Source organism: Cyanistes caeruleus, chromosome 3 (genome assembly GCF_971803275.1).
Source record: "Cyanistes caeruleus chromosome 3, bCyaCae1.hap1.1, whole genome shotgun sequence".
Taxonomy (NCBI): Eukaryota; Metazoa; Chordata; class Aves; order Passeriformes; family Paridae; genus Cyanistes; species Cyanistes caeruleus.
The window spans coordinates 22616475-23193190 of record NC_141703.1 but is presented as its reverse complement, the minus strand read 5'-3'; the positions used below and the strand labels follow the sequence as shown (position 1 = coordinate 23193190).

Below are 576716 nucleotides of genomic sequence, written 5' to 3'. Positions count from 1 at the left end.
TTAGGCAAAAAAGTGTTGCCATCCTGATGAATTAAGAAGGGGATAATATCACTCTAATGGATATTTTTGTGTTAGTGTATGTCATAAGGCTTTGTAATTAAATAGTCCCTGATCAAATTGCATATGCCGGTTTTGACAGCATGTTGTTTTAAAAATAAATTCCCTTTCATCATGGTCTTCAGACACCTACACACTGATAATGTGTAGATAAATTTCCACTCTGCCCCTTCAAAAAGACCATGCAAACCTCATGTTTTCTGGATCAAGACCATATTTAAGCCCCAAATTACATTTTATATAACTGTTCTGGGTTTGGTTTCAATTATTTTCCTTTATTTCTGGGTTGGTTTTTTTGGTTTTTTTTCTGTGCATACAAATAGGCTGATGGGAAATTTGAACAAAAATAACCTCCATTTAAGCCATGAATGTGAATCCAGGTTAGACTGTCCCAGACTTTTTTATGTGTGTGTATATCTGGACTATTGATACAGATTGCAGCAGTATAATGCAGAGCCTTCTTTAGCTCAGAAGAACATGGATTTCAAGGTGCCCTTGAGATACTGGAGACCAGTTTTGCAATGAGTGTGATATTATAAAGTGCTAGATAAAAAGAGCTGATTACAAGGCTTTCATTCTTGTCAGTACCTGGGAAAATATCAGGACAATCTTCTGTGGTCAAATCCTTCTACTCTTAACTACAGAAAGAAAGACTTTCCAATACAGTGTCTGTTAGTTTCCTCAGTTTGTATCACAGAGAGTTAAGTACTCTTTATATAAATAAACAATGCATTATAAAGCAAATACCCATGACAACAGTGACGGTTTTTCTTTGCCATAAGGGTGTTATACTTCAATAACAGATGAATAATAAATACATATCTGTAGATTCAGAGTGGTTAAGAACATAAGGCCAGATCTGCTGCCTAGAGAGATTTGGACTCTCCACCCATTAAGCCGCTCTAACTTGGGCTGGATGAAGCCAGAGCAACCATACCCACTTCAGAACTTCACAGATTTGGGACCTCCAAAGTTCCCTTCCATTCTACATATATTCATGCTTACATTTATATGCTTTTATCTATATATATATATATATATGTGTGTGTGTGTGTGTGTGTATATTTCTTAAAAGTTCACCTTGGCAAAATAAGAAACCTGGTGATCAGACTTTTCACATTTCCACATTTTCAATGATGTATGTATCTGAACATTTAAATACAGGTTTAATACAGTTATTTTGTTTGTTTGTTTGTGGTTTTTTTTGTGTTCTTTTCTTGTTGTTTTGTTTTGTGTTTTAGGGTTCTTTGGGGGGGGATCTGTTTTTTATTTGTTTGTTTGTTTGTTGGTTGATTGGTTGGTTTTTTTGGCTACTTCTGTATTTGCTCTTCATTGTTATCCACCTAGCATTCTAGTCTTCTACAAATAGTCTTCTGCTACTTTTGCTGACCATTCTTTCCAGCTATTTCTACAACTTTAAGAATGGTGCTGTCTGTATTCAGTCATGCAAGACCACAGACAGGGACACTTTGGCAATGTAGTTCAAAAGACTATTTCAAAGAAGTTTGTACTTCCCCAAGTACCTGGGGACTTACCTGTGTAGCACAGGAATTCCTCCTACAAAATTTAGTATTTGGACAATACTATAGTACCACTCCTGAGCTCTGTATCAAGAATGCCAAAAGACCATTCTTACAACCTGTGTATGTAACAGGAATCATCCCAAGATGTTCAATGGTTTTTGTACATGCCCTTTTGCCAAGCTGGTAATTTGCCTCTTTGTTCTAATTCTGTTTTGGTGAAAGATGACTGATTTATGGTATAGGGAAATCTGTCTTTTTGGATTATAAGAGTTTAGCCTGCTGATTTGACAATCACAGAAAAAATATATTTAAAGGGAAAAAACCCCTATGTTTGTGTGGCATAAAGTCCTTGGGTAGAAGAGGACTGCTTCATTGTCATGTCACCTCTTATAAGATTACATTTCATTTATATTGTTTCTCCGAATTGCTTTCAGCACAGAATAAACTGGATGTAACAGCACTCCATGTTGGTGAAAAAAAAAAAATGGAATAAAAACTCATTGTAAGAGAATAAGAAGTGAAAATAAATCCCCAAAGTAGAAAAGAAAGTGATGAAGGTAGGCTGCTGTAACTTCAATTTTCTACCTGCTTCTGCAATATAATACAGTCTCTAATTAAATAAGCAAGGAGCTATATTTCTGAACAAGGTAAATCCTAATTCTGTTCTATAGCAAAGTTTAATGTGAAAGTATTCCCCCTCCTTTCTCCATTCTTCCCCCTGCTCTCTTAAATAAACAGTGCTAGAGAAGTGTTACATCTCCACAAGTTACCAGTTGTAGTGACCTTGATATGCACAAACTTGGTGGGAAAAAATATATATAAAACTTTTTAGCTATTGAATAAAAGCTCTGCTTAAATTTTTATGTTGAAGAAATTCAAAACAGTACTGTAGCTTAAAAGTAAACTTCTTTAATAAAAGTAAAAGATGAAATTTAAGATTGGGACAGTGGATTCTACCAGACAGGTGAGACAAAGCAGTTGTTGGACTTGCTGTCATTCTTCAGCAGCTTCAACCTGCATGGATTGGCTGAGGTTACAGGAGTGATGTTGCATTATTTTGGACATTGCATGAAAAAAGCAAGGCCTCAGTCTAATATTTAAGGATTAATGTCTTAATTGAATCTTACTTAATTACTGGAAATTTCAGCTAAAATTATGCTCACTCTTGCAGTCATTAGAGGAGAATTACATCCCAATGGGATATTTCAGATACAGTGATAGTGTGGTATTGTTTATTTGGTGCATTTATTTGGATTTTCTGCATTCTTGCTTTATCTTTCTCTGAAAGTACTTAAGATAAATATTTCATACTTTTTGAAATACAGCAAAATCTTATACTAGACAACTTTCTACAATACTTCTGACTGAACTAACATATTCAGACCTCTAATGGTAAAAAAATACCAGACAAAAGAGGCAATAATCTGTGATTTTCATATTAAATGACATTTACAGAAGCAAAGCAGAATTATGAATTTCCATCTATGTCCAATAAAATTTTTCAGAGGTAAAGGCATAATAAAAGTTAAGCACCTTTCCAGCTGCTTTGAATGATCATATCTACATTTCAGTAATTTTGTAGGAAATGAATATTGAATATTCTTAGTCATGAATCTACATGCACTTGATTACTATTCCTTTTTTCACTGCTTCAGAAATCTTGATTCAGTGACATTTGTATGAAGAGCAAGTATCCATTTGACCAATCCAAGTATAAAATGTGATGTGTAGTGCATGCCAGAGCCTGCTGTATTTTCCAGTGCTTCCAGCATTTCTCTGCTTTGAAATAGATTTTGTTTTTCATTTGATAAACTGGCAGCAAAACTCCTCACAGCTGTTACAATATTTTCATGGCAATGCATATTATTATAGACTCATAGTCTGTGCCTTATATGCATGACAGATGTTTTTTTAAAGCCCTCAATCAGTAGGATTTTTATCCTCTTTACACAACAGAACACCTCTAATCCATGTGCAGTAGGTATAAACATAGCACTTTAATGAAAAGTGACCTCTGCATAGTAGTCCTATTGTTTTTTTTAAACACCAAAAAATTCTACACTTGGATTTTAATGTATGCAAAATTTTACATTTGGGTCTGCTGACTCTCTTACATTTTATTTTCATGTTCATTTTCCACATAATTTAATGGAATTGCATCATTTAGCATAGGATTATTAAACAATCCCACAAATTTTTCTGTCTGAAACAGTTGTCTACTAAATCTTAATTGATTTAGTAGCTGCTATAAAATATGCTTAGCATTAATAGAAACACATATACTTAATTTATAAAACATTTTTATCAGGTTTTTCTCTAAGGCACAGTACACTAAGAAATAAACAAACAAATAGATTGGCTTATTTATAAACAATAAAGTCCAAATCACACACCTAAATGAAACACTAATTAATTCTTCCATTCTACATATTCTAAGAAGCTTCCATAGGAATACACACAGCTGGGAGGCATTTCTGAACAGGGACATGCAAATGATTGTTTGGGTTTTCTGTTTGTTTATTTGTTTGTTTTGTAATCAAAAAGCTCATTTTAGCCTCTCTGCTGCTCCAGTAGAACCTTCTGTGTTTCTTTGTTTTTCATAGAAGAAAAATGGTGACTTTCACATTTCAAAATCCTTTTCAAGTAACCTCCTCCCTAAAACAACCCTTTCTAAATCTGTTCAGCTGTTGTTGTGACAATATTAATTAATATCAATTAATTTTCTTAGGAGATTCATTGAAATAATAGATATTTTCAGACTTTAATAATTGACTTTTTCTGACTAGAGCTATATTTCAGGAACAATAATATCCCATGAACGGGGGAAAAAATGTCACAATTATTTTGGTTTACTAGATATTAATTCAAGTACTTCGTCATGTGCATGATCTAGTAATCTTACACATTAAAAAAATAAGGATTTCAGAAGCAGAAATATGTATCCATAATGCTGTCTGACAGAAATGCATGCAGCAGTGATTATTCTTGTTTGCTCATCCATGAAGCTTCACAAATTTGAAATATGGGAATATTTTGCTTTTCTGGAGACACAATGCATTTTACACCTCCCCAACACACCGGTGTGTAGGGAACATGAATCTACAGTGTTACAGGACTAGTGAAGACATAATTCATTTTCCTTATGTAAAAAAGCCCCAAACATTGGGTAGGTCTGTACACTATGCAGCTATATATTTAGCTGACCCAATAAATATTAGTACCACTAATTTAAACAGAGAGAGATAAAATTTATTCTGCCTGAATAAGCAACTAGTTACAACACTTTCATAGATGAAGAAATACTCTATGATAAAATCAGTTTTCTGTTTTGTTTGCTGTTTTCTTCTTATCCAAATAATTTCTCACTGTAAGAACAGTCAGAAAATACTGAAACAAAATAATGGTCCTCCCAAACAGTAAAATAGAAGGAACTCTTATATATTAATTACATATTTTCCCATCAGCAATCTTTGAGGACACTAAGAAATCAGTTTTTTACACATTTGGAATGCTACATATAGACTTCATCTATGGAGTTTTTTTTTCATTGTATGACTCTATGTTCACGAAAATAAAATTTCTTTTTCCTTTGGCCAAGGCAACTGGTTTAAAACTACTTTCATACAGAGGGCATACAAGCACTCCATTTTGTATGGCTGAAACCTGGGAGAGAACCATACCCATCTTTTGCTAGTCACAGCAGTCGGCCCTGCTACTGATCAGCAGAAAGCTTGTGGGAACATGTCCATAATCCACGGATTTTTACATTGTCACTTTCCCTTCCGTATTTTTGACTCTGCAGAACTAAAATATGAAGCACATCCACAAAACACAGGGAAGCTGTAAAACACCAGCCTGAAAACTAGAACAGCCCAAACTGCATTTTTAAGGGTAGTCTGGGTATACCAGGACATTTTCATACCAAATGAAACTATATTGAGAAAGAAAAAGTGCCTGTAAAATTTTTTGTAATTTATAGCTTCTGTAGGACTTAGTCTGCTATAACAAAAAACCCACAAGCGCTAGATATATTTTCTTCCACAAGTTTTTCAGAGAAACCAGAGAAACTTGAATGATATTTTCAAATCATGAGTTCATTCAATAGACACAAGTGTTATTGTACTGGAGAATGGTTTGCTGTGTTTTTGACAGAAAACTTCTCATCTTCGTGCATCGATTGTGGTTAACATAAATTAGCATTGTGAATATGCTGTTCAAGGTATCTTTTTTTTATGGCTGAAGGTAAAAGAATTCAATCAAACAAGGACTGTGAACTCTTCTATTCACAATGCAGAAACCAGATTGTGTGACCAAATGACATAAAAGATTGAACACTGAATTGCTCCTCAGAAGTTTTCACTGTCTGCTCTAGGAGTCAGCAAGCTCTAACCCCCACCTTTGTCCCCCCTCATCTGGGGTGACAGAAGGTAATAAAGCATTTGAGAAAAAATGCATTTTGAGAATGTGGCATGTATTTCATTAGCAGCATAGCTCTTTCAAGAAATAGTTTATTAAGACTTGGTCTCCCAGTTGTGTTGCTAATATATTTCATATAGAGACCGTGTGTGAATTTTCAGAGTACAGGTCTTGACTAATTACTGGGACATTATTTTTAATCAATCAAGTCCAGTTAAAATGCAAAATTCTCTGTGTATCTAAGCCTGTAAGTCTTATAAATATAAATGACTTATGTTCCCATTATGCTTTATTTTTGGTAGTGGTCAGAAAAGTACAGATTATTTTTCTTTCTGCAGATTGGTATTGTATTCTTTCCTCTGATTGATGATAACTGATGCTGTTATTCCCAAGGCTGCATACAAAAATGACAGGACTTACTTGCATTTTCCCTGCAAAGCACATTCATTTCAGTATTTATGTGTGTGTGATGTGATACTTTTCATAATCCTTGTCTTCTGTATGACTAATTTATTTGACTTATAGGAAGCAATTTTTCTCAGACTACATAGAGACATTTCAGAAGGCATTTGTTGAAGAAAGAACAAAGAATAGAGATAGATTGACAAGTGGATTTATTTAATTATATGTGATTAGTATAATTCAAACAGTATTTTTAAAATTATGAATAATAGTAGAGTGATCTAGAAGAAATATCTGTGAAGAAAAATAACTACTCTTATCTCTTGGCTATATAGTCATCCAGCTATAAGACAGAAGCAAAGTATGTTCTCTCTTGGTCAATTCAATATTTGGGTTGCTGGACACTTCCCTAGAAGAAGACATCACTGATAAAATAAAAGAATCTCATCTGAGTGTTCTAACCATTTTTGTAATGATAGAAAAGCTGAATGGTTACATGCATGCCAAAATTACATCCTCCTACTTTTTTCAAAGCATGACCCCATCCTAGTTTTAGGGCAAAGACCAAGAGATGACTCTGGTTTGGATTCCCCAAATGGGATGGGCTTAACATATCCTACCAGGTGGCTTCAGGTGGTTTCCTTGTCAGTGTTTCCTTGTCAGTGTGCAAACTTCTGAAGTGCCTCCTCAGAGACATTTAACTGATTGTATGTATTGTGTCCTGTCTTTGAAGTCTTGACAATACGGGTGAGTACAGACACATTTAAGCTACTTTGTTCCTTCTCTGGGGTGTATGGACACACCCAGGGAGAGACCCACTGGTACTGAGCTTTTCTACTGACTAACCAAGAAGATAAGTAGAGGGCCTACCAAGATGATTTGCAATGTTAAAAAAAAATAAATCAAAGAGTCCTGCCTGTTTAACAGCATCAGGACTCACCTTCCTAAGGACAGACATCCATGGTTTAGGTATTACAATATACAGTAATTACAATATTACAATGTCTGCAGCCTACTTCAGCCTTTAAATGTCGATGGAGTGATGGAACAGGTTTGAGCTAAACTTTGTGATACATGAAGTTGAATTGTCACTTTGAGGGCTCTTTTTCATGTGTGTAACTATCTGAAAGGAGGTTATAAAGAAGACAGGCTGTTGTTCAAAGGTGCCCAGTGACAGAGAAAGAGACAATGGACACAACACGAAACACAGGAGGTTCCTCCTGAATATCAGGAAGCACTTTTCACTGTGATGGTGACAGTGTTGGCACTGCCTAACAGGTTGTGGAGTCTCCATTCCTGTAGATATATAAAATTTGTTTGGACATGGTCCTGGATATGGCCCAGCTCTAGGGATTAGAAGTTGACCACAGGTGACCACAAGATGTCCCTTTCAAACTCAGCTGTTCTGTGACCCTGTGGCCACATGATGTGTGTTTTCTCAGTGGGATTTTAGTTATGGCTTCTTTCATTGACTCATTGTTACAGAGATTGAGATCTAGGTCTTAATACCGTGGGGTACAGAGAAAAAAATATGCATGTGGCACTATTTTTATCTTATAATTTAAATAAAGATTTAATCTCAACACTTGGCTGGGTTTGTTAGGCAGGAATGCATCTGCTGAGGAGTGCAATCATTGGAACTAAATATTCTGTGCAAGTTGGAACAAGAATTAGGACAGGAAATGGAACGCAGTTTTCCCATTCTAAAGGTATTGTTTTCAACCAGTAAATTTCAAATTCATGAATTTTTCCACTCTACATTTATTTTCATTTAATATTAAAAAAAAATTAAATTGAATCATACAACATATTTATGTCATACGACCAATTTGAGCTTTAATTGTACTTCATTGACAGAAGTCCTTAAATGCTAATCCACAGCAATGTTATTAGAAGAAGCATGCTGTGAAACTAATATTTGATGATTGTTGAGTTGCAAACATGCAGCATCATCTCTACTTTGCAAATGTCTGTGGATTTTGTGTATAAATATATGGCAGTTAACTTTTCTTACATATTTACACCATTCAACAGGGTTTTCAATTTTTTAAAGGATTTTTCAGTGCTGAAAGCTCTGATATCAAATACTCTGTAATTTCCTTGACATGTCTTTGCTCTTAAATTGCTTGTATATTTTCTTAGTCCTAGCTCTCTTTTTGCCATTAAAGTAAATGAATTGTGACTGTTCTATTCAACAAGGATCAGTTGCACAGTCCTTTCTTAAAAATATCAGTAAGCGGCACAGAATTTAGCTGGTATACCAGTGATGTACCAATGAAGGCACAAACACACACTTTTGCTAAGCAAAAGATATGGATCAGGTAAAAAAAATGTCATTCCACATAAACTTTGCTCTTTGTGGGTTTTTTTGTAGATATATTAATTTTAGTAATTTTGGTCACAGTTTCTTCCCCACCATAATTTTCCATTATTGTGTTTTGTAATTTTATGTTTTGTGAAGACTGCAATACTCTAAGAGTATATGACTGTCTAAGAAGTCCTTGGTAGCTCTGGTAAAATTATTTACAACTCTCTGCAATATGACCACAAAATGATAGTGATACATGATAGTTTTACATGGGTAGCATTTTGCATCCTATCCTACTTGCTTCGAAGAGACATAAGTGATCATGTAGAAACAGAATTACAGATCCTAGGGGATAAGAAAATCAAAGAAAATTCAGTATTTTCGTTTAAATAAGACATACCAAATATGTGGAGGAGAAAAATAAAGCTACTGTGACATTTTTTAAAAGTTCCATTTTGTATGTATTTTATCATTTATAATCCAAATAAGTGATTTAAATAGTATTGCAGCAGATTATCACTCTATGCACTTCCTGCAGACATACACTCACAAATGTACATGTGCACATCTGAGGAAAATACACTCTATGACAGGATATTTATCATATGGCAGAGGCTCAGAGGAACACAGTTCTTCCACTGTATAGAAATCCAGTTCCTCACTGCAGTTCAAACTGACCAAGCATCAGACTCCCCTGAAGTTCAGAAGGTTTTTGGGGTTTGCTGAATTACCTCTCAGTTAAGTTATTCATGAGTAGCTGGGCTCATGGGTGAGTGTGATAGGTGTTTGTATGTGCATGTGATTTACACAAAATGTGATGCAACATAGAAAAGTAAAAGAACCCCTCATGAGGAGCAACCAGCCCAACAGAAGGGGTTGGTATGACTTTATAAGAAATACACCTAATGCAAAATTATATGTTTCAACAGTGAGAACATTTCAAAACCTTTGGCTGTGGTTTGGCATACTTGCTAATGAGATCCAAAAAGTAAACTCTGTGTTTCTGTTTTTTGTTTTTTTTGTGGTTTTTTTTTCCAACCCCTTACACTGATCTTAACAGTTGCAAAACTGATATTGGATATGCAAGATTTTTATGTGAAAAGGTTTAATGTTTTTAAAAAGAAAATGAATAGCTCTCGTTACCCAAGAATAACATCATTTTAAGCAGGTGTCTTTTGCCTGGATTCCCTGCAAGGGAAGGAGGTGTAATGATGTAGTGACAAAATTATTTCTGCGTAGGGTGTGCTGTGGAAACATAATGGGCAATGAGCAGTGAGGTGAGAACAGAGCTGCTGCAGGTGTGCAGCTTTGCAAGGTGCTAATTAAAAAGCAGGTGAACACAAGTAAGGAACAGAGCTGGTACTTATAGAGGTGGCGGGGAATGAAGTTACAGTGCAAACTCCATGTCTCATCATGCACAATGATAAAAGGGTCCTGATTCTTCTGTTTTGCCTGATGTAGCCACAGCTGAACAAATTTAGTCCAGAGTAAATATTCAATTATATATCTTAGAAAAAATAATCCTACTCTGTTATAAAATGCTGACAAGAAACAGAGAAAGACTTCTCTTGTTAACTCACACATGATAAATTTTAAAATCTGTTGTGAGAAAGGGAACATTGACAAAGGGAGACATGTTTTCACAAAATTTGTGCAATAGGCTGCTGAATTTAAATTGCCATTTTAATGCCAGCTGCCAAATAAATCAAACCTGATATTTCCTGGTGAAAAAAACTATATCAGTTTTAACTGTTATTAGGAAGGCAAAGTAGGAAGAAAAACTCTCCTGTACTTCAAGTTTAAAATAAATGTTTCCACCAAGACAATAAATCAAATTTCTAAGCATTTGCATGATCCAGTAACCAAACAGAAAATTGTAATTGACCAATAAAATATTTCATTTGATTGTTTGAAAGTCCTGAATTCCAATTCTTCTAGATATTTACATTTTTCCATAAAAATTAAAACTGAAATTTAAAAATCATAGTCTGAATCAGAAAAAAAGGTGTTTTTACTGAAGATATGAACTGTGAATAATAAAGTTCAAAATATGTGGAAAGCTGGGGTTTCTTTTAAACTTCTTTAAACTGTCTTCTTTTAAACTTCATGTTTTTTAGCGTCTGTAACACCTTTTCCAGAGTCCAATTTTGAAAGAATGTCATTGCTGTGCATTAATAGACAGAATATATTTGTTTTGTGGGTATCCTTTGAATAGAGTATTCTCACATTCAATTTCTGTAACAGGAATTTGTGAAGACAATAAAATAAAGCTGAATCAAATAAATTATTTAGTCCTTTTTTTTTTCCTTATAAAAATTCTATGGAGTAATATATTCTATGTTTTTTTGAAAAAATTGTATTTGTTGCTACAACAGAATTTGATTTATTAAAAAAACTCCATTTCCCTTGATTTTAATGTTTCAGATAATTACTTTGTGTGAACCATTTTTAAATTTCCTGAATTTTAGTGCTTAGTATTGATTAGTAATTCACATAAGCTCTTCAAATGTGAAGTACATTGATTTCAGATGGAAATTCTTCAAATTTTGTTCTTCCAACAATTCAGTTAAATTCATCCCATTTTCTAAGTGAATAAATAAAGCATGGAAGATTTTAATTCTGATAAGCAGAAATGAGGATTTAAGAATAGAATAATGTTTTGTAAGAAATGAGCTCTGTATTAAAGCAGACCAAGCTGGTGGCAATACCAAGGACACATTTATAAGCAATGCTATAGATATAAATGGTCTTTTTAAGTGGGATAGGGAATATTCTGAGATATCAAACTAACCTTTGTTATTTTCATAGGCTTATTTTTAGTTCTTTGATTTAGGCAACGGACTGAGATTAAAGAAGATTTTAGCAGACAATAAAATATCTGTCAGAATCTGTGTGTATGTGATCCATACACAGTCACAGAGGACATTCCTCTGGAAAAGCTGGGAGCTGAGCTGCAGTCCCCGAGGCCCCACTGAGCAGCCTTTCCTCCTTCAGGTAAATTAACAGAACTGGTCTTGCTCCTAATTAGCGGCACATTAAATCTTTGCCTTGTGATTGTGTAACTGTACATTTCACCTTCAAGGTCTTGTATATAAAAATGAAATAAAACCCTGCAAACTGTTTTCTATTAAATCTATCTATAGTTAGAGTCTCATTCGGAGATACATTGCGACGGATCTCAAAAGATCGCAGTTGAGTTAAACTTGTATTTAAGGGACAATTATTTTGCAATTCATCATGCTGGATAACAGTACACTATGCTAGTTAGTGTACAGGACCTTGCAGATTTAATAACAGAGTTTAATAGCTTGCAGGGTTTAATAACTCTGAGAAAATCAAGGCAGAGTTTGGTACAGAGTTTTTAAAATCAGTAAAACCACATAGAAAGGGGGAACATGAATGCGGCCCAGAGAGCAGGAAGCTCTACTTGCATCTCTCTATTGCATCTAATGCAAAGACTACTGAAAAATCCCAAGTCTTTCTGTGTACTCCCAGGGAAATTAGTCTGGGGTCATGAAAAACTGATATTGCCTTCCAGCGTTGGCTGAATGTTTGGGGGTGTTTTAGATGTTATTTTTCCTCAGAACAGTTAGTATAATCACATATGTAAGCAAGGCAGAGCTTCCCTGAACTGAGACAACGTTCCTGAAGTCAGTCTCAGTTGTATGTGTTTCATCAGTGAGGATTCAAAACCCTCCCAAGCCAATAAAAAGAACACTAAAAGATGAGATTTTGAATCAAGACCTATTTTCTAAAACTGGAATATTTATCTCTTTTGAACACAGATATATTTTTCTTACTTTAGGGATTTAAAACAGAATGATTTTGGCATAAATGTATCAATATATGTGTATTCATAAAGGCTATGAAAATTGGTCATTAAAATATGACATTTCATTCATTTAAAGGGAATTAAAATGCAAGAAATAAAAAAAACCCAAAAAAACAAAAGCAAAGGTAGGACACACAAGCCAACAGAACTGCTCTTCTTTTGCTTTTGAAATTTCAGTACTTTTGAGATAATAGTTTTGCTCAGAAAAATCAAGTCAACCCCACTAATATGTAAGTTGTTTCTATAAAATACATGGTAAATGAATCAAACATACAAATGTGGTTTTCCTGCTGAGGTAAATTTCTCATGCTGGCACTCATTGGATACTTTCATTCTATGGAGCCTCAGTTCTGCTTTGTCTGATGACACAGTAGAACTGAATAAACAGTAAAGTTTATTCCACAGTTAAATAGTTAAACATATATTAGCTACCATTTACTTGTAAAACTTGTGAACCTTCAAAGAAGTCACAAATTTTTAATTCCTATCCATGTAGCCAGTCTAATGTGTCATTTTTTAATCATTGAAGGCTAAGAATTCTCTTGAATTTTACTCTGATTTCATATATGTGTGTTTGCATGTGTCTTTAACAAGGTCAGAAGACATGACTGTAGGGTGTTTCATTTTAATAGATTAACAGTTGCAGAGAAATAAAGGACCACAGTGCAGAGATTCATCTAGGTGGTCCACCAGGTGAATGTAAATTTTATATATTGTGAAGTAAGGATGAATTTACATGCTGCTCCTAGAGGAGGGTCAGAATTGTGTAGCATTCCTCCTGGCAGTAATGGGAATACATACCTCTATTCTAAATTAATATTTAATTCTCAAAAGTAATGTACCATGTGGTAGTGGAGCCTTTGGTTAGTGTGGTAATAAAAAGAAGCTTAAATGGAAATTCTTTTGAGAACTTGCATGTACTGTACATTATTAGCCTGGGGTAGGTCATTCTCAACTCCATTAGTTTTCTGACTGATAGAACACATACACATTCTCCAATCTCTGTAAACAGAAAATACGGGTTCCCCCCCGCTATTTTCCTCAATAGCCTTCCAATATTTTCTTGCTCCAGTAAAACAGGATGTAACAATTTGGTATGTACTGCTTAAAGCTACTTCCATTGTCTTTGGACAGGTTGGCTGCCAGTTCAAATGGATTTGTTGAAACAACGTGCTTTTACCAGGCTACACTAGCTCATTCTCTTAGCAACAAGAGGTTCTGACGTTAGCAAGCTTATTTTGGAAAGCTCTGCTCTGCTCAGTGTGGGATCAGAGCACCCCAAGGGCTTGAAGTCAAACTTTGTAACTTGTACTTTAATCAACAAGCTGAAGGAACATCCTAGAGACAAAGCGAAAAAAAAATATTTGCTTTAAAAAATAAATAAATCTGACAATATGGGAAATAATTGCTTAGGGTAACAATGAAGATGCCATAACAGCTCAAATATCCAGTTTGCTATTGATTTACATTGACACATTAAAATCAAAATAGTATTAAATCAGCTAATGACATTGAGAAGCCCACAGCTGAAATGAATTAGTTTATATTGAAAAATCAATCAGGTATTCAGGTAAAAATAGAATATAGCAGTTGTAGAAAATTAATTGATTAAAAAAAATAAGGAAAACCTAAAGAAAAAGGTGGAAAACCTTATCTTGCCACTTTACTGACCCCCTTTTTCCTCTTGAAAATAAAGTAAACAATGTTTTATTTGTAAAAATGTTAGCAGGACAGATAAGATTAGAAATGCGGATGAATAATCCTGAGAATTCTCAGCCTGGGAAAACTCCCAAGGGCTTTCCAAGCTTTTTCTGTGGGTCTCAGGCAAGTGGAGGAGAATTTAGCTATGAAAAGATAGAGGAGAGAATAAATCTTAATAGTACAGTAATACTACCCATTTCAGTGTTATTTGAGTGTGAATATTCACACACCTTACTTTAGGTACTTGTCTCAAGGGTTTTGCTGAGCTAGAGACTGAGGACAGCTTTGAGGAAGTGAGAGCTGGCAGATTGTAAGTGAAGGAAAACACTCCTATTCTGTGTCTGAAAGTGTGTGTTGTCTGCACCTCCACATTTCATAGAGATTCCTCCTGTCTCAGTGTTAGCAATGACTCTGATCATCAGGATAGGTGTCCCTCAGGCACTTTGATCACTCTCAGAAGAAAAGTGCACTTCAGTTTCCACTGACTTCAGCAGGGTTGGAGAGCACAGAATCTTTTAAAGGTATCAACCCAGGTAGTACTTGTGTAAGAGGTGCTTCCCAAGAATTGGAAAGAAGTCATTTTTCTTTGGGAAAAGAAGTTCAACACAATGAAATGCTGCCTCTGGTGTACCATCAGATGTGTTTCCCTTTCACCTCCTGAGTGTGGATGCGTTTGCATCAGCACTAGAGGGAGAGCAGTCTTGATAAACCCTTGAGGGCTCTGTACTCAGAGGACTATATTGCTATGGAGCAGGGCAGTCACTGACTGTAAACAAAGCAACCCCTCTGAGCTAACCTTTTTAAAGTAATCCTTTTAAGATTTAGTGTTACTTCTGTATTACTCAACTTCTTTTATTAAACATGCAAAGCCATAGTTCCAAGAGAGTTGTTTTATAATAAAATACACAGGTATCTCCAGGGCTTTTAATGTATAAGCTACTGCACAAACCTATAGCTCCAGCTGCTGGCAGATTTTCCTGGTTTTCTTCAGCTATAAGAGGTAAAAGAGCCTAAGAAAAGCCTCTTTTTCCACATAGAAAAAATAATATATAAGTAATATTACTAATATTCATAATTTTTCTTAAACCCACACATATTTAGAGACCTCCCAATCTCTTTTTCAAGGCCATTCTTGCATCGTGGAACAAATAGATATTCAGGATACACTACTAACATGGCACAAATCACACTGTGGTATGTGTGATATAATGCTGATCTGTATGTGTGTATATGTATATGTATATGTATATGTATATGTATATGTATATGTATATGTATGTAGAGATGTTATTGTAGGTTTCAAACTAAAAGATAAAATAAAGCTTCTAATTTAGATAGAACTCATTGCTTTTATTGTCTCTTGACAAAATAAAAATACAAAGAAATCCTTGTGTATGGGAAGACAGCACTCAAGCCATGTGTATAAATGATAAACCAAACCCACAATTAAATTATGGAAGTTGTTAAAGATAACAAGGGAAGCAACAAGGAGTAAAATGCCTTTTTGAGGAATAAATTAGCATATAGTGGAGCAGGAACTTGCAATTGTCTTGTTTTTAGGTCAGGGTCTGGAGTATACTACTGGGTACACAGTGATTACCTAGTGGATCTGATAATATGAAAGATAAGGATTTTTCTCTCTTTTCTAAGTAGAACTGTTTTTATGAAACTTTACTATACACATGTAGCAAAGTCATAGGAGAAATGTTGGAAGCAACTCAAAACTTATCAGCAGAGGTGCAAGTTCAACATCGAGGATCATATTTGGGAGACTGAGTAAATCAATGCCTTTCTCTTCAAACTGAACTTATCTGAGCCTCTAATGCTACAAAATCCCCATGAAACCTGCTGATGAAACACTGTCTCTAGAAACTCACCTACCAAAAAAACCTCAACGCACCCACCCCCCCAAAAAACCAAACAACCAAAACACCCATCCTGCCCCCCCCAGATAATGCTACTGCTTCAGGTTGTGGTTTCGTATTACCTATCTGCTGTGGGTGCTCACTGATCCAGAAAAGAAACTGCAGCTGTTTTCCTCTCTGATTTCTTTTTAGCTAGCAGCAAATGGGTCTAAACCTCTGCAGAAGCGCAGCCTGAGGCAGCCAGGTATTGTATGACTCTTCTGTGAGGTCAAAGAACTCACACCCTTGTCATGACTCACATTAAAGTCAGGATAATGAGATCTAATGAAATTTCCTTTTTTCTGATTTTTTGGAGTATTAATCTTGCAATTTTCAAACATTAGCTGCATTAAAATAGGTAATTAAGGACCATAAACTTAGCTTGAAAGATTAGGAAATATCAGTATTACCTCTGCTTGAGTAAGGCTCTTTTAACCCTATCAGGTACCTGTGGTATGACATAGTTTTTAATTACATGATCATATGCTATTTTTCAACAGTAACTCTACCTCATTTAGTTAATAGGTCATCTCTGTTCCAAGAATGGTCCCAGCTTGTGTAGTTAAAGATGCTCATAGCTTACATGTGGAACCACAGTTCCTCATACCTTAGTCCTCCACATGTAAATTAGGTATAATAATAGTATGCTGTCTCACTGGAATGTTGTGAAAATAATTTAATTGGTGTTTGTGCATCTCTTGGTGACTACAGCAGGCTACAGGAAGGCCCAGGAGGAAAATAATAATTTTGTATCTAGAGAAAACCTTGAGTCACATGCATTATACAGGGTGTGGGACACATTTTGTACAATGACTAACAAACAAGATGTGGAAGCGGAACAGATCAGCAGTGGAATTGGATATCACATGTTGGCTGCACTTGATTTTAGCAGGTTAAGTGCATCCTGGATCATCTGCTTGGAAGATAAAGGAGGGGAAGGAGCAGGAGTACAAGAGCAAACACAGTTCAGTCTGCACACTGAAGAAGATATTTACTGGTGAGAAAAGAAAAGAGTATGTGGCCAGGGAAATAGAAGTATAGCAGTATAACCCAAGGGTTGCACAGGGGGCATTACCTCGCCATTCTCCAGCTTTTGAGTGCTAGAGTTTATGGTCTAACCACACTCCTCTGGACACATATAGCTATTTTTTTATGTATCTACTTAGATTCCATCTACTCAAAGAAATATTCTAACTGCTCTAGATTCTTCTCTGGCTGTCCTCAAACAAACATTCATGAAATACAAACCTCATTCCAGAGAAACCACTGATAACCAAAAGCATTCAAGATCTGTATCATGATCCATCCTTGCTAACGGAAACCTATCTGGTCTTGCAGCAGTCCTGGCAGTTCCTCAGCTAAGTCTTTAGTCAATCACGCTGATGAGATGGCTGATGAAAGAAAGCCGCTGCAAAAATGAAAAGCCCTACAAAAGTTTAGGCTGTCAAACTGAGACATCTTCGTGATCATAACTGGCAGGATGGTTTCAGATGGATTTTCATTTTTAAGGACTTCAGGACTGTAGAAGACAAAACAAATCCCTAAATATATATATATATATATATATATTTTTTTCCAGAAAGTCAGAGGCAAAGCCAAGTTCTGTATCAAAAATAATACCTTAAAATTCTCAAAATATGACGAGGAAAGCAGTTAAATTTTTCACCACTTTTAGGTATCAGTTTACATATCAGTTGGAGAGAAAACCTAGCCCAACAGTCCAAACGCAGTTCCACAGAAAAAAAAATAAAAAAAAATCACAGTTCTCAATCTAGAAATGTAAAGTATATATAAAATTATAGTGGTAAATTCTGTATTTTAAGGAAACTAGCCAAACCTTATTGGTATTTTGGTTAAGTGAACATACTTCTACATCTGCTACATAATTTGATAGTAGTTGTAACCAGAACAAAGAAAAATCACTGCAAATACCAATAACTTCATAGAAAAAGATATGGTCATTGGCTCAGAACAAGCTGAAAGAGAGGATATAGCCTTATCAATTTCACCTTGGTTCTCTGTTTTTTTTATGTAACCTTTATTTAACTACATTTAATTCTATCAAAATGCCTAAGATGACTATCTAAAAGGTAGAAACCTTACTTCATCCCTTCACTGTATTCTTATCCAAATTTATAGTGAGTTCTATACTCTGCATATTTCTTACACAGAATCACAGCTAAAAAAATATTTAGAAATGAAAGTTTTAGATGACCTTTGCTGCCTGCTATTAAAGGTGCTTTGATAATTATTTGTAGCAATTCTCTCATGTCATGAACATTAGATGTGATGCTGCAAGAGGCTGGAGTAGATTTGGTGTACAGTATTTTCTTGCAATCAGTACAACTCCATCAAGCTTCATTGTTGTCAAAGGAGCAAATTCCATATTTCACAATTCTGTGTCTGCAAGAATGATCAATTCCCCCTTCACCCTGAACTTGTGCAGGATTTGCTGCTCCAGCTGTATCTCTACAAATCTATGTGGTCTGATGGGATTCATCCACAAATCCTCAAAGAGCTGGCTGATGTCATCACAAAACATCTCCTGAAGGTTTTTGAACTGTCTTGGGAATCTGGAGAGGTCTCAGCTACTGGAATGTGGTTGTTCTGACTCGCAGGAAGGATGACCCTGGAAACTACAGTGTCATTTTAGTGCCTGGTAAAAGCATGGAAAAGATTACTCTGAGAAATATTGAAAAACACAACCATCAGTCACAGCCAGCATGGATTCATGAGGGGAAACCTGCTTGTCGAACCTCATTTCCTTCTACGATAGGGTAACCCACCTGGCTGATCAAGGGAAGCCAGTAGATGTAATCCTTTTGAACTTCATCAAAGCTTTGAAAACTCTCTCACAGCCTCCTTCTGGACTCAATGATCCTGGTGGGTCCCTTCCAAGTCAGCATTTTCTATGATTCTATGAACCTGTATGAAAGGAACAACTTAGCAGTAACTGAAAAGCTCACCCAAAGCAGGGAGGTTGGATTGGCTTTCCACGTGGCTGGTTTGGCTCGTTATATCTTCTGGGTATATCAAATGTGTTTCTATATCTTTCCTGACAATTTGGGAGTGTTTCTTGTTCTCAACAGTAAAAAGCTTAATAGAAGGGAGCATTTTTAATATGATACAGTGATCTTTACCTCTGATAATGTTTTGCTCCCTGTTGCCAAGAAAGTTTTTCTGAAAGTGAACTTTTGCAGTGAATAGAAGTGACATTCTCCAAAAGCACCAGATGCAAAAAACGCTTTTTAAAAATATAATAGGAAAAAAAATTAAGAAAACAAAACCCCCACATTTAGAAATATAGGAAAAACTTCATAATTTTTTTTAATATGTTTATAGTCTCATAAAATATTTTAAGAAAGTATTCTAGTGAAGATTGCACAGAAGCAAAACATTTAATTGAAAACTATGGAAATGTTTTGCAGATGTACTCGTAAAGTTTCTAATTCCACCTGAGTGAAAAAATCACAGGGCTTGTTTGTTTAAAAATAAATTTTCTCATGCAAAAATTAACTAATATCATTCATCCATTTCTAACAAAAATTTAATGAAAGTACTGGGATAGAGTGTTGACATGGAGCTAAGAAACACTGTTTAAAACCCTACCATCTACTATAAGTCAAACAACCAACACGAAGCTGATGGAACACTGTTGAAAGAGCAAACCAAAATAAAAAAAAAAGTTTTCAATCAGCCCAGATTTTATTTTTTCCTGAATTATTTTAAAAGAAATTAGAACTAATGAAATAACAAAAATAAAATGCTGAAACTGCAAATGAAATGTTTCAGTTTCTCACAGCTCTCCACTACTTCTGCTGTAGTCCCAAGTCTGTGAATAATCATTTCAATCCATCCAAATCCATCCTTCTGGGGTTTTTTTTTGGTTTTTTTTTTCTTTTTTTCCCCCTTAATAAATTAAGTGAAATATTTGTAACAAAGCACAGAGTTTCAAACAGGGCTCTCATGTACAGATGAGTGGTAAATTCTTCCCCAGTTGTGTGGTCAGCGAGGAATCAGGCTGTGCATGTTGGCCCCCTGCACTGATGGCTCCAAAGTAAGTGAAGCAACAAGTCCCTGCTCCAAAATTGTGTTGACAGCACATGCTGAAAGAGGATCTATTTTGATGTGTGAGATCTGAGTGGTTCAAAAGGCCAAACAGCCATCAGACATGCAGGAAGAGGAAGAAGAGGACCCAGTAAAAAACCTGGTATCAGATGAAAATCACCATCATGTATTTTTCAGGGGAATTTTAATCTGCTGACTATGGGAGGGATTTTTGCTACAGTGGTTTCTCATTTTGAGGAACTTGTCACACAGGAATGGGGAAATGGCATTGCACTGGCTCTTCAGTACAATAGCAAGGACCCTGCTCCCGTGTAGCTGTGGTAGGATCTGCTGAGCTGGAGAACACTGGGTAACAGTCTGTAAGGATAATGGAGAGCACAGATGAACCCTATGACCCCATTGCAGCTTTCCATTCCTTGCACCAGGGCACTTACCAGCCAGCACAGCCTTTTTGCAGAGAGCCAAGTCTGAACTTACTATGCTCTTTCAGCTGGCATGGACACACTCCCTTGGAATAATTTAAGCCAATGAATACCAAGTGTATCATCTGGCTGAATATTTCATTATAGCCCCACCCAAATTACACAACTCTGAACATAACCTTTTGTTTTGTAAGGAGAACTACCACCAACTGAATTGCCTGGAGTTTCACAACAAGGACTTTACATTTGCATAGTTTTCTCCATAATCCATCCTGCATAATCAGAACTCTAGTATTGTCACAGTAAATATAGCAATGCTTTTGTCCCATCAAACCCTGTTACAGGATAAACAAATCAATACATGTTTTTTAATAATTTTGGACAGCATGGAAATTTTGACTCGCCTTTATGGTCTTGAAATCAATATAACACATATATTAAAATCATGTTTATTCCTTTTGCAGTCTAATTTCAAGTTTGTCTTGCATCAACAGGAATTTGTGAATGAAAAACTGACTTTTTTCTTCCTTTTGGAGAACCATTGCTACTGTCTCCAGATGAAAATGAGTTTCTCCAGAGAACTAATCATCAAAATAATCTTCAATATCCTTCCTTGATTCACTTGTACCTCACAGCTGTTACAGAGAAGTACCTGCTGATGTGAGTGTATGGTTCTATTGTTTATTCAGCCAAGAGTTTGAGGCAATTCTGAAGTATAGATGATGTCTTTATTTTGGTAACAAAGTTCAATAGTGCTTTGTCTGCAAATACAGAAGTAGGAAAAGTGAGGGAGGAGTTTTGGGTGGTGGCTAGTGTGGTGGGGGTGATAGGCACTGAAAGGAATAACACCATAAAGGGTTGAGACTGGGAAAGTCCTCTGAACTACATGGCATAATGTAAGAATTGTGTAATGGTAGAAAAATACTAAAATATTAATCGAGAGTGTCTGAAAGCAGCCAACTTTTTAATGTTAACTACATTTTGGACATAGTTACTGCTTTTGTTTTGATACCACAATGTAAGTCAAAGAGGCTGCAGAGAGTGACTAATTGAGGCTACAGCATCCTTCTTGCTGTCAGTTAAATATTTTGTCCACAAGAAGTCAAGATTTTAACATATGGAGTTTAAGTAAAAAAATAATAATATCAGAGTATGGCAAAGGAAAAGGAGAAACAAAACAAAAAAAACATCTACTTTGTTATAATCTAGTTCTTTCTCTCAGCAGTTAAGGCTGGATATTTTAGGACAAGACAAAAAAAAAGAGAAAAGCAACTTCTCCCAACACATGAATAGACTAATAACTTCTTCATTTTTATACTATAGCGGTTTTCTCTCACAATCCAATGATTTTACATCTACTTGATGTAGACAATGGTATGAATAAAATGAAAACAGGTTTGAATCTGCTGTTAGCTATTCCAAGTGAACAAATGTGATACTCACTACTTGTGAGTCAGAAGTTGTGTAAGCAAGCAAAATAGTTGAGACATCTTTTTCCCAATTGATTATAGGAGAGGTATTTGCTGTTCTGGTAACTAGAGTACAACATTAACATATTGGGCAGCAGATTTAACACAAACAAAGGAAGTAGTTTTTCTTTTGACAGATAATTAACTGATTGAACTTAATGCCACAGGATGTTGTGGTGTCCAGAAACAGCTTAAAAAGAGTTGGACAATTTTGCTGAGAATAGATCATCATTGGCTGTTTAATAACATAGTCCACTCACACATGCAGAAATTCCTTGAACATCAGCTGGCTGCTGAAAAACAGTGTTAAAAGTGGCAAAGTGTCAGGCTGCACTTTCTGTGGTTTAAGATCTTTAATGTTGTGGCATCCGCTCCTGTTCAACTGTGTAAAAATGATTTTGGGCTAGATGGTCTGACACAGCCTGGTGAATAATTTTGTGCTCCTGTTAAGAAATGCAAGAATATAGAGCTGAAAAATCCCATCTGACTGGCAATATTTTTTTGTCCAAGCTTGTTGAACTAAAAAGTCTCCGAGTTATGAGAAGAAGTATTTTATCAGCCTTCTTGGATTTGGGATTTGATGTCTTCCTACCTCTAACAGCAGCTTGATGAGTAATTGGTAGACTTTTTCATCTTTGTATCTCAGCTTCTCTGTATCTTCTGAGGAAAGAATGCTGACCTGCAATTAGAGATCTTCTTGCTAAAAGCATCTGCAACCCCCACCCCCAAATTTTTGTTATTAAATTGGTGTTAACTCTTTGCAGTAAAGCATTTAACTTTTGGTAAAATTCATACTTGTCTAGAAAACTCTAATTAGTTTTGAACTTTAAACTCGCCATACATTCACAAATAATTTATTTTAGTGCCCACACTGCATTACTGGGATCGCATCTGTAGAAATGTGTGCCAGGCAGACAGGCATCTCTATTTTCTGTAATCTGTTTGAGCTTTGCCTTTTACCTAATATGTGAGCTTTCTTGTCGCTTTTATGGGAGGTGTCTCCACCAGGACACGAGGTCTCTGTCCGGCTGAGAGCTCGGTTCTCGCCGGGAAGGTCGGAGCAGCAGCACCCTCTGCTGGGACCCGGCTCTGGGTCCTGGTACACAGCAAGGAAAAACCTTAGGGGGGATTCCTCACTAGAGGTGGGCGCTTTCACTTCCCTGCATTCCTCTCCTCTGTCTGCTATAGAAATAGGAGATCCCGTGTCCTTTTCTGCCACCTAAAACAGAGCTGGAGTACTGCGCCTAGCTGGGCTTCACGGGCTTCTTCTGTACTGCATCCCTGCTGCACGCTCAAGGGATGTTCTGCTTTTCTCTAGGAAGACTCAGAGGCAACAAACATCAAAGAAATAAACAGTGCAAAATTGAATTAGAGTACTGCTATCTTTTTCTAAGCATCTCTTGGAAATTATATGAAAATATTTTCCCACATTAAAAGAAAATCAAGCTGCATAGAAATGTGTCTGAAAACTTATTTTTCTCTATAATACCAAACACTTTGGATTTGCATGGAGGTTTATAAAAATTAATATGGGCCCAGCAGAAGCAGAGATGAAGCTCTTAAGAATCCTAAAGAAATTATTTAATTTAAAATGTGAATTGAAAATACACAGTAAACCTTGCAAGTGCCATGTTATTTAGCAATTATTTAAGGAGTGTTTTGTGAGTTGCAGAGGTTAAAACAGTGAGGTGTGGTACAACTTAGGATACCAGAAACCTAGTTCTGTTGCAAGCATGCTTTGTTTCTCTTAGTGTCAGAGAAAATTCTCCCTGCCATCTCCATAGTAAGAGCCCCAAGAAGGGCTCAAAGATTGTGTCATCTCAGAATGGTTTTTTTTTACTAACATGGTAGAGCAGTTTGTTTTGTGAGGAGAGTGTCAACCACAACAGCCAGGAGAAGGGAGAGGAAGAGGGAATCAAGATTAAAGGCTTAATAATGAGTTCTCTCAGTCTTGGCAGAGATGCTTCTCCTGTGGTGTCCAGAGGCCAGACCTACAGCTGGAATGAGGAATGAGGATAAATGGTGTGGCTGAAGAGGAAAGTATTAAACGGAAAAGGAGCAGAAAACTGCGAAACTGAGACCTGAAAAGTGATGGATCAATGGTTTTAAATGGCTTTTAAGCAGCCTTGCACCAGATCTTGTAAGTGATGAACTGAGATGTTGCCCAAAAACTTTTTCTCAGGGACTGACAAAGATGCTGAATCCCCACAGCTTCTAGTGGCTTTGGTAGGACCTTTGAGTCTTCAGTATCCAAAAACCAGTTAAAAACCACGTTCTTAGTCCCAAAATACCTTAAGAAGAGGAAATAAGTTCTGTAAAACTGAAGATTCACAAAAAAAGGGATAAGTATAGCTTTTTAAAATCTGACTCCAAGAAATTATATTTAGACTAGGCATGAATATAATTTATTAGCACTATGGAAAAGACAAATAACCCAAAGACATCACATGTGCAGAACAGTGAGTCTGACATAGACAGAAGGAGTTAGACAACTATTAAAGGGAGAAAGCCTGAGCGTTGCAAAAATTATTCAGGGGCCAGACATGGTTTGGTACTAGAACAATGCATACTATTGTGTAAAGGCAAGAAAAAAACTGCATTAAGAAAAGCCAGGTAAGTAGAAACACGGGTACTAAATAAACTTCACAAAATATCACAAAGAATGTTATGAAAGAATTCACACTTGGGATTATTGCAGCCTACTCAGAAAAAAAGAATCAAAACCAAACACAGCAACTTATCAACAAAATAAACCCTAAAACAAAACAAAAGACACCAATCAAGCAACCAACCAAGCAACCAACAAAAAATCCTAATACAATATAAAAAACTGCAAATGTTTGCAGAACTTAAGTTAGTGGGGAAGGAAAAAAGTTAACAGGAATATCTAAATAATGATTTTAGCATTTGCATTTTCTGAAATCTCTTTTGGAGTACCTTTTTTCTTTCAAAGTACTCTTTCAAACAATACATTGTTTCTTTCAGTTTCTTCTGGAAAGTAACTTCAGATTTATTAGTCTAATTACTTACCAATTTCACTTAGAAGTCTGATTTCTAAAAAGACCTTTTGGACTTCTAGTAAGATGGCTGTTGGATTGGAATATTCTATCTAAATGCAGTTTTTGAAAAAAATGCATTGAAAGGAAGGAAAATGTATTCCAATTCTGATAGCTATTTTATTCTAAACCCCTTAAAGAACTTCCTGCAAATTTTGATACGACACCTCAGGGACCTGTATCTGGAATGCTTCATTTGTCTTTGGAAGGACGTTCCAAAGCTGGGAAAGAGAGAACATAAACCAGGGACACCTTTTCCATCTTGATTATCTGTTTAATATAAAAGCCCAAAAATGTCATAGTGTTTCATAGAATAGGTGGCTGGTTATTTATCTCCACAAAGCTACAAATCATTTATCATGAGGCATAAACTTTCTTTGTCTCTCTCCTTTTAATAAATATGAGCTTGAAAGATTCAGAATTATGCATCATTTTCAGACTCACTGCACCCAGTGACTTGACAATAAAAATTTTGCCATTTCTTTCTACAGAGTTTTATTTTTTCAGCAGATGATAGCAGAATAGAACATCCTGACACAGCACACAGCTGCACAGCTCTGTAAACTGCCCCTACTGCTGGGAGAGCTGTGACTTGTCAGAGATTCTGTATGGCTGGGTCACCCAAGAGAGAAATGCTCTGGGTGTATCAGGCATGAGCTCCAAAACCTCTTACCATTCTTGAAGCAATTCTCCAGCCTAGATATCACAGCGCTGTTGTCAATGGGGCTGATGTAAGGGAAAGGTCAATACATTCTGGGTAAAGCAACTTTATTGGGCTACTAGCACAATTCCATGCTGGAAGCAAACAGAGATGTTAATTTAAACAGATTTGTTTATGCTGAGTGCTCTGGGGGTCCCTGGCCATAATATAAAATGTCTAAGTGCCATCCACAGCCTTTCAGCAGTTGCAATAGTATGGCCAAATGGATTCATCTAAAGCAGCTGTCGTATGTCCAATCCTGCCCTCAACTTTATTGCCATTTCAAAGGTTTTGCCACTTGAACTTATTATATCTATTTTTGCCACCATAGATTATTATCTAATATGAAAGCCTAATATTACTGACCCACAAGGCCTTCTGCTGGAAGAAGTATCAGGGACATAGAATTTTTCTCCCAGGATAGTCACATAAAAGATGGTAAGTGACAAAATAATTTAATCATTCTTATGCTGAAGGGACATTTTGTATTTGAAGGCATCAGGATTGCTCGTTTACAGAACGTAGGAAAGGGCGCAAGGAAGCTTTAAAGGAAACTTTCAGATGTTCTGTACAAAAGATACAGAGGACCAAAGAGTTTGAATCTCTTTAATGTTCCTGTGTCAGGCAATTTTCCCTGGTAGTGAAGAAACTTGTGATTCCTGTATCATTGTCAGGACTCTTCCCAGCCCATACCATGGAGATAAGAGAAGCAGCATATATGGTCATTGCTCAGACAACAAGCACTTCCCTTTATGCAAACTTAAATTCCATCAGCAGGAAACAGAAACTAGTTATGGTGAGTAACAAGTATGTGGAGTTCATGTAGTACCCAGATGATGCATGGCCAGATTCTACTAAGACTGAAATAAAAGATCATGGACATCAGTGAGCTCTGTGGCCCAGGTCGTAAGAGATTTAGAGCTTGAACCTCTGTCTGTGCTGTCTGTCCATCTTGTGCCATCATGAATTTTGGTCAGTTGTGAAGAAAGGAGAGTTCACATGCCTTTACTAATCCAAAATGTTTTATTTGATCTGGTGAAGGGGGTGAGAAACTCTGCTTTATGTAGAGAAAAGCTCTTATCTGAGGTTATTGCCATTCTGAGCCTATGCCAAGCCTGTAGGAGTTGCACAGACACTTGTCCCCTTTCTTCCCTGATATGTCTTTTGCTGTTTCTTGGCTACACTCCAAAAAGAAAAAGACAATTAGAGCAAAATGTTTTTCCAAGAGCTGTGACTTGAAGGGAGAAGATAATATTAATTATCTTAAACAGTATTGTGAGCTCTCTAAGGGATGCTGCAGAAACATTAGCAAGGAGTTGATGCTCCTAGAAGAGACTTGTACAGTATTGCTTGTTTAATGTGAGACAATGAAAACAGGCTCCAATTACTGGCTACAGGTTAAAACCACATGTTGCCCTGGAACAAATGCACCCCTGCCAGAAATAAAATATAATCAGTAATTCCTTTACTGTTTTAAAAACTTTTAGACTGAGTGGTGGCCTGTTTTCACTCCTCTATTGTGAACAATGTGAACTGATGAAAATTATGGTGATGATGCCAAGGTCTCTTTAAACAAAAAGTATTGCTTAACACGTCATCCAGGAGATCTGAGTTCAAGTTCCTCGCTTTTTCAGGCTATTGTTTACACACTGAAAATATCCATGGCTATTTGGTCTGCAGGATTCATTATTACACTGTGCCTCAAAGAGCTGTGCTGTTGGTAAAAGCAAAAGGCAAATCAATGCTGAAAAAAACCCCAAACCAATTCTTCAGGAAAATTGCTGGTGTCAAGGAATATTCTGATGCATACAGAATCACATAGTTGATCTCTCTTTCAGATTCTTTCTTTATACTGACCAGAATTCGCAGAATTCTCTCTGACCACTATGAAGATGTCTCCAGTTCATAGTTTTAGTAAGGTTTATTTGCAACAATTTAGTTACTTTTGGGAGGGCTGAGTTTGCTAGGCATGTAGGCATTAGTCTCCTGCACAGTCCCTTATCTGTGCTGTTTTATCTAACCAATCTACCCTCTCCTTCTTGTGCTGTTCTTATGTTAGACACAGACTTTGTTCCCTCTGTTACTGCTTACACCATGTCGAGCAATATCTTCCCAAATCAATTCTTGCTGTGGTTCATAAGTATCAATTCTGTTTTCTTACAATCTTACCCATGTTCTAATAGTTCTGACTTTAGCTTTGCTTATCTATGGACACAAGGAATTTGCTTTTATTTATGAAGGCTTTGGATTTATTTCCATTATTGCCTGTAACCCATCAGCTACCTCATAAAAGAGATCACAAAAAAGCTTTGCATTTGTGCTCTTTTGTATTTCTAGACCTGCTTGCTAGTTAGACACACACTTGCTCATCTGTGTATAGCCTCTGATACTTCCTTTTTTTCTCTCAGTTAGAGGAAGCTGCTTACTCTGGGTTATTTTAAGTGCTTCTCAGTCCTGCCTTTTGCTGCTCTGCTGCTCTGATTTGCCTGGGTGGCAGACACTAAACCTTCAGTCAGCTCAGTGCTATGCTGCTGCTGGCCCTGGGACGATACAACAGAGCAGCTGAACACCACCAGTGATGCAATGTCTCATTTTACCAACCATCTTTTGTCTATTTATAAAGCTAACACCGTGCTCCTGCATGAGAAGCAAAGGAAGGTTGTCACTAAAAGAAAGATATCTTATTTACAATACAGTAACATTAGCATGTTGCTTAATTATTTTGGTTCTATTGCAGCACTGGTAGATATCCTGTTACCTGAGCAGAGTGTATTATAATAGTATATTTTTGAAAATTTGTCTTTTGTTTCCATCTGTCACCTAACTGTCCTTCAGAAAACCTGCCTAATGCCCAAGCAGTGTACTGAAAAGTTCTAATTTACTGTCATCATACAGTTCCTCTCCTGAAACATTTTCCAGTGTTTAGCTCTTACATCAGAGTTTCAGAAACCACAACAATGAATCTGTTAGATTCTGTTGGCTTGTTTGGGCGTTTTGTTTGGTTTTGGGGTTTGTTTGTTTGTTTTAGTTTGGTTTGGTTTTTCATTTTGTTTGTTTGTTTTTTAAATTGTGCATGGCTTGGCTGTCTTGGCTTGGTGTAGAAAAGCCTTTTTCTCAAAATACAGTCTCATGGGGTGGAACTTACTTAGTCAGATGCAGATGTCTTGCATGTAGACTTGTGTGTTTGAGCAACTTACCCAAGATTCCTTTAATATGTCTTTAAGAAAAATGCACTTTCAGGATATTTTTTGTCTCATCTCATCTCAGCATGCATTTAAAACAGCTTAGAAAAATTGTACACTTAAAGTGATATCTCTCCCGTGCTGACATCTGAGATTAGGTAGAATAAAATTTGCTCATGATGTCACACCTTGAATCTATTATAGTTACTCCTGCCTTTCCTTTAAGCAAAATCTCGTCTTTCACAGACTGCTATGGTAGTGAATAGCTTCTTGTACCATGTGCTTCTTGTGATTAGGTTAACCAGGGAACATTTATTATTTTAAACCTGCACTGTCCAATACTTCATAAGATTTTGTGAGGTCTTCCACAGGCAGTGCAAAGTGGGGTTTAATCTTGTCAGACAGTATCAGCAGTTCCAAAGATCTGTATGGTGTACTTAAGTGGCTGCTCTTAAGTGTATTTAAGAGCAATGGCTCCTACCAGCTGTGTATGATCAGACATCACAGCCAAAGTGGCCTGGTTGCACTGTGCAACTCTGAAAGCAGTCCCTAGTAATTCCTTTTGAATGCATAAACACAATCCATGTCTCATGCTTGTCTTCAGAAGTGCTGTCCCTTTTTGGGTTTGTATTATTTCTACTCTCAAGCTGCTTTCACTCATTTCCAGTTCAGCACCTCTGTAAAGTTGCAGTACTTCAAAATTGATGTTTTGCTTATGGTTTTCCTGTCCCTTTTCAAAACCCTGTCCTTGGATGTCTCTACCATTATTCTACAGGTATTACGTATAATAATAATATATATCATATAAGTAAATATTCTTGTAATAAAACTTTATTTTTACTTTTGTGTGTGTATGTGTATTAGAGGTATGTCTATGGGTTTTTTGGTTAGTTGGGGTTTTTTTAAAGACCCCCTTCAACATTCTAATTATTCATATTTTCTTCTTAGTTTAAATTTTATACAAGGGGCATGTGGCAAAAAATAAAACTTCTGGACCTTCTGCCTGGATGGAGTCACATCATTTTGTGTGACAGGATATCTTTATCCTTTGGCAAAGAAAATTAATTAACTCTTTGATGTACTAGTGCAGCCTTTCACTGAGGCTACTGCATGCACATCTTATAGAAAGCCTGCCTGCTCTGTAATAGGTGGAAGGTCATAGAGTAACTGCTATCAATTTATACTTTAATCACATATAAAACCTAGCTTTTTCTACCCCTTTTCTATAGAAAAGATACAGATGCATTTCTGAAAAGGTAGATATTATGTGTTTTTTAGGAACAGAGAAAGTGAGAGAAAAGTGATGGACATTGTTTTAGACTAGTAAGGGAGGAAAGGTGGGTAGAGCTGAATTCTAAGTCTTGGTCCAGTGGTTTATCTGTTGCACCTCAATGCCTCCACAGTATTTAATTAAAATTTATAAGGTGTTAGTGCTCAGTCATGACACAGGAAAATATCAGAGCTAAAAGTCCATTGTGTTCAATATAACCACCAAAGTAATTCTGAACCGTTCATAGAAGGGTAGATGGGGTGGTTTAAACTTGTTTCCCTTATCATAAAAAGAATGTATGAATTTATTTATTTATTACTAGAATAAAATTATTGTGTCAAAAGAAATGGTCTCTCACTTTCATTCTTACTTCCTACTTTTTTTAGAGGATGTGTTTGTTTCAGTAGCTGTTTCACTTCAGCAGTGATAGACAGATTATTGCCTGTCAGTTTTTGTGTGGTTACACAGACTGCACTGTTTTGATCAGCTATCCTAACCTCACAGCTGGTAACAGGCCACACATTAGATGCATTATTGCAAACACTCAGTTTCCCTAAGTCTTCCCAAGAGCAGGTAATGACCTTGTCTTTGTTAACAAACCAGCCCAGCAAGATGAGTTATGCCCCTATTGTTCTCTCATGTCAGACAGGGAATAAAATTATCTGGTATGCATCCAGTGATTTTCTCTGTGGCTGGCCATGTGTGGCAGGATGTCTCCCCCTGTCTCCTCTCTACCAGAGATGCTTGGTGCATGAAGAGATAACCTGGGCTGAAAGGCTCAGCATGGGGGCATCTCTGGCACCAGAGGGGCTCAGGCCTCAGCTAAGAATCAACATCTTAGTCCAGAGAGCAGGTGTGAGAAGAGATAAAGGAAATATTCTTGACTGAGACACATTGTTTTACAAATTATGAAGGACACATGAGCTATCACAGAGGTAGAAGCCTTCTAGACACACACCCTGGAAGTGTGGGAGACCTCTCCCAAGAGCCTGGACGTGGGTTCCATAATTACTTCTCTGGAGATTGAGGGAAAGGGTCTGGATATGTGCTGCACATATCAACTGGATGGTAAGACATGTTGTATGGTTAGATGGTAAGAATCCTGTTGTATTATTTCTTCACTAGCTGTAACATTAACAGGTACCCTTAACCTTGATGTATATAACTACTAGTAGTTTCTCTTTTCTTTTTGTCTTTATTCCAGTGTACTATGAGTTTGTTTTGAGTCTTATGTCTGTTAGTTTTCTGTCTATTAAATAAATAATTCATTCTATAATAGACCAAATCAGCTATCATTAAAGAACTTGTGAATGAGAGTTTTGGGGTGCTGGCTGCCTCAATAAAGACATTGCCTGCTGCCATAGGCCTGGGCAAAAGGCAAGGGCTTATCTAACACCCACATCCATTTGTAACACCAGGGCACATATTTTCTTAGGCACTTTTTTACCATATTGAATTGATCAGATTTTGGTAGTGATTCATGTTATCTTTCTATTCCCACAATACAGGACAAGCAGGTTGACTAGGAAGCCTGACTCAGCAGGTGCAAAACCATTATTCATTGTTGCAAAGAGAAAGGAGAGAAATACCAAAGAATATGGTATACAGAAATACAAAATAATGATGAAATCAACAAGAATAACTACTATGGTCTGAAAAGCAACCACTGAATGAGCTACCTGCACCAGATGGTAGAACGAGCTCCTCACACAGAAGGGTAAGTCCTAGGCAGTGATGAAAGCAATATATATATATATATATATATATATATATATATATATGTAGAATGACTACTAAATTCTTGCCTTAGGTTTGTAAAAGTATGAGATATAAAAGATGAGGAAGACATCAGTTCTATGCATCAAGTCTATTTCTGTAACTATGGAGATAATAAATGGAAGGACGGAATATTAGTTTGACTTTAATATGTTCACACTACTGCTAATGAAGTAAATTTGAATATTATGCTGCTGTGCTTCATCTCCACTTGAGATTGTCACTAGAGTAAATTAAATTCACTGTATGATACTAGTTCTAGGGACTTTTAGACATGAAATATTCTCTTAAGACTGTTGGATAAATTGGGTGCATATGAAGACATTTTCTTCAATGGCAGGACAGAGTGAGTTAATGTTGGTGGAAAAAAAAAAGTGGAGACAGTTACAGGGTTCAGTGTCACAGGAGATTTCTGTGTTGGCAAGGGAATTGCTTGCATTAGTGTTACATCCAAAGTGAAAAACCTCTCAACTTTGAAACAGCTTAGCAGAAGCCAAGGTGAGGGCAGTACAAAGCACTGAGTGCGTGGGAGAGACACAAGCATTTGTTTCACATAAAGCACCTGCTTATGTACCCAGAGGGCAGATGGAGGTTGTAACAACTCTTCTTTCCAGCTTCCAGAAGCAGCAAGAGCAGCTATGTGACTCAGTGCATTTTAAGGTTCACCTTTTAAGTTTGTACTCCTTTTGTGCGATGTGCTGATGTCTTAATGAAGGAATTAAAGACAATGAGACATCCCTGCATGTCTCACTGGAAATCTGGATCAAAACATCTTTCTCATTCTTCTTAAAGTAGCTTGGATTCTTGCCTGTCAGGGGTGCTTATGTTCTGAATGCTCCTTCAGAACATGATGGAAAATGCTGCAGTGAAACAGTGGATCAGAGATTATTACTTTTATTATTTTATTATTTTTAGCAGAAAAAGCCAGAAGGCTGGAGACATCTGAGACGGAGATAACCACGGCTGAATGAGATGGAAGAGCCCAGGAGTGTGCTGATTTAATTAATTGCATGATGAGTAGGCCAGTAAGGGTCAGACTTCACCAACTATGAAGTCCTTACCATTTATTGCTTGCTGTACACTGACCATTGCCTCCACAATGATGATATCTCTTCTGTGAGGAATGTGCAGCCATTTCTGATCTGCTCTTCTGTCCTGTCCCATTTTTCTTTCTTAAGGGAATACAGAGATAATTTGAGGGAATTAAACCTACTGATTATTTTACTACCACCAATGATTTTACTGTCAAAAGAGAAGGGTATTCTCCTTTTTCACAGTTAAAACTCCAAGTTAAATTTAAAGCAAATAATTACCATTGCTCTTTGCCAGCTACCACAGGCTGTTATAATAAAGACACAAATTAAACTCCCAGTCAGAAAAGTGACCTTCTTATATAAGCCATGGGAACTTAATAATTCTTTTCACCCTGAATGATCAAACAATAAAATAATTATTATGGTAAAATAATGAAGTAAGAGAAGATAATTTTCTGATACTCAACCCAAGGTCCTCAGGGTGCATCAGCACTGAGGCACAGGTGAAGGAAAAATACTTTCTGCCTCTGGAAAGTGATAGAGAAAGAGACTCTCCAGGAGGAGTAGAGTAGGAAGGAAAAGGAGTCGAAGAAGTACAGAAGAGGAGAAGAAGTCATCACAGACAGAATATGTAAGGAAAGATCTGTAATTTCTAATCAAAGAATTTTAAGGAGACTGTATAATTTATACCCCTGTTATGTGGACATGAATATTTGCAGTGCAGCTAGTGTTAAAATGGGAGAAAAATGCACATGCTACTATGACAGTGTACTTGATGGCTATGTTTCTTAAGGTGAACTTCCTTCACCTTAAAATAGTGAAGAATATTCTATTTTCTAATAAATAGAAAATAGTGTAGTTTACCTTGGTAAAGAAAAAAACATTTCAAAGACTTGAACTTGAATGGTGTTTTGCAACTTTAAAATTTTGAAAAATCGAGGACCAGCAGATTTTTTTCATTCTTTTAATGTGTTTAAACTGGTTTTTTTATTACATATGCTAATAATTCTGCCCTAGGAATTTTTCTTGTTACCTTGCAAGGTTTTCATATAGAATAATTTGTGCTCACTTTTCAATTTAAGCAGGTTCACAATTAGAAGATGGCACAGGAATTTTCGAGTTTAGGATTAGTTTGTGAGGTAATGAGGCAAAGGGTTGTAATTTGGTAACGTTGCACTGCAGTTTTTCCTGAAAATAGGTGCAGAATACCAATTTTCATTCGGAAGACCTGCAAATATAACCCTGTCCACCAGAGGTCATCAAATACTAAGAAATTTCTTTGAAAAGAGCATCTGCTTCAAACTGAAATAACCCCCAGAATTTTTTCAGTATCTTTTGTCCCTCAGTTTCTGCAGGTTTATTGTTACAAACACCGAATAGTGCCTGATCATATCTCAAGGCTAGAATTAAGGTGGGAAAAGCTGCTCCTTTTCTGGACTGTATCCTGTGATCAAATGACTCAGCTCCACAGGCTGAAAGCTGCGGCTCGGTCTCTTAGATCTTCCTTGAGTGTGTGATAGTATAAGGAGATTTGATTCTCATAGGAGTTCCTTGCTCTGTCTGCTCAGATTATTTTCAGGAAATATTGTTCCCTGCAGGAGGCACACAGTGTGTGTGATGTAAGCCCCAGCCTGTGAGCTGCACACAGGTGTGCACTCCCCTGGCTTCAGCTCTCACACAGAGCACAGGCAGGGAACCCTGCCAGCCCCTTCCACCCGCACAAACTCTGATCACACCCATAAGAGCTGCAAGCCACAAGGGCTTTATTGAACTTTATTTTCACAACAGCTACCTCCTGTTTCCAAATCAATAAAACAGGGGATGTGAAGAGACCTGTCAAACTGTTCTCTCTCTGTCTTTTATGGTTGCCTTTCCTCTAAAGGAGAGGAAATTGCAATAAGCAGCAACAAGAAACAAGAATTTAGGTGACTAGTTTTTGTGGTTTCTATGGTGTTCAAACAAAAACGGGTATGACTGTCATTTTCATAACCTCTTCATGAACAGAGGTTACAATAGCATTATCAGGGCAATTTTTGATACATTTTACTTAGATATCTCACTTTCTAAAGTGTTCTAACACATTTTTCTCATAACAAACATGTTTGTATTTTTGAAAGATCTTACATAGGACAAAAATATTGATTATTCAGGCTAATCTAAAATAGCCTGAATAATCTGAATGAAAACTAAAAGCAAACTTGAAAGATTTATTTATCATACGTATACATTTTAAAATTTGAGTATTTAGGCTCTGGAGTATCTACCTAGGCCATATTTAAGAGTATATGACAAAGAAGCAATGTATATATTTCAGTAAGAACTTCAGGGCCTCAGAAATAAGAAAATACAAATATTTCTTATTTTCATTTTTTTGTTGTAAAATTGATTAGAATAATGAAAAGAAAATATGAACCAATTACTATAGCACTTGGAAATCAATAGGAGGTGGGTCATAAAAGTACCCCTCTATCCAAGTGAGGTGCCAAGAAAATCAAAAGGCATAAATTTTTTTCATGGATCCAGTAGAGAAAAGGAAGGGAATACCTCCTGAGAAGCAAGAGAATAAGTACCTTAATGAACCGAATCCTGCCTTTGGATCTCACTTTAACTGAAACATATGGCAAAAGTTTGGATGTGGAAATGGCCCAGTTCATTCATTTGCCCTATTAGATGACTTTAAAAAGAGAGTAGAATTCTATGTTTTATACAACTAAATACATACAGAGAGAAATCTTAAATTTAAAATTAAAATATTAAATAGGAGTGATTTAATTAATATATAGCGCAAAAGGCTACAACAATCACTTCCTAATTTCTGCACTATCAAGATGGCAACAGTAAGGAGTTTTGTCAAATATTATTCCTTTTTGCAGTGACAGATGGTGACAGCTAGAACTGTAAGGAATGTCTAAATGGCATAGCACAAACCTATATGAGTAATAGAGTCAAATTTCAAAGCTTCATTGGTCTCCTCTGATCTGATAAAGCTTGGCATACATAGAGGAGAGCTGACCTTTTTATGTCTGATCAGCTGTCTCCCAGGGATACCAAACATTAGTTGTCTTCTAGATGTTTACCTAAGTCTCAAAAATCTGGTATAAAGCATAATTGCTGAAGACTTTGGAAGATATGAAAGAAACTGCAGAAGTCCCTTGGTTTGGGGTGAGGGATGAAGGGATGAGGAAAAAAAAAAACCCCAAAAAATTAGGAAATTTTAAATTCAAGTTTGTCATCTTCACTTTCAAAGAAACAGAATCAAAGTCCTGAAGGAGATGAAATGAAATTGAATGTTTGAAAACTGACCTGTGGGTACCATCTGAGGGGCATGAGAACAATTATATCTCAGGATATACTGCAGACCTGCTTGATTAATGAAACTGTAAAAACATCATGGATGTTTTTTGGATGGAGAGAGAAGTCTACCAGCCACTCCAAAAGACAAAGCCATTTTGTAGCTGGAAAGGATATGCAAGTACAAGTACTTTAATGTTTAATTTATAAGTCAATAGCTTTGTTTTCTTTCTGAAACAGACTTTTTACTCTCATCTGCAGTGATAAATCATCCAAACCCCCTGGATGATTTAGTTGTTCCACTTTATTTGTTGCTATATTGAGTCAGATATAATTTTCCAGCAGCCGCCAAATCAACTCTTACCTCTTGTCCTTCCACTACACACCTCAAGGAATAAATTAATATTAAGGCCACTTGAATATTTAGGTTGCGAAGCTGTGATTCAAAGTAAGAATCAAAGTTGACAGCAGGCCTGGTACAGTGATACTTAGTCTTGAATGTCTTTGGGTCAATTAAATTTTACATGGGAGTCTTAAAAACTCATTATTCTCTTTTTTTTTTTTTTCCTTTTTTAGTTTTGGTAATTTCTTGTATCTTTTTTTGTTTGTTTTATGTTTGTTTGTTTTGTTTTAGCTGCAAGTGTTTAAAAAGCATTTATAGATAATCCTAAAAAATTGCAAAAGCACAGCAGTATACATTTTTTATTATTATTCAATTATTTTATCTACTAATTTTCTGCTGTTACCGGTATATTTGTTATTTATTTTTAAAGTATATGATTGAATTTCATTTAAAATATGTCTCTTTTTAAACAGGGATAATTCTCTCTTTTGAAGTATGCAAGCAATTTTTATTATTTTTGGTGAATTATCCTGCACATTAAATAAAAACTGATTTCATTTCCATGCTCAGAGCAGGGTCTGCTGGAGTGGGTTACTCAGAGCTGTGTCCAGATGGGGTTTGACTTCAGTCACAAAATTGGAGACTCCACAAACTCCCAGCTCAACCTGTGTTTGACCACTCTTTACAGTCTTTCTTCTCTAATAGAGTCTTTCTGCTGTTTAAAAGGCATTTCTCTTAACTTCTGTTTGTGCCCACTGTCTCTAACAAATACCTTTATTATTTATAATAATATTTATAAAATATTTATATTTTATAAATATAAAAAATAAAAAATTAAAAATATTTTATAAATAATATTTATAAAATACCTTTATTATTTACTGTTATATATATAACCTGAAATAATAACAAGTTCTCTGAATATATAGATTTAGATTATTTTTCTTTCTTTCAATAAAGCTGTTAAGAAGCTGATACTTATTGGAAAGCCACATAACATGGCTGGATTTCTGTAAATCAGCCCCCAAGTTACTTTCATTGTTAATTATGCAATTTTAATTCCATGAAGAGCTTTAAAAATTTCCCTGAGTAGTATTCTGCACTAGACTGGCTACAGTTACAAATGAAAAGAAGTTGCAGCAACATTTTGAGCAAGACTGAAAGGCTGCAGTTCCGTCCAGAGTCCTGAGCCACAAGGGATTAACTCTGGCTATTTTAGACAGCTGCATATAAATGATAAAAAAATTAAAAATAAAATCTATTTTATTTATATAGATTATATATTTATAATTAATAAAATTAAATCTACATGACCACTTTTTTAGGAAGTTCAACTGTACGGAAACATATATGTCCAATGTGATTATTTTTCCTAGGGAGAAGTCAGGTTTTTCGCTAAAATCTCCTTCAATTTAAGACAACAAAAGATGCATTTTTCTGATTATCAAAGCTGGAGTCCTTTGATGTATCAGCTTTTACTGCACTGCCAAAAGGAAACTTAGCTAGCATATTGGAGGACCTCAGACATGCAGTTTTTTCTCACTTTTTATAGGTATTTTCCTACACCAAAAAAAAAAGAAAAGACTTCCAAAAAAAGTACGGAGAAAGAAAAAACTTCATTATGCAAATTCAGTATACTTCTTTTCAGAAGACTTTTGCATCTGTACAAACGAAACTGATTTTTTGATGTTCAGTATTCAGCTAAATTTGAAGGAAAAGCTATAAACCAGTGCAGATTATGAAAATCCTTAAGCATTCTGAATCTAAAAAACATTAGTTTTTTATTATATAAGATATATTTCAAATGTATAATTTCTTATTTTAGACAAGATCCACTGATTACTCAGCTTCCTCTCTTGCAAGCTAACTGTCATATTGCAAAAATCATTGGTGTCAGTGAAATTAGCTTTTTGAGCAAAACCTAACTTCTGCAGTTTTTTGGAAAGGTTGAGCTGATAGAAATGGTTTTGCTGGGACTACCCAGCAATGCTCAGAGTCATCCCAGTTGTAGTCCCTTCTTTCATGTTAACATATGGCCTTGTTCCACATCATGAGCCAAAATATGTGTTTGCCAGGTCTGTACAAAGTTTATGTGTAATTTATTCCAAAGGCAGACAAAGCCCATAGTCCAAGTTTTGTTTAGACTGAATGTTTCCTCTTTTATCCATAACTTAAAAATCATGTTTAAATTTAATTTCACAATTTCCTTTATTCTGGATGTATTCCTAACTTGTATGTTTAGAGGAGGAAGTGGTGTAAAGAGAGGCAGAGGTAAAGCCCCATGGCTCCCCGTTATTGTTTTGAGAAACACTGAACACAGACCTTGGGGCAAGCAATAAAAATTGAAGCTAACTTTGTTTATACACTGCATTATATTTAGAAAGTAATTCTCTCATGTGGTGCCAGAACAGACTTGGGAAAATGTCTTTAATGCACAGCAAGGGTTAGCTGTCTAATGAGGTATGAGACAATTATATTAATCAACTATGTCTTTTCTTACTGTTTTTCTGACTCTCTCAGGGTAAAGAGCTGCACATTGGCTTTACCTCATTTTTATTTGCTCTGCCAAACTTAACTGCAAGTTAGAGTTCAGGAAGCACTTAGAGACATCTGTCTGATATTTGTCTTGCTACAACTGCTGATTAATTTATCTATGTGGAGAAAAACATTTATCTCTTGTACTAGCCTGCTTCCTTTCCTTTTTCTTAATTCCTAGGTTAAGACAGTTACAGTTATTTTTCTTCTTCAGACGTTTACGATTTGAAACCATCTGGACATTGTGTTTTTCCTGTATATATATATCTATATATTCTTAGACTGTTAATAGGCATCCAGAAACAGCCTATAACACACCCCAAAACAATTGGCTTGTAATGGGTTTGTGTGGCCAGGTTTTGGTAGCAGGGAGGACAGCGTCTGAGAGAGGCTGCTCCCCATTCTTTCCCCATTTCCAGCAGAGTCAAAGCCAGCTGGATCTGGGATGGACCCACTGCTGGCCAAGGCAGAGCCCATCTGTGGCAGGGAAGACCGTGGTGAGGCAGGCTGTCCACCTGAAGCCCATGAAGGTCCACCTGGAGCCCCAGAGAGCCCCCATGCCAGAGCAAGTGGATGCCCAAAAGAAGCTGTGGCCCAGTGGAGCAGGATCCTGCTGGAGCAGGATCCTGGCAGGACCTGTGGTCAGGTGAAACGAGGAATCCATGCTGGAGCAGGTTTGCTGACAGGACCTGGGACCTCACTGGAACAGTGTGCTCCTGAAGGACCACACCCTAGGGAAAAGGCCTGCATTTGAGCAGTTCATGAAGGACCTGTGAGCCCATGGGAATGGGAACATCTCACTTTGGAGATGTTCTTGGCTAACTGACTGCCATGGGAAGGACCCCACTCTGGTTGGGAAAAATGTGAGGAGTTGTCCCCCTGAGGAGGGAGGACCAGCAGACACAACTGTGATTAGCTGACCACAGACCCCATTCTTTATCTTCCCATGGTGGTGCAGACAAGGATGTAGAGAAAATCAGGAGAAAACTTGAGCCCAGGGAGAATGGAGGAGTGAGGGAAAGGTGCTTTAAGATTTGAGTTTATTTTTCATTCCCCTACTCTTGACTTGATGGGTAACAATTTAAACTAATTTGCCCAAGTCTGTTTTGCCCACGATAGTAACTGGTGCATGACCTCTCCCTGTCCTTATCTCAACCCACAAGCTTTTTGCTATATTTTCTCTCCCCTTGTCCAGCTGAGGAGAGGAGTGACAGAGTGGCTTGGGTGAGAATCTGACATGCTGTCAGGGTGAGCCTGCTACATGGTTATACAAAGTTTAATGCTAATGCTGTATATTCTGATCTTATTTCCACTGGACTGTTTTTAGATACTTGTTCATATCCTGATGTCTGCCTTTTGCTGATAATTTTTGTAGCTACCATTTCTGCTTATTTGTTGGGAGTCCAGTAGTTGCACAGCATGCTCACCTACTGTGAGATGGAGAGAGAAACCTGAACCTGTGTGAAACGTGCAGGAGTGCCTCAATATCCCTTACTCTATATTTCAGTGTGCCCTGCTTTATCTTGCTCCTTTTCTTGTAGCAATCCATTTCTCATGGGTGGTACTCAGAGTCCCACCTTCAGAAAATATTCAAGGTAGCTTATCAGCAGAAAGCTTCTTATTTAAATGCATCAGTAATTGCTACTTTTCTTATAATGTATACAATGCAATGAGGAAACTTGGAATTGCACAATACAGACTTTTTCTTGCTGCCTTTCATCCTACTCAGCTGCCTGAAGAAATGATGTATTGTAAAACCAGAAATGAGAGCTTTGTGCTCCTTTGACCTCCACATGAACATGCACAATAAAACTCAAACTCAAACTTTACTCAAAGTAAAGGAACTGCACTGCAGAAAGCCCTATCAGACAATAATAGCACCTTTATTTCAGCAGTAGCATTAGCATCAGTAGGAGCCAGCTGTCTAAAGCTTCAGTCTGTAAGCTCATCCTGGATATTGTCTGAAGTGGGATTTGGAGAATACTACATTCAGAGAAAAGCAAGTTTAGAGGGATTTTTCTGATATCAGATTTGAAGAAAATCTAACATGATGTGCTTTTCTGAAGAGGAAAAAGCTTCCAGCTGACAGCTAATGCAGGTGTCCATAGTCAGATAACAGAGTGTTAATGTATCTACAGTGTAAAGAGAGAGAAAATCTTGCTTGTTTTAGGCTCATTTATATCTGTGACAAGTATTATCCAGAAGTTGCAGGTTATGATGGTAACAAGTAAATCAGTAAGACAGGAAAAAAGGATACAGGAGTAAATATGAAGTCTTTTTATCCTGATTGAAAAGAAGGTCTTTCAGAGAGCTCAGGAAAGATACTTACAGCATTAATTTTAGACATCTGGCTAAAGTTCATAAATTAGGACAGTCTGCCTACAGTTTACTCCAATGGGAGAAAGAGGCAGAATAATTTATTTTTTTTAAATCTTTCCTGTTCATATCTCTAATCAGGTCATTTAATCTGGTTTGCATTAGCACTGTAGTTTGAATCAGCACAATTATTTTGAAATAAATTTGCTTATCATTCCTGCTTGCCATGATTTTGCAGAAAGGAAAGGACTTGGGGTTAAAATTTAGACCATCTCAAAAGGTGGGATTCAGGAGTCTTCAGGTTTTCGGCCTACAGCAGCACACTAGAAAGGATCTGAAGTTAAACCTTTGCACTGCAGGTGGTTTGGAAACTTCTGCTCTCCAGATCAGTTCTTGCTATGTTGCCCTGTTTGCTGATGCAGACACAGTCTATCTGCAAAATTCCTGCTAATGGCCTCACCAGTATTTACTGATGGGGACACAGAAACCTGCACTATTGCCAGAACTGAACCCGTGTTACTAAAACTCAGTTTAGAGAGGTCAAAACTACCTTGAAATCAGATTTTAGTGAAAGCTATTTTATGATTACTGTTTCCCTGAGAGTCTGTTTGAGGGGAAATTAATCAATTTATGCTTAAATTTCTCTCAATCATTTGCACTCTAAGAACACCAGGCTCTCTTGAATTTTGGAATTGTCCACAACCTGCCTTACAAATCCTTCTTCTAATACTTTGCTCAGTGATATGTCATTTAGAACAATGTTCTAAATTTGGAGTTGCAGTCAATGCTGGGGTGTTGGATTGTCTTTGGTGGTCTGAGACTCACTTCCATCAGGTGTCAGCATTAGCATTTGTGGTGGCTGCAGGTGGCTGTAAATTCAGCAAACATTTTTCCCATTGCAGGAAATTCTGATTGATAAAAAGATCATGCCAAAGTTCACTTCAAGTCAAGAAAAAAGTGTGATTCTTTTATAAAAAGGAGAACCTATTCCTTGTTGAACTGCAACAAAGGCAACTACTTTACTGCAAGATTGTTACCATCTAGTGGATTAAGCACTGAATGAAGAAGTGAATAGTCTTATCTATTGTTAATTTGCTCAGACATCTTGGAATGTTGGGTCTTATTCTGCCTGTGTCTCATTTTCACATCCTGATGGAAAAGTGTTTTATTTTTTTCTATCAAAATATGTGACACAAGAAAAGAAGATATATATCTCTACAAAGGAAGTGCAAAGTTAGAAATTTTTCATTTCATATTTCAAGTGCATATTGGAAAGGTGAGGCAACTCCATGAAAGGAACACAAAATCTGCTTGGGAAAGGAGAGCTGGTGGATCTTCAAAGGCTCATGCCATAAAATAGAAGTTCCCCCCACTAAATAGGAATGTGATTCCTCTGGTGAAGCTTTGAGGATGCAAACTGTGAAATGCTGACCTGGAGCAGCTGAAGCCAGTAGCATGGCAGAGGAGGTGTGGCAGCCCTGTGCCCCCAGGTTCAGCTTGCATCAAGACCAAGCATGTATTCCCAAGAGGAAAATGCACACACACACACACACACACACACACACACGATTCATATACACAAACACACACACATGTATATATAGGCATACACATCAAATATAAACAGGTATATACATCTGGCCACACAGAGTGCACATGGGGGCCCTGCCTGCCCCAGACTCTCCCAGCCTGGTCATGCCGTGCAAGACTCTTACAACAAAGCCTACTGGGTGCAATGTGAGGCTCTGAGAGAACTGGCTTCCTGTGCAATTGAAATGTGTGAGCTGATGTACAGTGTGCAGCTTAGCAGGTGAGAAAACCAAAGATGAAAACAGGAACTGAGAAGTGTGCTTGTCCCCAGGTGAAAGCTGAGACCTGGCTGACAGAGATGTGACCCAGAAAACCCTCTGTAGCTCAGAGGGCACATGTACAGAGTTCTGGGTTTTTTTTCTGTTCACTGTTATAATATAACTAACAATATTTATCTTTTTTCCCCATAGGTTTGTAACCACTTCACTAATATGGTTACAAAGATCTGTATCTTTTTTATTGCTTTGAGCTCTAAGTTTAAACTTGGAGTACATTCCTCACTTGGAGCTTGGAGATGTACAGGAGACAATCCAACCTGTTGTTAAGGCATTTGCCCTCCTGCCTTCCCAACAGTGCACAGTGCTGTTTCTATCCCACACTGCTCATGGGCCAGCAGATCTGGTAATGCTGTAGCTCTGAGGGAGCCTGCAAAACTTCAGTTATGTGCCATTTATTGCAGGCACATACTTTCTCACAGAAATGTGAATTTCCCTTCCCCTCGTTAGAGCTGATGTGCCTTTGAATATGGTTGCCTTTCCTTTTTCTGTTCTTTCAAAGCACAGAAAGACCATCAAGTTGCTCACCAAAGACTTTGTGTTCCAGCAGGATGCTACCAAATGCTGAAAACCTAGTTGTGCCCACCATCAAGAATATTTCTCTTGAAATTCATGTCCTCTAAGCACAAAATTTCCTCTGCATTTCAAGGCTTTTGTTGTTCTTGTTTTTATTTTTTTAATTAATTATTGTTCTTACCCTATAATGACTGAGATTTGTGTGTGTGTGTGTATGTATGTATTTAAATGCAAATTTTTTGAGACTGCATTTTCAGACGCATGTTGGTCAGAAATTTAGCTTCAGAGACTCTCGTGTACCTGTCTGAACACTCACACGGATTTTTTGTTCAGTTTTATGTTAAAATGTCATACTGACATCACAAGATCTGACAACATTGACATAATGAAAATGTCAGCATATATGATGGCAGTAGTTTGTAAAAAAATGTAGTTGGTTTGACTGGCAATTGAGGAACTTATAGAGCTCTTGATCTAATATAGGTTTTATTTTCCACAATGGAACAAAGTTATTTTAATAAAAATGCTGTAGTCATTAGTCTTCTGTTTACCTAGTAGTTAAAATGTTTCCAAATTGAAGTTACTTAAAGTAGCTACAAAAATATCCAGGAATAAATTTTGGCCATAATTCATAAACCCCGACATCCAGTGAAGATAATATGTTTTTCACATATCTTGCAAAGATTGCCTTAAATTTGAAACACTTCTCCTAAGACCTTTTTTTTTTACTGATAACACACTTGAAAAGTAAATGCAAAAAAGATTAAATCTTAATTGAAACAAATTAATGCAAAATGAGGTCCTTTAGGTCCAACAAGCTTTAGAGATCTGTACTAAGGTTTATTTTAACAAGAATGCTAATTAATTGCTAAGTGCTGTGGTTGTTTTAAACTTTGACCATTAACATGCTATAAGTATTTGCTCTTGTTCAGTGGTCCTTGAAACAGACTTCACACTGAATGGCGGAATGTTAGCTGGATTTTGTGACATTCCAGGAGTGAAAAGCCTTCTTACCCTGAAACAGGAGATTGGATGTCATTACACTGAGCTTTCACAAATACAGATTTTCAAAGACCAGTGCTTGTTTGAAGACAGCTACAACCACAGTATTTTGGGAGTTCTGTATCTGCGGAGAAGAAATCCATCTCCTTCTCATCTAGGGAGTGCACTGGGCAGGAGGCTGACCTGGGAAGTGGCAGTGATCTACTTGTTTTTAAAGTCTATTGATCCAAATGATCATTTATTCCCTTCTCATACTCACTGTTTAGTCTCTCTTCCTCTTTGAAAAGTTTTCCTTAATCCATATTCCATACCTGCATGGCCTGTCTTGTTTTTGTTACTCTGCAATGCAATCACCAATACTCAAAAGACCTCAGGAACTGATATGTTTTTTCCTGAGGTTTGGATTGGTATTGTTGGGGTTTTTGATTCTGCACTTTTCTACTCAAGGGCTTCTAGAAGAGATGTCAGAACAGCACAGCTGCTCACATCTCCTTACCTACTCAGAGCTGGAACAAAACAATAAATAAATACCTGCAGGTCAGTCTCTGCCATCAAGACATATATAGATCTTTGAAACCCTGAAAATCATCAGAGATGTCTGGTCACAGGAAGCCACCATTGTTATATTTCTATTATATAGTTATATTTATAGCCTTTTTAATCATATTGTAATCGTTTGATGTTCTTGAAAAAACCTGTTAATCAGATAGACACAAAGTGTCTAGGAGAAATTCTTGTCAGTTTGAGCCTTTGTATTTGTGTATTCACAGCACAGAACGGCCAAAGAAACACTCCTCATCGAATTTTAAGTATAACTTAAACTTTTTTCCTCTCCATCAGGAAAGGAAGGACAGAAGAGCAAACAATAGAGGGAGCTGTTGTACAAAGGAAAAAAACCCAGCAGTATTTCAGAAACCTTTCATTTCTTGTACGCAAAATAGTAATAATAAATACAAGGCAGAAGAAAAAGAGAGGGGAGTGAGCATGTAGGAAAGAGGCCATGGCAGTTAAAAAAGGAAATATGATCATGTTTAGTGATTTAATGAGCACGTCCCATAACGCTGATCTTTGGGATGGTGCAACTGCGAGGGTTTCTGTGAAACAGACAGGCTGCTTAAAAATGTCAGTATGACAGTCACCCTGCAGCCACCCGAGCCCTTGACCTAATTAATTTTGCATGGCTTGACAGAGCATCCTTCAGGTTCATTCATTACTTCAAAGCATAAAGCTTGCACTCTGTGCAGGGGAGAAAGCAGGAGAGGGAAAGAGCGTGGAAGTCAGTGTGGTCTGGGGAGCTCCTGCAGAGGAATCGTCCTTTTTAAACCAGAATGGTGTCAACTGGAAGATGTTTAGTTACATCATCTCTGCTGAGGCTTGTGTTGTCTGTCTCCTGTACTACCCTGGGTACTTGGTCTGATTTAAAAGGATGCACCGGTGGGGTCAAGGTTATGCCTATGGTTAGGGTACAGAAAACCACAAAGCCCAGAGCTCCAGGGTCTGTGCAGATAGATTAGACCTGCCAAACTGAAAGGAAAACCACCACAAAATAGCACTCTCCATATTTTTTGCTTGGCACCTGACACATCCCAAAGCATCTTCAGTGCTCCACCAAATGTTAGGGTTACTCCCAGGGTTAGGGTTCAGAAAACCACAAAGCCCAAAGCTCCAGGGCCTATGCAGCTAGAATAGCCCTGCCAAACTGAAATGGATACCGCCACAAAATTGCTCTCACTCTAAATTTTCCTTTGGCACCTGACTCAGCCAAGGCTCTTTTCACAGCTTCACCTAGGGTTAGGGTTATGCCTAGGGTTAGTGTTCACAAAACCACAAAGGCCAGAGCTCCAAGCACACTGCAGCTACAAATCGTGTGCCAAGGGGAACAAAAATCTGTCAGAACATGGCTCCTTCCTTTCTACTTGGCACCACACTCAGCCCAAGGTGCCTTTCAGTGCTCCACCTAGAGTTAGGGTTACACCTAGGGTTAGGGTTTTGCCTAAGTTTAGGGTTCAAAAATACCACAAAGCCCAGGGCTCCAGGGACTGTGCATCTATAATAGCCTTATGAAACTGAATAGCTCTCTCTCTAACTTCTTTCTTGGCATGCCATTTTTAGCTGCACAGTCCTTGGAGCTCTGGGCTTTGTAGTTTTTTGAACCCTACGCCTAGGCATGACCTTAACCCTTGACATAACCCTTACCCTAGGTGGAGCAGTGGAAAGAACCTTGGCCTGAGTCAGGTGCAGAGCATAAAGTTAAAGACAGAGTTATTTTGTGGCAGGTTCCTTTCAGTTTGGTAGGTCATTTGTCCCTGCATAGTCCCTGGAGGTCTGGGCTGTGTGGTTTTCTGAACCCTAGCCCTAGGCATGATTGTGAGGAAGGTGTGGGTCCCACTTTTTTGGAGGAATTGGGCTTTATTATAATTTGCTAAAACACCATTACTAAAACTCCATGAGACTGCTTGTTACTTTTCCTGTCATGCACGTAAAATCAAGATTTTGTTAACTTCGGTTCCTGAAATAACCTCTTTTTTATATTCTCTTTCCCACATGAAGACTTCACAGTATAAAAATGGGACAATTTGGGGGCAGGTATTGATAATTTATGACTGTTTTCCTCATCTTGTAGGTTGTTGTTACAAACAGGACTGAGTGAACAATTAAGAACCAAGATCCTTAGCAGACTCCATAATTAGGATTGAAATTAGCAAATGTGCCATTTTTATTTAACACGAGATTCTGTAAAATTAGATCTCAGCAGAAACAGTAACTGAAGTCAATTCTGTGTTCTGAGTACTTGTGGTTTTAGTTTTTCCTTCCTTTTAATGTAATGATTTATAAAACACAGTTGGGACTTGCAGTCATTTTTCGTGTTCTCTTTTAGGATATTATTTCCTGGATAAAACCAAGAGAACACATTTGCTAGATTGACATGCATTCAATCTCACTTTTTTTTGGTGAATGGTCCAGTATCCAATTTTTTTCTACATTTTCCTTAAATTGTTCAGACAACCAGGCAGTGGCTAACTGTTGAAATTTTTTTTTGTTTTTGTGATTTTTAAATATTTTCACATATACAAAAGACAGCATAGCATTTTGGAATTTACTTAAATTGTGAAATGTGCTTTTTGTCATCAAGAACCTCTTGGTGTTAATTTATTTTCAGTTATTTTGGAGACATTTCTTCAGTGCCACACAGTCATTTTGTAATAGGAGAATCTCTGGATCTGGATTTCCTTAGTAGTAGCACTACAATCCTGACAAACCTCAGTCCTAGGGAGTGTAATAGATAAGGAAGTACAGAAAATTCTGTTCACTTAAGATTGCAGCTTGAAGAGCTGCACACAGACTTTTTAAGGACACAAGAGAAGATGGAGAACAGTTTTCATTGTGGCATTACATTGACTAACTATCCCACTCTGTGCATTCTGGGCATGCTTATTTGATATATAGGCTTTCAAAATGAATTTCAGTTAAGGATTGGCCTCACTTTATTTTTTTTTCAAGAAAATAAAAGCAGAAGGAAAAACATGAAAATAAAACCATTTGGAGGAGGAACAAAAAGTCTTCTTCCATCTGTAATTCCCTCTATTTTGAATTCTCTCACAGCTTTATTCTTCCTGCACGTGGTGAGCAGATGACTTAATTTTACATTCTCTCTGTAAAAGTGTATCAGTAGCTACATTTGCCATACTGATGAATACATTAAAGAAACTTATTCAAACAAAGTTTAAAATTATTTCAAAACTAGAATGTTAATGTATGCCATTTTGGAACTCAAAGAAGTGACCCATATCTGTACCTCTGATAAAGATGTGACATTGATATTTTTGATTTATTAATGATGCTGAATTTTGATGGAATCACAATTGATATTGAATGCAGTGAATTTAAGATTTATTTTTTTTTTGTATTTGAATACAGGCAAATTTATTAGAACTTGGGTCTTAATATTAAGGATATTAGCTTACTTGAAACACAATGGCATTCTATACTATTCAATTCCAGAATCTGAATTCTGCATCTTGAGAAACAAAAGAAATAATACAAAATCATAAGGACAGGTGAGTTTCTTTTGTATATGTGTGTGTGTTTTCAGTGGTGTTAAAATATTTGGAGCTTTGTATTCAAATTATGAACTCTCTGGCAAGATAACTAAGCCTATTTGGAATTTGATTTGAAAATATTCATGATGAACTGGAATCTCTTTGTGCTTTTATGTAAGGGCCTCATCTAAACGTTGCCACCTTTATATTCTAATATTTAATAAAATGCCAGAGATACATGTAAGAGTACCATTATGTGTCTGGAAGAAATGACCTTTATTTAACTGCCTGTATTTCTTGCATCTTGGTCGGAAACTCAATTGGCAGACATGGGTTGTTAAAATGGCAATTAGGAGACTTGAGATTAATACAATCTTGCTGACTTAATTAGCCTTACCATGCCACTTCAGTCAGAAATATTCAATAGATAGATACAGAAGAATGGGAACACATCATCCTCACTGACACTGGCAGGAGGAAGCATCTCTGTCCTCAAGCCTGGGCAAAGGCTCACTGAAATTTCCTTCACTGAATTCAGAACTCCTGGAAACAAATTGTGCTAATGTCCGGAGCTGCAGTGATCAGCTTCTGGTTCTGTGAAGTAGGAACCCTGTCTTGGTCATTTTGTTTTATCCCTTTTGAATTACCTTTTAACAAATGATAGCAGACAAAACCCTTGCAACCAAATGTGAGCTTTAGATGCAGTTTTGGAAGCATGGGATTAATTAGTTTTGGAATAGGATTACTTGAGGTAACTGAAGCAAAATTTTTCCTCCTTATTTATTTATTTATTTATTTATTTATTTTCATACTGTTCTATTAGGTGAAGAAGACAGATTCAGTGGAAAAGTTTTCTGAAGATTCTGAATTTCAAAATATAAGAAAAAATCTTTCCCTCTCGTCTTGTCCCACATTCCTTTCAGGGCTGTGGACATGACCCCTTTCAGACAGCTCTGCCTGGTACAAGCAAACCACTATTACCTAATATCTTAGAGCATATGTCAGAAAACTGCTTATGACACAAGCCTAAATGCAGGACAAACACAGACCCATTTTATAATCACCTTGTTACTGAAATGCTTTTAGAAAAATTTTATTGGACAGCTGTAATCAAATAAGATACACCATTTGCAGGGTTTCATAAATAACTTTGACTAGGCAGGTGGAGATAATTACACTTTGTGTTTAGTAGGACTAGGGTTATAAAATATATATTGCTGAACGCAAAACAGCTGAAATACCTTACAATTATGAAATAGTAATCAGAAATATGGATATCTCTAAATCCCACAGCTGTCAGTCCGGCTTCTTTCTTTAGAAGAAGGAAAGGTAAGTAGCATCTGAAGATTCCTTTAACCTCTTTATTCTATCTACAGGAGTTCTTCTATACCAACAGGCTCCCTGAAACAGGTTACCTCATCTTTTCATAAGCAGTTGTACCTGATTTTATTTTTAAAATAACATTCTATTACCCCATTATGTATCACTGTTGAACTCTCCTGTTTGTAAATACTGCTCTTGTAGAGGCTTCTCCTTTCTCCCTTTATCACAGCTTCTTTTAAATGACTTGAACATTCTTCCTCTATGGACTGGAGAGTCCACTGAGATCCACCTGTGAGGCTGCAGGGAGAAAAAGGTAGGCAGTACAGAAACAGTCCTTACAGAAAAAGCCTTCCTTGTGGAACCCAGTTAGGAGTAGGTATGACATGAGGCTTCATTTTGACTGCAGTAAAGATGAAAACTTGACTGCAGTAAAGATGAAAACTTGACTCCAGTGTGTAGAAAACAAGTAGAATAATAATTATTGGATTTGTGAGGGTCCTGAACTGCCCTGCAGAACAAGGTCAAAAGGGGGATACTAAACTCAGAGCATGTGCAGTTCTTTCTGTCATTCCTCTGAGGGAAATAAGCTCTTTTCAAGGTAAATGAGGAGTACATCAACTAAACTAAGGTATATATGCTTAAAAAAAAAAAAAAATTCTTCAGGAAAAGAATCTTCAAAAAAAGATCATCCAACGAAAGCAGGAAGAAATAAAGCTGACAACAGACTTCTTACTGTGTTGCTGGAAAGACAGTCACCATGCCAACAGTACCAAAATCAGGGACTCACCACTAGCTCTGTGGACTGTGCTTCACTGAATAATTCTGGGTATTCAAGCTGCTCTTGCTGAAATAAAAGTTACCTGGCAGTAGGATGCTTCCTCCTGTGTTTTGCCAGCCAATTATTTTTTGTGTAAGAGCATGACCAACACCTTATTTTGCTTTATGGTCTCCTCTGTTTCTCACTTGGAAGGATTGTAATCTTTATTTTCATTGCTTTGTCTTTTCAATTCTTCATAACTTGTTCACTCTAGGTAGATCTGGATGATCAAGGTGGACAGCAGGTGAAATCCTTAACACATTAGAATATTTTGAAATTATATTATAGATAAATGAGTTATTTGAACTAGAACTATGTAAGAATGTGTATGAAACACTGAAAAAAGGTAATTTTAAATGTTTCTGCAGTAAGAATTACTCTAGTACTCTATGGGCTACGTTTGTAGTATTTTTCACTCAGTATTCACTGTCACTACTAGTATAATCAGTAATAGGATTGGTATTTCTCAATACTCAAAATCAGTTAAGTATTGATTACTCTTGTTGCTGACTACCATGGAATTTTAGATGGTAGTTATTTAGAAATAAATACAAATTTTTTAGAAATAAATAGTAAAAATGAATGTCACATACTAAAGTAACAGAACAACAGAAAGAAATGAGGGTATAATTCAAGAATTTAGAGAAGCAAATTAAATGTGGCACACTGACTGGCAGGTAAAAACTTCTACAATAGTATTATTACACACACACACATCTGCAAGCATGTCAAATAATGCTACATCTCAAAATAAACTCAGCAGTAAATCTCATGATCCCAAACTTCTGTTCCTGTGATTCACCAGAAAAGAGATATTTGAGGCAGTGAAGCCAGACCTTTTCCTTGTGCCTTCACCATAGGAGCTTCCAGTGTGAAATTCTGTGTCCCAGTAAGTACCTGATTTGCACCTTGGATTATTTTTTTACTTTTCAGTGAAGAGGACTTACGTGTCTGACTCACCCTCTGGAAACTAGTTCAATGAGATTCATTTGCCCAAATCAAAACACATACATTTGAAACCCTGAATCTGAACTAATCACTTCTGTATGCTCTGTAGTTGTGAGGAGAAATCTTTGCAGAGAAATCCTTGCAGATGGCATTCCTCTGATGGATGATACATATGGAGCAGCCAGGCATCTTTTGCAAGCGCTGCTAACATTTGAGTCATCTGATCTGCTAAAAACATCTGTATCGGTATAAAAGTGCTCATTTCAGAAATTTGCTTTTCTCTGTTGTCTAAAATGTAACTGTGACTATTATCCAAGGCAATAAATAATACCTGCATTGATTCCAGCTAAAAACTGATTTTTTTAAGGTTTTATTCTCTAAGCCCAGTGTAATGCTTGAAAAAAATCACCCAATATTTGACTGTGGATATCATGGGGATTCACAAAGGCCAAAATGGGTTGGGGAGGAGTGATTGAGCTGGGGTTAATGAGCTGCCATGCACTCAGCCTGTGAAATGTATTTGTGAGTCATGTTAGACTTTGAGGGAAAAGTAATAAAGGAAATTCACAGACCAGCTGAGGTTGGACTAAAGAACAAGTGCAGACCTTTGGTCCCTAGTGAGGTCTTGCCTGAAAACAGAAGCTTATTGGATTGTTTCTAGCAGTTGATTCACCCCTTGGTGTGAGGATCTGTCTCTGAAGTGGAATTTTGAGATTCCTGATGCCAACACTTGCTATACTCCTATCCCTGCAGAAAGGTAATTACATCCTAGCTGTCAATTTATGTTTGTGGACTTCTAAACCTCCATAAGCTTCCTCAGTTTCACAAATGTAACTGTCCTTGTGGCACTGTAGAAGGGAGATATGTCTCACTGATAGGATGCCTTGGGAGAAGAAATGGCTCTTTATTACACATTCCCACAGTGTTTTAATTATGCTAATGTATTTCTTTTCATGGAAAAGAAGGGTTATTCCCTTCATTCAGAAGCTCATGGCTTTATCTTTTAGGATTCCTTATGTAACAGAACTTTATTGATAGAATTTTTATTATCAGCACCAGTTTCAGCTCTCCAGAGCTCCAGCTGTCACCCCAAAATGGAACTTCAAGCAGCAAATTTGTGGCCAAACACCATGGCAGGTGCAGTGCTTCAGTGTTATTTTTTTGCTGTGAGAAAGAAAGAAAAGAAAAGAAAAGAAAAGAAAAGAAAAGAAAAGAAAAGAAAAGAAAAGAAAAGAAAAGAAAAGAAAAGAAAAGAAAAGAAAAGAAAAGAAAAGAAAAGAAAAGAAAAGAAAAGAAAAGAAAAGAAAAGAAAAGAAAAGAAAAGAAAAGAAAAGAAAAGAGAAGAGAAGAGAAGAGAAAAGAAAAGAAAAGAAAAGAAAAGAAAAGAAAAGAAAAGAAAAGAAAAGAAAAGAAAAGAAAAGAAAAGAAAAGAAAAGAAAAGAAAAGAAAAGAAAAGAAAAGAAAAGAAAGAAAAGAGAGGAAAGGGAAAAAAGAAAAAAGAATAAAGGACACTTTCAATATTTTTCTTTTTTTCATAGTACCTCTCATAGCATACAATGCTGTTCTGGTAATATCTCTTTTTAAATGCCTCAGTTCAATTTCACAGAAAAGTTCAAAGCCTATTTTTGCAGTTTTCCTTTCTCAGTCAATTATCCACTGCAAATAATTATTTTGTTTCCTTAAATTGAAGCTGTAATGTGTAACCTTTTCCTCAAAATATTCTCTAGTTATTCATTGCAAGAAAGCAATGATATTGTATCCAAGCCAAATATTTACTCCTAAATTAGTTTATTACAAAACACGTTCATTAAATAAATGATAAAAAGAAGACCAGCTTAAAAACTAACTTAGTAGGAAGAAGCAACTTTCAAAAAGAAAATGAACAGGGATAAGTATGTTTCATGGGAAAAAAAAATCCCAAAGCAAAAGACTCATCATTATTCAAAATAAAGTCTAACAAATTACTTACATCTAAGATGCTACTCCAGCACTGGACATTACAGCTTTTTAATGACCATGGTGATACAGCCAACTGTGAAAATTCCATATCTTTACTATTATTTAATTCCTGGCTTATACACATAATTATTAAATATCTCAAGTGTTAAGAAACATTGAGAAAACATGGTAAAGTGGCTATTTACTGAGCCCTATGACTTCTCTAAAGTCCAAAATATTTACCTCATGGTGTCAATTGGAGATTAAAGAACATAGCTAAGGAAATATCAGGAAATCATTCATATTGATATGATTGGTCACAGCGATCCAGTCCTGATTATACTTCACACAGGAGGCCCTGGAATAAGCCAAACTATGGGTCAAAGGTCAGCAGTCTACCTAGACAAAATGATACTGAACTCACTGGCAGGAAACTGAATTTCCTGAGTAAGGTTCTGTGGTGGCAGTGTAAAGCTTGTCTATCCAATGCAAAGTTTCATAGGTTGCCTCATAAAATACTGAGGCAATGAACCCCCTCAATTTCAACAGGAAGAATCACCCAGAGGAAAGCCCTGCCATCTGCTACCACATTTGAATGGAATAATGTGATGGTTCTGCACTGACACCCTGCGTGACATATGTGAGCTAAAGAAACACATACATGAAAATTCCCTTTGTATGGCAAACATAGAATTCAATAGTTGAATTTAATTGAAATATTTTAGAATACAATTAATGTACAACAAATAGTTATTGTTAGTTCAGCAGCAATGACATTGAAATCATAGTTTAATTATCTATGAAACTCCAAAAAGTCTAATAACAAAATACAATTTATATGAAATTTTTCTTTCATAGTCTTACCCTTTCTCTGATTTTTCTGTTGGTAGCTTTGGTCTGGATGAGAGGGTTAAACACGTCATCAGTGTCCCAGGTCCCTCAGGTGAAGAAGTATGATTTTAGAAGTGAGAGATTTCTTCCTTCTCCTTGCTGAGAGCAGTATGATGGTCATAGTTACCTCCTCTTCACACTGGCACCCACTCATGGATATTTTTAATATTTGCTCTAGCACAGTTTATACTTTGATTTTTTTCTTTATTGGTCTCTGATTCCATATTGTATCCAAATATATTATAGATGCTAGACCTTACACATAAAGTAAAAGTATTTGTTCTTTGTTTTCTTTGTCACACCTAAAACTGGCTTTAGGTACCTACCTAGCTCCCAAGGATACATTATTTAAAATTGAGTAATTGTTCACTGTTGATTTGATTATACCTCTTGTGCTTGTGTTTATACTTTCTGGGCCTTTGCTTGCATTGCACCCTTGTACTCTGCCACGTCTGTAATCCAGGGCCATCAGCAGTATTTTTTGTATAGAGCAGCTACATGTTAACACTCTCTATTACTTTCTGAAATGTATCAAAAGTATTGAAATAATAGGCTTTGCATGTTCCAATTGCACAAAGCTGAATCTAAAAATAATTGGGTGGCAAGCACCTTGTCATTGCAAAACTGATGTTAGAGATAAAACAAGCAACCTCCAGGCAAGCCTAAGATAGGCTTACAGCTCTAAGCAAGCCTGACAAGACCCAGTCCTGAGGCCTCACAGAGCCAGAAAAATGCCATCAGCCTTTTATTAGAAAAAGCAATTCCATATTTACTGGGCTACATGAAACTACCCTTTTCTGGTTTAGTCTACTCTAGTTTGTAGTAGTGACCTCAACAAATGCTCAGGATCTTAGCACTGATGCAGGGTTTGCAAGTACCTTTTATTACATATTTCACAAGGAAACAAATCCCAGGAGAATCAAAGTCCTTCTCTCCTGGATTTGTGTTTTTTGTATAGTGTACTCTTCAATTTTTTAAGCCAACTAATATGCTCAGAAGTATACTTTCAACATGCTCCTGAATTATCCATTTCTCCACTCTGGCAGTGTTTCAGAATACATGATAGGGCAGAATTATATTGCAGTAGTTATGAAAGTGAAAAAAAATAAAAATCAGTTATTCAGATGTATTCCAGTTTTATGTAAAATAATAATGCTGTTTAAGTTTCTAGCAGTGGTTGAAAGCAAATTCCTCTCTGTTGGTATATATAGATGAAATGTTAGTTGTAGAATCAGTTGTAAGATGCTCTAGATCATCCTCCTTGGACCTATTTTTAGAATTCAATTAAAATTCAAACAAACAATAAAATCTCTGCTTGGATATAAACCCAGGGCAAGACTCAATTGCACTGAGATGTTACATTCAGGTTAGGGAATTTAGTGTTATTCAGTCAGATGTAAAAGTCTAAAATTAAGGATGAGATTCATTTTACCTGCTTCCCCGAGGAAGTAATGATGAAATGAGCAAATCTTTGAAATTCCTGTTTGTCTTCTCTGACTCTAAAAGGGGGCTAAATAATGTCCTTGATGTATGCACCCGTATCTGATCCAATAAATCCAGTTGTAGGTGATGAAATATCTGTACCTTAAGCATCTAAATGCAAAACAAGATAGATGAAGAGAGTGCCACAGCCTAGTAATAACACACAGGTTATTGAAACAAATCTAAATGCACTGATTTAGCATGACACTTAGAATATGATTATGTAGACAAGACACAGTTTTTCACCAGGATACCAAGAAAAGAATATATGTCATAACAAAGGATAACCTAGGTGTGGTGTTTGTAACCTACACTCTTAAGAGAACTTTCTGTGTTTAACTCTTCTATAATGAGCACTCCTTTGCTTATAAATATTAGCGTGTATTAATGACTTATTTTGTCACAAGTCTCCTTGTGTAGTCCAGTTGTGCTGCAGACTTACAAAGGAATGTATGATCATGGGAAAAATGACTCAAATGGAAGACAAACTTTGAAAGACCAGTAATGATCAAAAAAATTTTACCAGAGCAAGGAAGATCTCACAGTCTTAAACAAGTCCAGTAAGTAAAGTATGTAAATCAAATTCTAAGAGATAAAAGTAAGTGTGTGTACTAGAAGTATGCTTGTCTTATCAAAGCAAAATTGTATTGTATAGATGGTGAAACTGTAATTTAGGTTTTTAAGGAAGGCAAGTAATCCAAATGTCACAAGATGGGACAGTGGAATATATCTTAGGTTAGAAGAAAAATGGATCTGAAAGACTCCAAGCAAATCAGGAGTTTTCTCACATGCAGACACAGTGCCTGGAAATTCCGTCTCTCCAGTCAGCACAGTTATGTTATGCTGTCAGATTTTTGAGGTCTATTCACTTTGCTTCTTATTATATTGAGTAAATGTTCACATCAATCAATATTATAAGTTTCTAATTGTAATTTATTTTAGCTTTTCTTTTGTTTTTGTTTTTGTTTTTTTGTTAGTTTTTCTTTGTGTTTGGCTTAGTCTTTTCAGATTTCTACAAACGGACACATTTGGCTATATTCATTTTGTGTCTTGCAGAATTATATTTAAAATGGTTGCTTCACTCTCTTAAAAGCTATTTGTGCTTTTAGGAGCATATTAATCCAGAACCATTACTTGCCGAAATTGATCTAATATACAACAAAATTTTCAAGCAGCATGTAAAGAGTTTGTTGACCATAAAACAAACAAACAAACAAAACCTTTATTGGGTCTCTGATAAATTTTGTCTCTGAAAATGGCTCTATAACAGTTAAGGAGCAGAGATACATCATTCAAGCAATAAAAAAATCATAATATTTAGCTTTTGTCCAGATGGTTCTTGAACTTAATGGAAATCCATATTGTTTATATGTTTATAGGTTTATATAATCTATATTTTTTATAATTGTTTATAGGCTATAAGTTTCCCATGCTTCACTGTTATGTGTATTGGGTTTATGAGGCAAGGTTTTGCTAGTGCGGGGGTCTTCCATCAGCTTCACCCACGTCTGACAGAGGCCATGTCAGCCAGCTCCAAGAGGGATCTGCCACTGGCCAAGGCCTAGTCTGGCAGCAATGGTGGTGGTGCCTCTGGGAAAACAAATTTCAGAAGGGGGAAAAGAAACTGGGCAGCAGCAGCTGCAGCCAGAAAGAGGACTGAGAGTATGTGAGACACACAGCCCTGCAGAGGCCGTGGCCAGTGAAGAAGGAGGGGAAGGGAGTTCTCCAGGTGCTGGGACTGAGATTTCCCTGAAGCCTGTGGTGCAGACAGACCATGGGGAAGGAACTGTGCCTCTGAAGCTCATGGAGATCAACACTGGAGCTGAGGAGACCCCATGCCAGAGCAGGTGGATTCCCAAAGGACGCTGAGCACAGGGAAGCCTGTGCTGGAGCAGGTTCCTGGCAGGCCCTGTGACCCTGTGAGGACCCATGCTGGAGCAGTCCACTCCTGAAGGACCCGCTCTGGAGCAGTTCATGGAGAACTTCACATGCAGCCCGTGTGAAAGGCTCACATCAGAAAAATTCATGGAGAGACTCTAGGCAGAAGCAGGGCAAGAGTGGGATGAATCCTTGCCTGGGGAGGAAGGAGTGGTGGAGACAGTGTGTGATGAACTGAATGCAGCCCTCATTCTCCATACCCCTGAGCTGCTGGAGGGAAAGAGGTAGAGAAAATCAGGAGTTAAGTTGCACCCAGGAAGAAGGGTGCGTTTGGAAGGAAGTTGTCTTTGAGATTTGGTTTTATTTCTCGTTTCCCTTATCTGATTTGATTGGTAATAAATTAAATTTCCCCAAGTGGACTCTGTTTTGCCTATGACTGTAAGTAATTTCTCCATGCCTTTATTTCAACCTGTGAGGTTTTTATTATATTTTTTGTCCCCTATCCAGCTGTGGAGGACAGTACCAGAGCGGCTTGGGTGGGTACCTGACATTCAACCAAGATCCACCAACACATTATGCTAGGATATGGATCAGTAAATTAGTAGGATATGACACAAAATTTTCTAGGTGTTTCTTAATATCATCTTTCAGTGCCAATTGCTTCAGATTTCAAACAAGCCTTGAGAATTCCCAGTTCTAACGCTATTGCCTGCAAAATATCTAACTGACTTTAGGAAAATGAGCTCTTTTTGGATGGCAAAATCTATTTTATTATATTTGATTTTGGTTTATTTTGTTTTATGTATGTACTTTTTGACTTAGTGATAATTTCCTTTAAAGATCTGGGTTTGTAGTACTATGCTTTACATAGCAGAAAAGTAGATTATTTGCCTAAGATATGTACTGTGCCTAAAATATAAGGTCTGATTAATAGAATTTAGGATGTATGATGTTTTGGTTTCAAAACATAGATATGAAGATATTCATTATATCAGGTCACTAGGGATAAGATGAAGATTCCAAAATTGCAAGTATATTTAGATAACATACTTTTAAACCTACTTTTGGTGTGACACTATTTCATTTTGTAGTGTTTTTATCAACACCGAATTTCTTTAAAAGCAGAGGGAAAAAGAAGGAGTATGGCAAAACCTGTGTTCAGAGATCATGCTACATTTCTGCAGGGAGCAGGAGCTAAATTACTAATTTCAAAGCAGCCAGGATGGCTTTAACTCCTTTCTAGAAGCCTCTGAATTTCAAATTACAAACAGCACTCAAAGGCAGCAGAGCAATAGTGCTGAAAAGAGCACTTAGTGAGAAGATCTGGCCCTTTTTGCTCACCTTTTTTTGCAATGTTATTTCTATCTCTGTGAATTTTCTTGTAAGGTGAAAACATTCATCTTCATAAAAACTCTGATGACAGATTCAAAATGTATTGACCTTGGAGAAAGGCATTTTTAATGCTGCACTTCAGTTGAAATGAAAATACTGTGTTTCATAACATTTAGGTAGCAAACATCAGGGTACAAATTTACATACATCACCCTAATTTTTTTCGTGATGTCATAATTATTAATAGCATTCCTGAATTTTTCTTTTATGTTTTATTTTCATGGAACACTTTGGATGTGAGAGATTGTATTACCTTTTTTTTAGCTCCTTTTGGACAGAAGAAGCAGACTTTTCATTAGTTGCAGTGAACACTGTGGCAACAGGAAGCATGATACTTTACAGTAAATACAAATTCCCCTGAAAATTTAATGCTGAAAATATCTAAATGCCTTTGTCATGACTTTTCTTCTGTTTACTGTCAAGAGGTTACTACAGCATCCTCTGTTGATTCTCTTTACACCATTTTTCTGCAAAAATTCTGTGAAATTTTCTGTTGGGGAAATTTGGTGAATATATTCTCCAGTTACAGCAGAAAGATGAAGCTAAAACTTTACATTTTGTTTTCCAAACAAGGAATGCATAACTCTAAACCCAGTGACAATTGCTGCAGTGTTTTTGCCTTTTCCTAACCGATCCCACAGCTTTGTTCAGCTCCTCTGGGAACAGTATTTTGCTTTGCCAGCAGAAGATAGACTATCATGAAATTACAGCTTATATCACTTTTTGGTCTGTTGTCCTGTTTTGACTGCATTTCATTTCCAGCTCGTAACACTTGATGTTTGTAAATGGCAAGCCCATCATTTCTTATCAGAATATGTCCAGCATAACTGACACTAATTATAAAACTCTCCATCATCCCAGGTTGCTGTATTGAAATATCATGAGAAGAAATTGCTGCTGAGACTTCTGTCATCAACTGGACATATATTTTCAACTTGTTTGTCAAAAAATAATACAGATTTTGCCTCTGGTTATAGCATAGTGAATGTTATTTTAATAATGGATAATGGTTATTCCTGATTCCCTGAATAATATGAAAAGATAGTAATATAAAATTTTAGCTAGGGATGAGGCAGGCACAAAGGAATGACTGTTTACGAGTCCGCAGCATTTTGTTCTGACCTATATTTGGAAGTTGCTACTTCCTTTGGATTTAAATAAACAAACCTTTTACTTTAATAAATTATATTCACATATACATAAGATGTGAAAATTCTTAAATTACTAAGGGTAACCCCCCCCAGCTTGTCACATGCATGCACACACACACACACACATGCACACACACTACAGGGAATGCAGACCTCTTGGTCTAACCTCAGTTCCTGGAAAAATTAGTGGGTATTATTGAAAAATATTTAAAGAACAGTGCAATCATTAGGCATTCTCACCCTTGGGTCACAAAAGAAAAGTCCCTCTTAACTAATTTGATATCCTTCTATGACATGGTCAGTAGTCTTGTGAATAAAATATAGCAGTAGATACAATTTTGTGGGTTTTAGTAAGGCTTTTGACACTGTCCCACAGAGCATCCTTCTGGATAAGTCGTCCAGCTGTGAGATGAACAGAGTGCCCTGGGGGAAGACTGGTGTACAGTCAGGCTCAAGGGGTTGTAGTGAACAGGGACACATCTGGCTGGTGCCTGGTCATCACTTGTGCTCCTCAGGGCTCAGTTCTAGAGCCAGCTCCGTTAAACACATTTATCTGTGCTCTGGATGCAGAAGGTGAATACAGATTAGGAAATTTGCTCAGGGTACCACATGGGGAGGTGCAGTCTGTTGACTCCTTTGAGGGACAAGAGGTTTTGCAGAGGGATCTAGATAGACCAGAGCAATGATTAGTGGGATTAAATTTAACAAGAAAAGAGTGGCCTTCTGCAGCTAGGACAGAGTAAATCCAGACTAAGTATAAATAAGGAGAGGAATGACTGGACAGCAGCCCCACAGGAAGGGAGCTGTGGTTGCTGGTCACAGAAGGCACAGTAAGAGTCAGCAGGGTGCCCTGGTAGCCACAAAGGCAAGCCACATCCTGGACTGCATCAAACACCACCAGCTGCTCAAAAAAGGTGATTATTTTGTTGTATTGGGTGTTGATGCTGTCTCACCCAGAGTACTGCATGGAGTTCTGGGACTCCCTATTTAAGGTACTTGAGAACACCCAGAGGAAGGTAACAAAGCTGGTGAAAGAGCTGTAAGGAATGTCCCATGAACAGCAGCTGGGGTGACTCTGTCTAGTTTAGAGAGGAGGTTGAGGATGACCTCACTGCTCTGTACATCTTCCTGGGAAAGGAGGTGCTCATCTCTTCTCCCTGGGATCCAGTGATAGCACACATGGTGCAAAATTGTGCCAGGGGAGGTTTAGAATGGACATTGGGAGTAATCTCTTTGCCTAGAGCATGACAAAATCTTGGAACAAGCTCCTAGAGAAGTGTTTGATGCCTCAAACCTGTCAGTGTTTAGGAGGCATTTGGACATTCCCCTCAGCAACAGACTTTAACTTTTGGCCAGCCCTGAAGTGGTCAGGCTGTTGGACAGGATGATTATTGTAGGTCCCTTCCAACTGATATTACCCCATTCCATTCCATTCCATTCCATTCCATTCCATTCCATTCCATACACTGCATCAACACTTTCTCCCTTTAATTTACATTAATGGTCTCTTTTTCAGTTCAGCAGAGCATATACACAATAAAACATTTTTGCCAAACTTCCTTTGTTTGAAAAAACCCCTTATTTTCAGGAGAAATCTCATCTTTTATATAATTTACAGACACATACCTTAGAAATACTGAAGATCTTATATTATCGTGCGCTGACTTGGGTTAGTTAGCCTAAAAATAATCAGTCTGCTGACTAGGAAGACTGCAAGAAAAAAGGACTAAAAATGAATAGATGTCTAGTGGCAAATTGTTCCTTTTTAAACATGAGAACAAAATTTTTGGTGCAAGGATTTGGTGAATATTCAAATTCCCAGTCAATACTCAGTCTTGTGCCTTTGTCTGGAGACATGAAACTTTTGGAAAAAAATAATTTAAATAAGGCAAAATTTTGGTAAGGAGAAAGAATTATAGTTCTAACTTACCTTTGTGATCTGTTCACTCTTAGCAGAAAAGGGAGATGGTGATGAGCTTTCAATATTTTGGCTTTGCCTTCCTAGCACCGTTTATAGGAACAGAATTAGTTTAAAAGACAATAGAAATTCTCCCTTTGTGGTTTGCTGACCCCAGACAGCAATGAAGCACCCACTCAAACACTTCTTATCACCCATCCCAATAGGTTGGAGTAGAAATTCAGAAAAGCAGCAGCAGGGAAACTCCTGGTTTCAGTCAAACCCTAAAAAATGAAGGAAAGAGAAAAACAAACAAACAAAAAATAGCCTACCAGCCAACAAGTAGACAAAACCCAAAACAAGTGATGCAAAACCTTGTACAAGCACATCATCTGGTTCCCAATGGCTTCATAGGAAAGACTGCACCACTATTTTGTATGGCTGAATATCATGCAATATGTTGTGGAATATTGATTCCTTTGATCAGTTTGGGTGATCTGGCCTGGATGTGTCCCTCTCTTTCTTGTGACCTCCTCCAGCCCACTCCCTGGTGTGGCAGAATAAGTACCAGAGAAAGTTTTGACACTGCAAAGGACTACTTGTCAAAAGCTGACACTTTGTTGTGTAATTAACATTCTTTTAGCTGCATATCCAAAAAGCAGCACTATATAAAGGTTGTTAACTCCATCCTAGACACACCCAGTTCACCCTTGATTTTATTCACAGCATTTTAGGGTACACTATTATGATATCACGTCTCCATCAAGCCATAAAGATAACTCCTATTTTCAGGATGCCAGTACATCTTATGTCCTCTGCTTCTGAGTGAGCACAGCAAAAGAGAAAGCTCTGGAGAGCTTTATTTCTAGAAAGGATAAAAAAAGGAAACAGTCTATCTTTTCTTTCAAGAAAGAGGTCTGCATATTATTAGATAATAGTGGAGTAGGTGTTTTGAGGATCAAAATATTTATGAAGACTGAAGGCACAGTAGGAAATTACTAGATGACATGTTACTGCAGGCTGGTAGCTATAAACATACAATCAGAAAATAAGTTGAAGTAGCTTACCCCTTAATGAGAAAATAACAAGCTACCTCAATTTTTTATTGAAAGCAGAAGTTTACAAACAGGCAGTTTCCAGAGAATTGCTAGTGTACAGGATTACATTGCCCCTTAGCAATTGCTTGTTTGTGAGTACATTCAAGTCCATATTTTCAGTACTAAAAATTAATCTCCACAGTGACACAGAGAGTGGGTTGGACTGAAGCAAATCATGATTAAATAAAAACTTATGCAACATGCTTCACTCAGTAATCTCATTTATACCCTACTTTGTGAAACCCCAAACAATTACTGTTGAAAAGCACTGAGATAATGCTAATGTTTGCTAGACAATACATATTTAATATATGTAATAATACATATTTTGTAATGTAATAATATTAATATATATTTTTCTCCTGCATAAATTTCAAAGGTGACGCTGAGGGTGCACTGCACTTGTTTTTGTATCCTTAAGGCAGGTTGGTGACTCAGTGGACACACCAGGCACAGAGCATGACCAGCTCAGCAGGGCAAGGGGCAGCTCCTGCAGTCTCTAGAGAGTTGCAGCTATCCCATATTCCCCCCTGCTGTGGATCTAGGAGAGGGAAATAAGAGTCTTCTCACGCAGAAACAGTAAGCTACTAGCAGCCTGTAGCTCAGTTTCTTCTGGCTATGTCTCAATTGTAAAAGCACATTGAAGAGTGTTGGGCTTGGCTTCATCCTATTCATACTGGGTCAGGGTTAGGATTAGCATGATGTAGTCTGGACAGGGCCATATCAGCAGCATCACATAGCCAAGGATGAAAGAAAACATCCTGAGCTCAAATCAGCTCTGCAGCTAAAGCCTCTGAGCTTTGGGGCCTTGAGAGCTAGCACGATAGAACAGAAACAAGAGAGGGAGTCACACATTTTCTCCCTCAGTCCTAGCTGAGATGACTGGAGACCAGAACAGCACGAGATTCAAAGAGTGACTGCAGAGGGCACTCTCCTTGCAGGAGTCTCCACTGTCACGGAGAGAAAAACACAGTTTAGAGCCCAGCTGTTTGAACTGCTAAGCGCCATGAAAAACTAAGCTAATACAAAATGCTATTTAAGGTAAGGATAACGAAAAGGAATGCCCAGCAGTTGGAAGCTGGAGATATGGGTCTGACACAATAGTAGCTGGAGAAGGATGTTTTGTGCTTGTAGTTGCCATGTGAGCATATGGACGATGACTGCAGAGGATGAGAAGGGAGGACAGGATTATGGCACACAACAGAGACCTGCAGTTAATGAGAGACTACTTTATACTGCATCAGACTTCCAAAACAGATGAATGAAAATGAAGTTTGTTGGATGTAAGCACTTCCTTCTTTAAATGACCAGCAGACCCAGGAGGCAAATAAGAAATTAAAGAACATTCCTACTTGCAAACAGAGTAAAATAGGGACCACATGGGCACTTTCATTAATTCAGGATAAAGTCACTTTCTAGGCCTTTTTTGGTCATTGTCACCTTGTATTTGTATGCCTGACAGTTCTCCTTAGTACAGAGCAGAAGCCAGCCCCCAGTATGTTTGAAATAAACAGTGAAAGATTTTCATCCAATAACCTCTAATTCAGCTGTCTTCACAGAAGCAATTACCAGAAATGAAGAGGAAATTTGTTTAGTCATTCATTCATTCAAACATTTCCTGAAAACATTTTCTTTGACTGTCAGTGTATTAGATTTTCAAACATCCCCAAAAAACCCAAAACAGAAAAACCAAGCATTTTTTTTTGAGTAATCTAATGAAAAAGATTTTTTATTTGATGTTTTCTCTTTTTGCCATGACATTAAGGCATCCCAGAGCAGACTAATATAAATTTTTAGGTAAATATATTGGGGAAAAAATGAGCAAAATGAGAAAATTCTGTCCCAGAATTTTTTTCAGAAAAGGATGTTCTGGGTATAGTTGATGAGCTGCACTCAGCTTTTCTGATTAGCAAGATCATATGAATGGGTGATTCCTTCCTAATCTGATGGCAACCAGAGAAATAGGTTCTTTGTTCAAAAGCTCATGATTGTGAATACAGATAAATTATCTGTGATGTTTTATATTGTCCATTAATGGTGCCTCATTTAAGGCAGGTTTAATTGAAAGTAAGGAAAATTTAAAAGTGTGATTTTATTTTAAAGACAACATTCTGAATTCAGAAGCTTCATCTCTTCAGACCATTTGATAGTATAGATAAAAAACAGAAGTAATATCAACACGCTGAATCTTGCAGAGAGAAAAATATCTCTCTCCTAGATAAATACAGCTATATCAAAAGTATCTATCACAAATCAAGTGAGGAACTGAACTGAGCAAATATGTTGTGAGAAGCTGCTCTTGAAAAAAGTAATTTATGAAGCATTGCCAACCATAAATATGCCTTGAGGTTTGGTGTTAATACATATTTCAGTTATCACTATGGAAACTCAGAGTAACGACTTAGCTAAAGATCTATAAATACGTGAGTAAAAACAGAAACAGATTTCCAAGCAGCAGCTGAAGGCAGAAACAAATGTATTTGTCTTTTCTTATGGCAGTAATTGCCAGAGTAGAAGTACCAAAAGGTTTCCACTGGCATTTCTAGGTTTCAGCTCCTTTTGAAAACAATAAATTTGCAGTAACAATTCAGAAGACTTCAGCATATCTTTCAATTAAATGTTTCAATGTGCAAACAAATGTCTAGCTTAGCTGGAGAGGCATATAGCCTGAAAACTACAAAATGCTTAAAATGTTCATTTCCTACAATACAATTCAACTTATGATTGAGAAAAACAGGTAAGTATTAACTATGTTAATGCTTGAAGGAAACTCGATGTTTCTCTCTAGAACTTTGTCAAATACTTGTGTATGAACTGGGAAGCTTGGTTATTAATCTCACTGAATAGTTTACAATCAATATGGTAACCTTCCTTCCCTCTGCCCAGCATTGCTTCAGAGCCCATTACAGTTTGGGACATACACAACTGCTGATAAAACATTGAGCTAAAGAGCTGCACTTTGTTATGCCTCTGAAAATTGCTGATATTTCTTGATTTTTTTTAAAAAAAGTATCCTAAGTAAATCAGGAATGAAGTTATTATAGACCTCAAATAATATTAGACCTCAGGCAAAAAAAAAATATTTTGAAGACCTGTAGCTCAATTATGTCTTCTTTTAAAAAATATCTTTGGGCATATTCCTTATAACAGACATATTGATATACTGCTGTTTGAGATGTGTTGTGTAGAACTGATGTTTTTACAAGAAAATTCTCAAACATACATATTCAAGGATGTTCAGTCAAGAACACAAAAAAGATAAATTTTGTAGGGAAAGGTACCATCTTTTATTAAGACAGCTGATATAGAGGTGAAAAGAAGATATTTTTTGGACTTGCAGACCTTTTATGAAACCCCTGTGTGTCAAATCTTTTATCTGTTTTTTTTTTTTTTTTACAGTTGGTTGAGCAGGAGAGATTACATCTTTATTTAAAAATTGCCTCTTTTGCTGCTATACTGTTTTATCACCACTACTTCTAAAATAGTACACAAATGTGTTTCAGTAGCATACATTAAAAAAATATAAAATTTATTTTCTTTTTTATGTTGGTCCTATAATATACAGAGAGCACCAGTCTCACTCTAGATACTTCTAGCAGCAGCAGCAGCTACCCCACTTCTTTCTCATCTGATTAATGCTTCATACTAGTGCTTTTAGCTCCCAACCCCCTCTGTTTACCTGAATTGATTTTTCTTCAGTCCCCAGCTTTTTCTCCCACATTATCAGTGTGAGAGCAGATATCCTGACTGTCCTGACTCCTCATTTCAAAGCCTGCCTCATAGTGAGGCCAACTTCTCTGCTGGTCATTTTATTACATTTAGATAGATGTTTTTTTATAAAAAGAATAAATTATTGTAAGTTTAGTGCATATTCAAGAAAGCTCTGATTTGAAAGTGTAGAAATCTGATATACAGTGCCATAGTATCATAGGGGATTTTAGAAGTCTTAGCTTTTGTTTCTCCTTGACATTCTTAAAATATCTGATTCACTCAGGTCAGCCCAGAAATAAGTGAATTGAACAATTTACTTATTCAGATCTGGCAGAGCTTCAGGAGGTTTCTATTTTAGGAGCATGATGGCCTTAAATTAGAAATCACGTGTCTGGCTTGAATGCTCCTAAGAAATATACATATTGACATCCTGATTTTCTCATAATTTAGCTACCAGCTATTCTAAGAGCAGAAACTAAGAGCAGCTGAGGGTTAAGCTATTCATAGATACAAAATGAAAGATGAATTTATGAATTCAGAAGGGGAATCTGATGGTGTCTTCTGGGGAGGGCAAATTTAAGATACACAAACATGTATATAGATATGTACACACATGTTTCTTCTGAGAACTATATAATGTGTTTCTTTGCTACAATACTTCTTTACAACAGCTTCTTCACTGAGACAGAAAAGAACTGAACTGCTTTGAAATTAAAATACAGACTCAGGCTACAGAAAAGTAACAGGGCTGAATCTAATGGATGTCTGAATGACTAAAAGGACAATTTTTTTGGTAGATATTTAAGTCTAAACCTGAAATCCAGCCACCATGGCAATGCTTAGCAAAGACTCTTGGGTCATTAGATGATCTTTCTGATCTTGAATGGTATCATCAGTTCTGTTTCCTGTCTGGCTGTAAGCTGTAAGTGCTGCAGACAGCAGTATTCCAGAGAATGGAATTGTGCCCTCACTATCCCTTTTTGTGACCTGAAGATTGTACTGATATTTTACATTTTCCTTGTAGTCTCTTGTAGGTGTCTATCTTGTACTTATATTCCAGAATGACTGGCCAGTACCACTGTTGTGATATGGCCCTTTTATTTCTTCCCTCACCTGTTTCTCTAAGGAATGATTCAGCCTGTGACAGAATCACTGGTAATTACAAAGCAGTACTTCCATGTTTTTTTCCTGAATTTCAATGTAATGAAAATATTTTAAAGCCTTTTTTTTTTTTTTTTTCCTGTCTTCTACTTTTTCATGTTTTATTAATGGTAACAGATAATAGTGGCATGAAAGGATATCTACAAGTAAATGCCATACACATTCTGTCTGTTTTTCTGCTTCATTTGTTCTTTAAAGCACTTTTCATCCAGATTAATGTATTCAAAACCTCATTTTAATTATTTTTATTATGCCTGGTTTCAGCTTTCTGCATTAAAAATGCGAGTGTACAGTTCATTTAAGGATTCAATACCCTTGTTAGACTGTAATTCATGTCATCTTCCCCATTTACATTCCAGCAATTCATGGAATTTTGTTGATTTATAGAAGCATTTGGACCTAGAAACCTGCCTCTGCCACTGAATATGGTTTTGTGTAGGGACTATTTTACACTCTAAAGCATAACAGTTAGAAAGTAATAAGCCATTTCTGTTTTGGGCAGCTGCTTCTGATACTGTTTTGTGATTATCTAAAGGCCACTTTCCTATTCCCTCCACTTTTAAAATATTTGTTTCAATACTAATCTGCCCACTCCTCAGTGCTGGAGAGGACTTCTTGGACAGTCTTGGCATGAGTTCCAAATATTAGAAGTGAAAGAACTGAGACATACAGAGGTGGAAGTAACATTTTCAGTGTATATGTAAAAATTTATTTTGCCATTCTGGTGAAATGTGTTGTTAGTTCTTACTGTGAGAGTTTGATGAAGTGAAACTCTTTCTGGGGCAGGACAAGACAAAATTCTTATATGCCTCAACTGTAAACTTTTACTCTAGATATGTGATATCTAACACATATATTGTATTTTTGAAGAGCTGAATTGGGATTTACATTTAAAAAGTACAAACAATACACAAATGTGTTTAGACGTCTGTTCTGGGAATGGTTTCATCTCATGACCACTTGTGACTGAATGAAATGGATTAGTCAGTGCAAATGCAGGGCCAGAAGGCATTGGCTGAATAGTCATTCAGTTCCACTGGACTGCTGCTGAATAATTTAAAATGTACTTTCACAGAGGAGGAAGAGGATCCTTATGACTAGGCGTGCGCATGTGCATCGGTAAGCCGTATTTAGAGCTCAGAAGATATCTTTTCCTTAGGACATCTGTCACCATTTTAATTCCACTGCTCCAAATAACCTCTTTTTCTAAAGAGTGAAGATTCCAAGGATGTGTTCCGTTACCTCTAACAAGCTTTCCTGAACCAAAACATGGAGGTGATTTCTGGCAAGCACATCAGTCAGACAGACACTATTTATAAGAACTGTAACATAACAAATCAGAACCCACCTGTACTTGTTCTTGCCACTCTTTAAGCGTCTTATTCTCATCTCTGTCAGTCTGCAGCAATCTGGAGAGTAATGTCTTGATATGACAGAGATAAAACAATGGTAAAGTGCAAATGCAATAAGCTGAAACTTTTTAAACTTCAGAATGTGGCTATTTATGTACAATGGAGCACAATGTTTTGAGATCAGCTCCCTCAAAAACAATTGAACCTTGAGTTTCTCTGAAAGGACAACAAGTAATCAGATTTATGAAGATGGATGAAAGTTGCAATTTTATATACATTGTTTTCCTTAAAGGAAAGCTAATGACATGAGCTGTTTGTGGCATGAGATTGCTCTGGTACATTGTGGTTGCCTAACACTTTCATGTTGAGATGAGACAATATGCCTGACCACCAGAATGCTTGCTAACTCTGGGTCTGACATTTGCTGACACACTAATATTGAATAATCATTTGTTTGTTTCAATCTGTATATGCTCAAGATGAGAAGACACACCTACAACTTCAGGAAATTTGTGATAGTATTCCCAGTGCATGAGAACTTTGTTAAGGAAGATAAGCCTTGAGCCTGGCAGCCTAAGGCATGCTTTATCATTCTGGTGTATTAATCACATTTCAGTCTGGGTATAGTGATGAAGCCACTATATCTTGCATATTCATATTTCTGTCTTTAGTCATCTTTTTAGCCTTGTTTTAGGTATCATGCCAGTACATCTGCTGTGATGTGGATCCTGTAAAGGACATGAAATGTCCTCTGCCAAATAACACCTAACACAAATTTAAACTTGTGACAATAACTGTCAAACCACATTGAAGACAAACTGCTATCAGTGCTTGTAGATTCCTTTGTTTAGTCCTGCAAAGCCTAGGCTGAAATTTTGAGCTTCATGCTTTTGGAGTTTTCTCAGATGAGAAAAAATTTTGGAAATTATTTCTTTTCACAACTGAGCTCTCCATGTGTCTCAGCCTCAGAATGAGGCAAGACTTTGCTTGTCTTACATCTTCACAGTGAGCGCTAAAATGTTTGTCAATACAGTGCTTTCTCCTATAAATATCCTCGGCAGAAAGCAGCCAAATAGTATTACAAGGTTATTTTCTTCTTGGTGAGAATTTTTTCTACAACATGTGAAGTTTTTTATTAGATGGTAGATCCTGACACAGGGCAAGGCAAACCTTTATAGCTTCTTACCATAGTGGAGATACCAGATACCATGTCAGTATTGGTGCACCTTGCAGTGGTTAAGAGCATAATATCAGTACTACAAGGGTCTGCTTGCCTATGAGAAATAAAACCCTACTGCTGGGAAGTTTCCTCATCATTATGGACCTCATCTATGCTGCTTTTGGGACACAGGCAACCTGAATAGATTTTAAGCACCTTTTTAAGCATACTTACACTTTCTGCTATACATCTTCGTGAAAATTAGTTGTGTGAATGCCTAATGTTGTTCACACATATACTTGATGCACTGACTCTGCTTTGAACTCATCATTAGCATTATTCTCCTTCTCATGTATATTGTCAAGGTCTTGTGGACTAGGAAAAATGGCTGTTCTTTCCTTAAAGGTAGCATCATACCATAACTTACTTAATGTTTGTGGGACCTGAATCACAACTTATATTGTTATCCTCGACATTCTTGGCTTATCTACCTATTGCTTTCTTGAGTGCCAAATCACTGTGGAGCCTCAGTCTGAGTGTCATTCAGCAGGCTCCCTCACCCTAAACAATAGCCTGCTATCACTAAACCTGTTGATGGAGTTATTGAGCTGTGGTAGTTCATGGAGGGATGTGCCAGTATTTTCTGTGGACTCTTTCCTCATGAAATGATGATAAATGCCTCTCTCATAAATGAAACTTCAGAGGAAACTAAAGAGCTATCAGATTTAGTGATGATGGCATTATATGATTTCTGAGGTCTTGGTGGGTTTTTTTAAGTTGCATAGCTGGGATTGTGATTCCCTTCAGCCTACATGATTTTCAAATACTGATCATTTTTTTGCCTCTTCTGGATTACATTTTAGGTTAGATAATGTAGAGTATATCTGACAAGCTAAAACGTATCTTCTTATCCACTCACCACCCCACCAAAAGAAATATTTGTGTGTTAGGAATGACAGTGGAGTAAGAAGACAAACTTTGCTTACAGCAGAAGCAGTGGGGGAGACCACAGATCTGAGCAGTGATGAACAGTCAGATGACACTTGTACATGAAAGAGTTGGGGAACACAAAAAGCAGATCATCTGTTAGAATGAGAAAGAGTCATGCTAAATCATTTATTCAGACTTCTACTCTTCTACTGTTTGCAAAGTGCAGGCAGTGAGAAGCAAAAATGGCAAAAAGAAATTCCCATTCATCTTATCAGGAGAATTCTTTGGAAATATCTCAATAATGTGAGTTAACATAATATTAAAAAAAGTTTTCAGAAATTGTATAAGTAAATGCTTAACTTTCATACACATGATTACAGTTTGGAATTTGATTATCTTTTCTACTGCTCCTGTGTTAACCTAGGAGGATTTTGCATAAAGCTAGGCAAATCACAAGGGTGAAAACTGAAGTAAATGAGAGAAGAACTAGGTCTTATATTCATAAACTTGGACTACATAAGATTAACTGTTCATGGAAAGTGATCCCAAAAGAAATTCAAACAAGTTCTACTTGAAATTAGTTTCAGACTTAAATGAATTCTGACAATTTAGTATTGCTTCAGCTCTCTTTCTAGCAACTAAATGATAGTGACATTTGTATTAAAGTCACCTAATGTTTCTCATTAAAATCTCTCAAATCTTAGCTATCAGTGGCTGATATTTTTTTGGTAAAACTTGGCAATCATGTTAATATAGGCTGCCTTTTATCAGGCTTTTCTTTCTCCTTTCTGACACTCCAAAAAGTTTTGTTAATAATAAATAAGTTACTTTCAAGTGTGAAATACAGAATACATTAAAAGACAAAACATATTTGAATATAATTTTTTTTGTTCTATTAGGTACGACTTTGGATACAGATGGTGGATTATTGGAGAAGCAATCAGTACCTTGTGAGAACATAAAATAGAATCTCATTTTCTTTTGTGGTTCAGTTTGCTCAAAAATCAAAACAATAGGTTAATGGAACAGTCCCCTGGGTAAAAGAAATACTTAAAGTTAACACAGTAAAAGAAACATTCCTTCAGTGTCAGAAGAGGCTGTTGATTTATAATATTTCCTAAGGTGAACTGCAGTCTAGATGCTCTTAAAGATCTGCCTGTCTATAGCTCTCGTTTTTATTCTGTGCATTAGGCAAATGGTATTTCCAGTATTCAAGAAGTGAGTTTTATGTAACCACTTTTGTACACAAACTATTTAGAAATGCAAATACTTCCCTCATGTCAACTGACATGCGAGATCAATGTAATTAATAATCCATTATCGCAAAATTGTTTAAAGCAGCTGGAACAGTAGCATAGAAAGAAACAACTATTTATTTTTAAAATTAGTATGAAGTCATTCTGCTCAGCAATTCTAATTATATGTGCTGCTACAAGTGCTATATTCCCATTCTTTCTAAGAGGCTTTTCTGAAATGCCAGTGAAACTGGTATCATTTTTCTTCTATTTTGCGCAGAAAATGTTGGGTTTTTTTTTTCTAATTGCATTGTGCAAGGTAAGAAAATAATTTGGAGGTAGGCAGAGAGTAAAATATACTATAGCATCTTTTAGTGATTTTATTGATTTATATATCCCTATATAATGAAAGTAAGCCTATTCCTTTTCATCATCCAGTTCTTCTTAAACTTTGCATGGTGATCCATCAGATCCGTTGACCTTTATGTGCCATGGCTGAATGAAAATAAAAGCTTACAGTAACAAGGTTACTTAATAATTATAGTTGAGCCACTAGATATTGACTTCTGAGGGTAAGAGGGCAAGAGGGTTGGACTATCTGGTCTCCAAAAGTCCCTTTCAACCCCAGCCATTCTGTGATTCTGTGATACAAGTAATAGTTTGTTATGCTCATCCATGCTCCACCACAGCCATCTTTCAAGAATCAAGATTTTTAATTTTTTTGTCCATTCTCTGCTTCACAGAATTACTAGATAATTAATAATGTATGCCAGATATGGTTCTGGGACATTGAGGTGTTGCAGATGCACAAAGCAGGCTATTTTGATTCATTATAGCAGAAAAAATAAACTGCACAACTCTGTATGTTAAATCAGTGCTACAAAGAAAATATTTGGGAGGAACAACTGCATGAGGTTTATGAAAGAGTTCTCAAATCCTATGCTCCTGTTTCAACCACAGTAACTTCTTGGTAAATACAATTTCAATAAATAAAGACTATTTTTCCTTACTCTTTTCACATTTACCATTTCAATTCACTAAACAGTAAGAATTATAAGATGATTTTTGACATATATGTGTATATTTTACTTTTATTAGTGTCTGCTTGTAAAATGCAAATATATACTAGGAAATAGCCTTGCAGACTTGTTCAAAGTCTTGAACAAATTTGAATGCAATAAGATGATATACATATAAAATATTAATAAGATATATTTTTCAAACTGAAAACAGAGGTGTGTGAATTTTGTAAGAAAGCAAATAACAGTTTGTTTATTATTTTCTGTACAGTCTGAGTCTGCTTCAGTCAGTGGGATATATGGCTAAGAGTGAAAACCCTAGCAGTGATGTCCTCTACCATTATGATTTCTAATGAGAGAAAATAAACTGGAAGCCAAAGTATCATATTTTGATCAAAAGGTTGTTCCTTCATTTTAAGACCTAAAAAGGAAAATGCGATAATTAAAATTATCAGATGATATCTCCATCCTTCCTTTTTGTTCTCAAACAATGTACTGGTTTTCACTTTGGATCATGAGAAATTATGCAGCATAGAAATATTGCTTCCTACCTAAGTTTCTTTCATATCATTTCATCACCTCTACTTCCTCTTCAAAAGAAGCCAAATTCACAGAATTTCCTGATGGATGAGTTTGGAAGGCAGCCCTGGAAGTCATGTTATCTAACCTTCCAAGTAACCTATAACCAAAACCTATCAGTTTGCCGGGACTGTGTCCACCATCTTCAAGGTGGGAGTTTTTACCCCTTCTCTGGGTAGCCTGTGCCCATACTCAGATGCCTTCACAGTAAAAAAAGTGTTTTCTGTTGTTCAGAGGGAATCTCCTGTGTTTCAGCAGGTGCCTGTTGTCTCTGGTCCTGCCACCACATACTACTGAAAATAGCCTGTCTCTGTCCTTTTTGCACCCTCCTTCAGGCATTGATGAGATTTCCCTTGAGGCCTCTTTTCTCCAGGTTTCTCCAGCTCTCTCAGCCCTTCCTCACAGGAGAGACACTCAGTCCCTTAAACATTTTTGTGGCTTTTTGCTGGAATTTCCCCTGTACGTTCACATCCCAGCACTGGACACAACACTGCAGGTGTGGCTGCGCCAGTGCTTGGGAGAGAGAAAGGATCACCTCCCCTGACCTGCTGGCAGTACTTCGTCTCCTGCAGCCCAAGGTCCGTTAGCATCCTTTGTAGCAAGAGCACATTTCAGGTGCAAGTTAAACTCAGCATCCACCAGGATCCAGAATTTCCAGCTGGGAGCCCCCAGCATGTTCTGGTGCCTGTGACTGTTCCTCCCCAGGTGCAGGACTCTGCATTTCTCCCTTTGTGTGGTTTGTTTTGACCCCTTTCTCCTGCCTGTCAAGGTCCCTTGGGATGGCTGCATGACCCTCTGGGGCATCTGTCACTCCTCACAGTTTGGTGTGAGATCAAACTTGCTGCAGGTTCACTCTGCCCTATCCTTGACACCTGCCCTGGGTACATCAGTGGTTACTGCCTCCTACAAGACCCCATGCCACTGGTCAACACCTTCTGGGCTTGGCCATTCAACCAGTTTTCAATCCATCTCAGAATATAACTCTGGTATGGATAAAATATTATGATCAAAGGACTTAAAATTTATAATTTCTGAAATAATTAATCAGTTGTGTAAATTCTAAATTATTAGTAGCCATATCCATGTAATTAATTGTGTATTTGCATGAGTATTTTTCTGAATATTTGTCTGAAAATGGATATTAAAGTTTCAATTCCTCTCTTGTTTTTATTGATTTTACTGATCTATAACTCGTTATAAGTAGTGACACCTAATGAGGCACATGTATTAAAGGAGAATTAGGTCCTCATTATGGATATATTTTTATTATGTAGAAACAAAGTATAAGAAATTTATTTAGTTTAAATTCCCCAATTTACACATAATTATTTTGTATTGCAAAAATTCAACTTGTATGTGGTGATTTTTAATGTGACACTAATTTATATTCATAGCTGTATGCCATTTAAACTTACAGTGAAAAAAAGAATAACCTAATGAAACCTTTTCCTTAAAATGTTGAATCCCATAATTTTATAAATTCCGTTTCCAACATGCAGATTGTCAATGACATGACATTTTGCATGTCTTCTCCAATTTCTGAAGGAATTTATAAATGTTAAACAGAGATCATAAGGTTAAGTAAAACATCACATTGGGCACAGCAGTCACAGCAGCAGTGCTCTTGCCCATGGGTTGGGGAACACAATTTGTTTTTTTATTAGCAGATGTCTTGTATAGTAGTACCCAATATTGATTATGACAACAAATTATAGCCTACATACTGTTTCCTGTAGTATTACTCCTCAAATCTGTTCATCATAATTTCTTATTTGAATTTTTAATTCCCCTCATCTCCTTCCTACCTCTGGCTAGTTTTCAGTCTCCTTCTCACTTCTGTTTACCTACACACTTTTCCTTACTTCTCCCTTTCTGGAAGTCATCTACCTTGCTTTCCTTCCATGCTACAATGTTACAAATCTTCACACTGAATTCTTCATGTTTTTTTTTTTTTTCCTCATTATTATCTTAGGCCATTTTGCTGTGACTTTTAATATTTAAGAACAGTGTTTCTGGTTCTTGAATCTGAGGCAGTTAGGGAAGGCAGCCTCTCTTTTTTCTTGGGAAAAGCAGAATTTAACATGGTTACTTAACAGGGCACACAGAAAAATACCATACTAAGAAAAGTGTTGATTTTGTTTTCTGTTTTTCACAACATGTTTTGCAAAATCTGTGTCCTCAATCAGTGAAAGAGGTAAATTCTGTATTGACAGAAGCATCTGTCAAGGATGAATAAGAGGTGTGAATAGAACAGCTACTTTTATGATAGACAAAAGTGTTTTCCCCAAGAATAATAAAATGAGGCAATATAATCTGATACTGTAATACATTGCATTCATCTAGAGAGTTTACTCTCTAGATATATTATGTGGCTGACCCTCAGACAAAATATCATAGCAGTGGAATTGAAGGAAAGCTGAATGCTGCAAAATGACCCATCCAAGCAATCTTTGTAGCCTTGGACATCTTCAAATATAAACAACAAATGCAATGAAGGTTTCAAGATACCTGTTCACCTCAATAATCTTAATTAATCAATAGCTAGAAATGAATATCCAATCCTTATATGTATTTACAACACATACAATATTTACAATATTTTACCTGTAATGCAGAAACCAAGTATAAATAGTCATAGTTGGAGTGATGTAAACATCATAAAAGCAGTATTCAATTTAAACCAAACTCTATCCAATATTGCTTATAAGACACACTCTTAGCCACTTGAACAACTTGTCCAGGCCAGGCTATTGCTGTCATAGAATACAGAATGCCAAAAAAAATGACTGAAATTTTAAATGTAGATTAATGATGTGGCCTATAAAATTCCAAATATTTTAATTAGGAGAAAGATCTCTGAGGTTGATTCTTGTTGTCCAAAGAACAATTTCTTACCATATTTCCTGCCTGAACTGATAATATTCTATAAATTAGTCTTGAAATTAAATAATTTACTTTACTTGAAAGTAAATAATCAATCAACACAGTAAGTGGCCCATTATAAATAACATTTTCTGTGATAAAATTCTGAGAAAATAGAGCATTTAGTAATTACTTTTCTGTAGCGTTTCAAAACTGCATTTCTATGACATTTTTCTCAGATATTGAGTAATCTGTGGAGTTTTAATCCTTTCAGCTCTGATACCTCTTCAGATTAGAAAGACTATTATCTTTGCATTTTCTATTATGCTAGATGTGTTTCTTGGCCCGTAAATGCCTTCTCTTGTTCAGCATGTAATTTTTCTTCCCACTTCATTTTTATATTACTTTTTTTCCCTCCCATTTGAAATATCTGTCCATAGTCCTACCAGAATTTCAGGTAATTTTTCTGTTATATTCCTAATAATGCTCCAAAATGTCAATATCAGAAATCAAGGACTATTTTTTTTTTTTTAGTATCAATCTTGCTCATCTTAATAACATGCATTGCTGCCAAGATGTCATTTCAGGATGAGAAAGTTCAAGTGCCAACAGATAATGGATTATGATTTAAGTGACCCCTCAGTTTAACAGGAATTTTATCAGGTTGGAACAGTCTTTTTCATGCTTTATTTCCCCTGTAATCAAAGTACCCTGAAAGAAACACCACATTTTGTTCTGAACTTAAAAAAGGATGATAAAACCAAGTCAGAGAAAAGGAAGTAGCACAAAGAAAACTTTGATGCATTATTTTAGAGATTTCTGTGTCAGGTTTCAGATAATTTCCATTCATTTTTCTCAATTGTTTTGGAAAATGGAAATCCATAATTTGCACACTTTTGCTCCAGAATATTGTAGTTTGACATGCTACCAATACCATGCTCACTGGAAAAGTCTGGTTCTGCACAGGTGTAAGGTTAAGGGATTCATGTTTGCAACGATATCATGTACTGCTGTAAGCGTAAAAAATGATAAAATTTTAACTTTGAAGGAGGAAAATAGTGCCACACATCACTGTATTTCTCATGGTTAGCCTGCACAAAGCTATCAGTATTTAAAAAGTATTTATCCTTAATGGATCATTGATTGATGTGCTGGACAAATTTCTGCTATTAATACCCCTCGTGCCATCCCATTATGACTAATGGGGTTCCAATACTTTAACCTAAACCTAAATCTGAGGCAATGAAGACTTCACTCTTTTTTTCATTTAACAAGATATCATAGCAGTCTAATCTAGCTTCACTTCTTCCAGTTGCACAGGTCTTGATTTTCACCAGTTTGCTAGATGAAATGAAGGAAATCTGAGTAACTGTCATTCTGTGCAATTTTGTAATTTGAAATAAATGCTTTTACACATAAATTTCCAAAGAAACATTTTTCTCCAATGAGCATATCAACTCTGAAATAGGCATTAAAATAATTTTTGCAATTAAACAGTTTATTACCTTATAAAAAAGTGTTTTTAAGTTCAGACAGTTAGGATTATTGCTTGAAGTTAATGATTTGTTTCAAACAAGTAAAAAAGAAGACAAATTTCAGAGCTGCTGATATGCTTTGCTTAAAAATTGTGAGGCACGTTGAATCTAGCTTTAGAATAATAGAATCACAGAATCTCAGAAGCACAAGGGTTGGAAGGGATCTCTGGAAAATCACCCAGTCCAAACCCCTGTCAAGGCAGGGTCACCTACGGCAGGTGACACAGGAACGTGTCCAGGTGGGTTTTGAATGTCTCCAGAGAGGGAGTCTCTCCATGAGCCCCCTGGGCAGCCTGTTCAGTGCTCTGCCAATCTCAATGTAAAGTTCTTCTTCACGCTGAGGAGAAACTTCTTGTGTTTTAGTTTATGGCCACTACTCTTTGTCCTGTCGCTGGGCAATGCCAGGAGGAGCCTGGCACCATCCTCTTGGCACCCACCTTTGAGATATTTATGTGTATTGATGAGATCCCCTCTCACTCTTCTCTCCTCTAGACTAAACAGGCCCAGCTCCTATAGCCTCTCCTCACAAGAGAGATGCTCCGGTCCCCTAAACACCTTTGTGACCTTTTGCTAGACCATTTCCAGAGGAACTTGTTTTTCTTATGCTGAGCAGACTAGAATTGAACGCAATACTCCAGATATACCCTTGGGGTGTTGAATTTTTTGACAAATATAATGGGAACTTACCTATACCTACCTCACCTTGGACAGTATCCAAAACACAGATCTTTGTGTTTACTGAATGCTCCAAAGGCAAATCAGCCAATTTTGAGTATAATGCTACTTTGATTAACTAAGACTGTGATGGATTTTCACTATATTAAAACAAATTGATTAAAGCAACACAAAGATTTTGAAAAACCACCTATTGAAGAAGCTCTCTGAGAAGCTCCAGAGGCAAGATATAATTGCATAAATAATTATGAATAAGTTGTCAATCTCTTTCACCATATTTTGGGAGCACCATTTAGACATGAGCTATTTATAGCCAGTTACAGCAAGCAACAAAACAGCTGATTTTCATCTTACTTTCTAAATACTGACATGGAAATAAGTGATTAAAATAATTAAATTGGCAGAAATTTCAAGGTAGGCTTGGAGAGATTAACAGCCAGTTTTCCACAAATCAAGACAACATTTTATATTTGCTTATTGTAACAGAGAATCTTCTCAGAGGTATACAACAATCACATGGTATGCACGATATTCACAACATACTGATTGAAATTTGCTCATATACAGTTCTAATTAACTCGTTTCCCTGGAGGTCCATGTTACTAACAGCGTCTCTCTGAATAACATTTGCAGCAGTAAATGAGAAGTCAATGTGAATAGTAAGCAAGGCTTTCTATCACAGATTTTGATCTTCAGATGTAGCTCCCTTCTCGTAAGAGAAACAAAAAGAACACAACATTGTGCCAGTTACTACTTATGGGGGTTTGAGGAATCTGCACAAGAGCCTGCTCAGTTCAATATGCTGACAAATTACTTGGAAGGAGTGAATAAAATGAATACATCTCTTACAAAGGATACAGTATTATTTAGGATAGTCAAGTCTAAAGTGGACTGAAGATTATCTCATGATACTGAGTGGCAAAATGAGCAGACAAAAATTGTTGTTAAGAAGTGCACTTGAATAAATGTATTCTAAGTAGATCTGTATGTTCTCAGTTATTATGGTGTTGTCAGATCTCTGAGAATGTCAGCTCAGTGTTGCATGGCAAATATATTATGAGAAGTTGTTAAAAAAGAAAAAAGAGAAAATATCATACTGCTCTGGTGTAAATGCACAGTATACCATTTTCTTTATTGCTGTATGTGTGATCTTCTTTAAGAGGATACACCAAAAAATGAAAGGGGATTGAAAAGGAAAACATACAGAATAAAAGCTACTCTGAAAATTCTGAAGCCCTTTTCAACATGGAAAAAAGGAAGTCTAAGGCATCAAGAATAGTATAGCAAATATGGTTTGTAAAGTTCACATAGGATGAACATAAAATATATCTATTTACTTCCAGGAATTGAATTGGATAATCTTGTGTCCTTTAAAACTCAGGCTATCCTATTCCTATTCCTATTCCTATTCCTATTCCTATCCCTATCCCTATCCCTATCCCTATTCCGGCCAGGCCTGAAAATAAAATTAATGTATATGAGGTTTGGGTTTTTTTTGCTTTGATATTGAGACATGAATGGAAAATCAGAATTTCTGATAGGGATCTAGACTCTAGTGTTGCAAAATTAGTGTTTGTTCTGTTTATGGTAGCACTACAGAATACTTTTTCTCTTGTCTCCATTAAATGGGTTTAAAAAAATGGAAGTTACCATATACAGAAAGAAGATATTCAGAGCAGAAGAGAATCATATTTATCATGGAAGGCAACATGGTACATTTTGGGGCTGAAGAAGAAAGGAAAGACAGTGCAGCTCTGAGGAGACCTTCCCTTTGCCCCCCGAAGTAAATCCACGCTAGCTCTGTCGAATGGAGGGGTCAGAGAGGCTCCTCGAGACCGAGAAAAGACCAAAAGGTGCTGCTTCTCCCTCCAGGGGATCAGAAGATGTTTATTCTGGCTAGCTGCCAGAGAGAGAAGAGGCCGGGTTACTCTTTCCCGGACTCTTTCAAACCTCGGGAGAGGGGCGGGGGGACATATAGCGCCAACCAATGGGGTAACGTTTCAGGGATAAGGGAGGGGAGGGGAAAAACACGTCACAGAGAAACACAGTAACTCCCAGAAATATGCACTACCACATCTGCCCCTACTTTAACATATGTAATTAAATGAAAGGTAATGAGCTTATACTACTTACTGACCCGAAGTGGCCCACCAATTCCCATTTGTAGGTTGGTGAGGGTTACTCCGGTCTGCCAACTCTATATGGTTGACATCTGAGGTAGTTGAGACTAGCTTAACTATGCTTCTGTACAGTATTTTGCTTAGCACTCCAAACACTAACACCGTCAGCAAAACAATGACTAGCAGTGACAGAATAGTTTTCACTATTGAAGCCCACCACCCCGAGAGCCCCCAGTTCTTAAACAGTCCATTGAACCAGTCATCAGCTTCTTGCTTGACTTGTCCGATCATGCTTTTCATCTCTCGGAGAGTGGCATGGATGTTAGGAGCCTTCGATGTTAGATCCATGCAGCAAAGACCTTCAAACTCTTGGCACTCGTGCCCGTGGAGCAATAGGAGAAAGTCTATTGCAGCACGGTTTTGAAGTGTCGCCTGCCTGGTAATTTCCTCATCTTCTAGGAGGGCACTTATGGCATTGGATGTTAAATTCGCTTGTTTTACTACCCAGCATTCTAGGTGTCCCAATTCACCTAGGGCTTTAGCTGCAGCTACCCAGGGAAGAAAAATGGATGCAGCAATCCTTTTTGATTTTGACCAATGGAAAATTTCTGAGTCACAATTTTCATCTAATTTTGTAGCACTTCTCTTTTGAATTTTTTTGGTCAAATTGTTTTTATGGGTCCACTCGCCAATTAATGTTTGATTGGGCGCTAACAGTGACAGACGCCCTATGGTACACGGCCCTCCAAGGAGACGGGATGGAATTCCTGCCCATGCACGGTCCCCACAAATGAGGAACAGTCCTTTGGGGAGGCTTTTGGGATGTGGATGAACTGAAGAGTGCACTTTGATGTAGCTTAGTACATGGCACCACTTTTTTGCTGTGAACTCTTCTCTATGTTGTACTATATGGTGGAATGTTTCTTTATGAGTTGGAGGACTAACTCTAAAGTGTACACAGTATGATGCTGGGGAGGAACCCAGCAACTCTAACTCCTGGGGTTCCTGGGTTGCCTTAAGAAAATGGGGTAGCCACTCCTCGACAGGGTTTCTTAACTCTGCTTCTACATGAGTGCTGTGTAGTTTATTATCTGCCTCAGGAGTCAGTGTACTAAAGCTGTGTGTGAATTCATCATGCTGCAGGGGAATTCCTACCAGGCAGGTAGACATAGGATTTTTTGCTGCTGCGGTCGATAGACATATGTTTTCCTGTTGGAGTGTTTGTGCCAGGGTCACCCAGACGTTTTGACGTGGCTGTGGGACGATCCAGGCTGTTGTCAGGCTGCTCAGTGCGAGCAGGATGACAGCAGGCTTAAGGCTCATCATGGATTTGAGTAAGAGGTAGGTTATTTCTAAAAAAAAGGAAACAGACATTCTTTAAAACATATTTACAGTTACAGTATGCAGGTTTCTTCTTACTCTCTTCAGCGGCGTCTTCTTTTGGAAGCAACAGCTACTTGCTTCTCTTCTCTTCTTGCTGGTGCTGGATTCTTTGGAATAAAAGGTTTTACCCATTTCTGAGGAATCCATCGGGGGCCTGAAGGGGTGGATACACACGCGTAGCCACGCCCCCAGGTGACAAGTTCATAGGGACCCTTGGTTTGCCAAGTTTCAGGGTCTCTGATTAACACCGGTGGATGCTGTGACAATTTAAACTGATCACTACTGTTAAAATGCCGAGTTACAGGAGGATTCATGTTTTCAAATGAGCAGTTTAGGAAATTAATAGTAAACAGAGCTTTACATAGTTTCTGTTGGGGAGACATCCACACTGCTTCGCTACCTTGCCTGGCTAGGACTTGTTTGAGCGTCTGGTGCGTACGCTCGATTACAGCCTGACCTGTGGGGGAGTGGGGGATGCCAGTTTTATGTTCCACTCCCCACTGCTGGACAAATTCCAGGAACTCCTTGGATTTATATGCTGGGCCATTATCTGTTTTAATTTCTTTAGGGATTCCCAATACAGAAAAGGCCTGTACTAAGTGTTGTTTAGCATGTACAGACTTTTCTCCTGCATGAGCAGAGGCATACACCGCTCCTGAGTATGTATCAATACTCACATGTACATACTTCAGGCGACCAAAACTGGGAATGTGAGTGATATCTGTTTGCCACACTTCACAGCTCTTAAGGCCTCTGGGATTAACTCCGATGCCTAATGATGGCACTGCCTGGAGCTGACAATTGGGACAGGTAGCCACGATGGCTTTGGCCTGATTCCGTGTCAGCTGGAACTGACGAATCAGTCCTGGCACATTTTGATGATATTGCTGGTGACTTATTTTTGCCTGCTGAAACACATCAGGGAGACATACCTTTTCGGCTGGGGCAGCAAGGGAATCAGCCTTCCGGTTCCCCTCAGCGATTTCACCTGGCAATGGGGTGTGCGATCTTATATGCATCACATAGAAAGGTTGTTCTCTATTCGAGACTAAGTAAATCAGTTTTGAAAGCAATCTAAAGAGATGTTCGTTCTCAATGTCCTTGAGAACTGCCTGTTCCGCTCTGGACACCACTCCTGCTACGTAGGCTGAGTCAGTAACTAAATTAATCGGTTCTGAAAATTTTTCAAAGGCTCTCACGACCGCAGCTAGTTCAGCTATCTGGGGTGACCCCTCTACAAACTCAACATCAGCTTCCCAAAGCTGAGTCTGTGGATTTCTCCAAGTCATCACCGACTTGTGAGATGTCCCAGATGCGTCAGTGAACACTGTGAGAGCTTTGAGTGGCCTCCGGCTCCTTTTCTCACGAGGAATGAGATGGAATTCCTCATGAAACAATTTGTGTGATGGTGCATGAACTGAAATTTGCCCACTGTAGCTGTCCAGAGCTAACTGGAGGTTAGCATTGCTCTGCAGCAGATGCTCAAACATCTCTTTGGTCAGTCTCTCAGGGGAGTTTTTCCCTTCTCCAGAGAGCCTGACTGGGAGGTGAATACACATAAAGTCACAACCTGCCAGTTCCCGCAGCCTTACCCTGGCCTTTTGAATCAGCTGAGCCATCAGCTCTTGTGGCTTGGTGATAGTCTTGGGTCTTTGATGGGAGAGGAAAACCCATTCTATTATTAAGAGTGGGTCTCTCTGCCCTTCAGCCCATTGGAATATTAACCCATGTAGGTGTGGCAATTTTCCCAGGACAATAAATTTGAAAGGCAGCTCAGGTTTGAAGCGGTGTGCCTGTCTTTCTGTCAAGGCCTTTTGTGCCTTTTCAATTACAGTTTTTGCTTCTGGAGTTAGCACTCTGGGAGACAGTAACTCTCTCTCCCCTTTTAATAAATTGAGTAGGGGGCCCAGGTCTTCATTGGTGAGACCTAGCCAGGGTCTGACCCAGTTTAGTGACCCGCATAGAGAATGAAGATCTGCTAGAGTTTTAGGATTACCAATAATTTCCAATTTTTGTGGAACAACAGTCCGTGCTGTAATTTGCAGGCCCAGATATTTCCAAGGTGGCATCCTCTGAACTTTGTCTTCCTGCAATTGGAATCCAGCAGAGGTTAAAACTTTAACCACTAGGTCAAGGGTGTCTTTCAGTATGTTGTTATTGGGACAGCATATTAAAATATCGTCCATATAATGCAAAATGATAGCTTCTCTCTTTTCAGCACGCACTGAGGACAGCAATGACCCCACATACCACTGGCAGATGAAGGGGCTGGCTTTCATCCCCTGAGGTAATACTGTCCAGTGGTACCGTTTCATTGGGGCTTCCCTGTTAATGGTAGGAATGGAAAAGGCAAACCTTGGTGCATCCTCTGGATGCAGGGGAATTTGAAAAAAGCAATCTTTAATATCCAGTACTGCTAGTAGCCAATCTTGTGGTAGCATGGTTGGGGAGGGCATTCCTGGTTGGAGAGATCCCATGTTTTGTATTTTTTTGTTTATTTCTCTTAAATCTTGAAGGAGACGCCATTTGTCTTTCCCTGGCTTTTTTATTACAAACACCGGGGAATTCCAAGGGCTGGTTGTTTCTACTATGTGTCCCTTAGCCAATTCTTCTTCCACTAATTTTTCTAGCGCCCCAAGTTTTTGTTTGCTGAGAGGCCACTGGTTCACCCAAATTGGATCATTATCTAGCCAAGATAATTTTTGGACAGGACGCTGTACAGTGGCCTCTATTAAAAATCCTGAGGTGTCTCAGGAATAGTGAGTTTTACCCCCCACTGCAACATGGTATCTCTCCCCCACAGGGGGCACTTGTAGTCAATTACAAAAGGTCGGACACTAGCAATCCTACCATCCGGACCTTCGATCTGGACGATATCTCTAGCAATTTTTGCCAGTTTCATCCCTCCAACACCTTGTATTTTTCCTGCCACTGGTTGTAGTTCCCAGTGTGATGGCCACATCTTTTCCGGTATGATGGTCACATCTGCCCCAGTGTCAATTAACCCTTCTACATGGAGATGTTCTGATTTATGTGTTAAATTGCATCCTATAATAGGCTTGTTTTCACCCACTACTTCTGCCCAGTAAACTCCCGGTGCTTTGTCATCTACTGGGACTTCTGTTGGAACAGGGATTACCTGGGCTATTACCAGCCCTTTGTCTATATAGAAAGGTGGTTGGGGACACCTAGCTAAGAGAGTGAGGTGTGTTAGGCCTCCTGTGATTGTCATGGGAGCCACCTCAATCTCTATTGGTGTGTGTGCTGTGTCTCCAATAACAAAATACCTACTATCCAGTCCAGCCAGGTCTTGTGAATTATCCTGCAAATCTACTCCCACGACAGTCCAGCGGTCAGATCTGAAACAAAAAGCTTTAGAAGTTACAAGTCTGAATCGCTTTTGCGGTTGCCAGACCTTATTAGGCAAACGTTTTTCACAATTATAGTTTTGCAGTTTTTCACCCCCCTTCCCCCTTTTTATTAAAGGACAGAGATTCGTTTCCACTTCATTTATGTCTGCACGCTGAGTGGATAAGCGCTGTGATGTAAGTTTTTTGGCAAGCTGGTATCCATGTGTTTCTGTTGTTTTAAAGGACAGTTTTTAGCAAAGTGTCCTGGTTTTCTGCAATAAAAACAAATTCGCTGTTGCTGGTCAGGCGTCATCTGTTCATTCCTTGTCTCAGATGAAACTGCAGCAACAGGTCTTGGGGTGGTCCAGGGAGGTCTCTTTTCCTGCGAAAACATCTCTGCTTTCTTTGCACAGGCCGCTGACATCTGTGCCAGGGTCGGAGGGGGATCCACAGGCAAACCTAAAATAATTCTACGGCAAGATTCATTAGCATTTCTCTGAGCAAGTTCCTTGACTAACTCTGTCTGTACCACAGGGTCTTCTACCTGACGGGAGACTTGTTCTCTTAATCGGTCTAAGAATTGCAGGAATCCTTCTGAGGGCATTTGTTTTACATTAATATAACTGCCTTTAGTGTCAGCTGTAGGTAGCTGTGTGAAAGCCTTTTCTGCAGCTGTAGTGATTTTATCTATCACAGCTTTTGGCAATGCCCTAGTTTGGTCCTCAGGTTTTTCCCATACTCCTTCACCGCATAAATGCTCTAAAGTAATAGGATTATTTAATAAATCTACATATTGGGGATTAGTTTTTAATAATTCCACCAGTATGTTTTTTAGAAACCGCTTCCATGTGTTTTCCCATAATTCAAATTCAGATGGTGTAAGCAAACACTTAAAAAGATCTTTAATATCTGTAGGAACTAAATCATTTGAGGTTAATGTTGTTTTAACAATGCTTTTAAATATTTCACTATTACGGCCAAATTCTCTTTGTACTTTGCAAATTTCTTTTTTGTCTTGGTATGAAAACGGTTTGTAAGTACGGTTTTGTGGTCTCGTTCCAGTAAAGGTGACAGGAGCAACAGTGGGGAAAAAGGCTGAATTAAAACTATTTAGTTTTCTATTCTCAGTTGTATTGAGCTGGGCGGGGGGAAGGGCTTGTCTTGCTCGGACATCGGGGAAGCCCGTATTCCCCCATCCCCCAGGGGCACCATGTGGCTCCACACTGGGAGCAGGCTGTGAGGTTCCACCCTTCCATCCCCCGGGGCGTCCCCCGGGGCCATCAGGGCAATTTGCAGCAGCACAACCACACCCGCCTTTGGAATGTGGTGAGGCAACCTCACCTCCCTGCTCGGTCTCGGCCCCGCCCCCCGGACCGTGGGAACTGGGCGGGGCCCCGCCCCTCAGCCCCCACTCGGCTCCGCCCTCAGACCCGCCCCCCAGACCGTGGGAAATGGGAGGGGCTCCGCCCCTCACCCCCCTTTCGGCCCAGCCCCCAGCCCCGCCTCCGGTTTCCGCCCCATCTCCGCCCCCAGCCCCGCCCCCGCAGGAGCCGGGCGGGGGGGCGCTCCCCCCCACGCCGGGCTTCAGGGTTCTACCCCCCCCCATGCCGGGTCTCGGGGTCTCCCCCCCCGCCATGCCGGGTCTCGGGGTCTCCCCCCACCCCACGTCAGGTCCGGGAGGCTGGCACCCCTCCATCGGGGGGCAGAGCCGGGACACCCCTCTCCCTGCCCCTCTGCAGGAGCAAGGGGTATAACTCTCTCCCTCTCCGCCCCCGCTCTCCACGGGACAGGGGCTGGAGGAACAGGGGATAGGGTTGCAGCCTCGGGGGACAGGGTCATAGGGTGGGGCCAGGCAGGGCTGGGGGGGATTATGGGTAGGAGAAAGGGAATACACAGGAAGATTCACCATGTGGCCGGCTAACACGTGGCCGGCGCCATCTTGGCTCTGCACATGTTCTTGAGTAAATTCAGCAGAGCTCTCCCCTCCTTGCAGGGAGGATTTAAAGCTATATTTTTCAGGGTTTTCTGCGGGGAGGGAAGGGTACAGGCAGTTTTTGTCTGCTTGTAATGCTTGGGACAAGCGTTCCTGTGGAGGTGCCGAGGGAAGGTAAGAGGAGGAGAAAGCCGGAAGCTTCTTCCTCTGTAATATGGTTTTCCGAATTAAAAGGAAAAGGGGGAGGAAATCACCAGCTGTGCTGTCTCCCGATTCAACTTGCACAGTAAGGGCTTGACCAACTTTTTCCCAGTCAGGCAGGGAATCAACATTTAAATCCGGAAAATGCAAAAAAACCCATTTTACTAATTTCTTCAGCTTATTTTTTGAGAAATTGATATTTCCAGCTTTTAAAATATTCTTAATAAGGGAATATTTATTCCTTTCCTGTGTAGACAAAAGAGTACCCATGGCTAATCTTAAGGCTTTACTACACAGGTTGGTCTAACCCTTTTTTTATCTCCGAAAAAGCAGAAAAGATCCAAACTGCAGTCAGGGTTTAAAAACCACCGCGGAGCCCAGGACCTGCTGCCGGTGCACTCCCCCCCCACTCCACGTGGACTCCTCTGGTCCCGATACCAGGGAGAGGCTTTGCCAGCAGCACTACCACCACCGTGCCCCGCAAAAACACCTATAACAACTGCCAGATTTCTCACACCCCCCGCGACCCCCCCAGTACCTGTTTCCTGAAGGATGCGCGGTGTTCGAAGAAAAGAAAAAAGTCCCAGTCCGAGTTGACTCGTGTAGTCCGCGAGCTACCAACTCGACCCTCGTCAGAAAAACTGCGAGGTAGATGGCTATCCCTAGGCTTGTTAAAACACCCGTGGGGTGTTTTCCAGCCGTCCGGAGGGGTTTTAAAGCCCCACGTTGGGCGCCACCTGAGGAGACCTTCCCTTTGCCCCCCGAAGTAAATCCACGCTAGCTCTGTCGAATGGAGGGGTCAGAGAGGCTCCTCGAGACCGAGAAAAGACCAAAAGGTGCTGCTTCTCCCTCCAGGGGATCAGAAGATGTTTATTCTGGCTAGCTGCCAGAGAGAGAAGAGGCCGGGTTACTCTTTCCCGGACTCTTTCAAACCTCGGGAGAGGGGCGGGGGGACATATAGCGCCAACCAATGGGGTAACGTTTCAGGGATAAGGGAGGGGAGGGGAAAAACACGTCACAGAGAAACACAGTAACTCCCAGAAATATGCACTACCACACAGCTCAGTGGGAGGGGAAGAGAAGAAAATACACATTAATGTAGATACCATCATAAAGGAAGTTAAAGATGTGAGTTGAGCCAGAAAGTCTCAAAAGTTGAGAAAGTAAGCCATGGGATCGACAAACAATCCAGTAAGTGTGGAAAACATAATTTCAGTTCTAATCAGAGTAGCCAGAAACTATACTAAAACTTAAAAATGTGTACAGTGTTTGGTCAATTTTGTTTTGTTTGTCTCATGCACAGGATAGTCCATTGCTTTGGAATTCATACCAATAATAATAAAAATGTGAGCACAATCTGTAGGATTCAAATCCAACAGCTATGGAATGTTGCAAACTCAGTGACAACATCCAAGCTCTAGGATACAGAGGATCCACACCCAAAAAGTATGCCTTTGTGCATGAAACCTCATTCTGTTTCTAGAGATCTGTGAGCTCCACCTATAATGATCCCAGTGGACAGGCAAGCATGGCAATTTTATTTGGGTATAAAATGACAACTCAGATCTGAACATCTCTCTGAATAAGTAAAGACTAAACTAACTTAACTAACTTAACTAACAAAATAAAACCCAAAGATTTTTGTATTCAAGCTATTATGTCAGCAGAAATAAGTTCTGTTATTTCAGTTATACAGCTCCATTATCCACTATCATAGGTACATCAATTGTTTTTATGCTAAACTGAAGTACTGTATGTATTACTCAACTCAATTTCTATTAGATTATGTCAAAAGCCACGAAAAGCCAACCAAAAAACCCATCCACTCTACTAATATTAGAGGAAAAAAGAGCAAATATGCTATCTGTTTTCCACAGACACACTGTAGTGTCTTTTAACCCAATTTGCCTAGTTTCTAAATGGCAAGCATTGATCCATATACTATTACAAACCGTGACCTCACCCATGTTTCAGCCCACTGGCTTACAATGAGCAAACCAAGTAATTGAATGGAATCTCAGTGGCAAAACAGCATGAAGAACATTAGAAAAACTGACCCCTTCTCTCCACTCTCACCTCAGCAGTCTATAAAATTTATAGGAAACCTCATCAGCTTCTGCAGTGCATTCCTCAAGGAGCAAAAGGGTTGCTGAACTCTGTCTGTAGCCACTTGATGAATTCTGTGGTACTCTCCATGCAAGTTCCTCTCCTCTGTCCTACTTGTTGAAGCATGTAACAAACCTTACCCTGCTGGGGTTTATGATGCTATTGAACCACTACTGTGTAGTGGAGCATTTTGAAGATCTAAAGTGCAGCCTTAAAAAAAAAGTACAGATAAAAAGTCTCTCGGTTCTGGAAGATTAGAAAATTTTAAGCTGCATTGACTTACTCTTCATGGCATTTGTGGAATGCAGGCAGACACACAATAAAAGCTCCATATAGTTAACATGGGAAGAAAAGCATGAAGGAACTCCATTTTTCTAAAGAACAAACAAAGGTTAGCCAACCTATTTATCAACATTTCTTACCTACTGTGAGCAATGTCCCCATTCACATCTCTGTAATATTAACTAAGTTTTATTCTGATATTCCAAAGTCTATCTATGAAGTTGAACTACAGGCACTATATTTTAAAAGCAAATGATACTAAGTAAAATACTTGTATATAGTCAACATTTTCTGGGATTGAAGAATTAAAATGGCAATAGTCAGAAATGTTTATGAAGGACCTGCTTCTCTGACTGATTTTTCTGGTGTTCTTACCAGCTTATAAGGATTCCCAAACTGTGTCTTCAGTGGGTGAGTGCAGGGAGTCAAGGAGAAAAAAAATATCTTCCTTTTCCTTTTTTTTCTCCTCTCCTCAGCGATAATAACACCTTTTCTTAGTTTCACTGGGAACGATGTACATAAATATCCTTGATGAAATATAACATACTGTGCTTTTTCCACCCCTCTATTTTATTTTCTGTTGTCAGATTCAGATTCTAATACTCTTAAATCATTGCCACTGAACACACACTCACAAGCATTGCCACCAGACTCTTCTCCTGCCCAGACTTGGAGCAGGATCAGGAGCTACTAGTATTTTCACATGGCAGAAAGTTACATCTAAATAGGGAGTCACCTGATCAAGAGCTCTGGTCTGTGCCTTCATTACAAATAGGTTGGGAAAGGGTAGCTTAGCAAATGGTATGTGAGTATTTGATGTTCACAAAAAGCTGTATTTTCCTATTTTCTCCGCTTGTAGTTGTCTGGGTTTCTTTGAGAATCAGCTGGGTAGAATGAGCTGGTAATTAGTGTGAGAGACAAAGGCTAATTTCCCAATTATCCTCAGGAGGACAGCTGGGAACCTTAGTGTCCAGAGTCAATTGGAACCAGTTTGTGTTTAAGAACAGATTCCAGGCTGCTGGATAAATGCTCTTCCCTTTAAAAATGTTCCTTCAAGTTACCACAAAATCCATTTCTTCAAAACACAAAACAAAAAAATGCAAACACTAAAACTCACAAAACTAAAACAACTACATTTTATATAGGTTAGTTATTCTTCTGTGGTGGGTTGGTGCTGGCTGGACATCAGGTGCCTACCAAGGCCACTCCATCACTCATCCCCTCATCTGGTCAGGGAAGGGAGAACATAGCAAAAGGCTTGTGGTTTGATAGTAGGGTAGGAAGAGATCACTCACCAGGTACCACCAAGGGCAAAGTATACTCAGCTTGGATGGAAAATAACTTATTTTCATAACGTATTTTCAAACAAGTCAGGAATGAATCCCTACTCACACTCTTCCCCTCTGCAGTGTGGTGTCACTTCCACAGGAGATAGTCCTCCACAAACCTGTCCAACATGAGTCCTCCCCACCGGCAGCAGTTCTTTGTGAACTGTTCCAGCATGGATCCTTCCACGGGGTGCAGTCCTTCAAGAACAGACTGGGCACCCTATAGAATCATAGGTGATGACAGCAAACCTGCTCCAGCGTGGGATCCTCTCTCAGTAGGGCTACCAGTCATGTCAGGAGCCTGTTCCAAGCACAGGCTTTCCAAGAGGTCACAGCCTCCTTTAGTCATCCACCTGCTCTGTCATGGGGTCCTCCAGGGGCTTTAGGGGATCTCTCTGGTGTCTGGAGCACCTACTCCCTCTTCCTTCACTGATCTTAGTGTCTACAGGGCTGTTTCTCTCACATATTCTTACTCCTTCCACAGCTGCTCTGCAGAAAGCTGATTTCTTTCCTGTCCTCTTCTCAAATCTGTTATCCCAGAGGTGCTACCACTGTCACGGATGGGCTCTGCCTCAGCCAGCAGCAGATCTGTCTTGGAGCCAGCTGGCATTGGCTCCCTCAGACAAGAAGGAAGCCTCTGGCAGCTTCTCACAGAAGCTGCCCCTGTAGTCCCATTGCTACCAAATCTTTGCCATGGAAACTCAACAGACTATCCTATGTGCTATGTTATTAAACCATTCCTTTGGTTAAAATTCCACTTTTAAGAAATTCAGAATGCATCTGCATCAATGTTTTCATAATAATTAAGAGGTTGCTTTTGAAAATAATGTTCTGATTTTCCCCCCTTGTAGCACTTTGTGAAACATCCTGAGAACATGTAGACTGGAAGTGTTTCAGATTAAACCACACTGAAAGATGAACTGCAGAACTGTGCTTAATAGCCCTGGACTACTAAGAGACAATCAAACTCAAGGCTAGGCTAGAGGTACTGTGAAATAAAAAACTATATAAATGTGTATACTGTGAATACCAGGTCCTCAGCACCAATTGTTTTGCTACACAAATCTACTTGTATTTGTAGGACCAGTGTTGGTATTTGCCAATGTGTACATAAGATCAGATGCACTGACTTGGTTTCCTGTTCTTAATTGTCTTCTAGAGTAACATTTTATTTCTATTGAGATTAGATACCAAAAAACAGATAAATCTTAGCAAACTAAAATAAATCTGTGTTAATATTCTCATCTTGTTTTATTATTAAAAATTACCTCCTATGTTTTAGAAAGTTGAATCTCTTTTCACAGTGATTTTCGTCACCAAATTTTCTAAGGTTGTTAATTATACATTAATACATTGTTAAATTAAAACAGTGTTTATATGCATAAGTCCATGCATTTTATATATGCATTACAGCAGACTTGCCAAGCTCATTTTAGACTTTGAAGCTCTTTTTTATGACCTTCATCAAGAAATTCATGGACATATTTTTCTAATGAGAATGTGAGAGACACACATGGTAAAAGGATGATAGAAGCTCAGTAGTAGTGGCCTAAGATATTAATTTTTAGGGGTAAGTTTAAAGTGTGTATATATATATTTGCTAGCCTACTATACATTTTTTAATCAGGTTTGTAAGAACACTCTACTAAATTTTATTAGATAGTTATTTTTTACATTGCCTGCAGGAAATCTTTATGAAATATTACAATAAAAACATGTTTCTTCAAGAGGCAGTAATGTAATAAAATGCATCAGTAGTTTTGATTGCATTGATAGCTTGTAGGAAGAAAAGTCCCTTTAGGGAGATGTGCTTTGTGTTCATAAGGAAGAGGAAAGACTATTTTCTGGTGCATTAAAACCATGGGAACCATTAGGTTTGTATAATAAAAATCTTGTAAACACTGATAGTTTTATGGTTAGTTTTCTCAACAGCTGTTTTATATAAGAACCTGTGGATACTTAAAGTCATAACACTTTTCAAAAGGGCCATATTAGATTTTTGTTAACTCAACCTATATTTTCATTCCCCTAACTTGCAAAACCATGAATTGTGTTCCAATTTAAATCAATTGTAATAAAAATTATTTTCAATTTTGTGTAATAAGAAACAATTTTGGAGGGTCCATTGACTTTAAAGTGTGTATATTATATTCTAGTGAGGATACAAAGAGCTCTTCTTAAAGAAGCAGAATGTGAAAAAAAGCTTTAAAAAAAGCAGAAAGAAATTTGGTGTCGCCTGAAAGAAGGAGATATACATGATGGCTCAAGACAGTGGGACAGACTAAATGCAGATGGATACAGGTAAAACAAATTGAATCATAACTATATTTAAAGTGTCCATCTGCAGTAAGTCCTATAAATATATGGACTCAAGTTGAAGGGCAGTATTCAGTGTATCTTGAAATAGTTGCCTGATTTGGTTAGAAAGTCAAAGGCACCTTTGTCACAGAAAACAGTATGATGGGTTTCAATGTGCTCAGAGAGATGGGACAATTTTATTCAAGAGAAGACAGAAATGTATGAAAAACTTCAATAGAAATCTAACTCAGTGGTTTTAATTAATCCATTCAAGGGTAAAACTCCACAATGGGACTTTACATATTCATATATTTGAACAATTACTGACAATTTTATGGGTTTTATTATTTTATTCCTTTTGACCATAGAATGAAATTTAAAAGTAAAGCCATTAAAGAAAAAGAAAAATCCAACCTATTCTCCTATAGAAAAGATGTATTAATTAAATGGAACACAGGAGACTGAGGTTTCTCTGCAGGAAAGAACAGCAATTTTGTTCTATCCTAACATCCACTAACCAACGAATGAGTTGTAGTTGTTGAGTTCTGTAGTAATAAATTACAGAAATAAAATATTTCCTTTCCTAAATTTTCTGAGGGTAAACATTCATATATTTCACTTTTCACTATTTCACTTTTGGAAATCATTCAAAACAGACTTTTCTTGGTACTTGTGCCTTGACTATGTACACAGAAACCATCTCATCTCTACTACGTGCAACATTATAATAATTTTCCTTAAAAATATATATAAAAAAGAAAAAACAACTAAAAAGCAAAACAGAAAAAAAAATGCCAGCAATTGAAAACCAAGAGAAAATAGAGGTGTTTGCATGGTGACCATGAAGCTGTAAGAGAAAAAACAGGTTCAGTTGCTGAGGATGCTTAACGAAGGGCATTAACTTCTGTTCCTAGAAGCTAATCCCATTGGTGTCTGCTCAGGCTCTAAAGGTGGTGTTAGTCAAGTCCTGATACACCACATTTCATCTCTTATTTGTGCTTTTTAATCTACCATCTTATTTTTTTTTCCTTACTCTGCTCTTTAAAAATCCAATAAAACCCGAAAGACTAAAGAAGCTCCTACACAATGTTTAAAAAATGGGAATTAAAAGGGAACTGTATCAAAATATTTCAAACTTTGTTTACTTAGGTAAGCTAAATCTTTTCTTTGGAATTCTATCAAAGAAACAAAACATAAACACTGCAGTGAGAAGGGCAGTAAATTAATGTTTGGGTAAAAGGCCTGTGCTTACAGACTTGGTGTTGAATGTTAGCATAGGAAAATTCTTGTTGGGAAAAAAAACTCTCTGGAGATAAAACGTTTTCTTCTACGTGCTGAGAAAACCATTGCTCCTTAGTATCTCAGCTATCAATTAATGCCCTTAGCCCATTGAAAGCTTTTGGAAGCCCTAGAGGGGGTATTCACTCAAGTTTTACACTCAAGCTAGAGGAACACATAGATTTTCCTTCAGTAGGAAAAAGTACCATCTTTTTCAGGTAATACAGTGCCCCAGGAGGAACACAAATTTTCACCAGAAACTACAACTGCAGGAACAAGTGGACTGTTCAACAAACATGAACTCAAATGATGCACTTGAGTAATGAATTATTCCTGAAAAATCAACAGTAATACACATTCTTGTGCCTTTGATTTTACTGTTGTAAGTAAAAATGGCTTTAAATGTGCAAGATCATTAATTCTAAAATCTCAGTTTAATTACAGCTACCTTTCTTTTTTTCCCCTCCTTTAATTCACCTCCTCATTTTTATAAGTCTTTACTAATTTCCTCTCATTGAGGGATAAATGTCGTTTTTCAACACATTCTCATTTTAAACCTTAAATTCTAATGCTTCTAAAAGGAGACTTCATGAAGCGAGTCCTAAATAAAACATTCTCTCTATTTGGTGGTGTTTCAAGCATTAAATTAATATTCTCAAAGTTCATTCATTAAGTTCCTAACTTGTAATTAGGATTCAGGCCATGCTTCTGATTAGACGGGAAAAAGAAATCAGCCCACAGAGAAAGGCAGCTTTTCATTTGAATCCAATCAGGGAGAGCAAACACACTCCAAAAAGGGTTTCTGTGGTATATAGATATAATTATCATGAAGGAAAAGGGAAAAACAACTCGGAACCTTAATGAACGTGAAGGAGGGTGTTTAAGCCTTGAAAACTCCCTGCAGCAATGTTACTCTTAGCGTCAATCCTATTGACCAAAACTTGGCAATAGACGACAAGAAAGTTTCCTCATAATTAATCTAGTGTGCTTCATTATATTCTAAAATGTCTGAGCTGATTTATTACATCTGGTAGATGCATGCAAATGAGGGGAAAGATGGTGTTTGGTACTTAGGCGCAAGCAAGCAAAAAGATCATGGCAGCCATATCAGAAACCAAACCAAACCAAACCAAACCAAACCAAACCAAACCAAACCAATCCCACACTTTGAGGTATCACAGGGATGAGGAACACCATTAGAGTGGCAGCCACTGGCACCGTTAGAGGTAAGATCACAAAATATTTCCAATACACAGCATGGAAAAATGAAAATTTGAATTTGCTGCAGGGAATACAATTAAACTAAGTTAGGTATGAAAAGGCAGAATCCTGTTCTTAATTAACAAAGTTCCCTTTGTTCTTTGAACTCTACTGATATCTGAGGGTTGATTAAGTGTTTTTATAAATCAGATCACTTAAAAACGAGATAGTTTTAGTGATCTAATTTTAGGCTTCTGGAATTCTTGTTTGGAATATAATAGTGAGGATTTCTTAGCTCCTGTTAACTTATGAACTGCTCTTTGTTAGATTTTGTCAATAAAAAGGAAAACAATTAATTTCAACAGAAGAAGGTGATGTGCAAAACTAAATTTTTGCAGTAGTGACCAAATAGTTAAGTCTTGCTTAACAAATTTTAAAATATATATTGGAAGTTTCTTTTAGCTAGTTGGTTCACTAGCTGAAGTAGCAATTTTTATGTAATGTATATTGTAAAACGTAACTGAATATCATAGGGCTCGTGTAACAATTAATTTTCCCAGCCATGTTGTCCCTAGTGATTCACCTCTTCTGCTTTTCCACACACATTCTCTCTTAAATCCACCCACTACCCTGCTCAGTAGGACTGCAGACATTTAACTGATATTAGCTTTTTTGAGAAAAGCCCACAGTAGGACTAAAACACTGCATCCACTTCTAGATTCTAGTGACTTATTACTTCTTAATACCAAAACAACAACAGAAGGGCCAATTCTAATATTTTCAAAAAGCAAAGGTATTTAGTTAATATAGCTGTGTAAGGCAATAAAGGTATTAATTTAATATATTTTTTTCTAGAATTTTCCATATATATTCATGAATAATTCTGTTGTGCTTATAAAGCTAAACTTTGGGATGTCAAGGTTAAGAAGTAGGTGTAAAATCTTTTGCCAGCACTAAGGTATTTCTAGTTCTGGACCAGTGCTGGTATTAGGAGCATTTGGACCAGTAAATAAGTTTTTGTCATTACAAATAAAGGGCACAGAATTTCTGTTGAGCTCACTGCTGAGGGTCTTATTACTTGTCTAAGGTTTCCACAGCCTGAACTGGTCACAGACTGACTGAACATCACAGACTGACTGAACAGTCACCTAAAAGTAGTAACATAACTATTGTTTAACATTTTTAGCTCAAGGAAATGAAAAACAAATTAAAACCTTGTTGGAGTTGATGGGAATTTGCAATCATTGATTGAAAACTAGTATAGACAGAAGAAAAGTGGTGAGACTATTTTGTCTAATATGTAATATAATTTATAACATAGGTAACAACAATAAGAAATAAAAAAAACATAATAACAACAGAAATTAAAAATACAACATTATTTTTATGTAATAAAAATATTACATAATATTTTTTATCTGGGCATCCTGCCCTGATCAGTTATGGTCTCACATGACCTTGGGTCATTCCCAGAAGCATCCAAAGGAATTCTGAAAGTCAAAGTATGTATATTTAGTCTGCTGGAATGTATAATATGCTTTCAGACCTGTATGCAAAGCAAATCTACCACAGGGGGGGAAAAAAGCAGTAGTAAAACTGACCGTAAGTTTGAATCCACAATGTGAGAATGGGAAGAAGAAAGGAGATGGAAAGACAATACAGAAAACAAATAAATTCACTGATAGGAAAAAAATAAGATCATTTTTCATCTACAACAGAACAGATATTTTGTAAAATTAACTGTTTAAAAGTGGGAGAATAATTATCCCTTTGAAAAAGTTAAGCTCAATAAAAGCAGCAGATAAACTGAAGCTTTTTTATAACACAGAAACTAATAGTCCAGGCCTACTTGAGTGTGCTGGTTTCCTCTGGAATAGTCAATTTTCTTCACAGTACCTACTACAGCTGTTTTGAATTTGTGCTGTAAACAGTGTTGATAACACAGGGAAGTTTTTTTGCCTATTGCTGAGCAGGGCTTACACAGAGCCAAGGTCTTCTGTGCCTCTCACCCCTCCCCACCAGAAGGGGGGTGCACAAGGAGCGGGGAGGGGACACAGCAGGTCTCAACTAACCAGAGATATCCAACACTTTATGGCATTATGTGCAGCACATGAGGCTGGGAAGAGGAAGAGGGGCATGTTCAGAGCAATGTCTTCCCAAATCAACTTTCTTCGTGATAAGATCCATCCCCCCTGGGGATGGCTGAACACCTGCCTGCCATGGAAAGTCTCATGTGGGCATGACTTCTGCTTTAAAATCACTATTAAATTGCCTTTATCTCAACCCATACATTTTCTCACTTCTGCTCTTCTTCCTCTGTCCGCATCTCACCTCTAAAGAGTGAGTGAGTCTGTATGAGGTTTAGTTGCTGACTGGGGTTAACCATAACTTCTCTTGGAAGAAACTCAAGTAGATACTGATTTATCAATTAATAAAGGTTCCTAAGTACTTTTTTTTTTTTCTAAAAAGACTACATTTTAAAATAATTTCTTCAAAGTTTCACGTTTGTGGTTGATACCTTACAGAACTAGAACAATTGCCTTATGAGTACATACTCCTTTTTGGAAGCTACCATAATAAAATCATTAAGACAGCTCCTAAAGGAGTTTCACTAATCCTTTGAGAGCACATAAAATTCTTTGAGAAGCAAGGTTACTAACAAACTAGAAAAAACAGTTTAATAATTTGAGGTGATCAGGAGATGAGTCCCAAATGTCAAATTTTTCTAAATGATGACTGGTAGAAGGATTTGCTGTAGCAATTTAAAATCATAGAAGGATATAAATAGCAAAGAGAAATTATTTAAAGGGGAAAAGAAGAGTAAGAATGAGAAATGGAAAGCAATTTCAAAAGCTGAAGGTGATTTGTAATTTCAGAAATTATCTCTGTCCCAGCATCTCTTAAACATATTTCTGTGTGATGAAGCCAAGGAGCCATGGCTTGTGATATTTATGAGACCAGAAATTATTCTAGGAAGTACAGCATTGGATTAGGGGGGCAAATTAGATAGAGAGCAGAAGAATTTCAGACAGCAAAAACAGGCAGGTTCTGTTATTATTTCTCAGTGTTATTCCCAGCTGAATTTTAGTCAAAATAATACAGAAGCTGAATGATGCACTTTTACTAATTTAAAAATACCACAAAGAAACAGATCACAGAATTTTTATTTTTTTTTTTAATAAAGAGACAAACTAGAACACAGAAATATTTCAGAGCAACACTCTTTATTCTGTGGGAGAGACAGGACACTTACATAGGTATGACAAAATTGATATATCCAGGAATTATTGAATCCATGACTTCTCTTTAGATTGACAGCAGTGCCTTAATTCTTATTAATTATTATAAATTACATTTTTACCATCATAAGTTTCACCTGAACCATTGATATGGGTGGAGCTAAGAAGCACTGTGTTTTAGTCCAAGTATCTACGTCCATAAAAATGATAATTTTAAATTACTTTTGTTCATGGTAGAGACATTTGTAATGAAGTAATTCAGATATATATATATTAAAAACCTCAATGAAAAAAATTATTTTCCTTCCTGAGGAGGAAAATAACTACACAAAGACTCTCTTAGAAAAGGAACCTGTAAGTGTCAGACCTCAAATATATGTCTAAGCAGAGTTTCATCTAAGCAGGACACTAGGCCTGAAAAAAAGCCTGGTGCTATGCAAAATCCACTGCCCAGAATAATCAGGAACCAAAAAAACAAGAAAATAAAAAAAGCACAATAGCAGAATCACCTGAAAGGGAGAAAATCAAAACCTTCAGTCTTTCATATAAGAAAGCTTGGTATGTTGTTTTGTTTATTGAAGTTTTCAGTAGTCTCCTATAGACACAATTTAATATACCAATACCTTTTAGCATTTCTTTCACCTTTCTAGAAATCTCTCTTTTCACTGTCTTACGCCTTTATTTCAGTTGAGCATTCTGAGGTTTTTGATAAAAGTTTTTTTTAGGTTTTATTTTGAAAACAAGGTTATTTTTAGCCCTAAATATGTATTTGATTAAGCTGATCCTGTCAGTGCAAATTTAGCATTCCAGAAAGGCAACACATTGCAGAATTTACAGAATACATTTAGCAGTTATATTTGGAGTTCATAGCTTTAGTGGTTAGAACAAGGAATTACAATAATAATAATAATTTAAAAATCCAATTTGTTTTCAGATATATGGTTGTTAAATGTGTTTAAGGAAGTTATATATGCAGAGTTCATAAAGGCTATACCAGCAGGCTTTACTCTTTAGTCCTTGAAGACAAACTAGAAACTGGGAATAAATGTAAGAGAGGTTGAAAGGATGACTTTGACAGTAGAGTTAAAAGAAGAATTCACAGTCCCTGAGTCCCTGTGAGAACTGTGAGGATTTTGAAGTGCATCCTCTCCTGTTTCATTCCCTCTTCCAACACAGGACTGCACAGGTTATCTGCAATCATGGATATGCATGAAGCCGTAATTGCGATAGCTACTGGCTAAGGAGTTTGAATAATTCATATTGGTAACCCTTAGAAATGCACCATACATAGGACCATGGTTTCTCTAATGACTTACAACACAAAGTGACAGGAGTATGAAGGGGTGTAGGAAGAAGTTTAAAATTTTTGTGTGGTTTTAGAGTTTTGAAAAAGAATACTGTTGAGCATCCTGATACTGCTGAAGGTTACCTGTCATAGAATTAATTTTTACCTAGGTAATATCACTAACATACTTTATTTTTTTATGTAGTTAAAGCCTAAAGTTAAAAAGGTCATCAATAACTGAACTTACAATATATCACTCCTTGCCAAAGCAGCATTGACTCTTACACTGTACTTTCCATAACCAGCTGTTCAGAGCATTCAGTAACCAGCTGTTCTGAGCACTCAAGGACCATTCATATCTTTATTTCCCTTTAAATCACATTATGCTTGGTTTTTTCATTTAGTGAATTTGATCAACTTGGAAAAAAAATTGTATGAGACCCAGCAAACTGAGATGTCTTAAAGTTACACTTCAATTGCATGAATCTGAATATTGTAGCCTCTTCTTCCTCCTCTGCTCTTTCATATGTGAAAACACAAGTCTGTCCACAACTGCAGCTGAAATGCTAGTGATGAACACCTGTAGTGTATTGACAGAGAAAAGCATCAAAATTTATCTTCTTTTCTACTTCAGACTTCCAGTTTAAATAATCTTTCTTAAAGGCACTGCTAAAGCCTAGCACCAAACCAAACCAAACCAAACCAAACCAAACCAAATAATAACAACACAAACAAAAGGAACACTGTTTTTCTTCCTTGCCTGGTTTCAGCTGGGATTGAGTCAATTTTCTTCTTAGCAGGTAGTACAGTGCTGTGTTTAAACTTTTAAACCCCTACAGCCCCAGATGTGTGTTTTCCCTTAGGAGCTCACACTGGCTGGAGGCCTCTGATGGTCCAGGGGCTGTTTCTTCAGGGTTGGTACTGGGGACTGTGCACTGTGGCAAGTCACTGCTGCTGTCCAGGCTGTGGTCACTACCCTTGGCTGAGCTTCTGGCCCTTTGTGCTGACCCTGTGTGTTGGTGACTCTACAGCTGCACCCCTAGCATGACAGAAAGAGGTCAGGGTCAGTGGGCTTGGACACTTCAATAGCAGGATGCTTGGTTAGATGCCCTTCCCAGAGCAGCTTGGCATTAAATCACAGCCCAGCTGCAGTGGAAATGCTGTTCAGTTGCTTGGCTCACATGGCTGGAGTACTCATTCCCACCCTAATTCTGAAGACAAGATAAACCTGAATACAACAAGCTTTCATTTTCTTGTGAGTCCTATCCCCTAAGCAGAAGTTGCATGTTCAGAAGTTAACTGAAATACTCAGAAGACAAGTTTTAGGTAAACATGAAAAAAAGATGTTTACCTTCAGTAAAAGGCAATTGAGTGGAGTGAGTTGCTTATAGAACTCTACACAAAAGAGTTCGTTAGCACTGTATAAGATTCTGAATGTAACTTATGATTCAATGACATCTTCTTTCTCTTGTGGTAGCATATGAAGGATATTTATCAAAACAAATTGTAATAATTGGAAAATATTTGAAATTCTGTCATCTTGGTGGCACTTGCAATGGAAATTAAAAAATATTTTTACTTCATCTGAAATTTTCTTAAATACTGTATTTTTCTTCATCATTCCATGCCCCCTGAAAATATGCGCTTCAACTGTAAAACATCTAAGAATTCTGTTTTTTCCTCAAACACTTATAATATTTCCTACTATAATAATTTCAAGTACAACATGCTACACACTGACATTAAACAGTCAGCAAAAAGAAGCATTTCCAATAAGCAGAATATTTTTTCTCTTCTTGAGTAGTTATTTTTCTTTTATTTTCTTTTGTTTCTCATGACACTAGCATTTCTCTAGACAGAAACGGCATTTCTAAGAAAGAAAGAAAAACAAATACACCTCTTTCTCTTGGGGAGAATAAAATGAAATTATTTTTCATAAAGTGAAAAGATGTATTGACAGTTCTCTTTCTGGCTTTTCAATAGGGTTATTTGTAGTATTATTTGCAGAACTCAGAAGTGCCATTTGCCTCAGGAGTACAGGAGCTCCTTGCTGTACCTCCTAAACTGTTTCTCGTACGTTCTGCTACCGGGCACTTGATTCCATTTGCAAAGAGAAATTTTGCCTCTTAACATACCACATCTATTCATTGTTAATCAAAGAAAGCTTCAAATAACAGAATCATGGAATGGTTTGGGTTGGAAGGGACTTTGAAATATTCTCTAGTTCCAATCCCCCTCCTGTGGGCAGGGATGCCTTCCCTAGACCAGGTTGCTCACAGTAAAGATGATCCTATGCTTTCTGCTTTTTTAAATGCATGACTATGAATTTTGTATAGACAATACTATGTTTTATGAAGTTATGAATAATGTGAAATAAAAGCCTTCAAGGGTTTTCCTCAAGGGAGAAATACATCTATCTCTATTTAAGTATGGTATCAACTGAAAATATTTCATGTGGTAAGCTGTTAGAAACTTTGCCCTTAAATGCAGACAAATTCGGTGACGGAAGTTAGTATTTTTAATAAGATACCTGTATTGGTTACTTTGAAATGGAAATGGAGACAGGCACACAAATAAATTCAGACATTTAGTAACTATAAGAGTATAGCATGTTTCAGTGGCTTATTGGTAGCTTCAGACTGCTGGAAAGGGCAACACTGTAGGTCAGCAGTCTCTGGAGTACTTTATTGTGAGGAATATGATGTATCTTATGGTTGTGGCTTTCTTGACTTGTTCTTGGGGTCACATTTATGTTTCCTAGTGTGCTTTTACAGCTATCTAATACTTCATTGGTCTATAGCTCCAGGTTATATGAGAATTTTATACCTTTTATTTTTTTATATACCATTTATTTTTGTTTTGTTACACTGAGAACTGCTTTTGACTGCTTCTGGGTCCTCTTCTTTAAGAGACACAAAAAGCCAAAAGACCTACAACAAGATCCCTGCAATCATTAGTAAATGTCTTATAGCTGTGGGCACAAACCAGTGCCTCCTTTCTTAAGTTCCCATGTCCATACTACTCTTCCCTTGACATGGTGTCACTATTTTTCAGATCCTCCACTGGTGTACCTGTCCTCTGTTTCTCTGTCCTGCTAAAGCCCTTTGTGGGAAAAAACACATAGAGAAAGCTCAAAAAGCAATGGCAGCTCACACATTGTCAACAACTGATTAACTTCTTGGCCATCATTTTGATGGTTTTAGAAGGGTGTAGTTGCAGGAAGTGCCTAAAGTAATATAGGAATTGAGACCTTCCTGATTGGGTAGATGGATCTGAAGGAAATAAAAACCCCAATTTTTAAAAGAAATTATTTCTCTTTTAAAAATTTTAATTTTAATTTTTTTTTATTTTAATTTTTTTTTAATTATCTTTGGCATCAATATGTATTTGAAGTCAAAACAAATTCTGTTAAAAACACTCTGTGTGACTGCTCTTAAACGCTTCATGTTTGATCGGAAAAACAGCACCTCTGTACAAGTAAGGCATCATTTCCATTATGGAGATTTTGATACTTGCTCTAAATAATTTTTTCATTAATTATTAGTTTATTTATGTAAAGATTACTTGAGTGTGTAGTTTTGAAAAACAATAAATAAAAAAAAAAAAGTGTCGTAAGCAATTCAAAATTTCCAAGTTAGAAAATATATAAACGGTAACATTTAAGAGCAAATACAAGATGGGAGTCAGGAAGCAGAAAGGATATATGACTTCTTGCTGAATCTGAACATTATTTCACTTAAAAATCTGTAATTGATTTATGGAGAAAAAATACTTCCAGCGATGAGATTTAGTCTAATGGACAACATTTTTTTCATTTTCACAGTAGGATCATAATTGTATTCTATATTACTTAGCTTCTATAAATCTATATTCAGGCTTTGAGTTAGGAATTTTGAATAAATGACTGTGACAGGGTTTTTGGAGTCTTCTAAAAAATGTCCTAATTGCCACAAAGTATTTCACCCTGCTCAGGGGAAAATACAAATTCTAGTTTTCCTAGAAGTAATGGAAATGTTCAGGATGCTTCATATGCTTTCTTTTTAGCTCCATGAGCACATGGACTTACTAAGATATAGAAAATTACATGCCTTAAAGTATATTCTCTTACAAGATTCCTGACAAACTAGTGCTTGTTTGTATCCCCTGACTTAAAATCTCCAAGCTGAGAATAACTCAATGTAGTTCTGCTGCTGCAAAGACTCCTTAGCTACTAGATGTCACGGTTTCTGCTTTTATTTCTGACTGACATATCTACCTTCCACCAATTTTGTCTTCTTTTACAAAATTTCTCTATTGTTTCCTTACTTCTTCCCTTGTAATCTTTTTAAATTTCTGTATGTCTCTTCTGTACATTACTACTTCTGTGCATCAATTTCTCTCTTCTGCACCAAAGAAAAACAGGATACTATACTGACTGTTTGGCAAGACAGTGAAAAATAGTTGAATGGGAAGTGGAACAGGCTGGTCTGTGCGGTTTTTGTGTTTGTTTTGTTTGGTTGTTTGGTTTCTGTTTGGTTGGTTGGTTTCTTTTTATTCTGTTTTGATCTTGTGCACATATGTGATTGCTCAAGTAAGCAGAAAACTGGTTTCACTAGCTAACTTTATTTGCTTTCAGGGGAAGTACGTACAAAAAGTTTTTGCAATCCTGGTATTGATTTTAGTTGTTTGGCAGTAATGAAGGAGTCACACATGGCTACTTACCTTTATTTTTCTGTAGTGGGAAAACTCAGGGAATTTCTCTCAATATTAAATAGTAACAACAAAGTCAGGAATAAAGAAACTGTGAATCTTCTCTGGAGAATGGCTTGCTGACAGTGTAATTTTGGTAAGGCTATTTTTAACTCAGATTTCTAATGCGATGATGTGGATGCTTTGTCCTTAAACAATAAATTGTTGATGTTACCAGAATCATTTTTTTCAGTGAAGTGATGAAAATGTGTGAGTAATTAAAGCTTGAGGGATGTATTGGATTAATGCCTTGGAGAACAGAGGCTAGACAGGATTGAGAGAATACAGTGGGTATTTATAAAAGACCTTCAATTGATACACACTGGGCAGTCAAAAGCCTCACAGAGGCTACACCCAAGATGGACAATGGTTGTGAGTTTTTCAGGCAGATATAGGTTTGGTCTATTTGCATATCAGGGGTTAATTGTCCAATTATAGCTTCAGGTAATGAAGTCATATTCCCCCAGTTTGCTTTCCTCTGTCCCAATTCACTTTTGTTTATACTTTTCGGGCCTGAGGCAGAGGGTGTCCTTGGTTCTCAGGCCTGGAAGGAGAGTTTTGTCTGACCACAATGTGAAGAGAGCTTACTAACACTATATGGAGTTCAGAGTTATACACTAATGCAGTACAGGATCTGAAAAATATAAAAGCTAAAAATGTAAGGCATCATTATGCTTTAATTCAGATATAAGGGGCTGCTGAGCAGGTGTTTTTATATGTCAGGATATGCACAGACATTTCAAAGCCTTAATCTTACAGTGATTAGACTCCCTCATAAAGGATTTTGGGCACTTAAAATACAGAGATTGTGCGGAAGAAAATAGAATAGTATACAAGCAAAGTGAGAAACATAGGGATGAACTTTCAGCAAATTCCAAGACATTTTCTTAAAAGAATATTTGAAATTGGTGTCCTGAATTTTTTTTTTTTAGAGAGAGCTAATAAGTGTTGATGCTCCCTCAATTGACAGTTCAAAGAAAACAAGTGGCTCGTTCTGACAAGTAGGGTTTAAGTTTTGTGAATTTGCTGACTACTTTTCCCTATTCCTCCTGAATTTGAAGCTGAACCTTGGCATTCTCTCAGTTATATAAATAAATATCTTAATAAGATGAAGATAAACATGTACCCAAAATGTGATATTTTCAGGTCTTGCACAGAACTGATCCATTTTTTCTTTTTCTTCATTCTGTGCAGATATCTTCATAAGCCACCACTTCTAACTACTCACTTGCTATTCAGAATGAGTAGCACATCTTTAAAAGCCAGACAACTGAATGCTGCTTCCATAATTATTTCAGTAAAATCCTCATTTAAATGTCTTCAAATATTATGTTTATTATTTAAAACTACTTAATCTATCTAATATGAAACTATTATTTTAATGAGAAATGTCATTTCTTGTTTTAGCCAAGCTTTGTATTTGCTAAATCAGAACTTGTAAGAGGATTCTTTCAACTGAATTTATGTCTCTCTGTTGCAGTATTTTTATTTTATATAATCTCAGATAAATAGCTTACTTTTGATGTATTGTCAGATATGCTTGCTTATTGTCAGATACTGAGCTCAAGAAAAGCCAATAATTTCAATGGAGAATAACTGGTGTTTTCAAAATTTTATTGTGACGTATTTCCCTACAACAAATGCAGAGGAAGATCCTTCTCCTAAGGACCTAATTTCACAATGTGTTGCTTCTTTTTTTTATCTTTGTAGTAGTAACTGTAGGGAAATGAGTTCAGTCAGGTTATTCTAAAATTGTAAGACTGTCAAGAAATATTATTTTTATTATATTTTCTTGAAATGGGCTTTTAGAAAATGAATGCTTGTTCGTCTACCTATCAAAATAGGAATCATATAACTTAAAATGACAATGTTACTATGTGAAACACTGCCACCAGTTATAAAAGATGGGAAGTTTTATAAACAATGAGTAAAACAAAAAATGGAAATTTCTGTGAAGGGAAAGAACAAACAGGTAATGTTCTCATCTCGTATCTCTGCTGCATGAGGGGTGTCCTTCTTTAAATAATATGTGAAAAATAGTTATTAGAGTTCTCTGATTGAGGGGTGAGGAAGTCTAGTTTCAGTCTCACAGGGTAGATGACACAGAACTTAACACAGAAAGAAACATCTTGTAAACTAAAATTACCTTTTCTTGTCTTTGGTTTTCTTTATATAGTTGCTTCCATTCCTCAATTGTTTGCATTTTATAACTCTTACCTAAATTAAATAAAACTTATTTTTCTAATAAAGATGATTCTAAATAAATAGTGCCTGAGTCCTGTGCTCATGACAGGTGATGTAATTATCTTGCTCTTAGCTTTTTTGGGGATGACATGCTACCTGGAGAAAATTTGAGACATCCCAGCAGTGTTAGAATATTTTTTTGTTAAGGCGGAAGAGTTTGTCATTAGAGCTCTATTCTCACACTCAGCATAATGCATCTACAACCCAGAAATTAGAGAACTTCTTATTCCTCTGATAGAACAATCAAAGGTAACATTTTACTTTATGAATAGCATTTGATTAGTGCTTGCACGGAAGCATTGAAATTTGGCAATAAATAGGAAGTGAAATCTGAGAAGTTTTTTTTTTTGGTTTTTATTTGTTTCATTTATGTCTCAAAAGTAACTAATTTCCTTTATTTCTATTCATCACATTTTAGAGAAACCGAAAGCTGGTTATTCTAATGAGATACACACTGATTAAAAAGACAGTTCTACATGTTATATTTAGGCTATGGGCCCTTGTGCAAATCCATACTATTAACAGAGAATACTGACCTATTTCTAGAATTAGCCCTGACAACTGTTATACTCCTTTAGGCTTTAAAGATTTAAGACACATATTTCCAAAGTTTAATGTAGAATATCCAGGTAGTTTTAACTTTAGAGGCTTAAGGAGGCATAAATCACATTTTGATAACCACTGAGACAATGAACTCATTGCAATCTTAATATTTTACAGAAAAGCTCTCTAGTAGGGAAAGGGAGGTGTTTGGAAGAAGAAAGATGACAGTCTAATACCTCTTTTAAAAAAGAAAATGGAAATTACGCAACTTCTGGACACATGTATGGACTAATATTCTAACTTGAAGATAAGCAATGATCACTTTAACTATGGAACACTTTCATGACCAGATACTGTATGTAACTCCAGTTCCTCACCTCAGTCTCTGGGATGGTGATAGATATCTCATTCTGGAGACCATCTCTATCCACATGGATGACAAGATGATCAGGAGTAGTCAGCATGGATTCACTAAATGTAAATCATGCCTGATCTACCTGATTACCTTCTATGATGAAACAACTTCCTGGATGGATGAGGGAGGAGCAGTGGATATTGTCTACTTTGACTTTAGCAAGGCTTTTGACACTGTCACAACATCTTCATAGGCAAACTCAGGAAGTGTGGACTGGATGACATGGGGTGAAAAACAGCTAAGCAGAGGATTCCAGAGAGTCATAATCAGTTGCAAGTTGGACAACCTCATGGAGAACTGTCTCTTGTGGGAGACATCCCATGATGAAGCAGGGGAAGGACTCCTCTGCCTGAGCAGCAGGACAAACTTCAGATGATGAACTGACCATCACCCCCATTCCCAGTCTCCTTGTGCCACTGGGGGAGGAGATAGTGCTAGGAAGGAGGGAGGGGTGGGAGGAAGGTGTTTTTAAGGCCTTGTTTTACTTCTCATTATCCTGTTCTTACCTTGTTCATAACAAATTAATTTCATGTCTCCAATTTGAACTTGTTTTGCCCATGACAGTATTTCATGAGTGAACCCTCTCAGTATTGTTCTCAATTTGTGAACTCTTCATTACATTTTCTCTCCCCTGTCCAGCTGCAGAAGGGAGTAAGAGGGCTGCTCTGGTGGGTGCCTGGAATCAGCCAAGGTCAACCCACTACAGTTTTCTTGGTTCCTCCCTCATGCTCTACATTGGGTGCCAAAAAGGACTGTGGTGACTTTTGTTGGATACCAGATGCTCACCAAGCTGCTCTATCACTTCCCTTTCCAGTGGGACAGGAGAGAGAAAAAAAAAAGGATGGGAAATAGCTAGCAGGTTGAGACAAGAGAGTTTATTAATACAAGAAAGAAAAAAAGAAAGTTTGTGTGCATAAGCCGAGGGAAAACAACCAAAAAATCTCCATTTCCCATCTGTGAGTGATGTTCAGACACTTCTCAGGAAGCAGGGCTTCAGCACATGTAGTCATTACTCTGGTAGGTAAATGCTGTAAAATGACAAATGTACCCCATTCCTCCTCCTGCCCTTTGCTTTTATATCTGAGCTAGAGTGGTATGGAATATCCCTTTGGTTAATTTGGGTCAGTTGGACTAGCTGTGCCCCCTTCCAGGACCTTGGAGAGACAGTGCTGGTGCTGCCAGGGCTGCTCAGCAGTAGCCAAAACACTGATGTGTTATCAGCATCTCTACAGCTACTAATGCAAAGCAAAGTACACTCTGAGGGCTGCTAAGAGAAAATGAACTCCAGCTCAGCCAGACTCAGTACACTAGGTCTAAATACTTTGGTAATAAATCAGAGTCTTGTGCTGCAATGATAAAACATCACAGTGAATAATATATTTTTACTAGCCTAGTTTGTGTTAAGGCATAGATAGTTTTCTGAAACAATTATATCTGTGATAAAGATATTTTCTTATGCAGATTGTGCTTCAAACATTTTCACCACATGTTTGACAGGATTTTATCTGTGAAACTTCCTAGTGGGGCATTGATGTCACTCAGAAAATGATGTGTAGCTGGTGAAGAAGAGAGGACCAACTTGCAGTTTACGGAGAGTATTGATCTGGAAAATGCTGATAGGAACAAAAAGGAATCTTTATCAAGGACTTGTTTGCTCTTTGAAAATAACTTTTCTTGCATTTTAAGAAGCTCAAGCAGTATTTGTTGAAGGTTATAATGCATAAGTTAAGTGATTGCCACCTACTCCTTTGCATCTGTTTCTTTGCTCTGACAATATTCTGTAGCTTCTTAAATAGTTTCTAAATCATTATGCTTTTTCAAGTCAAGATGGTTTGTAGGCTGCTGTTTACAGACTGGGAACAGCATTAGTTGCAAGGTTTTTTTAAAGGTCATATTCAAGGCCTTTTTTTAAAGATAGGTGTTAGCCTGCTATGAGCTTTGCACAAGAACCAGAATTATTATACTTAAGACTGTGTTGGGAAGAAAATTAAACTTACAGCTTATTTTTCATTAGATTTTGAGAAGCCTATCACACAAATGTTATTTTGATCTGATACAACATCGAGTTTGATCTTACAAAGACTTCAAATCTTATTTGTTTTTAAGGTTTCTGGGCTTCTGCTGCATCATCTGTCTTTCTATCTAGGTGGTCTCTCTGGAGAGCCCTACTGCTAAATCATTTTGCAGCAGTAATTTGCTGTAATGTTAAGGAGCCACATGGAGAGGAGATGTATCCTGTTCTGTTCATATTTGTGAGAGGGAATATGCCAAAACACTTGTAGGTGTTTAGCAAAAGCAGACCTGCTGGCCTTTTCTTTGCTAGTAAGTGAGCAAGGGATGACCAAGTTTTTCACTGCAAGAAGAACAGCTAGCACAATTCAGAAAATTTTTGGATGAGGTTAAACTCTGATTGCACTAGTTGCTAGTGTTGTGCAAATACTGTTGGATGATCAAGATCTGTGCTGTAACACGTTCAGAAACCTTTGTCTGTACTTTGAGTTCTGGAAAGTGCAGGGTGGTATTCAAGCAAGTAGTATTTTCTGCTTTCAACAGATTTCCACTAAGGCTCACCTTCAACTATTTGTGCAAAAAGTCCTCTATGTACATGCAAGCAATTAGCAAATGGCAAGTTTGGCAAACTTCTGGCTATCTAAGTGGCATCATAGAATCTGTTCAGCTCCAGTTCTGCTAGTTATCCAAATTAAGTTACTAAAGTTTCCTGATTCTTTTAAAGTGGGCAAAACTTGGTTATTTTACATTCTTATCCCAGTGGTATTTGGGGCCTGATTGCAGATTCTACAATAACTTGAGCACATCCTTCTGAAGGGGTCTCATGAGGAAAGGAATAACTTCCCTGATTATTCTGCTTTGAAGTCTTTTGGTTCTGTGGTGGTATTTCCTGACAATAAAACTGAGATAATCTCTGATATTTTCTTAGGTATGGGGAACTGGGTGAACACTTGGGAATCCTGCCTTTCCTGATTGTTTCTCAGCAAAGGAGATGTTTCTGAATATGATTCAATAGAGAATTAAGTTTCACCAAAGCAGAAGAAATATTTTAATTAAACATTACCAGCTGTGTTATGTACACTGTATTTTAGGAATTTTAAACTGCAGAAAAAGCTTGATGAGTGAATTAACAAACAGAATAGGTATTGTGCTGGATCTCTATTTTTGTGCAGTGCTTAGGCTTTAATGTGCTGTCTTAACATATATTTTTTAACAAGTTCTTGTTGTCTTTCATCTGCTACTGTCTATTCCAGTGTAGCCAGATGTGGGATAATGAACCTAAGTACAGATATATATATATATATAAATATATATATATATACTAAATGCATTTTGTTTCTCACTTCATGAGAACTCTTCAGTAGCTGGGTATATCCCAGATTTGCAACACTGACAGACTTCCACTTTTTATGAAGAATAGGTGTGGATACCCTCTGAATGTAGTTTAAAAAATAATTCAACTTAGTAATCTCCTAGTGAGGCACTTGTATTTCATATTCTGTGGTAACAGAAAGTAAAGAGCACTACATCTCTTCGGTATGACTGAGGCTCCTGGGCTTCCTCTTTCACATATGGCTCAGAAATAGTTTACATGTGCTTGGGTTAATGGTGATATTATACAGCCCTTCACTTCAAAACAGATTTTTGCTCACTCACTTCTGATCATATATGAAACTGTATTGCTGATCTGTCTTATTCCTCCTGCCCCTTATTTCCTCTAGCATGTAGTCTGCACTCTAGTTTTTCTACTTCCTACTCTTTGAAACCACATAATTTTATTGGTCCTTAATAATTACTTAAAGAAAGCTGAACTTAGGTAAGAAACTGAAATGGGACTGGAAAATTCCATTTTATTTAGAATTAATGAAATTGAAAGAGGTGTCGAGTCTGTTTAGCCCCCTGGAAGGAGCACTCGTCACCAAAGATTTGTGGGATGGTGCTAATAAGCAATAGCATTTTATTTCTAACCTTAAAAAAACATGAGGAGAAATCCATTAAAGTGATTTTTGATGCACTATTTTTTCTGTGATAATCCTAGACATGTATGCATCACTAAAATTAGGTAGAATATTCAAAAATCAAAGCATGGGCTTGATAAGATGACAGTTTTGAAATTGCTTCTGGTCTATTGTCACAGTTCAGTGATGGAGAGAAAGGTATAATACCATAAGATAACATATTCCAAGGTTAATATAGATTTGATATTAAATAATGACTAGTGTAAAACATATCTGGAAATACTAGAGTATTCTAGTAAAAATTATAGAGTTATTTTTTTAAAAAAGCTACTTATATCAATGTTTAATTAAAAGTTTAAACAAATTAAGAACTTTCTGAAAGATTGATCAACTTGTTTTAAGCCTACAAATTAGTCATATTAGTCACAGTTTCCGAGACTGTCAAGCAAAATCTCTCTTCAATTCATGTAACCACCCACAGCAGTATTAATAATCATAACATAAAAGCAGAATTACTTTTTATGGAAAGGCTCTGTGACACTGAGATGATCTGCATGAAAGCCAGTCACTCAAAATTGCAAAAGCTTCTGAGTTTCTTTCTGTGCAACCATCTCAGAGGTAAATTTCCATCCAAATATGAGATGTGTTGTTTGTTTTTAAACCCAATCCTAGAGCTGCTTGGTCTAATTCTGAAAAGTCTATCAGCAAAATATAGGGGGTTTAAACTCCACATTGTGTACATAAATGAACATTTTTAAAACCCTATGCAGATTAGAATAAAACGTATTAATGTGAGGTGGTTTTGGCTTCTTAGTTAGTTGGGGTTTTTCCCCATTTGAATGATCTTAGATCTAGAATACAAAGCCCATTTCACCTTATTTAAGGACACCAAAACCAAAAAACAACCAGCCAACCAATCAACCAAAAAACCAAAAACAAGACACTTTAGAAAACAAGAAAAAAAAATTAAGAGAAACCATGAAAACTAGTACATAAAATTTTAGTTTGCATCTTGCTCTTGTTTAACAATTATAAATTTATAAATGCCCGTTGTCACTACCAAACTATTTTTTTTGAAAATGGCTTTCTTTTTTGATTTTCTAGTCTAAAAATTCTTGTTAGGTAGAAATTTTCAAAACTATGATTTCCTGAATCTTTGAAATTTGCACTCATGAAAAAAACTAAATTTGAAACTAAGTTAAAACTAGCCATTTTCAGCCTTAGATAATTCCAAATCTATTTTACTAGGCAGACATACTTTCTAGGTAACTTTTTTTTGCATATTCAGGAATATGTGATTATTGTCTGTTGAGAGTAATTAGAATTAGAAATCTTAATAAATGAAAAAGAAAAAAATTACTCAGGTTCTGAGAATGACTAATTTTCTTGTTAATTATATTTATATTTTTAAGATTTTGAAAAGAATGATAGCAATTCAACATTAATCACCAAACTTACTATAACGAGCAGCCTAATGAACAAAAATATGAGGTGAAACTGCCTTCAGCTCTGTTAGTCTTTTGGTTTAGATTAGAATTGTGTTTTTGCAGAAAATCTGATTTTGTCGGCTGACTGAGTTTAATTCAATCATATAAAAGCTTAAAGGGTCCAGAATTGATTGTTTTCAGATGAAACTGAACCAGAAGATGTACTCAAAGAATTAACGTGGTCCTAATGGGTTTTCAGTCTATAGTCTACTATCCACTGATAGTGTGGGCATCAGGTCATAGAATTGCAGAATTACAGAATCACTGGGTTGGAAGAGACTTTTGTGATCATAGAGTCCAACCCAGCCCTAACACCTCAACTAAAGCATGGCACCGAGTGCCACATCCAGTCTGTTTTAAAAACATCCAGGGATGGTGACTCCACCACCTCCCCAGGCAGACAATTCCAGTACTTTGATCACTTTTTCCGAAAAATCTTTTTCCTAATATCCAGCCTATATTTCCCTTGCTGCAGCTCAAGACTGTGTCCTCTTGTTCTGTCAGTTACTGCTGCAAGAAAGAGACTGACCCCACCTGACAACACCTACCTTTCAGGAATTGTAGAGTGATAATGTCACCTCTGAGTCTCCTTTTCTCCAGACTGAACAACCCCAGCTCCCTCAGCTGTTCCTCACAGGGTTTGTGTTTCGAGCCCTTTACCACTGTCTTTGACATCAGCTGCTTTGCTCTACAAAACTGCTTTGATTATCCTTCAATATTTACTAGTCTAGAGACAGGTCATGATATATGTCATGATTTTACTTTCAGACAGATAGACTTTTTATATATACAGGATTTCACAAAATAATGCAAAATAATGAATGGTAGGAATGGATAGCTTAAGAAGTTGCATATCAAGAACTGGGTGATTTGGAAATGAAATATGGACACTTCACTAAAAGCTTAGGAGAAGCTTTCAGCTTGCTGGTATAAAATTTATTGAATTTTATGAGAAGATTTTGTGACCCCAGTGAACATGTTGCATTAATCTGAGCAATAAGGAGATTGCAGGAGACTGGTACCTACTCATGGGTTGAGGGGCAGAGCAAGTCAAAGAGTGAATAAAAATGGAAAGTTATATTGTGTTTATGATCAAACATCAATATACGAATATACTGAAAAAAAAAGCCCTTGTTTTTGTTGAACTTCTCTTTTTTTCTATCTTTGAGTGAGCATGGGCAGTGTTTAAATTTCAGGAAGCTGCAACCCAGCTAACGTGAATTTTATTTTCTTTCTTTGTCTCAGACAGAAGAATTCATCGAGACAATATCACCAGTTAAGGTAAGACACTGAGTGAAAGGAAAGATGGTGTAAAGGGTCAAGTGATGACAAGAGGAGTGAATGATGAATGACTATAGGAAGAAAAAAAAATAAATTAAAAAGTGTAGTTTTTAATGTAGTTAGATTTTTTACTGATATCGTAAATCTGATTGACATTACAGCTTCTCATGTAACTGCCAGAGAGGTGACAATTCATTGAAAGAAACATCATAAACACCATTTAAACCCATATAAATATTAAAATAAATAACTTTGGGAGCTAGGTTGTTTCAGTATTTACATCCATTTACGTATGTAATTGCGTGCCATTTTACATTGCTGGTTGTGGTGTGTTCCAAATGGTTGCATTGCACTGTGTACTCAGTAGCCTCCTCAGATTGTGTTTACAAGTGCTTGACCATTGGCTTGACATTTAGCAAGGAGCTTGCTTTGCCTGTCTGCATTTGATAGAGATTTTATGGCTTCAGGGAAAATTGGCATCAAGAGAAATTCATATCACCTTTTATTCACGGACAATCACTTTTCATTGAAGACGTATTGCTCTTAATATTACATGGAAGTATGCACCGCTTTTTAAAGTCCAAATTTATTTACCCACTGTAGCTTTAAATGTTAAACACTCCATGTTCAAGTCTGGTTTCCTACAGGGAGTTTGAAAGGCACGGTCTTTTGCAACAGAGAAATCTGCTGGACCGTAACTTCCACATTTCCAAAACTGAACTCATATTTCAGCTTCAGTGACATTACTACTGTAAACAAGGCTAGTGAAATCCAGTTATAAGCTGTAAAAGATAAGACATTTTTATTTCCTTCACTCTTCCTTTTCTGTGAATTTGCAAGCAGAAGTGAGAATCACAGACAAATTCCAATAACACAAAGTGAGGCAAGATCTTGTTTCTGGCAAAATCCTGTGTAGAGCAGAAATCCTCTACAGAGTATGTAGGAAAGAATCAGCAAAATGGTTAGATATTACTCCAAAGAATAAAATATAAAGAATTTTTTGTTTTTGCATTTTTATATAGCGAGACAAAAGAAGAATATGACCAAATACATTGTGAGAAGTAAATTTAAATGGATGATGAATTATGCAGTGCCTTTGTGATCCTTCTGAACCTTATCTGAGCAACTATTTTAGAAATTATTACTTATTTAACTATTTTTTATTAAGTACAAACTCTCAAAAGAGAGGTAACAGTTTTCAATTCTAACTGCAGTTGCAAGATATTGGGGAAAACTTAAAAAATAAGAAAAAGTATTAATTGTAAAACAAATAAATAGGTGAAGTACAGAAAGTTTCCACAATTCTATAATATTTTGTAGAAATAAAGTAAGTTTTCCTGTAATTTTTGCTAGTAAATGTTTTTGTACATTTGAGTGACTAGTAGAAATCAGAAAATAATATTCAATTTTATTACTTTTAGCCATCAAATGAATGATCCAGCATTATATAGTCAAACAGAATTCTGTACTAGTGTTTATGTTAATAAATCCAGCTTGCAATATACACATACTTGCAAATTTACAACTTCATGGTTTGGAAACATTGAGTTTTCTTTGCTGATAAATTAGGCAAATGCATTGCTCTATATTTTGTTTGGTTTTCTCCCTTTTAATGATAATGCATAAGCATAAAAAATAGTCAAGAATTACATTAGACTCCCAGAGCTTGGGAGTGAACTGTTAAAGCATTTCCTTTATGAAGGTGCTATGGAGAGGTGTGAGACGCAGCAGTGTGGGGGGTCCTTCCCCAGTAGATCACAGTGCAAGTGTGAGCTGGGGTCATGGAGGTTGAGAGTCAAATCCAGCTTCTGCTTGAGGCACTTTTCACCTTCCCATGGAGTGTTTTAACTTTCAGAGCATCCTGCTGTCTGAGCTGTTAGAGATAACTGTGAAGATTCAAAACAGGACCCTCTAGTCACTCAGGTTGCACCTATGTTAATTGCACTGACCAGCACAATTAAGCATACTGTGGGGTTTTTTTCAGAGATGCATGGAATTCCTAACATGGCTTTGCACAAGGAACCATGAATATACTCTAAACCTTCTTTTTAAGATGCCTTAACCTTCTGGGGGAATAATCCATCATTAATAGCAGCAGAAGGATGTCCCTTTCTGTTCTTCCCTGTGGCTCACAAAAGAAATCAGTGTTGTAATTATATCTGTTTGCTATTCTGCCTTCTGAATTTTTTAGTTTTTTCAGGTGGACTTTCCCTGTTAAATGCCAGAGTCCAAAATGACTTGCAGTAAAACTTCCCTATGAACAGCATGGGCTCAGGGTGTTTCAGGTAGGAAGGATTCAAATCTGATTTACCACACCTCAATTTAGAAATTTTACTCAAAACCCTACCCATCTGAAAGGATAACTTTTTCCTGTTTTGCGACCTAAGAAGGAAAGGATTGAACAAACTGACCTTATTAACCAGATATTTCATGCTTCAACCCACTGAAACCCTGGGGCCTTTTAGAATGCGTATAGATGATTTTGTACTGCGCTGAGTACAGAGAAATACACTACCACATGTAGAAGTGGCAGTGTAGCTCTGTTGATATTTCTATTTCTGACCAAGCTATTTCAGTACATTACTCTCAAAGAAGAAAATTTTAAACATAATGTTATTCCTGTTTATATTGAGGTATCAAGGAAGATTTTATCCAAAATACCATAAGCAAATTTAAATTACTGACCTTCCCATCTTTGAGGAAATCAGCTTCCAGGTAATATGAATTCAGAAAATAGTCCCATTGTCCGGGTTTTCTTTAAAAACACTTGGATACTCACCCTGACCAATAATGTTCTCTGTTGAGGATGGTGTAAGACCCACTGCTTAACATACATACAGATATAAACTAGCTCACAAGGATCTCTGGTACAAATATACCATATTCCATTGTGTGTTCTTCTGTCCCTGCTCTATTTCTAAAATATCTTGAAATTATAGGTTCAGTTTCCATTACAGATGTTTTCACTAATCTCATTGTGGGTTGGCTGGTTGCAGTGCTGATGGATACAGAGCTTGTTGGCTCTGGTACAGAATAAGGGGAGTGTTCTCTGAAACCATTCTCCTGACTCTGACGTGTTGTTTCCAGGCAGAAACACTGTCTGGGAGATGATTTTGAATTGTTTTATTGTAATGGTACTTTTCACAAGGAATTAATTATATGTCCTGAAGTTTCAAAGTTTTCATGTGGGTAGAGATCAGAAATGAAAAGTTTTCCTACTGATAGCTAGAGGAAATCTCTGCTGAGCCACGGTACTCTGAGACAGCAGATAAGACGCAGATGTTTACAGAATGTGACTTATTCTAAGGAAGACAAATGGACATTTTCTGAACTGGACATCTGGCTCCAATTTAAGAGACCTGGGTTCAGTTCTGCCATGGATTTTCTTGAGCAAATTGTTTACTCTCTGTACTTTGGTACCTCATCTGTTAAACAAGGTAGAACAATCCTTTTGCCTGACACAGCTAATAACTATTTAGGACTGAAACTGATCCTTGCTCTGTGTTCCTACAACAATAAGAACAACAATACCCTGCTCCCTGTGGGGCCCATCAGGTTCTACAGCAAAGCAAATGAGTGCTAATTTTAAAGCTATGCAGAATACAGGGATAATTAAGTAACATTTTTCTTTTTCAATTTATTTTATACAAATAATTAGAGTATACTGCACATTAGAAGAGGGATGTCTGTGTCTGTGAGTTATTATTAGAGGAGATAAAGGGAAATAGACTAGTTAAAAAGATGGAGTAGAGTATGCAGTCTTTTATGTTGAAGCTCCTGAAGAACTGAAGTTCAGAAGCTTTTTAGTGGTGCAGTAATAATACCTGAAATTTGGAGCTGGCTAAGCCCTAAGCTTGGATTTTTGCCCAATGGCATACAGAGACAACTATGATACAGAAAGAGAGGCAGGGAAGCTGTGTAGAAAAGAGTCATGTATTGCACACTGTTATCGCTGCTGGATAGATCATGGGCCTGCTGGCAGACTCAATTGAGAAACTGCTAAAAACAAACTAAAACCATAGCACTCAAAAGAAGCAAATCTGTTTGCCTTATAGGGTAAGCTTTGATGCAGTATTTATCAAGAGAGGTAGGAGGCTTGGAAGAACCCAGTGGCATAATTTTCTGCTTTTATGGCCTTTTTCTTTGGAGTATTTTAAAGAATAATTTATAGAGTGCCACAAAAAATAATTTGGATTCAGTTTCAGAGGACTTTATTGAAATGAGAAAGTCAAGACAGAATAAGAAAATTTTCTTAAAAGCATATGCACCTAAAATTTGTATGGATTAAATTTCAGAAAGTCAAATTGTCATTTACCAAGTAATGAAAACACTGAGGGTAAAAAAGAAAAGTCTAAAACCTGCAGGACACTTCTATATGTAATAGAAATCAATGCTGAACCATTAGAAGTGGGGAAAGCATTATTGGCTTTGTGAGAGCTTATGATGGAATCTGAAGTGAAAAAAGGGCCTCTGCATTTGCCCTTTTTCCATGCTCTTGTACAGATCCAAGCAACCCAGACTAGTGGGATGTGGTGACCACCAATACAACTAAAGGAGCAAACTGGTTTGTAAGTCATGATAATGAAGGTTATTTTTAATAAGGCTTTGTCTCCAACAAAACAAAGCACTCCACCTTTCAGCTTAAACACTGAAACCACAAATGCTTCTTTAAGAAAATATTGATATAGTACAAATCAAGGGTGGATCCACTTTGCTACATTTTACTTTACTTTGTGTAATATTAACTTTTGTTTGGTAAGAAAAAAGAATCAAGGTTTTTAAAATTTATTAATTTGCTTTTTCCTGTCCTTTATACTCCTATTTAATTGCCCATGTATTGAGCAGAAGTGATACAGGAAGAGAATTTGTTTAACAGAAAAGGAGAAGGTAGATTTTTTTTCAGTTCTTTCCATACTGAAAATAAAAAAAAATAAATAAAAAAATAAAGATTTCTTCAATTATTGAAAAAGGAACAGGAGTGTAGGGCAGAAGGCTTGGGGTTTGTTTGTTTTAAAATTTGAATAAATTTCTACTACTTTTAATTTTAAATATCTCAGCAACATGAGAACTCCATCTGTCAATTTGGAATCACGAAGAAAAAGGGAGCAAAGTTAAAAAGGAGTCTTTAAAGCTGAAACAGTTCAAGGCATTGCTGACTTTCTTTGTAACAGCTACAAAAGTTAAGATTTAAAGTTTTTTTAGGAAATTTATGCAGATAAAAAACACTTCCAAAAATGGTAGTTGAGAGAAGAGAAGGGGATGGATTATTTCAGTGTAGTAAATCACTTAGGCCAGTATACTGACAAAGCTGTTTGGCTACACCAAATATTTGGAAATGTAAACAGCTACGAGAGAAAATATATATACCCAATGAATATGTAACATTATGCCTCAGGGGAACTTTTATTCTAAGTCTGTAATTTAGCTAAAGTAGGTAACATGAGTATATAATGACTAACTTGGTTTAAATGCTGGTCCCCTCCCCAAACACACCTTGCTACTCTGCTAGCTAGACAGAATGCAGTATTTCATTAAAATGTCTTCAGAGTACAGGCTGACCCTGAAGGGCCATATTATTACTAATACACAGTAAATCCCTCTCTTTATTTCCTTTGTAATCCTAGTGAGAAATACTGTCACGTCTCTAAGACCTCTGTGGTGTAAATCTCAGTTTCTCTGCATGCTGATGTTTAGAGTGAGAAAGCCTGAGCAGGTTTGGAGGTGGCAGACGTAGCAAGTGCAGGCAGGTAATGCTGCCTGCCCATGGGGCTAAATGCAGCCCTGGGGAACACGTCTCAGCTGGGAATTTGGGCTCTTGGTTCAAGGTTCAGACAGTAATCAAGAGCATCTACTTGTAACACTGCCTAGGTCTCCAGTTTCTTGAGGCAGAAATTGACTGAGTGCTTAAACACGGATTTAGCTGCCCTGTTGAGAAGATAACGTTCTTCTTCCAGCTGAGTTCTCTTGTTATATGACTTTAGACAGATAGCTGCCCAATTCTGTTTAAATCCCTAAAGAAGTCTACAAAGCAGGTCATTGTGCTGGTCCTCACAGACAGCTGCATCAGGCAGTGGGTGGTAGAAAGCAGCAGAACAAAATGACTTTTACAAATATTTCAGTGCCAATTTTCCTCGGCAGACCCATCTCGTTCTGAAATAATTTGACTCTCATACAAAGGAAGACAGGCTTCAGCATCAGGATTGTGGGATATCAGAGACACGTAAACTCTTAACCCTTGGCTTGAAGTTACACTACCATACACTGAAGAAAGATTCCCAGTAAGGAGGGATAACCAAAGAGATGAGAATGTGAAACACAGCTAGGCATGAGCTCTGGAGTTGGGTTCTTCTCTCTTCCAGGAGACAAGCAAGTTGTCCTTGTTCACTTGCGTATTTCCCTCTGACTCTTAAATTTCCAGCTACAATTTTCCTCAGATTCAATCAGAGAGATGAAGAGTCTTCCCAGTATTTTTCCTGCACATTTTAGTCATGCAGTAAGGGCATTCAGGACGTGTAAGGGCAAATTGTCTCCTGTGTGAGAAAAGCCCATTATTTAATTCTCCCATAATATTTTTTCAGTATATCAGTGGATTAAATATAGGAACATATCTCATTTGGAGGCCATGACAATGCTTAATGGCTGAGCTAGCCATACTTCTAACAAATCCTGAGAATCTTTTTAAACTTCCATGTGTAAAAGAAAAGAAAAATAGAACGTTGCACTGACAAGCAAAAGAAAGTGTCCTTAATAAAATGCTTATTTTATCTTCTGAGATAAAGTACCTTACTGATCTGTTTTCAGAGGACAGCAATATGGCATTTATTTCCTCTCTCCAAAGTGTCAGGGACAGACCATCAGCTGTGATCGTCAAGGTCAACATCAAGTGGAAGTGTATGAGCTTAAAATTCACCCAAGACTTTGGCCCCTCATTAGAGGTGTTATTAGAGCTCCCTTATTTGCAGCTGTCTTTCAGAAAATCTGGAAACTTGGGGTTAACATTCTGTCAAAAAAACTATCATTTTCCTACTTCCACCATCCTCCTTTTCAGAAGCAGCCTGACTTGCTGTACAAATGTCATTAGTTCCACAGGGAGCTTCAGACCTTTGAATGTCACAGAACAGTCTATTATTTAGTACTGCTATAAGATAATCTTTTCAACTGCTGTTTTCTAGTGAGAAATCTCAAAGATGAACCTATAAAGAACAGATGCAAGTTTTCAGTCACTCAGGAATTCTGTCAGTAAAGTGACTTTTACCTTTATCCGCTGAGACTTTGATTTTTAGACACAGATATCAAGCTTAAAAAACCATACTATCACTGACAAGTTTCATGAAGGTTTGTTTCTTTTTTCTTTTCTTCCAAATTTTACAATTCTAAAAACACCTTGTGCCTTCATCTGCCTCTATTTTCTGGGACGAATGTTACCAAGAACATTTATAAATACATTCTTAACGCAGAGCTGTAAGCAGTGAAAAATGTGAGCTGAAACAGAAGGATTTCAAAATATATTCATATTTCCTTTTCTCCTTAAATAATACCATCTATGTGCGAGAATTTTAAGGTTAATTTTGTCTGCAGCAAATGTTCTTTTTGTATGAGTTATAGTAACTTGTTGAGTTGAAGTTGCCTTTTGCAGAGAATGAACTCTGGACATATCTACACATGTGTGTTTTCTCTCAGACAAGTTCCCACAAAAGGCCCATCAAAGCAAAAAATAGTGAATAATATTATTTAAGGCATGGTTTGTAAGGCTCTCTCAAGTGTAACTTGTTGGGTACAAGAGAAGCAAAAAGCACTGTAGAACATGACAGCTCAGATACATTTTTCCTGATGCCAGGCTGAACAAAGAATATTGTCTCTTCAAGCACAGCCCAGAATAAACCAAAATGTTGCTGCTTACATGAGAATGTAGAGCAGGTCAGTGGGCACAGCTTTGCCTCAGCTCTCCAGCTGCCAGGGTTCAGTGTTGCTGCTGCCCCTCCACTCTGCCAGTGTCCAGTGCTCTCAGTGGAGCCAAGGAGGCAGCAGGGAAACCCAGAGCACAAGGAGATGGTGCACTGTGTCCTCATCATATTTACATGTTTTACATAGGAGTTAGCCATCAAAAAGTACTGTACATGTATTCTCTATTGAAACAGGAAATATATTTTCTACAGTAATTTTTTTTTTTTTGTTTAAATTTCAAATGTGAATTATAATTAATTTTCAAGAGAAGAAAGTACTAGAGAATGCTACATGTTGTTTGGATCAGTGTTTTCAATAGGATGAAATCTCTCAATATGGCTTGCATTTTTTTAAAGAATCTTGATTTTGTTGTACAGGAAGTTACAATTAGTTAAGAGACTGGATCCTACACAGCAAGATCATCTACAGAAAATTAGGATTTCAAATAGCCAGGCCAAATTATCATCTGACCTACTGGTTTTGTTATTCTTTATCTCTGTACATCTTGTTATTATAAGTGGAAAAGCATCTCAACTCAAAATCTTTAATGCATTTGGGAAGAATAAAAGCTAATGCTTAAGGCAATCCATAAATCCAAAATCTTGCTAGCAATATATTCTCTTTTAAATCTAAATAGTGAAAAGTCTTGCTAATACTTTAAAAATAAATGGAAAAGATTGCACTAATATTTCAATAATGTAATAATGAAAGTTAAAAATCAATGTACCGTGATTTATTTTTATTATTTTTCTTAAGGAACTTAAGACAATTATGAAAATTATTATTGTCAAATACAGGAAACATTGATTTTTTTTGTTTGCTTGACTGTGATAAAATAAATTTTCCGTATTAATTTCTGTAGTTTATTTCCAGTTTATTTATTTCCAGTTTATATATGTACACTTTACTTTGAGATCTCAATGGCGCACTGCTGGATTTAGAAGCAGCTTTTCCAGTGTTATGCGGAATATGTCAAATGATACTAAACCACCACACTAATATTTGACAAAATTAAAAAGCTCACCATAAGTAAATTTATTTTCATACAAAGACAGACTTCTTCACTTGAGATATCAGGACATATAGTGTTATATGAGTCTCTGCCTCTTCACTTTGTAAATCACTGGGTTTCTACTTTATAGAGTGACAATCAAAAACCAATGCCATCTGAAATGCAAAATTGCATGTAATCTAGTTTAGTGAAACATTTTACTTGCTTAGCCAAAATGCTTTTATTAGTCAACAGTTTCTACAGATTCACTTATAATAATATGTGAAGTTTGAATAAGCCCCTTTATACCTAGGCCCTGGTAGTTTTGATGTATTCACTGAGCAGTGCAAATGAGGAATGAACTGTGCCATCAGATTCTCCAGTAGATCTACAGTATCCTGGATAGGTATATGTTTTTTTATGGTGAAAAAAACCTCACAAAACTAAGGAAACAACAACAAAAAAAAACCCAAAACAGGAAAAGGCAATTCTCTTCTTTATAACTACCAATACAAAGTCATCTTAACCAATTTCTGGGCATTTTTTACTGCATACCTTATACCTAGATACATTTCATATGCCAAATTGAAGATTAAGTTTCATTAGAGTTAATAGATTGTGTTCAACTGCATGAAAAACAAACAAACAAAAAAAACCAAGAGGCAACATGTGACTGTTGATGGCCTTGTCATCTTAATATGAATTATTGTGATGCTTTCTGCAGGCTTGAAACACTACTTACATTTTATTCAACATAAAACAGCAATCAATTTGAATGACAGTGAAAACCTCGTGTAAAATTGTTTCTACTCGTAAAGTGGCAGTTTGATTTTAAAGTGATGCTATATGTTTTTAAAGAGCTTAGTAACTATCAGTTTCATATGATCTTGATTGTGCTTTGTTTTGTTTTGCTTTTTCTAGGAGTGAACCATTGTCAGCTTTATTCACTTTTTAGACTCACTAAACATTAACTAAAGTAAACTAACAGACAGTTTTTACTGAGTAAAAGAATAACAGGGAAGACAACCTCAAAAATGAAACCTAATTTCTCTCTTTTTAGATTTACTAATGAGTATATTTTGCCATTCTATGCCCTCTTAATTTTGGAGTTGCTGAAGACCCTATTTGCTTCTGCATTGATTGGTTTGTATGTCATATTTTTCATTATCCTTCATTATTACATTGTAACCTCTTATTTGCACTCCCTTGTATATAATTTATCATTTTTAAAGGCTGCACTTTGATTTTCTCAGTCACCAGGAGATAACATGTTCAGTTGCTGGTCTCATATTTTAAAAAATGTGTTCCTAAATTATTCTGCTTCAGATTACTTTTCACAGATGTCAGTAAAACTAATTATGTCATATAAAAAGAGGTTTAGTTCATCAGAGAGATTGGTTCTGTTTGAGTTTTACCATTAAATTCATCCAACTATCTATATGTTTTTGACATTTTAAGGTATACAAAAAATTGTTGCATTATAAAGAATAAATATATTTTACAAATAAGATGAAACTCGAAAAAAAATTGATATTTTCTAAATCCTTATAAATAAATAAAGTAATTTTTTTGTGTCACCATCATCCTTCATTTAGCTAAATTTTTTATTTGCAGTGAGCTAGGGAGGTTTATCTTATAAAGTATTTTGTTCGATTTTTTTGACTTGCAATAGATATGCTGTAATTTACTATTGCACATGGAGCCAAGAGGAGAGGATGTACTCCAAATACAGAAACAGAAAATTATAGAAGGAATAGCAAAGTCATTTGAAAAAGATCAAAACTCTTGTGTCTAATACTTTTGAGAGAGGAACTCTATGCTTCAGTCTTGTGTTCTTGGAAGCAGAAACTTTTCAAAAATCATTGCCTTCCACTTTAAAAGTTTTCTTTCCCCAGAGTAATATCTTGTAATGACCATTTGGAAGTGGTTTTAAAGATGGCTTATTTTCCAATCTCAACCTCCACTGATGCAACTTGAGCCCATTTCCCCTCATCCTATCACTTGCTATTTGAGTAAAGTGAATAACACTTCCTAGAACTCTGATGTGAGCAAAACCAGTCATCTTCTGACTTTCTTCTTACAGATTCCCTTTTTCTCTTTTTGGCTGTATGATCCATCTTTTAACTCAGGAAAAGCTATTTAGATATCGGAGGGCATGCTGTCGCAGTCACAAAACTTACAAACTTTAAGCAGAAATGTAAATCAAGGTATCAATAAAGAGATGACAAAATAAAAATTATGAGGTACCAGCACGTGGAATATTGACTGAAGATTGGTGTGTTTCAAGGCAGCTGTGGCAGAAACGAAAAGGTCAGGGGAAAGTCAATTAAAATTATTAAAAATATCTCACTTTCAAAGGGATGCCAGCCTACCAGACTGCGATGCTTGTAATACTCTCAGGCTTGCTTGGGGCTAGAGATCACAGAAATTAATCTGTAAAAGAGCAGATGAATGACTGGCAACCAGCTAGCATTAATTTTCACAGCATCACAAGTGATCTTCATTCAGGAGCTGATCTGGTTTCATTCCTCTTAATAAGACCCCTGAGCCTGGAGTTTCTTGTCCCCAGAGAAACCGTAGATGTCTGTACATAAACATGTAGAAAATTATGTTTCAGATGTCTGCAGTTGGAAATTTTCAGTTCTAACAAATAGGGTTATTTTTATGAACAAAGAGCATTAAGAAATCAAAGAGATTAAATTATACAAGTAACAAGTTATTCTGCCCATACAAGTAGTCTTACATGTGGGAAATATTCATAAATCAGTATGGATTACACTTCTGACTAATTAGATCTACACACTTTCAGTTAAAATGTCTTGAGTGTAACAGATACAAGAGCTCTGCAGGAGTTTAGGAATTTTTTTTATTATGTTCCCTGTCCAATGAAAATTTCTTTGGAGAAGCAAACTCTACTGCCTCAGGTGATAAAGGAACATTACCATACTCCATTTTGTAGCATTATGCAGACCATTATTCAAATGAAATTATTGGATGGAGAAAAACCATCATCATTAAACATTAAAATACTACTGAGGCTCCCAGGTGTGAAAAGGGGACTAATGGGAAAAAAAAATGAAAACTTTTATTTATGGTGAGCTGTCCCTGACTCATCATGCCTTTGAAGGCTTTCTTTGATTAGGGAGGTAACTTGATTTAAGTTATCTAGCTGATATTTCTTTTTCTATTTGTTGTGAGGTAAGTTTTAAGTGTTTTAGTGTCTTTATTGTCCAAACTGTGATTTGTTAACTCACTTCATTTATTCTGACTGCTTTAAAATCAGGTTAGAAGAAAGATAGAGGTTAAGCTACCATGACATAGGCCTGCGAAAGAAAGATAAGAGAAAGAAGAGGGAATATGCAGAACATTAATTTATTTATAGGGAATAAAATGTTACTGTTCAGATGGTAGCTAACAGAAGTAACTCTAATAGACAAAGCTGAGGAGTCTACAAAACATGGTGTACTTTGAAACTAATTTGTAGTAAAGTGATTATCTTTCATTTAATGAGCTGAATATTCTAAACTTAGATGGTGTTTTCCCTTTCTGGGTGCCAGATGACCGCCAAAGCTGCTCTATCGCTTTCCTCATCAACTGAATTGGAGGGAGAAAATATAATGAAAGACATGTCAATTGAGATAAGGGCAGGGAGAGATCACTCAGCAGTTACTGTTATAGGCAAAACAGACTTAGCTTGGGGAAACTAATTTAATTTATTACTAATTAAATCACAGTAGGATAATGAGAAGTAAAAAAAAAAATGTTACAAACACCTTCCCCCCACCCCTCCTTCCTTCCCAGGCTTAACTTTATTCTCACTTCTTTATCTCCTCTGGCCAACTGGCACAAGAAAACAAGGAATGGGTATTGTGCTCACACATTTCCTCTGATGCTTCTTCCACAGGGGAAGAACTCCTCACACTCTTCCCTTGATGGGCCATTCTCATGGGAGACTCTTTTCCATGAACTTCTCCAGTGTGAATCTTTCCAACAGGCTGCAGTCCTCACAAACTGCTGGGTCCCTTCCATGGGGAGCCATCCTTCAGAATGAACTGCTCCAGCCTGATGGGGTGACCCACCTCTGAGCTGTGGCAACTAGTTTCACTGTAGGTTCATTGTTAAAGGACCTCCTGCAGGTGGATTAAAGCAAAATGATGCTAAATAACCAATATAATAATGAGTATTATTAGAACAAATGCTACTTGGTGCTACTCAAGGGATTCTAAAAATAATTCAACGGAGAGTTTTTAGAAGAAGAAAGACAGGTTATTGTTTTTGTGATCCAAATGAGATAATTAATCTAGATTATTTACTTTTAATATCAAAACAAGAGTAAAATAAAATTATTAGTTTTAAGCATGAGAAGATCAGTCATTGTAGGACATACAGAAAAAGAGTTGGACCATCTTCATAATTAACCAGCTAGTGTGACCTGTTTGTGTGATGTCATAGCAAAAATATCTGACATTATGTATGGGTTTTAGTGATGCAAAATCATGAAGTCAGAACTGCCTGTAACCTCTGAGTGTCAGATAACATGAGGTCAAAGTTAAAAACCACAAACATGAACATATCATACCATTTTAACAAAAATTGATTTCAACAAAAGAAGCACTTTATCAAATGCTGAAGCCCACCCCCTCTTTCCTTTCCATTTTTGAAGTTATTAAATTGTGAAATTGTGTATCTCTGAATATGCCATTTATTTCAGGTACATAAAGGAATATTAAGCCACATAAAGGAATTACTGGGTAAATTTTATGCCTTGTGACAGAATCAGTCACATAGACATATGTTCAATAACTGCTCATATGGTCAATTCACTGAAAATACTTTTTTTTTTGCAGTTGTGAAATGATATTTCAATTTAACATGAGGTTCTTAAAGTGGTACTTTAAAACTATTTGATCTAAATGCTGTAGTTTTCACAAAATCTGAAATCTAAGGAAAGTCAAGAGCTGTCCCTGATACTACATTTTCCCAGTCTCTTGTGGAAGGCATCTTTCAGACAAGTAATTCAGAAGAATAATACTGTTTCATAATTCTAAACTATGTGAACTGCCACAAGTGGTTGACAACTAGTGGTTAGCAACTGGGAGACAGGATGCAGCTTTTCTTTGTACTTTCTGTTTATTTACGTTACAGCATTTCATACCGTTGGTTAAAGCATAAAAGATTATTAATGCTGCTTTCTTCATCTTCACCTTTGATAACAACTGTTTTAAAGATGCCACTACTTATAATTCCCATGGAATTTTTTTCCATGAATTCATATAGGGACAATGCATAAGGTTTTTCTTAGTTCTATCTCAGTTTAAAGAATTTGATATGTCACAAGGCATACTGTCACTTCTAACAGCACATTCCTGATCACTGATTTTTTATCTGGATCACTGAATAAAGCAGGTTTCTTATACACAGAAATATTTAGTCATAAATTATTAATTATTCTCCTAATTAATTTTCTTTTTCAGTATAATACCCAAACAGAAGTTCTGTGCTTCATAATTTTATGGCTATAAACTGAAAAAAAAACCCAGATGAAGGTTATTCTTAGGTTGTTTTCAGTGTTTTTTACTGAAAGTTTTTAATTCTTTTGATAAGAAATGCTATTATTTTCATCTTTTCTTGTATATTTTGTTTTTTAACTCTTACATTATAGAAGAAACCTTCAATATTTCATATTACACACTCTTGAGAAGGGATAGGTTGAATTTGTTAGGGGAGTGAGCATTATCAACAGCCTGAGGTTGTTTATTATTTTACTTTGACATGACTAGTCCAGTTAAGCAATTTTTAATAATATTGTTTAAATACATTCCAAGGAAACCCCTAATCATTTAAGAAGATAAAATTTTTTTCCTGTATTCTCAGTTTTGTTGATGACCACTGGATCATCTCTTAAAATTTTAAAAATTATAGTTTCTCATCAACTAATATTTTCAGAACAATTTCATTTCATATTTTAGTATTCATGGTCTCTCAGGCCTACTGTCACTATGAGAAATATAGGCACCATCAAAAAGAAAAATACTTTTTTCCTCAATAAAACAATCTATTTTAAAATCATGTTTGATTTTTTCTGCATATAAATTTTAATATATGAAAATAACAGTTAACAATATTGACTAATTTTTTTAAGGTTTTTTGTTTTCATTAGAATCCATATACCATTACAGTACAATATTGATCTTTGCCGAAAGCAAAATCAAGAAAATTGATTTCACAAGCCACAAAATCTATCATGATGTTAATATATTACTAATTGAAGAAGTGGTTAAATAAATGAACCTCATAGTAAACTCAAGAGCTCAATACACTTAAACCCCAAAAGTCTGGTAAAAGAAATTGCACCAGCAAATTTAGTTTTAATACAGCAACATCTTTATCTATATATGAGCTAGGTCAGTGTGAAGAACATAGTACTGTCTCAGTGTCATGGATTCTCTTTCTCAAAATGAGTGTAAATATGTGGAGCATGACATTCCTAATCTTTGACCAGAAACCACTGGAAACTTAGGTGAAAGTGAATATAAAATCCTACTGGCTCCTCAGATTACATGTAGAGATGCAACCTTTCTTTCCCCTTTCCTCAAGGATCAGATGTATAGCTCATCTTTGTCACCAGGTCATGGTCATGAACACTAGATGACATTTGATACAGAAGGATGGCTTTACAGATATTTTCCCTCATTCTAGTTGAATATATTCCATTTCTTCTGAAGATCCCCACACTTTCTATTCTGCCTCATGACAATTTATCCAATGTTTAAAATTATTGACAAGGTATGAGAACCTGAGTAGGTTCACAGAGATGCTCTAACATAAAAATAAGTAAACTAACATATAAAGCCTGTGGTGCAGGAGGAGTAACTTGTGTATCTTTCCTGGACTCCTTGTCTGCATACTAATTCTATCACTTGGGCAAAAAATCAGAAAGTTTGTTTTTAAAGATCCTGTAACCTTCATTGTTGCCTTGAGCAGCAGTGAAGAAGTTGAAAGATTGCTGGTTCCTATTTGTAGTCAGCAGAACTCCTTTTATATCTCATTCTCTGCCAGAAAAGAAAAGGAAGCTACTCAGTCAAGAAGATATAGTACAGCATTCAGGAAAGCAGAAAAAGAAGTGAGAGACAAAGGGAGCTGATTGCTGGAGTTCGTTATTCCCAAGGAATTGAGTACAGGCAGAAGTAAGTTAGAGCTCAGAATAGTCAGGGCATGTGAAGGAGAATCACAAAAAAGCACTACTTATATTGATAAAAACCCTCTGCAATTCATGTCAATTTCTCTTGCTGCAAAAGTGAATCTATTTTTGTCTTCTAAATACTGTGTGATTTTTTAAATCAAACTCTCATTTAAATTTTTAAATTTCTTCCTTTTTCCCCATGACTTTTTAAAAATAAATCTTGTAGCATCACTTTCATGCCTTCCTGAGTTTTTTGCATTTCTTTCCTTTTTGTGCCCTGTGACTTTTGAAATATTTTCTTTAACTTGAGATTTAGCCAGTGTCAAAATTACTGTTCTTCACTAGACTCTTTGTCACAGAAATAAAACAGAGAACTTCAGCCCTTGTTTAATAAACCTCAGCTTCTATTCAGGATGAAAGTTAGTAGTTTCTACATCCTAAGGAATCTTAAGCATATGTAGAGAGTTTTCTCCTAAATTTAGATTGCGACATAAAATTTATTTGTATAACTAAAAAGACAAGGAGACACCAGCAAGGGAGGTTAAAGGAATTTATGCTTTTCTATTTGCTGACAACCACTTGTACTAGGCAAAATTTCTTTCTCAAAAGGGTTGTCAAGAACTGGAATGGGCTTCCCAGGAAAGTGGTCGAGTCACCATCCCTAGATGTATTTAAAAGACACGTGGATGGAGCACTTAGGAACATGGTTTAGTGGAGGACTTGCCAGTGCTGCATTTACAGTTGGATGCATTGATTTAAAGGTCTTTTTCAGCCTAAATGATTCCATTATTCTACTCCCTGTCTCCTTGTGTGAACTGCTTGCTTCACTGAGACCTTGCCAGTTAAAAGACCTTCATTGACCAAGCCAACTGAAGGCATAAGACTTCTCTAACTGGCTAAGTCCTGCATGATAGCAGTTTTTGCCTCTTCAGCTCTTGCTTTACTTAATTACCTTGGTCTCCTTGAGAGAGGTTTTCATAGCCAGATAACACAAGTATAATAATTTGCTATTTTCTTCTTCCTTTCTATCCTGCCCTCTTTATAGGCCTCAAACTTTATTTGATGCATCTTGAATGCTAGAAAAATTCTTGAGTATAAGACATGTGTTAGCGCTATGACTGAATTTCATGAAATGCATGTAATTTCCACAGAAAAGAGGTCACTGGAAACATTGTAAATTAATACTGTTATCAATATAATTTGAGCTATAATCTGTCATAAGATTATTTGTATGTTAGTCTATAGATGTTTATAATATAAAATAATATGAAGTAAATATTTTAAACAATTGAGCTATTTACCTTAAAACTGAGGAAAATTCAGAAAAAAATTTCAAACTTATAAATAGGACTTTTAAGGAGGGAATGTCTGTTCAATGAAACTGGGAAGACAGAACAAACACTAAGCTGCTTACATTGCATTAAATAACATTTAGTTTATATATCAGAGAACCTTTTAGAAATTTCAAGCTTAGGGAAGCAGTAGAGCTGCCTGGGGAAGTTGTGAAATCTTACTTGGGTCTTTATAAATTCCATCCTGAGCACCTGCTAAAATTCACATAAATATTGTTGTTCATCCCTAGAGGCATACCTTGCACTAGTCAGCCCCTTCTGGTTCTGTGTTATTCACGTCCTATTTGGGGGAGAGGGGAGGAGAGGGAGGGGAGCCACAGGAGCAGCTTTGAGAAGCTTTCCCCATGTCCAACAGAACCAGTTCCAGGTGGAACCAAGACAGACCTGCTGCAAGGCTGAGCGCCTCAGTGATTGCGACAGCACCTCTGGGATAACTTATTCAAGAAAGAAGAAAAATGTTCCATAACAGCCTCCTGAAGAGAGGAGTGAGACACAACCCTGCAGACACCAAGGCCGGTGAATAAAGAGGGTGAGGAGGTGCTGCAGGCATCAGTGGATGTTCCCTGTAGCCCAAGGTGCAGGCAGACCATGGTGAGGCAGCTGTGTCCCTACAGCCCATGGAGGTTCAGAGTGGACCTGCAGCCTGTGTAGGATCCCTGCTGGAAGTGGTGGATGACCAAAGGATACCATGACCCCGTGAGATGCAGGTTTCTGGCAGGACTTGTGGCCCTTTGGGAGCACTTCATTCCTGAGGGACTGCACTCTGTGGAAGGGACCCATGCCTCCAGCCAATGGGAAGGTTCTATGTTGGAGAAATTCACAGAGGAACATCTATGAAAATTATTTTGTCTTTTTTTTTTTTTTTTCAATTGAAATTAAGCTGTTCTTTTCAATTTCTTTACATTTGCTTGATATTATCAAATACAGGTTTTTTTTCAAAGCATTAAAGACATTCTATTCAGCATTTCATAGCTGTTGTTTGATTTGGTTGTTTTTTTTATAATGATGTTCTGCATGGCTGATCCAGAATTTAAATGGAAGTTAAACAATAAAGATGACTCTTAACCATCTGTTAGCTAAACTATTACCCTGCAACAGTTATTCTGTTTGGTTTTTTTTTGTTTAATAATTGACTTTTATTTAGATCTTTTTACTGGTTTCAATAGTTAAAATAATTAATAATTAAAATAATAGTTTTAATTAGATAGTTAAAATAATAATATTAAAATAGTTAAATTTAATAGTTAATATAGTTAAAATAGTTAAAATTAATAGTTAAAATTTGACTGTGAAGTATACAATTCACTTCAGAACAATTGGCATCATATTGCACTTTTGGTACTAATTTTCACAAACACCTCTTGATTTTTCATCCTAAGTATGAGTTGCACAATCTTAGATGAGCTTAAACTGTTAGACAGTACTTCCACTTACTCTACACTTACATAAAACATAGATAGGAAGAGGCAGGGTGTTATTTGAGGATCTAGAAGGAGCTGGAATAAGTGTCTCTATATAAAGGAACAAATTGAAGAAAACCTTTCCTCAAACATCTGTCAGGCTGAAACATTAAATTATGACAAAGTGCAAGGAAATTTTCTGCAAAAAAAGTTATAAAAGCATGTTTTCCTATAAAAATTGTACACAATTTACTAGCTGTTCAGCATTTTTCAGCTACTACAGGATAAATAAAATCTACTTGACATACCACAGGCCAGGGTAATTTGGGGGTGGGGAAGAAAACTGCAAATTCAGAGGTTTTGCCAGATTTATATAACCCCCAAAACTGGCTAAATAATGCTTCTCATCTTTATTCATATTCAAATATGCTCAGAGTGATGAATTAGTCATCACATAAGACAATCAAAATCCAAATTTTTCACTTTCATGGCACCAACACAAATGTCAGGGCTGCTTAGTTAGCCATGAGGAATAAACATTTATGAATGAAATCTACTGGCTAGAAGCAAGGCAGTATAGACATTCCCTGTGAATGAACTGAATTACATCCAAGGAATATATAGCTCTTTTGGCATGAGTTTCTGTTTCCAGCAAAAACAACCCTGCAAAGCTCATAGTAACATTCTTAACTAATTACTTAGTTTTCTGATTATCAATATTAGCTAATTGGTTTGGCCTGCAGCCAATCCTAGCTGTTTTTATCATTCTTCACAGTCTTGTGAATTGAGCTGTACTCTTTCAAAACCGCCTACCATATTAAAATCCCATAAGAAAAGCAATGCAATGGCTTCCTTTATCCTGCTCAGCTTCGCTTCAGAAACAAATACACTTTGTCTGTGTGCTTATAACAGCATAAGAGTGTATATCTATAAAATTTTGTTGAAGCTGTACACATGGAGATATTTTGTTACTTTCAGTTGAAGCCCATGACACGAATTACTTGGCTCTACTTTTGCATCGCCTACATGCCCCTTCCAGGCCAGCCAAACAGTAAATATCTGAACAAACTTATCAAATCTTCTCATAACTCCAGTGTGCTGCATTGCTGGAGGAATTCCAAATACATTTGAGTTTCAAAATGAGATCTTTTTCCAACTTTGCAAGGAAGATAATTTTCATATCTTAGGGTAATTGCTCACACAATTGAATAGCTGAATACATCACTTCTTGTTTTATTGTCAGATTAAGTATCCAATTATCCCAAGGTATCCAGAGTATTATACTAATCTTCTGTCATAGATTTAGTGTATTGTAATATTAAATTTAATGCAAATAATTTTAGAAAGCTTAATATTGTTTAATTTAGAAACTATTTTCTACTATTTTGAGGGACAGTTCAAGTGTGAAATTTTCTTTGCTTTAATTGGTTAAATTTTTTTGTCATCTTTTCCTGTATGGATACATTTGGCTATGTAAGCCCTATCATGGACAAACTGTAACAAAGTCTAGCATTAAAAGATTTATGACATATCTGCTAAACCATTTTGTATTTTCTCCACATATCAGTCTCTTGCATACATTTATTTTACACGTGTTGTCTGCAAATACTTTTACTTGTATTTCTTTTAAGCTGATATTCTTTCTTTTTCCAATGTTCTTCCACATTCCATATATTTTTAATATTGCTGGATAAATATCATCAGAGTATAAGTAAAAATAAATCAGACAGTTGCTTACTATCATGAAGTAGTGTTGGTCCTGATGACATACTACCTGGAAATACTAGTTTATAAAATTCTTCAACGACAAAAAAATTATAGTTTTATGAATTTTTATTTAATAAATTATTTCATAAATGCTGGCCACTTAGTGTTCTTATTATTTTATATATATACAAAATATATGTATCATGTTTTATATATATATATATATATATATATGTATGTATGTATAAATTTGAATAAATATATAAAGTGACAACAACAAATATAGAAAGCTTTTCCTACTTTACTAGTTTCCTTTCAGTACCTGAACTAGAGCTGTGGTGATCTTCTGCATTGTGTCTTCATAGAAGGTTTGAAATGTTCAGATAGTGGGATTTTTTCCTTCCAGGCCTTCATCTAAGTATTTAAAGTAGGATTCATTTCACATAGCATTAGATATTTAATATACAGATGTGTACTTCCACGTGAATCAGTCTGGATTCACTTGCAGTCAAAGACACAATTAAGTTGTCTTAGTTAATGTTTCTTCTTATCTGCTATAAGCATCTTCAATAAGGTGAGACAAAATACTCTTTACCAGTGTTCATCTCTCTAAACTGTCTAGAGACAGACCTCTGGTTCAATTTTTAGACAAATCCTTCCTCTTTTCCCTTTTTGATCTTCCTAAGCTGGTAAATTCTTGCCAAATAATAGGACAAACACCCTGGAATAGGGTGCATTTTTTATCATCTGTAAAGATGATCTGAGTTTTATCAATTATTCAAGTTCTTGCACTTGACCATTATTAGGTCTTTAAATATTTTGTAGAAATGTAGATTGTGATTTTTTATCAAGCTCACAGAAACAATGCCTGGACTTAAACAGGTAGGAAATAAAACACTGCTCCACACAGGAAATCTTGGGAAAAATAAATTAAGTTTTAAATCCTGTTTAATGAACTATTTTATTTTTTTTCATGCACAAATACCAACTAGTTGATATAACCATATTTTATTTAAAGTGAAAAACCAGAAAAATTGTCCAAACAAGTGTAGCAGTCAGTACAAAACACATCCTTCTTTACTCTCTGCACTAGTGAAGTAACTGCTGGAAAACTGCTGGTTCCTCACCTTGCAGTGATACCCCCTCAGACAGGGCCTGTACAGTCTTTCAAGGCCACAAAGCCTGATCTGAACTGGCAGCACTGCCAAGACAGGAGCTGCTTCCCCTTGTGAGCCTCTTCTCTTCTCTCTGTACCAGATCTCCCATGACCTGGTCCTCATCCAACACTGTGCTCTCCTCTATCAGCTCAGCTCTCTGAAACTCCCTGGATTCTCACCAGCACCTCTAGCTAATTGCTGCAATATTCCTAGACATCTTCTCTGTGCTTTTTCTCAGGTTACAGTAAGTTTATTACTTAAGACTAGTAGTTCATTAAAAATAGGAAAATATTAGCAAACTTGACTGTCTTGTAGCTCAAAGCAAACTAAACTGCAATCCCTCTTCAGAGCTCAAGACACCCTCTAAAAAAAGTCTCTGTTCTGTTTACTTTCTGCTCTTTGCTCCTTGGAAGCTCTTGCTTTCTATAGAAAGGCATATAAATACCTGCCCAGATATTCCCACAGCAAGGCACTTACAATTTTTAAAATAATTTCTCATATGCTTTCTTTTTTAATAGAAGTGGCTCAAATGTAATCAAAGAACATATGGAATGCAATATTTCACCCCCACCTATTGGTTTCTTTCTGTTTAGTTGCCTTTCTCTCCACTGGGTATTACCTGAGCAGAATTTCTTGGACATAAAAAAGGTAGAGAAGGAGCATATGGGCAATCTGCTTTGTCTTCTGGTCTTTAATCATAGGACTTAAATTTGCTCACTATTTTAATCAAAGAAAAAATTTCAGAGGATCACTAGATAGATGGCAGTCACTTAAACCAAAATGTATAGTCCTTCCTTCCTTCCTTCCACACTTGCACACTTCCTTTCACCCTTCCTTCCTTCTACCCTTCCTTCCTTCCTTCCACGCTTCCTTCCATCCTCTTCTGCACTGCTGCTATTGCAGTGTCAGGAAATTGCCTTCCCAGTCAGCACAGAATAATATTTTCACTGATCCTTGAAAAACAGCTGCTATTTGTCCAAGATTAGGTGCATTCCTAAAAATACCAATGTGCAAACAGCTATTAACCTTTTAAAATTGTGCCCCACACCTATTGGCATTTCTGTTTGAATCAGATTATATCTTTAGAAGCTCAAGTTAGAATCTAAAAAACTAAACCAAACCAAACATGAAAAACAGAGCCATCATGGACCAAACTTTTAAAAAACAACAAATAAAAATCCACACAATTCAGTAGTTTAGAGAATATAGCAGGTATTTGTTCTTGTTTTTTCGTTGTTTTTTTTTAACATGGTTTAACCACTTGAGAAGATGGCAAAATAATAGGAACCATGGGTAATAATAAATCTATATTTAGACTATATTTGGTAATTTTTTCAAGAGTAGCAGAGCCAGATGGTATATGGTCCAAATGATCAGCCTTGTCTTTAATGAAATCTACATGACAGAATTGGGAAATTTTGTAGAATCCATTGACGTTATACTTTCAGGTGGGTTTTGGTTGTTTTCACAGATGAGTCCTGCCTGAAGAAAAATATAACTTTGTATGCATATATAATGAAAAGAATTTTGAAATGTATTTTCTTTCCTTATGTAGCACTCCACAAATGGATGGTAATGAACATGGAAATGTGAAGATATGAAGTAATAATTAGGAGGCATATTTTTGTTGTATGTTTTTCATGTGCTCCCAAGCTGTGGAAGGTAAGACCTCTCTTTAGGACCTATAATTGAAGTGAGTAAAACTTTAGATTCAACAGCATTTGAAATTAACAAAACTGTTTTGACTGTCCTGTATTTTTCTTCAGGTTAATGCTATTTTTCTTCAATAGGCTAGCAGTTGCTGCATTGAATCAATACAACTGTAGGAAACCCAGTCACATTTGGGTTATAAAATAGCCTGATCAGACACGATTGGTATACTGAATTATCTGAATATTGCTGTAGCTGAAAAGAGAATAGTTTATCTTGTCATAGAAAAAGAAAGCTTAATTTCCTCACATCCTGGGGATCCTATGCTAAGGAGAGTCGCTGGCCACTTTGTGGTAGGAAAAAATATTCAGTGTTCAAGGACAGCTTGCTTTTACCAGACAGGAGCTGGCAGAATGACTCACAAATTACGGTCATGATGATGTTTGCTGTCAATGGACTTGACACTGCAGAGGATGTGACAGTGATTCTTTGAGAAAGATATGTCATGAAAGTGAATTTCCTCAAAGTAAAGGTACTTATAAACATTTATATTTATGCATCTATGCCTGTGCGTGGTTTTTTTTTTTTGTTTGTTTTTTTTAATAAATTATTCCTTCTTCGAAGGCAGAGATGAATAAAGCTAAAACAGAAAGGGAATAATTCCTCCCTCCTTCCTCCCCAACCCCAGGCACTTTGCTTAGCCCTTGAAAGCATCCTTGGTCAAGTTTCACAGGTCCTGCTGAACCTTGAGAAATTAAAAAAAAAAAATTGTTTAAGTGCTGTTTATTACAGCTAATTACAGCCAAGCAATCATCTTCAGAACAGTCTTCCTACTCATGCTGGTTTTCTAAAATATTTTCTAATAGTTTTGCAAAATAACTGCACATCACAGCTACTTCAGCTACTCAGAAACTCACTGAGAAAAATCTAGCCTCTGAAGAACTAAAATAAGCCCTATTTTTTAATTGACTTTCAGTCTACAAACATAGATTTAGAAATACAAGTAGGACACAATCCACTTTAACCCTTCCTGCAGTAGTTTCACATTTTTTCCTGTTTGTGAGACACTGGCTGAGCTGTGTTAAACTAGTGTGTTCCACTGAACAAATGTTGGGAGTTTACAATTATATTCTTCCCAAACAGAATTAAAATTAATTTTAATTTCGATTGTTTATTTATATTAAATTCTGTATCTTAGAAGTGTTTGAGAATATATATCATGCCCTCCCTTTTTCTTTGTCTTAAAAAGAAGAAGCTATGCATGATGTCAGAAGCCATTCAAGGTGTACCCTGAAGGGTTTACTTTGGATCTTAATTTCTGAGGTCCAAAACCTTGCACATATCTTGCTGGAAAAATAGGTAAGGGGAAAAACACATGACAAAAATGTAGACACTACTGCTGCAAAACTCAATGTGATCCTACAATGCACTTAACAAAAATTAGCACAGATTAATAAATGTAATTGCATAAGAAAAGGAAAAATAATCATCAGTTTTGACATTGACAGCATTTGGTTGAAATCAGCCTTTTGTACTGATTGAGACAGAAGGTGATATTTGAACAGAGTACCTTTCAGGGCTTCTAAAATACAGCAGTATCCTGTTTCTTCTCTTGTTCTTTCCTCTACCTCTTCCTTAATTTTATGTCTGAATAGTCCACAGTTCCCTTTTATTGCAAAGGAATGCATTTAATATAGAAACATATCTGTGTTAACTTTTCGGCTGTTAATTTCAATATCAGATAATCTTCCATTTTACACTTTTTTTCCCCCACAATGTCTTGTTGAATATGTACCTTGTGAAACAGGTAAACATGGTTAAAATCTACAGCAGACAGAAACAATTTATTATATCTAATGTTTCAATGGATTGACGCAGTGGAAAGCTGCATTATAAAAATTCATATGGTTTTCCTCTCCCTCAGACTTTAAATATATTTTAATGTTCAAAATTTGGCCCATGCCTCTCTGACAGTCAAATGGGGCCAATGAAAGTCACTCCAAAAGACACATGGAGGCAAGAGCAAAGTAAAAACTTCATCAGACAACAGGAGGACGCAGACCCAGTCTTTTTTTACTTTGTTCAACACTCATATTGTGATCAAAATTATATAAAGTAAATGCTGCTAGTGAAAAAATGTCCAGAGTCAGATTTTTTTTTTCATCCCAATGTGCTTTTAAAGGGGTAGTTTATAATCTGTCACCTTTTATTTTCAAATTTTACCTCACACATATGAGGTATCAAATGTTTGGTATATTTAAATCTGTTTGTGCCATTGCTCTAAATTTTATGCAGGTAATTGTCCATTTAAATTAGGATGACACAAATGTACTAGTTTTCCTGAAGTGTGTTACTTCATAACACTTCAGTATTGTGATAAAATGAGTACTACCTACTACATTTCCACTAATTTTTTCCTCATCTCCCCTACTGGAAAGAAGAATGTCTAAAATTGGTTGGTCTCCATAGCTGATGGTTGACACTGTGAGAAGCTGGGCACATGAGAAGGGCAAACATTCAGAGCAGTGAATTTAAACTCTTGTCAGAGGACTACCCTTGGTATCAAAGCTACCTCGAGAAAAAACACCACAGAAGACAGATCAGATTGAGAGAGTTGTTAATCATTATGCTGGCTGTGTCAAAGTTCTCTTAACTCTCAAAATATTTAATTCCCTCTAAGCACTGTCAATTTGATATAGCATCAACTATTCTAGCATTGCTGAGAGGGTAAAAACTAACAAGGTTTTTCTAAGAAAATAATCTTGTAGAAGCGAGTCAACCCAATAGAATTTCCATTAAAGAAAAAACAAGTAAGCAATTTGTATTTGTGGAAGGTGAATATATGACCACGAGATTTTTTTGTTTGTTTGTTTTCTCTATTTGCCTCTCTCTATATTTAACCAAAATATTTCTTGACCTCAATGACTTGTTTTATCAAACCTACTTATTCAACACCACTTTTCTAATGAAACAATGTGTTTGGCCAGATATGTTCCAGCAAAATGGCATTTAATGGCTGTCCACACAAGAAACCCCTATCATATGATAAAAAAACCAAAACATCACTATGTTCTAGTTCACTCACCCCTTTTCTGCTTTTGGTCACATCATGGTTGCTGTCACTGCATGGCTCTCTGGTTCTAGTCTGAGAAGCTCACACTCTGAAACTTGGTGTCAGTCAATACTGTTTGGAGACTAGGAGCTGTTTACAATAAAGGATTAAATCAAATGCCTGTCAGCAATCTGAAAAATCCATGCTGTATCCAGAATGATTCACCTACACTGGTATATGAGACTCTGAAAGAAGTCGTATGTCAAGGCATGACAAACTACATCAGTGGACCGTAGTTCAATTTCTAAACTGGAAAAGAAGTTAGGCCCCAAAATGCAATTGACTCCAGAATAATGTGTGGGAAAGTAATTGGTGTTCAAGTCGAATATGGAAAATTGTTTCTTTTGGTGAATGTTCAGTTCAATCTTCATTGCTTATTCCACCCCTGGTCTCCTGAGATGAGACTTCTTTCAGAGGTGCCAAATAACTTGAAAATGACTGGCTGTTTTTTTAGAAGGCAAGTACCCCTGACTTGGGTAGAACTAGAACAGAGCAAACTAGAACTAGTTTCAGTGTCTCTGAACTAGAGCTGGAAATAAATACCAAGATGTTCTATTAACAGCAATTTCCTGAAAAAAATGCACCCATATTTATTAAACTAGTATATTTGTCAATTTGATCCTTGGACTGCAGAATAAGCTTAGGTGTATTTCTGGAATTTGTGAAGCAAATTGTAATGCGTAATGTCCATATCTCAGCAAAATATTAAGCTGAGTTTTTTACAGCAGAACTACATATTGTGTGCTCATTAGTATTAGCTATAATAAAATTAATCCCACTGAAGGAAACCTGGTAGGTCCTAACTGATGTGTTTCTCTAAACAGTTTGAAGGTGGTTTTCAAGCCCATTAACTCCAGACTCTGTGTTTTAACATGTGGTTATCCCTCAGACAAAAAGCAAGAGCAAAACAAATCAGGTTTCTCTTTTTTCCCCAGGAATCAACCAATATCCATTCCTAGCAGACCAACAGCTTCCCTTACTGGAAGAATGTAATACAAAAGAAAATTGACAAGCAGCTACCTCTTTTGACTGAGCAACTCAGTGACCAGATTTCTAGACATACTTTTTTGAAAACATGTATATAGCCTTTATCCTTTAGTTCGTTCTGCATGGACAAGTTCTAAGGAATTTTGTTGCCCTCTAGGTTATTAGAGATAAAGGGCTCAGACAAGGCCCGTGAGTCTGATATCAGAGCTGTAATTGAAGGATTGGGGCTTTTATTGCTCTTTCTTTCACCCTTTATATTTACAGGTACATAAACCTGCTTGAAACACTTGTTAACCAGAAAGCTTATCTGCTGTGCTTTAGCATTACAGAACAGACATTATTACAAGAGGGAACTTGCAGAATTCATTGGAATACTTTGTAAAACACTGGAGTTGGCAAGACATGATAACACCTGTGATTACATGTCTGTATAATTAGTCATGTCTGAAATAGGTAGATAGACAGATAGATATAGAAACACATAATTTCTAGGACATTTTAATTTTTTTCCCCTTAGTTTTTCTTGAAAGTAACATTTCATGTTAGAATAAATGAACAAAAGGAAATTCCAAGAATCTTTCAAGAAGTAACAATACATTCCAGGTTAATGACAGTGCAGTGAAAGCTCATTTTGACTTTCAATGCTCAGTAAGTTACTCTCTAACAGATTGCCATTTAAAGATGTCGTTAAAAAGCTGATTGTTTTAAATATATGATAGATAATATTCACTATCTAAATAATTATTTTACAGATTATTTCCTCCCAAATAATTTTCATAAGGAAGATTACATACCTATCTCCTCACAGGAGAAAGAAATAGATATGAATTTACAAATGACAGGAAAAAAATTCTTGGCTATTCTTGTAATGATTTAGTTTCACTTTCATCAAAAGCTTAATAAAAATACATTTAGTAGGGAAATTATATATCAGAGAATTGTTGCTTTAGGTCACAGTAACCAGCCAGAGCTCAGAAATTCCAAAACTTTCCCTTTTCTTTTTTGTCCATGCTTCGAAAAAATTCAGGCCACTGTAAAGACATCTCTTACCCCTTTCCATTTTTGCCTTCTGAATTTTACTTAACTGCAGGGTGCCTCCAAAAAAGGGTTGCAATAAATTAAAGAGGAAAGAAAGAGAAAGTGGTACCACTTTTTAAAATTATTTTTATGATAACATAAATATTAGTGTTTATAGCATGAAGCTGAGTCAGGGGAAGTTTGGGCTGAATATTAAGAACAGATTTTTAAACCAGAGGGTGGTTGAGCCCTGGAAATCCTCAGGGAAGTAGTCACAGCACCAAGCCTGTCAGGCACATGGTGTGATTCTTGGGATATCCTTTGCAGGGCCAGGCGTTGGACTTGATGATCCTGATGGGTCTCTTTCAACACAGCATATTCTATGATTTTATAGCAATCTAGAATGGCTCTTGTGCATTCACAGTTTTTGCCCTCAGCCAGTGAGTCTAAAAATGAATTTTAACAGCCAAAAACCAGGGAAAAACAGGGAAGCTAGGATTAGAACCTATTCCATGTGTACCTTTTTGATGCCAAAAATACAAGGGGAGGCAAATACATTGCTACAGCAGCTCTCCATTATCAGTCAATCCCCCCTTTACTGAACTAATCCTACTGTGCCTATTAAAATGGCTTAATGGCTTTAATATACAGGAAAGTTAAGACCAGTGGGAGTCTGGAAATTTGGAACACTAAAACCTGTCCAGATGGAAAAGCTTCTGTGATATATCAGGTTCTCTCAAGCAGCATACACAACATTTTCAAGAGAGAAAAACAACCAACCCCCTGCCCCCCCTAAAAAAAACCCCAAACAACCCAAACCAAGACAAACTAAAAAAAAAAAAAAAAAAAAAGAGGGAAAAGAAAAGTGAAAGAGGAAAAAGAAGACATTTTTTATTTTTATTTTCCATTTAAATCTTCATTTCACATTTTCATTTGGGGTATGTGATTTAAAACTTTGGTTAACTTGAAGAGGTCACTAGGGAAAAGGAATTTTCTCAGAGACACTCAGAATGGTTTGATCATCATTCAAATACTGAACTAAAAGTGTTTACTTTCCCAAAAAGAGAGTATTTTCAGGTTCACCCAGTTCTCAAAAAAATTTAATTAAAAATAATTAAAAATAGAGTCCTTTAAATACAGGAATGAGTGTGGCAAGGGTAGCAAACAAGGTGCTAGTTTGCATTGCTAGAAATAGTTAACTTAGATGGAATGCATCTTTGAACTGTTTTGAACAGATTGACGTTTGAATTTTGAATTTTAAACTTGAAATTCTGTTGATTTCTTCCATGGCATGAGTCTACATTCCTCTTATGAACACAATACTGAAATGTATACACTTATATCTACAGTTATTACAAATTAAATCTAACAGGAGCCAGTTCTGTGTGAATCATACAAGTTACAGCAAACATGCATGCATTTGTGTGTGTCTGTGTTGTGGTTTTACCCCAGTCATCAACCAAGCCCCATGCAGCCACTTGCCCACTCCCCCACCAGTGGGACTGGGGAGAGAATCAGAAGGGTAAAAGAAAAAAGACTTGTGGGTTGAGATAAAGACAGGTTAATAGGGAAAGCAAGCAAGCAAAAACCACTTACACAAACTGAGCAAAACAAGGAATTAATTCACTGCTTCACATGGGCAGGCAAGTGTTCAGCCACCTCCAGGAGAGCCAGGCCCCACCACGCACAATGTGACTTGGGAAGACAAACACCAGCCCTCCAAATGCCTCCCTGTGTCTTCCTTCTTCCCCCAGGTTTATAGACTGTGAATTATTTTATATGGTATGGAATATTCCTTGGTCATTTTGGCTCAGCTACCTTGTCTGCTCCTCTTCCCAGCTTCCCAAGCATCCCCCATCTCCTCAGCAGCATCGCAATCCAGAAAGCAGAAAGAGCCTCAGCTCTGTGCAAGCACTGCTCAGAAATAACAAAAACATCTCTGTTATCAACCCTGTGTTCAGCAAAAACCCAAACCACAAGCTCATAGCAGTCACTGTGAAGAAAAGTACCCTTAACCCAGCAAAACCCAGCACAGTTTGTAAAATCTTATATTTCTATTTTGCACCAGGATTCTGTTGTGAATCAATGCATATTAAAGAGTTTTTTTTTGATGGATGTCTTTGTCAAATGTTGAATTCTGCTCATCTAATAGACGAAAGTTCAAGATACTGTTCTGTATGCAAAGAAAGAAATCTACCATGTATTCCTCTTTCTTAAGTAGCAGGGATGGGCTTTTTTTCTTTTGGACTTAAATCTGTTAGAACTATTCTATACATGTTTTAAGTACCACCGTGATTTGTATAACAAGTACATTTCAGGGAAAGTGCCCTAGTAACCAAAAAAATGGAAAGAAAGCAAGCCCCTCCCATGCTATTCATTGTGAGTGTGTCATCATGTGGGTGAGCTGTTGCTCATCATCCCTACTGTATCAATAAATCTTCATTTTATAAAGTGCCAGAATCTATCACTATTTGGACAACATCCCAGTGACCAAAAATATATATACATATTAAAAGACTTTCTCTTTGCATGATGCACTCACCTTTTAAATGGAATCAAATGCTAATAGAGTGTAATTTTCAAACCCAAACCCTCACATTGTCTTTGTAAGAAATATTATTTTACCTTGCTATGGTAAAACATGCATTTATGGGTAATCAGATAACAATGCATATCTAGCTTCATAACTTCGCATTTATGCTTAGACCACTGATATAATTACAGCTCTAAGATTATTAAGATGGAAGGATAGATTAGGCATATCTGTGACAGCTGTTGTGGCTGACTCCTAGTCAGCGACTAAGTGCACACATCTGCTCACTCACTCCTCCCACTACCTGGTGGAAGGGAGGGGAGAATCAGAAAGAGATGACACCCACGGGTTGGGATAAGAATGGCTGAATAACTGAACCAAACTAAAAAAAGCTAGGAATAATAAATACTAATATTACTATTAGTAATTTCAATGAACAAGAGAGAGAGACAAGTAGAAATCAAGACAGATGAGTGATGAACAATGAAATTTCCTAGCCCATCCTGTAGCAGCTGTTGGACCTTTCCGGCCCAATTTCCCCAGTTTATACATTGAGCATGAAGTTCTATAGTATGGAGTATCCCTTTGGCCAGTTCAAGTCAGCTGTCATGGCAATGCTTCCTCTCAGTTTCCTGTGCAGATCTGCACTGGCAGAGCATGAGACATTGATAAGTCCTTGACTTAGGGTAGGCATTGCTCAGCAAAAACTAAAACATCAGCATGTCATCAACATTATTCTTATACTAAATCTAAAACACAGCACTTTAGCAGCTACTAAGAAGAAAATTAATTATATTTCAGCCAAAACCAGGATAATAACTTTAATAACTTTAATAACTTTAACTAAAAGCTCACTAAACACTCTAATAACAAATGTGTAGTCACTCTAAAATCACTAAAACTGGAACAGGTAGTCTAATATTAGTAATATCAGTACATTGACACATCAGTGCTTCAGACATGGTGGTGTAGGAACGTGCTTTATACATAGTTTATGATCACGACCACTCCTATTGATCTGACGAACATGAGCTGAAAGCCTTGGGAAGAAGGAGCTAAATGTTTCCAAATGAAATATTATCCCATTAAAAAGATATGGATCAAAAGTGTTACTTGTAAAGGGCCTTTGCTTATTTCTTTCTGGAGAAAGTGCATACAGAAACAGTACAAAAATCAGAGAAATTAGTAATGTTGCCTAGGTTATTAAAAAGGTTCTATCAAGAGTCATAGAATATAAAAATATGCTGCCCATCTTACCAATACACTGAAATAACCTATAAAAAATCACTATAGCTATTCTTATTTCTCTCTAGTGATAACAAATACAGATTGATGCATTCTATTCTGTGTGATAAAAGCAACAATATTGGCTGTAATGGTCAATTGTTAAAGGTACCATTCATCAGGTTTGAATTCTAAGGGCCAGCTGCCCTTGTATCTGACAGAGCAATTCTGCAGCGCTGGGAGAGAGAAGAGGCTGCGGTCAGCAGGAGGAGCCACAGCATCAGAGGGGAGATGGTACCCCTGGAAATAAAATACACTTGCAGGCTGTCTAGAAAGAACAGTGGCCGCTACACTGGAGGCAGGTGAGAGGGAGAAATAAGCTGTAGTGGCTGCAAAAAGCCTGAGCTGTGGAGGGTATAGCAGGCACTTTGTTTTTAGGCTCATTCTTTTTCAAGAGAGAGAGAGAGAGAAAAAAAGAGGGCTAAAAGTGAAATTAAATTTAGAATGTTTTAATTTAAGAAAACTTGGACTTGGCAATGCTTTCTTTCCTCATATTTGAGTATTACTGGAGGGAAAGAAGATTACAGAAGAAAAAGGAGAAAAGACCAGAGTATTACTGGCATCACTCATTCCTTTTTGGTGGACATGTATCAATGAAGAAATGCAATCCTTTCTGTGGAGCAGTGGAATTGTACTGTGATTATAGAGCAGGCAAAATATAGTTAACAACTATGTCAGATGGAGCTTCATCTGCTGTGGGTTCGCTTTAGAAATGGAGAAATTATTGGTAAATATGAGTTCTGTCTTTTTAAATTTAAGATCTTGGGAAATACTAACATCCAGTTTTGATGTTTATCCAGAAGAAACAGTTATCTTGAGGGATAAGGTGATAGGAATGTTAATTTGTGCAGAGACGTTAAAATTTATTTGCATTCTAATCAAGTCAGCATTATCAAAGCCTCCAAATTCAGTGTACATCAGCTGAAGTTCTCACATAAACAGGTTTCTGCCATGAATGCTTGAGCACGAAGCCATACAAAACTGAATTATTTGAAACATAATCTTGCACTTTGGTACTAAAGAACAAGAAGGAGATGAGTTATTGAGTAAAAGACGGATCCTATCCTTAGATATTATAGTGTTTCTGGGAGCAGGAATATTTTCAAAAAAAACATCAGTGTAAAGTAAACCATAGATTAATTACTGAAATCAGCTTTTCGTGACAATACAGTTTAGCATTACATATTAATGCATTGACAGAATGCAATAAAGGGAAAAAAACCCACAAAATAGTTAAATCTCAGTAGGGCTAGATTGTCTGCTAGTATCAGACTCAGTCCCAAGAGTCATAAATCAACTACTGGCTTTCACTCAAATGACCCAGGAGGAGCAGGGAAGGTCAGATTGGGAATTAGGAAAAATTTCTTCACTGAGAGGGTTGTCAAGCATTGGAACAGGTTGCCCAGGGCAATAGTTGAGTCACCATCCCTAAAGCTATTTAAAAGACATGTAAATGTGACACTTGGGTTGCACACCTGGTTAGCACTGTACTTGGCAGTACTGAGTTAATGATTGGACTCAATGATTTTTTAGGTCTTTGCCAGTCTAAATGATCCTAACGGTCTTGGTGTAATAGAACTGGACAGTACTACAAATATTGACATAAGAGCAGGACTACAGTGTTAGATTGGCTGGAACCCTTGTATCCTTACTTTTGTCAACATTCTACCATCATCCCTCTGCTCCCAGGTTCTCCTGGAAACACAACTCAGTGCAGCTCTGGGGATGGCACTTCCCTGTGGTGCCACATGTGACTTTTTTGCTGCAACCACCTTGTGCATTGACACACAAACTGAAGTTTGCTTAACATGACAGGTATTTTGGATAGGTAGTGAGTCCTGTTCTAAAACCCACAAATGTATGCCCGAATCAGAGCCCAGACCCACCAGTTCAAACTGCAAGAAGGTGGACCCAGGTGAACAGGCCACTCCTGTAACTTACAGGCGTCATATCTGCACCTGACAGCTTGACCATTATATGAAGTGTCTGGTGCTTGGGTGGTAGCTTTCACAAAGCACTCGGAATTATGTTTGGTATCTGTTACACCTAAGGTCACTTGACATGTGTTTTAAAGAGGTTTAGGTACTGCTGTTCCCTTGACAGTGAATAGGAGGGAACAACAAACTTCTCAGGAGGTTGAACAGCAGATTTTCCTTGCAAATGTTAGAGAATAAGGTACTTGGCAAAATTTAATGCAGCATCCAGTCACAGTAAGTCGCTTCACAAAGCACTGACTTAACAAACTCTAAACGATCCAATTTTAAATTACCCAGCTTTTGAGGAGAAGAAGTTAGGAGGAGAGTAAGAAAAGGGAGAGAAAGATCAATAGTTTCATCCCTGGGTCAGCTGCTGTGAGGTCTGAGTCAATGGGGTAGGTAGACCAATGTCATGGCCTTTGCTCTGGTCCCACCCCAGCTGGGCTAGCTGTGCCACTGGCTTGGGGCAACTTTGGGGCTGCACCAGAGGCTACAGTGGGTGGGATGTGAAGCAGTGCTCAGAATCCACAACTTGCCCTGCCCTCCTCCCCATATGTTAGTTGTTTTGAGCCCATAATCATTCCTCCTGGCTCCTACAGTATCTTTATAGGAGGGGTTATTATTTCAACTCCTCACTGCTTTCTATATTAATTTTTCAAAATAAGTCACAGGGTAATGTATTCATTCATCACAAAGCCTCAAGTCAGTCAGCACTACCATGATTTTCATCATCTTCTCTCAAAAAATGCTACAAAAAAGAAAATATTGCTTTTGTTATCCAGTTTATTCCAGATTAGTCTGAGTGGTCTGAGATGCACCGATGTGGTCAGGAAGCACCTGGCTGGGTGATGTCCAAAGGCAGCCTATAGCCAAGGACAAATGACCACTAAGAGACTGCAGCAAGTACTGCTTTTCCATCTAATCACCTATCTGTCTCTCAGCAAGCCTGTACCTCCAAATAGCCATAAGCATCCTACATTCCAGAGCATGCAAAGTAGATTCTGATTTTGTGTCACATGCAATATGGTAGTAGTGGTCTTCAGCTAAGCTTCACATTACTTGAGAAATTTCAGAAAAGTGCATGCAAAACCAGTAAGTTTGCCATAAAATCACGGGGGTTATCACACAGGGCGATGATGCACAGTGTGGATGCACTAACATGGAGCACAAACCCCTTTCTACCTCTAGATCCAGGCTCTCTCCATGTGGATTATAAGGCATGTAGACATGATTTACCACTTGCAAACATCAATACTTAAAATTATTTTTACATGCTGAATAATTCCATTCATTTTCCCTCATTTGTTTTAGCAGATCACCATTTTCTTTTTATTGAACTCTGCAAAAAGGGAGATCACTGGCTGGTGCCTAAATGTTGATATACTTAGCAATTTATCAGTTTAGCAAAAAACTGAAATTCCCCTAGGTAAAGTTCTAGATGTAGACAAGAGGAGATGATCCTTATTCATGGTCATAATGAACTAGCTGTTTTTGTTGCAAATGAAAGCTAAATGGAAAGATTAATGTAGAGGAAATAAATTGAAATAGGAGAACAACTAGTGAACAGACAAAAAGCAATAAAAAATGAGAAAAGCAGTACATACCTAGGTAATTTTTACCAGAGATGCTCTTTGTAGTATAAGAGCAAATTGTTCATCCATGATTTGTTTTTTCCTAATGTGCATATTGTAACATGGAAACTTTGAAAAAAGGTGGAATGAAATTGGCGTGACAGATGTAGTCAGTGGATAGCAATTTCTTTTCCCTAAAACACTATTTATAAGTGACGAGAGCAGACTTTGTATTTTCTGTTTCGAAATGAGTTATATCATTAGAATTTTATAAACATTACTTTACTCCATATTTATTCAATAGCTCCTTATTCTACATGAATATGTATATATATCTATGTCTCTATCTATAGCTGTACATAAAAATAAGTATCTGGAAGGGGAGTTTTTTTCCAATAATAGTAATTACTAAAACCACATATACATGTTTTATACATGTTTTAAATTCTGTTATTTTCTGATGAATGATCTTGGAAATTATAACAGTCTAAGAGTTTTGAAAGTTACTTCCAATAGTACGAGACTTCTATATGGTTTCACTGGCTGGAAAATCTGAGGAAGATATCAACACTCCTCCATTTACTAAGACAAGTAAATAATTTTTTCTTAAAAAAAACCCCTAACAAACAACCAAACAACCAAACCAAAACCCAAGAGAAATGTGAATTTGTGTGAGTTGCTTTGTGAGTTAGTCGTTAAGCTTTTCAGGTATGTTGAGGTTTCAATACTTTGCCAATATACAGTCAATATACAGAACTTAATAAGAATTTTTTGCATAGTTCAAGAGATTTTTGATTTGTTATTGATGCATATTGGTGGGAGCATAAAAGGAATGTAGAATGCATCAATACAGACCTACTCTGTCTCACTATTATGAAGTTTAGTTCTTTAGAAAATTTATGAATGTAATTTGACTAAAGCATATTCAAGTACAAATTTTCCCATATGTAAAGAAGAGATAATGATGACTACAAATCAGTATGCAGAAAAAGAAAATTATTTTTGAGACAAATACAGTTAATAGTAAATAAAAATACTTTCTTATTGACTGTTATAGATGATTCATGTTCCTATCTATTTCTTCATGTCTTTTTAATAGTTTCTGTATCTTTTTTAAATATCCCAGGTTTGTTGAAAAGAGAGTCAAGAGAACTGATGATGCATATAACTGCAGGGAAGCATAATAAGGGTCTATTCTGGGGCACTGAGAAAAGTAGATATAGGTGCCTTAGGGAAAAATGTATCAAGTAGTTACAAATCTGAATGCTTCTAGTTTGCAGATTTAGGATGTTTTTAGTAAAAAAAACCCCACAAACTAATTTTCCCTTAAAGAAAAAAGGAATCTAGATACCATTGAGATTTTGGCCAGAGTGGGACATAAACAGATGTGACAAGTACATTACCTACAAGCCTAGGCCACATGCCAAATGTAACTTTTTTTACTTTTTGATCAAAAAGTAGAAAGAATTTCTTCTTAAGCATTTCTTAATTCTCAGTGCTCCATCTAAAATAGGTTTCCAATATCTTCCACTATCCCACACAGTGTACCCTGGGTCTTGGGTATGGGTCACTGAAATCACAGGGTTTTGTTTGCTCCCAACAATTCCAATTCCTAACATTGCTTTCCAATGCTGTCAAAAGCCACATCTGCATATAAAGAAGAAGTGTCTTCAATTCATTTCCTTCTTTCATTGCCCACTCATGATATATATTTTAATTTTTTATTTAATGCCTCTTGAAATAACACAGAATATAAACAAGAAATTTGAAAGAGTAAGTAGAAAGCTAGGAAGGACGAAATGCATGTGGGGCTCTTTTGTGTGAACAGATGGATTAGTGCACAGTGACATAGATGGCAGCTGATGTAGGGCTGTGGTTTGAGGTTTTGTATCCTCACCTCAGATGTTTCCCAAATGACTGCAGAAATACACCACTTATATTCAGTACCTGTCTTAACAGAGTTAGACAAATGGTATTAAAAACAACTTTCTGAGTTATATGAAGGTTTGCACAGGGCTTAGACTGCTCCTTTCTGTATTTTATGAGTGGTGAATTCAACAAAGTGCATGAAGATATTACATTTCAAGAACAGTGTGTATCACATCTGCCCACTCCCTCACATCAGAGAAAGAAAAGGTAAAGAAAGGGCTTGTGTTCAAAGATACAGAAAATAAAAAATGCTTACTCACACCTTCAAATTTTCTACCTGTAATGAGATACAAAGATAAGGTCTATGAAAGTGTTATACATATTTTATGTGAATTAGGCTAGAACAAAAGATATATTGGAAGAGACAAAAGGTTCACAGGTGCGAGATGATTTTCTCCTTTTCTCATTGCAATGTCTAATTTCTGATCCTAATTTTCTAATTCTCTTTTTTTTATGGGCTTTTATCTCTTCATGTCATGAAAACTTCTAAGAGCTAATTTATATGTTCAGCCTGTGGAAAGCCTTGAGAAAGGGAAAATATTGTAGCTAGTATTTCTGAACATATAGTACTGCTGATTCTCTCTTTAGATCAGGCATTCACATTAGCAAGTCTTGTATCTTTTTCCAAAGTAATGTATACTGTGTTGTTAAAATATAAGGCCTAGGAAATATATATTTACTGATCTCATAGCAGGAACATTCAGTTCATTGGTTAAAATGAATGGAAGTATTTGACAGAGAAAGCAGCAGAAAAAAATAAATGAGAAACTACATTTTATGGATGATCACTTTTATAAAGCACCCAATTTTCTCCTTATTTCTGTCTTCTTCCTAGACTTTGGAATTTGGTACTTATAAATAACCTTCGAATTGTTGTTCAAAAATGTAGAGTTAATCCAAAACTATTTGGGCATTAAATAGGTCTCCAACCTTGTTAATACGTGTTAATCTTACATGTGCAATAGTGCAAGGCTGGAGCCTTGCAATAACAGTATTGCAGAAATTCTGTATTTCCCAAAAATATAGGTATGCCAAAGAAGGCACAGAAGTAAAAATCTGCCAAATGGCAAGTTAGTTTCCTAGTGTCTGTAAACCTTTTCAGAACATGCAAAGAAATTCTGAGTGAAATCTCACAAGCATGGGTATAATGACAGAAAAGAAATTGTGCAATCTTTACTAACTGAAATGGAAAACTGGGGTGCACTTTGTTTATTTTTTATTTTACTATGCTATAATGTGGTTGTTTATATAGAATAAAACAAAATGAGATTTTTCAAGCCAAGCCTAAATAGTCCACTCCATTCTGCAAAGCCAGACTGGTTGTTGGTGAACCTCTTGGATAGGTAAGCCTTCACAGTCAGGCTTTATGGGTCAGGGTTTCTCTTTAGTATGGCAATTTTTGGATGAAAAAGAAGAGACGGATGGCTGTTAATTTTATCTGTTTGTGAGTTTCACATGCCGGGGTTAGCCATGCCTTCTGAATGTGAATTGCCATGGGCAGAAAACATCTTTTGAGCCCGCTCTGAGGGCAGCAGTGTGCCACTGCTCCCGGCCGCCTGCTGCCCCAGCACAGGCTCCCCGCTGGAGAGCCAGACGCTGGCAGCAAGACACAGCCCATCTACCTCTGCCTTTCACCACTTCACAAGTCCTTTTGAGCCTTAGGAGCATTAAAGTAGGTCTCATACTGATAACAAAGGTTAAGGCAATAATCTCTTTCGCTTTGCAGATAAGGACTTGAAAACTGCCTTTGCAGTCTCTCCTGCGCCACCGCAGAGACATTTCTGCAGCCTGCGATTTCTCTTGGTTTAAGCAGTATTTATCAAATGGAAACATATGTATACAGTAGGTAAGTAAATATTTGCCACGCTTTGAAGAGGAGTTTGCTTCTCTTTTTGTTGCTGTTTTTCCTTAGCAGAAGTATTTTTAAAATATACATAAGGAGAGAAACATGATAAAGGAGCTTAATCATTTCAGCTCCCCTTGAACCGTAAAACAAATGAATTCTTAATCATGTTGCTTTATGCTTGCTTGTAGTCCCTACTGAGAGAAGGATGGAACAGCCTGAATTTAGACAATGCTGTATTGTTCCCTACTACTCTTTATATATACTGAGATTGTGAAACACCTTTGGGAATAACTTTTAAAAAATTAAGAAAATATTGTATATTTCCAAAGCAGAGTCAACTAGACCCCAACTAACTTGGGCACATTTAACTTATACTTTGCAAACAGCCTGTGTTTGTAAAAAAATGTTGGGGTTTTTTTTGTGTGTGTTTTTGTTGTTTTGTTTGCTTTGTTTGTTTCATTTGCTTTTTTTGTTTGTTTTGTTGGTTTGGTTTTGACTGTTTTTTAATGTGTGTATGACTGTTCAAGAACTTTTCCCACAGTTTGTGTTTACACTTTTATTCTTCTCTGACTTTCCCTCTAACAAATTGTTCTTTTTATTTCCACTCTTGAACCATGGGTTATTTTTAGAACTTCATCACAAGCACCGAGTGCCAAGTAAAATATAAGGAAATTAAATATTAAACATAAATAATTTCACCTATATCAACCTTAACAATGAGGGACCAGATCCCCAGATCCCATTTTTTCAACAAAATAAGCTCCACTGAAATGAACTGCAGTGTTTCAGATGAATACTGTATGCATGACTTAACTAGTGCAATCACCATTCCATTATTCACCTCAAATAATGGCCCAATGTTACTTTTTAAATCATTCAAATTTATCAGCATCTATTGCTTTTTTGACACTTCATCTCTAATCCATCTTGCCCAAAATCTTATTCTTCTTTGCAAGCTTTGGGAAATCCTACCCTTTGCAGTTAGATATAAATTCAAGAGTAAATTGAAGGTACAGGCAAAGAGCCAGCCTATTTTATTTAAGATGACGTAGGTTTTTGTCCCAGCATGTGCATTTTATTACATTTCTATGTACTAAAATCAAATGAGCCCTAACTAACATTCTGCTGAAGATGACCTGCAGGAAATCAGTATTCCTTTTGTGGAATTTATTTATGCATTGTGTTAAGGTGAAAAATGGAAACTTTCTCTGTTACTTTTTAAAAATCAGGTACAAGTCATATCTACTTAGTAGCATTTTTTGAGCTCATCAGTCAGTTTTAATTTATTCAAAGGTATAATTTGGTTAGCATTTACTTAAGATTGCAGGTGGGGGTATATAACAGAATACAGAGGAGTTGCACAAAATTCTACAGCTTTCTCCACTTATATCAAACTATATAGCTAGTGATAAGTCTACTCTTACATTACTCTGATTCTGAATTGTGATAAAAACAGAGACTGAAACGTAATAAAATCTATTCAGTGAATAGAATTCTCTTCTACCAATCTAATCACACTCAGAAAAAAAAAATGAAGGAAAAAACCCCAGGAGAAAACATTTTAACAATTTTTGAATTTTAATTTGCACTCAGAAAATTGATTTAAACTGCATCAATTAAATAAGTCTTTTCCCATTATATTCCCAGACTCCACATAGAAGAGACACTATTGCTATACTGATAAAGGTTCTTACATGGAGAAAAGCTAATGTGAAAATAAGTGAAGTACCTTGACATTTTCATTACTTTATACATACATGCATGCAAAATTTGCAAACCATTCTTAATTTGTTTGCCAAGATGTTTTTGGTAAATGTAGAATGAGTCAGGCTGGAAATAAACTTTAAGAATCTATTTTTTAAAGAGACATCTAATAGAAGAGGACATATTTTTCTAGGTATATATTGCCATGTTTCTGAAATAGACACAATAAAAGCACAAATTATTTCAGAATCTCACCATGTACATTCGACATGTATCTTTCTATTTTGGCTTTCATTTATATTCCAAGGTCTTTTTGATAGTTTCTCTTTCTTGATTTTCTGTCTGTAGCTTTCAGTGAGTTCAGTCTCTAGTCAGAGGAGTCTTCAAGCCAGTATTCTGTATTGCCTGAAAAATTAAGGCAAATGTTATTTAGGTTCTGAAATAGCATTTAATCCTTCCTGACTGTACCAGCCTTTTTAATGGCAACACTCTTCCAATTTTGTCACAGAGCTCCTTCTACTTCTCCATTTTTTTTCGTTTCACAGTTTTTGCAATTAAGAAAAAAAGCCTGTGAAAATTTGCTCTGTTTTGGCCTTGTGTGAGTGGGCATTTTTTGTTTGGTTGGTTTGAGTTTGTTTGTTTTGGGTTTTTTTAACTATGAGGGTGGTCAAACACTAGAACAGGTCACCCAGGACACTATGGAGTCTTTATTTTTGGAATTAATAAACACATGAGTGCACATAGTCTTGAGCAAACTTCTCAAGCAGACCCTGCTATCAGCAGGTGGCAGGTCAAGACAAACTTCAGAGGTGCCTTCCAGCCTAGGCTGTCCCCAGATTCTGTGCTTCTGTACATGAATAAAGAAATTATGCACCACCTATCCTGAACTCCAGCTCTAGCCAAAATAATGGGAATGCTAGACTATTCAAGAAAGTCTTAAAAGTTGAGCTTGTAATTGGTGTTAGTGTAGCTTTCTGTCAGCAAATAAGTACCAGAAATATAGAATATATTTTAACTTAAAGGCATTAGACCCTATCCATGGGATGAGAAAATGAAAACAAGATTTATTGTGGTAAGTTAAGTAAATTCTTATGTCTCTCAATTATTATTTGAAAGGTTACTTACCAAAGAATATTTTCAATAAAGCACCAAAAGAATACTCTAGGTAGGTATAAGACTAGGTGATATCTGACTCTCAGAATATAATCTCTTTACAACAATGTACAATGTCTTCCACTGAAATGAGAAATTGAGGCTGACTAGCTGTTTCCCCTGCTTCCACAGAGATCTCCATTCACTATTGCCAAATTGTTTCTTATTAAGCAGGGAAGTATGCTATTTACTGAGCTTGCCTGTTGTTCTGACTCATTGCCAAATTCTCAGATTGTCCTTTCATTAACTTACCTCAGGGCACCAGCACTTATGTCTCACCCTGCTCCATATGATGCCAACCCATCCCATTCCCATCCCTTGGGATGTCACCTTACAATAGAATTTTTACTTTAGCTTATGAAAAGAAGCATAGAGATGTAATGCTTCTGTCACAGGAAATGTAACTGAATTCCTCTCTCACTCAGATCATAGAAGACAAAAAGGTAAATTTGCCTGTCCTGATGTAGGTACTTGCCTAAGCAGAAATTTGATGTTAATTTGGCTTCCCTTGAAAGACTTTAAAGCTAATATTATTTTCCTCTGTCTCATTATGCCATCAGTACTATCTGGTTTTAAGATAAACTTGCAGCCTAGAAGCTCCAAAGGAGTAGCAATATCCACGGTTCTGTGCAAACCAGAAATGAATAGGTCTGTTTCATATATATATATATATATATCAATAGTCCCATCTAACAGCTACATTCTCAAATACATATATAGTGGGGAAGTCTTACATATTTAGAGGAGTAGCAAATAAATGAGTGCCACAAAGGAATTCAGTGCTGGAATCTGCCCCTAGTCTATTTTGTGGTAGTTTCATGCAGATGTTACCATTCCCGACATTTAAGACTCTCTCAGAGACTGACATGGCCTCTCAAAATGGTACCTTTGTCCCCAACATATTTATTATTGCTGAGAATGCCTAAAATTCAACCCAACAGTCCTGCTGTACATGCTTCCTGCACTATCTAGGTTTTTGCATTCTGAGCCTCAATAGGAGTGCATATATCCTTTACAATGCCTGTGAATGTCCCCCCCACACCAATTTTTAGCAAACTCTGCCTATATTTCTTAATATTCCTGACACATGAGTTTACTGTGTATTTTAAATTGATAACCAATAGTTCTATTTGCTTATTACCCATTTTTTCAGCATTGATTCATCTTTCAACGTGGAAGCACAAGAAGGATGAAAATAGAGAATGAGGCCATTGCCCCATTTGAGAGAAAAGATTCAATTAAAAGTGATAAAAATGGTTCAAATTCTTGCTTCTGGCTATCTTCACAGAATTAAAAAAAACCAAAACAACAAACCAAAACCAAAACCAAAAACATGAAGAAAAATGCAATTCCTAGGCTAGAGACCCTATAAGAGGAATTAACTGTATAAAGGAAGGCACCTTACCAGTGGAGAATAGAATTGTATGCATGTTCCAGAAAGAAATAAAGAAGAGCTAGACAGCACATATCCACACATTAGTAAAGTTTTAGAAACCTCATAATGGAAAATAATAATGGAAAAGATATGAAGGCAAAATAGTTTGACAACTCTAACACAGTCAGGATTGTAAAAGGCTCACAAACCAAATTTTGAGTTATTTTGAGTTATGCATCCACTTGCCTGTATTAAAAAAACCAAACAAAAAACAAACCAAAATGAAAAAAAAACCAACCAAACAAAAAAGAAGTAGAGAGCTGTAAGTGTCTGTGCTCATACTTTTTTCTTGGGCATATAATTTATTATATTGCTGGCTTGGACTGTGAATAAGCTTGTGAATTCACTCTTTTCAGACAGCTACACTGTTGTATCCACTTCTGTTCTCTAAACAATACTTTTTGTTTCTACTTCAGTGAGTTATTAAAAGCTATATGCTCTGACTCTTAGAAAAGGGAAGCTGAATCAACAAAGAATAGGAATAAACTGGCCATTTTAAATAGCTTCTCAGCATTATGGGTGATGTAAGAGTAATGTGATGATTCTGTCTTCATAGGGCATACCATTGATATAATGAAATAGAAATCTTTTTCCTAGGGCAAAATAAGAAACAGAAATAGAAATTTCTTAAATAGAAATATTTTTTCCTAGGGCAAAAGATTACTATTATTACCATCATCATCACTTATTATTACTATATAATTTACTTTGTAGACAGCATAGGCAAAATTAAGTAAATATGCCTAAAGGACCCCAGCTCATTGCAAAGAGGAGAAGGATATCTCGTATTCTAAAGATAAGGACTCTTGTTTCTTGGTATCTTAAAGCCAGCTGTGAAGACTAAAGGGTGATCCTAGGCTACTGAGATATATCAGCATCAAGATCTCTCCAACCTATCTGTGAAACCCTCCATGGACAGTGGGACTGAAGGCAAGTTTAGTAAATTTGCCAGTGACATCAAGTTATCTAGTGGTATCAACATGCTAGATGGAAAGGAATTTCATCCAGAGGGGTTTACAAAAAAAAAAACAACCCACTTTGTATGGTTATTTTAAAATCCAGACTCAATCAAGACAGAACCAAACAACTAACCAGAGGAAACAAACCAACTGAGCAACAAACCAAAAAGAAAGAAAATCTTGCAGGTTCTCATAAAACTGTTTCAAAGCATTAAGAACACCTTGCTGAATGAAATTTCCGTGAATAAGCAGCATGTTCATTTTTCATATCTCTATATTTAATTACACTGTGATAATGGTGCAAACAATGGGACATAATAGCAGTACTTGCTGCAGGACAAAGACATCATTTTTCAGGAAAAAACAAAGTGCCCATTCTGCATGGGAAAATGTTTTTTTTTATTGAAACACCAGTAGCAATTTTTAACACTGATCATAAATGGGTCTAAAGCTGGCTTATGGAATCACTCATCCAAATGAGCAAGGTACACCATGCACCTTCAAATCTCTAAATTTTTGGATATATCTCCCTTTTCCTGTTTCTTCTTTACTTTTTATCTGAACTGATCATGATATTTTTGGGATTTGCAAGTGGCACTCAGAGTAGGAATGAAATCCAAACACCCTCACCTTCCTATTTCTGCACCAAGTGCATGTCTTCACCTAGCTTTAAATGTTCCACAAAAACAGTAGTATTACATCTATTTTATGTTCAATGCTTGCCTGCTTACCTTTTCTTCAGTTCAAAGTTTTGTTTTTTTCATTTTGCATCTTTAATTTTCCATGCAGTCATTTTCATCCCTGCAAGTTTTTTCCCTTCAGCATTTTTCATTGATTGATATGGTGTCTTGTGTTTACTTCTTTTTATCACTTGGATTGCATGCTTTGGAACCTCTAAAGTTATCTCTATGGCAATGGCAACCTACTGTCAATGCAGCATTGGCTATTTAAAATACACTGACTGTTGTCTGGTATTTATCTGAAGACTCCTTATTTTGGAGCAGGTTGTAAGACCAACGTTATAGTACCAATAAAATTTGTTTATTTTTCTTTTAATTGCAATATATGTTTTTCTCTCCAGACAGAATTGCTGAATATAATTCAAATAAAGGGCAAACTCAAATCCAACTGAAAGCTCTTTTCTATTTTAGAGTTATTGGCTGTTTCTTTGAAGGGAGCGGCAGAAGAAGAAAAGAAGCAGGGCAACTAGAAGAGGGAGTGAGAGAAACCACTGACTAAGATATAAAAAACAATGAACATATGTTATTAAAAACAAATCACCCACTTATCAACCTACTTGGTCTCCAGTGCTTTCTATTTCAAAAAAACCAAAACAAAACAAAACTAATCAACCAACCAGAAAATCAGAACAGACTGACTATATCTGATCTGGGTACAAAAATAACAAAAACTACTGGATCAAAAAAATTATTAAAATATAAGCCATAAAGTGTTTAAACCAGGGGTCTTATGTTTTTTGATAAGATCAGAAGACATTTGCAGTGTTGACCTCAGAAAATGACAAGGCTGTGGACGGGCACCTCCTCCCAGAGAAGAACTGAAAAGGCTGTGGGGGGAAGAATTTTTTTTAAGGTGTGTAGTAATTTGTGGTTTGGGAAATGGATTTCTCTGACCAGTTTGACTGAACTGAAAACTGTCCAAAACACTCTGTTCAGGTAGCCTTTCTTTATGCAACTTATCTTTTATGGCAATTGGAAGAAAGAGAAACTGCTACTTCAGTAAGGCTCTTCATTCAGCATAAGGAGACAAGGACTGCTTGATATCCCTTATAAGTACATTACTGATATCTGAAATTTGTAGATAACACAGGGAAAAAACCAACTACATTACTTTATTAACTTGACAGGGATTTTTCCCTTGACTGCAAAGAATGAAGCTGTCTTGCCAAACCCACCTGGAAGAGTTTGAAGAAGGGTACATGGTAAAGCACTTTGTCACCGATTATGACAAGTATTTGTAAAAATGCAGTTTATTTTGTGTTTAAAAGACAATAGTTCACAGACCTCTGGGACATCATTAATGCCATATATTTGCTATAAAGAGTTACTGCAATTGAAGAATAAAATTTAGTTGCAAGAAATTGCTCCCTTGTTATAAGACTTTCACAATAATACAAAATGTTAGATTTCCATAATTAAATCCTACTTAAACTAAGACTTTTCTTTTATATTTTAAAAAATAAAATAAAACCATCCTTAATTTGAAGAAAAAAAAATCTAGTAAAACTGCCATAATATTTTGTATTTAATTCTGGTAGTTACTCACTATGATCATAAAAAAATTCCTATCAATTTTAAATGTAGTGAAATTTTGACAGTAAATCATACTACATTACATTATATGTTTAACTATTAAAATATATATCTTCCATTGTCCACTTTTTTTTTTTCCTGCACAAGACCTTCTGGATAAGGATGATCCTTGTCTTTCTCCTGGTTAATGCTACCTGTATGTTTTAGTGTTTCTGCTTGATAATAATAGGAAAGTAAAAGTTTAAATTGCAGAGAAACTGTAAAGCCCCAAGAAAAGAGGGCTCAACTTAATGGGGAAAAAGTCCTTTAACTGTAGGATTGGATATGAAATCTTAGCAAGTTTCAGGTCTTGAATGTGATTGAGACCAGACACCATTCTGAGTAGGCAAAATAACTTGTTACTTCTCACATACACTCTTTTATAAAGTACTAATTTATATTAAATAAAAATAGATAATTTTAACTTGAATTATTGAATTATTGAAGAAAAGCAAGTTGATGGGAAAGAGCTCATGAGGACTAATTAGGGAAATTAGGAAATTAAGGCAAGCACTAGAATTTGTTGTTGAATTTGGTATATGGCAACTCATGCCCTGCATTCATAGAGAAATTCAGCCCCACACACTTGTTTGCTCACTTCCTCTCCCAGGGTGGGAGAGAATAAAAAAGATAAAAAACTAGAAAACTCTCGGATTGAGATAAAAAACAGTTTAGTAAGTGAAGAAAAAGCCATGCATGTAGGCAAAGCAAAACCAAGGAATTAATTCACCATTTCTCATTGTCAGGCACATGTTCAGCCATCTCTAGTAATTCTGGGCTCCATTACATGTAAGAGAAGGCTGGAAGGACAAACTGCATCCCTCTGAACATCCCCCACTTCCCTTCCTCCCCCAGGTCTATGTGCTGATCATGTTGCTGTATGGTGTGGGATATCCCTCTGGCTATCTGGGCCATCTGTGCCAGCTATATCCCCTCAGCTCCTTGTGTAAAACCTCAGCCCTCTTACTCGGCAGGGTGAGGAGAGATGCAGAAAAGCTCTTGCAGCAGTGCAAGTGTTGCTCAGCAGTACTTCTAGTCCTGTTTGCCATGGGGCTCCCACTGAGCTCGTTTGCCTGTGTGTCCTTGCTGAGTTGGGGTGCCCAGTGCTGCAGCAGTACCCAGACTTGCTGAATGAGGAATGCTGCATTTCATTTAATGCATCCTGAGATATTGCTGGTCGCCTTCCCTGACAAAGCTCACTGATGGCTCATGGTCAGTCTCACATATGCTAGGAAGTGCTAGGGAACCCATGCACTTTTCAGCAAATCCCAGCTTGTCCATCATGTATATGTATCATGTATAGTTATAATTTATGAGTCTATAAATTGGTTATTGTGAGATAAAAGGGTGCTAAAGAATAACTTTTTTTAATTGCTTCCCAAGATGACATTGCATCTTGCTAGCTTTTGTCTGGTTTCTGAAGTCGCTGATTTGAACTTGGAACCTATCCTTGTGAGAACTTATTTGCAATGCTTTTAATAGGGAGATATAATTCATCATTTGTTCAGTCCTATTCAAAAGAAGTCTGTATAATAGACTTCCTTTATTATTTATTTAAAAAAAAAAATCAAAATTAAAGGCAAAGAAAATTCTACCAAACAGAAAATAATGAGTTAGACATAAGTGTGTTTTAATCTAAGGCAAAATCCTTACAACATTGTTTTTCCCAGAAAATGTCTTCCTCCTGACTTACTGGTTCCTTTAAGTGAATTTGAGAATTAAGAATTGTGAATAGTATTGTTTTAATACACATTTGTTACATTTACTGGGAGTGTTTATAAGTTATTTAGTAGTTGCATTACATGACCAAATGTATTTGGTTTTGGATTACAAGTTTTAGGCAGTTTCATCTTGTACTGTGCTTTAGCTTTTAATTATCTGCTTTTCTTGTTTTGCTGCTGAGATTAGAGTTTCTCATGTTAAATAATGAAATAAGTTTTTACTTTCATATAATTCCTGAGACAGTCTTCTGCATCTGCAGTACAGCCCAATTGTGGTTTTGGCAGGGTTTTTTTGTATCATTGAACATAAATTTCCCTATGCTCTCCTTGAACTCCCTCTGTTGTGTCTTCCCAGAATATACAATTCAATTGTTACTGTTTTTTTTTCTTTGGTTTTTTTTTTTTTTAGTTTTGAAGACCTTGCAAATGAAAGCATTTGTCCCTTGGTTGGTTGTCATATCACTGCCAAAAACTGCAACAACCCAAGCTTTAAGCAATTGAAACACAGGGAAATATATTTGCCATGTACTGGAAGCACAGCAGTAGAGCACAAAGCCTTTGGAAAGTGCAGACCTTGCAAAGGAATGCATGTTAATGTTAATTTACTGCATTTATTTGAATTACAAACTGCATCACCAATTCTTGCAAACTCCTAGTAACTAGAAACAGCTGAACTATGGGAGAAGGACTACATATTTTAAGATATCCCCAAAGCTATTGCATTTTTATCAAATGAAGAAGGTGATACCTTTTTTTACATGATTTGTCTAACATATGTGAAAGTTACAAAATATTATGCCACTCTGCAGAGCACAGCAGGGTGCCTGAGGCTACCTCGCAGAAGACAAGCCCTCCTCCTGCTCCAAAAATTTACCAATGCCAAAAGTTCACCCACAGGGGTGTCATCTAATATGCCATGTCCAATACGGCAGGTTGAAACTGAGATAAGTTGTTATGTGGGATATTTCTTCCCCACAGTTACCTAGTATTTGCAATAGAGTAAACTCGACAGTGAGAGGCACTGCACTCTGCTGCAGATGCTGCTGTTTTAGAGATACTCAGCACATTTCAACCTACTTTAGCATTCACAACCAATCACTGCTATAATGTGATCTTTACATGATGCTTGTAGCACTCATATAGCTTGTTAAGGTGCTATTTACAATCTAGGCACTCTTGTCAGATGACACCAGCATTTCCTAGCTGATAGACAAAGACCCATCACATCTGTAGTCTTAACATCCTTCCTTTTTCTCATTCCTTTAATCTTAGAAGACATTTCCTCATCATGGAATAATTTGTCTGATTGCAGTACTTAGAGGATGAGTCCTATTCATCAGCTTCATTCCTCTTTAACAGAATTGTTAAGCCTCCAGTTGCATTTATAACTGGTATCCAGATTTAAGATGTTCAAACTGAAGTGCAGAGCCTATGAAGAAAAATGATCAGATAGCCGTACAAGTGGTACTTGTTAAAAACCTTGTCCCAGTTTCCATGTTATTGTTGATACTGATGCTCTGATTAATTTGCTTCATTTGACAGTTCATCAGCATTTGCTGAGCTCTTACCCTGCTGTTTTACATTAAGGCCTTTCAAAGCCCATTGTAAAGATATTGAAAAAAATGTAACACCTAAATATCAGCCATTGATCATATATTTGGAATTTCAAGTAAGGATTTGTCTGGGCCCCCTGGAAATTCTGAGTGTATTAGCTTATTTGTTAACAACTCTACTCACAAAAAGGAAAAGGAAGAACTACTCCTGATTAAGTACTTAACTTCCTTTTCCACACTGAAGAGTCATTGGCATAATAAAATTTATGGCTCCCTTCCCCTTAAGAATCAGAAATTAAGAGCCCTTGCTGCAGAAGTAGTATCAACATGAGAAAGGAAGTTTACTACTCTCTTAGCTCTTTAATCCTAGCAGTTGCTCAAATAATCTGAACCAGACACAAGTATCACTGCTCAGAATAAGGGAGCTCTAGTGAATAATTGTGCACAGTGATGCCATCAATGAAATAAGCTTTGCCATTTTCTACAGAAGCTTACATTCCCTAAGTGTTAGTGGTCTCCTAGAGAACTATATCAATCCATCTCACCTACATCTCTGCAACGGCAGTGTTGAATTTTCTCTCTCACAGTCACTTTGAATCTTTGTCCCTGCTACTGAGATTCTACAACAACTCCCAAACCACACTGTATAAAATTCTGACAGAAGAAATGTTTCTGGCTTCAGTTACTTAGCATGTGTTCAGTGTTCATGCAGGATACTTACAGAGAGGCACCAAGGAGGGGAGTATCAAAGGCAGAGACATGAGTGTGAAATGTGCTGGGGCAAACACTGAGGTGCCAGAAAGAAGCTACTGGTGTCATGGTGCTGCTGTGTACAAAAGACCATTGGTGTTTGAAAGAAAGGGGGCCACCCTGTGTCCTTGTGGGTGTTCAGGGTAAGGAACAGAAGGCAAGAAAGGGAGACATCAAGACAATTTGGAGAGCAAGAAATGAAACAGAGCAGCAGAGAAAAAGAAGGTGAAAGGAGCTTTTGGGGTATGAGCAGGGGCCTGTCAGTCCGTGTTCCAACAGTGTCTGCAGCAGAAAACACAAGTCTTGCCTCATCATTACGTCCCTTTTGAATGTTTTTCCTACAAAGTCTCCCTGAGGAGTGTGAGGGCTCAGCACCTGCCTGGGAGTGGGGCTAGGGCTGTGAGGCAGGGGGCAGCAGCAGACAGACACACTGTGTGCAGGGTGGGGGTGCATGTGTGGGGCTGTACTTTTGTGTGTGCATGTATAGGTGGGCTGTTCCAGCAGATGGAGTGGGACAGCAGCAAAGAAGTTCGTAAATATAGGTGCCAATGGGATACCTGGGACAGCTACTGTGTAGATGATCTTAAGTACAGTTCCCTGAGAGTCCTACATTGTATACATCTTTATACATGCATTTATTTTCTCAACAGACTATAACAGACTATTTTTTTAACAGTCTTTCATCCTGATCAGCCAGCAAGGGGAACAGGAAGAGAGCTTTGGTGTGTTCATGTCTTCATGAGCATCCCTGCACACATTTCTCTCTGTGGTTTGCCAGCAGTGAAACCCTGGGTACTACTGGCAATAAACATGCAACCCTGCTGAGGTGGGACCCATGAGCAGGGAGCTGTGCAACCTCACCTCTCTCTTGTTACCTGGTTTGGCAACTTGTAACAAACATTTAAGAATCTTCTTTAGTCATTAATTTTGCAGTTTAACTAAAAGGAAAAACAGGCAGTCCACAGTGATTACTGAAAATTGAACCAAGTCCCTTCTAAGTGTGTTACAGCCATGGTTAAGATGCTTCATCTAAACATGGGTTTAGATCTTATAGCTGAGTGATTTTTACTCCTTCATGCAAGGAATGATTTTTTTTCTTAATTCATCTGGCTGAAGGTGCTAGCATAAGTACACCTCTGCTTCCCTGGGTACTGAGTATATATTCTAACTGTTTACCTAGGGAATTGATGACTATTTTTTCAATTTCCATTGGCAAATGATTCAAACACAAATGAAATTGCCAAAATGCACAAGCCTTAGCCAAAGAAGTAAAGGAGGACAAGCTAGAGAAAATGAAAAATCTACAAGGGTCACCAAAATAAACAGGATGGGTTCAGCATATTTCAGATAACAGTGAGGTGGTTTTTCTGATATGCCACTTTGTAAACGTTGGGCAGTGAAGCTGGTGAAGGGTCTAGAGAGTAAGTCCTATGAGGAGTGCCTGAGGGGGCAGTGTTTATTTAGCCTTGAGAAAAGGAGGCTCAAGAGAGGACTTTTCACCCTCTACAGTTACCTGAAAGGAGGTTGTATCTGGGTGAGGGCCAGCCTCTTCTCCCAGCCAAACAGTGACAGGGCAAAAGAACATAGCCTCAGCCTGTGCCAGAGTAAGTTCAGGCTGGACATCAGGAAGAATTTCTTCACTGAAAGGCTGGTCAGGCATTGGAATGAGCTGCCCAAAGAAATGGTGAAGTCACCACCCCTGAAGGTATTCATGAAAAGACTGGACATGTCACTTAGTGCAATGGTTTAGTTTGCATGGTGGTGTTTGGTCAAAGGTATGGTCAATGATCTTAAAGATCTTTCCCAACCTCAATGATTCAATAGTTCTACAGCTCTAAATGTGGCCAGAACATCAATCTGGTAAAACAGAAGTGGTCGAGTATAACAAAATAATAGATTTTATTTTTGGATGCTAAATGGTACTATTGAGAATTAATTCTCAATATCATTGTCTCAGAAGAACCTCTGCACTGGTTACAGAAGCAGCAGTTTAAATGGCATGGGAAGGAGAGCCACACAAATACTTTAAATTACTGGTTAAAGTCACTTACAGAATCCCCAACAAAGATATCAGGAAAGCAGGTTTAATAAAAAAAATGAAAGTATAACAAAATTTGTTGGCAACATTCATTCTACTACTTACTAGATGGTTTAAACAGAGATAAAAACCCCTAAAATCATAAAGAAATCAATCTAAAACAAAAACCAACACAAAAAAATATCTACATGGAGTCTGGGGTGAGTGGTGGTCAGGAAAAGGATAAGGATAGGAAGGGGTAAGGATATAAACAAATAATAGAGACCGTCCCTTTGAGGCATAAGGTTCACTGTGGTATTGACCATGAAATTAGGCCTAAAGGTTTTAACAGTACTTAATCAATAACCTAATTAAAAAACTTAACAAAAATTCTTCAAGCATTTACTATATCACAACAGTAACTCACTGATAAGTTTAACTTACCTACGACTCTAACATGCACATGAGTGTGAGAGAGCAGCATTCGTAGTATGCTTGGTATAGCTTATCCACACTCACATGCACACAGACCTAAATGAGTATGGAAAAGTTATACCTGTGAAAAACTTCCCCTAAATTCAGTGAAGTACTCCTTTTGGATACCTTTACACCTTCTCAAAGGGTGAAGGGTTGAACCTGTAGCTGTGGGGGTATCAGGCTCTCTGTTAGTGTTCAGCAGTGATCCTCCAAGTATAGCAAACTTGAGAGTTTGCTGGCTCTGAGATATGTCCCACTCAGAGGGAGATCACTGCTTGCATCCTGCTGCTGTCCAGACGAGCTCAAAGGATTTCACTTAGGATCACATTTATAGACTTGTTAGATAGGTTATTAAAGTTGGCTTTCCTCATAATAATTTTTCATCCTGGATGCAATTCAAGTTGGTAATTTTCTTTTAAAGTTCAATAGCAAATTATTCTACTTGGTTTGTTATTCAGGCAAGAAAAAATAAGTTTCCAAAGGTGTTCACTGAAAAACAGGAGCTCATTGGGCAGCGTAAGTCCTTAGGAGCAGACAGTGTTTCTGATAAACTCAAGAGGAGCTTAGTCTAGGTGTTGTTGATCAAGGCTGAGGCCTAATGAGTATTTCTGACACCACAGAGCTTACCGAGGATGAAAGGAGGGAATGCGCCACCACAGGGAGGAACACTTTATAATGATCATCAAAAATTTTGCACTTCTGACTTGTCCAAATCACATTGTAGCATACCACCCACAGAGCCATGCAGTTTTTGCTATGAAATAAAATATGGAGAAGAGTGAACTGGTACTCTCAACCACTACTTTCACAAGCAAATGAGCCTGAAAACTAATGTTCTATAGTTGCTCTAGTTATTGCATTTAAGAAAAGGCATACAGGATTTGACAACCACACAAAAACCTGGAAGCACTTGAAGCATGTGATATTCAGTTGTCCCATGCTCAGCTCACCATAGAATTGCTTTCTATCACCTGCACTTTCATTAAAAATTGTAATACTTGTAAAATACAATATGTGAATATAATATGCAATTGTATTTTTAATAAGTAATATATAATATGTAATATGTAACAAGTAATTAGTATTTGTAAAAATTGTAATATGTAAATGTAAAATGTAATAATTGTAAAATGCAGTATTTTCATTACAATTGAATGCTTACTTTGTTCTGAGATTGTACTTGGAAATTTTTACAATTCTTATGAACACAGGATGCTCATGAGAACGCTTCTGGTGAGTCAGTTCTATACATTTATTCTTTTGTTGCAGTGTATTTGTGACATTACTAAATGGAAGAAGCATTTAATGGTGAAAAAGTTAAAAGGTTCTGGGACTGTACTCAAAATACATAGTAGATCAACTGGTAAAACAAGGAATTGTGCAAACTAAACAGAAATTAAAAATCCATTGAAGCAGATATATTGTTAGCAACCCTCATGGAAGAACCACATCAAAATGAAGCAATTAATTTAAAGACTGGGAAAAAGTTAAAATAATTTAAGCATCTCCTCTTATCTTTGAAGGTTGAGAGGAAAAAGACCTAGTGAAAATGCTTCTTAGGTAAAATGAAGTAATGTTTGGGTTACTGATTTTTGAAGGAAGTAAGGTTTGTATATCAACTGAGTTTAGGAAGGAAATGTGATATTACACTGGTGAGATCTGCAGTGGAGAGAATCTAGGAAAAGACTTTCCAAAAGCTTTCTGTCTTGGGCTTTTGGCTTGAAAAGTAAATGTGCAAAGGTATGCCTGAATTTTCTCCAAGCAAACTATCAACTTTAAAGAAAAAGCCCCCTCAGGTTCTCAGAGATAGGAAGAATGACAGAATGCTTTCAAAATTATTATGTGGGTCCATAGATAGAAATCCCCAAGGGAATAATTTCAACATGTAACTGTAGGTTCTCCTCCCTCAGTATTCTGAAGTAGGGCGATAACATTTCTTTTGCAGTGGACTGTTGAGTGAGCCACAACTGTAGACATGATAGAAAACTCTTTTTTCTCTCTAGATAGTCCCAGTGAAGATTGAATCTGACAGCTGTTCTGAGAATATTCAAAGATGTGAAGAGTGCAACAGCAAGGAAAAAAAAATACATTTCTTATGAACTCAGCCACCTGGCATAGTAGAACAAATGAAACAGATGTTTAAACCAACAGTAAAACAACCCTGGGAAAATAACCAGATAAAAAAAGGAAAATTGGGATTTGATAATTCCCTCAGTTCCAACAGCTCCTCAAACCTTCCTTACTACTAACAGAAACTTCCTTTGAGGAGTTTGAGACTGAAGTAAAAACAGGACAGAACATCTGATGTGGTACAGGGCTGCCAGATACATGGGTTAAACCATTATGTAAACATTATGCTAATTTTGGAATCAGGCACATTTTTAAGTAGCTACTAAATTACAGAAATCCAGGGCTAGAGAAAAAGCTTGTTTCTGCAAATTTCAGAGAGAGAATACCTGGGAGGGTGGAGATCTGGGGATGCAATTAGCCTATGCAAATCCTGAACATAGGCTGTGTCACAAATGCAATGGGCTGTAACCAAACTACAGGCTAGGTCAACCTTTTTGCAAATTAAAGTTACTGGAGAGAAGAAAGCAAGAGATAAGTTTTACCATTCAAGTCAGCTGAAATTGTGCAAGCAAGGAAATTTTTCATGACTGTGGAGACCCATCTCTGGTGCATTCATGCAAAGATGGGGATTTGGAAGAAAGGTTAATTTTTGCTTCTTTCTTCTGAGAGGTTTTTAGAGAGCTGATTTTTGTGTCCACAGCAGTTCTTTTAAAAATGGAGGCTAACATTTAAAATTACTGAAATGATCACCATAAGAATAAAAAATCAGAAGTTTTAAATTTACGATGATACTATTTTAGGAGTGCAGTCATTAATTAAATTTATAGCTTTAAAATATTAATTCCCATTAGAAAAGTGATTTAAAGTAAGAACCTGATGTTGACTCCAAGATATGAGCTGAGAACAAAACAAAGCCAAATCCTTGATTCAATAAAATCAAAGTATTAACAGAGAATTTGTTTTAAAATTACTCTACTGGAAATAGAAACAATATAATTTGAGAAATTGTTCAGTGATGTAACTGAAAAAAGAAAATTACAGAAATAGGATATCCTTGTAAACATAATTGAAACAGAAGAGTCTGAAGAATTATACTGTCTTAATTTTTCAGACGCTAAGAAATATTTATAAGGGCTCTTATAAATATCTTATGGTCTCTCTGAGGACCTCAAGGTTCAGCTCTGTGCCAGAACACTTTTCCAGAGAAAGAGCTTGTCTCATACTCTATAATTGTTAGAAAAACTTTTAATTAATAGCTGTACTAGAATTGGACGTACTTAAGTTATCACAGGTTTCTGAACAGCCCAGGCTTAATCCTTATACTAAGGTAAAATTTTTGTGATTACTTTGATGCCTTTTCCTGGTCTTAAAAAGTTGAGAGCCATACATGGTTAAGGGGCAAGAGGTTTTTTTTAAGGGTGCTTTAATAAAGATTTTTATTTTTAAATAAAGACCACTTTGCCAAGGTGGAACACGCCGCAATGCGTCACACGATGGACCAGTTTACAGACCTTACAAATGAGCATTTTTTGCAAGAATGCCCCAATGGGAGGCCTGGAAGAATGGTATGATATTCCCCCATCTGATGAATTGCCCCCCAGGTGGGCCAAATCTCTACTTTGCAGGATATGTTCTAGAGGAGGTCTTGGTTTCCCAAGATGATGTAGGGATTTCCAGTCTGCTACTATGAGGCCTTTAGGATGTTTGGTCTCCTGGCCTAACAAAATCCTAGGACTATGCTAAGCTACCAGACTTAATAAATTACAAGTATGCATGCTAAGAACACTAAGGATACATAAAAGTTATAAAAAAGGTATATAAAAGGAAAAAAAAAAATCTTGGCATCAACCTAAGACACCCTGATCTTGTTCTGTGGTCAGTTTTCGCTATCATTTTTTCTGCTGGTTTTTTGCCTACAACCTCACCCCTAGGTGATCACAATTCTCCTTGAAGTCTTGAAATGAGATGAGGGCTTAGACATTCTATTCATGGGACACTAGGACAAAGTCAGCAGTAAGTAACCTTAATTTTTCCTCAGTAGTTTCTTTTCTGTTCATGTGAATGGCATTATCCATCCCAGACCATAAAGCCCTGTTCAGAGGCACTACTTCCAAGATGATTTCCTTGAAGTTCTAAGCACACTTGAGTCTATGGCTGAAAATATAGGACTTTTTTTCGCTGTGTTAGATCAAATAGTATTTACTTGTAACCAACTTACCACGTGAGCTGTGTCCTTCCTTGTGAAGAATTTCACTGCTACATTAATTTGAAACCTCCTTTCTTCAAAATGAGTTGCATTTAATCATGATGTCAACAAGCAGTAGGAAACTGCTAGGATCTTTCACATCTGGATATAAATTCAATCAAAGTCAACAAGCCTGGATAAACAGGATGAGAAATTCTTCATTTGAATTAACCCTGTATTTACCTGTCTTTTTTGGTCTTTGTAAGCTCCTGAGCCTGAAAAATAATGCTGTAATCCTGTGTGCACTTAGTACTTTTACTCCTCGAGAACTATAGGCACATTCTTCACATACTTCCCTTAACTTTCCCACAATTAGAAAAGTGGTTGTCTGTTAGGTCCTGATTAAAGCTGTTTGAGGAACAAAAAAAACTGCATAAGTTTTAAAAAAATTAATTTCAGAGATAAATGCACTTTTTTTTTTTTTTTTCAGAGAAGAGGGAAGCCTTTGACTGGAGTCTAATTTGTTTATTTAGTTAATCCAGAATCCTTATGTCAGCACATTTGATGGAATATAACTACAGCAATTCCCTGTCTCGAGTCTGTATATTTTAGTCCATGCACATCTCCTTCTTCCTTACAGACTTGTAGTGTCTGCCTAGATCAAGTAGGTGCTCATTGTTCTTGGCTCCTCTCTTTTTTTTGGCAGAAAACTCCTTCCTGAAGCCTCTATATTCTTGGTGGGTTTTGATGTTGTTGTTTTGCTTATTTTGTTTTGTTTCTCTCTATAGTTCTTAAGTCCTGGAAACATGTTTTATCAATTCACAGTAAAATTTAAACATGGGTTTCTTATTTTGATGTGGTAAGACAGGACTAACCCAAGATCAATATATTGGAGTGACATCTATGTTTTGGATAGCATGGGAGCAGAGTGTATTTCTTTGTCGCAGAAGCAATCAGCTAGATAAAGTGAATTTTACACAATACTGTTTCCCATTCCATCCTGGCCTGAGAAAAATTCCTATTGGCTAAGACACACAAGTTTACATATTTTCCCCTACACACAAGGATATTGTTTTGCTTTACTCTCTCTTCTGCAGGCAAGTTTCAAGGATTTTAGCCCTTAATATCATGACTTATTTCAAAGGCTGGTTTGTGCATACAGGCCATTACTAATATATAAAATATATCAACACATGGCCACATTTACAAGGGATCTTCCCCATGTGGTGCCTAGGAAGGTTAGTAGTACTAACTAGTCAGCAGCTGTTCAAATTTCATTTTCTTCCTGGTTGTTCCATGTGTTTTCTCAATTCTTATTCATTGCCACTGAAGAAAAAAAGCCAACAAATTAGCCCTTGGCCCTTTGCTTAAGGTTCTTTTCTTGCAGTGTCCAGAACTAGTACCTTTAATTGTTTAACAGAATCAATTTCTATTCTATAGAATGGTAAAACAATATGTAACGTGTTCTGTGTTCAAATCATTGATTTAATTACTTTTATTTGAACACTTACTTTTTGCCTTAGGTATTCAAGCTGAGATAGGGTACATATCAAAGTTTTGTGAAAGGTTCCATTTTTACAGATTCGAGAGAATTCCAGCTTGACTGGTGCTCAGTTTCTGTTTCAGAGTCAGAGCAAGCCTCACATAGGTCCTATGTCCTGTCTGTTGGACCACTGTGTATTTCTTGTATACCTTATGGCACCTCAGATGCCACAGACACCAATAGTTAAGCAAATTTTGTCAATCACCTTATCAATATATTCACTTCAGTCTCAAAGCTATTCAGTGTATTACATCTTGACACTGGCACAAATATCTTGAAAAAACCCATCATTTTATACCTAATTTGTATAGTACAGTTAGAAAATCTCTATCCATCACTTAAATTCAGTGCTGAAATCAACCCAATATGTTATGTCATCATGTGGTACCATTGAGGGAAAATTCCATATGCATTTTAGCTCCACAGATGATTTCTTCTGTTCCTTCCAGTCTACATGGATGAAAAAGTATCTCCTCTTCTTAAACTTGTTGCCTCATTATCATTCTACAGTTAGCTTTGCATTCCTTTTCTTGCACTTTTTTAAACTTTAGTTGTTGGATCTTTGCCCCTGTTGTACTAGTGTTCCATAACAGACAAATCTCTGATGTCATTCCCATTTTCTAAGTTCTCTTCCCATTCAAATCCATTATTTCCCTCCAGGAAACTCCTTAACCTTACCTCCAAATGTCTTTTTCTATTTTTTCACTAACTTCTATTCTTAGTCTAATGTTTAGATTCCTCTTTAAACTCTTCATCTTTCCTTAGATTTTTAAGTATTTTTTTTTTTTTTTTAATTTTTAATTATTTTTTTTTTTATTTAAACTTCTCCTGAGTTATTGTCAGTTATGCTGTCAGGCTGGCTTCTTTTCTTTTTATGCATCATCATCTCAGTTCTCTTCCAATTCACTTTTGAATTAACCTTCCATAATTTTCAGTGTTTTCAGTCTTTCTGAATTTCTTCCCAGTGTCAATCTTCTTTCCTCAAGAAACTTACTATCAACTTGCCTTCATTCATCTTTATGTTCTTTGTCCAGCTGTTCTCAGCATTTAACAAACATATGTTTTATGTTCTGCCAAGCACTCTGTCCACTTTTGTATTTGGTTATTTGCTTTCTGACCTGCATCTTGTCATCTTGTTATTCAAATCAATAACCTCTCCTCTTCCTCATATGCCTGAAAGAATGACAGATGCTCTCAAAACATGTTAGGAACATTCATTTATTTTTCATTTTTCTGCCATTGGATTCCAGATCTTTAAGACCAGGCCACAAAATGTTGTATTTAGACAAACAGTGTGAATTAACCTTTTTCAAATGTGTGAATGAGTTTAAGTAAACATTCACTAAGCAGAGAAAATTTTGATTTTCAAGGCTTTGTAAATTTGCTAGATTTGTGTAGGTTTCCATAGATTTTTTCAGTATCATAACTTAACTTCCCTGCCAAAAGTCAAGCTCTTTTTCTAAAGACAAGGAATACAAGAACAGTAGTTTTCTGCAAAATATGATTTATGCGTAGCATAACTGGAGAACTAAAAGGACTCCAGATTTGTGTAAAAGAAATTTTATCAAAAAAACTCAGATAATTAAATAAAAATATGAAAATTTTCTACTCCTGAAACTTTGCACAATAAAGTAAGTCTGATTCAGGATGCATACAACCAACACCATTCAGAAACAGAAAACTTTTTCAGACTCTCATTAAACACTGTGGCCCAACGCCTTTCCTGTTATAACCTTTTCTTCTATGCTACAGGCACCATGGAAAATTTAAATGTGGTCACACTTGAAAAGGTAGAATATCAAGGAGAATAAATTGGAAGAGTTGTAGTGACCAGGCTGCTCAAAATTTTATTTGTATGCTCTTATCCAAAGTTCACTGGCTTTTTTAAGAGACTATTGACTTCTGTGCCCTTTAAAAGGGGTTTAAGTGCCTCTTTCTGAGAGATTACTGCAGGATATTTTGCTCTCTCATGGTAAATCGTTTGATTTTTCATTGAACAGACTATTGCAACTGGAAGTAAAAATCTCAAGCACATAAAATATAGCAGCATTATTTTAAAGCAAAAGCATTATTCAGAGTAATTCATTAATGCAAAAGCTAAATTTTAATTTGTGCATGGGCATTTGGAAAGAAATTAGTCAATGTTAATATCTTTTAATAAAGAAATAGTTTCTGAATTTCAGATTTTCACCTGGGAGCTTTTTAATGATTTTATGATTACACATGAGAGGTCATTTCAAAATGAACTGATTACATTTCTATTTATCTGTTATATTCAAGACTGTATAGACATGGTTCAAAATAAATTTGTGTGCATAAAGCTATATAAAAATTCTAGATAAAAATTCTGCATAAATGGATTTTTATGTTGTCAAGCAGAAGATCAATACTGTTGAACTAATATGATCATTTGCCACAGCTCTCATTGGTCTGTGCACCTTAAGATATAGCTGGGTTCAGGGGCCCTGGCTGCTGCCACTCCTCTTCATCTATAGCCCTTACATCGACAAAGTAAATACACACAACCAAAGAGCTACTGCATCCCTGACTGGATATGAGGCATTCTCTTTTGTGGTTCCATGTGATAAATTAAAGCATCATTCATCATGAAAGAAGGGTTTAAACAGGCACACAAAAGGCCACACTCTATAAATATAGTTGTCTAATAACCATATAAAACATTTCTGAAATTAAAATTTAAGTAACCTATTTCCTCTTTGCTAGTCAAGTCAGTGAAGACCTAATGACAGGGTAATGTGCAGTGAAATAAACAATTTTTCAGGGTGATCAGATTCCTGGGAGATAATACTATGACATTAAATGATAACGAGTCTCATTCTTCTTATTCAATGATTAAAATTTGTTATAATGGGATAGAGTTTAGAATGATAACATTTTAAAGTACTATGGTTCCTAAAATTTATTTAAGAATGCCACCACCTAAATTCGTCAGCCTAGATTGAAAATCATCCTTCAGCCCAGAAGTAGAAGATTCTTGAAAGACAATAGACACATCCCAATGCTTGTTTTGTGTTGTACAAGAAATAAACAAAACCAGTATTTACATAATTGTGATCTTAATTTGGCATGAATGGATGGAGTATTGGATATTGCACTCTCTGGAAGATTTTTCTGCAATGGTGTTGTCACCCTCACGATGTTGAAAGACTCAAATTTTTATAGCCTTTTGTGTGAGGCACATGAATAGAAGGCAATATGTGAATTAGAGAGGCTAAAGTGGAAGAGGCACAAAGTTCAGCAGTATCTAGGAAAACTGGTTTGTAATTCCAAGCTAATCAGTCTTAAATGTGAACTTTCTGCGTGTGGACACCTAATTAAGCTTTCAGTGTTAACCTTACGTGGGTTTGCTTTTTCTAATACATATAAAAGGCTGCTTTGTGAGGTTGGTATATAACCTTGACAATATCTTTTAACTTTTTCTCCAGAGTCTTAATATATTCCAGCTATCTCAACCTTTAGTATTTAAATTCAAATTTGAACAGCAGCATGTTACTAAATATATACCACTGAAATTTAAAAATGCTACTTATAGACTGTTCATTACCTAAGGAAAAGTGAAAAAAAATAGGAGCCTGAAAATTTATGTATGTATTCAAAAATATCTCCAGTCTAAAGGAGAAATGAAAATATTTTGCTAGCTCATTTTTTACATCTAGGATCAGCTTTCATCTATGCCCATATGGAAGAACATGAGCACTGAGCCTGGTTGTGTTAGACCATACAAGCACTTCTGATACCTGTGTTGTAACTGACAAGCCTCTGAAGGCCTCTAAGTACACACAGACACAAACTGAAACCATAACATTACAGTCTTGGGATTTGGTCCATCTGGCAGTAACTTGGCAATTTGCATGTATGTTGATGTAGCTCAAAGTTGTTCACTGAGCAGTAATTCATTTTCTCATCTACAACATATGCAATGCCCAAATTTGTAGGTTTCAGTTACTAATGTCCTTGTTCCCATGTTTAGAAACACTAATCTTATACAGGTAAAGGCTAACAAGATGAAGAAAAGTTAAAGACAAACCCCCACATGTAATATAGAAATATACAAATTAAATGAGCTTTGGTGAAAAATTTTGATCAGTTGGAAGGTCATTTGACATGCAGGAGTTTTATCTTCCTACTAGAGATCAAAAGACCTTCTGTCAGAAACATTTTTTTTGTCATTCTGTTGTGGGTTTGTTCTGTGACCATTGTCCATTCTTTGGCCTTACTGACAAAATTTTCTCACCAATACAGTTTGAATAATGTAGCTAGCTAGCAGAAATATCCTAAATCATTCACTAATTTATTTCACAATGCATAGAGATAAGAAATGACAGCCAGATGTTTAATATTACCCACATCACTAATCTCCATTTGATTGCAAAAATGAACAGCTAAGTGCTATAATTGGAAGTACAGTACTTTTTCCTTCTTTTTCTTCCATAAGTCAAATGGTACAGTGAGGGTAAAATTCCAGTCTCAAAGTTGTGTCTTAGTTTTTAACACAAATGTTAAAACAAGAAAGTCCAAACTCCTCAGGTCAGATCTTATTGTGTAAGAAAGTTAATGTCAGATACACTGTAGAGAAGGGCTGAGTAGTTGCATAAAATTAACTGCTTGCAGCTGAGTTATGGAGTGTTGAGATAACTGAAACAAAGTTCAGGCTTGTTGCATCACACCAAGATATGTGTGTTCTCACATCACCCATGTGAAACACAATGTACCATGAGACTATTCAAACAATAAAATGTTCTACATAGTGCCTGAGAGGTATGATTCGTACATATGCTTGATGTAGGGCATTAATAAAGACAATTCAGTGTGTGCCTAATACCTGGGGAAGATAGCTAAGCACTTGAGAAAGGTATTCTGAAAACAAGGAAAAAGTTGGTAAACTATGAGAAGAAACTGCATGCAGACTTTTGAAACAAAAGTTGTTTACAGGATAAAAATAATAATGAAAAATGTCGGCTGAGACACAAATAAAATATATTAATGAGCATATATTATATAGAAACACAGCAAGACATAACCAAATAGACTGACACACAACAAGGTGACCAGTATACTTGCTCACTTGGAAATCACCATTCAGAATCCTCTTCAGCAGCAGGGGAGAAATTTGGTACTTGTTCTTGATCCTCTCAGAGTGCATATCTGTAAAAACCATCTTATTTACTTGTCTACTCTCAGTAGACATGGTCAATGCATGGCAGGAAAGACAATAAAATCATCTTAATTTCAGGTTACCCCGTAGTGGTTTTGTATCAAAGCTTTTCATATCATCTTCAAATGAAAATTAATAATATAAGAAATTATAGTATCAAAATTCAGTCTGATCAGTACAATGATATGATCATCATACTGATGATCACAGGAAGATGATATTTATTTACAAAATTTTTAGGGGAGTTAATTTTGGCTATCACACTCATTCTCACATGGATTTTGCTCATTCACATACATATTTTCACACCTACAGAGTCAAGATCACCATGATATGCATGTCCACATTGCCTGTCCAGGAACACTTACGTGTATTAAAGAGGGCTGTCTTGAATTCTTCTTGACTGACATCAATGAAGTTTTGTTTTTTTTGACAGAATTTTAATACTCTGCAATAGGTGGTATTAGGCAGTCCTTTGCTTCAGTATGTTATTTACTTCAGCTTCCATAAACCTTAGCCATGGTTGTTGTTCTGAGGGTTTGTTTTTTTCCTTTTTATTTTTCAATGTAAGTTTGGAATCTGCACATATATCTGTCTATAGTTTATTTTCCTGGTAGGGTAACATTATGTACTATAACCTTGCTTTCATGTTTCGGCTGTTTAGGTTGCATGACCTCCTGCTGATGAGTTGTTCTTTGTGTGGTCGATTCAAAAAACAGACCTTTTGATCTTGATGAAAAAAGCCTCTGTTTTGCTTGGTTTTATTGCTTGTGGTGGTATTGCTTAGAACAGTGCAATGATAGAGTGGCTTGTGCCTGTGAAAGTCTATATAGATCCAAGGCAAAGACTTGGCAGTGTTGCAGCTTATTCTGGAAGTGTATTTAAATTTTTTATCAAGGGAAATCTTATTAGTAAGTTTTTTTTCAGCTGATTCAATTAGATTCTTATATTAGTGATTACAATTTAGAATAACACCTGAATTTTATTACTAATAGCAGCCTAAAAAAAGGGAATATTTTCTAAGAAATATTGATTGTGATCCATGTCTTACCTATCTCTATCCCAGAGGAAAATGACATCTATAACAGCAGCCATTTGTAGACAGTTGAAAATGTCTGTTTCTTGAAATGCCCTGGATGATCAAAATATCTCATCAGTCTTTGCATTACAGTAGTCCTGAAATCTTTTTCCAGTCTGTGCTACAGAGATGCTAGTGGTGAATAGGAGAAAAAACTCTGGAATGAGAAGTCAGAAGCACATTCCTCTGCTATATTTCTTTAGCAAAAATTTACTAACAAATCTAATCCTACGTTCTGCCATAATACTAATACAGCCAGAGTTAGAAATTACTCAAGGACTTCCTTCTGTTTTATCAGACCTTGTTTTCCTCCATAAAACTAAAACACACTTTAAAAGCTCCTCCAAAAAATGGTCTATTCCTCTAAGTTTCCTGGTTTTTATTTTCATACCAAAGTGACAAAGAAAAAATATATCATTTAGTTGTTAGACTGAAATGCAGAGTGCGATATGTTAAATTTTCTACCTGTAGAAATGAACAACTTTCTTGAACTTTACAGTTGCATTTTAAACATTTATAAAGTCTTTGACTCATATTGAAAAAGCTGGCAAATTGGCAAATGTATGAGTTTCTGGACAAAAGACTCATTTACTTGTCAAAAAATAAGCGTTACTCTTGGAATTGGTTTTGTAATGATAAACCTCTTTTTAAGGCTAAGAGCTTCAAAGTTAGACACCTGTTACTCCATATTATTACCCTGCAATATGTCTTTTTAACCACCAAATTATTATTTTTTTTAAATCACATGTAACCTGTTTGAAAAGACATACTTAACTGAAAACTAAAGCCTGTTTGTCCTTTTTAACCTCTTCACATTGCAAGTAGAATACTATTCAGATGTATTTTTCAAAAAATATTGAATAGTTTTGTTTCTGTTTTCCCTTGGATAAGATCTCTCTTAGCACTTGAACATAAACTAAGAGGGTGAAAAACAGGTGGAAAAATACTCATCTTTTCTAACGCTATTTAATGTTCTGGACAGTGACTGGTGCTGCTGTATGTAGAATACATAATAGTTTAAAATCAAAGAGAAATAGGATCCATATCAAGAAATTATTGTCCTCTGTCTCAGGCAGAATGAACGTCTGAGACATACTTACCTATCTAAAATACTACTAGAATAGGAATATGTACATTCTTTCTATATCAGGCACTTAGAGATATTAATGAAGGTCTGACAGGAAAACAAAAATGCATTAACCTTTTTGTCTGATTTACTTCAAACTTTTAAAGTTATTTACAGTTGATTTGTGAATTATTAATATTTATCATATTAATTGACAATATATGCAAATTCATAAGCAGCTACAAGGAAATAGTAATTAAAATCATCAGCTTACAGGTTTCATAAGGTAGAAAACCAGCTTCAGTAGTTAAAATAGTGTATTATTGTATTATTATTATTATTAATATATTTTAAAATCTGCTATATTTCATTTTAATAGTTAAAATATTACTCATGCTTTGCTAAATTTTTTCTGCTACTAGTATAATAATCTTTCAACATCTGAAACAACTCTGTATCTTTTATTATGTTCTTACACAGAACATTGGATCAAGAATCATGTATGTGTGTGTATATATATATATATATATTTATATATATAAATGTACTGAATTTTTCATAGAAACAGTTTCAGTGGCATCAAAACAATTGTCATACAAAAATGTGTCCTAATAATAATCTGCAGTATTTTGGTGTCTTGTATTCCATAAATTAACATAGGAAGATATCAAATTCCTATGTGTGTGAAAAAATTTTTATTACTCTGATATTTGTACAGCTAGAAGGGTAGAAGATTTTTCTTTCTTATTTCTGCCTGGCCGAACTAAAGTGCATGATGTTATTCTCATCTGTCTAAAAATGTTATTTCTTCACATATACATGTATTTTGATCTGTTTTATTTCTACACAATAGGTTTTGGCATTTTTTTATCCATCTTTTTTTTTTTTTTTTCTTCTAATCTACCAAAAATCACAAATTATGTGGACAGCAGAACATGAAGCACAGAAAAAAAGCTACTCCCGTTATATTTTAGTACTCTTCAGATCCATATTGTCTGCTCTCTAAAGCCTTCAAAATGAATTTTTTACCTCTGAAATGGTAACAAATGGAGTCCTTTCAAAAACAATGGAGAACGAAATGTGAATAAGATTTCAATTTTTTATGGCAACTAGAATCAGAGCCATCAGGCATTGAAGGTTCAAATAGAAAACACAACAGAGAAATTCCAGGGAACATTGCATCCCAATGAGGGGGAAGTTCTCCTGTTTTATTTTCCACTGGACTGGGTGCTGGTTACCGGAGGAGTGGGTAGGAGAAGCTCTAAGGTACCAGATCCAAGCCAGAGACCATAATCATTATGTAACTCTTAGAAGTAAACTTAGTAAAATTCATAAGTAAAATTATGAAACTTAGAAGTAGAAATGGAAAAACATTATTGTTTTTGAACTGTGCTCAGAGATACAGAAAAAAAAAGTAACACTCAACCTGAGGAGAACACTTCTTACACTTACACTTCTTGCACTTACACTTCTTACACTTCTTACACTTCTTACACTTCTTACACTTCTTACACTTCTTACACGTATATTACACTTCTGTAATGCCTGTAAATTAACCCCCAGATCTGCTTCTTTGCACTGTTTCTTTGCATGGCAAAATAGTTTTTTAACTAGAATTTGTGCATTTCTCTTGTATGGTGTAGGACAGGTATAGAAGAAGCTGTTCCTGAAGAATACTCCCTAAACATCAGCTGCAGGACCTTGTCTTGAAGATGTACTTACATATGTACCCTTCCTGTCCACACTGTAGGACTTTCCTGTGTTATATTCTACCAAAATCTGAAAAAAGGATGTATCCTCAACTCCTTTCATTCCACTCTTCCTGATTGTCACCTTTAAGATTGCTTTCATGAATGGATGCCAGGCTAGCAGAGAAAAAAGGCCAAAGTGAATCCTTCAGTTAAAATCCCTTTTCTGTTAGTTATTCATCTGATAATAGCACAGGACCCCGTCTTTTCTTGGATGTATCATCTTGGCATGTTACAATATGAGGGACTGGTTGAGAGATGAATGCATTAAAGGAAAAAAAACATAACTAATCAGGCCTGTGAAAAAAGATACAAAGCCTTACAGAATTTCTGCAATGTAGATAGATTGATCTTAATAATCTTTCATTTATAGATGATTTCCTTTATTATATTTTCAGAGAAAAAGGGTGAAATATCCCACTTTGTCAAGATGCAAGGTTTTGAGCAGAGAATATCTCCCAGGCATGTTTGGGTATGTTGATTGAATGAGCAGATAATCAAATGGAAGAAAAATCTCACAAGAAAAATATAATCAGAGATGACCAAAGTTGACTGCTGAGTCTTTTCATGAATAAATTACAGTCAAAGTGAATTTTTTTACTTTAATATCTCTAACCAGTTTTCAGTATACTAGCTTGTGCCTCATTTTATCTGTTGAATTCTGCTTGTCTTCCTTTTGAATTTCTACTATGAATCTTCCCACTAAGAAGTAAATAATGAAATAGGGGTAATGAATAGTGGAAATAACTCATGTTCAGTATTTATTCTTATTGAATTGTTGATGCAATATGACTGTTTTTTTCCAGGTACCTTTTAAGGAATAAGAAAGTCAATTATCTTAGTAAAAAATTGTTAGATGATATTTCCCTTTCTTTTTAAGATATTGCTAACATGTTGCAATACAGGATTGCTCACAAAATTTTGTCCCAAGGCAGAAAGTGTCTCATTCAAAGCTCTTTTGACCTTTGATCATTATGGTAGACCTTACCTACACTTTACTACAGAAAAATGCAAAGACTAACAGTAGCTCAGGATAGTTTTGTCCAACATTTATGTGTTGGAAGCTGATGCTTTTTCTCCAACCCATTCTCAAAATGAGGATGGAAGAAATTCTTCTGAAATGAAATAGCAGGAAACTTGATCATGACTCCTTCACTTGCTTCCTCCAGATGCATTAATGATTTCTCAATTGCTAAGAGAGAAATTGCTAAGGGAGAAACAGAACATAATAGTCAACATAAAATCAGAAAACAGTTCCAGTCACAAGGGGAAACTCTCTCTTACTTGAAGATATAAAGTAACCTGTGTGTTCTGGCTCTTCCTGCCGTAAGCCTAAGGACAAGTCCGAGTAGACTTTTGTAATATGTCTTAAATGATACTTGGAAGAGATGGATTGAATAAAGGTGTAATTGTTATTGCAGGATAAACAGTCATAGTGGTAGATTACAGCAGTTTACATGATAAGGAGAGAGGTAAATTGCTATTTCAACAAATTCTTTAAACTCACTCCTTAAAGGAAAAAGAGTAAAAGTGAGAGAAAACATATTACCTTAAATTGTAAGCAATACTTGTTAATTGAAGGGAAAAGGAAACTGGGTAAAAATAGAAGAGACTAACATAAACTGAGCTGTACTTCCACATGACTAGGGGAATAGAATATATTTAATTGTTGTTTTACCTTAGAAGATTGCTATTCAGAACCACTCTGGATCTTGTAAATATTGCTGACCCAATGGCTTACAGGACTAAGACTTCTCAATTCTCTCCATTCTTATCCTTGTGAATGATGTGAATTTTAACAGAATGAAAATGTCTCTTCAGAAAACACTGAGTTGTGAGTGGCTAACATCCTTTATTCTAAGGTTGCTACAGGCCACATCTCTTAGTGTAGTTCATTTGGGTAATCACATATATCTTGACCACAGATACTATTCATTATAGATAAATTTGAAAAAATCGGAAGAGTACATTTGATTGCCTAAAATGGGCATCTGCACCATACAGACTACAGAATTTAACTAAATGTTTAAGAGTCAGAATAATTTTTTCTGATATAATTAATGTGGAATATTTGATTTGCTGTGCAGATACGAAGAACTGGATAAGTGAGTAAACCTTCTGATAAAGTCTTTTGTTGTTCACTATTTTCCATTTGCAGATTGATTTGGAAACTTAAATAGGCTCACTGTTTGATGACAAATGGAAATAATGTTATTTATATTTGTTTTTTTTGTTTGCTTGCTTGTTTACTTTTTTTTAGCTTCTGGCTCCTAAACAGGCCTGTGAGAAGATGTTGAGGACCCTCAGGGCCAGACTGACAGCTGAAGGACAGGCCTCTTTAATAAATGGTGAAGAAGTGTTATAGATCAATTCTAACCACTATTATTTCTGTCTGACCTTATTTTGAGTTGTGCCTCATCTTTCTTTCAAGCCTTTACATGTCACAGGGCTTTGCATAATTACACGTATGTCTCACACCACATTTTTATATTGTAGTAGGACCTTGATATTTCAGCTAGCACATAACCCAGAAGGGTAGGTGCTATATGGTAGGTATAGTGCTATTAATATTAACAACTGCATCAAAGTTCCCTGGGGGAACCTGTTTTGACAGTCAAAAAATTCTTTCAGAAATATGGCTCTCATGAATTATTTTAAACTGTAATTTATAATCAAGTCACTTCAGCACAGCTTTCTAAACTAACAATGGATTGCAATGAAAGTTCATATAAGGTCACCTGTTATATGAAGACAGTCCTAAACACCAAAATCTTTGAAAAATGTTGTAGGTGCATGATCTTGTGTAACAAATTCCAGCTCTCTCTTGTTTTATGTACTTGTCTAAACCAATTACTTGGTGTAAAAGGTCATCAGCAGAAGAAGTCTTTACTTGTGATTTTTGTCATATTTGATTTAGGTTTATATGTAAACATGAGAGTTGAGAGGGAAAACCATACTTCCCCTCTCCAACTTTCAGGTTCAATCTGATTTATAAAACTTAATGTGAATTTATTTTTGCCTTGCAACAGCAATTTAACTTGAATGACAATCACATAAATACAGAAAATGCTCAAGGTCTTAATTTCAGACACCACGTATCTGGAATCATTACAGAGATGCTTTTGAGATGCTGGGATTCTTCTGTCATAGGTTGACAGATGCTGGATGCCAGGTGCTCACTAAACCATTCTATTACTTCCCTTTCTCGGCAGGACAAAGTGGAGGAGAAAATAAGACAGAAAAAACATCATGATTCAGGATAAAGGCAGTGAAATAAAGCAAGAGCAAGGGTTGTGTGCATGGAAACAAAGAAAAACAAATATTTTATTCTCTGTTTCCCATCAGAAGGTTATGTTTGGCTACATCCCTTGAAGCAAGGCTTCACCCATCACGTTTGCTCCTGAAGACAAACATCAGAACTTCTGGAGACCCTGAGCATCTCACTTTGCTGTGTAACTGCTCTGGGTACAGGGATTAGAGGTGCAGTCCTGGCAGTATTTATTCTATACCACAAACATCACTCTGCAAGTCCCCAGATCACCACTGTTCCACAAGCCCAGCCTGAGATCGGAGAGCCCCAGCTGGGTGAGCAGCTCGGCAGCAGGACTCCTTTCAGAGGAAACAGCTTTCTAGGTTCTCTTTGCCCCTGTTTTTCCTGACTAGAGGAAGGTGTTAAATCATGTAAATTCATTTGCAACATTCTTCCTTGTTCATTGTTTCCTTCCATTGTTCTCCGGAGCCCCATGGTGTAGTGAGGGACCCTGCTGCCAATTTCTCTTTGTTCCCACGGTATCCATGTTGCACAGCTGATATATTTTGGTAGGGAACACTCTTTTTACCTCTAAACCATCCTCTCTGTTGTTCAATCTTTTATTAATATTGTTGTGTTTATCAAGAATTCTTCAGTAAATTGTGACTCCAATTTATAATCTCTCCTACTATGTTTCCTCTACTATCAAAAGGGGGCAATATGAGTTTTCCCACTGAGTTTTAAAAGGAGCAAAAGAACATAATAGTATTACCAAATATTTTGATTAAATTTTATATAAGTGGTTTTTAATCTGTAATTTACTTGCTTTATACTTGCCCAGAACTTGCTACAGATTTCTGGGGGAAAAAAAACCAACAAGAAAACAAACCAACATGCATAAAATAGCTATGCCTTGCTTACATACAATGCACAAGTGAAACACCACCATTAACACTTGAAGAGAATCTTGTCCATTTCAAAATTCCCCTTACATACACTCACTGTAACTGTTTTTTTACCTCATTTCCAAGGAGAGAAAGATAAAGTAGATGTCAGACCTCTCTGTAAACCTCATCTCTTGGTTTACTGAGTTTCTGGGGGGAGAAAAAAAATAAAAAATAAAAAAATGTGTTGCTTTGTAGTGTTTAATAAGTATGCCTGCCTTTTCAGCTCCAGTTCTTTTTTTTTACTCCTACCCTTGTCTGCCCTGTCAGACAATTGGCCTGACACAAGCCTATTGAGGAGGACACAAAGCAGGGAGGAAAAGATGAACACTACCTCAGGCACATCAAGGCTGTCCTTGAATAGGATGCAATCCTGTCCTTGAACAGAATGCAGAGAAGTTTGGTCTATGCCCACAACATTCATAAATATAAGCTCAAGAGGTTTGAGCATCATGGTGTACAGAAAAGCTAATTTACGGGGTTTTTTTCCCCTTGGAGGCCTGGAGATGTGAATAAATTTTGTGTGAATCAGACTAGTTTTACAGATGACTGTATTCAGAGCAAAACTCTCTGAAACATTTCTATAATAGCTTTACTTTGTAAAATGTGGAATTTTTCAACAGAATATGCAGTTCTGCAGCATAAAGATTTTATGGCTGTGGGTTTGGTATGAACTATATAACTCAGAGCTTCACTGTTCATGATGAATTTACTGAATTCTTTATGTACACAGTCTAGGAAATATTTAAGGTTGAAAGATTCCTTAAAAACAAATGCTATGAACTTTACTTGATCATATAAATTACAAAGGTAGCCAGTAAACCTAAAAGTTACTGAAGATTTACCTTTTGCAGGGGTCAGACCAGTGCAGAACTGCTTCATGACAAATAGCTTGCAATAAAGGGTTCTGTATCAAAGAAGGAACAACAAAAAAAATCAAGGGGAGGTTGCTCAGCAGAGATGAAAAAGAACATCTTTATGATGTATCCCATGTATCTGGCAACTGTATATAAATCTCTTTATATATGTGTTTTTTAGACAAGTAGGGTAAACATTTGTCTCCTGCTTGAAATTATATTGGTTTATAAATATTTATACATATATATATATATATATATATATATATATATATATATATATATATGTACAGGTGTAGGAGGCATGTAGTGCTCAGATACAGCATATTATTTACAAGGGATCCATGCCCTCCAAGGCAGCAACTGGAGGCTGGCAAGGTAGTGCAGGACATTGGAAATAGCATGAGCTACAGATGAGGCAACTGGAGTTGAAGCACATATCTCCATTGGCAAGAATTTGAGATGAGGCAACAAGTTCATGTATACATTCTTACATGTTTTCACCTTAAAGCACAGTTAGAATTCTTCATCTAGATTTTGGATTCTACCAAAGCCGCAGATGAAAATTTTGATGGTGGTGTCAGTTTATTTTGATTTATGCTGAATTCCCTATACTGTTAAAATTATCCAAGATTAATCAGGAAATTTCATCAACATGAGAGCTTCAATCCAGGGGTTGCATTACATCATTGAATGTGTGGAATCTTTGTAGTGGGAATTCTTAGTAATCATACACTAAAAATTATGATTAGACACCCTATTACCACAACACTCTCAACAGCTACACTTTATCTGTACATTAGACAGAATATCCTTTTATTTTTTTTAAGTATGCATGAAGGGTATCCAGACACAAACACCTAAGACACATAGTATGCTTCTTACTAGTGCCACTAACAAGAATAATGCAGCACTTGAAATTTTGACTGACTGGTGTCTGACATAAAACTGTTTGGGCTGTGTTTTACACAGGAAATTTAATCAAAGATTATGCAAAATATTTCACTGTAAAAATGTTGCTTTAAAGGCTAATTGTGATCTTAGTAAGGTTAGAGCGACAATGACAAAACCCAGAAATGCTCACTAAGGCTGCAGACTCTCTAGAAAATGTAGTCCATAATATTTCTCAGTGGTGAGTGGAATACTTGCAGTGTTGTCTTTTCTTTTTTCCATAGTGAAACAAAACACAAGACATTTCGGCATTCTTCTCTGCTCCTCAGTTATTCACCCCAAACATGGAAAATGCTTGCCAGTACTATTTGGCCATTGTTAATATGATGATAGAATGAAGCAGAACTCCACAAAAAGGGATCAAAACTTTTATCTTGAAATGTGAAATTAGACTCACACCAGTTGTCACTGAAGATTCTTTTAGTTTGAAACACGAAATGGTATCCAAAGTGTCTTCAAGGAAGTTTAATTTTACTTTTATAAAAGCTTTCACATTATTCCTGTCAGAACATAACTCAAAGGAGTTACTCCAAGCCACTTTGCATTTTTCTCACTGTGTGTGTGGCCCTTATCCTATTTTATTTCATACTGTTCAGAAATTAATTGTAAAGTTAATAATTATCTCGTGGAATTTTCTACCATGATATCACTATGGACATTTCTACCATGTCACAGCTTCATAGATATTTACTAAAGTTTTCACAATGACTATGCAGATAAAATTAATTAACAATGAAGACTCAAAAACATTAGCACCAAAGCTGATCAGCAAGCTTAAATGTCTATATTTTGATTTTTATATTATTCTTTCAGCACTTCCCATTACTTCCCATTACTTTACATTACTAAATAGCAGTTGTTGCTACTAAGAATTCAGCATGGCTCCTAATTTGATTCTCAGATCTCAGTGGTATTCAGAACATGGAAAACATACAGTGTGTGCATCTGAGAAAATGTTCATTTACATGATTTGCCTGTCATCACAGAGACAGACCTGAACTGAAAGCACCAGACTGGTGATTATCTGCATTACCTGGGCAAAGATCCTTTTTCCTTCTGCTGTTTGTAACTCATTCACTGTCACTCTATTGGGAATGGTGAGAAGAATGACACAGACTCTCTTGTGAGTCGATCAGGCGAGCCTAAGGTTTTTTACCTCAGATATTCTTTTATAGACCAATACGTGAAAGTACAGAAAAGTAAAACTCTTATTGGTTAGTAAACTAACACATCACCATCATTGGTCAGTGGGTAGACCACTCCTCGACCTTCTCTTGCGAGAAAACAAGGAACAGACAAACAGCACCTGCAAGGCTGTTTTCTGTCACTGAGGATTGTTTTAATTCCTCCTTATGATTTCTCAGGCCACTTTCTCAGGTGAGACTGAGAAAGCTATGTGGCCTGCTATTCCACAGGCACTGTGCTGCCTGCTTTTGCTCATAGTTAGCATCCATAATTCACTGCACAAAATCCAACTTCTACAGCAGCTGAGACAAAGATCCTAGTTTATTTCACAGTTCAGTTTTGGTATCTTGACAAATACTTTGTGCAATTACAGAGGCACAATCTGTGTAAAAATACCAAGTGATAAGGTAATTAAAGCCTTAATCTGAGTGCTTATACAAAACATATTAAATTACATTGTCACTCCTTGTTACCAGAGTGAATAGGTTTAAACTACAGTCTATGCTTTCCTATCCACTGATTGGATGCCACCAAATGAAACTGAAAATTACAACCCATATTGCTAAAGTCTGGCCAAATTACAGTAAGATGCAAGGTATTATGCTAAATTAAAGACCACAATCACCACTTAGAATACTTGTGATTTTCCAAGAACACAAAATAATTTTTTCCTACATATTTTTCACCCTCAAAAAAAATCTGATAATATACATTTACTGTTCTCAGATTTATATTCGGGAAGTTGTTTCATCTCTCTACCTGTGGAAGCCTCTATTCACTTTTCAGTTGGATATAGTCCTCTATGGATTCTGATTTTGCCTATCATACTTTTTTCTTATATCAATTCTTTGATATTTTTCATAGACTATGTTGTGAAAGGATCTGAGTTGCAAGGTTCCTGGGATGGTGTGTATCTCACAGAAGGAACACGTTTAGGATCAGTAAATAAACATCATTTTATGACTCAGAAATTTGGGTTTTGTTTTTCTAACTAGAAAATAAGGTGTTGTACTTATCTTCCAATGTACTTACAGATATTCTAAAAAAAATATGGCAAATTGTTTTTGAAATATAAAAAAGTTGATAAAACTTGCTTGTGATATTATTCAAATGTACATGCTAAAGTAAAGAATCATCTCCTTTCTAAGGTGCATCATCTCAGATAAATCAAGGTGAAATATTAAATAGCTTTATCTGGAGATATTTGTGCATGTATGCAAGTATGCATGTATTTAACTGAAATACTCTTCCATTGATGGACATACATACTTAAGAACATTGAGGAATACATTTTATTTCAAAGCCATTCAGATAGTTATTAGAGCTCTCATACACTTTACAGTCAAATGTCTATAATAGTACTGTTGGGACATCCACATATGATTAATCCATGATGAACAATTAATGATCTCATTGCTCTACTCTTGCCCGAATAGGTCTACCCAATTCTTTTTGTTTGTTTGCTTTCATTTATTCTGTATTGTTTCCTTTTTCATCTTCCTTTAATTGAGAATATAAAAGTAAATTTTGTTGACTTAATTTAAAAAACACATTTAATCGCTTATGAACTGCATTAAATTAATTGAAATAGAGTTTATAATATCAGCACAAGCTAAAGAAAATTATCATCATTATAGATACCACATCCTAAGGAATATTTGGCCATGAATCTCATTTAGTTTCATTGGGAAGAGGTAATACAAATGACATTTCTAGATCTCAGAATTGTCTCAGAATTGCTGAGGGTGAAATATATAAATTTAAAATGCTGAGTATTGTTTGGTGTAGAGACAAATCCAGATGCTTGTTTACCACCGATCACTGGCTTTGCACCTTTTTCAAACTGATTCCTTCCAGCTTCACAGAATTCTGTTTAAGGCCTGTCTCACTATTCCTGTCTGTTATTAGCTGTAGGAAATCATCATTTGACTTTTGCATTTTACTGGAATTTACATGGTATATAGCACCAGTCTTCTCATCAAAAGAACAACCCTCTCTTTCTGTTGCAATTTAAAAGGGCAGAGGTCTCTCATTTCACAAGATTTCTGTGTTTCCATTAAGCCGTTCTCACTTTCAGGACCATGGATATCATCTTTGATTCCTGCTCTCTGACTTGCTTAGAAAGCATAGTGATGGTAAAACTGGGGCCAATTCTTCTTTATACAAAGGAATGGTGAGGTGTTTTTGCAGACCATACACGATGCTTAAGGGGAAGCTTCCATTTTAATCTGTTATTTTCTAAGAAAAAGAGTTATAGTCATGGGAAAAACAAACAAACAAACAAAACCAAACAACTTATTAATGTCTCTCAGTGCAGTTCTGACCTGCAGAAGGCCAACAAAATCTTATCCATTGCTCTGCTTACTCACTTTAAAAAGAAAAGGAACAAAATCTCTAGTGTAGGTTGACACTGACAGGTTACACTGCATTGCTGTGCTCTCGTGCATTAACAACAAATGTCCAAACATATTGGCAATTTGTGGTTACCCTGGTCCTAGGAAACAGAGTTATTACCTGTTAAAAGACAGATTTATTTTTTGCTTTAGTTTATGTTTTCAAGTTTGAATACCATTGACCTTTTCCATTTGCATATTTTTTTGTGATTTTATATGTTTGTGATTTTTAATCACTCCTGGGGTGGTTAGACAAAGAATAATTTTGTAGTGGTTTTATATTTTTAAATTTTGTTTGAGAGTGTTTTTTCTACTGCATTCCAAAAGATTCTCTGTATTCTATAATAGTCACTGTATGCTGTCAAACAGATAAGTTTTTAAGAGTGGGGGTGGTTTCCTAGAGTTATAACAATACTAAACTGCAAGTAGAAGAGATCTGAAGATAATAGGAGAACTCTTAATTCATCAGTCATCGCTAAACATTACCTCATTGTTTTTCCTTTAAAGGGAGGTAAGTTTTTCTTGACAAAAGTAGCAGAAAAATGCTATTTTTTGGTGTTACTAGCACTCTGTTTCCTTCCTGCCCCTTCCGAACCCCATCCCAACACAGATACATGTGTTTAATGAGTCATTTTCAGATTCTGCAACTGCTCTAGCAAGAACTTCAAGATACCTACAGAAAGTGTCTTGGAAGGAAAATCAATTTTATGTAAAAGAGATGCTTTTGGTTTATTTAAGTACATATAAAGAAAACAGGGGAAAAAGGAAAAAAGAAGAAAGCAGATTCCAGTAGTGCATACAGACCCGTGAATTTCCCAATAGTTTGCTAACCCAGTCACTTCTAGCTATTGATGTTCCTACACTACCTGATGGAGCATGAGGAACAGAAAGATATGCTGTATGTGAGCAGGTTTACCGAAGAACCCTGAGTAATTGCTCTTCATCAGCACAAAAACTTAATCAAGTCTCCCTAGAAAAACAGTTATTGGGCCAAACATTTTCTTGACCTGCTTTTAAGTGTTGCATTATATTGCCAGATTTCATCAACAACCTGCACATATTTTCAGTTCTGCTGTCAAGACCTCACGTTTAGATGATCAGTACTTGCAGAACTTGCCTGAACGCTAATTATATTGCTTCTACTAGAAGAGAATTATTATAATAGAATTATATTGCTTCTACTATGTATTGCAAAGCCTTTTCATAAATTGAGCTGGATGGAGATTTTCCCTTATGTTAGGATAATGAGAGGCTCAGAAATGTTTTCTGTTTGTTTTTTCTTTTAAATAGAGAAGGAGGAGAGCTGAACTGAGAAGCTGCACTCAGAAATGGTAAGTGGAATATATGCTTTCTTTTGTCTAATAATGTCTCATGTTCATCATATGATTTATAATGCTATATGTATTTTAAAATCAAGAAGCAAGTTCAGAGTTTTAAGAAATACAGTGCATTAAGGGTTTTTTTTTTTAAGGACAGAGAACTAAATATAACATCAATGTATTCAAGTTTTATCAGCAAGGAGTCATATCCTTGAATGAAAGACACATAATTAAATGAAACAGTTGAATTCTGAGATTAATTAATTGTGAAGATGTGCTCAGAATTTCTTTGGATAAAAAAGATAAAAGAAGAAACTAGAAAACATAGAAAGAAACTAGAAACTTGGCAGATTTTTGAGCAACAATTTAAACAGTTTTTAAACAAAAGGCTGCTGCTCTTCCTAAAAGATGATAAAATGGGAGAAAACTTTGAGAGCATTGCGATGACTGATTAAAAAAAAAAAAAAAAACGACTAATCCACAAGATCAGCAACGTAGTTATTAGCCTTTAAGAATATCCAAAAATTATATTGACTTCAATAGTTTTTTACACCCAAAAATACTTACTTGATGAAGCTTTTAAAATGGGTTACAGTTGTTTGTATACTCTGGGTTAGATGCACAGAAGAAATACTAAAAAAGTATTCTCAAGAAGTCAAAACAACAAAAACACTTTACTGGTAAATCAAAGAACTTTGGGATAAGGTTTATAGCAAATTCAATCAACATAAAAAACTTCTCAACACATTAACTTAGTCCATTCAATTTAGCAGACTCTAAGGCTGTTTGATTTTATCTACACAATATTTCCAAGAAGAGGGAAATAGAGGAGGAAGAACAAGAAAAAGACAGAAAAGATATGGAAAATGTCATACATAGCTACCAGCTCCTGGATTCCAGTGATTCAACTCCTGATTCCAATGATGTTCAACCAATAGAAATCCCAAGAGGGGGCAGGGTCCAGATGTGTGCTTGCTGCATGTTTGGCCTTAAATAGCCCTCGGTGTTCCTGGGCACTTTCTCCAGTTGAGACTTCTGGTAATTTGGCCAACTCTCTGGAGCTGGGTTAGGGGCTCAAGGCAGGTGTGGAGCATTGTCTCCTGTGTGCCAGAAATTCCGGGCTGGGATATTGTGTCTAGGGGGCTGGAGGATGTGGGGCAGTTTACTGTCTTCCCAGGGCAAAGCCCAACCTGCCTCTTCCCCCCCACACATGCACCCCAAAATATCTTGAGACATGAATCCTTTCCAGTCTCAGTTTCTCATAAGTGTGGCTGCTGATGATATTATACTCATGATAATATATTCTCATACATCAGATATGAATAGTGTTCTGTTACAGCATTTTGTAATTTCACTCTTAAGACTATAATGTAATATTCACCTAATATCACCATCTTGTACAGTAAGAAAATTGAGACTTTTCCATCTCTAAAAACATACACTGAAAAATTAAACACTTTCTTATTACCTGAACAAAAGGCGTCATTGACTCTTTCATCCATGAAGGCTGATGGCATACCTTTCATAATGTAAAAATAAAATTTTTATACCTCATCAATCATTCACATTTCAGAAGAAAACATACTATAGCAGCTAACCTTCACAGGTAAGGTTACATCACCCAGCATGTCTGACATCAGAGTTTAAAGTCTGTGTAGCACACAGTTTTCATAAATATCCTGATTCACTAAGACAAAAAATCTTATTCACAACTTAATAGCCCCCAGCTACTTCCTAGGAATCTTTTTTGGGTGGGGTGGAACATTCAGATTCAATAATCTGAGCTAGCCTCAGTTTACAAGCAATATAAACTATTGGGATAGAAATAAAAAAAATTATACAACCCTTGAGTCAAGCACTCTGCTTGTAGACAAAAAGTCTACAGGTCTGGAACACATAATTTCTTCTACAATTCAACTGAATTGTACACCTGAAGATGAAGATATGTTAGGTTACTGAGACACTTGTAAAGTATCTTGAGGTGGCTCTAGATGGAATGAGAAATTAATTTAAATACAACTTTTAAATAAAAGATTGAGAAGCAGAAGAACATTTCTACCTTAAAAATTCTTCAAATCCACAGCAAAAAGGTAAACGTGTAGTATAGAACTTCTGACTTTAAAAAAGATTGTCTCCTTATCTGGATCAAAATAACTGTTGACATTTCAGATCTTATTTATGAAATGATCTGTGAAACTCTATCCTTTCATGGCTGAACCACTGAAAATATGTCTTAATATACACTAAGATATTTAATCATTTTTTATTCCCCCTCTTTGTGCCTTTCTGCCCTCTTCTGCTTCCAAAGCTTTTTCTTGGTTCATAGGGAACTATTTGCAAGAGCATGCTTCACTAAAATGAATTGGATATTGTTTTATCTAAAGTTTAAGAAGACTATGGAGCAGAGCATTAGGTGGAAAAAATACAGTGAAGTTTAAAGTATGATGAGTTAAATATGAAGCATGTAACTCTTTTGAACCAGAAAGATAAAGTCATTAGAAAGGAAACAGTTGAAATATCTTGCAGTCCTCTTCCAAAAAGCACGTACTTAAACCACTCTAAATGTATATGATGGAATTAATTATTTTATTTTAGTGAAATCCAAGTGTTCAGGTAAAATCAAATGCAGGCAGCACTTTGTTCATAGAATTACAAAATGACAATTATTTATGTAGTTAATTTATATTGTTATCTAACATATATAACATGTATATAAAATTCTTAATATATTCATATTAATGTCCCAGTACTGGCATGACAAATTAGGTACATATTCTTGGATAAGTATTGGATAAAAAGAAAATATTTTTCCTTTTTAGAAAGAATTTTGAAAAGCACATGAAATAAGTAATAACTTTTATCATCATTGTATCATAGAATCTTCAAGTTTAGCATCTAGTCCCAGAATATGAAACAGTGAAATTACCACAACATGTTGATTTAGTCTGGAAGAGTAGTTACTCCTAGAATGTGTTCATGCCTTTTGAGTTAACTGACTGCAGCTATGTGAATACTTCTAATATTTTAAAATGTCTTCAATAAAGTGAACATTTTGTATGTTTGCAATCTGAGTGCACCATATAAATCTATTCTGTATTAGATTGGTGTGCATATTCCTTTTGGTCTTTACCTTTTATGAATCTGGGCTTATTTATCTTATTTCAAATTTTAAGCTGGTCCTATTTCTTTAATTTATTATGACCTCTGAAGCAGAGCACAGGTAAAAATCTGCAACGAATATTTTCAGGGGCGAATTTGCCAGAGGATCTCCTGCTCCTGCTTTGGAAACTATAAGATTATGGTAAATTAACAGAAATCTATTAGTTTCATCAAAAGCTGCTAGTTTGGAAGAAGAAAATCTGTTTTAAAAAAAGATTTTGGCTATTAAAGTGCCCTAAAAATTTGTATTAAAAACATGGAAGAAAAACACATGAGTAAACGAGTAAGAAATTATATAATTTGGATTGTATCAAAGGGGCATTTTGATATTAGATGAAGAATTTAAAACATATCAGCTATTTTGAAATAAAGATTTCTGCCTACTATATGCATAAATAGTATATTATTTTTTTTTCTGAATTTGAGTTTGCTACATAAAGAAAAATTATTGTGTTTATTTGTGTACTATCACTGAATAGTGAAAGCATTTGATTATGTCTCAATTGTCTACGAGGTTGGAGAAACAACATTATTATCATAGATTCATAGAATTGTTAAGGTTAAGATCACAAAGTTCAACCATCACCTAGCACCATCACCATGTTCACAATTAAACCAGGTGCTCAAATGCTATATCAACACATTTTTTTAATGCATCCAGATAAATACTCAATTACCTGGGTAGTCTGCTGAAATGATTTACATTCTCTCTGAATAGAGAATGGCTCTATTCTCTATTCTCTATTCTCTCTATTCTCTCTGAATAGAAAATGGCTGAAATAAATGTGAATATTATTTATCATCTGGTGCTTAAATTTTGGTCTTTTTGTTTATGTAATTGTATTGAATCATCTTGGTTATCAGAGAAGGGGCAAAGAGCTCCAATTATATCTTCTGACAACCAAACCTATTTCAAAGGGTTTGTGCTATGTTGGACTGAAAATATTTTTGTCTTTCTCATTTCATTTATAAATTTTGCTTACTAGAACAAGCAAAATTTACATGCTCCTTTTAAACTCAAATATTTTGGGCTCAAGTATAAAAGATATTTTGAAAAAAAATTTCAAAAACTGTAGTTTCAGGCAGTATTTCATATTTTTTATTTATCCTGTAGCTCAAGGAAGCCCAGGAGGATGCGGAGTTTGTCCTTCTGAAACAAAGATACTTCGGTATCTTGATTTCTGAGTGTAGTTTTTTTCTTCTAGCTGTTTTTTAATCTCTTGTGGTCAATGCAATGGAAGCAAATATTAAGACAGGTTTTCGTGTCTTTACATGGAATATGGCACATGCAGCTTAAACAGGAAGATTAACTGCTGTGTGTTTTATACTGCATTTATTTTCTTTCTCCAATCCATTCCTATCCTGTTTGTAGGAAGAGAAAAATATATGTCAACAATATTTTAAAGTCATGGAAAAAATCAGAGCACTGCCACTAAGAAGTTCTATTTCATTGTATTTTCAAATAGGGCATTCATAAGTGTTGTCTTTTTGTACTGACTATTTTATTTTTAATATCTCTATTTATAATTTCTGTGAAGACTTGTCTATTTCCTTTGAGATTCTTTCCTCATTGTGTATCTTCTTTAGACTAGCAAGGTTTGAATTGTTGCTATTCCCTGACTTTTGTTCTCACCTTCTATTTAATGATGAAAGAAAAAATTATTAGAGAAAAATTTTCTTGTGTGAAATGTACACAGAAAATGCACAACCTTATTGTGAACTGTTCATCATATTCACAGGTTTGTAGAGTCTATGAGCAACAGAAATATAAGATTAAAAATTAATTTTGGAAAAATGAAAATATTAAGAAGATTTATAAAAGCACTAGTCTACTTTTATCTTTTGTTGTTACCCAGAATTTAAATTCTTCTTTCCTGTGAAAAACTTTAAAACAGAGTAGACCTTAGTTTTTAAAATAGGTTTTAAAATAGTTTTCACAAATAACTGCTTCAAGTCTCACCCTCTTCACTGAAATTCTTTAGAAATATTCCAACTACATATTTCTTTTTCTTAAGTTAAGCAAAGCACTTTTCTGCTTTATTCACTTTCTGGGCCCCATTTTTGGCTGCAGCTTTGAGGAGATTTGTTTCACCTAATTCTCAGGCTGGGGAGTACAACATCCCTGCCAATATCCAAGAATGATTAATCCACAATTCTTTCCACTGTGGAGAATGCCCAGCCCAAAGGTGCAGAGAGTATTCTGTGGCTGAACAAAACATTTCCTGGTCTGGAGTCAGCCACCTTGCTTTAGAGAGCCTGAGGGTATAAGAGTGTGGAAGGCTGCCATTCAGTGCCAGAGAACGGCCTGAGTACATTTAACTTACTAATGTAGGCATATCTAATGACTCTCCCTTTCTAGCTGATGGAGCTTTCTCATTATCCTACTGGCAGATTCTCTTCTGTGTTCAGAAATATTACATTCTTGAATATAAAACAGCCTGAATTAATACAAGGATTGTCTTGGAAGTAAGAGGCATTCGGACAATGCACTTAGTAACATGCTTTAACATTTGGTCAGCCTTGAATTGGTCGGACAGTTGGACTAGAAGATTGCTGTACGTCCCGTCCACCTGGAAATATTCTATTCTATTCTATTCTATTCTATTCTATTCTATTCTATTCTATTCTATTCTATTCTATTCTATTCTATTCTATTCTATTCTATTCTATTCTATTCTATTCTCATTTACCTTCTTGGTGTTCCTTGTCAATTGCTTACCACTATTTAATGATTTACCAATCTACCTCCCATGAGTCTTGTATTTTGAAAGAAAAGACACTTGTGAGGTTTAACATGTCAAATAAAGTGTTGGATTTAGACATCTAATTTCCCATGAGTGAATTTCCAGATTCAGGATATTTTTAATTTTCTGTCAGAGTCCTTTGAAATGAATGACTCAAAGTTTTTATATAAGAGTTGGTCCACAGGAAGAGACCATATTGATTTCATTGAAGAGTATTTATGACTCATATGAATCTATATGTTTTTCTTTGATTTTTCACTCTGTAGGATTTCCATTTTTTTAAGTAAAATTAAATATGAGCTACAATGTTAATAGAAATATTTCCTTGTTACGCGTAAGCCATTGTGATAATATATATGTAACTATAGATATTCCCTGAATGTACCAGTGTATTTGAACAGTTTAAAGCCTTGCAGAAATTCAATATTATGTTCTATTTTCTTGTCTGAGATCTTCACTGTTTCCATTTTTCTAAATTTTATCTTTTAAAAATTTTCTCTCTGTCTGAGCATTTGTGTAGAATAGCACTCACTTTAGTGCTCTTGACATATATAAGCTTTTATAAGTCTCTTAAATGTCAGCATGTTCATGCTCTTGTAAAGGATAAAATGCAGGAAAACTGAGTATGAATGTCACAGCAGTATTTTAGAAATACTTGGAAGAGTATTTAATATAAAATCAGCTTAATATTAGTATACATGAAGAGAAGAAAACATACCCAGGGGCTTTACCATAAAACAGAATTTATATTTGTACAGTAACTCCAGTTTCTTAGTTGTCATCCTCTATATTTAAACAAAGTATGGTGTTCTCTGTGGATGTAAAGTCAAGGATTTTGTCCTATAGATAGGGTTGTTGTATTGAACCTATTTTTCAGATAACAGAGATAAAATAGCTTTACTTCTAGCCAGAAAAGATTCACTACTCATGTTCCTGTTTATCTTCAGAGAATGGGTGGTCATACAGTTGGAGTTCTAAATATTCTAGTCCCTCTCTATCATAACTTTAACAGTGTGAAATTGCTGTTTGCTTTAATTTTTTAGCATAATTTTAAGGAACAAATGCATGTCAGAAAATATTTGGCTGGAAAATTATGCCTGAAAGATTATTTTTTAAGTCTAGAAAAAACAATTTTTGATCACCTGGAAGGTGGCAGCAGGTATCTGACTTCATTGTTTTCAGGATGACTTCTTAAGTAGAATATGAAGTGGTTCAGAATCCATGGAATTGGAACAAGTTGTTACATCTGAATTTGTCAGTTGACTTGACCATCACTACTCTTTGCTAAATGTTAACTCAGATATGGATGCATAGGACAGTTATGTGTGTTACAACAGAGTCCTTAAATTGTGATTGACCTTCGGTTTTAAGGTCTGCTCTATGAGTCTGTGACAACCAAGCTAAAACTAAACAATTGACTTTTCATACTGATTTACATGAAATTTTCTCTAAAGTAGTTCCCCAAAGTTAGGCAGGAATCTTTAAGGTTATACTATAAATCTAAATAGGTGATGATGGATTTGGATTGACTTTTCCATCCTTTTTTTTTTTTTTTTTTTTCTTTACATCTTTAAAACTTTGCTATTATGATGGTGGACAGCCACAGACTGAAGAATATTTGGCCATTCTCTAGAATTTTCCAGAAGAAATGAGAAAAGAGAAAAAGTGAATGTTGTTAGCAAAAGTAGAAAAGAGTTTCATAGATGAAAATTTTTCTTCATTGTAATGCCTATCTCTGCCAATTATTAGAAAAGAGATACAGGTAATTGTATTTCTTAGGCAAGTGTGTTTTAAAATGAAATAACTGAAAAAATCTAAATATAGAAGTCAATTAACTCTAAATACAACATTAATATACTGCCTGACCTTATCTCAGCTAGCTGTATGATACACTTTGGTCAAAGAGGACAGCTCTCTGAAGGCACTTAGCAGCAGCAGAGGGCCATTGTAAATTGACTTCTACAGAAAGTGACTGAAAATCCTTCACACTGGACTTAAAGCAAGTAATTGAGGGATTGATTCATAGAATCATAAAATATCCTTAGTCAGAAGTAACCCACAAGGATCATTGAAGTCCAACTAGGATTTCCCAGTATTGTAGAAAACCTTAAAAACTCATTCTGTTTTCTAAATTCTGATATCTGCATCAGCCCTGTGCAATAGATTTTTTTTTTTTTTTAAGGGGTGAAGTGCATAGGCTGTGGTGTAACTATGAATATATCAGTTTATGATGCTAAGTCAAACCTTTTATCAATACTAAAGTCTTTATTTTGTGATGGTTGTCTAAGTAGGTGGGAAGGTCTGAGTTAAACCTTTTATTGCACTTAAGTAGCCGTAAGCAGCCATTTAGTGTGTCTTTGAATTTCCCACTGCTAGTAAAATAATGTGCATTGACAGCTGCAAATTTTCATCTTATCTTTAAAATAGGACAAAGTAGAATTATTGATTTTTCTCAAGATGTACTGTACTTTTAAAGCTTGCTTTCTAATTGATCAGCAGTTCATGACAAAGTGAAAAAGTAAAAGCTTAATGTCAAACTTCTGAACAGCAAATCTGACATGAACTACTAAGACTGCTGAATAAACTCTGCAGTTTATCTACGCCATTTCTCTTACGTTGTGATTTTCCAAATCCATTAACGTTGCATGAGACGGCTTTAACCACAACAGGCATTTGAAAGAATCAAAGTTAGAGTGCATTTACCTATCTTGCTAATATAATTCCTTCAATATTGACTGTTTAAATATAACAGGGACTTTTTCTTTGATAAATAAAACATAGAAAAATATTTTATTTATTTCTCTCACCTAATATGTCGTTATTTGAAATAGTATTCTCACTTTTGCATTTGAGAATTCAAAGTTTAAAAAATTCTTCAAGTTGTTTGCATCTTTAAGGCACATATTCACCACTGACTTCTGTTTACTAGAGGTAGATTGTTGGCTAGATAAAATCTTCCAGACCCCAAAGCTGCCTAAAGAACAAACTTAGGCCAACTGACACAACAATGACCAAAAATGGAATGGCCTAGGCTAAATAAACTTAGCTCAAAGGATTTGATTTTACTTTATTAAAGCTCTTTAAAGAATTACCTTGCTGTCTGCACAGGGCTAATTTATGAATCCATCCGAAGTTTTACTCACTTAGATCTGCTGACATGAAAGCTTTGAAATACTGTATACACCAGTTCAACTAAAAACATAGATATCAACACAGAATATTTGATTAGTTCTTTATAAACTGGATAACTATAATTAAGTTTCTTGTTACTTTTGTTTTCTGAAATATGGGGAAAAAACCACGGGAACAATAAAGAAAATAAACACTGACAATTTTGCCAAAGCCATTCTCTATCTTGTATGTTGGCTTTCATCTTGGGAACTAAAACAAGTATTCACATTTGTCTAGTATTCCATTATATTAAAAAGAAATTGCCTTTCAAGTATATTGTATCTATCCAGCTGCATGTGTATATATTTATATGTATGTGTATGTGTATGTATACGTGTATATGTATATGTATCTTCACAGCTGTGAAGAAAGAAGTTTTGTACATGTACATTTTAATGAATAGCTTATTTTTAAAAGTATTTGCAACTTTATTGTTAGAGATTCCATCTCAGCAGTTTCAGCCAATGAACCATTGCCCATCAAAGCAATGTTTTTGAGCCTTAATATACTATATTCTCAAAATATGAAATTCCTTTATTTTTCTTTCTTTCTTCACCCTCCCCAGCTGATGTAGAGAAAAAAAATTGGAGAAGAAATAATTAAAACAAACAACATTAGAAGAAAGGAGGAGTACTACAATGATTATTCCTATAAATAAGTTTGAGGAACAAATTATGTAGTCAACAAAAGAAATGAAGCAAAATAAAACCATCAAATTAAAGTAAATGTTAAAAACTCCTTATTGATTAGACTCTGGAAGGCACTTCTGCACTAGTCAGTCTCTAAAAAGAATTCAGTTAGACAGTGCTTTTGTGAATTCATGTAGTGGTAAAGGGGGTCATCCATGTGTGTCAGCATAGCAGAAAGATTAAATAGCACTGAGTTATAGAGCAAATAAAAATAAAGTCAAGACTAAATTAAATGGAAGCGGAGTAGCTGAAAGCTGTGTTTCCAGCTTTAAATTTCAAAAACAGGTTGAGGTCATATAAATCTGAGCTTAACTCTGTACAAAGGATTTGAGTATTTTTGTATGCATCTGTTTAGTTTTCCCTTTTATATTTCAATCCTCAAGCATGTATACAGATTTAAATAAAGCAATAGCCATGACCAAAGGTAAACAGTGGGGTTCTGCAATGAAGAATGATTTTAGATCCATGTGTCTGTGTGGGACTTTTGCACCTGCAAAAGAATAAATAAAAAAAACCCTCACATTAAGCAGGTTTGTTTATTAACAAACAAACAAACAGTAAACCCCAATACTAGAAGAGCATAAAAATTGAGCTAATTTCACATTAATTAATTAATTCTAAACTAATTTCAGAATTAGTTATTGTCTGATGATTGTTTCAGCAGCATTTTTTTCAGTACAGCCAGTGTTTTACTGGAGTAGTTGAGATCATAATAAAGTGATTTCTCACAGCAGGGTTTTGCTGTTTTGTTTTGGTTTTTTTTTCCAGATTGAATTTAGAACAAGCTAATGTAGATTTCATTGGACTACAAATTACATTTTCTTTCCAAATGAAATTGTGAAGGAAATTATTTGATTTACTTGCTTAAAAGATGAGTTGTCATGTACAATTTGTATGTTCCAAGATAACAGATTTATGGGTACACATAACTGAAATTATAAATGTTCCCATATTGATGTTTAGAGATTTTATAATGGGAGGACATCAATGACATACTTCTCTTACAGCAAGGTCTGTGAAATCTAGCTGAAGAAATATACAATCATAAACATTCAAATTAGAAAATAAAGCAAAATAGTCACCGTTAGGAAGTGGGTGAAAGGCAAAATAAATGAAAATATTGTTCTTAAGTTTTTGCTTTCAGTTCTGAAGGAGTGAGTTGCCAAAGAAACAAGGCATGACATCTAATGAGAGCTTTAAGTACCAGTAGCTATGAATATTTTTTGATGTGAAAGAGTCCATCAAACACGCACTTTTGTCATTCAACAGCATTGGCTTTGATTCACATGTTCCTTTTATTTCTGTTTGCCTCACTTCCAGAATCCTTTTCATTCCTAAGAAGTCTTTCCAAACATCATTGGCTACCTCTGCAGAGGCTCTTCCACTGACTTTGGCTTGCGGGATTTTTTTCCCTGGACTGGGGATTTTATGTGTTTAAATGACAGAATTTAAACATTGCCTTCTGTAGAAATTTTCTTATAAAAGGCATGAAATGGTGGGCAAAAGTCTACCGTTGAAAATAGAGTTTGAATAGAATAAAAACACAGATTCACAGTCATTCTCAGCTTCTGAAAAATTGAAGGCTGACATGATAATGTCCTGATATGTCACACATGAGAGGAAACTTTCATAGTTGAAAGGTTCAACTGTGCTTTCACCCATAATTAATAAAATGCATTTTTTCTTCAACATAATTTTTATCCAAGAAGTAGGGAATTCACCCTCCCACAGGCAGTGCTAGTCCCTTTGTATAGGCCTAGGAACTGAGTCTGACTTCAAGAAGGCTGACAAAGCTGGAGACTCTCATGAAGTCATAGCTGTCACCTGGAGAAATTCCTCGGCAGTCATTTTTATGCCAAATTTTGCCTGAAGTTGTATGGCAAATTAGCCAGAGATGAGGGCACAAAACTTGCTGATTACACATTTTCTCATTTAACGCTAATTAAGTCCAGCTGTGCTCTGCCAGAGGTATGGTATAACTAGGTGACACAGTCAGTCAGTCAGTCAGCTGCTGCTATATGGTGAGCATATAAAGAAAATGAATGGTTTAGCTAAAGAGAAAAGCAGGTTTTATGTTACCTATGTTTATTTGCCTAACTATTTATATGTCCAACAGGCTGTCCTGTTTTCAGCTGGAAAGGGTTTTCTTCCTAGTAGCTAGTACAGTGTTATGATATAGATTTAGAACAAGAATAATGTTGATAACACAATGAAGTTTCAGTTGTTGCTGAGGTCTTATCCTCAGTCAGGGACTTTTTAGCTTTCCATGCTATGCTAGTAAGGAGCTGCAAAACAGCTGTGAGGGAGCAGGGCCAGGATATCTGATCTGAATTGGCCAAAGGGATATTCCATACCATAGAACATCAGGCTCAGTATGCAAATTGGGGGAACTGTAGCAAGGACTGGCCCGATATAGTTCTGTGGGTGATGAGAAATTGCAGTGTGCATCACTTGTCTATCTTGGGGTTTATTCCCCTCTCTCTTTCTTTCTCTCTTATTTTCATTACAATTTTTTTTTAGTATTGTTATTATTCAATTAATAAACTCTTCTTATCTCAACCACAAAGTGTACCTTTTCTATCTGATTCTCTTCCCCACCAGCAACTAAAAAGAAAATATTTTGGGTTGAAACCAAGACACAGGTTTAATAGATTTATGCCAGCACTGACACCCTCAACCACAAAGAACACAGTATGATAGTGATACCATATTTGCAGCCCATGCTTTGGACAAAAAATTCAGTATTTGTTGCTTATCAATTCTCCTATCCAAAAGTATTTTGCCAAGTAACACTGTCCACAGAATATGAACTTACAAGGTTTGGTGTGTACATGGGGAAACAACAACGGGTTTAAAAGGAGGCTAAACCAAAACAGAGATGTCCAAAAGAAAGTGTCCAGAAACTCAAGGTGAGCCTTCCTAATTAATATACAACATGTATTCCCAAACCCTCGTCAAGAAGTGAAGGTGAGGAAGCAATAGTATATAAGAAGACAGCCCCATAAATATGCCTTCATATTCACATTAAGAAGGGAAATTCATATTCACATTAAGAAGCACCTTGAGAGATATTTTAATCTCAGAGAACATGCATTGCTCATAAACTGACTTCATCCCACATTTTTTATGGAAATCTCTTCAATTAAAGAAAAGGTATGTTTAAACATGTTAAGAGCTCTTAGATTTTTGTGTTTTTTACTTTTTCTGTAGGCCAGGCCCAGAGGTGCAGCAGTGAAGTCTAGTTGAAGGCCAGTGACTAGTGGTACATTCAAGACATCAGTACTGAGTCCACATCTGTTTAACATCGCCATTAATGATCTGGATGTTGGATTAGATTTTACCCTCAGCACCTATGCAAAGGATGCAAAGCAAGGATGACTGTCTGACACACCAGAGGGCTGTGCTGCCATCCAGAGGGACCTTGACAGGCTGGAGTGAGAGGGATAACAGGAACCTCGTGGTTCCTGCGCTATGCCACTGGTTCCAGATGGCCCTGCATGGCCTAAGAGGGGAGGCTGCACATCCAAATGTCCCATCCAACCCTTCTAAACTTTCTGCCCTATGATTATTTCTACCTCTATTTAAATTATTTTTAGTTTATTTTCATTACTTGCTATTGGTATTAAAGCCTGACTGAGATGTCTTGAATCTGTGGTCTTTAAAGAAAAATATATTAATCTTGGGCTTTCCCCCAGTCCAAGCTCCTTTTGCTCTTCCTTCCACAAGATGAAAAATCTCCAAAGAAAAAGAGAGAACATTAAGTGGTGTACCTGGGCTGCTCACAAGAAATGTTACAGTTCTTCTGCAAGAATCTCTATCAGGTGTATCACCTCACTGACACAAGATGAAAAAAGCTAAATACTTTTGTCAAAAAGAAATTATAAAAAACAAAATATAAATAAAAACCAAAAACAAAAGAAAAGAAAAAGGTAACTGCCCTTCACAAAACTCAAATTACCAAACGAACAATATTTTGTATGAAATTTCCAAGAGAATGTGAATGGATTTAATTTCTGGGACTAAGAAATGAACTATGTTTCTAAATGTATGTGGACACTTTCAAGACTCTCATTTTTTTCCCAATTATTATTTTCCACTCCTAAAGTGACATAAAACTGAATAAGAAGATATGAGATTGAGAGAAATTACTGCACTTCCATAAAGTTCAATATTGACTTGCTTAAGTGTACAGTACAAGATAAAGAAATGGGGGTTTTCCCCCACACCTTTTTTTTTTTCTTTTTTAAAGTAGTGCCAAAAAGGGAGGAGTTTATCCTTCTAGTGTTTCATGTGTCTATTCATTACTTTTAGGATGATATTCAAGATGGTTCTGGAAGTAATTCTTGCTCAGGAAAGCGGGATTTAATTCCATGTTGATGCTATAAAACATAAAAACAAGATAAATGCTATGAATTTACAGCACAAATGTTAACATTTCACTTTTCACAACATTTTCATGCCAAAACTATCTACAAATATAATAAATATTGAAGACTTACATATAGAGTAGAAAGTGCATCTGCAAAAAGGAAACAAAATAAATATAAACCACAGGATTAATAAAAGACCCGATAATGATTCTCAGCATCAATCAAAGCCTTGCTGATGAGTTATAAAACACAAAGAGCAGTAACTTCTGATCCTGCATTACAAAGGATCCATTTTTTAAAATCTCAAAATATTTTAGGATGGCTTTAAGTCCAGCAGTCAGTTACCAAAAAAACAATATGTTAGAACACTAAGCCCTGAGAATTTTCTTTGTAGAAAGGGACGATTGTATAATGATTTTTCAAAGGTGAAAAGAGTAAATATAGTTATAAGCCTATAGAAAAACAAAATACATGCATTTATTCATGAGTTTTAGTCTTTCCTGTATTTTCAGCATCAGACTGAAGAAAGCTGGGACATATGGATGGGAAATTCATATTCACATTAGGAAGTATCTTGAGAGATATTTTAATCTCAGAAGAATATGCATTGTGGACATACTTTTATTCAAGAAAAGAGAAAAGGAAAAAAAAGTCATTCCAATTCACAGAATAATCTGTGTTTTTTCCCATGAGCCCCTTATCAGAGAGTGCTATATGCATGCGAGATTGAATTAATTCTGCATTTTAGATTTAAAGAAAGTTGTTTTTTCACACTTTTACACACATTGAAATGATTTGTTCTCACACTTTTATGTGTCCTCTTTGAACTCAGCTAGTCTTGCCTAGACCATTCTAAGGTTTACTGCCATGTTTCTTTGGAAGAAAAGCTGCCAAGGGCTGTTCATTTAGTCCAGAATTTTTCCAAATGGAAAGCAAGGATGCCTTTTTTGTCTCTCTCTTCCAATTCTTGCCTGATTTATTCCCTGTGTGGGAAAGAGATGAGGTAGATAGTTGAGCAAAAGGGCTTCACAGGAATGGAACACTTCTATTTATGCTTACCTCTTTGATTTTGGAAGACCATTATGAAACACAGTAGCTTGAAAAATGCTATATGAAATGGTTCAAGCCTATTCTGCTGTCACTAGTTAAAGCACAAGGGCTGCATAAGAGTCACAGCCTGAAGAGAGACAATGGTGGTGGGAAAGGTGTCTTTGGAGTTAGCAATTGTTGTGAACAGCCAGAAAAGTGACTTGGTTAGAAAAGGAAGATTACTGAGCAGAAGTTGTGTGCTCAAAAACTGACAGAGAAAACACCTGCCAGACTGGGAACTATTGGTCTAGGCCTGTGAACCAGAAGAATCCTTGCAGCTGGTATCTTTGAAGTAGAAATGGGTAGAAATGGGTACTTGAAGACCACTGACATCCTGAGACATTGATTACTACTGGTGCTCCTCCACACTCTTACTTCAGGGATCAGTTCAGTCTGTTCTCCCATTTCTGGGATGGTTGTGTCCCATCCTCTGAGAATGAGTTTTCCTGCTCCTTGAGATGGTTTGGTCCTTTCTGAAATCTGCCTAATTTTCCTGACACTGATATTGTATATCTCCAATACATGTATATCCACATCTGTATTGTCTGTAAGCTTGCTTCATTTTAGACAGGTTTGTAGTAACCCGTTACAATACTTGAACATTGCTTTTACATTGATTGTTGGTATAAAACTGATTGTTTCTATTATTGGTTGCTTATAGTAACTTATAATAGTTTGATAAATACATATTCATTTCATTAACTGTCCTGGGGTGACTTTATGATACTGGTATTCCCAATCTCCTGCTTTATAAATATATCAAGTTCTGCACCTTTAAGGTTAGTTTTTGGGAGCTAGTGAAGTTGAAACTGCTGGAGGCTGATGGGAGTTTTTTCTCCTGACCAATAACTGGTCATTTCTGAGAACTGGCTGTGATTTTGACCATTGAAAAGTGAGATCAACCTGTGAACACCTACTTTAAGATGTAAGTCCTGGAATTTCTTGCTCTCTTTGGTTTCTGCCTTCTGAAGAGGTAACAGGCTCTGTCTCGGCCTCCTCCCCCCTTCCAGGCCGGACAAGGCCGCAGAGGGCGGGGGGAAGAAACGGAGCCGGCCGGCCTGGCTTGGTTTGTAGTTTCTGCTGCTGGACTAAAACCTGACACCATGAACATCTGCAGCTTTCCAAGACCTTAACTCATTTACTACCTGGATGAGACTTACAGATTAATCCTTTTTTCCCAGAGAGAGGGGAAGAGAGAGGGGGAGTGATGAACATATAAGGAGACATCATAAAACCATCAAAGACAGTGAAGGAAAGAATTAAGTTTTAGATGGAGAAGGAGAGAGAATAAGGAGATGCTTTAATAAGCTGAAATATTTTTCTGTTAAAGCTATGGAGATGGACAATAGTGTTCTTAAAAAAGCTCCTTTAATTCATGACAGAGTATATTGGGAGGAATGGAGTGTTCAAAGTGTGGATTTTGAGCAAAAGGTGGAGTAATTGTGATACAGTGAGGGGCTGGAACAGAGGGGGGAGAAGTAATAGCTGAAGATTTGTGGCCTTTAAGAGGCAAAGAGAAAACTTCTGTTTTCAGAGGGGCTCACAAAAACAGATGAAGAGAACTTTTGCCTTTGAATAACTCATCCTTAAAAATGGCATCCCTAGACTCATTGACCCATACACACCTCAGAGTGATGTGAAATGAGAGGAGTGAACTCTGATGACAGGAATTCCAGGCAGCTGGCATCAGAGAAATAGAAAGCTATAAAATAAATAGTTTTCTTGTGAGAAACTCCATAGATTAGCAGAAGAAGACTTCTGTTTCTCTGCAAAGACTGATGAAAGGATTATAGCAAGAATTGAGACTGTTTTAACCACCAAAGTTTCTTTTTGTCTCTATGTTGTCATGTGAGCAATGGAATGGTTGGGTAGTAGGGGAGAAAAGGGTTGTTTTGGAGGTTTTATTCTGGTTTCTTATTCTTGTAGTTTTTTGCTAATAAACTTTCTTTATTCCTTTTAAGTTTTAAGCCTGTTTTGCTCTTGTTCTAATCCATATCTCACAGCAAGAAATAAGTAAGTTTTCTAGCTATTTTAGTTGCTGCTTTAAAACCACGACATTAACCACAGTTAAACTTACAAGTAGTGATTTCTGTGAAAATATATTTGCTTCTGGTGAATTGTATGGCATTTTTTTGAAATAAATTCTGATATTATAATGCATTTAGAAAAAATTGTATGACCCAAGAGAATGTACCCCCAAAATGTAGAATGTAAATTTCTTTCCCTTATCTCTTTCTCCCCAGTTCTCCTTATTGGCTGTGTGAAAGTTATCCGCCCTCTTCAAAAGGATGCACTTATCAATAGTCTTCCTCTTTCCCTCCTGCTCTCCTTCTCCACAGGATCCCAAGAATAAAGCTGAACTTCCATCTCAGCAAGGGAAAGAGCCTCGTTTTTAGTTCCTCTGTTCCATGCTATACTATCTCCCCTGTTTCCCTAGCTGCAGCTGGGTGGACAGTGGTAAGAGAGAAACAGGGGACTTAGAAAAAATAGCATTCTGAAATAAAGCCGATAAAACTTACAGGGAAAAAGCCTCCGTAGTCTTGTGTATTACAGAATACAATAAACGCATGGTAACAATCTTGGAACACCCACAGGCTGGGTAACCCTTTAGGTTATGACATTGATACGACACAAAGAACAGAGCAGTTAACTCTCTGAAAATCACAACTTCAATGTGTGTCAGTTTTGCTGCTTAGTGTCTTCAAGTTTTTATTCACAGTTTTGAAGACTATAATAATTTTTTTCTCTCCATTAAAATCTGAGATGATATATCCTTAGACCTGATGGCTAAGGTTTATGAGGTACTCAACCCTCAGCTCTGTCAAGCCCTTTTACTGGTACAAAAATTATGCACAAAAATTGATTTTATAACAGTTTTATTTTAGTGAACCTCTTTTCAAAGCTTTTTATTCCCCATATTAACTCACTGTATGGGAAGATGAGGATAAAAGAAAAGGAAGCAAAAAATTACTTTAAACACACCTTTTGGTAAAATCTACCCAGCCTCCACATACCTTAAAATAGCACAGATTATGTGTTACATGAGTTAAAATAACACAAAATAGCATACAAACCTAAATCATCATCCAGAGTAATGGGACAGCAGTGCCCTGTAAGTTCTTAACCATAACCTGTGTTCGACAGACATTTGACATAGCCCAGTGCACTCTGCCACCAAAGAAACCCACACCAAGTGGGAGTAAAGTAGTGAGAGTTGTTTCTGTAGAGCTCAGAAAATATTTTGCTATCATATGCTGCAAAAAACACCTGTAAAGTTCATACGGTCTGTATTTCCACTCTTACTCTTACTACTACTTACTCTTACTAAAGGAATATCTCAACAGAGCACACGTACACACGAACAACAGACATTAGATGTTTCAATGTCTGTTGTTTCAAACAAAAATTACTCAATTTTCAAACTGAAAGCTTATGAAGCATACGTAGATTCAGAATTATATGGAATGAAAATTCAGGGTATCACGGTTCTGCTAAGTAAACAACAAATCTCACCTATATTTGTACACAGAGAATTATCAGATAAGTTTAAAAAGTTTACTGGCTTTGGTAATTAAAGTAACACCTTTCATTGATCACAGAAATTAAGATTCATTCTTAATTCTTTGCTTATGCAAGCATTGCATTTCAAAGTATTCTTCGTCAGACTTAGCAATAACTTTGCCCTTATTAATTGCCTTGCAACTCATTTTTCAAAGCCTTTGAGCAAGGTGTTTGGTGATTATTCTGCCATTAATATTCAGTATAGTGCAACAGTTGTCATGATTATATTATTTATTTCAGCATGTTAATGTACTGATTTAATCCACAGCTAATTTAAAAGGAAAACTAAAGTCAATATTACAAATGCTGTCCTTAAATAAAATTTAATATTCTGGACATGTAGAGATGATACCACTTCCATAGATTTCATGAATGTGAGATTGAATTATAATTAAGTCTCTAAATGAAATGAATAGTTGTTATTCCTCTGTACTTCCCTATTATAATGTACAACTTGCAAAATTATGGCTGTAATAGAGAAAGTTAAGTGTGAATTTTTATCATAAAAGTAAAAAAAAAAAACTAACAAGATTAAGTAAATAGAGACACAGCTAATCTTTCTGATTCCAAATACAGTCATCTACATCATTATGAAATATAATAATGAGGTACTGCAGTGCCTGAGGTGCCCTGGTACCCATGTCATACTAATGCTAAGAGCATGTTCTTTGCAGCTCTGAAACCTTTCAGCTGCGCTTTACTGGAGCCTCTCTGATCTTATTTCTCCTTTTGTTTCCATACTGTTATTCTCACACTGTTGATCTCATGGGCTTGTACCTGCACCCTGGTATGGTGGGTTATCGTGGGAAGTGGCTATGACTGATACAGCAATGAGTCCTCTTACATGATTACTCTTTCCTGTTTGGAAGATTTTGGGGTTAATTAAAGGTTTTTTTTTAATCCAGTTTTCTCCAATATAGAAAACCAAACAGCATACAGTAAAATAAGCAATGCTTTCTTAAATACTTGACTGTCATTATCCAATAATACTTGTGCACAGAAGCTTTAACAGATAATCAGTATTCAGTTATCACACAAAATTGGTATATGTCAGGCTGTGCTAACATCATCACAAGCAGGAAAAAATTATAGCAAATAAGTGAAGGAGGGTCCTGCCAAAATTATATAGTTCTAGGGGCTAAAGGCAAGGCAAATAAATCATCATCACCGTTGTCATGTTCCTTCTCATCAGTTCTTTCAATAAAGAGAACATCCTTCATAGGATGCTCATCTGGGACCCTGCCACTGCCCTTCCAGGACAGCCACTGGTGAGTCTTCATCCTCCCTTGCCCTTTCTTTTTCCCAGTTTTCCTCCTTTTCTTCTCTCTATTCCCCTTTTTTATTCTTCCTGCAAAGTAACTTTCCCTATTAGAGTTGCTGTATGCTGTCAGCTCTTGCACCCACTAATAAATAACTTGACCATGTGGCTGTGGCTATTAAAATCGTAGACTGTTCTTATGACATTCTGATTTTTAAATCAATGGGCTGCTCAAGGAGAGAAAATAGCTTTACCAGATCTCCCTCCAAATGACTTTTATTTTAATTTTTCATTATCATACTGACTTTGTTAAAACCTCTTGGTGACAATTTCTTTGAACATTAATAAATTACTGTTGAATTAAAGATGACAGAGTATTTTTCCCACAAGACACACCAGAATTATGATTTTCCCTTTCATAGTACTTTAAATAATCTAACCCAAAGTAATATTAGTTTCACCTAGAAATTGTTGACAAATCAAATATTACTATTTGTATATTTTGAGTAAAATCTTTTATATTTTACTCATTTCTTAAGGTTATTAATAGGCCTAGTCAAAACCCAGGGTAATTTTCCTAGATTAGAAAGAATGAAGAAGAAAAAGGTGCTGCTCAGTTTTGGTTGCAAACACACTAAATTGAAGATAATGTGAGGATAACCTTTGTGTGACCACGTGCAGGAATGTTTGGAGAAAGGCTTTAACTCTTGTTCAGAGTTGGAATGTTTGATGAGATGCTATTTCTTACTGCTCATTTCCTTGTATCTACTGCAGGACTATGGCATAATCTAGGAGGTACTGGCCCAGTGTTTCCAACAGCACTATCATGAACCCTCAGTGATCAAAGTAACTAAGAATAAAATCAATGCTATCATGTGAAAATTTAAAATTGGTGTATTTTGGCCTAATAAACAACTAATGGACACATGTAAATAAGCACTAAGGCAGAATAAATAAATAGAAGGAACATTAAAGATGTGAAAGTTATGAGGAATAAAAAGCATGAATTCACCAAAGGGGAGTCATGCTTGACAAGCTTATTTGCTTTCTATAAAAAAATGACTGGCTTGGTAGGTGAGGGGAGAACAGAGAATATTGTCTACCTGGAAACCAGTAAGGCTTTTGACATGATTCCTATGGAGGAGCTGATGATGTAAAGGTGCTAAGGTGGGTTGAAAATTGGCTACATGGCTAGGCCCAGAGTTTTATGATCAATTGGTACACTTAGTTGGAGGTAATAACCAACAGTGTGCTCCAGGAGTCAATACTGGGTCCACTCCTGTCCAACACCAAAATTAATGTTCTGGATGATGGGACAGAATGTACACATACTCTGAGGAGTGGCTGAGATGCCAGAGGGTCATGTTACCATTCAGTGTGACTTTGACAGATTGGAGAAACGGCTTTGGACTTGGAAAAAGACTTTGACAGGGAACCAACCTCTGGCACTGGTACTGGACTTACACCTTCAGCAAATGTTTAATGTAATACAGTGATGCAAGCGCTTGTGATGCATTCCAGTAAGAAAGACAATCAGGATCAGTCAGATAGTGATTAAAATGTCATTTACTGTACACGAAAGGAGAAGGAAAAAGGGGACAACACAGATAACCTTACATTCCTTCAAATGGTGAGAACCGAAAGTTTTATAGGATTGAACAGTACCCCAGTAGTCAGAGCATGGCATTCTGCACAGATCCTTTCTGTGCTCTTTGCCAGCACTGTTATCTTTAGAGGTTTTATAGTATTTCCTCATTAGAAAGAAACAGCCTTATTCATCATTTCTATTGTCAAGCAAAGGAGCGTTCTTTGTAAACATGCTGCTTACCCTGAAGATAAGAAGATATATGAGGTGGCACAAAAGCCAGGGGCCTAGAGGAAGCTGCATATAGACTTCATGTTATAATTAATCAGTGAAGTTCATCTGGCAGGCCACAAGTGTGTACAACACAGCACAGACCTTCACATATTCAGGTCAGCCATTCTGGGGATCACTGATTCCTTGACGCACAGTAATTCAGTTCAGGTTAGGACCACAGCTTAGCTATTACATTCTCCCATACTACTGTAAGCACTGTTGAAAAAAAGTAGACAAACACTGTCAAAGTCAAGCAATAACTTCACATCACAAATTAGTGTCACAGAGTAATATGAGTATTTTCAAGGGGGTGCACTAAAGGGATGGAAGATTAGGGTCAAAGGCTGCAGTAACTCTGAGCAAGGGATGCTGCATTTGCAAAATCTGTGCAACATTTTAGAGTTCTGGTGCTCTAAAATAAAATATATTTCCAGATGACTTGTCTTGACTTCATCCCAGAGAAAACAAGCCACAAGGGTTTGAGGAAGTATTGTCCTTCTGGACTGGACACATAAAGTATTTTCATGTTCATTATCTCAGGCATAATCCTAAAATTTTGTGCATCCTGAAATGATATCTAATTAAAGATTATTCATGAGCTGGAAAAAGGGGAACATTGCATGACCAAATCCTATCAAATTTGCAGGCAGACTTACTTGCTACATTTTAATGTAACAAGGGAGTATGTATTATAAAGAATTTAAATATAGAAATGTTCAACAGTGGAACAGCATTGATCTGCACACAGTATGAGCTACTACAGAGAGCACCTGTTGTGTAAGTGGTACAATTAAACAAAAGAATGAGTGTAAATTATCCTCCCACATCAAGAAAAGAGTGCTGGGGTTAATAAGATGGAAAAAATGTATGAAATCTATCCAAATTAAAGGCATTCTATAATTAGAATCTTTCCTGCTGCATTATTCATTATAATTGAATTAATGGGTAAGAAATGCAGATTTATCTAGATGAAATAATCATTTTCATTCATTTCTGTATCCGTATAAATTATATGACTTATGAATTAGCTAATAATCTGTTACTTATCATAGCAGTCATGATATTACTCCAGTGCCAGGGTTCTGAGGGCATCACCAGTCCTGACTATCCCTGTCTAGCTGGGCTTTGGGGCTGCATCTACCCTGCCTACAGCCTAGGATCCAATTTCAGCTTCCTGGGACTTCCCTCATCCTGTCCACAGGCCAGTGTCTGAACAGAAAACTCCTAGTGACTGGGTAGTACCCCAAATTCAGCTGCTTTGACTTGCATCTGTTATTTCTGCCTCACATGAAGGATTTCAGTGTTCCTACTTCTGCATATAAAAGAGAATTCTTTAGCACATCTATTTAGCTAAATGGAATCTCTGACTACTTTAGTATTTTTTTTTTTTCTGAGTTCCAATCTCATCAGCATTACTGTGGAGCTGGCACAAACATGCTAATGGTGTTCTGCAGTGAGTTTAATATTTTTGATTCCTTCTCAGCATGGCAAAATCTTCATTTCTTTCCCCCATATTTGTACATATTATGTACAGTCATACACACATGATCTGCAAAAGAAGGGAAGGGAAAGGGCATGTGGAGCAATGGTAGCAAAATTCTGAGTCTAAATTGTGTTTGCAGTTCCATAGGGATTTCTGAAGCTATACTTAGGGAGCAGAAAGAGAGCTTCTACATACCCCCCCTAAAAGTTCATGAAGGTCGGAGAAACAACATGAACCACCAAACTGCTTAGTCTGTGTTGCCTAACAGCTAAGAGTCCAGTTTAGATTGCTTATAGAAATTGTCATGGTGATTTGTGGGTAGAGATTCTCTAATTTGGATCTTGCAATCTGGTACCAGTGCAGAAGTAAACTATGAAGAAGCAGTTCTGAGGTTGATTAACATCTGATGAGAGTATCTGATATGGAAACCTTTGGGAATGTAGGAGATTTGTCCTCCTACATCTGCTGGGCCACCTGTGTCAGTCTTTATTTCCTCCTAGTCTGATTGAAGAGCTGGTCTCTCCAGCAGCATGGCTGAGTGTGTGTTAGCAATAGACAGCTTGCTCTGTATGCAACATGCGCACTTTTGTACACGGCTGGCCACACAGCGAGCACAGGTGCACCCACAGAGCGCTCATCAACACAGGCAGTACCAGCCTCTCTGGCTGAGCAGGAGGAGGGGCCAGTATTGAGTCATTAATACACCTCCACCCTGCTCAGCTGGAATATATGTATGAAAAAATAGTACTTATATATGTTTGTGCATGTTGTTTGTATGTACAGTGTACATCCCTCCAGCAGCTAGACTTGGGTTTCTGGCATGCCCAGCAGCTGCACCTGCAATCCAGTGTCCCCTGTGAATGGCATGTAGGTGACATACAAACTCCACTCTCTGCTGATAAGGTCTGTCTTACCCTGCTGTGGGAGTCGGGCTGGCTGGGATGGACAGGGGGCTGGCCTCAATTGATCACAAAGGAGGCATCAACTTAAGGCTATGTGAAGCAGGATGCCAAAAGGGAAAACATCTAGCTAGGTTACAGTGAGAAGAACAGGCTCATGGGATTTATTATGTTAATGTTGTCGTTCCATATTAAGCAATGTATTGTTTCTGATTGGTTGGTAATGTTTTACATTTATGGTAATGTAACTAGTCTGGATCTGAGGTCACGAGCGCCAAATCACATCACCCTGCCACATCTGCAAACACACAAAACCACATGCACATCTGGCTCTCACTGCTCTGGGAGTCCTCTGATCCCCAACAGCAACCTCTAACTCCATGATTTCACTCTTAGAGAATTCTTGAACTCCAGGCCACCTCACTTATTTACCAGCTCACCTGGCTTGCTCTTCACCAGTGCCCTCACACTTGGACTCCTGCATTCACCCTGGTATTGCATCACAGGTACTCATGGCTTTGACCCCTGGAACCACCCTGGTGCCTGTCATTAGGTTTCACTCACTCAAATCTTTCCAGTTGCTGTCACCATGGACACACAGGTCATCTGGACCCATGTTTTGACTTAGTTTGCTGGCACTCAGATCCCTCAAAAACATACACATGGGCTTAAAAGCCTATTATTGGAAAAATTGAAAGTAGAACCTAATGAGAAGACAGGACAGACTGCAGTGACCAGGTGCAGGATGTCTCTAGGTGGTACAGAAAAGATCCTACTTACATGTGACTGGACCTTTTTACTTTCTTATCTCCTAATTTGCCCATCATAGTTCCTTCCACAAACCATGTAGATCCTTCCCTTATGTCACCTTTGGTTCCTCCCACATACCTCCCATAACAACTTATGTAATTCCAAAATTCTGTTCTCCTGCCACCTATATTGTGTCTAACACCTATGGGAAATAACCATCTCCTAGTCCAAAAAGGTGTTGCAGAGGGTTGCTCCCATATCTTGGTGGGTTTTACACCTGAACAATGGATCTGCTGGTCCTGGGAAAGTCCTTTGAGGAGTCTGGACCAGATGTTCCATCTCAGCAGTCTGTAGTTTGGGTTCCTTTGCCTTTCATCCTGCCTGTGTGCTCCTCTGTACTAGTGCAGATGGGCCTTTGATGGTCTGATTATCTCCTTTGATAAGCTTGAGAGCTGCCAGGAGAGGTTAGTAGTTAATTTATCCCACTGACACTGTTTCTTTTCTACTCAATTTGTGTGTGCAGAAGAGTTACTTATCACTTCTAACAATATCCTTCACTAGACTCTAGCATTTAAATATGAAAACTTGTTTATTACACCTGATTTAATGACATATACTGTTTATGCCATAGGCTTATCTTAGAAGTACAAGTCCCTGTGACATCTTTGTGGAGTGCATCTGTAAAGAAATGGCTCATCTACCATGTTTTCAAATCACTTTGTGTCACCTAAGATTCAGAGAGGCATTCTACGTAAGTACAATATGGAACAGTTTTAATTGAGAGATTAATCAGGGATGGATCATTAATTAAATCTTTATTTCCTTAAGGCTGTTTGAGAGCATTAAAAACTACACTTGGGGAAAATATATTCTGGAGAGTAAATCCTATCTTCATCTTTTTTTATCTTTTGAGTTTTTTATATTGCAGAATAAAACTCAAAGACTACAGACAACACAATCCTTTGCTTTTGGGGAGGTTTCATTCTGAGTGCAGAATTACTGAATCTTTGTAGATAATGCATTTTTCTATGCTGCCAATAGAGAAAGATTGATAACTTGCCTAAGTTTTCTGAATTGCTCCCTGGAGGTATCTAATTTTCCTTACTGAGTGTAAGGCATCATTACTGCCTGCAATGAGAACTACAACTTTACCTAGGACAGACTCTGCTGCCTGGGATTGCAATACACCACTTAGGTACCCATAATACAGCATCTGACTCAAATTCAAAATAAATAGCACCCACCCTGAGCTTCCTGAGCCAGGAAAAATAAAAAATCCATTACATTACTTACTATTTTACAGTTGGAGCTTTATGATCTTCAAATCCTAGAAATGTTCCTATGTTTTCTGAAGATGAAATTGCTTCTTCAGAAGTTGCATAAATTTCAAGTGTAGTCTTTAACACATTAAAGAAGTTCAATTTCTTCATTGAAGATTTCTATTGATATGGATAGGGTTTTTTGGGGAAAAAAGTTAATAAAATCAGAATTTATGGAAAGTTCATAAAAAAAATTTCTACAGTCTTCTGCCTGTAGTGAGAGAAATATTCCTCAGGCTAATGACATTTTTTTCAAAAATTACAGCCATGTCCCACTTCTAAAAGGAATGAAGTATCCAAGATTCATAAAGTACCATGGTAGAAGAGGAACAACAAATGTCAAAGGCCCAAAAAAACTTGCAAATTTTATTAGTAAATTTTACACTTATCATTGAAAATGTTACAAGTTAGTCTCTTATCATCTAGTAGTAAGAGAAATACAAGGAAAAAAGATAAGAGACAGATATTAAAAAGAGGAAGAGAAAGAGAAAGAGGAAAGGAGATCATCAGTCCTGTGGCCAACAGGGTGTCCAGGGTCCTGGGGTGTTGCAGTCAGCAGCCTCAGGATCTCGTCCAGGGAAGCAGCAGGATTCTGGGGACCAGCATGGAGCACCAACGAGACGGGCTCCCAGTTCATGAAACCATTTATTCAGCATGGGAACAAAGTCAGGTCCAGAACAGAGAGCTCTGAGCAGCAGAAACCCCTGAGCACAGCAGGGGTTTTTGAGGGACAGAACTCTCAAGGGTCCCCACCTTTGAGGGTGGAGTTCAGGGTCAGGGACCAGTAGAAGCACAGCAAGGGAGAAACCCCCCAGGGACTCAAACCCAATCAGAGCGCCTGGGCCGCCCTTCACAAGGGGTTTGGGGTGGGACAATGGAACTCTTTGTCTCCCCTGAGGCCGCTGCCACACTGGGGGTCACCATCCAGGCTTTGTGAGGATGCCTTTTTATGGATAAGATTTCCCTGACCCAGGTGAAGGTTCTCACTTGCTATGCAAGAGTTATAATACACCATCCATTCTTCTGACCTTTCTGGGAATTGATTGAAGGGTTTCAGAGGTCTTCGGTGCTCTTGTGTCCTCCTTTACTGGCCTTGCCCACTACTTGACTCTTTCCTGATCTTGCAATGTACTTGTGCTTATCTCCAGGAGCCAGGACAGAGCACTTGCCTGTGCTGCCCCATCTCCATTTGGCCCCCTTCTCCAGCCATATCCTGTTCTTTCCTGCCTGTTTTCATAGCATGTTCTTATGCAACAGTCCTTGCTTGACTCCACAGCTATGGGTGTTTGAGACACACACATTAACCCCTTATTTTCTGAGCTTCTACAATTATGCAAGTAGAAGTGAATGTTATTTTATGTCACAAATCTGCAGATTTCTAAACTGCATATCCATTGTTATTGGGACTATAAATGCTGAGTGAGTGATACATACTGAAAACTTGACAAAAACTTCCCACAACTGTCCTAGTATCCATTGGGAAAAGTATCAAGTCAAACCTGAATGTACATAATATATTATAAAACATATATGTATGATATCCCTCCATAATCTTCTTCACTGTACCAAAGCCATAACAGATTTTTTGGAGACTACTCCAGAGAAACTTTCATTTAATCATCCACATTAGCTAGAATAATTACAATATTCAGTACCTGACACTCCTAGACCTTCAAACAGAATTACCTTGAAGTGTTATTTGTACTGGCATCTTAGTATTCAGAAGATGCTGTGCAATTTCTGCCAAACTCCTGAGATTCAATAGCTGTAATGTCTTTTATCTGACTTCCACTTTCTTTCAATAAAGAAAATGAGGGCATATTTTCTTTGAGATGTATAAACCTATCAAAATGGATAACATCTAAGCAACAGAACTGTAACACTAATAAAAATCAGAGTCTGTGTGATCAAAATTTGTCAGACATCAATCTGTCATGTACATTACTTGTTGCAGAAAAATATCTCAGGTTAATAATTGTTTCTGATTGTAAGAGCAGCATTTACATTGAACACTGAGGAACATAGAAATGTTATTGACTATAATTCTGAGGTAACACAGATGCTTTCAATATCAATGGTTACAGGAGACAAAAAGGTATCCATGTTTGAAATGCAGTCACCAAAATATTAACTCAATCATGATCTTTTTCATAGTGAAACTCTTACTGTTCAGTTGTCTCTAGACTGAAACATTATGCTACTTAAACTGATGAGTCTTTTGTGTTGTGCCTGTTTGCAGATAGGGTGCTGTAATGAAAATTTGCAGGGTTGCTGTGTCTTAGAGGAATACCTGGAGAGTTGACTCACTACAGTAAAATGGCTAATGGGGGACTGCAGGTAGGACAGAAGTCACAGACTTATCTCCTCAAAATCTCTGCTGTTTTAGCTGAGATAAATCACACTGTTCACTTTGAAATTCCCACTATTAACATTTTCTTTCCCCTATACTTTCACTTCATTTTGTAGCTCAGTCCACATTTTATGAGGGAATTAAACATCCTTCCACAACTTTCTTGGAAACTTTTAAGGTTTAGTCATAATATATAATTTAATGGTTGTTCATAGGATGGCAAATTGATTATGTGATATTGTAGGGACAATAAGTTCTTTTTTTCAGATGTACAGAAGCGACTTAGATGACATAATTTCTTTTGTGGTTAACTTCCAAACTGTTCTGCACTGCCATTATATGTTACATTGGGATTGCAATAGGGAGTGACAGGATAGGAATGAAATCTGATCCTCTCTCAAGAAGAAATGCAGATTTTCGAGCCAGAGATTAGGCTTGGATTTAGGTTATCCTTCTTGGGTAATGGAAAGAGTCAGAAGCATTGATGAGAATGACACTGGGAATTTGCCAGTAGCTGTCTGATGTATCTTTACATAAATTTGTGTGTTCTTTAGATGAGAACTAATGTCATGGGGTAGCTTTACCTTTAAGACAGCTTAGAAAGAGAGGAAGTTGAAGCTGCTGGTGGTTGATGGGAGTTTTTCCTCCTGACCAATTATCAGTCATTTCCAAAAATTGATAGCAGATCTGACCATTAAGTAATTTTTTTAGTTACTAGTTTAAAACCACAACAACTATACAATCAATTGCTTTCAATTTTGCAAAGTTTTCAGACTTTTCTTTTCATTGTCCACCTTACCTGGGAAAGATGTGTCAGGGCTGAGTATAAAAGAAAAATTAATTATTGAAATGGCATATGAGTCTTTAAACACATAAGTGTTTGCTTGTCTTGCTAGCTTCATAGATGTCTGACATCACTCATTCTGAGTATTATATGGCCACACCTTCAGGAATTATATTTTTATTGCTCAACATTTCTGAAAATAAACAGCAAAGCACACTGAAAAAATTGAAGTTCTTAATATAAATTTGGACAGCTATCATTAAAATAAATTATAATATACTTTCAATAAGTTTTTTAAGTAAATAATTTTTATTTTTTGACAGATCCAAAATATTATGAAAAGTGAAATTTATATCCTAGAGGAAAACATTTGAGAACCAGCATTTTTTTTCTCTCTGTTTCTATTTCTGTAAGATCTTTACTTTGGACTGCACAAAAACTGAATACTTGAAGTAGATATCAGATAGTTCTGACATTATGAAGTTTAAGATTCCAGTTTGAACTTCATGCACATTTGAATTAATGATAGATTGCATTTGAATGTTTACACTGGTTTCCAGCATAGCACAATATCCATATGCAAATTTTAGGTATAAATTTTAATTATCTTTATGGGTATAATTTTTAATCATCACCATTACAACCTTTCTCTTTTAAGGTTCATAATAATGACCTTCCAGTGTCTGAAGGGAGACTACAAGAAAGGTAGAAAAACATTTTTTTTGTAAGAGCATGTAGTAATAGGACAAAGAGGAATGGCTTCAAACTGAAAGATATCTACAGATTAAATGTCAGGAAGAAATTCTTTACAGCGAGCGTAATGAGACATGGGATGTGTGTGGCCCATTCCTGGAAGTGTTCAAGGCCAGGTGGGATGAGGCTTGGAGCACCCTGGTCTAGTGGGAGGGGTACCTGAGCACAGAACAGGGGTTGGACATAAAATGATGGTTAAGGGCCCTTCCAACCCAAAATATTCTATGATTATATTACTTCTTCAAGTGAATTCACTGGCTAAAACTTAAGATTTTGGAGGGATATTGTATCACATATCTAAAAGTAGTTTCATTGCCCACTCTTTTGAGCATCAAAGTTCCTTGAAAAAGTTAAAAAATGTAGGAGAAAAACATAGGTTTATTTGAAATAGGAAAGGAAAATGTCCATAGTTTTTTTCTTATTCTCTAATACAGTATAATCAAAAGTATTTTTTGATTGGCATTGCTCTCTGTCTTTGAATTGTCTACTTTAGGTTGCGTCCCATGCAAATAGTTTCTGACAATAAGATATCCTCAATGGTGAAAGTTTTTATTGTTTCTGAGGTAGTTTCAAAGGATGTCATAAATTTCATTTTAATGAAAAGTGACCTTATATAACTTATTGAATATACTGAATTATCAACAGAAAGAATTTCCCACTTTCCATCTCCATAGCTGAGGAAAACCATTGTGCTTCCTTCAATAGGGACTATCTCATGAACTAATTATGCATAATTATCAATTACTATGTTATATGACAAGCACAAAACTTTTTACACTGTAGGAATTTAATGACCTTCAGTTTATACTAATATCCAAGTACTTTTCTGTAACTTTGTTTTATTTACTAGAGAAAAAAAAAGAAAGTAAAGAAAAAAGAAAAAAAAATACAGCAAAAGTTTTTAACAAAACTGACCTTGTTTTATTCTTGTTCAGAAATGAAACAATAATTTCTATTTGAGAAAATTTAACATTCATTGCACTTAAATGGAATAAATATATTTAAAATAATAAAATCATATATAAAATAAAATGAACATAATATAAAAATAATTAATCTTATTATTTTAAATTATTTTCAATGGGTTTGATAGAAACCATAGCAAACACATCCCTACTTTGTCTATATCTGTTTTTTATCTTAAAACTTCCACATGAGTGAAGGCTAAATATGCAGCAGAAAAGATAAACATCTAATCATGCTAAAGAAAAAAATAAGTCTAGCTTAGTTAAAATAAATGAGAGCATTTTGTAAAAACAAATTATACTCAAAACTAGTGATCACTCAGATTTCACCAAGATTGCATATATTCAATTGAGCATAAATAAAGACTGCAATTTTTAATTAGATTTTTTTTTTAACAGATGCCATGCTTATTTTGGGAGCGAAACTTAATTTAGCTTAATCTACTTTTGGCACAATTTGAATTTAATACTGACTAATATTATCAAGTGTTAATTCTGCTTTATCATTCTAGCCTTTCACAGAGAAAGACTGTCACACTATGAAATTCTCAAAGCAGAATAGTTTGTACTAGTACTCCACTATTAAATTAAGCCTTTACCCCTGCACTTTAGTGGGTTTTCTCTTAATTTAACTAGATAAGGGAACACCCCATAAAAATTCCTTTGAATTTTTGTCATATCAAGCTGTCCTTTGATTTAAAATGTTAAATAGTTCAAGTAATTTGAAAGTAATTTGATAAAGATTTATATTCAGTTGGAAAAATCCAAGAAATTGTCTCCAGTTTTTAATCTGATATTGATTTAATTCAATTGGATTTGTTGATCTTTTGTGGGTTATTCAGAATTCATTCTGACTTAATTCCAATTCATATTTGAATTTTTAGCATTGTTCCCTTATCATATTATTATGAATTCAATTTTTATGGCTTATCTATATGCAAGGACTGGATTTTGATATACTTCTGGATTTGAGCAAGACTTTAGTCTGTAAATTATCTTCTGCTGCTAATGGCATAATTTAAATTGGAAATAATGCATAAAATTACTAAAATAATCATCAACCCCAAAATTATATTGCAGTTGATTAAAGAAAAAACCAAAAACCACCTCCTGTACAATGCATTAATTTCCAAAGGAAGGAGAGTGTGGAGATGACATTCAATTTCATAGACATAATAATGCCTCCTCTTAAAAATGAAACCTGAAGTCATTTTAAGTTTTTAATTGTTTTAGGCCTATCCAGCTATCAGATTTAAAGCAAGGGATTCTGAAAATATGGCATTGGTTATTTTAAGTTTTCACTGTGACTTGTTGCAGCCTTTCAATATTTAAAGGGAATTTATAAGAAAGATGAGAACAGATGTTTTAGTGGAGGTAATGTTTTTAAATGGTTTAGACTTGATATAAGAACTGGAATAAGAAGTATTTTCTTACAGAGGACGGTGATACACTGGCACGGGTTTCCCAGAGAGATGGATGCCCCATCCCCAGAAGCATTCAAGATCAAGTGGAATGTGTCTCTGTGCCACCTAATTGAAATGAAGTGTTCTTTGCTGGAAAGTTAGACTAGCTGACCTTTGAATATGTCTTCCAACTCAAACTTTCTATGAGTCTGTGAATCTGTGAACTTCAAGAGTGACGTAATCTAAGAAATTTCTGAGAATTTGACTGTTTTATATAAATTTGTGGAGGGAACAAACCAACAGAACAAAAAACCCAAACAAAAACTAACTAAAAATTGAAAGCCAAAAATGGATTGCAAATTTAGAATTTCAAAAGAATTACAGTGCTTTCTGATATCTGCAGCTGAAAAGAAAGATACAGTATGCCCTCATGTGTCACATTATACATTGTCTAACATTTTACATTGGTCTGAAAGCATGGAAAAACAGAACATAAGTAAACAATGGACAACAGTAAATCAAAATTGAGATAATTGCTACTTCAGTGTAAGAAATGTGTTTTTGGAAGCCACTTGACTTCACAAATAGTCTGTGTTCTATAATGTGTTAATGATAATGTGTTCAGAGCTGGCAAAGAACAAATTTGCAGGTCATGTCAAACTGCATTAAACTGTTTCTTATGAGCTAAATGAATGACAATAAAAGCTTAAGAGTGTTTAATGCTTCAGCAGCTTTTCATCTAATTTCTTTCTTACTTTTCCATCTGGCAGAATGACAGTGTAGCTCATTAGCCTCCTCTTCATCACCTTTGAGTAGTGAAGTGAGAGTGAGCTATTTAATAAAGGTCAAAAAAACTAGGACCTACGGACTCTAGGACAAAATGTACATTTATTTGACAAACTCATAAAATTATTCTCTACAGTGAGCTTTTCATTGGGAAAAGTGAGAAGAAGGAAAATGAAATGTTTACTTAGCAACATTTTAAAGTCCCATAATTTATTACTTTCTTCAACAATTAGCATTGGAGTAGTTTGTTTTAGGAGAGACCATACTACTACTAATTTATTTAAATGAATGGAAAGTGGGCTGGGAAAGCTGCACCTCGACTAACAATAAGTTAATTAGATTATCACAGTACATTCTGAAATAGTAGAGTCCCATAGTACAAGCACTATGCAGAGGATACCATAATTTGTCTGATGATGTAGAGTACTTCAGCTTTGTCCGTACAGAAATATTGAACTTTTCTCTTATATCATGAACAGAATGCTAATCCCTATTCTATTATCCTACTGGAGTTAATGCAACTTATAAAGGAACTTTAGACCAGATGGACAAGATTTGTCTGCTTTTTATTCAGTAAGTTAAATAATAATATCATAGGCACCTAAATTTGAACTGTCAGTTTCAGCTTATTTTTTGCCATTGTTCTTCCACAAGTTCTGGAAAATCAAAACCATATTTTCCTTCATGATAAAATATTGCTAGCCACAGTAACATAAAGAAAGAGGCAGCTGGTGTGTACACAGCAAGAATAGTGAATGATTTCATGAATGTCAACTGTTGCATCATTTATCCAGTAATTTTCTACCTGACATCTTCCAGCCTGACTTGTACCAGGAAGACAAAAGCACAGGATTGTTTTCAGATCCCAAAAGAAAAAGCAAGACAGAAAATGTAATAAAATTATTTTAAAAACAAGACATAGAAAAGAAAGAAATAAAAATAATGGGTATATCTTCCATCCCTTAAGATGGTTTCATGTAACACTAGATGGACATCAGGTAGACAGCCACAGCAAGCTGTGCAGAGCCCACCCATGGGAATTGTCTCTAGTGTAACAAACAAAACCATCCAGCTTGTTTTGACAGATAGGAATGTTATCTCTTAATGTCCACTACAGCAATCTTAGCTGCACATATCTATGACCTATATTTAGTAACAGTGAGCATATAGGGTATTCCAGTATTTCAGCACAATCTCTTATGCTCTGATATATAGGGTTATACTGTGGTGACTCATGATAACATATGGATTTCTCAAGCCCTAAACACAAAATCTAGTATGGCTATTATGGCTTGTTGTACTTCTCTACCTCCTTAACTCTAAGGTCCTCTTCAAGGCTCCTAATCCATAACATCAGTAGACACAGACTTTTTCCTGAACATGAAGTGCATATTTTTATTTGAAAGCAAGTTTAGGTTGGTAATTCACACAGTCTTTAGAACTTTTGTGAAAAAAACAGAATTGCACACTATAGGGATGAACAACTTCTTTAGAAATATTCCCTTTATTATTCATATTTATACCACTGACCTTACTCCAGGAACTTAACAACATCTCATGAAATTATTTGGGAAGATATTTCTATTATAAGAAAGAAAGTGAGATTAACAATGGTAAGCCATACTTCTCAATTCTACGTCTTCTTTATGCTGTGAATATAAGTACCACAAGGCAGAGGACACAAAATAATTTTGGTGTTAGGGCTCAGAACAAAAGATATCTGCTCATAACCTGTAGAGTTATGCAAGTTTATTTTGTTTGCTTCTGTGTGGAAAGTTGTAATATTTCTTAGCTTATCTTGAAGAATAATGTTAAATGGAGGTTAAGATTTGAAATTCATGAAATAAGATGTTGTCATTGCTAACTGATGATTGCCAGGTGAAAAAAACCCCAAAACAACCTACTTTTGTTTTCTTGTCTTCATAAAAATCTGCAAAGTCATAGAAGCTTTAGATTCTTACTGACTGACCTTTTCCATTAACTGAGCATACAGATACAGCTGGACTTTTGTTGACAGATAAAATCCTAAAAAATGTTATGACTTGACAGCAGAGCTAATAGATCATCTGCTCCTGCTCTGCCTAATATTAAATCCTTGCCTAATCCATTAAATCCTGTAGATACTTTTCCAGAATTTTTTCCTCAAGCACCTGTGTACTATCATCCATTTCTCTCATCAAGTAAAACACTGCAAAAAGCTTTAAAAATGTTCACAGATGACAGAGGATATCAGAAAGCTAGAGAGACTAGTGATAAAACAACATGAACCAGCCAGGAAAAGGGACTGCACACATAATTTTTAATATGGGATCAGCTAGCTTCCAGGGATAGGATAGGATAGATAATTTTCTAGGATATAACTTTGCAACTCAATGAATTGCTCATGGTGTATGCTGAGACTTATATCTTCAAGGATATTAAGCTTCAAAATAATGAGATCAACCACTCTCAAATTGTAGAATATGCTTTTTTGAGTAATGAGGAGATTTCTTCCCAGCCAAGTAGTTCAAAGAATTGTTTAAGTAGCTGGTATAGAGCAGACATTAAGAACTGACAAAATATTATGGGAATTATTAGAAAACAGTATTTATGAATAATGAATGGTCTCTAGAATTAATAACAGTGGCATAAGGAATAGAACCTTAATAACCATATTGAGAATATGGGAATTTTGCAGTGATTTTTTCTTATGAAATATGATGCATAAAGTCCTGTGTAAATGTGGGGGAATCACATAATGGAACTAAGTAATAAACAGTATACTTGTGGAATAGACTAGAATATTTCAGTTGAAAAGGAGCTATAATAATTATCCTGTCCAGTGGCCTGACCAATTCAGGGCTGACCAGCAGTTTAAACATGCTGTGAAGGACCTTGTCCAAGTATTTCTTAAACATTGACAAGTTTTTCTAGGAAGTTTATCCACTCTCCAGGTAGGAAAATGGTTCCTGGTACCAAGTCTAAACCTCCTCTGACACAGATTTGAACCGTTCCCATGAACTGAATCCAGGACCAGGTGGCCCAATTTCTAATAGTATTATTAAAGACTGGGGGAATAAAACCAAACCAAACCTGCATTGAAGGCCTCTACTTTTTCTCCATGCATATTTGTTAAATGCCCATCTTCAACAAGTATTGGTCCAAATTTTTCTCTAGACCCCCTCTTGATGCTAACAAAAAACTCTTGTTATCCCACCCAACACTGTCTATGGCTCTGTAACTTCCTGTGAAGCCTGACCTGCCTTCCAAAGATGATGGCAGAAGGACTGAAATTAAATCTGAAGTTTTTTAAAGTATGTGAATATGTGGAAACAAAGGCAGTCAGTAGTTTGCAACCAATACTACACTGCAATAAAGGGAAAAGATCAATGTTGTTTGAGAAATTTACACTGGAGAGTAAAACAAATGAGTATGTTCATATTAATGTTCATCTGGTAAAAGAAATGTGATTTTTCTTCTGAGAAAATATTTTAAAATGCATCAATGCAATTACTTCTATGTGGGAGTAATTATAAATATTTCCTAATGAATATACTGACACAATATTAAAATGCACATATACAGTTGAAATCATCCTTTCCAATGATGATAAGTATATGCAAAAGTACATAGTCATAGGGAGATAACAGATAGGAAGAAAATTGTGATTCATATGAACATGGAATATCACTGTAATTGCATATTGCACTATGCTGAAAGATAATTAGTCTAGCGAGAAATGTTAATGTGGATTAAATGTGCTGAAAGAAGTACTTTGCCTCAAAAGTAGAGAATGAAGACCGGATGCTCTTTGCCCAAATCCCATTAATCTCCTGAAGATCACTGGATATGTACTTCTGTCTTTCAAAAGCTCCTCTAAGAAACTCAGCCTAAATACGTCTTAAGGTTTTAAGCAAAGGCAAAAGAGAAACATAGTTATAATCTGACACCCAGAACAGAGAATAAATGATTAGCATACACAAGTATAAAGAACTATTAGAGGATAAAGTGAAGGAATGATTTAATCTGAAAAACCAATGCTATGTTCAGATAGTGCTTGCTGATATGTGAGAGATAAAGAAGACTTTTAATTTTTCACTCTATTCAAAATACAATTCCAGTAGGAAAAAAAAAATAATCCTGCTGTAGCAATAAAATCTTAAATACTGTAATAGGTCTTTCCTACTTCTAACTTTTCTAATAATTTTGTGACTAAATAGTATTTTAGGGATACCATTTTAGTTGTATTAATATGGCAGTTACTCATACAGAAAACTGAATTAAATTATTCTTTTCCCCCCATGACAGACAGATTAGAACTAGATCATCTTTAAGGTCCCTTCCAACTCCAACCATTCTGTAATTCTATGATTCTATTCTTTCTGTGATTTCTATCTGTATAAATGGACTCGTATCCTGTTGCATCTGTAGCAGTACACTGTCTAAACATCCCAAACTGTATTTTGTTTACAAGTTATCAATGATGGATTAAACAAGGAGGGTCTGCTATCCAGTGATAATATAGAGCAAACATGATCCCCCAAAAATGTTTTAGTGTTGGAGGATGGCTGTTGAAGACTGGCTTGACCAAACTATTAGACCAGCTGCAGGACATGCAAGACAGATCTCCCTGACTGAGGCTGGAACCTCAGTCCAAGGGATGTGCACTTCCTGATACGAAGTGAGAGTTGGAAATGTTGGGCAGAAGAAGCCGTAGTTGATAACACCTTTTTCAGCAGCAAAACATATTTTACTGGATAAACCTGACAACAAAAAATCCAGAAATGTATATGACTGACATTTGATCACTATACTATAAAACACCACTGTTTCATGGTGAGGACTTCTAGCATACCTGTTGAATGTGTGTGAAAATAATTGTCTTGAGTGAGGACAGCCCTCAAGGTTACTTCTTGAGGCCAAGCAAAAGTGTTATACCCACACTTGTTCACGTAGGTGACTAATAGCAATCCTTACTTATTAATCGTTTTGATAGCTTTAATATAATTACTTAAATATAATTTCTTTAATATATTTGCTGCAATATTGCTTCAAAAGTATTGCATTATACTAGCAGTTACAGCTATCCAAACGTTTTAGTAAATAATTCTCATAAAGGTCTTCTGTCTAAACATTATCACTATTATAATAATTTTTAAAAATAAGTAATTGTATATATAATTATATTTGATTTTCAATTCCTAATTCTCTGGGAAGAGTTGTTTAAAGGTTCAATTGCACCAGTATAATATTTTAAACATAAACCACTGACTAAGTCTGGGGTTCAGATTGGATCCGGCCACACCTAGACTCCTCTCTGAGATGCAGTTTAGAAAGCAAGGGAGGCTTTTCTGCACCTTGTGATTCAACCAGAGTGTTTCTCCAATAAATTTGTCTCAATCTCCCATTCTGTCCATGAGAGCACCTACTATTACAATATTATTAACTGAAGGGCATCCCTATTCCAATATTGATTTATACAAAGGTTAAAGAATGTATTTTCTTGCTGTTATTCTTATGATCAGGGTTTCTGCTGTTTTCAAAATTAAAAGTTATGATTTTTATCATATATTCTGCTCATTTGCATGGTTAAAGCCAAGGTATGAACTTTTTGTCTCTGCTTCTAAGCATTGCTGCATTTTTATGCACAAAAGTTTGATGAACATCCATCAACTGCAGCAAGATAGAAATATACAAAGGGCAGACTATTTTAAGTACCACAGAAGTCAAGTTTGAAGTCTTAGAGAAGAGAAATTTTTATCTCAATTCATAACTTCACTCTTGTACTTTTGAAGAACTATGAATCTTAAGGAATGCAGGAGAGTTGTCTTTGTAATCTTATTGGTCCACAGTGTGTGTGGGTGTTCTTTCCTTTTCTGTAGGAATAGATAAGTGGACTGAAAAACTTGATTGATGTAAGAATATGTGCCACCAGTGCTGGTGGTAAATGTAGTCATTTGGACAATTTGCAGTTGTTGCAACTTGGACAGTAATTTGTTAATAAAATTATGAAGCCTTTGGCTATGCTTATATCCTGAATAAAAAAGCCTTAAGTTCATCAGTGGAATCATCATAAGAAGAATTATTTGGATACTTTCCATATCCTTATTGATTGTGTTAAAAAACATCTTAGGAATTTAATTGACATGGTATTTCATTGAATTATTATATTTTATTGTAAAATTGTACATACTTTTATATGTATATCAAAAATATGTTCATATTACTCACTTTGTAGAACCCTTAAAATTAAAACTTTGTTTATTTTTTCATTGATATTTTCCTTTGTGAAAAAATCTCATTCACTGACTGTATTAGTAAATTAGAGGTATTAGAGACCTCTCTAGTGAGAAAAAATGATTAAAAATAAACTTAGCCTAGTAACTAAATCACATTTTCATCTGCTTTCTATCATTATCAGAGGTAGTTCAAGTAATTTTTTCCCAGCTGTGTGCTGTGATGAGCAACATAGAAAGTCAACAAGAAATTTTCAGCTAAGCTGAATAGCATGTAGCAAAGTTTGGGAAGGGTATATATTGTATGTTCCATGACTCAAACAGCCAGTTTTGCAAGGACAGCAAGCAGAAAACTGTGCGTCTGAGAAATGTAAGCAATTCTTCACAGAATGCATTGATTCAGAGAGACAAGGGGCAAAATGTAACTCCAGTTTTCATTAAATCTGATCATCTGTATCCTATAGGCTGCTAAGCATGCCATAGGTCTTCCCAGAAATAGGGCGCTGCTTAAAAACGTGTAAAGTCCAAACACTTAAAAAACATAACAAGTATCAATTTTTTTTAGCTTTGAGTAAATAAGAATCTATCAATTAGAAGTAATTTATTTTAGTTTGTAAATTTTCCATATATACTAAACATTGAGAACATTTTTGTCCATGTCAAACCAGCTGAAAAAACCCAAAGGATTAAATACCTTATCAGTTCGAAAAACACTGTGTTAATAGCATTACTATACAAAAAGTCAGTTTTGTTTTGGTTTATGTTTTTTTCCTGATGAAAAGTCTCCATGCTCTAGAAAGAAGAATTTTGTAACACAGGAGAGAAAGCTTTGGTTCTACTGTCAAGCCTGATGAAAGAGAATAAGGGATTTCACCTTCAAAGCAAAGAGAGAAATGAATAGGTAGTGATAGCAAGGATAAATGAGAAGCCAATGCGGTCATATAAACACTCATCCTAAGAGGCCTGACAGAAGCTATTAGGATTCACCCCACAGTTCTCATTTTCACATTAGCAGGGTGAGTGAACAACAAAGGCTATCAATGCTGCCTCTGGGCATGGGCTTCACCAGCAGCACATTGTGTGTTATGGATTACCATTGTGATGGCCCTGATGTGAATTCCAATAAAATGTATCACAAAAAATAACTCAGGGTGTGTGTGTGTGTGTGTGTGCGCATCTGCTCCCTTTATTATTCCCATATATTCCCAATCTGCTGTCAAGGATATCCCACAGCAATAAATAATTGTTGAATTAGATAATTTGGTATTGCCTCTCCTCAATTTTACATAACAATCCTGCATGAATACTGCAAGAAAATGCATGCAGGTATGCATTTTGGAGCCCAACTTTCAGCATTCATACATGCTACATCAGCAGAAAACTTCATTCTTTGCTCTTAATAAATATTCTAGCCGGTTATCTTGGCCTTCTCATGGGATTAGGGTATTAAGCAGCATCTGTTTTACTTGGCAAGATAGGAATCCAGAAAGATGAGGCAAAACTCCAAAGAATTAAGTTATAGTAAAGACAAGATCTCAACCCCATTGACAACTCAAGTTTTGGGGGCTTTTTTGAGAGATGAAATGCCAACTTTAACCCTTGACTTTAAATTGTACCAGGGGAGGTTCAGATTGGATATTAGGGGGAAAAAAAAAAAACAAAAACTCACTGAAAGAGTGGTTAGGCATTGGAATAAGTTGTTCAGGAAGGTGGCAGAGTCACCTTCTCTGGAAGTGTTCAAAAGGTGTCTAGATGTGGTACTTGTGGGACACGGTCATACCTGACAGCACTTTTAGACTACAGTATCAGAAGACAAACTGACCTTAATTTCTGCCCTCAGGAAAATGCAACAGGAATAGTTTGCATTCACTGAGCTTTTAGCTTTATTGCTGCCCTCAATTCTTTACTGTTGTCAGCAGCCATTTAATTACATGTCTAAATGCAGTTCCACCCCATTTTTCAAACAATGTCAGATATTTCCCCCTGTGGGAAGAATGGGAAACAAAAGGTAAACCACATGAATTAAGACCAATATAACAGTTGAAACTAAATATACTACTACTAATAAATATGCTACTACTTATATTATATGGCCATCATTATTTAAACAACTTCTTCTTCTTCTTCTTCTTCTTCTTCTTCTTCTTCTTCTTCTTCTTCTTCTTCTTCTTCTTCTTCTTTTTCTTCTTCTTCCTATTATTATTATTATTATTATTATTATTATTATTATTATTATTATTATTATTATTACTATTTAAAAGGAGAAGAATGAAACTCAACAGAAAGAAGTGAGAGATAATAAAATTGCTTGCCACCTGCTAATTGAAGTCCTGCTGCCTGGATATGGAAAATAAATGGTCCCTTCTGGCCAGCTTTCCCCATTTTATATACTGAGCATGATGTTCTTCCTCAGCTTTCAGAAGACCCCAGCTTGCTCAGAAAAAACATAATTCTGCACATTAGAGCTGTAAGTGCACAGGCTCTGTCTGTCTCTGCCCCAAGGTGTCTGGCTTTACATACTTGGGACAGTTCCTTGACAACTTAGTTGAGTGTCATGGGATGATAGAGTTTGAAAAGAGCTGGGGCAGAAAGAGCTGAGAGATAGATAGGGTTTTGATATGTTCTACCCATAACATCCTTGTGAAGCTACAGAGATGTATACTGGATAGTGAAAAACAGATCATGGTACTGAAAAGGTAGAGGTCCACAGGAAAAGGTCCAGGTTGACACATGTTACAAAAAGTTCCCCAAGTGACATTAAAGGGGTGATGCCATTTAAAGGCATCATTAGTGTCAGGATGATGGACCAAAATGCACCCTTTGCAAACTGAAGTTAAACGACAAGAAACACTCAGAGGTACAATTGGACCTACAAAATTTTCATGAGGGCCAGCAAAGGGAAATGCAATGTTTTGCACTTGAAGTATCAGGAGCTCTGCTTCAGTATAAACTAGGAAATGCGTGGATAAAAATTAGCCCTGTGGATAAGGATCTGAGTTCCCTTGGGACAGCATGTTATCACTGAGGCAAGTGTGTTAAGAGGTAACTGCACATCAGTACTGGGCTGCAAGGATGAAGCCAGAATATTGAGGAAAATTATTATCCCCTCTTCTCAGCATTCAGCACCCACATTTTTCATTGATCATAGGAGCAAGGTCAAATTGTTTTAATTATTCTTCCTTCACTTAATAGCAAAGATAGTATTCCTGAAAGCTAATGAGTTTGTTGCCATCTAGTTGTCTTCAAATAAGAGATCTGAGTGTTTGTGAGAGTGCTATAAATGTTCTGATAACTTCAGTCCAACACTGTAAAAGGGAACTATTTTTTTGAATTTAATTTTCTAGCTATATAGCTCAGTATCATCAGTTAATTAGTTTGATTGACCAGGAAGTCTAATGTTTGTCTGACCATTAATGAGCAACACAAAATAATCTTGTAAGCACTTTCTGTACTGGAAAAACATGCCTGATTGCTTGCATACAGGAAAGCAGCTATTTTGAGAAATTTATCAGCAACAGACAAAGTGTAGATGCAATTTTGAAGTGTACAAAATGGCATTTTACAGTTAAAACTTCCACAGATAACTCCTTCAACTAAGAGGTAAATCCCAAATCTTTGTGAAGGACAAGGACTACTTTTTTTAATTTGTCTATTAATGAAAATTTTTCATTTACATTAATTTACAGTAAAAAGCAATTCAGCGGAGTTGAATGCCAACATTGAATACTTGAGAATAATCAAGAAATACAATTTCTTTTTATTTCTGGATATTGTGGTTGTTGTTGTTTGTGGAGGTGGGCATTTTAACTTCTTTACTTTCTACAGCAATATGAAAAGAGCAGCAAGAAAAAAAAAGTGCTAACAGATAAGTCAAATGTTATTTCTTTCATTCTATTTATTCAGCATCATACACTTAAAATAGCCAAGTTTTGATTTGCCATCCCAGAACTAGTTCACACCCTAGTAGGCAGCAAATGCATGATGAATGAGCTTTAAAATTATGAAATAAACAGCTGCCAAAATCAAAATAAACAGGAGAAAAGACCAAAATCCAAGAAGGAAATAGCAAAACTATGTATCTTTTATCATCCTCCTACATCTATAATCAATTTGATAGATCACAAATGTTTCAAAGTTATTGCAGTGGCAGCTTTAAAGGAAAATTTAGAACTAAGAATAACATTATGAGTACAAACTGCAGAAATGATCTTAATAAGATGATCACTTAGGAAGGAACATGGCAAGAAATCAAACAATAAATTGCATGGTTTTATGAGCCTTTAACTATGGAAAATTAGCTTACATTTCTTAACACTGTAATGGCAACAGTATGAAGTGGCAAACACCCTTAATCAAAAAGCTACAGCATTGCACAGTTAATAAACATACAGGCATTATCTGACATACTTTTTTTTCAAAACATTTAGTTAATTATTCAAATACATTCGTTTGTTTCATGTCTTGTCATCATTCAGAAATGCATATGGCATTTACTGGTTCCCAAGGAAATTAGTAGGAAATGCATTCATTTCACTCTGTGATTTTCCAATGACAAGAATAGCTTTTAATAACATAACTGAAAATTTGAAGACGCAAAATATTTTATGTACAGGAGAAGTATCTAATAGGCATGAGAAACAGTGCTGTAAACGTCTGCAGACTTAAAGTCTCGAACTAAAAATACTCAATTTAATGTTATTGTGGGAATGATTATTTCCTTCTGTTTAAGAAGGAATGAATGAAGGAATAACCCAAAAAGGAACAAACAAAAGTGTACAATATACATGCTTAGTGATAATTACAATATTAAATTCAAGAATACTCTTCATGGTATCTTGATTCCATAGAATGCATGTGGTGTCACGAATGTGAAAATGCCAATGGTAAAAAGTAGCTTCAAGCACTTCGTCTGATCCAATAGATGAGAGTGCCCTACTCAGAACAGATCAAGGTTGCCAGCACATAGGTGTGTTTGGAAGACAGTATGGTGGAATATCTAACTTCTCCATCTTTCACCCATTACTCAATTCTTCACAAGCTGTTCAGCTTACATTTAACCCGATACACTCAAAATCTTCAAAACAGCAAAAGAGACACAATTTAAGAGAAGAGACAAGAATTTATTAGTAGTATAATTGAAATCTCAGGAATCTAGTCAAAAATGATTATTTGTCCAGATTTAATAAAAAGCCCAAAGTAGATTTTATCGTCATCATCATCATCATTACAGTAATATAATTGTAATGCACTTAAGGTGGTTGCATGCTCATTCTTGGTATCTACTCCTTTCTCAGCTGTTATGCTCACCCTTCTGATGTCCCTTTCATTTATAAGGCTGACAGTAACAGTTTTTCCTAGAGCATAACAATGGTTGGATCAGACAGTGAGTTTTCTGGGTTCTTTACTGCTTTATTATTCCTCTTCACCTTTCCACTTTCTCTGGGGAAGTTAACCAGAGTTGATTTGTGTGTGTTTTCCAAAGTGCTTTTAAGCCTTTTTCTTTCTTTTTAATTCCTTGATTTGAAATCTACTTTATTTGGATTTTGGTTTTATTTTTTTGTAACTCCTATGAAAATGTGGCCCTTATAGAAACCTAGTAATCAGAAAAAAAACCCCCAAAACCCAACAACCAAAACAACCAAGCCAACCAACCAACCAACCAAAAAACAAAAAGAAAGAAAAAACATTAGAAAGCAAAAGTTCAGGCAAATCAAGAGAAGTTCAGACAAAGTAAGCCTGAGAAATTTCAGTCCTTAGATCTTGAAGGCTCACTCATGTCCTGGTAGTAGCAATGTTCATTGCTGGGCTACAGAGGTAAAATCTTCAATGAGACATGTTGATTTAACACCCTCCTGTTCTCTTTTACAGGCTGCATGGCCCCCTTGCCCTGAACATTTTTCTTTATATTCAAACTATTCTTTCTATTCTTTCCATCTCCAGTTCATAGGAAGAGTTAAGCCATTTAGCTGACAATATTATTGATGCAAACATATTTCTTGGAAAATGTCCATTCTGCTTCAATTGAACTTCTCAGATGGGCAAAAGGTATTGCTAACAGCATATTAAGCAATTTTCCCACAAGAAATTCCAATGCCTGCCTTGAATTCCTCAAGACCAATTTTTTCTTACTTTTTTTTTTTTTTCTGCAGTAGGGTGAGCTATTTTTTGCTTTGTTTCTCTTTTAATAATTTGGCACTTTGCCTCCTGATACCATGCCTGTTACTGATATCAGCAGCTCAGACAGACTGCTGACACCCTGCTTTTGACCAGCCCTGGCTGCACAGACAGACAACACCTGGCCCTCTTACCTGTATAGGCAGTGTATGCAGATTGCTGTCCATGTTATTTATGCAAGATAGGATCTTCTCAAATCACACCATCATGGCTGGAGCCAAAGAGTGCTGTATCTCTTACCCACACTCATAAGGTTTTTGCACGACTGGCTGTTGCTGAGATGCCCTGGACACCATGTGTCCCTGGCTGTCCACTACAGCATAGCTCCTTTATCATGTCACATTTGCTGCTGGTGGTTGGGTGAGTTGCTGTATGGGCTTTTTGTTGCTCATCTTTTCTACTGCCTCAATAAAGCTTTGTTTTATAATGTGTGTCAGATTCTATTACTCTTTAGACTGCACAATTGCATTTGAATTAATAATGATTCTTTGATTACGCTGTTAGAATTTCAGTTACACTAACAGTGATATCTATAAGATGTGTTTCCTTTTTGACCATAACAACATGTTGAACATAACAGATTATGTCTCCTTTAAGGTCTTAATGAGTCTTATACTGAAATTGTTGCTTAAAAGATGATAATGATATCATCATATGAGTTGTCATATGTTAATCACAAAATCACAGAATGGGTTAGAATTCAAGGGACCACAGTGGTCCAACCTTCCTGCTCAGGCAGGGTCATCCCAGAGCACATTTGGCACAAAATTGTGTCCAGCTGGTTCTTCAATAGCTTCAGTGAGGAAGACTCCACAACTTCTCTGAGAATCTGTCCCAGCACATACAGTGCACACACAGGAAAGAAGCTCATCTTCATATTCAGCTGGACCTTCTTGTGAATCAAGCTCATTGCCTCATCCTATTGCTCAGCACCACCAAGCACCATCTGACTCCATCTTCTTGATACCCTCCCTTTAGATACTGATAGACACCAGGTCCTCTCTGAATCATCTCTTCTCCCCTCTAAACAGGCCCAGCTCCCTCAGCCTTTCCTCATGAGAGATGCTCCAGTCCCCCAATCAACTTTATTGCCCTCTGCTGGACCAGCTCCAGGAGCTCTGTGTCTCTCGTCCTGAGGAACTCAGAACTGCACATAGCACTCCAGGTTTGCCTCAGCAGTGCTGAGCAGAGGGGCAGGATCACCTCCCTGCTGGCAATGCTCTTCCTAATGCCCCCCAGGATCCCAATGTCCTTCTTGGTCACAAGGACACTGATGGCTCATGGGTGCTTGTTGTCCACCAGGACTCCCAGGTCCTGTGCAGAGCTGCTTTCCAGCAGGTTGTCACCAGCCCATCCCAGTCCATGAGGTTAACCCTCCCCAGGTTCAGGACTCTGCATTTGCCTTTGATGAATTTTAGGCACTTCTTTTTTGCCCATCTCTCCACCCTGTTGTAGTCTTTCTGAAGAGCTGCACAGCACTCAGGGTTATCAGCCACTCCTCACAGCTTTGTGTTCTCACTGAACTTGATGAGGAGTCATCTGCTCCTTCATCCAGGTCGTTGATCAACAAGTTAAGCAATGCTGGGCCCAGTATTGAACCTTGGGGCGCACCATTAGTGACAGGTCTCCAACTAGACCCCGCATCAACAATTATGACTCTCTGGGATGGTTCTCAATCCACCTCACTCTCCACTCATCTCATCCACACTTACTGGGTTATATAAGGATGCAGTGAGAGACTATGTCAAAAAGTAATATACTAATAAGACTTGTATTCTGAAATTTAAGGATGCATTTGAATTGGTACATTCTGCTTTGATACATGTCTCAGAAGGTGGGAGATTTAGAACAGGTCCTTCTCCGGCATGTTTTTTCATATCAGACTTTTGAAAAACTGGTTCTGAGACACCAGATTTTACCTGCTGAGAAAAAGGAACTTTATCTCCAAAGCACAGTTTTGGGTATATTAGAGACTGGACTTTGAAATAATCAGGTTCTGTTACCTTAAACTCTTGTGTTTACGGGTATATAGATTGTGATATCCTAAGGGAGTCTTTGCTTGCCAGACAAATTATTCCTAGTTTTTCAATATTTTCCCATTCAATAGAAGAATGTAGCAAAAATGAATACTGAGTGGCAGTTTTCAGTGCAAACAGAACATGAAGCAGTGGTATTATTTGCCTAATGTGATTTGAAAGTTTTATCAAAACAGAAATATTCTATCATATCTTATTAGTCTTGCACTGTGTTGAGAAAGCTGGTAATCTTTAATACGATTTGATAGCCAGTAATGGGACAAGACTTTTCTTCTACCATAAAAAACATCAGTGCAACACAGTGGTCATATGACATGATGTAAAATTCCAGATAATAAACTTAACAGCCTTTTTACTGAAGACATTTTGCAGCTAAACTTTTATATAACTATTTTTACAACTTTATTTTTCCAAGATCATATTTATATGATTCTCAAAGGCAAAAAAAGAAAAATTATTTGCAGGGAGACAGAACTGTTTTCCCCCTTCTGATTACTTTTGAAACTTACTTGATAACATCAGTGCTTTTTATTTTAAGGATTTCTTTTTTTTCGAGGAAAGGTGTGTATTCTTGGATTGTGTATTCTTGGCAATGAAAGTACTATTTAGACATATGTACAAATAGAAACATCTTAAAGATAAAAAGATAATTTCTCCAGAATAGGGTGTATTTGTTAGTGGTATTCTTCAATCTCAGGTGGAGCCCAAATTTTTCACTGGACAATTCTATAATATTTGGTTTTGTTTGGCTATTAAATACTAGAAGAAAAAACATTAGAAAAAAGCAAACAAAAAGCAAGCATCTGACAAAAAAAAAAATTTTTACAGCAGAATTTTTGCTCTGATTGCATAATTTCTTACCACTGTATTTTTGTTATTATTTAAGAGTTATCCTGGAATAGAATTCTCTGATGCATTCCAATTATTACACTCATATTATTAAAAAAGAGGGCACAGCACTCTTTATGAAGCTTTTCCTTACCTTTGAGCATTTGATTTTGCAGCCTTATGAGAATTTCTCTAAATAAGGCTACTTTTGTGTGTGTATAATGTATAATTAATGAAAAAATTTCTCTCAGTGTAAGATATTTAATGGGGCATATATATATATATAATACTGCAGAAAGAAATGAATACTTTACATTTTATTTTCATTCCTTTTAATTCCAGAAATAATAATTTTTATAATTTAGTACTTGTAATAGCAATTTGTATAAGTTTTTCTTAGAGAACTGTGAGCCAGTTTTTACTGGTTAGCACCTTATCCACGGAAATCAAGACTGCATTTTTACTTTCAGAACCTGTCATTAATTTTCTTAAACTGAAACTAATTTAATGACTGTGATCACTTATTTGGTTCACAAGTACCATGAGCTGATCAAAGAATTCACAATGGCATTACTAATTTGACTATTACCTAACTTAAGTCATTATCAAGCACCATCCACTTCCAAGCTGGCAGACAAGGACAAAAAGAAGACATTTTAATTCACCTAAGTAGGTAAAATAGAAAATTTTATACAGCAGGTAAAAAGTTGGCAGAAATATTACAATTAAACAAGTTAAATAAACCACAAGATAACTTCTTGCACCTTGATGTTGTTTGAATATTTGCATTGTTTTTACTCTTTATTTGTACCTGTATGATTATGCACAACAACATTTTCCTGAGGCAAACATACATGGAAAATATAACTAGAAAGTTGAATGAACTAAGCAAATGTCTAACAATTTTAGGAATCTTACTGATGCCTGAATTAGTATTTGAAGCCTCAGGTTTAACAATGAGATTGTTCTGAACCTTCCAGTGTTGGATCCAGCTCAGGTTTATGCAGGGAAAGCAAGTTGTATGGGATCAACACCACAGCTACAGCCTCCTGATTATTTGACCCATGGAAGAGCACTGGGAAGGCAATTTATTGAGTGGCTACTGATGAAGAGCTGGGCTCTTCTCTCTGAAGTAATGGTTAGAATAGGAAGCAGAGAGAGGAGAGATGAGACTATTTCTGTAAGGGAAGGCTGTATGAGGAAAGGCAAACCAAAGCAAAAAAGGAGAAAAGAAGATTAGAGAAAGAGAAGAAAAGTTGTAGCCACTTTAAAAAACTTGAATAAATAGTGTTCTTTCAGGTTGCTTCTGGAGAACAGTACTTAAAGTAACAGCAAGGCATCTAGTGTCTCAGACACAAGGTGCTGCTGTAATCCTAACCCATAAATAGTTTTCAGAATCCCACTAGGCACTCATCTTCATCTTTAGCTGCCTACAAATCTTTAACACAGCAGTTTCAGACTCTTTTAATTGCTCCACTGAGTTTCCTACCTCACAACCATGGAGACTGGATAAATGTATGTGGGTTTTGAAGCAGTCTGATACCTTGGTAATGAGGTAAGAAGGAGCACAGCAATATCACAAATGGACAGACTAACGATAGCTTTATTAGCAGCTCAAATGAAGGTTCCTGCTTTAGACCACCAGTATCTTTAATCTCTCAGTGCTGTCAGAAATACCAATAGCCCTTTTGATCTGCTAGTGTATTCTTAAGTGTAGTCATTGCCTAATTAATAATGATGAATAAAAGTTTAATTTGAAACAGAAGGTTTTGTGCAAAGAATATAGCCCAAAGGAATTAGTTCTTCAGGATTTATTTGATAAAAGATTTATTTTATTTAGCTTCTAAATGTTTGCTGAAGGGTTTAATTGTACTCTAATCCTATATAAAACATACTAATATATATTTTCCCTCCAAAAGTACTGTTTTGACATGAATTATATTGAAGAAAAAAAAGCAAAAAAAGCAAAATGGCTTTCAAAAGTCTCTGACCAATTTTATTAATGTTGAAAAATGCTGTAGAAATGGAACAAAACCAGCAGGTCACAAAAAGCTTGAAAAGTATGATTTAGCTCCAGTTAAATTTGAAACATCTTAAAAGCCAGCCATAGCAACAGGAAATGTGGTAGGTGAAATATGAAATCTGACAGAAATGAAACCATCTACACTTCCTAGACATGAGCCCCCACACTTGAACCCCACCAGAATCTTGAACTTGTGGCAAATACTGAGTGTTGGGAGGAAAGAGTTAAAAGCAAAAAAATAGCAAGGAGGATTGTAGTTTCACTCAAGTGACCTTGCAGCTGGGAATGCCAAGGTCTAGAGAATAACTCATATATTATGCCTACTGCTGTTTATCTTCTGTCTGTTTTGAGAAGTAGAATTTCTGTGTAGAGATAATGTGTTTTGTGAGACTTGGAGGCAATCTCATGGAAAAACTTGAGCTCCCCGTTTTGGGAGAGAGAAGATCAAAGCTCAGAGGTCATAAAGAGCAGAGATTACAGCATGGTTGTAAACTCCATGTGTACAGGCCTGTGATAAATTGGTGCAAACATCAGGCCTGCTGCCTGCTAGCATTGAGTAAACCAGGTATTGTTTTGGGATCCTCTGTTTAGCTAGGTAGTTAGCTAAGCTAATTTGCTCTTCACATTTCAGCTGTGGTTTTGTGGTTGTTCTGGCTGCCTGCCTGTGTCAATTTACACAACAAGGCATCCTAGGTCGTGGGCAGAGTGTGTCTTTAGCCAAACCTGAAAACCAAATCTGGTGCAGATTCTTCCCTCAGTCTTTCACAAAGAAAACCAGAGTTGAGTGAGGGTTTCCAGGGAAGTGTTTTCACAAACTCTGGAATTTCCTGAAGAAAGGCATGGTACTGAGTTGGTAGGAAGACTGCTGCCCTTCCGAGAGTAAAACACGTTTCTTTACTTGAGTAGCTGAAGATATGGAAGACATGAGAACTCAAGCCTAACTGACCCTGGAAAGATCCAAACACCTCTCTCGCACCTTCTGAGTGTCTTTCCAAGACACCCATCTATGGAATAGTCTTGGTGAGGGTCTAACAGGATGATGGGTACCTTGTGTCCCTCAGACTGACACTGCAGCCAAGAATCTGAAACTAATATGTCCAGATGTAAAAGAAGCAGAGAAGATCAGATATCCCCCATTGGTTTTGTTTGGTTTTTTTTCCAAATCACCTCCATGCATAAAGAGTCCAAGGAGCAGAGAATGGCACCCAGAACTCCTGCTGTTAGCTTTGTATTCTAGCCTGTGACATACAAAAGCACAAGTTCTCCTTGTGGATCCAGAAATATATCTTCCAAAGTAAAATAGATTTTGTTCATTATTTCATCCCAGTCTTAATAACAAATAATTTCCTTTCCCTTTTCTCTTTCATATATCCCCTTTTTCCTTTTTTTATTTTTGTATCTTTCTTCCTCTTTCCTTTTCTTTTGTCTTTTTTTTTTATCTTCCTTGCTTTGAATTCAAATTAGAATTTTTCTCAATATTTTCACTAGACACTGAAACACAGAAGTTGAAAACAATTCTAAAAGTAATGTACACTTACAGCAAATCATATATTTGTTTCAAATAAAAGCTTTTCCTTATCTTGGAAAAAAAGGAGAAAAAGAATATTTAAAGAAAGTGTTCTGCTCTTTTTCTGCCAGCAATACATAAATTTTTATCTAGAAAACTCATGAAGTAAGGAAACCAGATTTCATATTTGAAATCTTTTAAGAATACGGAGTAAATGAGGAAAAATTGCACGCAGTATTTCAAGTCTGGTAATATGGTAAAAGACCTTGCTGGTATGTTTTATGTTGGAGTCCTGGTTTTGGCCAGGACAGAGTTTTTCGTGGTGGCCACGAGGGGCATGTCTAGTTTGTTAGTCTGTGCCACTTTGGCATGGGGTGGAAATAAGAGATTTTTGCTTCACCTGTAGAAAAAGCTGGTGGAGGGGGAAAGCCATCCCCTGCTGCTCATTGCTGCTTGGGGTCCTCGGTCAGCATTTTGCATGTAAATCACCATCTTTTCTACACTTTTGTTATTAATATTGCTGCTTAATATTTAATTAATATCTTAATATCTCATTGGTGTTTCAAATACATTCTTCTTATCTCTGAAAACCCATAATCTCTGTGTTTTGTCTCTCTCTTTGGGGGGGTTGAGGGGGGAAGGGATGAGAAGGGAATGGTTTGTGGTATTCTTTTTAGTGGGAGTACTAAGTTGGGAAATACCCATTCCTAAACCAAAACAGTTGGCTAGAGGATCTCTTTACCTGCTCCCTTTCCAGTAACAAATCATCAAATCTTTCAGGTAAAATCTCAAGGAAAAAGAAAACACAATGTTACCTTATTTCTAATTCACTATAGTGCTGCCATGAATATGCAGTTTGCAGCTTCCTTAGTAACTAGGATTTTAAAAGTGAGGGAATATGGTTTTAGGTAGAAAATTAAGAGATGCCTTTTCAGTTCTCCCCATCTCTGCAGTAGATCTGGATTGCCTCAGTTAAAAATTCTGTTAATGTGATTTTCAAATATGATTTTCTGAAAGTCCTTCTCAGTCTTCTTTGCACAGAAATGAATCTCAGCAGGGTGTAAGACAAAAAAGACTTAAACCCTTTTTGTGGACACTCAACATTTCAAAAGTAAGTCTCGAAGGATGAGAACTTTCTTCCAAGGTGAAGTTTGTTTCTGAGAACAAAATATTTAGAAAATATATTACTTATCTATTCTCTATATTATTTAAGTCTCCAGAACTGCTTATATTTTTTTATCTTTTGTTGATGCCACTGTCACTATTTCCAGTCTTTGTCTCTCTCTCTTCTATATGCCTTTCCTTCACTGTGATTTTTAAAAGCCAATCTCTGCCAAAAGACGAAACATAAAGATCTGCCCTAAAAGCCACAAAGAATATCTGGAGACCTTGTGGACTTGGTCTTGGACATAATCTGAAAGATCATTCATTAAAGTAAAGTAAAATGGAAAATTGGTATAATTATTCATTATCAAGTTTTTTGGAAAGTTCATTACAGATGAAGCACAACTATTTATCTTAATGAAAAGCTTTACCAAGTTCAACTGAGTCAACTATAACTAGATTAAACTAAATCTAGTACTTTAAACTAGTAAGCAAAATATGGGCTCTGCATACATGTAGATATACATAAATATATTAATTAGTTTATCAATGCATATTTATACATAAAGTCCACATCATCACATTGCTGATATAAGAAGTACCTTTAAGATACAGACCACAAGAAATAATGTAAACATATAAATGTTATAAAAATAATAACTCTACATCTTCAACAGTGGTCACTATATCTAGCAAAGCTAAGATTTGTTAAATTGCAGATTAGTTTTTCAAAGAAAGGAAGGAAATTAATCGTGAAATATGCAAGAGGGAAAAGAAAGCAGAGTTGGAAAACAGACTATATAAGCTATCATGGGGTTCAAATAGATGATCCAACTGTAGCTGCTCCAAAGGTTTGGAACTTGTCTATAAATTTTAGTCAAAAAGTGAGAAGTTCTTAAACATGAATATGTCTTTGGAAGTGTATTACTGTTAAAGCAATGTGCAAGTTTTCAGACTGTGTACCCCCAGGAAGTCAAATATGTTATGATTCCAAAAAGGTATTTCTACCCTATCTTATATAGCCCAGTAAGGGCCCCTGCACTGTTGCACATTTTAAATTATTTTTCTATGGCTTCTTCTGCTTTAAGACTCTTCAGATTTTCTTTGTTTTCCTCCTGATATGATATGATATTTTTTTTTTTTAATCTCCAAATGTTTCACTTGCTGGAACATTCAAAAATCACCTCCAGACACTCTTAATGTTTTTATTCCAGACTTTGAAATATATTGTTCACAGACTCCTAGAGCCTTCCAGTGTGAGTGGAGCACATTTAGAGCCTACAGAAATCAAATACAACATCTAGTGTTAATTTCTTGTGTTTACAATTACCAGGTCTCAGACTAGAACAATATTTTCTGGCATACAGAATATTTGAGATGATCAAAAAATTCTCAGAAATTTCTTGTGAGGAGTTAAAAGGAAACTGTCTTTTAGTTCACCATTGTAATTTTGACTGTAAAAGAACAGTGCTAAACATCTTCAGAAGAATGGTGCCCCGATCTGAAATAAAAACCCATGGATGCATAATTACACAGTCATGGAGAAGACAATTTGCATGTTTGAGGCTGCTGAACAATATTTTGTTGCAGCCTGCAAGAATGGTGATGTTCTGTTGTCCTCTAATAAGGTTAGACCCAATGTGTTTTTATCCCTATGTGTACTCCATTGAGGTGAGTTTAAACACAGTCATTTTGAAGAGTAATGCTTTGTTGTGTGACAGTGATGGAAAACTTACACAAGGACAATTAGAAAACAAGACATTAACTCTGGGAAACTGAAATCTGAAAACTGTTTATTAATGATGGAATTTATTGATTACTTCTCTCATGTTCACTTATTTTGTGGATCCTGGAAACAAAAATATAAAAAAACATTTTATGTTTTTAATACTAACTCCATTGTAAATTTAGAACTGACACTTTTTGAAAGCAGGAAAATAGAAAAATATTTTAAAAGCTTTTTTATTTATCTTTTCAGTGTTTCAGTTCAAGTAGAGAATATCATGGAACCCTCAAGAAGTCCCTTAGCACATACTTGAGACATTAGTTTTTTTAGAAAACGTGACAATATCCACAGCACTTTATTATTTATGGCAGTCTCTACAGCTAGTATTTAACAGAATGCAGAGATCTGCTCTTGAAAGAAGGGCAGATTGGAATTCTAGTGTTCTCTTAACTTTTACCAGGAGTATTTAAATTTCCAGGGTTACCAAGTTGCAGAGGAATGTAAAATGAAGTTACAAAATCTTTCTTGTTACAGATCTTTACCCAGTTATGCAAACACAGTTCAGGAGTAGGCGAAGGTGGTTGCTACACCTGATGTTTGCAAATAGGCAGGTTGAATGCAAAGGATTCAAATACCTATTCCTCAAGAAGAGCACTGCCTGCTCCCTTCCATCCATGTACCTCCTGTCAATACTGTTTACCTCACTTTCCTTTTCCTCTGCAGCATTCTTAATCTTCTGAAAAAGAAGAAACACAGCCCAGATTACTGTCATGTTCAAAATGCATGAAATTAAGTAACAAGGAAACCGAAGAAGACGTGGTGTGTGTGTGTGTGTGCGTGCTCAAAGAGCCCTCTAGTTGAGAGACAGAAAAGTAAACCTTTTTTCAAATAATGACTAAGCACAATAGGTACTGAGGGAGCTACTTTGAAGTGGAATTGCTTCCCTAGAGGGTTAGGTGTGCTATGCATATTTCATTCTGATTTCTCTTTGGGACTAGTTCATACATACATGGTACAAGTACTGGGTGTCTGTTGGTTTGAGTGAAGTTCCCCCTCTCCTGACAGGAAAGAATGACGGACACACACTGTAATTGGTACAGGCTCTTTGCCAAAGATTCTGCAAAAGCAGAACTGAGTCACAGGACAGTCAGTCACGTGTATTTTAAGGCAGATTATTAATGTTAAGCATAATTTATTTTATTTTTTTTTTCCAGTGGTTGAGACCAGGAAAGATTTTGAAAATACACAATCTCTATTTTTAGATTCCTAATGTACAATAGCAGGGTGGATTATTGAAAGAATGATGATTGAATGTACAAACAGCTTCCTCCTATATTCCTGTGCAAATGTCAATCTGTATTACAGGCAGTAAGAGAGGATTTATCTTTCTTTCAGCTATAAGATATTGTCAATGTATTTTAAATACTCTGTTTCAGGCATTATTTTTTTAAAGCAATTTAAAGTTGTTCTAAAATTGTCTGACTACTGCGGACAAAAGAAACAGAATAATTTACATTCATATAGGGATGCCTTTTTTATGCTGGCACCATTTATCTCTTGCAGTAAGGCATTACAAACTGAGTACTGTGATTTTTTTCCCAGAAACTTAAATCCAGAATTGTAGATAGAGCTCTACTGGGTATTATCAGCAGGATGGATGTGTCTGGCATGAGTGTTATTCTTGCTTTGGCTTCATTAAATGAGCCATTACCAGGAAAGACAAGTTGTTGTACACATTTATTGTTTTCTACCTTTTTCTCTATCAAATCAATAATACCATTTTGTAACTTTGGCTATAGCACTGGTTCTAAATCTGTTTCATTCCTGTTGGAAAGAGTTCATTAGCTTTTAAAATGACAGGGAGGAAAAGTGCTCTTGAGCTGTAGAGTGGACATCTGTTGTTTTAGAAAGGTCAGTATCCTCTATTCTATGTGCTGATACATAAGAAATTAAGAAAACAGTAGTTCTATTATATCACATTTTTAAAAGTCCTCATAATTAAAAGCAAAATAAAGTAAAATAAACAAAACAAGCAAACAGAAAACCAAACCAGCAAACTATGGGTAGGTTCTAGACATAGTAAGATTACTCTATACAATGGGGTATATTTTCAGAAATCTCTCATTTTCCTAGTAATTTCTTATCATATTCATAATTTTTATGCCATAGGTCATAATAAAATAATTAAAATTAATGGGAAGAGGTTTTTAATGTCTATTATAAACCACAAAAATGCCCCTAGTTAAATGAATATGGTTTCCCATTTTCTTTAGCAGTTATGCTGATTATTTTCAGTTGTCCTTAGTGAGTGGCCAAAGAGAAGCCATGTCTTTACTCTTCTGATCACTATCACTGTCTTGAAGAGCTGACTCTCCCACCATGTGACAGAGAACATGCTCTCTCTACGTCATGCCACAGCAAACTGCTCTAATACACTGATTAATAGTATCAGCAGTATTAGCAGGATTTATTTAATGAAGAATTTAAAATAATATTCAGTATTTTTTCTTCAAAACATATCCTGAAATTTGACTACAATAAAAGAATAGTTTTTACAGTAACTCTTCTTACCACACCTTCAAAGACTGGAAAGAAAACATTTTACTACAACACTAGAAAATGCCCACTGTTTAAATAAAACACCTTTTTTATACCTCCAATTGCTGGAAAAAATATTCTTACTATTGTCCAAGTATAAAATAGCACATTTAGGCCCGATATGCAGAACAATACAATAAAATATAATTTTAACACTATAAAAATGTCATAGAAACATTCACACCAGTCTTATTTAGATAAAATGTTTGAAATATTTTCTGTAATAGCAGTGTGAGCATGAGTTCTACCTTAATACTGCATAAAAAAGTAACACATCTCAATAAAATGTGAATGGATTTTTCTGAATTTCTTCATGCTGAAGATTAAGTTTTGCTGGTACTTTAAATTATCAGACAATAGACAGATTTGCTTTTTTAGATTCTTTGGATCTGATGCACTTTGCCATTATTTTAAAAATAAATTTGTCACATTTGACAGTAGGGTGCCTGTGAAACAGTAGGGTATTCCTCATGTTTCACAGGATTCTTTACTCATAAGTTTATCTATCAGAAGTAAGTCATTTGCAACAAAAGAAAATTGTGCCCTACCTAAAATTTTTATAGTGTGTGTGTCATCTTAATAATAAGTAAAAACTATTTGAAAACTAAAATATTTCTTATCTTTTACAACCTAAAAAAAAACTTGCTTGTAGAAAATAATTAGCAGGAATCTCATCTCTTCTGATTGCATATTTCACCTTCACACATTTTACAACATTGCTGCAACTAACTGTTTTTTACTCATTTTTCCAGAGATTAAACAATTAAAGCAAAGGTATGAAACACAACAGCTTTCAGCTTTTGTTTTTATTGTTGCTCAAAGCAGCTCACTTGATGATGTAATTTCTGCAGTGGTCTCTGCAATGGCAAAGTCAGCTGGAAGGGGAGCATCTCACCTCGACATCTAAGAACGAGCTTTTTACTTTTTTTACCTTTAGAGCGTACTACACCAATAAAGATATGTATACAAACTTTCCAGGCCTGTAAGTACCTTTAATCATTCACTGTATGTTGATAGCACTGTAGAAGCTAATGTTTTCTGGTTTGGTTGGTTTTGGTTTTGGGTTTTTTTTCCATATCTCAATTTTTCTCTTTCTATGATACATTTAAATGGTTTTTGAAAGCTTGGTGGTCATTGCAAAAAGAGAAACACCTCCCTCCATCATGAGAAAGCCGATAGCATATTAAGGGAAAAAGTACTATTTCTATTAGTACTTTTAAAAGTACTTTTTAAAGCAGTATTTAATTACACACAGTAAGAAATCCCAGATTTTACACACAGACATATACACATGTAATTATATCTTATGTTAGACCACACAGAGTGTACACACACATGTACATACCCCCCATACACCGTGTTCAAAATGGCATTAAAAAGCTTCTAAAAACCGTTATTAGATACCTTGTAGTATTGCTTGACCTCTATCTACTCATGGTTTGGATACAAGAGGAAAGTCCCCCTAAAAAAGAAACTCTTCTCAGATAAACATTCTTAACATATATTTTTGAACATGGGAGATCAGGAGGCCAAATGATTCCTAAGATTCATTATTTTCTGTTTTATTCAATGAACTATTCAATTCAAATTAAATTATGTCCTTTACAGTACAATACAGCAATGATGAGATCTGTACCTTTATGAATAATTAGGATCATCAGGAAAAACATGGGAATAGTTTTGAGTATAAAAAAGCCACAACAGAAATATTCTATTTGAATGAAATGCTGATGAATATTTTGTGAGCAAAGAAGGACTATTTCCTCTAGCATTTTGAATTTATGCCAAAGTTTCCCTACTTAACAAGAGCTTTGAAATTGCAGTAATTGTGTATCTTTTTCAAGTGAAGAAGTGAATTCTGTTGTTTACATTCCTTGTTTACATTTGCCAGCTTTATATCATGCCATCTGGTAAGGATCCTGAATTTAATGTAACTCAAAGGGAGTTCCCTTGATCTTTGACAAATAGTATTCAATGAAATCTATTTTTAAAAAAGATAGAAAAGAGGAGTTGCAGGATGTGGAGAGCTTGACCGAGGCAGAAATTCAACGAGGGGAAAATTCAATGCCTGCACTGGACCTCACGGAGCATAACAATTCTGTTACAATATTCAGCTTTTCCATCTGTTAGCAAGTGTGTTTCAATGCAACTTGTGCCTATCCATCTTTTTACCAGGGATCATACATTCTAATATCAAAAATCATGCAAGCACAAAAGCTTCCATTTTGATAGTATTCAGTGGAATATGTAATTTTATAAGGTATTCAGATAAATAGTAGTGTGCAATTAAGAAAAGTCGTAATGAGTGTAGGTAATGAAATGGAGTAAAGAAACATATTTTCCTAGCATATACAACAATATAACTTAATATTAAGCAGCATAGATTTGATGTAAATATTATTAGCATTATTATATTTTAATTATTCTTGTTATTGCAATCTCAATTTGCACTTGAGGAATGCTGAAAGGTTTGACTTGTGAGACTGATTATGGAACTATCCTAATAAAACTAGAAAATGTGGTTAAGTGCTTCAGGGAGCTTTAAACCTAGGCATAAAACCAGAACAATTGAAAGAGATGAAAAGCGATGAATAATAGCAGTTTCATGGATAATATTTTCTGTTGGGTGTCAATATAATTGTTTTCACATACACCTATGATGAAGTAGATGAGGGAAAGAATGAAGATGTGACGTGAGAAATCTGCTGAGGAGGTGAAAGGAGACTGGAGTCTAGGCTGACTGAGGAGAAATCTCCCAGTGATGAATGAGAGATGGTAGAGTAGGAGTAGGCTATGAAACTGAAAACAGGGAAGAGAGAGCTGGCACATTTATAAACCAAGAGAAATATCTGCAAAGCAATATTGTGAAAGGAAATGAAAGGCTGCATTTTTTAGAATGTAAATTTGAGTAAGACGTGGAAAGATGGTTCAAATTCTAGTGAAGTTTCTGGAGATTTGATTCCTTAATCAAGCCTTAAATTATCATATTTGAAAGGCATTTTAAGATAAGGGAGTACTCATACTAACTACAGTAATTTTTAGAATTATTTTAGGGATTTTCAAAATTCTTATATGAAGAACAATTTAGATATGTAAGAAGGTGCTCATGTGTTTCTTACACAGTTATCTGTGTCCATAAGTTATTCATGATTTTTTAGTAAACCTAGTTGCTTTCAAGTGGCAATGGTGACCTGGAAACAGGCTACTCTCTGCTTCTTGTTTAGAGAACCAAAATCTCTGGCTTGAGTAAGGCAGGTGATAATAGCTGGGTCTGTTGGATGTCCCTGCATGTTATCACAGATGTGCTCTGAAAACATGAGACCCAAGAAAATAATTTTATAAGACAAAAATTAAAGAATAATTTTTTAGGATAATACAAATACTTTCTAACTATCTCAACTCAGAAAAATGAAATCACTGACAACTGTGTCTTTTCACATCTCAGAACTGAGCAGTAGTTCTTGAAAGAGTCACAGACCTGTGGAAGAGCTTATGGTATCCTCTGTTTTAACATAAATAATTCAGAATGTCAATATGGGTAAAATCATCTTGGAACACTTGAGGTTTTTTTGGGAAATTTAATTTAATTATTTGGAACCATCTGTGTCCATATGTATCTTCATGTTACTGTGGAAATGCTACTTGAACAAAAAGCCTTAAATTGGTTTGTGTTTGGTTTCTTCAAGTTTGGCAAGAAAATGGTGCTCCTGTGTAAATGTGGTGTTTTTCCAGCCAAAGTACACAGGGTTTTGGCATTGGTACATCAGTCAAACAAAGTGCTCAGCTAGTGATGGCCTCAAAAAGCAATTTTCTATTAATACTGAGAAATTGTCATCTGTTCATTAAATTTCTAATAGTGGGTAGAAACCAAAATGTTTTCAGGAGGCTATAGGAAGTTCTGGCATTACATTGCTTCGTTCTAACATATTATTATTGGAATAAAGCAGTAAAATGTATTAAAAGTGTTCATCGTTGTTGTCATGTCCATAGGACTGCATAATTTAAATCCAGTACGTGAGTAGGATGGTTGAATTTTTAATACTAAAGAAATGCAAAATAAAAATAAAAAATAACTAAATAAAATTAATGAGGCAACCATTTTAAAGAAATCTTCAAGTGGAAATTTAAGCTTGCTTTGGGTAAAAATCATCCATTTTATGTCCAGAAAAACAGTTTTCTGTAGGAAATCGTTTCTATCTTATCTAAGAGATTAAAAAATGACATAATAAATTGGAAAGGTTTTGCTGTCATAGCTGTGGTGTTTGCACATGGTATGAGTTTTAATGACATTTTAGCATTTATTATTATACTATTATATATACTATTATTTAGCATATATTATTGTACTATTATACTATCATGGTTCACATACATCAGGCTTCAAGTTTCAGAACTTTGATTTAATTCAGAGTGTAAGGTTTCATTCATTCAGAAATATTGCTAAGTTGGAGAGGGAATAGCAATGAGTTTGATTGCTAACTCAAGCTGCATAATGTTAATATTACTGATCAGGAAGCATGGACACACACAAAAAGAAAACACACACATGTTAAAAAATAAACAAACAAGGAACAACAAAATAAAAAACAAACCAAAAACCAACCAAAGGAAAAAAACGAACTCACCGGTGTTCAGGGAACTGTCCTTGAAATATTTGCTGTTCTTTCTTTTTTATAGTCCTGCTGGCAGTGTGGCATATCTTTAAGTCATTATTTCTTTATTTGCTTGTCAATTCATATAAACATTTGGATTAGCAGACTAGGAGTAGCTTAAAGGTATGAAGAAAGTGTCTCACAGTAATTTGATTTGTTCTTTTCAGAGGTAAAGAAGTCCCACATAAAATGAAATTCTATCCTTTCTGTCTAATTCCTAGTTTTCTAAAATAAGAAAGTTCTAAAGCAGCTGTGAGCTTTAGAAGGCTTGAGCACATAGTTACTGTGGCCAAAACTGTCACCCAGTGTTTTGTGGGCTCTACCATCAATTAGAAAAAACAGCTGGCTTTCACCTAACTTCTGTGAGACATAAACTATTTATTTTGTTTATTATTGGAAAACGTGACTAAATTTTTAGACAGAGTGGAAAAGAGGGGAGAGAGAATGAACATATAGGCAGGTCCTGTGAGCCATGAATATAGCTTAGTAACAAGATTCCATGGCTTAAATTTCAAATATTTACCTCAGTTAGTTAGACTGAAACAGTAAAACCTCCTTTTCTTCCCACCCATTTTTCTGGCAATACATTGTCCCAGCGTTGTCTTAGGAGGAGAAGTCTAGCTTCAAATAAAGATTCGAAGAAAGATTTGTATTAAGTTGCCTTTGGCCAGGCAGTTCTTTTTCCTGTTCATGGAAAGCCTTCATTTTCCATATAACTACTCTCTCTTGCCATGCCAGACTAGCTTTGTTTCAGCATAATTGTTATGATTAGTTCTAAATGTTTAGCTTTCCAACAGACCTAATGCACCGTAGGAGAGTCTGTAATAAGTTGTTCCAGAAGTACTTGCAAAAATGTTCTGGAAAGCATGAAAAAAAATACATTTCCAAGGCCACATCTATACTGATGTCTTTTGTCCACTTCTGGGATGAATGGTACCACAAGCATATTATTTCACAAGAGTACTATGAAGGAAATGAAAGCCAACCCATTCCTACTTAAAGGGAACTTCATTTACCAGAATTTTCTCCATGTTTAAAGTTTTCAAAAGTTACATTTCTTATATCTGTTGTATTATGGTAGTAGTATTGGAGAAAAGGAGTTGCTTGTTTAGTATGTATCAGTTCCTTATTGTTGTTGCTTTCTATGAAAATGCAGGAATGGCATGTGTCAAATAACTCCTCTTCACTGTTCAAAACAAAATTGTTGTGTGTACATTGCAGACTCCGAAAGATTTGATCTGCCACAAGAACCAAGCAAGATTCATTTGAAAAGCTCCAGTACCTATAATCTAATGTAAAGCATTTACTTCTGTCACCCTTTTACTCACTGATCCATATCTTCAGCTGATGCAATCTGGGAAGAGCTCCACTGAAGTCAGTGGAGCTCTGCCAGGTCATGCTGCTGAAATAAGTCCAATTAAGTGCTACTCTCTGCCTCGATTTGTCCTCATTGATTTCAAAACTCTGCACATTGAATGTGGGTCATGCTGTGGGTATTTTATTCCCATGTCAAGTTGGGCTTGTTACACAGATAATCTCATACTGATAAGAGAGAAGACTCTTGTATACTTGGCTCCCCAGTGTAAACTGGAAGACCACAAGTATGGGCTAAGTTAATACTTAAATAGACAATAACTAAAGCAGAACACAGATGTTGGTAAATTTTTCATTTCTAGTGAGTGAGATGAGTACCTGGATAAAACTATTAAATATTAAATACATGATGTGTAAATTAAGATCCAACAACAGTGAAAAAGTATATCATAATCTTTCTTTAGGAACATTATAGAAAAATGGTCTAATAAATAAAACCTACTGGAATGATAATCAATATAAGAATAGTTTAGGTAGGTAAGAAATATAAAGCTAAATAGGAATGAAAATGAAAGATTAATGTGTAAATTAAAAATAAATACTACCTTTAAAAAGTCCTTGCAAAGGAAAAATATGGTACCTGATAAAGTTGGAAGAAAGTACATTTAAACAATTTCAGGTTTCCAAAAGTTAATAAATGAGCTAATGATTTACAAATCGTTGACAGAAAATTGGCCTAAGTTGCATACTTGTCAAGAATGTTTTATGAGTGTGAGTTTGTGGTAGTATAATGGATAGTCTTGTTTATGCCTATGTTTCTGCATTAGGGCTCTGATTTAGCTGAATTTTAATTAAATTTGTTTCTAATAAGACATATTTATCATTATCTATCACAGTTTGTGGGAAGACTTTAGTGCCCATATCAAAGTTCAAACGCTGAAAAACGTTGAACACAAGGTGATTTGTGTATCTTTTAATGCCTACCTTTCAAACAGGCATGCAGACAATAGACTCTTTGTAGAGAAGGAAGATAAGATTTTGCTTGTACAATGTACTAGTTGTGTAAATTTTTAATGCACAACAACAGACTGAATGCATTGTCTGGTATGAATAATTTATAAAGAATAGTTTTGGTTGTCCACAAATTGGCTTCAGATAACAACACAGAAATGGTCTCTCACATTTTTTTGTGGATAAATATTTCTAATTCTAGCTTCTTAGGAGATCTCAGTAGTTACTAGACTTTTTACTGGATGTTACATCTGCCTTTCCTTTGACTTATAGGCAATTACTGTGTTCAGAGTTAAACCAGCACAGACCAACAGGTTTGGGTTCAGGCAAATCAGAGGGCAATTTACCACAGCATGAAAAGGCATGAGATGTGTCCCTAGAGACAGAGGGGCTATTTCAGTGTGCTTGAACTAGATGGTAAGCCTCAATCTTGTGGAAGTAGAATATTTCAAACATTGCAACCATCAAATTAAGTCTTTCCATGATTTCTCTCAGCCCACATTAAGGTGTATGACTAAGCAAAGCATGATTCCTCTTCCTCACAGCACTCACAGTCTTGAACTTGGAAGTCCATGGTGTTCCCTGTGCATAGAATCATAGAAACATTTAAATTGGAAAAGTGCTCTGAGAGCTTTGAGTCCAACCCTCAACCAATCACTACTTTGGCAACTAGGCCATATCACTAAGTGCCATGTTGATTCTTGAGTACCTCCAGTGATGATGGCTCCACCACATCCATGCGAACCCTTTACCAGAAAACTCCACTGATTTTACTGTTTGAGGCATCTTTGTCATTCAATCATATTGACGAATGGCTTAATACTGTTCTGATGGCACATCCATGACCCCAGACCTTGGGATGTCTTATGGGAGTTTCAGTGGTCCCCAATAAGTTAGAAAAGTAATTTTTAGTGCACTGGTGTCAGGGCTTTGGCTAACACTGGAAACTAGAAAATAGACTGACCCATCTTACAGTTTCCCTGGCTTACATTTAATCATGGATGTTTTCTCATTTTCTCTATTAGACTTGTTGAGCTTTTCTTCTGCTGCTAGCAATAGTCTTCAAAGAACAGGTGAGCCAAGGAAGAGTTTCTAATTTTGCTTTATGCATGTTGAACTTTCTGTACCATGTACTAATTATCTGCTTGCCCTCCAGAGACATGTTTACTCATTCTAAGGACAGAGTCATGAAGTAAATAGATCATAGGAAGAGAAATGCCCTGGCATGAATCTGCAAATATGACACAAGGTAGGAGAAAACAGCAGACTTAGCTTGGAATAGGAAAACTATGGGATCCTGATCCAAGGCATGGTTTTCAATTTACAGGACTCAGGTACTGTAATGAAGAGATCCACACAAGGTGATGTGAATATGAAGCACTTTATTACCAGCTAATAAACACCAAATTCATAAAGGAGTTCCCCCTGGGTATTTATTTTGGACATCCAAAACTGAAGTGAGCTTTAAAACAACAGATTCAGGCTTGACATCTGTGAATGTGATCTTAACAATGAAAAATCTCAGAGGTTATTAATTTTGTGTTTTGCATAGTCTAGAAAGTCAGCAGTCCCACAAATTCACTATTTTAGATTTCATAATTTTTTAGTACTTTGCTGAACTGTAAGATAAACAGAGGAAAATTAACAGCATACTATGAATCTGCACAGTGTTCATTGTGACAATGTCTCTGAGCTACAATGCGTGGTATCAGCTTTCTTCAAATAACTTTGTAAGGATGACCTTACAAATTAATTCTAGCATTGACTCTGAGTTAGTTTCACTGCTTATTGTAGCTCTTCAGGCCAACCTACAAAGACACTAGGGATACTTTTATTTTTTTGTTTTGTTTTGGCTTGTTGGTTTTGTTTTTGTTTTTTTTTTAATAAACTCTCAAAACCCTATTGGACTTGAGTGTATACAGTTGAGCAGCCACAATAACACTGTTTAATAAACAGACATTGTGCAGCCCTTTATTTGGTAAAAGTACTTCTGCAGTTATATATAAAAGCTTCTTGACTTTGAAATGTTCTAAAATACATGAACACAAAAGCTTTAGGTTTACAGTATGTTTGTACCTGCAGCATTAAGCATAAATGAAGACATGCAATAAGGGCTCTCCAATTGCCACAATGAATCCTTACACAAAATTGAAATGGTTTCTTGAAATAAAAATTAATTGTTGTTCTTAGTCCATGGCAAATAAATTCTAATATGTTGATTATAATGAAGAAACTAATAAAAGACCATCATTGTTATATTTATTCTCCTTGTAGGTAATATACATACATCTGCACTCCTATTTTCTACTTTTGACTTCACACCTACTGCTATAAATTTGCTATATAACCACTAATTTAGGATGTGCCCCTACTACTTGTAGGACTTTGTTCACTGTTTAATTGTTTTGCCTTCCTTATGAGGACAGACTAAAATGTTTCAAGGGACTTTTTTATTTTGAAAAGCTTCAGTTTTCCACTTACAGAGCTGTGTTCTGCAAGTTCTCTTTTCTAGAGTTTCTGCAGTGTCACATGGGGTCTTCATAGTAGAAAGTTACCTAAAGAGCAAAATGTCCGGGATGATGAGGTAACATCAACAGGGAGATGATTCAAATATTGTAGACAGGAATTATGAAAGCTTAGCCATCTTCCCTAGTCTACACTAGCTGATTAATGGGAGACTGCTTCCCATCTTAATTGTTTTTAAAGAAAAAACAATTTTCTTAACAATTAAAACTATGTCTTAGATGTCCCTTTCTTTTTCCTACTATACTTGAAACTGTGTATTGGCCATTTGCTGTCTGAAAGAAAATAAACTGCACCTAGATTAATTCTGAGTTATCATGTCTGGGTATCTCCTATTATCCCATGTAATTTAGTCAAGTTTTATCCTAGTGTTATGGTAGAAAAGGTCAGCATCTGAAATAACCTTGTTTTGTGAAGTGAAGCCCGAAATAATAATTATGAATAACAGAAATGTTTTTGCATGTAGCAAACTTGGGGCTTGAATATTGTACGTATTACATTATGTTATAGTATAGTATAGGATATGTTTATAATATTAAAATGTCTGGTTATTTTTTGTATATATTTTACACAAATTAAAAAAAACCACAGACTTCAAGATTCACCTTGTTGGAATGTTTATATTTAGCATTTTCCTTTAGTAATGCTCTTGTGTTTTCTTTGGCTTAAAAAAGCACAACAGTGTGTAAACACCTCAGAGAATACAGAACCCAGTTTTTATCCTGGGCTGTGCATTACCTGCCAGTTATTAGCCACTCTATTCATTCCTTGCTTGCATAATCTCATTACTGGACCTCATAATTTTTGTTAAAAATATTTCAAAATATTGTTAGCCCAAATACACATAAGTGTTTTTTGTTGTTTCTTTTTTAAAAATTATTATTACTATTTTTTAAGAACTGAGAAACATCAATAATTTTAAGGCTGTTGGGTCAAGAAGCACTTGGGATGAAGGAATATAACTCAAGGGCATTTCAGTACATTTTAAGTTCCTCTAGGAACAGATGAGAAGAAAGAGAAGGATAGGAGCACTAATTAAAGATTAATTTAAATGAGAAATGCCTTGACAAGCTCTTTTGTGGAAGAAAAGGAATGCTTGCATAAAAAAAAATGGAGGGCTACTTGAGGTAGAAGGCTGCATTACAAAGCTTCAGGTGATAACAGCTTTTAATACTTAACATCTTTTGCAGCATCATCCCCACTTACACAAAAATGAGCAGATGCTTCTCTGCAGAAAAGTAATTATCCTCAAACTCATGCTATGTTTGTGGTGAGCTGACTGTTGAGTCCACATGAGCCCAAGGTTTTGTATTTTGCACAGCTTTATTTAATCACATTCTGTGTTTCCATTCAGTGTTAAATTAAGGCTGGAGAAAAGGCCTTTCTGTGCTTTCAGAGAGTCTGATCATATTTGCTACCATCACAGACAAGAAATGATTATAAATGTAGTCCTGACACCAAGAAATCTTTATTTCTAATCCACTCTATCTATTGCCGTGTTAGTCAGAGAATATCAGCAAACAAAACAAAACCAAAAACAAACAAAACCAAAAACAAACAGCAGAATCAAAAGATTTTTTCAACCTTATAAATAACAAGGAGAAAAAGGTTGAAATGAATGCAGATAAAAGCTAAAGGTGGCTCCCAAATATAATTAATACTTTGCCTCATTTCCTAATAAAGGTGTTGATACTGAATGTGGGAGAAAGGACAGAAGGCTCATGAGAACAGGGGCAGGGGAACAGGAAAAACAAGAGGAGGTAAGGAAGTTTACATTGCTTGGTACACTCATGGCAGGGAGCCTCAATAAACTGCACCAGAACTGACAAAACCTGCCAAAGGTAGCTCAGGTCTGACAGTGGTTCTTTTTTACAAATCTATCAACTGCAGTATGATACTTTGCAACTGGAAAGAGAGAGAGCAGCATTTCTTCTGAATAAAAAGAGGTGAAGGACAGTGAAGGGAAAGACAGAAAAAAAACACAGTACAATGATCTTAAGGCTATATAAACATTAATTGAGAGTCTGTAATGGAAATAAGTAATATCAAAAGACATTTTTCTGTATGTAAAAGGAGCTTAAATGCAACACGGACTCACATAGATTAAAAGTAATTGACATCTTTTAATAACATGAATTATTTTATAGAAGAGATTTTAATGAAAATCTACTTGGAAGTCACTTAAATATTTCATTCAGGTATTTAATATGTTGTCATTAGAGACACTTAGGATGCACAAAACAGGAATTAACACACAACCTGATGTAAACTGATGTAGGAATTGATCAAAGAGGAAGGAATAAAAAGTAAAACTGAAAGGAGAAATATCTGTGAAGGCATAGGTCAGTTGATGATCATTCTGTTTCCATAATTTGTATTATATTTTCCGAAATGACTGTGACTTGAAGAGTGAATCCTAATAAAATATATTGATGAGAAGATCAAGAAGATTATTAATAAAAGAAAATCAGAAATAACTGAGTGACATTAAGGACAAGAGTTCTACAATGGGGAATAAATAAAGCCATTAAAAGATGGTACACCTCTAAAACTCTTTTCTTTTATTATAACTTTAGAATTCATCTGCTGGAAATGACTGAGGAAGAGTAAGGCTGGATAAACGTGCCAAAAAAAAAAAAATTAAACCAAGCATCTAAGAAATCAATGTAATGTAGTTACAAAAATAATTTTTGATCTCAGAGCAAAAGATTTCTGGAAGAGATTGAGAAGTAATAGCCATTGTTAAATAGACTGATTTTTTCACATCTGAACATTTTATAATTAAGGAAAAAAACCACTCTAAGTGAAGAAAAGCTTAAATAAGATGACTAAGGAGTAGTATGTCTATGTAGTTGCACACTATGTCTGCATACAGTGAGAGCTGAGAGATATTCACCAGTTCAGGGAGAAAACATATACTGTATTTACTTTTGCTTCTGTGCCTGAGAGATAGTGTGGGACTGGGTTATACCAGCTGTCACGGTGCTGATAAAGCTAGCTTGCAATTGCAAAGATCTGTTTTGAAGATGTGCTGCAGAAGTTCTTTGCATCAAAAGAGGAAATCCTTTTGCTTACTAGCCTCCTTCCAACTCAGAAATAACAAAGCCAATGGAAGGAAAACATTCAAGAGTAAATAGGGAGAAGTGACAGAGGAGTAGTGGTCATATGACCACTATAAGGAGAGAGAGAAGCAAGAAATTTTGAAGAAGGACCTTTTAGTCCATCCCCCACCTCTTCAACATGGTGGAATAAAAGTGAACACTCTGTGTGCTCCACCTGGAGAAATCAGATGAAACTAATTTAAGTATGTACTGTCATTCCATGGGTCTAGAAAATCTCTCACTATCATAAGCAGAAAGTTCAAAAAAAGGTCAGGAATGGAAATAAACTTCCTGCATGCAGCTTGCAAAAAACCTCAAAACTTTGGTGACAGTACATTTCTGGCGAATCACCAAATAATTTGCATGGATTTTGTCATGTTGTGACAAAAGAAGGATATTCTTCAGAAGGGATACTTCTTCCAAGTCATTATATTTGCTGGTGTTATCTGAATACATTTTAATTCAAACACAACATTTTTTCCCTTTCAGACTTATGAAATATGGAATTATACCTGTATGTTTCAGCTGTGATACAGGATTTAAGAATGGGTTGGCAGATGTATGCCCTACATTGTCCAGTGAAAGGTCAGTGTCAAGTGAAATTAATCTCATTTAAGCCAACTGTTTCTCTGCTACAAGCAGAAATAAAAAGGAATTACATTTGCACCTGTTACAGTACTTGAAATACTGCTAGAACACTGTTTACCAGTGTAATTTCCTTTGACAATTAGACTGATCAAGGAATATATTTTTTGTTGTTTAAAATTGGTTTCTTACCAATTTTTTACTAGCTTTCCACAAAATAAGATTTAACATCAGAGCCTGAAGAAAACAAAAAATCATTTACTTGTATCTGTTGCCATGCAGCAATTTTGAAACCATCCCAAGACTTAACCTTCATTTTCCTGCACAGTTCAATCCTTTGCAATTCAGTTACTTTAGCTACTACATTTCAGTCTTTGCATTTACAAATATGGACACATGACTGCATAGATGAGTTCCCTTGGTCTGTGGAATCTTGAAATATCAATTGTGTTGTGTGAAATTTTCACAGTCATATTGTTCTTATTAACTATTTTATAGCTGATAATTTTTGTCAAATGATAATAACTAAAAAGACCTGAAACCAAAACAATAAACAAAAAACAGCTCTCTGGCCATTTTGTTTATCTACAGCTCTAGGGAAAAGCAAGGACTTGTTCCTGACTCCTAAAGGGACTTCATAATTGTTTGGGCTTTTTCTGTGGCTTTTTTTGGGCTTTTGGGCTTTCTGTGGCTTTTCTGTGGCTCTATTCCCTTTTTGGGAAGAGTGAGCTACTATTGTTTTATGAATCCATGACAGAAGTAGGAAAGAAAATATTGATGCTACAAGGTAGATCTATTTTCAGTAAAAGATAGATAGCAAAAGGAGAAAGCATTTATTTCTTTAAGGATGTGTTGTTTCATGTTGACTTTCTTCTAATTGTATGTAAGAAAAAAGAAAAAAAAAACACCTTTTTTTTCCCCCTCCATTCCAATAATCAGGCAGTAGAGGGAAAGCATAAAGATACTTTTATTGCAACTCTCTGATTCAGTTTCTGGGGCAATGAGAGGAAAAGGAAAATAAAAGGAAATAATATTCTTTTGATTCTGTGAGGGTCAAACAATAATTTAGATATTTCTATCTGGACATGCAGAATATCATGATGAGTCGCATAGTATGGATCCTACCAAAATGGTTTACAAAGAAAAAGAGTAGTTTTTATGACTCCTGTCCATCAGTCTAATACTAGCTCTTGCATAATCTTGCTAAGATATGAGGTGAGAAGCTACAACATATTGAGGAGGCAAGATATCATATTTTTCTGGTTTATTATGGGGCAGAGTTAACTTTCTTCACAGAAGCTAATATGGAACTATGTTTTGAATTTGTGCTAGAAATAGCATTGATAACACAGAGGTGTTTTATTTATTTCTGAGCAGTGCTTACACTGAGCTCCTTACCCCACCCCACCAGCGAGCAGGCTGGGGATGCACAAGGCATTGGGAGGGAAAGACAACCCCAAGGGACAAAAGGCATATCCCACACCATATGGCATCATACTCAGCATATAAAGCTGGGAGAGGAAGGAAGAAGGGAGAACGTTTGGAGTGACGGCTTTCCAAGTCCCTGTTACATGTGGAAGAGCCTGGCTTTCCTGAAGATCACAGAATCAGAGATTAACAGAATATGCTGTGTTCAAAAGCACCCAGAAAGATCCTTGAGTCCAACTTCCAGCCCTGCACAGCACCAGTCCCAAGAGCAACACCATGTGCCCAAGAACATTGTCCAAACTCTTCTTGAACTCTGTCAGGCTTGGTGCTGTGACCACTTCCCTGGGGAAACTGTTCAGTGCCCAACCAGCCTCTGGGTGGGGAACCTTTTTCTAATGTCCAATCTAAACCTCCCCTTACACAACTTCAGACCATTCCCTCGGGTCCTGTAATGGACCTGAAGAAATCAGGTCACAGGGAAGAGATCAGTTCTGCCCCTCCTCTTCCCCTCATGAGGAAGTTGTAGACTATGATGAGACTGAAGCCCTGCATGCCCATGGAAAAGAGTGAGTGAATTCCTTGTTTTGTGTTGTGTGTATGTGGCTGTTACTGTTACATTACACTGTCTTCTTCTCAATCCATGAGTTTTCTCACTTTTACTCTTCTAGTTTCTTCACCCATCCCACCAGGGGTAATGACTGAGAGTCTGAGTGGTGCTTGGTTGCCAGCTGGGGTTAAACCATAACACATAAATACTGTACGCCACTGGAATTTCTTAAATGCTCTTACTGGCTTCCATCCTAATTTAACTACTCAGTGTGTGCTCTCAGTTGGACAGCAACCTTACAACTTTAAAGTAAGTCAAGTGGAGCTCACACTAGGCACAAAATGCTGTGGTTTCAAAGACAAATGCAAGAGTCTATGGAAATACAGTCACATTTGTTAAAAATCATGACCCTGATTATCATGTTTCATTTTCAATTCTCATTTCAGCTTGGTTGAAAAGTCTGTATATTCTTTCAGCATAAGTTGTTCCAGGGCATAAACTTACCCCTTTCTAGCAGGGCAACAACTTGTCAGGAAGCTGCTATGGTGTGCACAGTACCACTTTAAAAGAGAAAAATAGAAATAAAAGAATAGAAATAAAAATATAATAAAAAATAATAGAAATAAAAAATAAAATAAAAATAGAAATAAAAGAGAGTGAATAAAATAAAACATCAATCAATTAACTGGCTGTTTCTGTGTCTGAATTAGGATCATGATTCTTGGAAATAGGAAATTTGAGAAAGGCAAATATATGTTACTTATTCGTCTAACAGCACAGAAAACCATAATTATTTAATTTGCACAGTATGGAATCTGGAAAACAAGAATTATTGTGCATCTTACAGAGTCATGCTCATTCTTCACCTGTTGTCCCTTCTGCTTAATGTCCTTATCCATGACAGAAAATTTATTTATGGTTTAAATTTGAAATGATATTACAGGAAATAAACATCTTTGCTTATCAGTACTATTTTAGAACAAATCACCTTTTCCTTACTTTTCAGACATCAAATATGCTTATGTTTGAAACATAGCCCTTCTTTCACCTAATCTTTTATGCTTTCCCTCTAGAAGCTCATTTCATTTAGAGAAGATCAACTGTTTTCTCTTGAGAATTTTATCTATATCCAACAATAGGAATTCTATACTGGTGACCAAAATGTCCCTGATCTTAGAGTGCCAGAACTAGCTACAATTTTTTCACAGTTATAATTAATGAATCAAATGAAATACTTTGTTCCTGAGATATTAATTATATGCATCCAGCTTGTACACTTTGAAGGTTATCTTGTATTTTGAATTTCCTAACAGAATTTCAATACTTACACATGGATTATACGTGCTTCTAACTATACTGGCTCAAAACAAAATCTTAAAATCATATATATTTTTAGGTAATACTAGTTAAAAATAAGGAAATTTTACATGAAACTTAAAATGGTTCAAAGAGAGAATAAGTGGAAAAAGTTTTACTTCTTTCCACATGGGAATGATGCCCAAAATCTGCTTAACAATAACCTGATTATTCTTCCCCAACAAAACCACTTCCTGTGGGCAATGGAACATCCAGAAGGTATAGAACCCCATCTGGTCACTACATGAAAGTACCAGAGTCACAGGAAACAGCCCCTTGTCAATAATCCTCAGTCTCCAGTAGGTTCACAATGTGTTATTCTCCCCTGTTAATCCATGTATCTATTCTACCATCAAGATTGCTATGATTTCAGTCATTTCTTTATGTTGTATTTTTTTTTTTTTGGTTGGTTAGTTGTTTTGTTAGGGTGTTTTGTGGTTTGTTAGATTTATTTGGTTTTTTTTGTTTTGTTTTTTTAGTTCTTTTTTCTGTGTGTATGTATGTTTAATGAATAAATCTAAACACAGATGAGCTTTCAGAGCCTGTTAATTGCTTGGTACCACCCGTAACTAAAGACAAGGTAATGAAAAAGGCCATGCAGGACTCTAGTCAGAGCAGTCTTGAAGCAGAAAGTGTTCATTTTATCACTTCATTAATATGTAGAAACCTGTGAAATGAGAAAAGTTATACAACTCCAAGCTCTGTCATTCACAGAAATATCTGCAGGCTTAAGAAGGACCATTTCACAATGGCTCACAAGTAGTACAGAAACTGTCCAAATGCCATTTAAGAGCAGGAAACCTGAAATGACTCACTTGTACTGGAGGAACATGACAGCACATAAAGAAAATGTGTTCTTCTTGTTTATCTAGTGATGACCTGTTGTTCATGTAATCTTATCCTCAGTGTCTTGGTAATGCAAAACCACTGTGTGCTGGGATCAGGTTGACCCAATACAGCAAAGGAGTGTATCCAAAAGCACCCTTCAGGTTTAATTCTGGAGTCAGTCAGAGCTATTGTAATTCATAAACCATGGCTTGGATTCTTGTCTGAATATGCATGATTTTTTTAATCCTACAGAAGATAAGCAGTGAGATAACAGTAAAATCAAATGTTACTCCTACAGAATAGAAAAATACAAGTGAGAAGGACACGAGTAAACTTTAAAGAAGAACACTCTTTATCTTAGCTGTACAGAGAAGGTTTAGAAAGAGCAAACACATGGTAAATGACTTTAAAAGTAGATCACAGGGAAGGCAGATAAAATCAAGCCTTGAGCTAAGCCCCACAAAACATATCACAACTGACTCATTTCACAATCTGATCTGTTGATCTCAAGTGTACTTAGGAGAGCTGAAAGCAGCAAGTGTAAAAATTAAAAAATGATGGCTTTCCTACTAAATAAAGTCAAAAGAACTGATTATTTTATCATAAAGCTTATTTTTGTACTTTAAGCAAATGAATAGTCCCCTTTACTTTTAATGAATTTTTATTATTAAATTGCACTTTTATAGGGAAATTAAGTGAATAAAGAGAAGTTCATGAGTACATGGGCTAGAGGAAGCTATTACAATCTTAAAGGAAGCATTAAGTAAAAGAAAAAAAATCAAGGAGAAGATATGAATGCTGAACTTAATTTCTCTTATGGAATAGAATTGCCTGAATCAGAGAAGATTTTAGCCAGCTGTGTTCTGACACAAGGTCTAGATGACCAGTAAAAATTTTATTCTGGGATTTTTCAAAGAATGAGTGAGTGATAAAAGCAAATCCAGGGAATGGAAAATGTTCTCAGAATTTGTTTTATCATTATGATTTTCACTGAAAAAAAGTGAAACTATGATGGGCTGAGGATATAGTTTTTCTCTTCAGTTTGAAATAAATTGAACCTCAAATGATTTGACTCGGATGTGAAGACACTTTCTTTAACTGGAGCTGTTGACACTGCAGAAGAGAAGAACAAGAGAAGAACTTCCTTGTCTAAAAAGTTTTATTAAAATACACTGAACACTTAAACTCATTAATTTTATCTGTCTTCCATAGGAAAATTAGGCTTTGCTGCGTTATCTGGTAATGCCTGTAAATAAATTCTATTTTTTACTTTCCATATTTACAGGTTCAAAGAAAATTAAGAAAAAACTATTTTATTTTTTCTGAAATTGATTAGTATAATATTTAATGAATACTTATTTTTTTTTATTTTGCAGAATCAGCAGAAAGATGATTTTTCTGGATAAGGAGAAACTGTAGAAATTATTCTTGTTTTCTGAAAATAACATCAATTTGAAATGGTAAATTTGCTGCTGAAGAATATTTCTCACCAGGCTCATAAAACACATAAGTTCAGAACATGAAAAGTACACTGATGTCTATTAATTTAATGAAAAATATAAAACCCGTAGGCATGTATATTACTCTGTTTTGTTGGACTTTGTTTCTAACTTGTTAAAGTAGATTTTACTGATCTGTAGTATTCAAGGTACATTTCAAGGGAGTAGCAGATTTGAACACATGACAATAAGTTAGTCTCTTAATGTTTCCAACTATCTTCTGCATAGTGAATTAGTCATTTTCACAAGACCAGAGAACAATTATTTTATCAGGTACTACAATTAAGAGCATGTAATTAGGTTGGCAGTTGTGGTACAGAGATTAAGTTGTTGTGCTTCATTAATTAGTATTAAAATAAAGTCCCAGCTACAACATAACTAGACTGCTACAGTACTGATATTCAGGGCATGTGGACGTTCTTCTTTGGTCATTACAGAATTTCTCTGAAGGTGACTTCAGGATAGCTGTGTGCAAGTGGAATGAATTAATTTTTTTTTGTTGAAATTCAGTGATGTAGGATGTTTTAAATAAACCCTGAAGAGTTTAGGGACTTGAAGGGTATTTCCTAGCAGAAGAATTAATATATCCCTTTGTTCAAAACCTCATCCTAATAATTGATTGCAGTGATATTCAACTTCTCATCACTTGTCAGGCAGATGCATTAAGTTTTGGGTTGGGCTGGTTAACTAGTCATGCATTAGAAGTAGTGGTCTTAATACAAGTAGCCATAAATGGTAGCAGGGTAGGTAGAGGAGGTAATGCTAATGGTAATGATTTCCATGCAGTGCCTGGTTATCCAAAGCAAAGTTCTTCACACGGTGCTTTTCCTTTTCTTCTGTAGATAAAGATTGCTGTCACCATCACATGTGAGAGTAATTTGATTGCACTAAATAAACAAAACACAGCTCATCAGCCTAATCAATGTAGCCTCCTACTGAAGATTCTAGGTATGTATCACATTTAGATGCAAAACAAGCAATTGCCTCATTCTGAATGCTGGAAATTGAATCCCATAACTGAGCAGAAATAGCATACCAATTCTTGCTAAATCTAATTTAACCACCAGATTAGGTCATATTTTATCTTCTTATCCACAGGGTTGTGGAAAAGGTAGAGAGGTACCTGCTGGATACACTCCAGATTTATGTATAATAAGATATACTTTAGTGCATGGCAGGTCATATCCTATGTCATACAAAAATAATTAACAGTTCTTCTGAGTGAGAGAACTCAGAGAAAGTTACAAATATTGACTTTAGGAATTATGCATTTAGCCCAGCTCTCTGTGTAGAGCTGTTTTGAGGACACTGTAAACTGAGAGGCCGATTATTGTGTTCATTACTCTTGAACACAGAAAGCTGGAATGGCAGTTCCTTACCTTCCAAGGCAATCAGTATTATCTGTCAGAAATTCACCAACAGTTTTGATTTATGGATTAATAATTCCTCTATTGTGAGGAATTATTAATGGTTTAGATTATCCTAAGCTAACCTTAATATAAAGAAAGAAATATTTCCCTCCAAATTGAAATTATCTTCTTCATATGCTAAATTTGCCACTAGTTATTGAAGAAACACCTATGTAGATTAATGAATAATACTGCAAACACTGTTGGGGAGGTTTCAATTCCCTACTAAGGACCTATAGTTATTTTGCCTTTCACTAATATTCTTCTGAATAAGAATTATTCTCACATTCACATTTTTATTTGAGTAGAAAAGAAAATGTGAACAAAAAGGTGAAGGTTTAGTTTACTACTATCATAGATAGATACAACAGAGGTTGTATCAAATATTGAAATAATTTCAAAAGGAAGCATTGCTGAAACACTGTCTGGAACTTAATCCTTAATTAATTCTGCATTTGCATGTGTTTAAGTTTAGTTTCAGTTAGAAGCATGGGTATATGTTACTATTATTATTCTATTATTCAATAACAAACTGTGGGGTTGGGAAAACGTATAAGACAGTGATGGAAACATATTTGTATTCTCATAGAGTAATAAATGATCTGTCATCATTAATAGCCAGGAATGGGATGGCAACTCAACCAGAATAAATAAGAAAGAGCAAGACAGCCTGTCATTGCCTAATGAAGCTGAGACATTAAAGGTATTCAATCATAGTATTTTACTTGTACACCTGGATTCTCTTTATTAAAAAGGCATTTGCCTAACGATGCAGAGCAAGGTATTTTCAATAAATGAAGATGGTTTCCCTGATGGGATGTGGATTGCAAAGGATCAGGAGAGAAATAATGCTGTATTGCAGTGCTGCAAGGCCCAGACAGCAAGCGTTAGTTCTGCGTGTTTTTGTGCACACATTCCACTTAGTGCATATGGGTAACTCTCTTGTATCTTACATATAACTATTCATGTACATAAAATTACTGTTAAATTTAAAATGTATGAGATTAAATCTTGGATGAAGGGGATCAATCCATATAGATTTGAAAACCTGGTGAATATATTTCTAAATTAGTCCTCCAGGGACAGAATTTTTTTTGTCTTCAGTGAAAAATCTTTCGCGTGATTCAATAGGATTCTGTTCTAGATAGATATTAAGTCAAATAAATTTGAAATAGCCAATGGATTTTCCATAAGTAATAAAGGAGTTTTGAAAATTAATCCCATGAATGATTCACTGCAAATTACTCACTCAGCTCAACCATACACAAGGAAATTGACAGTCAAAATAATTGACTAAAATTCTATTAATTTTTTCTTGCTTATTCACTGTGAGAAAAATATATACCCTAGAGTAGTGCTGTTCAGAATATCTTTATTTAGATTCAGCAGGAAATTCTGGTGTTATGTGCTCCTGAGGGGAAAATAAAGCAACCTGACAAGTAGCAATAATAGGATTTTTCTGATGCTTGCACATGCATCATGCTGAAGGGGGTAAGGAAATTCATCTAAATTTTTAAAAGAACTTGTATTTGAAGAAAAAAAAAAAAAAGGAAATCATTACTAGAAACCATCTTTGCTTTCTTTTTTGTTTATTTGTAATTTAATACATAGATGAAAAATAATGACTTTGTAAATCTTACAAATTTGCTTAAGCTGCACTTCTGGTTTTTGAGTTTCCTGGAAACAGAGTACAGAGTGTGTCTAAAATTGATAGTGATTGCAGAATTAAGAAAGATGTAAAAGTAATCTTGCCATTACATGTTTTCTGCATATATAAAGAGGGTCAATGAATTGTTCAGACGAATTTTTCTAAATTCTATATGAAATTATTTGTTTGCACATTCAAGATCATGGTATAGTATCGTCCTTTGTCCTGCTTGGCTATGAGATCTTAGCTCTGAGAGATAGTAACTGACTTGTTTTAGGTTTTGGAGTTTTATGGCTTCTCAAGTCTCTGGGCTTGTCTTGTCATTTTATCAGCAAGAGAACTTCCTTAAAAAAAAAGTTGATAAAAAAAAGAAGAATATAAGAAAAAATTAACATATTCTGCTTGATTTATGGGAAAAAATAAAAAAAAAAATATTGGCATATCAATGAGTCAAATAGTATGTAAAGTAGTACTACTTACAAGTAGTAAGTACCAGCTTAATTTGAAAGAGTGTTTTACTAATAAAGAGTTTTAAAGCAGGTACCAAACAGTTGGAGTTTAGACAAAAAATAAAATAAATACAATTTTGTTTTCATCGGACTTTGCTGATGGAGAAGATCGGATGAAGTATTTTGTTGTACTTTTAGCCTTTACATTAGCATATGCATCACTAATAAGATTGTCATTTTTCTCAAGTCTCTCTTTTTTATTCCTTTGGAAAACATGCTTGATGACTTCTGCCCAATTTTATTAATTTCAACAATTATTGAAGGAAGGTCAAGCTGTTGCTTTCAAACCTACTAAGACCTTGATAATACTGTAATGTGTTAACAAAAAATACTGGTAAAGTAAATATTGGATGGGAGAAATTTTAGGGGATCTATGTACTAACCAGGTGGATTGTTAATAGGCACTTATGTTACTTGCAACTGGCCTTACCCAGAATGTTTGTGAGATGAGAGAAACACCTCATTCCACCCTGAATACACCACAGTTAGCTCCCTTTACCAGTGATAGCTCATTATGCCTGCTACATCAACAAAGTGTGGCTAACATGAAACACCATTCTGCTAACCCAAACCTCCTGAAGCTGTAAATATCAGTATTCTGCTATTCTTATATTTGTATTTCAGAAAAATGATCTAACAAAAGAAAAGGACTTTTTTCATTCAAGCACTGGTGTTACATGAATGTTTTTTTCTGTTGTTTGTCTATTCTATTTCTTCTGCATAAATTTCAAAGAGACAAAGAGTGGAGCTGCTTTCTCTTTATTTCTCTCCAATATTTATAATCCTTTATGTGCCTGAGCACTGAATACATCATGTTTGTACTCAAGCAAGTAAAGATCTCAGAAGGAACAAGGACAATCTCTTCATTCATCTACACTGCTCTGGCTCCCAGGTGCTCTTTAGCATGATATTTAAAGTCTACTATTATTTCCTGTTTCAGCACAATTAATCTTCTTCTTCTATCCAGCCTGTTTTACCTTCCTCCTATTTTCTTTTATATTTCAGCTTTTTTGCATTTCGTCCTAGCTGAGGGCTCTTCCTCTTATCAGTTTTATCATTCCTTGGTATTAAAGTAGTTCTATAGTGGCATTATTTCATGTTCTTGTTGTGTCTATTTCTTAATTTCCCACAGCTTAGCTATGATTTATTATCTTTTATTACAGCTTGTATGATCTCATCCAATTCTAACTACTTCAGAGATTTGGAGATGATAATGGTGGTGGTATTCTCATGAGATATAGTCTCATGAGAGTTTCAGAACTAAAAAAACATTTGATGCTTTTCCCTCCATTTTACAAAGATATTTTGATGTCCCAACAGAGGACAAATACATCTGTTTGTTTTTTGGTTTTTTTATTTTTTTTAATTTACTAATGATTTTTTTCAAGTAGACTGGGATGATCTATACACTTTTGTTTATCTTAGTGCAAATTTTTATCTGATCATGTCTGTGAGTACTTATTGTCTTTACAAAAAACTGATGTTGATGCCATAATGTGTTCAACATTAAACAAAAATTTGGTGCAATTTTTGTAGCTGAATGTGTGCCTGCAGCATTTATTGGAGAATACTTGGTGTTCCTCACAGTCCTTGTGAAACAGAAAGAAATAAGGTAAGAATAAACAGCTTTAAATACAGACTTGTTACCAGAGCTGTTTTTATTACAAAAAAGAAGTTTAGAATTTAGAATTTAGAGTTTAGAATTTATTTTATAGAATTATATAATACAGTAAAAAACAGCAACAATAATTTAAAAAATCATCAAGAGAAAAGGAAATTTTATGAAAGATGGAATCAACACTGTATAATAATAACGAATCATTGTATCTGACTAACATATCCCTATTATGAGAATAAATACATCCCACTGATGTGGCTACCCAAGAAAAGTTCAATTAGATAAATTATTTCCTGTTTTGGAAAATTTGTTTTCTCAACTTTGTTGTAATGAAAACATAACTACTTTTAGGTTTGTTTGCATACAGTTTTAGGCACTTCATCACAGGATAAGAGTAGAGGTGTTGAAAAGTAGTACTTTGATATTTACATATATTTTTCCATTTTTATTTAGGAATATATATTGGAATTCTAAAATATTAATTAGATAATCATACATCATAATAAACTAATTTTTTTTTTTTTTTACTATTTTTTCAGGTTCCCAGTGTGATGTCATCCAGGAAAATATTATGAAAAATTCAGTTCAGACTGGAAGTCAGGACAATTATAGAGAGGAGCTGTGAAACGTGTTACATTTGTCGTAAGAGCCATAATTAATGTTTGAGGAATGAAAGAATTTGTTACAGGATGAAATGAGCAGTCATACAATACAAACTTAGGAGCTTTTGGGTCACATATTCTTTCAAACACTCTTGAGAGCTGTGTATTGCTGAATTTCTTGCTACTCAGTCATCTGATATGCAGATGTGATTAGAAGCATATATTAAACTAATCATAACTATGGATTTAGATTTCAAAGTGTCTGTTCTCACAGAAGCACACTGGTAAGTTATATTAAAGAGAGTGGCTGTGATGAAATCCCTTCTGGCAAAGACACATGAGAATATTTTTTAATATGCCATTAAAAACTCCTCTGTCCCCTTAAACCATAGGGTTGTTCACCTGAGCTCAGTATAGATGTTTCATCACACAGACTTACCTATCCTGGGTATTTGATGAGGATGGCTGATGGGTCTCAGCAGAGGTTACTGTGTTCAGTGATTTGCATGTCACGAGCTCTCATCTCAACATGGAAATCAAGTCCATTTTTTACTGTCATTCTTTCCATTTTGTGCTCTAACCCTCTGAAAGCATCTTCCCCCAGTGAAACTCATACCAGCCACTCACACTGTAATTATCTGAGCAGCCAAAAGCCCAGTGATTTATTGGCTTTATTCTAGCTGGAATAAAATGTAAATCTGGATAATAGCTGTCATTTTCAGGTTCAGAGCTGGGAATGTGAGATAGAGATTGATTTTTAACTGTCCATTTCCTTAGCTCAGAACATTATGCAGTGTTTCATTTTGGCTTCTGCTGAATGTCTGTCAAAGCAGACACAACAACATCTGACCACATCAGGGTGTCTTAGCCCTTTTCAATTGCTTTGTTCTGGCACCTCCCAGAAAATCTCCATCAAAATAATGATTAATTTGGGACTGAATATTCTCCAGAATAGATAATATTTAGTAGGCTGTGGGTTTTTCTCTTTTTTCTTTTTTTTTTCTTCCACCTCTCCCTCCTTTCCACCCATGGCACTGAAAATTTGCAAGGTCAACTTGTCAGTTTTAGCATTGGTCCATGAAGTTATGACCCAAGAGAGGTAGAAAGCTGAGGAATATTAACAGTGCTGTTGATGTCTTGTCTTCATATCAATATATGTTTTATGTTTTTTCTGGTAAATATATATATATATATTTATGTTCAATATTTTTAGATACAATTATATACATGGTAGTCTGCTTGGTACATGGTGAAAACCCTTTTTCAGTTTTGCTACATATTAGACTTCATAATGCCACACTGGTTTATTCTGTATTTGAATTGTCAATATTGAATATAAAGGATTATAGGTTGATATGGTTTCTCTACAGTAGAGTATTATTCAAATGGATTTTACATAAATGGTAGGTAACATGTAAGAAAGAAGCTGTTAATGCTTATGTGTTATATTGATATCACTATTCCTCCTACATATGATGTGTTAGCTAATGTACTCTTCCTTTTTATTCCTCTCTGAAGCAAAATTTGCCAGTAAGTCGTAGCAAGAGCTTTTCATAAAGACAGATCTATAAGCAGTAAAACAAATATTTTTTAATATGCCATAGATAATATACAGTTACATTTTACAGTAGTCCATTATTTCACTTTCAGTAAGGATGTTCTGCTGGCTGATATTTCAAGTTGCTCCCTGTTTACCACCTGCATAATATGTGAGAGGAAGTGTCCCTACCAAATGTGTTTTGTTTGCATTGTTTGTTTGTAGGAGCTCATTCTGTGCAATAGTATTAAAAATGATTAGGTTAGGGGGAGCTGATTGTTTAGCCCTTTGCAAAAAAATAATTAATATTTTATATTCAATTATTTTAATTTGGAGTACTGGCTCCACTCCTCTGAATCAGTTTCACCTTTTCAGATTGATAACAAGTTTATGTAGCTTTTCATAAATGTAATATCTGATATCATTGAAAGGAAGATTATTAATGTTCTTGTAGAGGCTGAGAATGCCATGTCTGATTTCTGTGGTGAAACTGAGGAGCCTCTATTTGTAGCTGTATGGACCATAAGACATAAATAGATTTTGGGAGCTGGCATCATCAGCATTTCTCCACAGCTCCAAACTGATTGTGGATGTGGGCTGGTATGTTTTTGTACTTGAGCATATTTATCCCTTTCATACATATTTTTAGTTCTCTAGGTCTCTTAATTTTAATTTTTTTTTCAGCTTAAATATTTCAATTACAAATGTGAATAAACAGATAAGAGACTATGAAGAAAGTATTCTAAATATGATTTTTGTAAGGATTTGCAGATTTTCAGCCCCTTCCACTCATTTGTTCGGTGTGCTACTTGATTGGTATGATCTGAGTCATATTTAACAACCTCAAGTATAATCTGTCATGGCTTTGTCGTGCTTCCTCATCATTGACACAAAGTCATATACATTCATTTTTCCTAAGAACATCTTCTTGAACAAATTGGAACAATCTGTTTTGAGCCTTCTACTGATTTTCACTGTTGATTTTTTTTCCTTGGTTAATAAAGCAAGATAGAAAGCTGTGCTGCCTAAAGTTTCACTCATTATGTTTAAATATTTCTTTTGCTATTCTTATCTTTTATTTCTCCACAAATAGTAAATTTAGGTTAATGAGGTAATATCAATTTACAGTATTGTTTAAGTCAGTAGAGATATGGGTATCTAAACTGAGTTCTGCACTACAGAAAGCAGATATTGCACCTGAAAGATCATAAAAGAATGCATTTATTTGGCTTTAGGATTTTCAGGTAAATCCATGATTTTACTAAGACCCCAAGTGACACAGATATGCAAGAATATAACTATCTCCCTTTCTTTCCCTTCCCCCTACTTTTTCTAGCCTTTCCTTTCTTTCATGTATTAATTCTAGCTTTTATTGCCGCAGCTAAATCTTACGTTTTTGTAAAGTGTCTGAGGAAAGAGAGCAATACAGAAAAATGTTTGTTTGTTTGTTTGTTTTTCTGGTTAGATATTGACGTGTCCTGTGGTTTTCTCTTCCTTTAATTTTAACCAAATTGTGTATTCTAGGCTGTTAGAAATTTTAGAATACTATGTATTTCAATAAGTGCTGGCTCTCTTTCAGGTGCCACATTTTACAGAGTGACTGAATGCTAAATAAAATAAGCACTGCCCCAGGAGAATCACACATTTTCCTTTCTTTCATTGCTTCTAATAGAATTATAATGAAAGAAGAAACTCTAAAATATCATTTCTGTAAGCTGGCCTACCATTAAGCAGGAAACTGTGAACATTTTGTAAGCATTAACCCAAATTTGAATCCAGTATGACAGAAGCCATAGGTCTTTAATAGTATTTATTTATTACCTTGTAACATTTGCATTAACATAGATTTTCAATACTAATAGACTTTGCTGTGCCCTAATGATTTTTAGAGTCTGATTTAATAGAACAATCAGAGCTCCCCAGAGCACTTTACCAAAACTTTCAGAAGCATAACATTAGCAATTTCTGTTTGCTTCCCTGGTAAAAGTACAAAGATTTTTATGATAGACAGACAGATAGATAGATAGATAGATAGATAGATAGATAGATAGATAGATAGACAGACAGATGACAGAAGGAAATGAGGATTATATCAATCAATCAATATATCTTTGCAGTTCAGGATTCTGTGTTCTCTGGAGGATATAATAGAGTAGTAATGAGCAAATCTAAATCAGAGGAGATGATAGATTTCTGTGGGAAAGCAGTGATCAGCTATGGATAGAAATCACATATGAAAACTTAATAGTTGTTCCAAATTAAAAAGAAAAAATAAACCCTCATTAAAATAAAAATAAACAATTATTTTCAGCAGACTTTTTCATGTCAGACTAAGTATTAAAGTTTTTAAATATTATTTTAAAGATGAAATGACATGAAAGATTTTGTTGAAGACAATATTAAAACTCAAAGTGAATTCTGTAAGATTAGGCTGTATGTGAAGAAAAATCCTGAGTGGGAAAAAAGAAACATAGGAATCTGAATTATCCCCTTGTGACCTGTGTGAATGATATATTTTAGCCAGAGAAGCCAACTTAAATAGAAGTGCTGGCAAAAACTAATACGCCAGATTTATTTATCTGACTGCTGCTTTCTCCAAATGGAAGCCTGACTTGCAAAATTACTTTCAGTATATGAAATGTTTAATGTAGTAATATTTCTTTTTATAATGATTTAGAATAAACTGAAATCTTGCAAACCAATATTTACTCAATAAATTTCCTTGTGCTGAAAATTTTCCAGTCTACGAAAACCAATTTCATATATAGTGAGAGGAAAAAAAAGTGGCATCTGCTTATAACAGGAAGCTCCTCTGATTCAGTTATAGATAACTTCTTTCTGTCTGATCTGGGACATCAAAACGGATTTGTCAAAATTCTGTCATTTTTTATAGAATACTTTCTCTGGAAAATCTCTTGACTCCATAAAAAAGAACAAAAAAAAACACAGAACAAGTCTACTAACAATGCATTTGAAGTACAAGATAATTAATTTGTGATTGCATATTTCTGTAATATCTTAATGTCACATCAATGTTTACAACAAGTGAAGGATAGAAGATCAAAATGTTTTATTCATTAACACATACACGTTTCTTCAATCCCCTGACATTTTTACTAATTTCATGTAGTTAAATATAAGAAAAAGTCAATTATAGCTTCCAAACCTGGAAGCTTAATTTTCAGTGCCAGATATTCAGCCTACATACTTGCAAAAACTGGACTGTACCTTTAAATGTACATACCAAATGGAGTTTTAAGTGAGACAAGTCATGACATAATCCCAGCTGGTAACTAAATACCCTGTAGCTGCTCTGGTGGAATTCAGAAAAGAATTAAAAAAAGATACAACCTGTGAGTTAAGTACAACTTCATAACTGAAACAAGATAAAGTACAATATTAATATAATATGAATAGTGATAGTAATAATGATATCAATGATAGTAATGATAGTATAATGATAGTAAGGATAGCAATGATAGTAATAATATGGAAAGGGAGATAAGAAAAGAGTGAGAGAGAGAGAGAGAAAAATCCCAAGCAGACAAATTATGCACAGTGCAATTTCTCCCCACTCACTAAGGGATGCCCAGCCTATATCCAGTCATCAATCAGCACCTCCTGGGCAAGGTCCCCCAGTTTACATATTGCGCATGATTTTCTGTGATATGGGATTTCCCTTTGGCCAGTTTGGGTCAGCTTTCCTGGCCATGCTCCCTCCCAGAATCTTATGTACCTGCTCACTGACAGATTATGGAAAACTGCAAAACACTTGACTAAGTGAAAGCCCTGCTCAGGAACAGCTAAGCCATCACTGTGTTATCAACATTATTCTTGTACTAAATTCAAACAAACAGACTGTTCTCTACCAGCTGCTAAGAAGAAAATTAACTCTACCCTAGTAAAAACCAGGACAGCCCTTCATGACTGTTTGAAATACAAGCTTTCAATAAAAAAAAACCCCTACATTTTAAGATTCTGTTAAGATTTCCTCTTGTATGTTGAAATACCATTTTGTTCTTTACATCTATTATAAATCCATTATATGCCTAATTATAGTAAACTAGAATTATATTTTTGTGGGTTTTTTTATGTAAAAGAAACAGTCATATGTATAAGAGAAAAATTTTCTCTACTTTTCTGAATGACTTATTTCAGCATTTTTTTTCCCCATCTTATAACACTATATGACATTCTTTATTGTATGTGGTATGCCATTATTGAGGTCAAAGAGTAGCTGATGGATTTGTCATGACTTTATAGAAAAGGCCTGTGGATATTGACCAAAATTAGCTATTTCCTCACCCTACCCTTAAGACACCAATTTGCATGCTTTACATTTTTTTAAAATAAAGGTGTATTTATTTATGATAGAAAACTAATGGAAGAACAAAAAATATGTGTACACATATTATCACAAAAAAAAAACCCCTGTGTGTTGCAGGACAAGTACAGTACTGTGTTAGAGCTTCCATCTCTCATAAGTTTTATGGATAGGTGCATATATGCTTTAAGGGACTTGTGCTGCTGGAGTGCATGTACTTGTTCATTGTGTAGACAACACAGCAGAGAACGCTTTCTTCGTGTGTTCCATGTAAGCTGAACCCACAACTTTTGCAGAACTTAGTCAATGAACACAGCAGTTTCTAAATGATCCTGCTGGATCATTTAGAGGACATGTCCTGTAGTAAGTCTCTTAAATATGAGTCTCAGAGCTCATACATTTTGTTTTCCCCCAAGAATATATATTATATATAAATTATTTTACCCAATTAATTTAGTTCTTGTCTTCCAAACTGTGAGTTTATATCATGTGCTGAGTAGATTCTCACCATGCTGTGGATGTACTCTGCTTTCATTATCATTACTGAAAGTTATAAAATTCAGAAGTTGGGGCAATTATAAAAAAGTTGTGTATTCATTCATTTTCTCTTTGCTTCTTGCAGAGAAAAGGCACTAACATAAAACCTCTTCTGATTATTTCTTTGGGCTATATGGATAATTACAGAATAGATGATGGAATAGCATAAAGATTGACAGAAAATCCTTAGAAGCAATCTAAATTTGTCTTTTTTAATGTATATGCTCATTAGTAGGCTGTCCATTTTCTATGCAGAAGTTTCTAGGATGACTCCAGGCTTTTCTTAGACTCAAAAGGGTCCTCAGTAAACTGCAAAGTAGAAATGCCTTTTTTCCCCCCTGCTTCACTTTCATAACGGTTATGTTACTGTCAAAATAAAATTCTCTTCACCAGTCAAGCAGTCCAATACCTTAAACAATTGTCTTTTTAGCTTCTCCTTAACCTTAATATCTTAATATTAATAGCTATTGTTTATAGAGAAAGTATATCTGTTTGTACTTATGTCTGTCAATATATTTGCTTTTTTCTTTACATGTCAAAATAATTCTTAAAAAACATCATTTTTCCAGGTTTTTTTCTCTTGTTCCAATGATGTCTTGTATGCTTGATAGGACACACTTCTCAGTGAGGAGGAGGAACTGAGTTCTGGCTCCTGTGGCACAGGACTTTATGCTGTTGTCCGACTAAACTCAGAGTTTTAAATGAGGCTTTTGAAGACCACGTTGCTACAAGAACTGTAAAAGTAAAATTATGCTTTTCACCAGCTTTTCATATTATAATGCTAAGTTTTGTATCACCACAGCACTTAGGGACTGATGTCTCAGTTTACATACCATTATATAAAAGCAAAGTTATAAAAAGGGTCCTTATTATATAGGCAATTTGCAGAAAAACATATGACTGGCAATTGTTTGAACACAGACACTCTGAAACAGTGTTAGAGGTTATGTAAGTTTTGCAGAAAAGGGAAGGGAAAGAATTTATACAGAAAAAATAACTAGTGTGGAAAAATATCTGTGGGACGGTGTTCTGACATTCCCAGTGATAGGGGCAGCATAAGATGCCAAAGGTAAATGAGTACAAGATGACAGAAAGTACCATATCAGAGGATAATTCCAGATGCTGAAGGTGAAAGAGGTGTTAGGTAGGTTAAGGGTAATCCATGATATGTTTAAAGAGAAGTGGTGTTCTTGACTCCATGGAGAAGTGTAAGCCAGCAGAGTGTCAAGAAGAGTGACACTATCAAAGTGACAAGGTAGAGAAAATGACTGCAGCCTCATTTGAAGTGAACAAAAGTTGTATTGGACAGATATTTTCCTTTTCACAAAAAGGAAAGAAAAGAAATTGACACATTGACAAGAGCCAGGATGAGAATTTTAGGTATGGGGTCTGACAGCAAAGGCTGGTCCTTGGTAAATGAGCACACACAGAAGTGAGGACCTGAAGAGCTTTCACCTGAGCCAAAGATACATGCAAGAAATGGTGCAAAGTAACAAGACAAATTATGTGATAAAAAAACATGGCATCTGGGAGAAGGGAATCCAGAGAAAATAGTTAAAACTTGATAGTTTTCCGTATTTTGTGGTGAACATTAGTAACCACAAAAAAGAATTCTTTAGTACAATTCAATACGATGGAACATAAAATATTTGCCAGTTATAACATAAGCATAAAAAAAACCTATTTATAGCTTTTTATAAAAGTTTATATGCAAACAAATGTGTAAAATATATATGTATAAATAAACGTGGAAATATATGCATTTATTTACAAAATTTAATTAAGTGGCAGATTTTTATCATCACCCTGCAGCAGGCCTTTGGTGGCTTGTTTTCGCCACCTATTTTCAATACTCAGTTACTAAAAGGATCAACTAACTCTTTGGGTTCTCCCAATATTTCATTATGCTCCTCAAAAGCTTCCATGTTTCTGTTATACCCATCCCCTTTCTCACTCCATGTCTGAATCCCTGAGCAATTGCAGATTAGGAACAGTTTTACCTCCTGTTAAGGTAACCATGATTACATCACGTTCAACTTGGTGTTTTGGACATTCTGTCCTTGAGGAGAGATATAAGAAATGTTGAAAAGTTATTGAATTTGGTGGAAAGTATTATTTGAATTACTTGTATGTCTAAAAACATATATCTTAAAATATGTCTTCCTTATGTTCACTAACAGTTTTTGGGATTCCTCTGTGAAATACTCTTTTAGTCTGCTAGCCTGTCAGCTTATCAGAGCTTTCCCATGTTCTCTGGACAGCCCATATCTCCTTGCAAGTGCCTTGGATTTGGAAAGGTCTATAGCACTTTAAATCCCATCTTTCTAATTTGATGAATCAACTACATCACATCACCCCAGAATTCATTACAATGCAATATAAGAGCCCATTTTTAAACAATAACTCTGGCTGACCTTTCACACTTTGCTGATATTCCATTATTAATCCTGGCATTTGAGAAGCAACACCTTTTGGTTAATCATCAAATTAAAAGATCGTTAATAAGCTGCTAACTGCTAATCATGTACAAATATTCTAACTGTGATGTGAATTACTCAATTTAAAAAAGATTGTGTCACAATATAAACATAATTTTCATGGTGTAGTCGTCTCTGATTATAATGACTGGGGACTACAGCCATCTTCTCCATAGGGACCAGGAAGAATGGATGGACATGATGTGGTGTGTCCTCAGTCTGTTTTTGAAATGTATTTCTGCACTCCTTTCTCACAGCAGAGGTGTGTCATATGCTTTAGATAGACCTGCAAATTGAAACCAGACTATCCTTAATTTTTATTAACTTTTAACAATGTTATCAATAAAAAAACCTGAATTTTTCTTTTCAATAAACATATCATGAAATTTCAGGGCACATTAATTTTAACATCTGGAAAAAAAAGTAATTTTTTTTTTTTAAAGTCCACCTAATGAAGCACTAGTTTTGATATTATGTAGGATTTTTTGCAGATTTTCCACTGTTGTCTCCAGGACAGTATCAGTGCATTGTACTGGTCATATCTATGCTTATTGTTATTGGTGTCATAATAAGTCTCATTTAAAATAGGCACAGGTTTACAGTAGAAAATCCCTCTGAAAAGTGTATGTTCAAACCAAGAAAAAAAATAGAGTTTGCATAATGAACACATTGTAAACAATTTCACAAAAGTCAAAAATGGTATCTTAGTTCCTCACAAAAATTATTTTTTCTCTGCAATACTGTAAGCTGGTCTTTTCATATAAAGCAGCTCTACCTCTGGTCTTACATTTCCTGGAGGCAGCTGATCGCCTTGACATGTCTTTATAACAGATGATTACAATCAGAGTCCCATGAAATTCAGTATCTGTTTTCAAAGAATAAAGTTTAATCTAATAATGTTTTATTAAATTCTCAGTTCCTGTAGGACTGCTTTGGAAGGATATTCAAGGTAAATCATTTTATTTGGGACCTCAGCTGCTGGTTACTCTTATCTTTTCCAATGAAAACTTATTTCAGTGTAACAGGAGATTCACTATTTGTTAAATTTTCATATTTTCTGAGTGGGAGACTGTGTGTGTATAAACTAAATTTTCAGCAGAGACTACATGACCTGAAACAAATTACTTCATTACTTTCATTAATCAAAATATTAACTCTTTTCTGCTTGAATATTACCTTTTAGAGGGGAAAACATTTTAAAATGATATAGTAGTTTAGTATGTCAGTGAACTGAAGTAAATTTTCATAGCAAGGAATATATTCTTACTAAGACTTTCAAAACCCTTCTCTTTAAGAAAAAGAAAAAAAAATGTTAAGTTTGCTAAAGTTCTTTATTAGATACATCAACTTTCCTTATATAAAAAAGATAAAACTTCAGGGTTCCCAAGGAGTCTCTAGGAGTGAGAAGATGCACTCACAGGAAGAATTCATACTTGTATCAAGTAATTTATAATCAGAATAGATAGATCAGCAAAGAACGAGAGAATTAAATCATTATGATAAGAAAACATTTTTCGTAAATGAAATGTTAGCAGCTTGATGACATCCCAAGGATAATAGCTGGTTTCAGATCTTTCAGAAAATGAGAATTCTGAGACCTTCTTTTCATTTTTTTAACTGAACTATTGCTATTTCCCTTCCCTTCCCTTCCCTTCCCTTCCCTTCCCTTCCCTTCCCTTCCCTTCCCTTCCCTTCCCTTCCCTTCCCTTCCCTTCCCTTCCCTTCCCTTCCCTTCCCTTCCCTTCCCTTCCCTTCCCTTCCCTTCCCTTCCCTTCCCTTCCCTTCCCTTCCCTTCCCTTCCCTTCCCTTCCCTTCCCTTCCCTTCCCTTCCCTTCCCTTCCCTTCCCTTCCCTTCCCTTCCCTTCCCTTCCCATTTATGATCTTTCTATTTAAATACATTTATGACTTTTAATCATGAAGGATATATATATATGTAGATGAACTGACTATTTAGTGTATAATTCTTGTAAAACAAGTTTTCCTTTAGACTCTAAAATAAAAATGATGATAAAAAATAAAACCAGATTGCTTATATCAACTTTTGTATCACATTTTTTAATCTGAGTTTCACAATTTGAAATATGCAAAGAACAATTTTTCCATACTTTACAAGGATTATAGAGGGACTAAAATTTTAAAACAAAATCTGTGTAACTGACCTAACTTTACCTTTTTAGGAAAGAAGTTCATCCTTTTTGAGCTAAATTCTCTAACTGTACCAAGACCAGTAGATTGCATTTGCTCTTTCTGTAGCAGACATTAATACAGCCAGTGCTTGCTGTGAGCTGCAGAGACCACAGAGTGGAATGCAAGACTTTCCAGTGCACCTTCCAGGTCAGTAAAATCTCTGCACTTAGGGATGTGCTGACATGACACTACTCAAGATTTTGTCTTTCTGTACACCAGAACGAAGAACTAAATTTCAGTGTGGCTTCATTTTCTTTCAGGACCTACACCTTACAGCTACTGGATTGACCAGAGCATGTATTACCTTCTTCGTTTAGGAAAAAGAAAAAGAAATTAAATACTTCTGTATAAACCATAATAATATTTTTTTGTGTTCAGATGTCTGAGCCAGTGGAAAAAAAAAAAAAAATCACAAAAGTACTATATATAACAGCACCTTTGGAAAACTGAGACTTTTGTTGTAAGATATGATTTATCTTTAATTATCATGCTCAGCTGCTCTGTCTAGCTTCAGGTTTGGTTGTCTGATGCTGGGTCTCATGATAAATCCAGGAATGAAGTTACATCAGGTAAACATAGAATGAAGGAACTTTTTAACAAAGATCTTCATCCTCTTCAGATTTTGTATTTTTCTTCACTTCCTGCTTTCTTGCCTTATTGAAGCACTGGTCCTTTTGTAACTTTCAATATAATCCCTGTTATGAAAAAGTAAGATATATAGGCACATTTTTTAAATTTATATTTTTTTCAAATACAATTATAAAATTTAAATAATTTTAGTATTAATACTTTTAATAATTTTAATTTTTAGGTCTGTTTAGTTTCTTGTCATTGTTGTTTATCTGGAAAAGAATGCCACTGTCCTAGATTAAATGTTACATTTTTGCTCCCTTCTCAAGCCAAAAACCTGACTGCTTCTAACTTGCTGAATAACAATTACATTAATTCTTAACAGTATATGCTCTATGTGCTAATAAAAAATGTTTTCTGACATTTATCAAACTGAATATGAATTACAGCTCCAAGCTGCAGACACAGAGAACATCCTGTTTCAGAACTGATGAGCACTGGCTGAAGTTATGATTTGTTTTCTGAGAAGACAATAAAAAATCTGCTGATGTCATTTACAGAAGGGTAGAAATCTCCAGAAATTTATTAACTGGGCATTAACCACTTAAAGCCTTAAAGTAAAAAAGCTACATTATGAAGAAAGAGATAAAAATATATTGTTCTACCATGAATATGTGGGGGAAATATGTCAGGTGACTGAACGAGTGTAATATTATTAAATAAATAGCATGAGTGTTTCAAATAATATCTAGAGAAGACAGTGCTCTTTAAAAATTAACTTTCTGTATTCTTATCAGTTTGAATAACTAAAATAAATAAGCATCTCACCTTCTACTTAGTATTTTGAATAAACCTCTGAAGAACTCCCTCCCCAGTGTCAGTTATATAGCGTAGCATTGCAGATATGACCAGGTGTAAATAGATTAGTCCATTTACACAAAACCCACAGCTGCCCAGCCATTTTCATAGCTGTCAGTGTTGCAATAATTTTTGATTGTGTTTTCTCAGTAAACAAATGGAACCAGAGATTGAGTTACAGAGCAGCAGTGGCATTGAATTCTACTGTAGGTGAGGGTTAATACCCTGCTGCTAAAGCAAGAAGACAGAAGAGCAGCAGGGTCTTAGATCTGAGATGTAATTGCCTCCTGAGGCTGAGTATGATATGGCTCTGTTCATCAGATCATTGGAAGGAATAGGAAAACAGAAAAATTGTCTTCTTTAAGAGGATTGGTCTTAAGCCCTATATAAATGGGGAGCAGTTGTAAATAAAACAACCTGACAGTTTAATACTTTTGCTGGAAATACTTTTTAGCCTTATAAAACAGTGAAACAATAGTTGTGGAGATTTACTACTTATCAGCTATTAAAACATTTCCTCACAAAGACCTTTTGGATTCCATTTATTGATAAGTAAGTAAAAATCTTACAAAGAATAGAATATAATTTTATTAGATTCCTCCTCTGCTGCACCTTTGGTACTCTTATCTTTCTTAAGCTTTATTTCATTTAGTTCATTTGCTGCTTATTATTTTCCTTCCAAATGTATGACTTATTTGCAAGTCTGCATTTTAATTTTTACCCTCATTTATATATCTTACATATTTCTAAATAAGTTATTTAGGGTTTTTTTGTTTACTCTTTGTTGGGCTGGTTTACTCTTTGCTTGGGGTTTATTTTAGCCTTTTTAAGACTGACATTTCTAGCAGGCTGACCATTAGTGTGGTTTTACATCATGAAAAAGAGATAAGCATAATACCCTAAGACAAGTCTATACTACGGTTTATTATTGTATTAAATGGGGTATAATATTATATTACATGGCTGAAGCATTTCATGCAGGCATGGATCTTTTATGTCTACATTTTACGCTGTTAATCCTGTCCTCTTCACAAGTGTCCCCATCCTTTTATGTTTTAAAGATTCCCTAAAATCTACAGCCCATTTCCACAAAGAAGGTTTGCATGCTTAGCTCTTCCTTTTAGTTTCTTCTCTATGTCAAGGAACATTTCATACCTTGCTTAATTTGGCCTTGCACAACTCTTGTATTTCTCTTTCATCAGGTCTGTGTCTCCTCCCAGCCTCCCATGCAATCCCCAATTTCCTGGCCAGTATGGCACTACAAAAACAGAACAGGCCTTGGCTCTGTGTTAGCCCTGCTCAGCAATAATAAAAAACATCTCTATATTATCATATATTATGACAGCCCTGTGTTCAGTACTAATCCAAAATGTAGCTCCACATCAGCCACTCTGAAGAAAATTAACTATACCCAACCAAAACCAGCACAAAAAGAATTTTTATCTCCTCCTATGACACTTGGAATAAGTCAGGCATCAGAGATGTGTTTCCTTTAGGTAGACAGGTGTCTAGGTCTAGACTAAACACACTAGCCAAGACCAATAGGTCTTGATTATTGAACCTGTATCACATTACAGACAAAGAAACAAAGTTTTAAATTTTTTTTATCCTCTTAAAAGTTTTTAAAAAATTTAGGCTATTATTAAATATTGAATATATTAAATAAATATTAATTAATTATATTAATAAATAAATATTAAATATAGGCTATTTCTAGTATTCAACCAAATTCAATTGTAATTGTTTGCCTCTTTTTTTTTTTTTAACAAAATTTATCTGTGTTTACATATTGCATATTAGATTTTTTCCTTTATGTTTATAGGAGAAAAAAAAGCTGTCAATTTTTCTGAATATCACCATGCATATGAATGAGCTGATAAAATGATGAAATGTAGATATCTACATTTAAATTGATTATCTGACCCATGGCGTGTCCCAGACGGAAAGGTCTACGTGTCGTCAGTGAAAACAAGCAGCAGATGATTGGCAGTCTGTGAAGGTGGGATGAATACCCAAGACTGAACTTTTGAATTCTCAGGACAGACTTGGTGTTTTCTGGTTGTCACTGGTCTTGGCTAGGCTGTCTGTTCTAGTAACACCTGGAATAAACAAAATTGGCATGTCTGGAATCCTCCAGTTAGAAAGTAGGCAAGAAAGGAAACTACAGGATTCTGATCACATACTTTGCTTTTGTACAGGGACAATTTAAATTAGGAAAATCTGGGGACTTTTGGATGTTGAAAGAGCTGGTGCTGAAAAAATGTGGTTTCAGTAGGATGGAGACCCAGAAAGAAGGCAGCAAACATCCTGGCTGGATGGAAGATCATGAAAGTAGAGAAAGTTCTTGTACACTGGGAAGTAACATGGAAAGAAAAGAAAGAAAGAAAAGGACAGTAGAAGACCTTCACCAGTAATGGCCAAGACTGACAGCTGCAAGCAGCTCTATGTTATTAACTTTTTTTTCCCAGTAACTTTTCCCAGTACCCCTGGCCTGGAAAGAGAATTCAAGACATACAGAACATAATGTTATGGGTGGGTGGGCAGGTGAAAGGAGAAAGACTCGGTGTGTGTGAGAATCAGGTAGGTTAAAACCTCAAATTTTGATTCTCAAATACACAGTGCTCTCCAGATCCTATACACCATTAAAACTGCCTCACCCATCCAGTAGGCAAAAGCCACTCTATATCTGGCCCCTTTAGTTCTATCCATTGTAAGACATCAGGAAGCAAATATGCAGTTTCGCCACAGAATACCAACTAATTTATTAATTGAAGAAGACTCATGGATATTTAATATTTCAGCATATAAAAAAGATAATTACTGTCAAATGTTCAAAGGGTAATTTATGACAAGATATTCATAGTCTTAAAAGTAATAAGTAGAAATCAGAAGTTATTCACATAAAAACTGTTAGAAATAACAGCTTCTCTGCTTTGGTTCCTTATAACATCATGTATCTCAAAGAATTGCAGAATCACAGAATGCCAAGTGTAGTTCCCTCTCCTGGTCTTTCCTATGACACCTTTAACAGCCACATTCCATTTCCTAGTGTTTCAATCTTGCACACTTCTAATTTTTATTAAAAAAATCTCCCTTCTACCACAAGGGGATCTTTAGTGACTTTGATGATATTTTGACACATTTCAACTGTTCTTCCTCAGCAATATGCATTTGTGTTTTCTCTCCAATGTCCATAGAAAAAGGTAGTTAATTTAAAAAAAAAAGAAAAATAAGAAAAAATAAAAAAAAAATAAAATTGGAAAATATGCTAATAGTCCTCATAAAATCAGAGAACCATAGAATGTTAAGGGATTTTGAAGGGACCTTAATGTTCATATAGTCCCAACCCCCAATGCCATGGGCAAGGAAAAACCTTCCACTAGACCAGGTCGCTCAGGGCCTTATCCAACCTGGCCGTGAATATTTGCAGGGTTGGGAAACCCAAAACCTTCTTGGGAAACCTGATCCATTGTCTCACCACCCTCATTGTAAAGTAAATTTCTTTCTAATATCTAACCTGAATTTCCTCACTATTAGTTTCGACCATTACTCCTTGTCTTATCACTACAATTCCTAAGAGTCCCCCTCTGGAGTCTCTGCAGGCCCCCTCAGATACTGGAAAATGCTATGAGGTTTCCATGCAACCTTCTATTCTCCAGGCTGAACAGTCACAGCTTTCTCACACTGAAAATTCAGCCTTTCTTCATGTCTCCAGTTTGTTTCAGAGATAATGTCAACACTACCACAATTTCAACATTAGCCCTCTGACTTTAAACATTTATATCTTTGTTTTTACAGGTTTCCTTGAATATTTTTGGTAACTTTAGTTAAAAAACCAATTTTTGTGTGTTCTTATAATCATAAATGTGCTACTCTCTTACTCAGTATATTGAAGACCTGTCATATGTCAGCTAATTTATCTTTTGTATTGAAACGATTAAGTTTCAATAAAGCTGACTCTTCTATAATTTTGCAGAGTTATCAGAAGAGTATCATATTCATTGTTTTGTTTTCTATTGATTAAAAACATTTGTTAAACCCACTAAATTTTTTCCTGGTTTAAAGTTTACTCACTGTGATGTATGTCTCTACCAAAATTTTGTAGTTGCAGAGAGAAAATTTTCTGATAAATAATGAAGTTTCTGCAGTTCCACAGACCTGATTGACAATATGGTAATGTTACTGGGCATAAGCCTTCAATCAGCTTTTGCTACAAGCTCTGCTTTTAATGATTTTGCCAAACTCTCATGTAATTAATCATTGACATTTTTTTAAGATTATATTCAAAAGGTTGCATAAAACCTCTAGTGAAGTAAGTTTTATATAAAAAAGCATTTTTTTTAGTTTAATAGTAGGGTATAATTAAATTTTTTCATCTTTTTACAATTAATGCTTTGTCCAAGCAAAAACTGGTGTCTTATTCTATCTACAAAAGAGATAGATTTAATAATCTTCTTTGTAGCCCTGCTCAACCTTGTCCTAAACATGCAGCATAAATCAATCAGGAGGCTTTCAGATAGAAAACTTTATTTAAACTATAATGTAATTTGCATGAGAACAATTTTATATATCATTTAATCTATCCCTGCATGCATTTGGTGCAATCAGTCTCTTTCCAAAATTATTTATTTTAGTGTGCATACTTAGTCACTTCACTCTTTCACCTTATTGATGAACAATTTCTCCATTGAAACGATATGATGATGAAAAAGAGAAAATAAATGCAGGAGATAATGATGAAAAGATGAAAAGAAACATGATGGCCTTGCTTAATCCCGCATGAATTAGGCACAAGACTAAATTAGAAATCTGTTTTTCAGGGTTCAGTCTGTAGCATTGGCAAGAGACAAATGGCTTAAGGGAACAACTCAGATCCTAGTGGGCTGAAAAGCCCTTTAAAAATGGCTGTGTCTCATCAATGTCTGTATGCCTGGAGTCTGTTAAACATTAAAAGGCTTTTTATTTTTTCCTTTTTCCCTAAATTGCCTGGAAAAGGAATGGAAAAAATATGATCTGAACTTTGATATTAAACACTGTGAACTGTAAAGGCTAAATCCAACAAGGTAGAGACAGCCCAGGATAAATCTAAATCTGCATTAGGTCTCTCTTTCCTCTCCTTCTCTCTGTAAATTAAAAAACTCTCTTTAAAAAAAAATAATATATATTAATCTCAAGCTTAGAAACAAAAAAATGGTTTGAATTCCTGGTTTTCCCCAAGACATTAAAATTAAAGGTTTCTTTTGTTCTTACTAGTTCAACTTTCTAGCATCAAATTGTTTAAATCTCACTTTTGGTGACAGTTCATTATCCAAAATCAGTGGTAGATGTCCTCTGGTTTCTATCTCTTTCTACAGGCCACTGCTCCTAAGCTTATTATTCCATGTGTAGAAATTCAGAAGACCAAGTTTTCATCTGACTTTGAAGGACTGAAGATGGTTAATTTGAAGTATTTTAATTGGCCATGCATGACCAGAGTTAGCTGATTAAAATGTTTCTTCAGGGTTTTCTTGAACATTCATATTAACTACATTTTGATACTGTTTTATTCCTGTAATTCAAAATACTTAACTAATTTATTGAATATTAAATTCAGATGCCTGGTAGTACGCAATCTAATTGAAAATTACATTTTCAGTTCTGGGAAAAATAATTTGTTTGCTTAGCTTATATGGCAACACATCAATAAAAGAGCAAGAGAGATGAAACAGGAAAGAAATAGAGGGTTTTTTTAAAAAAAAAGAGGAAAGAGTCAGTTGAAACTGAGAATGAAAATTAAAAAGGTCCTGGAAGCATACAGTTTGAGGGGGGGGGGAAAACCAGAGGTAGTAAAATGGGAGATAGTATATGAACAGAGACTTTCTTGAGATAGCTTTCACTAACTCCCTATAAATTTCATTCTGATTTTTAGCAATAAGTAGTCAACATGTTCTAAGCTAATGTCCTTCCCCTGACTTTTCAGTTAGTCTATAATTTCTTGATTTGAAATGCCTTCCAAACTGATACATGAAATGCAATGTAAATGAAAGTAAATTGAGATGAGATACTATTCACATTCATTTTTCAGCTTTTGCTTTGCCTTGATAAATGAAGGAAAAAAATTAAAAGGGACAAAATCAAGGACAAGGGTGTTTGAAATGCACTGTTTTGAGGCTAAAGTATGAATGCTTGAAATTAAGATAAAACTATGTGTAATACTGAAGAAATGGGTTAAATCTTTAACCTTGTACAGTGAAGGGATGGATAGAATATATGGTACATTTTTCCAAGTCATCTTGTCAAAAATACGTGTTCCAGAGTATTAACATAGCGGTAGCTGCTCATAAATATGATCTCAAGGTCACATCAAGAGGCACAAAATATAATTTGAAAGTTTCCTTTTATTCTTTCTTTGTGGAAGATGCTCTGTCCTCTCATTTTGGGACATATAAGTTCACAAAGTAAGTATTTTTCATTATGGTATATCTGGAAGCTGGAGGACAGAACACACTTTAAGAAGCAATATAATTAGTAATAGGAGCCAAGGAACCAAATAATACACAGGCAAACAGAAATCAAAGCAACTTCATAATAATTTCTCCTAGACAAAGAGATGTGTAATTTATGATGGTGGAAGCTGGATGATGATAGACTTATCAGAGCAAGTGTTGATTATTGCTTGTATTTTTTAGACATGTAACCCAAAATAGCTGATATGTGATGTGCTGAGCTAGTCTGTCTCAGTCTATGGCAGATGTTATTCACAATATTCAATAAGCTGAGAGTGCAGAGAACCTGGAGAGATGGTTGATTTTCAAGGATCATTTCTTGCACGCTCAAGAAATGGTCCAACCCAATGTGTAGCACATCAAAGAAAAGTGGCAGAAGGACTGCATGGGTGAGCAAGGAGCTCCTAGTTAAATCAAAACATAAAAAGGAAGCATGCAGGATATGCAAGCAGGGACATGAGGCCCTAGTGGAGTATAAAGACATTGTCTGATCACGGAGGGATGGGGTTAGGGAAGCCAAAGCCCATCTGGACTTAAACCTGCTGAGGGATGTGAAGGTCAACAAGATGGGCTTCCACAGCTACAGCAGCAGCAAATGAAAATCTAGGGACAGTGAGGGACAGCTGCTGAAGGGAGAAGGGGACCAGCTGGAAGAAGAAGAAGAAGGAGAAGGAGAAGGCTGAAATAGTCAGTTTTCTTTACTTCAGCCTTTCCTTAGAAAAGCCTTCAGGAATTAAGAACGTTTAAGATGTGGTGTTTGCCATATACAGTCATATACTATGTGAAAAGGAAGCTGTATGTAAAGGTAATGTATGTTGCCAAATGCCATATTAAAAGGGATATTTAATACATGTCCCAGAACCAGGCAGAGGACATTCAGGAAAAGTCATCTGATGTGAAACAGACTGGAGGAATACCAGAATACTTTTAAAGGCAAATGTACTGATACTCAAATTCAGAAGATTAAAAGTTATGTATGTTGCTAATAAGCCTTTTCTTTCCCTTCCATCTTTCAAATTTTCACAGAAGCAGAGAAAGATGCAGAAAGATAGAGCTACTTTTTCCCCCCACAAATACAGTGTGGCACAGTGTTGTGGCTTAACCCATGGTGTAAGTACCAGACATTCATTACGTGTCTAGAAATAACATAATGTGAGTGGCTTGGGACTGTCCTTTCCTGTCTTCCTTCAACCTGCAGCAGGGTATAGAGAACTCTAGAGGTCTGATTCACCTGCTGACACTGCCTATTTATCTCCTTTGTCTCTATAAGCTGCTTTTAATTTATAGCACTAATAAAGTTGCCCGAGGTTACAAAGTGCGTAACCAGGTTTAGCTGCCCGTAACTTGATTAAAAGCAATCCTAAAGTCTGACAGTTTAATGCTTTCAATTTGTATATATTTTGGTGATGTTCCTGCCCTCATCATAAGCCCATGAATGTCACAACTTCCCCCTACTAGCAAGATTCCCTTTAGACAGCTGACTGAAAGAAAAGCTCACTGTGTGATAAATTAGCATGTTAGGAAAATGCAAATCTCTCAGAGTAATGCTGGCATCCAGCTGGCTACTGAAATATTACCTGGAGCAGTGTAGAGAGGCTCTTGTAGGTGAACCTTTGTGCTGGATTAATGACCTGTGAGTGTTAGTAGCTTCTCAAATGCTGTTGCCTGAATGACAGCAACCTTTCTAAAAATCACCTCAGTTAAATGACTCCTACCTGCAATACTCCAGTCTCCAACAGCTTCTATCCTCCTTTTGGATTGATTTGCAGTCCAAAATGATCAAGCTCCTTGAAAGCTTGCTTATAGGAATGTAAAGTGCATCAGAGCGCTCAGACTAGGTCAGTGCCCTCAATTGCCAAAGTTTGATGGAAAGTTAAAAGCAGATGTTGGGCCATTGTCAGCATACATAGCAAGAAAATTGGTTCATTGACATTGAGAAGGAGAAACAAACCATTGCTGAGGTCATTGAACATACTAATATATCCATAAATACACATTCTACTTAACTATTAGTGAGGAATTTGAAGACAAAATTGTAGAACCATTCTGGCATTAATGCTGCCTTGTACTGCCCATGCTATCATTCCTTCAATGTTATATTATTGTTCAGATGTGGTCACTACCTGATATATATCTAAATATTTTCCTCATAACCACCAACTTACACTCTTAAGTAACAAATTGCTGGATCATCTTGTATTCTTGAACCACCTTCATTACCCTTGGGCTTCTATGTCACCTGAAAAGCTTGCTAATAGGAAAAAAACAGGAAGCAAACCTGTGTTTATCAAGAACCTTTTCTGTAACATATTGGTAATACAGCTTCAGTAAAACATGTACTGAATATAATTCTCTTTACCCTCCAAAACACAATTCAGTCTTAATTCATCTGAAATCAATCTCACATTCTGACATCATCAGATGCTGCAAGAGTTTACAAGAATCAACATGCCTACACTGAAAGTAACACATTTTTCTCTCATCTTTTTGTATAGCTCTCCCCATGGTAGGTTAAGTTTCTTTGCATATTTCTTTGTGTTTAACTGAGACATTTATGAAAATCACAATGTGGATTGATTTCCAGAGTCTAAATAGCTTTTAGTTCTGACTCCTCTTTCAATATATATAATGTATTCTGCATGATAAAAGGAAATACCTATCATCAATACATGTAATTAATATTAAATCTGTACCAAAAAAAAAAAATAATTTAGAAGTCATGTGAAATTAGCAATAAGCATAGACATAGGGAACAAAAATATATATTCACAGATTTCATGCCAATTCATGTTCCCATGGATTTACCTGAAATTATTATGTGCTTTTTCCCATCTTTGCTTTATATTTCTATGTAACTATAAAATACTAAACTGTGAAGTCTACTGTGTTGTTTTGGTTGTGCTTTTTTTTTTTCTCCAGAAAATTCCACTCTAGCTGCAAAAATGATACATTATTTTTCAAAAACATTGAACTTGTATGTTAAACAAAGGATATATAGTGTATTGTTTTATTCCCTTTCTTTTACACAAAAAATATTTTGCTTGCCAAAAGGCAACTTGACTAAGCAAAAAAAATCCTCTATTTGTCAGATACTCATGCTTATAAATCAAAACTTGTTTTTTCTCTAAAATTTTTCAGTTATTAACAATTTTTAACTTTTAAAATAAATTTCAACAATTTAAATGGAGACAGCTATGATTCTTACAAATATTGTAGTTTCATGACAGGCCAATTTTTTTCCCTAATGTAAATTGGCAAAAGAACATTATTTGTAATACCTTAGTATTTAAAGCATCAACAAATATTAATTGATCTAGCACAAGTTTACTTCTATAGAAAAAGAAAAAGATAGTCATATGTTCTCAAGAGCTAGGGATGTAAGAGACAAAAAAACTCCAACTAAAAACAAAACAAAACAAAAAAACAGAACTATTTTTTCATTTCTGGTGGAGTATATTTTTAAAGAGAATTATGTTCCTGCTACAGCACCATTTCTCAGAACTGCCAGCTGTCTAAATGTATGACTGAGACTTTTTGTAATAGTTTTATCCTGTGATTCCCTGTTGCAGGGATTTATTGACTAACATAAATTCCGTTATGTAATTGCCCTGCTACTAAAACTCACCACATCAGTCTCTGCCTTTCTGGTTGGAGCTGTTCCACTTTAAATAAATAAATATTCACTCGGCCAGAACAAATGAGTGATTGCCTCTATACACCAGTGATTAAGACACTTGCTTGGGAAATATGAGTCAGATTGAAGCAGATTGTGGCTCCAATTGTTAATTATATTAAGTAGAACAGCTCTGACTTGTCTTTAAATTTTTAGCAGCTTACATGGATTGCATGTGGCATGCAGGTACTTGAATCCCAGTTCCAAATCAGGCTAATAAGAAATAACTTGACACTATGTGGCTTGCACAATCAGGACAATTGATTGTACTGAGAGAGAAGGAGGAGTTGCCTTTTCTAGTACATTAACAAAAGCACTCTGTGTATTCCAGTAATTTCTAAATTATAAAGAAGCATAATGAAATAAAATCTTTCATTGAGCTGCATTTGATTGCTTTTCATAGGAACTATACATTTATTTAAAAGGTTGTAATTAATACTACATCGGAGAAATATATTTCAATTATAAGAAAGTACTTTGAATGCCTCATTCATTATTGTGTGAATATATGTAAAGTGGATGATTACAAAAATTCTGTACCCATAGCTTGTCAAGAAGATTGTTTACCATCACTACAAAAATGAGCACAAAAGTAACAGGTTTTTTTTTGCCAATTTTGGGGTTTTTTTGCGGGGGGAAGGAGTGGGGGAGAGAGGTATACATGATGAAAATAATCTGCCTTAAAGATGACTTCAGACATGTATAAAATAAACATATATCTGAGAATGTTTTCTAACTGAGAGAGTGGTCAATACAAGGAAAACACAGTATCTAGTATTCAATTTATATGACCCATTTTAGGCCTGAATATGAGGGTAAGATAAATCAAACCCTGAAAGTGGCTATTTCTTTTCATTTGTTGTAAACCTGCTCTAAATGACCATTTTAGGTCATGCCTGTGTTGTAAATTGCAGTTAGGATGAACCAAAATCCCTCTTGTCGTGGCAAAAATAACTATACAGAAAAGTTTAGTTTTCCTTACTCCCATTTTGTTTCAGTAGTTTCAGAGTGTTTCAGCATGTCTAAGTGATTCCACCTGAAGCTATGCAAAGTATTATATTTAGTGCACTGAAGTATATCATAATTACTACTATTTAATTGCAGATACCTACATTATTTTGGGGAGCAGGATATATGATAATGTGATCTACCATTATATTTAGTTAATATAATAGTCAAGGGTTATTAGGAAAGAATTAACATTTCAATTTCATTAACATTTCTGTAATTTCTAGGTATGTTTCTCTTTATTAACATGACTTATCTACATTTTGTTTTCAAAAAAAATATTTATTAGAAACAATCAATATTTTTTTAAGGTTTCTGTTGCATTATCCAAAGGGTAGTATTTCAAATTCTAGCAGAGAAGGTTTTAACTAATACGTAAGATGAAGATATGTTTGATAATGCAGAATTAAAAGATTTGATCCATTGCACAGAAACATGTCTGCTTTTAGAGACAGTTGCTTTTTAAATTTACAGGCAATTTGTTTGTGAACTATATTATTTTTTTTTTGAGCCTCAGAAATCACAGTCTTTGAACTATAATTCTCATACTTTAGAAAACCAGTTTCTTAAGTCATCTTGCATGCTTACTGCACCGGATTTGAAAGGTTCCTTAATAATCCAGATTCCTAATTTCATTGAAGTTAATGAACTATACTGTGATATGACCTTATTTAGAAAGTAACTTTTTATTTCAATACAGTGGTTAAACAGGACAGCTACAAATAAGCAGCATAAAAACATCCTGACACACACTTGAAAATGAGAGACAATTTTCAATATGTTCAAGCAGTTGTCTACATAGTGCTTCAACATGTCAAAGGAAAGTTAAATAGTTTAAAAAAAGCAATTGAAGCAGATATAGGAGTTTGATAAGAACATCCCTGTGAGAGCAACTTTTTCTAGACATCCTGTATTGTACTTTCCCTAATGGTTTAAGGTATTTAGAACAGAGTAATCAAACAAAGGCTGTTTAATTAACAAAGGCTGATAATACTATTATTATATGATTATTGTAGAGTAGAAATATTTCAAGAAAAAACATTATCAATTTACCCAGTAAGCCATGAAGAGGTAACAATTTTTCTTCATTGTGTAAAATGCTTGTTACTCTGCCCCAAAACTTGGTATGACACATGCATATATTAGAGGTACACGAGATACATTTGCCTGTAGTGATTTACTGTACTCAAACTCACATGAAATACTCCTAGTATCAAAACTGGTTACTTGAGTAAATAATATATGAATCAATGACAATTATAATACATACCTTACCCTGGAAACATCAAGAATTAGACATAAAGTATTGTATTTGATTAACCATCTCTCAATAGACTACAGATAATTCTGTCCTTGTGTCTAACACATGTCAATAAAGCCTATTTTATTTTAAAATATTTTTGCCATTTTCAGCCATTTTATGACCAGTTAATTTGCACTACCAGTATTTCCTCCAGTTAATTTTTTTTGTCCATACTAGACTTTATTACCAATAGATGTACCGTCCATCACTCTGTTCTAATACTGGCAAGAATTTAAAAATCTAAATTACTAAAGAGATAAATTTAACTAATATTAATATATTTCAAGTTATGTTGTGATTACTTTCTAAAAGTATTATTTAAATATGAGTCTTTGTGAATTTGGTATTTACTAAAAAAGTAAGATTGCAAAAAAACCTGTGCCACTGATGACTTATGCTATCAACCATCCTTTAATAAAAATGGCAGCCCTTAATAAAAATTTACCTCCAATATGCTCAGAACCTTGTTTATGTCTATATATTTAAAGTCTAGGTGATATGAATAAAGACCTTGCATAATGAACTATATCAAAGGTAAGCATGATGTTAATTCTAGTTTACCATTCAGAGCAGACAGGGAATATCAACAAACCAGATCAGGAAACTGGATGCAAAGTAACTCTATGATGCCTATTTGTACAACTATACAAATTATTTTATAAGACTGATCACTTGTGATGCAGTTGTATGTTATTCCAAGAGTCTCCTGTTCCTAAGGATTTCAGTGAGCAATTTTCTGCATTTCAGTGTGCTATATAAATATGTCAGCTTCCTTGGAGCTACCCTCAGTATCTCTGACACAGCAGCAGGACAGAGGTGTGTCTCACCAGAGCAGAAGGAAGCTTAGACACCTGATTTACCTTATTGCTGCAACCTCAAGCCGTTATGGTCTCAGCAAATAAAAGCGTAGGGGTAGGAGGGATGTCACCTTGCAAATTAAGCCGTTTGATAATATTTTCACAGTTTTAATTACTTTCCCATGAAAGTTCTATAAACATAAGTTGTTTATCACATTCCTTCTAAGAAACATTTTTTGATGGACGTTTTGCATGACCAGTGTGCTTGGGAAGGTGGTAACTTAATTATCCAATCCCTGGTCATTGTTGAGAACCTATAAATACTGGAGTCGGAAAATAAAGGTTCTGCTTTTCTGTTCTGATACTGAGAGGTGTTCGTGTGAATCATTTTGTGTTCTTTAGAGACAGAGGGAAGCTGCAGGAGACCACCAAGAGTGCAAAAGCTATTAAAAATCTGACATGGTAAACTAGCTCTCTATGCATGGGTCTTAACAGGCTACAGTGAGAACTGCTTATAGCATGTTGAGGAACTGGTAGACATATATATATACCAGTGCCGTATTTCACATACATGTCTGCGTGTATACACATTTATTTATTTGTATTCTTATTTGGGTATAACTTTATGGATTCCATATCTATCAAAGCTCATGCTTTACTTGAACCAAATAACCTATCTGATTTTTCTCATTTTCCCAAGGTATTAGTGCCGTGGAATTTGAAAAGTGACTTCTAATAGGCAACATTTAAAATTAGTATTTTTCTAGTGCACTCAGATGCCTAGTCAGTAGCTAGTATGATTTTACTGAGAGACAAAATAAAAAAAAAAGAGTTGATAATTTATTTTAAAATATGATAGCTTTTCTGCTTATAAAATGACAGAAATAAATACTTTAGACTACCTTATAATCAAATTCAAGACTAGTTCTGTCTGCTACTAGATATTCTTCTTATTACAGGAGACATTGTCTTTCCAGTTAATATTTAACAGAAACCCAGTGGAGCCAAGTGACTTCCTAGTTAATGTGGTTGCCATCAGAATTAGAGAGGAATCAGCATTTTAGCCTTTGAGCCAGTTACACATTGCATTTAACCAGTAACTTTAACAGCTGATAGATAGAAAACAGGTGTTGCTGCACCAGGATAATCCTCTAACTCAGAATTTAGGAGTCTTATCCTGAATTATACTGACACAAAGACTTCTGAAAGTCATGTAATACTCCCTGAAGAGTCAAGACAACAATTTTTTTCTTGGAAAAATTATGAAATTAGGCATATTTTTGAAACTCAGGTAGGAAAATATGAACTTAATTGATATTAAAGACACATCATTGACAAAAATTAAATTAAATACCTTCTTGGATCTCCATTTCTGTAATAGGTTGGGCGGAGTTCTGTGTTTATTTGGGCGGGTCCATGAGAACTGGATTTGTCTTTGGGTTATTTGCTTGTCTTTACCCGTTTTGAAAAATATAAGAAAGCTTAAAATAAAAAGGTTATATTCTTTACTGGCAATGTTTACTTTTGTGTGGTGGTGATATCAATAAAATAAAATAATTGAAAAATAGGAATCTGTCTGTATTTCAGCACCCTTCCTCCAGCCTGCACTAATCCTTGCTCCATTATTAATCTATTGTAAAGATTAATAATCTTTAATTATTAAAACCATCTGCATTTTTTAAAAAATTAAAGAAAGGCAAAGAAAACTGCTGTCAGAAAAAAAAAAAGGAAAAAGAGGGAAAAAGAAAGAAAAGGCTTGATATGTTTTTCAGCATGGAACAATCTCTTCTTCAGCAGAACAGAGATGCTTGTTTGAGGCCTGAAACTGACAATATTGTCTGGATGGGTGACAGGTATCTGATCTCATCAATTCACTACTATAAACAGGTGCATTACACCTCAGGATTTCTAATGTGCTACAGGGCTCTGTAATCCATAGGAGCTGCAGAAACAGAAACTTGTATCTGTCATATGGCTGGGACTACCTGTCTTTCAAGGCAGAATGTACCTTTCTAAACGTCAGCCGTACAGCTCTTCCTCTGAGGCTGTCCAAAATGGTACAACCACCTGGCTCTCTTGCTAAACATTGCTTAGAAAAAGGCTATAAACTGACACTTTACCAACTTGTCCAATTTCAGTCATATCTAGATACCATCTCCCTGGTGAATAGGTCTGCTACAGGAGAGCATTGCAGCAGTCACTGCTAAGAGTTGTAAAAAGACTTGTTTTGTAGATGTTAATTGTTTCCAGGTAAAAAAAAAAAAATCATATCTACAGAAGAAAAAAATGTGTCTGCAGAATAAAAGAATCCCACTTTGTGCTCAAAAAGTCCATGGTTTTCAAACACTGATGTGTACTGAGGGCAGACTGAGGAAGAAACTGATGTTCTTTCTTTCTTATCTTTACTTGTCATCTGCTGTCAGTCACTGTCAGAGCCAAGGCAATGAATTACATGGTCTTTTTGTTCTCTTTTGTAGGAACATTATTTTTTTCTAGCCTTGAGGAAGAAGAAGCAGAGCTGTGAAAGTCTCTTCTAGAAAATTTGTAGCATTTGGGGATCCAACCCTAACCTGACAAGTTAAGATCAAGGTCACAACTCTAAGGTTCAAGTTCTTGCCTCTTAAGGTCTTTCCAGGAACTGAAGAGAGAGTTAAAGGGAAAAAGAGAAGTAATAACAGATTCTGTAGATAACTAAAAACAGTTTTAAAGGTTTTTTTCCTTGGACTATTGACAATTAAATGTAAGGGTCAAACTAAACAAGTGAGTTAAGTATCTCAACATCCATAGTGCTAGCGTGCTGATCTATGGAATGATTTCATTCACATAAATGTGGGATATCCTAGATTATCCCACATGGCCTTCAGGTGCTGCTACTGGAGCGTGGGTCTTGTCTCTGCTTTGTTTCATATATCCTAGATCTATGTAGATATCTTAGTCTACCAACATTTGAAGTGATGCTGCACACCAGATGCTTTAATAACCCAATCAAAAAGTGAATAAAGTTTGGAGAATTCTGCAGGCAGCCACAACTACTATTTTGTTGATGTGAATACATCTCGAGTCTTTTAGCTACATATAGATCTTAACTGACCTACTGACTCCCTGATTTATTTATATTTTGAGAATTTAAAATGATTGGTTTACCTGAAGACTCTGGAATCTACAATACAAAGCTGAAAATCTGGTGTCTTGGTAATATTAATTATTTACACTGAAAACTAGTGGTATTTGTCAGCTTGATGAGTTGTTTGAGACACACCAGAGAGACATGTAGGACAAGGATCTTATTGCAAACATGCATCTTTCTGCAATAGCAGCTGAAGCCCAAGAAGGATACTAAAAAGATGCTAAAACAGCACTAGATCATTAAAACAATATGACAATTTAGAAAGAAAATTTGAAGTGAGATGCCATTTCCTAAGTATCAACATTGTTTCTGCTGTGTACATTTTAAAGAAAGAAAACTGACCTCCAGCTGCCAGGACAGAAAGGTTTTTACATAGACTGTGTCTTTCAGATATGCTCTGATAGGCATTCAGACAGCCCTAGTCACCTGCATTTAAACACCTGAAGTACTCTGCTACTAATGTAGCAAAAAGCATAATCATATTTTAGAATTCATATCAATGTAAAGCTGAAAAAACAAAAGGAAAATATGTAAGTATTGAATAGAATATGAAAGCCTGAAAAGTGCATTGCAAGCTAGGAAATTCCACCTTAACTTTTGGATGTAAAAACCTTTAAGAGAGTTATAAGTAAATTAAGATTTAAATAGATTAAGCAAGTAAGCGTGCTACTGTCAAACAATTTAAAATCCTTAAATCACATAGATCAAATAGTGTTGTTTGGCAATTTTTCCAGTGGAAGAGGCCAGCCAATAGAAACAAATGATATGTGGCCATAAAAGATGCCTGACAATGCTGGGACACGTGAAGGAAGGATATTCAGTAAGGGAGGAATGAAAAATCCTAAGGAGATAGTGAAAGTGAGGTTTTGTGTGAAGTTTTGACTATTTATTAAAAAAAACCCCAAAAAGACCCCACGAACAAACACAAGCATATCTCTGAAAGATGTAATTAAGAGATTTTATAATGGCCAAAGATCAAGACAAGTATTACAGAATTAGCTTGTGAGTAACTTTATTTTCTCTTTTAGGTAATACGGGGAAAAAAAGGCAATAGAGAAAATTGAACACTACACTCCAAAGAACAGCATAAACTCATTAGCAAATGGATACAGATTGTCAGAGAAGTAATTTCATCTGAAAATTAGATATGTTTTGCCAATGAGGCTGAAGTTGTAAAATAATATGTAACAGGAAGAATGGTAGAAATAAATTCCATTGTGAAAAAAATATCACAAAATTTTGAGTGCAAAAGAACGATATTCTTTGGCCCAATAATGGGATAGACTACTGCATAGAGATTACAGCTGATGACTAAAATGTTCATCTTAACTCCAAAGTACTGTTTGTAACATGATTCTGTGCAAAATCTCAGCTGATTCATGAGGAAATACAAAGACAAATTTTGAAGAATTTTTTTTTCTGTAAATAGTTGGGCAATGTCTACAAAAAGGCATTTAAGGCAAAATTAAAATGGGATTTAGGAACTGTTCTCAACTTTTAGATTTCCTAAAGACCTGATTATATTTTACTTTATCTCAGTGGTAAGAGAAATCTGTTAAGGACTGGTCTACTAGTCCGAAAACTAATAGTTCCTTTTAAATAAAAAAACCCAGAAACACTTTTCCTCAGGAGATTAGTACACACTTTGTTGTTTCTTATGGGAATCTGTGTATTCAAACAGCTGTTCTGTCACTAGGGTTTCCAATCTCTGCACAAGGAATGAATCCAAAAATGACAAGGGGAAGATTTGCCCCTGACTACTACCAGCTCTCTGTGAGGGAAAGAACATGGCTTCTATAAGAAATGATACCAATGTGTGTCTTCCAGCTTTTCAAATGAGGATTGAGAAAAAGTCAGATTAATAGAACAAAGAACAAGAAGTTCAGGGCATATTGGGTTCCTTATTCTACTTCTCATTTTAAAAAATCCTTGTAGATTTCACTGGATTCCATTTGGAGTCTCAGATTATTATCAGGCATTGCTATGTAATTCTTCTCTGTATGGGACCTTGGCTTTCTAAAGTACTCAGGGAAAGGAGAGAAAAATAGCAAATTAAACAATCAATTTCTCCCCCATAAAACAACATGAAGTAATTTCCTACAAATTAATTTTATTCACGTTGTTTGTATGAGCACAGATTTCAGAGGATCTTTAGTTTCAGTTAAACTGAAAGGATGGATATTTCTGCAGAAATAAAGTAAAATAGCTCAGATTACTTTCTGACATCTAATACTGAAGCCAGATTTACAGTTTAGTTTTTATAGGTAGAATATCGACACCTCAAGAGGTCAAAAGACATTATTTGTCTGGGTTTTATTGTTGTTTTTTGTATTACAAATAGATTAATAAAATTTATAATACTATACATGTGGTCATTAAGCTGTTACTTTCAGAATATTGTAAAATCCATAGAATTTGTAGCAGGATTTCAAAATTGCTGCCCATATATTAACTTTTAAATATTCACTCTCTAAAGCAACACACAGATCAGAGGTTTTGGCAATATGTATATAATATGTTGACATTCAAGGATGACAAATTTTCTCTTTTACCTTTTATGTAAATAAAGCAGGGGAGATTAAGTCAGAAAGAACATACTGGAAGAAAAAAAAAAAGAGTGAAATATAATAACAATGAGTAACTATTGTTGTAGCCTGTGAGTCAGCTCCCACTGAATTCAAGGACACTTAAGCAGAGAGTTTGATCATTTCAGAATGTCTGCACACTTATATGTTGTTATCATGTACAAACCCAAAGGTGCTTTTTCAGAATCTCATCTTTTTCTAGTGTTATCTTTTTTAGCAACATTTGCTCACTCTAAATGATCCTACTTATAACCCCAAAGAAGAATACATCTATAAGTGGTGCTGCAGAAAAGAGATCCCGATATACATTTCAGCATGTGTTTTTAAATCCTCTGACTGAAACTCAAAATCCTTTTACCAGCTTAGAACACTGATAGTAATTCTATTACCACTGCAATAGCCATCCCTCTCTAATTCTCTAGACACAATTACTGTGCACCATGCAAGATGAATACAAATTAACAGCAGAAAAACCACCATAGAAAAGAGAAAATCAGTGTGGGCTGTAATGTTCCTGCAGGGGATGCTCTTGCACTCTCAAGTTTAGCTGAAGGAGCTTCCAGAAACAGTTGAAAATGAGTGAGGGCGGGAGTGGGGGGGGAGAATCACAAAAAAAATAAATAAAATAAACCCAAAACATCAAGCAATGTTCTGTACATGATTTTTCTTCTGCCCTTGGTAATTCATACAGATAAAATTAAAATTTTAATTAACACTGTTATCTAGGGTAGGGTTTTTTCATTGTATGTAACTATTCACAACTTTAAGAAAGTTTTTGCTGCTTCAATTTAGGAAAAAATCCCTTATGTTTCACTTTTTGGTCAGTATATGTTTCTATTTACATTTATCCTAAATTTTAAGGGAAAAAAATTCAAGTGCGTTTTTTTTCTTGAGTTAAATTTCTGATTTCTGCTACCTTTGCAAAAAAGCACATTCACCATAAACAACCTTTAGCAATGGGCATAGAAGAAAATAAGCTGAAAACAAGAATAATAGCCTGGTTTAGCTTTGATATTTTTAACATAAAGCTAGAGAAGCTGAAGACTACAGCTGCAGTTTACCACCACCTCTGCTGGAAGCATATGGCATGATGACAGCCTATTTTAGTTCCCACAGGAGAGAATTTAAAGGTGAACAATGCTACCTAATATTTCAGTTCACAGAAACACAAAGCTATGAAGGAGTTGGGCAAAATGATTGTTGATTTTTGATGTTTCTTATTTTGCCTTGCTCCTCATATAGCCTTCTTAATGGAAGGGTACCTCCTGATTTTCTTAATCTTTGTAATGTTTGTATATCCTTACATCCCACCATGTTTTATAATTCTAAGAACATCTGCCTGGCTCAGTGCAATGCAGATCTGTATTTTAATAGAGGAGAACTTCCTCTACTGCTATGGAGAATTAAAAGAGTTACAGTTTCTGTAATAGCTATATCATGAAAAGTCTATTTCTTAAAAATAACAGTCTCAAGACAGGAACTGGACTGCTTATCTTAGGTATTAAATTGCACTTTTATTTTCATCTCTACTGAGGCAAGTGCCCAGGCTAGGAGAGAAAAATATTGTTTGAGGTTCTAGATACAATTACTCCTTCCATCTCAATCAATGATTTAGGCATTTTATTCATATGGGTTGTTTTCCAAAGTGCTTTATTTCACATCCAGGTTTTATGTTAATATTAAATAGACTCTCTCCTGCCCTAACTACCTTAACTAACAAGGAGGAAATGCATTCTCTCTCATTGTAAGAGCATGAGATCTCTCTAGAGGTCTGCCACAGTTATGCTACAAACCTACATCCCTTCACCACCCTCTCACCTTACACTCAGTTTGATCTTTTTATTTATCAACTATTTCTCTCACATTTGTAAAATCGATCAGTAGTGACCCTATGATGGCATATTAGAGTTACCTGCTTCTCAAAGCCTTCTGGACAGATGGGGAGGGAGGGAAGGAAGGAGGGAAGGAAGGAAGGAAGGCAGGAAGGAAGGAAGGCAGGAAGGAAGGAAGGAAGGAAGGAAGGAAGGAAGGAAGGAAGGAAGGAAGGAAGGAAGGAAGGAAGGAAGGAAGGAAGGAAGGAAGGAAGGAAGGAAGGAAGGAAGGAAGGAAGGAAGGAAGGAAGGAAGGAAGGAAGGAAGGAAGGAAGGAAGGAAGGAAGGAAGGAAGGAAGGAAGGAAGGAGCAGCTGCTCTGCTGTTGATTACAAAAGCTTCCCACCTGCCATTTAGCTCACCAATGTTAAGCTATGTTGAGTAACAATTAACTACACCTGGGGAAGTTAAGACTGTTGGCTTTAAACCAGCTCAAGAGCTCTTCTTTCAGCTAATTGTGGTCCAAGCTAAACAAGATATAAAGTCCTATATTGTGAATCTGAACTACTCCTGAAAAGAGTGAAATTTGTCTGCTCTCAGCATGAGCTGAAATATTGTTTTCATATTCAGTAATGTCTCAAAGATATATTGGATACTAGAAAGGCGCAGTGCCAGTATTTTCCATTGTATGTTATAGAGGAAATTCAGACTAAAACTAGTGAAAAAAAAAAATAATAGAAAAGCCAAGGTTCAAATTAATCTGACTTGGTGGTATTTTGAATCAAATTACTCTTCAGCTGTACTCTGCCCTCTCTATTTCATATAAGTTTCTGAATACTCGTACTCCTATTAATTCAATTTTTTAATTCAACAATTTAAGAAATATATGTTTGAAATTAGTATCATAAGTTAAATATTTCCAAGGAATATAATCTCTTTCATTTTTATGTTACTGTCTCTTTCTGTCTGAAATGTAGCAAAAAATTCTGAATTAAACACTACAGGAAAGCTAAAAGGAAAGTTTTGATAGACTGAGGAGACAGAATCAAAAGAGACTATTGTGTATAGTAGGGGTTAAATTTTTAAAAGCAGTTCAGAAGAATTTCCTTTTTTGAAGGTGATCAGCCAAATTTCCACTTTCTCCTAATTTAATCTTACCACTGATTTTGAAAAAATAAGTTACTCACAGTGATTTTTAGTTATCCTTATTTTGTAATTCCATCTCAGTATATATGATTTTTTTTTTTTTTTGTGAGGGGAAAATTATTTTCTTGATTCTCCAATGAAATTGAATAGCAAATATGCCACCTCATATAATACTCCAGTAAACTTTAATGAAGTATTTCTATCTGCCAGTGGAGCAGAAATCTCTTTTATGAAATCCCAAATTTGAGCAAAATTTTATGTGACTTTTCTTGTAAGTGCAAAACTGAGATTCAAAATACTGACAGAAGTTTATTCAAATTCACTGCTATAAACTTGAAACTATGATCTCTGATATTAGTTTTATTTCTTTGCTAAGTGTTTTTTGTTTTATCTGTAAAATGACAAAAAAATTGAAATACACAGCGCAAAAGAGCTGCAGATCATCATTTTCCATTTTAGAAGAAAAATGGACAGACTTCCTCCTATCAAACACTGAGATCTGGGTTTTCTTTCTATTCTTTTCTATTATTTTGACATATCCTTTAGCATAATTTAAAGTAACACAGGGAATTGCACATTTCTGGATCTGTGGTTAAAACATAGCCTTTCCAAAAATTATACTGTCTAGAAGTATTGAACAAACCATTTTCCTAATGGGCATAATCTGTGTTACAATAATGTTAACTGGATTCTGCCACTACACCTGACAGAGAGGCCAAAATTATGTGTAACATCTCGATTTTCTTTTTTTTCGATTTACATGATTTTATTGGAATTATGACAAGGAGAAAAAAAATGTAGAAAATTATTATTATTAGTAGTAGTAGTATTAGTAATAGCACTGTATATATTGTGTAGTGAGTATAAATAATTTTTGAAGAATTATCTTTTAAGTATGAATGAAGACATCTTTCCAACAGCAAAATAAATGTATAAGCAATGACAACATTTCATAAAGATTTCAGTGAATTAGGGCATTATTTTCATGCAAATTACCACAAAGTAAATATCTGTAATAAAAACAAAAGTTTCTTTATTTCCTATTAATGTAATATATTTTAAAACCTCTTTCTTTCTTTCTTTCTTTCTTTCTTTCTTTCTTTCTTTCTTTCTTTCTTTCTTTCTTTCTTTCTTTCTTTCTTTCTTTCTTTCTTTCTTTCTTTCTTTCTTTCTTTCTTCCTTCCTTCCTTCCTTCCTTCCTTCCTTCCTTCCTTCCTTCCTTCCTTCCTTCCTTCCTTCCTTCCTTCCTTCCTTCCTTCCTTCCTTCCTTCCTTCCTTCCTTCCTTCCTTCCTTCCTTCCTTCCTTCCTTCCTTCCTTCCTTCCTTCCTTCCTTCCTTCCTTCCTTCCTTCCTTCCTTCCTTCCTTCCTTCCTTCCTTCCTTCCTTCCTTCCTTCCTTCCTTCCTTCCTTCCTTCCTTCCTTCCTTCCTTCCTTCCTTCCTTCCTTCCTTCCTTCCTTCCTTCCTTCCTTCCTTCCTTCCTTCCTTCCTTCCTTCCTTCCTTCCTTCCTTCCTTCCTTCCTTCCTTCCTTCCTTCCTTCCTTCCTTCCTTCCTTCCTTCCTTCCGGTGTTTCCAAGTGCCAAGCCTTATACCCTTCTTCTCTTTTTACCAAATGTTTTCATTCGGAAAAAAAAAAAAGTGAAAAAGAAAGAGCAAAAGAAATTAGCAAAGTTATCTGGCCTTTGAGCCAGACACAGTAAAGAATGGTGGTTCCTAAACGTTTTGTGAAATGGAATTAAGGTTCACAAGCTGCAGTTTTAAGACAGAGGGTGAGTTAGAACCTTTGGAGCAATAAATCAAAACCACTCGGTGCAACAGAAGCACTTCCAGTTATTTAACCACAAAATTTTGAGCTCCACATCCTTTTATAACTTATCTGCTCTTACCAGGTCCTGATGTTCTGTCCAGCTGAAACCCCAGAGAATAAAATATCTTCAGGAGTCGCTGCTTGAAAGGATTATAGGACTCTTGTGGGTGTTGTTCATTTTTAGTTTTTTGGGGTTTTGGTTTTCCTTTTTTGTTTTCCTACATATTCTCTCTTTCTCTTTTTATTTTTTTTTATTTTTTTTTTCTTTCCCCTAAGTTGTCCAGGGCTGAATCTTCTTTTTATAGTTTGAAATCTGGTCACTAGGGGACTCTTCCAGCATGTAGGAGAAATGTGTTAGCATTCCTCAATGCAAAGAGAAGAATGAACTTTTTTCCCCTTCTCCAAAAGCTTTCTGCCAGCACAACGCCATTCCAAAGGCAGTACCAGCATCTCCAGCTTCATCTGGCTTAGCTTTCAAGGAAAGCAAAACCTAACACAACACCACAAAAGATCTGGATAAAGTCATTCCAGGTCTCTTTTTATTTTAACAAAGAGGTAACCTGTGATACCTCTGAAGAAGTAAGTGCAGAGAGTGACTGTTCAGAATAGAAAGGTTCTCATGCACAATCCTCTTTGGAATTTTCTCCTGGCTGTTTTTCTCACCTAGTGCTGAACACTGTGGCTGTTGTGAGTCTCTGTGTCGGTGCCTAAACACTTCCAAGTAGGAGACTGACTCATCCAAGGCCCCAGATGGACACTGGAGAACAGCAGAGTCACAGTCCTACACCTTTCTTATCACGTCACTCTCCAACCTTCCGGCTTCTTGCGCTCGGCTCTGCTCTCCTGGCTGTGCTCTTCCTTTCAAGCTTTTATACATCCCTAACTTGGGTCACAGAAATTGGTCAGAGCAGAAAATGAAGAAATTACTGTTCTTATTAGCACATCAGTTTCCAGATAATTTTACTTGAAATCGTACTTAAGCAGGCATAAGGATAAACAGAAAAATCTGTACAATTTGACCTTGTTTAGGGTCTCGTAATAGTGGCAAAAAGTCTTTCAAGAAACTAAAAATCTGATTGGTTTTTGAGTACTGTGCTTAAGGTTGTCCACAAAACTTTTATTCTATAACAGTTTTTCCCCTTTTTTATGGATTAAATACCAAATTTCATGATGCATTGGTCCTATTTCCTATTTTTTAAATATGACTTTTTAATTTTTACCTTGTAGGATAAATTTCTTCTAATCACTTTTTTTTTTTTTTCAGAAGAGTCGATGAAAAATTTTTATATTAAGCTGATTTATTTGGTAGGGTGAAGAGAAAGGAAATAATATTCTTTTCAGATTATGAAATTCTTTCCCTCCTTTTTTCTTTAAATAACACTCTGGGTAAAATGGTCCAGGGTTGCAAAATGGAATTTGGTCTAAGAATAATTTTCACTAATATGTAGCCTTTTATTTGTTGCCTACAAAATTATTTTATCACACTTTGGAAATAGTATCCTGAGTACTTAAAACAGAATGATTCATCTATCTTCACAATATCTGTTTGGTTTTGTGGTTTCCTTTATATTATTATTTTTACTGTAAACATCACAGAATGAAATGTATTCTTCATTACATAGAATAATGTTTCTGTGAGCATATTATATCATAAAGTTAATAAAAGTAGGCCCTTTAGGTATGAAAATTCCTTTAAAAAGTAATTTCATTTTGAAAAATTAGTTTTTCTAGGGCTTGTTTTGCTTGTTTCTTTCTCCTAAATGCTGCTGAATAGCAACTTTCAAGTGTTTACAGCTTTTCAAACAAAACTACAGGAATACCCACCTTAATCTGCATTAATTGGGTTCTGAAGGTAAACTGTTTTCAGTCTACATATATTCTTGACAGCAAAGGTGGGACATTTGAATCATCTTTAGATATCTATACTGCATGTGTTTAACTCAAAGCTAATTTGAAACTTCATTTTTTAGCCAAGGAAATAAAAGAACTTTAAAATTAGTTCATTTTATTTCATGGCAAATGTCTAAATCTGAACCTCTGAATTTTGTAGGGTAACATTTCTCTCTAGTAAGTTAAAAGGGAGCCTACTCAAAAGTAGCTGCTCATGAGACACAAGATAAGATTAAGTCGAATTATATCAACAAATCTATAACATTTGTATTTAACAAGGAACTGTATTCTATTCCCCAGGATCAGATAATTTAAAGTCAGATAACTTGAAGTGAGATCCCTTGAAACAGTTTAAAAGGCAGCTTCAGAAATTTGCATAAATTCAAGCTGTACCATTAATGTTTACCCTAGTTTACCATTCTAGAGTAAACTTCACATGTGCAAAATGGGACCAAAATTTGTAGATTGTTCAAACTAGCTGTAGGGAGTCTATTGACTTGATTAATTGACATCTAATCTGACAATAAGTTACCTTCAGGAAAATGACCATATTTTTAGAGAAGGCTAGACTAGTTCTCCTATAGGTTATAGAAAACTATGACTCTGCAATAATCTCCTTAAAATCCTGGCTGAAGGAATGTTGGCACAGCTCACAAAATAGGTTTTATATTCTGGTGAATTTACAAACAGTGCCTTAGGCATCAGTGCCAGTGTGGCTCACAGTAGAGCAACACAAGATTACTCTTAGTCATGTCCTCCTAGTCTTTCAGGCAATATTTCATAGTGTGTAAATAACAAGGAGTTTTAGATGAGACAGCCATGAAAGCTCAGCTGGGTTAGAGCATTTGTCAACTAAAGTGAGATAATGTAGAAGATAATACTGTAGAAGATAATACTGGCTGGTAGAGTAGGAAGTAGCAGGGGACAATATGCAACACAAATATGGCATGGAGCAGGCTATGGGCAAAGGCAAGAGAGACTTCCCTGACAGCCTGTTCTCTCATTTCTCGTGGCCCTTTTTAACAAAATCCCTGCAAATTTTAAGTCATATTTCTAATACCAGCACAGAATTCAAGTTTTCTATATGATTGCAATCATGGAGTAGCAAGGGATCAGGGATGTCTTTGCTTGCATACTTAACACATTAAGTCATAATTTCCTTAGGTGGTCTAAAAACTTCTCTGAGACAATAAAGTGACTTGAGGTATGTGCTATACTGAAGTACTAACTCCACAGGAAAGTGTTTGATTGTTATAAGAGCTCTCAAGGTGGGACTTTAAGTCAGCCCTGAAGTTTACCTCCAGGCAGTCCCTGCTCTGAATAGATTAATTAATTAATTAATTAAATAATAATGTTCATTCAGTGCTGGGGGAAAGCATTGTCTGTCCCAGGGACTTCTGAAAGTTGTTACTGCTGCAGAACAGTAAACTGAGCACAGATTAAATATATATAAATAGTCAGGAATGGACAGATAGGACAGACTGTGGCATTATTTAAGGTATATTAATTAGGATATGAAGTATTTGGGGTGTGATTTGCAAGCAGTTTAAGCTAGTCAGCATAAACAGATGAGGTTGGAGCAGTCACAGTTGCTATGGACCAACTGGTTAAAAGCACTCACCAGAGCAGCAGCTCAGCAAGTCTTGTCACTTAGTGATTCTTTTGTGTCAACACGTAATGGGGACTGCTGCCATCACCAGCCACTGAATGACAACCCTGCTTCAGAGATTTCAATCACTACAAATGCTGCCTTTTGTAAAAGATGCAATACATCAGTGTTATAACAAACACCCAATCCATGTGTGCTGTGCAACACCATCTTGTTCTTGTACAACAGCTACACAAATTCAAAAGCATTGGCCCCACCCTGCAGCGAGAGGAGCTGCCATAGCTTCACAGATGGTAGATGATTCTAGGATATCCATGGCAGAATTTGCCTCACAGAACTGTTCTTTTCCTGGCATGCAACCCCCTCCCCCAGTTTTGCTTACAGCACTGTATCCCTTACTAATGTCAACAACTTTCTTCCAGCCCTTGTCCCCATCACACTAACATGCTTTTACCACAAACCCAGCATGCACTCTATACTTCAATTATAATGATGCCAAATTAATGTATCAAAGCTTCTCACAAAAGATTTTACATCCTTCAGTTATCTCCCCTGAATTCACTTTTAAACTAATACTGCATCCTGATTACATTGCACAGTTTGACCCTAGATTATGAAGACAAAGCCGAAATGTACTTTAGCCCGTATAATACACATTGGAAGCTTTCCTAAAATTCCCATTACAAAATATAGAGACGTGCTGTTTAGTCAGCTTTTACTGTTTGAGAACCAGAGAATACAAATGAAAATTCACTGGCAGGAACTGTATTTGCTCTTGTTTTTCTGTGGCAACCCTTCATATTGTTATTATGGAGCAGGCACCTAATCTGCTTAGCCTGATCCAGACTGTAAATTTGCTGCTCGATTGAATTCTGGGTTAGTGCTGATGATACTCTGGGATCATGAACATCATAATGTAGCTGCCAAAGAAATGATGGGCTACATGGAGTTATGAGAACAGTGAATGTCAGGACAATCAAAAATATGTAAATTTGTGATGTCATACCCCAAGAAAAAGAGAAGGGAAATAAGCTTTCATGAAAGAATGATTCAAATCAAGAGCACTTAAGGTTTGGAAGTGACTGCTGTGCTGACCCATTCTTCTAATGCTTTATTTAAATTCAGGCAATTCATGGTATATGCCTGGTTACCAGAAAGGATTTTTGCACCCAGAGAGACAAATAACTGTTTCACATAATCATACTTTCAATTACAGGTGGTATTTGAGGATGATCAAAGATAAATTAGAAAAGCTGCTTAGAAAAATTAGAAAAATTACTTCTTCCTAATCCAATATGTGTGAAGATCGTGTTTTAAAAAATGTTAACACACAAAATACTTCAATCCTGCTGATACAAAATAAATTCAAAAGTGCTGATTACCTCCAGTGTTAATTTCTATTTTCTATTTTCTATTTTCTATTTTCTATTTTCTATTTTCTATTTTCTATTATCTATTTTCTATTTTCTATTTTCTATTTAATTTTCTATTTTTCTCATTTTTCTGTCTGAATTTCTCCCAACTTTAGTTTTATTAGATTAACTAACACTTTTAAATAGATTATTAAATGATTCAAATTTAGGCTGGTCCTAGCTGTGGAAGAAACAGCAAGTGACACTTTTCCAAATTTTGCCAGTGATCTAGCTAGTCAACAAGTTATGTTTTAATCATCAGCTAACACACATATATTACTACTGAATGTTCCACTATAGTGAAGACAAAAATACAAAGGAAATGATGAGTTTGACTTCCTGAAAGCAGTAGATTATTGTTTCTTAATCTCAAGGATTAAGTGATTCTTGTGGTTTCTAAACATGAAGCTGGGAAGCAATGCTAAGTTTTGCAGCATTGCAGTCATTTCAGAGAGAACAGAACAAATAAGCAATCTTCCAGTTCCTAGAGAGATCAAATGTTAAAGAGAGAAGTCCTTGTAAAAAGTCCCTCTCCATCTTTCTTGGAGGACTCTTTAGGTACTGGAAGGTGCTGTAAATTCTTCCCAGAGCCTTCTCTTCTCCTGTCTGTATAACCCTGACTCTCTCAGCCTTTCACAGAAGAGGTGTTCCAGCCCTTTTTTCATCTCAATGGTCCTCCTCTGCACTCAGGTGCAGCAGATCTCCATCCTTCTTACTTTGGGGGCCCCAGAGGTGAGCACAGTACTCCAGCTGGGGTCTCAGGAATGGAGTGAGACAATCACCTTGGCTTGCTGCCCACACCTCTTTTGATGCGGGATAAAATCAGCTTTCTGAGCTGCAAGCCCTCAGTAGAAGGAATTGGAACATTGGAAGGTCCTTCTCTTTTAGAAAGTCAAATAAATACATAAACAAAACACATAACCCCAGAATTTGCAATACTCACAATTATATCTCCTTATATTATATCTCACATAAAGCCTTAGTAGATTAAAGAGGGAAATCTTTCTTACCAGATTGTAAACAAGTCAGAAACCCATTATTTGACCAGTTCTAGTTTATTTGACTAACTGTATTTCACCTGGTTGTTTTGTCTTCCTTGAATAAAGTTTTTCTGTGACAGCAAGTTTCTATCCCAAGTTGACTATGCTAAATCATAGGGTGTGGATTTTTAATCAGAGGATTGATATTTCATGCACATGTCCACTAAGTATTTAAAGGACTGTACCAGTTTTGGTGTAGTTATCTTGAACCGTTTTGATAAATTAGTCTTATTTCTGCATTTTTTGAGTAATGTCAAGGGTTTAATATTTTGAGCTTATGACTTAGTAATTTTGTATCCCATTGAAGAAATTCTGTCTTGGGTGAGGATTCTACAAAACAGATAAACTGCTGTATGTTAGAAAAAAGCACAAGTAAATCATTGATAACGGTATTTTTAGTTTTGCGCTATCAGGAACTAGAATATTTATATGTCAGGTCTACTGTTTGCAGATTTAGCAAGGCTGACACTGGATGTTATCAATGAGAAGCAAGTTAAGGTTTTAATTTCTTACTATTTTATTTTTGTCTTCCTTCTACTTCTGAAAATTATTGTTTTGTTTTTTGGGTTTCTTTTAAGATGAAAAAAGTATAACAGCATCCTTTTTTCTATTCATAAATCCATTTAATTGATATTCCAGAACTCATCTGCTATTATGCATTCAGAGGGAGTCAATTACTTAAATTATATTAGCTACCAGAGAAAGAAGATATTTTTATTTTGAATTTTTCATAGATGAAATAATTATTCATTTATATGCATATAGATCAAGTTTTTAAGCTAGCCTGTAGCTGTTCTTATCAGGACTTTTTTCTTTCATATTGCTTAATTTAACTAACTTTTGACAGTGATGTCTAAAGAGTACCTTGGAATATAACAATATAGTCCTTTTCCCAGAATGTATTTTCATAGGCAATACCAGAAGACAACTTCCTCTTCCCTGCATAAACTCTATCTTTTCCATAGCCTTTTTATTCCATCTCCTTTCCTCTTAGCCTGTAGATGGAAAACCTACAACCTGGGGAATGGATGCTGCATAGAACTTTATCCGCATTTGGCTGCAATCAAATTTGTTTTATCATATTTTGTTTAGCAGCCCTGCACTCTGTGTTCATATGTGTCCTTCCAAAGGCCCCTGAAGCCTTTTTTAGCTTGAGTCTATTTTTATGAGTGGGGGCTAAGGTCATTTTCTTTTCACAAGGTCAGGTGTCAGAGACTGTTTATATGCATTTTATAAAGTAAAGGATGTTTTATCATACCTATCTGCCTACCTATCATACCTATGTTCCTTATGATACCCTGTGGTTGTATCTCATCACAGCAGGTACTGCATGTGCAGAAAATGGTGCTGAAGAGGACACAGGGTAAAGAGTGCCTTTACTTTGAAGGTTTATCTATGATGACTTAAGATAGCCTGAAAAAAAAAAAATTACAAAAGATCAGTAACTGTGATTAACTTAAAACCATAGAGTATAACTAACACAATTTATCTTTTCTAATTTTTTTAAGACAAAATCTTTTAAAAACAGTTGCTAGATAATTTCAAAATAGATAGGTGAAGGATTTCTCTATTATTTTATAGCAATATATAACCCTAACATTTATTGTATTACATCTTACACCATGTAGAGGTGCATGGACAAAATGTCAGTGTAATTTTTAATGGGTTTTTAGGTTATCCTTTTGGAATCTAGTTCACATGACTAATGAGGCTGATAACTTTTCTCAGCTGAAATGGATAGCTAGGCTATTTGCCTTTCTCTAGTCTTCCTTTCTTTTCCTCCAGTCAAAGAAATGTTATATGATACTTTGCATATGTTGATCAGATTTTTATTTGTAGGACTACTATGAATTTATATTACTCACTTAACTTTTTTTATTTTTTTAATTGAGATGCATTTCTTTCCTACACCACACTTACTCTTTGGCATATCTAATAAACTGCATCCTATTTTTACAACCTTTTTTCCAGTTCATTAGGAGTCCTCTAAATTCTTATTCCTCCAACACCCTGGAAATCTTTCAGTTTTGAATACCCGAATATTTAATAAATAAGCTATTACCTGCATTATCAGGTCAACCCTGATGATATTCTCTGTCTGCTGATACAGATTCTCAGTTTAGTCATGGACTCTTTGTGCTAGTGAAATAGTGATGCCATTATCTTTTTGGAAACATTTTTACATGTTACAACCGCTTTCCACCAGAGGATGTTTTCTGAACTTCATTAAGAGAATGTCATATGAGACAGCATCAAAAAATGCAGCCGAGTCAAGACGTGACATTTTTTTTGTCTCTTGCCACAAGGCTGTTCCTGTGTCATGGGAGGATATTAGATTGGTTTGACACAGTTTGTTGTTGACAAATTCATGATGGCTTGAGGTGTTATACACCCTTGTATAGGGCATTGCCATAAAATAAGAAGAAATTGTAAGTACAAAGGGAAAAAATGTTATCTGAGTTAGGTATGGGGTATTTATTTTCTTCTTCCAGTTTTAGGAGGTATATTGATTTTCAATCTTTTCAGTTTCTCTGAACCCTGAGATTTTCTTTGTCCATTTGGCATAGATATTTCCAGTTTAAAAACACTTGGAATAGCATCTTGATTGCAGGATAAGTGGAAATACACAACCTTAAAATGAACACCAACTATTTCTCATTGGTCAGTTGTATCTGATACCGCAGGGAGACCAGTGCTTAAATAACTGGAAAATTGACACTGTAGGGAAGACATTCCACTACCATGGAAAATGAAACTTCAGATTTTGGTGGGTTTGCTGAATGGTGTGCAGAATGCTGTGCAGAGAAGAGATTCAAAGTATTATTTACAAGAACATTTTCATCTGGAAAGCTTGGATATCCATATCTCACAGATATTTCCATCAGAAAAATCACATTTAACTTAAGCTGCTTAAGCTGATATAGAGTTTACCCCTTGACTTCACACAGTGCAAACTCTTTGCAGGAGCACAATATACAGTGCAAACAAAAAGTATAAGAAAACAGGAAAGGAGAAGTAAGTCTTAGACAAATTTAAAATGTTTCAAACAATATAATTAATCTTTTATTGTAAGGATATAAAAATGAAAATTAACATGAAGAAAAAATAATACATATATATATATAATGTATGATGAAGATAAACTACTTGTATTGGAACATAAAATGTGATTTTAAAGTGCTTTGAGGATTACGTTGAGTATGAAATTATTATCAAAAGTATGCATATTTTAACTCCTAAAAATATAAGATCTCATTAGGAGTTAAATCTATTCTATAGGAATTATAATTTTTATATTATATTGAAATTTGGGGAACCATGACTAGAATGTAAAAAAAAAAAACAGAGTATACAACTTTTTTTAGAGAATGCAACTTCTTGAGCTCAGGCTACTTCTCAGTAATGCTACATTTATCACACAAAATTCAGATTAAAGCTATCATTTTGTGACCTTTAAAATTTATAGAAGGCTACAATACAGAAGATAAATTAACCTGCTTTTCTTGCAGAGGAGGTATTATGACTAAGCACAGTAAGACACTGCTCCTTCCTGAAAAATACTTGGCTTACAGTGATACATGAAATGTGTCAGTGTTCTTTCCCTGTAAGCAGCATCACCAGCTTGCTCAGGCAATTGTTTTATTTCTCCTCAGACCTGCTCTGCTTAAATGCAATTGAGAACCATTTGGCTGGGAGCAAGATTTGCTGGGGCATGCTTGCTTGGCTGCACAACAAAATTTTATTTCATATGAGCAAATTTTACTAAACAGTATGATATGTCAATGGTTTACTTATTTTCACAACTCAAAAGAAGCAAATAGCAATAGGTAATGTATTATGAGCAAAATCATATTTTCTCATCCTTACTGATTTTTTTTTTTTTTTTGCATTTGTTTCTGTGGTTGTTAATAAAGTTTGCATATTTTATGGGTCACAATATGGGACCTCTATCTTAAGCTCACTCAGTAACACACTGTGCTGCTCACTGGCCTTGTCGCTGACTTTTATCACTCTTAATCTGTTATTTGCCTATTGTATGTGTACCACAGTATTAAAAAAAACTTATCCTATTTATTCCCTCATTTTATTTTTTTTTTAAAAGCAAATACCTCTACTTTTATTGTGCTTGGGTTTTCTCACATATTAACATAATCAATCATTACAAATGTTAAAAGGTGATTTTCTTCTCTTTAATAAATGCTAAATTATAAGCATGGATAAAGATGCACCTAAGAAGTTCCAAGACAAAGATAGTAACATCATAAGTTTTCTTGAGAATTTTAGAAAGTCAAGTCTTTGAAATGTGAATATTTTTTTGAATCTGGGAAAAGGTTTCTAAAAGAGAGCATCAGTATAGTTGCATAGAAATGTAATCTAATTACTCAGCATGATATTAGCCTGGGTGAGATAGATTTAAAATACTTTTCTTTCTAAGAAAATTTTCTAAAGACGTTTATTTTAAAGATTAAATCAAAATTACAGAGGACAACATAGAAGCCTCATCAAGGTGATTTTAAACTGAAATTGGTCTCCTCATAGTACAAGAACCATTTCATAATGCAATTTCAGATTGAAAGGCAAAGAGAAAACAGTTCTGAAAGAGGAGCAGAAATGCTCCACATTGACCCATCAAATTAAAGCCACAGACTTGCTGCAACAGAAATTTCATTTTTTGTTTGAAATGACAAAATTTTAGATACCACTAATCACTTAAAAATGACCAATAAAATTCATGTCAGGAAGAAAACACTTTTGGCAACTATACAATGCAAGGCATTACTGTGTTGACAGATTTTTCTGGCTGGATTCAAGGATTCAGTCTAAGATTAGCAGTTAATTTTTTACCTATTGCTCTGTGTGGCAACTGAGAGCGATTTAGCCTTGCTGATTTACACACAAGCATGAGGCAGCACATTATCTCTGCTTCTTAGCCACTTGGTGTCATGTCATTTCAGACTCCAGAGATCTCGACTGAGGGTAGTGGTTGGGCTTGAATTGTCATTTGACACATTGAAAAGTTTAAGAAATAGGTATTGTTCACAGATAAATGGAAACTGGAACAGCAGGAATCATTGTTCATGGAGGAGAGGTATTTTCACTGAATTAAGACAAAAATAACCCTTGAAGAAAGGTACTTGAAAGGGTAGCATCAAAAGGCTTAAGAGAAACAAAGACAGATTTTGTTTGTGTGTTTGTTTGATTGTTTGTTTGAAAACCACAAATTATATTGTGGTTTTATATAAAAATATAAAATTTTTAAAAATTATATAAATATATAAAATTTATATAAAATATTATAAATATTATGGAAAAATAATTTTATTTTAGTAAGAGCAGATGTATGGGGAAGTGTTCTGGACACAGACAACGGAAGATGTCCACTCCATGTTTGTGAAAAAGATATTCTTCAAGGTACACTTTGAAGGAAACAATATAAAAGTACAGATTTTATACTCTCTCTTTTTCAGAATCCTTATTGGTATTTTTCCAAAGAGGGATAAATACTCAGCTTCTAAGTCTGTATAATAAATACCTAAATTTCCTACAATTTGGGACTATGCACTTAGCTGGTCCAGTCCTGAAAGGATGTATTTCAGAATTATGGTCAATTTATGTTCTCTAAGAAAATCCCCTACATCAATAAAATTTTACTGTAAGTACTTTAGCACTTAAGAACAACAAAAAAAAAGCCTTTTTTGCAAATATTAGCATTAATTTTCCTCTGAACTAGTTTTAAAATTGCTAGGCCTTTTATTGTGATGATATATAATGTCAATAAACTTTTTATTATTAATTTATGTAAGCAATCACCAAAATGTTTGAGGCTGGAAGGCCCATCTGGAGGATGTTTAGTCCAACCTCCTGCTCAGAGCAGGGGCAGCTAGGGCAGGTAGCTCTAGTCTGTGTGAAATCTTCTTTACTTTCCCCACCAAGTGTTTATGCACATCATTAATATTCCCCTGAGCTTTCACTTCTCTGAGTTGAAATCTCCCAGCTCTGTCAGCCTCTCCTCATACATGAGTCCAGTCCTTTACTCATCTTTGTGTCTCTTCATTGGATTCACTTCATTACATCCATGTGTTCCTCATACTGAATGATGGGACATTTTTTTTCCTTTTGCATCAAGCAGATAGTTGAAGAGAAATATGACAGGAGAAAGAGTACAGCTGCCAGAAGTGTCAGGTTTAACAGAGCAAAGGCTTCTATTGGCTTGCAGCACTATTATGGCAGGACTGCAGCTGTGCTAAGGTGTTAAGAATAGGTAACAGTGTCTAGAAAGAACTTGTAATACACGGTAAAAGAGGAAAAATCTTTCCTGTGTATTCAAAATGCCTGGGTGTTTCTGTATGAGTTTAATATTAAAAAAAAAATCCATTTATTGCTAAGCAAATATCAAGAAAAGCAAATAGACAAAATAGTAGTTCTTAGTGAGAAAATGACATTTGTTGCATAATGTGAAAACCAGCTCTTGTCAATTTTTCCCTTTTGACTTCTTAACTGAAATTTATCTTCTTTGCATCCATCACTGTATGTACCTTACAAATATTTTGTCTGCAATAAATAAATATCTTTATGCAAAGCTTTCAAAATTATTCAACTTGCACTAGCACTTGTCTCTTACTGCCTTATCTGCAGATGAGAGAACCATTATTATGGCACACAATGTTAAACTACTAAACAAAGCTCTTCTGTGTGCATCTCTGACCTTAATTTTCTCTCTACCAGTACGATGGACTTTAGGGAGAAAAAAAAATAATTGTTAGACCAGCAGTTTCTGGCCTCTGCAATTCAGTTTCTTGTACAGATTAATAGTTATAAACAGTAGACCGAATAACAAAGGCAAGTGGAACTTTAGATGCAATCGACGTTGATCTTCCCCAAAATGATATATCTATAAATACATTTACATGAGGACTGTAACGTATTTCAAATAGCCTTTTCCTTTTCCCTGTCCTTTTCCCTCTGCTTTTTATAAATCATTATCATTTTACACTGAGTCATTAAGCACACAAGACTCTGACCTTGCCATTCATTCTATAGGAGAACAGATGAAAAGACACACAGGATTCCCTTAAGTGTTCTAGTATGAATTTACTAGGAAAGGGTAAGAGGCTCAGCCCCATGCTACAGGAAAAACACCCAAGTCCTCCTGTCTTAGACTACCTTTTTGTTTTATTACAACATGTTCCATCACCTCTTCTGAGACCCCTTCTAGAACCCTTCTATTTTGGTAGAAACACGAAATGTAACAGTAGAAATTCTTAATGACACAAACACGTCAGATTAGTATGGTAAACCTGGATATTAATTAAATATTGACAGTCTGAACAGAAATGTTATTTCAATGTTTGGAGAATTCTCAGCCATATGCAGTTATGGAAAATTTCAAATTGCATCAGTATTTTAAGCACTATTTTAAATTCAGAGAAGTAGATGAAAAATTAAATCTCATGCATATAGGATTCCTTCTCAGTGTGTTGCTTTAGGGCAGCTGTGTTTACAGTCAGATATCACCATAATTGTATGAGGACACAGATGAAGGAAGAAACAAAAATAACTGAGTAAGACTGAATCTAAACTTTTAAAAATCACAATTTTTTCCACGTGTGTCAGAGGTTTTTCCAGAGCTCCCTCCATGCTGGATTCTGATCAATATCACTTTGTAACAGAGGTAAGAGAAATCATACCAAACTTCCAAAAAAAAAAAAAAAAAAGTGAGATCAGAATTGGGAAAAATCTTTTTTCTATATTATTTGTGTAAGTGTCAGAAGCTATCATAATGTTAGGCAGCTCAGATTTTAAGTCTTTACACTTGACTCTTGGAATCATGAAAAGTTTTTTGTTCAATTTTCCTTGAATCTCTTCCCAGAAGAATAATAGCTTTAGTATGATCTCTACCTCTCTTGCAAACCTTATTTTTGTCTAGAAATACAGCAAAATTATCATTTTGTAGTTGCATACTTCAACAAAAATTTTCAGTTAAGAGATTCTTCAAGACAACTTTATGTTTAATTTCCATGAAACATTAACTTTTTTTGATAAATTTGTTTAAAACAAAATAACATTTTTAAACTCAATACATATATAATTTAATTAGTGGGAAAAATTTTATTGAAAGCGACTTGTACCTTATCAGGATTTTCTAAGAATTTATTTGATTTTTTTATTGAATGACAACATCTATGATCTTTTCCCTGTTCAGATAATTGAAAGACATGGTACCAGTTTCCACAGAAAAGAAAAAAGCTCTGAAGCCTTTCCTGACTTGCCAGAGCTCTCTACTTAGCAAGAGAAATGAAAAGAACATTTCTGCTATCTCAACAGATTAGGATGATACCAGGAGCTATTTATGTTCAATTATACTGCCTGATTTATTTAGTGAGTGGGCAGATTTTGGTAATTTGTTTAATTACATAGTAGAATGATATTTATTTCACGACATAATTAAAAAGGTTGAATTGTAATATAATAAAATACTCATTGCATGCGAGTAATAACATTATACAATTACAGATTTCTGCATATTTCTGTGTGTTCAGCTGCATCAGTGTGGAAAAAGGTCTAGAATAAAAATATGGACACTTGAAGAAAACTAGACTGTGAACTTCCAGTATATCACAAAATCCTATCTATGACTGGTGCTTTGTGTAAAGATAAATTCTGAGTAGTTCTGATCATACCTCAAGACAGTTTTCATAAAGAAAACTTTCAAGTATTTGCATAGAGAAATTCACTGAGTTTCTGAGAAATTCACGAAATCAATTCTGCAAATTCTAAGCTATTTTTAATTAACTTCTCATATGTTTTATTTTTCAAAGGAAACTTTTGCAACTGTATTTGTTCAGATATTCAGAATTCCCACATGAAATATCTGTGCTTTATAGTCTACAGTCGGTTTTCTATGTTTTCATTATGGGTAGCATGACCTGCTCCAAGTTCTGATCAGTGCCAGACTTTAGCAGAGATTTTTGCTATCATTGTCAATTACGTACCACACATCTAAGAGCCATTTCCTGTGCTGCAATATGTGAGTTCTCATTCAGGATTACTACAGTAACTGCAGCCTAAGAATGACTAGGCTCTATGTAAATATATGTCTATACACATAGAGAATAATTTATCAATAATCCTAACTTCCTTTTTTTTTTTTTCCTGCAAACAGTTACTTTTCAGTAACAGAAAATTTAGGAGACTGACAAGGTAATTATTGTCTCTTTGCCCTTTTTAGAAAGTGCTTCACTTCAGTAATGCCTCTAGCTACCTTCAGCAAAGTTACAGTTTCTTTTCCTGTTCCATTCAGTTCTCTAAATCATCTCAGATCAGCGTGGAGATAACAATTACCAAGCCCAGTGACAGAATCCTTAGCAGTCTATAAGCTATGCCTTTCTGGAAAAATTTCAAGGATATGCACTACTTGTATTTTAGCTTTTTGATCAAATATATGTTTATCTTGCCTTTGTTTGATAAAGGAAAATACAACATTTTTATGACCTTAAGCAATATTAGTCATCTGGGAGTGTACCTAGAAACATAATTAGAAAATCTTTCTTAAAGTTTTTTTTGGTTTTTTTTTTAAGTCAAATATGAAAAGAAAGTCAGAAGTTACATCTGTGGGCAATTTCTATGTCTTTCTTACCACAAAGTTGAAAGAAGCTGCACTTTAAGAAAAAGGTCTCTGTGCATCATTCCCTTGATTACTTTTGCACTATGTAGGAGAAAAATGGCTCAGGGGTCATGGAAAGGAAATGGAAAACTTGTGTTAATAGAAAGCCATCAATGACACATCCAGAGTGGAAGAGACACCTTGCCTATCCCTTGAATATACACTAACACATGGACACTTTAGGCATAGTTTGTGAGAAATATTATTTAAATGGTATTTTTTCCAGCCTTTTATTTAGGTACTAATGCACCATCTTATTTTTCAATATCATCTCTTCATAGTTAACTTCAAAAAAATAAACAAACAAATAAACAAACAAACAAAAATCCATACTTTTCTTTAGTTTAAGGATGTCCAGCTGTGGTCTATGAAATCTGTTTCCTGCATCAAAAAGATACTAGTACTTATACTAATATGCATAGTTTTATCCTGAATGATACTAAAAATAAACTATAGATAACTTGTGCACCATGCATTTTTAAGATTGCTTTTGTGCAGACTTATCTTTCCCTCTTCTTTTCTCAAAAAGAATTCTCCAACACAGATTCTCAGCTGAGATTTTATCTTACCTTTCTGAATGGAAACTCTCAATTTCCAAATATGGAATCAATCTATTTATAAAAGACATATTTCATACCTCTAACAGTTTTCTAGTTGGGTTTATTTTTAATTTCCTGGAGTCTGAGATTCATTTGCACAGGTGAAACATTCACCTGTTTCATTTTAGCAGCCTTGCTGTGAAAAATTTTTACAGATGACAGAGGCAGAAAAGTCTACATGCTCCAGTGCATAAGCAGCTCTGAAACACACTTAGTTTTGATGGAATTTCATCTTTACTGAGTATATGAAAGCTTGTAACACCCAGGTAAGGCAAATTTCTCAAGCCATTAAATGTATTGTCATTAATATCTTCCTGAATAGAATCATAGAATCTTAGAATAGTTTGGAAGAGACCTTCAGAAATAAGCTAATCCAGATGCCAAATGGATACAAATTACATCTGAACTGAATGATAGTCTTGAAAATTTTATGTAAATTCCCTTGAGCTGACTTCAAATAAATGTACTTATTTATTATTGTAGTTCATATTGAAGGTATGTGCAGGTCAGAGATGATGTTTGAAGGTTGAGGTACTTAATACCTTTGAGATTTAAGATTGGTTAAATGTCCTATTCCACTGAGGAAAAGAGCAATTTCAAGTATTCAATAAATTCAGTAGTATCTAAAAGTAATCAGGGAGATTTTCTATGTAATTATAAGAGAAATTATGGAATAATAGTGCAGCCTCAGAACAGGTGAAAATGTATACCTATCTATTCTACAGGTTCCTGACAAATATCACTTTATAATTCTACGACAGGTTTGATAAAGAAAAGGAAAAAAAAAATAATATTTTTTTAAGGACTTAAGGTTTGGGATTTCAGCACCTAGACTGAATTTAGAATCTTCAGAATTCTAAATTGATCACTTTTCCAATCTTATATTTCATTTACAGAATCGTTTACTGAACTTAGTAGGACTGGAAGGTATTGAAAGAAATAAGTATTTGGATTTTCATGTAGAGGCTAAGGAATTTGTGGGGTTTTGTACTTTTAGAAGTGAAGGCATTACAAATATATATATATATAAAAATATATACATATTTATATAAAATACAAATAGATATACACATATATATGCATATATACAAATATATGGTCTATGATACTGATGTAACACAGACCATATTTTAGTATATTAAGAACAATCATGTCTTTGCATTACTTGTTAAAATAAGCGAGACCCTCTAATTTTGTTAAAGATGAGCAAAATATATTCCTTTTTGTTAAGCTCTCTAAAGACCTAATAAGACACAAGTCCAGTTCCCCTTGGTTCTTCCTCTCCCTACTCTGACTCTGCCACCCTCCTGCCCTTCTGTCTGCCCTGGTTGTTCAGGCAAGGAAATGAGGCTGGAGTAGGAACTGAAGTGTAAATTCAGCTCTGAGCTTTCTCATGCCTGAATTGCTTCTTCCATCTGAACAAGTAGAATCTGCAACTTCATAAAAATATACTAAAATTGGAAGTCTCTTCATACAGAGATTCCATCTACACAAGGTTCATACACTACAATTCCACGTAAGAGTTATGAAAGGAAAATTGAGGCATAACACACAGATGATTTTTTCATTCCTGTAGCATTTTGCCTGAACATTAGAAACTTACTAGGCACAGATAAAATATGTAATATACCCATAAAACTACTGTTTTATCAAATTCTGCAAAGGAATATTTCCCCCTGCCTAGACCTGAAAGTTCAGGATGCAGTGATTTACTTGGTCAAAATTGATTCATGACCTATCTCTGGAAAAGAGTTAACTAAACAAAAAACTCCAAAGCAGCAGTTTTCTTCAAACACAAAAAATGTGCTTCTTTGTTTTTACATTATCCAAATTGATGATTACTGTTTTTCTCAGTGTTTTTAATCTATGAAAATTCTTTTCTTCTGACCCTTTGTCTTCTATTAGTTTCATCCTTTATGAAACACATTCAAAACCTAAGAAAGATAGGTCAATTGGTTCTACATTAGATACTCTTCATTGATACTTTAAATTTTTTTTAAAAAAAATTATCTTTTAGAGAAAACCAGTCTTCTGTTCTCCTTTTGAAAAGTTTATTTTTGCCTCATTCCAGCAATTTCAATACTCCCATATATTCTATATTTACTGAGATATTCTGCAATCATTACACTTACAAATAGGAAAGCTATAGTGGATTTGCATAAGAATTTGTAATTTGCAAAAAAGGAGAAGTCTTTGCTACACTAAATTATAATCTCATGCATATCTTTTTATAAGACTTGAGTAGTTTCAAATTAACAGTCTTAAATGCAGCTGCTAGTTTAAACCAGAAACATTCTTTATTATGTCTGAATTTTCTGAGAAATTAAACTTTAAATTGTAAATTCTTTTGATACTTTGACATTTAGATTATGTTGTAAAAAGCAACACAAAAAAATATACTGAAATTAAAAAATGTTTAAGTAACAATTTTAAATAATTCAAATTATTATTAATAGATTGTTTAGTTTCCTGTTATGTAATATGCAGTTTTTAATCCATTGCATACTATAAAATTGAAAATACTGAAAGAACTAAGCACTGCAAATTTAGTCAATTCATGTGTCAAAATGCTAACAGCTAAGTACTGTCAAAGCCTAATCCAAGCTTTCAATAATTGAACCTCATCAGTCAGGAAAACAGTTTATCTAAAGATACTCTTATTTATGTCTTTTAAATTCAACCACAAAATAAGAACAAAAACAGATGAACACACACTAGAAAAAGTGTCAGTTTTGTTCACTTTCAATAACGTGTCTTTTATAGTGCTAAACACATAAAATATCTAAGCCTATGCCTTTAGACACCAGGTTGCTTTACTGTATAAAGGAAATTTTATTCATATTTGTTTATTTGTCACTGTTCCACTACTTCCAAAAGTGCCTTTTGTATTGACTGCACTAAATGATGCTACACAAACACCAACCTGATCTTACAGTAATTCCCAACTGATCAGATCTCTTCTATTTCTATTTACCATTCTGTTACTTCTTCATTGTATTTCTTTTTTCTTTGCCTGGGTCATACCCTGTCTCATGCCTACCTGCATCTTGCCAAGATGTAGCCAGAGTTTCCAGCATTAGAGGCAGGTCAGCACAAAGCTAATACACAGATAGGGAAAAGTACATCAAGAAAACACTTGTCCACAGCATAATAAAAGGACAACCTTTCTATTCATTATTTACCTCCATTGCATTTTTAGGATTTCTTCTTTAGGATCACCCTGAAGATCCTATTTTGTTGAGAGAAGATGAGCACCAGGGCAGACAGAGTGCTGAGCTTCTGTTTTCCTCACTTCTGTGTTTCATATCCATTTTTCAAAACTACTAATTTCTTGTAAAGTGGTTCCTCCTACAATTAAGCATTTGACTTCTACAAATTTTTGCAGAGCTGTTAACATATATTATTATCCTGAATTTCTTAAAAGACAATTTTTTTTAAATATAAAAACAAAACCAATGTCACAAGTTGCATCTTTCACATAAACAAGACATGATAAGAATAGCATATGATCTTATGTCCCAAAAACATATCAGAAAACAATTGAAAAAAAAAATTGTCTAGATTTATTGAGCTTACTTTACAGACTAAATGAGGTAATTGCCTACCCAGACAATAAAGGAGACAATAATCCATTGTTACATCTAATGATGATGATATTACATGTTATTTAGCTCAACTGATTTTGAAAAACCTGAATTGTTCTGCAGAGGAAGTTAATACCATTCTATCACTAAAACAACACTAAATAACAAAATAAAATAGGAAAGAGGAAAAGAAAAAAAAAAAAAGCAACAAAACCAAACAAAATAAATCCAACCAAAATCAAACCAGGATTAAGAAAAAAAAACCAAAAAAACAAGAAAACCCAAATAACAACAAAAAATACCACAGAAACAAAATATAAATTAAACAAAGCAGAAAAAGAAGAATTTTAAAAGACAAGAAAAAAAGATAAGGGAATAGAATAGAATAGAATAGAATAGAATAGAATAGAATAGAATAGAATAGAATAGAATAGAATAGGATAGGATAGGATAGGATAGGATAGGATAGGATAGAATAGAATAGAATAGAATAGAATAGAATAGAATAGAATAGAATAGAATAGAATAGAATAGAATAGAATAGAATAGAATAGAATATTTCAGTTGGACAGGGCCTACAATGATCATCCAGTCCAGCTGCCTGCCCAACCCACGGCTGATCAAATGTTAAAGCATGTTCTGAGGGGCATTGTCCAAATGCCTCTCAAACACTGACATGCTTGGGACATTGGCCACCTCCCTAGGAAGCCTGATCATGTTTTGACCACTCTCTCAGTAAAACAATCCTAAAGTCCAGCCTAAGCCTCCCCTGGTGCATTTTGAACCATTCCTATGTGCCCTGTCATTGAATCCCAAGGAGAAGAGATCAGCACTTATAATTTCCCATCTTCAGGAGACATTTGAGGAACTTACTTTCCATAGTTAATTTTTTATTTTTATAATGATAGCCAAGAAAATAATTTCTAATTTTATTCATATACTTGTAGGATCACTTTCATAGAGATATAGACAGGAAGAAGGAGAAATGTTTTACTAGTAGTTTTATGAAGGATGAGTAGTCTGTATAAAGGTTCCCCTGTTTCATTTCTGCTACTTTTTTTTTTTTTATCATTAGCATCCTTGGGAGTATTCTTGAGAGGTAGTAAGCTGAAGAAGAAATATTGAGGTTCTGTTTGAACATAAGGAAGCACTCTTTTACTGTGATGCTGAAGATTGCTTAGAGGCTGCAGTCTCCATCTTCAGAAGTTTTCAAAAGTCTGCTCTTCACTGTCTCTTTGAGCATTAGGGTTTGACAGGATGACGTCCAGAGGTGCTTTTGAACATCAACCATTCTGTGGTTCTCTGAAGCCAGTGAGAACAGAAAACAGTGACTTGCAGGCCAAACACTTCTCTTTGAGAGAAGCATCCCAGTGGAAAGATTCTCCTTTCTGTATTGACTTGGTAAGATGACAGGGCTGCAGAGGATGGTCTGGATCATGCGGTTTGTTTCTGTCTGCTGTAGCCAAACACACCATACAGCAATATCCACAAACACATGAATTCTTAATATAAACTCCTCTATCTTTACAGGTTGCTCCAATCTTTTTCTGTCTAAAGGGTCAATATATTAATCTTATTTTCAGCCAAGATATTTCATTAAATCCCATTACTTATTTTTAAACTTGGGCCATTCTACTTCTCATGGTAAATTTTATCCATTCGATACACACAGGGCAGAGCTTTACCAGTCTACTTAACTGCATATCTGGATTTGCATAGAAACAGAGAGAGGTACTTGTAAGCATAATAAAAAGCTCTCAGAGTCATTGCTGGATTAGCCAGTGGCAAATTGCCAGCATATTTCCAATAAGAAAGCTGTGAAAAGTGAAAAAAGTTTTCCTTTCTTCTTAATGCTTATTTTTCGATGAATTTATAGACATAATGTTACACTAATGTGGTTTGGTGAAGGTAGAATATACCTCATCTGGTTTTACCCTTCTGATTGATATGTGATCACAAGTCACTTCAACAAAAACAGGTATATAGAAATATCTCTATTCTTTCACATTCGGTAGGTCAGTGCCAGTGTCTCTACACCAAAATATTTGCTACCAAGCTTTCTGCTGGTGGTCTGACATCAGCATGCAGTGTGAAAATTCAGGTCTAAACCATCTTGCTGCAGAGAACAATTTTTCTCCAAGTTACAGTAAAATCAGGCAAACAAAGGGAGTCTACACGCAGGAATTTCAAGGTACTTTGTTAGAGTGTGTGCAGACTGAGGAGTAAATCCACTTGGAGCAGCACTTCTAATAAGCCTCTCAACTAGAAATTAATAATGGCTAGCATCTTAGGAATTCAGGTAGTGCAGCATGTTCTGCTTGATGATAAATGGACAGAGAGATATCCTCTGAAGTGAGCAATCTCAGTGGCCCATGTACACTTAGCTTTCTTAGGGCCAGATGGAGAGAAATGGTAATGTAATGACCTTCTCCCTCTAGATTCAAACACCTGCAATCCAGCAGGCAATGTTGCTAATGTACTGCTGGCCATATAATTGCTGAACAGGTGTCTTCCAGGCAAAGAATGCAAAAGGAACAAGCTTCCAGGGCAGCTGCATTATGAACATTTCAGCCTGCTCACAGAACAGACGGAACAGTAGATTAGATTACAGAAAATGTTGAGTTTATACATATAAATATACATATACATATAGATGCATATATATTTATATATATGCATCTTTGGGAATCTATCTCTATTTATCTTTGTAATCTCTATATCTATATATCCATCATCTATCATTTAGTTTTCAGTTTTGTAACTGGGAGTAGTGCACCTAGAGAGGAATGAATGTGGAAATTAAAAAATGAAGTAAAAATACAGATCGTTACCTACCCAATCAAAAATACAATGGAATGAAACTTGGCTATTAAAATAATACAAAGCAGATGGTGAACTATCACCCTGCTTTTGGAAAAACCATGGATTGTGCTTATTTTCAGTGTGGCCTTTTGTTTGCCCAATTTTCTTGCCTTGTGTTATTTTCTACAGACATTTGCATTTAATTTTGTTGTTGTTGTTGTTGTTGTTTTGGCTGTCATCAGTTTTTATGTAGAAACTGCTTTGAAAACCTGAAATACTTTATCAAGTTTTCTACAGTACTGCATTCTTATGTTGATGTAGCTTTAACTGCATGAAGATACTGCAGTTAAGGTTAGTATAAGCCCTTTGTGTGCAGGAATGTGCTTTACCAGCAATGCGCACTGTGGAAAGAGCAAGACCAAGATGCAATCAAAGCTGTGTCACTTAGGAATACAGACAAATACTGGGAAACATGCTCTTTTTATCATAAGCCTGGTCTTTTCATCAAAAAAAACTCCACCATTTCTGTATTTAATTATGCTTCCTCTTACCACAAGTCACTCATTTCCTGAAATATAGATTTAGAACAGTGAATTTCAGTGTCTTTAGATTTGCTGATTCATTTACAGTTACCCTTTACAGCTGCAGAATTCCCACAAAACAAATGAAAATTTTCTCCCAAAGGAAATATTTTCTTATTTGCATTCCACAGATTGCTCACTGGTTGCTGGACCGCGTGTTTATTACAGTGAAGAAAATGCGCCACACATTATCTGTGACTCAGAATGGGCAAGACTTCTTCATAAAACAATCTTAAAAGTTGTTAGTGCAAAGAATGCCTCTGCAATGACAAAAATTTCCATGCTAACAGACCCTCAGAACAGGCTTAGTTACTTGCTCTTTTGAATATCATTTAGGGCCCTGGGAGGATGTTCAACACCACTGCCTTTGGCTTATTTCTCCCAGGAGTGCAATTTTGAATCTGCATCAGGTATGACACAAGGGTTAAGTATAGGACTGTGGCAAACCTTCATGTTTCTCTCCAGAGCTTGGGAAACCAGAGTGCTGTGACTTATTACTTTAATACTCAGCTGCTGTTGTATCACTGTTCCCTTTGTGCTTCGGTTGTTATTATTTTATTTGCATCCATTAATTATTACTATTGTTACCCTTATGCACCCATATAGACCTTAATTTCTCTCTTTAAAAAATAAATGTCTTGAGTGTTCTCCAAAAATATAACAGGGGATTTTCTTTGTGAATCTTCAAAACCCGTTATTCCAGTAAAATATCTGTTCTTATTGATATGTAACACAAAAAACCCCAACCTACCCAAAAAATGCCTTCTTTAAAACTTAGAAACAGCCAGTGATGTAAAGTGTCCTGTTATGTCTTGAATAACACAGAATGAATTAGTCAAAGATTATGCTTTTAGAACACAAATAAAAAAACAACATAGTCTATTTACAGATACAGTCCACATTTTTTCCTTTCATGGAATATGTATCTCCCTTTTGAAATCAAACAAAATCTAAAGCTCCTTGCAAGGAGCTCTTATTTCTCTAGGTTTTATTTTTCAGCTTTCTTTGTGATTCTAGACAAAGCTTTTCAGATGGAAAATTTAAGAACAGAGATTTAAATCCATATGCAGCACATTATGATTCAAAGAGTAGAGTTTGAGCTGAGTTCTCTTTCTTCAAAACTTCTCTTATGTTGGAATAAAACCTGCTCAGTTTTCCAAACACTGTACCCTACACTTCTAAACCTTCTAAAAAACACACCAAAAAAAATTTAACCTCCATGCTATTGTGTTCTAAAGAACCTACAGAAATAAAATTCTAATAAGGGAAAGAACATGTGACCTGGTGGGATGGACGGTAATTAAAGGCACACTCAAAAAATTGATTTTGAATTAATTAGCCAGAGGATATTGTTACAGGATTTTTATTGTTTTCATCAGAATTTTTTGGAAACTATTTTGTTACATACATACTGATAGAAATTTTTTTTTTTTTGGTGGAAACATACTAGATTGAACATAATTTTAATTGGTGAAACAATCTCAGTTTCAGAACCAGTAGCCTAGGCTAAAGAAATTCAGGTCAAATCCAGAACTGAATATCTGCCTCAGACAGAACTGATACCTGAATTTAGCCATCTTCCTTCCAGTGAGACCTATTTCTTTTTTGTGGAGGCAGAAATGAAATTTTAGTCATTCTCATCAGAACTGCTCTGCTTCATATAAGTAGTTTCTGGGAGAAAGGGAACAAAAGGAGCCTCTGCAGCCTTACCTTGAAGTCTCTTATCACAATCAGAACTTGGTTCTGTCATCTGAACTGAGTAACACCACCAAGGCATTTTCTTACTTTCTTTAAAAGAAGAACACAGCTATTTCAAAGCTTTCAGGTGTGTTTGAAACTATTTATATTACAGCTCTGTTTAATGATGGGGGAAAATAATTTCCCATCTTCACCTCTCGCTCTCTTGCCAATATCATATTTTTTCTTGTTTAAATATTTACAGCTAACTGAACAAACAATCTACACTAGCTGATGTTTTGACCAGCTGTTTGATATGTGTACTGGTGTGCATGTAATTATGTATTTCACTATATTTTTTCATCATTGCTATAATTATTTTAATGTAACTTTCATCTTTATTTCAATTATATTTAGTTACACACATAAATGTAAGTGGTCCCTGGTCTTCAATAATTTGTTTTCCTCTATGTGTTCATAAACACTGTTTGTTTCATTGAGCTATCAAAACAAGCTCAGCATGTCATTTATACTTCTAACAGGTAGATGTGCAGATGGTATTTCTCAGGTGAATTTTATTTCAAATTCATGTGCTGTTATTTTGTATTCCCTTTTTTATCCTTTTGGGGTTTTTTTATATGCAAAAAACACCTCAGCCAAGTTATCATGCTATCAAAATACTGCTTGCCTTCCCCTCCTTTCCCATAATCTGAAATATAGAAACCAGTTTAGGGAATTACAGCTCTGACCATTCTACTTCCACCAGTTTTCAACTCTGCGATTTCCATTCTATTCCATTCTTGAGATTTGTGCTTGAGGATAGCCCAAGCAAATCTGCCATAGGAATGCAGTGTAGATTCTTACTTAACATTTTTCAAAATTCCCTAATATAACACATTTTACTTATATAAATATTTTCTTAAATATTCATAATTTAATTTTAATTTTTAAATTCATTTTTCAAGCTCGGTTTGCATTTTTGACCTTGAACAACACTTAGTGGTCAGTAAATTGAGGGCTCTCTCATCTGCCAGAAACAGGAATAACCTAAGATAGTCCTACTTCCACTAGGACATGATCTCAGTAAATACTACTAATGATACTTTCTGGGTCTACTATTCAGCTTTGCAGCCTATTGTGCAGGGTTTTGGATGCTTGTAAATTGCTACTGCTGTTCCTTAGGTAAGTATATCCACCTTTTCTGTAAGTTAATGGTATAAAATCCATTACCAAAGCTCACTTTACTGATACTACACTCTATTAGATTTTGAAGTTTTACTTACTGTCAGGAATGCCTAACCACAGAGAACTGAAATATAGTGTAACTGAGTGCTCCAATTTATTTTTGTCAGGACTCTGGTCCAAGAACTGATTCAATTCAGTGCAAGGAAGGGGAGAGGGCTGCCTCTCTGGCTTTAACAGTGTTTGTGAAGGGTTTGTGCAGAAAGGAAAGGAAACAGCAGAAAGGAAAGAAAGGAGATATGGGGATAAAATAAAGTATCAACAACTGAGTACACAGGAATCAGGAGGTAAGATACAAAGCAGCAAGTTTTTGACTTAAAAACTATCAGTCTACAAAACTGGAGAATGTGAAAACTGGTTTGAAATGGGGCATGAAACAGATACTAAATGTGATATAATTTAAAAAAATAAATTTAAAAGTTTTCACATATTTTAAAATACAAATAATATAAATATTTTTTATGAAAAATTATACTTGACATAAAATATCTTCTGATATGATTTTTTTTTTATTGGATCTTATATAAAACTAAAGGAATGACAAGTATCATTGGCTTAGGAAGAAGTGAGATATTATTTGTTATGATTATCATATTTTCCTAGTAGCTAATTCCACAGTAAAAGATGAAGCTCCCATTAGAAAACTAGGCATATAGAAGTCTGTTTTTTATAAAAAAAAAAATTAGAATATAGTTTGAAACAGAAGAGGGCAATACTTCTACATGAATTCTGCCAATTTCCAAGTAAATTTATCCAATTTTTAGTGAAGCATGAAAAAGGACAAGAAAGCTTCTCCATTCCTCAGGAAAAAAAAAAAAAAAAAGAAAAAAAAAAAGGTAGAATTAATGTCTTCTCTGAACAAAAGTTTGGAAGAATAAGTATTTAAAAATGGCTTATGAAGCAATGACATAGCTGTGAATGATGGGCAATAATAAGAAATCAGAGCTGCTAATAAAGGACAACTCATCCATTATTGAAATTGATGTCTCAGAAATGTAAATAAAGACAACTGAAAATTAAAGAATCTAAAATAAGTCCTCAAAATTCAGTGAATACTGACAGCACTCAATGAAATTGGCTTGTTACAAAGCCTTTGAGACTGGAAACACTGGGACTGGATTTGTGTTTGTTTGATTTTTTAACACAGTACAGTTTCAGGGAAATACATGCAAGAGACACTGAAATCAAGGCCATTTTGCTGAATTGGATATGTTGTCAATTGCTTCTTAAATCAACCACAGTATCCAAATAATAGAATTCTATTTTTGTATAAAAATAGGTTTTCTTTCCAAACATATATTTATAGAAGCCAGTAACTTTTTGCTGAATGAATACATTTTCATTTACATTAAATACATTTATTTCTCAACTCCATGTTTTTCAGTCAGAAGTACTTGCCCATCCAATGCATATTTCCAGACAACACATATCCATTCAAGCTAACCCAATACAGCTGCATCTGCTATTCTCCTACAAATAAATACAATGTTTTGCTATGGAATTGAATTCATATTATTGAAAACAACATATCTGAAGCTATCACACTTTACATTAAATCAGCATGGTGCAACTGCAGCCAGGATTTGTCATTTATTTTTCAGCTTCTGCTGAATGCATACTCACATATTGAACAGGCAGTGTTTTGCTGGTCAAAACATAGAGCTATTTGAATATATATATTCAGGTATTTTCCAAGTGGAGCTCAAATGCTTGAACTAGTGATAAAAAACTAGGCCTCATCACTCAAGCAATTTTCTTCCAATTCTTAGGTCTGACAAGTGAAGGGGAAAAGTTTCTGGAGACCAACTCCTCAAAATCTCTTTACAATCTCTTTCTCTTCTCTACTTGCCAAGTGTAAGTTCCCAGTAGTGAAAAAAGTGACTCTTTTGGGTACAGATCCAAAAAAGTATGAATAGAGGTCCCTGTTACTTCTATTTACACTATGGACCATCAGAGAGAAACTTTATCCAAAGGAAATTAGGATTTTAATTTTTAATTTTTTGACTTCAAAGTAAACATGAGGGTGTGAAGAGGTAAGGTACCTGGCTGGAGCTGCCTTCCTGCATCAGCACTTTTTTAAGTACTCTTTCATGATTGCTACACTGATATTTCATTCTGTCTACCATGAAAACATCTGCTACCCAGTTCTGAAGATGAAAAAAGGGTGAGCACAGGCCAAGTCACTTATCAATTATCTTTTCTGGTACAACATTTAATGTTTGAAGAAATATTTGACAGTATTTTGCCCTTCCCTGTTTCCTACAGTAGTTAAAAGCTGATGAAAAAGGAAATAAAGTTAAAAAAATTGCTTGCCTATGAACTCCGTTTCTAACTAACAAATAATTAGGATGACTGTTTTGAGTGTATGCAGTATAATTAGAAAAAGAGCATTTTTAATGTATAGTGCTTACGAAAAATGTTTTCATGCTGCTCAAAAGATTTTTGTCTATCAGTGGCAAACAATATAAAACAAGAATAGTGACAGCTACAAAAGCAGAAATGGATTTCAAGTTAGCTTTTACTCACAATAAATGATTTTCTTTTCCTTAAGCCTAGAACCCATCAGAAGTGACCTGAGAAGACTTTTAGTAATTTAGTATAATAAGTCATGAAAATTTCCCAAAATTGTTTTGTAACAGATTAAGACATCAGTCACATATGCATGGACCTACTTCTATCTTTGCAGCCTTTCTACAGTGGAGTGTAACACCCAGGGAAAGAAAAACACTATCATGTTTTCAGATAAGGATTTATATTTTCATTACAGTGTTTGACCTTAGGCTGCAGATATTTATTCAATACAATTTCATATAACGACCATACCAAATGTAACCCTAATGATACTCCACAGTTCTGCGATGCAAATTATAATCTGTTCATGATTCCTGATTGTGCAAATGAAGCCTAATTAAGTCTTTTCTATTCAGGGAGACATTAAACATTAAAAGAGGATTTTTTTTTTAATTGGAAAAGCAAGGTCAATATAAACAATTAAAAAGAATTTGTTGCTGAGCAGTCTGAAAATGTAATTTCAAATGCTTTTTATTGGATTCAATTTAGAGTTCCCCACTGGTTAATTTTTGAAGCACATTTATGAGAACTGCAAACTTCACTGTGTTCTGGAATCTACTTCTTCATTAAATTAAGATAAAAGTGAACCAGACATACTGTAATAAACTACTGCATGTAGCTTTTTGCTTCATAAATCAAAAATTTTTGCTAGAATAATCTTTTCTGCACTTGCCCTGAGCATACATATTTGTCAGTAACAAACATACTCTGCATGGTAAGAGCTGACAGAAATTATTTTGGGGTACTGTCCTGAGAAAATAGAGGACTAACACTTCAATTTTGAGCAATTCTTCTGAGGAATTTCATCTAATTTGCAAATACTTTCATGGATTACATTTCATTTACATAATTCTTAAATTTATTGGAATATTTGTTTTCTCTATATTCTATATATATTATTTGGACCTTAGAAAAAGCTTTTCTGTACTCAGATACAGTAACATGAATAGAATAAAACACACAGTGGAGAAATGGAAGTGAAGAATCTAATATTCAGCTTCTCTGAGTGGACTTCAACATAATTTGGACTGTGGAGAATTGCTACAATACAAATACCAAAATAATAACAGAAATACTGACATTAATGTCAGTTGTATTTTCAAGTTTTGGCTTTTTAAGATTGCGATTGCAACATATATAACATCATAGTTATACATGTTTATGCTAATGGAAGTTTTAACAACAGATATTCTGATAGTGATTATAATGGCATTGTGGCTTTAACACTTCTGAACAGTACAGTTAATCTAAATTCATAAATCTAAAGGTAACAAAAAACTTCAATTATCTATAATACTCTCTTTCCCTCCCTTCACCCTATCCCCCATCCCTGTGACACAGTGGTCTCTCTGAAAATGTTGGAATTGTGCCATAAAACCTTCCCCCACTAAGGAAAAGACACTGATAAAAATATATTTTTAAAATGTGTTCTATATAACCCAGTCAGAGAAGGCCTTCAGAAAAGTTTTCCCTCCCTCCCCCATTCCCCCCTTTACCCTCTTCCTTCTGCTTTTCTCTCCTCCCATCCTTTTTTTCTCTCTTTCTCTCATCTCCTCATTTTCTTTTTCTCTGTTTCACTCTCTATATTCTCTGCCTCGAAAAGTTCTAACCTTCCTACATTTTATTCTGATTCATCTATGGATTCCTACCAGAAATGCTTGTTCCTTGTGGGCTTCCTGTGCTGCAGAGATGATACTACACTGGACAATATTTTAACATCAGAAATGAAGAAAAAGAAAGTACACATTAAAAAAGTAAATGGTTTGAAAACTTTTGAGGTGTAAGTTCAATTTCTTTGTAAGCAGTGGTTTAGACCTTTTAATCTATCCTTATGCAAATCTATTGCTTTGCATTCAAATTCCTCTACTGCATATCTAAGCTATTTTACAACAAATTACTTACCTTGTACTGAATTCTCCCTCCCCTTCCCTCCCCTCCCTCAGTTCAAAACTGAAAAGCATTTCATGCTCATAGTCCTCAAATTTCATAGTAAATATCACAGCAATATTTTGTACCATCTGATTTTAGGCTAAGACTTGGAAATTTTGCTACCAGATATGTATACATTTTTTTTTATATATGCATTTGCCATATAGGTAGTGTGATAAGCTGGAGTTAAACTGTAATCTCTGCCTCTTAACTGAACTTCACAAGGCTAGAAATTGAAAAATGAAATTTTCTCTTCTGCAACGACAACAACAACAACAACAACGAAAAAAGCAATTATAATTTCTACCCACGCAATATTTTACATAAATCTCATTATGGCATCTGGACAGCTATTACTCTGGTTATTCAACAACCTTGATGAGCTCTCTTTTTAAAGAAGATCTAGCATCTATTTTTAGTATAGAACAAAAGCATGCTTTCAGGATATAATTTTAATATGTTGTTGTCATTCCTTTCACATTTTTAGTACAAATCACTAAAAAACATGTGCTATGAGTCTCATCTCAAACCTATTTTAGTTAATGGAAAGAATCTCTCTGACTCTAATGGATTTGGACCCATTCCTTTTTCATTTGGATAGGTTGCTAAACTCATCCCTTTTCCAAGAGTTTTGGAAAAAGAAAGTCTTTTCAAGACTGGGTCTGCATTTTATGTTTTTGTTTGCTTCTTTCATTTGCCTCAAGGATGAACAGGAAAATGTCTTTCTGGGGAAATTGAGGTTTTTTCAGTTTTTCTATTATTAGGAAAGGTGATAGTAAAAGATATTCCATGAGTTCATGCTCATACATATATATACACACGCAAAACCTCTAGTGCACATATGCATATGATTTGTCTGACTCTTGAAACTCATATGAAAGAAAGCATTATATGCTCTGTTTATCTCTCAGTAATGAACAGTATTAAAATTTCTAGAACATCCAATCATCATTTCTTTAGATATGCAAGCTCTCAATATACAGTTATAAAAAAATTACTATACAATGATAACATTAAGTATATTACCCTCAAAGAAGTTAAGTCAGACCTTATGGACACGGGAATAGGATGAAACACTGAAACTTAGGGGGAAAGAAAGCATAATTCATTGTGGTTCCTCAATAAGAAACCTCCCAGAAACTAATTTGTTTTCTGAATTTTATCTCAAAATGAAGAGGAGAATAGCACAATCCCTCTGAGATAGTTAAAAAGGTGTTTTGACAGTGCGGCATATGCAACCAAGCCCTGCCAATGGCTGTCACATCAACATATGCCCAGAGTTTCCTTGGTACAAACTGTTCCTGGCAGCTGCAGGCAATGTTATTGCTATTAGAGACATTTTATATTTATGTCCTTACTTGTTTTGAAGCGCAAGTAGAACTGGTAAATTATATAGAAAAGTAATTATAAAGATTGTGTTTGTGAGAATGTGTAAGAAACCTCTTTATTCCAATTACTCCTATGGGAAACATGCATAGTAACAGACTGAATTGCCCAGTTTCAGGCACTTTTCCACCTTAGGCCAGTGCAACCACTGCAGAGGATGTGCTAGAAAATGGGAATAAGTTCTGTCTCTCAGAGAACAGCATATTTAAACAATAAAAATTCTAACTAGGAGGTAAAAAACACTGGTCACTCTAAGGGTAGAATAGCATCCTCCACATACTGGGAAGGTCTAGATGCTGAGAAGTCACACTGAAAGCTGTCAGGGTACCTGCATTCACTGCCAGTTCCTCTGTAAACAGCAGTAAGCATTATGGCTGACTTTCAGCACCTGCAAATGTTCATGACTAAAAACAGAATGTCTGTATACATGAGAAATACATACATGCTAAGCAGCTAAATGGAAGATTGGCTTTGGGGTAATAACCACTGGGTAAGAAACTTCACAGTTCCTTTTGTGTTCCTTCTCCTATTCCCATAGTAAGCATGTAAAAATCCCTAGGCTGCTCTTGCAAATTTCTACTCCCATGAAGGCAAGCACCACAGCCTAAAGTCAGACTAAGACTTTATGCCCAATGAACTAGTTTTATTCATTTATTAAATTTGTTACGGGTAAAGATCTTGGTATTTATGCTGAATCATGACATCACTTTGTACAAAAATGCACCAAGATTCATCAAGAAAGCAACAAATTAAAAAAAATTAAACAAAAATTCAAACCACATACATTGGAAGAAACCATCACTGCATTTTGTAGTGTAGCATACATCTATGTCAGTTCATCAATTATCATATTTACAGTTTTGGAGTTATTATTGATCTTTTATTATTCTACCTGGTGATAGGTTATGTACTTCTAAGCAAGCGGTAGGAACAACAAAAAATGACCTCAGTGGGAGACTTGTGGTCACCTTGCAATGTGATTGCCTATGCTGCAGATGCTAGAGGAAAAATAAACCATCCAGCACATGCTGATAAGTCTTCTGGAATGATGCTACTGGTACAATTCAGCTCAGCAGATAAAACACTGGCCCTACACCCAAGATAGAGAGAATTCCTATCTCTCTGCATTGTTATCCTATCTGTCTAGGTGGCATAAATTACTGTATTCCATGTTTAACAGATATATGTAGTTAAATGTGTTAAACTGTAAATGTCTCTGTCAGAAAAAATTACTTTTCTGTTGTAAGCTGGTTTTTCAGCAGCATTTTCTGGACCCTCCAAGGTCTACCTTAAATAAACATATGAAGAAAAAAAAACAGACACACTTGCAGTTTTAATAATATAGTTATTGTAATTATTCAGATGGGGTAAGAAAAAAAAAAAGGATTTTAATGTGAATACAATGATTATTCTCATGAAAGAAACAGATCTGTTTTTCCAAACTGCAGCATCAGAGACCAGTCCTGGTTGCCTGCCTGAAGAATACAGTGTGCTTCAAGCATCTGAGGCTTAACTGTACCACACAAATGGTTATGTGCATTATCTGCATTTGAAGAAACCAGTAATTTTTTTGGTTCTTGTTTAAAGCCAAGATTTGAGATCACAGGAATAGTGTCACAGGAATAGTAGGAATGGCTGAGATGAATTCTTGTGAGAAGGCACCTAGTGTCCCTGTCTTTCATCCATGATTTTTCTTTCATCCTCTTGATGAGCTTTTAGAAGAAAGCTCCTTTTAGATCACCTAATTCTCCACTGCTGCCTAGAAATCAAGTGCAATAGATTTGATTTAATGTTCCAGCAGGAAACTATTAAGATATGAATTTGTAAGCAATAGTTGCAGTTCCTGTGATATTCTTTTCATTAGTTCAGATTTACATACTTCTATTGTGTATTTCAAGAGGTTTTTTAATAACAAATACTGTGTTCAACAGTAATTTATGTAGCAGCCATTAGAAATATATCTCTATGACACAGCTTTGTCTAGTGGCTGTGTCCTTGGCTTTAAGACATTAAAAAAAAAATCTGACTTCAATGAAAACTTTAAAAACCTGTATTCATTTCAGTATTTCATGGGATATGTGTGTGATATTATTTAATATGTATGGGTCAGCAACAGTGGTATTTTACACAGCCTGAAGTAGTGACTGAACTCCCTCATAAAACAAGAGGGCAAGCAGTGTTGTTCTGATATTAATTTACTGTAAGAGAAAGCAGACTATGTGGGCTAGAGTGAACTACAGCTAATAAGGAGATACTGGTTTACCTCAGAATCTACGAAGTTTTTATATTTTATACCTTATACTGCAAAGACTGCAGCTTACAACACAGTGAAAATAAATTTAAGAATCAAACTTTTGATGATAAAATTAAAGTTGGGTAACAAAAAAACCGAGGGTACTATATGATTTAAAAAGTTAGGGATAGACGTCCTGCTTTTTTATAGCAATGCAATATTCACCAAAAGTAAAATATATATATAGAGAGATGAAAATAGATTCATTGTCATTTAGAAATGCTTAACTATTGCTGGAAATACAATTGTTTAGGGGAAAATGTAATTGTTTAAAATTAATGACTAAATACTGTAAAAAATTAAATAGCTCATTTGTTATTCTAAAATTATTTCTATTTATATATGTTTGTTTTGAAAATAAGAAAATGTAATCATTCTCTTTTTTTAAATAAAGAAATTATATGATACTCTGAATTAAAAAGCACCAAAGGGATCATTTAATTATTCTTCTGCAAAGACACAAGAGTTTAGAAAGTCATTACAGATCAATAAATTTTTATTTATTTTGCAAAAAAATACAGATTTGATAACCCTTCTTTTAGCTCTGCTGAAAACTTCTAGGGAATTTAACAACTGCTGAACAGAAAACTGAGGCTTTGCTTGTTTTAGTTAAAAATTAACATCTGCCTTGCCTTTCTAGCAACAGGATCTGTTCACATAACCATTGGAGCCAATTTAAGAAAAAAGCAGTCTGTCATTCATCACTGTTATATCAATTTATAGATGCTGTTTTCATGGGAACTAATCAATGGACACATTTTCTTAAAATTGGCAGAAGTGGCAGGCATCCAAGAACATATTTCAAATATGATTGTTGAGGATACACCTTTGCTATTTTGAGGTTTTTTTATATATAGTGAAATAATTCACATCCATAAAAACCTGAAAATTATGCATATGCTTTATAGCTATTTGGGGAAATATTGACTGCAGATCTTCAATGAATCGTGCACTGTTTAACAATGGACCCTTTTTAGAACACAAAAGGTCTGTTGTACAAATCCATAAACAAAACAGGTGCCTACCATTTGGAATAAGGGATGACATGGCAGCCCCAGAGTGCTGAATAATGCTACTGTAGTGGGCTGATGCTGGCTGCATGCCAGGCACCCACCAAAGCCATTCTATCATTCCTCTCCACAGCTGGACAGGGGAGAGAAAACATAACAAAGGGTTCACAAGTTGAGATAAGAACAGGGAGAGATCACTCACCAGATAATGTGGGTTATGGATGCTAACTGTGAAACAGAGAAGCACAGTGCCTGTGAAAATTACTGCATAACTTTCTCAGTCTTGCCTGAAAAAGTGGCCTGTGAAATTATGGGGAGGAATTAAAACAATCCTCAGAGACAGAAAACAGCCTTGCAGGTGCTGTTTGTCTGTTCCTTGTTTTCTTTTCAAGAGAAGGTGGAGGGGTGGTGAACCCCACTGACCAATGATGGTGATGTAGTAGTTTACTAACCAATAAGAGTTTCTTTTCTGTACTTTCTACGTATCGGTCTATAAAAAAAAATGAAGTAATAAACTAAAGAAAATTCTCCTGATCAACTCCTGATCTCTGATAGAGAGTCTGTGTCGTTCTTCTCGCCGTTCCTAATAGAGCGACAGTGGGTGGGGCAAAACAGTCTAGAATTAGAGCTATTAATTGAATTTATTACTAACAAAATCAGAGTAGGATAATGAGAAAGAAAATAAGCTCTTAAAACGCCTTCCCCCTGCCCCTCCTCCTTCTCAAGCGCTACCTCCTCCTCCGGAGGCACGGTGAGGTAGGGAATGGTCAGTTCACCACACACATCTCCTGCTGCTCAGTTAGATGAATTGTTCCTCTGCTGCACCATGGAGGAGGTCTTCCCATGGGACACAATCCTCCATGGACTTCTCCAACGTTAGTCCATCTCACGAGCAACAGCTCTCTGTGAGCTGCTGCAATGTGAGTCCATCCCATGGGCAACAGCACCCCTCACACTGCTGCAACATCAGCCACTTCCACAGGAGCAGTCCTTGGAGTCTTTGGAGTTGCCAAGCACTGGCTCTGCCAGACATGGAGGAAGCTTCTGACAGCTTCTCACAAAAGCAGCCCCTGCTACCAAATCTTAGCCATGCAAACCCAGTACAGTTATTAACTCCCAAACATTTAACAGCAGTAGTATTCACAGAATACTTCAGAAAATTCATAAAATCCAGAAGACAAACCTTCTCTCCAAGTTATTCCATAGTTAAAAGGATCTCAAAGGATTCACAGAAGATATACTCCCTAGAGTTAAGTTTGTGTTTTTCTTTTGCTGAGTTCTGATGCTTTTCTTCTGAAGTAGTGGCATTCAATAATGCTGTAGAGTTGGGGTGAAAAAAAACCAACAAACTTTTTCCATTTAATTTAATATTTTATTTTTCTAGCAATGCTGCTAGGATTTTTAAACTATGCTCTGGAATTTAAGCATCCATTTCCTCCTCTATCCCATTTTTCATGTTTTTATGGACAGGACATGCAGTGTTTTGTCCCATTATTTTTTCTGCCTGCTTATCAAAGACCTCTTTTTTCACACTTTCTGAGAAGCTGATTATCCATCTTGATTACTAATCTAATACTGTAATCCATCAAGTTTTTACCTTCCTCTGCATATTTTCAAAGTGCTTTTCAGCAGACAGTTAAGCAATGACAAGACTGGATTCTTGTGCTTAGGGAAGCTTTAATAATATAAACAACATCAACAATAACAATAATAATTAATGCAATTTTACTGCCTGCTCATGCTTATCTGAGAAAGCAGCTTTTGGAAATTTAAATAGAATGGAAAGAAGGGTTTTTTTCCAAATTTAACTTACTTGGATGTGTCAGAGATAAAATCAGCACCATCAAAAGTTAACTGGTAGGATATTGTCCATTTCAACTAATTTACACACTCAGCTGAAACATCAATAGCAGACTTCTTCAGGTTAGATATCAGACATGCAGAGTTAATTCTGTAGCAAGCACACAAATATCAGCTGCAGGTGAAGCAAAATAACTTTACATATATATTTAAATGTAAAGGATGTTGATCAGAGTAGTTGGCAATTTTAAATCTTTATTTTTAATCTATACAATAGAAATTCCGCTTACATTAACAGGAGGTGAAGAAGCCTGGATGTTGGTAGGAAATAAAAAAGGTAACAGGAAAGAGTGATTTGATGCCTACTAATCTGATACAATTCTAGAAGGAAAAAAATCCAACCTAAAGTAGGCTAATGTCAAGATGAATTAAGTTAAAATAGCCTGAAAGACTTCACTGAGTTTAGAAGTGACTTGCTTTAATCAAGACTAATACATTGCTGATTAATTCCTTAATTGTAGAAGTTTTTCTAAGAGAAAGGATAGTAGTTCTGCATCTAGGAATGCCAGGTTAGCTCTTCTGAATATTTGTTTAGGAAGATTTTTTTTTTTTTTCCCTCCTAAGGGTCCCCTTGTAGAATATTTAAAAGTACCACACCCCATTACAAAATAAGATATATTTCAATAATATAATTTTTGTATGGAGTCTAATAACTCATGGTAATACTGATAGATTCAAAAGAGATTTAATATATGTTTCAAAAAGATCAAAATTGTATTCTTGGGTTTTAGGTGTAAATTTAAAGTATTCCATGAGAATTTGTGCTCATGAAAATTCTAGAACGGACACTATTCTTTTCTCTGAGTTCTTTCAGTGTAAGGAAAGAACTGAATAGATCAAATTGTTGCTTGATGTCCAAGAAGCAGATTAATGGAAAAATTCTCTAAGTGGCATTCCATAATATCAATGTAATGTTAAGAAGAAGAACAGAAATCTGTTATAGAAGTTATCAAGACTTAAAAAGAAGTAAAAGATAATAAGAGATAAAAAGAATAAGAAATGGTTTAACGCTGTTTCAAATGACTAAGACACTTACATTAGAATTTGATTCACACTTTGTTCAGGAACCAAAAACTGTTTAAATGTATAGTGACACCTAGCCTTGTCATTCCAAATGTTTAAGCACCTCACTCCGAGAGTGCAGCCAATGAATATGTAGCTCGGTTCTCAATGTATCCCTAGCAATAGTTTTCAAAGAAAAAGAATAACACTTCCATGATTCCTGGTCAGCAGGGTGCCACAAGCAGTCTCCTGGAAAATCTGAGTAAGGAGACCTGCTGTCTTCCCTGGTAGATGCACATCACTGAGCAGCGATGGTAACTTTTCAGGTGAGATGTTGGGAGACAGTGGCCATGTGACCAGTTGGGCATAGGAATGGGAGACACAGAGGCAGGTGACCTGGAAATATTCCTGTTAGATGATCTAAGTTATTGCAATGTCATTTTTCTGTTTTGCTTTCATAGTTTTACCTATTGTCTTGCTGGTCATGGTTACCTTATGTAAACTTTGCACTAGATTTTAATTATTTTCCTGTAAGTGGTTATTTGAAAATAGCTGCTCAATATCTCTTCTCTCTGGCACTTCCAGACAGAAAGTGTGAACAATTTTAAAATATTTTCAAATACCTAATAAACAGTCTTTGTTGATTATTTTAATTTCAGTTTTTTTGTTTATTCTACATCATTTTCCCTCAGCCTGTATCACAAAATGTATGACAGCCAGAGAAATGCTGAACTAAAATCACACAAATGTGAAAAGTTAAAAAAAAAATTATTCTCACCAATCATTGATTCATTTTGGAAAATATTTAAGAAGGGTCATATATTCAGATTTTGAGTGTTTGGTGAAGCTTAACAGAGACACCAAGGGAAAAAGCCAGAGATAAGCCAGAAACCAGTTTAAGTATGCTCCTAGAAATGTCTGTCCTGAGTACAGCTCTCCATCAGAATCTCCCAGGAACAATGGAACACTTTATGAATAAATTACTGTAATGAGCAGGCAGAAATCTGTAGTGCTGGATTAGTTTCATTAATACTGAAAATGTCTTTATTAGCCCAAGAGTGGATCTAATGTCAAATTTAATGTCAAATGAGTGCTATTAGAGTCACAGTTTTTGCAGCAGACTCAAGAATACTCATTTTCTTACAGTGTGTGCTGTAATACAGATGTTCTCCTCTTATGGGTATTATTCGAAAAATGTCTGTTAAGCATAAAACTCGGATCACTAAGTTGTGATCTAGGACTTTACAATTTAAGACATGTACATTTAAAATGTGTATTAAGCATGTAGATTTTAAGAGATGGCTTAATACTGTACTGTATTTTGATCATTTTTTGTTACTCTATTTAGCTGAGAGAAGTAATTATTCCTGATATTAGCTACCTTCCTGATAAAGAGACAAATACCTTTCAAGCTTATACATAAGATTAGAGAGGAATACGTTTATTCACTTGTACTTGCTGTGGCCCTGAGAGCACCACTGGTCCTGGCTGTCCCTGCCAAGCCCCCACAGGGCTCCCTTCCAGCCTGGACAGTCCAGCATGTTTCAGTCCAGCATGGAGCCATCAATCCCTGCCCTGGCCATTTTGCATGGATGTTGGTCCCCAGCCCTTTCTAAGGAGTTGCTGTGTTGGTGTGTGCATCCAGCCTTGTCTGTAGTTAGGGAGTGTATGTTTAGAGTGGTGATATGCATTCAGTCTGGGACCTAGGGAATTTCAGCATCCTCACTGTATGGGACTGGAGGGTGAGAAAACACCTTGGCTTGAGCAAGGAGCAACTCTGGCTCTGGTGGGCCTGGAAGGAGCAATCCCATGTCCCCAAAGGCCACTGTATTCAGCTCCCTTTAACAGAGTTGAGGTTTACCTTTATCTGTGCCATGTTGTTGCTGTCCTGAGTTCACATATGTGTTTCAATTTCAGATATTTGCTGCCGTTTGGCTGTTGGTGCAAGCAGCTGGGAACGCAATGTTTGGCTGAAAAAAGTGCTCAGTGACTGTAGTGGGTGAGCTGCATGTCCTAAAAGAGGTGCCTGTTGCCCCTGCTGACTTCCTTGCTGCCATTTGCAGATTTCCTGCAGCCCTAAGATTTCACACACTCCTCCAAGACATCATGACACCTTTTAATGTAGAAATTTACCTCCTGCAGCATCCTCCTGTAAAAGATAATATTTGGGAAAAGAAGAAAAATGTCTTCATTTCAGAGAACTCATCTTCCAGCCTTTCAAAATGAAGATTTATTTTGTATCTTCTGAATTTTGTAAAATCTTGACCCGACTTCAGATTTTTATTCATGAATTTATTGTTTTCTTTTTTAGCAGTATGCTGCCATTGATAGGAGATATTCCAGGCTGTCTTCAGCTTCACTGGGGCCACTTGAATTTTAAAAAGCTGCATGTAGTTTTCTATTTTTCTTACTGCGTCAAGTGCATAACACACATTTTAAATCTTTCTCCATTACAAAAGATTACATGGGAGCTTTGTATAAAATCACTGCTGTCTGTGGCTGGTAGAAGCCTTAAAATATCTCCTGCCAAAGACCAAAAGCTGTCAGATCCTCACTGACAAATCCAGGTTTAGTCCTCAGTCATCCCCAAGGTCAGGGGAGTAAAAAGAGGGCTGACAGTAGCAGGAAGGGCATTCCAAACTCTCATCTAAATGAGTCAGTTTTTCTGACACTTACTGAAATTTTTAATGTAATATATACCAAATATAAGCCAACACAGAGAGGAACAAGTTTTTCATGCAACAGAGTTTTACTTGGTTGTCCAAATACATACCTGAAAACTTGGACCCCAATTGCCAATTATCTCAGTAGCTATCCTGCTAACTTCCCTGTACTCCACACACACAGAATTACTTCTTCCTGATAGCTTTTCCAGCTGCTTGTCTTTCTGCTCAAACTTGTCTGAGAGTAAAGGAAGCCATTCCTTGTGTCAATGTTAAGGATTCTGTATTCAGCTTTATTTTCTTGCAGAAAATGTAGATGGTCCTGAAATATGCCTCTCCCTGATAAGTTTTTGCAAATGTGTCTAAGCATTTAGTTGCAGTGTCGTGGCAACTACCAGTTGTCTGCTGGAAGTGTCGAATTATTTTTTTTTTAAAGCACCAGCAAGCATGAGATAACTGCAGCACACTGTCAACACAGTTATCTGACTCCAAACAAACACTGAAGTGTCCAAAGGGTAAAAATGTGGTTGGGTCAACTTCAGCAGGCACTTGTGCCTTGCTACAACAAACAGTACAGGCACTAGCAAGCACGGCCACACTCACGTTGAATAAAGTGATTTTCGGCATGAACAGCAACTGGCAGTAGTTGTAACTCACATCTGCTCCTTTGAAATTAATGGCTGCTAAACTTCTGTGTAGAAAGAAACAAAAATCTTGCAAGACACAAATCACAAAGAAATAGAAGACTTTTCACTAGTTTTCAGAATTTTTTTCTGTCTGAAAGGAAATTGGCGTTCAGGAATACCTTGTTGCTAAATGTACTGTTAATAAAAGAGCTTTTGTGAGTTGCCTTTCCTTTGAAACACAGGTAGAGAATCTTCTAAATTAAATTATCAGCTCCCTGTTTTGTTTTTCTTTATATGTTTTTCATTCACGACTAAATTTTGTGATATTCTGATTTAGACTTTTACCGGTTTTGAAGATATTATAAATAATAAAAGTTAAGTTACAGTGAAAAATGTAGTTCAAGAGTGTTTATGCAATATAGTTATGATATTATACTATTTCACCATTTCCTTTTTTCTTTATATCAGTGATGATAATAACTTTGCACATCTGGTGTGGTTCATTTGCAGCTAGATGAGGCACTGTCAAATGATCCTGCTGCAATCACACAAAACTCACACAATAAGCATCTGACCATCTTTATCCTGTTTTGTTTTTTTTTTTACACTGGCCTATTGCTCAGCTTTTCAAATACCCAGAAATGCTTTTACCTGATGACATTGTGCAGTGAGTATCAGAAAAGAAAATAAAGAAATACATTAGAACCTATGACTGCAAAGGTTATGTTAAGAACATGCTAGAACGAGTCAACAGCTGTAATGGGAAAAAAACCAACATATCAGTGTTCCTTTTATATTTTACATTTCCTTTGATTCCATGAATTTCACTCTTTCATAACTTCTATTAAAAATGCATAAACTATTTGATTAGTTTGTCACAATGTGGAACCAAACAACTGGGTATGACAGAATTTAATTTTTCTGCAGAAGAGCCATTCCCTTGACACAGTGGCTGGGATCACCCAGTCAAAGCCAGACTAAAGGTTAGGAAATACATCACAGTCAGTATGGCAGGAGGCAACACCACAAATAACCTTATCCTTGCAATGATTTAAAAACAGGAGGGAGGGAAGCAAAAAAAAAAAAAAGAATCAGGAAGCTTTTTCAGATCAGAGCATGAGAACTCCTTTCAAGAAACCTTTTTTTGACTTTTCGGCACCAGCGCTTTTCAGTTACTAACTTTGTTCCCTGCTTAATGAATGCAGACTTTCTGGAGGAAAAAACAAACAAATAATAAGAATTTCCAATATGAAACCTCCTTGATACTTTGAGTTGGAAATAATTAGATTCTAGAACATAGCTTTCTCAGGCATGTAAAGAGAGTGATATATATATATAAATTGATTTTGATGGCTCTAACAGTGAGGTAACCCAAAAAAACGTAATGAAAAAAAATGCTTTCCTTAAAAATGTTGCTAATAGTAACAATACAGGTCTTAAATACTGTGTTATCACTCCCACTGAGAAAGCTAATGATTTTCCCCACATATGTTTTAGAAATATGATCTTTTGTGAAGACAAAACTCAAGTTGAGGGACCTAACAACAGCCAGTGTGGTTCTGCTGGCCAGGGGGTATAAAAAATTTAGGCAGAATTAGGTAGTTTTAGGTAGAAATCACTGGTGTTATAAGGTTATTTAGACTGAAGAGTCGAAGATTAGATTTCATGCCAGCCCTGTTGCTCCCTTCTTTGTTGTGAACCACAGATTTTTAATCACACTACCCAAGTGACTACCACTGAGTCAGATGAAATTTTAATTGCTTAAAATCTGCCACTTTAAAAACATAGTTTTGAAATATGCTTACTTCATGGCATAGATTTGTTAACCTTGCTTTAAGGATCAGAAACCTTAAGGGAAGATCTTAAATAGAAGGTTTTGACGTACTTTTTTGGCCATTTTAATCAATTTCCTGACATGAAATTTAGCCTCAACATTGCAGTAACATAGATATGTGCCTTTAATTAATCAAAGCTTTTAATTTCTTCAGATGGCCATGAAAGACAAACACAGTTTCATGTGACTTATTTCCCAAAGTAGCAATACTGCTTGTTTCTCTCTGAGTTGCAAAAATAATATTACAGAGAACATCATGAATAATGCAAGAAGTCTGATTTAACACCAGGATTATTTCTGGCATTCAGTATCTGTGAATAGAATATTAATAGCATATATCAGTTTTTATGATTGAATGATAGAAATAACGAACTGGCACTGAGCCTTTGTGATTACTTGCCAAAAATGGGATCTGTTCACTAAATCTAATAAATTTTATGTCTAAGTTGAAGCAATTCAGTGAGTTGGACTGCAGGCTAGAACACTGGCTTTTGCTTTATTTTCAACTGTTATGTGAATTTACATGAGACTGATTATTGTGATGGTCATAAGGATGCAAAATGTTGCTAATTTAACAACTATGCACCATGTAAATGTAAAATGAATGTGTCATAAAAATGACCTGTCACATTTAGAGGAATGTGATGAATCCTACAGCAGAAATAAAGCAATATTCTGTCTTTACAGTCCCCACAACCTCATTTTCAGGTACTGGTTTAGCAGGGAGAGCTCAAGACTTGTAGAGCTATTTCAAGTTTCTCAGCAGTATAAATAACAAAAGCGATTACCAGAAGAGGAGCCCTGGAAAACAAAATTTGCTGTTGCTGTTTTTCCTTCAGTCCACACACATAAATGTCTTTCCTTGGCAGCAGACAGCCTGGCTTTTTCATCCTGTACAGCAGGAGGACAAACCATCTCTGTTCTGCTGATCACTGCAGCCTGGTGCCCAGACTACCAGAATAACTCTATCATTTATCCAGATCTGAAAGTAGTTTGAGGATAAAGCCAATATTCCTTAAATTCATTACTCCCCCTTTTTAAAATCCTCTCTCAGCTATTTGCACCCTGCTAAGCTGAAATATGAGCCTGATTTGCAAAGAGAGATGCATATGGAAATGAAAACCTATTAAATCAAGGTGTTTTACAGCACTGCAGTATTTTTCTCATAGGAAACAGGTGAATTACCAGTGAATTTTTGAAACTAAAGCTGAAAGCATAGCAGAAGCAGTCACCACAAATGTCAATTAATCTGACACAACCTCTGCCTTGAATACTCTTTTCAAGCACTCTTCAGTCCAGCAATAGGGTCATAAATGCAGAGATAAATTTCTTTAAAATATAAAGGTTCCTACCAAACTGTGCAGCAAATACAAACATGAACACTGCAGTACAGATCAGTCAATGTAAATAGCTAGTCTTAATTAGTAAGCTGTTGTGGCATTTGATTTTGTATCCAAGAAAAGAGCAAAAATCTCAACAAGAATTTGTATTTAGGGCCCCTGTTATTTTTAGCATCTTTTAATGTCAGGGATTACATCTGAATCCATATTAGGGTGATATTTTTTTCTTCCTGCAATCATTTCAGCTGGTTAAAGAAAGACAGATAGTACTGCCTAGTCTTCTACCTTTACTCCCAAAATATTTAATTTGTGGGAAAAATGAAACACACTGCAGAAACCTACTCTGAAGGGCTTAACATTTTTTCCCGTCCCTGTGAAATATTTTGTTAGGCCATTTCTCTCTAAAACTGATTCCTGTTCCATTAGGCATAAAAAATAGCTGCTTTCAGCCACAACGAGAGCATTTCACTAAGCACAACTATGGATTAAAATACTCTATGTGTTCTCCCAACTATGCAAGGAAATCATGATTCTAAACAGAAAATGCCCCCCTTTGTTTATTTTGTTCTTTCATTTTGCATTTTTCATTTTGCATTTCTGATGTTGTATCATAACATCTATAAACAAATGTAAACAATGTAAACATTATAATTTTTTCTTCTAAAAGGTGTTAGAAAATCAGAAGACATTGTGCTTTAGTGCATTTTTACTTATGGGGAAAAGCCAACAAAGAACAACAGAATAAAACTTCCAGTGGATGTGAACATGAGGAATATATGTTGTGGGCAGCTTCTTATGACTGAAAGCACAAGGTAGTAGAAACCTTTGTTCTTTGATTTGCAGCTGAAACACTTTTTTTCTGTCTGTTCTTTTGGGAAATAGGATGGAAATTGTAATTCTTCTTTGGCTAGTCCAGTTTCCAGTGGCCATTTTATTGCAAGCTGTATTTAATTTGCCTGTGTAAGATTACATTCCCACTTCAAAATGTGAATAGGAATCTCCTATACAGTGAAAATCTGTACGTGCAGTACCTTAAAACTTATACCTGTAAAGTCCAGTAGTAAGGTCACTCTGTTGCCAGCACATACACATTTAAAATCTTTAGAACTCAAGCTTTCATTTTGCTTTTTTTCTCAAAGATTGCAAAGACCACTTCACTGAGATCCTTATCTTCTTAAAAGTCAGAGCTCTGTTCACTTTCTTCAATTGTTAATTGATTCTGACATTTCCTTTTGAGTTGTAATTGCTTTTTGTAGCTTTACACAGGTCCATCTTGCTTTTTATTCAGGGGGTTACCGCGGTTTAACCTCAGCCAGCAACTAAATACCACACAGCTGCTTGCTCACCCTACTACAGGATTGGGAAGAGAATCAAAAAAGGGGTAAAACCCATGGGTTTAATAACTGAAAGAAAGTAAAATTATAAAACAATTATAGCCATAGTGATAAAAAATAACCATATCAATACTAATACTAATAAACACTAATTAATAATAACAATAAATAATTACAGTATAACAATAATGAAACAAGAGACAACAAAAAGGGAGAGGAATAAAAGCCAAGACAGACAAGTTATGCCCAAGCCAATTGCTCACCACCCCCTGACTGATGCCCAGCCTGTCCCTGAGCAGCAATCACCCCCTTCCAAACACTCCTCTCAGTCAATATACTGAACATGGCATTCTATGATATGGATTACCCTTTTGGCCAGTTTGGCTCAGCTGTCCTGGCTCCTTGTGCAGCTCTGCACTAGCAGAACATGAGACAATTAAAAGTCCCTGACTTAAGGTAAGCACCATTCACCCAGCAACAACTAAAACATCAGTGTGTTATCAACATTATTCTCATCCTAAATCCAGCACTGTACCAGCTACTCAGAAGGAAATTAACTCTGTCCCAAATGAAACCAGGGCAGGAAAAACAAAGAGATAAATCCATCCAATCTGTCCTCCCAGCTGAAAGTAAGAATTCAAAAGTAATGAGAATAACCAGCCATTGCTACAAGATATATTTAGCTTCCAATGAAAATATTTCATAAAAGGAGACATAGGCATCAGAGTGCTACTTGTCCTGTCATAAATCCCAATTTGTAAGCTTTGTACACATTTCTGCACAGTCAAAAATCTGAACACTGATTTTCAGCACTTAATAGAGATCCACAAAAACTTCAGGAGTACAACTATGTGTTATACAAATAAAATACAAGTCAATAGTCTTAATTTTTATTATAATTTTAATTCTATAGGAAAAATAGCTATAGCTATTTATAAACATTCTATGTCCCTATATAACTACTGGGAATATCTAAGTTCCTCTCAGGTAAATTGCAAAAGGTCAGTTTTCACAACATGTTCACCTCAATGTTTTAGTAAGTATGTTTTAAGCTTGTGATGCTGTTTCCCAAATCATCCAAAAAAACGTAAAACACTGTGGCATGTTTGGTTGTTGCCAGCAGCTGCTCTGTGTGGGAAACATAGAATCTTATTTAATACCTCCTCAGAGATGGCAAACAGATGGTTTAATGCACTCCTGAAATGTCTGTGCTTGAGATTTCAATTATTTTTGTTCAGTTAACAGCCTATTACTATTTTCAGGATAAAACAATGTAACATTCCTGATCTTAAGGCCATACACTGGTACAGGCTAACATTTAAACATTATTATACAGTTTGATTAAGAGTCCACTTCTGTTTAAGATTTCCAGATCTCTGAGATCATCGAGTCCGCCTTTGAATACCACCATGTCAACTGGACCACAGCACTTAGTGCCAGAACCAGTCTTCATAAATACCTCCAGTGGTATTTACCCAGTGACTCCACCACCTCCCTGAGCAGTCCATTGCAATTTTTAATCACCCTTTCTGTGAAGAATATCTTCCTAATACCTAACCTGAACCTTCCCTTGCACAAATTGAGACTGTGTCCTCTTGTCCAGTTGCTGTTGCCTGGGACAAGAGGCCAAGCCCCACCTGGCTACACCCACCTTTCAGGTAGAGTGAGAAGGTGATCCCCAAGCCTCCTTTTCTCCAGGCTGAACAACCCCAGCTCCCTCAGTTGCTCTTCAAAGGCTTTCTTCTTCTTGCCCTCCCGAGTGCCCTGTCTAGTAAGGAGCAGTGTCTGATAAATATTAGCCAGGGCCCAGAACATTGCTCAACTTCACACCTCTCTGGAACTGCCACAGCATTTCTTCTTCACATATTTTATCACTTTAATAGAGTCCTGCAGTTGTTCAGGGGTGAACTTCAAAACCATTGTGGGAAAGAAGTCTGCCAAAAATTGGCCCATGTTTTCACATTCCATGCCATTCATGACTATTTATCCTTAGAGGAAATCACTGAATAGTCTCCCTAGAAATCTCTGTCTTGATTCTAAACATGATGTAGACTGTACTGAGGAGACCTGGCAGACTGAGAGACAAGAACACGCTTTCCTTAACAACCAACAGGAATTCAGAAGTCTCAAACGCTGTTGAGACAGCCTGAAAGGAGGAAAAGGAGGTGGGAGCTTGAGGAAAATCATCCTCCCCTGTTTCCTGCACAGGCCGGGTACAATTATTGCTGAATTCCCAGAGGCAGCACTCAAGGCCAGAGTGAGACAACAACACTGAATACACTATCCAAATGACCCTAATTGCCCTTCATGTTATCATGCCATAAACTTATATCCCCCCTTATATCAGCAATGCAATCCTGATCCCTCTCCCCACAAAGAGAGCCCTGAATAAGAGCACCATGTGCATATATGGAAACATAGAGGGGGTTAGATACCACACCCATACGAACAGGCCAAGCAATATTGTAACTAGTGGCTCTGAATCTAATAACAAATGCTTAGATCATATTTTCCATCCCACTCTGGGCTGATCTGTTGTTATCTCAACTCTGGGTGCCGTAACACAGCACCAATTACAGCTGTTATGGTTTAAGAAAGGTGCTCCCCAGTTCAGTGCCCTCACAGACACTTTCCCAACCAGATTCTGATTCCATGTTCCCCTGCTCCATCTATACTCTAGGGATGGAGCTGAGAACTGGAAACACCAAAGGTGAAAATCACAGATTGAGACAAGAGCATTTTACTGGAAACAGCAATGAGATAAGAATACTAACAGCAACAATATTAACAAGAGTGTACAAAGTGAGACTGATTTTTCAGTACAAAATGCTCACTGAGGCTGACAGGATGTGGGGTGACCCCAGACAGCAGCACCTCACTCCACTGCTCCATCTGCCATGCTTGCCCCACTGGAAAGCAACATTCTTCTTGGAAGCCAGAGAAAGTCCTTTTCCCCACACCCCAGGAAAGACAAAACATGGTTTCAAATAACCTCTTAGACACGCCCAAAGCCACACCCCTTCATCTACTGCAAAAAGATTAACTTTGTGCTGGCTGAAACCAGGACAAACATCTTACCTAAAGATAAGAGGCCCTCTTTCTTTAAAAAGCCTGTAATGCTTGTCCTATCACTACATGTTCTTATAAAAAGCTCCTTTCCAGCTTTCTTGTCACCCCTCCTCAGGTACTAGTCTGCTATAAAGTCTCCCTGGAGCCTTCTCTTCTCCAAATTGAGCAAAACCCACTCTGCCTGTCTGCAGAAGGAAGGTGCTCCTTTGATCACCATGGCCCTTCTCTGGACTCACTGATGTCCTTCTTATGTGGGGGTCTCCAAAGCCGAATGCAGCGCTCCAGGTGGGTCTCACCAAAGTGGAACAGAGGGCCAGAATTAACTCCCCCAACTGCTGCTCACACTCCTTTGCATGCTGCTTAGGATATGGTTGACTTTCTGGGCTGCAAGTGCACGTTGCCAGCTCATGTCAAGCTTCTCATCTGCCAAACAGTGGGTTGCCTACTCTGTTTGTTTCAGTTTATTTTGGGAGGGAGGGTGAAGTCATTTGATTGTTCCAAAACAGTGATTAAACATGACAATACTTTACATAAGTCCTTAACACTCAGAAAAAAAAATCCCTACTAAAACATGAATTAAATATAAAGTAAGCATGAAATTTCAGATTTATTTGGAGGGAACACACAGCACTCAACCTTCTTTAAGCTACTTATTATAAATCATTTAATAGAACTCATATACGTCTGTACATGAGTTGTATGTATAACTAGCTCAGTGTGAGTATTTTCAGATTTCAGAAATAGCTAGAAAATATAATCAAAGGTCAATAAAGCAATGTTAATATAATTTTTCCTTTACTCTAGTAATTTTTTCACTCAGTGGTCTACTTCTTTAGAAACATGGCAATTTCCCTCAATGATGGAAGCAGGGAGTGTTGCATTCTCCCAGGTTAGACACAAAATACGTCCTTTTTCCATCCATGCTCAGAATATCAGCACTGGCTCAACAAAATCCTGTACCATTGCTCTCCTGGGTTATGACTTGAATAGCTAAAAGATAAGATGTTCTCCTTTTTCTAGAAAAATTAAGAAAACAAAATCATTTACAGTAATGGGACTACATTTTCACTGAAAATCTAAAGACAGGGAAGATACTTTAAGAATACAAAGAGTTAAACATTGCACAAAATTTTGCTGTTTCTTTGTTATTGAATGAGAGAGCTAGGGATTGCAAAGGCATTTGGTTTGGTATAAAATGAAAAATTTCATGGAACTTTTCATATCTTTAACTCTGAAATAAAACATTTTTCCTCCTTCTGCAGTCTCTTGTTTGCAGAAAAAAATTGATTTTATTTAATGAAAATAAATTCAAATAAATAAAATTAAGAGAAGAAAAAAACAATAAAAACTTCCCAAACATTATTTTTCACAGAAAAATTCCATCAATTGGATCTCACACTGGTTCATCCTTTCATCTCTGTGTGGGTGAGTTCTGGTTATTTTTTTTCCCCAAATGAATTTAGCTTTTCTCTGGGTGAATGAAATTTTTTATGGGAATACTTAGAAGAAATGCTAGTAAGACTCAAAATAAGAACAAGAATTAAAGGAATGAAAGAAGAGAAGAAGTAAAAAATCTTATTTGCTATTGGAAAGTTTTAGCTATAGTCTATTGGAACAGTAGAGTTATTAATAAGAATTATTCTCCATGTGAGTAAACAAAGAAGAGTATTTGTTATTGTTTACAATAGCATGTTCATTAGCTTACATAAACTAGAGACTTTATAAGCCTCTTCAAATCAAACATTTTTTACCAGGTATTTTAATTGCTGATGCCAAGGCAACCATGAAATAAATTACAAGTTGCCCTTGCATGATTTAAACCTGGTATGAGATTTGCCACAAACAAAAGAAATATTTCTCTGCTGGATTTCTTTCTGCATCATTTACTCCCTGCAGTTTAGAGCAGATTAATGTGTTCAGAGACTGATTGCCGTAATTACTCTGCCCTGCTGCTCTTCTATATTATGCAAACAAATGCACATGATGAAAGGGAGAAAATGGACAAGAATAGAGAGTCTTAGGCTCTCCTGATATACAACTTAAAACAATAGGTCGTGAATAAAAGCTAAAACTTTGAGCTAAACTTGAGTGCAGTTCACAAAAATAATGATGCATATTAATAGTTCTTTTTTCATGTTTGTTGCAATGACATTTTATGTAATAATTTTCCATTAAAATTGTTTTTTAATTCGTTGTCTTAATTTAGGAACTTTGGAACGCTGACAGATTTTCAGTGTAGGTAAATGTTAAAGTTCTTTTGAAAAACTGCTTCCAAATACTTGTTTGCCAGTAGCAATCATCAGTGGAAATAATTCACTTATATTTCAGTTACAGGAAATGACCATCATAAATAGTTTTGCTTTTTTATTTCAAAACAAAGAGTAAAATAAGAAATTTTTAAAAATTTAAAAGAAGACTGTAAAACAAAAGAGGAAGTTTTGGATAGTAAAGCCATAATTCCCACTGCTGACAGTTTGTATGCAGTATGTGAGTCTAAAATTTCATGCACACTTAGGAAATCACTTTTTGTACCTTTTTCTCACTGCACTTTACTTCTCTAGCACACTGCAAAATACCAGATCAAACTGTCTCATTTCAGGAAAAAGCCAGAGTAGTTGTTGTTGTTGTTGTTGTTGTTATTATTAGTAGTAGTATTAGTATTATTTTCAGTTATTAATTATTATTAATATTATTTCTATAATACATGGAAATGTTATATAGCTATGTACATATATAGATATATAGATATATTGACATGTAGATATAGATAGGAATACAGAGCAAACTAAAAGATTAAATATCATTCAGTCATTAAAAAAAAAATTATCCTTGAAGCAGGATACTGAGGAATGGCAAACTTCTTTTTCTGCCACAAGGAGTTGTGTGCTAAGGTCATTGGCAGTCAGCATAATCTCAGATAAGAATGCATATTGTCCCTTATAGGATTAGAAAAACACTATGTCTGCTTTATAGAGTTGCTTCCTTTGAGACGTATATCTATCTTACATTTGTTCCATCTGTCTCATGCTTTGAACTCCAAGATCAGATTACCTTCTCATGTGTCTAAGTATATTTATGGAAAATGTTGCAAATTCAGCTAGAGCTTTCTACTATATTTTTTGTATTATCTAATGATGCTTGTTTCATCATTGTACTAAGAAATCAATAATAAAAAATTGATAGGAACACTAAAAAAAGAAACAAACCAAAAAACAGAAATACCCCCAAAACTAAAAACCAAACACAAAAACAAGCCCCAAACCCAGAAACCAAACGTAAACAGAATAAAAATAAAACCAGACAAGGAGAGAGTTTCTATGAGGCTGACAGTGGCTCTCTCTGCAAATGCAAAATGAATATTTGGGACACAGGTCTCAGGAAAACCATCTCTTGTAAGAAATCCATAACTATTGCAGTATTTTCAGAGGTGAAAATCATATCATCCAGTGGCCAATAAAGGTATTGAATAAATGAACTGGGCTTATTTTACCTGTTCTGTTTTCCCTGCTTCATAGCCCTAAGTCTATTTGCACATAAAAATAACCCTTTTTATCTTTTTCAGTATCTTCCACTAGGAAGTTTGCTATTCCAAGTTCACATATCATGAAACTTGCATCCCAGCCAGAACACCATTATGTTCAATCAGACTATGAACAGGTTAATGTGAGTTCAGTTAATTTGCAAACAAATGCTAGAATTAAATTTTTCAGGTTTTATGTACTTTTGGATATTGTTACTATGGTTACTAAAACCATAGCATGGTCTTTATGGTCTTGAAAATCCAAATTTTATTGCATTAATCTTCTACTTAAGGCAAGCTCTTTGCAGAGAATTAGGCTGGAGCAGTACCTTGTTTATACCACTGAGGTCTTCCCCCTTTCCCTGTCACAGGCTATCCTGCAATTCTTGCAGTCATACCTCTGACTCATCTGTGTGAATCATTTGTTTCTCATGGCTTGGGAAACATTTGTGTGTGTTCTGTCTTGCAGAACTTTTCACCCTTGATCATATTACCACTCAGTAAAGGTGACTCAATTCAGCAAGGAGATGTTCAGAAGTCACTTCTTCCTTGCCTTCATCTATTAATTACAGCCTGCCATCTCAGATTCCATAAGTGACAGTGTGAAAGATCCCAGTCTGTTCTAGTGCATCCCAAAATCAATTTTACTTCAGCAGAAAATGAAAAGCTCACATATGATGCTAGAGCATCAGGAAATAATTTCTCTTGAATTCTATTTATGAGGGCTTAAACCATTACAGTTCAAATTCATACTGTAACAAATTTAGACTGATATTCACATCCTCACTTATGACCTCTCAGAAGATGATTAATACGGAAAATAGTCTCAAACTATCTTTCACATTTAATGAACTGGATGTGCACACCTACTCCATTACACTATAATGAAGCCCTGTTCTTTGATGAAGACCAGAAACAAGGGAAATTAGCTTATTTAAGTGAATGGTGAATGCAGAATTTCAGAAACAGACTTTCCTATTTCACTTTAAAAAGCTTTTTTATAGTAATTACTGTGAAGCTATATTTCCTTCAGTAAGTAAAGGGTAAGAAATTTTACAATTCTATGCCAAACTAGAATACTGATAGAAAGAATTGTAGACCTGAACATCACAGTGCCTACACTTTTTTCCTGGATTCCTTCCTATCTCTTTTTTCTTAAGAAGACATTAATTACAACTACTGTTTGTCTTTTACCAAAAGTGAATAAAACTATAGAAATCAAGATACAAAAAGTCAGTGACTCAAACCACTGGATATTGATAACCACATGTTGTGGTTTGACTGCAGTCAGAACCTAGGCCTCACAGAGCTGCTCACTCACCCTCCCTTACTGGGACTGCAGAGAAAGTCAGAAGGGTAAAAGTGAGAAAACTTGTGGGTTAAAATAAAAATCACACATAATGGTGACTAAGGAAGACAGACACCATCACTCCAAATGTCGCCTCCTTCCTTCTTTTTCTCCCAGCTTTATGTGCTGAGCATGAGGCCATACAGTGTGGGATATCCCTCTGAACAGCTGGGGCCAGCTGTGCCTGCTGTGTCCCCCCAGACTTACTGTGCATCCCCAGCCTGTGCTGGAGGACTGGGCTGAGAAGCAGAATTGGCCTTGGCTCTGTGTGAACAATGGCTGATAATAGCTGAAGCATCCCTGTGTTATCAACACTGTTTCTTACTTTCCAAAACATAGACCCATAGAGCTACTTTAAAGAAAATTCTTTTTATCCCAGCCAAAACCATCTCACCACTGCCTACCCTTGCAGACCTACCTTGGATTTATCACAGCATGGCAGCCCATATATTTGTATCTTAAGCAGGAAAACCACTCTGCTCTTTTTTTGCTACCACTGCTTTCTGTGGACCCCTGAAAGCTATGTGCAAGTATTGCATGAGAGAAAAAGACCCTGCATTAAGTTAAAAAGTGTACAGAACAGAAAATTATAGAAATAAAGCTGTAAATAAGCCTGAAATAAACTAAGGAAAAACAAAGAAACAAAATAATCCTTCAAGAAAACATCAAGTGAAGCTATTAACCAATGGCACACTTTTCAAAGGGAACATCTAGCTTTTTTTTTTTTTTCTTTCTTTCTTTTTTTTTTTTTTTCCCAAGGCATGGATGGACAATTCCTTATCAAAACAATTCTTCTAAGTAACAGGAATAATAGTGTGGTATTTAAAAGCCAATTGGAAACTTCTCTACTGACGATCTTAATTCTCACATGTTGTGCTAGGAGTCAATGACTTACTACTTTGTTAAGAATACATCAGTGTAATCAGGTAAAAATATAGAAAACCTAAAAAATAATAAAAAATGTATTAGCCAGTTGCTCAGCTGCTAGTTTTTCTAAATTATGAATCAGGCTTAGCCAGAACTTAAATCTTGTCAATATCACCTGATTTTCCATTATTTTAATAACATACCATGAAATCTGGCTTAGTGGTCCTTTGATTTTCTTTTTGTATAACTATATCAATCTTTTGAAATATTTGAATTTTACATAGTCTCATAAAAAAAAAAAAAAGATAGACTATTTATAGCTAACAATTATTTATTTCAATTTTGAGTTTGTTGTTCAATCCAAGAAGGACTGGGTGAAGGGCTCAACCTTGGGTTTTACAAACAGCTCTTGTAGTTTTAATGAATTTAATATTTGTAATCTCTGCTTTTGTGCTTGCCTCTGATAACAGGTATTTTCCCTGAGCTGATCATAAGATTTATCACCTTATCTTTAGTCACTGTCCCTGTTAATATTTCTATTTTATTATGTATGAAACAGAACAGCAAAATTTTGTCTAGTTACATAATATTAAGTAATCAGTCAATAATGATTCCAGGGCAGTTAAACAAGGCATCATAACAAATGATGAAGAAATAAACACTCAGCCATGGGGGATTGAGATGTTCACAAGCAGTTGATTATTTCTTCACCTTTTTTGTCCCCTCACACCTGTGCCCAGATCCAGCATGGATATCTCTGGCATCAGTAGAAAAGGATGATATTGCATGGTCTTGTTGTTTCTAATTTTCTGGATTTGGTCTTGGAAATATTTTGTTGCAACTCCCAGAGCCTACAAATGTTCCATGTGAGAGTCAAACTGACTCTTTAATATAAAAAACATATGCTGCTAATCTCAGAAATGTCAGTGATGAGTGCCTGTAGACCTGGAAGGCTGCAAAGGAACAATAAACACATTTTCATGAGGGGATAACTGTTCTCTCTTTGGAATGCCTTATATAGAACAATCAATATATTGTTAAACGAATATATTTTTCTCAATTTTTTTCTCTCATTTATGTTTATACACAGAGAGAGGATAAATTAACATAAAATCTTTCTAATGTAAATTATTTTCTCTGTTTTCTATTCCTTGTTCTTTTACCCAAACTAAAATCAAGTCTACAAACTCTGGAATAGAATATAGCTTTGCTTAATGATACAATAACTAATCCATATACATTTTTACACGTAATTTTTAACCTTAGGCAGATTAAAAGTAATGTGCTTTTAAAAACATTCACTATTTCATCATAAAGCATTTATCAAAAAAAAAAAATTGCTGTTAAATGTGTTTTCTTAAGATGATGCTATTTTTACCTCTCATTAAATGATTTTCAATTATTGAGAGTTTTACTTTCATTATAACAACTTTATGAACAGACATGATTCAACAGTAATCTTGTAAATGTTAAAGAGGTTTAATATGTTCCTGACAAAGACACATCACCTTGAAGAAAATCAGGCTTTATCAACTCAACATTTTTGCCTCACTGGCTTATTAAAAAGAAAACAAATGAGAGGGAATTCTTTCCTATGACTTTTCATTAAATTCCCTCTAGACAATGTAAGATAAAAATCAAAATTCTTAATTAAAAAACGTCTAAAAATAATGAGTTTTATTAATACATACATTAACTATCTTTGCAGGGCAATGGGAGAAACACTCTGTTTTGTCTTATGATCCTATATGATTCTGCATATGTACTTCGAATTAATTAAAATTTGTAACCACCCAACACTTTGTAGAAGCTCTTTCAAAGCTAAACCTTTAGATTCCTGGTGATAATTTCTGTGTTTATTCCCATATTAGTCTACAATTATTTTGTGTTAGTTTAATATTCCTTGTTTGTTAGAAATGTAATAATGTACCTTTTCCTTTTAGTTTGAATATTTCTTTTTGTAATATCTTTTCGATGCTTAAATATTTACTCAGGTATTTAGAAAATTGTGTTTCTTTTGATCTGATCTTACTCTATGTGAAAGATTGTCCTCCTCCAACCTTCAGTTTTCTGTGACCCACCACTTAATTTGCTGTAACGGAGAGATATGGAGATTATTCTTTTCACAAACAAAAGTACCTTTACAATATATCATAATTATTCTAATTTTCTAAAGTGCTGTGAACATCAAGCAGTTTAATGCTATTAATGTTATTTACTCAGAGCCCAAACAGTCTTCTGTTTTCATTTTCCTCTTCATAAATGCTGTATGCTTATTCCTTTAAGAAATAATAGGGGTTTTATTTTTCTAACTGGTGACTTTTGCAGCATATCAAACAATACTGAAAAAGCTAGCCCCTATGGAATTTTGGGATGCAAGAAAACAGGATGGTTTAATTTTTTTTATCAAATGTCATAAAATATACCTCTCCCAGTGTATAAGGAATGAGATGACTAAAATATTTTTTACTCTTTAAGAGGTGGCAATATAGCAAGGTGTAACAACAGTGTTTCAGAAAAGCTATGAAGCATTCTATAGCTGAAAAACACTGACTTAAATATTACCTAAATTTCACATGCTGCTTGCAGTTTATTTGTTGCTACTGTAGTCCACAATTGAGAACTTACAGGATTTTTTACAAAATTTGATTTTTTTAATCTACTTGCTTTTACCCAACTGCCAGAACACCTTCTTTTTATGTGTTCTGAATCTATATATATCCAATAAAAGAACCTTTTATATATAAATCCCCCTTCAAATAGAAGATTTTTGTAACACTGCACTTTTCTGAGTACAAAATAATCATTTTATGGGTCTAAAATCCATCAAAAGTCATAACCTGTTTAGAACAAAGCCAGTGCTTGTGACAGCAAATACATGCAGACGAGGAAAATAGGGACAGGATGTACCATAGGTACTCCATGGCAATTGAGTTGCTGTAGTCTCTTTTCCCATAAAAGTTGAAGAATGACTGCTATAGGTTACCAATTTCACATCCTTTTCCTTCATAAATGATTAATAGTAACGTATTTAATGCTTCTGAGTGAGAAACTTGGTAGAAATTATAACCAGAAATTTCTGTATTCATGATTAAGCCAACATGCTTAGTCATTATTCTTTTCTTTCTCAAAGAACATCTGGGTTTTTCTCAGTAAATTTCATTCCTTTAGGGTTTTTGTTGTTGTTGTTGTTGTTGTTGTTTTTTTTTGTAAATAACATTTTTAAAAGTCTTGGGTTTTGGAGTTTTCTTCATCTTTGAAATTTATGTGAAAATTACCCTGACTTTTCTTCAGTTTAATAGTGTTTCTCCCACTGAAATTACTGTCTTAGCCTTTCACTCTATATCCTCTATTCTTGTTTTTAATCTTTTCTCCTTTTTATTTATTCTTTCTATGTAGGAGAGTCAGGTCATTAAAATGTTGAAATTATTTTTATCCAAAATTCTTGTTAAGGAATTATCTCCAAGGTAAAATGCAAACTTGATGTTTATATTAACTTTTCTTGTTAATTTTTTACTGTGCTGCTTGTTCTTTTACAAAAATTCTGATTACACATATGATATTTGGAACATATCAGAATACCTGAGAGAGAAGAGTGAAACATATAATTGAATTTTGTGTGCTTGCTTGCTACAGTTGGACCAAGATCCTTACAAAATAATAAATGATGGTTCAGCTGGAAAAATAGAATCAGGTTCAGTATGGAATGAAATTATATCAAAAATCCAATTATTACCTTACCAGATTTAAGGCTGTAAAACTATCTTTGTGATATCTGCCCTTAGATTTAATACAAATAGAGTTTGTGTGTTTATATTATTGGATCTAAACTAGTAGAAATTTGGTAACACTGAAAGACATTGTTCTTAAGGAAAACTTTCCAAAGATAAGGGAAAAGTCAGAAGATGGTAATCACACACTTTGCAACCCATAATGTCTCATTTTTTTCTATGGGTAAGGACTCTTATCCTTGTTAATTCTCCATTAGAACAATTGAAATTTGCTGTATTTTTTTTTTTTTTTTAAACACTGATAGGGAACTTATAGTGACTTAATTTCTCTGGACTTTTGATAGTGACTTTTCCAGAGTTAATGTATACTTCCCTGTAAATGAAACCCTTTATAGCTAGTGATCTGCCCTTATGGTAGAAGTTGCGTAAATGAGATTAAGTCTGAATACAAGCTTTCATTGATAGCTGGAGGACAATCTTAGGAGTGCTTTAATGAACTTGTTTTCCTTTTGGGAAAAGGAGGGGAACCTCTTTGGTCACAGCTGAAAATTGTGCCTTATTCATGCTGCAGAAATGCATGCACAGCATAAGGTGATCTGTAGATACCTTCCTGGGCCTGATGTGGCATCATGAGAGGGCAGTAAAAGAAATTCCAGTGACTGTGAATGACACAAGCCTGCAGTATGTTACGTGGGAGTGAGTTTCCCACTTAGACAAGTATTCAAAGTATCTGTTTTTCCACCAGTTCTGATTCTCTCAAGAGCCGAATACACATCATGCCTTTTCCAATGTTTTTGTCAGACTGTCAGATTACATTACCAAATGAAAAATTGACTCCTCTAGTGTAAAACCAGTAAGTGACAGCATAATTCCAGCTTTGTGCTGTAAGGTGAGAACTCTACAGAGCAGGTCAGAAACGTGATTACACAAGGAAATTCACTGAAGGGCTTTCAAATTAAGCTTTTCAAATGCCATAACCTGATGTAAATTTATAAGAATAGGTTTAATATAGATGAAAATATTTTTACTTTTGCTCAGCTCTTTTAACTCAAGAACAGATGCTGTTGTATGGTTTGTTTTTTAACTTGGCCTAGTTCTGAAATTATAGATGTGCACTGTTGTGCTGAATTGCACAAATAGCTGTGTTTATGCTCAGTGTCTTATTCAAGGACAGCATTCAAGAGAGCATTGCAGAAGATACTTTTGTATGTTTAACAATGACAAAAATGTGTGCTTAGGCACATCAGGAACGGCAGAACTGGCTGGCTCAGTTGGCTCACACTTGAATTCGCACCTTTGTCCTATGGAAATTTCTAATTCATTGGTTCAGCAGAATGAATGCTCTGTGCTGGGGTCTGTTTCTCAGAAACTTCTCTCCCCTGAGAAAAGAAAAAAGTATATTGGTGAGATTATTCCAGCTCAATATGTTCTCTCATTTAAGTTAAGTGTTTGGTGTTCTGCCATTTCAGCCATCAGTGTCCTCAGAGTGAGCTTGATTGTCCTATCAGACAGCTCTGGTTATGCCAGGTGCCTTTTAATAATGAATAAAAATGTGTGAACTACTTTCTGCAACGGGGCAAGACAAATATAGTAACTTCTGACAAGCTGTGACAATGTAGAACATATCTGTTCCTTATGCTCAAGCAAAAATCTGCATCCCTACAGAGAGGCAAGTTAGATGCGTGGCAATAGCTGCCTATGTGCAAGACAGCTGGGAAGTATTCTGTGATATAAAACAGAGTGGGGTGGAAGAAGAATGACCTATCATATATTTATTGTAGATTAGAATATATAGAGACATATCTGGTAGTTTGACATCCATGATCATTTGCATTGTTATTATTAAAGCTTGTTTGTGTATCACTGAAGACTGTATTAACAATTCCATAATAATTGCTTATGTATGAGCTCTGTTGTGTTAATATAAAGTGATCACCAAGTTAGGATCAAAATAAAAAAGGAAAAAATTCTCACACTATAATAGTGTATAAAATTTTTTGAAAGCTCGGTTGTATGTCAGAATTGTACATGAATGGGTTAATCCTAAAAGCCACAGTTAAGATATATTTTATTTTTTCCAGTCCTGATTGACTATAAATATATTTTTTAATTATCTATAATATAAATATAAATATAAATATAAATATAAATATAAATATAAATATAAATACTATAAATACTATAAATATAAATATAAATACTATAAATATAAATATAAATACATATTATATCTATTAGTTAATATTTATAATATAATTCTGCATGTGAATTTGCAAAACAGGTTGTCTCCTGTACAAAGCCAGAATATATATATATATATATATGCATAAGTAAAAATCAGTCAAATATTCTCAGAAACTAAAATATATGAATACTTGTCATGAATATTGAACATTTTCATTTTCTGCATTCATTGTGAAACTATTCAGAGGAAAACTGGAAAACTTTACATAAGACTACAATTTTGTGAAAATTACTTTTTAAATTACATCTGAATATATATATCCTTAATTTGGGGGGAAAAAGATTAAAAATTGCCCCTTAAACTTTTCAGAACAGGCATTTCATACCTTTTTCCTGTGATTTGGTTTATTCATATGATTTATTTCATACTAGTTAAGAAACAATGATCTGATTTCTATGTCTTTGGCAGAGCTGATTTGGTACAGTAAGTAAACAAATAAAGCTCCATACTTGTTACTAGAGCTATTTAAAATGTAAGAATGTAGGCAATAATTCTGACTACAAAATAACTTGGGAACATTTGTTTGGTTATTTTTGTTTGTTTTCTCTGGTGATATATTTGCTGTTCATTAGGGTTAGGAATGGATTCTTAATTTCAGTAGCTGTATTTAGTTTTCTTTGTATTACTGATCACCAAAGGCATATTTAGTTTTAACTCTTCATTTACTTTACATTTAAGGGTCCTAAGCCATTCATGACTCAGGAGAAAACTAAAATTTTTGGTGTATTTTAGTGGATCATGTTTGGATTAGTCTCCAAGAAAAAGAACTAGTTTATATTGAAATAGCTTATTTTAACTCACTTATTTAACCCACTCTCTGTCAAAGATATTTAGTTGGCTTTTTCTCTTCTTTTCTGAAAAAAAAAAACAAACCAAACCTGACCCCCCCCCCCAAAAAAAAAATAAAAACAAAGCAAAACAAAAAACCTCCAACAACTTACAAACATATAAATCAGTTACTGAAGATCAGACAAAAGACAAGAAAGTAGTTGCATAGCCTTAAAGAATATTTCTGGTCTACTTTTTGTTTTTTCTTAAATAAAGGGTTCAGTTCTTGAAAATAAGGTATACATAGTAACAGTTACACTGGAGATCCTTCAGAAGGATTTGAAAGAAGTCTTTAGAATGTACTCTGTTTTGGTATGATACTCTATCCTTCTTTCACCTATCATACTATAACTGCATTCAGTTCCATCAGTCTTCATGTCTGCTACAATAATACCTTTCAGAAGGAAACTGGGCTGTCCACTGTATTTTTCATATATTTTTAATAGCATAAAAAAGAGGAATAAAAATTACAATGGAAGGTATATTGAAATTGTGTTTTAGAATAGAGGCTTTCCTGTGTTAAGAGGTAGTCTTCCATCCCACTTCATTAATTCAATTTTGCTCTTTAAGGGGCATATCCTTGCTCCTGCTTTTATGCTTTTCAAATCTATTGAAGTACCTGCAACAAAAAATTTGCAGATGATCTTATGGGCTGTGCTCTAGCTCAGATCCTCAGATAAGATGCTAGCAGCTTCACTTGTGCAAAATCTTTTCCCATTTATTTCCACTTCTGTGTTTAATATCTATTCTTCACTTGCTATATTAAGTCTGATCAGATTTTAACTCAAAGCTTGTCATTCTTTTTATGTAGCTGTTGGAAAAGCCTATTGATGAATTTGTCTTGTGAGTTATAAAATGTTTGCCTCCTTTTTTATAAGAGTAATTGCCCAGATGTTCAAATCTGGCTGCTCTTCAAAACATTAAGAGTGACCTCTGGTTCAAGGAGGAAATGCAGGTTATAAGCAGGAAGATAGAGTTTTAATTAGTGTATCTATAACTCCAGCCACAAGACCAATAATTAAATCAATCTGGTCTATTACTATTTCATTCAGATTCACATTTTGTAGTTTGCTGTGTAATACTGTAACCATCTTACTTCTTTTAAGCATCTAAATAGCATCTTATAAGCACAATCCTGTGTTCATTGCATTGTGAGAGAGCAGTAGAAATGTTGTTAAATGCTTGCTGTTGTACAGCAGGATGAAAAGGGCTGTGTTTGACAACCCCTGGGTCTGTTAGAGGTTACATCACTGTTTGCCAAGGTGCAGTTTAGGTGGGACTGCAGCAACACCAGCATCACATTGTCCAGACATACATAACCAGGAAATACTCATGAGAATAGGATTGTTTATAGCTGCACGGTGATTTCTGTCCAAAGGTTTCTATTATAACTCACATACACATGTATGCACCTGTACACACACACATACTCTGCCCCACCAAGAATCACTTTCCTTTAGTTGACACTGGACTCTCAGTAGTGGCTTATGGTAATATTTTATTCCTAAGCTTCTGCTGCTGTTGTATGCTGTTATATGCATGAAGCATGTGTATGCTTCTCTTATTCCATAGAAAAATCACCATCTCAACATTACTGCTGGCCCTTTTGAAGACTATTTGATTTTCAATGTGTTGAAATTCACCATATTTGTGAGAGGAAAAATTAAAAAAATAGTCAAAAAAAAAAAACCTCCAAAAGACTAAATATAAACAGAAACATTTTTGCATAATGCTTCATTTGTCAGCAGTTCCTTAAAGATTTTTTCTGTTCTGAACTCAATATTTCTGCTGAATAAGAAAATACTTCTTTCCTACTGGTCAAAACTAGTATTTTGAAGAAAGAAGCAATTAGTATAAGATCAGCATGTTTTCTTAACAATTACATGCTTTGCTTGATGATGTTGCAGATATATTTCTTTACATACTATTTTTTTTAAAATAAATAATTTAAATATGAGTGTTAGCATGAGATCAAATATGTTGAGAATAAAGGAAACACAAAAATTGGGCTTTTTAGCAATTTGATTTTATCACATAAAGGCTTTATTCCCCAACTTGCAGGCAAAACTCCTTGCTGTTTCAAGGAAATTGTTTGGACTAAGATCTTTGAATAATTTGGGAAAAAAAATACAGATGTCTTAGTATCAAAAGACTAAATTTTGTATGATAATTAAGATTTATTTTTGTCTACACTTTATAGGTAGGTAAATTTTCCAATTATATCCACAAAAGAAAAATATTTTTTCCTTGACAATTTTATTCTAATAATAAAAACTTTCTAGTAGAAAAACATAAATTTAAAAAATGGCACGTATTAAAAAGTGGGTTTTTTTAAAAACACTCATGGAAAATTATGAGGAAGGAGTTAATGGTTTCAAATTTGACAAGCTATTTCTTTGGAAGTTTTAGACTTCCCATCTTTAAACCCACGCTAGAAGAGTATTTGTGAAACAACTGACAGATGCCTCCCTAATTGCTAATATAAGAGGAGAAACCTATGGTTTCTGCTGTCAAATTATAAAATTTAATGTCTAGGTTGGGTTTTAATAATGATAAGTCAATGTTTAAGAATTTGTGGTGCACAAAAGCAGCTCCACTACTGAAGTACAAACAAATTCTCCGCATATCCACAATGCTTTTAAAATAATGTAAAAAGTGAGACTAAAGAGACCCTATAAAAAAGAAAGCCTTGATAATGTTGAAGGCAATAGATAGGGGTTATCAAGATCAGACCAATCCCATTATTCATCATTTGGCAAACATACATTTTACAAATTACTTATTTTTCTCTTTGTGATACTTCCATCATGATGAGACTCAGAGCTTCACAACTATTCAAAAGGTAGGACAAACTTATCCTGTGCAAGCACGTAAAGGATGTGAACCAGATTCTGAGGCATAGATAATGCTGTCTGGTTTTGGTTTTAATATCACTACAGAATTTTATTGCCTTCTGGTACCCAAACTTCTTATTTTCACATAGGCACACCATATTTATTAAACATAGGAACTCAGCCTTGGGCTGCCTTTAGACAGATGTCCCTGTTGTGGGTGTCAGGACACAGTAAATTAATGCCACAACTTTCTACTTGTCTCTGTGTCAAAGACTTGAAGAACTTGGCTGCTGATGGCAACAGCAGGAGAAAGGAGCCAGAGACTAACACAGACCAGACCAGAAAGTGCTTCCCAGGGAAGCCAAGGACACATCACTGCCACCATTCTTCTGGTGTCTGTTTTCTAAAATGTCATAGAAGAACTTCTCCCTATATTTTTTCCAAGCTGTGTGGTAATGCCTGCCAGGATTTAGCTGTCCTTAAATTAGTGGTGTATAAAATGGATTTTTTTTTACTATTCTCTTGTATTTTGAGACTGCAGGATGAAGCTAGGTTAAAACTTCAGGCCTTTTCTTGCAGTTAACGAAAGCTAAAGAGTAACACATTTGCTGTATGTACCTATAATTTTTTATGTATACATAACTCTGGTTAAGATAATTATTTTTTGTTTAATTTTAAATAATCTTTTTCTTTTGTTATTTTATTTAAACATTTGAACTGCAAGATTTAAAAGGAAATCTTATGCTTTAGCATTTTAAAGCATCATAGAGAAATAGTTCACAAATAAGACTTTCATGTGGCATACTTTAGATATGTTTTGCAGTGATTTTCACTAGTTATTCCCTGTCATAATACCTAATATCTTAATACCTAGACTGATAGCGATGTCCTGAGAGCTTTATATGTAGGCTGTGGCTATTAAGTGATAGAAAAAGTATTTTCTAACCTTACATTTAATAGAAAGTAACTGAGACAAAGAGAAAAAAAGCTTTTGATAGCCACTGATCTTCTTTCTGCCCAAATTATCTCATGTTCTGTAAAGCCTCTTTCTAAAACAGACCATTGAGCAATTACATGGTTCTGCTTACACTTTCAATAGTTTCTAAAGGCTAAAATCCTCTCAGAATGACAGCAATGCACAAAGGTGAGCTGTACTCATGTGCATTAAGAGCTGATCAAAGAGTAAAGTCATACACACCCAGGCAGCAATTAATACCACTTCAAGTTACGGGAGATTTTATTACAATATTGTCACTTTATAGTATGCACATTGGCTCCCATTCAGTCAAACACATTCCAGATCAAGTTATTACTTTGAATAAACAAAAAAAGTTTCAAAACCAGAATCTTCTTCAGATTAGGGCAGCTGTGATCATTAAGTGTCCTTCAGGTTTGTTTCCCTTCAACAATACTACGATAATCTCTTTTTTCCCCTCTTTCTGTGCACATATTCTACAGTGTTCGGTGCTGCACAGGAGCACTTATATCAGGAGAGAAAGTAGCCTGGGCTCTTTAATGCAAATCAAGAAAAATAAGTACATCCTTCCTTTGGCTGTAAAGAGAACCCAAGGCAGATTTCTTTCAAGTTAGGTAATTCTGTCAATAGCAGTTCCCTCCAGATTTCTCCTATATACGCACAGACCTTCTCCCAACAGAAACACTTGTCTCCAGAATCATTAATAAGTGCTTCCTATAGAATGGAAGGAGTTATTACAGGAAAAAGAAATTTACTCATAGTCAGATGGCTACTACACAAGGAATATAAGATCCAGGAGTTATGTTATTGTGCCTGTGAGAGTATTACACCTGTTATGGTCTTTACTTAATCACCTTGCTCGTTGCCTCCTGCTCATCGTATTTCCCAAGGCTCTTAACTTCTTCTTTCTTCATTCCACTCCTAAATCTCATCCAGTTTCTGGGAAAAAAAAAAAAAAAAAAAAAAAAAATTACTCCTAATTAATAGGATATTATGAGGAAGAAAAGAAGACCTCTTGATTTCTTTTCTGTTGAGGACAGTCTGTAGTGGATTGTGTTGTCCTGAAAGGTATCCATCCTTCAGAGGATTTTATTCCTCAACTGGACCAAGACTTGAACAGCCTCGTCTGACCCCAGAGGTGGCCCTTTTGTTGGCAGAGGAATAGCCTAGAGATCTCCCAGTGTCCATTCCATGATCTGCAAAATACTTGTAGGTCCACAACTTCTCTATTTCTTGTCAGCACAGAGAATGAAGAGCAACTCGTACAAAATTTGAGTAATTTATCCTCACTGACAAAGATCTTTTGGATTTAGTGAAGCATCCTTTCAAATCACACTAGGTGAATAAATAAGAATGGCAATACTTTGGATATTTGATCTGTTTTCATTTGCTGTGGCAGTTGGAATTGATTGCTAAGCTCTCACTGGAATAAATCCCCAAGTTCTAAAATGTCAGTAGTATCCCCTAATACGCCATATACTCTAGAAGTCAGATATTACATATTTTTGACACTAATAACACTCTTTTTACCTATAGATATTTTTTGAAAACACATTTCCCAATAAAAAAAGAGCTATATTTGCTATCATATTAAAGGTGTAAGAGAGCTTGCATAATTAAGTTATTTGCTTCTCACTGATAAGCATTTATTTGAAGTTTCCAATCGTGTTCCTATTTTCTGTTCATTTTGTAGTCACTCTTTCTATGTTGTAATTAAAAATCTGCGCTTAGCCTGCTGAGCTATTTAATAGATTATTTAATAGATTAATGATTTTTATTTTTTTTTATTTTTTTTTTGTTATTGATGAAGGTCAGTCATGAGCTGAAGAGACAGAAGGAGTTGATATGAAACTCCTTCTGTGCTATATTTGTTTGAAGAGGTGTTTGCCACTCTGGGCAGAGGAGTTGTACCAGAGACATGTTTTTAAGGGCCTGGAGGCTGAGAATTACTTTCTGCATTTCTATAAATGCCCGTGTGGGCATTAATGTGGTGTGAAGCTGTGATATTTTGCATTTCTGCATGATTAAAGGGATATTTTTATTTTTGCATACCCAACTGATAGAGAACACTGGTCAATTGACATCACAGAAAGAGGCATTCCTAGATGAAATGAATTTCACCTAACTCCAGCTGCCTGAGAAATGGGCATCTAGTCAAACTATTTGTCTAGGCCTCTTCTCCCTTCCCTTTTAGTCAATAGAGAAATAGATTCTGCCACAGAAAATTCAAGCCCTTATCTCAGACACACAACCAAGATGAGATGGATTACCTTCTGGGAGTTGCCTCTTTCTCTTGAGTAAAGATACAGGGAGGCTACGTTTCGAACTCTGACCAGCCATTTAACTTTAGATAGCTAGCTGAGCCAAAATGCACTCTTTATGAACATTTTTAGATCATATTTGGAAGCAAAATGTCATCAAAAGATTTGTTTAAAAATTCTGTTCTTACTCTTTAGAAGAACCAGTCTGGTTGCATCTGAAAACATAAATGGAATGCCAATTAGGCACTATGTTTCTCTACATCAAGCAAGTAATACTACCTTACATGATTATATGACTGAAGTTGAGGAGAAAAAATTCCCCAAATTTCATGATGTCCTCCTTCCGCTCTTTGACAAGATTTGTGTTATCCGGATTGATCTCTTGGCAAGCAGCAATTGTCTTAAGTAATTTCATTATGGAGGTGCAGACACAGAGGTGGTTTGGATTAAGAAAACATTTAACACTGAAGTATCTGCTTTGTTGACAAAATTAACAACTCACTGTCAAGTCAGCAGTACCAATTGAGTACATTGCCAAGTAAAAGGCTTTCAAGTCTTGTTTTCCAGAAGCCACACATATCACTAAATGCAATGTACATGGGTACAAGGAAATCTATCCTGTTTATTTTACTGTAATCAACTTACACTGTTTGTTGTGAAGTATCACACTGCCCTTGGGAACAAAGTATAATAGTCCAAATTCAATGTATATCATCTATGTCTAGTGAAAAATATTTCACCTTCTGATCCTGCAGTGGTATTAGCACTCATATGTCATTCTTGACCAAGGAATAGAGGGAGCTGAAAACTAACACACCAAATTAACAATAAACAACATAAATTTTCAGCTCAGTGTTCTTTATCTCCATAGCTCTGGTCCAGCCTGGCAAATGTGAGCACACATCTCACTGTGAGCACAGTATCTGTGTGGACAGAAGGGAAATAGTGTGACAAAAAGCCAAAGGCAGGAAGATGCATTTGTTAGCAGCAGCACAGATACATGTTCCACAGTAAGCTGTGACCTGAGCCAGACAGCTATCCTACTCTTTGTCCTGGTATTCTGAAACCATGGAGAAATAAGTTTTGAAGCACGTGTAATTAGTTACATTGAAGTGGTAGTGTTGCTATGTTAAAGGCTCCCTTTTGCATCAGGCATTACTGGGAGCTGGTCTAGCTGCTCTCCATCTGAGACACTAGCAGTGGGCTGCTGATGTACCCCAGATGTTGCCCCACTGCAGCTCAGACTTAGTGTCTGAGCTTCTGTTGGCGTCTGAGGACTCCAGAAGCTGAAATAGAAGCATGGGTTTTAAGCACATGTCAAGAATAAGTCTTGAAAATTATTGTTAGATTTTGGTCAAGGATCATGAGAGGATGTGAAAGTACAATGGATGTCTAGGTTTCTTCAGGCTTAGGGCCCAGGGAAGAAGTCACTAACAGAGACCTTTTTGGTTAGACCCGCTGTTATTCACATGGCACTGTTGTATGGTGGTGATTTTTCTAGTAGCAGGGGGTAATGTTTGCAATGAGCTTGCAAGGTCTCAAGATTGAGGGTTAGTTGTAACAGTGATTTTTCTATTTCTCTGGCTACTTGGATTTACTTTTGTTTAACTTTATATGATAACATGGTGGTTTTATAATCCTAACTATGTTGTACAAATACAAGTATGTCAGAACAGTAGAGGGCTTGAGAAATTATACCCTGCATAGTCTTGCAGAACATCAGGAAAAGAGATGGAAGGCAAAAGCGTATGTTTATCCACTTCCATATGTTGGTTTTGCTGCTAAAAATTCATAATGTATTATTTCAATATCTGAAATAATTACAACTTGTGTAATTATGATTCCTGGTTTAGGCTGTTAAGATATCAATTCTGCTAACAATAAATTATTGACTTAATATATAGGGCGTGTTTTCTTTTTTCATACACAAAGTCATGAGCACAAATCTATTTATTCTCTGCTAATTGCCTATGAATCAGAAATTTCCATGGAGGAAATGAATAATTCTCCAAAGCTGGAATGAAGTGTGCATGTTAACATTTCAGTAACAAGCATTAAGCATTGAAACAGTCTGCTTTTGTGCAAAATAAAGATGGTAAGATCAATCGTACCTATAGTATTCACTCACTAATAGATTAATTTCTTTATGTTTGGCCTTTGTTGGAACATTTGTCCCTCTCTAGTATTGTTAAAGCATATTGAACTAAACTGGAGAAGGGATAAAAAAAAAAAAGTAATCTTTTTTGGGCCCTGACTATATCAAAGCAAATAAGTTATCTTAGGAAATTATATTCATGTATGAGAGGATATGCATATATATTGTATATAGAGAGTATATGCATAAATGTATATTTTTATTCTTTCCCTGTGCACCCCCTTTTTTGTGTGTGTTTTTTTGTGTTTTTTTGTGTTATTTTTTTTCTTTGTTAATATTGCTCAGTTTTATTTCCTGATTTAAATTTTTGGCCTCAGACAAGACTAAATTGCATTTTTCTCTTAGGAAAGAAACGGTTCCTAGGTAAGACTGTTATAAGAATAGCCAAAAAAGTCAGTGAAAATGCATGAAAATACTACAAATTTCACTCCATTTTTTTTTTTTTTCCCAAAGAAACATGTTTTAATGAAGCATCTAAATGCTCTTGGAAACAAGGGTATGAGTTCCAGGTTTTTGGCTTCTCCACTTTTATATATTTTCCTGGCTCCTCTGCTTCTTTTAAAAAGGTGCCTGCTTGTCCATGTCAGAATAATCACCATTTCAGTGTCTGTTGGGAAAAAGACTCTCAATGTAAAATACTTGGTGTTGGGGGTTAGGATTCTTAAGGGAATTTTCTTCCCATTTTCTGTCATGGCAATGGCAAATGGGCTTTGATAAGGGACAAAAGATGTAACCAGTGCACAGATGTGTGCTGTTGGAATGGGTCTGAGGAAGCAGGGGGAATGATGTGGGTTTTGGAAGTTTGTTAGCTGGGGTGTTTCAGTCTTTGCCCAGCTTGGAGGGCAGGTGTTTGTGGGTTTTGGTGCTGGACTTTCTCCTGCCCAGAGGACTTGCTGCTACTGCTGAACCTTCCCTGCTGTTTGTCCTTACCATTGGTGGACTGCTGCTCACAGGAGCAACCACTGGACTGTGACTTTTTGGCACCAGCCCTTGCTGGGATAGACCCTCACCATCTGCATGGATGCCTTTAACTATCAGTACTGCATTTTTTTTGTCTTTGACACTGTTTTCTGTTTCTTGAATATAATCTTTATTAAGCTGACAAATTAATTTATTTTTAATTTTGTTTTAGAGGCAAAATGATACATGACTGGAAAATCTTAATACATTAAAATCTATTGTGATTCACAGAGCACTTTACTAAGTACATATGAACTTTCATTTTTTTCTGTTAGCAAAAATACATCCTGTTTAATACTTTAGGGTCATAATTAGCTATATGGCATGAGAAAATACCTGGTTAATGCAGAGACTAGTGTTTATAAGAGACCAAAAAGGAGTTAGGATATACTGTGTTCCTACCATATGTAATTAACTTGAAATTATGATAATAGCAACCACACTTTAAGTGGCTGCTATGTGTGTCAGAGAACAGCTTATTTTCTAGTAACTAATTAAGGGAAAGACATATGTTCTTATGGAATGAAAAAGTAGTAAAAAATAAAAATAAAAATTAACTATGCTTAAGCTTCTACTTAGCAAAAATTCTAATGATATTGGTTATCACCTTTAATAATATTTTTTATAACCCTTAAAAATTGTATATTGTATATACAATATACAAATATTGTATAGGGTTTATGTAACAAGGGGCCTATGCAGGAGTGGCCTCCTTGAGGAGAGATCAGGGACTGTCTCCATGTCAGACAAAACCAGTTCCGACCAATCCCTACTGTTGCCCAAAGCTGAAGCCATCAGTGATGCTGATGGTGCCTCTATGACAAAGTATTTCAGAAATAGTAAAATCCAGTATGCAGCACCTGTGAAATGTCACAGAAACATTCCTGCAGACACTGAGATCAGAGAAGGAGAGGACTTCTTCCCCCACACACCTGAATTCCCTATGCAGAAGAACGTGGCGGAGCAGTCTCCCTGCAGCCCTTGGAGAACCACGACAGAGGGAATTTTCACCCTGCAGCCCCTGCAGGACACTGCAGCAGGGTAAGCAGCTGTGCCCTGAAAAATGCTGCAGCCCATAGAGAGCCCACACTGGAGCAGTGTCCTGGAAAAAGCTGCAATCTATAGAGAACACATGTGCAGGAGGAGGTTTTCTGTCAGGAAATATGGCCCACGGAGGAACCGCACTGAATTCGTCTGTCTCTGAAGGACTCTTCCCCGAGGAAAGTGCTCACACTGGAGGAGTTCACAAAGATCTAGATCCTTTTGGAGGGACCAAATAATGCTGTTGAAGGAGTGTGAGGAAGAGGAGCAATAGAAGTGAAGTGGTATGTACTGGTTGCAACCCCAGTTATATTCAAGAGCAGTTTGGTCAAATAAAGGTGATTCTCACTAATACTACTTTTGAAGAACAGAATTATACTTGAATTTGTAAGGATCTCATAACTGAATTTTTTAGAATTTCTTTTAAACACTAATTTGAAATTAATATTTAATTTTGGCCTTGAGCAAATAATTGCAATACTGGAAAATTAGACATGTAAATATAAAGAATTTGGATCTTAATAAGGAACACGGTCTCTGGCAAGATTACATACCTTGTGATCTAAATAAGAATGATACTTGAAAGTTATACAGGAGAATGTATAGCTATTTTGGACAATATTGAAATGTGTTGCAGGTCTCAGGACAGCTTTGTTACATTCTCATTCAATCCATACATGATTATGTGGAGTGAGTATTGGTGAATTTAGTCCATACATGCTGATTAGATTTTCACAAGTGAGCCCTGGTTGAATGATTTTAAAGTGACACTTTAGTGGAGAGATCTGTGAAAAAACCCTGAGATATATAATTACATCAGAAAGGGTCTTATGGCTGCATATCTTATGCATCTTCCTTACAAGTAAAATTCAAATTATTTACAAATTTCAATTAATCTACATTTATCAGATTAAGAAAATGTTTGAATATTCTAAAAACCTCCACCATTCATTAATTCTTGGCTATTCTGACTTCAGATTCTGAGAGCTAGTCATCAAGTTACAGTGAGCTTGCATTTGTTTCTATATGGCAATCAAAGTAGAAAGCATGCATTGAATTATAAAAATCTAAGGCTGCCTGTTTTATCACACTTTTCCACAAAAAGGGGGATCAACAAGCACTGAGATGTGAAATTTCAGAACTTCTGAAATTAACCTCTTAATTTCTGGTTTTTGACTAATCTTGGTTTGTGGAGATTGGGATTTGGTTGTTGTGGTTTTTTTATTTTTTCATTTTTTTAAATCAATATAATTTACATTTTATACTTTTAAAATATCTCCAGTGCTTTCCTAGAATTTAGAGTTCTGGATATGTATAGTTCCTCCTTGAAGGAGTACTCCAGCTGTGTAATGAATCACAGGCAATTTACATCATGATAAGGAAGAATCTGAGATCACAGATTTTTTTCTGCTTCTAGTTATTGATTCAAAACAGCTTAATGGCAGAAATAAAAAAATCTACAGGAACAGAACAAAATCCTAAGATTTTAAATGCCATTGAAAGTATTTTCAATAACATCAGCTTAGAATATTTTGTTTAATAAGCCAGAGAAAGAATAGTTTCTTAATGTTATGGAAACTTCAGACACCTTCCATACCATATTTAAAATAAATAATGTTTAAAGGTGTAACTGAAGCTGTGAATATCGTTGAATGATCAATCTGTGTGCTTCCTGGAATTTTAAATCCTGCATAGGAATAATGTATTTGGGAATTATTGGTAGCCACAATCTTTCTCTTTCCCTTACAAAACTTGTCTGCTATTTACGTTAGTATCCAGGCTTCCTCAGAGAGCACGAAAACATTGTCAAGAAACAATAGAAGTGACAAGAGTCTTGAGAAAATAATGGAGTGTTATAGATATTTGAAAAATAAGATGGTGCACACATGACAAAGAGCAAGAAAGTATGACTTTTATTACAGTGTCAGTGGGGAGCTGCAATTTCATTCAAAAAACAAAAACATCTGAAAGGAGTTTCTATAGGTACTAGATTTTTTTTAAAATGCAATATTATGTGAATACAATAAATGCAATCAGTCTGAATGTTGTCTGAGGAAGAGGAGAAGGGATTTCAAGAGGTGTATTTACAAAATCACTTATTTCTTTCTTTGAAGCTAGACACTGAACAAAAACAACGATGCAAAGAGCATGCTAGAAAATAATATTCCTAGACAATTAAATGAGATAGTAGCAATTTTTGTGGGTAGCACTTCCTTCCCTAAATTAATTTAGTTAGTCTCTTGTATCAGTATTTTTCGCACAATGCATGTTTCCCCTACAGGAGTACTCTCATTCCTACAATTTTTCAGTTTCTCCAGATGACATCCATCTCCTTTACTGCAGATGGTGACAGTTTGCTATAAACTGAAAAGGTACTGAATGGAAAATAAACCAAAAAAACTCCCCCAAAACCCAAACCATAAAGAAGATTGCCATTGTTGCATAAATATTTAATTTCAAATTACAGGCTTAAATCAGTTATAAAACTAACATAGTAGGCACCATCATATGTGACTAACATTACATTTAAACATCATTTCATAACAGCATGCTATGAAAATTATTTATACTAGGTATTTCTTGATATTTGGATATTAGTTATTTCTTAAATTGATCCAGGTTTGTGAATCTACAAAGGAATATCAAGGAATAACATAAGGACATAATTACAGAAATATTTTTTCTAGTCCTTATATGGGTATATAATTTTTGTAAGCCATATCAATTCAGGTCAACATCTGTGTAGCCTGTTTTCTGTCTTTGTTATTTCTCAGTGTACATATAGTAAAGGTCATAAGTATGCTTGTGCAGTGTGCAGCAATGCCCACAATTCAGATTCCTATGCTTAGGGTAGGAATCCTAAGCATAGAAATCAGAATTCCTGTGCTAACACCCTTTTTACCAAGATACTTCAGAAACTTCCATTTTTTTTTTTTTTAATCTTGAGATCTGGTGAAAGCAAACAAATAAACAAACACCAAAATACAGTGTTTTATTACTTTAGTTAATCAACAAGATTTTAACTTACTCCAGCTACAGCACTTAGAAAGCTTGCTTATGAGTGTAACACAAATGATTCTTTTCATGCTGTTCCTAGCTATCTACATGCCTGACCTGTGTAATGCATATCCAAATACTAACGCTGGCAATTACCTTTTTTTACTTGCAAACACCATATTATTTAGAGCTTCAGTGAAGTGACAAGACACACATAGCAGCCTCTTTGACTGACACAATTGCTTGCAATGCTACCTGTCAAAAAAGGTGAATGATGGAATGAAAGAGAAACAAATTTATTTTACCCTGAATGATAAACAGGAATAAGTTGACAAGGTGTGTCACTGACAGAGCTTTATATCCTCAGAAACATAAACACATCTCTTAATTTATATATGCTTGAATTAATTTCATTTTTATTTCTGTCCCCCTTTCTTGTGCCTGGAACCTCTGTACTTTTGTCATTTATACAAAGAAATTATTTTCCTGATGATTTGACAGACTATTTGAAATAAATGACTTCAAATTTACAAGTCGTTTCTCAGGTGCTTTTATTTCTTAGGGGTTTTTTTTTATTTGTTAAGGTATACACATCATGAAGTAAGTTGCAAATTCTCAAATGGCTTATGTTTTTCATTGTTGCTTCTTTTTCAACATGTATTGAAATATAATCTCTTTTTAATACTCTGTATGAAAGAGCTAGTAGTGACACAAAGATTTTCTAGACCTAGAAATAGGTTGGTTATACTGCAGTTCATAAATTTACCATTAGATTAGACATGTCAATTTGTACTCATTTTTACTCTGTCTGCAAAGTAACCCTGTGGCTGTGGGCTACAACCCTTAATCAAGATTTTTTTTTTCTTTGTACTGCAGTAGGAAGAGCATGGAACAATTGACTCTGAGACAAGTATTCATATTTATTTCTGTCTTTACACACACATATTTTATAGATATATAAAATATGTGTTTATGACATATGTGTGTATCAGTATATCTCCTTATAATTTTTATCTATAGTCATTAATCCCATCCCACACAGGTTTTTTTCACCAGAATTTAATATTCTGATATTCTTTCTATGGCGAATAATATGTAAGTACTTTGGTGGATTTATAGAAAGACTTCAGTATCAAATATGCATAGATTCCTATGGATATGCATATTATAGCAAAAAGAAAGATACCAGAATTACCGTGAGTGAAAAGGTTTTGCATGTTGACAAAAGCTGCTTTGTCTACACATTGAGAAAATAGTTTTTCTATAACAGCATCATGTCATGGAATCATAGGATCTTTGAAAGTTGGAGAGACCTTTGGGTTGGAAAGGACTTGTAGAAGCCTAGAAGTGAGGCTTTTCCAAAAAGGTTTAGAAGAATGGGATGTGCATGATAACTAATTTTCATAGAATGTGAGATACTTATCTCCATGGTGAAGAAAACTTTTCTATAAAGAGATACCCTCACAAAATCCAGGTGTGCACCCTCAAAGCCTTGGGCCTTGGGCCTTGGGCCTTGGGCCTTGGGCCTCCTCCTCCTCCTCCTCCTCCTCCTCCTCCTCCTCCTCCTCCTCCTCCTCCTCCTCCTCCTCCTCCTCCTCCTCCTCCTCCTCCTCCTCCTCCTCCTCCTCCTCCTCCTCCTCCTCCTCCTCCTCCTCCTCCTCCTCCTCCTCCTCCTCCTCCTCCTCCTCCTCCTCCTCCTCCTCCTCCTCCTCCTCCTCCTCCTCCTCCTCCTCCTCCTCCTCCTCCTCCTCCTCCTCCTCCTCCTCCTCCTCCTCCTCCTCCTCCTCCTCCTCCTCCTCCTCCTCCTCCTCCTCCTCCTCCTCCTCCTCCTCCTCCTCCTCCTCCTCCTCCTCCTCCTCCTCCTCCTCCTCCTCCTCCTCCTCCTCCTCCTCCTCCTCCTCCTCCTCCTCCTCCTCCTCCTCCTCCTCCTCCTCCTCCTCCTCCTCCTCCTCCTCCTCCTCCTCCTCCTCCTCCTCCTCCTCCTCCTCCTCCTCCTCCTCCTCCTCCTCCTCCTCCTCCTCCTCCTCCTCCTCCTCCTCCTCCTCCTCCTCCTCCTCCTCCTCCTCCTCCTCCTCCTCCTCCTCCTCCTCCTCCTCCTCCTCCTCCTCCTCCTCCTCCTCCTCCTCCTCCTCCTCCTCCTCCTCCTCCTCCTCCTCCTCCTCCTCCTCCTCCTCCTCCTCCTCCTCCTCCTCCTCCTCCTCCTCCTCCTCCTCCTCCTCCTCCTCCTCCTCCTCCTCCTCCTCCTCCTCCTCCTCCTCCTCCTCCTCCTCCTCCTCCTCCTCCTCCTCCTCCTCCTCCTCCTCCTCCTCCTCCTCCTCCTCCTCCTCCTCCTCCTCCTCCTCCCTCCTCCTCCTCCTCCTCCTCCTCCTCCTCCTCCTCCTCCTCCTCCTCCTCCTCCTCCTCCTCCTCCTCCTCCTCCTCCTCCTCCTCCTCCTCCTCCTCCTCCTCCTCCTCCTCCTCCTCCTCCTCCTCCTCCTCCTCCTCCTCCTCCTCCTCCTCCTCCTCCTCCTCCTCCTCCTCCTCCTCCTCCTCCTCCTCCTCCTCCTCCTCCTCCTCCTCCTCCTCCTCCTCCTCCTCCTCCTCCTCCTCCTCCTCCTCCTCCTCCTCCTCCTCCTCCTCCTCCTCCTCCTCCTCCTCCTCCTCCTCCTCCTCCTCCTCCTCCTCCTCCTCCTCCTCCTCCTCCTCCTCCTCCTCCTCCTCCTCCTCCTCCTCCTCCTCCTCCTCCTCCTCCTCCTCCTCCTCCTCCTCCTCCTCCTCCTCCTCCTCCTCCTCCTCCTCCTCCTCCTCCTCCTCCTCCTCCTCCTCCTCCTCCTCCTCCTCCTCCTCCTCCTCCTCCTCCTCCTCCTCCTCCTCCTCCTCCTCCTCCTCCTCCTCCTCCTCCTCCTCCTCCTCCTCCTCCTCCTCCTCCTCCTCCTCCTCCTCCTCCTCCTCCTCCTCCTCCTCCTCCTCCTCCTCCTCCTCCTCCTCCTCCTCCTCCTCCTCCTCCTCCTCCTCCTCCTCCTCCTCCTCCTCCTCCTCCTCCTCCTCCTCCTCCTCCTCCTCCTCCTCCTCCTCCTCCTCCTCCTCCTCCTCCTCCTCCTCCTCCTCCTCCTCCTCCTCCTCCTCCTCCTCCTCCTCCTCCTTCTCCTTTCTTCTTCTTTCTTCTTCTTCCTTCTTCTTCCTTCTTTCTTCTTCTTCCTTCTTTCTTCTTCTTCCTTCTTTCTTCTTCTTCCTTCTTTCTTCTCCTCTTTATTCTCTCCCTCTCTCAAATCTCTCTCTTCTCTTTCCCCCCATCCCTTTCTCAAAATTCACTGCTGTGTGTTTATACCAGAAGGTAGGGTACTAATTAATACCAATTTCCACCTCAACCAGATAATTTCCTAATAAAACTGTAGGTTTTTGTGGACTCTGACTTCTATTCTTCCTTTGGCTTTATCAGTCTTGAGGGTTGAAGACCACAGGAACTTAAAGATCATCTAGTTCAACACACACAAACACAAACACAGCCTAGGGCAGGGTGCCACCCAGTAGGTCCTCCTACTCCTCCCCCTAATTGCTCAGGGCCCCTTCCAACCCCATCTTGAGCAATGAGTCAGGAGTTAATCCTTTGTTTCAGAGCATTGTCATATAAGATATGGATAAAAAGTAGGATAAAAATTGGACATAAGAATAAAGCAGACATCAGCAAGTATACAGCACAAAATCTATGCACCAAGTAAGGAGTAAAAGAAAAAATTCTGAAAATAGAAACAAATCCCAAAAATTATGGAGGAAGTTTAAATACAAACAATGGAAAATAATAAACATTGCGTGGAATCTAAGATACAAAGTGAGAAGAGTTGCTAATGGAGAAAATTTTCTGAGTTTTGAACCTTGCCTATTTTAACTTTTTTTCAAATTTATTTTCTATGTTTAAAATAAAATGGGGCAATTCCATTTTCATGCATGTTTTCAAACAGCCTAGCATCTTTGAAACAGCCTATTATCTTTGAATGGGAATAACAGGAGCACATCCAATTCCATTCATATAGTCCCTCTGTGAAGTAATTATATAGCAGGTGTGCACTGTAATGATTTAGGAGAATGTTTGTACACTGAAACCCTTAAAAATTTAACAAGAAAAACCTTACAACCAGCCACTCAGAATTTGATAAAGACAAAGAGGTTAATAATCTGTCAAAATCCAGGTCCAGACTCACCCATATTCTTTGAAAGATAACCCTCTTCATATCTCCATAGAATAATTAGCAGTTTGTCCAGCATTTTTCTTGGTGGGAGGATTACAGCTCACAAAGCCGTTAATAGCATCCTCTGCAACTCATGTGTTTTCCCAAGAGGACTTGCATCAAAGTGCTGAACAAGCTTAATGATAACAAAGTTTGGGATTTGAAGAAATTGTAGCTTCAGCTATTCTGGATTCAGGTTTTATCAGTAAAAATAACGTCTGAATAGATACACAATAATACAAAAAAAAGTTACATTTATTCGTGTAACTTTGCTGATACAATAAAAGAAGAACAAAATTTATCTTTGTAACACTTGCTTATCAAATCCATGTTATGATTGCTTTGGTTTTGTGAAACTTTCTAGACTATGTAGAGTTTTCCAGGATTTAGATGAGATCCTTAACCGAGTAAACTTTATATTAGTGTAACTGTTACCACTAATGTCAGCTCAATATTTGCTCTCCAAAACTTAGGTGCATTATTTTAAAGTGTTAAAAAACCAAAAAATCTTAGCTAAAACTTTTAATAGGCCTCAATAGGCCTCATTACTTATTTCAATTTTAATGAAAAAATATTGATTATGAGACTTGGCAAGGACAATAAAACAAAAACTAACAAGTAGACTTGTCTTTTTTTTTTTTTTTTATTTTATTTTATTTTTTTTATTGGGGAGAGGTTTGAGATTGTTCTTTGGTTTTTTTGGTTTTTCTTCTGTAAGAGATCTTGCTGAATGACAGATTCTGCCCTTAATAGGATTTTTCAATTAATTGTTTCCCAAGATTTTGTTTCATTCACGATCTGTTGTACCATTTTGATTTAAGTTGAAAAACAAAAAATAATGATTTTAAGGAGACTGTGTTGGTATATGTATGTGTCTAACTACATATACTCAGAAGATCTCTGAGCCAGTTTTCTGAGCCAGTGAAAATTTACAGTGAAAATTGTCAGTCTATCCCAAATTTAGATGTACTGGTACCATAAAGCTTTAGGGTGTCTCAGAGCAAGCAGAGAATAAGGATGCACCCAGACCTTATACATATAATTTCACTTATATATATGATGAAAGAGGCAGAATTCAAATTTTGAGAACAGGTAGGTTGGAGTACAGCAGTCCATCACTTCGGGTAGGATTCATGTTGCCTAACTTTTGTAGTCTAAAATATAGCGGTTGTGTCAAAGCCCTTTATTTAAACTTTTGCTATAATCTATGTGATAGCCAAAAGTAAAAATATCATCCAAGTTTTAACACTATTTTATTCTGCAGACAACTCTTTGTCATAGAGCTGAAGAAAATTAGATGAACTAAATAATGTACTTCATAAAACTCCCAGGAGGATAAAAAGGATCTTCTGATTACATATTCTGGCAACTGCTCCCTTTGAGAAGGGGTCCCTCATCAATTTGTCACCTCATTTGCATCAATCATAGTTCTCATGTGCTTCATCTCTCCTGCAGCAACTTTGTTAGGGCAGTTTATGAGATTTTCTGTTAATTAAAATGGTAAATTATGTTTTATTTTATATAGCTGGCATGAAATTTAATTGCCTTTTAAATACAAATCATAGGAGAGATTTAAAAATTCCCCTACTTGAATTTTTTCTATTTCTTACCTTGAAGTAGGAAATTAAGAGACAGAATTTTGAGAAAAGTCGACAATGCACATACCGAAAACTGCTTGAATTTTATTTCCAAAACACAGAGCAATGTGGTCACATGAGACTTTTATCCTCTTCAAGCCCTGGGCTAAACATTCAAGTTGAGAAGCTTGAATTGTGTTGAAATAAAGTTACATTTATTTTTAGGAACAACACTCTCTTCAGGGCATTAAAATCTTGGCTGTGATGGCAAATGCACCCTTATTTGATGTTGATAAAGACATACAAGTGCTTTTATTTTCCTAATGCATGATGAAGGTTTTCTGGTTCATCCACAGTTCTGCTATCCTAGGGGACACAGCCAGAAGCATGCTGAACTACTGGAGCAGCACTGGGCTAAGAGTGTTGCTGCCTGAAATACATGGTGAAGGCTAGTCCTTGCTCACTCTTTAAAGAGTATTATAAAAGCAAACAGCTTATTCCTTTTGGATTTGAATGGAAAAAGAAAGATCTGGAACAAACCCCACAGTATTTAACCTTTCAACATAGAAAATAACATGAAATTTTCAAACAAGAACTTTTTTTTTAATTGCTTAAATGTCAAAAAAAGTAAATTTCAGAGTAGTTGAAAAATATTATGAAGCAAATTTCTAATAGAATGTCTAACTGGGGTTTTTGAGGAAAGTCATAAACACACTTTTAGTTTACATCCAAAATAATAACAAAAAAAATGATAATGAAATTATAATTAGCTGAAATTTGGAAGATATTGCACTTGCTACTCAATTCATTTCAGGCTATCTTTATAATTAAAAGCTTCCTTTCATAAAATTTAAAGATGTGTTAGGATGTAATAATAATTTTAATTTATGTTTTATAATCACCCGAGGATAATTTTGTTCTTCACCATGGTATTTTTCAGGCAAAGATAATAACAAAAATCTACACCAGTTTCCCAACTTCACAGAGCAGACAGGTGGCCTTGGTGATAGATGGTAACAATTGCTGAATAATGGGTAGATGCAGTGTGGTTTGCCTGAGAGGAAAGAAAAACCCTTGTTTCCCTTCTGCTCTGGAACATTCAGTTGACAAACACATGAATTCTCATGCCACAAAAGGGACAGAACTTGAGGAAAATCTCTATTCAGCGTCCGCAACTGAAAATCCACAGTGCAGTGTATTTGCAGAAGAACATGAAGTTAAAAAAAGAAAAATCCTTCTATTGAAACACAGTGACAGAATGATGATGTTTTTCAATTGATATCAATATGCTTTACTGATCTTTTCCAAAAACCCTCTTTAAGTATTTTCCTATTTTTTTCCAAGGGATATTCATGCTCTGTGCATATAAACCAGGCTCCCCTGATTTAAAACTAGTTTTTCAGAAACCTGTAGATTTACATAGACAATTATATCAGGATTGATTTATTAGTGAAAAAAAAAACAACAAGTCTCCTTGAGCCATTTGAAAAAGCTTAGGGTATCCTAATCATCTCCACAGCTCTGGCAGATCCAAGACAATAAAAACTAGGGACTTAGAGCCCTGCCTGGGTATCAGCTAAATGACACTGCAAATATGTGTTAAGGCAACTAAATGCAGATCCATATTTCACAGCTGGTGAATAGGGTGATATTTTAATTTACAGAAATTTATTTAGTCCATATAGTTTGGGTACCTATTTTAGGCTGACATACATTTCTGGAGATGTTTCTACCTTTTCTAATAAAACTGGTTGACAGTTTAGGGTTTTAATTCAGCCTAGTACTAGACACATCAGCATAGCCTTCTACCTCCTTGCTGAAGCATATTATTCCACCCAATCTTGACAAGATAGTACCTCACCTTGAGGTCGAAGCCACTAAGACCTATTAATGCAGTCAGATCTGTGACTTTTGATAACAAAAAAGGAGGATTTCTGGTTTGTTTATGGGTTCCAAGAAATAGGAATTTTTAGTCCTCTTGATCACAATGAAATATAGAAAATTATTTAGTTGAATGAACAGGAGTCTATTTCGGAAAATTATGCCAAACTTTAATAACTTTAATAACTCCTTATACTGAAATACAGATATATAAAAATACATCTCATCTTGGTTTTAAATACTGAATATATAAAAGGTTTGTTATTGAATATATTAAAGGTTTGTTACTCTGCCACTAACTGGATTTAGAAACTAAATCTAAATTCTGGTTCTTGTAATTCTTAGGTCTTACCTGAGCTCTACATCAGCTTTATGTTTTTGACATGTGGTTCTGCAAGACTTCAATTTTTGATTCAGACAAGTTCAAGGAAAAGTAAAGCATTGTTGTTTCTAATAGTGACACCATTTCACTAGTTGTAGATGCTGAGTGATAGATGCAATTTTCCATTCAACACATTCTAGAATTCATCTACAAATTACAAAACCAAGGCCAGGCCTTGTCAATGCATTCCAGTAAATTAAATCAACAGCTGCTCCAGAAGTATTCACTTACTAGGGGCTTTTCCTGATATTTGTCAGGACAAATTCAAGTCAATATAACGTATTTAAAGTAAAAAGTCCAAACAAAAATCCAAATAAAATCATGTTGTCATAAATTTCCCAGCATTACAGCGAATGCTGAATGGAAGAAACCACTTCCTCCCCTGACTTTTGATGTCAGCTATTTTCTGTGTCCTGTTCATGAGACAGTGAGTCCTTCCAAGACTCTAAACAGGGTGGAAAATGATATATTTGTTAAGGTTTCTCAGGGTTTACCAGTTTGACAAGAAGCTAAGCAATGCTGCAGTTTTGTCCTGTTCATCTTAAATCCAAATTGATTGATGCCATAAGAGATTAAAATGCAATCAAAAACATTTGGTCATGACAAGAAAAATAAACAATGCAGAAGTTTAAATATTAATGTTAATACTAATACTACTAATACAAACAAAAAAAAATATAGACCAAAACCCCCAACCAAATGTGACACAATTATATATGCATAGATGTTTTAATACTATAGCAGGAATATTTTATTTACCCTATCTCCCTAATTTACCATTGTTCTGCTAGAAACAATACTAAAAGTTTCATAATTTTCTTTATATCCTATGAAAAGGCTATATCTGATCACCAGATTACACATTTGGTCTTGCCTGTGAGCTACAGAATACAATGAAACACTTTGCGTAACGCTTGCTTTATGAAAGTTATGTAGGAAATACACCTTAAAAAGATAACTATCAAATTACAAATATTTACAGTGTCCAGAAAGCTTCAATACATCTTTCAAAACTCATCCTATTTTTCCTTTTTCCAAGTGATAATTGATCTTGAGAGTCTTGAGAGTGGGCCCTTGTGAACCTCATGGAGTTCAATGAGGACAAGTAGAAGGTTCTGTGCCTGGTTCAGGGCAATGTCAACACAGACTGGAACTGAGTGAATAAAGATCAGCCCTGAGGAGGGGGATTTGGGGATAATAGTGGTTGAAAAATTGGACATGAGACAGCATGCAATATTTGCATCCCAAAGCCAACCAAATCCCATGTTGCATCAAAAGAAGCTTGGCCAGCAGGTTAAGGCAGGTGATTGTCTGCTTCTACGTGTTCTAAAGAGACCCTACCCTGTCTGGAGTGCTGTGCCCAGGTCTGGTATTCACAGCTCAAGAAAGGCATGGCCCCTCTCCAATGACCACAGGCTAAGAGACCTGGGGCTGTTTAGCCAGGAAAAGAGAAGGATTCAGGGAAGATTTACTGCAGCCTCTCAGTATATACAGGGGGCTTATAAGACAAAGAGGGACCTTTTGGAAAGGTCTGTAGTGACAGGAGAGGGCCAATGGTTTAAACAGAAGGAAAGGTTACATTGGACAACCCAAACCATTCTATAATTCTATGAGTTCATGACAATCTTGTAACTTACTTGATTGAAACGATGGGCTTTTTCTCTTTCTTAGATATGAAAAAATATTTTTGGTTTAGATTTAGGAAACAATTTAAACTTTGCAAAAGTATTCAATGACATGTTAGATGTATTCATGATGCTCACAAATATTTAACAGATGAATAACCTCAAGAAGAGAAGTTAGATGCAGGAAAGGATGGGTGCTAGGTCAATGGAAACTCAGGAGGTTTTACAGTTGCTTTTAAAGTACAGAGTAAAATTTAAGCACTAAAGTTAGTCTCCTGCACTTAACCTTACAACCATTTTCCTCAAGGAGAGATTATAGCTCCCCTACTCTTGCTGTTGCTTTATATATTCTATTTTCAAACAGTTTTGTGGATTTTTTTTATTTTTATTGTTTTTGCTTTTTCTTATGTCCTCTATCAGCATGTTTTTTAAAACAAATTTAAAACACTGAAACAGGAAAACTCTGTATCATTAATTTCTCACTTGCATGCCCAACATTACAGTAATTTATCATATTTAAAGTGTGCATTGATTTAGGCACATAGTCAAATCACTTTCGTTGAGGGAACCTTGGAACGCCTTTTAATGCCATTGCAAGGAGGCTACATATTACTAATGCAAAATACCTTTCTTTCTGTCTTAAAAGTAGCCCACAGATCTCTTACTGACAAGTAAGTGTGAAAACAAGTGGAAATTTATAATTACATAAGAAAATAAAAGAATTTTGATTTAGAAAATTTCATATTTTAGAATAATGCTCAGTAGATGTCAAAAATGTACATACATACCTAGTTTACACAGAATAAAGCCCATTTTGTATTGTCATTATGTACTGGCATGTATGTACATATATTTAGAAACACATCATGCTATTAGCAGTGTTTATAAGTGTCACTTTGGACACTAATATCTGTCATGCCAAATGATGATTTGGATTCCAGTGTTTGCAAAAGAAAAAAATGACACTTGGATTCCACCTGGGAATGGAAGTTATGTGGATTTTGAGGCCTTCTTCATGGAGCTACATGTGAAAACACTGGGATACACCTGAAGAGTTTCAGCCAACCATCAGATAGAATGTCTAATGCCTGCTCCATTAATGGGACAAAAAGACCACTTTGTGGCACAGGTCCTCTCCCATTTATGAAAAGTTAAGCTCCAACAAAACTATAAGGGATGTTAGTACAAATTCATCTTTGTGTCCAGTCAGAAGATGGGTTTGTATTTCTACTGGATGGACAGCGAGGCAAAGCAATGTTGTGAGTAAACCTTGCTTCCTTTCTGACCATCTTGGCTTGTTTGCTGTATTCTCCTGATATCCTATTAAAGATACCTATGTCCACATGGGATAACGCCTCATTCATAACATTTTCTAAAGTCTGTGCAGTCTCATGGGTTTGTTTGTATCGATTTTTTTGACTCTGGATAACAACATAGCCTTTCTGATGTGCAGTGAATAAGTAATTAGAGTTACTCTTATGTGCTTAGGAATAAGTCTCTCAGAAACAGTAATGGGAGCTGGAAAATTCACTTAGGTTATCACTCAAATCCCATTAAGAAACACTGAGTGACATAATTTGTTCTCAGAATTAGCAGATGACTGATTTGTATGTTGCAAATATATCTGAATATTATCTGAAGTGAAATCGATCCTGGTTGCTACCGATTCTGATGTGTTTATGAGATTACTTAGTTATTCACTAGTACCCCCATGTGATCATATGGAGTTTATGGCCACCTTTATCAAATTTACTGAGTGAAATTATGGAAATGACCCCAAATTAATTTGAAATAGCAAATAAAGTACAACTTTTCTTATGGGTATGTTGTCACATATTTCTAGAATTTTCCTTGCAGTCAAAAGCAATAGCAGTGTGTGTGCTGATGAAAAAACCTGAGAGTCAAACATGTACAGAACTGTGTCTGCGTACAATAAATGTGAATTTTGCAAGAAATAAAGCAGAGTTATATTACAAGACTTTCTTTTTCTCTCTTAGAATTCTGTTTGACAGCTTTTTTCCTGAAGAGTCACAGCTGAAACCAAAGAATTTTGATTACAACAGTTTTATTCAGACCTATACTTTTACTTAGGAAAGATAAAAAGAGGCATGATTATATACATTATTTCTACCTTTGTGGAATTCATGGTAGCTCAATCCAATCCTATGTAAAAAGGCCATTCACAGTGATTATGGGTTGAATATTTTGGCCTTGGAGAAAAAAAAAATATTATGAAAATCCATTAATCACAATCAAACAACAAGCAAATAATTAGTTTATTTTTCCACATGGTATAAACATATATAAAATAGGAAATTATGCAAGGGTTAAGAAGAGATGTTATAAGTATGGATAAGTATGGATATAGACATAGGCATATTTTTTTTTCTTCAGACACAGGGAAGGAATAAAATAAAGATCTGTTCATATACTAAACAGAAAACAAGATAAATACTGTTGCCTCCTTCTGTTGGATTTTTTTATTATTTCAAACCCTGTTTCACATGTAATCTATAGCTAGAATTTTGTCTCTGCATATATTATTTCACAAGCATTACAGTACTGAAGCAGCAAAACTGACACCTAGACAGCATGGTATTAAAATGTGTAACCATTTCTAGAAAGCTGTGTGTGGTATGTCACAGCACAGTCAGCTTGCATTAGCTTAGTAAATCTGTGCTGCATCACTGAACATTAGCTCCAGTTCATCCATTATGGTGCAGAGATTGCTTATTGTGTTCCCAGGGCTCTTTTATATGAAAGAGCAATAGTGCTGTCTGCCAAAATGGTCTTGCCCTGTCAGAGTAGTTTTAATTGAGCTGAGCCGTAGGACCCTGCCCAGTGCTATTACGGGAGCTGAGAGCCATTTGGTGAATAGCACTCTATGAGATTATGGCTGTTAAGAGTATAATGGACAGTTACTGTAATATCCTACCCAACTAGAACACTATAAACATGTCCATAGGTAGTCATTTACCTAGTTATCCTGTTTCCTAAAACAGTGTGGGTCTGATTCTTTATGTGAAAATTATGGAGTATATTGGCAACAAGTGTTATCCATTGTGTGGTCATGGGAGGGAGACAGAAGAGACCATCTTTAGAAAGTAAATTTTTACTATTTTTCACTATTTTTTAGTATTTACATTTCTTCTGCATTTTACCCATGCAGAATGAAAAGTAATGATATTTATATATTTTATGTATTTTCCCACTGAAAAGATGCTAATGATTCAATGGAAAAACTAGTTGACAATGTAAATATTTTATTTTCAAGCTCATGAGAGATGGTTGTAAATGATGACAAATATAAACTGGTGTAAATAGGCACCTGATCATTTACATTTTCAGTTTCTTTATTTGAGTAGTTCTGATACTTAAACATATATTCCTTAATTTAAATAATTACTTTTTTGTTTGCAACTGATTTACAAGGCAGCATATCAGATGAACAGCATTTCTGGAGAGAAACCAAATAATAACTGTTTCTCATCAAGTTTATGCACAGTTGTATATGGAAAAAAATCATGAGTCGTCAAAATGAAGTTAGAAATGCAAATTCTTTCTGGAAATAGTGGACAGAGGACATAATTCATTACATGTCTCTGACAGATCATCAGAGATCAAATGAATAGAAATGGTAATGTCTTATGATGATGATGGTGGTGACTTATGCAATCCACTTATTTCCGTCTAAGAGGCTTTTCTTTGTCAGGCAGAAATCTGTGAATGTGAAGCTCATTGTGCTTCCATCCTGCATAACTGATTAAATGTGTTTTCCTAGCACTGAATACATGCTGGAGAGTCACCAGTTTGCAATTCAATGTCATTGTGAAGACCAGAACATGGAGCTATTTTTTCCAAACCAAACCAAACCAAACCAAACCAAACCAAACCAAACCAAACCAAACCAAACCAAACCAAACCATACCAAACCAAACCAAACCAAACCAAACCAAACCAAACCAAACCACAACAACCAGCCAACCAACCAACAAAAAAAAACCAAAAAAAAGCCCAGGCTTAGACAGGTAGGAATAATCTTTAAAGAACACACTTTTCATAGTGAGAGGAAAGTAGGTCTAAAAGGAAAAAAAAAAAAAAAATAAAAAAAATATTTTTTTTTAGCTTCCTCTAAGGATAGAGTGAATTTCTGTTCGAAATGACTTTATCTTTTGAAAAGATTCTGAACTATGCATATGGAGTATTTTCAAATGGTGAAGAAACATTCATAACCAGCCAAAGATAGGTACACTTTTTATCTTCTTTAGGTATTTTTATACAATCTAAAGCAAACCATGTTTGTTCGTTCATGAGATATCAGTCGTTCCATATATCTGATCAGGAAATCTCAGTCTCTGCAATGCATAAGCGTTGTGGGAAAAGCATTTAAGCAGTAAATATACTTTTGTTAAGTCACAAAATAAAAACAATTTCAAAATTGGGGATTTCTAATTCTCTGTGCACTTGTGAAAATTCTCTTGTAACTGTGTCTCTAGTAGTCTACCTCTTCATGTAATCTACCTCTTCTTTTGTTGAAATGAAGAGAAGGCATAAAGAAAGCAGTTTGTTCCAATGCTTCCTTGCCAAGGGAGAAGACAGGCCTATGCTACTGTCCTCCCACACTTCCATTCTTGCCATCTCATTTTGTCTGTGTGTTACATCATATCATAATCCTCAGTTGATCAATAGAGCTAACTGCATTGTTTAAAAAGTAAGCTTTTTTCTTTTTGTCTTCCTGTTTATATTTTCCTTTCCATTCATTGCTTCTTCTTCCTTCCTTCTTTCCTTCCTTCCCTACCTTCCTTCTTTCCTCACTTTCTCTCAGAATAGTTACTTTTCTTAGGACTAGTTTGGGATTAGCTGCCACAGCTAATGTTGAGGATTACATACAAATCTCTCTGATAAAGATTACCACTTCATCCAAAGACCAAAAAAGCAAAATATTTGATTGACTGCCATCTCAGAGGCACTTGCCCTGACCAATATAGATCTGACCCTTGCAGCTATAGGGTCTAGATGTGCACAATTGTAGCCTGTGCACATCTAGAACACGTTGGTCTTGAAATGACCTACAGGAGCACTTGTGATCCCTGTAGAAAACTTTTAAGATGAAAGCAAGCAGTGTGAAGTCACTGTTGGAAAGGGTATGTGAAACCAACTCTTAATCACTTTTTCATCACTAGGGAATCTGTAGATTGTAGCTGAACAACTCTGTAGGGAGAAAAGGCATATCAACCTAAGTCAAAAGTGAAATGCCAGCTGGATGGAGAAAATTAAGACTTTGTGTACCAGCTATTTTGTCTGCCTATTTTTATCTGTGCTCCATCCATCTTTTCCAGCTGCCTCTAAAAATGGATAGCTAGAAACTTCCATGCTTCAGGACTCTACTCTTAATTATTAGTAAATTTGGCTGATGAAAGAAGGTGGTGTTAAATAGTATCTTGTGAGTAATTCCATCATCAATGGAGAATTAGAAAAGTGTTCCAAATAACATTACAAACAGCCAATATATGAAAATTCAAATTTTTTTTCCCTTGCCTTAGTTAAATTATCATGCATTTTACAAGCCAACATTTTTTGGGAGAAAGGACTATGCTTTCCTCACAAATTAATTATACAAAGGGGATTAGATAGAAACACTTGAATTGTACTGACAGAATATTTTGTTTTGTCTCTTCTGAGTATGAACAATGAAAAATACATGGTACATTCTATAATAACTATCTGTAACATTGTTTTCCATATCTTTGACAGTAACAAATTTAAATAATTTTCTCATTTCTATTGTTTTAATAACTTATGATTCAGTTTTGAAACCAAAATAGAAATGAAAGGAAATGAAATTACATTGCAAAGACTGATTACATACTGTATAAAGAACTTTACCAAAAGAAAATTAATATAAAAGAAGCTGTTAGGTAGTCAGACACGACAGAGACAAATAGCAGGGAGATATTTTGCACCTCTATAGATCTTTGTCTACTCAAAAGAAGAAACTGCTGTAGTCTTGAATATCACCGAATGACATCTGTTGAAACATTTAACTGAGTACATAAAAGGCCATTTTGTTGCAACAGAAAAAAGGAGCTGCAGTTTAAAAAGAATCCTGGTAATGTTTAATGCCAGCTATTTCCATACAGCATAAGAATAATATATAGTACTATATAATACAAGAATATTAGTGTATTCAATTTCAGGAAATTAACTTTGAGTGAATTAAACAAGCCAATGAGCAAAGTAGGATGCACTAAAACAAACTGAAAGAAATTAGGAAAATATTCAGAACTGCACCTCAAAGTCTGAAGAAAACACAAGAGTCAATATGAAACTACAACAGATTCCATGAATTATTAAGGATGAAAAAGGAAGTGAATCTGGAGAAGAAGAAGTAAAAAAAGAAAAGAGGCATATTCAGGATTAATGAACATAAATTCATAAGAACTATGTTGATAAGAGCTTACAAATTTAAAAAACAGTCATAATTTTTCTTACTTAAAATCAGTTAAATTCATGTAACTATGGTTTGATCTGAAATTTAGTGTGGCTAGCTTAATTTTTTCTAGTACTTTGAGTAGGTTGATGACAGAGAGACAGAAACTTTTATTTCTTGTTTATTGTCAAGGGTATTTAACACTTCAACAGCTCCCATGAAATAGAGGTTAGAACAAAATATTCTTCTGATTGGTTTCAAGCCTATTCCTTCTCAAAAGTGACAATGAGATTCAAGTCTCCTCAAAAGAAGTGAACAATGTCTGTGCTTTTGTAGATGATACAATCATTAAAGTTATATGAAATGATTTTAAAAGAATTCCACAAATAAACCAAAACATGGAAACAAGGCTTTAAAATTATTCTAATAGCCCGCTGTGCTGATGAAGTGTAAGCTGTAGATACAGGATATAGATGGAAGAATTGCAGCTCTAGTAAGACCTCTATATTATGGATTAAGTGATAGGTTTAAATTGAGTCTTTCAATGGTACAAATGCTTTTGATTGGAAACAATATCTGGTATATTATTTGGGGTTTTTTGTTTGGTTTTTTTTTTTGTTTGTTTGTTTTTTTTCATAATATCAGAGCTATTTTAAATAAGACAACTTTGAGAAAGAGCTTTTCCAAGGGGGAGTTGACCATGACAAAGAATTGTCCCACAGGGAAGGGAAGAGAGACCAAAAGCTCTCTCCAGGGAATAACACGACAGTAAGTTTTCAAAGGGGAAGATGAACATGACAAAGAGCTGTCCCAATGGTAAGACTACAACATTCAAAGTTGGCCCAGGGGGAAGATGACCTCAGCTACATCTGGGGCACTCCACTGAGTATGGTGAATGATAAGGATCCCTATATTGGTCCCACCCAAGGAGGTGCCCAGATGTCCCAGCAGTGTGGCTACAGAGGCAGCAGAAGAGGCAGTCGGTGACCTGCACAGCACGTCTCCTGCCCCAGCAGGTCCCACAGGCAGCAAGCTGGCAGCTGCTACCCTGGCTGGAGGTCCTGAGGAGGAGGAGCTCCCAAGGGGCAAAGGCAGCAACTTCTTCCACCTTCAGCAAGGAGGTGACAGCAGGGGCAAAGAGCCATCTAGCTGCCCTGCACGGCCCCTGTTGTACACACAGCCCCTCATCTTCCCAGCTGGAAACCCAACTCCACAGCAAGCAGTGGGCCCTCTGCATGAAATGGCCCTCCCCCTTCTGGAGGAAGCTCTGGGCTCTGCATGGGCTCTTTCTGTGGATCTGCATGGTGGGAAGGCTGGAGGATTAGTGCCCCCACTATCAGCACCAGACAGGTCCCCAGGGATGTCTGCTGGTCCAGAGCCTTTGTGGCACCCTGAGGGAGCAGCACAGGGTGGGTTTGCTGTGAGCATGTCAATGATGATGCTGATTTTCCAAATGTGCTCGTCTGTGTCTGGTCCATCTCAGGAGCAAGACAAGTGCACCTGGCACCAGAGATTTGAAACTCGGTAGCTGTAGGGCTGCTGTGGCCAAGATGGATGCCAGATGCCATGTCAACCATGACACCCAGCTTACACTGTGCAAGTGAATTGGAGGTTTCCCTGGGTCCCATTTTCTTTGAAATATAAAGTGACTTTTTATCTTACTTGGCCAGATCTGATTTTATAATGCCTTTGTAATTTTTAAGTGTATAGATAGTAAAATACTTCATTTTTTTACAGAAGAAAAAAAAGAAATTAATTGATGCTATTTTTTTGGCAGCTAAAAGTGCACTAAACAATAGCATTAGCACCATTTGGGGAGGGGAATAGCATTTATTTATATGCTAAATATAAGCATTCAAAACAAATACAACTATATTTTTTATCACCAGTTGACCACCATGAAGCAGAAATTCCTTCTCAGCAACTTAGAGACTGGAATAAGGGAATCCTGCTCAGCTCTAACCAACACCAAGCTTTCCTTGAAAACTTGCCTCATAGCAGGGATTTGCCTGGTCTCCATGGGGCAGGGTTTGTCCCACCAGAGTGGGAGCGTGTACCTGCAGCTGCAGCTCACTGTAGGCCTCCCCTGAGTGCAATGGATGTGTTCAGTTTGGGAATTGCACTCCACACTGGTATGATCTATCAGGTGGCGTTGCCTGGTCACCCCAGAAGCAGCTCATCCTGGCTAGTGTGTGGAAAGCAAACCTGGAGAGACCTAAAGTCATGTTGAGATGAAACAAGAGGGAGCAAGAGGGAGCATTGCCAGATCAGAGGGTGGTGAGTCACTGGCACAGGCTGCCCAGAGAGTCTGTGGCTGTCTCATCCCTGGAACTTCAAGGCTAGGTGGAACAGGAGCTGGTCTAGTAGAAGGTGCCCCTGTCTGTGGCATGGGGTAGGATGAAATGACCTTTAAGATCCCCTCCAATCCAAACCATCCTGTGAAACTATGAAGAACAGGGGCAGCCAGTTGGCCAGGTCCTCAGACCAACATTGGAGTCCTGCACTCAACTTTTTCTCCTCTGTTACACCACAAGACCCTTCCCATGGAGATGCCCTCACAGCTGGGAGCTGTGTTAATCCACTGGATGGGCATCATGGTTCACTGACTATCTTGATCCCTTGTTTATATATAGCTTAAAATATTTCTGAGAGTGGCTGAAAAAGGAAAGAACAATGAGATTTGAAATGGATTGTTCATACAAAGTATAGGAAAATTTGAGCTTTTGGTAGCAGGGGAGCTGCAGTGGTGGCCTCTAAGAGAAGAGATGAGGGGTTGCCCCTCTTTTGGACAAAGCCAGTCCCAACCAGCTCTAAAAAAAATCATGAAGGCTTGCTCCTGATCAAAGCTGAGATTATCATTGAAACCTGTGCTTGCCTCTGTGACAACATATTTATAAAATTATATTAAAAAAAAATTAACCAAAGAACCCCCACAAAACCCCACACCTACACAGCAGCTGTGAGAGATGAATGAAAAAATGTCAGAAAAGCATTCTTGCAGACACCAAGGTCAGAGAGGGAGGAGGTGATCCCCAAGGTGTCAGAGCAGATTCCCCTTCAGCATGAAGAAGGTGAGGCAAGTTGTCTCCCTGCAGCCCTGAGGATCACATCAGAGCAGATAAATCCTGCAGGATTCCATGCCAGAGGAGGTAGATATGCCTTGTGTTATGATCCAATTATTAAGGAATGTCTCTGTCTGAATTAAGGTGCAAATAAGATCATAATTAAAAGTATCAATTTTATTTAACAGTAAGTGTGATGAGAGAGAGAAGGAAATTGGGGAAAAAGGTCAGGGAAGAAGAGAGAGCAAAAGTGAGACACATTAAGCAAAGGATATCACCACTACATGAACTTCTGCCATGTCCTGCTGGTCTAATTGGTGGTGGGGGTCTCAGAGCTTTCTACTGGAGGTGCTACTTTTATACAGTCCAAGTCCCAGGCATTGGTGCTGTTCCCATAACTTGGGATGGCATGTGTGCAAACAGCTTTTTTTTTTCACAGTTTGCCATGGGAGTTTTATGTCGTGAGGTCACTCAGATCTGCTTCACCAGGCCTGAAATCTTCCTGGTGTTGCCCTCTGCACTTATCACAAATTTCCAAGTCTGCACAATGGAATTTTGTCCAGCATCCACCTCCATTTAGGTCTGGTACTAATGCCTTTCCTTTTGCCATATGTGCTTAAGCTCCTATTGTGGTGGATTGTTTTATGGCTATTTCCTTCTTTGACACTTTTTATGATAGCTTGTTGTGCTCTTTAAGTCCTTACACCTTGTCAGAAACTGCAGTCCATAAACCCCCAGTGATGGAGCTTGCTTCTCACAGAAGCTGTAGCCTTTGGGGAGGAATATTTGCACAAGCAGGGGTTTTGGCAGGAGCTGTGACCTTGTAGGGGACCCACACTGATCAGTCTGTTCCAGAAATCAGAACCCAGTGGAAAGGGCCCACTCTGGGGCAGTTCATGAAGAACTGTATCCCATGGAAAGGATCACATGTTCAAGCAGAGGGAAAGTGTGGGGAGGAAGTAGCAGATGTGAACTGGAAGTTGCTCTTATTCCCTGATACGCTGTGTTGCTCATGGGGATTAAGATAGAAGAGCTGGGAATGAAGGAGCTAAATTGAGACTGGGAATAAGGAGAGGTGGGGGAAAACTGGCTTTAATTTTGGCTTAATTTCTTATACCCTCTTCTATTTTTAATTCAAAATAAATTAAATTTATTTTCCCAAATTTGAATCTGTCATGTCTCCAAGAAATTTTCTTGTCCTTCTTGTCTTATTTTCTTCCCCTGTCCTAGTGAGAAGAACTGAGAGAACAGCTTGGTGGGCATCTGGCAGCCAGTCAAGGTTAACCCATGGCAGTGTCCTTGAGGAAAAGTAGCAAGGGCAATAGTCTGATGTCCAGAGGAGCAGCACACAGGATCTGAATCCCCTACAAGCAGCAAGCCTAACGTTAGATCAGGTAAGTAGATGGAGGCCTTCCCACAGCAGGGAGTCACCCACTGCCACACTGCTGTTTCCTCCTAACATCCTCTCCCTGCCTCAGCTACCACAGAGGTGTCCATTTGCAATCCAGGAAACACAGTCTTTGCCTGGCCCTTCTGGAGGTTTGAGCGCTCTTGCTTGCATGAGATCAGAGAAGTTCCTGTAAATTTTGTTAACATATCCCTCGATGCTGTGCCATCTGCCCTTTTCCAGCTGCTTGCCCTGTTGACAGACCCAGCTCCCACAATCAGGGGCAGCACCTCTGCCTGCCCCAGCTCTGTGAGATGCATCAAGCAGCCCTGCAGCCCCAGTTGTGGTGGCCCTGCTGTGCCTGGTGCATTTGCTGCAGTCAGAGGTACTGTGCCCAATGTATACATGTGCCCAATGATACATCAGGCCTGATACTGGTGTAGTCCTGTGCCACCTTCACCAGCATCTCCAGCTCTTTTCCATGCCCACAGAGTGATATGTCTGTTAGGTGCCCCTATTTGATTTTTTTTTATCACCTTTTTATATCTTAAATCAAAGGACTCTGCAAGTCAGACCTGTAGATCTCAAATCTTTGCTACAGTCTGTGAAAGTGACTATTTTTTTACTTTATTACTGAATCCAAGATTCTTTCTCCTACCTCTGCATATATAAGAATATAAAATGTTTCACTTTGAATGATTGCACTGTACTGAATTTGGGTTCAGGCTTTCCTGGAGCAATATTTCCCCATTTATTAAAATCCATGTGATTCAGCTCATTCTGTATTTAATACCAGTTTCTGTCTTCAAAATATAGTCCCCTATGTTTGTAGAAATCACTGTTTTATGCCATTATAATTTACATGTGCTTTTAGGATATATGGTCTTATCCCTGATCTGTACAAGTTCTGAAATAAATCAGGAGATATACAACCAATATAAAATAATTTTACTCTTTTGAAAAGAAATTATGACTACTATAACTAGCTTTATATTGCTTGTATTATCATTGCTTCATCATTATTTCTATTATTATTCCTTTCAGTTGTACAATGAATGAGGGGAAAACAAAAGAGAATGTCTTATAACCTTACGGCATAATAGTGATTCTTGTACAAAACTAATAAACATGTCCCTTAGCTCTGGAAATCTCATATATTTTATATCTATTAAATATGGTTAGTGGTATTATTACATGTATATTTCACATTTTTTCTACATATATTTTTTAATTTTTCTTAATTGGTGAATTAAGCAGAATGAAATGTGTTCACATCTTCTATAGAAATATACTAATCCCACATTTTTAAAAATATTTAATGGGAATGTAGTCAAGATTTACTAAGACAACATTTCCAAATAGCTTGTTCCAATAAAATTTAAAGAGATATAATGTAAAGGTAAAGCAGGCAATTTTGAAGTAATTTGTTGGGCACTAACCCTTTTCTCCTCTGTATATTATAAACCTTTAATCTTGAATTTTATCCAAGCAACATTTTAAAATGGTGATCCTCAGAAGGAAACGTTTATACATTTATACGTTTCCAGCTGTTTTATTTTTTTTTAATATGCAGCAGATAAAAAAAAAAAAATCATACACAATGAAAACTCCCAAAACTTGGGTATTTGTCTTCCTAATTTTACATAAATTATAAGATAAATTTGGGAGTGAGAAGCCTGTTTACACACAATGAAGCACATAAAAGCAGTTTAAAAGGAACCAATTGATTTTTAGTATTGGATGAGCACATTGATTTTCATCCTGACAAAAGAAAATAGCCTCATTGAATACGGTCAACAGGAAATGAGGTGTCTTCTTTGAAGGATATAATACAATGACCTGATAAACACATAATCTCCTCAACAAGCAGATGCCAACACCTACACTACAAAAAGAAACCCAAGCAATGTCCCAATAATTCCAACAGATACACTGTGTTTCATTATTCATGGCCACCATCATCACTTTTTACTGAGAGGAGAGATAAAGGTGATTGAAATGAAGAGCACATCACAGTGAGCAAAGAGTGTGTTTCTGTATACAATATAGTCAATGATTTATTGGTTGAAGGTTTTGGTGTTTTTTTTGTTGGTTTTTTTTTATTATTAATTTTAATTTTTTAGTTCTGCCATATGAGGAGACTTTCCAGAAGACATTTCCTACATTTGACAAATGTAGGAGCAGTGTAAGGTACCTAACACTTACAAAGACTAAAGCTGTCACGAAAGAAAACCATCAGCTTTTAGAAGACCTATGAAATGCAGCCAAATGTTATGCTGTGCTATTGTTGTGTTAGTGTTTGTATTTGTTTGCCAATATGTACATGCCAGTTCTGTCCTTTGCAGGAATTTGAGGTAATGGTCCTTCTTTTTCCCTTTTGATTTATAGCCCCCTTGTTACAGCACTCATGTGTTGGTTTTATGATTACTGCACTGTTAAGAACCTCAGGAGACAACGAACTGGTAAACATGTAAACTGGCACACATCTTCGAGCCTTATTTGAAGAAGCATCACTGCTTTGTCTAAATATTATGTTATTCTTTTAATGAAGAGCTCAAGGTGGCAGTCATACTCTGGAACAGTCCTTGTGAACCCACTTCATTGCCATGGTAAAAAAATCTGCCTTTTAGCATTTCCTTCTTCTGAAATATATAAAAAAAGTTCTTATGTCCCTGTCAGATTGCTAATTCTGACCTTGTTAATAGCACTCTTCATGAGTAAAAAGAAAAGAAGCACTTCATGAGAAAAAAAGAGGCATGCTTTAGAGATGCCCTAGCTGTCATTATTAAGCTTTGTGTGCAACAGCAATAAAAATAAAGGAAAAAAAAAATAAACTAACAAACCATAAAAAGAAAAGAAACACCACTCCCCAAAAAGAAAACACAGCACCAGAACACAGTGTGATCCATCTACCAAAATACATATAATTTCCATGGCTACCAAATGAGATGGAAACTTTGGGGGTTTTATCACGACTTGAGGTATTTTAACTGTACACATGGTAGAATTTTAGTTGTTTTTATTTATATCAGGATAGTCAGCAATATGCATCTTTTGAAATTTAAATACAGGTTAGAATGCAATTAGTCACAATTACTCGCAAGGTTTTTTTTTTCCACACTGGATATTTCTGGAACATTTCTCATCTCTTTTTTTTTAAGTAGACATACAGTCTTTCAGAAGCATAAAATTACACCTAATGATATGCTTACATACCAAAATCTCAAATTTTTCCTTGTGTTGAGCAGAACACAGAAGAAATGTCAAACAAGTTTCCAGTTATCAATTTAAATAAATAAACTGAAGTCCAATTCCTTAATAACTGAGTTAGTAGGGATGTCCATAAAAGGATATGTTGGTTTTTTATGTATATATTAAAAGTTTTTATGTATATTTTTAAAGTTTAGAGAGGGCTTATTGTGCAGAAAGATTGAGACCTAGGTTAAGAGAAAATTAAAGATTAGGCATCTTTTTTAGACAGAATAGCTGTAAAATTATTATAGCTAGGGATGCAGAAAATGAGCACTGATTGAGCAAAGTTAACACAGGTCCTTTAAACACTGGGATGATTTTATCAGCTTTTTGTTATCTGACCAGGAATGAGTGAAAAGGTCTTAGACTGTGACCTACACATTTTATGGATATTAGGTGAAATAACTGTATTTTAAAGTTAAACAAGCAAACAACATCTTGCCACTGCCCTCTTCCCTACTCACAACCCTGAATGGAGTGGATTTATTTTCAAGTTGGAGTAATTTCCTTCAGAACATTTAGTGTCAAAGGTTTCTTATAGAAACAACCTAAATACATAGCAAGGTTTATAGTGTCTATTCCTCTACTTTTAGTCTCTTCCACAAATAATCCTGGGTTCAATTTCACTTAAATTAGGTCACAGTTTCTCTAATAGTCTTGTCTTTTATTTTAATTTCTTATAATTTGAATTTTAAGCTCATAATATCTTCAAATAGATAACGAGATACCATTAGAGAAATGGTCAAGGCCTGATGCATATTTTATGAATGAAGGATTGCTTCTCCTAGCCTGTGATCATTAAAGGAATATGCATACAGTTTTAGTTGTGAACCTTCAATACCCATATAAAAAGTAACAGAACTGTTACAGTCATAATTTGATACCAGTTTCATTATCACTTTTAAATTATTATCAGATCACTATTACCATTAATGGATTTAGATTATCCACTACCAAGTTTGAGCCCAAATACAAAGTGCTGCACAAAACATCTAAAAGCTGTTAAGTACAAAAATAAATACATAAAACTAGAAATGGAATCAATTGAAATAGATACTTTGTAGACATTTGGAGGGAAATTGTATTGGTTCCTAGGGACCTAGATTAATATCTGTACATGGTGCTGTACAGTACTACCCTGGAATAGAGCTACTATTTAAAGGATAGCTCAGTAATCTCCATTATGGTATTCTCACAGCATTTGATCCAATTTACTTGACAAACTAGCTAACTTTCTGGCTTCTAGAAAATCCTCAAAAAAATAACCTAAAATCTTAGACATAATAGTGAATGACCTTTTGATGGCATGACATACTCTATTCCACCAGGCGGGAAGGCAAGTCATTGCTGCTGCAGAATGGTCTCCACTCCAAGATCAGCTAAAACAAACAAGACTGGAAAAATTTTCAGTATTCTTTATTTTCCATGGATGTTTTAGGAAAACCCTTTCCTTATTTTGGGATTTACTTTTTGTCCTTGTTTATAATTTCTTTGATATTATTTCCTGGGTTTCAAATGAATTATTTTCCAATGGACTTTTTGGCAACAGAGTTTTAAAGGGCTCTGGATCAAGACCTTGATTCAGAATTCAGAGCTGGCCTCCATGAAAATATATTGTGTTTAGTTCTTTGGTTTCTTGTAAGGATAAGGATCAGAGTTTCAGGTTCAGACTTTTTCAGTATCAACCAGGAAATCAGGAAATATATAGAGAGATTTTAACATAGAAGATTAAACATGGAATCTGTAACAGATTTATGTTAGATATAAGTTTCAGCTGGACAAAAGAATTAAAGGGATTGCCTTACTTCTGTTGAGTACTTACTTCTGCCAAGGGAGAAGAGGGAAGGGAAGGCTTGAACTTAATTTGAATATAAACTAATGCCCTTGTTCAGCTTCATTTAAAATCTGTTAGCATTTCCAGCTTCCAACTTTAACAGAATGTCAATAATTCATTAAAATTAAATTGCAATCACAATATTTTAATTCAGGTGATGTAAGGGAACAAACACACAATCTGTTAATCAAAACTAATGACCCCTCCTTTCCTTTGCAAAATTCTCCACATGAACAAAATTTGAAAAAATATATTGTAATAGACATAAGAATGTTGTAAACTTTTCAAATACTGGCAGTTCATGGCATGTTTAGCAGTTTCAGATATGGCAGGTGGCAACAATATTTTCTTACACTTTTCGAATAATTATTCAGTTATAAAACTGATATGATTTCTAATAGTTTAATGTCTTATTTAACTATTAGTTATAGGGATGCCTCTGAAACCCACATACAAGAGGTTAAACATTAATTCTACCTGAGTTAAACTGGAATATCTACAAAAATAAAGTTGTACATATGTAGGCTTACATAGAATTGAAGCAATGTTCAATTATAGATTTTTTTAAAAATTGCTAGTTAAAATATCTTACTTAACAGTTCTTTGCCCAAGTAATTAATGAAACCCATTTGACATATTATCAAGCTACATTTGGCCTACAAAATACCTTAATAGTGCTTTAGACAAGGGTTGCAGGGTGAGGGAGGGGGTACAGTTATTTTAGCTGGGGTTTCATGTTTTGGTTCAGTTTCTTTTGATTTGGGTTTTGTCTATTTGTCATGGAAATAACAAATCTTAAATTATAACTTTTTCTTTGACAATATTATGATGACCCGTTTTTTGATATTACTTTGCATATCAGCTAACCTGCCCAGTGCCCTTTAGAGGAATTCCTTGAATTGAACAATTGGGATACCTAAATCTCAGGATAAAACAGTTTCACGTTGCTATCTGAAGTCGTAACATAGAATCACAGAATTATAGAATGGTGTGGGTTTGAGGAGACCCTAGAGATCATCTAGTTCCAAACCCCTCTGCTGTGGACACAGACACAATCATAACCTTGTCATGGAGTAGCTTTACCTTTAAGACAGCTTGGAGAGAGAGGAAGTTGAAACTGCTAGTAGCTGATGAGAGTTTTTCCCTCTTGACCAATTATCGGTCATTTTCAAGAATTGACAGCAGATCTGACCATTAAAAAGTGAATTCAACTTGTAAACACCCCCTTAAGAAGTACAGACAGAATTCTCTTGCTCTCTTTGGTTTCCGGCTTCGGACAAGGTAGCAGGCTCTGTCTTGGCCTCCTCCCCCCCTCTCCAGGCCTACAAGGCCGCGGGGTGGAGGGGGGGGGAGGGAGAAGAGAAGCAGCGCTGGCCAGCCGAGCTTGGTTTTCAGTTTTTGCTGCTAGACTGAAACTTAACACCATGAACTCTTGCAGTTTTCTTAAAGCTTTTAATTCTTTTACTACCTGGATAAACATACAGATTACTCCTTTTCTCAGAAAGACAGAGAGAGAGACAATCAACATAAAGGAGACATCATAGAACCACCAAAAACAGTGAAGAAAAGAGTTAAGTTTAAATAAGAAAGAGGGAATAAGAAAATGCTTTACAGCTGAAATATCTTTCTGTTAAAGCTATAGAGATGGACAATAATAGTATAAAAAGACTCCTTTAATTCATAATAAGAGTATTAAGAAGAGTGAGATATTCAAAGTGTAACTTTTGAGCAGAAGAGAGACAGAGAGAGTGCTTGTAATACTGTGAGTTGCTGAAATTGAGTTGAGTGAAAATTTTGAAGCTTTGAGGGCAAAGAGAAAACTGTTTTCCAGGAAGGCTCACAGAGACAAATGAAGAAGACTTCTGCCTTTGAATAACTTATCCTTAAAAATAAGATTCCTAAACTCTGTGACCCATACACACCTTAGAGATGTGAAATGAGAAGAGAAGATCTAATGACAGATTTCCAGGCAGCTAGCATTAGAGAAATAGAAAACTATGATGAAAAATAGTTTTCTCGTAAGAAACTCCGTAAGCTAACAGAAAGAGACTTCTGTTTCTCTACAAAAACTGATGAAAGACTGTAGCAAGAATTAAGACTGTTTTTAACCACCAAAGTCCTAAAGTTATTTGTCTCTATGTTGTCATGTGTACAGAAAAATAGTTAAGATGTAGAAGATAAAGAGGTTTTCTGAAAGTTTATTCTGGTATTCTCATTCTTGTAGTTTGTTAATAAACTGTCTTTATTCCTTTAAGTCTTAAGCCTGTTTTGCTCTTGTTTTAATCCATATCTCACAACAAAAAAATAAGTAGTTTTTTAGTTACTGGTTTAAAACCACAACATTTAATTGGTGCATTGGCCGGGAAAACGAAAATTAGCAAATCTAAACTAGTATATTAATAGTGTTACTGTGAGATAAAAGATTAAGTAAGAGCAAAGCATGATTGTCTTAAGTTTATATAGCAGTAATAGTAAAATCTAAGAGTGGAAAGTAGTAAATATTTGTTTCTTCTTTTCTGTCAATTTATTAGTTTTTAAGTTGTATATTGAATATAATTAATAATTTTTGAGTAAGTGTTTACAAGTTGAAGGGGTGGAATGTCATGGAGTAGCTTTACCTTTAAGACAGCTTGGAGAGAGAGGAAGTTGAAACTGCTAGTAGCTGATGAGAGTTTTTCCCTCCTGACCAATTATCGGTCATTTTCAAGAATTGACAGCAGATCTGACCATTAAAAAGTGAATTCAACTTGTAAACACCCCCTTAAGAAGTACAGACAGAATTCTCTTGCTCTCTTTGGTTTCCGGCTTCGGACAAGGTAGCAGGCTCTGTCTTGGCCTCCTCCCCCCCTCTCCAGGCCTACAAGGCCGCGGGGTGGAGGGGGGGGGAGGGAGAAGAGAAGCAGCGCTGGCCAGCCGAGCTTGGTTTTCAGTTTTTACTGCTAGACTGAAACTTAACACCATGAACTCTTGCAGTTTTCCTAAAGCTTTTAATTCTTTTACTACCTGGATAAACATACAGATTACTCCTTTTCTCAGAAAGACAGAGAGAGAGACAATCAACATAAAGGAGACATCATAGAACCACCAAAAACAGTGAAGAAAAGAGTTAAGTTTAAATAAGAAAGAGAGAATAAGAAAATGCTTTACAGCTGAAATATCTTTCTGTTAAAGCTATAGAGATGGACAATAATAGTATAAAAAGACTCCTTTAATTCATAATAAGAGTATTAAGAAGAGTGAGATATTCAAAGTGTAACTTTTGAGCAGAAGAGAGACAGAGAGAGTGCTTGTAATACTGTGAGTTGCTGAAATTGAGTTGAGTGAAAATTTTGAAGCTTTGAAGGTGTAATAAAGAATTGGGTAAATAAAAATTCGGAATAAGAAGTTTAAATAAAGTATGTATAATTATAACTAAATGTAAGTATGGAATAAGGAATTCTCCTCCCGGTCGAGATAGAATTCCTTTTCCAAAAACCACGAATTGCAAAAGAACCCCCCCAGATAACAGGTTTCAGCAGACTCATCAACTCGGAGGAAAAGACAGGACACAGGCCATCACAGAAACAAAAGAACCAGCCTAAAAGTCTACCTCCAGAGAAAGGCAACGCCCGGCCGATTTCGGCCGGAGACCATCAAGCAAGACAAAAGGGGACGAGCCCCAGGAAGATGGTCGTTGCCAGAATCGAACACCACACCTGCCAAACCCATACTACAGAAACTCAATCAAGAAAGACAAAGAAGAGACTACTCCTCTGAGATATCCATCGACACCAGCCCGGATCTCTCAATCCCGCTGTGATGAAATATGTTAAAATACATACAGACTCACTTTACATTTGAGGAGACTCTGCCCGGATACTTACTGACTCAATGTTCTAGGCCAGGAAATCCATTCACCCGACAATCAGGGACATTTGGTGAATGGAAACTGGTTGGAATTCTAGCCTGGGGACATAAAATCCCTATAAAAACCCAGGCCATGGGACCCTCAGACGTGGATTTGGGAGCACCTATACCTTGCGTATAGACCCTGTCCACCCAGCGCTGCGCTGTCCATTTATTGTGGTTTTTTTCCTCACTGTTTGTTGCTTTATTAATTTATAATAAATTAATCTTTGTTAATCTTTAATTTGCCGTTGCATTTATAACAGATTGGTGCCGTGACTCGGATCGGAAGAAACTGTGGGAGAATCTCGCTGTCCAGGGGGGTACCCCCGCTGATTTCAGCGGCCTGGGGAGCAGAGACCCTCCGCAGTTCGCTCCGATTGCCGAACCAAATTTAGGCTGAGGAAAAACCATAATAAAGAGGAACGGATCCAGAGAGCTCGGGAAGGCAGGAGCCTTCGGGAAAGCCGCGGCTTGGTAGCTCATAAAAAGTCATACGTGCACGAAGACGCCCTCGCAGGAAAATTGCTGTAAGTACTGTGAGGTTGAGCGGGTGATCGGGCGAGTTTGTGAGAGACGTGACCTGGTCACGAAGCGAGTGTGGACTTCAAGGCCGCGTTTCCATCCTCCCGCGAGGGAATTGGCCGGCCGCGAAGGAAGCGATTCTGTGTGAAAGTGTCTCTCTTTCCTTACTCGTAAAGCCTGAGGCTAAAGGGAGTCTCAGGGGACCGATCAAAGGGGGCTGAGAGAGGAAGGGACGTCCAGTCGAGCTCTGGAACTGGTAAACTCTCTCAGCCAAAAGATTTAGAAAGTCGGAACATCGAGAAAACCCCGGTACAGCTAACCGAGAGGTAAGTATTGGTGCGATCTAGGACTTTCAGACGAAGAAAAAGACGAACACAACGCAGAGCAGGTAAGAATCGTAAGAAAATGGGACAGAGAAAAAGTAAAACGCAGAAACTAGATAACGAGAAAAGTCCATCAGAAGAATCAAAGCAAATGCTAGACATCCCACCAGAGAGTCCTTTAGGGTGGATGTTGAGAAATTGGGAAATTTGTCCCGAGAGACGAGAAAAATCAAAGGCAAAAATGATTTACTACTGTGCCGAGATCTGGGGAGGACAAGAATTGAGAAAATGTCTCACTTGGCCAGTATTGGGAACATTTGATAAATGGACGTGCAGGGAATTACTCGCACACGTAGAGAAAAAGGTCTCGCCAGACGGCGAGGAGAAAGAGTATGCCAAACTCTGGTTAAATACCAGAGTGCGGCTGTTTCCAGTGAAACAGAAAAATGAACATAAGACAGAGACCTGGGAACCCCTGGATCACTTACCCCCTCCGTACCGCGGGCCAGTAGAGCCTCCGGTGATGGACCAAGTAGTACCATCAGCACCCGAGGGTTCCATGGGGCAACTAGCAGAGGCACGCTCCCCTCAACCACCGGGAGTAGTGCCAGAAACCCTCACTACCCCCCCACCTGCAGAAAACCCAGCCACCGCACCCTCTTTGGAGTCGGTGTTGACGCAAGGATGGGGCTTACCCCCTCCACAAATCCCGGTCCGGCCACCACAGCTGGGACCACCGAAAGTATCCGAAGGGAACCCTCTGAGTCACTTAGCTGCGGCAGACATCCCGCCAGCAATGAGGGGAAACCCTCCCGCAAACTCCAGTTCCCCTCCTGCAAGCAGGACTCGGTGGAAATCAAAAATAGGGAATGGAGAATGGGGAGAGACAGAAAATGGGCATCGAATGTTCCCTCTCAGGGAAGTGCCAACCGCCCCCGGAGTAATTGGATTTGTAAACGTGCCCCTTAACTCAGGGGATGTACGAGCGTTCAAAAAAGAAATGGGGCGACTGCTAGATGACCCATTTGGAGTGGCCGAAAGATTAGACGATTTTCTAGGGAGTAGTATTTACACCTACGAAGATCTCATGGCCATCCTGAGATCCCTGTTTAGCCAGGAAGAGAGAGAGATGATTAAACAGGCGGGCATCAGGGATTGGGAAAGGCGGCACCCGCAGGGAACACCCGGTGACCAAAAGTGGCCGAGCGTAAGCCCGAGTTGGAGTGCCCAGACCGAAGAAGGGAGAAGAAGCATGATGGATTTGAGGAATATCATCGTGCAAGGAATAAGAGAGGCGGTCCCCAGAGGACAGAACATTAGCAAAGTATTTGGGGAATGTCAGGGAAAAGAGGAATCCCCTACCGAATGGGTAGAAAGGCTGCGGAGAAGTCTGCAAATTTATTCCGGGACTGATCCCAGTTCTCCGGTGGGGGAGGTCCTGCTGAAAACGCAGTTTGTGGCTAAATCATGGGAGGACATTAGGAAGAAATTGGAGAAAATTGATGGATGGCAGGAGAAGAGTCTCCAAGAGCTTCTAAGGGAAGCTCAGAAGGTTTATATGAGGAGAGAAGACGAAAAACAGAAACTTCAAGCCAAAATATTAGTGGCTGCAGTAAAAGAAGTTCAAAAACACGAACAGAAACAGGGAAAGCCGATACCTAAAAAACAAAAAGGATCCCAAAAGGAGGAAACTCCTCCTCGAAAGGATCCTCCTGAGTGCTTCTACTGTAAGAAAGTAGGACACATAAAAAAGGATTGCAGGAAACGAATAAAAGATGAACAAATATTTAAAGAAGATTAGGGGGGTCTTGGGCTCTTCCAAATGGGGACAGTAACAGCAAAGGAGCCCTTGATAAAATTGAAGGTAGGTCCCCACCGCCAGGAAATGAGTTTCCTGGTTGATACCGGGGCTGAGAGAAGCACCCTGCAGAAATTGCCTATAGGGTGTGAAACGAGTAAAGAAAAAGTAATTGTAATTGGCGCAAAAGGAGATCCATTCAAAGTCTCGGTAATCAAGGAGGTGGAAATCGAGTCAGAAAATAAGATATGTTTAGGAAATTTGTTGCTTGTAGAAGAAGCCGACTACAACCTATTGGGAAGAGATATGATTATAGCTTTAGGAATAAATATCATTGTGAAAAATTCAGAATTAGTAGTGAAGGTGTTGCATTTAACTTCAAAAGATGAAAAGGAAATTGACCCCCGAGTATGGCACTCAAAGGGGGAAGTGGGAAAATTAGATATTGCTCCCATCAAAATTGAAATTGAGAATCCAGAGAATCCGATAAGGATCCGACAATACCCCATCCCCGCCGAAGGGAGGAAGGGTTTGAAATTAATAATTGACGAGCTGCTTAAAGGAGGCACGCTCGAGCCCTGCATGTCCCCACATAACACCCCCATCCTGGCAGTAAAGAAAGCCGATGGGAACTTCCGATTGGTTCAGGACTTGAGAGCTGTAAATGCTAGAACCCGAACCAGGTTTCCGGTAGTAGCAAATCCTTACACTTTACTAAACAGACTCTCACCAGAGGATGTATGGTATAGTGTAATTGATTTAAAAGATGCTTTCTGGACATGTCCTCTAGATGAAGGGAGTAGGGATTTTTTCGCTTTCCAGTGGGAGGACCCAGATACCAATCGAAATCAGCAATTGCGGTGGACGGTCCTTCCACAAGGATTCGTTGAATCTCCGAACTTGTTCGGACAAGCCTTAGAGCAGCTACTCACCCAATTCACTCCAGAGGAAGGGACAAAACTGTTACAATATGTAGACGATTTGCTAATCGCCGGGATCACGGAAGAGCAGGTGAAGAAATGTACCATTTCCCTGCTGAATTTTCTGGGACAAAAGGGGTTGAAAGTGTCTAAATCCAAGCTGCAATTCACTGAGCCCGAAGTAAAATATCTTGGACATTGGATATCACAAGGGAAAAAGAAATTAGATCCCGAGAGGGTGATGGGAATCCTTGAACTTCCTGCCCCACAAACCAAGAGACAAATTAGGCAAGTTTTAGGGCTCATGGGATATTGCAGACAGTGGATTGAGGGATACAGTGAAAAGGTGAAATTTCTGTATGAAAGGTTAAATACAGATCGATTAAAATGGACAGGGCAAGACGAAATTAAATTTCAAGAACTAAAGAATGCCCTTGTCACTGCTCCAGTTTTAACATTACCAGACATCAGAAAAGAGTTTCAACTGTTTGTCGACATAAGTGGACAAACAGCACAAGGAGTTTTAACCCAGGAATGGGCAGAAAAGAAGAAACCTATAGGGTTTTTGTCCAAAATCCTAGATCCAGTCAGTCGGGGCTGGCCCACGTGTCTGCAAGCAATTGTGGCAGTAGCACTGTTGGTTGGGGAAGCCAAAAAGGTAACGTTTGGAGCTCCCCTGATAGTTTATACTCCACATGATGTAAGAAATATCTTACAACAAAAAGCGGAGAAATGGTTGACCGATTCAAGGCTTCTGAAATATGAAGCCATGTTAATCAGTTCGCCAGGATTGGAATTAAGGACAACCTCTGCACAAAACCCTGCGCAATTTTTGTACGGGGAACCAACGGGAAAGCTACTACATAATTGTATTGAAACAGTGGAATTACAAACTAAAGTAAGACCCGATCTGGAGGATCAGGAATTGGAAGGAGGAGAAAAATGGTTTATCGATGGTTCCTCGAGAATGATGGAGGGAAAACGTAAATCGGGTTATGCCATCATAAATGGTATAACAGGACAGACTGTAGAATCGGGTCCCCTAAAAGCAAATTGGTCAGCACAGGCTTGTGAACTTTTTGCTCTCCTAAAAGCCCTCAAAGGCTTGAAGGGAAAAAGGGGAACCATCTATACCGATTCAAGATATGCATTTGGGATAGTACATACCTTCGGGAAAATTTGGGAAGAAAGGGGTCTGATCAACACTAAAGGAAAAGGATTGGTACATGAGGAAATAATTAGACAAATTTTAGAAGCAGTCAGGGAGCCACTGGAGATATCTGTGGTTCATGTAAAAGGACACCAGACCGGACGACAATTCCATACAAGGGGAAACAATTTAGCAGATAAAGAGGCGAAAAGAGCGGCATTGTTAACCGTAAGTATTTCTGAGCTAGTCCCAAGGGAACCCCCAGAGGTTTCAGTGCTTCCTTCAGAAAAGGAGCAGGAAGACTTCAAAAAGGTAGGGGGACATTTCAAAGAGGGTAAATGGTGGTTACCTGACGGGAGGGAGTTGGTCCCGAAGGGAATAGCAAAAGGGATACTCAAAAGACTACATGCACAAACCCATTGGGGAACCAGGGCATTGGCTGAACAATTTTTAAAATTCTTCGGGTGTAAGGGAATCTTCGAGCTTGCAAAACAAGAGGTACAGGGATGTGTGATATGCCAAAAGGTAAACAGAGCGAATTTTCGGCAAACCAATTGGGGAGGTCGGCCAATCTCATATCGACCATTCGAAAGAATCCAAGTGGATTTCACGGAATTACCGAAAATTGGCAGAAATAAATATTTATTAGTTATAGTAGATAAATTGACACATTGGGTAGAGGCCTTTCCCAGAGCTAAGGCCACGGCTCAAACAGTGTCTAAAATTCTACTGGAGGAAATAATTCCTAGGTATGGTATTGTAGACCATATTGATTCGGATCAGGGTACACATTTCACCTCGAAAATTATCAAACAGTTGTCCGATGCGTTAGGGATCAGATGGCAATATCATACTCCTTGGCACCCTCAGAGCTCGGGGCAAGTGGAAAGAATGAATCAGACATTGAAGTCACAAATATCCAAATTGACAATTGAAACAAAAATGTCCTGGGTCAAATGTCTCCCCTTGGCATTGTTGAATATAAGAACCATGCCGAACTCAGAAACAGGACTATCCCCCTTTGAAATGTTGTATGGAATGCCGTACAAGCATGGTATGCCGGTTGAACATCCTCAAACAGAGGATGTTCAACTCCAACCTTATCTCATTTCTATAAATAAAAACTTACAGGAGTTAAGGAGAAGAGGATTGATTCCTCAAAGCAGCACGTTGGGATTTCCGATCCACCAAATTCAACCAGGGGACAAGGTACTGATCAAAGTGTGGAAAGAGCAACCCCTCAGTCCCCACTGGGAAGGACCATTCCTCGTCCTCCTGACTACAGACACCGCGGTTCGCACAGCTGAAAAGGGCTGGACACACTCTTCCCGAGTGAAGAAAGTTTCGGTTCGCGACTCCCCCGAGTGGAAAATTGTAACCCCTCCGGGAGATTTGAAAATCAGGCTTCAGCGGAACAACCAATGAGCAACGAAGACAGGATAAGTTGCACCAATTTTGAATGTTATTGTTTTCCTTTTGTACATTTTAAGTGTGCATATTGTAAACAAACGTGGGTGACTCATTGTTTGGGAGGGCAAAAACCGAAAGGGTTGTGTGCCGCGTGTTACAAAGAGGAATTAGAACAGACCAACCTTTTTCTAGCACTTGCTACCCGGGTGGGTATCTTGGAACTCGACTCTCCTGAGTGGTTCCGATTTTTTCAAAAAGGATTACGAGGCCATTTGGACTGTAAGGCGGAACCTCTAATAATAGAGTGCCGCCGGAACGTAAAAGTACCGTGCAGGAGCGGCACGATCAAGGCATCTCGGTGGGCAACCTTTAAAAGGAGGTTTGCCATCAGAACGTCAAGGGCCCCTGAAGACAGTCCTTGCTGCCGAGAAGATGGTTATCCCCGCCGTATGTTCCTATACGGGCGAAGGGAATGGCAGAGGGATGCGATTGTGGGGAATCCTGACGATCCTGAACCTAGCCATGTGCTGGACCGAGAGAACGGGCCCCGAGGCGCCTCCGGGGACAACCTCCCTGGGGAAGTGTGAGCAGTGCCCAACTGTCTCGCGAACCGAGCCATGGATTGCCTGCCCTCCGGAGTTGCACGCAGGAGAATGTTGGGCAAACGGTACCCAAATGGACCTGTGTAAGCTGGAAGGAAAAATTTGGTGCTCCACCCCGGGGATAGGTACTGGAAAAAGGCAACCCCATAACACAGGGGAAAAAGAGGTCCAAGCGACCCACCTACGAAATAAGAGAGATATAGGAGGGGTTTCCCCAATCTCGGTCTGCGGGCAGTGTAATAAAACTGTCTGGATTGGAGGAAAGAAACAGTCAACGTTCATTGCGTACCACAGAGTCAACCCCTTGTGTTACAATAAAGCAAACTTAAAATATTGTGCCATGGGGGGGAAATTGTACTGGGAAGGGAAGAACCTGAAACATGAAACAAAAGTGTCATTCAGTAATGAACCGATAGTTTTAGATTTACTGAAAAATGACGATGATAGAGTGTGTCTGCAGTTTGATCAGGTGATCTGTTTCGCAAAAGACGAGGATGGTTCAGACCCCGAAAATAAAATAAAACAATTAACTCTTGAACTAAAAAGGCAGGAAATGGAAAATAAGAAAAAAAGACTCGAACAGGAGAGGTTAAACTCTCTCAGTGAACAATACGAACAACTAGAAAAACAATACGATAATTGGAAGCTACCTAGCCCTAATCAGAATCTATTCATAGATCTGATGCAGGAAATAGCTACCGAATTGGGATTGACTAACTGTTGGATATGTGGTGGCCTGAAATCAGCCGAAAGATGGCCATGGAAGGGAGAAGGATTAACCCCAGAACAATTACTTAAGTGGACAGGATTAAAATTATCCAAAACAACCCGGCGACCAGAGGGGTGGGTAATTGACAAGAGGATCATTGGAACTTTTTGTGTCAGTCGGGAAGGAAGGGAATTCACCGAGCTAGTTGGTTACACCCCGTGTGTAAAAACTCTCTCGGTAAATTCAGATAAAAAGACAAAAATTTGGCAGCCGGAATCACCCGAGGGCTATTGGAGCCAATCTCGGGAAAATAATTGCGAATGGATAGATCTAATTGGTCTATGTTGGAACAAACAGGACGGGGCAAATCCCTTCCATGCCTTTCTTGGCCTGAGGGAATATTGGGAGGACCCGGCAAAACTTAACAGAGATTGGAAGGCACCGGATGGGATTTACTGGATATGCGGGAAAAAAGCATACAGTGAATTGCCCAGAAATTGGAAAGGGTCATGCACACTCGGAATAATTCGGCCTTTCTTCTTTACACTACCTAAAGATGAAAGCAGGTCTTTAGGTGCTCCCCTCTTTGAAACCCTAGCCCGACAAAAGAGGGAATTGAAACGAGAACTACCAATAGCCGGAGGTAACCACCAGTGGAAGGGGGAGGAATGGCCCGCCGAAAGAATCATACAATATTATGGACCGGCAACATGGGCAAATGATGGCAGCTGGGGATACAGGACCCCAATCTACCTCCTTAATCGGCTCATTCGGTTACAGGCTGTGGTAGAAGTTGTTTCAAATCACACTTCAGAAGCCCTGGAACTCCTAGCAAAACAACATTCTCAGATGAGAGCTTTTGTCTACCAAAACAGACTCGCTCTCGACTATTTGCTAGCTGAGGAGGGAGGAGTGTGTGGCAGATATAACGAGTCAGAGTGTTGCATGGAGATAGATGACTTCGGAGAAACTATAAAGGGTCTAGCCGCTGAAATAAAGAAAGTAGCCCATGTACCCGTCCAGAAGTGGAATTCGATTCTCCAAGCCTCTTGGTGGGATCAAATTTTTGGGCAAGGGGCATGGTGGAAAAAGCTAGTATTCTTTATAGGATGTTCTATTGCCGGAGTCATCTTCCTACCCTGCCTGATTCCTTGTCTGATCAGACTGATACATTCTGTCGTTCAAGGAATGCAGATTGCCTCTCTCCCAATAGACCCAGAAAAGGCACAGGGAAACACTACCCTTCTTTCAAAAATCATGAAGTTAGAGGAAGAAAAAGAGAATAGAAATGCGGTTAAGGCATTGAGGGAATTTGAAAATAAACATATGTTGTCCACAGAAAATATAGAAGAATTAGACCAAGGGGAAAACGACATTATTTAACCTGATATTCCTCTGAAAAAGTATGAAAACACGAATTTTTAATGTGTTCAAATTATTAGGTGGGGGACTGTAATAAAGAATTGGGTAAATAAAAATTCGGACTAAGAAGTTTAAATAAAGTATGTATAATTATAACTAAATGTAAGTATGGAATAAGGAATTCTCCTCCCGGTCGAGATAGAATTCCTTTTCCAAAAACCACGAATTGCAAAAGAACCCCCCCAGATAACAGGTTTCAGCAGACTCATCAACTCGGAGGAAAAGACAGGACACAGGCCATCACAGAAACAAAAGAACCAGCCTAAAAGTCTACCTCCAGAGAAAGGCAACGCCCGGCCGATTTCGGCCGGAGACCATCAAGCAAGACAAAAGGGGACGAGCCCCAGGAAGATGGTCGTTGCCAGAATCGAACACCACACCTGCCAAACCCATACTACAGAAACTCAATCAAGAAAGACAAAGAAGAGACTACTCCTCTGAGATATCCATCGACACCAGCCCGGATCTCTCAATCCCGCTGTGATGAAATATGTTAAAATACATACAGACTCACTTTACATTTGAGGAGACTCTGCCCGGATACTTACTGACTCAATGTTCTAGGCCAGGAAATCCATTCACCCGACAATCAGGGACATTTGGTGAATGGAAACTGGTTGGAATTCTAGCCTGGGGACATAAAATCCCTATAAAAACCCAGGCCATGGGACCCTCAGACGTGGATTTGGGAGCACCTATACCTTGCGTATAGACCCTGTCCACCCAGCGCTGCGCTGTCCATTTATTGTGGTTTTTTTCCTCACTGTTTGTTGCTTTATTAATTTATAATAAATTAATCTTTGTTAATCTTTAATTTGCCGTTGCATTTATAACAGAAGGCAAAGAGAAAACTGTTTTCCAGGAAAGCTCACAGAGACAAATGAAGAAGACTTCTGCCTTTGAATAACTTATCCTTAAAATAAAATTCCTAAACTCTGTGACCCATACACACCTTAGAGATGTGAAATGAGAAGAGAAGATCTAATGACAGATTTCCAGGCAGCTAGCATTAGAGAAATAGAAAACTATGATGAAAAATAGTTTTCTCGTAAGAAACTCCGTAAGCTAACAGAAAGAGACTTCTGTTTCTCTACAAAAACTGATGAAAAACTGTAACAAGAATTAAGACTGTTTTTAACCACCAAAGTCCTAAAGTTATTTGTCTCTATGTTGTCATGTGTACAGAAAAATAGTTAAGATGTAGAAGATAAAGAAGTTTTCTGAAAGTTTATTCTGGTATTCTCATTCTTGTAGTTTGTTAATAAACTGTCTTTATTCCTTTAAGTCTTAAGCCTGTTTTGCTCTTGTTTTAATCCATATCTCACAACAAAAAAATAAGTAGTTTTTTAGTTACTGGTTTAAAACCACAACAAACCTATATCTCAACCTAAATCATAACATTCTTCAGGGAAACCATGAAAGAATATATCTTATATATGCCATGCCATCACAACAATTACAAAATATAAGCACAAATTCTGTATTAGAATGTTTTTTAAAAAGCTGATTTAATCAGAAAATACTTTCTCTCTTAGTTTCCACATTTTAAAAGCATATTCAAGTAGTAGAATTGCAGGTATCTATGCCATTGATGCTTTAATGTCCTAGCTGCAAATAGTTTACCGATATATGGTTATAGATGAAAGAAGCATGCTTACACTCTTGCATCCACATCATGTTGCATTCTGCTGGTGTCAGCCTCTAGGTTCTCACTGCCAAGAGCAATTCTTTCTTTTTCTTTTTTTCTTTCCTTTTTTTTCCCCTTCAGTTTAAGAACATGGGAAGTACAAACTATCAATTCTTCACAGGTACTGAGCAAACTGCCTCTAAAATATTCTTTTAATAACTTCTTCAGGGAAAATAGACTTTCAGTCAAGGATACCTCTAATTGTGTTGGATTTACTTGACATTTCCCTAGGATCTTAAGAACTGATGAGGAAACTGAATTTGACAGTAAAGTGAAATTTTTGACATTCACTTGGTCTCTAGTGAAGTTAAAATACTGCTATTAAAGAACTACTACCTCTCAGGATGCTGCAATTATTTTTCTCAACATTTTTTATTTGCTGAATAAGAGATGCAGATATCTTTGCCTTAGAAATCTTCTAGCAACAAATTGTTTCTTTTTATTATAGAGCAGAATCATAAGTAACACAGACCAGACAATGGGAAGATGAAACTGCTGAATCGTTGAAGCAGATGAATAGAATTAATCTTGAAATTATTCTCTGAAGAGAACAATCAGGTAACTTTTAAATAGGCATCTGTTTCACAGTATGCAGTTTCTAGTAAAATTTTGTAGTTTATACAGTATTCCAAATTGCTTTCCCAGTCTACTTAAAAGTTCAAGGTTGCAGGACTAATATACAAGGAGCAATTCCTGTCACTGCTTAGCTTGAGACTCTCTGTGGCACACAAGCCCAGATTTAAGACAGTGTAAAGTCAGGTCACTTTTATTCAAAGTTATCAAACCAATTTCCATCACTATTTTAATTTTCAATAAAGGCTAATGAGCAATCCCTTATGTATTTTATTTCTCCAATTACTTCCATTTCCACTGTTTTTCTTCCATTTTTCCTCATTGTCTCAGGGGTATGAGAGGAAAATTCATGTAGATGACTCATAGACCTAACATTGTCAAAACTATTTTTACCATGTAGCTGTGTAAGATGTTTCATCAAAAGTAAGTTTATGCACAAACCACTTGTCAGAGGAGCTATATTTATGGGACTTCTCCCCACTGTGCAGGTTCAGATGGTCCTGAAAGGCACATTTCTGAGAGAATCTTTTCCCAGAGATTTTATACTGGTTTGTTTTGATGTCTGCATATACTTTAATGCCAAATTACGATGCTTTTCCTTGTGTAAATGTCATGTCCCGGAGTAGACACACAAAATATTTTGTGTATCTTTCAGTGATTGGCATAGTTTTCTAGATGCTGAAGTACTGTCATATATCTACATTTCATAAGTGTACAGATGTTTACATCTAACATCATAATTTATCTACCTGAGCAATTAATGGAGAAGCCTAAAGGTATAAATCAGCATTCCCTAAAGTAAATATCCTGTGAGATCAAACACCAAGCCTCTCTATGCATGGAAGATATTTACACAGTGAGACCTGAATACACAGTTGTCATTCAAAATCTCCAAGGATTTAAAGACTTACTTATATATTTATTTATTTTCAAAAAAAATCTCTACATATTTTTAAGTTTTATTTTTGTAACAAAGGCTGAACAAAATGTTTACTTTGCCAACATATTTGTTTGATAAACAAGAATTCTGTCTCTTTTCAATAAGAAGGCACACTTTAGAAAGATGAAGAATGGTGGAAAAGACATATTTTCTCATTTAGAAGACAATAGGCCAAATTGCTATTTGTGATGAGCAAGTCCAGCTACAGAGAAGGCAATGTGGCTATTCCCACTTACTTCTGATGAATATTCTTGTTCTTGCCACTAATATCAGTGAAACTGAACACATACAAATGAGGAAAACACATGTTCACATTGCTTATTCACAATTTTTTGTTTTATTGCTATTTAAAATATGCATCTTTGGAAAAAAGGACTATATCCTCCATGAATGATAAAATGCCTGAATGGAAAACCAGAGTAGTTCTTACTAATACATTTCACTACCTGAATTGACTGTTTTTCTAAATGTATAGAAAATATTCCCAGTGACATCAACAGTTCTAGTAATTAAAGCTATAGGTATCAAAGATACCTTGGAAAATGTTAAAGTAGGAATTTTTTTTTAATATTGGTATGTTATGACAATGTGCAGAGATAAAGATTGAAAAAGCTGGTTGCATTACTGTGTAAGCTCCATCACAAAACATGTTTCTAATACATCAGGCAAGCACCTGCCAAGAATGACACTATTTTCTTTGGATAGAGAGATGGACTAAATACCATCTGAAGGACCCAAGGTAACTGCAAATGTAAATTTAGAAGCATTTCTCTTGCCACATTTTAAATAATTTTATTATTTATAGCTCAGTCCAAAGTAATTTTAAAAAGCTATATGGCTTTAAAAATCAAACTGGAACAAAAACCTTATGGAATACTTGTGAAAATACTCTTGGACTTATCATGCAACCTTTGTTTAAAAATTAAACTCGCTAATGAAACAGTGTTTTGTGTTTATGAAGAACAGATTTAATTTGGAAATAAACAGGGATCTCATGTCATTTTAAATAGTTTATCTACTTTTCCAAAAAGCAGACAAAGATGAAAAATACTGTGGAGGGTTTTAGGTTTGGAATAATTTGTAAGTTTTATCAACTGGTAAGAAAATAAACATATAGTTGCAATTGATCTTGAATTTGCATATTTAACCAAAGAATGTTTTGTTGTGACATTGTAAATACAAGTGAGTTCTAATTTTCAGTTTCTAGGTTTTTAACTTTTTATTCTGTCACTGCGCATTGGTCCACTGCAATATTTTAATTTGTGTGAGGATGACTAATTCATGCTTCAGGAGGTGTGCCCATTAAAAACAAAGAATTGCAATTTATATTTTGTTCAGAAATTTCTAGTGGATATTCCTATTACAAGAAGATTAATTGTCTTAAAGATATTCCTCTGTGGAGGAAGTCAGCTTCTGGGAAGCTGCTTCCCAAAAAAACCCAGTAATAACGTGTAAGGGATATTACAAACAGTAGTCAAGTAGCCTGAGCAGCCATCATAGACTTTTAGGAATAGGATTTGGCTTTGATATAGGCAGCAGTTCTAAGTCCTTAATGAAAAGATTTCAAGCCGTCTCTCCAGTGCCTACCTAGGCTCCTCTATGGAGGAGTATTTCAGAGAATAATGTTGTCCAACTTCTTACTGAAGGCATTTCATAGACAGAAATATGTGGACACTAGACTCAGAGGATGTGTATATTATATACATTTAATTCAGTCTCAATGCAAATCATTTGGTAGTAAAGTTCAACGACTTTCTGTTTGGAGCAGGGTTTTTGGAACTGCTTCTCTTGCTAGAATATGACTGGTTGAGGTTTTAGAGATGGAAAAAACAAAATGTAAGGTTGCTGCTGTCACCTTTTTTGCGACATCTGCACTGTCTAACCTAAGAGACAATCTATTGAAGAATGGCTGCTATCACACTTCAGTTCTTATTCTAAAGTCTGGCATTTCATACAGAGCTGTATCCACCACTACCTCTGAAATTTAAAACCAAGACTTGAAACAAGTATCAGAAACAGCATGACAACCATGAACTACATCTCCATAATTTTCAAATAGAATAGGTATCCCCAAAATACTTTCCATGCATATATTGCAATACTGACACCCTCTACCATTCAGCTTCTTACCTATCAGACTGAAGGAGACCATTCCAGAAGAACACTGTCAATAGAGAAATATATGTCCTATGTCACTTTTTTTAAAAAATAACACAATTTGCACTTGATAGTGTGTTACTGTTGTTGCCAACAAATTATACCTGTTACCTTCATTTATATGATTTTTTGCTTTGCTGAGGTACATGCTTTACTCTTTCTTATTTTTTATTACCTTATCCATCTTCAATAAGAAGTACTATAATTTATTACTAGATATGCAAAGACAGAACCTCATTTACTACTGACAGTCTAGTTGCTAGGAATGAATAAACCACTGGTGTGGGATTCTGTCAAACAATAAAATATAATAGGAAGAACATTATGGCACTGTTATGGTTCCCTGCAGCTACAACTAATCCATGTCCACTTGGAACAACGATTCAAGAGTAAGTGTACATTGCAATCCTGTTGCAGTGTTCAGAACTTTATGTGCACAGAATTTTTCATGACAACAACAGGACTACATCTTGTCCCCAGAGGCAATTGGTATCAGACAACAGTAAAAAATAGTTGGAAGAAATCAACATAACAGAGGCTTTCTTATGACAATGCCTTAGTGTAAAGCAAAATCTGTACATGTGTATAGTGCAAGAAGCTGGTAAATTGCACAGAAATTTACTTTCCTTATTTCTTTTATAAAAATATATCTGAGCCCTTGAAAAATATGCCAAGAAAAAACAGACAGTGTTTAGCCCGGTGAACTGCTTTTGAACAATTAGGTAGAATTTTCAATAAATCTCCATAATTTTATATTTTTTCCTAAATTATGTAAAATTATGTTACATTTTGCTTTTTCAGGAGGCAGAAATACACAACACATGAAGTGTACACAAGACACTTATCCATCAGCTGTTGGTATTGCACTTGCAAGTAAGTAAGGTATTACGGGTTTTCTGGGGTTTTTTTCCTAATTCTTATGGTTTAGAGACTTCGGGTTGAATTCTCACGTCAGAACTGTGAAAGAGAAAAGGCTTCAGGCTTAAGAAGAGGATTATAGTTTTCTCCAAAATCTCTCAAGGTAGAAGTCTTCAGTCAGATTTTCTTCTGTGCAAAATATGGCCTCATTGCTAATGTAAACTTCTGCCAATCTAAGCCTCTTGTATTGTGCAACTTTAAAGGAGAGTCTGAATATGAAAAATTGAGAATAAATAAGAAAAAAAAGCCAAACCAGACAATAAGGATCATTTTTCTCATAATATATTTTTAAGAAAATCTCTTTTTATAAAATGAAAATTCAAGTGCTGTATAAAACCATATTTTAATCTTAGCAGTATCAATATATTAAATAAATTCTGTTTATGCATTTATAGATATTATTCTTTTACACTTTCATTATAATCCTTATTATCAAATCCTAATACAAATTATTACTCCAGAATTCCAGTTCTCCATCTACTGACTTATTTTCATGGAAGAAGAGAACTAATTATTTGGAGATTTATTTGCTGTGCAGAATTTTTGAGCCTAGTTTATACCAGTACATGGTTTGATCACAAAGTCCTCACTGTGGTTTTACTTTTGCTATTAGATTCATGATTTAACATTTGAGCCTGTGATTTGCCACCTGGATCACATGCTTTGCAATTGTTGCTTGGATGACCTCAACTTCCATGGGGGAATTTCATTTAACCATCTGAAAAAAGTAATAGTGGTATTCAATTAATAACACCTATAGGCCTGAGTTTCATCTCCTGAAAACACACCAAATAAAGCCCTTACCCTTTTTGGTATAAAAGGAATATTGATATGGAAGTCCCTTTTATTAAATCACTCTATTTGCAGCAGAAATATTTTCCTTATTTTAAACCTATACTTAATGTAAACTATAACATATACTATAATGTATACGTAATGTAACCTCTGACAAAGAGTATATTCTATTTTCCGTAACTACTTTAAAAAAAATAGTCAATTTGATAAAGAAAATATAAAGTCACTGACCTTTCAATAAAACTTCAATTACCATATAACCTTAAGAACAGATATTCTGTTTCTATGAAAATTTGAAATATGAGCCTAAAATTTGCTCTTATAGACTACCTTAACACAGATATGTATACACACTTTAAAAAATATGTATTTCATATTCTCATCTTAACATGATATTTTAGAATCACTTCCTCAGACAACTATTATTTTCTGTGGTTTTCAGACTTTCAGGAACTAAGAAAACCCCACCAATGTTACCTATCTATTTTTTTACCATACGATACATGAATTACAAGGCCTCTTGAAATAAACAATAATTTTTCTATTGACGTGAGCAGAAAAAGTATTCATACAACATTTTAAAATTAATTTATAATTTTAGTCAGCTGGATTTTTTTTTTCAATCAGGCTGAAGCAACTGTTAGATTAGAACTAACAGTCATATCATACTGCTTTCTGTTTTCTTTGTACTAATGTACAGGCTAAGGCTCATAAAAAAAATTGCAACTTGCTTGCACACCAGCAGTGAAATTTCAGTGCCTAAAGTGTCTTTCTTAAGAAAAGAAACTGAATAAAATACACTCTGTTCTGCATTAAAAATCACTTGTTTGCTTGTCTGCATGAGTATTCTACTCTAAATTAATTTCCCTACTTCACTGATCAGAGATGATTTTGACATTGTATTTCCCAGTAACAAGAAGTACTTACTTTAATTGTTAAAAGTCCTTATTTTAGATTCTTTCACAAAAAGTTATAGGCTAATGAAGGATGCAATAGTTCAGTCTGTAGCCTTCTTTACAATCATTTACTGCGTTTTAAGACAATATATAGGTCATGAAATCAAAGTTTTAATACCATAAAATGGAAGGATGTCAGTATAAAAGTTGCAATAGTTACATAGAGACAATTGCAAATGACTAAATACAGATTTCCCAGACCAAGTATGTTTGGTTCAATGTATATTCAAACAGTTCTAAGACATAAAATTTTCATTTATGATAGTGTTCTGCAGAGCCTTCTGGCCATTGCTGCCTACCCTAACACAGGAGGAATACAGCTAAAAGAAACTGCAGGCAAGTATGTAAAAAATAATGAAGAAGCTTCAGAGATTGCATTTTTCATAAATTAATTCCCTGTAATCCATATGTGTTTTCCACAGTTCAACAAATCCTTTAAAGATGAAAGCTTTAATTTAAAATCAAATAGTATAACAATTGCACATTTTCTTGTTGCCCAGAAATCTCTATTGATTTTTTTCCCTTCAGCAGTTATTTTCTTCAAAATAAAATAATAACTTATGTTTGCTGAATTTCAATTAGATCCAAGAAAGATAATTTACCAGGGGAGATATCTCAGAAATCCCATGCAACTTTACAATAGAGACTCATTTGAATACTTCTGTTTGCATTGTCTGCTTACATTAAATCTGCCCTCTGGGTAAGATGAAAATAAATAAGAAATTCAAATATGCATTAAGTTTTGTGTCACTGGCTTACTTCTTTATCATTTCAATAGACATTTCAAGTGAAATTTTCCCCCACAAAATAAGGCATCGTACAGACAGGTGTTAGATAGAAATTCCATGTCCAAAAGTGATGTATGGATTTTACAGAGATTTAGGTTCAGTTTGAGAATTTTATTTTTTTTCCCTGATGAGGCTTTCCCATGTTTTGCCAAAATTAAAAGCATTCAAATCTTTGCTCTTCCTCTTTTTCATTTATGATAATGAGGAGGTCTTCCACAGATTTTAAGCAACAGTTAGTAGTGATACAAATGAATTCAAGCCCAGGCTTTCTCATCTTCCCTCTACCTCTACCTTGCATCACCCAAGTATGCTGATCTATCTATACATTAACTCCATTACAGAAAAATTGACTTGGTGTCCCACAGTTTCTGTTCACAAACACCTACACACAGAATTAATTTCTTGGGTTTTTATGATATCTTTGTATATTAGTGAGGGAAAAATTATATGGTGTGTGAGTTGGTTACAAAACTTGAACATTTGAGGCTTCCAAAGATATTAAGTTTTGCCAGTAATTAATATCATTGAAGACACCTTACTGTTTCTTCTAAATTTTTCTGCAATTTATTTCAACTGAATGTAAGGGAGCATTTTCCATCTAAACAAGCCTATACTAAACATAGTTTGTTTAGGCCCCACATTCAGCATCAGAGAGAAGACTCCAGCTCTCATATGAGCATCTGAATGAGGACAGGTGTAGTTCAGTCATGGAATTCCCCTATTTAGTGTTCCCACTGAAACACCCAATGCTATGCTGCACTCTTGCTTCTCCCTGTCCCCTCCCTCAGCAGCAGGGTGGAAAGGAGAATGGGAGGCACAAAGAGGTAAATACCACAGATTGAGATAAAAACAATTTACTAGAAACAGCAATGAAATAAGAAGCAACAATAAAAAGAACAGTGCTTAAAATGTACAAGATAAGCATATGATTCACACATGATTGCTCACCACACAGGACTCTGTACCGCCCAACCTCACACTTTGGCAAAACAGAAAAAACTTAACTCCCCTCCATCCTCTCTGTGCATGGCATGAGGAGGTATCAATGAAGCCCAGCATTCTGGCCATGTCCCTCCTGGCTGCTGTAGGAGTTAACCCTGTCCTGGATGAAACCAGAACAACAGGTTATGTCTCACTGGTTATTTCCTACCGCTTCATGTATGAACATTTCAAAATGTATGCATGTGCTTCAGACAGTCAGCCTTCTTTAATGACTCAGCCATTCCTCTCCTCTTCTCATTTATACTTGTGTCTGATGTTACTCCATTCTAAATGCAGAATCCAGCATTTGGATTTTTTAAATTTCAACCCATTAAGCACTTTTCAATTGTTCAGTCTATCTTTAAGGGTGGTCAGAGCACCAGTTGCCCAGACAGGCTTAGGAGTTTCTATCTCTGGAAGTGTTCAAATCCCAACTGGACGCAGTCCTGGACAGCCTGCTCTAGTTGACCCTCTTTAATCAGTGAAGTTGAACTAGATGGTCTCAAGGTGTCATTTCTCATCTAAATTAGAACCTGGGCTTTATACTAAAATCTATGGACAGAATGAACGGGAAGCCTTGGTCAGCTTGCAGAGCTGATATCATTGGTATTATCGAGACTTGGTGGAATGAGTCCCCCGAGGTGGGGGGACCACCCTGGTGTGGGGGGTCTATCTTCTGCTCAGGATGGATAGACAGGAAAGGTGAGGTGGAGGTCTTGCACTGCACTGCACTTAGTGGAGAGGTTTGATTGTACAGACATTATAGTTAGTGATGGCGTGTTTGAGAGCCTCTGGGTGTACATTAGGGAAATGGAAAGCAAAGGAGAATTTTAGAGGGTGTCCACTACAGACTGCCCAGCCAAAATATAAGCACTGATGAATTTTTCTACATGCAACTAGGAGAAATCTCTGGATCAGTGACGATTGTTCTTCTGGAAGATTTAAACGTTCCAGGCATAACCAGGAATATCATGCTTCTTTAAAAAGCCAGTCTTGGAAATACTTCAAGTTTTTTGAAGATAATTTCTTGTCAAAAGTACCCAGGAAATAAACTTTTTAGGGTATATTGTTTGTAAATAGAGAAGGACTCAAGGGGAATGTGCTGCCTTGGCCATGGAGATCTTGAAATGATCAAATGAGCAACTTTTTTCAGTAAAGAGTAAAAGGACAATAGAGTTGCTAAACTGGACTTAAGGAGAGCAAACTTTAATCTGTTCAGGGAGCATTCATTAGAGTATCCCTGGGAATCTGATCTTGAGGGCTTAGGAGTTCATGAGTGCTGGTCAGTCTTTAGGAAATACTTCTTAGAACCATGGGAGCAGGAAATTCCACAGTGTCTTAAGTCAAGAAATTGGGCAGAAGACCAGCTTGGCTTAACAGGGAACTCTTCATGGAGCTCAAGTGGAAAATAAATTTGCATGATTTTTGGAAGTGAAGTTGAAATTCATAATAAAATTGTGGTTGATATATAGAGGGAGAAGACATGAAAGCCCAAAGATCAGCTAGAGTTGAAACTGGCCAGTGTTGTGTCAGACAATAAGAACAATTTTTAAAAGTATGTTAATTGCAAGAGGTAAGTAAATTTTTCCTTCCTGTGTTCAGAGGGGTTCTCCTGTATTTTAATTTGTGGCTATTGCCTCTTGTTCTGTCATTGGGCACCACTGAAAAGATTCTAAGGAAAAGTGTATTTCCTTTCTACACTGCATTACATGTTGATATGCATGGATGGGATTTCCATTTAGTACTCTCCCTCTCTAAGATGAACACTCCCAGCTTGCTCAGCCTCTCATTGTATGAAAGATACTCTTGTTAATGGAGTCCATCCTTTATCCTTGAAGAAATATTTATTTCATTATAGTAAATGTATTCAAATATATATTTTTTCTCCAAAGGAAGCATTCAAATTGCCAAACTTATATCATCTCCTTAGCTGTCTCATTTTTCTGCTTAATCAAGAACTCCACTTTCATAAGGACAGGACTTATGACTAATATGCACAAGAAGATTATGTAAACCAAGTGTTAAAGGCAGGGAGTAATGGAAACTGGCTAAAAATCTTTGATATATTTCATTACCTTTCTGTATGCTCTGGCCATTGTGTTATTAAAAAAAGTTAGCTGCCGGATATTTCAATAAACACTTATCTAAAGTCAGTGAAGAACATTTGCATTTATATATATTCTCAGTGCTTTCAAGGAATAGACAGACTGCTCCTGTACTAGTGCATTGTGTTACCTTCTTGAGGTGCATTTCTTCTACAGCTAACAGATGGATGAGAACTCGTAATTTAAACCTTGTTGGCACACTACACATGAACAGCTTTTTATGTTTTTTTACCAGCTTTGTACTCAAGTGGCTATATGCAAAAACAGTTAACTTTCCCAAATTCATGTCTGTTTTGTCCACAGCAGATATGACAATTTTTTTTTTTTTTTCATTTATCTGGACCCAGAAACTTTCTTATTCCTTTATTTCGCCAGTTTTGTCCTTCTTTCCCATGAAGGAGAGAAAGTGAAGGTGTTCCTGGGTAGGAGTTTGTCTAGTAGCCAAAGCTCATCCATCACAGAATGAAACTCTACTGAAGCAAAGGATATTTTCCTTGGTAGCTCAATTCCTCAGTGTAGAAAAGGGACCACTTTGGGAAGATACCCATCTAAGCTTCACCAAAAGAGAGTAGTTTGGATTTAATGTCATTAATTTATGCAGTCTTTATCATTCCTGATTAAGTGGCATACTTATTTTATATATTCTCTGTCAGAGAACTATTGCATTTAAAGCAAAGGAGCATAATCATTTGAAGAATGCAGTGTCAATAATCAACGTACTAGTAGAGAGGCTTGTACAAAAAATTTTAAAGCAATCTTTTAACAGTTTTGAGGTTTGAGGTAATGAGGTTTACAATGGATTTTACAAAAAGAAAAAGCCCCCAAGCCCTCAAAGAACTAAGCAAACAAAAAAATCCAGATTGTAAATATAGAATTTTAAACAGAATTAGCTGTGATATTCATATAACTGAGAAAAAAATCAATAGAAAAATATGTACCACAACATGTTTTTCCAAGTCTCTCCATATGTCTTAAAATTGCATTTTTATAGGTATAAGAAGCCCTTACTATGGTTCCTGTTGCTGCTTTACTCCCTAATTCCTCTGCTCTTGAATTTGATTTTCACAAAATTTGACAAGCATGCAAAGTTACTGCTTTATAAAGACGGTGAGAGGAAGGACCCTGTAGGATTGGAGCCCCATGAGATAAGGTTGTTCTATAGTCTATTAATAGTGTTAGCAAAAAAAGGTAAAACCCATGTAACTCAATTTCACTCTTCTCATGGATTCACTGAAAGCTCTGTGATTTATCAGAAGGATTTGTATAACTCTGATGTAAATGGAAAAGGAAACACTCCAGGTCACATCCTGTGGATCAAAAATTTACTTGCCTGGAGCAAACTTTCACACCATTTGAAAGATATGCTTAGACCTGGGGTTCAGGGGACATTGGGAGTGTGTGACTGGAAAACACAGAACTGTGAAGCCTCATGTTCTTCAGCAATGCAAATGAAAAAAGTCAGAACAGACAAATACCAAGCCTGCAAGGTCACTGGACCTTAGCCTTGAATCAGGGAATGATATTAAAAAAAATAAAGGTTTTAATGAACAAACTGTTCACACAGAACAGTCTTTTATAGTAAGCAAGATATCTCAGATATGTTCACTACAGTTTCAGGTAACCAAAAGAAATAGATCATCAGGCAAGCTGAGTATAACCAGTGGAACAACTGAAGGATATGGCAGTATACAACATTAGATCAAATTGCTATTTACAGCTCCATTAATCAAAGACTTGTCTGATATTTTAGGTGTTAAAATAGATCCCATATCATTGGTCAAGCACATAGCTCCAGTTAAGCAGGGAGATTTGGTAAAATATTACATCAAGCTTAGAGTAAGATGGTCAGCAACCCAGGAAAAGACAGATAAAGAATTCCTAGTCATCATTGTGTCTTTAGCCTGTTCTTGCAACATGTGCATTTTGTTCTCATGTGGCAAAAACCGCCTTGTACAAAATACTCTCAGCATAGGTGGGGAGTGGTAGAAAAGCATCAGAGGAATAGCAGACCTGTCTTAGTTTAAAACAGTTATGCAAAGTGGAGACTCCACAATGAGTTACCTCCTTTTTAGCTTTAACCACTCCTCTTTCACCAATAAGGAGAGACAGATGTGAGAAGATATAAGTGAAAAAAAAATAGTTTACTATGAAGAAAAGAGCAACAACCAAGATAACGGTAAAAACTACTAGATACAAAGGTGCTGAGATGCATGGTCCCCTGGGAACAATGAAAACAAGATGGCACAGAAGCCCCCTCCCTACTCCCAGGATGGTGGCCAGCATAGCAGCATGTTGGCCCAGAGGAAAAATACAAGGTGGCAGAGAAGCCCCATACTCTGGACTGTGCGGCCAAGAGAGAGAGAACAAAGGAAAACATCACAGCAGAGCTGAGCCTCTGAGGTCCAGAGCTCCCTCCTCCCCCAAACAACAGCCAGTGCAGAACAGGGACAAAACAAAAACATGGAAGAACTAATTTTTGTCCAAAATGAGTTAATACTGCCAGGCCTCAGAAATAAACTTCCAAGATGTTGTAGCACCCATTCCCCCTTAGCAGCTAGAACTTGCAGAGAGGGTTCTAGTACAAAGTTCTAGAACAAAGTTCTAGTTCTGGGTACAAAGTTCCTCCTCACCCCCCAAACAAATGGCAGGTGGCAGCAGCAGTGAAGGCATTGCAAAATTCTTCAAAGCCTGGGGAGAACAGAAAAGCTTCTCCCTGTGCCACCTCAGTTTCTCAGGCTGTGACTTGGAGACCTGCCCAAAGCAACCTGCTCAGGAGACCAGAGAGAACAAAAGAACTTGCCGTGTTTGTGTTCCCTGTTTTTAAAGGGGCACCACACATCCTCCTTCTCATGAACTGGGGTAAAACACTCCAGTTCTGCTTCAGCCCTGAGTCTTTAAGGGACAGTAAAACTGACTGGATGATTAAAAAAAAAAAAAAAATACAGAATGCATATTTTTGGTCACCTAGACCACCTAGGACACAGAAAATGTGTATCTAGATAAACCCCTAGCTAGATTCAAACAAATAAACTAATAAACAAAAAGAAAGACCCACGAAGGAGATCTGAAAGATAGGTAAACTGTAGCGTCCAGGAATTCAAGGTATATACAAATATTACAGTGAAATTTTCCATGGACTTCCTGGGAAATGGTAAGGCACCATTACATCTCTGGATAAAAGCCAGCTCTACAGTGTGTCAGACAGAATTGGAAAAACCAAGAACCAGCCAGCCTTGAAAGACACCATTTCATATAAAGATCTGGAAAAGTGCATAGGGATTTTGGCAGGGCTTTACAGGGTCTCACAACGAATCCTTATAAGCAGCAGGGCATTTACAGCTTCAGCTAGGGGGGTTAGATCACATGGCATATCAGGAAATCTGAGAGAACTGGGTTTAGTCAGCCTGAAGAACCCTGAGCTAAGGGGACCTCTACTTGTTTCCTTTTACTACATAATGAATGCTCATTTTTTTTTTTTTTCAGAAGTGCACAGCAAAAGAGCTGGAGGCAAAGAAAAATTGCAGTAAGGGAAATTTTATTTAAAAATAAAGAAATTAATCTTCATGATGATGCCAGCCAAATACTGGAATGGGCTGTCCAGATGGGATATGGAATCTTCACCCTTGGAGGTACTGAAAACTCAGCAGTATCAGGCACTGAACAACCTCATCTGTCTCTGTAGCTGGACCCAAATTTGAAGCTGTCACTACCTTGGCTTCCAAAGGTCCACCACCCCCTGATTTTATCTGTCTGTATTTCTCATAAACACAAAGGTGAAGATGCAAAGAAAGTATGAAAACTCAGAAACTGTGTATCTTGAAATAAGTAAGAGTAAGAAATAAACAAACACAATGAAAAAGTTCCTAGCTGTCACAAAGAAAAAAACCCTCAAATTCTTAACCCTGAGATTAGCTCAGCATGGTGCTGATAACACCAAGGTTGGGGTTCAATCCCCATATGGGCCAATCGTTCAAGAGCTGGACTTGATGATCCTCATGGGTCTCCTTCATCTGGGAGTATTCTGTGATTCCATGTCTACACATTTCAGAGTAACTTTCAAAGGAATTGTTTAACCCACTTACAGGATAGATTTTTATGTCAAGATAGACCTTTAAATTTTATTTTAGTGGAGCTCAAGTAACATCAGTATTCTTTATCTACAATTCCTAATATTTAAGTCAAGAGTGCTGGTGACTAAAGAGTACTTTAGAACTATTGATGACTACATCTGTAAGACATCTCTGTAAAGAAGGTGGGTGGTGTTAACCTTTGTAAGGCGCAGCTTCCCCTCCTTCCACGTGCAGCTCCATAGCCCAGCACTTGTAGTACTGCAGCATGCCTTTCACTTCTGTTTTATAAACACACAACCTTCCTCTCTTTGTCTCCTGTTGCAGTGTTGTACACCTGTATCTAAAGTGCTCATGCCCTCATATCCCTGGCTTCACATAAGGCTTAGTAGATAACAGTAGCATTTGCTAATAATTTAAACAGCCAATGAGATTAAATAACTAAGAAGAATGGTTCATATAAAATTTACACACAAAGCTTTGTATCCAGTGAGAACATGCAACCTCTGCACCCTCTCAAAGTATTTTTCAATCAATGCCACCAGCATAATGAGCAAGAGCAGCCAGTAGGAATACCAATAAAATTCACAACATATGAAGAGGATTCCCAGAAAAAAAACATTCTTCTGTGGAGATCTGCATGTTTTTCCAGTGAGACATTGCAGAACATTTTCTTTTCTATCTCTTTTGAGTTATTGAAGGTTTAGCTGTTGGCTTGCATTTAGTTTTGGATTTTGTTTTTTGTGGTTTATTTCTTTATTTTGCAGGAGGTGTTTTTTTTTTGTTTTATTTTTTTTTATTTGCTTTGTATTTTGGTTTGGTTTTCTGGGAGGTTGTGGGGACTGGCCAGGGAGGCAGTCCCCAAAACTAATGTAGGCAGTTGGGTTCAATGCCTACCATCAGGTATAGGTATTTTCGGTCCTCTCCATATCTCCTTCTTTTCTATAGAAGTAAGAAATTAATTTGCATTGTATAAGCAAATACTGGAGGAACTAATAAACTGTCTTTAACATTTTATAATGGTTGTATTAGAGACTAAATTAGACCAAACAGATGAATTAATGTCCTTTGGAAAGATGTTAGTCTATCTTGAATAACTATAAAGCTTGTCCCATACCCTGATTTTCCTTAGAGCTGCACATTTAGAATTTAAGATGAAATTAAAAAAATCTTGGGTTTTTTTTGTAGTCTTTAGCCTGACCTCTTTCCAAAATAAATTTCAGTAACTAATAGCAAAAAATTTAATTCAAAAATCTTACACTCTTAATAAGTGCTTTAGAGTTTAAGAGAGTGAAAACACTCATTGCCACCATTACAGCCAAAAAAAAGATTCACACAGTCAGCATGGGGATAATAAAAAATACCAGATTGATTATTGTGAGCATAAGATACACCATATGAATTGTATATTAAAAATATATGCTAAGATATGATTCTCTTCTTTTATGGAAATCAATAACAATTAGAACTGAAAGAATATGTTTGGGGTTTTTCTAATCAAAGAGACTTATTTTTTATAGATTCCCTGTTAACCTGCAATGGAAAATAACACCACCATTTCAGGAAATGTAGTGTAGAGACCAATTATTCTTCTTTACCAGACATAAGGTTTCATCTTGCATAATGTTTTATGGATTGAATATTTGCTTTGCGTTTTTTATAAGAGGTATTGCTTTCCACTTCACTTTCAGTAAGTTGGACTATTCTCTTTTGACATCCTCAGAGTTTATTGCTATTGAATCCTTATAGTAACAACCCATAAAGTTTTTGTCTGCTTGGGTTGTTTTTAAGATTCTAAGGTACATTAGGAGTGTCTCATAACTGAAGCATTTCTGATTCTCTTTGTAGCAAAAAGGATACCTGGGACACCAGTTAACTAGGATAGACTGGTTAGCCGTGGACTGTTTTCAGACTCCTGAACTAAATATATTTCCATCAGAAAGATTTTACATATTTTGATGTAGAAAAGAAATTCCTTTTGACTTTTAAAAACAGAATTTCATTTTACACCGCTTATTATATAGCTTGGTAGCTTTGAGAAATTGTAGTCCCCAAGACCTTCAGGCATTCTACTTACCTGCAAGAGCTTTAAGAAAACTCACGAATCCTGCACCAGCCTGAAAAGATCACAGCTCCTGGGAGCTGGACTGATAATTGAGAGGTAAAAATGCATGATTTCTACAGAACTATTCTTTACCATGATCTTATTTCAATAACATGCACGTATGTTGTTCATCCTATACATATATATTTATATCTATACATAGATAAAAATATAGATATATGGATATAGATATAGACATATATATAATATTGCATTATGTTTAATACAGATGATTATTTCGTGTCCATCCATGGGCAGTTTGTTTCCATCAAATTATATCTCTTGCATATAGATAAATCAAACAGATTAGAAAAGCAGATTTTTAAATTTACACATTTTCACAAATCTGAGACACCCCACTGTGATGCAACTAACTTAGATTAACTCTTAAAATGTGTGAATTCTTGAAAGGTTCTGTGAGTTTTCTACCCTGTGTGTAACAATTTGCAAGAACTGCCGTATGACTTTTATAGGATATATTTCAGTGATCATATCTCTGCCAAAAATGCCATTCAAGCTTCAGGCAAGGTTGTATCTACTCTTTATCTTTCCTAACACTGGCATAACTCAGCTCAGCCTCTCTTCCATGTCGTGGTGCTATCAGTGCTAAGTGTCCCCTTTTCCCTTCATTTGTCCTTACTGATCCTTGTGCATCCCACTGCTCTCCAGATGAGCTTGGACTCTCTTCAAGCTCTGTGATTCATTAAAATCTAAGACGTCAGCATGAGCCATACAGAAGACGAGGCACATCTGCTGAATAATCATGTTTTGAGCTCAGCTATGTGAACTTGCCTTGGGCTATTGCAAAGCATGGCACTTGATGATGAATAATGGGAATAGAAAGATTTGTCCAGATGATACTAGTGTAGCTGAGATACACTCATAGATTTATTAGCTTAGTCAGTCAAAAGGCCAACAGAGAAAAGAATACCAGATACAGAATGGCTTTTCAGTCTGGAAATTCAACCCACATCATTTTGCTTTAATGTATCTCATTTCTTCATTCCAGAAATCCTGCTTCCAAACTGGGTTTATTAACACAGGTCAAAATGTCAGACAGTATGAAACAAACCGCTATGTAGACATGACACTTTAGCACAAAATAAGCCAAGTTAACCAGCAACAGCTTATATCTGTCCTATTGGCTTCTCATACTCTGGCAGCTGAGTCCATCCCTGAATGACTGTTTAAGTGAGTTTTCCCCCAAAAGTACAATCCTAAATTGTGTAATCCATGACTTCAGGGCACTTTAGAAGCTGGTGCTCTGTTTGTTAAATCAGTTATCACACAGATGTTGAAATAATGGGGTTAGCATTTGAAAAGAAACAGTACTGCTAGATGCTGGAAAAATCAATAGAAAGGTTACAAAACCCAATGTTCATTGTGGTTTTATTTCCAAACCTGAATGTCTTCATATTTAAAAAAAACAAAAAAACAAAAACAAAAACAAAAAACAAAAAAACCCCCACAATGGGGTAGTTTAAGCATTCAAATTATTTTACCATTTTATATTAAACAAATGCTAGTGAATTGGGTAACATTTTGTTTTTAAATTTTGTTATGGTGTCTGCTGGACTCTGCACACAATTCTAAGACATCATTTGTATTCTTGTTCTATTGAGTTAACAAATCTAATTTAGCCTGGAGCAATTGTTTCACTGTTCCAGTTCAGTGAGAAGTTTTAGGTTTGGAAACTAAATTAGATTTTGGGAAATATAAAGTCCAAATACTGAACATAACAAATGATCATTCTGTGGTACAAAGCTATCTGGCAAGAAAAGCTCTGAAAAGGATATTCAAAAAGTTTCTCTGTATTTCAAACCAAAGAAAGACCAAGTCTGATAAGTATCATCAACTCTGTCTATAACAAACCATCAGCAAAATAACTTGGATAATTTACTGGAAGTATTGGTTAATTATGGAATTTTAATGTATTGAAACTTATTTCAATATTTTATATATAACACCAAGGTTGGGGACATATCTATACTGTTTGCATAGGTTGCTTGTCTTATTCATTCACTGAATTTTTTCAGAGATCTCAAAATAATTTGGTAGAACAGTACTTTCTAAAAAAGTTTCTAGTTTAGTCTTTCTAGGTTTACTAGGAAACGTCTTTATGAAAATTGCACAGTCAATCTAAAATGCATTACCAAGCATCAACCTCCCTTCCTTAGAAATTAACCAACTTCTTTCACCTGTCTGTTCACATATGAAATATCCTGGTGAAGTACTGCAGTGATATAGAGGGATTTGTATTGCCAGTTCATACCATTTCCTAAGACATTAGACCAGAAGCTTTCAGGTACTTTCTGAAACACTTTGAAAATAAAAAGCAACAAGTAAAGAATGAAAATTGTCTGCTTCCTACTGCACTTCCTAGAGGGTATTTTAGAGGCCTTGGATGAGATACCCATGTGAAAAGACATCAAATTGCCTGGTACCAAAAGTTTAACATTGACTTACTAATGACTCACTGGAAATTGTGCTGAAATTTATATTCTGCAATCTAAATAAAAATGTTTAAGTGCATAACTGAGGAAAAATTAAAGGCTTGATATGGTGGAGATTTTCAATTTTATAGTCAACATGAGGGAATGATAGAATGCTGTGTCTCATAAGCTGCAAATACCTAGTTAAAATATCAGTCAAGAATGTGGTAAATTCCCTTTTTGAGTTCTTCATCTAACCACTATAGGCCTGAGCAAACACAACCTCTGCTATGCAACTGCATATCTGAGGGGGGAAAAAAATCTTTTATAAAGTATTAAAAATTGTTAAATGCCGAAACATATTTGTTTCAGCAGAGAAGCTCAAACCATCATAGAACATTATTTTAAAATAACGCTTTTGGAATTACAGTAATTATTATTTATCTTTTTGTTATATTTTATTCTGAAGGTATGCATGCAAGAAATTTTCCTGTGGAAAAGATTTCTTCCTCCTCTTATAACTGGTATTCATCATAAGATTTTGCAGCAAGGATTCATGGATTTCATTTATTTGGTAAGGTTTTGATTGTTTATTTTTGTTTGTTTTCTCAGAGAGTAGTCTCCTAAATTAAATACAGAGTACTTTCAAGACCTAAGGAAAAGGCCATTGATGTTCAGGTGCAGAAGAATATATCTGCTGCATAAGCTTATGATGAATACCAGTTATAAGATGAGGAAGAAATCTTTTCCACAGGAAAATTCCTTGCATGCATACCTCCAGATTAAAATATAATAAAAAGATAAATAATAATTACTGTAATTCCAAATAAGGCTTGCCTTGAAATAGTGATGGTTTTAAGGTTGATTCAAATGTTCCATTGATGGTGAATGAAACAATTTGTTCATTTGTTCTTTGGACCGAAGATCCTTAAAACTTAATCCTACAGTTTCAGTCATTTCAGAATTATTAAGCCCGAAGAAGTTCAGTCATGCTGAAAGTGGAATTCTAGAAGTTAATAACTTATAAGTGGTTTTAAGATTAAGAATTATATTTGCATAAATCAGTAATTATATGAGAGAGTAAAATGTTATATAGAATTTTAAGGGATTTCTCTTTCTTTGCTGTGGAATTGCCAAGTGTGTACATTAGTTTTGAAGTACAGCCTAAGCATTGACAGTCTCATTAAAACTGATTCTTGACTACAAAAACTTCATAATCTTTCCTATTTTTAAAAATAAGCAGGTTACTGTAAGTATGGCCTACAATAATTTCATTGGTCTATTGCATTTTAAATATCATGGTAAATGGACAAAATCCCCAGTGACTGGAGAAAAGGAGTGTCACACTCATTTTTGAAAAGCATTGTAAGGAGGACCCTGGGGAACATTGACTAGTCAGCTTCACCTCTTTGTTCTCTGAGAACACGGAATATATCCTGCTGGAAGACGTACCAAAATGTGGAAGACAGGGAGGTGATCAGACACAGTCACTGTGGCTTCACCAAGGGCAAATCATGCCAGACTAATTCAGTGGCACTTTCTGAACCTTTAGTATTTGGAGTATTTTCCAGGTTTTGGATGCAAGTGCTTATCCTAAGTGGCTGCTACCTGAGTTTCAGGATGGATCTTCACATCATTGTCATCCTTTTTTCCAATAGGAAAATGACATGCTAAGGAAAAGGGAAAAATGATACATTCTGTAGGTCACTTGAACTACATCAACAAGGAACCAAATCTTGGAATACAAAATTATGTACACATGACTCACAGCTAGGGAAGGTCCTTAAAAGTTACTGGCAAGCTCATGACAGTAATTACCATAATTCCTTCAAAATATTTAAACTTTTTTAAGATCTATTTTTCAGAGGAAGAAATATGGGTGTAAGTAAAAGTTTTAAAGAAAATGTTGGATTTCTTCTATTAGAAGTCTGCAGACATTATTGTAGTTCCACTGGAAATGAACTTGGCCCATTGTGCTTTTCCCTGGCTTAAAAGCTAGACTACTAAAAGACAATAGGTCTATTTTTGATCAGAATCAGACTTTGAATCTCATACATTTCTGTTAACTTCAATGGGTTTACTGCATTTTTTTTATAATGGGGATTAGAATTTGTCTTGTGGTCTGAATATAATTTAAAAGAATTATGCAGAAAGACAAGGCAAGTAAAGCTCCTGTCAAAAGGTTAGAAAAATCAATACGCAGAGCAGAAAATAAAGTAGTTAAAAGGGTATTGAAACCCCCAAAAGTTAAAATGTCATTTTGATATGGAAGAGAGGAATTTTACTGAGAAACTGTGTTATGTAGCACAAGTTATCTGTATGAATAGGAAATCAGCCTCATGACTGCTGGAAGAGTGTGGTGCACACTTGCGAAATGTAAACCTTTTTTGCATCCTTGGTGCAAGTCTGGGCCTTCTGAGTTAATTACTCTCTTTTGATATGTAAAAATGCTGAAAATAGACTCCAAGGCTCCCTTTCCACTAAAACATAAACCTTTAGTTTTCTTTGCTAACCATGTATTTGACAGTCATGTCCTTTTGCTTAGATGAAATCAGTGATATTCTTCATTTATTTTCCTATCTGTAATTGCAATTGGTTCTTTATTTCAGTTAAAGACATTTATGTATTATGTGCAAAGTTTTATTATGAAATTATTTTTTTAGAATATGTTTCATTTTAAATCATATAATGATTACCCAAAACAGCTACTGCTATCTTAAACTTTCAAATTTTTTTTACATATTTTCCTAAATATGTATGAAAGTGCATCCTTGTTTCAAATACGTTTTTTTACACTGTATTTTCAAATTGATTTAAATTAAGTATCAGAACTTAAATATTTTACCTTAAATCAGTGCCTTAAAAATATGAGTAACAAAATGCACGTGACATTAATTTTTAATAACAACACCCTGACTGGACTGATAATATGGTTTTTCTTTTATTTCTGTAAGCTTAATATAGGTAACATATCCTTATTGTATAAAGCTCAGGTTTCAGATGAAATTTAGTTTTTTATCTCACTTTTATATGAAACTATCTCTTTTTAAACCTAACAGCTGGCAGGAGATTCTGGTACTTAAAACACTGTTTCGATGTAAATATTATTACCATTTTCTATTTGAAAAATAACAAAACCCTTTCTACCCTATGATAGCTCTAGAACTCAACAGGATTAATTGTAGTTGTTTTAAGTCCTGAATGATCTTCACTCTGGATAAATTATATCAGCTAGAGGAAAGCCTCTTTATTCAAGGACACCACATTATTAGAATAAGTCATGAGTTCCTATCATGGAACCTTCAGGAACTCTTCAAATTAAGAAAGCTACATAAAATTCATTTCCAGTGGAAAGGATTGTCCTCTGAAATACATAAGTTCTAGTTTTCAAGATATCTATTAACACAGAACTGTGTGCCAAGAAGTCTTTAGGGCTAGCAATCAGGGAATTTGTCTGGAAACACTTGATTTAATTATAAGTGTTTTCATGGGATACATTGCCTAGCTGCCATGTATCATCACATTTTTTACTGGCTTTTATTGAGCTCACCATCATCAATTTTGATGAAATTCACCTCATTGTTGATCACACTTATTTTCAGTATGTTCAAAGATGGCTCCATTGTTACTTCCAAGCATATTCTGAACACTGTACAGAAGGTCAAATATCAATTTATCTGAAGTAGTTGCCAGAAATGACACTTGCAGTCTTGTGAAAACATTGGAAATTTCATAATGAAAAGGTCACAACATGCTTTCAGACACCTTGCAGAGAGAACCAAAACCAATTAAATTTCAGTTTAAAAAAGAGATGAATTGAATAGTGTTATTATCATATCCAAGGACATGCAGATTTTCAATACCAACATTAAGTAGAAATTTTAAATCAAAATTAATACATAGACTGCTGTGGCTTTCCTTCCAATCATAAATTTCTTATTTATATCAAATAAGAAAGACATTGAAGAATATAATTCCTGGAATATTAAATTGGAAGGGGAATCAAGGATCATCTGTTTCAGCCTTTGTTGTGAAAAGTAGTCTAGACACGATGGCCCAGCATCCCACTTGAGTATCATCTGTTCAATGTTTGGGAAGTGTCCAGTGTTGGGGAAGATGAAATAATGTCTAAATCTAAATATACTTTACCTGACCTTAAGCAAAGAGGAATCATAGATTCTGCAGTTCTATTCTCATAAACAACACGCAAAATCTGTCCTGCAGCTGACTTTAAAGATATTCACTCATTGGATCAAATTAAGGAACTAATCTCATTACAATGTGTTGCATTTTTGCATATAATAGTTCCACATTCCACTTTTATCAGTAAATCCCCCCTCCACCCCACTGACTAACAAATTAAAATATATGTTCTATTGGTTTTCTTACCTTCTAACAGATTCTTTCTAACAAGATTCTGAGGTAAAAGTTTAAAAATAAACATTTCTTATAGCTATAGCTTGATGCCATTGTGAAGGGTGAAAATATCCACAAAGAAAATGCACTTTAGTGTAGTCACATTTTCCTTAATCACTAATTAAAATCTGCTGTGTCAATGGGACATACCTTATCTTTATACACCAGTTTTGACTGATTTCTAACAGGCAGGTGTATAAACGGTGTATAGCCATTGTATATACCAGTTTTTAATTTATTTTTTTTTGCTTTTACATACCTTTGGAAAAAAAAATCTCATGCCATGTATGTCAGTAATAGCTAGATAATAAACTCATAGAAATCTGAGTTTAAACCTTGTCAGCTAAACATTTTACTTTTATCATCACTGTCACCGAGGTCAATAAACAGTAGCATTAACAGGCATTGTTAACTACCAACATGTAGTTGATGAATATAAAGTATTAGTGTGCATTTACTTTTTTCCCTATCACATGATGTGTTATTAAACTATGTATTGATAAATAGAGTAGATAGAGAATGGAACACCAGAGAGGCTTCACATACCTCCTGCCCTGACTGCTACAGGCCAGTCTGCAGTTATAACAATATAGATCCACTCTCCCTTTCCTCTTTTCTTTGAAAATCACATTAAAGAAGTTTCTGTAACTTCTCTATATTTTACTACACAGATTGCTTTTCTAACATGTTAAAACACACATATGTTCAGAAGAAAAGCAAAAAAATCATTTCTAGAATTGAAAATCTGAGCAAATTTTTCCATTTAGGTACAGAAAAGGAATTCTGATATCAGAGGAGAGCAAGTTTAGAATATTTTTTTGACCATCTTCCTTTTTCCTTCCTCTGTATTAATGTATAAATTTCAATGTGTGTGTAGACATGTGTAGAAAATGCATCAATTATGTTTGCTTGAGGAAGAGGTGAGCAGCCTGAGGAGTGTGCCTGGAAATGCAGAAGAAAAAAAATCTAGCTTCACAATTTTTGATTTACCTTTCATGAGTGATTACAGAGGAACAGAGGCCATTTCAAAAGAGAACAGTCAGCAATGTTTATGTTTAGAGAACTCAAATGCCATCAAGCAAATAACTAGAAAGTGAAATAACCAATAACACAGCAGAAAATCCATATAGCAAACCAAGGCTCTTAACAATAGAAAATATTCTACATTTAGATTTTTTAAAAGCATATAAAAACTTAAATTTTATTCCTTTCTCAATGTTTACTTTTATAGTCACACTGCCTATATGTTGTTTAGTCTAACAACCTTTAAATTTAATTTTTTACATGGACTTGGCACCTATTCAAACATGCACAAAGTTACTTACATAGCGTCCTATGTCACTAGAACATAATGATGAAATGGTCAGCACTACTTGTTTCATTGAAGTAACTCCTTGATAAGATGATAAATGTTCTCAGATTTGAGTTATAGAATTCTATAGTGTAAAAGACATTCTTTGATTTTTCAGATGTCATTGGTATTTTGGGGTGTTGTCAGTGCTTCTTAGAATCCTGCTTCCATCTCCAGCATGGACTGTCTTTTAAAGTTACCTGACATATCTTTTAGCTTACAAACAAATGGAAAAAACTAATTTCATCAATACTTATTTCATTTTATTGTTCAGTTTAGGTATGGAGATAGGTAAAGGCTAGCTGGAAAGGAAAAGTAAGGCAGCCTTTAGTATGCTGTCCAATGTAAGGTTCATTCTTATATACTGCCCTGCTTGTCTTTTCCCCTCCCAAAAAGTAGAGCTCTGCTGGTGGAGAATCATCAAAGTCTCCTGAGTCTGCCTACTAAGATAAAGAAATCATTTGCCTAACTTGTGAATTACATTCTGCAAAAACATTGTTCCTACTTTCATTCAGTTAAAATGATCTTCACATTCCACCTTGACATATTGCTAAATTTTCTTCTGCTTTGCTATAATGGAGAGGTAAAAGTGAAAACTCAAAATGTCTGTGTCTTCTAATAAGCATAAATTGAATAGAAGGCCATGTGGAAAAGAAATTTCATTACAATAGAGTGTACTTATCTGTATTGAAATTTGTGAGAATATGAAAAAATGTATAAATTTTGTACAAAATACAATAAATATTTTCTTGTGATATGTGTATGCCTCTCTCAGATATTATAAGACCAAATCTTCTGTGCACACATGCTCACAAACACAGAGTGCCTCAAAACCTGTGATAGCATTATAGGTTTTATAATATTGAGTAGCTGACCTTGTAACAAAGAATGTTAGTTATCTGGATCATATATAAAAGCACATATAAACTTCATTAGGGAATTTTGTAAAACTCCTCAGAAGTAAAGAGGATTTGAAATGAGGGCTGACAGTGCAAAATGAAAGTAATGGATCCTTTGAATTAATAAAATAAAAAATAAGTTAGTTTTGAATATGGAAAACAAAAACTTGCATTAATTTAATCAAGAAACAGCAAAAGGGCCCAAGGAACCAGAATCCCAGAATTACCTACAGAAATATAGAAAATCTGATAAAATCTCAGTTATTCATAACTTTGCTTATTTGTAGCAGAACATAATTAACTTAATGTATCCTGCAGTTTCTGGTTAATAACACCAGACCTTCAGTGACAATATGTTTTGTCTTTGAAGGTGTGGTATGGATCATAAGACAAATTTATCTTCGGTGAAGGGATTCTTGCTTACTTCCTTTGTGAATCAATGGGTAAATAGATCAAAAACATTTTTTGATTTGCTGGTCAATTGAGATAACAGTGATCCTCACTCAATGAGCTGAGAACCATGTGCTTGAGAAACCCTGAGAAACTACCTGTAAATCTTTGAATAATAATTTTTCAGAATACACTGGGCTAAGATGGACTCATCAGTTACCTACTTAAAGCTGTAGAAAATTGTGGCCAGTTGACATATATCCAAAAAACTCCCACTAGACAGAAAGACAGTTTTTATATAAATGAGAAAATCTACAACTGCAAAGATGCCTATGAAAAATCTAATAAGCCTTTTTTTAAGTACTGCAATTTGATGCTATCATTTTCTCAAAATCTTGGGCTGATAACACTTCTCAATCCTATATCTACAGCAAGGAGAATTCAACTGAATGGAAATACAAGATCTGAGAATTAAAGCTGTGAAGAATCAGTACAGATGATGCATATTCATGCACATCTACAAGGCATTTTTTAACTAATAAATCTGCAGTGTAGTTTTCTCTAAGTTGTTTTAAAGAATGATGTGATAAGAAAAATGTTATTTACAGAGTATTAATGAATACAGGACTCAACTGCATACAAAGATTATTTTGCATTGCCTTTCCTTGAATAAAATGTAGAAAATAAATTTGTTGTTGTAACAGCAGATTAGACTTCATGCACTTATTTCACAATATGAAGCAAACTTCCAATAAGAGACATGGCAAAATCCAAGGCTTGCATATAAAAATACAGTATAAATTACTACTTCCTCTGAATATATCTTCAGGAACAATACACACAATTATCCATTCCTTCTTTATTATGCAGTTCTCTATCATTATTCAATATTGTCCAAATGCTTCTACTATTTCTATTATCACTATACAAGAAAAGATTGGATTCTATTTTTAGTTCTCATCGTGAATTGCTTTTTTGAGTCTGGATAAGGTGCCTGTCTTTATTTCTATTCTTTTAAGAGAAAAAATTATTATGAATAATGGCTTTGTATGAATACTGCCTTTCTTCTGAATAATGCTCTGCTCAGGTGAAAAAGCTTCATGGATTGACCTAAAGTCTAATGAATTCATAAGAAGCTTTTTATTGACTTCAGTGAGTTTTGGGTCAGACTACCTAAGTTAAAATGAATCATACTGAGCAACCAACTTTTTTTTGGGGGGGGGGAAAATACCACCCAATTTATACATGAAATTTAATTCATAATACTGTTTTATTACTCCCTTCAAATGATAACATTTCAAGTTTTTGATTCTCAGTTGAATGCCATATGTAACTGGTCACCATAGAGGAAAAAAGGAAAGTTGATATCTCCTAAAATGGTATTTAAGATATCATCTAACTTTGAATGGACCAAGTTGGTACTGTCACTAATACATAATAAAAAATTTTAAAAAACAAACAAAAAAACCCCTAAAAAAGCACAAACATTTGGCATTTTTTTCCTTACTGGAACAAAATTAACTACAAATGAAAAAAATAGGACATAGGATTGTGTTTCAGCATGTATTGTCAAGGTAACTTTCTAAAGTGCTGGACAGATCAGTTTCAGGTGAAGTATTCTCTGCTAGATTGTGTTACTTTCCTGTTTTTCTTGTATCCCAGAGACCAGAATTACCCCAGTAGAATTGTCAGGATTATAATACTGGTGGATATTGTGTCCACTGGCATCCACAGGCTGTGAGACAGCTTCACCATGTGTTTCACCATGGTCTTCCCACAGGCTGCTGGAGAATCTCCACTCCAGTGACTGAAGCACCTGCTCCTTCTTCAGTGACTTTGTTGTCTGCAGGATGGTCTCTCTCACATGTTCCCACACCTCTCTTCAGATGTGGTTCCTCCCTCTTCTAAAATACATTATCCCAGAGGTGCTATCACTGCCACTGATGGGCTCAGCCTTAGCCAGTGATGGATCCATATTGGATACAGCTAGCATTGGCTCTGTTGGGTAAGGGGGAAGCTTCTGGCAGCTTCTCATCCCTGCAGCTCCCCTGCTACCAAAAACCAACCAAACCAAAACCACAAACGGTGACACCTGTGCTGTTTGATCCTTTAACTGAACATCTTCTCTTACTGCGAGCTTAAAACAGAACCCATATCAATAAAATGCTAAAAGGTGATCAAGCTGGTTATGAAAGAAACAAGTAAAAAGAAATGAAATGGAATTAATTTAAATGGTGTAAGTTCACTAGGAGGTCAAAGGCTCCTGATCAACCAAAAACAATACCCCAAAATCTAAGAAAAAGCAGATGTCTCATGTCTAAAAAGTCAGCTATTTTTCGATTTACCTTGTGGGTAATGTCTTTTGATGGATAATACAGGCAATGGGATTTGATTTCTAATTTTTAGAAATGTTTTAAGTGAACAATCTTTATATTTTTAGAAGCAAATTTCTTGAATAAACAGGTTATAAGACAATAATCTGAAGTATATTTACTCCCTGAAGGAGATCAACTGAATTTGTTTCTGTTTCTCTTGTTTCACTTTAACAAGAACAAGAATTCTAGCAAAGTAGATCAAATTAAGGTATTATGAATTTACCCTTTTCATCCTCAAAATATTTATGTAGTACTCTAGTTTTATTTTACTTAAATATCCAGTTATTGTTTCTTATTTTTATGAATTTTCAGTTGACATCAGCAACTGACACAATCACAGTCGTAGAATCTGTAAAAGAAACTGTGTGGCACTACATAAAAACATCTGAACTATCTGAATGAAGCATTCTGTTCTATAAAGGAAAAGTGTTATTCAAAATCAGTACCTATTAGAGTATATAAAATAAAAAAAATAAAATTTGGTCACTGAATGTGGAAATTAACATCACTTTGAATCACTTTGAATAAAAGCAGCAGAAAAAAACAAGGAAAAGATGTCTGATGTCTATGACTGAGCCTTGCATTGACTCTCAACTTCAGTTTCCAGACAACTTCCAAAAACATTCCTGTGTGTGGCCAAACAGCTAGAGGCATGACTGGCATGTTTGAAAAACTTATCCGACTGAACAGAATAAATGCATAGGGGCTTACTGGGGGTAATGTCATGCTTAAGAGAGCTAAGTAGTAAAAGTAGGAAATTTTTCACCTTTTTGAGTTTTTTTTTATATTAAAAACACTATTCTAAGATACTAAGGCAGAGGAACAGCACTGAATTTAAGACAAAATTTTAAAAATCTACTGGAATATGTTTAATAACAGCTACAACATGATCTAGTGCTGGAGCTATCTCAGACCCATAAAAGATTAGAATTAAAAATCCCAAGGGAATGTAAAGTTAAATTTTCATACAGCTTCAGTTATTAATAGAATCATCTCTTCAGAGCTGACATAATTTATAAATGTCATTAGGTTTTTCCACCATATTTATATAACCACAAAACCAGTGAAAATAAGAACAAACAAACATGTTTTATTAGGGTAAGGAGGAAGCTAAAAAGAGAAATAACTCTTCAGTATGCCTGGATCATTTCCACAGTACTGCCATATGGCAGATTCAGCTAGTGTGCAGCAAAGCTGCAATAATTTGTGATTGTTTTAGGCAGATCTAGCAAGTGTTTACCAAAGATAACAGAAAGTAACCTTTCAGTGAATACACTGCTATACTCTCAGCATGCACAATCTTCTCGTGTCCTACATGTCTCAAGGGTGGAAAGCAGTTCAAATGGCTTAAAATGATAACAGTTACTTTTTCTCAATGGCCAAAGAATGACTAAAACTTCCTTTCTGCTTTCTTTGAGATGAAGAAAGGTAGGTAAGAAATGTCTAAGTGTAACCCTACATACACAGCTGAGGAAAGGAGTGACTAAGTTACCAAATGCAATGAAATCACAAAAAGTGGCTGCTATGTCTCTAAGTGTACATTGTACCTTAAAAGTGCTAAGAATAAAAAAGAATATATAAGATATAAAAATAATATATATAATTATATAGAAAATATAAGAATAAAAAATAAACTATAACTCACCAGTGGTTTTGCATAACAAAGCAGCTCTGAAGTACATATGACTACTTATACAAAAAAGATTAATCCTGACCCATGGTACTAATTGCTTTATAAGGTTCTAGTTCTGTCACAATTCAAACCTGAAATCTGTACTGTCCTGGTCTTGTATTCTTGCTGGTGGTAGAACTTACACTCTTCTGACCAAACAAATGACACAATTTTTAAAAGCAAACTTCTCAGAAAAACTGAATCAGGGTACAAAAATACTTTCTGAAAATGGTGATTGTGTTAGTGCAAGGAAAGTAAGCAAAAGCATGACATGAACTTTAATTCAGCATTATTTTCCAGAATATGCAGGGTTAAGGTGCACTGATCAGTTATCCACTTAAAACTGTGGAAAAGTGTGGTCAGCTCTTATATACATCCACGGCAGAATTCAAAGTAATTCAGGTAATAATACATAATTATTATCTATTTTGTGGGCATTAGAAAATGAAAAAAAATCTTTCTACTGCAATTTTTTTGACAGTTATTAAAAAATGTCATGAAGCAACCAAGGTTCCCCAATTTTAAGGGATAGCAGAGGTGACTCAAAAAAAAGAAGTGTCTTGTTTGATGATATTTTTGCTTCTATAGTCAAGCTTTCATGAGACTTCCATGTAGAACATAGAAAAAGCAGTATTTTCGATTGTTTTTATGTTTTATTTATGTCACAGTCTCTAGGTGAATAAAGACTACTCATTTCTATTTATAGTAGAAGTACTGATAACTCAAGATATAACACCAATAATTATACCTATAATTAGTTTAGTGCTATTAGCACAGTATTAAGGGATAGATTTAAGATGCCTAGGAAGTGGACTTCCAGTTTGAAAATGTCACAACATCCCTCTGCTATGGCCCAGTGTAGCTGAGCATCCAGTGTACAGATATGCAATATAAAGATGTTCTGCACAAAGTCTCTTCACATACATCTTCTCAGTTTTGCAGACTATGAATCAGTTATCAAATAGAACACTATTTTGCTAGACCAGTGATTTTCAATCTTTTTTTCTTTCATTTTCAAATTTGCAGATAGATAAAATATTTCCACTGGAGAAGCAGAGCTTTGAATAGCAAATTTTAAGTCAGTAAAAAATAAGCTTATTTTTCAGTCAGCTTTCACATTTCTCTTGGTCTTACCTGATAAATGTTCAGTTCAGAAACTAAGTGCTTAAACCCACTGTGGCTGATGTTGTAGAGAAGCTGAAGAAAAATCTACCATTAACAAAGGTATTGTAAATTCTGCATTAAATTGAGCAAGGTGATAAGGACATATGAGTTCTGAGAATCGGAAAGTCATAAGGAAATAACAGTTTATGGGTCACTGCATTCACCTTCAGGACAGTAGCTATTCTGAAGATTCTGTTTTCTCATGAAAGAATGTATTTCAAGAGGGATTTCAAGCAGATAAATGGTGTTGCTTTACAGGTGTTTGTGGGAAATCATCCCAGCCAGAGTGAAATAACAGGAATATATTAAAATTTCTTTATGTTTGCAATATGCACTGTATTACAATATAATTGCTTCAGCAGTGTATCTTCTAGTAGCAAAAATGGTTCTAGTATTTTTTATTGAGTGTTTGTCATTTAAACACTAATTCAATTGCCTTTGCAAATATTTGCTTTCTAGCTGTTACCAGGAAGCTCAGCACAGTGCACCTTTTGAATCAAATCAGGCAAACCCTATCATTTCACTCTGTGCCTTCCACAGGATTACTTGAAGAGGTAAGCTTTAGGTGAGGAATTTAACAACCTAGGGACTCTGTCTTATTAAAAATCCTTGATTTACTTTTGTCGAAAAAAACTCAGTGTCTGAACTTCAGATGGAACTAAACTCACTATTTTTATTTTTTTTTTTTAATTTTTTTTTTATTGTTTCTTAGGATGTTGAGCATATACTTTGATAGAATGTAATACTGCCTTGTTTTTAATATCACAGCTTCAACAACCAGGCATTTGTGTGAGGTTAATAATCATCAGGGAACATGATTCTGAGAGGTTCTGCTAGTGTGCATATTGGCAGATGTCAAGACTGTATACAGCTACTTTGCAGATGTTCTGTAAGCTTCCTTAAGTACAAGAACAGCTCTTAGAGCAAACCCAGACTCTGCGATCACCTGCCCTGCTAATCTTAATTATCTTTAATGGGACTCGGGTGTTCATGATAGCAACACCTTGATTTCCAACTTCTTAATTTAATGTATGACATCTTGTCTTTATGCTCATCAGTCATACAGTTTAGAATTAATTTTTAATTAATTAAGAAAGTAATAGTTTATGTCTTTCTAAAATACAACCTTCTTGGCTACAATGAAATCAGGAAAAATCCTCCATGTTTGTCAGTATTTTTTTTCTCCAGTCCTTATGTCTGTCTGTGAAACCTAATTTCTCATTTGACTTCTCTTTTTACTGTTCAAATACCGCATTTTATTTAGATTTTCCCTCCTAGATTGAAGGCCATGTCTGATTCCACCTTTTCTCCTCACTGAGAAGTATATATGAATTATAGTTTAGTGGTAAAGTTCACCAGAATCATGTAACACTCTCGACATTATAAAGTACCATGACACATCAGTGTTCATTAGTTGGCTGACTTGCCTCCTTAAACCTAAGTATGGTGTCTTGCCAAGAATCACAGAATAACTCAGCTGGCAAAGATTTCCAAGATGAGTGAGTGCAACCTTTGATGGGTCACTGCCTTATCAAGCAGACTGTAGCACTAAATGCCACACCTACATGTTTCTTGAAGACCTCCAGGGATGGTAACAGCCTGGGGGCAGCCCGTTCCCATGCTTAACAACCCTTTTTATGGAGACATTATTCCAACCTGAACCTCCTCTGGCACAGCTTGAGGCTCTGTCCTCTTGTCCTGTCACTGGCTGCCTGGGAGAAGAGATTAACCCTCATCTGGCTGCAAACTCCTTCAAGGTAGCTTTAGAGAGCTGTAAGGTCTCCCCTGACCCTTTTTTCTCTAGGCTAAATAAACCCAGCCCCCATAGCTGCTCCTAATATGACAATCTCTAGGCCCTTCAGCAGCTCCCTTGTCCTTCTCTGAATGCACTTCAGCACCTCAATGTCTTTGTTGAAGTGAGTGACCAAAACTGAGCACAGCACTTGAGGTGTGGTTTCACCAGGGCTGAGTACAGAAGTTCTTAATTGAACGGAGCTGTCATATAAAAAATGTCATAAACCCATAGAAACACACTGCAAACCAGTGTAATTTTGTACAGGAATAATCTATTCAGTGTCATGTTACTTTGTTCCTTGATATGATATTTAATGTTGAGCTTACTACTTTGCTATTACCTGAATAGATATCTGTACACTTCCATAGGGTTTTATGTTAAAGTGTTCTCTTAGTGTTTCCATTACAGAGATATTTAAAACAAACAAACAAACAAAAGGCATATTTTATTTAAATTGTGATTGGAATTCATGTATTCTACATATGTTTCTACAGTTTTAATAAACAATGGAATGCATTCAAATTTTTATTTTTTGCTCTGGGATTTTTCAAACTGTTTAAGAAACTAAGAAATATCTTCTGTCATATATCTGAAGATGGACATAATCTTCAGCATTTGCCTGTCACCATAGGGAGAAAAGTCTTGGATATCTTTATCTCCTTATGAGCTTGCTTACAAACTAACAACCCTAGGCAAACCCATTAAAACCTTTACAAGAGTTAACTGGCACAGTGGAGCAAATCACCTAGTTTAATTCAGAATTGAATGCTAATTCATGATGCCTTCATTGCTCTGTGTTTGGGACAACTAATTAATCAAACTCACATTAGGTTGTTGAAATTATCTGACTAAATAGGATTTAAACTGATTATAATTTTTAAAATAGAATCTCATTACCTGGGTAGATTTGACAGAATGTTTATGTCTATGTTTGAATTGCTAATGTACAATTAGAAAAGTAATCATGTGAAGCATTAGAACACTATGTTCTCTGAGAATTATTTGTTACTCCTTGAGTAGCCTCTCTGATATAAAAATAATTTCCCACTAATAAATGAAAAAAAACCAAAATTTCAGTATCACATTTACAAAACCTCTTAATGAACATACAGCCCATATTGAACTACTTTGAAGAAAGTTCAAAATGCATTGCTAAAATGGAAAAGAAATGGAAAAATTACAAACTACAAAGGAATTTAATCATTTATGCTACAAGGTTGACTTTTTTGATGATGTGTTTGGAAGCAACAGTTGCTCAAGCATATATGTGAAAAGCATCTCTCTGAATTATATAAACATGTTTTGGACTGCATATACATACCCACCACCTCACACAGAGACAGATCATGAGGGGTGGGATGAGAATTCCAGCATCTTGTGTTTTGTGGTGGTGGAGCCTTGCCCTCCCTACTCCTCTTCCACCCTGCTCTGTTATCTCAGGAGCTCCTGATAAACCCTGACTGAACCAGCTGAGCCAAGTGAAGCACTCCTTGTTGGCACCAGTTTCTTGCTGAAGTGTCCCTTGACTGTGCTTTTGCATGATAAAGGTGGGAATGATTCTGACCATAACAGGAACACCAACTGTCTGACCAAGGAGGGGAACAAAGAATGAGTAGTTATCCTTCTTAGCCCCGGTAAATCATTCACCTGAATTGTATAGCCCAAGTGAAATGCTGCTGCTTCTAAAAGACATGTTGAAACAAATAATTTTAGCCAGAGTGGAACACTACAATTGATAACAAATATTTAGTAGTTACCCACTTGTGTTATGGCCAGGATGGAAACTGACTGATGAGACAATCATCCTGTGACCCTATAAACAGTGGTCTTAAGGGAAGCCCTTTGCATTGTCCTGGACTGCAGCTGGCTACATCAGCATCCCCCTCTAAGTGAGACACCTCTTGGAGCTCATGAACTCTCGAGTTTGTGACATTCAAAAGACCATCATTGATGATGAAGCTGATATTCCCTGCCTAGGCCATTCCTCATCCCTATACCATTCCTCAAGGTGAAAACCATATGTGTTGAGAAGTGCTAAGGGATTTAATGTATTTCACTGAACCTGAGTGAAATTTTAATAGGCACATTTATACCCATAGATACAGATATATGCACCTCTTTGTCTGCATCTATGCATTAAGGTATGAATGATATTGTGAAGCTATAATTAATTCATTTTTGTAAATCAAGTAAACCCTATTGAATCATCTTATAAATATTAAACTAGTCAATGATTAAGTGCTGCTAAACCTGTTTGTGCCCTTATCTTTTTTAATCATATCCTTTTGCACCTTTGGCCTTTTTCATTCCTTTTCTTCTTGTAAATAATTCTAAATTTATTTTAATCCACGTTTCTTATGTATGCTTACTCTCTGTAGTAAGTAATAGAGTGAACCTTGCCATTAAACTCTGTTAAAGTCATACTTTCACAAATTCATATAAAACCTGCTTTTTGCCAATACCTTTGACGACAATTCTGTAAGTGACCTAAACACTCATTCAGAGCACGTGTGAAGCAGTGGATCTAATAAAATCCAGTTTGATTTGTGATGTGCTGTGAGGTGCATCAAGAATGTAGCAGAATCCTGAGCTAAAAATAGTTTCAGATGAAGGTAACCTGGCAGATGTATTCCACTGGCACAAATAGCTGCAAACAGCTGCTGAGTCCATGGTACAAGAGCAGTCCACAGAGTGAATTCAGCAGTAAGATATTCCTGAATCACTTGGATGTTAGGCCATCAGCAGCAGCCATTACCTGTTTTGCTTTACAGATGGACAATTCTTGCCAATATAGACACAACCACTCTTGTTCTTCAGTCGGACTTCACACACACACAAATTACAGCTTCCCCTTGGGTCAGCAGCCATGCCTGGCTGTGCAGAGAGAAGGCATTCAATGAGTACACCTGTATTAATAAGGACCATTTTCTATATTATTAAATTATTAAATTATAAGAAGAATCCCCAGAATAGTTTTCTTGCAGGTCAAAGAGCATTTCCCAAGGCTTTGAGAGTGTGTTTCAGGATTTAGTTCAAAACTCTTGATGTTTGTTTTGGAGGTGCAAGGCTGGTTTGAGGGCAAAGACAAAGAGATAAGTTCATTCAACAGCATGAATACAGGTATTTCCATTCCAGGTGGCCTCAGAGCCTGTTAAAGGGACACAGTTTTTCCTAAGGCCCCCAGTGAGGATCTGTGACTACATTTGACATGAATTTTATTAAAGAATTTTTTGATCCATATATATAAGGTACAAAAAAAAAGCATTGTGATTTCTCCTCTCTTTCTATGTTTATATGGTTTTCTTTCTTCAGAACTTCTGTCAGTTTCACAGAAAAGAAATCTTTTTCTGTGCATGGGTGATGTGATTGCCAAATTTCTTATTGTATTTGCTGGAGACAATTTTCTGGTTGATGCTACAGACTTTTTCTTACAAAAAAGATTTTCCTTGATTTAAGGAAAAAATAATGAGTGAAAGGATTCTTCTTCCCACAATATCTTCCCATTTCTTCTCTGAAATCAACAAATTCACGTGTTATTTAGTAATTCACAGGTCCTTCATGTGAGTATTAGCTGCAAATCATTTCCTCAGCTGCCTTGGCCAGAAGTGTGACACTAGCATAGTTAAGGAGACAAAAGTTATTGTTCACAGTTTACAAATAATATGACATGTTCACATTTAAAAACAAACCAACATACCAAACTGCAGTTCCTTCAAGGTTACATAAAAACCACATGGTAGAAGTAGCATTCTGTCACATATTTTATATGCACTAATATTTTAAAGTTAAATGATTGATTCCATGAACCAATTTTAGCTAGAATTTTCCTTATGGAAAATATTTAAAGTTTTATTGCTATTGGATATTTTACTAAAAATGCAATGCAAGATTATCTCGTGAAACCTGACTGATACATTTAACATAAGCTTCTAAAAAACACAGTGACATTAATATCTGACACAGCAGGCCAGTCCCACACCACAAAACCAATATTACATTGATACATTAAATGAAAGAAATCTCCACTTGGAACTTATTTAATTAACATAATTCTCTTGCATCCCAAGATTTAAATAATAAAATCACTTATGGTTCATGTATTAAAAGGATGAAGGGATTTAACTATTGATTAATACTTCTCCTTATTTGCATATTCCTGTCTTTTTGCTTTTGTTTTCATCTCCTCCATCAGTTAAACCACAGAAACAGTCAAAAAAATGTTATGTGTAAACTGATGTTTTACAAATTAAAGCTTTGCAGAAGAAGATTTAATAGGGGTAGATCTATTCTTCTATCTTTGGCAAACAGCAGAGACAAGATATTAATCTCTATATTCCAAATATACTTGGTCTATGCATGCAAAAGAGTGTTCTCAAAAAGATTTAATTATGTGTCTTAGTATTGATTTTAATTCCAATCTAATTCTTTAATATAAATTTTACCTGGTTGATCATTTTGATTGTGGTTTTTGAAAAATTATTTCCAATTAATTATTAGAAATCAATCTGTAAATACTAATTCTAAGGAATGCATTTCCAGCAGTTAACATTCTAAGAACAGAAATAAAAAGATAAAGGTCTTTAAAAAATTGTCATAAGGCTATTTATTTTGTTTCAATTTTTATAATTATGATAATAAATATTAATTTTATAAATCTTGGTTCATTTATTCAAGGCTTCCAGTGTTTCAGCCATTCTAAATCTGGCCTGAGATATAAAATCAAAGTCTGATTATGAAACAAGAATTTTATATCTGTAACTGATTTTCTGTTTCAAGTAAACCTTTACTTTCTAGTGTCTTTTTTTTCCCTAACACTTCTCATCAATTTATATAACATGGGAAGATAATTTCCTGCTGTTATCTTTAAAATAAATAATATATTTGGGCACCATTATTTTCATCAACACTATATTAAAACATGAATGACACAATAATGAAATCAAGTAATGACCAGGAATAGAAATCTTAGTCTCAATTACACAGTGTAAGGTATCTTTCTTTTAGTAGATAATGAGAACTGTCATTGACCTTATTCAAGTCACTTCTCACGTTTAAGGTACTTTTTCATGTAACAGGTTGGGTCAATTCACAAGATTTAATATTGACTAAGATGTCTGTTCTTATTGGCAAATGAATAAGCTCTTCACTGCTAATGCTGACAATAGAACTGCTTGGATTCCTCCAATTTCAGATTTAAAACACTTCAATTATTACTTCTTACTACATTCTCTAGACTTAATTGTAGTATTTGTTTAAAACTTCAGTTTCATTTGAAAATGTACTTTACTGACATTCTTAAACCGCCATATATACTTACTTCAGTATTTAGTGTAAGATATGAAAACTGATAATGTATAAATGTGGCCTTCATATGACCAACTTAGTTTCTTTTTATCCTAGTGCAGAAATCCTCTAAGTGAACAAAACACCAAATCCAGCTAGCACTGAAATATCTTTGTTTTAGATTTTGGAAAGGAGAATTAAAAACCTGCTGGAAAAGTAAAAATTTGTAAATCTTTCCTGTATTTCCAGTCACCTGCCACAAATATTGGTCAAATAGGGACAAATATATATATAAAATACAAATATATAATCAGGCTTTCTGTACTCCCAGAGTCTTTCAGTCCAATGTTTTTAATATTTGCATAATAGTGTTCAAGATAAATAAAGTACCAATAGAATAATGCAGTACTGCATGTATTTTTCAGTTCAAAAAAAGCAAAGATTGTACAAAAGATGGAATAAGGAATCCTATAAGTGCAACAGAATAATATCCAGAGACCACAACTGACAATTGTTCTGTGTTTTTGCAGTCATACTTGTGAGTCCTTCCTACCATGGATGGCAATGCCATAGTGAGAAAGAGTCAAATTTTGTGACTGTCTATAGACGCAAAGGTTAAGCACAGTTTTTCAGAATTCAGTGCATGAGTTTCTCACCTATTGTCTGCTTCTAGAATTTAACTTAAAAGCACTTCTCAGATCCTAAAGTTAGAAGTTAATGTTCCTCATTTAGTGAATAGGAAGGAAAAAAAAAAAAAGGAAAATATGATGCGTCCAGAAAATTAACCTAGTAATAAAGGCAGGTGCTTAAATTTAGACTGTAAAATCTCCCTGCCATTTTACAACATTTTATTATTGAGTTTAAATTAGTTTTTTGAGTCTAGTCATCTATATAGCTGCAAGAACAAACTTTGTTGGCAGCTGGACAAACCACAGGCAATCTAAAATATAAAGTCAAAAGAATTTATTCTTAAAAGAGAGGTTTTACTTCAGAAACATATAGGTTAATTCTTCTGTCACCTATTCTTCCTAATCTATTCCACAAATATCTTAGTGTTATTTGTTCTGGTACTTCAGAACATACATCCTTGGTGTTACTATTACACAGTGTCTTGGTTTAGGACAATTTACACTCACAAATGTGAAAAATATGAAGCATCCTGGATGAGCAACAGCAAAAATATGATTAAGAAAATGAACTAAAATGGAAATTGGTGTGCTGACTATTCTGCTAATTTTGTTTCTGCTGTTAAGGGGGAAAAAAAAGATAAAACAGTGCTGTTATCACATAATGTTTCAAAATATGATTAAGACATTTTTGTATAAACTAACATTACTTCTGATTCCCTGCTATTTGTTACGTCAAATAGAACATGCAGGGTATTTTCAGAGAGTTTTATGTTTCAACAGGTCAAAACTGAGTATTTTATTGGAATTTTCCATTGAAAGGTTTTTTTCTCTGTGTGTATAAAATTTGAGCTTTTTTATTTTTTAAAGAAAAACATAAGTTTCACTGGTGTTATGTTCCTCTTGGATTAATTGGCTCACTGATAAGAACAGTTTTAACATAAGACTTCAGAGAAGAAGACAGGGAGATGCTTATATAATTACAAAACAAATGCCAAAACAATTTTTTAAATAATGGAAAATAAGGGTGGAAAGAACAGATGGTGATCCTCAATTTTTACCCCTGGCACAAGTGGCATGGAGCTATACTTTAATAAAGAAAAAAGAAAAAAGTTAGATAAATAATTAAAAATAAATATAGGAAATGAAATATCAAAGTATAAAAATATCTCAGGTTTTGGAAGAAAAACTCTGAAATTTGACTTTATAACTACTTTTTTTTCCATTTTCTAATTTCACAAACTGTACTTTATAATTGGTTAAATCAATAATAATGTGTACAACTTCCGTTTTTTAGACCAATGAAAAATGGAAAAATGCTATTTAAATAACTATTAGGTAAACGTTAATGGAATAAGATAATCAGTGAAATATTCCATTGTAATGCAATGAGGCAAAGATATTACTGATATAATGGCACATTATTTTTATCACAGACTGCCATAAGTGAAGGCAGACAGCACAATTCAAACATTTTTGAATTGTAACTTCATGTATTACAGGAGCATTTACAGTACCTAATGCATTAATGCTCAAAAACAGATAAAGCAATAAAGTTCACATATCCAGCCAATGGCAAATTTGATTAAAAGTCAGTTTTAACAAGGTTTCCATTCTTTTACCTGTCCCTTGAGGACCGTTTTTCCATTTTAAATTAACATTTTATTATGCTGTGTGGTTTTTACAGTGTTATTAGATTAATTAGCTGATCTCGTTTACTTCAGTTGACCTTTTATTTGGTTTTGGATAAAATATCGAGTTCTGTGGATAGAAACTCAAATTGCAATTTCAAAGCAAATATGCCTCTTCTTTTTAAAAGTAGTTATTTACACTATATTTAATCTATACCAATTGTATTTCTTAGTGAAGTCAGACATTCTTCTAATGAGTTATTTATCATGTTCTACAGCTGTGGTTACCAAAGCAGTTGCCTCCCTAGTCAAGTGGAAAAGCAAATTAAAATTTTATAGTTCATATATATGAGATTCACAGTCTTTTAACGTAGTTCTTTTTAGCAATTCAGAAATTTTATTTTCCTCCCATCATTAAACTGTGCATCATTGCTCAGCTGCTTTAAAGGCAATTAAGTACAAAAATATTAAAGCTACATCACTAACACACTATTTTTTTCTTCCACTGCTAATGCAGTAAAATAGACATCCTATTCCATGATAGCTGTAATCTTCATTTTCTCTTAAAAATTACATGTCATAAGAGTATAATTGCAGGTTTTTTTCATACATAAAAGGTAGACAGCCAATGACATATGACTAAAGAGAAGGTAAGATGTTGTCTTGTGGAAGGTATTCCTCTCACTGGTCAAGTAACAGGAGATGTGGGGACATCATTTTGATCACATTGAAATATCTCTCTCATACTTGCCCAAAAGACAGTTGCCTTTGCCTTTCCTGTGGACATTTAAAAATTAAGTCTGTTTTGACTATTTGTTTTCACTATTTTGGTAAGACTGAGAGAAGGATTTAAATTATAGCTGGCACCAGTAGGCAAGTTAGAATTTTATTAACATGGTGGACATAAAACCCCAACCAAATAAATTTTCAGTGTAATTTGCTCATCATGATTGCTGCAGATTTTGTGGGTTTTGCTTCCTGAGAAAACTATTGGCTGCAAAATCCTCCAAATCTAAACCAATTCAATTGCTATAGCAAACTCTGGAGATGGCTTTTAGTAACAGTCTTGTGTAGTCAAATTTTAGATCAAATACTTTATTGGAAAGTCTGATTTTTTGTGGAAGAAATCAGAAAATTAAGTATAACTTTTTCAGTAAAATAAAAGATATATTGGACTTGTCTTTTGTTCTACCTTTCATTGTCTGGACATAATAATATAGGAGTAATTCTGCCTAATAGCTGTCACCAAAAGAAATGGTTTGCAGTTTGCCAACAGCCTTACACTTTATTGAAGACCCCATAAACCAAAATTACTGAAAAATCCTAAGAGATCAAGAAAAAAGATGTAGTCTTTTCTCCCTCTGTTTTTAAAGACAATTTTGAACACAAGAGGAATAAGTACAACTAGACAATGTAAAATAGAAAAAAATGGCACAAATAAGCACTCTCCCATTTTTCCCCTAGATTCCCAAGAAAAGCAAAAATAAGTGCTGCTCATACAGCTCTTCATGATACTGTTTGTGTCAAAATAGCTAAAATATTATAAACAAAGAGAAGAATAAAAAACGCAAAAGTACAAAGAAAGTGAGAAGATGGAAGAAACTTCAACAACTGCTTTGGTGCTCTTTGGCTGTGTAGAAATCCTATTGTAATACCCATTCCCATAACTTGCTGAGAACATGCTGTGACTGAGACTATCATTACCCTGCAGCATATCACTAGATTAACAAGAAAGAAAATCCATCACTGATCTAGACATAGGATCAATATCTGTGAAATCTGACAGGAAAAACATAGTATGGAACTCAGTTAATTTAATACAGAATGATTTTGTCTTGGATTACAGTAACAGAGAAGAAAATATCTATCTTAAAATTTTGTTGTGCAAAGTATTTTTTTAAAATACCTTTGAATTGCACAATCAGCTGCTGATTCTAACTACTGCAAGATCAGCAGTAAGATTCTGAATTCACCTCTTAGATTCTAACAGCGAATTTATATGTGTGGTGAACAACTGTAAAAGCCAAAAATTCTTCTTAACCCTAAGTGGACATTCCAAAAGCCTACCAAAATACTCAAGATCATAAAATATTGCACAGCCTTGCCAAATGAGCTGGATATTAATGGTAGCTTATAGAATCACTGAATTGTTTAGAAAAGACCTTTAAAATCATTAAGTCCAAACAATAACCCAGCTTTGTCAAGTCCTCTACTAAACCACATCCCTAAGCACTATATATCTACATGTTTTTTACATGTCTCCAGGAATGGTGACTCAAACACTTCCCTGGGCAGCCTGTTCCAATGTTTGGATATCCTATTGGTAAAAAAGTTTTTCCCACTGCCCAATCTAAGCCTCCCTCGGTGTAAGCTGAGGCTACCTCTTGTCTTTCACTACACTCAGGCTATTGATCCCACCACTTTTTGGGGGAAGCAGCCTTAATTCCAATGTGACCATTCTCACGTGTTTTGCGGCTTTTAACACATCAATCACTCTGGTGTCTTTGTTGCCACCTGGATCTCCATCCCTGACCCTCACACAAACTGGGTAAATAACACGTGTGAGATCCCCATGTAGTAACAACTTGAACAGTACTTGTTGCTTTTGGGATTGTCATTTGGTATTTTTAGTTGGTTGGTTAGCATGTGCTTTTAGAGAGACTGAGGTATGGAAATCATGTTTGTTATTTAATAATGCCTGAATTCATTAAAGATTTCTTTTAAGTTCTGCTTTTACTAATTTGCCTGCTATTCAGTAATTCTGTAGACTTTGAAGTACAAGTGAAAAGGACAAGGTTTACCCCAGCTCACTTCCTCCTTATTTCACCAGAAATTTAGAACACTGGAAAAGACCTTTACAGAAGTTCCATTAAATGTACTTTGGTGTGAAAAGTGCCCTATTTTCAAAAGCACCTGCTGACCCCAGTAAGGACAAAAGCTAATTTATTTTTTATTTATTTTACTTCAGAGGGTGCTTTCAGGTAATATTTTTGCTTATTTTCTGAAGGAACTACAGATAAAATACTTGAACAGAGTAACAGTTTGCCTTTTTATGGAATACTTTGTATCTGTTAGATTTATTAACAGATTTTTTTTCTCCTTTTTTAGTTTAGTACTCACATAAGACAGAAAATTAATATAAGGAAGGGCCATGCATAAATGCCATAATCCTCAGTCTTTAAGTCACTAATATGTATAGCTTCTTTAAGTAGCAGTATAAGCTTCACAACCTGGCAAACTGAAATGCTTACTCACAATTTTTATTTTTTTTGGTATACTAATACTTGGGCTGAACAAATTAAAAAAATATTTCTTAATGTTAAAAATAAGAAGAGGGAAATTTATAGAAAATCTTAATTAAAAGTAATAGTAATAAAATCCAGTGAAATAGTTATCTGCTGTGTAATAAACACATCTGTTTCTTGTTGCTCATGCATTAATTTCATGTGTATCTGGGGGAGTGTTTATGCATAAATCAGCTCCTCATTTGGTTTTCAATGCTAAAAATCACTTTTAACAGCTAATTAAGTATTTCAAACAACATACACATGCCAGCACCTTGTTATGATTGGTCTAGTGGTTTGATTGAGCTTCATTTGATATACTCAGTGGTTTGAGTCACTGATATCTACATAGAACAGTTACTTTTTTATTACATATTATGTAATTATATGCAACCATCAATTTAATTCACTTCATTCCTTTTATTTCTTTAAACTTTCTTGCTACAGAAAACAAATTTTGTCCTTTATATAAATGACTTGATTTATAAATAACTCCTTACACTCCTTGTAGTTATAATAGGCCAAATTACCAATGAGTCAGAACACACTTGAACTTAGAGTTTGTACAAAGCTTTTAGGAAGCTGAATATAAACTTTTCTGAAATATTATTTATCCATTTGCAAGATCCATTTATGTCTTTCGGTATCTGCCAATCTGTCTGTGGTGCAAAACACAGGTAGATGGAAAAATATTATTTTAAAGAGACATGTCCAGTAGGTAATATTTAAATATCTAGAGTACACCACTACTAGAGAGAGAATTAATTGTTACAGACCCTGTTCCACAACAACTAAAAATTAAAGCATTTATATTACTTGCCTTTTTTAAAACTCTTACTCAATTTTTCTTCTTCCTGGCTTGCATATTTTTACCTCATGTACTTCCAATTCAGGCTTTGAATGGTAATTTGGAAGCAATGAGAACTGGACACAGTAAACATGGATGTGGGGATGAACAGGCATTGGGTGGATCTGGATGTACTACGGCACACCCAACTTCTGTAGTTCCCTCCTGCTCCAGCGATGGAAGTACTTGAGAACTTATGGAAGAAAATAGTAAAATGGAATTAAGCTTCTTGTTTCACAAGGTCCATTTTAAAGACAAAAATAGTTCAGTAACCTGCCATCCAATTTATTTATCTTCCAAAATTATTTCAGTAATCTTGCTCTTAAATTTTGCACGTAAGCATTCTATAAGCATAGTGATACTAAAGGAATTCCAGCTGTTGTTTAATATTAATATTCAGCTCACCATTGACTGAATCTCTATGCCTGTTCTTAAAATGCAGAAATATCCAGACCTTCAGCTGTGTTATCCTCTCATTAAAACAATCATCAGCAAATGCTAAACTCCTGGTTAATGTTTTTTTCTCTTTGACTATTAATATAAAAATTTTACCATTTTTTCCCTTTTATATGTCATGACTGGAAGAGTGAAATGACTTTCCCTGTCAATGAAAAGAAAAAGTGATTTTTAAAAAAAGAAGAAAAAAAAGCTGCTTTTAACTTCCTTTAGGGGGTACCACAACCTTATTTTTACTGTCATCTCCCAAAGGCCTTCAGCAATTGTCCACAAAGGCATTTTAGGAAAGTAGTAAAAGGTAGTCTTTTCTGGTTTTGTCACATTTATGACTTCACTTGTTATTTGATTTCTTTTTTAACCTTTTGCATTATGGCTTTTATTTTAGCTTGTGACAAGGCAGAGAGGGGAAGAAGAGATAAGAGGTTGAGTTGCAACTCTTCTGAGCATTGTGAGACTTAAACTCAGTGCATGAGGATGTTATTAAGACTCCATTTACATTGACAAATGCTTTTTTATCTGTAGTATGCCAAAATAATTCAGCTGGAAATTAAGTAAAACTGGTGATTTTTCACTCAGTGTTTTCAGGTGGGAAATAAAGCACAAGAAAAAATTGGAATTGTTAATTTACCTGACCCTAACAGAAACATAGAAACCAAAATATGGATTATGAACAGAACACAGAATGTTTTACTATATTTAGTTTTCTTATTTTTAGGCGATGAGAGAATGCTAGGAATGCTAAAAATATTATTTCAGCTTCTTTTTGATAGGACTGTGATAGCAAAATTACTACTATTTTTCATAGAGATATCCATTCAGAAAATAATTTATCTACATTAAATTTCCCTTCTTAAGGAGAATAAGACTTAAATTCGAACTCCCTCCCACCTCCCTTTTCAGCCAGGGGCACAACGATAAAGTTAATTTCTAATGAAAATACTGACAGGTTTTGTTTCTTTAGGTAATAAAAGGTAATACAAATTATTCAATTACGCTGCTCCTGAATGGTTATTTAGCATGCCAAGAATAAAGCAAATTGCCCCAAAATTTAGCCATTTAAAAATAAACTTTGAATCCTTCAACTCTAGTCATTGCCATTTTTCTCTCCCATTCTAAAGCATGAGCTTGCCTCAGGTGCCTTTATGCAGACACTTGGTGCCACCCAAGATAGTGCTAAATGCAAGATGTCAGTGAGTCTCTGGTGTAGAAGTAATGTTTTGGCACTCGGAAGATATCGGAATGTCACGGAAAAATAGTAACCCCCCCTCTCCGTTGGTATGGTAATGACTCCTGCAATTAGCCAATAGCACCTAGCTGTGATGAAAGCAGATGGGAGGAACACAATGACTCTAGGTTATAAAATGTCAAATTCTCCTACAATAAATGCCATTCTTCGGCATTCATCACATTGATGTCTGGTGGGTAAATGGTCTGAGTGGCCTGGGTGTGGTCACCGTGCTGGCTCCTGAACCAGGGTGTCTGCCTTGCTATAAAAGACAACACTCTGGCTGTGCCACAACCTCTGGGCACCTCCTTGCACAGTATCTAGAATACTCTGTCCAGGTATTTAAAAGCATCTCAGAGAACCAGATGCCTATTTGCAGGCAGCTGGACTACAGGCTGCCTCTACTTCACAGATACTGTGTCAGTTGCTGTCAGGGAGTCTCGTATATTTTTGCATTGTCTATAGCAGAACAATAGTTAACTCAATTTCCTTGAATATTGTACCATTTTATTAAAGTTGCAATAGCCTTGTGAATTCTGAATCTAATTATTGAATTGGACTTTCAAGTCCTGCTTACATCTGAGTAATGAAATAGAAGTCAACAAGGTAGAATAAAACTCAGTTCTCTTTCTGACAGGATTTAAATTTAGAGACTAAACAGAATACCTTAAACCAGAGATTTAAACCTTATACATAATCTTCAGTGAATAGTTTTAGCACTGTTAAATAATACTTGTTTAATCAATTACAAGTAATGAAAAATTTGCTTTGTCTAGTCCCCAAATTTAACTAAATGCACATGTAAAATTATTTATTACCTCCTTCAGTGTAGCAAACAATAAATTTCAGTAATATTCTAATGTAAATTGACTTCTCCTATTTGTAATATAGCTCATATTTCTTTCCAAAATAAAGGAAAGTAAATACTCAGATAAGTATGAAATATGAAACCTTTCAACAGACAGGTTCAGAATACAATTTAATGGGCAAATTTATCAAGGAGAAATAGAATCGCACATACATGAATCAGAGCTCCATCCAATGTGGCCTTGAACACCTCCAGGGATGGGGCATCCACAACCCCTCTAAGCAACCTGTTCTAGGGCTTCACCACCCTCACAGTAAAGAATTTTTTCTTAATATCTAGTCTGAAACTACTCTCTTTAATTTCAACCCATTCACCCTTAGCCTGTCAGTTCATGCTCTTGTAAATAATCGTCTTGCTCCATCTTTCCTGTAAATTCTCTTCAGGTACTGGAAAGCTGAAAGTAGGTCACTGTTGCAGGATGTTCACCACTGCAGGAGGACTTATCTCTTCTGCCCATCAGCTGGTGCAATAGCTCAGGGTATCTTCCTCTCACATGAATTTTCTAATTGGTGAGATATCTCAGGCTGGACACCTGTCTGCTAGTGAGTTATTTCTGGTACCACGGAGGTGGCATTCCCAGCTGACAATAAATGTCTTGCCTTGCAAGCAAGATTGAAAGAAGATGAGCTTAAATTTCTGACTGACAAAACATCACTTTAAAAACTATAAAAGATACACAAAACTTTCACAAGCAGAAGTCTTCTGCACATTCCCTGAAATGTGTGTGGCTCAGAGTCGGTGAGCCACATTGCAGTTACTCTCTCGGGAGTTAAGTGGAAGGAATCTGTGTACCTCATCATCTGTTTGGTGGTAAATTACATTGACTCCTAATCTATACTATTTCTTTACTAGCTATAATTTAGGCACCTTTATGTCATGCACTGTTTTATGTAATCTACTAGTTGTTCTTTGTTTTAACCTGTGAAGTAAGCAACTCTGTTTAAGGCCATTTGTCTGTTAATCTCTTGCCTATTCAATAAGTAACACATAACAGACCTTTTCATCCTTTCTTAAGAACTTGTGAGCCAAAGTGATTTAGGTGCAGGCCACGTGAATAAAGCTGCTGCCAAAAATCTGAACCTCAGGCAGGGCTTGTCTAACACCTCCACTTGATCCATAATAGCCACTACAAAGCCCTTTTTTTTTTTCCAGGCAGAACAGTCTCAGTTCTGTCAGGCTTTCCCCTGCTGAGAGGTGCTCCATCTCTCTGATCAGCTTTGTGGTTCCAGCCTTTCACCAATTTTGTTGCCTTTCTCTGGACACACTCCAGCACCTCAATGTCCTTCTTGTGAGGACCTCAAAACTCAACACAGGATTTGGGGTGAGGCCTCACCAGTGTCAAGAATAAGGGGATAATCATGGCCTTGGTCCTGCTGGCCACACTGTGCTGATTCAAGTTGAGATGCTGTTTGCCTAATTGGCCACCTTTTCTTCCCACGAGTTGCACTTCTGCTCTGTTTCAGGAGGACTGAATCTCTTAAACAAGTGTAGAAACTGTTCAGCCTGTCTTAGCAGAATATGACAACATAAGCTGGAAATAAATAATTTCTGTGAGAAAGAATTTAAAGACAGAAAGAGACTGAAGAAAAAATGAAGGAAGAATGTTAATAAAAATATCTACTAGTTATGTTTTGAGTTAGCCATAGTGTGTACCATAATTAGTCCCTTTTTTCTAAGACTGATAGCAGTATCTTATATAGTTTTCAGTGTGTAAAACAAACAAATTAAAACCAAAGCTAGACAAAGGAAAAAAAAAAAACAACCTGCCAAGGGGAAAATCTCAACAATCAGAGAGGAAGCATCTTAAAAAGCAAGGATTACAATTCAGACCTTCTTGTTTGTGGATGAATACGTTAACCAAAAAGCAAAAACATACATACATATATCCATTCTCTTTCTGGATCTATAATGTTTTTACAGCTGAACAATGCATACGATGCTCTAATTTTTATCTATACAAATTAGGTCATTCTGATTCCCTTATGATAGAAAGAGCACAAAACAGCTTTTTACTTTCTGTCAGATCTTCAAGTCTTTTAATCTTTAAGACTGTCTACAATTGTCAATAAATTCCTTCTGCTGGAAGTACTTGTATTTTTATTGTGTTTTTTTTGCTAGCCCTATGCCATACTGCCATAACCTGGACTGGCTTTACCTGGAATACGTAATGGTTCAGTTGGTAACTTGAAAATCCCGGACTGGAATTTTCCCAGAGTATGAAATGGAGTTGTCCCTCTAACTGACTTCATTCCGTACTCCAGGAGGAATACAGTCCGGGTTTTCTGAGTTACCGACTGACTCCATCCCGTGCTCCCATCTCTTCTGCATAACAGGCAGGAATTATGGTTTGTTGTTTTGTGCCGTCAAAGCTTTAGTAACTTGTTCACCTGAGACTACTCTGGGGGATCAGTAGCTACGACAAATTAGAACAATGTAGTTTATTTAGCAGAATTTTTCCTGAAACATCCGTATAGCAAACAAAATGAATAATAGCATGCTTATTGAAGCTTTGAGGTTTGATTTTTTAAATTTTTAGAAGCTCTTCACAGGATCAAGTTTCTTACTTTTACATAAATTACAAATCATGGCCATGTGGCGTGACATCATGAACAGATAAAACAGGATAAATCTCTGCTTTTGCCAGTGATCAGAACAATGGCTACAATGTGATTTGATTTTTGTTGTTTTGTTCAGCATTAGCTTAAACTTCATGGTAGTAGGTAGTAAACAGAGTAAAGACTGAATTTATACAGGTGGGTTAATTAGGAGCTGTTAGGCAGTAGGTTTGAACAGATGTTGTTTTTGCAATTCACTCTGGCAGATACAGGTGTGGAAAGGGTAGTTTCAGATTATAGGTATTCATTTTCTGTAACTACATGAGATATATGCTATGTTCTACTTCTGCCCTATCCTGTCATCTTACTACAGTAATTTGCATTCCTGACTACATTTTGTGCTAAATATAGCAAGTCCCAGGACAGACAAAGCCTAGAGAGACCTGACAATTGGTTAGATCTGATTATTATATTAAAATGTTAAAATTCACCTCATTACACAGAGTACTTGCCTCAATTATTTATCCCATTAACCTGAGGCTAAAGATGCTGCATATGATACCAGCTTTCCTGGAGGCTAATTTCAATGGATCTTTGTCAAGGTTAAAGGCTTGTCGCAGTATAGACTGCAGAAATGCCACTATTATCAAAACCTGACACATATTTTTCCCTTTTTTTAAAATTAAATTTAAGCTTCAGAATATACTGCTTGAAGGCAATGTCTCCTCAATGTGTTCTGTTGCAATTTTAAGAATTTTTAAATGCTCATATTATGAAGTCACCATAGAGGACAATTTAGACAGTGGAGCCAGTAAACTAGTAAGAATATTCCAAGAATTTGTTGTGAGGTGCTGATGTTACCCTGTTCCTATTTTGTAAAAATTCTGTTTGCCTGCTCACATGAGAACTTTGACTCAGAATTCACACACCTCATTACGCCTTTTTTCCATTTTCATTTCATTTTTCCCAACTTTCACAGTCCTAGAACCTTTGTTTTCTTGCATCTGTCTCCTACCAGATAAGCATCCAACTCCAAAGACTTTTTCCTCACAGGGCCCAGTTTTGCTACCTCGCCTCCAGCTTTGGAATTTCTGGTATACCTGGGGAACATCAGCCAGATATTTTAGTTCTGACAAGGCTGCTGAGCAATGTTGGCCTTGCATGGCTCTGCTTCCTGAGGCTCCTCTCCAGTTTTCTGTGAATTTGGAGCCTTTCTCCTTTAAAAGCTTCCCTCTTCCTGTCTTGGCAATCTATTCCTAAAAGTGCTATCTGTAATTTTAGTTAGTTTATCACACCATGTTTGTCACTGCCAGTAGTTTCCCATGCCTTATTTACCCCAAATAAGGGACTCGTCACTTAATAAATCATTTCCCTGCAGTGCTGCTAAACTCTAAATTAAAATTCCACTGAATAGGAGTACTGAGTGGCTTTTTTGATCAAAAGTCACTTAAATTTATAAAACAATATAAAATTAATGAACACCTTTTGTCTATTGGTTTAAATGTGATGAGACACTGGGAAAAAATTCCACACATTTAAAGTAGTATGAATTGGCTCCTTTCAAAATAGCAGATAAGCAGACAGAAGCAAAAGAGGAAAAAGAAGTGGAAGAAAGCAGAAAGACAACTAGAAGAATAAGAAATCTAAGAAGACATAGAAAAGATAGGAATGAGAATGTTTCTGCTCAGAAGTTAGGAAAGACACTTCATAGTTCATCACTCATATTAGTCCACTTTTTTGCCTGCAAGTAACAAATCAAATTTCTTCTGTGCAATTAGGAATTTCTTCCACTACTTTCTTGTCTTAATAAATAATTCAAGTTCCTTTATTTAACAAGGCTTTTCTTGTAGCAAAGTACAGAAATCATTCTAAAAGGTGGTGGCCTGATTAAATTATCCTCTGCTAATTTGTTTATTGCAAGGACAGAAAACGTGTCTGTCAGGCTATGGTGGCCAAAGGCTGATCCCCACACACAGGGGTGGGGGTGTCCTGGCAGCCTCACAAGGCACTGGACCAGACCCTTCCCACTGCCAAGGGAGCCCCAGGGGAGCCTCAAGGCTGGGCCAGACCCATGCGGAGTCAGAGAGGCTCCTTGGTGTGGGAATGGGAGGCAGAAAGGGCTGGTGGTGTAAGCTGGAGCCAGCCAGTCCTTGTGCACAGCTGTGCCTGTGCTGCACTGCTCCTGTCTCCTTTAATTAAACTCTATTTGTGATAGCTTTCCTGGGCGAGGGGCAGGATATCAAATAGACATAAGGAAAAGGGAACTATTTTACTTCCAAGCTGGAAATAATAAATCTCTTCATATATTCCAAAATAATGGACTTACTTTCTTTCCATAGATGTAAGCACTTGCTTTAAACAAAATTACAGAATATTACCTTTGTATCATAATAACCATAACACTGTCTTATATGCTGCCTTCTTTATTCATGTTCCAACAGCTTACAAATACAATAAAATGGATTTTGAATGTATTTGTGAAATAAAAAATCACTATTGACCGATTACAAATAAACAATACAAAGCCTTTTAAAAAAGGCTGAACTTTTATCTGAGTGTAAATGCTAAACCATTTTAAGAACTTAAAATATTTTCTTGCCCAATTCTCTTTTAATTATTGAAAAATTGAATCCATTGATCTCTCATTTTCCCACCATGTGAAGTAGTTTCTAAATAATGAAATGGAGTCGATAGAGTCCATTTTGAAAAGAAAAATATATTTTCTTAATTTTAAATATAAAATGAAATGATTTATAATATTTATTCATGGGCCATAAGACACTGATCCAAAAGCTGTTGAAGGCATATGACTGTATCAGTTGATTTCAGCAGGTTTTCAATCAAGTCTTCAACAACAAGAAATGATTATAGTGTCTGACTGAAATATGAGTCAGGCACCCCTCAAGGACTTATTATGGAGTCTGAATAAGACTTGAAAAACTTAAAATAATTTAACTAGAGGCTTTTTCTATAAAAAACTAACTTGGTACTGAATTAAAAAGCATTGCAAAATGTCTGAATCAAAGAAGTGATTGCTAGATCTAAGAAACAGAGTACAAGATAAATGTTGGAAATACCAAGGTGAGGTTCAGTTCTGTATTCGGACACATAAACATGAACTTCTGTCTGTGTGGGGTGGGTGTCCCTGTTATAGTGAACAAGAAATTGTCACTGCTGTTAGTAAGGTGGGAACCACTTTCCTAAATGCAATCACATGTCTGGCCTCCTTCTGCTCCTACAGAAGAGCTTGGGTGTCTTGTGGGTCATGTGTTGAGTCTCATAATGCCCACTTCATCTATCACTGTTCTGGCACATTCCCTGTGTTTGTGCAGCAACATCACAGTCTTTATTAGAACTTACAGGTCTTGCAAAATACGCACTGCAGGCATTAGCTAGAAGAGAAGTTGAGCAAATCTCTGGACTCCTTAGACAGATCTGACTATGTTCTCATTTGAAACCTACATGGTGCTTTAGAAGAGATTTTACAATCAATGCCCCGTCCTGAAAGAAATTTATTACTGGTGTGTTCTGTGTTAATGGGATTATTTAGCTGTTTTATTAATGAGTGCCCCAATGCAGAGGGATGTTCCTGTTTGTTTCCTTTCAAAGAGAGGGATCTGGCACTCGTGTCTGTGCAACAGCAAAGCATTAACTGGGAGGAATGTACATAATGCTTATGGTAATATTAAGGCAACACTTTTCTACATTGCAAAAGTTTCACTTAGGTTAATGCTATAATGAGCAAAAATTCTGGCTGTCAATAAAGGCTTGACTAAAGCAACCATTAAACAGAAAAAAGACATTGTTTCTTATAGGTGCATATGGTTCATTGCACCAAAGATAAATAGTGCAATTAAAATAATATGATAGTCAAGATACTTGTCCAGACAATTGTGCATAAAGAAGATGTGAGCATGTTTAATTAAATGTCTAAGGTTTTCTGACAAACACACTCAGGAAACCATGTATTATGTTCCTGAACAGGGTAATAAGACACATGGGGAAATTTCCATGTACTCAAGTACAGAGTTCTTTTTATCAGATCTGTATTTATTATTCCAGATAGACACTCTACTAAACTCGGAGAGATGCAGAAGCTGGAGGTTCATTAATATGTGCTCTGAATACAAACTACCATTCTTAAATAAGGGATTGAGTCTGTCTGTATACTGGTAACTCTCTGGGAACAGATCATATTGGTCTGTTTTTCAGTGATCTTAGTGGCATCAGAAAAGCAGGAAAACAGTGGTAACAATTTGGCTGGATACTATCTATCATAAGAAATTCAATAAAAAGCTAACCATTTTGACCATTAAGTGTAACATACAGACAGAATCCAGTCAAACACAGAAAAGAATTATCCATCAAAAGAGCAGTTATGATGATGTCATCCTCACACAGAAAAAAATTTATAAATACTTTCACTATTCAGCTTTTAACATTTTTAAATTTGACTGCTATGATATTTTAAGCTCATCCATTTTCTCCCAACATAGATTCATTATTAACTCTGACTACTTTGCATGATTTTCTCTGCATTACTTTGTTAAAAATTATATTAATAACATATTTTATTTCCATATTACTTGCATGAAGCTGTGTTGTGAAAATTATTTTCATCTAAATGTATTATAATTGTGACTTGAAATACTCAAAGAATCAACTGCAACTTCTGTTTTCCACCTAAATTACCCTTGGTGTCTTACTATCCATTTGCTATTTACTTTCAAGACATTATGATGAGGTAGCAATCACTATGAATTCTTATTTAATTTCACTTGCAAATTTTTTGTAATTTCACGTGGAAAGAGAAATGTGTTTCTAGTTTTTGAAGTCATTAGTAGATTTCAATAGCTAGGCTATAGTATGCATTAGTGAGTAATGAGGTAATCCATTAAATTATTATCATTATTTAAAAACGAGTTTTAGACAAATACTAAAATGGTTTAAAAAGGAAAAAAGGTCAAAAGTTTTTATCAGGCTGTTTTATTTCTCGAAGTAAATTTCTAATTGCTAGTCTTTGTAAACAAAAGGGCATATAAGTGGCCATTTCCGATGAAATATTTCTTATTTTATTCACTTTTATGTTTGATGTTGTCCACTTAGAAGTTGCCCTCTGCTATAAATTTTTTATAACATATAAACTTTTAAGAAGTGCGAAGTGTATATAGGCTGAGCATTTTGACATTCCCCTTACACATTATGAGATGTCTGGGCAGAGGAATGGAGAAAGTGCTAATAAATCAGAAAACAAACGCTGAGACGGTCACAAAAGAGTATTTTATTTTAGCAATTGTGATTGCTAAAATATATGAGGCATTAAAATTTGAATTTTACATTTGTATGACAATGTCTGTAATGAGAACAGAAAATACTATGAGCCTAATCTATTCTCCTGACAATTTAAATATTACTGTTACCTAGTTATCTTGTACTTCTCCAATTCCATAAATAGGGAAGGTCATAAAGGTAGTGAAAACGCATGACAGAATTTAAACTTCTGACATTTTCCTACATTGGCAGACTAAGAGAATACGTGGATAACATGATATAGCTTTCTTTGAAGGACAAAATTTGGAGTAATAGTTAATCCATCCATTATTTTTGAGAGGCTTTTGCTTCTCTGTTCATTTCAGATCATGTTACCAAAACATCTCATTCATTTAGCATTTGGCAATTAATATATAAAGAGCCCATAACTTTACCCTGATGGTTCTCTTTATATACTGAGGCCAGAACTCTGAGTTAATTTTGTTGCTTTTTTAATAAAGGACACATTTTTCTTACTCAGGCTTCAAAGTATTTTAAATCTGGAGGTTAAGTCTCAGTTTATAAATCTTCAGTGAACTGGGATTAGATCCCAATATTAATACTTGGAAAATTGGTTCTCTCAACTAATATGTTGCTTTGCTTCTGAGACAATTTTGTTAATTGAGTTCATATATTTGAATATCTGTAAACTTGGAGAAATTTTTAAGTGACATCCATTAGCAACATCGTGGATACATGCTTTAACACAATTAAACTAAAGTGATATAAATTACAATCCCTACATATCATACACTACAGAACCATTTTTTTCCCTAATATACAAGTTCAGCAACAATAATTTCTCCAGGTTCTAATCTTGTCCATCACCACTGTTCTTGGATTGACATCTCAATAAGTATAGTCTGTTTCTGAACAGGAGGGTTATATGTTTACAAATAATGAGGTGTGTATGCAGAGAGCAGTTGTTGCCATCCAGCTGTTTACAAGACATGGTGTGATCTGCAGAAGGTGCTGTGTTCTGGTCACTGTTATTGTAGACATAGATAATTTTGAGATAAATATAAATTAACTATAGTGTTGTATATAGTCAAGCAGAATTGTTGTTCCTCTCCAAGCCAAGTTATTTATACCACACTGAGAAGGTTAACACACAAACAAAATCTTCTGTATAATGACATTTTAACTACAGATGTACTCTCTGAAACATTGAAACATGTGGCTCAGTTATATTTTACTGAAGTTCTCTTCTAGTCTGAACTGAAATCATTCTACATATTTTCTTGAATTTTTATCTCATGTTTTACTGATTTTTTTATTGTGGTGAGTGTTTTAAAAGAATTCATGAATTCTATTTCTAAATTCATCAGGGTGAATGAACAGCAAATTTGTAACAGGAGCTACTCTGCAAAAAAAAGATTAATTTCCTCATTAGTATTATGATGGTATTAGTTGCCTTTATATACTTTTTTTCCAAATAGAGATTTCTGAGGAAGTGGGAGACAAAATGGACCACTGTAACTGTAACATTAGTACCTATTAATTAGTTCCAAGAATACCTGAGCATAAGTCTCCAATACATTTGACTTGTGAGGGTGTTTTTTGTTATTTAGAATACTAGTTAGAGCTAAACTACATGTTTCATTCTCTTTGCACTTAGATTCCAGTCCTACAAAAATTTACACAAGGGAAAAAGCTTAAATTCATCAGTATACAGTTTCCCTTATACCATCTAGTTTTCAGTGTCAGAACTATAATTTTAGTATTTAAAAAAACACAAAAAGCCCTACTTTAATATGCTTTTACCATTTCTTTAGCATTTACTACTTTCAGTATTTTTTATATTAATTTCAGAGAGAAGTTTATTCTTTATATACTAAAATTTAGAGCTGCTTTTTTTTTTGTTTTTTTTTAATGTTGACTTTTGTAGACAAATGTCTTTGCACTTTCGAGATGGTTGGTCTTATCTCCACTCAATTCAAAACATTTACTTTGTACATAAAATTCCCTTTGGGATAAAGCAAACCAAAGCAATATCAGTGATGTGACAGAATTTTAAGCACAATACAATTGATCAGTGCGAATGTATTCTTGTATTCTAAAGTATTATTTGAGGACAGCTTAAAGTCTCTGTTTCATTGCCCACAGGGCATGGATCGAGCAAAATACAATCAAACACCTGGGAAACTCTGTTCTTCAGAAGATCTGAGTGATAGGGGTTGGTTTGAAAGCAAACCCATCTTTGACATAAATATCCAGGCTGGATTTCAATTCCGGTCATTTTGCAATCCCATTTACAAAATTTTTCATTTGATTTCTTATTTTTTTTTGTTCCTTTGCAAATGTAATTTTGGGTAGAAGAGTTTCAGTTGACTGGTGACTATCAAATTGTCTCTGCTAATAATAATGCAGGTCTGAAAAATTTAAAATTTTGGACCTTCATGTCAAGATGCCAAAATGAATCAGAAGATTACGTTTTTATGATTTTATTACTTCTCTAATAAAAAACTGTCCCAGCTGTAAACCACGGTTTCAAGGCATTGTTTTTAAAATCTGAGAGGTAAAAACAAAAAACTGATATATTTCTTAAAAAGTTCCTGAAATATTCATGTCTCACTTTCCTATAAAATCTGCAACACTTACAGGCACCCAGTAAATGATCGTGTTTAGGAGATTTATGGGTAGCCATTTGAGCTGATATCAGGAGTTTGAATAAGCAGCATTACTTGTGGATAATATGGTTATTTAAAATGCATTTCAATAAAATTCTCTATGCAATATGTACAACATCCATAGGAAACCTAAGAACCAGAACATACATATTGGTGTTGTAATTTTTTTGATATGCCAGTGTAAGTTATTTGGTCACCAGATAAGTCTTTTTTAATTATCTGTCACTTTTCTGTCTTTGTTTCATGCCATTGTTGGTAGGTCTGTTGAGCAATTGCATTCTGAAAGTTTAGACTGATGGTTTCAAAATGCAGTACCTTGTCATGTAATACAATATTCATTAAACAGCATATTTATAATATTTTGTTATTACTTTAATGGACAACAATCAGAGCAAGAAATAATACAAAAGATGATATAAAAGTGACTCCTGCTTTTTTTAAAATTATTTTTTAATTCCATTGTTGAAACAAAAATGAAGTTGCAGGAATGCTCAATGCATTTATTTTTCCTGCTGAGTTCCCTCAAGCGTTTTTATTTTCTTAAAAGATCGAACAGAAGATAATCAGCCTTCTTCTTAACTACAGATTTCATGTGCTGAAAGCAATTAAAGAAGTGCAAAGCCTTAAGTACATAATTGCCCATGAGAGATTAATGTAGGAGAGTTTCCTAGTGAGCTATAACATTTAGCTGCCTGTCATTACAATTTATACCTTGTTTCATATTTGATCATAAGCTCTCAGGGAGAAAATGTGTTTTCAAAATATATGCATATGATATGTAGCAAAGCAATTTGTGGGCATGATGAAACACTGGACTTCATTAAATATTTCCACAGGTGGTTAGCTTTTTAAAAATTAGATTTCGTTACATAATACAAAGCAAAACAGCCAAACAAAAAAGCCAACAAAACTGATAATTGAAATAGGTAAATTTTTCCATTGCATTAACGAATACAGTTGTTTTGGAAGCAAATGTATTTCGAGTCTTTTTATGCTACTTATATATATTGCATATGTTTAGCATAAAGCATGGGTTTGCTTAAATGCTTTTCTGTCAAACAGCTTATTAAACTTCCTTATGGCCTACAAACAGGCTGATGTTTATAGTCTCAATAGTCTCATCAATGTCAGACTGTAGGAAGGAGCAGAAAACCCCTACCTTGTGGTATAGTTATAGGAAAAAAAAAATACAATACAAAAAGGAATTGTATCATTTTTACAGATGTAAGAATGTATGTTTTGCAGTCCTTGTCAGACTGACTCTTCTTGCTGTTGTCTTTCTAGATACAGAAGTCTATATTTATTTCCTTTTCTTTTTCTTTTGTACAATCTGTTATTTTCAGAGCACAAAAATCATAAAAAAATAATGAAGTGATACCTCAAAGGATGGCATTTTTATGTGTTGTGAGGAGAACAGATAGTTCATTAGCTTCATATTCAATACTATTCTTCTTTTTCTTTCAAAGTGTACCCATGATGCACATAGCAATCAGTGATGGAATGAACTTCACTCTCCAGCTCCCATGTTGAGACAGGCTCTGCATAGAAAGATGTGTACTTTCCTTTTTATCTCTTGATCTCCTACACTCTTTAAATTATTTGAAGTAATAGTTGATGCTTATTATACAATGTGATAATAGCAATAGTTGCAGTATTAGGTCATGACTAAATAAATTTTTGTAAAATAAATATTGTATACAAAGAGGATATTGGGCAGAAACCAAAAGCTATTTATAGTCACCATGAACTTTATTTTCAAGTACAATTTAATATTTTTTTTTCAGATGCCTTTGCATCAAATGCCTTTGCAATTAAAAGGTTCATTATTTTCACTAAATTCCAAGTTCAGTACTGGTCAAGTTTGTTTTTTTTTTTAATGAGGCACATATCTGACCATTTTTCCCTCAGCAGTTTGATACTACCATTGGTTAAATGAGTTGTTCTTACTGAATGTATGAGCTTGTTTTCATCGTGTGCTTATGCAATTCCTTCCTCATGACTAAAATCTTTTCCAGAGAGGTAAGCTTGATATTTAGTCACTCTTGGTTCCTGACACTTTCCAGAATTCCAATCTGATGCAGCCCACAAAGAGCACCGAGTTTGGAATTCTGGATAGACATAATGAAATAGAGTTTTAGAATGCTGCTTGAAAAAATACATGTCTTCATTGTGAAATTTCTAAAGTTAGATTTTTAGGACAGTAGTAGTGCTGTTAAAACAAGACTGAATCAGAAAGGAAGATTCTCTGAAGACATAATTTCATTTTCTGTATGAAATCTCTGAAGTGTTTTCAGATTTGACTGAGTTTAAAGTGAGATATTTTGAGCACTCGAAAATTTTTACCAAGAGTTCACTCCCATTAAGCTTAAACAGGAAAGTACTTTAGCATTCCTTGTAGGCAGTGAGCCAACAGATCTGTTCAGTTCATCTGTCTCCAACAGTCCTTGTTAAACTCTACTAATAATGAGATGAAAAAGGAAAAAAATAACAAAATCTTCCTCACCTCCCTAACCATCAGAAGAAAGCCCCAACAATTATGGAAAGTTTATTCAGTTGCAAGTTTGCTGCAGTATTAAAGACGTTACGTAAACTTTCCGTCTCTTATCACCTTAGAAAGACTGAGTGACCAAAGATATCAAAATTTATAATGTCCTAAGTATTTGAGAGAAAAAGAAAAATGCCAGTAGTGGTAATGTCAAATGCCTGTCCTCAGAGTTTTAAAGCAGTAAGATGTACTGTACTGAAATAGTTCTTTAAAGCATCTTTGTAATCCTGTGTATTAAGATCTCCTTTACCAGGGTCTGGTTGCTGGTTAGAGTAATACAGAAGTGAGGAACAGCAGAACAGGAAAGCTGAATGTTGCTCAGGGTAAGAAATTCATCTCATTGAATATGTATACTTACATCAGAACTGCTTCTCCTGGGATATTTTTCTGAAAAAAGAAGAAAGTAAAGCACTTTGAAAGCTTCATTCATCCTATCCTGACACAGATGTCTAAAACAGGCCAGATTAATACCTGGCAGGTGTCTGTTGAGCATAAACACAAAGGAGAAACTTTGACGTAGGCTTCTCTATTTTAGACACTGAGGATATTCCTCAAACAAAGGAACAAAGAAACGAAAAAGATCATGAAGCAGGTTAAATTGAGATGATGGTATATTTTACTCTCAGCTTGCTATCATGAGTCCTGCTTTACTATATCTGAATTTGATCCCTCAACAGGTATGATCATGATATTTGAGGGAGCTTTCCCCAGCAGTCTCAGCTTTGATTTTGGTTATGTCAGTTTAGATTCTATTTATAAATTGCTTTATGTTTGCTGGTTTTCCATTCCCCATTCATTATTTCTCCTTTATTAGTGAGTGAACTGCAGCTGTACTAAATGTTAATAGCTGTGTATTTCCCTTTTCTTTCTTTCCCTCAGTGAGTACTGTGAACAAATGTAACACATTCTGCCAGTGGCATTGGGGAGGACAGGAGCTGAACAAGATCCCATGAAGTAGTCTCTTTGGAACAGAATGGGGTTCTGAAATCAATATATTTTATGAAGCAATAATACTGAAAAGAATTCCCTCCACAACTAGCTCAGGCTTCTTTGAAGTCTGAAAAAGTGGTGGGTTTTTTTTTCATATGAAATGTTATATTTCTATATCAAAACATTCTCTTGAGAACAGAACATGTGCAGGGTAACAAGGATCTATGAAGCAAAATGAGATTTTCACCGCAAAACAAAAGTTCATTTCAATTTCTTGAGGAAATAGAGTGAAAAGAACATCAGCCATTTGTCACCATTGCAATTTCAGGAAAACAATTTACAAGAAATTGACAAAAGGTTAATTATCTAGGGTGGGAGTGATTTTGAAACTCACTTGATGTAAATCAGCAACACTATATAAAATATGTGAAATCTATATTTGATCTAGAAATCTTAAATAGTGATGGGCCACATTTTTACAGATTTTAAGTAATGAAATATTCCTGGTGATGAAATTAAAATGTTTCACAATAATATATGTATTAGTTTTGACAGTCATTTGTACTAGTAGCTAAACAAAGGTCTTTCTCTCTACATAAAGCAGCCAGGATGTAGGGATTCGAAAGATCTTTCACTAACTATGAATGGTAAAGACCACAGAGAAGGCTTTTATTCACTGGAGAAAGGACTGAAAGTAAGCATAATGATCTGATATGAAATTCTTTCTTTGAATTTATGCTTTGTGTGCTACAGCAGAGTTTTCTAGGTAAAAGATTTCAACCCACTGGACAATGGAGGATATGGAGATTTTTTGTTTGACTTTCTTTTGGAGAGACTTTTTTTTTAGTCATTTTGAAAATTGGTGTTTCATGCATGATAGGCAATGTTAGAACAGATAGGACAGTTTCTCTCCTTCCATGTACTCCTACCTCTCTTTATGAACTGCAAGCCTACAGGAACTGGAAATAGGACTATAGTTTAATTTTAAATTCAAATTATCTCTTAATAGAGATATACTAATGTGTGTGATAATTGCAAGAGGGAATTTTGAATAAAAAACGTTAGTATTTTAAAAGAGCACAGAAACTGAAATTATATTGTTCTAACATGAAAATGAGTTTCATGCAAATAGACATGAATCCTATAAATATTTCTAAAATGTTTCTGTGCTTATAAAATTTCAGTGAAGCAATTCAGCATGGCAAGGAGAAGCAGATGAATTTCACTTTTCCTCGTTTGTTACCTGTCACCTTTTCCTCACAGCAAGGGTAACACTAAATCTCCCTTCTGCTCTCTTCTGTCACCAGAAATTCTCCCCACCAAGGAAAAGAAAACAGATGATACAATTTGGCAAGAGTTATATGCACTTGTCTGGCCAGGAAAAGAAGCTGTCCTTCTGACACAGCCAGAAAAAAGTATTCATAATCTGCATTTACTCTGGTTTCTTCCTCAGTGAAGATGCAAATCTGAGATTCCTCCAAGATGCCACAAATTTTAAATAATATTTTAGGGACTCAATTAACATTCTATTTTATAAATACAATTTGAATTATCTACAGTCTATCGCAAGGCGGGATCTATAGACAAAATGAATAGACACACAATGGTTTTGAATTAGCCTACTAATTTGTTACTACAAATTTTGCTAAAATTTCATGTTAATTTTAAAATTAACACATAAATATCTATAAGTTAACTTTGTAAATATTTTTAATTTAGGGAGGTATCATTAGTCTGTCAGGAAACAATTATTTATTATACACATCAATTCTGACTGAAGTCAGACCATTTGACAATATTGCCAGTGATGCAACAGATTCCTTGGCAAAGCTTCTAAAAGCTAACATCAGAAAGGTTTTCGAGCTTGTGTTGATTTTGGCCTGCTACTCCACTTTGCTCATTTGGCATGAGACACTTGCAGGACTGTTCTCAGGTCCCCACACTAGAGTTTGTTGCTCTTGAAGCAGCACATTTTGCACAGCAACAACGAAATGCTGTTTCCATTCCCTTTCTTGCATTTGTTCTTCCTTTTTTTCTTTTTTGCTTGTCTTTATTTTCTTTCAAATTGTAAAGCATTGTTATTCTCTATACCAATTGTTATTTTACATTCCCTGAAATCTCCTATGTTCCATGTTAATTCAGATATTGACCTTGGAGCTGGTCCATTTTCTTATGTTCCAGTTTTTCTTCTTGATGATCTAACAGGACTGAATAGTTCATTCTCACAGGAAAAAAAGAGGTCAAAAAAAGTCTTCGCATAACAATTGTTCTTTGACATGGAAAGAATGCCAGAAGACAAGAGATTACAGTGGTACATCCCAAAGGATTACTCTAGAGAAAATAACCTTATTAATGTAACAACAGAAGAGGTCACATTCATTCTAGCAGACCAAATACAGTGATTGAGACCAACTTGTTGTACTGGTTTTTAGACTAAAGGAAGTACTGTTTACTTAAGAGAAAGGTTAGTGTTTGCATTCTCATTTAGATGAAATGTCAGAACAAGATCACTAGGTTTGTTCAGCCTGGAGAAGAGGAGAACGAGAGGTGACCTCATTGCAGTTACAGCTTCCATGTGAGAGGAAGAGAAGGGGCAGGCACTGATCTCCTCTCTGGTGCCAAGTTACAGCACCGAAGGGAATGGTCTGAAGTTGTGTCAGGGAAGGTTTAGGTTGGATATTAGGTAAAACTTCTTCACCCAGAGGGTGGTTGGGCACTGGAACAGGTTCCCCAGGGAAGGAGTCACAGAATGAAGCCTGACAGAGGTCAAGAAGCATTTGGAAAAATCCTCTTAGGAACATGGATTTTTGGGGCTGTCCTGTCCAAGGCCAGCAGTTGGGCTTTGATGATCTTTGTGGGTCCCTTCCAGCTCAGGATATTCTATGATCCTATGAAACAGCTGATTTTCTGGGCAAGCAATGGTACACAGACACACACAGACACACACATCTATTTATAAGAATGAATGTTTAAATATGAAAACGGTTGAAATCACACAATTTCATTTCAACAAACTGAGATTTTTATGGACCACTAGCATAATTCAACATAAAAGGGTACCGACTCAGTTATCTGGAGCATTCTGAGCACTTGTAACAATCTTGCTATTTTTTTGAGAGAACCAAATTCCTTCCAGCTTAGATACAAATGAACAATGACTACAAATACCCCCCAAAAATATATAGTGCCTAGAGTAGCAGTCTTTAAATAAGAGAAATAAATAAAATTCAAGTCCTTCATGTCAAGGACTCGTTTCTAGATCCAAGAGCTATAGCATTATTGTGGCTAACATCTCTCAGAGTTGCCTTAGGGATGGCACAGGTCTTGCTTAGAGCTAGCAAAGAAACCAAGGTGAGAACTAGTGTTAATACAGCACAGATATTGCAAGGCTTGAGATGGGTCACTCTTCAACCCTCTATTTGCTTCATAAGGACTCATGAAGAGAAAAAGAATAACGATCTCTTCTGGCTAAAAATAGTTCAAAACCAACTAAAACTAAAAACAAACTAACAAACTACTGAGCACTGAGAAACCAGGCAACTATGCTGACAATAGTCTCCTATATCTTTGGGGATTATAGCATGGCTGCAGTCATGATGAGAGCATAGGTTTACATAGCCTACCATCTTGGCATTGTTAGACTGGTTCTCTTTCTCCAGCATAACTTTGGAGGAACCCTGAGTATGATTAGAATTTAATGTGATTTCTTTTTCATATTCTGCATTTCTGTGATTTCAAAACTTTTTATTTTAAGACAGAAACTATAAAAGAAGAATACATAAACACTGAAGTTAATTTTGGCTTTAATGAATTCAAATACTTCAGTTGGGCAGAACTGAAAACTTTTTTTTATTTTATTTTGACCTTTCTAATTAGTAGTTTTTTTCTGATTATCATTAATGTAATTTTTTATGTCAATAAAACATGATAGTTCACCAGTTTTTCTTCAGACCATATAAAAAGCCTATCATTTTCATCCCTCACCCCATCCTATCTCCTGCCTATCTGTTTGGTTTTTTTTCTAAATAAAACTGAACACAAAATATATTTGATAGACTGGAGTATTTGTAGCAGTCAAATTATACAACCCAATTATAATTATGGCAATATTTTCTGGTTGGATTATTCTTATAATTCTCATTCTATTCAGTATGCATTACTCCAAATGTACAGAATAAAAGTGGCATTTTTGTTTCACTACATGTGCTTCGAGATAAAGGGTCTGTGATGAAAATCAGAGTAATAATTAAATAAGACTGGGCTGAGCAACACTGCCTTAAAAATATGTAAATGAGCAGAGCTGAGATTTATGATTTCCACACACATTGTGGATAAGTGAAATAAGATAGATGAATATCCAAAATGTCATACTGTCAGCACTTGACATGTCAAGCCAGAAGACTATGTGAGTATGAAAATTGTAATTCACTTTAGGATTTAAATTATGGTTCATAAAAATGGGGGAAAAATCCAAAAATACAATCACTTTCAACCTTTAAGTGCTCTTAAATGAGATACACTCCATTTTAATGTTAGGTAAAGGTTCTGTCTTACCTCTTGATATATTTACAAGCTTGAATTGTGTAATCTGAGTAGTTCCAATGAGAATGCAAGAAAAACCCCATGGATGTCATACAAATAACTGATAACAGAAAAAATAGGTATTCCTATTTTACCTAAAAACCTCAACCAACCAACCAATCAAATTTCATCTGTCCCCTCCCCAAAAAAACAACCAGCCAAGCAACCGAGCAAAACAAAAACAAAAACAAAAACAAAAACAAACAAAAAACCCAAACAAAAGAAACCCTCAAGAAAACCCCCAAAGACATTCACTTGTAACTTCCAGGTGATCTATAAAGAAATTCATTTTTCCCCACCTGTTTTCTTCCCTTGCTCTGAGAGGTTTAAGTAATCACACATCTTCTGTTGTAATTTCTTCTTGTTTTACTTCTTTAGCACTTTCTTTGTCTTTGCATATATGAAAGGCTTTGTTCTGTTCCAACAACTTATGAGATAGGAACTTAGCATGTGGGAAAGTGGATGTGAGGGTGGAGGCTACTTCATATCCCTGCCCCAGCTCCAAACATTACTGAAGATGTAGATGGATTCTCAATATAGGCATAATGATCTTTTATCACATAACCTACTATTAAAATATTTTCCACAAACAGACCTGGACTGCATTAATGCCTGCATCTGCTTTCATCAGCCAGTGCCTTTCCCTTGTATCAAAGCTGTCTGGTTTATTATTTCAGCTTTTCCAGAGAGCTGAAATAGTAGGGACTTGCTTTTGGAGTGAGAAGATCATCAAGTTCCACAACCCTTACCTGGGTTAGGGCAGTCCCAGACACAAGTACAGACTGTGAGAAGAATTCATTGAGAGAAGTCCTGCAGGGAAGGACTTGGGGGTTCAGGTGGATGAGAAGCTGGACATGAGCTGGCAACGTGCACTTGCAACCCAGAAAATCAATTGTATCCTGGGCTGCATCCAAAGCAGCGTGGGCAGCAGGGTGAGGGAGATGATTCTGCCCCTCTGCTCTGCTCTTGTGAGGTTACACCTGGCATAGTGTCCAGTTGTGGGGTCACCAACAAAATAAAGAGGTGGGACCTATTAGACCCAGTCTAGAGGAAGGCCACAAAGTTGATCAGAGGGCTTGAGCACATCTCTCTAGAACACAGGATGAGAGTTAGGGTTGTTCAGCCTGGAGAAGAGAAGGCTCCAGAGGCACCTCATTTCAACCTTTCAGTACTAAATGGAAGTTTATAAAGAAGAGGGACAGTGACTGTACACACAAGGCAACTAGCAACAGGACAAGAGGGAACTTTAAACTAAATTGGAGAGATTTAGATGCTAAGGAGAGATTCTTTACTGTAAGGGTGGTAAGGCACTGCAACAGGTTTCCAGGGGTTGTGGGTGCCCCATTCCTGGAGTCCAAGGTCAGATTGAATGGAATTCTGAGCTCTACCCCAGCTGAAATCACCATAATGGTGAAAGAAATTAATCATGCATATTATTTGCCAGAGAGGTTTGTGAAGTCCCTATCCATAGAGGTATTCAAGGCCCAGCTATAAAAGGCTTGAGGATTCTGGACCTTATTTAACACTGACTCTCTTTTGTGCACAAGGCTGGCTTGTGGAACAAAAACCTCCAGAGGAACCTTCCCCTCTGCATTTTCTCATGGTCCTGTAAAATGGCAAGAGAAGTTGACAGAATATCTAGTCCTATGATATTGAAGTATTTCTTAATAATATTCTGAAATAATATTCTGAATAATATTTTTGAAGTATTGTAGGCAAAATTATACATGGCTGGTTTTTTTTATGGAGTTCCGTCAAGTTATGAGTAAGACCAATGATAGTTTTGTTACTTAGTGGAAAGGTGTGGTAAGAATGGGTAAAATATTATTTATCAAAATAATGCATGTTTACACATGTCTACCACTCTTAATCACAGTGGGAAAACTAAAATGACCTTACACAGCTCCCATTTTAAATGTAGTTATCATGTGAAGCATTGAACATATATATGCAGCTACATTTTTCATGCATTTATATGCAGCATTATGCAATATGTAATAAATTATTGATTTTTACCCAGTGGGGAATATTTTGTTCATTGGTATTGCTTTTTAATAAACAATCTTTAAAATTAGAGACATTTCTTTGGATACTTTAGGTGGCAGTGGAAGCTTTAGTAGCAGGAGTACAGCACCCACAATATTGTGAGAACTACTGGGGAAAGGAATTTCTTTTCAACTGAAGAAGTCGTAATTTCTGAGAATATAAACTACCTGCTAGTTTCTGATGCTTTTCTTTCAAACTCTTTCTTGAAATGAATGCAAATTGGAACGTAACTTGAGAAAATTATCAAGAGAATTTTAAGTGTATAAATACACACACACACGCACGCACGCACACACACACACATACATACATATATATATATATTTATCACAAAATCACAGAATCCCTAGGTTGGAAAAGACCTTCAAGATCATCAAGTCCAACCCATGCCCCAACACCTCCACTAAACTATGGCACCGAGTGCACATTGTTGTGGTTTTAAACCAATAACTAAGAAAATTACTTACTTCTTGCTGTGAGATATGGATTAGAACAAGAGCAAAACAGGCATACAACTTAAAAGGGAAAAAAAAGAAAGTTTATTGACAAACTACAACAACAAGAACACCAGAATAAACTTCCAGAAAAACCTTTCCATCCCTTATCTACCCACCACTTCCCCGTTCACATGACAGCAGAGACAAAAACTCTGGAACTTTGATGGTTAAAACAGTCCCAATTCTTGCTAGTCTTTTTCACCAGTCTTTATAGAGAAACAGAAGTTTCTTCCTGTTAATTTATGGAGTTTCTCACAAGAAAACTATTTTTGTTATAGTTTTCTATTGCCCTAATGTTAGCTGCTCAGAGCTGCTATTATTAGAGTTCACTCCTCCCATTTTCACATCACTCTGAAGTATGTATGGGCCATGAGTCTAGAGATAGCATTTTTAAGGATAAGTTATTCAAAGGCAAAAAAAGTCTTCTTCATGTGTTTCTGTGAGCTTCACCAGAAAACAGTTTTTTCATTGCCTCTCAAGGCTTCAAATCTCCCAACAGTTTTCTCATTGCCTCTCAAGGCTTCAAATCTCCCAACAGTTTTCTCATTGCCTCTCAGGGCTTCAAATCTCCCAACAGTTTTCTCATTGCCTCTCAAGGCTTTTAATCTCCCAGCACTTCACTATACTATAATTACTCTTTACTGAAATTTACACTTTGAACACTATTCCTCTCTAGATCTTATATCATGAATTAAAGGAGTTCTTTTCAGGACTTCATTGTCCATCTCCATAGTTTTAACAGGGAGATATTTCAGCTTAATTAAAGCATCTTCTTAATTCTCTACCTTTCCTGAAGCTTCTTTTCTTTCCTGTCACTGGTAGTTTATAAAGCCTCTTTTCATGATCTCTCTCTCTCTCTCTCTCTGGATAAAAAGATTAATCCGCAAGTCTCATCTGGGTAATGAAAGAGTTAAAATCTTGCCCAGGCTTTTGTAGATGGTTCGGAGATCTCTGCCGAACAGGAGCTGGAGCTGTCTGTGATGGGAAGTTCCTCATGGCTGCTCTGGAGCGTGTAGTCGCTACTCCAACCCGCTGCAAGTCCAGGGCCTCTCTCTTTCTTCACTGGGCAGTTTCTAGTGAATGTAGTTACAGCAAAACCTGCAGCCGAGCCAGAGATGGGCTCGGCCCGGCCTGGCCTGGGGAAAACCTTCCCCAGGCCCCCCCATCTCCCGGCCGGGAGCCGCTGGGCCCGGCCCCATCCCCGCCCGGCCGCATGGCCTGGGCAGGGACAGGAGGCCTGGAGCTCCGCCACCCTCCACAGCCAGGAAACAAAGAGAACCCAGAGAGCTCTGCTTTTACATTTTAAGGTAGGGTTCACAAGTTGATCCCACTTTTCAATGGCCTAAACTGCTGTCAATTCCCAGCAATGACCGATAATTGGTCAGGAGAAAAGACTCCAAGCACTTCCCAGCAACTCCAACTCCCTTAAAGGTAAAGTAACTCCATGACACACATCCAGTTCTTTTTTTAAACACATCCAGGGATGGTGACTCCACCACCTCCCCAGGCAGACAATTCCAGTACTTGATCACCCTTTCTGTAAATAACTTTTTCCTAGTATCCAACCTGTATTTCCCTTGGAGCAGCTTAAGACTGTCCTCTTGTTCTGTCAGTTACTGCTGCAAGAAAGAGACTGACCCCACCTGACAACACCTACCTTTCAGGAAGTTTTAGAGATTGATAATGTCACCTCTGAGTGTCCTTTTCTCCAGACTAAACCACCCCAGCTCCCTCAGCTGTTCCTCACAAGGTTTGTGTTCCAAGCCCCTCACCAGCCTTGTTGCCTCCTCTGGACATGCTCAAGTGTCTCAATGTCCTTCCTGAACTGAGGGGCCCAGAACTGGACACAGCACTCCAGGTGTGACCTCACCAGTGCCGAGTACAGGGGGAGAATGACCCCCCTGCTCCTGCTGGCCACACTACTCCTGATCCAGGCCAGGGGCCATTGGCCTTCTTGGCCACCAGGGCACATGGCTGGCTCATGTCCAGCTGCTGTCACCAGCACCCCCAGGTCCTTTTCTGTCTGGGCACTGTCCAGCCACACCATCCCCAGCCTGTAGCACTGCAGGGGATTATTGTGGACAAAATGCAGGACTCGGCACTTGGACTTATTAAACTTCATCCTACTGGACTCTGCCCGTCCATCCAAATGTTCCAGGTGTCTCTGCAGGGCTCTCCTCCCTTCCAACAGACCGACACACGCTCCCAGCCTAGTGTCATCTGCAAATTTGATACTGAAAGACTCAGTATCCTCATCCATGTCGTCAGTACAAACATTGAACAGAACTGGTCCCAGCACTGACCCCTGAGGAACACCACTGGTCACTGGCCCCCAGCTGGATGCAGCACTGTTCACCACCACTCTCTGGGCCTGGCCATCCAGATAGTTCCTAACACAGCAAAGAGTGCTCCTGTCCAAGCCATGGGCTGCCAGCTTTTCCAGGGAATGCTGTGGGAGACAGTGTCAAAGGCCTTGCTGAAGTCCAAATAGACACATCCACAGCCTTTTCTGCATCCACCAGGTGGGTCACCTGGCCATAAAAGGAAACCAGGTTGGTCAGACCTGACCTACCCCTCCTAAACCCATGCTGGCTGGGTCCGATACCCTGGCCATCCTGCAAGTGATGACACTCCATATAAACTGTTCCATTACCTTACCAGGTACTAATATATATATATATATATATATATATATATATATATATATACACACACATATATACACACATATATATACATATATATGTGTGTATGCATATATATACACACACACACATATATACATATGTACATATACACAGACTTGCACACATGCACATGCATATATATATGTATGTATAGATATAGATATATATACATACATATAAGAAAAATTCTAAAGTCCTTATACATAGTTTCTGGGTTTTTTCAATGCATTTTCTGTTATATATATGCACATATATTTTTCTAAAGATAAATTTACAAGCTATTTTGGATTTAAGAAAATTCAATTCTATTCTTCAGTATATAGTCAATATAATGTGAATGACAAAATGACAATATAATGTCTGAATGAAAAAATTGTAGCATTTATCCTTCTTAGTACTACATAGAAATTTTTCAGTACACTTGGAGATTCTTCTTTCAAATGCCATTGTGTATATATTAGCTTTGTACATTCATATGCTTACAGAGGCAGATGACAGCATCATGTTTTTAATTTTGAAAAGTGTGGTCCCAAATGAAACCTTTCTGCTTTGTGCTAAATATGTTGTCACAAGAATAGATAGTCAAAAAGATAAAATATGGAGATACATAGTCTAGATGTAGCCAAAGTCTACAATGCAGCTCCATGGCTAAAGCTGTGTTATCTAATGAGGAAATGAATGTATCTATATATAATTGTATCACCAGTGACAGGAGAGAACAACCAGTCTCACAGGTCTCCTATGAAATATGGTTTTCTTTACTGTAGATAGGATCACTGAAAGCTTTGGTTTGGTTCAGAGTTATTCAGTACACTTTTTATTTTTAAAAAATAATTGCTCACACTTTATTGTGAAAGCTGTGGCTTTAAAGTGGGCTTAGGGTTCATAGTAAATAGTTACATGATCATTAGTTACTCCTGTAAGTTCCTGCATAAGTAAGCTGATGAGTTCCCTTTATTAATAACAAGAGAGTTTCTGTCTGCACAGTGGTAATATATTATTTGACTTGTGAAGTGACAGCTGTACAAAAAATAAAAATTCAAAGTTAACCTCATCCTGGTCTGTGAAGGCTCAAGCACTATTTCTATGGAAGACCAAAAAAAAAAAATATTACTCATAAAATATTAGTTATAAGACAGAATTTTTCAGAAAACATAGTTCTTTAATCAGCCCTTGGTGAACATAATTTCCATCTGCAAAATATTAGATATCTGTTGATTTCCTGTATTGTATCACATCCAGGTACTGGCACTAAGTTCACTTAGACATTTGAAATATCCACACTGAGTAAAATAAAATAAAATAATATCAGTTTACATAATACATAATAATGTATTTCATACTTTGAATGAAAATACATTTTAAATAAATTATTTCACATTCCATTTGAAAATAAGGAAAATAGTCAAAGGTCAAATAATATATCTATCTTTGTGAGATATGCTAAGAACTATTTTCTACATGAGAATCCACTGTGAAGGGACCTCCTGTGGCCATAGAAAAAGTGTACTAGAAAGTATCGGATAACATATGAGAAAGTAAACACTAAAAGCAATAATAATTATTATACATTAGAAGAAATAAGCCTGAAAATTTATGACGGAGTCAAGTTACATTTGTTACCTGAAACAATGACTTGAGTGCTTCACGCTTAATTTGAAAATGTGTGATAGCATTCATCATGAGGCCTATGTTTTCCCAATTATTTTTGGCAGATGATGTACCTCTTCATGCCCCTTTCTTGCTGCCCTTAATATTCCTTGATAGTTTCAGGTCCAGGTGAGCTTTGGCTTTCTGAACTCCATTACTGCCCTGAGAAATGGTTCATTTATTGCTGCTGCCTCTGGTCGCCTGAGCCTACTTCCAGTATACTTCCTTCTGATGTGTGAGTTTATTCAGGAACTCACTGTACATACACTAGGTGCTCTTGCCACCTTGCCTTGACTTCATGCTCTTCGAGGTAGCCTATTTTTGAGATTGGAGGAGGTGATCCTTGCATGTCACCTAGGTCTCTTAGACCCTATTCCCTCCATGGTTGTATTCCTTGGGATTCTTCCAAGCAGGTCCCTTCTCTCCTGAAGTCCAGGGCTGTGATCATGATTTAGCCCTGCTCTCTCCTCAGAGGCACCTGAAATCCTCTAGGACTTAGGGGGTTTTTTTTAGTGTAGGCATATATATGATAAAACTTCAGTGATAAAGGAAATATATAAACATCTTGAGACATATTTTCAATAATGTGACTATAGGAAGAGTGTATAATTATATGCAAGAACAGAAATATGTGTTAAATATTAGAGAATATAATATACAGTAATTAATTTTAATCTGATTTTTTCTGCTGAGATATAAAATACACAGCTATGAATCAGTAAAAATGTATATAGAACTACTTCAATCATACTTGGATTCTCGTCTTTCCAGCTATCCCAACTCTAACACACATAAATAATATGTCCCAAGTACCTCAATAAGAAAATGCTTTGAGAAATTTGAAGAATGTAAAGATTTTGCAGCATCCCATTCATGTTCTTCATGTTGTATGCTTCATCATGAAAAGAGAGTAACATTAAGATACATGACAGATTATTCTTCAGAAAGAAGTCCTTGGAGGGAAACTGGAATATAAATTCAGGCAAAAGAAAATAAAAACAGTGAGTGAGGAAAAGCACTATATTTCAACTACACCAGCTGGAATGCAAACTGTAATATCTAAGTGGAACTTGTACATGAATTATTTTTTGGACCATTTTTCTATTCAACACATGGTGAAGAGAAGCAAAATAATATAAACAATATACACAATTAAATTATTCAAGAAGACTTCATGAGGTCATGTTTTCAAACATGCAATTATTTATAACAGAATAGATTGAATATATATTGAGAGGACGGCCATATAAAGTGGGCATGAATAATTTCTGCATATTAAATTACCAACCAAAGAATGTTCTTAATTTCTTTGTATTTTTACACAAAATTAACTCCATATTTAAAAATATTTAATGCTGTGAAAAATGGGTCATTAACAGCATTTACTTTGAAGTATCTTCAGTCATACTCACTTATATAGTATTCATAATCTCTAAGGTAAGAGCATACTGAAATTGAGCTGCTTGCTGAATCCCACTGGAGAACCCTTAACAAGAAAAAATAAAAGCAACAAAAAACAAACAAACAAAAAACCAAAACCAACAATGACAAACAAAACAAAACAAAACAACAAAACCCCAAAAAACTCCAAAACCCTCCCAAAAAATTTTAAAAAACAACCACTAAATCCTTCCAAAACCAACCATGTCAATTTGGGACTGGAAAAGCATGAGGGAAAAAAAAAGCTTTAAAAATTTTAGTTTCCTTTTGCTTCCTATAGAGATTGTTACATTAATCTTGATAAAATAAACAAAACAATGGAAGACTGACACTTTCATTCAGCGTTTTTATCTTACCATTTAATACCATTTTATTAGGTATTCTTAAAATCTGAATATATTGTTTTGCTATCTCTGAGTCCGATGCATTCTCTGAAGACTTGCAAGGAAATCCTCAAAAGGACAAGGTGAAGATCTTTGGGTATTTTTTTTAGTGATATTGCTAAGAAATTGTTTGGGGTAATTGGAAATTTACCATGAAAATTTATTTTAAGTTCAAATGCTAAAGCCATAACGCACACCATCATCATATTAAATTTTATTTAGTGATTTGTATTTCTGAATTATTGGTTGACTAATCACAAATCTGTAATTTAGCTTCTGTTGCATGCACTTTTTCTGAAATCAGTATGAGTTTAAACTGCATAGTGAATTCAGCAAGAAACCTTGCTTCTTGAACATGCTTGGAGGCCTACCTAGCAGTCTACTCAGTCAGAGAGAATATTTTTTTCTCTCATTTTTAAATTTCATGCAAAGTTTTGTGCCATCTTTGCCACTGAAAGATGTTATTCTCCTCTTTCTGCATTTCTCATCATTTTTCTCTTCTGCTTCTGCTCACAGATCTTGTCTTTTATAGTCTATTTAGCTTTAACCTGCCAATTATCTTCCTCAAAAAATAGTTATTCTGGTGTCTGAAAAAAATTATGTTTATCTGTGGGTAATTTCACTGTGTTAATTAATAGGTGCATCATCTCCTGAAATAGTGATTTAGCTGTTCAGGGTTATTTTGTTTTGCTGTGAGTTTTTTTCCAAACAACACAGTCATTTCTGCACAATAAATTTCTCAGTTTAGGAAATATGAGTAATTTAAGTGCTTCAGAACTTAATACAGGTCTAGAAATTGCAAATTGAAGGATTAATATTCAGCCTATTCTGTACGGTAACAACAATTTAATTTTCTGTGTAATGAGAACAGATTTGTAATACAGCTATGGGAACATACCTTAAAAAATTACCTATATAAACTGCTATGTGATGAGAAAATAAGAAAAACAGAGATTGAACTGGTTGAATAACAACTTTCAGAGTTCCATTTCCAATAAATTGATAGTTACTCCTTTCAGAAATGACCCTTCTTTTAGAAATCTTCGGATATTTTTGGTGTGCTACACCATCTCTTCTTGAACTCTTGTATTACAAATCATTATGAAGCACTAACATAATCTTACTTTATTCTTCTTTTGTCTAGTGCAATTTTATATTTCATGTTTCACTGTTTAAACAATGGTTTGTCTTGGCCAAAAATCTTGTATGCAAAATCAGCAAATCATTTTTAAAACAGATTTTAGCTACGTCTTTTTCTGAGCAAGTTATTGGAACCTCTTTTATACTACTTTGTTTTTTTCAGACATTATTTATGTTGGGAAAGTGGAATAATTTTATCACTGAGAAGGCTTTCCAAGTGGAAGTGAGTTAATCCTATACTTTGATTGCTATAGTAGTTTGGGGGTTTTTTTAATAAAAGATACAAGACAAAGATGTCAAGGAAATACCTAGCAGAGAAAATAAAGATTGGGACTCAGCATCTCAACAGTTGTGTTATTAAAACCAAAACGGTTCTTTTGTAACTTACTTTTAAATTCTAAAGTCACATAAAAGACACAGAAGAGCACTATTTTGGCAGCTCCAATGTTTTCTTACTGATATTTATATACATTTTGGGATTCCCTTAAACAAGGCAAATTCATCAAAGTGCCTGAACAATCTACGTATTTTATATATTGAAAAGAAAAAACAAGTGATCTCAGACATTTATTCTTAGACAAAGTTCAGGTAAATCAAGTACATGAAATGACTAATGCTTTTTGACATGAAATCTCTCAGACTGTCAGAAAACTGAAGTCACTAGATGAAGTTAATAAAACACTAACTTCACATAATGCATCACCCTGTGCTGAGCATTAGATGCATAGTTGAATTGTGCAATTTCTGTCTATTACTGAAAAGTGTTATTATTTAAAAAGTACAACACAAACTGTGCCAAAGATGATGAGTCCATCAACATTCCCAGCAGCTGAGAACTAAACACTACACCATCTGCTTGCTGAAATAAGATGGCATGCTAAAATGTTCTGGTGGAATACAATTTGAATGCCAATTGTGATTGTTGCTCCTAGTAGTCAGGGGATTTTTTATTATTTTAATGCAGTTTGGTCCCGATCATCATTGTAAGAGAAAAAGATCTTTTGAAAGCATCCCTTTTTACCATACCTGTGAGAGCAGAATAGACAGAGATTGATTGAATCTTTTAATGTACTTGATTTCCCTTTCCTTTCATACAATCAAAGATAAGAATGTACTATATAAATGCAAGTCAAAGTCAAATTAGCTGGCACAGATAACTGTTTTAATAGTAACAAAAAGAAAGAATTAAAACTGATAGAAGAAAGTCAATTCCCTTCTGATGTGAATTATGAAATGCTTTTGGGTTTGATTAGTTTTCTGAGAAGAGAAATAGCTAGTAACAGATAAAATGAGAATATGTTACTGCCAGAACTGCCTTTTCTGCATATATGCATTATACATTACACACTATATTGAAAAATTATGTTAAAAGAATGTCAAAGTTCGAAAGTTAGGGATTTCAGAATTAAGGATGACAGCATTCTCGATCTTCCTGCCTGTGCAAATACAATTTGATACAGTCTTTGCATACAAAATTAGATAACATTTTAGCCCACAACTCCTGTCTCTTTTAGTGAATATTAATTTTGATACAGCCATTGCAGAGAGTTTCCTTTTCTATTGGTGTACACACTTAGTCTGCTGCCATTTGACAAAGCATCTCATGTTTTTTATCTTCCAAATATTGTTTACATCCCAAATATCTCGTAACCTAGGCACTGCCTTTTCTGTGCCCAGTTTATGAACTGCCAACAGAAAGTGATGTTTATATCCAGTACCACAATATTTTCGAAACAGCCTTTGCAGCAGTGTATCATCTTTAGGGAACTGAAATCATGCTAGAACTTGATTTCTCTAAAGGTACTGCTCCATTTTTTCTCCAGATATTTTGTCCTCAAAACAGATTTAATTTTCTATAAAGATGTGTATGTTGTTTTTTTTTTTCCAGTGGAAAAGAACTCTCAGATCATTGAGACCAACCTATAGCCTAGCACTGCTCACACTGCCAAGGCAACCACTAAACCATGTCCCTAAGCACCATATCTACACATTTCTTGAACTCTGCCAAGGGACAGTGATTCCACCATTCCCTGGACAGTCTGTTCCAATGTCTGACCACTCTTTCAGTGAAGAAATTTTATCTAGTATCCAATTTAAACCTTCTCTGGTAGGCTAATGGCTGGACTCAATATTATTAGAAGTCTTTTCCAACATTAATGGTTCTATAGGTTTGTTGGGGCTTTTTTTTAAGTCTTTTCATTTTGGCTTACTTTCCATGAAATGTGGATCCATATCACTTGTCTCAACATACAAGTGACCAATACAAATGGGCAAGCAATGAAACAAAACATCCCCAAGCCAATAAAACCCAAAGTAAACAGGTTTTGCAAAGTTCATTCCAGAATAGTTTTTGAATGTGAAATGCAGTTCTTCCAGTTGGCTACTCTTGTAAACCAGGAAAAAAACAACCAAGGGAAGTGGAGCCTCCACCTTCAGCAAACACTGCCAAGGAAAAGAGGAAATTGACTTGGGTGTCCCAAAGGCTTCCCCTACCTCCCGACTACCCCACAACTCTGGATTTGGCCAGATCTGGGTCTTAAAGAGTCAGTAACATTTTTTTAGTCACAGCTAGTAATGGCATAAAGTAATGTTTTGGGTTACTCATGACAGCATAGTATGAATCTAATTTCATAGAGGTAGATTAATGCTACTGTTCTTTACTGCTTTATAATGTCACTAGTATGTGAAAATTTAATAGAAAATAATGCTGTCAAAATTATGGTGTCCACTCTTATGAAATTATATAGATAACTTGAGAATTTTTTTTTTATAAACTACCACTTTTGAAATACTACAATTGTATACAAGTCCAATTGTCTGAAATAATTTTATTTTCAGTCATGTCTCAATCTGACTTCATAATTACCCTTCAGCAAGCTATGACTTTAACATTATAATTTCAGTATGGGGATAAAATAAAGGTTTTTGCTGTAGATATAGGTTTTTTCTAGATAGTGATCAGGGGGAATGTGTGGGGGTGCATAAGCAGCATACTTGGGTATGTTTTTCCTGGCTGCTGAGGAATTGCACAGCAAGTCTCTGTGAAGATAAGGTAACACATTGACTCATGATTGATGGAAGCCCTATTCTTTTTACAACAGTGTTTCACTCACTGTTGCAGAATATCCAGGTAGGAATCTCAGTCAGTTCTGGATATCATCAGTTAAAATGCCAGGGGAAAAAAAGATAATAAAAATGAGAAATTTGATTCAAATATTTCCCAGAGAAATTTTAAAGTGATATTTATCTGAAATATATTTACATTTGCCGCTGGTTGAAACTCCTTAATTAGTGATGTGTGAACTCCTTATTTGTCTCCCTGAGGACTATTACCCAAAGAAGAGCTAATGTAAATTTAAGAAAACCATAATAATTTTTAAAAACTTATTATTTCTCTATATGGCATCAGATGAAAACTGATTAACAAAGTGCAAACAAGTGAAAAATTTGTTCCACACCCATAAATTGCTCTTGGAAAAGCCATTCTTGAATGTGTTTTGCTTTCTTTTAAACTAAAAGTCTCCTCCTTTATTTACATGTCATGTCACTCACAGACTTCAGTCACATTTAAAAAAAGCTAAGCCTCTTATTTGTGTAAACAAACATTTGTGTAAGTTTAAAATCAGGGTCGTAGTTTTGGAAGATATTTTAAGCTCATTTTCTAATCATTAAAAGATATAAGGCTTCTTTTTCCATATTTTTGTATATGCTTGTCTATGTATATATTATCCTATATTGGCCCCTGGACAAATTTTTATTTCCCCCATGGTCCACCAACCAGCTCTCTAGGAAGATTGTTCTAGGCTTTGACCATCTTCTTTGTGATAAAATACTTCCTAAAGTCTGTTCTAAACCTCCCCTCATGCAGCTTTGAGCCACTCCCATGCATCCCGTCACTGGATCCCAGGCTGAAGAGCTCAGCACATCCCGGTCCACTTCCCCTTCCCAGGAAGCTGTAGAGAGCAAGGACGTCATACCTCAGCCTCATTTGCTCCAAACTACACAAACTAAGAGTCCTCAGTCCTCCTAGGACATGCCAGCCTCTTCATCAGCTTTACTGCCCTCCTCTGTATGCGTTTAAGGACATTCACCCCCTTGTTTAATTGTGCAGCCCAGAACTGCACACATCACTCAAGTTGAGGTGGCATGAAAGCTGAATGCAGCTAGATAATCACATCTTCTGAGTGGCTGGTTTGAGGCGGGGTTTGATGCACACAAGGTGGGCATTTGCCCTCTTGGCTGCCCAGGCTCCCTGCTGTCTCCTGCTGAGCCTTCTGTTGACCAGCCCTTCCAGATCCCTTTCTGAGGGGTTGCTCTCCAGATGCTCCTCTCCCAGTTCTACCAGTATGTAGCATTATTCCATCCCAGGTCCAGAATTTGGCATTTAGACTTGCTATGTGTAATCCCATTAATCATTGCTTAGTGATGCCATGTATACAGCAGCTCTCAGTGTGATGCAAACTTGCTAATGGCGTGTTCAGCTTCTGCATCCAGATTGCTGATAGAAACATTGACCAAAACTATCTCTAAAATCAAACCTTGAGCACCACTGCTGGTGTAGATGTAGATGTAGAGTTGTTCACTACAGCACTTTGACCTCTGCCTTTTAGCCAGCTTTTCACCCACGAGTCACCCATTAAGAGAATTAGATTTAAAGTATGGGTTTTATTTAATACCAAATAATTGACTGGTAACTTTTTACTGTAAAAAAGGAAGACTAAACTTTTTTGTCTTTGTTTAAATATAAATTGTAAGTTATCATTCTGTGTGATGATCACAAGGATTGTGAAATTTTACTGTCTTAATATATAAATATATGGAAATAGATAGAGACCAGAGATAGTGATACAGACAGAGGTAGAGAGAGATAAGCAGATAAATGCATTCCACAAATTATTTACACAGCTTTAAGAAAAATACCTATGTTTTGAAAACTGTCTTTTTCTCTTCATTGCTCTTCTGTGTTACATAAAAACAACAAAGAGGAAATGTTTCCTTTATTATTTATATTATCATTATTCTAATCTATCTGTAAATAAAATATACTTATACTTATTATCTTCTAAAAATTTCATATCTTTGTTAATTTCTGTAGATTTGTTTTAGTCCTAGAAAAAATATTGCAGGAGGTATGTGCCTTTAACTTAAATATTAAATTACTGGCATGTTCATAGCATTTTCAGTGGAAAGAAAATCTTTCATCCCTGAATTTTCTGTCTCTCATAAAGTGTATTAAGGAAATTCTATCTTAGAGTAACCAGTAAGGATCAGGGTTATAACAACTTTCCTCTAAATGTTTTCTCTGTTTGTGTGACTCTTGGATGTTGTGTTAATTGTAAATGGGGACAGTGTGATCAAGCAGTAATCAAGAGACCCTATGCAGTTTGGGAAAGTCTCACCAGGAAGCCTTGTGAAGTCAACACACCTTCACAACTGCTCTGCTCCTTCATGCTGTCTAAAAGAAGGCTAAACAGGCTCTTGGACCACGTCCATATCACAAGATTTTTAATTGCATCCTTCTGGCTACTATGGGAACTTCTGGGCCATTCAGACCTACTTCTGGAGGAGGAAGAGAAACAACAATGGTTCATATAATGTAATGCCCAGGATCTGTAGAAGTAACCTGCTCAAATGGGTTTGTTCACTTATTTTTCAGAGGCCATCCCTTTCTCAATTTTATAGCTTATTGTGCAGAGGACTAAAGACAGAAAAATCTCTATAAATTTAAGAAACTGACTACATTAGAAAAAAAAATAGATCAAGAGCAAGATAAAGACCACATTTCCATTTTGGGGACCTATCTCAGACTAAGTTAAGCTTGTGTTTTGAACTGTATTTACTAACCCTTAAACCTCACTGTTGAAATCTACAAAGAATGCAAACTACAAAATCATATTTGATTATATCAAATATGTGTATATAGAAAATCTACTTAATTTTTTTATACAGAGGAAAAGAGATGAATTTTCTAATCAGGACATACAACACTTTTTTTTTTTTTAATTATGAAATGTCTCATTTACTGACAATAAATATTTATTAAAAAAAAAAAAAGAGTTATATAATCATTAAGTATTTCCCTTTCCATGGAGTCATTTATGTTCAGATCAATTGTCTGACTGAGCACAAGGAGATGCAGGCATACTGCAGATATATACAAGAAAAAGGAGAATTGTAGGTATGGCAGCTGCTGGTTATGGATTAATGTAAATCAAAGCTGTTAAGATCTAACACTGATAATTTTGCTGCAGCTTGGCCCAGGAGTAAAAGTACAGCTGCATGAAAAATCTCAGTGTTGGGGAGAATAAAGAAATAGGCTCGAAACCTAACAAGAAACCCAAGCAAAGTAGTTTTCTTAGGTCCATTAAAAGTGTGTGACATCTGCCACATGTTTGTAATAAACTTGGAAAAATGTGGACTATGGTAATGAATCTACAGCTAAATGTAGAAATAAAAAGCCAAATAGAAAATAAGTAATTTTACATTTTTAGGAAAGAAGGTCCCTTCCAACCCAAGACATTGTGTGATTCAATGTTTTACAAATAAATTGTAAAAAGCTAGAATGAACTGGGCAATGGTCCATGTCATGACACTCTTACAGATGTGATTAACCGATAGAGTACAACAAGAATGAAATGCCAATGCAGTAGTGGAGCCAGTTCCTGCTGTAATTAGTACAAATACATGTGGAATTCGACACTGAGGAGGTAACATGATTCCTGTCAGAATATGACACTTGAAAATATGGGGACAGAGTATGGAGAGGCAGACTGGCATGAGTCAGAAGCCATTTAATGGCAAAAAAATATTAGATGCCTCTTTTGAGATTACTGTGGAAAAGCAAGTAGCTTTCACTCAGGCTTCCTCTGAAAAGAAAATATTTGTTATTTGTGTAGAACAGGAAATTGAGTGGGCATGCTACTGAAAGAGGCAAACAGGTTGGGTTTTGTTTTCAGTTTGAATTTTATATATTTCTTTACCATCCAGCATGGCAAATTTAGATGCAAATTTGACAATTTCCATGTAAGCCATGAAAAAAACAATTAAATGGACTATTTACTGATGTGTGTAGATAGGCTTTCACCCATCCACCTCATAGGAGGAACAATGGCTTCTGTATATCTTGGTTTCAACATTCCACACTTGAGTAATGAATTGTGTTTGTGGCCAGGTTTTGGTCAGAGGCTGGCTACAGGGGGAGCTTCTGTGAGAAGCTGCCAGAAGCTTCCCCCACATCTGACTGATTCAAAGGCATCTGGCTCCAGAATGGACCCACCCCTGACCAATGCAGAGCAAATCAGTGATGGTGGCACTGTCACTGGAATAACAGAGTTAGGAGGGGTAAAAACCTTGGGCAACTGCAGCTGAACAGAGAGGACTGGGAACATTTGAAAAAGTCAGTCCTGCAAACAGCAAGGCCAGTGAAGAAGGAGGGGCACGTACTCCACGTGTGAGAGCAGCAATTCTCCTGCAGCCCCGTGAGGTCTGGTGGAGCAGAGATTCTCCTGCAGCCCATGGAGGGCCTCACACTGGAGGACGTGTACATGAGAGGGAGAACATGAACTCTTGGGAAGCCCACACTGGAGCAGGGGAAGATTGTGAGGAGTCCTTCCCATGAATGGGAAGGAGCTGACTGCAGGCCCCATTCCCCATCTCCCTGCAGTGTTGGGTGGAGAGAGGATTGTAGAGAATTTGGGAGTAGAGATGAGTCAAGGAAGAAGGGAGGTGGGGGGGGATAGAAATTCAAAGAGCTTTCCCAGAAATTAGATGCAAATACGCATAAAACTTCTCATTTCTTCCCTCTAAAAGACAAATTTTACTTCTGTTAAATCATGACCTTAGTTCACTAATATTCCTAGGGAAATCATGGTGACCTACTTGAATCTTCATGTTTGTCTAAATTGCCACTGTATTATTGTATTTTATTCTTCTTTTGAAGTAGGGTGATGGTGGACTGTGCTGTTTTTAGATAATGACTTTATCCCAGACTAGCAGAAGGAGTGGTTTACTCACACCTCACTGGGAAAAACTTCCTGCTGTAAAAAAGAACCTTTTCTGTGTCATGTATCAGAAAATGGATAACAGATTAATAGAGTGTCTGAGAATGAATGCAGGTGGACTTCCCTTAGTCAGAAATTTCACAGACTATTTTCATTTCTAAGAAATGAAAGCTCTGTCTTATTACTCATGAAAAATGAAAGAAGAAAAATATCTCTAATCGAGTAGCCATTATTCTCTGGAGAGAGATCTTGTTAGCTTCATTCAGTGCATATCAAACATTTTTCTGGTAAAACTTCTCAGGGTGGGTGGTGAAATCCTGATAACTCATTAGCATGACGGAATATTTACTTTCTCTGTAAAATTCTAGTATCATCATGTCTGTTCTTTGTGCCCATTAAGTGTGCAGAAATTACTGGTTTTACATCAGCAGTCAGTAATAGCACACATCATAGAGGCATTTGCATCCATTGAGATGTTCAGGGCAAGCTGGACTGCTCCTCATACAATGCAACTGTATGTATTCCTCATTTTATCCCTTTCCACTGAAGCTTTTTTCTTGTTCCTAGAGTGATATCCAGTCATGCTGATCTTGAAATTAGCCATAAATTTCTCTGGCATATGATATTAAGCATCATATTCTTCATAATGCTTCTGTGAATTCCCAAATCATAGTTATTTCTTGCTTCAGGGCAAAATTTGATCTATGCATTGAAGCAGTTTTCTGGTTATACTGATGCTAGGTGAGAGTTTTTGAAGGCACTAATTTTATGCTATTAAAGAGTAGCAAAAGCAGGCTATTCTTTCAGCAGCTTTGAATTTAGGGCATTGAGCAAAGTTACAATTCAGTCAGGGTTTAGGTAGAGGTATTAAAATGGGACATGGGATCCACTAGCACAGATCTGGGAGCAAGGAGGAATTGTTGTTCAACTGTGCGGCATGTCAGAATGAACTCCTCATGAAGTAAATCCTCAATGAAAGCAGACCATTAATCTTGTTCCATATTAATGACTCTGAGGCATTATTGGCTAACTACTGTGGGACAGCACAAGCACTAGCACAGCACAGGAAAGAGGTATTTCAGTGATATATATATATTGGAGTTAGTAAAGCTGAAGAAGACTAATTTTTTCATCCTGATACAACCACTGAGATGCTTGAATGTTTGTTGAACAGCGTTGAATGAAGTTAAAGACTCAAACTGCACACTAATAGAATGGTGAGAGCCAAGGTCATGAAGAAGCAGACACAATCTGTCAATTTTTATACTTTTTTTTACTGTAATCCAAAAAAAATAGCCATTGAAAGAAACATAATGATATTTTAGGGAAAAATTATTATGACCAAAAATGTTAATAGAATTCAGGGAGATAACAATGATAATGATTCAAAATATCTCCTCCCACCACCACCCACTAAAAAAAAATTAAAACTCAGAAGAAATTAGCCTTTCCCTCTTTTCCATACAAAGAAGGAGAAGATGAAAGTTCATTTGTTGAGGGGACACCATTTCAATAATTTCTGTGAGGAATGGAATGTGTTATGTCACATGCCACTGTTGAGAAAAATATAAATAGCTAAATAGGTGAAATTTTTCTGTGAGATAGGTAGAATGATTTTGTCAAAACGTGACAAGGTCCTCTCACACATACAGGGTTGTTTCTGTAGTTTTCTAAAAATCTCATTTGGTGTATGATATAATTTAGTGATTCAGCTTTAGTGAGTGATTATGGAATGAATGATAAATGTCTCCTCCATTCTACAGACAAGACTTCGTTACAGAATATTCAGCTTACGACCTGATATCCGGTGGGAAATTAAATAAGCATGCAAAACAATACTATCTTTACTTGAGTCAAAAATTATTTGAGCTTCTCCTTAGCTAGAGTCATTGTTTTATGTTCACTGAGAAAACAGTCTAATATCAATTAATGCCTGAAAATTGCTGTATGAAGTGTCTCTCCTGAATTTCCTGAAAAATACTAAAATGAAAGACATTTAATTTCTATAAAATTAATGCAATGGACATATGCAAGCTTGAGTCCCAAAGTTTTGAGGAAGCATTGGATCACAGAGGGTTCTACACGACCATTACTCTCTCATATTTCCAACTGAAAGTAAGAGATGAAACATGTCAGACGTAAGTTTTGTGTTTTATCTGTGACTGGAAAGCTCCCCAGGAGAAAAAGATCTGGAAGTGTTGGTCAACAACTGTCTGATCATGAACGTGAGCTGTGTGCCCAGGTGGCCAAGAAGGCAGTGGTATTCTGGCTTGTGTCAGGAATAGTGTGGCCAGGAGGGCGAGGGCAGCGATTGTTGCCCTGTAGCCAGCACTGTTGATGTCACACTTTGAATACTGTGTTCAGTTTTGGGTGTCTCACTCCAAAAAGACTCTGGGGTGCTGGGGCATGTCCAGAGAAGGGCAACAGGCACTGGAACATAAATCCTATAGGGAGTGACTGAGAGGGTTAGTTTTTTTTTAGCCCAGAGACAAGGAGGCTCAGGGGGACCTTATCACTCTCTACAACCACCTGAAAGGAGGTTGTAACAAGAGGGGTCAGTCCTTTTTTTCCCCAAGTAAGAAGTGATACATGAAAAAATGGTGTCAAGTTGCACCAGAGGAGGTTTAGATTGGATATTAGGAATAAATTCTTCATTGAAAAAATGGAGTTCTGGCATTTGAATACACTATCAATGGAAGTGGTGGAATCACCATCCCTGTAAGTGTTCAGAAGGCATACTTGTGTGGTAACTGGGGACATGGTTTAGAAGTTTACCTGGAGGTGCTGAGTTTCTAGTTGGACTCAATGATCTTAGAGGTCTTTTCCAAACTGAAGGATTCTATGGTTCTATGAAAAGTTAGGTGTTTCACACTCTTTAGTTATGCCAGCTAAGCCTGTTTGGAGAAAGGCTGCTCCTGTCTGTCAGCCAAGAGAGGTGGGGGGTTTTTGGTACACTGAAGGCAAGAGAGCTGAGTATGTGACTGCAAAAGAGTTCATGTCAGTATAACTTACATCAAAGTTATTGACTTGGAGCTGACATTAATTGTAGGCAGTAGCTGTTCTAAATTAGGAGTACATTTTTTTATTTATTTATTAACAATTCTAGCTGCCACAAACACTCTGAAAAATCTTTAAAGGCTAGACCTAGTCTGAATCACAAGATTTCCAACTGAAAATAAAAAAAACAAAACATTACTGTTTTCTACCTTTAGTAATACAATTTGATTAGTGCTTGCTAACTAGAAGGGGTACAAGCACAATGAAACCCAGAGTGACAAATCAAATCCAGCATACACAGCATACAACATGAAATCAACCACACAGCTTTCTTTATTTGCATCTGTAGAATTAATCATCAAAGGTGGGTGTGATTTATGTATCAATTGTTTCCTTTCCATTTTTTTGGCCTGTGGCTTTTTTTATGTGTGTGTAAGTGTCATGAGGAACATCTGAATTGGTAAAGAAGGAACAAAAATTCACAGGGAAATATTTGTTAAGATAGAATTCAGTGTTGTACTGAAACAGGAAAGATTCCTTTGTGTATGTGTGGACCATTTCTGACTCTCCTTTTTAAATTAAATATCATTCATTTAAAAACTTTTGCATTTTTTTAGTTCTATTTTTTATTCATTTCTTGTTTATAGAGAGAAATATTTTGTAAATTTGTTAACTCAAGTGGTTTAAAATTGTGTTTTTCAGTGCACAAAAGTATTTTCAATTAAAAAAAGAGAATAAAATAAAAGGAATGAAAAGAATAGAAAGAAACAAATTAACCCAAACCCTAACTGTGTTAAATATATGTTTTCTATATGGATATTCAGTTGATAAATATGTTATATATCTTTATAATTTATATCCTTATAAATATCATATGGAAAATGTGATACTTTAAACTCACAAAGAACTAATTATCCAACTGTATTATGAAGCTGCTTGGATATACTTTTACCAAAATAATTTTAATTAGCATTAAAGTAATGCAGCAAGAAGCACAGAGGTACAAACCATTTTTCTTTCCTTGTATAAATTTTTTTTGTTGTTAAATGGCTGGTTAAAATTATGTATTGAATAATCCACACCTGCTAAATGAAAATGGTTCTTGAAACAGAAGTAATTACTGTGCAGCTCCAATCTGAGTCATGGGTGAATGCAAATGAAAACTTATGCTGATGTGATTCTGGCATTGTTTTTCATGGTTTAATTTTTTTTTCAAATTAAATTCTGAAAAAGCCACCATTAATTAGGATTGGATGTAATTTTACTCTATAGAATATTTATTTATTTTATATAATGAAACTGCATTTGTTTTTCTAATAATAGTATGTTATTTTATCTATCAAAACATTAAAAAGATGCTAAGATTGTTCTCTAAAAATGCAATTACACTCATCTTCTAAAAGAAGATGGCTGTATGCAAAACACTTATTCAGAAGTGGAGAGCTTGCTCTGCTTTGGTGCACCTATAGTTGTGACCAGAAATAGTTTAGAAGCCTACTGACTACAACTTGAAACAAAAAACCATGTGCTATCCTACCTTGAAAATTTAACAATATGCACAAACAAGTTCCAGGTCCTAGGAATATGGTTTGATTCTAATTTAATTTTAGAGCTGTATTTTTTGAATGTAAAGTAGCCCATGACTAAAATACTACATACATAATTTATTGACTAAGACAAATAAAAAAATGTCATGCATTTCTTGTCAGCTTTGAAGTTTTAAGTCAGGAGCCTGACATTTATTGCTTTTTCTATTTCCTTCCTTCCTCCCTCCCTCCACCCCTCCCTCTCTTCTTTTCATTTTTTCTTCTTGACTTTTTTCTCCTTTTATTTTTTCCCTTGTGTGTCTTCTTGAAGTGAACATTTGAAATGAGGTAAACATTCTTTTCTTTCTGCTGGGACCATATTTCACCCCAAATGTCAGGAGCTTGCAAAGCATTTTAATTTTCACCTTGTCAGTCTGTAGAGGCTAAATGCCCAGAGTTAAAAAAACAGTATTACTGAAAGTCAGAGGGGTTGAAGGATGTCAGGATATGGTGCTGAAAGCTGGGATCTGCTAAAGATTCTGCCATGTACTTAATATGTGAACTTGAATAACTGCAGTTGTGACTCTTTGCATAGTTCCTAAACTTAAGGATCTGAAATGAACATTCACACTTATCAGAGTATAACTAGGTGTCTGACTTAGTGGTTGCTTTATATGGTTTTGTCCTACATTTACAGCAGGTAAATTTGTGACTTTTGCAGATGAGCTGCCTTTGATACTATAGTTTTGGTGTGCTTTTTATCCATAAGGGTATATAAAACAAGGAAAACTTTACACCACAATAATTTTGATCCTGAAACTCATGCCTCACAGAATCACAGAATGGTTAGGGTTGGAAAGAAAGCCTGGAATTCATCTAGTCCAATCCCTCTGCTAATGTAAGTTCACCTGGAGCAGGTTGCACAGTTCCACATCCATACGGGTTTGGAACATCTCCAGGGATGGAGACTCCCCACTGTCTCTGTGGAGCCTGTTCTAGTGCTCGGTCACCATTAAAGGTTTTTTCTCATATTCAGATGGAACTTCTTGTGTTTCAGTTTGTGCTTGTTACCCTTTGTCCTGTCTCTGGGCACTGCTGTAAATATTCCCTCGATACCCTCTTTTAAAATATTTGTATGCACTGATAAGTTCCCCTCTCAGTCATCTCTTCTCAAACAAGCCTAGCTTTTCTTGTAAGTGAGGTGCTCCAGTCTCTAGTGATCTTTGTAGCCCTCTGCTGGACCCACCTTTTATTTTGTGAGCTAGGGAGCCCAGAAATGGACACAGGATTCCAGAAGTGGCCTCGCCACCTCCCTCAGACCTCTTCGCTGCTCTCTTCCTAAGGCAGCCCAGGATACCACTGGCCTTTTTTTGCAACAAGGTCACATTGGTGGCCTTAACTTGTCCACCAGGATTCCCACATCCTCCTCCCCCAAGCTGTTTGCCAGCAGATCAAGCCCTAACCTATACTGGTGCATGGGCTTACTAGACTTCCTAGGTCTTTATATTTGCCTTTGCTTAAGTTCATTATGTTCCTCCTCTCTGCTCTAGTTTTCAGCCTGTCCAGATATTGCTGAATGTCAGCACAGCCTTCTGGTGTATGAGACTCCTCACAGTTTGTATCATCATTGCTGAAAGTACACTCTGCCCCTTCATCCAGGATATTATTCATCCTGATAAATTAATTGAACAAGACCAAACCCAGTACTGATACCTGGAAAACATCATTACCTACAGACATCCAGCTAGACTTGTGTCACTGATCACAGCCCTGTGAGCTCTGCCATGCAGTTCTCAGTGTACATCACTGCTCACTTATCTAACACAATCCCTGAATTTACCTCTCAGGGTAAATGGGAAATGGATGTTATGGGAAACAGTGTCAAAAGCCTTGCTGAAGCAAGGCTTTGTTGTTGTAGACAACATCCTGCTCTCCAGTCATATACCCTGCATCATTGAAGTCTATCACAGCAGTCAAGCATGACTTCTCCCTAGTGGATTTATGTGAAATACCTGATAAGCTTCTTTTCCTCTCCAGGCTTAGAGATCTCATCCAGGATGAGTTGTTTCATCACCTTTCCAGGGATGGAGATGAAGCTGACTGGACTTCTATTTCCTGAGTTATATTTCTTGACCTTCTTTAAGAATGGAGTAACATTAGCTTTCCTCCAGTCCTCAGGCACCTCTCCCATTCTCCACAACCTTTCAAAGATGACAGAGAGCATATTAGCAATAACATCTGCTGTTATTGCACTCAGCACTCCTAAGTGTTTCCCATTGAAACCCATGGATTTGTCTAAATAAACTCTAATCTGATCCATTTTAAGATGAATTCAATTTAATCTGATCCCTAAAAGGGAAAATCTTCCTTTTCTAGACTTCTCTTGCCTCTAGGGGCTGAGATTCCTAAGGGCTGGCCTTAGGAATGAAAGAAGGAATCCCAGAAGGCATTCAGTAACTCTGCTTTTGTGGTATTCATCAACAAGATACCTGCCTCCTCAAGCAGTGGGACAACATTTTCCCTAGTCTTTCCTTTGCTACTGATATACTTGAAGAATATCTTCTTGTTCTTGACATCCCTTTCCACATTTGATTCCAAAGTGACCTTAGCCTTCCTCTTTACATCCCTGCATACTCTGACAATGTTTCTATATTCCTCCCAGGTTGCCTGTCCCTTTTCTTACAGTCTGTAAACTTCTTCTGTTTCAATTTAGCCAGAAACTCCTTGTTCATTCATACAAATCTCTTACCCCTTTTGCTTGCATCACTGGGATGTACTGATCTGGAGCTTGAAGGAAACAATAATTGAATATTTACCCACTTTCTTGGGTCCCATGATACTCCACCAATGTCTGAAGAGGCCAACATCTGCTCCCCTGAAGTCCAGTGTAAGAAGCTTGCTATGTGCTCTCCTTACCAATCTAAGCATCTTGAGCTCCACCACTTCATGGTCATTGTTGCCAAGGCTGTCCTTGAGCTTCCCATTCTCCACCAGGCCTTCTTTTTGGTGTAAACAGGGTCCAGCACAACATCACTCCTTGTTGGCTCCTGCATCTCTTGGAGAAGGAATTTCTCATCAACAAATGCCAGAAACCTCATGGATTTTTTTTATGCCCTGTTTTGTTGTCCGTTGAACAGATTTCAGAGTAGTTGAAATCCTCTACGTGGATCAGGCCTTGTGAATGTGAGGCTGTTCTAATCTGTCTGTAGAGGGCCTTATCAGCTCAATTCAAGAGATACTTGTGAGAAATTGTCTACATTTTTAGAAGATATAACAGATTTTTGACATTGTGAGAGATGAAACAAAGCATAAGAACACAAGAAAAAATTGTTGCTAGTTAGAAACTAAATGTTGGAACTCTGTAATCAGCTCCATACAACTCGTTTCCCAGAGCCTCCTTTTTCTCTGGCTGTCATGCCTGCTTCATAGTGCCTATTTTATGTTTGCTCTTGGTGCTCTGTTCGTTGACTGATTTGAAAGATAAATGAAGTATTAAAGAAGCAAGAGCAGCTGAGCCACTGGCTTCATCAGGGTGCTCAGGGACCATCTTCAGCTTTTGATAAGACTGTCACAGCTTGTGATTGCATCTCATAACTGTTTCTTAGTTACCACTCACAATCAAATTCAGAATGCAGGGACTATGGGAAAGCCAGATAATGACCTTGGCAAGTGTCTAGGAACAGAACTGAGAAATTATTTACAGCACTTGCCTTCAAGGGATAATTTGGCAATAGAACTACAAAGCAGGTTTCTATGGGCAATGCTGAAATTAGTAATAGACTTTTAAATATTAAAGCCCCCTAAAAATAACCACAGATGGAATAAGGGAGAAAAACCTCTGGGACCTATTTTCCACCTCAGCTGGCAACATACAATTCTTGGTTTAATAGCAAAAGACATCTTATTAAATTATATTAGGGTGAGTCTGTTGCTTAGTGCAGGTGTCAGGCTGGTAGTGTTGCTAATACCTACTGTAGCCACACATGCTGCTGTGGAAAGCTAGCCAATATTTCAGTACAAATGACATGCATGTATTATCTCTTAGTGTTCTGAGATAATCTAATTAAATTTAATGTTTGTAAAAAATGCCTTCAAAGATTTTATAATATTCAGGTAAATTTGTTATACATATCAATATAGATATTTAAAGATCACCCCTTCAAATCTGTATTTAGGAATGAAAGGCCACAAAAAATTCAATGTGATTTAATGTGATGACAGTTTGGGTCCTCAGACTGCAAGGACTGGTGTGCGTGTGTGCAACAGACATAATTTCAGATGATTTCTTCAGTTTTTAATAAATTGATTTTTCAAGTGTTATAAAATGTGTTTTAATACTACAATGGGAAAAATATTAATCAACAAGATCACTATAATGTTACTAAACTGAATGTCCAGGACAAATATCTCCAATGTTCTATTTCATACCAGAATATTCTCATTCATAGTTTGATAATAAACTATATGAAAAAGCTTAATATATAAATAAACCATGTTGTCTCTAATGTTTTCAAATATGCTGACTTTCTCAAAAAAAAGGGACACTGGTTACCCAGTGTTTTAGTACCATTATTATGAGTTTACAAATACCTGTGGCATATCAGATGATAGAAAATATTGCATTTCAGAGCACTGAATCTGAAAATGACAAATAAAAGATACCATAATCCACAAATAGTGTAAGAAAATATATTCTGCTCATATTCAAACTTTTTTATAGACTGTGAAGGTGCTAGAAGATCATCAATTTCACATAAGAGAATGCTCTTCTAAACACTGCTATGAGAATCATCCACTTCTACCAGGATTAATATCATCCCTTCTGACCTTGTTCTGAAAAGCTTTATAGTGTGTGGTTGGGGGACTTTGGCTCTAATGAGGCAAAAATTCTCTGAAACAAACTTATGTAGGTTCTTCATCAATCTTTATACTTTAACATACTCTCTGTTCAGGGAAATATTGTAAAAATTGTAATGAGTAAGATATATCTGAGAGAGTCAAAACTTGCTATTTCTGCCTACTGAAACCACCTTTAAGATGACTTTGAAGTGAAATTGCTTGTATCTTAGATTTTGTTTTGTTCATCATCAGGAAGTACTGAATTTTACTGGGACAGTGTCATGGTTTAACTCTAGCCAGTAACCAAGTCACTCAGCTGTGTCCCCCACCAGTAGGACTGGCAAGAGAATAGGAAAGGCAAAACCTAGTAAATTTGTGGATTGAGTGAAAGGCAGTTTAATAAGGAAAGCTAAAGCTGTGCACACAAAACAAGGAATTAATTCACTCCTTCTCATGGGCAGGCAGGTGTTCAGCCATGTCCAGGAGAGTAGGCAGTGACCTATCACATGTAATGGTGACTTGGGAAAACAAACACCCCAAAGATTCCCCACTTCCTCCTTCTTCTCCCCAGTTTATATACTGAGCATGATGTCCTGTGGCCTGAAATATCCCTTTGGTCAGTTGGGGGTCACCTGTCCTGGCTGTGTCTCCTCCCAACCACACATACAAACCCAGCCTCCTTGCCTGTATGGCAAAAAACAGAAAAGGCCTTTCCTCTGTGTAGGGTCTTCTCAACAACAAAAATATCTCTGTATTATAATCCCTTCATATTAAGCACAAATTCAAAACCTAGCCCCATACCAGCCACTGTGAAGAAAAAAAACTCTACCTCAGCTCAAACCAGTACAGACAAGTCATTCAACTAGCATTGCATTTCTAAGCTGATCAAAGTATGTATTTATTATAAGAGCTACCTTTTTTTTTCTCCCTGTTCATCTTCCTTATGGACCAGTTGTGAGCTGTAATTATTTTCTCATTAGATGTAATTGCTTGAAGGATTTCTAATATGTATTAAGACAGACTGAGAGGATTTATTATCTTATCATGCTGGGTCACCTCGTATGTGCTGCCATTTATTCACATGGTACAATTATCTTTCTGTAATCCAGTACCTCACCATCCTTCCAGACTACAAAACACAAGCAGGCTTTGCAAAGAGTAGTTGTAAGTAATGGGTGCTGAAGAATATGAAGAAAGGAGGGGCTGTGCTATTGCACAAGATTACTTATTCCCTTCCTTTTCATGTGTCATTAGCATACTTGTCTCTTCCCTCTCATGAACATTTTTATTGCTAGAGTTACTAGGTTTGACTCGAGTATTTCTTGAAAGTAGGTATCCCTGGTCTTCTCTGCATAGCTTCTGACTAGTACCCAGCAGGACACACCCACCACAGCTGGTGGGACAAACTTCACAGTGTTGCAGTACCAGTCTGTGGCCTTAAACACATCATTATTATGGCAAATCACCAAAAAAAATCAAACTGTGCTACCTGAAAATCATGTCCTAAAATAGGACATTTCTTTAACAGCCAAAGTTCCTTACTTCCTTCTTGATTTTCTAGTCTTTAGGTTAAATCTGTTCAAATGTTGACCTTTTTTTCCAATCCAAAGGGGAAAATTGTAAACTATTATAACCTAACAGAGTTGTATGGAATTCGGGAATATTTCACAGTTAATATTAGGTATTTGTAAGGAAAAAACCATGACATTGTGCTGTATGTAGTGCACACAGATTCTCACCTTGATAAAAGCAAAACAAACTAAAACAAACATACAAAACAGTAGAAAAATTGGATGGTAGGGAGCTTTGAGGCTGAATTTAATCATAAGGACTCTCTATCCTGCACAACCTTCATTCAACTTTGCCTTGTCAAAGTCTGCTAGTAATTTCATGCTTATATGGTGGGATTATGAATATGGGCATTCATCTGTGAATATCAGGGATTCAGGTGAATTAAAAGCTCTTCCACAAACATTCATACAACAAAACACCTGTACAAATGTCCATGATGAAATTCAGATTGAAAAGAGTACAAGGGTAGAGCTTAATTTCACAGCTCATTGAAGTCTTTGAGAGCCTTTAAAGTGAATCCAGTGGGTTTGTTCAAAGAATGAAGTAGTATACAAGAGTACTCAAATATGTCCCAAAGGCTGTAGAACTTTACTCACATTAGAATGATAAGTAGATAGATGTGATTTAGATTTGTAGAACAGCTAAGTGAGGTTATGGACATGAGCAGCTTACCCTGGAATAACTAATTATGATGTATAAGCTATTGCACAATAATAGCCTTTTTGAAAATACTCATCCTGAAGTAAACAAAACACTGTATGACGTGGAATATGCCCTGAGTGAAATGAGGTTAAACTTGTTCTAGAACAGACAAAAGACAAATACACTACTAAGAAGTACCTATTGCAGTTGTCCCAAATAATAGCTTCTTGGATCTTGAAGTCTTATTTTGGGGCTTTTGTGTTTTAGTACTTTATAGTTCAGTAATGTCAAATAACTGGATCAGATTTACCATTTCTGAGTTTGAAGATGGAGAAAGCACTTGAAACAATCATGAAACTGAGACTCAAGCTTTTATAAAACACTGAAGAATTTTAAAATTAACCTGTCATTTGGCTAACAGTGCAGAAGACAGAAATGAAACTAAGGCAACATACACATTCATTTAACTATAAGTGGATGCCGTGTTATAAATCAAGAGGAGCAGAGTTCAGCAGTCCAAGGTGTTTTTATGACCTTAACCTATTTGCTCAAAGTTCAGCCATGACTGCTCCAGGGGTAATTTCTTTGTCAGAAAGCAGTAATTGGAAAATTGTTCTATATTTTAGCAGCCTGTGTTATAGAACTTTAAAAAGTATGTTATTAGCACAGTTTTCAATATTAATTTCCATTCTTATTACATTTATTCTGCTTCTGTTCCAGAAATCTACTGAATAGGTGCCTATGGGCCATCACTATGTTTTAAATATAGATAAGAATATACATAAGAATATCTGAAAAGAAAAAGAAAAAAAATTGATTGCATGTCAAATTTACTATCCCTTTTTGAAATTACTGCTTTGTGTTAGAGATTCCTGGAAGAATATAGCTGATAAATTATTCCCTCATAGAGGTTTCAGTTCCATTTCTTAATATCTTTTTTTAGATTCAGACTCCAGACAAGGCCTTTTGTACAAATGAAAAAAGGCTTACATAGAAAACATATGAATACACACTTTTACGTATATGTAGGATATAAATGCTGAAGTGGTATGATATTTGAATTTATTTTCCTATACCATTTATCAAGGATGTTACCTGGGAATCATATGACATATGACAGTCATTGCAAGCATTTTCTTTTAACAGTAAAAATCAACATTGAGTTTAATTATGTGTTAATATTGGTGGATGCTCCTCACATGATGTTTGCAAGATGCATGCCTCTAACAGTCCTTCTTTCTTGTATTAATAGCTTAGAGCTGTGTTAAGGCTATTGGGATTTAGCATAAAATAAATCACCTTCATTTGCATCTCAAGGGATATGTAAGTTAATGTGTTAATGGGGATTAATGAGGGTCCTGTCAGAATTTTTAGCTGACAAAAGGGGTAGAATAAACACTTAGGTCCTCCTTCATGTCCTGAGGTGGCAGTAAAGGCTCTTTGATGTTCATCAGCAGGTCTTTGTACACACCCTTATCTGCTTAATGAAGATTCATAATAAGGCTTGTTTTTCAGGGTGAAGGGAGAGGGGCTGCTGGTTGGTACAGAGACACAGTGTTCTTCTGAGCCTCACTGGAACAACACCAAGTGGAGAGACATCCTCCTCTCTCCAGACATCACTCAGCTGTTAGGCCCTGCTCCAGCCAGGTGTGAGATAAGCCAGGGGCCTGGCTCCTATTTTGCTAAACCACTCTCACCATTTTTTCAGCTTTTTAAACACTGGACAATTCTGACCACTTGCCCCACGGTTGCAAACAGGTGTTTGCAAAGTCAGTCTTAACTTATGAATAGAACGCCATTTGTAAGTAAATTCCTTCAGGGACAATTATTTCTCTGTGAGTCAGTGAAATAATTAATGAAAATGTGACCTATTACATTATGATCTGTGATTTGGCTAAAGAAAATAAATTGATTAATTTATTTAGTGTACCAGCAGACCACGGGCATATAATGAGATGACACATTTTGTGGAAGAGTTTTCCATTTAAATGTAGCTATATATAAGCCAGAAGATACTTTTAATTCATTATATTTTTAAGTAGTCTTACACTACACTTAAAGGAGCTGTCAAATGAATCTTGATAAAAAAAATTACTATTAGAGAAGACAGTAAGATAACCTGGTAAAAAATTTGATCCCATTCTTCTCAGTGTAGATGCAATATTCCACTAAGATCCAACATCTTTGTAATAATAATATAAAGGGATAAGGATAGTCCTTTTGGAAATGCAGGAAGAAAAAAAAGAAAGAAAAAAAGAAATGGGAACTACCACTGGCTCATTCCCAACACTTCTCAAATGCCATTCTGCTGGCAGGAAAACATTTGTAAAAAAATAAAAATTAACTTTTCCTTGACAGTTGTATCTTAGTATTCAGAAAACAGATTAAAATAACAGGCATTTTAGTGAATAAGGGAACAATTGTTGGTATATTGAGATATGTGAACATTGTAGATCCAGTTCTAAGCTAAGGTATTGTTGGTAAAAAACCTTTTTCTGAGACATCAGCTGAAAGCTAGAGTAAAAAAAGTGGAAATGTCAGTAGTGCAAAGAATTTGAATGTGCTAACAAATAAATAGACAATGTGGTATCTCTGTGAAAAGGGCAAAACTAATACAATTATATTTCAAGTCAAGTATTTTCAGGAATATGTAAGAATTTATGTCCCCTGCAGTAAGAAAAGGCTGTGGCAAACCACCTTTGCTAAGTAGATAAGGGCACAATGTACAAGAACCTGAAAGTCATGAAGGTTGTTCATTGTGTACTGACCAATTTACTCCAGCCATGATATTTCATCTAGAAAGGCTATTTGATCTATGAAAAATAAGACATTTGAGGAAAAATATCCTAAACAAGTGTATCACAGAGATGCCTATGTCCCATGACATAGGTAGAGAAAATTTGCTAACCTATGTGTGCTCATGGGACAGACAGATAGATGCATGCAAATGCCAATCAACATATGGAAATATGAAACAGATGGAGGTTCCTGAACAAAATTTAAGTACTACATCAAACTGCTGTGAAACCTGAATTTTACTGCAGGAGCATTAGAGAGCAGATATTTCTTTTCGAGCATATTCCCTGGATATAATGATAGAAATGTAATAGAAGTGATGTGTATGGTCATGTGTGCATCAAAAAAATCTGATCAAAATCACCCCACTAAAAAAAGTGTTTTATGTAAAATTCCTCAGTGAATTTATGTTGTTATATTAAAAATCTCTTATGTAGGTAGAAAATAAGCTTGCCTTCTGTGCACATATACAAACATATATATATATATATATATATATATATATATATATATAGCATATGTGTGCGTATATATGAGTATGTATATAAAACCAAATGTTAATTTTTAGAACAAAAAAATATCTTAACAATCTAATTCAAGAATCATTGCTGTTATAGACCTATTTTTCTACAGAAAATATAAGATAGGAAAATAGCACAGTCAGAATACTTCTATAGAGAAAAACTGTCTGTAGTACTCATAGCAGAATTAAAAGTAAACCATGCACAATTCTTAGTCTCTATGCTTTCCCCTGGTTTTATGCTCATCCTTTCTTTAATTTTCCCATGCAGCTACTGCTCTATGTTGCACACTCTGATTTTTTGAGACCTCTCCTGTCATACCAGACATGAGACCCCTCCTGTCATACCAGGCATGCTTTTTTTCCTACATAACATCAGTCATAAATGAGTAATTCCAGTTATAGACATCTTTACATAGAGTAACTGCTTATTGCTGCTACCTATATGAACTATGGTTATATCACATAAAGATGAACTGATGCAAAGGAAGGCCCATCTGAATATGAGAAGAACTTCTTTACTGCATGACTGATTACTGCAATAGTCTGCCCAGAGAGGTTATGTCTGGACACAGTCCTGTGTCATGCTCTAGGCTGACCCTGCTTGAGCAGGGAGGTGGGACCAGGTGGCCCACTGCGGTTACTTCCAACCTCACTCATTCTGTGACTCTGTGAAAGTAAGAAAAAAATGAGCCATAGACACCTGATCAAACAGAGAAAATGTAAATCATGGTGCAGGCAGGTCAAGAAAAGTTCAGACAGAGGAAATCTGATGAAACTCCAAAGCCTTGCAGATCCAGTATGAAGCAGGCTACCAGAAATGACAATACTGTATTACAGGGCCACATGATGATAATGTTTTCCTTTTTTATCACTGAAGAAAAAGGTTGATCACAGTGATGGGTAAATATTGAATTGCAGTACAGATAAAGAGAAAACAATATGCTCTCAATTTAAGGAATTGTCTGATACCAGAGAACTCATATATACTGATAATTTTCATGTATCCTGCTACTGCAAGTCAAGATTTTGTTAGAAGCATTATCTATATAAAACTGTTATCTGTGAAGTTATCCATGCATTAGCCATGGATGGAGCACAGAGGAGCTAAGGGAGAATTCCTAAGCATCACAAATGACTCAGTGTGAATTCACATGGATTATTCCACACAGAGAGGGAGAGGTGTCTCGGTTCATGTGGAGATCTTGCCCAGAGCTGAGGAGTTTAAATATACCATTTGATAGTGTCAGGCCTTAGACTAATATTCCCTCAAATTCAGTTTATACATGCATAGATCCACTGACAGTAATGCCAACACATCCCACATTTGTATCTGTTGAGACACTAAACAATACTGAACTGGGAAATAAGAGTGATTGGTTCAATGTGGATATCTTGTGATTATATGAATGTAGGTAAAAGGAAATGTTGAAATTATGTATATCCAGTAAGACACTAATTAATGATTTTAACATATTCCAAGGAAAATAAAGTCCTTAAAGCTCAAATATCAATAATGATGTGAAGACATAGTAATTAAAATGTAAATAAGACTGTTAAAACAACACAAAAATTCTTGCCATAAAATACTTTCTTTTGTATTTAAAGAGCTAAAGAAGAAATTCTTTCAAATTATTTATTATATTTGAAAAATTGTGCTGTTATTCATGAGATATCTTTGATGACTGGAACAAGTAAAAAGCTTTTATTTGAACAGACTATAATGGGGTGGTATAAGTGTTTTGTCCCTAGGGCTGGCTACAAATCATACATGCAACCTCCAGAATATGTTGGCAGCTGTCTGCAGAACAACGTGCAACAAGAGAGGCAACTCTAATACTTACAGAAGAAGAGCACACAAGAACTTGAAAGACATAATCAATAGTCAGGTCAGACTATGTTGTTGTAAACCTACCGCCAAATACTTAATATAGCCACAGTTTGGCTCTATGGCATGACTGAGCATGAGGAGCCTGTAATCTCAAATTAATTACTAAACTGACAAATCACCATTCTTAGGTTATCAACACAGCAGTGAAAGATAGATATGGAGAAAGAAGATGAGAGGGAGAACGACTATTATAAGACAAAATCTATTATGGACTAAATAATATCAATGGAAAATGATAGGTTTAGACATAATAACAGCTATGGGTTAGCCATAAAGCGCTGGGATTTGAGGGAGGAATTAAACAAATCTTTACACGAAGAATACCCACAGGTTTTGGGATTATCACAGTGTTGTCTTTACTGTCAGAAAGAAAAAAATAAAAATTTGCAGAGATAATTTGAAGATTAAAGGATATGGTACTCTGTGTGCCTACCCCAACACCTGTTTTCATTTTCAGCAAGTAAGACAGAGGTGTTTATAAATATGCATTGCACAAAAACATTTATTGATTCTTTGGAAATAAGAGTTTGTCAGGTAATCCTTCTCACACATGCAAAACAATATATGCATGTCATAAATAGGTAGATAAATAGACAAATGTGTGGGTAGAAATAGGCAGGAATTTAAAATAATAATTGTGCAAACTATCTAACATTCATGCATGGCTGATACACAGAATTTTATTAAGTAGGGGGATCTATGTCTATGCACAAATACTGTGCACATTTAAAAAGCCAGGGGTGTGCAAAATAAGTTCTTATATCTGAAATCACTGATACAGAGCACTCTAGAGATATTTGGCACATCTGGGAAGGTTGCTGTTAAAAGGGTTTTCCTAGCTAACCACTAAGGTCTGTGAATGCCTGTGCTAATGACCTATCATGCTTGTTATGAAAAACTACAAAAACACACCATTCTCAAAAGTAACAGTTTGATGTTGAAAAAAGTACATTTATTTATGGTGGAGGATGTGAGGATCCCCTAACCAACACTGTGGGCTCAGATTAATGCTGAGAAATTGGAACTTTGTTTTCAGTGAGTATATTCAAGTCCATAAGGTCGTGAATGTTGCAGTGAGCTTGGAGGTGGTATGAATAAAGCTGTAAGCAAAATTTCATTGCTTTTTATTACAGATATCCCAATTATTTCCAGTGCCTCCTATTAAATTCAGAGAGAAAATACTGATTTTGCTGAAAGTGATTAAGTGTAAGACAGGGTACAAATAGTTTGTGACTATATGAATTGCATATTAAACTTTAAACCTTAAATAGCCAAGCCAGGTACAGGACACTCTGACAAGAGCAGCTGTCACACATTTTGTTTCAGTAAAGCCTATTGAATGGAGGGAGGGAGGGAGAGAGATTTTTAAAAAGACAAAAGGGTACATTGAACTTAAACAAACTCTGAACAGACTTCATTGTATTAAATTGAAATATTTCAGAGAAGGCTTACAGCAGTTTTCCTTTGTGTATTTTCAGTGATTTAGGCAGAACAGGGCTGAGAGGAATTAGAGAACTGGGAAAAGAAATAGACATGCAGTATCGAGGCCCATAGAAACTGTAACATTTGCTTTTATATGGGCTTGGAGGAGGAGGCAGGGTTTTGGGGAGATCATGCAATTGGATTTTGTAAGGGGTTGGTTTCTTTTGGGATTTTCTGCTTTGGGCTCAGTTTCCTCATGTTCTAAATGCTTTCCAGAATACAACAGGTGTGTGTTCCACTTATGGAGGGTGCTATTACTGATAGAACTGGAACTTCTAATGATTAGCTACACTATAGAAAACAATATAAACTATAGTAAGCAGAATTCTCTTTTTTGCAATATTACTTAATTATAGTGCATTATTTAAAACATAAATATACCTATTCACAGGAGAAAAAGCTACTACAGAGTTCTAGCATTGTCCCAGCATACCAGTACCATAATGTTTTAGCGTGTACCATGACAGGTAAAATAAAAGCATAGAAAGAAACCTTTGACAATCCTCTAGTTAAGTGAGTATTTGTTATGGTTTTAAGCCCAGCTGGAGAGAAAACACCATGCAGCTGCTCTCTCAATCCTCTCTCTCTTCCCCTCTGCATCCCCAAAGGAATAGGGAAGAGCAGTACTTGTGTGGTGAGATAAAATCAGTTTAATAATTGAAAAGAAAGTAAAATGCAATCACAATGGTAAATAATAACAATAATGATAATAAAAACGGAAAAAAGAACCAAGTGATGCACAGTACAATTACCCACCATTCACTGAATGATGACAGATGCCCATTCCTGAATCTAGATCAGCTTCCCTTCTGGGTAACTCGTCCAGTTCATGTACTGGGCATGATGTTCTACAGTGTGGAATATCCCTTTGGTCAGTTCATGTCATCTGTCTCAGCTATTCTCCCTCTCAGTTAGTTTTTTTTTGCCTACCTCCTCACTGGCAAAACGTGAGAGGTCCTTGATGTATGATAAACTTGACTTGGCAAAAAAAAACATAATAACAGTGTCTTATCAACACCATTTGCAGTAAAAATTAAAAAAAAACGGCATTTTAACAGCTACTGAGAAGAAATTAATTCTACCCTAGAGGAAACAAGGGCGGTATTTCATGCTTTCTGCATTCATATAACCCAAACTTTTGTTTAGGGCAGTTTAGTTCTGTAGTTTGTTATGTGTTTATATTTATTTATATTTTTTTTTTCATTACCAACAGATGGTATTCAGAATACTCTTTCTTCAAGAGAGATATTACAAAAATTGAAAGTTATTCAAAATTAATTACTGAACATGGTCAATGCTAAGGCTTGATTTTCATGTTAAAAATAATAAAATAATTTCGTATGAACCAGTGTGAAATATCTATTGAATATGTAGCCATTTCTGTTGCCTTAGCTTTGCCTGTCATGAGCTCATCTTGAACTTTGGATGAATAAAACTGAGCAAAAATTCTCACAGCAAGATTCAGTTCAACCTGAGATATCATCAGTTACACGAGAAATGGAGATTTAGAGAAACTTGATCTGGTTTCATTAAAAACTTAGTAATCTTCAATTCAAATGAATTGAAATGTATAATGCATGCACAGATATGTGGCAGCATGGCGGGCTTGATGCCAGGTGCTTACCAAAACTTCTTTGTTACTCCCCTCCTCCACTGGACAGGAGAGACAAAATATAGTGGAAAAGCTCCTGCAGTTGGCTGCAGGTTCAGGATGGAGCCAGCTGATTTTGGATCCGTTGGACATGGGAGAAGCTTCTAGAAGCTGGCACAGAAATCATCCATGTAGCACCACCACTACCAAAACCTTGCCATGCAGACTCAATACATTACCTCAGAATACCCTCAAACTACATCTTAAAATAGCCACACAAAAGGTTTTGCTGTTAAACTGGTGTTCCTTTGTGAATATTTTAAAACGTAATATTTGTACGGTCAGACTCATCATAGAGTACCTGTTCGTATCACTATTTTAGAACACAAAGTTCTCAATGCATGGTTCTAAAAACAGTCAAAATTTTTTCAGTTCAGTCTTCAAGCAAATAATGCAGTCTTTGTTCAAAAGCATATATGGCACATAAAGTAATTATGTAATTATTTAAAACCTGAAAGGGTTTGGAGATATATATTATTTTTAAATATACTTATCCACCAATGCTAGTATAAGCATCAAGCATAATATATATATATTTATAATAGAAGAAAGCTAAATGATTTATCTAGATTGCCAAAATAATGTCGAAATGCAAAAATAATTCTATTTCTAAAATTGACATTCATAAGAGGAAAACAAACAAAAAAACTTTGTAAATTGCAATTTCATGCTAATTGAAGTCTCTTGATATGAAAAAATAACAAAAATAACCCAATGAAACAATTATGTTTAATTTAACAAGTCATATAAATTAGCATTCCTCAATATATCAGTGGATACCATGAAAATACAGTAGACACAATACTAACTTTTATGCTATTGCTACACATTTGCTTAAAATTCAAGCCTTGAAAGAAAATAAGATCTTTTTCTTGTCTGGATATTATACCATTACAGTAATTCCATTCACTCATGCTTGTCATTACTTACTAACAGTATCTGGCAACTTCCAGTACTGAAATGCATATGTATTCCAAGAGAACTTCCAATTTTCCTTTATTTTACCTCTTCTTCATCAAACACCTTTGACTTATTAACCCCAAAAGATTTCATATGTAGTTCACATATCTGTCATACTTTCAGAAGCATCATGAAAACTGTCATGCTCATGCCCCAAATCTGCTTGCTTGCTCTTATCCCAGAGTTTCTGAAACAACACAAGCCAAACAGCGCCCAGATCCTTTGCCATGCACACCACATAGATTAAGATAATAATCTAAAAGTTTCATGGTAGTCTCTCCCCTCCCCTCCCCTCCCCTCCCCTCCCCTCCCCTCCCCTCCCCTCCCCTCCCCTCCCCTCCCCTCCCCTCCCCTCCCCTCCCCTCCCCTCCCCTCCCCTCCCCTCCCCTCCCCTCCCCTCCCCTCCCCTCCCCTCCCCTCCCCTCCCTTCCCCTCCCATTTAGTGCCTCATATAGGAACATGGTAATGAGATTAAGTAAAAATAATATTTAATATTTCAGAACAACATCAAGGTGACGAGTTCTAGTCCTTCATGTTATAATGTGGACAAGCCAGCAAGGGAAACAGTTACATCTTCTGCTTCTGTGGCAGCAAGATCCTTAATAAGGCAAATTTTTGCTGAAAAAATGACAAACATTGAAAGGAAAACTAGTAATTTAAAAATAATTTGCACAATTAACCAAGTGTCATCTTTTACTGAAATAGCATTTCCTTCTTGTGTAGTTTGCTACAGTAAAAACTACCTCAACCATGAATATGTTTATTTCCCAAGTATTCTTTTTCCACTAAATGAGTTTGCAGCATCTTATATACTAATATTATCAATATTTGATTTCAAAATTTTGTGACAATATTTTTTCTGGTAAAGTCTACTGTTTGTTTTATTATTCAGTCTGTCACTGTCATAATACTGTCAAGCAAATTACCTTCTTTTCTTCCATTTTGCATTCATACCTTTCAAATTCAATAATCTGCTTAGCAATTTAAATACTCGTGTCTTTTTCATAGGTTGACATCTGCAGGATCATTTTATGTAACTATTGTTTTTTATCTCAGGAATGTAGCTGTTCTGCTTTTTTTATATTATATGATTTACTTTAATAGTGAAGATCAGTTCCATTTTTCATGTCTATTTGTTCAATTTTTCACCTTCTCTATAAGTATCAAATATTTTTCTTAAAAATAAAGCTTATATTATTACAAAACTCATATTTTACAGGTGCAATCTTGACCCCTCTGTCAAGATTTCCTTCTTTTACTTTACTCACATTGGTTTCCTCTCTGGCTTTCCATTTCATCAGTATGATTCAGACATTTTGCTACAAAACTAACATTTTTCTAAATTGTAGTGGTCTTAGCAAGAGATGACAAGAATCAGCTGACCTACCCACTTTCCCATCTGAACTTTAGATGACCAGATGTGAGTGGTGCATCTTTCTGCCCATCATCTGATAGGAATTTGGGGTCAACAACCAATGTTTAGGCATCTCACCTAAGGTCAAAAATAGGAGAGATGGTAGAGATTTGATTACTGAATGTTTTGCTAATGAGACAGTTGTTAAGCAGTAAAATTTCAGTTATTCTCTGGCACCTAAACTGACCACATTGAGGAAAGAGATGAGAATTTCTAGAAGGCTCCCCAGTTGTGTTTTCTCTGAAATCTAACTTTGGTTGCTACTTTAAGGACAGCACTCTTGGATCAGTGAGTCTAAAGCCCATGGCTTGAGGTGTCTCTATTTGTTTGTATTCAAGTTTTTTTGTGGGGAAAAAATGTATATGGGGACATTTCAATATATTATGTCTTCCATTTATGAATGAACTGTCACTTCTTTTTAGATATTCTATGGATTTTCCTCTTGCTTGTTATGATAATCCTACCAGTGTAAGATCAAATATGTGAAACTTTCAAAAAACTTCATTTCAAAATTGTATACTCTTTGTTTAAATTAGATAGTCCATTTTAAAATTGTTTTTATAAAAGATTGTCTGTGGTATCCTCATAGTGAATCTGGACTCAAGTAATTAGTAGTTTTGTGCTTTGTTCTTAGAATAGGAAGCCATCAAGAATCTCTCCAGCCTTTGGATACCATAGTGCAATTACCTGCATTTCTAAAATTAAATTAAATTAAAGTTGTTGAATAATTAAGTATTTTTACTGAATGGAACTGGGTTGGTTTACTCAACCTTTTCTATTTGCATCTCTATAAAATATATTGCCACTAAATCCTTAGTGTTCTGGAAGACAAGTAAAGCATTATGTACTTCTTGAAAATCTATTAGCACTTTGTATTCTGTAACATTTATATCTCCCTTTGGGTTAACTGACAATGTACTTTGATATTATATAGAGAGGTAAATGAAAAGGTCAAAAAATCTGACTTATGTATGTACTTGTTATAATGAATTCTAATCAATTAAGTCAAGTTACATTCCTATTAAGCAGACAGTGAGATCTGAAGTGATTCAACTAAAATTATTCTATTCATTCTGTGCTGTTTTTTTCACTTAAATTATGCTAAAAATTATATAATTCATACTATTCCTCAGGCAGTTACCTAAGTTATGTTAGTTCCAAAATCTTGATGTTCACAAGGTAGTTTTCTATTAAGACTTAAATAAATGGTGCAGCAAGGGAACAGCTATCTTCCCAATTAGATCCAAATTGCAAGAGACATAGCAGGGTCATTACAAAGTGTTTGATCTTATGGAATATAATAAGTAGAGCATCACAGTTTTCCAGAGGAGCAATCCAAAACATTGCATCAATGCAATGATTGTATTAGCTAAGGAGAGGTTTGTTCTTCCTCAGAAAATCAGTGTATAACAGATGAAACTGTGATGAAAATATATTTTTAAAGGGACACAGTAATTTTTCCATTTTTCCACTTTTCTGAGATATGGAAGTCATCTTTCATGAACAAAAGTTGAAAAATTGTGTAATACATTATATCCCATGTATGCATTATATTGCATGCATTATAAGTAATGTCACATATATAATATATAACACTATGCATTTTTCAAAGTGTCAGGGAGAGATATATACTTGTTCCTCTGGCGCTGTTAAAATATACACACATGCATGCATACTTAAATACACAATATGTGTTCCTTTGCAATCCAAGGTCATACTCTCCTTGTCAATAATGTATTTTTCTACTGAAACCACAGCATTTTTAACTAAGAAGTATCTTTTGCTTAAGTTTTATGACACATCTGGGACATTAGGAGATTTCACAGTGGAGTTTCAGGCTTCCAACAAAAGCTGGTTTGGGTTGCCTTCATCAACCATGCAGGTAATCCAGAATTTGTTGATGTTGACCCTTATACTGATCTTAAATGCACATATAAAATAAAAAAGTTATAAAAAAGGAGACAAAAATATAGCTACCATATATATATATATTATATTATATATAATATAGCTGCAGTTCAGCACTATTCAACTATGTTTCAAGGTTAGCTGGAAGACTTCTCAGAGCTCCTAGTCCAGAGCTGCCTCCTGTTGTTAGATATCTATGCCTACTCTCATTCTTTTGGCAATCAGAGATGAGGAAAGGCTTTTTTTTATCTAGTCATTAAAACATTGTCTTAAGATATGAAGGCATCTTTAAGAAATCATATGAACAGGCTAAAAAAAGTAAGTAGGATTGGCACTTTGACAAAATTAACAACCTATGGCAAATAGACTCCATTTGGCTTCTTGGCCAGCCAAAAAGTAACTGAAGAGGCTGCTGGTTTGCATGGACTCACCCACAGTAAGTCCAAGACACAGGACTGTGGCCCTTGTATTTCTCCTGGACAAAGCTGTAACACCTGCTGCCTAGCCTTGCATCCAGTGCAAGTCTGCTGAGAGAATGAGAGCAGATGGTCAGTGTGTGCAGTGCTCTCACTAGCTCAGTGCCACTGAGGAGGAGCTGTGCCTGTGCACTGCTGGTTTGTCTGGGCTTCCTGAGCAGCAGGCAGACAGCTGGAGCTCCTGTGCCAATTGAAGTAGGCAGAACCCCAAAATCCCAGCTAAAGAAACCCATTTCCATATCATCTGTGAAGACAAAAAAATCAAACTGGATCTGAAAGACAGAAACAGTGGTAAGGGGAAGATTAAAGTCTCTTTAGTTCCCTGGTAGATCCATGCATTTAAAATAATGTCATTGATTTGTCTAGTGTCTATTCAGTAAATCAAGTCCTTTAAAACATTAAATTTCACTACATGGGAAACTAAAAATGTATTAGCTCCTGTACGGTTTCAGTGGACCATGAAAGAGAACAAAGAATATAACAAATTAATAATGCTATGTGTAAAAATTAGGATTTGGGTATGTTGAGGAATGGGTGGAGTTGGAGAAGTCAGTGTGAGTCACAGAGTATCATTGATATTTTTGTACCTTGGTGGAAAGGTAAATACAGGTTTTCTGAAAGGAAATGAGGAAATGAGGCTTTGAAAACACACACACAAAAAGTTAGATAAACACTTTCTGGAATAAAATTAGCAGTTTACTTGAATGTGTTTATGCACCCTTTTAAATGGCATTCCTGTGGATATTATATAGAATGAGTTGATTGCAAATGATGTTTTCTCAAAGGCAAATGTTAGTGGAACTGAATTTTAAGCTATTACAAAATTGAAGAATCCTGGGCAGATGAAAAATCATTTACACATCTATAAAACAGAAGCAGCTACCTAAGTATTCAAGCAAAACCAGAATCCAGTTTTACTTTAGATAATCCAACTCTCACAGAGCCTATGATGCAATCAAAAGACAAAGTATTATTGCTGAAGTTGGCTTGAAGCATAAATGTCAACACAGAATGTATGTAGTAAACACTGAGAGCTATCCATGCACAAAGTGTTGACACAGAAGATAAAATCTTTGAGTAAACTCCTACCTAGTGTTCACTTAGATCAAAATGCAGCACAGATCTGACAACCATTGCCTTCCTGCCAGGAAGAAACATAGCAACAATTGCAGGTTTAAATGCAGTAGCAAACATGATAGTTTCTTAAAGAAAAAAAATAAAAATAAAACAGAGTATATCAGGCTCTTAAGGGGAAAAAAAAAAGAGACTGTATCTCCTTTGGAAAAGTGGGCACACAATTCAGGAACTATTAAGGGTATTGTTAGGTCATGTAGAAGAGAATTAGACCGGTGAACATTCAGTTGAAACTTAATCTGGCCACTTCTGTAAAGTCTAATAAAAAGAATTTTTATAAATACATTAATAATACTCCATTCTTTATTGGTGTGGTGGGGAAAATAGTCACCAAAGATCCAAAAGTCACCAAGGGTGAGGTACTTGGTACGTTTTTTGTCTCAGTTTTCAACAGTAAGACAGTTATCCTCAGGACCATGACCTGAGCTGGTAAACAGGGTTGGGGAGCAGAATAAACCCCTCTATTGCATGAGGAGGTAGTTAGTGAGCTGCTGAGCCACTTAGATGCTCACAAGATTATGGGACTGGGTGGGATTCATCCTAAGGTGATGAGGGAGCTGGATACCTGAATTCTGGTAGCATGTATACAAACAGAGTACTAGAAAGGGGGAAACATCTTTGGTTAATAATTAAGTGATGATGCTTGATACTTGCCCTCTCTCTGTCTTCATTTTCAAAATCCTGTATTAAGACTTAGGTTCCCTCCATCTCTTTCATGGACACCTCATCACTTTTTTAGTTCCACTAACAGAACTCTTTCTGGTGCCACACTGTGAAGGGAATTACTGAAATTATCAAGGTATTTCAAAGTGCCAGCTGGCTATTAGAGCAGTGATTGAAACATTGGACTGTCACAAAATGATTGAAAGCTGCTTACTCCTGACAAACATTGCATTATGTTTCATTTCTACACAATTTGGATAAAATATTAAAATCGTTAGTGTTGTATAAAGTTTCAAAACTTGTAAATTAATAAGAGCATGGTAGGTATAAAAATGCTATATTTTAACATATTTCAACTGAAAACACTAAGGATGTTTTAAAGTATTTCTGTAGATTGAAGAGAATCGAATAGGTTTAAGCAAACAGTTTGTTAACTATTATTAGCATTGCAGAAAATATAAATTAAAATATTAAAAATAAGTAATCAGAAATATATTTTATATATACATACACAACTTGAGAGATACATATACACATATATATAAAAGCATTTATGTTTCTTTCATTTTTACTATTGCTATGCAACATCAGTTTCAAAGTCTCCTGAGAAACTCAGAAATACTAAAGTAAAAATGTAAGAATGTAGGCAAAAATGTATTAAGACTGTATTGAGACATACTTGGAAAACCATCACTCATTTTGTCAGTGTGGAGTAGCCACAAAATTGACAGTTAATTAATGACATTGATGGAGTTGCTTCAGGCTTTGGTATGCAATTTGGTATCTAACCCTGCTGCTCTGTGCAATGTCCCCCTTTCTTCAGAGTGAAGTTGCCAGATTATCTCATAGGTGGGCAGAGGTGGCCACTCAGAAATTTTGTGCTGCAATGCTATGTGTAGAAGTACTGTTGTATTATCATTAAAGGAACTTTTATGACTGTTGTTTCTGCCTCATCTTGTGCTCGTAAAACCTGGCTGTAATTTTTATGGAAGGCACACCTATGAGAGTAACCATACAATGTATTGGCCCTACAACAGACATCCTCTTTTCCATCTCAGTGCCTCATTTGGACTGCTTTGTGAAAGCATGCATCTCAGTTACCCTTTCTTTCCCATTTTCCCATCACTGAAGTTTTATTTTCATTGTTTCAATCTCAGAGAATAACATGAATAACATGAACTTTCCAGACTGATGATCCATAACTAGATCTTTAGTTAGTACTAAATGTGCATACTAATATGATAATTATTTAACATAGTTAATACTAATACGTATAAATAAAAATAATACATTATTAAAATAAACCTTATATAATACAGACAAGAACTTGGTGCATATACAACACATCTTTAGCATCTGCCTGAGCAGAAGCTAAAGATAGTCAGGGCATACTACTAGTATTATGAATTTGAGTTATTAAATAATGGTTAAAATTACAAATAGATGATCCAACATGGAAGCTCTTAGAAACACTTTCAAATTGTATACTAAATGAAGGTTTTTAAATGAGAGACATCAATATTAAATGAGGACTCCACAGGAATCACAAGTGTGTCTTTTATTATCAATGCTATAAAAAATACTAATCAAATTCTTGATGATGAGACACTTAAAGTTCTACCTACTTTTACCAAATTAATTCTAAACATTTAATTTTACCTGAAGTGGAAACAGCTGCTTTCATTTAGGGCTAGGTATTAAAAATAAATTATTACATTCTTCTTTAATGATTCAAGATGTTTTATTGGATGATGCATTCTTTATTTCAGTAACTTTTAAAATATAGCTAACTAGGGACTTCAGCAAAGGCATAGTTTAAACGAATGCTTCTTCTGAACTAGAAATTATAGTGAAGAGATGTTTTTGTTGGTATAGATCTTCTATGCTTTTATTCTTTCTTATTTGTTTCCCCTTTCCAAAGATGAAAACTATAGCTTCAGCTTGTATAAGTGACTGAATATAGAGGAAAATGGCACAGATTTGGAAACATTTTTTTTTTACTATTTCAGTAGTTGAAACACTGACATAAAAGAACATGTCTGCATGCAAAAATTATTATTCTGGCAAATATGTGTGCATATATAAAATGTATTCTACAGCTAAAAATGTATTATTACTTTTTTACTGTGTCAATAAGTGTAAACAATTTAATTTTTACCACAGCAATTTCTGCTTTTCAGTCAGAAAATAGTAAGATAATAACAAGCTTCAAAAGTTTCATTAATTGAATTTTTTTTCTGTTCATTCCCATCAGCCTCTGTAGACATTGACTCAGATTTGTGTAAACTTTCATGATGACAATTTTATTTACACTGGAAAGAGTTTAGTTCTGTATGTTATCCCTCAAAATGAGTTGGACTACAGAGGAATGGATGTTTACTCAAAGTATAAAGCCTAAGGATCTACACATCATTGATGTTATTTTGTTAGATTACTGTCAATGGCTGGTACATTTACATGAAATCCCTACCCATATTATCTGAACTATCATGACATCTAACATCAAGAAATTTTTCATATTGAATATTCAACACTGAATATGTCTTATGAATTCAGTCTTATAAAAAGTCATTGCAGGTTGAGAAATGTTGCAATAGTTATACCTTGAATATGGTATGGCTTGGTCCTGGCTTCAAAACTTTTCTCTTTGCCTTGTCCAAATTGTCAGAGATCTGTAAACCCAGAATGATACCTAAGACAGGCCATACCTCCAAATTGTTTTGCTGACAAAAAAAAGGAAATAATTATTGACACTGCAAATAAAAATATTGTTGAAAATTAAGAACTCTAATAAATGGATGTGTGTATGCCTCTATCAGATTCTTCCTGGGATAATATCTCTCCCCTTAGTCTAAATTTCAAAATATTGTTATATGCTCAGAGTTATTGTAAAAAACATAAAAAAAATTAAAGTATAAAGAATTAAAAAGAAGCAGTTCTCAGACTTAAAAACATATACATATACATATATATATATATGTACTAGTTCAGTGCTGAATAGCCTTTATCTCTTTCTCAGGATTGGTACCCAGGCAGGATGTAGTTAATGCATGAAATATGTGAAACTAGTTATTTTATATCTCAGACATTATTCCAAAACTGTGGACCAAATCAGTTCTGTGGAGTTTCAGATCATGGACCTGTGTTTCCATCCTAGATAAAGGAGTAGCACTTAGAAAAAAAAAAAATCTCACCCCTATTGACATCTGTGTAAATCAGTGTTCACAGTCAAATTTACGGGATGGGAAATACTCCTTGGTTCCAGGTCCAATCTGAAGGAAAAGAGAATTAATTTAGTGATACACATGTAGAAAGGAAATTTGCTGCTAGTCTTCAGTAGAATCATGTGGGATCAAATTCATATCCACTACCTTGACGTGCCTAGGTTACAGCACAGTCACCATAGAATAATAATCAATTATCTAAATAACCCCATTGACACATTTCCCATAGCTGAATACAAAGTCAATGTACTTCTGCAGAATGTACTTTGAGCTTAGGTGTCTCTAGTCTGTCATATTTGACTTCTGTTCTTTCCAGAGTGGTACAAAAATGCATAAGTGATCTCTCCTTTGAGGAAGAACTTAGAAATGCCTAGAACAACTTAAAATGTGTATTTTGGCTCAAGTTTCTCCTTCCTGATGCTTTTTCGCTCCCATAATTTGAAAGTATTCAGCTCATTTAGGCTGAAGTTCTTTTTGGTGAAATTCTTTTCTACTTTTAGCATTTTCATTAAGTTTATTTTAATTTTTTTTCTCCTTGTCATAGATAATTAGGCAGCACTTCTATCTGCTGACATTAGTACATCAAACAGAACTATAATCACTGAAAATTTTGTCAGGCAGATACTACCCCAATACAAGAGGATTTTTGAAGATTTTTTTTGGTTTTTGTTTTTTTTTTGGGGGGGGGGGAGGGGGCAGGGCAGAGTGGGGGGTTGTTTGGTTTGTGGTTTGTTTTGGTTTTGGTATTTTTTCCAATATTGTCACTTTGCACTACATTCATGCCCAGGAATGAGAAGATTACCTAAGTGTTTTCTACCTCTTCAGAGATCTCCAGAAACACCAGAGGTTAAGGCTCCAGTATGCACACAGCTGGTTATGGTGGGCGCTGCATAAGATTACTTCTTTAAAACATGAAAGCATAATTCTAAAAGGGCATGCACATGACTTTAGTGCACTGGAAGACAGAACACAATTATCCCAATGAATCTTCCTCTAACTTCTTTGCTTCTCTTCCTCTGCTTCATTACAGACATTACAGAATATGAGTTGGAAGGGACCCACAAGGATCAGAAAGTCCAAATCTCAAGAGAATGGCCTGTATGGGGATTGAACTCAAAAACCTTGGTGTTATTAGCACCATGATGTAACCAACTCAGCTAATCTCCTTCCTTTTACAATTAATAAAACTTTTAAGAAAATAAGGGGAAAAAATCACTAACTAGGTGAAAATTAGCAGCATAATAAGACAATACAGAACTCTTGCATACAGCTATTTTGTCTGTCCTAGAAGAATGGAACCTTCTATTTGAAACTGGGAGCTTTAATAGGGAAGGTTTATTTGAGCATATTCACAAGTCAGAAAATAATTGTGTTTCCTCAAAAACCTCCTTTTTCAGACTGGTGTGGAGGCTGAAGCAGCTTCCTTCAGCAAGCTTTCTTTGCTCTGTCTTAAATTCTATCAATTTAAGTCATTCCTCACTCATTTAGAGACAATGAAGATACCACCTAGCTTAGACAGAAAAGGGCAGTCTTTGTATCTCTTCTCAAATAATCTCAGAGCTTTTCCTTACCCAAGTGTTATGGAATATCTGTCATGTACCATATGATTCTTAGTTTCCCTAAAAATTTTTTAAGGGAAAAAGAGTCAGTAAAGTGAGATATCTGTGAAAGCAAACAAACAAAATCCTACATAATCTGTTGTAAAAGCAAAGTTACTGACATTGAAAACAGGAAAAAAAAAAATCTGAGCTAATGTTGTCCCACATCTCAAATTCATGACAGATGCTTTGTCCATGATAAAATGAGAACCTAAATGATTAATGATTCTTGAAACCTCATCACTGAGAAACAAAATATAACTTTTAAAAATATTATTGCACAGTTTTAATGCTTAAAGAAGATAGCTGCTTGACTGACTAATTTTAAGAATGTTGTCCAATGAAATGGCATTGCTATCCTTTGGTCTTGGTGGGTGTGCCAGATTATCTTTCTTGTCATATTCATTGGTTATCAGATGCAGTAGGAAAATACTTATTTCCATTTCTGAAATAAGGGTCGCAGAAAATATTTTAAAGGTATCCTGGAAACTTCACTACTCATTGATAAAATAAGTTCCTTTTCAAGTTTGGGGGGATTATAAATTATATAATCCAAACAGGAGCTAAATATTTTCTTTCAAACATTTTCTAGAAACTAAATATCCATGATGATGATATTAAAAAAGACATTAATAATTGGGCTATGTATTTTAAAGCAGTAATTAGTGAAAATGTAAAGAGATGTTAACAGTGTAACATTTCATCAGTCTCACCGTTCATTTTCTCTCTTTTTATGCCCCATGTTTTAATATGTTTCAGTCAAAATTCAGGGGACTGTGTGAGCTTTCTTTTGCTTGATTAACTGGCTCTACCATTCAGACTCAATACCTGAGTATATATATTTAAAAAAAAATATTTTTTTTTCTTTCCAGTCTGGGTGTCTATGTACTTTACAAATAAATTCTGGCCTATGCTTAGAAGCTTTGTAAGAGAGTCTGACGGGACTTATTTGCCACATTGTGAATCTCTGATGAGCAGCTCACTGAATGATCCTTAAACATTTCCCCTTTCTCAAGTGAAGGGATTCTTCAGCATTTCATCTGGTTTTGTGATTCAAGCACTGCTCATTTTGCCAGCACTGCTTTCTTTTAACGATATCACAGGCTTGTCCTGATGCTGTTTCTATGGTAACCTGTCCTCCTTTCAATTTGTTTGACCAGGGAGTCTACAATGTAGTTCAATTGTGCTACTGTAACTTAAAAACATCAGGTGACATTTTAAAACAAAAGCAGTGAGATTCAGCAAAATCTCCACCTCCTGTCCCTTTAATAAATGTGATCTCCACGCCTCTAGAATTCTGAGTGGCAATATTTTTTTCTTTCATTTATGAAAAGTATGATAGAAAAAAAGGGAGGACAACATGCATTGTGCAACAACTGCTACTGTCACATTACTGGAATAAGACTTGAGAAAACACTGAAGGTTATATGTATATTATTTTTTGATTTGCTAATCTCTGGTCTTTAACCTTGAATTTAAGTCAATTTAGGAACAGCAAAGAAAATCCTATATTTGGTAATACATGATATATAATGTAATTAATATAATTAATATAAAATATCAGAATATCAGGTTAACATGCTATAATAAGGCCACAAAGTTCATATATAAATTATTGACTCAGAACATCTTGTGATTCACAGTGAAAATATATTTTACAGTGTGCTGACAAAAATGTAAACTGCATTTTTATGAAGGATTTTCTTTTTCTTTTGTTTGTTTGTAGCACTGGGAAAAGAAATTGCTTGTTATGAATGCTTAGGACCACAGTCATTCAGAATGGGAATATGAAATTGACCCGCATTGCTTCACGCTGGCTTTAATGCAGGGATCTTCAGCATCTCTACAATTTTCTCCTAAGAGGCTGCAAATGGGATGCAGTTAAAGTTACTCCCAGTTGCTTCTTCACCTGTGTTGGAGTCACTTTCCTTTGTATAACTCCCATCATATTCTTCTTAACTTGGAGCCTTCATCAGTTAACTGATGAATAAAACGACGTGGTTCAGTGACTCGCAAATCCTCCTAGGCATAATGGCTGCATGAGCAAAATTTTTACTGAGACCTGTTTTATGTTTAATCAAATATAAAATTTTCCTTTTCTTATTACACATAGTAGAAATAAAAGCATTTAGGCTTTTCCAAGTGGTCTGAAATGAAAAGAAAAAAAACCAAAAAAAACACCAATTTTCTCAGGGCTTTGCTTTTTTACAGGAAATAAAGAGATTTTGATGAAAAAGAAAACATTGTTTATTTCCTCACAATAGGAATCCATCTCCTGTTGGATGCTGAAACACTACATATATGTATAACAGTTTAAAAAGCTTGCATAGGACATTCCTGAAATTTCACTTTCTTCAGGTTTTGGTAGGGAACAACCAGCTATAAGATAGGTACAATTTGAAATGTATAAAAGCTCTGAAACTTTTTAAATTAAAACTAACCATGGCACACTGACCTTAACTGAGGCCTGCTAAAGAAAATTTACCTGAGTTTTGATTGCTGAGTCTTGTTTTATGAGCAAATTTACCATCACCATATATTTGTCGTAAAACTGTTTCAGATAAAATAAGCAGAAATTATTTGTTTAAATTAAATTAATTATCTGAATTCTTGTGCCTCTGCTGATATTTCCTGGAAAAAAAAAACAGATTTAAAATTAATTTTGCTTATGTTGCATGAAAATACATGACATACTCTAAGGAGAAGCTGTATGTGCTAAATTTCTAATAGCTGGCTGCAGCATTGGTCCGGATTACTGCAATACTACAAAAAAGAAACATGCTCCCTCCATCTAGATTTAGCATCTGCAACACGTTGTTGCCTCAGACATTCTAACCTGAATCAGGGACACACTGAAATATGCCACATCTCCTGATAAAATAGAAAACATGAGATGAATTGCTGAAAACTGAAAAAAAATTTCAAAATCCATACTCAGTGTATGAGATATTCCATCAACAAAGTCATATTTTTCATGTTAAGACACATGATAAAGCACACAGCACAAAAGAAAACAAAAGCAATTTCATTAAGAAAATATATCATGACAGAAGTTATGATTTCATGATAGGATCATTTCAAGGAAGAATGCACACAAAAAACCACTCTATAACATTAAGAATTTTTTTAAAAAAGAACAAGGATTATTTTTTCCTTACAAGGTATGCAATTATTCTGGAACTGTAGAAGTTCTTTACTGAGCTGCTTAAAGAGAGAAAGATAGATAAAGAAACCCCAAACCTAAATCAAATCATAGAATAACAATAATGAAGAAAAATAAGTAGTGAGGGATACAAAGATCAGGTGTTCAGGAAAAGAGACATAGTACCAAAACAGATATAAAGATTATGTAGGCATATATATGTAGGTATGTGTATATACATAGATATGCATATGCCCATATTTTTATAATATTAAATAGTATTTGACAACATAATACTCAAATTGTGGCAACATAATACTCAAAACAATTAATATAAGCCTATCATCATTTATTACTACTGATTTGGTGTACTTGTGAAATTTTGGCAGAGGATAAAATTATCCTCTAGCATTCTCTTGCTGAATAGAGGTGAGACTCAGGACCACCTAAATTTAAATGATAATCAAAGAACTACAGCTTTTTTTCATATTTAAAATGAAAGTATGTGTAGCTATACTGTGTAGGAAGACAGTATTTTGCTTGCAAAATTAAAGACATACTTGGGAATTAGAAAATACAGGAAAAAAATAAACTCCCTATAAATTTGGAAATATCATATTAAAATACATCACAATTGAATTTCATTTTGAAAAGGGATCTGTGCCATTCAATGAAAAAAAATTAATCTCTGAAGCCAATAAGTGCTTTAGGTTCAAGTATGTTTTTCATGCACAGACTCTTGGATCAGCTATTTTCATGAGTTTCCCTTCTCTGAATTCTATTTAACAGATACAGCAATAATTTAAGTTTAATTCCAGGTACATTATTCTAAAGCCACACTACATTCTTGCCCTGCCTCTTGGAATACCTTCATTCCTTTTGTTTTGTTTTGTCTCACTTTTCCAAGAAATTAAAAGTGAGTTAGAAATAGAGGATGGTCTGGAAGGGCCTCAGGTGTTAGGGTGTAAATTTGAAAATAGATTAAGATATGTTCTGAAAATATTTCCTACAATGAGATGGATTCCATATTTACTATTGAAAAAAAATAGCTTAATTTAAGAAAAAAAGAGATATCTTGAATGGCATTTGAATGATGAAGCAAGTTGTCCATATTTTTCAGGTCTAAAACGATTTTATTTAACCAGTAGAACAAAGTGAGTACCACATGCATTTAGAAGCAAAGTGAATTATGAATACCTAATCATGTACTGCTGCTTTAAAACATAGAAAGAGGTCACTTCTTTTAATTGTTGTCCTTTTTTGAACATATCATGAGAATATTTTTCTTCTTTTCTTGAAAGATAAATGTCTTTTCATAGTTTTCTGGCTTTAGATAGTTATTATCCCTTAAAATTTGATTCTACAGAGACAAAAAATAAACAAAAATGAAAAAAAAAAAACAATTATTTGTCAAAATGTAAGGTTTCACAAATTTTAAATTTGAAATTTAATTAAAGGTTAAGGTCCTACTCTGATTGGATGCTATAAAGTGAATTCACTGAAACTTTATTTCAAATGAATTTTACTGTAAGTGTTAATATTTTTTATAATAGATAGAATATCATTATTAAAAAAAATTATTTAGAATTGAAAATAAAGGAAATTTTTCTTTACATAAGACTATTTTTTTGGTAAATATTATATGGCAAAGGATAAAGGTGCATGGACTAGCAGTCTAAAAGTGAGTCAAGAGTAACATCTTTATTAACTTGTGCCTTTATACTTAATCCAAATTAACAGAAAGGTTAGTTCATGCTCTCCCAAGGCTTCTAGCCCAGCCAGCCTTACTCAGGGGTTCATGCTTTCTGAATTTTATTTGATAAAATATTTTTCTGGGACAAAGAACTTATTATTTTTTAAAAAGGTATTTTTCCCCTCTGCTTCTACATTTGTGATTGCGTATCATTATCACGTTATAGGCGATTGGAGAGGAAACACAGCAGAAACTCACTCAGTTCCATATTCTTCAGTCAGAACAATATATATACCATCTTTAAAAACCTAAAATATAGGTACTAAAGATTTCTTAAACAATGTACTACACAATGCTGTCAAAAATCTCCTTCCCTGAAGTCCGTGTTTCTTTTCCTGGTTTAGAAAAGCACAGGCAAAAAATTGTCACCTTTCTATTCTGGAAAACGTTACCATATTTAAAGACTACTATATTTTCTTTCTTCAGCTTTCTTTTTTCAAAGCTGAGTGACAAGTCTTTCTGTTTGGCAGACTTTTCTTCTTGATTTCTAATCACATTTGCTGAACTACTTTGTATTTTTTAGTTGATCTGTATCTTTGTTGACATGTTGTTCTGAATAGGTAAGTACTTCACTAAGATCTTTTTGGGGCAGTATAGAACATTACTTTGAAAGTCTGAAAGAACTATTCCCTAGACATTTTTTCTCTTTTTTCTTGACCTTTTTTTCCTTAAGAACATTGTTAATTAGTAATTGATATTCAGCCTACACTTCTGTATAGGTACAAAACCTTATGTGATGCTGATGCTTATCCAGTCTTTTCCCTGTGAGGGATTTTTGCTATCAACGGCAACTTCAGACTCTGCAGAAATCCTTAGTGGGATTTTTGATATTTGTTTAGAAATTTTACTTACTTGACCAAATTATTTCAGTAAAAAGAATACTTGCAGCCCTCACATTTTCCCTTCCTCTTCCCCTATTCGTTTTCCAAAGGATCATCCCCAGCTTTGAATATGGATACTCTACTGCATCAAGCTATTAATGAGATCGTTAAACAGTGAGAGATCCAAAAGAGCTCCCAAAGGTGCTAAATAAAACTAAATATGGAATATTTATGGAATATAGAATATGTATCTTTGTAAAATGCTCTTTGCTGGGAATATTTCAATGAGGTTTTCATTGTCCCTTCCAAAATTTTGTATAGTCTGAGATTCCCTTTATTACACATAAGAACATTATATTCAATTAGATATGCTGTATATGAGTAAATCATCTTAGCAAATAAGTAAGCAAATAAGCTGATTTGAATATCCTCTTTTCTTGAAATATCTAAATTATTTAACTTGGATTTAAAAAATTGTCTGCCGAGGAATGTGTGTTTATTAATTCCACATATAGGAAATTCAAATGTGTGCTCTGCTTTTCCTTTGGTCCTGTTTCACCTTCATTTGAAGTTGGACAGTGTTTTCATGCTTTACTTATCTTCAATAATCCCAGCTGGTTTCTATGGATCCCTAAATTTAAAAGTCAAGTGGCTCTAATTTGCTTTAGACAGATCTCTCACTACACAAGAATGATCTTTATTAGGCTTACTAAACTGAAGAAATGTACCTAACGATTTTTAAAAATTGATTATTTTTCTCATTCTCGGCTAACCACATGTAAACATTTCAACACCATTATTTTTTCTACTTGGATAATTACAAGCTTTTGCTGTAATTTTCTGTGGGCATTTATTTTGCAGTGAATACTGATAAAAATAACATATTGTAAACCTAATATGGGCCATTTTTTAGCTTTTAGTGTCTGTTAAGCATGTTATGTCTTCCACTCATAAAACTGTACTTCAACAATATTTTCCTTTTACTGCCTTACATTCCATTCATTGTAACTCTTTGAGTCTTGTCCTTCTAACTTCTACATGTTATGGAAATTCTTATATAGAAATCTCCAATAATGTGACATCATTTTCACATTTTATATATCTCTATGTCAAGTTTCAGGTCAATTGAGAGCACATGAATTAGCTGTTGTCCTTTTCCTGCACTTCTCTGCCTTCTCTTCAGTTTCTCTAATCAACATTTGCACACTTAATAATAACAATATTTTAAAAGATGTCATTTAAAAATACTGTTTTCAATATTATTTTATTCCCAAAGGGTTTCATATAGTTTCTTTGTTACTTTCAGTCTACTGACAAATATGCTGTCCAAATCTACAGCAGCTATACGTCTTCTTTCCCTTCCTGAGCATGAAGAACTCTTTTATCTACATTTACAGTCACATATCTTGCCTTTGACACAGTGAAAATTTTCCCTCTTTTCAGAATCAAATGGAGAGTCTGTTGCTCTCTACTGTTTGTATCAAAATTTTTTCACCAATTCATTCCAAGAAATTACTGGATAATTGATCATTTATATTGGTTTTATGAACACATCAGTGTAAATCATAAGTCTTCTTACTATAATGTTATTCTGTTTATCTGAGTTTTTTTTTTCTTGTAGAAACAAGTTATTTCTCATTTTTCTTTAAAGGACAATAAAAATCCTTTTAGCTTTCAGATTCCCTGTTCAAGAAAATTGTCATCTGACTACATTCAAACTACTGAGTTAATTCACAGTAACCAAATAGCTCAGTCATTTATCCTGAATTGCACACTGTCTTTTTCAGTAATGTATAATATTTGTATGTTTTATTTATATTAGGCATGCTATAAGTACTAAATTAAAAAATTCAATGAAAATATCCATTACCCTTCTCATTGTTAGCCCCAGTGATCGTTGATCACTGGTTTCCTAAAACGTATATTTTTTCTTCATGTCTCTCAGGAGCATATGCAAATTTAAAGCAGAAATATTTGCAGAAGAAATAATGAAAGTATGGTAATAAGAGATCAATGCAGAAGATTAATTTTATATATTGCTAAGTACAATTTGAGAATTGTATTTCTCCCTGGATGTTGCCTGGTTGTTTGCAATGATGCACGTGAAATTTCAGTTGAATAACTGAAAATGTTTTTTTCTCTTGGAGGCAGTCTTTAACATAAAAAAAACCCCAAAACTCGAGAAGTGAAGGGGCCGAGACTGAAAGGTTGATAGTATTGTTCATCTCATTTTCATTCAAGCTTCTCAATTTAATTTTCCTAGAAAGAAGACTTGATCTAGCATCAGTTATAGAAGATTTCTCTTTATATTTTGCATCATATTGAACAAAATACATTCAGTCACTGGTTCACAAACATTTTTTTCATAGAAAAATTGAAAAATTTTGATTTCCATGATGTTGTTACTGTGCTCTGTAGCAAAACAGAAAAAGGTTTATTTCACTCTTAATACACCTGCAGATTTGACAAATATTAAAGAACCATATAATACTTATACTGAATCAGTTTAAGAAAATATTCCACCTTTTAACATTTCTGTATCTCAACAGATGAACTTTTATGAGTCACAAATAGTAACAACAATTCTGACAGAACTAATTTTAAATAAGTTGGGATATTTTGTATGGAAATGGGAAAGAGGTTTAATTAAAAGAATGATCCACTCTTTCTTCTGTGTTAATACTCACTGTTTGTTGGGGTTTTCTTAAACAGAAATACATCTCAATGGCTTTTTGATTGCAAATTGAAAAAATTGTATTATATCTATTTCATCACATCTAACAAGGATGATATTATTACATAAGCAAACAAAAACCCAAAGTGATCTCTCTGAACTAAAGAACACAAACTCAGGTAAAAATTATGCAAACTGACTTAATTGAGATGCTGGTTTACAACATGAAGGTTCCCCTATTTGGCTATAATATTGCATGTGCCATTGAAAGAATATCCATTTGCAGCCTGAACAAAAAAAAATCCAGTAAATTTGTTGGTATATTAGGTATTGTGAACACTGTGGTTGCTGTTTTCAGAGAAAAAATAGATAATTAATTTGCATTATGAAGTGAAAGATTTAGTGGTGTTAGTACAGTGAGAGGCTAGACAGGAAGGAATAATCACTGCTTCAATCTGCATAAAGAAAAAGTCGTGCAGATGTGTGGGAAAAGAATTATTTAGTCTTCTTTTCATTAAGAAAGCTATTTTCAGGGGAAATTGTTGAAGTAGGCACTGAAAGTAATTATTTTGATTTACACAGCAATTTACACATATTAGTTAGTATTATCAAAAATATATTTATTTGAATAGTTGAGAATAAGGCTCTGAAAGAAACATTCTAATTCTATTCCCCAGTTGTTGAAACTATTCTTTTTAGTAGCTTTTTATGTAGTTTTCATTGTAATTCATAGAATCCTTTTAAAAGTAGTTGCTTTTCATTGTGTGTCATAACCATCCTCCTGAAAGATTGTCCCAGAGCTTTATAGGTATATATATGTTATGGATAGACTATTATAACTATTAGTTTTTATAAATGTTCCAGAGACAATTCCTTAGCATGGATAACCTAGGGACAGAAAAACAGACAAAGGGATTTTATTCTCCTTTCTGTTTATCTTGCTGTCACATTTATGGACAGAAATACAGTTTGCTTTATTAAATTGACTGAAGAATTTTAGTTGCTTAATGTGACAGAGTTCACATTACATTTATTTTTATTACCCTAAATCAGCAATGCAATTTGGATCCCTTAGCATTGCTGTGCCTTGCCTTGCTTTGCTTTCTCCTCTCTCAGATAATAGTCTCTGTTTCCAAGGTGTTTCCCACATCTTCATTAGTGTTTCAAGATCATTGCCAGTTTACTCAGCTATGAGTCACCATCCTTACACCTGACAGTCTGCCTATCACTCATCTCCTTTCAAGATGACACTGACCTTCAGTGTAATTCATTTCCCTTCCTCGGTAGTGTTTCTTCACTTTTAGTTCCTATACATTTCTTGTTTTAATTATATTTTCCTATGAACCATGGCTGTACTGGGCCAGGCTGGGGTTTGGCTGGTATGAAGTTAACCATTTTTCATAGAAACCCTTAGGATGCTGTGATTTAGATTTTGTACTGAGCATGGGTAAGACATCCATGTTTCATCTAATGCTGTATAGTGCTTGCACATGAGGCTGTCTCTGCCTTTCCCCCAGGGTGAGCTGGTGAGAAGTTGAGAAGCAACAAAGACACAACCAAGAGAGCTGACCTGAACTTGCTGTGCAACCACTGCTGGGGAGAGTTGGGGCTTTCTTCCAAGTTAGCCATTACTTATTCCGGCTGAGCATTGATTTTCATGCAGGAGCTGTTGAGTGACGGTCTTTGCACCACTTCCTCCCACCTCCCATTTCCTTCACTTATTAAACTGCATTATCTCAAATCAGGAGTGCTTTTTCTTCACTTTTGTGCTTTCTGTTCTCTCCCCCTTCCCACTGAGGGAAGAGGTAAAGTGAGTGACTGAGGGAGTGACTGAGTGACTATGTGTGGGTGCTTAGTTGATGGATGGAGGCAACCCACAATAAATCATAGAAATCCTAAAACTTTTAATATTTCTTCTTTGTACAAAAGCAGATATAGCATTATATGGGTTGTCCTGTTATTACCTATCTTTGATAAAGAAATATTGCATTTTATTTAATTTTTCTTTTATCTCCAAATTTGTGTTCTCTCTTATTTGAGATAAAGTCCAGTTTTGTGTTTTCATGCATGTCCTTCTCTCTTCCTCTTCCATTGTCTTAACTCTTGGTCTACCCCTAGCACGATATAATTTCAAAATATTTCTCAGTATAGCTGGAATTTAAGCATAACTGCCTTTACAACATGCACACATATAAACAAATGTTAATGGCCTTAATTTACAAATGTAAGAGGAACAAAATATTCTACTGTGAGAAACTGGTCAAAGAACTGGCAGCAGATATATAACATATTTCATCAAGACATCAACAGAATGAAAGCAGTACAACATCTGGGCCTTTTTCTGCAAGTTGCATGATATATAACAAATGCAGGGAGAGAGCTGAAGGCAATTTACATTTATCAGTGGGATCATATTACACAGAATGAATTCCATATTAATTTTGTGTCCACTTGTAGACAAAATTAATCATTATTAAAAAGACATAGTTATTATTCACCCATCATGGAAACGATCTGAACTTTAGCCAAACTAAGAAGGAAATCTATATTGATTGTAATTAGTCTAAAGGAAAGTAAGCATAAAATGGACCAGAGATCTAATTTGTATCTTGCCTTAAATAGTAGTTAATGGTGAAAGCTCAGAGAAAATTTATAGAGAAGAACAAGTAAAAAGTAGTACCCCCACTGTATTCTCTTACTGTTTGGCAATTTACAGCTCAAGAATTTTTATGAACTAATTCAATAACCATGATTTTTTCCTGTCCCCTTCTGAATTTATGTGAGTGTTTAGTGTTCACAGCTTTCCACAGCAAGGGTCCTGCAGGTCCGCTACATATTGCATAAAACGTAATTTTCATTCACATGTTTTGAAATTACCTTCTGCTCGTTTCTTAAGATATTTACACTACCAGTACAGGAGTAAGTGTTGAACAATCACTGTCTATCAGTTTTGTCCTATGAACAGCTCTATGATTATCTCAGATTCCCACCAATACTCACCTGTATTTTCTTTGGAGAAAATTCTTTCAGTCAATCCCTGCATTAAATTTATATTTTATCACTCTTCTCCAAACGTTTTACATTTTTACTTTAGTAAAGTGTATGAGATATAAGTTATTGACCACCCATATTATTGAAACACGAGTGAACAATTGTGTCCTCCCTTCAGTTGCATAGTCCAGTTTACCTGCCAGAACAAGTAGAGGGTTGCCTGTCTCTCAAACCAACACATACTTCCTATATTTAGTAAATATATAGAACTGCTGCCTATTAGTGTAGGAAAGCTGGAAATGTTCCTGACAGTTAGTTCCTTAATAATTTAAAGAATTATCCTTTTTTTTTTTATTTTTTTAAAGAAGTATTGCAATATTCATTGCTGATCACAACCCTTGAAAATTGGTTAGAAATAATTCCCAGGGCAGGTAAATTGTTTTCCTGTGTTCCAAAGAGATTCCATTAAATTATTACATGAACTCTTAAAGTCATCACGTTTAGGCATTTACCGTTTTTTTGTCCTCAAGCTAAAAATAATAACTGAACAGGCCAAAATGATATGCTAATATGAACATTCTTCTTCTGCCACACTTTGCACTGAAAGCCATTCAATCAGCTGTGCTTCCTTAGACAAATGATAATATATTTATTTGCATTAGTAAGAGATCAATGAGTGATTTATTTGGACTCCTTATGAACAACTTTATCCTGCATAGATTATAAATGCTAAGCTGTTTTCTCTGTTCATTAGCCCTCTTACAGCTAAGTTATAAACTGTTGAGAAACTTTTTTTTATTAAGATGATGGCTGTTTTTCAAATATTATTTAACTCATTATTTCAAAATTTCATTTTCTGAATGAGTGCAGTTTTATCTTTTTCCTTGTTCTTGACGAGTTGGTTTTAGTGAGAGCTGTAAAATAGGATTATTCTTTGATTAGATACAAAGAGCAGTGTATTGAAGTGGAATCATACTTGAAAATGTAATGTAGTATATGTTCAGTTTGGTATTAAGAAAAACTTTCAGTAACTTTCAGGCAACATGGCTTTTGTACATGTTTTGATCTAATTCATAACGTTGCCTTTCAAGTTTTAAGAATAAGTAAAAGAGCTTCAAACTTCCCTACAAGGGCAAAACTGAACAAAGAGACAGAGAAACCTACACAACATAATTAGTACTCTTCAGCTTCTCAGCTGAAAAATTAGTATAGAGAGACAGTGAATAGAAGCATTTAGTGGTATCCAGTAAATCCTACTCTAGAAATCTGCATAAATGTATTTATAAAGAAGAAATATTCTCTTATAACTACCACTTACTGACCTGAATTAGACTGATATTCACTTTAAACAGGTAAACAGCAAAGATAGTCCTTTGCTGTCATTGAAGAGCAAATTCCATAGTGGTAGTACATTTTGAAAGCTATTTTAACTACACACAACTAATCAATGAATACTGAAATAATGTGTTGGAATTCACCTCTCAAGAGAAGCTTAATATATCTCCATTACTTACTGATTTTCTACTGAAATCTTCTCAGTATTTGTATATCACATAGAAACATGATTTTCTATCTATAAATAGACATACACATATAACACATAAGTATCTAAAATTCCAAGAATTAATTTACTTATAAGGATCTGCCTTTAGCACAGCAAAAAAAAAATAAAATAATTATTCAGCAGTTCTGGTTTTTGACTTTTAATAGTGTTACAGTTGAACAACAGCATATTTTCTGTTAAAATAGGAAGCTTATTCCTAAATGAATGGAAGCAGACACAGACAATAATACTGAGAGGTGTTTGGGAGGGTTTAGGGGTGTGTTTTTTGAGTTGGTAGTTTTTAACATTTTGGAAGAATTTGGGATTTTTTTTAGACATTTTGTTTGGTTTGGGTTTTCTTCAACAGCAATGTTTTAATCTTGTGTAAGAGATACTCTTTTTTCAGACTTTGATCTGTAGGTGATTGCAGGTGATGCAGAAAGCAGATTTCTAATTTCTTCATTCTTCCATTCTACATTACAATGGCTTGATTCAAAGTGGAGTAAAGGGCTTTGGTTAAACTGCATTATATTTCAGTAACTTACCATTTCTGGAAAATGGTGATAATAAATATATAAATATTTTAATTCCCTAATTTCTAGAATTTCATAGAGCTTTTTTTCTTTTAATGGCAAATCACATCACATTGGCCACCTGAAAACATCTATCTTGGTATAAAAGGATCTGTATGGATTTTCTTCTGGTATTGTGAATTTAACTAGCTGAAAGTCTTTTTTGCTTCATCACTGCATTTGTCATTAGATATGGCATTCTCCATCAGATAGATCATTTATATCTTATTTAAAATTGGTATGAAGTCTACCCTTTTATAAATTTACTTAGGACATAAATAATTGTCTTAAATTGTCTTAGATTTTATATATATTGATTACAATATTTTGTTCAAATTTTCTGTTTCTGTAATTCTTATACTGTTATTTCTTATTCTTTGAAAAGGCAGCATTTAAAAGCAATCATAGTTCCAATGTCACTTTTTCATCATTAAAAGATCAAACTTATCTTTCCTTCCCTTCTCTTTTTCTTGCCAACCTTTTGAGGGTTGAGCTAAATTTCTTCTGTCTGTTACAATAGTGTTGCTTTCATATTTCCAAGAAGTCTGGCATGAGAATAGTGGTTGACTCAGATTTTTAGGTCCCACACCTAATATCTGACTGTGTCTTAAGGACAGAACAGATAATTTGTTTTTTACCCTTGGCTGAATAATACTCATCCAGAATGTGCTATACATGAGGTGGCTATACTGCTCTGCAGACACTCAGCAGTGCTTTGGCTGTGAAACAAGTTGATAACATCACCATCTGTTTTGCCAACTTTCAGTTTTCAATACATTTTAGACTGCTGGTTCTGGAAATTTGTCAACTAAAGTGAATCCTTTCCTCCTATTTCCTCTGACATGAATGGGATTATTTGTCAGAGAATACTAATGACACATAAGTGTTTGGATGTACATTGCACCTTCCATGGGCACTCCAGAAAGCTTTTGAAAGCATTATCCTCAGTGAATATAAATACCAGTGTAATGGTATAATTTGTAAATTATGTGCTATGAGACCTCATGGACCTTTCTGTAGACAGAAAGTTCCTGAAGTGAATAACCTTGGCAATTTTACCTGCTATGCATAGGCTGATGTCATGGTTTCATCTCAGACAGCAACCAAGCACCACACAGCCACTCACTCACTTCCCTACCAGCAGGATCATAGAGAGAATCAGAAAGATAAAAGAGAACATGTACATTGAGATAAATTGGTAGATAGATTTTAATAGGAAAAGAAAAAGTTGTGCACACAAGCAAAGGAAAACAAAGAATTAATTGACGATTAATCCCTGCTTCCAATGGGCAGGCAGATGTTCAGCCATCTCAGCAGTGACCATTGTGTGTAACAGTGACTTGGGAAGGCAAATGTCACCACTCCAGACATCCCCCTAATTCTTCCTCTTCTGCCCACTTTTTGTACTGAACATGATGTCATATAATCTGGAACACCCTTTTGGTCAGTTTGGGTCACCTGTCCTGGCTGAGTCCCCTCCCAACCTTTCATGCACTCACAACTTCTCTGACAGTCTGGCTGTAAGAAAAGAAAAAAAAGGCCTTGTGTGTAAGTCCTGCTCAGCAATAACAAAAACATCTCTGTATTATCAACCCTGTTGTTGATAATTTGTTCAGCACAAATCCAAACCCAGCCCCATACCAGCCAGTGTGAAGAAAATTAACTCTACCCCAACCAAAACAAGCAGGAATGACAAGCAGAAAATAGTTATTTTATGAAGCTTGAAGTAGAGGAGCAAAAAAGGATCAACAGGCTTTTAAAAAGTCTTTAAATAAATCTTGGGAGTGCAAGTCATTTACACATTTGATGAAGACATGGGCATGTGGAACAGAGGGGTTTAAAATGGGGGCAGAAGATAAAATCCTTTTAGCATTTGAAATAAAATTGTTATCAGCAACAGAACTTTGGCTGGCATTTTAAATTATACTATGTCATGACTTGTGATGGCCTTACTATGTAAGTGTAGCCTTACAACTTATACTCAGCTTGTAAAATGTTTGTGAAGCTACATTTCCTAATATATTATAATCAAAATATTTTTGCCTCCATGATATCTGGGAAATTCTAAAGCAAGATGATTTACAGAGTACTTAAAGTTGCTTTCTGGAAGAAATATCAAAAAATCATGTATTATACATCACATACTGCTGTCATTCCTTTAAACCACTGCATGAAATACAGAGAATTTATATAAAAATCATCAGAAGACTATGCCTAATGTAAATGAGATAGTCTGTTTCCCCATCTCACAATCACTTTATGTTTGGAGGGGGTTCAGAGATAGACTGTGAAGTAGAATCACTGTAGTGTAAAGTATAACCCATGTAAAATTATATTAAAACTTCTATGTATCTTCCTAAATAAGCTCTGATATTCAATAATTAAAAAAAAACTAATAGAAAAAGGCTAGACCAGCCCACAATCCAATTCATTAAGTTTGAGGATTCACCATCAGAAAGTCCTTCCCGTAGAAAGAAGAATAATTCTCCACTGAAGTTTCACTCAGGGAATTCTTAATTTACAAAGAGGCATTTTATTTATTTATAATGTACAATAGAGGGGCAAAGTTAAACAATTATGAGCCACTGAACAACACACAAATACACACGAAAAAAGATATGTTGTTTAGGCAACTTACTTAGGAAAGTATATGGCTATAAATTTTAGAATAAATTAATTCAGGCATAGCTTTCCTCTTTGTTCTGCATATCAAAAATATCCTGATAATATTTATTGTAACAAAACAACTGTCTAAACAACATCACATATCTCCTCCTAAGATTAGCCTGTGCAGTACATGTGGGAACCCTGATCCTACTGCCCCTGAAATCTTTTGTTGTGACTTTAGCCCCTTTGAGGAGGAACCACTTCTCCCAGCTCCCATGGAACATAACCCAAGATACTCTGAGATCACAAGTTGAATAAATATTTTTTTAAAAATAATAAAATATATTCAGATTGTGTATAGAGGACTCTGTTGTGATAATTGTTTTGAAACAAAAAAGACAACTCTTAAAAATACACATGCTTTGTCTCTGATCCACCTGTTTCAACAAGCTAAGAAGCTGGTTTCTTGTATAGTCACAGTTGATGCAAAATATTCTTTCTTTAGATATATTTCTGAACAGGAGATGAGACCTTTCTTAAGGCTTGTGAGATCACCACCCAGATTGAAACTTCTCCCCAGATGCTTTATGTTATTCATATATTTGATGCTTAATCAAGCTGTCTATTTTTGACACTTCTAAGTATTGACTTTTGCTACACAGAATCTCTCTTGAGACGGTCAGGTAGAGCCGTGTCCTAGCTGGAGAGGAAACACAACACAATTATGTAATGGCCTAGAGCTCAGTCTCCTTAAATCCAGTAAAAGGATGGGCGTTCTTGAAGGAAAAAATCATAAATTTGGCAAAGATTTTAATGTTTTACATTACATAACAGTCATACATAATGTTTTGCATTTAAATAACAGTCTATTTACCTCTCTGTGTAGCTGTTATGAGGCCTGTAAAAAGTACTTGAACGGTTGAAGCAGGACTCCTGTTTTGCTGCCAAGAAAGTTGAAAATGTGAGCTCTATATATGAATGATTTCTTATCTTTTTTAGTATTTACTTTGTTTTAGTTCATAATACAGTTCCAACCAGGAACAGACTGAAAGCTACTCCATGTGTATTTTTGTTCTTTTCTGCCTTTTAAAATAAGAATTTAATTTCCTAGATTCCAGCAGTTTCTCAGCTCACTACAAAATGATGTTCCACTTCTTTCTTTTTCACAGGATGATGACTGAGAAAAGATAGGTGGTAACTGCTTGGTGCTGGCTAATCAGAACCAACCTACAGCTGAGCTGATCATGAATTTTGTGCAGCAGCAGAGGACTAATATTTAAGGGAATTCCATGGTGATCTGTAGTTAAAAAGAAATCACATTTTCAACATATTGTGCTCAACATGGATATGTTTCACAGTGTATCACACTGAGCACAGCCACATAGTATGACTCCAATTTTTAGCATGCTTTTGTGATGAAGAGAATGTTATGTCAGTCACATAAATTTTTGGCATAGGAAATAATTCTTTCAGCTCATGAGAAAATTTCATTTGCTTGAGTTTTTGTGATCAAACCAAAAGTTTCTTTAGCAGATGCCTTGAAAACATTTGGTATAAAAATATATTTTTATGTTTAAAGTCTGATCCAAAAAAAAGGAAACCTGTGGGTTTTAATTTTTTTTTTCTCTTCTTACATTCTTATATTCTTGAGGATCAGGGGGTTGTCTGGTGTTGTCTCAAAAGGCCCTATGTTTTTGGTGATAGGTTTCCTATTCTTACTGATACCTCTAGATCTTAATAAAACCTCCATATTATCTTTTAGTACAAGAAACAAAGTCAGCCTTTGTTCTTTGTCTCCAGAGTATGATTAGAATTTTATGAGTGTTGTACTACTAAAACCTCAGACACTATTTCTGATCTCCTGGGCCCTCCTGACTGACTTGCTCTGTCAGTCAGAACAGGGTTTCCCAAGTCTTTACTTCGGAGACCTCAGTTTTAAAAAGCTGTGCTAAATAATCTGCCTGAAGCTTAGAAATTGTAAGCATGTTATTTGCATAATTATTTTTCTACTTTTTTTGTCATTTTGCAATTTGTTTTTAATCCATCTGTGCTTGTACAAATTCAGCTCAGGATACAAATGAAGATGAAACCCCTAAATAATTAAATAAATAATACTCTTGCCATTTTTCTGTGTCATCCCTTGACAGCAATAATTCATAGAATACATGAGATATCATAATTCTTACACTGGTAGTGTATTCTCTCTGTAAATGATTAAAAGCACAAAATATATATGAAGCTATCTGTGTCCAATGAGACCTGCTGAAACTCACGTAGTTAATAATGCTAATGTATCTCACTATGTATAAATGAGATGGGTACTTTGACTGAGTGCCAAACTTTACCCAGCTGCTCCCTCACTGCCACTCCCCAACAAGACAGAAGGAGAAAATAGGATGAAAAAGCTCATGGGTCAGGATAAAGACGGAGTGATCAGCCATGAAATATGGTCATGAGTAAAACAGACTAATCTTGGGGAAAAAGCTGAGTGGAGCTGTTGTGCAGGAGTGGTGCTCCTCAGGGCTGGGCATTGGGATTAGCACTGTTTAACATCTTTGTCAGCAATATGGACAGTGGGATTGAGTGCAGCTTCAGCACTGGCTTATTTTTAAATTTAAGTGATTTATTGACAGCTGTGTGATGAGGTTGACCCACTGAAGGGAAGAGGTGGTATCCAAAAAGGAGCCAAAGGCTTCAGAGGTGAGCCTGTACAGACCTTGCAAAGTTCAAAAAGGACAAGTGAAAGATCCTCCACATGGGTTTGCGCTGTCCAAGCACAAACACAGGCGTGGCAGAGAGTGAATCCTATTTTAGGATGAAATGGATAATCATTCAGATGTATTTAATTGTACCTATTGATTAAAATGGGGACATCAGTCTTAATCATTGGGTAGAGTGCAAATTTTCAGTTTAATTTTCCTGGACTGTTTTCATGTTTTCTCTTTTTTGATCTACCCTATTAAAAACAAAACTAAGACAAAAAACCAACAAGACAAAGGCCTTTATTGAGTAAGGCCTAGAGTAATGTCTTTAAATATTGCATTTAAAAACAATTGCACTCACAAGTTATGCAATGCCAAAAGAGGCAAAACCTCTGCCTATCTACTACTTCTGTTACTTGTCTGCAAAGGGAGAAGAAAGAAAACAGTTATCATCAAAAGCATCAAGATCTCAGCTGGTGATCTGGAACAATGAGAAACACATTATACTTAAGCAGGAAACAGCAGCCTTTGATTCAATAGTTTCCAAAATTATATACTAAGAATTTTGAACTTTCCTTTTTCTGGATTTAATTGAAGACAAAGTATTAACAGATAAGTCCATGAGATAATACGTGGAGTTTTTATTCCTTAACCAACAGGCATTTGTTACTGAAAAACCACAACACATCAAAGTTCCTGATAAATCCTTACACTGAAATGCCCTCCACTGTGAACAAATAAATGGTATGTGTGAAAGATAATTAGATAGTGGCTTGGAAATAATATTATATCATCACAGCAGAGAATCACAGGTCATGCCCATACTGTGCAACAGAGGGAAGTGCAGACTTCCTTAACTGGCTCTGACTGATTCAGCTCTGCAGCAAGCAGCAGGAGAGTCAAACCCAAGCTGTATTCTGTTTGGGCTGATTAATCATGCTAACAGGGATATAGTGTTACTGGGACTGAATCATAAAAACATGCTGGGTGTTATGCTGCACCATGGAGAAATGATTGCTTGAGCCAATGAGAATGAATATCTCTATCAAAATATAGAATTCTGCAGCATAGTCTGTGTAATTTTCAACTGGGACTTTTTCCAGTATTTGTTTTATTGCAACAAAATAGATTTGGGTTAGCTCTTCCATTTTCAGGAGGAACAATATAGGTGTTCTTATTAAAATAAATTAAGGGATCTCTTAACTGGAAGTGAATTTTGAAATAATCCAATCATTGTTTCTTCAAATTTTAGTCTTTCTTGTGATAATGTGATTTCAGATTGCTTTGAAAAAACTGTCCTCTGATGTTGCCATGAAACCTCTTAGATTTCAAGGCTTTAATATGACACAATTTTCAAAAACAAGTCAGTTATATTTTATGTAGGTATAGAATCATCAAACCTTTGGAAATGTTGGAAAAATAAGATCACAGACTGCAATCTTTCACTGATCATTACCTTGTCAAGTAAACCATAGCTCTAAGTGCCATGTTCAGTCGTATCTTGAAAACTTGTAGAAAAGACAACCACCTTCTCTGGTGGCCCGCTACAAAAAGCTTACCACTCGAAGTTTAACCACCCTTTCACTGAAAAAAGCTTTTCCTAATATCTAATCAAAGCCTACCCTGATACAGGTTGAGGACTTTTCCTCTCATCCTGTCACTTGTTACCTGGGAGAAGAGATTGACATCCAGTTCATTACTTCATCTTTCCAGGTAGTTGCAGAGACTGATACAGTCTCCTCTGAGGCTAAATAACTCCAGAGACCTCAGCTGCTCTTCATAAGACTTACTCTCTGGAGACTTCTTTGTTGCATTTCTTTCAACACAATCCAAAGCTTCAATGTCTTTCTTCCAGTGAGAGGCCCAAAAATGGTACAAAGTATTTGAGGTATGACCTCACCAAATAGAGGGGGATGATCACTGCCCTTGTCTGCTGGTTACACAACTGCTGATACAAACCAGACTGACACTGGCCTTCTTGGCCACCTGGGCACACACTGGCTCATGTGCAGCTGTTGATCAGCACTGCCAGGTCTTTTTCTGCTGAGCCACTTTCCAGCCACTCTTCCCCCAGCCTGTTGATCTGCATGGGGTTGCTAAGACCCAAGTACATGACCTGGCACTTGCCTTGTGGAACCTCATGCAATTGGTCTCAGCCCATTGATCCAGCCTGTCCAGAAACCTCTGTGGAGCCTTCCTGCACTCCACAGGTTGACTCTCCCACCCAACTTGATGTTGTGTGCGAAATGACTGTGGATGCCTTCTATCCCCTCACTTTTCCCAAGAATACTGTTACTTTAAGATTATGAAGTGGAAAAGACAATCATTTTCTATCTTGTCAAGACAAGTCTGTGTATGTAAAGTTTTCAAACAAACTTCATACTAAATTCCTGAGTCAGAGCAGAGCAGTTTTACAGCAATTCAAACACTGATTCTCATATAATATCAATTCCTTTAGCTCCCCTTTTCTTGTCAATATTTTGGAAGTAGGATTGGACAGACAGGCAGGTGATTGCAGTCTTGTGTCCTAAGCAGAGTCATTGAATAGTGATAATGAAAGGAAAAGGTGAGCTCTTCTGAGCTTGCACAATACTACTGCTTATACAAACCAGATGTGAGCAAAGCACACTAAATGTTCCTTGCGCCATAATATTTGTTTCAGTTTCTTCAGTAGAATAAAAATGATACATATTTTATATGCTTATAAATGTGAAACTTTCATAAAGTACATTCAGTAAATTATGAAATAAATCAGGAACATATTTTAAAAATGTATGAACAGTTTCCTGCTTTCATATATAAATTCACTTTAAAAAATCTGTATATGTCAATATAGTAACTGAATTAAAGCCATATATCTAACCTACAGTACTCCTAGCTTTTCTGTAAGTCTTCTTCATTGTCAGAAAAACAAACCTTTAGGTGAAGACTTGTGATAAGTTCTTTGTACAGTAACTTTTTTTCACTCTGGCAGTAGCCACAGAGTGACATACAAGGTCTGAAAATACCACCTATGTCAATATTTAACTGTGATTACTGACTTCTTTTGCTTGGTGTGCAGAAATGTTTCCATTGTAATTTTCAACCTGTATCCACATTTGTTAACACAACAGGAGATCACAGTGGGAAGGGAAGGGAAGGGAAGGGAAGGGAAGGGAAGGGAAGGGAAGGGAAGGGAAGGGAAGGGAAGGGAAGGGAAGGGAAGGGAAGGGAAGGGAAGGGAAGGGAAGGGAAGGGAAGGGAAGGGAAGGGAAGGGAAGGGAAGGGAAGGGAAGGGAAGGGAAGGGAAGGGAAGGGAAGGGAAGGGAAGGGAAGGGAAGGGAAGGGAAGGGAAGGGAAGGGAAGGGAAGGGAAGGGAAGGGAAGGGAAGGGAAGGGAAGGGAAGGGAAGGGAAGGGAAGGGAAGGGAAGGGAAGGGAAGGGAAGGGAAGGGAAGGGAAGGGAAGGGAAGGGAAGGGAAGGGAAGGGAAGGGAAGGGAAGGGAAGGGAAGGGAAGGGAAGGGAGGGGAGGGGAGGGGAAGGGAGGGGAAGGGAGGGGAAGGGAGGGGAAGGGAAGGGAATGTATTACATTATCATACATTCATTTTACAAATAAAGCCATTGCCACTTCCATGTTAGCATGCTCTTAGGTTCCATTTTCTAGTTCTTTTGCATTCACAATGCTTATTCACAGAGCCTAGCTAAAATCTTCCTAGCTATGGAGATAGTTTTCATGTATGCAAGTGACTGTTATCAGCATCAAATAGAGCTACACAGCCATCAAAGGGAGTAAAGGCTGTATTTAGGGCTCATTTATTCTTTTTGTACATGGCAAATTTCTACATCCTTTGTCATAGCTTAAAAGCACTCAGTAACGGGATGGGGATATAAAACCACATTGTAATCCTGGGATTGCTTGAATAATGGGCTTATCCACAGTGTATGCTGAGACTGGTGTTCTATGTATTGCCATCTGACACTATTCAGATGCCAGGGGACCCATTTCCTTCTCTTTCACTGGAATAATGACAAGAAAGATCCAGACAAAGAGAAAACATGATAAGGTGTCCTTGAGTCTTCTTCTAATGGTTGGTACAATGCTTTATATTACTCGAGTAGGGCAAAGTTATTCAGATGACAGCATTATCCAGACCTTACAAATGTATGAAGACAGCAGGGAATATTTTCACTTCTTGCTGTAGCCCTAGATGAAGTAGCCTACATCTAGTCTATAGGTGAAGTATATAAACTTAATATACATAACTCAGCTCTTCAGTGTTGGAAAAGGGCTTGCTTTATGATTCTCAGAAATTCAGGCTGAAGAAAGATGAGCCTGAGATAATTCAGATGCCTAAATTTCTATGAAGGGCACTGTGGAAGACAACCACCGAGATGTGAATGCAGCTATTGCCCTCTTCCTCTGTGTCTTACTCAGATGTCTTTATGAGTATCTTCATAATTCTGGATAGCTTCAATGTTACTGGAAGTTTCTAATTTCTCTTTCTTAGTCATAATAAACAGAACCTAATACAGCTCGTCCCACTGAAATGAACAGTGTTTTTGTTAATGGTGCAAAATCATAATGAGATTTTACCCCATACTATCTCTAAAATCAAAATAAAAATCTATTGTTTTGAAAAAAAATTAATGAAGTGAAAAATCGGGCAGGTTGAAGAACTCAAATGGTTGTATTTAGTTCTACGAAGCCAAGATGATTCCTCACTACCTGTTTTGTTCTTTGCAGAAAAGGACCTGGAATCCCAAGTGGACAAGTTAATCATGAATCTGTAGTTTTGTAGGGGGGAAACTTTGCCTGAGCATCAGAAGATGAACCAGTTGGAGCAATGCCATCAGGCTCAGGGTGGTAAGTTCTCCCCACCATTTGGCATTTAGGAAAGTAGGTTTGGGCTGCCCAATACAAGAACAATGTTGATGTACTGGAATAAATCCAACCAAGGATTATCAGGATGCTCAAGGGCTAGAGTACATGATGTGTGAGGAGAAGCTGAGATCTGGGTCTAAGGTAACAGGAGATAGAATTGTGCTTCAGCTACTCAGTGCTAAAGCATAGGGGAGAAAGACTTGCAGGCGCAGAGTCCTCCTGAAGTTGTGCAGTGATAGGACAAGGGGCAATGGAGACACAAGATGATATATAGGAAATTTCAATTAGATATGGAGATGTTTTTTCCATGAGGGTGGTTTAACACCATGACAGGCTGCTGAAGAAATTGTGGAACCTCCATCCTTGATGCTGTTCATAACTCACCTGATCAGTGTTGAGAGCGAACTGATCTGCGCTGACCCTTCCCTGAGCAGGTGGATGGACCAAATGTTCTCCACATAACCACTTCAATCTAACATATTCTAAAATTATATGATTATATGAAAACTTTCAGGTTTCTAAAGTTATCTAGTACTGTTTCTGTGACATGTCATCTATCAAACCAGTTATTTCCTTACAGAAACTTTATCAAATTGGTCAAGCATGATTTAGTGAATTCATGCTGACTATCCTTTATAATTTTCTTGCTTCCAGGATTAGCTGCTTGATGAAATATTGCATATATCAACTACATTCCTAAGTTAGCTAAATGAATACATAAATGAATTACATACATTTACCACATATGTAAATTTGTATTTGGTTGTACTCCTTTGAAATATAAGATCATTGAAAATTTATAATTTAATTCTAAAATTTAAGGTTGCAGATGTACTAGATAAATCCTTATCCTACAATATATTAAGGCCCAATTTTACATTACACATCTCTAAGAAAAATATCTGTTAATAAATCATCTGGTATACAATATGGAATTCAGTCATAGGTTGGCATAGAAACTACGATCAGCACTTTCCCTAGCAGAGAGAATGCAGTAAAAAATCTTTAACATTTGCAAGCTGTTACTCTTAACTGCCTTATACTCTCAAAACTGCAGTTTACTGTCTAGAGACACTTATAGGAAACTAAGCCAAATAAATCAAGATGACTGTAATTCTTACCATGAATCCTTACTGGACTCTTCCCAAAATAACTATAAAATGTTGCAATCGAGGGTTTGGCTTTACTGTATATTTTGTCTTTATTATTACTTCACTCCACATAGCAAAATCCCCTGTTTAGCTTAAGTGATCCTTCAGAGTTGAGCTAATTTGATCAATATTGGTAAAGTGAATGTTGCTGTTGCTCAGGATAACAATACTTAGGGGGTTATTGCAAAACACCTCATTCTTTATATATGATTTTTTGCAGTGATTTCACTCATCCTGCTTTTATCGAGTTTCAGTAACTTAAATGTGACAATATGATCCAACCTCTGTAGTGCAGAGAGATTGAGCAGAAAAAAATGGATGTGCCGTCCCATTAACAGAGGTAACATTATATATGTAAATATTTACATATTTACCATTGGAGATGGTGTTTCGAGACCAAACCCCACATTTATTACAGTCCTGTAATTAGCACAAGATAGATAAATAAATCAAGTTAGATAAATTCAGTCTTCATTTTGTAACAAAATTTTTCCAACTATCAGTAATGAGAATTAAAGAACAATAAAAAAGCACAATGGTAGATAATATTTAAGAAAATTAGCAGATTTATCTTATTAATATTATAGGTATTATTTTTATAGGTATTATTTTTCAAGTATATCATTTGATTAGTCCAGACTGAATGTCTAAATTACTATGATTGCAGCTTCAGGGATTAAGCTCTGTTATACATATGTAAAAGCTCTTTTAAAAATGAAAGTGGAATAGATTACTTTGAATAATTTCAAAAATCACCAATGTTTTGTGTTAGTAGTTTTACAATTTCTTACCTCAGATGTTAAATACTTACTAGAATAATAATAATTTTTAGGTCCGATGATAATAAGGTGATTTTCTTGTAACAAAACTAAATTAGTGTACATTTCTTTATATAGATGAATATATATTTTATATATTACTTATATATATATGTGTACATATATATATAAGCATTATATATATAAGCATTATATATATATATATATATATATATATATATGTAGATAGATATATAGATATAAGCATTTTTCCATTTCTAAAAGAGGGCTTAATAGTGATCAGAGTGAATATTAGAGAAAGGGAGAGATGAAGAATGATAAATGGTAGAAGCATCATTTCTGCTTTAATATGAAAATATTCCTAACCCTGTGCATCTCTATTCCTTGGTATGAAAGCACTGAATCTGGAGAGAAGAAATGTTGCAATAGGAAATGTTATTATTTTGAGACATGGGATATAACAGTAACCCAGTAAATAGTACTGCTTTTCCATCAACTATAAATAATCATTTTGAGAATTACTTTATGTTATTTTTAATTGGAAAATAATTATTGGTGTTTCTCTGAACACATTTAGGAAAACAATTTGGTTATGTATTTTAAATGCTTCAAGTATATGAAACTGAAAAAAAAAAAGAAACTGTTTAATCTACTTTTTTTCCTATTATGTCCATATTTTCACCCTTTAATGGACATAACCTTGATTGCTGGAGTTGGTTCAATGTTATAGATATCATGCAATACCTAATTCCAGAATTCAAGGTTCTGTCCAGCAAAGGATTAAATGCTTTCCACACATAAAATCTTTGCTCTTCCATGCCTTTTATTAACAAAAATGATATTATACATACTACAATCTAAAATTCCTTGAATTTTTAATGACCCAGAAAAATAGAATATAGTTCATATTTTATCTGTAGAATAAAGTAGAAGGAAGGTAAGAGGAAATAATTGCATCTTGGGAAAGCTCAGCTGTGATATCTCTAGGAAAACAGCTGAAGGCATGGGGATTTTTTTTTCCTTATGTAATAATTTAATGCACTTAATAAGACATTATAATGAAAGAAACATTATTATGAGAGAAGTTTATGAACATTTGGTATAGTCTCTAGAAGATTTATTTCGTATATTGATATTTTTGGACTGTGAAAAATGAAATACTGATAGTTTATATATCTTATTATTTTAAGATGTACAAGGTTTGCCTCAAGCCACAGCAGTGATTCTCAAAATGATAGGAAACATTTAATCAAATGAAAGGCACTCTATGCTGAAACAAAATTAGTAGTTAAGTTTAGAATGATTAGAATATTGGAGTTCACACATCTTTCTTGAACCATAAGGCAACAAGAGAGCAGAATTTCCTTTTACCTTCAGAAGTGAAGTCTTAGGGTAAAAATCTATGATTGAGTCACAGTCCTTTAGCATTTCATGTTGTTTCAGGAGGTTATCTACATACCATATGGGTAGCTTCATCATAAGATGCATTTACATTAAGTAAATTCTACACAAATAATGTATGAATTATAGAAGGTATTTTGGTATTTTGTACACATTTGAAATCCCTGAAGCCTAGCTTAATCATGGCAGCAGTGACTCAAAGTCTCTCAAGGGCTTTGTGAACTGTCCAGTTGTGGTGGTCAGAGAGAAGATTAATGTGGGACAGTTGGCAGAGAGAGTAGAGAGAAAAATCCCCATTTTCTGAGAAACTTACTATGAAAGTAAAGGGTAACATTGGAAACAACCATTAAAATGTCTCACCTCAAATTTTACCTATCTTATTCCATTTTCAATTTGTATAGATTTTTGGCTTATTCACTTTATTTTGATTCTCATCTCATGTTATTTGTCTAAACAACTTGTTTGCACTCAGAGATTAGCCTAATTCTGTAGTAGAAATCACCTTATTACTCTGGTTTTCCTTACAACATCCTTTTCAATTTGTCATAATTTAACCCCAGCCAGCAACTGAGCCCACCCAGTTGCTCATTCCCCCTCATGGGGATGGAGGAGAGAACTGGAAGGTTAAAAGTGAGAAAACTCGTGGGCTGAGACAAAGACAGTTTAATAGGCAAGGCAAAATCCACACACAAAAGCCAAACAAAACAAGGAATTCATTCACCACTTCCTGTGGGCAGGTAGGTGTTTAGCCATTTCCAAAAAGCAAGTCTCCATCATGCTAGCAGTGCTTAGGAAGACAAACACCATTATTTCTGCTTCCTCCAGCCTTATATGCTGAGCATGATGTGATATGGTGTGGGTTGTTCCTTTGGTCAGTTGGGATCCGCTGTCCCGGACGTGTCTCCTCTCTGAACTCGTGCACCCCTAGTCCCCACACAGGTGGCGTGGGCTGAGAGGCAGAAAAGAACCTGGGTTTGTGTGAACACTGCTCAGCAATAATGAAAACATCTCTGTGTTATCAACACTGTTTCCACCATAGATCCAAAACACAGCTCCATCACAGCCATCATGAAGAAATTTAACTCTATCATAGTCAAAACCAGTATAAAATTCTAGATGAGTAAGAAGGTGCTCTGCATGCCATATTTTGTTGTGTTCAGACAGGCTGTAAATTACAATGCCAGTATGCATGTAAACCTTAAATTTTCATGAAAATACATTTCATTGTTTTCTCCTGAGTGGGCTGAATGGAAACCAAATCAGAACCATCCTTTACTAACTTGCTTTTGTTTACTGGCTTTATGGTTGTAACAAATAAGGTCATGATACTTTTCTCACTGATGGCAATAAAAATGAATATATCACAGTCAGTGGAGCTTGAAAAGAATAAAGAAAGGTAGAGTTCATTGCAAAGTCCTTGAAACAAGTGGAAATGCTTGTGTTGTCCACAGAAGGAGATGGCACTGGTACTACAATACAGGAAATTCCTTGTATAATTGTCATGGCTTCTCATCCTCTAGAATCAGCTCAGAAAGATAATTTTGCCACTACACAAAGAATATGATTAATAACTCTTTATGCTGAGTGAGGAGGATGATGAAATTTAATTAATAGTTCAGACTATTTGTTCTAGGTATGCAGCTAAGATGCCACTTGACACTACACTGGAATGAAAGCCTTCAGTCTCATAGGAGTTTCCCATCAAATGCAATGGTTTTTATCTCAGGCCTTTAAAAAGAGACTGAGAGGGTTTTGGGTTTTAGTTTGGTTGTTTGGTTTGGGTTTTTTGTTTTTTTGGGTTTTTTTTAATTTGTGTGTGTGCATGTGTGTTTGTATGTGTGCGTGTGTGCATATATCTCACAATAATATCCTTAATTCTATTAGAAAGTCATAAGTTTAAAAAAAAAAAAAAGCATTGTGGAAGGGATAAAAAGAGAACATTGAAGAACAAAATATATTCATTAGCAAATACTGAACATCTAGAATCCAGGAAACATATGTGGCAATTACACTATAAGACACTGTACAAAACCTACGCCATGCACATTTTTTTTTGCCTTTTCTGATTTCAGTTTTCTGTGAGTTGATATCTAATATTTGATATCCTAGAGAAACAAATATATGGGGACTTTTTATCTTTTCTGTTCTTCCCAGAATTTAAGGTATTTGTGAAAGTCTTCAGCTGCCATGAATTTCAAAATGTAATTAGGTCAACCACAACATCATAGTCCTAAAATAAAAAAATTAAGAATTTGTCTGATACGTCACATATTTGACAGATGGGTACCCATACACCTCCGTATTCTAAGGCTACAATCAGCTTTTGAAATACTAATATTAAATCTATAAGAATAGACCCTTTCAGATTAAAAAATGAAAGAGCTGAAAGAGAAATTCACTTTTTCTTACAAAATAGCTCAATGCTAAAGATTCTCAGCAGATTATAAGAAAGTAGCTAGTGTGCTAAGCTGTTTGCTTCTCCAAGAATGCTTTCTTTCCAAGGGTCTCTTTTATATTTCAATAAACTCATTCTAAATAATATACTCAATTACATTTTTTATATCTAAAATATGGTATAGAGTTTATATTGTATATTCTTTAACTCAAATTCAATTTGTTCTATAAACAGAATTTGTTTATGTAACTGATTAATTGGCATCAAATTAGGTCAAACACTGTTGACACAGTTTGGAGCTGTAATTGGTTTCTCTAATTGGTAACTATAAACCAGAATGTAATCAGCTCAGAGTAAGTACACTCTGTGCTATTAACCAGTAAAGTTTGGGATCTCTTGGGAAAGCTTTGCAAACTGTACGCTACAAACAGGATTAAAAGTCTATCAGCCTCGTTGTGCTGTTTTGAAATTTATTTTGTTGAGGCAGCCATACAGAAGTGTAAGAAGATATTTTTGTCAAACAGCAAGTAATAATGTTAACAGATCTACCTCGATGTTGAAGCCTCCACCTCAGAGAACAGCTTTGAACATTTTCTTCTTTTCCTCACTATAACTGAAAAATCAGCTTTCAGATATAGTATTCCTGGTTGAAATGTGATCAAATTATGTGTATCTTTTAAGCAGTTCTATCTCTAGTTAATAGAGTTATGCAGAAGTGCAGAAACACCAGGGAATTTTAAGCCTAAATAGCTTTATGTAATATCATTAAAAAAAAAAAAACAACAAAACAAACCGCCTTCTTGTTTAGATGACAAAGTATATATTCTACTCTCAGGAAAAACCCACAGAAAAAGTATGTGACTACTTCCAATGACTGGAGTCAGACTGATCTTAATTTGTAAAACCTCATTGTCTGAAAGTAACATCACCTACATGACTATTATTGAGGCTATACTATTTCTGTGCCATAAGTTCTAGGGATATGAAAATAAGACTAGAAGAAAACTCTAAGGGCCATCTACTCTGCCTCAAAAGTAGGTTCTGAAAAAGCATTGATGGGTTTTGCCTGAATTTTTCTAACACTCTCAAAACCAAAGATTGCACAACAGTCTTTAAAAACATTTAGGTTTTATTATTTTATTATTTTTATTTTCTTTCCATTCCCTTCCCTTCCTTGATTTATGAACTTCATAATTTCATGACGTTTTCTTTCAGCTTCTCAGTGAGTTCTTTCCAACTTCAATCCAGAGAATCTTTGTGATTTCATCGTTGCTCCTTTAAATCAATTATTAACAATGTCTTTCAAACAGGAATGGGGTGAGAGTTTACCATTATAAACCCTGCTCACATATAGCCAACAAGCTCTGAGATACCTCATAGAATCATAGAATCACAGACTTTAAGTGTCATCTAGTTCAAATCTTCTTGTCACAGGCAGGGACCCTTCCATTGTACCAGCTTGGTCAAAAAACTATCCAATCTGACCTTGAATATTTCCATGGATGGGGAGTCTACAGCTTCTCAGGTAAACCTTTTCCCCTGCCTCATGATGCTCACAGAAAAGGATTTCTGCCCAATATCTACTCTACACTTGCCCTCTTCCACTCTGAAGCCATTACCCCTTTTCCTATCATTCTGGCCTTGTAAAAAGTCCCTCTACAGCTTTCCTGGCCCCCTCTGAGTACTGAAAGTCATATATTAATTACAGTTACAGAAGCTCTTTTCATGTTCTGTGGTCAGTTGCATCAGTTCCTTCTTGAAGTTCAGGGCTTAAGTAACAAATAAACAAGAAAGACTAGACATTATAGAGTAGCACAGCAGCACTCTGCAATGAGCCTGGGTTAATCTAATTTGAAGAGTAGCTGTCATCCAAAGAGAAACCCTAACTGCAAGTAGTGTCTGACAAGGTCAGGGGTTGCAGTTATACATGGGGAGTTTTTTGCCCTCTTTCTTTATTATTCTTATGAGACAGTAAATGTGTAGAGACCTGTATAGTGATGAATAAAACTCAAGAATATGTGCTTGCCTAGTAATATGTAAGCAATTTGTTGTTATTAGACTACAGTGAAACATCTTGTTCTGGGCTACTCATTAAATAATGTCTACCAGTTGAATTTAACTTTCTTGAGGGTTGGGGTTTTTGTTGCTAAAATCCTTCTAAAATTGATAGAGGGGAAAATATTGCAAATAATCATTATTTTTCAAGATAACATTATCTATGTGTGAATATTAAGTAACTTAAGTATTGGTTGCTCAAGGTTAAATATTTTTGAAAGTTTCCAGTTTTCAGAAAAGAGTGAAGTCTTCCTTATCAAATCAGGCCTTTTATGAACAGAGTAAAAGCGTGTACTTTTCTTTTTGAAAAGTGTAGTTCTTATAAACCAGCACATAAATATATTCATGAATATTTTAAGTTTAAAGTATTTCTATTTTTTTGATTTAAGGTATAAATTCATATAAATTTTCCAGTCTGTGGGGCACAGAAATAAAATTCAATTAAGATAAAAAAGAAGACCATAAGGTTGTCTGAGAGATCATCCAATCCACTGAAGAAGTCTGGCTGAAAATTGAAATATGTTGAATATTTGTCTGTAGAACTTTTCACATTATGTACAGCTTTCTATTAATTATTTCATATAAGGGTCAGAAATTCATCAGTTCCTATAAAATATAAGAATGAGGATTTTTTCTTTTTTTACAACATTTTAAAAATTAGTGAAGGAAAGATCTTGACCTGAACTGTGACACAGTGTCTCTCTTTAAATAAATAAAAAAAAAAAGAATATTGAAACATTATGTCATATCTAACAAATCAAATATACTCTGAGTGTTAAGTCTCAGTAGATTTGTTTTATTTGTTCATTTCAGTTTGCCTACAGTCCTTCAGGTTACAGATTGCTTAAATTCTTGAATGTACCGTAGCTAGGAGTGTATAAACCAAACATTCAAATTCTCTTTATCTTCTTTACATAATACTAATTTGTTTGCTCTCAGCTCTAAATCAAGAAAGAACAGTGAA

General features: G+C 35.8%; 1 protein-coding gene and 2 long non-coding RNA genes across 3 annotated transcripts; 2 read left to right on the top strand and 1 right to left on the bottom strand.

Moving 5' to 3' along the window:
- Nucleotides 1-81914: 81914 nt before the first annotated feature.
- LOC147654007 (uncharacterized) lies at nucleotides 81915-83554 on the bottom strand. The gene has a single exon (XM_086880157.1). The coding sequence runs from the start codon at nucleotides 83552-83554 to the stop codon at nucleotides 82190-82192; it is 1365 nt and encodes a 454-aa protein (XP_086736283.1). The 3' UTR covers nucleotides 81915-82189.
- A 138321-nt stretch (nucleotides 83555-221875) lies between these two features.
- LOC147654006 (uncharacterized) lies at nucleotides 221876-229532 on the top strand. Its single transcript, XR_015285398.1, has 4 exons — nucleotides 221876-221995; nucleotides 224803-224900; nucleotides 226356-226402; nucleotides 228852-229532. It is a non-coding gene; the product is annotated as an uncharacterized LOC147654006 (long non-coding RNA).
- A 186629-nt stretch (nucleotides 229533-416161) lies between these two features.
- LOC147654005 (uncharacterized) lies at nucleotides 416162-429118 on the top strand. The gene is made up of 2 exons (XR_015284242.1): nucleotides 416162-418433; nucleotides 428674-429118. It is a non-coding gene; the product is annotated as an uncharacterized LOC147654005 (long non-coding RNA).
- Nucleotides 429119-576716: the final 147598 nt, after the last annotated feature.

What these genes read in the sequence shown, in the direction of transcription:
- LOC147654007 (XM_086880157.1), bottom strand. Translation starts at nt 83,554, where the DNA reads ATGTCTGTTTCCTTTTTTTTAGAAATAACCTACCTCTTACTCAAATCC.